At 39.3% G+C, this 555568-nt stretch overlaps 7 protein-coding genes across 11 annotated transcripts; 1 reads left to right on the top strand and 6 right to left on the bottom strand.

The window, feature by feature from the left end:
• Nucleotides 1-50561: 50561 nt before the first annotated feature.
• Nucleotides 50562-167897, bottom strand: TTC7B (tetratricopeptide repeat domain 7B). Of its 2 annotated transcripts, XM_058806325.1 has the most exons (20): nucleotides 167685-167897; nucleotides 153047-153201; nucleotides 152077-152245; nucleotides 140034-140164; nucleotides 138939-139060; nucleotides 128390-128468; nucleotides 127084-127256; nucleotides 123793-123856; nucleotides 119109-119246; nucleotides 116821-116904; nucleotides 115545-115649; nucleotides 114158-114275; nucleotides 113910-113967; nucleotides 110295-110367; nucleotides 108876-109036; nucleotides 94643-94759; nucleotides 90408-90505; nucleotides 80016-80156; nucleotides 77693-77895; nucleotides 50562-51562 (listed from the first exon to the last, which is right to left on the bottom strand). In XM_058806325.1, exons 1-20 carry the CDS (start codon nucleotides 167803-167805, stop codon nucleotides 51341-51343), a joined length of 2532 nt encoding a protein of 843 aa, XP_058662308.1. In that variant the 5' UTR covers nucleotides 167806-167897; the 3' UTR covers nucleotides 50562-51340. The 2 variants fall into 2 exon arrangements, with proteins under 2 accessions (XP_058662308.1, XP_058662309.1); XM_058806326.1 differs by lacking the exons at nucleotides 138939-139060; nucleotides 140034-140164; nucleotides 152077-152245; nucleotides 153047-153201; nucleotides 167685-167897 and having other exon boundaries at nucleotides 127142-127256; nucleotides 128390-128433.
• An 11633-nt stretch (nucleotides 167898-179530) lies between these two features.
• On the bottom strand, nucleotides 179531-246270 carry RPS6KA5 (ribosomal protein S6 kinase A5). 2 transcript variants are annotated; one of them, XM_058807980.1, is made up of 17 exons: nucleotides 245972-246270; nucleotides 235500-235571; nucleotides 224422-224640; nucleotides 220808-220923; nucleotides 219897-220004; nucleotides 209021-209104; nucleotides 206533-206636; nucleotides 197838-197988; nucleotides 196485-196646; nucleotides 195123-195248; nucleotides 194237-194370; nucleotides 191059-191152; nucleotides 188642-188812; nucleotides 185099-185290; nucleotides 184331-184490; nucleotides 183174-183337; nucleotides 179531-182212 (listed from the first exon to the last, which is right to left on the bottom strand). In XM_058807980.1, exons 1-17 carry the CDS (start codon nucleotides 246033-246035, stop codon nucleotides 181973-181975), a joined length of 2361 nt encoding a protein of 786 aa, XP_058663963.1. In that variant the 5' UTR covers nucleotides 246036-246270; the 3' UTR covers nucleotides 179531-181972. The 2 variants fall into 2 exon arrangements, with proteins under 2 accessions (XP_058663963.1, XP_058663964.1); XM_058807981.1 differs by lacking the exons at nucleotides 224422-224640; nucleotides 235500-235571; nucleotides 245972-246270 and adding an exon at nucleotides 209777-209904 and having other exon boundaries at nucleotides 220808-220883.
• A 15181-nt stretch (nucleotides 246271-261451) lies between these two features.
• DGLUCY (D-glutamate cyclase) lies at nucleotides 261452-295267 on the top strand. Its single transcript, XM_058807292.1, has 14 exons — nucleotides 261452-261563; nucleotides 266207-266282; nucleotides 269573-269662; nucleotides 272423-272576; nucleotides 273252-273450; nucleotides 275057-275207; nucleotides 276597-276719; nucleotides 279236-279427; nucleotides 281430-281690; nucleotides 282741-282840; nucleotides 284457-284605; nucleotides 289443-289562; nucleotides 290379-290530; nucleotides 294941-295267. The coding sequence occupies exons 3-14, from the start codon at nucleotides 269653-269655 to the stop codon at nucleotides 295082-295084; spliced, it is 1755 nt and encodes a 584-aa protein (XP_058663275.1). The 5' UTR covers nucleotides 261452-261563; nucleotides 266207-266282; nucleotides 269573-269652; the 3' UTR covers nucleotides 295085-295267.
• A 4043-nt stretch (nucleotides 295268-299310) lies between these two features.
• Nucleotides 299311-314956, bottom strand: GPR68 (G protein-coupled receptor 68). Its single transcript, XM_058807293.1, has 2 exons — nucleotides 314837-314956; nucleotides 299311-300605 (listed from the first exon to the last, which is right to left on the bottom strand). Exon 2 carries the CDS (start codon nucleotides 300469-300471, stop codon nucleotides 299410-299412), a length of 1062 nt encoding a protein of 353 aa, XP_058663276.1. The 5' UTR covers nucleotides 300472-300605; nucleotides 314837-314956; the 3' UTR covers nucleotides 299311-299409.
• Nucleotides 314957-325671: 10715 nt separating this feature from the next.
• CCDC88C (coiled-coil domain containing 88C) lies at nucleotides 325672-421358 on the bottom strand. Of its 2 annotated transcripts, XM_058806766.1 has the most exons (31): nucleotides 421044-421358; nucleotides 420840-420940; nucleotides 413577-413685; nucleotides 383503-383572; nucleotides 374330-374388; nucleotides 372653-372736; nucleotides 371236-371376; nucleotides 370349-370533; nucleotides 369738-369819; nucleotides 369114-369272; nucleotides 362738-362884; nucleotides 360222-360366; nucleotides 357392-357573; nucleotides 354214-354351; nucleotides 351721-352791; nucleotides 349570-349697; nucleotides 348564-348705; nucleotides 347733-347921; nucleotides 347187-347348; nucleotides 345757-346034; nucleotides 340953-341096; nucleotides 339443-339629; nucleotides 339073-339218; nucleotides 337795-337884; nucleotides 336779-337020; nucleotides 332634-332816; nucleotides 332211-332279; nucleotides 331346-331414; nucleotides 330260-330561; nucleotides 329097-329312; nucleotides 325672-327897 (listed from the first exon to the last, which is right to left on the bottom strand). In XM_058806766.1, exons 1-31 carry the CDS (start codon nucleotides 421101-421103, stop codon nucleotides 326893-326895), a joined length of 6285 nt encoding a protein of 2094 aa, XP_058662749.1. In that variant the 5' UTR covers nucleotides 421104-421358; the 3' UTR covers nucleotides 325672-326892. The 2 variants fall into 2 exon arrangements, with proteins under 2 accessions (XP_058662749.1, XP_058662750.1); XM_058806767.1 differs by lacking the exon at nucleotides 329097-329312.
• An 8942-nt stretch (nucleotides 421359-430300) lies between these two features.
• PPP4R3A (protein phosphatase 4 regulatory subunit 3A) lies at nucleotides 430301-470774 on the bottom strand. 2 transcript variants are annotated; one of them, XM_058807991.1, is made up of 15 exons: nucleotides 469803-470774; nucleotides 462669-462724; nucleotides 452434-452532; nucleotides 449086-449703; nucleotides 442221-442298; nucleotides 442010-442126; nucleotides 441406-441522; nucleotides 441008-441139; nucleotides 440817-440919; nucleotides 439738-439896; nucleotides 438397-438566; nucleotides 436745-436887; nucleotides 434061-434251; nucleotides 433354-433580; nucleotides 430301-431175 (listed from the first exon to the last, which is right to left on the bottom strand). In XM_058807991.1, exons 1-15 carry the CDS (start codon nucleotides 469942-469944, stop codon nucleotides 431062-431064), a joined length of 2466 nt encoding a protein of 821 aa, XP_058663974.1. In that variant the 5' UTR covers nucleotides 469945-470774; the 3' UTR covers nucleotides 430301-431061. The 2 variants fall into 2 exon arrangements, with proteins under 2 accessions (XP_058663974.1, XP_058663975.1); XM_058807992.1 differs by lacking the exon at nucleotides 452434-452532.
• Nucleotides 470775-511928: 41154 nt separating this feature from the next.
• Nucleotides 511929-542619, bottom strand: TC2N (tandem C2 domains, nuclear). Its single transcript, XM_058807084.1, has 12 exons — nucleotides 542408-542619; nucleotides 528839-528965; nucleotides 527949-528182; nucleotides 524507-524671; nucleotides 522658-522749; nucleotides 521979-522054; nucleotides 520718-520818; nucleotides 519905-520021; nucleotides 518868-519059; nucleotides 516914-517028; nucleotides 516240-516439; nucleotides 511929-514167 (listed from the first exon to the last, which is right to left on the bottom strand). Exons 2-12 carry the CDS (start codon nucleotides 528903-528905, stop codon nucleotides 514057-514059), a joined length of 1470 nt encoding a protein of 489 aa, XP_058663067.1. The 5' UTR covers nucleotides 528906-528965; nucleotides 542408-542619; the 3' UTR covers nucleotides 511929-514056.
• Between the last annotated feature and the right edge of the window lie 12949 nt (nucleotides 542620-555568).

A 555568-nucleotide genomic window follows, 5' to 3' on the forward strand; every position in this document is an offset into this window, starting at 1 on the left:
GATTTCTGAATCAGCCCCTGCACCATGCTAAAGTGTCTCTGCTGGTGGGGTCTCATTCATTGAATAGTATTTTCCACAAGCCTGCAAATTTCCTTCTTCATTCAGATAGTTACTAGATAGTTTACTCCAAAGTTGGACTTAAATGAAATGTAATTTATATAACAAGTCACCCAGAGCCTATTGTGTGTCAAATGGAAAAATCTGCCATATTTTATCCTTTCCAGCTGACATGTAGAAAGAAATATGTTGAAAGGGACATACCCAGTTATTAAGGGAGTCTGACAGTATTTTATTATTTTATTTTAATTTAGCAGTATCCTTGCAACAGACTTGGATTTTTAAAGATAAAATATACTGAAATATTAGATTGTACTATATGGACTTCATTCTTAACAACAGGCTGGATCACAAGGTAAATGGCTTGTAGGAAGAAGCTCCAAAAAAGAGGCTAATAAGCCTCTAAATAAGCCTCTAAACAACCTCTAAAACTAATAAGAAATCCATGATGGAGTGGAAACCAGGAAACTGGTTCTTGCATACCATACATGAGCAATTCCATTAACTTAAGCAAAAAATTTTATACTAGGTCCTCTAATTCTTACTCATCTTCTTGAAGATGTGCTTTGCTTTATGGGATTCACAGTGAAGAGTGGCTTGAAAGACTGAGGTGTAGCTGGAGTCTAAGCTTACAGTTATCAAATATCCAAAGCTGTAAGGAACATTTGGGCAGCAGTAAAACCTCATAAGCTATGAAATGCACAACAGAGGTCATGACCACCCGAGGATATTAAATATCAAATGCAGTTTTCTTAGTCTAGAAATTGGGTTTGGTGTACGGTCACATTTCAAAGTGGCAATAATCTACCTATGGCAGTTTTACCCACCTCCACTGTTATATTCTGTCCCAACCCACAGTATGACATGCTCATCACTGACAAAAAACTCCTGCTCTTCAGCGCAGAAGTTATAGTCTCACAGTGGGCAGATACCAGAGTGCTGCAGACAATGTGACAAGGAAATATTTGTGGTGAACAGAAACGTGTAAATACAACCTTTTCTTTGAAGAAGGTGTGGCCTTCTGGGGCTTGACCCCACCCATGAGCCCCCATGGGCTGGAAGTTCTGAGGCTGAGCAGCACCAAGAACTGACAGGTTTGTTCATGGCTGCATTGGCAGCAGCCATTTCTTCCTGGTGTCTCCATGGGAAAAAAAGCCCTGTACTTGCAGCTTTTTGCCAGTGACAGCATTAGTGGAAGCACTGGGTATCCTCACTGAGGAAAAATCCAAGGATGACATGAATAATGTAATCCTTGCAAACCCAAGTGTGAGCCAGTCTTTCAGAGGCAGTGGAAGGACACGATATGTCCTGCAGCTAACACAGCAACTTCAAAGAGCACGGGCAGCCACACACAGCTACACACAGTGCCACTAAGTGATAGAAATGCTTCTGTTAGCACTCCATGCTAGCCTCCCTGCTGATACAAGCTGTTCATGAGAGATCCAGGCTAAACCTATCCATAGACACAAGGAACACAAAAGGTTAGGATGTTTTAGATAGAAGGTATATGAAGTCTCTATGCTCCCAGTTATTTACTGATTATCCCATACTTCTTGAAGGCATCATTTTCTTTTGTGAGCCAATCTCTGTATTCCACAAATTGTGCATATTTTATATATTTTACATATTTGCACATAATTATTTATAATATTTTACATATTTACCCACCAGGGACAGCTTACTTTGGGAATGATGGGGTTTATCCTCACCAGAATGATGCAAAACTTTGTAGGATCCTTTTGAGCCATATTTGCCACCTCCACCACACAAGGACAGTACACACATTAGCCCTGAGCCCAGCACCACATCTCACCACACTGAGAAGTGCACACCATGAAGGGGGAAGAGCACTGTGCCTGTATAATACCTTTAGCAGGGGTACCCATCAGTCAAAAGCCTCAGAGCCAAACACAGATATCAGGCTGGACCTAATTAAAAAAAAAAAAAAAGATATTATAGAACTGCCTGCAACAGGATCAAAGCCATAATGGAAATCCTGCAGTCAGAGGATCCATACACATGGCTCCATACTGGGGAGACAACTTCTTCCCTCAGAGCAGCTCAGCAAAGCAGAGGCTGTTACTGCCACTTATAACAGTGCTCAATGACAACACCACAGCAATGCATTCTGCAAGCAGGATGAGTAAGAATGCTGGCTGTGCCAGGCAGCTATAGAGATTTGGAGTGTCCGTGATTGCATCCCTGCAGCAGGATACAGGTTGTGTTGCCTAGAAATGGAAACCACCCCAAAGGACTGGCTCGGTAGAATGACCCAGTAAGTGGCTGGTGATCACTGGGTGTTGTCTCCTCTTCCTAAAATTCCCTAGTTTCCAAATACCATGTTTGTGAGGAAAGTAGCTCACCTTTTCCTTCAGTATGTCCTTAGTACAATGACAAGTGCCGTCCAGCTGGCATAGGACTGCCTGATTGTTTCTAAAATGGAAAGACAAAGGGTTAGCTTTCAAAAAGACCATTATTGTGCTGTTGATCTCAGCAGAGGTGAGTTTGAATAGGAAAGGAACATTACTACAGCAACACATAATGTAAGCATAAAACCATAGCTTCCAGAAGCTCCTAGAAGCTGCATGGGTCTCATTTTCCTTTGGACAGCTCTTTATTCTAAAACAGATTTTGTGCAATGTTAGTTGCAGGTCTACATCTGCTTTACCTTCTTTCATTACTGGTGACAGAGAACAGCAACTGGAGGCATTTGCAGATTATTACATTTTTAGAATATGATTTTGCACAGTTTAGGATTCTATCTGCTTTTTTGCAAAAACTGCTCATTGATTAAAACATTAACTTGGATGCTCAAAATGCTCCTGGCCAGCTACGAAGCTGAGTGACCTTGGATAACCACTTAACCACTATATATTACTAAAAGACATCTTTATAAGGTTTTGTTAGAATAAGGATATGAAAGATTGCAAATTTTCATTGTGGGACAGTGGAAAACACATGTTTAAGACAGATATTTTTGTATTGATAAAGCATGGGTCTTGAGTGACTTCAATTGGTTTGCTTAATCATGCAAACTCTGAAGTAATCAGGGAGCTGATTAAAAGTCTTCTGCATAACTTTGTTGAGAATACAGCAAGTTGTTGTAACTATAGTTGTTTTGGAGAGCATCTTGACAGAAAAGGACCTTGCAGTTCAGAACCAGATAATTTCTGCATGGCAGTCAGAGAGCTCACAGTGCATATTCCTTTTCTTCTTTTACGTGTTTCTGCATTTCTGGTCCCTTCCCTGCCAGGATTTTTAAGAGTGACTATGCAGCTTGGAAGCTTCAATTTCTAGACAGCTCTGAGGTGCCCCCTCAGTGCCTAGTTGTTCCTGTCACAGGCTGCAGATACAGCAGAGCAGGAGGTGCAGACCCAGAAACAGGCTCAGAGTTCAGTCTCTTTTCTCCCTAGAGATGCACATGTGCAAGGCAGGAAATGTGCAAGGCTGCTCCACATTTCTGTGTGTTGCTCTTTGTATGCTTCCATCTGGGAGAAGCTCTAGTGAGCCTGGGAATACATGTATATGTATATATTTACACATGTATAGGGTGCTAGTTTACATAAAAATATGTGTTCTGCTTTTTTGCAGTCCTGTAACATGTTAGAGACAGACTGACAGCAGTCAGACCAATTAATCTTGGTAAACATGTTCAGTTCATCCCTGGGTACTGGAGGTCCTAAAATAGAGACCAATATGTCCCCGTGACCATGTGGCCACCAGCCTGATAAACTGGGTGGTTTGACTTATGAACAGAACTACACAGACAGAAATAGTAGATAAGTGATGAGATCCCCTCTGATTCTGGGAATAAAGATTTTCACTCTCCAGCAGAGCTGGTGCTAGCCAGTACCCTGATTCTGGGATTTGCCCCGTTCCAAGCTCAGCTCCCTCAGGGGAAGCCATAGGAATATGTATTGAAAGGCTATGGAAAAATCTGCTAATAGTGGAGGTTCCTTCTATGCTTACCATTAAGCGAAGACTAAAAATATGGGGAGAAATTGCCTTTAAAACCCAACTTTTTAATCTTGTCTAGTACAATCACGGATATTTTTGTCATTCATATCAGAATGTAATTCATCTTCTCTCTCCTTTCAGGATGAAATTCTACTTCTGGCATTACAGTCAATGCCACTGCCTGTCCTTCAGAAAATGTGGGACATTGCCTTTGTTCAGCTGCTCATTCTTGCCGTGCTGTGTTCTTCTCTTTCCACCCTGAGAAACTAAAGCACAAAGCCTGACTGCATGGCTGCTTGCTGCAGGGAAGGACAGCTACTCATGGCATGGGAATGGGACCAGGAGTGGCAAAAAGGGAATTGAAGCAGTGATAAAGACACAGGCCCAGGTTCCTGGTCCTTCCCCATCCCATGGACTGCAGGAGCAGCCTGCAGCACCTCTTGCCCTGCCAGGACCTCTCTCTCAGGTTCATGTCAGTCTCTAGTGGCTTTGGCCACCTCCCCAGCACTGGGAGACCTGATGCTACTGTACCTTAGAGGGTAAAGAGACCAACAGACAGAGGTCCAATGAGACAGATATTGTCAGATGAAGTCCTTATCTAGCCCTGTATTTTACTGGGGTTTATTAGTTTTGTATTGAATTCTTGTTCTGTAGGAAGAGTCTTTTCTGGAAATTAAGTAAATGAACAAAGGCGAAGCCGGACTCCCTTCAGCTACTGCTATTGCTAATGCAATGCAAGAAGTCTCACAGCACTCTCACCTCCTCACAGCAGTACCCTTGGACTGTGTTTCATACCAACCCAGGTCTGAGGCTCGTGTCTAAATAATCTTCTCTCCAGATAATGAAACAAGTGAAAAACAGACAATCTATAAAATGATAAATTCAATATAGAAATATAATATAAAAGCATATCTATAAATGTCTCCTCTTTTTATTCTTCTCCCCCTCTTTTATACTAAGCTGTGTTGAGATTGGTCTTCTTTTAAATATTTTTAGAAATATTGAAATAACTGATGCATTGCAATACCAGTAGAGGCCTCACCATGGTACCCTCAGGCATTGCTCTGCTATTTCAGGCTCTGAAACAGTGCATTTTGATACAGTGAGAAGATCAGAAAGCTTTGTCTTTGTCCTAACTTGATGTCTGAGTCCTCTAGGATCTGCTTAAATGCCCTGGGACTTTTGCTTAGCTCTTTTGAGCATTATTCTGGTGCTGTAAGAGAAGCAGAGATCATGAGCTGGGACCATGCTGCATCTCCAGAGGCAGAGAACCTTTAGGGTGATCATTTCATTGCCCAGGGATTTGGGGGGAGCTTAAGGCATCATTGTGCCTTAGGATTCCAAGCTATATCAGGGATCAGAAAAGCTGCTGGCATACATCAGAATAGCTTCCACAGCCTCAATCAGCCCACAGCCTCCAGAGCAGCACATGCTACATAATATTTTCTGCTCTTAGTGCTTCTCCTTTCATCCCTGCCATCTTTTCTAGACCTCACAAGGCATCTGTATTGGAAGCACAGCAGGGATTGCTCTTGTCTTTAGTTAGTCAGCTCTGGTCCACATATGCCTTTAGAAATGTACACCACAACTTGACCTAGGGCAGAAGTTCAGATGTATTTCCAATTATTTTCAAATCAATGACATAAACTCACTATAGAAAAAATCTAGAGGGATTTCATATAACATGAATAATTATTTACAGCACTAACTGAGAAATTGTTACACTGTGCAAGTGGCTGCTCATCTGTTCCTATATTTAGGTATTCAAACCAACATTAGAAATAAAAATATATAACAAATAGGTAACGAATATAATAAAAATTCACAAGCATAGTCATTCAGATTTTAAATTAATTCCCATAAGTTCTGTTCATTTCCATCATCAATGAATATTCAAGAAAAGGGTTCATGGACAAAAACGTTCAAAAAATAGCTTGCTTTAATTAAGTGATGCAGCATATTCACAGAAGTGAATTTCCTATTCATAACTGTCAAAATTGCATCAGAAACCTTTCTTTAATAATTTTGTCTAGTCTAGCAGAATAGAAAGACCTTCCACTGGACCTCTGTGTCCCACAAAAGTGCTTGAGCTTTCTACATGGAGGAACAAGGTTCCTATCTAACCATTTTCTCTTTGAAATTCTGCTTGATGCTGTTGCATATCCACAACAACCTAAGGTTTTTCTATAATCTCATCCTCTGTTCTTGCCCAGTGTTGTCATCAAAGCCCCCTTCTTGAGCAAAATGATTTAAGCAGCTGCAGCAATTGCCCAAAGCAGTGGCTAAGGGGAAAACATGACTATTTGATTTCTGTGAGCAAGTGTATCCACTGTAGACAGAAAAGCTCAAATTAATGGTTACCTATGGCAAAAAGCCAGGACCATGCAGGAACTGTCTGTGCAAGAAAACTGAGAAAACTGATTTTTTATTAAAATGTACTGTGATGGTGCATTTTGTGGATATCTTTTGTAATCAAACAGGAATCTGTAAAACTCAGTTTCCATGGACAACACACAGCCAAAAGGCATTATAGTTCTTTCAGAAAACACAGGTAGGTGTTAAGAAGCTGATATTTAGCTGATACATTAAAAATGATAATAAAAAAAAAAAAAGAAGATGAGAAAAGATGACAGGGGAGTTTAAACATGAGAGGCTGGAGTGGGAGGTCAGTAGCCATGGCTATGGAGTCTGTCTGGAGGGGCTGTGTGCCCTGTGGGCTGATCTACTGCCTGGGCTGAAACAGCAAATGGAGGAAGGAGAAAAAGCATTTTCTGGTCTAGCTAAAATAAAATTGCTGAATTCTGGACCTGGCCACAGAATGGTGTGGCACCCTGGCACAGTGTAGGGAATCAGGAGCCACTACACATATGCCCAATACCTGCTTGAGGTGAGTGTAACAAAAACATATCATTATTAGTAACAAATTATTCTCTATATAATCACATATTTCTGGGTCAGTCTTAAGGAAAATGCTACTGAACCTGTGCCAGATCAATGTATAGACACTTAAAATTGATTTGAATTCTTGGTTTTTCTTCTTCTGCAAAACCGTCTCCCAGAGACCACTTACAAAGCTGGAGCAGAAGGCAAGAAATGACTGTGTCTGAATGGTTTAGTTATGATAACAGGCTGCCTGAATGGGCTGGAGACAATATCAGTTAAAATGGATTTTAATGATGGTAAAATGTATGGTTTGCTCTACCTCAAGAAACCTCTGAGGCAGGCAAGTTATTCATATTCAGATGCTGAAATATGCCAAGATTAACTCTGTGTCTCATATATATATAAATTGCAGATTTGTGGGATTAATTACTTTATTTTTTGGCTGAAGAGGAATAACATGTGAGCATGAACAATTTTCAGAAGAAAAGAGTTTGTGTTTTGCAAGGTGTCATGCAAGTCTAGTCTCAAAAATGGCACTGGGTGTTGCAAGCCATTGGTTCAGAGGCATAAAACAACTAAACACAGAAAACAAACTGAGGCAAATTCATAATTTTGCTGTCCAGCAAGAAAAGGATTTCACAAAAATGAAGGCATTTAGATCTGAAGAACTCTAGAAAGCCTGCTCAGGAGGGAGCTGCTCTAGGACTTCTGTCTGTAGGGTAAGTGGAAGAGCCCTAAAGGTTTATCTGCAATAACAATCTTGGTAGTAACTTATCATTGCTTCCCCAAAGGGTAACACTGAATGTAATAATATACCCAACTATAATCAGCATTTCTCTCCTAACAGATGAAAGGGGTGGAGAACAGCTCCTAAGAGTGTTTGCCTTCTTCATTGTTGACAACACACATGACTGCCAGTGAGTCCATCTAGAGACAGTACAAGATAGCACTAACTGCAAGCAGTTGGGAGGAGAGAAGAAAAAAAATCCCTTGATGGAAAGCTGGGAACATTTATAGCCAACTGATATTTTTGAATGGAGCTAAGAGTACAGTTTTCCTGCCTTTTGCCTATAAATAAATCACCAGAAATAGATTCAAGTGCTGGTGCAACTGTGCAGTCTGATTTTCTACCTCTCAGCAGGATAACCTGCTGAGGATATGTAAGACTGTCACTGTCCTGTATTTTGTTTTGAAGCAGAGAGTCTCAATGGGTTGCTCAGAAAGCAAGTTTAGACTGAGTAAACTGATGTGAGTTCATATAAAATATGAAAGTCTCACAGGTCTCAAAGACCAAATTCAAATACTGAGAATTCACTTGGCAGTATGCAAACTTCCAGACTGAAAAACTCCAGAAGTTGCTGCCCTCAGTTGTTCCTGCCCAGCTCCATGGAGGGGCTTTACTTTCTTTGGATGTTCTCAGCTCTTTCTGAAAATCAGACATCATTGATTTGCTATTAATTTTGTTTGTGCTCCTCCAAGACCTTGCTCAGGTTCTGCCTTCCCAAAGTACCCTAGCAGCCATTACCTCTTGAGAGTCAGATGAGGATGAAGCCTTGTTTCTTGACTTTGATACAGTGCTGTAAGTTAAATAAAATTTACTGATTCAGCTTACTCAAATATCTTTTACAGAGAAGCTGCCACGCTCTTGACAACACATCAGTGTGGTGTTATGCTCCTGAAGGAGCTGAATGCATGCTAGATGAAAAATGCTCTTCATTTTTCTGCTTGAATCTATTCAGCTTTCGTGGGGATTTTTCTTAAGCTCACTGCTGGTCTTGGTCACACTCTGTGTCAGCAAAAGGAGACAAGGTTTGCCCGTGGTACTGCTGAATTTAGGTGACTTTCCTTGGCCTAGGTCCTGGTTATCAGGGCTCTGCAGCAGAGGAGAGGAAGGAGAAGGGGTGGGAACCTTCAGAATTACCAGCTGTGCTGGTTTGTGGCCAGCAGGCAGCACAGACTGAAGCCATTGCAGCAGGTCACTGTGCCAGTCCAGCTGGCACTAGGGGCTGCCACATGAGCCATGGGTGTTGGAATACTGTCATGCCACAGTGATGGCTCTTCTGTCCCCAGTGGTTGCTTTAAGTCATCTTTAGTCAATTCTACAAGTGGGGCCTTATTTGATAGAAAAACAAGTGTGTTGTTTCCCTTGTTGGACCTGCTGGACTGGCCTGCTTGCACAATCCCTTTCCAGCAAATCCCTTTTACATCACTTTCCCCCTTTAAACATGGATTCTTTTCACTGTGGCATCTGAAAGGATGCAGTTCCTTGAAAGTGGGGTGACAGCCTTGCAGTGAAACCTGTTTGCAAGTCTGTGCTCTTGCACTAAACCAACAAAATCAAGCAGATTTCTGATACTTTCTTCACTGGTCTGTATTATTCTAACTACTGTTATGTTATCAATGTTTCTCAATATTGCATAGAGGAAGAAGAAAGCCTTTTTATACAAGCAAAGACTTTTAACAGATGTAACTGATTGTTTTTTTAGCTTTTATTGGGAAGCAAAGGATTACCCTCAACATCCAAAGGTGTGAGCAGGCAAGTATAATCTGCAACTGCTCTCATGTCTTTTGCCTTGATTAGAAAGAGAAGGGTTGAAACCTGACCTCTGGTTATTAAATGGCCCTTGGGAGTCATCACTGCTACCCAAATAAATGTGGTTTCCTACAAAGAGCATAAGGCAAAGAGCCTAACCACAGTACACAAAGAGAGAGATCTGAAGTGCAGGGCAATTTGCTCTGAGTGTGGCATCCAACAAGAATCCAGGTTGGAATTCGTGATTTTTGAGAAGGATCAGGAAATAACTAGAGATGGTAAATGTGTTCAAGAGATTCCCAGTGATAACCTGATGTGTTTTTAACATCATATAGCCATGGGCTATTAATCTGACTGCAGCCTGGATGGAATTGCATCATGTGTGCTGGTCAGGAGACAAGTTTAAATAGCTCTAATAATCTCATTGGCCTTAAGGAATGTTGTGATTCCTTCTAAGTGTGGTTTCTGTGATGAGCCTTGTGTAAGTCATGACAGGCAAATGAGTGCCTAAGTGTGTGCCAGGATTGTTCTTCTGCCTGAGAAATAGCCAGCAGCTATTACCAGACAGTACTGTGCCTTTAAATATTCTATTTTGGCTTTTCTGTTCTCTCATGAAAATAATTGAAATACCATTTCAATAGAAATGAGGCAGAAATCAGGAAATGGGCACTATTCACTGAAGCAATTATGGTTTGGTTGTTGTTAAGATGTGATTAATACAGTTAACTGTATTAAATATTTTTCTAGGGCCAAGAATTGAGATGTATAATTTTGAAGTTTCAGAGTTTTTAAAAAAAAAAGATGCAAGCAATCCTCAGGTTAAGGAAATATATATCTCTGTATAGATTTGGTATTTACATTACAGATACCTTGGTGAAATATGGTTGTCAGTGATGCTTGTTTATGTTTCATTGTATTTTACATCCAAAACAAAAGGTGCCAAAACCTCTTGCAATGAAAGAGCTACACAGACTCTGTGCTTCCTGAACTTCCCTATTTGAGAAAGACATGAAATGGACTTAAATATATGATGGGAGGACTCCATTTTCCACTTTCAAAAAAATGGAAATATATCTGTAAAGTGGCAGTGGCAGGGGATGATTAGAATCTGCTGAAGCCAAAATCTGATTTGTGAGACCAAATCTTCTCTGATAGCAAGACAAAGATGAAATATTTAAAACTTGGTTTTCTTAAATTGACTAAAAAGTCAGTTTTTAGCTTGAGAAAGAAATTGAAAGTTAATTTGGTTGCCAAAGGATAGTTTATAAGACATCTGTTTTCAGAAATGGCTGAAGCATTTGATCAGCAAATCACTTTCTGATTCTTGAGCCTTCTGCTGTATTTAGACTTCTAAGAGAATGACCTTTTCATACATAATGGCAAAACCATCCATGAAGTTCTTGGGAATTAAATATTGGTGAATTTCTTTTTTTAGACAAAGATTCAGCTTTCATAATTATAGAGGGGAAAACAGGGGGGGGGAAAAGGCTGAAAGCTGAAGTCTCAGAACTCAGGAAGTAACATAAAAATATTGGTATTATTTGTTGAATTTCATTATTTTTAGGTGAATTGTAAGCCTAATTCATGATTAGTTCCTCTCTCCCCTTTGAAGTTATTTTTTTTTCCTTCAATATATTATCAGAGGGGTGTTTCCACCATCCTGATGGGCCCAGCCCTGGCTGGCAGAGGGTCTGTGCTGGAGCTGGCTGCCATTGGCTCTGTTGGATTTGGGAAGCTGCAGCACCTTCCCACAGAAGCCTCCCCTGTAGCTCTGCCTGCTACCCAAACCTTGCCATACAAACCCAACAAAAATATGGCATGAGGAACAGAATGTTGATCATTTTGACTAGAAAATTATTGTGATGATTTTGGTGCCCTTTGCACTATTGCAAACCATACTTTTGTATCTTTTTCTAAGGAATATCATAATAGCTGGGAACAATATGGCTTAAGTTTTGGTTGGAAGTTAGCAATCCTGGCATCAGTGAAATTTAACATGAGCGCCATTACTCCAACCCCCTAATCAACCTCCAGTAAGTTTTGATTTTGCTATTATAGGATGCATTAGGCAAGCTGACAAACTTAGATATCAGCTGGATTTCCTGACTATAAGAAGGTTGAGACAGGTAGGTGTCTGTCTTTTATTCACCTTGTCTAGCTTTTAAATCCACATCTAGCTGAAGTCAGCATGACATGGTTGACATTGCATTTAAATATAATTAATTCTTTATGGGATTTGTCATACAAGTGGGGTGGAGAGACAGTGGTAATGTCTCCACTCAGAAGAAGGAATGCATTGTGAACTCCCCGATTTTATACACCAGAGGATTCACACAGGAAAAAGCAACCATGAATTTCCTGCAATTGGAGCCAGCTTTGCTCAGAATTTGTGCCTATTAGGCAGGACTTACATCAACCATAAGGCACAAATTCCTAGGAAATTGTTTCCTTAGCTTTTGTGTTCTAGAATTCATCTTAGTTTTGAGTAGTAAAGCAAAGATCACAGTAGTGTTCTCCTCTAACTAAGGACTTGTTCCAGATAATGTTTGCAAAGTTGTGTTTGAGGAGAGAGTAATTGCTGGTGTAAATAGAGCATGATGTTCCACTGGCAAGAACCCCAGGGAAGATAGAGCCTGGTCTGCAGGGCTTTCAGGACCATGCTGAAGGACCTTGCCAAGAAGAGATGGGAGAATATGGAGAAGGAGAGGCAGGAAATTGAGGTAGTCACTTTAATGAAATAAGGAATAAATACAGTGGCCTGAGGAAAGAAACAAAACATTCTGCCCAGTGACAGAGTTAATGAAATCCTTTCAATCCATGTTCTGCAGTTGAATTCCCTCGTACCAAATTTTCCAGTACAACCTGATAAGCAATATTTTTTCTGCAGCTGGGAATTCACAGCATCTCTTTCCTGGGTGGATTCACTGTGTCTGAGTAAGGGCTGAGCTTCAGTTTCAGCACTCCTCGGTGGGAAAACTAACAAGGTTTAGAAGGAGATTGATAGGAACAGGTAGTACACTGGTTTTGGTTTTCTTTAAACAGTTAATTTATATTGAGTCACTGGATGGCTTGGACATTTTTCTGCAGACCAAAATTTATGTAATGCAGGCTTTCTCTACAATGGTGCCTAAGGTAGCTGTGAGAAGGTATTTCTCACTATACCACTCATTTTGCCCACTAATACCAGATCATACACGCAGAGACATACTCACACAAGAAAGAAATCTCTAAATATTTAAAAATATATTTATACCTAGTCACACTGAGTTTCAAACTTATGCAGTGACAGTAATCATCAGACTCTCAAGGCTACAGATATGGGTTGGTATAATAAATAGAGAGTAGATGAGCTTTTATAATATTTTTACCCAGATTTTAGACTTGTGCACGTGTTTCAAAGCAAATATAAGGTTTTAAATTTCCATTACTATGGTTAGATGTTAATCAGAAGTAAGAGGAGGAAGTTAAAAATAACTTCAGTGAACCTACATACTGCTTAAAATGCATTATCCTAGCATCACACAATCATAGAATTATTTGGGTTGGAAGGGACCTTAAAGATAATTTAGTTCCAATTCCCCTGCCATGGGCAAGAGTACCTTCCACTAGGCCAGGTTGCCAGTGCCCCATCCCACATGGTCTTGAGCACTTCAAGGATGGGTCATCCCTAACTTCTCTGGGCAGCCTGTGCCAGGGCCTTACAGAGTAAAGAATTTCCTCCTAATATCCAGTGTAAATCCCCTCCTTCATTTAAAACCATTCCCCCTTGTCCTGTTGCTATCAGCCTGTGTAGAGTCTGTCTTCAGCTTTCCACAGATCCCCTTCAATGCTGGAAGGTGCTCCAAGGTCTCCCTGGAGCCTTCTCTTCTGCAGGCTGAGCAAGTCCTCTGATCATCTTTGTGGCCCTCCTCTGGACTCACTTCAAAGAGTCCACACCCTTCTTATCTTGGGGACCCCAGGGTTGGAAGCAGCACTCCAGGTGGGTTCTCACAAAAGCACCATAGAGGAGCAGAATCACCTCCCTTGGCCTGCTGGTCAGGCTGCTTTGGATGCAGTCCAGAATCTGGTTGACTTTCTCAACTGGAAAAGCACATTGCTGGGTTGTTCCCAGCTTTAAAACCTGGACCCCCAAAATCTTTTCTGCAGGGCTGCTCTCAATGAGTTTGTCTCCCAGTCTCTGCTCATGTCTGGGATTTCTCTGAGCAGGTGCACCTTGCACTTAGACTTATGGAACATCCTGAGGTTCTTGTGGGCCCAGGATTATCTGAGAATTTTCCAGGTCCTCCTGCATGGCATGCCATTCTCCTGTTGTGTCATCCACACTGCTCAGCTTCATGTCATCTGCAACCTTGTTAAGAGTGCACCCGACCTCACTTTCTATGATACTGATAAAGATATTAGAGCACCAGTCCCAAGACAGAGCCCTGAGAGACACCAGGAGGAGGCTCTTCATCAGCCTCCACTTGGACATAGAGCCATTGACCACAACTCTATCTGCCTCCATCCCACCAATTCCTCATCCACTGAATACTCCAGCCATCAAATCCATATCTTTCCAGTTAGGATGGAATGTCATGTGGGAACATTTCAAAGACCTTACAGAAATCAGGGTTGATGACATGGGTCAGTCTTCCTTTGCTGACTGTGGAAGATCATTCCACCATAAAAAGCCACCAGATTGGTCAGGTATGGTTTACGCTTAAATTAGCTGTCTTACCTGCCAGAGCTGCAGCAGGAAAACCAATTATTTCAGAGAAAATCTGGTCTTGCTCAGCTTGGGAATGTGGGGTCAGAAGCTTGGCATGGTTAGAGTTTTTATATTCACTTGGAGTTTTTTCAGGTGCTGTTCCCCGTACCATAAAGCCCCTTGAGGTGGGTCAGGGTGAAGGCAGTGCAGGTAGGAGGCAGCAGGACAGCTGCTTTAGGTCCCTCCCTCCCGCCCCTCCATGCCCAGCAGCCTTCGCAGGCAGCTGCCGCGCTTTGCACCAGCCCCAGGCCTGGGGCATCCATAAGTGCCAGAGCCCAGGAGCCCTGGGCGAGGTCATGGCAGGGGCTGGCAAGCAGGACAGCTGTGGGTGCTGCCAGCACATGGTGCGCACTGCTCCTGTCCCGGGTCACCCACAGCCTGGCAGCATCTCGCAGAGGTTCAGTGTGGTGCCGGGTAGGAAATGCTGCTTCCCACTCAGGGTTGCCATGGTGATGGGGAAACAGGCACCGTTTCAGGCTCTTGGCAGCAGCGTCTGAAGGGAGCGGCCAAGGAGTGGGTGAATGTCAGCCCTGCTCCACACACTCTCACTATAACCATTTCTATGTATATATATATATGTGTGTGTGTGTGTGTGTATAAATACATATATACACACTTTTCTGCTAGAAAGCCCTTACAGAACCTGTTTGAGGAAGTAAGTTAACGATTTATATGAACCAGAAAATCAAGAAGGCAGTTTACGTCGGGGAAATCCTAATTTTGGAAAAAACCACCCACTCCAACATTCACCATTCAATACAATGCAGCATTTAGTTCTTTCCACTGCTGCCAGCTGTGCACAAGCACGGAAGAATCCCAATGCCCAGCAGCACAGTGGTGGTGGGAAGGCAGCCCCGGGCTGAAGGGGTCCCCATGGAGCTCCCAGCAGCTCCTTGGCCATGTGCAGCAAAGGAGCCTCTGCTAACAAGAGGGGCTCTTAGGGTGGAATGCAGGACACCTTGGCATGCCAGTGATCCCACAGCCCTTGTGCTTGGCCCTGTAATGCTCACAGGACCAGGGAGCTTTCAGCCATCAAAAGGAGACACATCTCACCACAGTGCGGTCGAAGCACTAACAGTGACTTCTCCAACACATTGGCTACAGGCAACTGCATATAAACTATTCATATTTGTGACTTATGCATCCCTTTAACTTGCTTTTGAAGAAATAATATAATGAGATCTTGTAGGGTTTTTGTTAATTCTTTTCCTTAAAGATATCTGTATATCAGCAGTCACAAATACAGGTGACCCTGCAATAGCAAAGCAAGTTGTGCTTCAGCAGGAAGGCAGCCCTGGAGTAATGGCTGGTCTGCAGTGAAGGGATATTTTCCCTTTTGTAATGCTGTGCTGTTCAGCTCTTCTGTAGACTGGATTGCTCCAAGGATTTCTCTGATCCAGAATGCAGTGAATTGTGAATTCTAAGATTCTAAAATTCTTATTTTGCCTTTGTTCAGACGATAAATTGGAGATGTGAATAATTCTCCATTTATTCCAGCATAAATCAAGAGCATCCTGTTGAACCTGCCAGAGTTTTACTGATAGAAAGCTCTCCAGGCTTTCTGGCCCCAAAATCAATACCAACTCCTGCAATTTCTATTTGACAACATTCACCTTTGTCATAGGTTATAATTTTTATACCTAACATTTAATATGTCTTAACATATTAAATGTTAGGTTAGTTTTTAACCTAACATTTAATATGTCTCAGTAGAGCAGTTCCAAGTAAACTGACATAGGACTATGGACTACTTGTAGGTTTGAAAGCCTCTAAAATCACACCATAATGCAGGAAAGAAAGTAGTTGGTCTTATGATAACAGTAATCAAGACCACAAAAGCGAGGCAGATTTAAGCTTAATAAAAATGAACTTGTATACATTGTAAATTTTTTCCCCTGATGTTTTTCCATCTTTACAAATGTAATTTTCTTACAATACCTCTGAGATATTCTCAGTACTGTAGGTTCCTACCTAGTAGAAATCTGCAGCTGTTTCAGTTTCTACAAGAAGAAATCAGAAACACAAAAGAGAATTCCTCAACTGGGATTTAGCCAAAATTTCAGCAAAATCAGGTGGCAGAATAAGTGAAGAATGTAGCAAATTAAGAAAAAAAGGATATTAAAGAAAAAAATAATTACTTTGCATTATGCTTCTCAGATGTTGCTGACATCTCTGAACAGCGGGAGATACTGTATTAATGGAATCCCCTTTAAAGCAAACTGAATTTGGGGCACTCAGACCCTCCTGGTTTGGCACTTCTGTGGGAGTGTCTGAAATACCATGCAAATATGTCAGTTCATATTTAAATTATTACTAAAATTCATTTAGTAATCATTTGCACTAGTAATCAGTTAATTTTTTTCCATCTGAGGAGCTTCTATCCCTCCACTCTCTGCCCTGTTTCTGTGTAGGATCAGGTGAGGATTTGGCCTGCCTGTGTAGAAGAATTGCCAAGAAATAGGACAATGTGTGTCCTCTTTCATTCTCTGCCCCATTTTCCCAAGGGACAATGGTGCTGCCTCTGAAGGGATGTTTTCTTGTGAGCTTGAGCAGTGAACCTCAGCAGGCACAGCCCTGCCTTTTTAGCAGTGCATCACCCCAAATGCTTGACCTGTTTGTCAGGTATTTCTGTGATTCCAGGTTCCCTGTGCCATACATCCCCCTTGCTAGGGCAGGATGCCATGGATGTGTGTGCAGAGTGAGCCCTTACTTGCTTGGACAGCACAGGCAAAAAGCCCTCAGGGCTTCTTGCTGGAGAGGCAGAGAGGGGAACAGAGCAAGAGCTGAGGTCTGGGCAGGGATGAGTGGGGATCTGAGGGATTTGCAGGGTTGGAAGTTGATACCTGCTAAATTACTTGACTGAAAGAGAGTTAAGGGCACAAGGGGTCTAGACAAAGCATTCAGAAGACAAATCCTGCCCAAAATGTAGTCACATAGAACTGGCATAACTGTAGTGACTTTGGAGGCAGTCATTACTTGGGTCTGAATCATGACTTTTAAATTTTTTAACCACTGACTGTTACTTACCTGGGAATAATATGCTTCTCTATCATTGTGCTAAGTCCCCATTGCAGAGCTTGGCCAAATTTAGCATTATACTTTGTTCCTTTTTTCTTAGAGTTTGCTCTCACCTTATGTACAGAAAGATCTAAATTTACTAGAGCTTTATCACCTGCTTCAAAAAAACCACCTCATTTTTCTCACTGAATCTGCAGTAAACTCCAAACAGCCAGGGCAAGCTGAGTACACTTGAGACTCATGAAGTCAGAATGTCAGTGCATCTAATAATTAAAAAATATAGTTCTGTTAGTTACTGTTCCCTGCAGAGTTTTAACTATAGTTTAATGCTGTGGAGCACATAAACTAAACTCCTTCATAGATTCACTTTGCCTCTTTCTTTTCTAGATTTTCAATTTTGCTTTGATACAGGTTTTTTTTTTAATTGTAAAATGTGTACCAAAGGGGGGGGTGGGAATTTTTTAATCATTCAGATTTCATTAAGAATCTATAAGTTGAAACCAAATGAAGATTTCCTTGCATGAGGACTTGTTCATTGCCACTCAGACTGCTTGTAGCACTAAGAGGGCATATCCCTGTGTCCCAAAGCCTTGTTGTCTCAGGAAATTCTCCTGGACCTGCAAAGGTAATACAAGGCATCCAGGGCAAGAGGGGCCTGGGTGGTATCAAGCTCTTCAGGCTGTTCCCAGTTTCCATGTAGATGGACCATGATCAAATCTGGTTTTGTGGCTTTTTTAATGTCTGGAGTATTGTCAGCTTGAATGATGACTGCACAGTAACAAATGAGAGCAAGAAGGAGGAAGTGAGCAGTCTAGTTTTGTGGTTTAGGCATAACAAAACCAAATTAAAGCAAGCAGGCAAACAATATATAGAGCTAACTTTGTTAAGGTAACTATAAAACATATGCAAATCTGTGGAATTTATGATCTAAAAGCATTCAAATAAATTGGATGTTTAAATCTAGTGATTGATATCTAGGGTATTTAAAGGACAATATATGACACTTCTGTGTGAGGAAATAAGTATATTCCATTTTAGTAGTCTGATATTTTGTGGTTTGACAGGCAAAAATATTTTGGTAATTTTATATTCATGATATACCATTAAACTAATAGATTACTTCATTCGCTGTTTTTCTGGTTGCTATTCAAACTAGTCTATGCTCTTTCTGCAACTGGAAAACTTCCCTCCCACAAGAACATACCTCAGTCACTCACCTAACTCAGTATCCAAACAGTCTAGTTTATCAGGGTGAGCCAGCTCTGGCACATTCATGACCATTTATCCACTATTGAACTGTCACCCTGAAAGTTTACTAATATTTTGTGCTGCACTGTTTTCAACAGCCGTGAAGAGATTCCCATGACAGGTTGTCATTTCTGTCTTCTCACATGTAATTAGTTTTCCATGCCATTAAACACAAACATAAAATGTTTGCTTTTGAAAAATGTTCAAGTTGGTGTTCTGTTTGAGCCACAAGTGGAGCAAAACCACTGGATACCCTGAAAACATGTATTTCAAATGAGTGCACTGTTCCAAAAGGACTATCACATTGCTGTACAGCACAGCAGAAAGGCAATGCCTTGAACAAGGCACAGATATGAATTAAAAGTTGCTTCCTTACAAGATGAAACCCTGGTGAGGGCATCCCTTGGTTAAAAGACAGCATGGCAGCCTCCTTGGATCTCATATTGGCTCTCTACAAATGCACTCTCTGGTCTTATGAAAAGTCAGTCAAAGACTTTTATTCTTCTCCTGGAGTTTTTACCATGTTTTCAGTGTGTTTAACTTTGCAGAGCAACATGAAGCTTTAGACTTTGCTTCTGAACATGAAGAATCGAAGCTCAGCTGCCAATAGTGTAACAGAGAGGGGCTAATTAAAACAGATTCCTCATTGAAGGAAGAGTTCCCTACTCAGTTTTAGAGGACAAAGCTTATCTGAGCTGGCAATATTATGGCTTGCCTCTGCTCACAGCCATGCATTTTAGCTCTCCTCTCACTCACACAATATCTCTTGGACAGACAAAGCAGATATGGGTAAAACAGTTATAAATGCAAAGTATTTACTGGAGATTTAGCCTGAATTTAATGTATTGTCCTGTCTCTCTCAGGTGTTGCTATTCTTTGCCTGTCTCATTTCCCATGCCTGTGTCTGAAAAACTGTCCCAGATAAAAATTCCTTTTTAGCATCTAGAATCTGCGGGGCAGTGCAGGATCTCATCACCTCCATTGTGTCTCCCCCTTCTATTCTGACAGCAGCAGCCTCTGGTAGAGAAATATTTGGTATCTGCAACTCCCATTGTCAGTGGCACTGTTAAGTATAAACTCTTTTCCACGGTAAGGGTACCACAGAAACAAGGAAGGAAAAAGGGAGTGTGGATTCTGCTGTTAGAGGTGTAGGAATTGCTGTTGCAACAGGAGATTATTCATATTTGAGCAGCATCTTCAAATCCAGTAGGCTTCTGACAGCCTCCTTGTCGAACGAAATGCTGAAACTTTTCTGGGTATTAATTATTCACCACTGCAGAATGATTTAAAACACATGTGAATTCTCTTAGCAAGCAATCCCTAGTGAACATATATGCTGTGAAATCTTGAGTTGGTTGTGTTGATGGCAATATCTGTAGAGATTTCAAGGGGCTAAAACCTGATCTGAACTACTCAGTTTAGTCAAGTTAGCTTGGGCATCAGCATCTCCAATAAATTAGTTATCATATTTGTACAGGACTCTTTCACATGTCTTAATTCCTCTCTTTAAGTACTCATAAGGCTCCTACCATTACTGCATGCAAATATGAGGTAGGTCTTACATAAAATTAACTTAGTGGAGCTATTCTTGATTTACAATGGCATCAGCTAAATCAGAACTGAATCTTTCAAATATGCCTCTGCAGAGTGCTTTGAGCATTATTCAGAGAGCTGTAAAAGAACCACAAACAAAGGTGTTTCCTACAGGAAGCTGAACAGATGTACTGAACTGTGCAATGTAAACACAAACACCTTACAACTAGGGCATGTTCCCTCAGCCTCACTCCAGGCCTGGGTACAGAGCAAGGTGAGATAAGTAACATGAATGGAAGCTCTTATTTATTCTTCTGACTTGTTGCAACAGGGAGAATTACTAGAGAGTATGTTGAGTGACAGTTCTCTTACAAGGATTGTTTTGAGAACGTTTTAACACTGATAAAATGGTGACTAACATTTCAGAGCTGTAACAACACTGCAGAAAGGCCACTCCTTGGGAATCAGTCCAGCAGGGTGAGAATAATCTACAGAACACAGGAGGGAAAAGGGATGAGAACTAGTGAGAAATACTAACTACTGATATATGAGGAGTAGTCCCCTGTACCATGTCCAAACCCAAGCTTCCTCCACAGGCCAGTCAGGATGTGCCAGGGCTGGGTGTCCCTCTTAGTCCTTTACATTGCACCATGGTGCCCTGGCATTCTGTGCAAGACCAAAGGTGAATTGAGCTTCGTAAGAAGAAATGAAATAGGTAGGGGCTGCACAAAATGAGTTCAAATCTCCTCCTGCTGCACCCTCCCCAAGCCCTCAGCCCTCAGAGAGGCAGCATACTTCTAACTCACCAGCTGACCTGCTCGTGGCCACCTGAGCTGCCAGTTCCTTTGCTCAGCACCCCTGCTGCCACTTCTGCTGGGAAGGAATAGAAATCTCTCCTGCAGCGTGTGAGAGCTTTTAACCTCCAGTTTGCACAACTACAAATGAAAATCCAAGGGTAAAGGCAGAGGGGGATGTGAGAGCAGGACTGGAAGAACGAAGAACAATGTTCAAATCTTTAAATCCTGTTTAAAGCAGCCATGCTGTGAACTTGCCCTAGGTGACTGTAGTGTATGGAGCCTGTAGGGCCTTGTACTGTAGGACTCTGCTGCCTTTGGGGTGTGTTAGTTAAAATGGTGAGTGCACACACACATGCACAGAGGGCTGACTGCTTGTACCTGCTAAGGTTCTCACTTTGCACATTCACAGCTACAAAATCAATAGGTCTTGTGTCCCAGACAATTTGAGAGTGGTTTTATTTTGTTTCCCGTTTCCTGTTTCCTTACCAGTTTTAATTGGAAGAAAGCATTATCCTTTATTTTAATTGCCTACCCTAAACAGTAATTTTCTGTGTGTTTCACTGTCCACAGACATGTTCCAGAACAAATGGTCTCCAAACCTTAAATGCATCTAATTACTGTGTAATTCACCTATCTGTGGGTAGGGAGATTACCTTCAACCTGCTTTAGGCTTTTAGCAGGAAAGTGGAAATTAAACCTCTATCCAACAGTCTAGTTCTTAAGGGTTTTTAAAAATTTTTTCTTTGATGATGTTTTCTTACTTCATGCATTGACATTATTTATAAGAATGACAGGAAAATTTCCAAGCCATTGAATTTTGGACTATTGATTTTAAAAAGCCCAAACAACACTGAATATAGCATAATAGTAGCCTAAAACCTGCTAGCTAAATGCATATTGTGTCTCCCCCAGAGACAGGGACTTTAACAGCCTAGTTAAGCAGTTGGAACAGATGCTGCATTTGGGAGGCCTGAAGCTGTGGACAGGCTCTGCCAGTCATTTCTGCTATGAAAACATCAGTCAGTCCACAAGTACAGACACCCTAGCATAGTTCAGCTGACAAGCTGTCAGTGCACAACTTTCAGACAATGCCCCACTTTTGATTTTTAAGCTTCCAGTTGGCCTTGACTGCACAGTTACATATAAAAGTTATGTGTAAACATTAGTACTTACATGTTTCTCATAAAATCACTGGAAATAGATTATCTCTATTCTGCATCATTTGCTTGAGGGTTCCAGGTGCATAGAAGTTTGTCTTTCTCCAATAAGCTCAAATGAGTTCTTTTATCCTAAGATATCTGCTGGTGTGGCTAACAGCTAAGAAACAAGAGCAGGCAAGCCTTCTGAGAGATAGCAAATGACAGAAAGGGGCTGTGTACCTGCAGTACAGGGCAGCAAGACACCTGTGAGTTTCCCCTGTTCACCTCTGGGGCATGTGTCAGCTCCTCCCTGCAGTGAACAGTCTCTGGGCTTGAGCAGTGAGCAGAGCATTACAGTAAGGTCAGACCTTGACACTGTTGGCAAACCTGCCTTGTGGTGCTTCCAGGTCCATCAGAGGGTGTGGCACAGCCTGTTGGGTCACTTCACAGAGTTGTTTCTGCTGCATGAGACAGTTGGTTCCCCTCAGTTAGGATTCTGCAGCTACCAAGCACCAGTGGATCTCCTTCTCAGCTGCTATTGTGTCTTTTAGGAGCTTGGCAAAATGGATTATCAAAAATACATTCCTGGCCATGTTTCAAACAACAAACCACTTTCTTTATGGTAGTAGTGATGGGTGATTCTTAGCAAATACACACTTGACAATATTACAACATAATTTGACAAGTTACTACATGTGGACAAATGCAGTGCGTGCTATCCTTACCTGTGACTGAAGTATGAGGCTAAAAGGAAGAATTTAGAAAATCTCTGATAGCAAACAGAATGGACTAAGGCAGACTACCAGAAAAAGAGCTCCAGAGGATATAGAAAAGGAACTGCTCAGAAAGGTTTTGGAGCTTCTTATTTCCACAAGTTGAGCAGATACATTGATGTAGGCAGCAGCAAGCTGAAAAAATACATGTTTGGGAGAGGGAATTTTTCCAATTCATAATGGTCTACTAATGTGGAAGTGAAAATTATAAATCCTTGAGAACAAGCCCCGTATAAAGCTGTTCCAGGTCACTGTTGGCAGAATTGTGACCCCGGACTCCAGTCTGGAAGAAGTTAGGCAGTACAGCACATTGGAGTAATCTGATTATGACCTGAAAATAACCACACAGATGGATGAGGCCAAGAAGGATGAACCTGTTCATGTTCAGATCAGGATACTATAGCAATACAGTGTTGAGAGACATGGCAGCTCTGACCCATGCTTCATAAAAAGTTGTTGATAATAGCACTGGATGAGATGAAACCAATTACTAAAGTGATGAGTCAGGTGGAGTTTAGGGGGGTTATGACTGGGTCAAAACATGATTATGATAATGAAATACCAGGTGTGTTTTCAGTAGCATCTTTCATTACAAGAATAATATCTCTTTAAATATATTACTCTGAATAGGAAATTACAGTGACTGCCTCTGGGAGGAGAGGTGGTTTGGTGTGCCAAGTTCAGAGCACTGAGGCACTATTCGTGGGCTGAAAACTATGTGCAGGTACCTAAGAATTAATGTGCACTACCTTACAATATACCTGTGAAGTGTGCTCTTGGATTGAGCTGTTATTTACAAGTCTGACTCCCTTGTCTTTGCCCTTAAAAGGGCAAAATACCTTTTTGCCATAGGAATGTATCTTTAACATGCAGCAACTGGGACTGAGTGAGGATGATAAAACATACAGCTAAAATAAATAGCTGAGACAGACTAATAAATAGTAGATAATAAAACTTCCATGCTAGGAACAGTATCACCTATTTTAAAATCCCAAAGGAGACATAACAGGATATACCATTTTTGATTCTCAGAAAAGCCCCAGCTGATACACAAAATAAACCTGCCATGTATGGTACATATTATTTCCAAGTATATCACTCAATCTGGCTAGATTTTTATCCAGTTGATTCTTTCTGCAAAATCTTTCCTAAGAAATGTCATCTGATGAGTTTAGGTCACCTCTTTGTTAGCATGTGCTGAGTCTTTTTCTCCAGGTTATACTCTCGGTCAACCAGTGATGACTGTCTGGGTAGCTGAAGTTGAAAGTGTTTGTTAATAATGGTCAATCAAACAATAGCAATTCTGTGCCTGCACAGAATGAATATGTGAGAACTGCCATGCCAGTGTGCGTGCTTGGCTGTTTGAAAGAACAAATACTTATTCTACTCACTGGAATTTCACAACTCCCTGAAATAAATCTGCCAGTAAACTGTGCTTTGTGTTAGTAACAGTCATGGAGTGGAATGGAAATGGAAAGTGCTTTGTGTGTGTCCGGCAAGCCCATGGTGGCGGTTGCACAGAAGTGATTAGCTCCTCCTTGATTTTTTATGTGTGACTTGTCAAATCTTCTGTGAATGAGAGAAACTTGTTGACATGTTTTGAAGGAAGAGAGGAAGTTGAAAATTATCAAAACAGATTATATTTTCAGTCCTTCTAAGCTACCATCTTGTTTTTGACAAACACATGTGTCAGGCAGTTTGTATAGAGGTGAAGAGGGCAGAATGGCACTGTAAGAAAAAAGGAGTTTAATTCTAATCTGGATTTGCAGTAGTAAGTTCTTTAATTAAAAAGCTCACAGTGGTCCTAGCTTTACATTTTGGACACAGCTTAGTATTTTGTTTATACTTAATATAAAATAATACAAATACATATTTTTAAGTGTGTGTGTGTGTATAATATGAACTTCAATATGGATTTTGCATTTCAGATTTTGAGAGGTGTCTCCAGGATGCTTGTGGAATGCACCTTGGACTTTATTGGCAGGAGGAGGCCTTGGAAGGTAGAGGGAAAAATGACTGACAGCCAATGGGAAGAGTTTTATCCATTCCTGTCTAAGCTAAACAGGGGAGACCTTCACTGAGCCTTGGTCTTTAAAAAGCTAATCAAAAAGTCCTTCCAATTGCAAATCACAAATGAAAATTGACACTAATGCTGCATATTCAGAAAGCTGGCATTTGGGAGAGACTTCTGTTGCTGTTTTCAAATGAAAGAGGTCACTCCTTTACTCATTTGTTTGGTGTTTGTCATAATAACTGTAATTATGAGGCACTACTGTGATAATTTAATGCAATTTAGCACATAATTAGTGAACAAAAATACTACACAATAATTCTTTCATGAAGCCATACTGCTAATAAATAGTGGCATTCAGTGACATCTTTTCTGTCATTTTTCCTCCTCAGGCTTATGTAGCCTACAGTATTTTTACTTGTCTTGTGGGTTCTTTCTTTTCTTTTTTTTTTTTTTTTTTTAAGAGTATAACTATCATAGCAGAATTACTGAAACGAGTGCTGCAAAAATTGCTCTGCCCTTTGGCAAAGAACACTAACTTATCCATTATCCAGTGAGTACAGCTTTAAAAAGAGTGTCTTCTGAAAGCTTCATTGTCCTTTCCATGCTCCGATGATGCTCAATAATGTCATCACTGATGATTCCAGGGAAAAACACTTCCATCAGTGGGAGGGGGAACAGTGATTTCAATAGGCTTTTCTGGTGCAAACTCTTTTTAGTTGATCTTGAATACAGGAGACAATCTCTGATATTTTCTCTTCATGTAGAAGAGGAAAGGCTTGAACTGTGGTGTGCTGCGACCACTCTGCACACACACTGGAGAAAACTCAGATGATGTAGTGACCTAAGGCACAATCACAAAGCTGATTGAAGTAAAAGAATTTAAAAAGCTCCCTTTTGAAACCCTCCTAAATATTAGTGTGACTATGGAAGCACCATTTTGTATCCCTCTCAGATCCAGTATCTATGAGTTTTCCAGTCCAACAGTTTATCTTAATCCAGATTTTAAAATACAAGGACTTCCTTAAACTCATGTTTAGCCTTAAAGAAGGCTTATGGGAATCTTACCAGCATGCATAGATATGTACCTGCTGCAAGGGAATGAAGAATCTTTTCAGTAGTGCCCACTGACTGTTCAAGAGGCAGTGGGCACAAAAGGAAATGCCTAAGATGTTCAGAACACTAGAAAACAGGTTTTTTACTGTCAGGGTGGCCAGCACTAGCACAGGCTGCTCAGAGAGGTTGTGGGTTGTTCATCTGGGGAGAGACTCAGAACTAATGCATGGAGTCCTGAACACCCTACAGCAGCTGATCTTGAGCAGAGTGGTTGGACTGATGGGCACCTGCAGCTAAAGAAATTTTGAGGGAAGAGGAAAAAGATATCTCAGGACTGGGGTGCCTGTAGCCAGGTGTTGACTGCATTAATAAAGAATGGGGACAGCACCATATTTGCACTGAGATCTTATTAGCATGCCTGAGGGCTGGAAGGGTGTGAGTAGTCCCCCCTCTCCAGAAATCTTTTTTCATCAGCTGTATTCAAAACCTTTCATTCTAAATCTGAACCCTTATGGTCCTGCCCTTTCCATATCAGCCTATTATATGGGGATGTGGTTAATCCCCAAGCCCTTGACCTTTAGTGATTTGTACTGCTGTCAAGGCACATTACACAGCTTTCCAAACTGCTCTGCACTACAGAAGAAAATGTCCACAGTAGGGTTCTTTTGTTTAAACCACCAGGCAACAGGCATCAGCTTTATCATGCAAACATTTTCTTATTTTTCTTCAAGGGAAACAAGCCCCCCCTGCCATCCCTTCCCCAGAAGAGTTTCAGTATGAAAAACAGAGCTGAGAAGCTTGAGTAGGTGCAGGAGAGCTGTTTGCAATTTGCAAACCAATGAAGATTATGTTATTCCTGCTGGGACAGAGCTGAAAGGAAAATGTGAGCTTAGTTTTAATACCTAGAAAGATGATGGCTGGCGTTCAGGAGCAACTGTATGATACTCAGGGACCTCAACTCTACTCTTCATGGGTTTTGGTGGATAAGTCACCTATGAAAAGGTGTAGGAATTAGAGGATCTTGTCCCATTAGCCACAAAGAGAGCAGATGCAGCATGCATGCAGTCTCCCATCTTCAAGGTTCCTTTATTCAGAGATTTAATCTCAGCATAGCAAGGACAATTTCTCCTCCCTGCCTGTTCAATTCTTGGGGTTTTTTGAGGAGTTTGGCACAGTCTTAGCTGGACTAATGGGAGTTTTGAAGTGGACTAAAAATAGCAACTAATTTCACAACCAACACTGATGCCTTTCAGCCATCAGCCTAAGCTATATTTTGATATGGAGTTAGGACATGAAAAGGGATCTTTGGGTCACACTTGTTATTTCTCCTTAAACTGCATTTCAATACTCTTCACATAAATTCACAGGTGCTAATGTCTGGAGTAGCATCTACTTCCAGTTGAAGTCTTTCAACCTGGTGATGGGAATGATGGGATCCAGAGGCACACTGACAGGGGTGACTGGGGTGATTATAATGAGAAACAGCTCTTTGCACAGAGAATCAAATAGCCTCTGGTTCACTGTTTTACAGAGACGACTGGGGTAGAGTTGACGGATTTAATATGGTCACAGGTGACCATATTAAAAGAGAAAGTGAGTGGGAAATGATTATTCACAAGCCCTTGCAATATGAGCAGCTAATGATGTTACCTCTTGGTCAATAAAAAGCAAACAACATGAAGTCTGTTTATCCACACAAGAGTTCCAATATTAAAACCATGAGACTCATTGCTATGAACAGTTGTGGAGGGCAAAAGTTCAGAAAGTGGTAAGACAACTTCAGGAAGGGTAGGTCTGTCAGGGGCTATCAGATATCAAACCCTGGTAGCAGCCTGAAGCTCAGAAAGTTCCCTGTTCCCCACTGAGGACTGGAGGCTGCTGCTGCAAAGGAATCCTTCTGCCCACACCTCATTTTGCTCTTTCCTGAGCATCCTCTCCTGGCAGCTGCTCTGCTGGAGCCCGTAAGGGATGGATTGTAGGTAGACCTGTACTCTATAGGCCTTACCTATAGGTATGTGTTGGGCTTAGCACCCAGAATGGTCAGTGTGTTATGGGTGTTACAATCCTGAGAGCCTGGACACAAATTCATGGCAACAGCAGCGGGGAGTCTGAGGCCAAGCGTGCATGTGACTTGTATTTGGCCTCTGTAACAAAGATCCTGCTGTGTTTTCTGCACAGTGTCACAGCTAAACCATGTGAGCCATATTTCACAGCGATTTCTCTCTACACTGTTGTGTTTTGTAACGATATTGCAAGGATTTCCAAGCAGTGAAAAGATAGTTTTCTTGCATTCCCTTTTGCTGCTTGCCTATCCACCCACACTTCCCTTTACTGCTTGCTGTAACGGTGGAGACCTCTCCTTCAGAAGTTCTCTCATCCCTGCCTTCCCCAGCTCCATTCATGCCAAGTAAATCTGGTTTTCAGAAGGAGAAATCTGCTTGGCAAAGGGAAAGGTAGGGCAAAGGGGCAGAGACAGTTGGGAAACTCGTCAGGCTGTTCACCCACTCAGCTCCAGCCACGTTTCCTCCTCGTGCCTCACGCCTGTGCTTCCAAGCTCATTTGTAACCCATTGCAATAGCTCTCAGTCTTTCCTGTGCTTTGAATTTGTAAATCAGTCTGCCTGTCTAGAGCCATATCAAATGTTTCCAAGCAGCTCCTGTCTTTCCCCCGTCAGCCATGCTGCTGAGTGGGCTCAGGAGCCAGGCAGGCCGAGCCGTGAGGGGACGGGGCCTCTATCGCAGCAAAGCTTGCCGTGGCAACTAAAGACTTCACCATCTGCAGCTCCCTATTTTTTGAGACTTGCTGTTTCATAGTGGAAAAGAATAAGTAGTTGCTTCCACCTTAACTGCTCCTCATTCCCATCATCAGCTGTGTCCAGCACTGAAAGGTGACACAGTGGTCACACGGCCACAGGGTCACTCCTGTCCCTGCCACAGAACGAGTGCTCAGTGTGCCACCAGATCTCCCTTCTGCTTTCTGTGCTCACCAGGAAACCACCACATATGCTCATGTGGTCTTTGCTGAGAAATAAGTGACTTCTTTGGTTTTGTTTTTCACTATAATTAACTCAACAGAGACAAGATATGTTTGTTTTGCTTAAGGAACTACAATAGGCAATGTTAACTCTAGGAACAGCTGTTGGCTGCAGCTGAATTAATTTTTTTCATTCCCCTCTCCTCTGGAATATGTAGAGAAAGGTAAAGCAGAACATTTTGCAACTCAATGTCAATTTTATTAAATTTCCTCTCTCAGCAGGAGTCCTGGAAAAGCCCTTTAAATCATACAAGTAAGTATTTTCTTGTGATGCTTTCAAATATTCCATTTAGAAATTTTCCTTACTGTTTTGGAGGCTCAAACAAAATATTCTAGGTCATTTTTCTGCTTATTTGAATTGATAAAAAAATTGTCCCATATTTTTGATTGCACAAAATGTCTGTGTTATTTGATTGTGATTGACCTGAATTCCCAACATAGATTCAATTTTATTTTTTTTTCTTATGTGAAAGAATCAAAACATCAGTTATTAGCACATCTCACAGTGCATCTTGTTCATTTATTTCACAGTAGAAACAATACTTTCCTTTGCTTCATTACATCCTATTTTATACAGTCTTCCTGCATTGCCCTGACATTTCCTCTGCCTCCTCCTGGCTGTCCTCACCTCTCCAGGCCTTTCTATTGTACCCTTCTGCTCTATATAGGTCACTACTGCACTTCCCTGAAGTCTCCCTTTGTCGTTTCTGAAATGAGATGCTTCATTAGCCACTCTCCAGTCTTCTGGCATTACTGACTTCTGCAGTCAGCTTGCTGACACCTCTGCCAGTGGCTGTCTTCCCCTTCCTGCTACTTGCCCTACAGAAATAGTGCCAAACACATTCATGAGTCAGAAACTCTGGGGAATGCCCATTAGTGTGTGGTGAGTTTCTCTTGGGTGTGCTTCACACTCTGAATCCTATGGAACCCCATTATGTTTCTTTTCTATTTAGATGCTCAACATAGTTGATATTTGAGGACAACAGATGAAAGGTTTTAATATTTTTTTTTAAATTCCTTACATTGTTGTATTTTGGGGTAGAGGGAGGAGATTTGCAAATCATGGAAGCAGCTCTATGCTTCCAGCTCTAATGGCTCTTATTTTACCCTAAGTAAAAGAAAACTAAATGAAGAGGAAGAGAATTATGTACATGAGTCTGTGCAGCTCCCTGCCTCCTGCAACAGGAGCACTGAAAACAAACAAGGCATGATGGCTGTCCTCTGCCGGGAAGAGGCATTGCAAAGGTAGGAAACAGAGCACAAAGCATGAGTGCTCCAGAGTTCTGCACACAATCACCAACAAATAAGCCTTCACTGTCTGTAGGCGTGTGCTCCATGCAGCTCATCCCCGTGTCCTGAGCTGCCATCTGGAATATGCCACAAGCAGGTCTGGGCAGCAGAGGTGCTGCAAGGCTGCCACAAGCCAGGCAGGGCAGCCAGGGCCTGCCAGCAGCCACAGCTGTTCCTGCTCAGTCACACTTGCAGCCTAACACACAAAATGTACCCAGGGAAGGGCAACCCCCCCTAGGAGAGGTGTCCTGGAAATAAAAGCCTGAGTTGTATCAGCAGTATTTCCTTCTCAGAGTGTGGCAGTGGGATGGCCCACAGCACGCTGATTGGGGCACCACTGGCACTCTATGCCTGGGAACATTTCAGAGAGCAGGAGAAATATCAACAAGAAGCAAAAAAAATGCTGAAATGCAGTGAGAGGATGCTTGGTCTCCACTGTGCTAGGAATGAAGGCCAGGCAAAGGCCATGTGGCAGCCAGGGGCCCTGTTACCCACCCCACAGTGCACATTGCTCCCCATCACACACAGTCCCTGTCAACTGCTCATTTCAGACAGCAGCATGCTGGCATCCTCTGTCACCCTGTGTGCTGGCCCAGGGCCTCTGGCAGAGCCCCAGCAGCTCATCTGGAGAGCACCATGGTGTTCCCTCACTTCTGTGGAATGGGGGGGCCATAACCCTCATCCAAGCATCGGGGGGCCCACATTGGTCTCCTACTCTTCAGCAGCCAAAAGGCTTTTGGTGGGGTGTGGGCGTCATGTGCAGGCTCTTTACAGCTATTGCTGTTTCTTCTTCTGCTGGGTGTTGTGGGTTTTGTCTCTCCTGTCCTTTCCTAGCTTCATCAGCATCTTAATTGTGCTCAGCTCTCTTTTATGGCAGGCACCTGTAGGCATGTGCAAATTTCCTGACTCTTGGAAAAGCTCTCTATTGGAAAAGGTGAAAAATGGCTCCAAAAGTGCAACTAAGCCCTGAAGGCTGTAAGCATGCAGGACTATTTTTCTCCCATTTTTTAGGCTCTTTACTGGGCTGTCAGATCAGCAACAGCTCCTGCCATTGGGGGTGCTTTCCACCCAGTGATCTCAAAGTTGTCTGCAGAGATCTCTCCCTAATCACACTCCAGGGACACAGGGAAGCAAGAAGAGAGATGTGACATGATCTCCTTCCTGCCCTGCCTTGCTCCTGTCTCTCCCAACTGATGCAGTTTCTCACCACCTAGAGCCTTTGTGTCACCCAAGAAGTAGAAAATCATCCATTAATCCTCCTTCTGTTTTTCCCCCTAGGAGCTGCTGTGCTTGCTCAGGCAGGGATGCATTTCCTTGGAAAGGCAAGTGCTGCCTGTTGGCAGTGAACAACCTCTCTCTGCCCCTCTCTGGAGGGTTCTCTCTCCCCATGGGGCTGCAGCAAGAGCCTCCTGCCTGATGTCCATCAGTGGCAAACTGGCAGGTGGGTCACCTGCTGCTCCAGAACCAAAGCACGAACTCCCTTTGTTGACATTAACCTCAATAGTGAAAGGTGCAACTTCTGTTTGTAAAGAAAAAGAGAAAAAAGCCAAAGGTTTGGGTCATGTGTTTCCCTACCTCTCCCTCCTGTGGCTTTGATCCATTTTGGGCTTTGGTCCAAAAGCTCATTAGGAAAAAAGTACAGCCAAGTATTACTGTGAAAGAGAAGAAAAAAATGGCTCATCCATCAGCAAAAAGACAAACAGTGTCAGATATGGGTTGCTAATTTGCTCTCCCTAGGGAGATCTGCTTATTTTTAACCAGAAGAGTGTTTTTCCACAGAGGAATGCTGACTCAGCCTGACTCTTTCTTACCCTGGGCTTCTCCTTTTTCTGGGAATATCCCAGTGCAGACATCCCCTTGCCTGTTGATCTCTGAGGTGTTGGATGGGCACTGCTTGAGGAAGAAACCAATGTATGGATGGCACCTAAGAGTCTCCTACAACACCTGAAATGTGACAGATGTATCCTGTCACAGCAGCACCGTGGCAAATAAGGAAACTCACAAGAGAGAAAATAGTCTGAACCATAATTCTATTATTCTGTTAGTCCAGAGAAAGGGATGCTGAGGAGAGACCTTATTGTTCACTACAGCTGCCTGAAAGGAGTTTGTAGTCAGGTGGGGGTCAGTCTCTTCTCCCAAGTAACAAGAGATAGAACAAGAGGAAATGGCCTCAAGCTGTGCCAAGGGAAGTTTACATTGGATATTAGGAAAAGTTTCTTCCCAGAAAGGGCTGTCTAGCCCTGGAACAGGCTGCCTAGGAAAGTGGTAGAGGTGCCAACCCTGAAGATATTTAAAAGAGGTGCAGGAGTGGCACTTAGGGACATGATTTATTGGTGGACTTGGTAGTGTTAACTGTTGGACTCAATGACCTTAAGGACCTTTTCCAAGTTAAATGATTCTGTGATTCTGTAAGACCCAAGTACAGAAAAATAAGTAATTTTTTTTTAAAAAAAAATTTCAAGACAAAACTAGTTACATCACTAGTACGGCCCAATACTCAGGGCAAGGACTGTAGAGAAATCTTGATGAAGATGAAAATGTTGCATGATGACAATGAAATGGGTTTTTTTGTGTAAAAGTAATTCAAAAGCCTTTTGAGCAGAGATTACTGAAGTTGTTGATTTGCAGTGTTGCTAGGAGCACTAGGGATATGACAGAAAAGTGGAGGAAAGGTGATGTACTAATATTTAAATGAGATGTCCTTTCATAGCTTTTGGGTCCAGGCAAAGTAATGGAAGAGCTGAATGGAATTATTTATTAAAAATTAAGGAAGGGGGGGGTTAATAAATACCAAACATTGTCAAATAACTGGAGTCCCTTTCTTTGTTGAGATAATGTTTGGTGCTTAAAGGTAAAAATATTTGTGTGTTTAAATTTAGTTTTGAGCCAGGCATTTTCTTTGAGAAAACACAATGTTTTGATTAAAAACCCAAAATGATACATAATTCAAAGTGGAGCATGTTCAGTGGGTTGGAAAGTGACTCACAGAACTCCTGTGTAATCATAACTAGGGAATTGTTGTTCTGGCAGGCCTGTTTCCAGTTGGGTCATCTGCAGGAGGAGGGATCTTGCCTCATCTCCTGCACCAACTGCGGCATGTGCTCTGCATGTGTGTGCTTCTGTGTGTGTGTGTGTGTAGGTGTATGTATCTCTTTTTCTGTGAGTTTGCATCTGTCTGCAGGGGCTGTTCCTCGATCTCACATCTTTAATGGCTTTTACCATGAAGGGCATCAACATGACCCCTGTGCTGATCACATCTGCAGGCAATATAAAAGTTGGAATCTGATGAAGAAGGAGAATATTTGCTTACTGATACAGTGCATCTATGACTGCTTGGTGGGAGCACAACAGGAAACATCTGCTTGGTGAATGAATTGGAAGCCCTGGCCCGCTGTGGGAGCTTTGCCTCTGCTTAACTCAAGCTTTCTCTGACAGGTGCTCCCATCAGGAACACACCATTGAGGGCTCCTCAGTCTGGCAGGTGAGAGCACAGGAGCAGCAAAAGCAGGGAAGGTCCAGCTCAACAAATTCAACCTGGAAATAAAGTTCAAGTTTTTCACAGTCAGGGAACATCTCCTTGCCATGACTTGCCAAGGGCTGTGGTCACTGGGCACATACCACCATGCAGTGTTTCTCAAAATGCTGTGCCTATGTTCAGCTGGAGTTGATTTGAGGAAGGCCTCTGGTCTCTAGTGGTAGTTTTCATGTCCTTTTCATCTGAGAACTCCATACATTCTTGCCAATGAAAATGTATCTCTCTTAGAAATGTCATTTATGTAGATTGTAATACAGATGTTACTGACATTGCTTTATTGAAGTTGACCTGTTTATTCATCTTTTCTATATTTTAGAAGGTAGTCTGCATGGGTACAGTAGGTCAGCTGTCACAGGCTAACCCTGGCAGTCCTACTGAGCTCATCCAAAAACTGGTATTTGTATCATCTTATTCTCCAGGGAAGGATATATCCTCTAGTACAACATTAGTCAGCAGTCTCCTCTGCTTCAGTAGCTGCTATTTTTAAGTCATTGGAAGGAGGGCTACTTTAAGAAATACCATTTGAGTCATAGGAAAATTGAACAGGGGTCAAGTCTCACTGTCCTGAGTAGGAAGTTGCACTCCCACTTCCTTCCTTCCTCTTTCCAGAAGAGTTTGGTAATCATCTCCTCCAGTCTTTCTGTTGCTGAGCTGCCCTGGGGACTGAAACCTGCCCTGGCTCCCTTGGGAGCCTGTGAAACATTTCCTGAAATGCCCTCTCCCAAACCCCACTAGCTGCATCTTCTGGTGAAGCTGCAGGGTATCACTGAGACCTTTTGTGAAATCTTGGATACTCAGCCTCATCCCATCCCTTGCTCTGTGTGCCATGGCTCCTGGAGAGGTGAGAAATAAAGTGCCCACAGCAGTGGGAGGCTGGGCTGAGGGCCCAGAGGGTGGTGTGGAGCTGTCCACAGCTCTACTCTGCCATTAGCACCTCTTCCTACTGGGCCACCACATCTGAGCAGTGGCCACTTGACTACCTTCAATCATTATTGGGTTTGCTGCAAGTTGGGTTTTACTGCTTGATAAATTGATGCATAACACAGGAAACTGATTTAATTCCATTTTGCAAATGGGAAAATTTAGGAGTCTTCCTGTAAGTGACACCACTGAGGGTTGTTGCAAAAAGTGGGCTAATTCTAGGTTCCCAAGGAGGAAAAGGCTGAGGAAAAACTCATCCTGGCACCGCTGCAGCGTGCGTGCTTCACGAACAGCACTGCGGGCAGCGCTTCCTCTCGTCAGCACATGCAGGACAGAAACTCCGAGGTGTCAACACAGGGTGGAAGGTAGTGCTGGCTTGGGAGCTGCAGGGAGGATGTGACTCCACATGTGTCACTGGAGAGAGGCCAGCAGCTGTGCCAAGGCAGTTTCCAGCGGTGATTGCCACTGAGCCAGCAGAGAGAGGGCCTTGCAGGTCGGATGTTGTGTCTGGCTAAGGAGAGACCCTGAACGAGGAGAAAGGGCTCAGCTGCCATGGAAACAACAAAGCCACTGCTGGAGCTGCACTACCCAGTCAAGGTGGGGTGGAAAGATAGGGGTGGAGCTTTCAGCTTGGTTTAGAGGACACCTGCACACACCACTCTGTAAACGTGTCTTCATTGCCTTGAATGTGGCAGTGGCCCTGACTGAGTTTTTTGGTTGTCAGACTCAATTCCTTGTGTGTTACCCTTCATACAAGGTTCCCAAAGCTGACTGCAGTCCTTGACTAAACTGGTGAACTGGTGCCTTCCAGAAGTATGTAGATAATAAGGAATGAGTTTCATATAATTTATATATATATATATATGAAACTCATTGTCAATTTTTTACACTCATGTGAAACTCATGTTAATTTTTTACACACTGAAATATCACTGATGCTCTAAACTGATATGGGAAGGGAGCAAAACTGGATTTTCCTTCCTGTGTTTGCTGGACACATTTACCCAAGGCTAGCAGGGAGCTTTGATAGCTGCAGATCTTCATTCTCACTTAGTTACAGGTGGCTTTGTGCCTCCTGTCCTGCTGAGCCCCACACAGGGCTGACAGCACTGTGCTCCAGCCTCTCAGGCACAGCATGGACAACAGACAGCTGTGGAAAATGGAATGGTTCTGGGCAAATGCTGGCAGCCCCTTGCTGTGCACATGGCAGCAGAGCATCCTCTGGGCTCGTTGTGCCTGATCAGAGTTTGCCTGCACACAGGCACTGGTCATCACAGTGTCATCACAGTGAAGCAGCTCAACCCACTGCTACAGAGGCAGTGTGGGTTTGTTTCGTTGTGCTGTTTGCTGATTCATTTTTATTTTCACTGTGACAGCTTTTACATTTGATAAGTCAACTCTCCTCCTAGCTAAATCTATTATTCTATTGCATTGCAAAAGAAAAGTCGATACACTGTTATTGTCTGCAAATGTCTATATGTGTGGTGAATATATTATTAGGAGAGGAGGCTTAAAAGACTTATTTTGAAGGAAAATTTAAATTATTATCAGGTGTATCTCTTTTGCCCTCTGGAGGGCTGGGGGTAACCAAAGTTTCAAAAAATGCAGAGGACATTTGCAGTCCTTCCTCTGAAACTTTTTTTTTCCCCCATTTCTATGTGGCCTGATCAACCAAATGGGACACTGTGTCTCAAAGCAATGGGCACAGAGAGCTGCCACTGAGCATCACTGAGTGCAGGAAATGGCTACTCTGCCTCTGGCAGCTGGATGTCTCTGCAAGTGGATTACAAAAATTCATCTTTCTCTATGTTGTCTACATGTGATAGGATCTTCTATAATCAGTAAGCAATTAGCAAGCTAGTATCAAGAGAAGGTGTAAAAGACAGAGTTGTCAGACCAGGTTTTAATGTTTCTGTAGTTTTAATCAGAAACCTCGCTTCTCACTGCTGTTGTGCCCAATTTTGTCTGAGCAGGATTAGTTTGTGACCAGAGGGCAGCTCATCTGCGAGCCCAGGTAATCTTTTGAAATGCATTTCTGAGGAGACCTCATTATTTTGTCAAATGACACTGAGCTGGCCTAACACACCAGTCTTTCAGGGCAGCCTAGGGCAGCCAGGCAGTGCTGTCAGCCAGCAGATGATTTTCCTAACTGTGTTTTAAGCAGGGCACCATGGGCAGCAGGGAGGAAGGAGAAGGACTGAATTTGTGTATGCAGGTGGAAATGGGACAGGATCAGTGCCAGGATGTGTTGTTGCGTTGCTGTAAATCCTTGGCCACCAGAGTGTCCTGGGTTTGTAGACTGTATTAGGATGATGTGACATGAGCCAGGACACTTCACACAGAAAACTGAGAAGGGTTTCTGGTTTCCTTTTACTGTTTCTCTGAGCCATTCACTGTTTTCACCACAATAGAGAGGTTAATCAGAAGCATGCAGTGGAAATTACTGCAATGTGTAATGAATGGTGGAGCCTTACTGCAAAACTGCTCACCACGACCAGCAGGAGTTGTTTCTGCAGAGAATCCTGGAGCCAGTGGTTCAGGCTGGGCATCTGAACCACGACCACAATGCTGCTTGTTGCTGTCTTCCTTTGACCCAAAGCCCTGGTGGCACAGAAAAGACCTCATGCAGTAGCCAGGACTGGGGAAGGAACGCTGTGGAGTGAGCCCCCTGACAGGACATTGATGTTTCTGTACCCTGGAATGGCTTGGACACCACAAAGTTGATGAAAGGCACCATGACTGTACTCCAGCATGGAGGAGAATCAGTGGTGGGGTTGCTCATATGTGTCAAAGTCCTGTATTTGTGGGTGCCTGAACACAGATTGCATGGTGTTTTTCTCCTTCTAAAGAAGGACACAATGTTTGCCTAAAAATAATGTCCAGATTCAGCCCAGAGTGGATTCCTCCAGAAAACAGCTTTTGGCCAGACTACTCTGAATTGGACAACAGCATCTGGAAAAGCCTCTGTGTCCCTTGACTGCTAGAGAAAAAGCTGTGCTTGATCTTGGCACATATCCCAGCTCTCTTCGAGGTGCAGAATGATTCTCTCCTTTTTGACCTCGTTGCTGTTGGACTTTAGTCCATCCAGAGATTATTGCAACAAACTGAAAGCAGCTGGCAGCTGAGTTCAGTACTTGCAGGAATAAGATGGCTGATTCCTTTTCCAGAAAGGCACAGAAGTGAAGCTTTGTCCAGGCAAGCACATCCCACAAACGGTATGAAGCAGAGCAGATTTCATCAGCTTCAGCTCACAGAGACTGCCCTTCCTAGGAGGAAAAGCATCATTCTACGCCACATAAATCTGCATTTTTTTCTGTCGGTCGGGAGACCTGTCTGCCATGGACCCAAAGCTGGTGTAGGAACATTCAATAGCAACAGGCCGCCCCTTCTAGGGAACTCGGTTCTGCCATTTTGAAACACTGGAGTAAGTCATCATTATCTTATTAGCCCACTCCTCCATGATGTAGCATGTGAATGCATTTCTAGCTACCACTGTGGTGCCTCATGGCATTTATCCCATTGAAAGGCAAAGGAGCAGCACTGGTTTCAAAGGGAGCTGCAAGTGTGGGTAGAAATGCCTTCTCCATCCATGTGTGGTGAAGCCAGCTGCCATGCTCTGAAGCTGGCCCTTGCCTTGGGCAGAGGGAGGTGAATCCTCCAGTTCATTTGTGGGGCACAGGAAAGGCAGATCCAGCCCCTTTGCAAACAGACATGAGCAGGGTGACCATTTTCCAGCATGGTTCTGCCAGTGCTGGAGACAGATGGGTCAAGAGACTCTGCAGTTGACTCTGTACTGCTGAGATTTGCCCAGTTTCTCACCCACCTCCTGCCTGTGTCCTGAGAAGTGTGAAAATCTGATTTCCTGACTGTTTCCCAGCTGGCTCCCAGCCCGAGGGGGTGAATCACAGTGCCACTGTCCCGCAGCCAGTGCCCTCAGCTGATCACTCCTTGCTAACATAAAGTCCATGAAGCAGGATGGCTCCTTCAGTCTGCCTCCTAACATCCTTCAGACTCTGGCCTGGTGTAGTCCCTGCCCTGCTGCTGACCTGCTCAGGAAACCTGCAGAGGACAATCCATGGACCCTGGGTATTCCCAATTACACAGGCTTTTCACTGCATGCTAGGGAGTGTTGACTCACACAGGTTGCATACCTACACTTAAATAAATTGAAGAACCTTTTTCACATCAAAAAGATCACCCATTTTATCTGACATGGCCTCTCCTTCATCACTCCCAGCACTATTTGCTTCTGGATCTGTATATCCACTTAGATACAGAGGCTTTCAATTGTGTGGGGCTTTTTAAGTTAAATTTGAATTTGAGAAAGAACAAAATGAGCTCCAAGTACCAGAATGTGATAGCTCTGGAATATTATGCAGCATTAATCTCAGCAGTGAGTGGGAGCAAGACACTGAGGGATGCACAGCCTGAGAAAACCAGGGAGGCTCAATAAGTAGCAGGAGCAGATAAAAGCAGACAGCTTGGAAGATTTTTTTGGAAGAGAAATATCAGTGTAAAGAAGGCAGACAGGAGAGAGACAACCCAGGCCACTTCCAGGGCAGACCTTTCAGTGAGTGCCAGCACTTCTGTGCTGCTGGATGTGGAATTGTTTTATGAGTTCCTCTAATCTCCAGGCTCTTGGAAAACTATTGTCTAGTGCCTGATCTAACAGGAAGTACAACTGCTCAAAACAGGGAGCACATCCAAGAAGAAAAACGAAAAGCAAAAAATTAAATTCAGAGGTTAGCTTTTCCTATTTTTAGCTTTTCTGCAAGTTATCTGGAATGCATGCAACTTATTTTGGAAGATTTAGGAAGCAGAATGTGTGCCAGTTCTTGCAGTAGAAAAACCCAAATGTACTGCATCTCTTGTGACAGATGATGAGCTGCAAAAGATACTTCAACAGGCAAGGTCGTTAAGGGACACTGGTTTTAGATGGCTGCATTAAAGATTTGTCTAGTAAAAGCTCCCTCATATTAAAGAGACACAGAGAGTGGGGCAGGGGCCCAACATGTGGTTCTGCAGATGGGGTCACAGGTTGTGTAACTCTCAGAAATTACTGACTTGGGCCACAGCTGTGTAGGAGTTTTGCATTTCCAAATTCTCCCATAAGAGGGAGGTTGCACTGTGTGCTCCCCACACGTCTGGTGGGGATTTGGCAGAAGAACTCTGATGGTTTGCCCATGTTACAGGCAGCCAGGTAAAAGCATTGCCCAGGACCAGCTCCTTTCCTGACCCCACTGAGCACTGCTCTGTTCTCTGGCCTCACCCACCAAAGAGCTGCAGCCTGAGCTGCTCAGAGAGCAATCCTGAAGCTTTCACTGACCTCCAACCTTCATCTGAGGTCTGGCATCCTTGAAGGAGAACAGTGATTTAACCCCAGCTTGTGGCTGTCTTGATTCCCTTTTCTCTGACTTATTGCACAGATACAGAGAACTCAGTTTTGCTTTCCTGTGAACCACTGTGGCTTGCTGACTCCCACTGGGTTGCTCGTGATGAATACACAAAGCTCTCCCTCACCAAACACAGCTATTCCTGGTGCACACAGGCTCCCTCTTCCTCACAGCTCCAATTACTGCCAAGGGCTTGTAAGCTCCCCAGTACATCAGGAACTGGCTGAGAGGCCTTTCCCTCTTGCAAGCTCTGGGAACATCAGGATCCTAGAGGTAAAGGCACTCCAGGAGATCATAACCAAGAGATTTGTGTTGTGTTCATCCAGGAGGCTATTGTCTGCACTACTTAGGTACTAATTGCTGATGAGACCATATACATGTAACACATTTTGTTTTTAATCACATAAACAAGTATTTTCCTGGCAGCCAAATGTGATTAAAATTCAGTGAGCTCCCTCCTCTCCCTGGCAGTGAGCAATCCCACCGAGCCAGTGCAGACAGCCACCAGCCACAACCATGATCTGAACCATAGGCTGAGCAATGGATTCTGCAAAGGAACATGCAGACCTGTGGGAAGGAGTGTTTTCCTTGGAAGGGCTGCAGAGCTCGTTGCTCAGAGGACCCCGCTGCATTATTTCAGCAAGGAAAAGGCAGTGCTGCCCCACAATGGACAAAAGGGATGCAATGCCCCGAGGTCTCCCGGCAGGCTCCCAAATCGAGGGAGGACAGCCTGAAAAAGAGGCAGCAATGTCTCTGCTGATCCTGCCTGTACTCTCCTGAAAAGCCTTCATTGTCTGCATAGGGGCTACTGCTGATCACTGTGGGGCCAGAAGGAGTTGCTCAGCTCTTCACACAGACCTTGGGTATAGGATGCTGGTTTTCCTGTTATTCCCATCCTCCAGTGATGCAGACGAGTGTGGCACCTGCATGTGAGGGCATTCAGAAAGGCTGCTCCCAGCAGCATGCCTGCCAATACCTGTGGGCATTCTATGATGTGCAGGAGGAACTGTTTTCCAGCCTAGGGTGATGGAAAGCACTACACAGACCTTCCCTTCCCTTCCCTTCCCTTCCCTTCCCTTCCCTTCCCTTCCCTTCCCTTCCCTTCCCTTCCCTTCCCTTCCCTTCCCTTCCCTTCCCTTCCCTTCCCTTCCCTTCCCGAGAGCTGTGGATGCTCCGGTGCACTCTTGCTGGGCCCTTGGCTGATCTCAGCCAGTCAAGTGCTCCAAGCCCATATCCCAGGTGGATGCTAATTTATTCAGGAGGGCTTGCTCCTTTGGCAGATGTTCTGCATTTCGCTACTTCTGATACTCAGCTGTCAGCAGAGAGTGGAACATGCTGTTGAGGGCCTCCTGTAATGACAGCCCTTGCAGAAAGCTGTTTGAAATGCTGGCCAAGGATGATAATGCACCTTAGCACATGCTGTGCCAGTGAGAAGCTCCCATAGCTCCTCTATGGAATCTCACTCCATTTATTAGGCAGGCTGATTGCTCTGATCTCCACTCAGAGACACTTTTCCCCACCAAGCTAGATGGAGAGTTTACAGTGTGCCAGGTGCCGCATACTTGCACCCTACAGGGCTAATGAAATTTAAGTTTTTTTTTAGAAGGTGGCTTCATTCACTTCTTGCATGTTCCTTGTTCAATGATTCCAGGTAATCCTCTATCCACAGGCAGTGAGCACATGGGGATATTAGCATGGATACTGTGCATTAGCTCCCTCAGGCAGTTGTCCATGGATATTCAAATGTGGTCAAAGGTGGTTGTGGGTGTCTTCCATCTTATCCTATAAAGTTTCATGAAAACTGCAAATACTGAGCACATAAAGGCCTAAGTGCTCTGCTAATAGCAGTGGAGCAGGACTTTGTGTGTGTGCAAGGAACAATTATATAGCTGAAGTACCATATTTGTAATTTTTAAAAATCTCCTCAGATGTCCTGGCTTGTGTTTCACCATGTGGTGGAGGCCTGTGATGTTGGAGTAAACAGTGCTAAGCCACCTGGGGCATGTATGTTGTCAGCATATAAATCTGGGTGAAGACTTTCTCAGTCCTGCTCCTCTCAGGAGCTCTGGCCATAGTGCCATGCCATGTCATAACTGGAATCATTGTGGTGGTATTCTTTCAGGCTGCTCCAGACTTGAGCACATCTGAAACTATCAGAAGACGGTTACTGGACCATCATAATATGGCCTTCACACAGTTGCTCCACACAGCCAGTCTTGCTGGGCTTTCAGCTGAGACCTGGGCAATAGCTGAGCTATTATTTGAGATTATATTAATTCACTGGTATTTAATTCCTCAGGTCTAGCTGGTGGATGGGCTACGCTGTGTCGCACTGGTTTCTGTAGGATGCTATTTATTGTGCTTCCAAAGATTCAGCTTCAGATATCAAGCTTGTATTTCCAAGGCAGCAGTCAGCCAGCAGCCAAGCCCTGCCAACCAAGAAGGACATGGATGTGTCTTGTAGAACACTGTTCAAGGATAAGTGTAAGGACAGAGTGACACCCAGAGAAGTCTTTTACAACAGCAGGGTCAGCCCACATTGAGCAGTGCCTTGCTGCAGGTACCCTCTGTGGGACGGCTTTGCCATGCCCCCCTCTGCAGCTCTGGTGGTGGGGAAGGTGCCCAATCTCCAGCATTTGCAGCAGCAAAAGCTCTGCAAGAGCTCTGCTGCAAAGGGATGGCCTCAGCACAGTTCTGGCTGCAGAAGCTGCGTGTCTCTGACACAGTGATCCCTGCAGAAAAGTGACAGGCACAAGTTGTCACCAGCTGTGGCTACCAGTGGGTTGCAGCCCTTCAGCAGCTTGTCTGCCTCTGGCTGGGAGCAGTGAGCTGCTCGTGGTGAGTGAGGTGGCTCAGCCTGGCAGGTGCCTCCCTTTGGGGGCACAGCCAAGCATTTGCTGCTATTTCCACGCTGAGGTGAGAGAGGAGGGTTACTGTTGTTCACATCCAAACATCAACTTATGAAATCTCTCAAGCCTGTCAGCCTGCGGATTTGTTTCATGCACACAGTGAAATTCAGTGCCACTTCCACTCCCTGCCCAAGGCTTAGGGTGTAGTTAACAAATTTTCATCTCTCCTGGATGGTAATTTGCAGGCATCAGTGGCATCCAGCTGAATCCACCAGGAAAACCCAGCAAATGTAAGTTCATGAGAGCAACCTGCACTTCCAGGGGGTTATCAGGCTTGAAGTACTAAAAATCACTGAGCACCTCCTGGTCAGTAGGGGAGTTTGTGTGTCTTATAAACCAAGCACCACATACAGCTGGAGATGCTCACATTGGGTCTCTTAGACACTTGGTTCCTGTCCCAAAAACTTCAGCACTATTTTGCTGCAGTCCCCTCAGGCTTGGTGTGCAAATGTGCCCAGGTCATGTCAGCTAAGATACAACAGCCCAGAAATTACAGCTCCACCCAGTTGATAAGATAGTTCAGATCTTGTCTTGCCTTGTCTCATCTAGGCTGGGAGTGTTTGCACTTAGAGCTCCCTCAGCACAAAGATAGGCACTCAATCAGCAGGGTAAGGAGGGGAGTCAGGGGGAAAACTTCCCCCTGTTGAAGCTGTCCTGCAAAGGGGAAGATGGGTTCCCAAGAGTTACATGGCTGATGGAAAGGCCCTCGCCAGAGCCTAATGAGTGAGGCTGGACAAGCCCAGGGTTCCTGACTTGCAGAATACACAGACTTTTTTCTTTTTCTGAGTCAGACACTAAGATAAAGCTCAAACACTCACAGTCACTGGTACCACAGCAAAATTTCTGCAAACTGCTTAAAATCAGGAATTTTACCAAATGAGGAAAATGGGAAATTTTGGGGTCCCCCCCCCCAGTATAACTCTGATGCTGGCTCAAGCAAAGCTTATTGTAAAACCAGGCTGAACCTGAATACTGCAGCTCTGGCCATAGTGCCATACCATGTAATTTTTCCTGCCTCTCTTCTTGCAAGCTATTTATACCAGCCCTGCTTTGTGTAGGCTGCAGCTGTCGCTGTGCCTGAGCGTCTCAAGGCGAGTGAGCTGCTCTGAGAGGATGCTTTCCTCCAGGAATCAGGGCACAGGAGCTGCTGGAGCGTTTTGTTCAGCCTGTCCCAGGGAAATGGGAAATCGAGGGCAGAGAGCAGGATGGAGGCAGCTCCTATCAAGGATCCACAGTGGGCTTTGCACAGAAAGGAGGCTGAAGCATCAGAACATGAGAAGAGCATCAATATCAACATACTGGGAATTAAAATGTAGCTAAGGCTGAATTGCCAATAACACAGAATATCATTCCCAGTGAAAATCCTATTTAGAAATGTCTGTGAAGGCTCTGTCTGTGACAGAGCTGTCTCACAGACTGATGGGACAGTCCCTCCTCTGTGCCAGAGCCCTGTGTTAACACTGGCCTAATTTGGGCCTATTGCAAGAGAATGACTCAAAAACTGCAACCCACTATGCACAGCACTGAATGTTTGGTGGTGATAATGGCCAAGAATTACAACTTAAGTCCATTTTGGGGCAGGAAAGGAAATAGTTGTGCAATAGCATCACTTCCCATTCAAACCCTCTACAGAGAGGGAATCAAGGTCTGATAAGAATCCTAGTTAAGAAACACAGGGTGATGCTGATATGCTCTGAGGTATGTTGGCCATGAGAGTTGTTTTGAGTCTTGTCAGTTGTGACCTCTATGATCTGTGCCTCCTTTCCTTTGGCCTCTCTGGCAAGGCTGGGAGCTCTGAGTCTAGGCTACTGTTAGACACCAATTTACAAATTCTCATAGTTCATTTATAAGCTACAGTGAGCAAAGTCCACATTATTTCTGAACAAGAAACATCCACATAAGCATGTAGTATATTTTTGTCATACAGATTATTAGCATCACAGTTGTAATGAATGCATTTTAACTTTCCTCAGCATCTCTAATATCACCCAGTCTCTATTTTTCAAACTGTAATGTAACAAGAGACATCATTAGCATAATACATCAGGCTACTACTCACAGCAAAGGCATCTCTGCTGGGAACAAAAACCTCCCATGCTCTTTCCTATTGTGTTTCTTAGGGCAAGTCTGGTGCTCTATGGCCAGGATGGGAAAACTACTTTCCAGGTGGGTGAGACCCAGCTGGGAACTGCCACCCTACTTCAGCCTTTGTTTTGATGAAAACATTGAGGGAAACAATAGTGCAGGTTCTCAATAGGCATAGTCCAACCCACCTAACTATAGCTATCTATTTCTGAAATGGGCTCACATTGCCTCCCCACTTCCACTGCCTCCTCTGCAGTGAGAAAACCCAAAAAGTAAAGGCCACGAGCATGGTGGGCTGGTCTGGCTTGCCCTGTAGCCTCACACTAACCAGACATAACAGGAGCAAAGCAAACACAGGGACAAGGTCTCCTGCTCAACAGCAGCTGCTTGCTTTGGGTCAGGCATGAGATGAAGTTGCACCATACCTGGCATCCAAAACACATTTTGATTAACCCTTGCTGTTGCTGAGGCTCAGCCTTGCAGTATGTGGTCCCCCATGTGAAGCCTCTAACCTAAAACAAGGAAAGAAGAACATGCCAGGGTTCTCTGATGAGCACAAGATGGAAGCTGCACAAAGGTTTGTCTGCATCTGCTCCTGGGCCCTCCTGCGGGCTTTCCATAAGCCAGAGGAGCTTCTGCCCACTTCTTTTACTCCTTGGCTGTGTGTGGCTGACTCAGCACACACCATGAAACAATTGCCTCCGAACAATTTCCTCCAAACCAGTAAATCCCATAATGTGATTTACTGCTCCACATGGTGCTGCAGCCCATGCACCCCTGTGACCCCTCACAGGGGTGAGGCAGGGTGGTGGCCAGGAGCACCTGTCCTAGAAATGGGGCTTCCTGCAGGTTGGCCACCAGCATGGGCAACCCCTGCAGAGCTGGGGCAATGGGATCACCAAGTGGGACTTACTCCTGAAGGACACATCTGGGAAGAAGGGATTTTAGCCTAAGAGCTTGTAGGTCCTGTGTCAATGAAGGCACTTGCTGGGCCCTTTGGGCACAGGACCTGCCCTGAAGATTGCAGGGTTCTCATTCCAGCTCACAGGAGTTAATTGTCCTAAAAGATTGCAGTATTAATAAGAAGAAAGGCAAAAAATTCATTTTTGAAGGGACCCTCAAAAAACAAATTTTCAGTCAGAAGACTGCTGTTTTACTTCCAATAAACAGCTATTTTTGCAAGACAGTCAAAAGGAAAGCAACTTGGCATGTTTTATGGCCTCTGTTGCCCCCTCCAGTCCTACATTAGTAGTTGGTGCTATTTGGAAAACAACAATCTTAGGAAAGCCTGCACTAATAACAATGTCTCAGGCTCGTCATTTGATATATATCTGACACGAACTGGAAGTGAAAATTGGGGTCAGAATTTCCTTTTCTGGCACAACCCAAAGCCTGTTTGTAGCAGAGACAGCTTTACAGGAGCTAAAGTGAACTTGCAGAGGAACTTCCTCCCAAAACTTTGCCATAGGTGTAAGATGAACCTGAGGCACGGCTCTCTGTAACTGTGAGCATATCCATTCACCTGTGTAGAAAAAACATCCACTTAAAAATTGGTAATCAAGTCCATTTTCTCTTTGGGAGCCAACCCAGGGGCTCACAGGCCGATCAGATGTTTATTCCTCAGCTGTACCCACCAGAGGGACTTCCAGCTTTACTCTCCTCACAGAGGAGGGAGCTCAGCCATAGAAACAAACAGGAAAACATGCTTTTAAAGCCATGTCACTGTGGTAATAACCAAGAAATTTCCTTATTTGTCTATTGATTATTTTTTTCAATTCAGGGCACCTTGAGTAATTTCATACTGAGGAGTGTCACATCCTTGGGAAGGCAATTTGAGAGGCAGAGAGGGGGCCAAGACCCAGTCATGCTATTCCCAGTGAGGATAGGGGGAAAAAGCTATGGAGATTTACACCTGGATCAAGCAGACAAGGGTCATCTCTCCTATAGAGATCCCTGCCTCATGTAAGGACACAAAGGAAAAGAATTCAGCACAGCAATGACCCATTTCATCCACCCCTTAATGTCTAAAATAGGTTTTTACACTCAGTCCCTCCAAGGAAGTTTTCTAAGTGAAGGCATATTTAGAAAGGCCAAAGTGCTCTCCCTCCTGCCTTTGGGAGCTTTGCTGTGTGCTCCTGCAGGGCTTTGGGGACACATCTAAAGGAGCACACCTGGCAGTGCTGCACCCCGGGAATGTCCGGAGTGGTGCCAGGGCAGGGGCACCTGGTGCTCATCTGTCCCATGGCTGGGATGGAGCAGGAGCCAGCCAGAGCAGTTACATCCTTTCAAAGCACTTAGAAATGAATAGGTGCAGCTTTTTCTCTTTGAAATAGTAACTGGAGGGACAATATACCTGGGCTAAAAAGGTGCTTTAAATTGAGCACTGGAAAGGCCAGGTGACCAAGGTGGTGACAAGCCAGCATATCAGCACCGTGTGTCCCTGCAATGGGGAAGAGCAAAATCTGACCAGCACTCACCCCCACACACATTCCTCTTTCCAAAAAAGCATTCTGATTTTCCTTAGGTTTAACTTCACTGTCCCACTTCTTTGAGCCCACCTGCTGGCTTTGCAAGTCTGAGAGACTTCCATCAAATTTCACACAATCAGCAATGATGGCCACACAGGACAAAAGCTGAACATTCTTTGTCTTTCCTGTTGTCCATGAGTAGAATCCTTACCAGCTGGTCTTTGTGATAATGTGGAAGCATGTGGAGTGTAACAGACCATCAGTGAGATCAGAAAAGGTAGTTTGGAAGTGATGAGGTTAAATAGATGAAACGCTGGAGAACTGCACTTGCTCAAAGCATATTTTAGCAAATAAGCTTTGTAACTTAATACTAAATGAGAGAAAGTATGATTGTGAGAAAAACGTCATTACAACTCACAACTGAACAAATAAAGAATTAGCAAGGTAAATCTGGAACTCCAATATATCCAAGTTTCTGCTATCATTTCACAGTAGAACAGTCTACTCAGGAAAAAACAGATTTTCAAAGAAATTAAAGCAATTTTAAAAATAGCTTTGATGTTTAAAATGCATATAATTAATGACAAAATTTTTCCAAGATAGAGTTGGATTAGTTCTGCTTGGATTGTTTCTCTTGTTCCTGTGATTCTCTATCAATCATGAAAGCAAAAGTAGAAATTAAATAAATTGTGGAGTAAAAATGGTTATCTGCACCAAAATTAGAGATGAACTTTTACCAATTACTTGAATGATAAATTCTCTTATTGCAGGCAGTGCAGAGTCACACCTTTTATCAAGTGCAACAGAGATTGCTGCTACACTTTAGCATATGCTTAGTAAACCAAATGTTAATCATTTTGAGTAGCACAAGCACAATGCAGAATAATGGGAGTCTCCTCTGCAACCCACTATTCCTGTCTTTAAGAAGACAGGAATTTCAGAGAAGTGTATGTAATTCCTGAAGGGCTGGAGATCTCAGCCTTCTGCAACTTGTCCCTACATTGATACAAGTGCTCCACAATGCACTTTCATAACCATTTTATTTTACTTGGCTCCCAGCCAAAGGTTAGTAAAACTCTGAGACAAGGGAACAAGGGGTTTTCATCCCCTGACTTACCTCACTGATCATCTGAACAGTTCTTATTCCTGCCACAGGCTGGGGGAGCAAGAGGACACACAGACTGTGCGTCCACATGGAGATTTTGCCAGCCACAAAGTCCAGGAGCAGCCCCCATGAGATGGCACCAACCCACAGGCACCAAGGGAACACTTCCCCAGGACTGGCTGTGCACATGGGCATTGCTTCCTTCACTCCAGTGGCTGAAAAGCTCTGGTGGTCTGAGAGCAGATTGCAAAAGGCAGATCTCTCTGTAGAGTAGCTAAAACAGATATAAAAATATCTTGGCCTTCTTACTTAATTTTAAAAAAAGAATGCAGCTGTAAAACCTAGGAACTTGTTGCTTTAACTTGAAAACTATGTTTAAACAAGCAATGCTGTTTAATTCATATGCTGCAAGGATTTCCACTTCTGCCTGAAAATTCCTAAATGTACAGCCTTACAGAGATAATCCATTTTTAAAAATAGGTAGCTGAGGCTATTCCCAAGAGGTAGAAGCTTGTGGATTTACAGTGAAACTGATTCCAGTGCAAGAAAAAGGAAACAGATATTCAGGTTCACCTGATATGCACAACACCAGTGGCAACTTCTCCACTAATAAAAGACATGACACAATTAGATTGCTAACCTTTCCACATTGGGAGTTTATCAAAAGAGGCCAGGACTTGAAATGGAATGAGAAAAATCTAAACTGAATTCTGTTACAGAATTCTCCTATTCTCTACTTTTGTCTGAAGCTCTGTTGAAAAAGACCACCTGCCTCAGATGTAGGTGCAAATTGCCTTGATAGAAAAGCTTTGATATTATAGTAAAAGGTGAGTCAATACTGAGAAGGAACACTCCTGTGAAAGGTATCAAAAATTAACTAATGGAATTGGGACAGGAAAAGCACTCAGGAAGAACTGAATTAAACAAATAAAGGTTTTGCACTATTTTTTGGTATCATGTAATGGGTGCCAAAAGACAGCAGGGCCAGAACATAAATTACAAACTGGGACTAGAAAAGAGAACAGTTGGCAAATAGAAAAGAAAAAAAGAAAGCCAAGGACAGTAGGAAGAAAAAATGCCAAACAGGGACTTTAAATGGGAAAACAAAACTGATGTTTTTCGCAGTGAGCAAGATGACACAATTTCTACTGCCTTTAAAATAGATTTGAAAACACTACCTATTACAGGATTTTGGTCCATTTTACAGAGAACATATGGTCCAAATACCAAGCAGATACAATTTCAAAGTAGCCTCAGCCTAAGAGGCATTTGAAATGCCAGGGGGAAAACTGAAGAGCTCCCCAGGTTTAAGTCTTCTGCCATTTGAAGATGCTCACTGGGAACCCACACTGCCACAGCAAGGATCCTCCATGTGTTTGAAGTGAATAAGCTCTGGTGAGGGACAAAGAACAACATTTGCTGTTATTTTCCTGAATCATCTGCTATCCTGTGCTAAGCACTTTAAAACCACTTCTTATGACAAATCAGCCAAGTATCAAGGAGCACCCAGTCTAATGGGGAACCTGGAATTCTTCCCAGGCTCCAAATGTGCCCAACGCTGGAAATGAGCGGACACCCCAGCTCATGCACCCTGAACAGTCACTGCAGCAGTGACTCTTCTCACACCTCCCAGAGAATCTCTGGCAAGTGTATCTGTCTACTAAACCAGCCAACTTTTCTTTCAAGGGACACGAAGGGCAGGAGATGTTGAGAAAGAACTATGAGGACAGTAAAAAACCCCAAAGAATATTGTATAAATATTTAACACGCTTTTCCCAAGCACTACTAAGGTGTATGTACATGTCCGTGTATTATGTAGAGGCAGTGTAATCTGGCTTCATCAAGAGCTGGAGTGGAAGGAATAAAAAAGGAGTTGTGAAGATTTAAGGAAAGCTGAAATCTAAGATAACAGTACCATTGGCAAAGAGTATAGCAGCTTTTTTTCTCTAGACTGGCCTCAGAATATTTAATTTTGGTGTTGTTCATCTTCAAGGCCAGCCAGCCACCTCATAAAAATGCATTCACAAGTCATCTATTTCCCCCAGATTCTTAACCAAGACACAGGAAAGGTTCCATTTAAAAATCATTTTATTATTAACATAATCTTCCCATTAAGCCAAGTCTGGGTTCATGTATAAGGAATGTCGGTAAATATTCCATTTGAGGCTTCTTTTTACATATTTCCATTGATAAATAAACTCTGAATTCACATAAAAAAGTTAAACTTAAATAACTAATATATTTTTTTTGTAACAGGCATACATTGGTAAAATATAAATATTCTTGTACTCAGCCTTTGCTCTAGATAACAGTTAGCCACACATCACAATTATTAACAACTAAAACCAAGAACTCAACTGATTTTCTGGCCTGAACTAAAATAGAGATGGAAACAGAAAATTCACATTTTGACTTTGGGCCAAAAGAGGTTGAGAGGCAGGAAGAGAACAGTTTTATTAACAGCCTTGTTAAAAATAGTCTGCTCTGCCACTGAATCTTAACTTATTCTACAATTGGTAGTTGATTCCATTATAATTTTATGTTAACACTCAAGTTTCACTAATAAAATATGGCACATCATCCATGAACAATATAACGATGTTTTAAAACTACCAGGGCAAAACTGCAGGCAATAAGAGTGATTTGGCTCTGGCTCACCACTCTGTCCTCTCAGCCTGACATCAACATATGGTGGCACCTCCCTGCTTTGGCCACTTTCCCACAAAAGAGTGGAGTTTGTTACCTGTAGTTCTGAAGTTTCTCCAACTAACCAGTTACCAGGCAGTCTCACACAGTGGGTTTGCTCACCCAGAAGTCAAGACCAAAAATCTGTTGATGGAGAGGCCCTCTCACAGGACCCTGGGGATGATGGTGAAAGGGACCACGGGGCTGCTGGCCTCGAGCTCCAGCGCCGTCAGGAAGCATTCGGTGGCGGCATCGTCATTGCCCTGGGCCTGCAGCACCTCTCCCAGGCTGTTCCACACCTCGTGGGCTGTGGAGTTCACCTGCACAGCATCTCTGAGAATCTTCTCTGCCAAGCTGTAGCGCCCAAGCTGGTGAAGGATCAGAGCCTGCAAGAAAACAAAGAGGAAAGGGGTGAGAATGGTCAGGAGGGCTTCCCTGAAGCTCAAACAAGGTCACTGCAGTGAAATAAGGGTAGGCAGCACTTGGGCTCAAAGTGTTAGACTATGTAATTTTTATTTATTTTTTAAATTTAAGAAAAGAAAATACCTGATGCAGGACTGGAGCAAGCTACTCCACACCAACAAAGTGGCTTTGGACAAGAAACAAAGACTAAATAACAAAAACTCCACCTATTTGCCAAGAAGCAGGAAGTGTCTGGGCTTTTGTGCAAGCTCCTTTATCTGAAGTCCTAAGGTGTGTGCCCTGAAGTTTTCACACCCTCCCTGTGCATCTCAGCAGCCAGCTCATGCCCTATAAAACCTGAGACCATACACAGCACCAGCAGCACTCAGACTGAGTTCAGCTCAATGGGCAACAACCATGGTACTTGGTTTAATCTGTGGAACAGGAGCAGGGACTGATATTGCCCCAGTAATGCACAAAGGACCAGCAGGCACAGAAGCTCCTCATGAGCACACTTGTTACAGATCCTCTATCTTCCTCTGTGAGATGGGATCCAATTCAACACTACACAATCCAGGGCATGTCCAAAGCCAGTAGGATATGGGCTGAATGAGGCCATGGAAATCTCCATCCCTCACATTCAGCTATGTTACTGTGCCAGAAAAGTCATGGAATGACCCAGTAAGAGAGCTTTACTTTGGGATTATAATAATCCTAACAATATTATGCATTTTTACATTTTGATTCTGTATTGCAAAACACATATGGAGCACAAATCTTTGTTTTGCAGAGAGGTGTCCCAATTACATGCTTACAGAGGCCTTGTGCCTTCTGCCCTCCCAGCCCCACTCCTTGGACCACAATTTCTTTTATCTCTCTGTACATCTGTCCCTCAAATCCTTATTAACCTAAGCACTGCTGATTAGAAAGTACTGACATTCTATGCAGCCCCTGAATTATCCACCATACATTTCTGGAATTGTGCCCACCTGGCAGAGTTTCAGCTTGGGAAGACTGTTAACTCCATCCTACAGAACAACTGAGCACACCCTGCTCTGTAGAAGAACATAAAGAGTGCTGTACAGTATTGGCAAGTGAATAAATAAATGCAATGCAGGCTAATTTCTATCAGCTTGCAGATGTTTTCACATAAAGGTGCTAGAGGGCTTTTCTGAGCTGTCAAATGAGTCAGCATTTTCAGAGCAAGTGAACAGTACTTCCAATACAAAACCTGGATAACTCTCAGGGTCAGAGCTTTTTTCCCCTGCAGTGAAGTGATTGGCAGTGACTGGTAGGTATCAGATGTGAAACTACAAAAAATGAAGCAAGAAGATGGAACACACAAAGCTAGTGTTGCTGCAATGCACCTAACCTTAATAAAATTTAAGTGTTCTTATTTGTCAAGATAAGAAAATTTTCATAAGCCTTGCTTTTTTGGTGTGCAGATATGTACATTTTATACTAATTAAACATGTGAATTATTTGAATATTGCTAATACCTTTTTTCTTAAATATGCCAGGCCATTTTCCCTGCCTGCTAAGGATAGAAACTGTTCTTTTCCAGACCAAAGAAAAAACAAATTTTGCAGATATAAGCCTGTTCGTAGGAAGAGACACATATTACATCACATCTGCCCTATTGTGTATGGCAAAAAGGATAGTTGAGATTTTCCAGGTGATGGAACTAGAGCAAATACTGGCAGTTTGCCTGCTTTTATACTTTCCTAAGAATAAAAGCAGTAGTGTTGAAATTAGCATTTAGCAGTAGTGAAGGAACCACTCTTGCATGGGCAATGAGGTTGCATGCTGTCCCCTCATCTTTTGAGGACACGGCTCCTCAAAGTCAGCCTTTCACTGGTGCCTCAGCCTGGGATGGGATGAAGGCTCCTGCCTCAGTGGTAGCCCTGGGACAACAAGCTTTGCTTCCAAAGAGCCAAAAGAAAACTAGACTTGTTTCACGCAGAGCATTGAAAGGACAGTGACATTTGATCACTGTAGTTGTGGACTGAACTCAAATAAGTGATCTAGAGAAAGCACACAAAACATCCTCTGATTCATGAACTCTCTCAGAATGATGGTCAAATGTCACACTCTGTAAGTGTCCAGTTTGTAAATCCCCTTCCCAGAGGACTTCAATACAATTCTGAGGTAAGGAACATTTCAAATTGTTTGCAGTCCTTGCCTGACTGTGCTCTATTAAGCATTACACACCACAGGCAGAAGGAGCAGGCATGTCTGTCACACAGCAATATCCTTTGGTGACCTCACACCAACACTCATCCAAGAAAACTAACTTCAGTTTACAAGCTGTACTAACTCTTCAGGAAAAAACCTGATCCACTAAAACCAACAACAACAACAAAACCCACCCAACTACCCCCCTTCCCAAACCAAAACTCCTCTAAGATCTTCCAGAAATTATCAAATTTATATTATTATTTAAATTATCCCAGTCCTTCACTGTGTATATTCCTCTGCTTTCTAACTGGAAATCTCACAGCTACCAGTTCGGGCCTTCACCTATTTAACAGCAGATGTACAGACAACATTTATTTCAGAATAATGTTAAGTCTTTTGCTTTATGGCTGAAGATGGGCCTGAAAAACACATCAGTTCTGCAGAAACACAGAGGGGTACCTAAGTGACATATGGTTCACACCTTTAGACTTGGCATGTTACCTTAAAACCTAAGCAGAATGCCTTTTCTGTATATCCTCTCTATAAATCTTTAAAAAGATAAAACATGAGAGGGATTCTGGAACCTGAATCAATTAGAAAAAGTGCTATATAATTATTTGTGCAAATAAGAAGATCCAGTCAACAAAATATAATAAAACCAGTAAGTTCCTAAGGCAACCTATTTGTTGTTTGTAAATTTTAGAATGCTGCAGTACTTGACAGAGGTGTTTAAGACAACTGTTGGCATCTGCAGGAGAAAGCAGGATCTTTCCTACTACTGCATCTCTTTCACATGAAAGAACAATAAATGTATGACATTTGCTTCTAACACAGTTATAAAAGCCTCTAATGTGTGCAAACCTCTTCATTTTGCAGCTCAGTACAAATGTTGTTTACTACTTTACTCCATGTTTGGTTTGCTGAGAATTTGGGGGTTCCTTTGAGGTTGATTTTTTTCCCTGTCAAATCACTGATCTCCCCTAAGTGTATTAAGGCTTTCACTTTCTCTCTGGTTAGGATGTCTGTATGTTGTAAACTCTCTATGCGAACCTTATTTTTGTTTTAGCCAGTTCTACATTGTAGGGGTGGATTTTGTAACTCAAAAAACTCCAAGAGAGAACTCTAATGTGAAATGGCACACGCAGAAAGTGAAGAGAATCTCTGAAGAAACAAAGAGACATTTTTAAGCCATCATCACAACCAATGAAACCAGTGCAGTCCGCTGATATTTATACCAGTCACTTTGAATAATCAACAGTACTCAAAGATCTGTGCAGTTCAGATGCTCTCTGCTCAAGGAAAGGTCAACAGCCCTTTACAGCCCCAGCCAGAGCTGGGGCTAAAAGGGATTTTGCAATTCTGAGAGCCTCCAGGGCCTCTCCAAAGGGGCTTTCTAAAACAGCAACACTGTGAAACTGCGTGCTGCCCCAACAGGGAGGTGCTGCTGTCACCACAGACAGGTTCTATGCAAACTTCACGTCCTAACAGAACAAAACCCTCTAGGAATTGAACAAAATGGGGAGGAAAGGGCTTCCAACTTTTGCCACAGGTTATTTTCAAGATCTTGACAATTCTTTCCTCACCCAGTCTGGAGTCACAAAGTCTCCCTCTTGCTGGACAATGATTTTACATGTGTTTCCTCCCTCTGCCATTGCATTTACACTTCATTTTACATTGCCCCACATACAAAACTGCTATTCTTTGCTTATTTCACCCAAACATCTCTTCAAGGACTGTTTTTTAAAATGCTCAGTCAAACAGGGTTCATTTGTTCATTAGACAAATGTAAGCATCTTTTAAAAGGAAAACATTCAGATTAATTTGGATTTTCAAGTAGAGCATTACAGTCTTGAAACAAAATTTCCAGTTAGAAAATGCACTATTTTTTATTAATAAAATATCATGACTCAGAACCCGAACAACATCATATAATACGCAATTCTATAAAGTCATAATTGCTTAAATAAGCATGTAGTGTATTCTTCACTACTAAGGTACCTTTTTTCTGCAGAAGGGCTTTCTCTCTTTGCAAATTAATCTGTCATAATGATTAACAAACAGTCAATGCAAAACACACATCTAGACAAATAAACATAGGACTAAAATTCTGTAAATAACTAATTTTTCATTTTGAAAAACAGCTATTAAAAGAACTATTAACACCAGCCATTTACAGCAGTCTACTAAGGTCACTTTTTTATTTGCTTCTAAGCAAACGAGAAGCAAACGTAATTTTTTTTTTTCCTGGAAAAAAATGGAACTGACATTGAAAAAATTACAGTCACAGTTATTGCCCATCATATGTCTCATCAACCCAGAGCTTTATCATAAAGTGCAAAACTATATTTGCATTAATTGGAAAAAAAAAGGGGTAGAACGGTAACACAAAAATCACTGTGGTTTCTTCAGCATAACCAAAAAATTTGTCTCAAGAGAGCAGGAGATTTCCTTAAGCTTTAACTGTCTGACTACTTCACTGTGCCTGAAAGTAAACTGTTCTCAGCCTCAACAGAAGCACCAATTGAGATTTTTTACTTTTATTCACTTGATATCAAGAGGAATCTTTTCATTTTCTCTGAGAAAAATATAGACTAGAAGTGGGACATGTCCTCAAATGCAAAGAAATTTATTTAAAAGAGAAAAAGGGGAACTGTGACCATGAGTCCGTTTGCACTCTTGCCTTTTTCAGGGAGGCAGAGAAGAAACCTGGGAAATGGGAGAAATGGACAGAAAAAGAACAAGAAATGTGGCTGATTTAACACACAAGAAAGTGCCAGAGATTCTCACCATGGTTAAGAAACGCAGCCTGTTGACCTACAGAAGTCTCAGCTATGGAGATTTGAGCAGTACCAGATATGATATTCATACTAATTTATTCCTGGCAGATCTGTTACATGACTTGTTTGCTAAAAAGCTTCCTATACTTGTATGATACAAATCTTATTTAGCTAAAAAATAGCCCTCAGAGCTAAAAGTTTGCCTTGTAAAAACAATACCTATAAGAAAACATTATAAGCATAAGAAAATAAAAAGTTGACTGATTTTGCTTTTAACGATAAGGGCAGGGAGACAGAAGCACAGTGGCCTGTTTTGCTGATGATTTGCTGAAGCCCAATAAGCTAACAGCTGATAATGTATAAGCAGACAGAGCTATTCAGATGTGGAAAACAGTGATTCTTAAAAGCTACAAAAGATTTAAAGAACTCACTACATCCAACTTCACAATAATATCCCAGTTCACTATCTTACTGTTTTAAAGTGGGTCCCAGCCTAAGAGACAATCAACTTTAAGCTGTGAGATATCAGAAGGACATGCTAGAAACATCCCCTTCCTATCTAAAAACTTAAAAATCAGGGATTATGACCATAAATAGTTACAAAACTTGATGTGCAATGTATGCATTGCAAATCCATATGCAGTGTAATTTTAGCATAAAAAAACTGCCCCTTGTTACATGCTGCTTTTTCAGCCTATTTTGCAAGTGTTAAGGTGGCTGCTATTTTTAAACAAATCTATCAAACTTGAAGGTTTACCAGAGACTTGACAGTGTTATGCTATAATAATGAAACAGAAGTGTTAGTGAGACAAAATGAGAAGAATTTGCCACGATATATGGAAAAACAAGTAAAATTCTACAGCTGATGCTTTCCAATCCCTGTGATAAAAATACGCATTTTAAATGTAGTCTATAATCAATATTTTACACTTACATAGAGTGAAACAGAACATTATTTATATACTGTGCTTGCCTATTTTCATTTTAGCTGATGACTTTGTGCTGAAACATGTCCATCTAGTCAAAGTATGACTTTGCATAAGAAATCATTTATAAACTCCTTTCAAAGGCACATGCATGTTGAGTCATTGTGCATAATTATTTTCTGCAAGTACGAAAAGATTGTGACACAGTACATCAGTTAGAAATAAACCATTCCATCAGAAAGATGATGAATAAACATAGCTCTGTATCTGCAGACACAGGTTGCATTTTAATGCAGAGATTTTGAAGGGTGGTGACCACATTATAAGGTTTAAAACCAACTGGACTGGCAACACTAGACTTACTTTACAAGTAAAGGTGATAATAAATACCTTTTTTAAAATTGGAAAAGAAACTGCAACATGTATATTATATACATAACACACTATATATATAACTTGTTTTCCAAAATGCAGAATAAAAACTACTTATTTTCTCTAATGAGGCAATTCTTTTGAAAAATAAAAAGCATATTTCTTCAAATATGGTCTAGATAAAACTTCCTAGCAGCTCAGTCTGGATTTTCTTTTTTAAATGAGAACAACCAGCTAATAATACTACATTTGATCACTCACTAAACCAAAGCAAGCAGCTGATGAACAAACTTGTGCCTTGAGCCAACCCTTTTGGTCAGAGCCTATCCCAGATCATCAGCAGTGCCTCATGTCCCTCTCTGTCCCACCCCTCCCTCCATGCCCAGCCCAGCCTCCGTGCGCTCTGCGGCCCCCCTGGAGCCCCAGTTTGTTATTTCTCTGCCCTTCCCCCAGTGCTAACATACCCTCTAAGGTATCCAATTGCTTCCCCTGCTGCAAAACACTTGTTGCTAGGAGAAAACCTACTGCTTGGCAACAGATTTTTAAAACAACAACTTTGGCTTTGTTACTCATTGAACTTCTCATCACCAGCATGAAATAACGAACCCATGTGGTTGGGAGTGCATCTCTGTGCTTGTAGCTCCCTTGGAAATGACTGACCCCTTCCCACAAGGATGTGATTGCCTTTTAGTTCCCTACTGCTCGCAGCCCAGAATGCAGGAAGGTTCAACACTGAAGGTGTTTTTTAAAAACCTGCTGATTGCAGTCTTCCACTGAGAGGGAAGCCCCTGGGGGACTTCTTTTCCTACTAAGACAACATATTCCTGCGATAATCTGCTGTAATTGTGATTTACACCTTATGTGAATGTCCTATCAGCTTTAAAAAATAGCATGACTACCAGGCTACACTACTACAAGAACTAATTTGACTATAGCAAGCACACTGGAAACAATAAAACACCTTATGATAAAATGAAGCAGCTAGTGACTCCAGAGCTCATTTAACTTTTTACCTCCATCTGAAAATTACACTGAGGGCCTTATTTTATACGCTGTGGATACCATCATAGTAAGCCCACAATGGTTCTCCCTTCAGAAGTCAGATGGCTACAGCTGTGGCAAGTACTGCATCACCACTGGCATCAGGGAATAATTGACCATAGCTGTAGCCCTCAGATTATGGCCAGTCTTAAATTTGGAGTATTTGTCACCTGGTGCAAAAGTTTTACATTTTGTCCCAGGTGTGACACCATGAGGTGACACTGAAGGTCTCTGGATCACCTCCCTCCATTTGGCACCACTGCATCTTCCCTTCCTTCCTCCCAGCACTGAAGCCACATCATTGTCTTCTCAACTTTCCCACAAACCAGAAATGAGGGTTTCCCAGATGTACCAAATACAAGCACTGTGATGAAAAGGGGTGCAGGAGATCACAGCTTCACACAGTGCTGTTTATGAAATGGGCCCATAGCCATTTCTGTATTTTGGTACGTTCTTGTCTTTTGTGATTGATACCCCACCTCTTCCCCTATATAGACAGCTCATAGATACCAACACATCCCAGAGAGCTCCCTACAGAAATCCTGCCATGTTATCAGTCTCATCTGTAGCTGTATTTCAACACTGCCTGGGTTCAAAGCAAGGCCAAGTTTACCACTTGTGCTCCATACAGAGACTCCAAAGCACTGTTTGTTATTGGTGCCATTATTTTTCCAGTATTGAGTCAAAGGGTCAGAAGCATAGCAAACTGTATTTCTGTTATTCAAAACCTAGGAGTAACATAGAAGTTTCAATATACAAAGGAGGAAAAAAAACGCCAAATCCTCCAAAAATTATACAACTGCCAAACAGGATAAACAGACCGAGTTTTTTGAAGTGAGGAGCCTCAAAGTCACCCCACTGAGTCAATATTCAATTCTTTGAGCAAAAGCTGGATTTTTCACAAGAACTGAGGATACCAGGAATTCAGGGTCCTTACTCCACTGCTAAAACTAGTTTGGAACGCCTGAAGGTTCCTGGTTTTGAAAGCTTGTGCTCCATGCAAAACTATTATAATGTGAAGAAATTAATGTTTTTTTCTGTCCATTAGTCAATTAGAGATAGAATTAAAGAATAAATAATTAGAAATAGCAAGCAGTGACTTTTTAAGAAGCTGTTTTTCATTAATGACAGTTCTATACAACCACATTGAACACACTGCATTGTACGTGGCTTTGGGAAATAGTAATTAGAAAAACTGATCAAATGTTTTAATGACGAATCAATCTGAAGTCAGGGGAATAGTTTGTGTATCAAAGGAAAAGCAGAGTTGCAGACCAAGTACTAGGCTCTGTGAGTAAAATTTATAATTAATAGAACTGTCAGAGTCCAAAATGAGCTTTGGAGATCTTTCACCAGATTGCCACTGTACTGAAAGCCAGCACTTGTAGTCCATCGCTACTACAGAAACTAGCACTTGTCTGAACTTTTGAGACTATGGAAAAGGAATCAGAAGAAAATAATATTCTTCTGAAGTACCTTTTTGCATTTATGCATGTGCATTTCTCTCAAATATTCTGAAAAATTCTGTATTAAATATTCAAAGTCAGAACTGCGCTATTAGATAAAAGATGACCAATCTTTTCATTACTGAAATAAAACAGAAATTCTCAGATTAAAGCACATCATTCATTTTTTTATTCCTTTTCCCCTTATCCAAAGAGAATTCTGCATATAAAAATATGTACATACATATGTTATAACTATGACTAATGTCACTGTTTTAAAAGTGTTATGACACCACAGCAGCACTTACTACACTGGCACTGCAGTCACCTCTAAGAAAAAGAGGTTATTTTTAATACAGCATTAATAAATATATATGTTTATAGCATCCCCAGGAAACAGACCACTTCCTCCCCCACAAAGCAGATGTGAAGTGCCATCTGCTGCTCGGGCTGAGCACACTCTGCAAGGGCATCCTCATGGCAGTGTGCACAACCCTCCCAGCAGGAGAGGGAATGCACCCCCTCTCTGAGAGGCAAGGCAGAAGCTGTAGGTAGCTGCTAACCTGCCAGTCTGCCAGGACAGCTGCCAGCAGAGTCTCCTTTAAGGGACAGCTATTTTCAGTGTGAAAGGAGGGCCCACACCCTCCCATCTGTGCACCATCAGGCACAGGTCAGAAGAGCCAGAGCCTAACCATTGGCTAAGAAAGGGCTTCTAGCACTTCCAGAAAAATCAAACAAACACTTCCCTATATACTGACTTACCCTGCACAAAATTGGAAGTTGAACATACTGAAAAATCTACAGAAAAAAGCTTCTGAGCTTTTTTCTACAACTAAAGAGAGAAGCCAAACAGAAGTATTTTAGGGAAAAATTATTAAAGAGCTAAGAATAACATCAATGTACCTCAACAAGTCAGCTTTTGCTAGTACTGACATGGAAGCAAACACATTACTGAAACTGAAGCATCACCTAAGTTTTATAATTAAATTCCATATAAGCCTATCACATTTTCTCTCAACACTTTTTTGTGGATTAATTGTTAATTTTTTATCTAAAACTTGCAAAAGTAAGGCATTTTCCATTAAATCAACATCAGATGAGTCCTCTTAGGTCACTCAATTCTATCCCCTGTTGTTACAGATAACCTTACACCAAGATTTTTTGCTCCACATTTTTTAGCCTGTAAGTGCTAGGAATCCTCTTCATATGATCTCCAGAAATTTTTCCCTAGCTAGTTTGTTTTCATTTGCTCCCATGCCAATGCCACTTAGTCTTATTTGGATAATGCATATTCCTCCCATGTTTACAAGGATCATATATTATTATTAAAATTTCCTACTCCTCCCAGAAAGTGCTGCAGACATTTCCAGTGCCACAGTGCCATGCAGTCACCTCTGCACTGACCAAACCACACACTGGGTTTGCCATCCAGCCACATCACTCAGGATCACAAGAGAATCCCAGCCCCAGCCTGGGAGGAACCAAAGGGAAACCTCTGCCTCATTGCACACTGAGGCTTCCCTTGCCCTGCTGACCAGCCCCAGCTGGTTCCACTGGGCATGGCAGCTCTGTTCTGGGTACATAAAGCAACCAGTGGAGCACAAACACCACCATTCCACAAGGGAAGGAGAATCTGTAGGCTTACAAAACTAAAGGTGAGACTGCACTCTTGACAAGATTATGATGCTGATAATGGAGAAGAGATGATGTCTCATGTTGTGCCGGCCAACTCATGAACAACTGAGATGCAGCTCTGATCAAGTACTACCCCAGCTCTTTGTCCTCCCCAGCCATTTCCATACTCAATCTTGCTCTTGCATTTCTGAAAATTATTTTATTGCTTTCACTGAAGGGTGCCCAAGTCTCACTTTTAGTCAAACTTTGCCTTGGTCATGCAACTCTTCTCACTGAGTAGAGGTACTGCATAAACTATTCTAAAATTTTCTGTTAACAAATCCAGTAATATTCAGTGAAGCCTCGGTTATTTCATCAGCTAGTTCTTCCAGAATTCTGGTCAACTCCTCCATACTCTTCCACTTCCAAGCAAGTTCTTGCCATCATTTCCATACTTTCATTTCAACTGCTAATTTTACCTTTGCCATCCATGATGAATATCACATTCCTGTTGAAGATTGAGGCAAAATATGACTTGCAGTTATGGATTTTTGTAAGTGGATATCCATCACTGTTCTGATTGACACTGCATGTTAAATCATATTCTGTGGTTGGTTTATGGCTCTTGAAATACATTTTTCAGACTGTATAATAAATTAGTGCACAAGGTTGGAACCTGCAGAGAAAATGTAATTCCAAATGCAGTTTCTTCTTTAGTCCTCTCCTTTGGTTTAATATTCTCAGCTGATAGGCAGCTGGAATAAACTGGAGCCCTGCTTCCCCAAGTGTAAGAGCCTTGTCCATTTGAGTCACTTTTCTAGTTCACTGGAGCAGAGTTGGCAGGAAGAACAAGAGTGACAGAAAAGGCACTCCCCCACAAAGCTAGGATTTGATGAGAGTAAGGAAGTTAATGCTCTCTGAGTAAAGAGCTGAAATGCAGAGTAGCAGCTTGCACTTTTCAAGGAAGGGATTTTCATGGCATAAGAACTACACAGCATGGGTTTGGTGGGGAAGGTGGGAATTCTGGAATTTAAGTGAGCTGCTGAGTCTGAGGTGAGATACAAACATTTCCTACCAGCTATTGTGTTAAGCAATGGATTTATCTTCACAAAAATATTCAGATATAAACCTTATATTAAATAAAATGTAATCCACACGGCAGAAAGACCACACCTACTCATAACACATCCCTAAAGTTTCGAAGCTTAGACTTTGATTCTGCAGCAAATGAGGTGAGTTTGGATGGCCAAACTAAAGCTACCTCATTTATTTTCCAGAGATCACCAGCTGCTCATACTATCATATCACAATTTTAAAGGAAATGAAGTTTGACATGTCAATTACTTTAATAGCTCTGACAGCATTTCATACTTATATCAGAACCAGTTATTTCTGGCAACTGTAACCTACCAACTTGTGGCTAGGCATTCAGTTAATATAACAAACCATCATCACAGACTGCCTTTGTGTCATAGCATTTCATAGCCCTCTGCTAAATCTTTGGGTCCATGACCTTCACAAAGCCATCTGTTCCAACACTAGTGTGGCTATCACTTTCTCAAATGGTCATAAATTAAAATCCAGACAGAATCCCAAAGAAGCTATTGTCAGCTGTCAGGACAAACTGTAACAAGGACCATGGAAAAATGGAAATAGAAATGACTTTGCAGCTGACAGAGGTTTACCTGCTCATCTTTTGAACATTTGTAAACACATGACAATATCTGCCTTAATTTGTTACTTGCACCCATTTAGAAAATAAGGTTGTTTTGTTTATAAATGAGAGGATGTACTTTTAAAATTGTGTCTTTATTTTAAAATACTTATTTTAAGGTAGCAAAACCCACTTACCATCAGGGACATTTTAATTCAAAAGCCAGGGTAAAATCCATTCTTTTAGTAGGTCAGATCACTTCTGATGGATGGCAAATATTCTTAGATAGCAAACATTCTTCCAAAGTGCTACCTAACACCACCTTTGTCCACATAGAGCTTTGAAACCATTTTCACACGGCATATTGTACAGAAGAAACGTTGAATCCCCATGATCTTTTTGTTATTTCTATAGCCCTCTACAGATAAGGTCTTTACATCACACATAATTCACTCTTTCACCTAAACATATTATGCAATGCAGGAATACAGCTAACTAAGCTAATGTAGCACAATACATTCTGCTATGTTCTGGAATAATTTTAAACCATCAACTTTTAACAGCACTGACTGCAGTGAAGCCTGGCTTGGGTTTCTAATGACTGTGTCTTACTTTGCTGCAGCAGAGAATTTACAAACACTCTTGTGTGTTTGCTCATACCTAATAAAAATCTGAAATTAAAAAGTCTTGGTAGTCTTTCCTCCTGCCTTTATTTTAGTAATATTTGCGCAACCTTTTTATTTTTTTATCATTCCTTGTTCTGTCCAGATGAAACAAAAGTGCTAAAGAATGATTTTGTATGCCTGATTTCCTAAGGATATTGGTCTTAAGTAGTAAGTTCAATGTGTGAGATGTAAAACAGTGTATTAGTAGTGGCTGAGAAAGACTGAACACACTGAGCTGCAACAAATCATTTCACCAGCATCACTAATTAAAGACTAATTAATTAGAACTAATTAATTAGAAAAAAATGGAACTCATGTTAATTTCAGATACATCCATAAAAGAAGCATTTGTAAATTCACTTACAAAGTTTAGTTCCTGGAAGAACAGGAAAGCATTTTAAAACTTTGTGATTTTTCATCAAAGTATTTAGAAAGAAAAAATAAAAAGAATCAAATGTCTGCATCCTAATGGGCCAACTAAAGCTCAAGTGGTTTTGGGCAGCGTTTTTTCTTGCAGGGTTTAGCTTTCAACAGTGTGCACAATGCACATGTTTTCATATTTCTGCTAAGTAAGTGCTTTGCTAATGAATTGCTTTGCTTTGTTCAGCTGTGCAGTACTGAAAGACTGAAGATTTCTTCCAGGTCAAATGCTTTCTGTATAGATACGCGCCTCTTGAATATGAGCACTCCATTTTAACTCTGTGTTTTTCTAATATTGCTTTTTTCTTCATTTCTATACCAGCTCTAAAGAAAGAAAAGCTGCTCCTAAAATCAACTTCAAACCTAATTTAAGGGCTATTTCTTGAAAGCCAGCTTCCTTGAAGCATCACACCAGCATCTACCAAAACACAGGATTTCTGAGATTAGAGTGAAAAAGGCATATATGTATAAACTACACATCAGAGATTAGCAGAGAGAAGCTGTAATGTGTGATGCAGAAAGTTTTCTCAATTTCCCAAGACTCCAATAAGTGCATCTTAATACAAAACTACATTCAACCTCAACATCTGGGCAGTAGAATATACTCACAACCATTGTGATACACTTCAAGGTATTAAGCAGCCCTCTTTTGCTTACCTCCCACTAATCACAGAACAGGAGCACAGTTATGGTTTGCCATTTCTTACCAAACTGATGTTCCCCAGAGGGTTTTATCCCTCTTCAGGGAAAAGCTGGTTTGAGAAGTCTTACTCAAAATGGTATTTATTGCATATAATGGTAATTACATAAGCACACAAACAACATAACAGAGAAAAATGACACACAAAAAAACATTCCAGAGTTACATTTGTGCTCATCAATTCAAGTTAGGAACTATAATAGTCTTCAATTTCCCCAAGGACATAAAACAGGATTAAGATTTAATTAAGATTTAATTAGTTTTTCTTCAAACCCAAGTATGATTCTCATTTGTAGAAGATGCACCAAAGCATAGACCAGAACAGAACACCTAAGAAAAACTAACCACTCATTGTATAATAAAAAGCAATTGCATAAAAGCAGCAATCCTTTTTCCTTTAGATTTCTATATCCATATACTTGATATTTAGCTCTTGTTTGAAGTTAACTTTTCTTGAACTTTATCTTACTAGCAAGTAAAAATGTAAGATAAGACACAAAGATTTATAGAAGTAGTTTACCTTTATCGCCTATAAAAGTATGTTACTAAAAAACAGTGCAATGTTTAACTGAGCTCTCAAAACCAGAGCAAAAGTAATCTCAGAAACAATGTTCTAATGCCTCAGGTAGTTCTGAACCAGTCTGCTATCCAGCCATCTCCTGCATCAAGCATCTCAGCTGCAATGACTTGGGAAACAATATATTCATTGAGCAAATCTAACACTGACAAATCTTCCATAAAGGAGAGAACTGGGAGAGAGATGTAGGTAAGTGAAGTGATATATTATTTAAGAGTATTGAAAGTGAATGATACACACAAGGACTTTTTACACAGCTGAGCTGAATGGCTATCAAGGAGCTGCCACAGATCCCTTCACTTTAACTGCAGGCAAAGGCAAGAAGTATCAAATATATAATTTTCACTGATGATCAATTTTCAATGATAGAACTGATTTAATAATCTACATTTTAATAGGAGGTCCATCAGTGAGACTACTAAATTTAAATATCATAAGGGAAAGTCCTCCTAAAAGTCTGCCAATCATTTGCAAGTCAAAACCCACAAAAGACACTCCACAGGCTCCTTTCAGCAGGCAGTGGGAATACTGATACCAGATTGACATTGGAGATGCCTATGGGGAAAATTATTTTCTTCACATTGCAAAGGCACTGGAAACAATAATCACAGGAATTAAATGTGAGTCCCATGAATGTGATGTTCAGAATGAGAAATCAGGAAGTTTGTACTGTATTTAAAGCCAGGTATGTCACAGCACCTACAGCACCTTCAGTTTCCCCATTTCTTACTGGGAATACATGTCCAGGGCCAAACATATTTGAGACTTAACATATTGAGCACTCAAAATTATTATGAAAAAAATACTATAACCTTTTTAAAATATCTAAATTTTTGATTTAGAAAGAGAGTAAAAAAGATTGGAGTTATTGTCTTACTCTCTGACATACCAACTCTTAGTTGCCATAACACTTGCAAATGCTCAGCTTAGCCAGTTACTTTTTATTCTTCCAAATTTCCCCAGATACTTAAATGTTCATGCCTGAAAATATAGTAACTATAACTAATGGCATTTTTTTTTCAAATGCCAAGAGTTTTTTGTAAAGCTAGTGTTTTAACAAAACATACAGACTAGAGTCATGATTAACCGGTGAAACTACAGAGCCCTTACCTCTTGGCTCTCCATAAAGTCCACACACATTACTATCAAAATTTAAAAGGTGCAGATCAACACTGTACTGCTGACTGAAAAAGTGATGAAAGCTGAAAACAGCTTTCTGTTTTCAAGTTTATCATTACTTAATCTCATTCATGATGTATTTTTCCACCCATCTCAGCTTAACCAGGTTGTTTACCATAATAGAAGTAGCATTAAAAGCATTAACAACTCTAAATCTGCAGTCAGGCCTTTTCCAGTGAGAGGAAGTACACAAAGTGGCCAGAGAGCATATCTCCTCTCCCCTACTGAGAAATCAAGAGATGGCAGATTTCTGAATAGTATCACCACATAATTTTTTTCATGCCATTTGTTGCTACTTGTTGAAGAGCATATACTCTAATAGGAATAATAACGGAAAAATAACCATCACACCTTCAAAATAAACACAGTTTTCAGAGATGCACAAAACCCACTTCAGATTTTCCCACAAATTAAAGCTCCTCAAAACAACTGCTTTCTCTTTAATAATTTCTTCATCTAGACTAAACAAATAACTTGACATAAAATATAGCCCATCACTCCATCTAACCCAAGTTTGCTACCAGAAAACACGGTCTATTTTAAAAGAAATCTAATCTTGGACAAAATATATTATGCTACTCACACATAGTAAGTTGGTTGAATTCTTCCAAAGTGCAAGGCGCAACTCATCTTTAAACAGTAGACTCATGAGCAGGGGAATTACTGTTTAAGTATAAAACTGGCTAGCAGAGAAGCTAAGCTTCAGCAAATGGAAAAGAGGTGTTCAAATAAAATTTAAAATGAGATGAGCTGAGGAGGGAGAGAGAGACATAAGACTGCTCCAGACTGGGGATTTGCAGAAAAAACTCTGAACCAGAGCAGACAACTTATCTGGGGAATACAGCTGCTTGACATAACCCTGCAATAATGAGGATTAAAATTATTTCCTGGGGGACAGCTGATTCCAGATTTCTAGTTTTGCATGAAGGTAAGCTACTTTTTGCTTGATAAGGATAAGATAAAGCACAATTTTCAAGAACAAGTTGTTTATAGTTCCTAGTCAGAAAAAAGGAATTATAATTGATTAGGTAACTTCTGGTCCTCTCAAGAGCAGTCTGGTTTCTCAGGAAATAGCTTCTGCCAAAGCAACTAAAGCTCCCCTGTGACAAATACAAAGCAAAAAGCAAAATATCATTTAACCAGTGCATAGAAATGCACTGAAAACTGCATGAGATTTATAGCAAAATACATGCACTGATAACTGCTGCACCAGTTTATAATAATAGGTTATTCTAAGAGAGACTGAGAAAGAGTCAGGGCTCACACACCTGGCATGGTGCTACAAGTTTCTGACACTCATTTACTCACCACCACCTCAACTAAGCCACATGGAATGGTTTATCTCTTTCAGATTGCTGTTGATGGTAGCACTTAATTATATTTCACCAATTTGCAAAGTTATGCAGCACAAGAAAATATAAGAAAAAAAGAGAGACAACATGTGTAGATGATTGCAGGCTTCAAATGTCCTGTAGTTAGAGTTGTCACCTACAGCATTCTACAACAGAGCCTTTCTCAGGAGAAGGAAAATAAAATATCTCTTGTTCATTTAAAGATGAGGATGGCTACTCTCTCAAAGCCTTTTTCACATTCTTTATATTTACACCCCCACCCCAATCCTTAGCAATATTTCTTTATTAATTATATGAAATTCAATTATAAGTGATTAGATGCCAGATGTTACCTACAAGCAAAGCATACCAGGTGCTACATAGCTTTTATCGCTGTGTAAGTTCTCAGACCCAGCTATACTTTAATAAATTCAATGAGCACAAATTTGCCCAGGGAAGCAAAATAATCATAATTAGCTCAGTGCATACTTCAGCAGAATGACCTAATTTAAAAAGTGTTTTGCAAAGCAATTCTCATATTGAAAGGCAATTACACAGAGCAAAATAAAAATAGAACTTTTGAGATCCATGCAAAAAAGCACCAGCAAGTATCTATGAAAAGGGATGTAAGAGACTACAGAGCATAGCAGGGAAGAGCACACATTTTCAATTTTTTCCATGCCTTCTCTCTTTTCCTTTTTGTTCTTTTTTTGAAAATAAGGAGAACCTAAATATCAAGAACAACTATTAGCACTTCACTGACACTAGGCCTCCTGGCCATTTCCTGAATTACTAAGACTACTGACATTTTCCTTATGTTAAATTAGTCATCCTTGTTAATGTTTTTTTATTAGTATAAATCTGTATGTTTTACATTCTATTTTAGGCAGCCAGTTACCCAGAAAAAAAGGCAGAGAGGAAAAGGGATGTCAACAAAACCCATCTGTCAATGACTTTAATGTAGCCAGCCCTTCAGAGGGTACAAGGCATAAGAAGCTGGAAAGACTCTGGAAAGACTTTTAACAGGAATTACCCTTTCTAAAACCTACCAAAAAAAAAAAAAAAAAACAACCAAAAAAAACCAAAACAACAACAACAACAACAACAAAAAAAAAAAAAATGAAAAAGGAAATTTTTTTATGCTATGATCAGATGCTTTTACAATTTTGCTGGCTCTTGATCATCTCTACTTGGTACTACAAGAGAGAGACAGAAGCCCAAAAACCTAATTTCTGAAGGTGCCAACTCAGGCTTTTCAGTTGCACTGTTTTGCTACTGACACTTCTGTATTCAACGACAATAAGATGTATCCAAAATATTAAGGCTGATTTGTAGGGCAGGATGTATGTACAGATATATATACATGTGCATATTTTATATGCATATAGTTAAGATGAGTGACATCAGTTGAGAAAGGTATATTAATCTCTTGCACCTTCCTTCTATGATTGCTATGGGTAATGTACCACTGAAACAAGAGAGGAGCAAAATTTGTGCTGTATAGATTTTTATCACTGGTAAAAATACAATAAGTCTTACATAACATGAAAATGTAGCAAGACTTTGACCACAAAGTGTTCCCATCATGTTTCCTAACACAAATCATTATCTCTGTCTACAAAGTTTGCCTTGCTTGCATTCCTAGAATCACAGGATGACAGAAGTAGGAAGGGAACTTAAGATTCTGTACAGCCAAACTTGAAATAGAGTTACCTACAGTGGTTGCCAAGGGCTGTCAGATTCTGAGTATCTCTAAAGATGTGAGACCCCCACAAACTCTTGGCAAGTGGATGCATCTCACATGTGCACCTAAAATACTGTCACCATCACACAAATGCTATCTCATCATGCTCCTGTTCCTGTCAATTACCAGAAACAGTGAAGAGCAGAGAATCCCAGCTCATGTGCTTTGTTATGATGTCTAGAAAACCAAAGCCTTGCTCCAGACTGGGCCATCATGATCCTTGGATTTTTTCCTTAACTGGAAACTATACTTGGTTGCTACTTCCCAAATTATAATATTTGATTCATAGTTGCTGTATATGAAGTGAATTAATAATAGCTCAGTTTTGATAACAGAACCAAATTCAAAGATTTTATCCTATAAAATGTGAATCAAAGCTTGCGATAAACACTACTTGTATTTCAAAAACTGAAAAAAAAGATTCTTAAAATCTTCCAAAGAGAAGGCACTTTGGAGTAATACTGCACATTGCAGACTGACCTGCTTCAGCAGCAAATTGTCATGAATTATCTGGTGGGTGAAATTTTATCAGTTCCACACAATACAATAAAAACAGTGGAATGATTCGTGACCTGCCAAATAAAGAGCAGTAACTCTAGCCAAAGCATCCCTTCCTTCTGCCAGCATCTGACACTAATTAATTTTCCACTTTTTAAAATGGGAACAAAACAGAAGTGATAAAATGGTTTCTGGCAAGCTGTGCCTGAATAGATAAACTGTGGAAAAATCTATCACATAGATAACATGAAAACAGAAATTTAAAGCTAAGATTGCGGGCAAAAATCCTTCTGCTAAAAAACCCCTACAATAAAAAAAAACCCAAAAAAACAACAACAAAAAAAAACACACACAAAAAAAAAAACACACCCCAAACAAACAACCCCCAAAGTTAAAAAACCCTAAACAAACAACAAGCCTAGCTTTCTGAGCCTTTAAGTGTTTCAGGGTGTTTGTTTTTTTTTTTTTTGGTATACTTTTAAATTAACTTTCCTGACATTTCTATTTGAAAGAGTTTCTCTGTATTCAGAAAGCTGCCTTAACCATTGCTACTAGATTATCAATAAATAGCACACCTCAACAGCTTAGTTGCTCCATATGAGTCCAGTTCCATTCAATGCAACCACTGTGCATGCTGCACAAAATCAGATTGCCTTTTGCATCTTCTGCTCCTCAGATTGTCTAGACCAAACACCCATTTAAGGAAGCTGCAGAGTTCCTCTTGGAATGGCTGACAGCTGAGGACAGCACCAAAGAGTTGAAGAGACCTTAGAGAGCTCACTTTTTGGGTGAAAAGCATCCAAGAATGGAGGTATTTTCTTGTTGAAAGATCTGCTCCTGTCACAGCTGCTTTAAGCCATTTGGAGTAAATACAGAGTAATGTGAAAAAAAAGTCTGTTATGAAGCAGGACCTGTAATAGCATCAGCCCCATAATTCCACTTACAGAACAACAGTTCTCAGGCATCAACACAGTCCTGGCTGAGTAAATGGGAGTTCAGTGCTTCAAGCTATAAACAAAATTAGTGCTGCAAATTCCTACAGTCACTTTCTGTTTCCAAAAGGGAAACTAGGTTCTAGTTTAAACTCAGCTTTGTAGCAGTTATTGTTGTCAAATACTGAACATATATAGATCTGCGTTAAAAGAGTACTGTGAAATACAGATACAGCATTTAGAACTTAAGAAATTCTACTAATCTTTCTCCAAGTTAGTATGAAGTAGTTAACTGCTGTATTTGATCTCAATTAAAAAATAAAATAAAGTAACTTTGAAACAAACAGGGAAAAACACTTCCCTAATTTTTCACCTTGATTTCCACTGTAATATACTTCAAGCACTAATGAACATGCATGTTGATTTTATGCAATTTTTTACTGCACCAAGCACTGATGGTTTTCTCTTGTAAGGCTAAAAGGGGAAATAAAATTTTCATGACAGAAGAGAATATAGCCTGTGAGTGCCTCACAGCAGATGAAGTATTTAAAATGTATTGAAATGGTCCTTGAACTCAATGGTTTCCACCTCAAAATGCAAGCAGAATGACCATTGTTTTCTCAGGGTACTGAATGCAACCACTTGAAATATTTAGATGTTTAGATGTGGTCAAATCACAGTAAAATGCACTCTATAAGGAGCAGTGAGTTTTTGGCCAAACACGTATTTTGCTTTCTCTACTTTTTATGAAATGATTTTGAAGTTTCTGAAGGGCAAACCCACAACATTTTATACACAAATCTAACAAAACAATGACCTACATTTCTCCATTCTTCGTCAAGCACCCTGTGCATAAGGATGCTTAGAGAGTGAGTCAAAGGAGCACTGAGATTTGGCATCAGCATTTAGCTCTGTAGTAACCACCTACAACCCAAACCACCCATGAGAACCAGCACAATGTGCTTAGGACAAACCTGTTAGGTCCAAACCAATAATATTACTCTGCAGGGCCTGAGGATAAAAATCAAATTAATTACTGAATGTTTTCCACATGAGAATACTGAATTACTGAAAGAAAAAAGTTAATTGGGTGACTGTGTTTCTCTTCCTTAACTCATATGACCCCTTCAAATAGGTTCTAAATTCATGTTTTAAAGTATTCTCTGTTTTTCCTTCCTTTCAGTCAACTCAACATCTGTGACAGGCTCACAAGCACACACAACCCATACATACCAGACTTGCTTCTGGCTGTGTCTTTGGGTTGAAAAATAATATAAGTCAGTATAGTACAGTAAGAAATAAATAACTGTATTTATAACTGAGAGTTAAAGCACACATAGTTAATCTAAGCCTTATGAGATCTGGTTTAGCTATGCATAATTATAGGAAACTAACAGGTATCTAACAGTGTGAAGTAGGAAATGTAACTCCTAAAGATATTGCTTTTTGAAAACTAATTTCTACATGAGCAAATTATTTAGGTAATTTCTCCCTTCCTGTTTTAGTTTTCTGCTCTTAGAACCTAAATTACTAATAAAATTAACTGGCAAGTGCTATGGTTTTTCGTGGGTTTTTTTGATATTCAGGAAATACTACAGTCTCCTGGGATTATAGCAGCATACAAATGCTGGACACCTATTTCACCTCAATGCTAGATTTAAGTAGGAAATTTTCAGCCTGAGAGAGAATACACAGATTTGTTTCCTGGACAATGGATTGAAATATTCGTTGCCATTTCAGGCATTACTGAATGATGGTCTGTTTCAGGAGTTTCCAGACATCAGCAGTAGGGCTACTTTCCACAACAGTGCTCTGACTGCAGAAGATAAAAGAATATTTGTTTCTTTTTTTTTGCAGTGGAGGAAAACAATGAGAAAAGCAGGAAGGCAGCAATAATGCAGAAATCTGGAGATGGTGATAAAGGGTAGGGAGAATGGAGAAAGTTGCATAAATAAATCCATTCTGGCCAAAATCAGGCAGGTGATAACCATAGGTATATGACACTGAAGTGTAAATCATCTTTTAAAAATTAGGTAATCAGAGAAAATTTTAAATTTCATTAGGTGTGAGAAAAAAAATATTTGAAATACAGAAAACAAACCAAAGCATTTCAAAGCTTTAGAACACAAGTTCATGCTGTTTTTTCTGAGTGCACTATACAAACCTTAAAAAGAAGAAAGGACACTGCATTTGTTCAAAAGAATTCTGTAAAGTACACCTAATTAATACTGACATGTTATTGCTTCCCTCTTGACATCTTGTGAACAGTCAGAGCTAGCCAAATAGCAAGTTGGTATAACCTCTGTCTTGGAGAAAATTTCAGTTAGTGATAAACAGTAAAAAATAGCACCTGAGAATAAGGCAGAGTTTAAAATGAGCATTGCTCAACAAAATAAAGTGAATGAATATATGGATTAAGACATTAACTGTGCAGGAAATAATAATTTAGTAATAATTTAGTTCCCCAAGGAACTGCAGAGAATTTAAACAGCATTTCTCCTTGGAAAAAGCTAGTTTTGTTGTTGGGCTGATTTAATTAATAACCCCCCCAACATTTTAGAAGGGCTGGAAATAGCAGTGAGCTTGAACAGGAACATGCTGCCCCTGCAGCCAGCTCTCTGTTGGAAGAGCTCCCATCTTAGGCAATGCAACAGGATGGCCCAAGCAGCTTCATTTCCCAAGTTTAGTTGAGCAGAGTACAGCTAAACCATTTTTCATTTACTCATGGATCAAGACTCCAACATTTGGTGTTATGTTGTCTTAGGCATTTCATTAGTAAGGTAAAAACCTCCCCTGCCAAACCCTCCCATTTTTGATCATCATTTTGTTGGCAAACAGATCTCTTTCATCACTCTTAACTGCTCCAATTTTCACACCATCATCAAGATCTCCTGGTTTTCATTTTACTAACTCTCTTGAAACAGGAGTAAATCTGTGAAGACCTTAGAGACAACAGCAACATGAGTAAGAAATTGTTTCCTTAAAAATATTGTAATTTTGCAAAAATGATGATGCCAGCCAATAGAAAGCAATTTCATTCAGATATTACACTAGACTTCTGCAGAGTCTTCATGGTCACACTGATAGAATGTGGATCTGCATAAGAGACAAATGCAGGAGTCTTTTGGCAGAAACTCCAAAGCACAGCACATGCTTTAACTCCCAGGAAGAAGTACAACACTTCTGAAGCCACAAAACTAACCTTTCTGGTCTCCACTTACACAGTTCTCCAGGAATTTAAATTAACAAGGTTGTTTCTGTGTAGAAACAGTAGATCATATTCAGGAATAGGTACTTAGAGAGACTTATGGTGAAAATATTGTATGAAATGTTATATGAAAAATAGTAAATGTTTCTAAGTTTAGGTTTTCATCCTTCTTACCAGAGTGATGTAACTTCATTAAAAGGATGGATTATAAAAGGAGAAAACTCCTATTTCCCAATATGCTATTGTTGTTCATACAAATTGAAACACACATTTTATTTAGCTTTTTTCCCCCACTCTGGAGAACTACAAAGACCCTCAAATCAAAGATCCAGATTTTCAAATCATTAGCATCAGGAAATTTTCTTGAGTGGCAGGTGTCACTCATTCTAAAATTTTAATAAAAACAAACAAAAGTCCTTCCAAACTGATTTCCAATTCAAATATTTCAAGTAATTTCACTTGGAGAAGCAGGTCTAGATACAGATGCTACATGCTAGAATTCATGCCATCCTTAAATCTTTCTCACTTTTTGTTGCATTTTACACATAAAGCTACTATGATTTATAGTCAGTATTTGCCCCTCAAAAGGAAATTCACCAAAACTTCACTAAAATTCACTAAATATAGGCTCTAAGGTAACTTTTATGTGGAAAAAGTTGCAGTTGATATTACTTTCTAAGCATTGCTAGAAAGCCATATAAAATATTTTTTAAATATCAAATTAATCACAGAAAATAAAGGGGTTTTTTTTGCACAGAACCAATTCATAAACCAATTGTCAGCTTAGAATTGTGAATACAAATATTAGAAGTTAATGTTTGAGCTGTTGTCATAGAGCTGGTACCTCCACATTGCTGTTGTGATAGCTCCCCTACCACTGAGACCATATTTCTTACTAATAAATAGGTAAATATACATAAACAAAGTGTTGGGATGTACAGATATTCATCTATACACACAGGCAAGAGTAAACACTGCAAGCTTCCTCATTAAAATACTTTTTGCAATAGTCAAAAGGTCAAGAAGGATACAGAAGTTTGTATTTTCTCCTACATGACATTACATGGAAAAGTATTTTTATAGCATATGTCTTGAATATTTGTATTTAAACAGCATAAATCTCTCAGAATCTACTCAAAACATCATCCTAGAGCAGAAAAGGTGCAGAACAGTAGAAAAAGCTCTTAGAAACAAAATTTTAAATTATAAGAATTCTTAAAAAGGACTGTTCAATCCAATGAAATGAGCAGTTACCTTCAAGCTAGGACTCAAACAGAAAATCTCATAAAAAGGAAACCTGGATTGGAAGCCCAGTAATTTTCATCTCACAACACATGTCTCTTAGACAGCTAATTTCTCAGTCATTCTGAGGAGCACTGTGTGTTTACAGACTATTTATTCAAAAGTGCATTCAGAGGAGGGGCAAAAAGACATCCAGCAAAACATGAGCTTTCATTTTCACTGAGTTGCACTGCTTTAGATTGACTGCCTGCTTCTTCAGGAAAGGCAATCTTTTGGCATTTGTCAGCAGGCTCAAATATCCTGAAATGCTGAAAAAGGTGAAACAAAAAACTTTCTCAATGCTGCCTTCCTATCTGATCTTTTGTCTCATATGTTTCCCTCAGGGATGCACAAGAAATTTCTCTGAATAATTCATAAGTACCTAGGCAGAAACCAGCTTCTATTTCTGAACAAAAAGATTGGGTAGGAAGCTGATTTCAGTTCTTCTGTTCTGCTCTATCTGGAAGAAAACTAGATTAAAAGTAATTTTCCTAACATAGTAAGCACACAATATATACATGTATGTATCCATGAAGTATATAAACAAACATATGTTTATACTGGGGAAGGTACCTTTGTACTCAGAGTTATACATTAATTTTGGGGCAACACTGATTCTCTCTACCTTTCAAAAACCCAGGTGCTAACCTATCAGATAGCACAAAAGCATTCAATAAATATGCAGAATGTAGAAAACAGCTGAACTACACTGGTGTGGCCTCAAGCGCTGTGTGCAGCTTTGGGCACCACAGTGTAAGAAGGAAATAAAGGAACTGAAGGCATCCAAAGGAGGGAAATGAGGATGGGGAAGGGCCTTGGGGGGGGCCATGGGAGGAGGGGCTGAGGGCACTTGGTCTGTTCAGCATGGAGGAGACTGAGGGGAAACCCCACTGCAGTTACAGCTTCCTGTGAGGGGAAGAGGAAGGACAGACACTGATCTCTTCTCTTGTGACCAGTGACAGACTGAAGGAATGGCCTGAAGTTGTGTCAGGAGAGTTTTAGGTTGGATATCAGGAAAACCGAGAGAGGAGTTGGGCACTGAACAGGCTCCCCAGGGCAGCGGTCACAGCACCATCCTGACAGAGTTCAAGAAGTGTTTGGCCAATGCTCTTGGACACATGGTGTGACTCTTGGGGTGTCCTGTGCAGGGGCAGGAGTTGAACTTGATTATCCTTGTAGGTCTCTTCCAACTTAGAATGTTCTATGATTTTATGAATTTAACTTTTACTTCAGAATACCAAAATGACTGGTCTTTCCTGTACAGTATCCAACTTTTCTCTTACCATAAGCCACTTTCACTTCCCAATGGCGTGAATATTAGGCAGATGCAAATTGCTTCTTCTTCTATAGTTTCTACTAGGATTGAAATAGCCTTGTGGCCTGCAAATCCTTTTATGTCCCAACACACAAAAGACAGAATAAATGCCAGGAAAGACTCTTTCCAAAGCATTTTGAATGTAGAATACAGATCCCAAACTCACAAGTTATGGTTACCTACACCAAGTCAGGACTTCACAGTACAGTGTCACCAGCTGAGATGACATTGCTCATGGCCATGGGCTCAAGACTTACCAGCCTCTGCATGCTTTTCACATGGGTAGGACTAATGGATAAGGCCTCTTCATACCAGCGTTTGGCTTCATCAATGTTTCCACGCAGTTCAGCCACCTGACCCCTCATGTAGAGAACATAATGTGACATTGGAAAGAGATTAGCTGCTTCCTGGGTACATGCTGTAGCCTCAGCAGGCTTCCCAATTCCTATGTAGACTTCAGCTGTGGAAGGAATGTCATGACCAATTAATGATTCTTGCTTCATCATACCATGACTAGATGTTGTCATATGTGCTTTATTTGTAAATAGTTTCACTTTAGATAAAGACTATTTTCCTAAAAAAATTATGCAACTTAAAAGAGAAATTACTACCTAAATTATTTTAAATGCATTACTCTTTCAGGAAAGTTGTTTTTCTAAGTGTATCAGCACTTACAACTTCTAAATAGCTGTTTGAAACCCCAGAATACTCTTTCTAGTTTGCTATTTTTATCTTAAGTCTTGGATTTTTTTGTTGTTGTTGTTCTTGTGGAGAAGTCTCTATGGCATGGCAAGAGAGACTCCTCTCTCTAAGAGAATTGAAGAAAGACTATTTTGGAGGTGGTAAATTGACTGAAAGCCCCAGGTTTTGCCTCTTTACCTTGTTAGTGAGAAAGAAAAGAGGGTGTGGGAGGACTAGAAGTGTTCTGAAGTTTTATTCTCAGTTTCTTATTATTTTATCGTTTAATTCTGTTTAAAAAGTTTTCTTTATACCCTTTAAAGTTTTGAGCCTGTTTTGCCCTCCTACTAATTCTTATCTCATAGCAGGAAATGAGTAAATAAATGTAGTGAGTGCATTGGCATTTGGCTACCACTAAACCCACTACATTAATTGGTGCATTGGCTGGGAAAGAAGAAACTCAGATTGGCAAACCAAACTGCCACGACCCACAATTAAAAAAAAAAAAAACAAAAAAACAGAAAAAACCCCACCAAACAGAAAATAAGTAGTGGAACAAGCTGCCCCAGAAGGCTGAAAAATTATCAGCATTATAGATGCTAAGAGTTACTGTAGATGGTCATCTGTGGCAGTTTATAAATATTTAAAGTCAATGCTGCCACAATGCAGAGCAGGAGACTTCACTACACCCTGTTGGACCTTGCCCTATTCTAATCTGTGTTGCTTTTGAGTAGACCAAATGAGATCACTATTATTAATCACTGTAATTGCTTTGTTTCCAATCTTCTGGGCTTTTTCTCTAAACCACTAAACCATTTATAACTAGGAGCCATTACCCTGCAATGACTTTCACACCACAAAACTGTAGATGCAAATAGGTAAATTTAAATGCTATATAAATGCTAAATAAAGCACTGTTTTGTTGAAAACACGAAAGAAAAAAAATATGTCACTGAAAAATGCTCTGAAAGCAGAACAAAGTATAACAATTGCTGGCTGATTTCTAAATTACATCCTTCTGATCCAGCTACCAATGAAAACAATTGCATGTTATACATTTTTAACTGTATAAAAATACACTGGATCATAATTTTCTGGTTAAAATTTTATGTAACAGCTACTTGTGATACTGCAGTTAGCTTGAGGCTTGAGGCATCATAACAATACTAAATGCACTCAAGATGACTCCACATTTAGACAAACAATCCTGAATCTTTAACATTAATGAAAGCAGAAAGAAAAGAAGGGAATTCGGGCACATTATCACAGATGCAAGGGACAGGTTGCTCAACAGTACTACTACTGTTTCTTTCCCTGCACCTGCAGAGTTATTTCTTTTCTATTATAAAATTTTGTAGTTACAGGAACTCTAGTCAAAAATCTTACAAACATCTTTTTCTATTCAAAGGATTCAGTGACCTGGAATTAGCTCTGGTGGTTGGAGCATGGTGGTAATAATGCCAAAGTCACAGGTTCCATCCCCTCATGCATCATTTACTTAAGAATTGCACTTGATGATCCTTCTGAGTGCCTTCCAAATCAGAATAGTCTGTGATTCTGCAAGGACACCTAGATTTCCAAGCACTAAAATACTCTAGGTACTTCAGAAACTAAATTCTTCAGGGATAAGGGAGAGAGTACTGTATTTGTTCCACAGAAGATATGACTCTACTGGTAACAGCTACATTCTAAAACTACTGCCTTATTTTTCATAAATGATCTTACACACAGAGCAACTCTAGCATGCTTTTTATTTCTTGGCTTGTTTTGGTGCCCCACACATGGAAAAAATATGATCTGATAAGTGATAACAGATTCTGAATAAAGCAAACAGATTTTGGTAAGTCCTTAGCCCAGCAATAAAGGGGAGGGCATAAAAAATAAATTTTACTATCACAATACCTGCATGTAGCCATATTTGAGCCAGAGTCATCCAAGGATGCAGGGGACCTTGTTTAGGGGCACTGCTTTGCAGGGAAGAGGCAACCTCGGACAATGCTTGCTCCACTCTGGAAGCTGCTATTGATGTGGCATGGACTGAACCTGTAGAAGCAATAAAAAGAATTTACCAGTACAGAAATAATGAAGGCCATATACATGGCATAAAACATTTAATCGCAACCCTTTCCGTAAAAGGCTGTACCCCAAACTCAATATTTAATTTACATTTACCATCTTGAAGAATTTTTTAAAATGCCAGATTCATTTTCTTATGAAAGCTTTTACATTGGTCTAAAAATCTATATAAAAAACACACTAAACTTTGGTAACTGTACCTGACATTTTTTTGGGTTGCTACTATGAATACTCTATTAAACTTGACACCTCTTTTCTGGCAATGTGCAATCTAAAAAAGGTTTGTGATGGTATCATACACTGTAGTCTTCAGGTTGCTGCATTCACTTTGATGTTAGTATTAACTACATCTTTCCACAGAGTGCAATTAGAGGATTATTTTACAATAATAACAGAACAAAAAAGAGAACTAAAATACACACAGCGATCACGACATTCACTATCACAGATACACCATTAAACTGCACTGAATGTAAAACTTGTCTAATCAAGAAGGCTGAGTTAAAGTACCTTGTGGCAAAAAAGTTCACAAAGGATTTTTTTGCATAGAAAACATTCCCAGAGCATACTAAGCATACTAAGGATAACTCTCATAAAATGTATCATTTCCAAGTCAGATTAGAATCTCATTGGCAAATAATAACCTTTTCAAAGTACTGGAATTAAAAAGCTTCTATGACTAGAGAATATCTAATGGCAACTGTACTTTGGATAGTCAATTACTGCCAGCATATTTAGTCATGACTTTTTTTTAAATCGAGACCATGAATGTTTTAAACTACACTCCTTCTTGTCATCTAAGCCTCAGCATATCTCTAGTTGTTTCCTAATTACAAATTACAAAAGCTCATACTGATTAGGCCTGATTAAAAAATAAAGGCAGTAAAATATTCCATAATGTATCAGATGATAAATTGTCTATTTCCATCACCATATCCATAATGATCAACAATGGCAGATACTCCAAAAGAAATTATTGAATCTTGTACAAGTTGAACTACACCCAAAACCTCGTCCTCATCATTACAAGTTAAGAAATAAATAAAACCTTCACTCTCAATATCACAGGTTTTCTAAGAATTTTAATGAGAAGAGATCTGTCACATGAAACATACATTTTTAAGTGTGACAAGATAAATCAGCAAACCAGAAAGCACCAGAAATTCCTAGTACACAGATCAATAGGAAGAGGAAGTTAGTCGGAAAGTATGCATCACAGTTCCCTTAATTGAAAGAAACAAAGGAAAAGCAGCACAGGACATAATTAGCATTTCATGTCATTATGCACAAGGATTTGCCCTGGATATCTGAAACAGTGTCTGGCAGTAGAGTTTGCTTTTCTTTTTACTGGCTGATGAAACAACTCAAAGTCCAGCCTGCACAGCTGAACATTCACTGTAGTTTTTTTGTGTTCCCTATTTTAAAGCTTAAATTCAGAAGAAATTTAAAAGGGAAGTCTAAGCAAGAAGCACACGGAGTGAGTTATAAGAAAAATACTAGCAAGTGTACCAAAAATAAGCACCAGTCACGAGTAACCCTGTTCTTGTCTGACAGCCATTTCTGTACAGCACATCACTGCAGCCTGGCACTTGTTAGCCTTCCAGGGACTAATAGTGAAAGCACCTTCTTCTCTCCAAAATAGTTTGTAAAGAAAAGGAGCAATTCACTGCCATAAAGGAGATCATCTAACCTCTTCCTTTGGAAAAGCAAGTATGCAATTTAGTGTTAAAAAGAGCCTATATTTTTTATTATTTAAAGCAAGGACTCTGGCTGCTAGCCAGGCCACAAGTAATTTTATAGAGAAAGTGTGCTGTTGGATTTTAAGCTTCCAGTATTTAACCATAAAGCACATATCATTATACATTATTAAAACTTTTTTAATATCAATTTACTTGTAAAAAAGAACTATACTATGATAAGATTCTTATGAGTTTCTGTGCCATCTATATTAAGATTAAACAGAGTGAATACTGAATGCTTCCTACCCTGGACCTTATAGAGTGGCATAAAAAGAGGAAAAAAAGTTTAAAAGTATTTCTAAAATTTTTCTTTGAAGTGGTATAATTCAAATTGTTTGTATTTTCTCTTTAGGAAAAAGGTATCCCTTAACATATTGCAGCAATTACTTCTCTGAAGAAAACACACACATTTATAAGGCAATGACCAATCAGGCACCTTTCAGGGACATTGCACTGATGCTAATAATCTAACCCATAAAGTCCTTAATACTTTTTTAGTACTGCACAATTAGCTGTCATCTGACTCATTTCTGGCTCTTTTTGTTAAAACACATTTGGTAAACTTTTCATTTTATAAACTAAACACCATTTAAAGATCTTGTGTACTAAGAAGTTTCTTCCTACCTTCCTTCAAATTTTACTCAAGTATTTTCAAATTAGAACTAACTTATCTGTACCTTGTCCTAACCCAGGATGTCATAAAAGGTTCAGATCTTTATATTCACATGACAATCCTAAAACCTACAGTAATTTCAGCTACAACTGGTAAAGATACAAAGTGGCTCATGAGAAGCTGAGGGTAACAAGTATGTCTTAGAGACTCCTTAAGGCTTTATAGATCCTATGTAGCCAGTTTATTTAGAGGTTCCCTGCTTGTTTTGTCACCAGCTCTGCTCTCTTGTATCTGTCTTATCTGCATTTGGCTTTCTTTGGTTTGAGGTCAGGACCCACAGCCAAACACAAACATACCCTCACTTTCACTTACAATTCACTGTGTTGCAGCTTCCTTCAAATGCTCAGATAGAGTTGCAGCAATTTCTCATTTAAAATTTTAATGATCTTTCATGCACAATAATACCTTTGCTCTTCCTAGGTAACTTCTATACCTGCTGTTATAGCATGACATTTGAGACTCAAGAAAAAAATTCCCTCCATATAACACAAGCAGCAAATATTTATTTTGAAATGGAGATCATGAGGCCTGGAAAATTAATATATTACCAAAATAGATCCTAGTTACTCACTTCATTTTTTTAGCTTTGTTCTGAGGCTTGTTTATACTAAAAATGCCAAGTGTGAAACAGGACTGTCTTTGCAAGACCTAGAATTCAGTAGTTAAATGGATTAACATCTGGAATCACAATCACATTGCAAAGTGTGACAGAAGGTCTTAACCATGACAAAATATTCCTAAACCAAAAAGGTATAACCTCCCACTCAAGTTTCCTATAATGGCACTTGTCCAGAATCTAGTTTCTTCTCATCATGCTTACATCCTATCGGCAACAACCATGCTGCAGATTCAGTGTTTCAACTCAATGTCAAATAGAAAACCTACCAAGAGCCTTGAACAAAAACAATTTACCCAAGACATTAAGTCATGTCACAAAAACCTTTCTTTTCGAAGTCATATCTACAGTCAAACTTTTGTGAATAAAGTATTTAATTTATTCTCTTCAGGCTTTTCATAAAAGTTACATGAGAGTTCACATGAACTCACCCATTAAATACCATTTACAAATACCACACACCCTATGGAAATGAGCATGTCATGACTTCTTCAGTTCTTTCCTTGGTCATTTCCACATAAATTCTTCACAATGCATTGTAATGGACATAAACGAATATGTGGACTCTATCAGGACCATGGCATGACAGCTCTGAGAAAAACAAAATCACTCTACTATGTACATCAATCTCACTTCTGAAAATGAGCAATAGAATGGACTGTCATCCTTCATGGAACATGTTCATATCAACTCACAAAACTGCTGTGGCAGGATTTCTTTTTATGCCATAAAAGAGAATGAAAAAATAAAATGAATAAAAGAAAAAACTCAATAGTTTTACATTCATCCCATTATAAACATTTCAATATTTACATAAAGAAAAAAAAGCTTTAACTGCAACGCTCATGCAGGAGAAAAGATGAAAACCCCCATGACTCAACTTTGCATGCACACAAAGAGCTGGAAGTAAGAACATTAGTAGGGTGACACACAGAGAACTGTAAGAAAAGCAATTACATAATACAAAGAGGCAGCACCTTCTGCAGGACTAATACATCCCCGAAGTGATGCATTTGATAAGACAGACTGGCAGATTTAGCCAAAATTCACAATTTTTTAAATCTAAAATTCATTATGAGTCTGAGATACCTTTCACAATCACAAATTACAAAGCTATCTTATCTTCTACTACAAAGTTGTGCATGGAGATGACAGTAGTCAAGTAAGGACAGCATCATTCACAAAGCATCCTCTCAGCTCTTTGAAAAAGATTTTCTGTGCTTAGTCATTGTCAAACATGTTGGCTTATGTATCTTCTTACTTTTCTCTCCTTCACCAAATTGATCCCCTGTACTACCCAAAAAAATGTATGCAAAGGTAATCAATGAAAAATACAAGTGAATGCTATGAACACAGCTTTACAAGGTAACCGGTTAGAGAAAAAGAATATTAATTCATATCCTGATTAAATAAAACAACAGCAGTAATTTTTATTGATCTATATTCTTCATTCTTTATTTAGTCTGCTTTAATAATTTCATCATTTCAAAGTGTACTCTTCATTTATTTTACAAGCAAAACTTGTACCACAAAAGAAAGTAGTAGCTTATTATGAGTCATGACAGTAGTTGCAGTATTGTGTTCTGGATCAGCAGTGCTATAATACAATGTACTGCCAGTTGGCCATGGTGTTACACAAGACCTGCCTAATATATCTTTAGTTGCAGTCCTCTAGAAATGAATACTGCCTCTTTAATTATTAAATGCAAGTGTTAGTTGAGTGCATTCAGTTCTCGTATGATTACAGCCCTTAGGGTGACTGAATGGGCAAAGAGCTCCAGCCTTGCTTTACACACTGATGGACAAAACATGTATGGCTTGTGCTACAGGAAAAGGTGATTTTAGTCCTTCAGAATTAATAGCACTGCACAGTCAATACTACTTACAAACTGAAAAAAGGGAGTAAACCCCATGAAAGTAAGCATCTGATGGATTGCCTTTGGATAGATCAAACCACAAATTACAATCCAAAGTAAGAAGCAAAAAAAAAGATATATAAGGCAGAAATTGTAAGAAAGTCAAAGGATTTCTGATAACCTTCAAACTGTAAATCAGGTTGACAGGATTTCAAAAGATAAAAAATACTAAATAAGATGCTACAACTCTAAAATCATGTTCCTGTTCAACAGAAATTGGAAGTCAAGTCAATAATACAAAATGCCCTTGGCTTTTTTCACTAGAAATAAAAAATTGAATTGAGCAAGATATCGAAGATGAGATTTTCAGCCCCTAAAATTATATTAACATACTCTAGGCATCTAGGGAAACTGCTCCTTTCTCAGAGAGCTTTAACTTTCATTAATTATTGACACCGTACAAAGGACTGCAATATCTTTTTTCTTCTTTTTCCTGGTTCTGCTCCTTCTCATACAAATGGTATGTATTTCCATAGGATACATGGAATTTCCCTGAGGATACAGAGGCTTGGAAATGGAAAACTTAGGCTTCACATAATGGAATCTGTGCTTTGGCTTCTTCATTCTTTCAGTCTGCCTTCATTCTTGAGTAGGTTCTTACTAACTTAGAGCTTTGCAAAGAACAAGAACAAGCAGTTTAATGTTAACTGGGATGTACTGTTTATAGTATAGGTCTGAAGAAGTTTAAATCAATGACATCCAAATGTGTAATAGCAGCCAATCAGTTATTCAAATGCTTCAAAGAAGTCAGACTCAAACTTCTGTAGGACACAGATTTCCTGGCACCTCCAGTTACAGGCTTACATATGAGCTACTGTTTTCAAAACCCTGGTCTCATGTCAGCTATTTAACAAGTGAATTTTGCTAATATGCAAAGATTTATTTGCCACAATTTGCTTGGAATTAATATATTTGACATGAAACCGGTCTCAAGACTAGGTGTCAAAATTAATTTAAGATCAGATTATAGTAAATTCAGTGACAAAAAAGTGCTATTTATAAAGGTATGAGTGAAGGACAATTTAAGAGAAATTAAATGGAGTTAAAAGGTAATGGCTGAAAAACGATGTTGATTTTACCCTGTCACCTGAACTAGTCTGGCAGCATTAGTGCACACTTTGTATTTAAACACCATGGAGACTGATCTTACAGCTGGTTTAAAGGTTCTTTAACAGAAAGTCTTTAACAGAAAGGCTCTTGACTTGAAACAGCAGAATGCTGATTTTCACTGCTCTAATGCCTCCTCCAAATCATTCCAATATGCCCTACCTGCATCATGATACATTCAGATATTTAGGTGATGATTCCCTTCATGTGAATTTTCAGGGAATGTTTTGGTTGTAATTAGTTCAAGGCTTTCTGAAATTAAGTTATTAAAAACTGTCCAGATAATAGGAGATTCTGTAGCATGGACTGTCTTTTTAGGCAAAACATGTCAGCACTGGAAATAATTTACATCTGTAAATGCTACAAAGCAGCTTTGACCAATAATCTCTTTCACTGAACACCTATAATTCTCTGTAACATTCATGAGAACATGAATATGTCTGTAGCTTTACATCTTTTGGCACGAATAAAACAGTTTTCTCTGATGAAACTCTTAAAACCCATACAGTATTTAATGAAAAGCAGCTGAAAGGCCAGATTTCCCTGACACTGTTGAAACATAATCTATTCAACCATGGTTTATCAGCTGTGAAGATTATCAGAATAATACAGCACAAACATGCTCATCAGGAATAGAAAGCCAATTTACAGTGAGGAGGTGCACAGGGCTCAGGAACTTGGTCACAGTATGGAGAGGCTGCATGGGGCCAGACAAAGGTGTCTGGTTTAGGATGAGGATGAGGAAGATGAGAAGATACAAACAGTTGGAGAGGAGACTCTGTTCTTGAGAGAGAAGATGAGGAAGTATCAGAGGCTAAAAAGCGAAACAAAGAGAATGGTAAGGGGGTGTGGAGTGGGACAGGAAAGAAAAAAGATCCAACAGGGTTTAACGGACTCGTGGATGCCAAAACCGCAAAGCATTTGTTTCACTGCTGGGTAAGATCAAAATGGCTCCTACATAAAATAAACATCACTTCTGAAAGCAACAACAACAAAAATGAACCTTTACTTATATGTGCTCTCCTTTCATACTAAATTCCTTTTAGAAAGCAAATAAAATAATTTTTTCCTTATGTTCCAACGCATAAATTTAAAAAAATATATTTATGGGGAAAAAAAGGCCAAAATCTAAAACTCACATAATATTGTTTCTTCCTATGATAAAGTAGGTGGACTGCAACCAAACTGAACACAAAGATTTTAAAAAGATTGCTGGCAATTTGTTTTAAGCAAATAGCCAATCAGTCTGCAGAGATTTACATATTTTTGTCTGTCTTTGAATATGAAATGTGTCTGTGTCCCTGTGAGATTGATTGATTCATCAAAGCTCCTTCCCCCCCTCCCCCCCCTCTACATTGATTTCCTTCATTGATAGATACAAATATAACTGCATGCCACTCACGGCAAGCCAACTGATACAGACAAGCTTAAAGCAAATTTGACATAGTTATTGATCAGGACATTAGCACTGTAAGAAATCCACAATACATTCTTTTGATACTTTAAAGGCTACACAACTTTAAACTTGAATCACTTAATCATTACAGGATTGGTAAGTGCTCCATATAAAGCAAGTTTTCAATTCTTTTTTTTTAAAGGCCAGCTTCTGTTTCATTGATAAATTTAAAACGAAGAAGAACTTACCCCCATTGCACCTGGATTTTTTTTTTTAAGGATTTTACATGAAGTTCAAATTTTAATTTTAGCTCTCATTTCTTGATATGAATGAATTCAGACTAGACAGGCAAAGGAGATCATCATCATCATAGATGGCAAGCAAAGTTATGAAGGGGAAAATTTCCAAATGTTTACATGTATCCAGACATACAAATGTATTCACAAAGTAGCATTACATGAGGAGGGGATCAAATATTTCCATCCTGAGCGGATTCGAAGCCAGAACTTTTTTGCATTTTAACATTTGTTTACTTGTTTGCCAAATTCCTTCTGCATTTCTAAACACTGTGGATGCACAGATTTTGCAGGTGAGCCCTTTCAGCCCTACAAAGGTCTAATATCTTGACCATCTATTGTTTCTATCATTTATCTGTTGTGAATATTATTTTATTGACAGTCTGCTTAAGCCTTCTCAAACACTATGACTAGCTTGACTGTTTTTATTCTTGTAGTACCATAATATTTTAACTTCTGCAAAAGATTTATACAATATTCTGATGAAGAATTCTGGACAAATACAGGATGTAAAGCTTTTATATATATATAATTACATAGATTCAGTAGATAACAAAGTTCTAGTCCTTGCCAGAAATTGAGGACTGGTAGTGCAACAAAGTTTCTTTGGCTAAAATTAACAATTAACAAGCCCCACCAACAACCAAAATCAACTCTAACTCCCCTTAAAAAACACCCTAAAACATAAGGGACATCTACCCACTGATCCTCCACAATTACCTTTTATAATATAAATAATCAAAAATAGATCCCATATTTTTAATTTTCCATCTTGTTCTCCTTGACAATAAAGTTCTAACAATAAAGCTGAGATTCAGAAAAAAATCAATTTGGACCTGCTAGAAAAATCAGAATGTATACAGAGATCCTATTTGGATCAGGATATTGGCTGCAGGATTTGCATTTGGGGCGAACTTCTTGAAAAGCTCACTGTTTTGAATGAGGGTTCATCTTTACTTAAAAGCATTGAGGACTATGCAATCTTTTAAGTGCACCAATTTACTGTGCTCTCAAGTATGGCAGGCATACAATGGGACACCCTGAAGGTATAAATCAAGAGCTATATGTCCTCACTGGAAAAGAAACAAACAAAAACCATCACTAACCACAAAAAACCTTTCACAACACCCGTCTCCAACAAGCACTTTTTTGAAGGCATAAAACTTTATCTATAGTTATGTCTATCTATACATATGAAACCCATAAAACATAGTTATGCTCTTAAAAATGAAACAGTCAGCTAGACTAGAATATAGAATGATCGCCACAGCATATACAATGTTATCTTACCCCTTTTAATTATACAAATACAAGAAGACAGAGGATTCCATGTTCATTACTCCATATCATATTGCTGGTCTTGAAATCAAGTGACCTTATCTTTGCAATCAAAACTGCTTGCACTATAGCAAGCAAAGAACACTACCTTATATTCAAATTGAACATTCAATCAAATTTTAATTTTCAGAAGTTAAATAACTAAATTGGATTTTTCTCTACTGCACTATTGTGATATTAGACATACAGTACATATTTCAATGTCTCTTAATTTATGGGTCAAGTGTACTCAAATTCATAGCTGGGCACACTTTCCCAGAAGGTGTTTGTGTTAAATAGTGATTGAGCAGAAATATCCCCCTGGAAGGTCCCATAGAAAGCATTCTTGTTGTTTTAAAACCCAGAAAAAAGAAAATTCAATATTTAGAACACAAGTAAGATATGGCAAAAGTTTTGAAATTAGCAGCATCATGATAATTCCTTCTGCAATCTCCTCAGAATGCATGGCTCGTGTACTTTTTGATTGCCTAATTTCTAAGGAATATTCGTTTGCACTGGGATAACTGAATATATTAATACAGGCAAATTATATATTGTCAGTATTTACTGACATGTAACAATATTAGTTTTTATGTGGCATATCTGTGCACCAGTTTTTTATATGTATGCAAAAATACCACAGTATGTTTGATTTATGACAAATACATTTTGCTTATAATGTCAAAGTAAGTCCACAGTAAGCCTAGCCACCCATGTAATTATATTTTAACATATATTTGAGATTTTAATTAATAAAAACAATGTTTTTTGTTCTTTTGAGATTCAAAGTTCTTTGAATTTTTTTTAAATTTATCTTTTAAACAAAAATGCGCAAATATCAAACGAACAAAAATCACAAGACTTTGGCAAGTAGGCTAGTTCAGCATACTAATTTTTAGCCCTTGCATAAGGAAATAGTACTAAACTCAGCAAGATCCATAACATAGATATTTTAATTTACAGAGAACATCGTCAGCAAGTACTTTATAAATTAAAAACAAGAAAAAGAAATCTTATATCACACAATGTCTACTTTCACTTATATGACAATAATGAAAATATAACTTCATTTTGCAAAATCAAAAAAAAATAAGTGATGGAAAATCTAGCTATGGGCAGATCACTTAACCTATTTTATTGTTCATATGCATTTCTTACCTGTATCAGGATCACTGAAATCTGGGAATGTAATTGTATTGAGCTGTCGTCTGTCAGCAATAGCTCTGTCTAACAAGCTGCTCCCACGTCCAGAATCACTGTAATGAAGTACAGAAATTGTAAGCTATTAAAATACAAAATTATATACTGATATACAAGTTGCATGCTGCCCTACTCCCACAAAGATTCTTGCTATAAAAGTTACTGCTATGACCAAATTTAGTACCAAGCACCACTAACCACTCACAGAGCATTAAGCCAGTTGCATTAAAACAGAATTAAGCTGAGCAAAATTAAATCTTTATTTACTTCAGCAATTCTGTTTTCATAATTAATACAACCAAAAAGGGAATAGTGGCTTTTAGTTTAATTCATAACTAACACCTGCACCGAAAGTATCCATTGTGCCTTGAATATGATATGGGGTACAGGTTTCACAGAAAGCTGAGAAGGCAGATATAAGTTTGAAAATCCACAGTTTCTCTGGAATGAATAGAAAGGCTAAAGCCAGGACATCCAATTTTAGGTAAAGATGTTATAAAGGGCTGGTTTAGTTTTGTGTTTTCAGTTTGTTTTTTATTTATATATGCACATATCCATATTAACTGCCTAATGTTCAACTTGACTCTAACAGCATAGCAGAACCATTTTGAACCCTTCTAACATCTCAGGAGCAAAGCAGTAGCTGTGATTTTTACTGAGTGCACCTGTGGGCAAATGTACTGCACTTCTACTTTAACAGTAAATCAGTATGTGCCCCTCAGGCTCCTTGTAAATATGCCTCCTGGAAAACTTACTGCTCCTAGAACTACTATTAAAAATTCAGCACAAGAACTGGGACTGAAGAACTAAGTGTTTTTCCTCCTTCAGATGAGGACACATTGAGACACATTGTCAGTAAAGTGTAAGGAAGCACATATGGGCATTCCTTCTTTAACATTCTATGGTTAATACAGTAATTTCATTTTTAGGATTGCTAAGTCTAGTACTATTCATTATCAATAAATATTTTCTTTCAAACCTCATTTAAAAAAACAAACCACCCACAAACTTAAAAGTAATTAAGCTTTAAAGCAGTTGAACTGCTAACCCAACTTAGCAGAGTGCAATCTTTTGTCTGATTCTTCTGAAGAGAAAGAACTGTACGAAATTCCTAGTTTAAAGTAAAGCCTGAGAAACTTCAATCTAAACTGCAAGCCTGGAATTCAAAACATCTCCCCATTTGCCTTAATTTTACAACAGCATCCTTCGGAATTTGGATTGAATTAATGGCAAGAAGTCTCCCAACAGTTCTTAATAGTTGCAAAAGTCAGTGAAACATCATTCCCTCCCTCTTTTTAGAGCTGTTACTAAAACAGTAGACTTAAAATTTTGCATTAGCATGACATTATTGCATTATTTCCTTACAAAATTACATCATTGTAGAAATCCAAGGAAACAGAGGGGAACTTTCTGGGCCACACATTATCAGCTATAGTTGTTACATCACTTGGTGTAAATTTTCAGTGGTAATCACTTCCTCAATCCACATGCAATCCCATGCCAAATGTTGCTGATAAGTAGAGTCAGACCTACAGTCAATATCTTCTAAGCACAGCACTGGCACTGTGGTTTGTTCCTTTTTCAAATGCAAACCATGAAGTGGAAAAAAATTCAACTATTTTCTAATGCATTTTAAGCAGTAGACTAAAGGCAGACCCTTAAATCTTCCAAGCCTTCCACCACAAAATAATTTTAAAATTCATATTAACCATCTTATGAGAAAAAAGTTTGTATTTCAATTAAAGACAAAAGTTCCATATTGACTGAATAAAGGTAATTCACAGTATTGCATTTGGCCCTTTTTAAGGTATGTCTAGGTATTTGTGATTTATTTTTATTATTAAAATATTATTGGGGACTCTAAACTCATATTCCCACTAAATCTGATTCACTGCAGAAGAAATATTTAATATAAACCACAGCTTATCAATAAAGTAAATTCTTATCTTATTGGGAAAAAGACACACCAAATTAATCTTCAGTCTAAATCATAATAGAAAAAGATATTTCAAGTAAGCATAAAAGATACTTAAATTTTTGAAGAACAACATTATAAACAGGTTTAAAATTATTAAAAGACCTTTTATTACTAGCTTAAAGAATTTTTTTTAAAAAGGCTTCCATTATTCCCAGTGGAGACATAATTTTCAAATGGTGCTTTGCAACAAAATGAAGTCAGTGTTAAAACAACAAAGGTTGAAAAATTAACATTTTCACAACATCATTCTTCTGTACAAGAGGAGTGCAGCTGGGTGAAAAGATTTTCCCAGTGACATTTCAGGTCTCAGTGATAATTGTTACCCCTGGATAAGAGCTGGATGGATCTGGATCACTGTGATACAATCTGTAGGTACTCAGTCCTTCCATTTCCCACAGACCAGCCAAAGGAAGACTCCAACTTGGTATCCTCATTCACTGCTTGATGTAACTCTGAATGTGTGATTTGGGAAATCTGGCTCCTTCTATCATGACACTTATCCACAGTTCCTGTTCATTCCATTCTGAATTTGATTTTAATGCACTACCATAACTTCAAGAAAAGACTTAGATGTCAAGATAAAAAAAATCAGTATGAAAAAAAAATCACATGAAAAGTAATCCTCACTAATTTTTCCACTTAGATCTTCTTGAAGGAGAATGGTGCCAAGGAGAGTTATCAAGCACTGCTGTTTGAAGCTGACACAGCCAAGAGTAAGTTTTCACAGTCCCTGCTGATGTCTGAAGGAGGTATTACTTAAAGTGTGTTTAACATGGCACAGTAGCTCTTAGCACAAGAACAAGAACAACAAGGCAGTAATGACAAGTTATGATTAGAGCCCTGATATGTGTAAAGGATATAACAGCAGAGATGGAAGGTGAAAAGTTGTGTTGGAGTACATGCAAAGCTAGTCTGAAATTAGGCTTGCACAGAAACTGTAGCTATTCTGCAAAGTGCAGCATTCTGATACTAAACTCTTAACCCTGCCTGCCCACACACACAACCAGCTAACTAAAATAAAGCACCACCCACTAGGTTAGAAGAGAAATTTTCTCCCTGGCCCCTACTCCACATTCAGTCACTTTGAATTGAAAAGATTCAGCTCAAACCTTTCTGGTTGCTGACATTTGCTTTCTGTAACCTGAGTGATGCTCCCTGCTCTACAATGCAGTGTCAGGGTCTCTCAATATGCTGTGATTGACTCAGGTGCCCTCCCAGGCTTTTCCTGCCACACCCTCCAATATTTGCTGCTCTGAATGCTCACTAGCTCCCAAAGCAGAGAAGCAGTTTGCCCTCTTCTGACATTAGGCCAACTCTCTCAGTCTTCTTAAAGAGATGCATGTGTTTATGTGACTGGACTCAAAGTGCAGCAAAAACTGAACGTCCATCATACTGCTACACAGGTATCTGATGCCACCTGGTACAAAGCTCTTCTGCTGTAGCATCTCTTCTCTAGAGGCTGTCAACCCTTCAAACTAGCGAGCAGGAAATTCTGCTTGTCTCCTTCTCCAGGTAGTTGATAAACATATTGAATAATACCAGCATGGATTTCTGCTAAGTGGCCTTCTCATTTGTTTCACAGCTAATCTAAATAGATTTGGCAAAGGACTTTCACAAAAACATTTTGGAAGCCCAAACAGGACTATAACAACTTATGTTTATATATTTGTTAATGCCTTCAAAGAAGCTAAATCGGTTCATAAGCAAGACCTCCCTTGAAAAAAACAGCCATGCTGACGATGCAAGCACATCATTTCTATCCATGTGACCACTGATGCTTCCATGGTTCTAATTAATGTCTTATCTTCTTACATATTATTCAGTGAAAACCCTTGAACTTAATTCCTACTACAGCAATCTCTCCACTAGCCAATATAAAAGACTACAACCATGATCAGGAAACAAAACAAGACCATGCCAGTACACTGAGAATTGGGTAACTCATTCCCAATCTGTATAACCAGTTACCCAATCTGTATAACCAGTCTTTATCATTGCAGAATTCAGTAGCTTTGGCATTTACCTCATAGAACCCTGGGTAGATTCACATGACCATCAACTGGTGTCTTTGAACCTCAGTCTCTAGATTTCCAGAGAATTTGTTTGTTTATATGAAATACCAAAACAAGTAAATGTAAGACTTCTGACACCTAATATTGCCCTGAAAAGCTACTAAGCAAGGTAGTGAGCAGCCCAGCACTCTCCAGCATCTTACCTTGGGTTAGTTAGATTGTAGCAGGATTTCCAAATCTGGAGCATGTGTTTACAGGTAAGGAGTGCTTCATCTGGGCCTCTGCATAGGGATTCCAATTTGACTTTTGTAAACAGCAATCTAGTGAAAAGGAAAAAGAAGTGAAAAGCGATTCCTATTCAAGAAAAAATATTTTAAAGACAGCATTACACCAAACTGGAGAAAACTAAATTTCAAATACAGTAATAATTAAAGCTTAATGAAGTAATTGCAATAAATATCTAATGCCATCAAAGTAACAGTGCTTTTTACAAGATGCCTTTTTCAACTGGACAGAACCAATAGGTGACAGGATTTTTATTTTAATTTTAAAAAAGTTATAAGACAATACTGAAATTAACAGTACCACAGGATTCCACAGCATGTATCAAGTTGCAGGCTCTTCACCAAGATTAACCTAGATAGCTTTCCCAGTTATTTAAAGAATATATATACAATGTGACAATAAAGGAGTTAGTCCATTAGTAGGCACATTTATAGGAGGCACAGCACCTAGAAACAGATAATACTATAAAAATACTAATTTAAAGGCAATTTTTAGCAAAATCGCAGATTAAAGAGCACAGAGCATATATAGGAGGAGAGCATGCATATAAAACTGTTAGCCTATTTTAAAACCCAGGTGTACTTTGGCATTTTATTCTACTGCAACCTTAATCATACTAAGTGAAAAATTTATATGATTGCTCATATGGTTTGCGTGGGAAGACTGAGAAGGGTGTAGAAGGGGGAATGTGTGAAAGCTCAGAAGTTTCTTATCCCAAATACAAACTTGGAGGCTGCTAATAGTAACTGAGAAGTGCAGAGAGTTTTCTCAAGAATAAGAAATGACATCAAGTTATAGTAGTTAAATCTTCAGCATTGCACTGAACATCATTGGCAGAAACTACCCAGCATGAAAATCCAAAAGTGAATCACACAACCTTAAGTGTACAACGTGTGCATTGTGGGAGTGAGGAAGAAACCAAAGGCAATTTGCTGTGTTAGTCAAGAAAATGAGCACCTGCCAGGTACATAAGGTCGTAAGAAGTCTCCCTTGATGTCTTGTAAGAATGTAGAGCAGTATAATCACTCTGTAATGTAGAGCAGTCATACTAGCTTAGCTTTCTTCCTATCAGTAAACTGGATTTGAGTATAAAGGGAATATATGGATAATTTAAAGTTGCATTTCATTTGGCAGGGATGTCCTCTCTAGATACTCATTTTACAGTGACTGTATCACTGAAAGAAAATCATGTCCACGTCTGTCTGTCATTTTACTGAAAAGAGAAGGAAATATGACAAACAACATCCTCCTTCCTCCACACTCCCCTCATCTACTCTATCCTTAACACATGCACATGCAAGCCTCATCCAAACAGCAAGAACTAGGCATCAAAACCTGAAACCAAAATCACAGGAATATGTCTCATACAACCCCTTTCCTTCTTCTCTGTAAGATGGTACATTTGACAGTTTGAAGAGCCTAGAGAAGCTCAATTTCTTAAAATTTGTGATCATAAAGCATTTTACAAAAGTTATGGAACATAATCAATTCAGAAGCACTGAATTTGCAAGTCATTCTAGAGTCAATAACCATAATATATACTGTATTATGTACAGTGTACCGATAGACTGAATTTCCATTAACAGTATTCAGGCATTTAAGAATTTTAGAAATTTTGTAGCAGAGGGAAGGCACAGGGTCAGCAAAATGTTAAGATTCAACAAGCAAAATTTAAAAGGAAAAATGGAGCAGGGAATAGAAAAGGAGGGGATTTGGTTATTAAGAAACTACTTAAAAACACAAGTACAACATAACAGGAATCAGTGCAACAAAAATGTTGGAACCTGGACTACTTGTGTAGGATTCAACGTCAAAACAGCAGAAGACAAATACACTTGTATAAGAATAAAAGCAACACATCAGTTTTGTGTTTTTGGATGCACGTTGCAACATCATTCCTGTTTCTTGTGCATTACGGGAGTCAACAGGAGAGGGTTTCCAAAATACAAACAACAAACTGAGTATATGATGGAAAAATATTCACAATTCTAATAAAGAAAGGCTAGGATATTGTATCTAATAAAGTACACTGGTGTAGGATAATCCACACTATAGAAAAAATAATCTAGTGAGTAGAAAAGGTTGCATTTATAAAGCCACCTAGAGCAGCTTCCCTGGACCAAATTAATATTTGGACTATAAATCTTAAAAGAACTAAGACACCTCAGAAAACTGAAACATGATGTTAATAATAAATTTAAAACCTGCCAACTAAGCATACCTGACAAATGGGGGAAGGAAGGGACGAGGAAGGAGGCAGCAGAAAGAAGGAACAGCATGTGACAAAGAGGTCTCCCATATTACCTTAATTTTATCAAGTTCCTTTGAAAGATGGCTGGAGGTATAACAGCTCAGGGACAAGTATTACCAGGAAAGTTTTAGAAACCAAGAGGTAGGTTATCTGAAAAAAGATTTTCTGAAAGGTCAACTTCAAGCATCTGTGAAAACAGGTCTTCTGGAACACAGCCTACATTACAGACACAGAGAATTTTAAACCTTACAAGAAGTTTTGATACACTACTAAAATGATGAAGAACAGATAGAAACCACCAAGTGATAGGATGATAAAAATTAAGCTGTATATTTTAAGAGCATCATTATCTGTTTGTGCCTGTTTGACAATCAGAAGTTTAAACTACTGGCACGTGGTGGAATAGTACTCCATTAAGAATAGAAGTACTGAAGAAAAAACAATATTCAAAAAAGAAATTAAGAGTAGAACAAGGTTTGTCAGAGATGTATAATAAATACAACAGATAAGAACAGAAATCTCTTTGGGTCAAATTCTTTGGGGAAAGGAAGTTGGTAAAACAGGTTCTTTCAAAGACAGACTAATAGGCCATTTGTTCCAGCAACAGTGTTTTCTGTGGATGCAGATCTTTAACATAGCTAAAAATAAAGTCAATTGTATCATTTTAGTAGACTAATTACCCAGACACAAAATGAAGAACAAATCAAACTCTTAAGTGGAAAGACTTAGTTATTCTTGGAGCTAATAGCTGATAAATTTATGAAATAGCTACTGAAGCAGCAAATGACTCCATTACTTGAAGACTGTTCTCACTAACTAATGAGGATATTATAAAACAGCTGCTCATAACCTAATCCACACATTACTGGATTTTTATTTCAATAAAGAATGAAAAATTCCAAACAGGTTTATAATTAGGTCTTTGAATGTCAGTGACAAATAACTTGATAGTGAAGGTTAGCAAAGACATCCAAGATACAGCAGAAGCCTGGTGTTTAACACAAGGATGCTCAAACATTTAAGGATCTGTGTCTCAAGTTGAATGGGTAAAACTCCACGTGTGACATGCTAATCATTGAGAAGATGTGCAAGTAAGACATCAGAAATGTGCTGAGATCCTACTAAGAACAACAGGGGACAGGCAGGGGACAAAAGAGCAACACAAAAAGATGCATCTTATGTACATTAGTAAAAAGCAAAGCTAAACTCACTTGAACAGTAGTACACTAAAATTACAGTATTTTAAGGCTTTTTTGAATCAAAGTAGAAAAAAGGAGAAAATGTGTTTACTAAATGGGGATGAATATTAAGAATATTCAGGAATGAACACCAACCTTCAACATAATCTTTACCTATGTTGTCTGAGATATGAAAACTACAACAAATGGGGAACAGGAACACTTTAAGAATTACTAAAGTTAAGGCAGTCAAAAATAATCCATTTCTCAGAATTATGGAAACAATGATGCATAGGATTGTCCTTTTCAAAGCAAAACTTCAAAGAAAATCTCACTTCTGGAATGAGTGGGAAAGAACATCTATATTGCCAATGATTTTGCCAGGAGGGAAGGAGCATTAAACAACCCATGTAACCATTATTCCAAACCAGAGCTGCCTATCAGCTGGGCTCATCAAAGTAAGACAGCTGTGAAGAGGCCAGGTGCAATTCAGGGACTACTCACTGGAACAGAAGGAGAAAGACACAGTGGCATTGTACAATATCCCAGTGAGAGCACACCTGGAATGTTATATGAAATTCTCATTGGAACAGCTGAAAAACTCACACACTTGAGGAATTTCAAATTGGAGCAGCTTCACAGAAAGCCTGTAAGGGTTTACTGGAAACTACACAGTACAAAAAATACTTAATTTAGGCAGTCTAGCAGAAAAAAAGTAAGCCAAGAAGAGGTACAAATTCTTTCTATAAATACAGATGAGACATGCAGCAGGAAGGGAAAAGAACAATTTATCTAGAGGAAATTGTTTCCACAAAAACAAGTATATCTAAAGGCCATTCAGACTACTAAAACACTAAGGGTGGGAATCAGGTCTCCTAATTCATAATTAGGTTGTAGAAAAGACTGCTTTCTCACAGTTTGTTTTGTCTTCACCACAGAAGAGGTGGTGCAAATAAATAACCTAACTTCTTAAAATACAACTGGTAAGTTCATGAAAAGTATTACAGATAGGACCACTATAATAATGGGGCCTTATACTATCTAAGGTTCTGGCTACTACTATTCTATACTACTATAGTATTGCCTAATCAGTGCAAACTAATCTATTAATCCATGATCTCAAGCTTTCTTTACCATCCAACCAGTGTAATTTGTAGCAAAGAATTTATGAATCTCCAAAATAGAATTGTTGTCCTAATTCTCATCCAGCCCGTTTCACTTTTTGAAAATGCTGCAACCACCCCAATTTTCTTCCACAGCAACTCTCTTACAATGTCAGAAGATCAAGAGAAGTTAATTGGTCCAATACTGGCTTAAGCTATTGAAGGTATTTCTAATCCGTTGAATGAAACAAAAATCTGAAGTATGGAAGACTGAGCTCTACTATGTGACAAGTAACACTACTAATGCTGAAAAATCTTGGCTGTTTCAGTGAACAGATACTGCTTACCTCAAGCATCATTTAAAAACCTGCTGTTTTGCTTTTGGGATCAAGTCAGCAATTTCCACAAGTTGCTGTGCACTGTAAGAGCACAAGGGCTTGGATCAGCCATAGCTGGATATCTGTATTTAATTCACTACTGCATGGATGAGACCTGCCTTACATTCTGTGATCCTTTCTTCAAATCAAGCAACATGACACACTGTGATACTTCCCCAGACCTGCCTGCTACAGCCCTGTCACTCAATGCAGTAGAAATCAGGAATCTCCCTAAAGTCCCTCAGACTAAGCAACATCCTACAGGAAACTTATAGTTCCACTAGACTTCTTTTGAAGAGTCCAAATTCCCATTTCCTGATCAAAACTGATCAGAATGCTCTATTTTCAGTTAGTGTTGGAAGCAAATTTCATTATTATTCTCTTATTTTACAAATTATTTACATTGGTCAGAGCTTGAAGAAAATAAGGAAGAGTTGTATACAATACTTAAAAGTATGTGCATTGAAAATTAAAGTGTAAAACACCAAAAGCCTTGCTGGGAAACCTAAGAACCATACTAGGAGAAGAAAATTTAAAAGAAAGCATCAAATCTCCTTGCTTAGAATGCAGGATTAAAAATGCAACTACTTTGGTTTATGTTTAACCTACTTGGAATAAACTTAGTAAGTTTTTAGAGAACCTTTTTAAATAATTGAAGAGTTTGCTGAGAGTAACTTCAGCTAACAGTATTTTTTACATAACAATCAATTATTAAAAATGTTTGGAAATAATTAATATACTGGCAGTCCCATAAATATGGGTACAAGCAACAAACAAGCCACACAAAGTATCAAACAACAGCCTGATCTCCCAGAAAACCACATCAATTTATAAAATAGCTTAACTGGAATAATAAACTTTATATATAATCAATTCTGATATATGGTCTGTTACTTATGAGAGCATAAAAGAAAGGCAGCAAATATCAGTTCTGTGTGGAATTATATAATACTGCATTTTTCACTTTTAAGTGCTTACTTGATATATTCCACAACTTCAAATCCTCCAATGCTAGAAGAATTCAAAAGAAGTTCTGGCTTTTAAACCAAGCACTATATTAAAAAAGCAAAGAAAACCCCCTAAAAAAAGCAACCTCCACAAAAACTATCAAACAAACAACACCCCCAAAAAACCCCCTCACTAAGTCTAATCCCATGACTTGTAAATTTCTAGACTAACTAGTTTGACAATAATTCTGCACAAAAAAAAAAAAAAAAACCACAAAAAGGATGATGCAGAATGTAATGCTAAAGATACTGAACTGTGAAAATAAACTCTTTTTTAGCAGATAAATGTAGACTTCAGATTACCTGAATTTAAGGGAAAAATAAATATGGTGATGTAGAGCTCACATTCACCTGCATACTTCATACAGTTTGATGTCCTTTCTGTAACAAACTGTGATAGTGTCAACTGCTTGTGCAAATTAAAGCAGGCTAACTTTGAAACCCCACAGAATAATTGAAGTGGGAAAGCAGTACACAGAATGCACAAAATTAAGGTGGAACAAATATTATTCAAAATTGATTATCTGCAAGAATTTAAATGTATTGACCTTTCCAGAAAAAGTGTTAGTAAGTCATTCCTTGCACTCAACAATTACATACATAGGAAAACTTCTGATGATTGACAGGAACCATAAGAAATGAGGAAGTAGGAGGGAAGCCAAACCTTGGCATGGTCAGTTTTCTCTGTGTCAGTACATGCTGTGAGCAAGTGCCCTTCTAAAATCCTTGTCATTACTCATAAATGAATAGTTTAGAAGAAAAAAGCTAAAATTAGAAGAAACTCCTGAAGTTCCCAGTGTTTATCTTATTCACAATCCAGATTTTGACAATAGTTTATTGTCTGCAAGTTGATAGCTTCTTTTAGAAGGAGAAGGTAGGGCTGACTGCCTTAGAATTCTTTACTTGAGAATTTCAGTTGAATCCAACAGGACTCTAATTTACAAGTAATATACCCCCTAATGAAAAGATCCTTATAAAACACAGTAGGAAACTTCCTGAAGAAACTGTTCAGCAGCATGGCTTAATAGCTGTCAGGCCAAATTTCTTTCTAAAAATTAAATATATAGGTATTGGAACAAATACATGTGTCTTTGCAATCTATATGTGGAAACATATCATAAAAATATCTAACCAAGAGGCAAATAAGAATGCCAGCAAACAGGTAGTTGAATCAAAGTCCCCAGTGAAGCAATTATGCTCAAAGTAATTAACACAACCTTTCCCAAGAGATGTGATGCAGGTGCTTCTCTGTGTAATGATGTAATAAATGTTATTGAAATACTTTGTGGAGTTCTGGTTCACATGTGATGAAAACTGGCTACAGTGCAAGGCATAACTGAAAGGCTGGAGAACATGCCCTTACTGCCAGAAAGTTCTATGATGTCCTTATGAGAAAGGATACTGGGAGGTGGTCTTCTTTCAAAGCTACCATCAAAAGAGTGGAGTCACCAGGATTGCAGAGGGATTAGTAAATTATGATATAAAAACCAACGGCTGGAAAGAAACCAAGCAGGGATCAATTGAAATTAAAAACAAAAATGTAGTCTTAATGAAGAGCGCAACTCCAACACTGAAACAAGCCACCACATGCTACAATGGTTTCTCCAGGTTTTGATGTGTTCTTATAAGACTGAAGTTCTCTGGAAGGGATGCTTTAGCTAAACCTATATTAATATAAAAAGTAAAGCAAATGTAGGAACTTCTAACATATAGACAGTCAGGGGGTTTAAGATTTGATCCTTCTGGCCTCAAACTATTAATTCAAGCATCCAGTTTTGACAGCTGTCCCTTTAAAACTTGCTGTAGAAAGCTTATAGCTGGTTTCACATTACTCCACTCTCAAATACCTGCCTCATCAGCAAAACACAAAATGGCACAATTGTAAAAATTCAACCTACAGGGAGAATGACAAATGAAATTGGACAGACTATGAAAGACATATAAATTTATAAAGGATGTATTTATTCATTCAGTGATCTTAGATGCATCCATGATCATCAAAGTACAGGAATAAACTTATAGAGGTGTCTTCTGCAATTGCAAAGTGAGCTGCTGCACAGTCTACTCCATGTTGAGTATTCAAGGAAAGTTCCATTATCAGGAAAGACATAAATATAAATTGTTCATTATAAAACATGAAAAATCATCATTTGTAAGTACCTTGAAATCACTAAATGCACAACACTGGCAACAGGAGGTCAAGCAAACAAATCTAGTTTTTTAAAAATCTCCAGGAAAACATTTAGCTTAATAAAAAAATAAATGTCCTGAACGGTTTCTCAATCAGTCACCAAACCTTCTCCAACACTGGCTGCACAGATCCCAAGTACTGGGAAGCCCATACACACAGAAACATGGATGAAGTAAAAATAGACTGCTCAGACTGCTATTTGAAGCATGACTCTCTAAAAAGCATAAGAAGCAAAAAACCAGCCCTCAAGCCCCAAAAAACCACAATTTTGTGAAAATCATGAATAGGTATGTTTGGTATCCATTGGATGGCCTTCATTGCACCCTATAATTCCCCATATATTTGTTCCCAAAGCAGTCAGATGTGTGATTTTTGGTGCAGTGTATGTATACTGTATTCCAGATTATGAACTCAATGTCCTTAAGAAAATGTAGATCTCTAAACTATAATGAAGATAGCTTCTGACTAAAGCCAGAACAAATTAGTTGTACTTGAAAACTTTTTGTTTGCCTGCCTTGAATTCCCTGCAGCATCCAGCTCATGACCCAAACTGGGATTCTTTCAATCAAGTTTCAAAGAATCGACAGCCTAGCAAACATAATTCAGGGGTAAGACCCTGAGGCCAATGACCAATTTGTTATATAAAGTAATATCTACCTATCAACAATGTCTTTTTTAATGGACCATTCAGTAAAAGCATACAACAACAACCAAAGGGGAAGAAGGGTGGGGGAGTGAGATAGAAGAGCCCAGGATAAAAAGAACAAACACAAGCAAATGATACTGTGTTTCATGACTTACAGAAAAATCATTCCTGAGAACTAATTCATTTAACTCCCAATATAAACAGGATCAAAATTTAATTAATTTGAAAATTCATGTTGTCAAATATTGGCAAGAATGCATTCATAAACCTGAAAGGCATGATTTTGGCATGCATAGAACATCACTACTTCTTGTCCAATCTTACATTATCACCCTTTCCTCAAATAATTCCCAGTGCTCTATTTATCAAGGGAAAAAACCCACAAAAGCACAAGTTTTTCCAGCACCACATTCTGCAGTGCAACTACAACTGACCTTGGGAAAGCAGAACAGGGTAGTCTGTTTCCTTCAGTTGATAAACCTCTTCCTGTCCCACAAAACATTTTGTGTATGTGTATAATCCTACACTGCCTGTACTAACCAGCTCTTTTTCATGCCCACCTGGACGTTTCCAAGAAGGAAACAAGTTTTTTACTCACTGAACTGAGAGAAATGTTAAAAGGTCCTGTGATTCTGGGAAATCTAATGCAGCTCAAAAGAGCCCCTGAGGGTCAGGAAGCAAAGATTTAATAGTTTTCAGAGGAATGACATATTGGCCTGATGCTTCTGTGAAATATTCTTGGAAGAAAAAAAAATTTCCATCACACTTCAAGAAATGTAAATGTTTAAACTGTGAACTAAGTCTTCAGTTGTCTTCAAACCTGTTACCATATGCCTTTCCTTTTTGAGTGTACTTAACATTAAAATAACATGCTTGCACTCCTCAAATAACCCATCTGCTGTTCCTACTTCTGCTACTTTAAAAGCTTGTCAGCTGCTATCCATTGCAGTTCAATTTTTAGCATAAAATTAACAATTTACTATTTATTTTGCCTAATTACACTAATTGTAGGCATTATATCTGTATTTAAGTGCCCCAGCATTTTAAATATTAAGGGAACCTCAAACAGTTAAGATTAAGAAAACAATACTTCTCTAGGAAACCTGACTCCATCTCTCTTGACTGAGATTAATTATGTTTTAAATGATATAAAAATATATGTAATAATTATGCATTAAAAACAGAAATGTTTCAAGATTTCACATCATTCAATACACCACAAAGATATAAATTCCTTGTAACAAACAGATAAAAGAAAGAGGCTATTGTAAATAAGGCTGCTCAGGTAATTGCACATGCAGGATAAATATTGTATATATCACAAGGCAAATATGAACCAATGCAACACAACCACCACTATCTTGCATCACCCTGAACACACCCTCAGACTGGAATGCACACCTCTGGGACAGCTTACACATTTAGAGTAGGAAACCACTGGATTAATAGAAATGAAACTCAAGGAAAACCCAAGCAACTGAGACCTGAAGCTCCGCTCATGGCTTTAGCAATTTAGGATATGTTGTGGCTCCTTCCTGCCCAGTCTCACATCCAGGGAAGCACATCCTGGCTTCTGTTTCAGGAGGAGAAAGGGATCATCTCACTCAGCTTCCCATATAGTTTGATGGTTAAACATGGACTCTGAGCTACGTCATTTGTGGGTTAAAATCCTGTCAAGCTGGAGAACTGAATTTCCTATTTCTACTACTGGACAAGCTCCTAATGAAAGGAGAAAACCCTTAACTTTCAATGAAATAAAACACAGTAGCACCTGATTGGGATTACCTATTCAGGTTTATTAGTGCTGGCACCTTATTCCCACCCATCTCAGTATTGACATTGAGTACAGTATTCATACTTTTCAGGATCTTAACCTGTTCAGTAATCTTTTGTCTAGAGATCTTTTTGTCCCTAGAGTAAAGCATGCTCAGATTGCAGGAGGCTTCAAAGATCAGCTAGCATTTAAAAGGAGATTGATTATATTCACACAGCTGATTTCTTTATAAATAGAGTGGCTACAACCTAGCAATTTAAGACTACAAGAAGTTTGAAAAAATAGTGTTATAAATAGTCAGCAAATAACTTTCTTTTTAGTATCTCTGAAAAATATTACTACATATTTTACTTTTACAGGTTTCTTGGATTTTTGTCAATAGTTTTCCCAATACCTATTCATATCTCAGAGCAAACTGCACATTTATGCTGCCAATATAATGAATATAGGAGGAACAAGCAACTTTCTATTCAAAGAAAAAGCTATACCTTGCTGCTAAAAGCCCAGTGTGTTTGCTCATTCCTTCCATTTCTTTAGATAATGATTGGACAGAATTCTTTGGGTCTGAGGAATTTCCTTCTACTTATTGACCTGAGATGCCCAGGGCAAAATCATGATCTGACTGGCCAACTCTCTAGCTTTATAGTGCAGGAAGGGTAATATTAATTGCAGATCCAAAGGTATGCTTGCCGTACACTTCAAATATTGAACTTGAACTCCAGGAATGCACCAGGTTTTCAAATGTCAAAAACTGACAGACAATATATTTTCTAATTGATTACAACAGAAGAGTGCTGGAAAGGAGCCACTTCTCTGCATTATTCATGGTGTATCCTATGAGTTTCTTGCAACCTCTGGCATTTTACAAAGATGTAGTATTAAACTTGTGAAAATGTAGATATTTTTTAAAGCAATGCAAAACAAAAAGAAGATGCAGCTGTGAAGAGAGCGAGAACAGCACTCAGGGCAGCGTTGCAACAACAGCATACAGAGGTATGTAGATAGGAATAATGCACAAGAAATGAGAGAAATAAGAAATAACATAAATCACAAGCACTATGCTTTAATATTTCCAAGTATAGAGATTCATTACTCTGCAAAGCCATCACAGTATCAATTTACATAAAGCTGTGGTAAAGTATCCTAACAGAAACACAGAGAATACCAAGAGAACTCTTATAGTATTTAGCTTACTGGATTGCAGACATAAGTGAAATATAAAGCATAAAGACACCTGAAGTGTTTATAAAACCCAATAAAGCACCACAGGAAAATAACAAAATGTTTCAGTGTATCTAAAAATCAGCAAGCTGTAGAGGATCACTAGAGGATCTATTCCCAGTCTACCAGGAAATACCATGAGATTATATTGTTTACAGAAGTTGCAAAATAAGAACATGGATTCAGCAATACACTAAGCAGTTGTGTTTTGTATTCTATATATATGCACGTATATGTTGTCAACCATTTCAAGAGCATTACATATAGTTTTCAAAAGCTGATAAATCCTTGTGAAAATAACCCAGTTACATGACAGAATCAATCCAAATTTATATTATTGACCAGATGTGCCTGTCTGGCTGTCAGTATCAATTGGAGAGAGCAGACAAGAAATCTCAATCATATTTTCGACTTCTCTGTGAAATTGACAGCACTAAAAACAAGACTCAGAGAGACTTTCTAGAGATACATTTAACTGTTTCACCTTGGATTCTTTAGCATTTGTTACTGCATCTGATGGTGATTACTATTGCCAAGAAATTCCTAGATCTGTAGCAGTACGCTGTAACACAGTACACTGTATCACCACAGAGTCTCTATTATACAACAGGACGAAAAATTTAGAACCACTACTATGACCTGTATTATATATATATATATATTTTTATATATATTTATATTTACATACATATACCTTAATACAAATATCATTACTGTAAAGAACAACTTGGACAACATGTTTAACCAGAGTTGCAGCATAAACTACTTTTGAAAAGCCATGAACCACATTTGAAAAATCCATAAATACCTTCTGAAGGCTCACAAGAGTATTTTTAAACATTTTACGGAATGGACCCTTGTTCTCCCATTACAATAGAGATTAATATAATAGGGAGGTCTCTTACAACAATAGAGAATTCTGAAAGTACAGTCTCAGAAATACTTCTGGACTATTAGTACTCTGAGACACATAGCAGTTACAGCTACATTATTTACATTGCCACTAAGTGGCAGAAGATGAAATGAGAACAGACAGAAGCTGACAGTCAAAGTGCTTTGAACATATTTGTCTTTAACAATAATAGGGTATAAAATTAGGAAGCTGATACTTCAATTGCCTCTCAAATCTTGACTTACTGACAAGTCCCTCAGTCCTGAGGAAAGCACAAACAGATTTGAAGAGAAACTACTACATAGTTCTGAAATTGTGAAACATCTATAGAAGTCCTTATAAGAACTGAAACAAGTCATGGATGTGTAGATAAACTAGGAATGAGATACAGCAAAAGGCAACAAAAGCCACTGCACAGAACTGGCTGCAAGCCACAAAAATTCTAACAAGAGATGATATCAACAGAGGTCCTGGTCAGATTTGTGAGGGAAAAAGCAACAGCACCTTATAGAGACAATCAAATGGAGACATGAAATGTCAAGGAACAGGAAGGGAAACCACCATAGTTTCTATTTTCAAATGAATAATACTTAAAGAAATCATGTTTTGCTGGTAGGCTGATATAACAACAATTTATGATACAGGCTTGTCATTTAGAAGTTATGGGGTAATTGCAAAAACTTGTCCAAATGAGTATGTAGAATATGTGTAATATAATGGATTACAACCTGAGTGACAGCTGGTAAAGCACCAAAGCAGAAGACTGGAAGTTAATGAGTTAATGGAAGCTGTCCCTGAGATATTTTCTTATAAAGAATTTTATTAGATTTTCTTAAAATAATTTTTTAAAAAACCAACAAAAAAAAAAAAAAAACGCAAAAAAACAAACAAACAAAAAAAAACCCTTACAAAAGTACAAAATCCCAATATATGTTAAGATGTACTTAACCCGAAAAATAAACAGAAATAATGATTTCTTTCTTAAACAAGAGATCATCCAGCAAATATGCCTCTTCCCTGTTCACTTATGTAGTTGTCCATAACCAACTTCACATGACTGTTATTACCTAAGCAAATGAGGAGATTCTCTGTTTTATGATGTATTTTACAAAATAGATTCCATATAATATCCATAGAATTATCTGTAAGATGGGATAAATCTAGTCTAGCTAGTAGTAAATTCCTGTTTATACTTCTTGCAATATTGTATAAAAATAGAAGACACAAATATAGTACAAAGCATGCAACAGGGAGAATTTATTTACACAGATGGTGTAGAAAAAAACAAAGATCAACTATCCAGTTTTAATCTCCCTTTCAAAACAAATCCTTTATCACTGTTTAACAAGCCTTTAATAAACAGACTTGCAATAAATGGGTGGGAAAGAAGACTGCTGGAAAAAAAAATTGACCCATCTTCAAATCCATCTCCTCTTGAAATGAATGAGATGAGAATCCAGGAAAAATAAATACAAAAGAAAGCATAGAAAGGAAACATGATATTCACTCACATAAAATTTTCTGGATATTCACTCAAGGCCATATCAATGATATTCAAAGCATCATGATAATGTTTCTGGGCTGATAGCAAGAGTGCAAGGAGATGAAGAGAGTTGGCATCATCTCCTTGTAGCTGCAGAGCCTGACGAACATAACCCAAAGCTTCTGGTATCTGATGGAAAAAAAGAAAAAAAAGGCAGAAAAAGAAAGCATCACTGTTAAAAGTATTGCCTTTTACTTGACTGACATCCACAAAAATTTCAAAATGCTCACTCAGGTAACATGTAGAATTCTATTCACTCCTGTAAAACACTACTGAGCAGTTTAAAATGGACCTGATGCTCTACAGAAACTCTGAAAATTAAATAATACGTTAACCCTGAAAAGTAAGATGAATGTTTTTATAAAACAGTTACCTTCAGCCCCTTAAAATATTTTCTTTCCCGTCCTAGCTGTATTTCTGTATGATTTTGAAAATATTTTAATTGCAATGCTTAACTGAAATGTACAGCAACAGCAACATTTTTATGTAGAATTTCATTGTCTCCTCAGCTGCCTGTGTTTTTGTTCAAAGTAAGTACAGTAAGTGTTAAAACCAAGAAATTTAATTAAGCAACACAAGTATTTTGGAATTCAGAATGTATCTGAGCAGTCACTGCCTGCTCCTCAAAAATATTTTGTGCCAGTAGTGACAATCCATTCCACTCTTAAGTGACATAGTCCAAGTTCTGCACTACTCATTAGCAATGAAAAGTAGTCACTAGAGAATGTAAACAACTGTGCTCAGGGCTACTTTGTGAAATAAACACGACATAGGAAGAGACTTACCATGATATACAGAGAGCAGTTCCACATTATCCAAATTCATCTCACGTAAGGTAGAGTGCCTTAAACATAACAGCTCTACAAGCTGGACTAAGCTCTGATCTCTTTTACAGTGATAAAATATTTTCCAGTTTTCTTGAACACTTCTTTGTAATTTTGTCCACAATAACTAAGCCTCACACAGGTATTCAGGATGGGCACAGATATTAGCAGGTACTCAAGATCTAAGAACTGTAAAGATCATTAAAGACTGGACTCAAGAGCTCCCCTCTCTAGGATCTGAGCAGAGATTACACATAATAGGTAAAAACACCTTAAAAACTGACTTTTTTTCTCTCTGTCTAGCAACATAAATGCTGAAGTAAGTGGAATTACTTCTGTCTTATTTCTGATCCTAGAGCTGGAAATAATGGCAGAATTCTGGAGAACTGCATAAGACTGAAGGGGTTTGGAGAGAGTATTTCAGGGTTTTTTCCATATATGTGAATAAGTGCACAAGGAAAATCAGGTCTTTATTGAGGAAATCTTCATCTCTGTTCATCAACAGATACAAATTCCAATTTTCATATGACAGCATGATGCTGCACTTTTAAAACATAACTAACCTGTCTGGAAATGGCAAGCTGCAGTGCCAAGTAGAATGCTGCCAAATGATCTGTTGGAGACAAACTGTGAGCCCTTAAAAACAAAGAAACAAAACAAAAATAATTTCAGACAGGTTAGGCAGACCCATAAATGCTATATATTCATTTGTTTATGTTCAGATCTCTTCACTACATGTATACTCATATTTTGATAAAAGTGGTGCTCATTTCAGCAATTTTTCTTATGCTTCTCAATTATCCTTGATTTAAAGGAAGCACCTTGGCACATGAAAAGTCATTTTTAATAGAAAATAATTATATCATTTCTGCTTAAATCTGTAAATAAATCTTTAATACAAAATGATTCTTCAAATAAATTATACTCCCAAACAAACACTAGATGTCATTACTTAGAATATTTATAAAAAATTCATTAAACAAAGTTTTCTTACAGAAAAAAGGGGAAAAAAAATCCAAACATGAATTCCCCAGAACACCATGCCTTTAAACAGACGAATAATATCAACTTTTTCCCACTTTTAAAAAAATTATGTTTGTTATCTTCTTTTTAATATTTTGGTCAAATGCACACTCTGAGTCTTAGTCATTTTAGCATCCCATGGAAATTGTCCTTGTAATACACTCTACTATTTCCCCCTGTAATACAATCTTTCTGCTGCAAGGTGAGAGCTTTTTAGCAGGGGGATGCTTGAGCAGAAGGACAAAAAAAAAATTATGGCTGTATCCCAAATGATGTGTACTAAGTTCTGGGCAGGAAGCCTGGGACTATTTTTTTATTTACATTTGTTGCATTCTTTTAATGGAGTCTCACTTAGAACTCTAATGTGCAATAATCATCTTTGGAACATCTACTGAGTCACTTCCATTGGGAGGAAGCATCAAAACTGACCTTTAAACCACAAAAACCACAGAGAACCTTCTGCTTCTGACCTGTGCATTTCTGCCTTCACAACTCCAAACAGCTGTACAGGTCCATGATGTACATTAGCTAAGTAACTACACCCAAGATATGCCAAAAATGTTTAAAGTAATTAAGGGACAGCTCCATATTTTGTTAACTTCACCTGTAAATTGGAGACTAGATGCACAGGTAAAGCCTAACAGGGTCCAGGACCAGTTTTTTTTTTTTATTTAAATTCACAAATTAAGCAATACTAAACAAGAACAAGAGATTTTTACTTAGAGAGTACTTCTTCAGTAACCCAAGCTTCAGATAGTGAAAGAATTATTACTATCTATCTACCATTTGGTGAGTTCTGTGAAACTCCAATTCATGCCAGTCACAGAAAAAGCACTGAAAGTCTTAGAAAAAAAAAAGTTAGTGAAACAAACACCCCTCAGTACTGCGTGAAGACAGCAACAGGCACTTTCTTGAATGGCCACCAACACAAACTGGTAAGCCTTGAAATTTGACTTAGGCAAGGGTCCAAATTGTAATTGCATTTCTTCAGGAGCCCTATTTCTTCAGGAACTGGCCCTCTAGGTAGGTGATTTTAAAAATCCACAAAAAAATTTATTGGAAAAAAAAAAAAAAAGGCACATGAAAATACCAAGTCCAGTACAGGCCACTTGCTTTATAAACTGGTAGAAGACAGAGAATTTAACTTCCATCTCCTGGAAAACTTTTATTTTTCAGATATGGTAAGAGAAAGCAGGCATGACTGGTGTGCTGGGTGAAACACAACGTAACACACAACAAAACAACAACATTTGAACAGAGATTGAGAAAAAGTAATTTCACAGTGATAAGAACTGAATATTGGCATGACCTGGCAATGCGCTTTTACTGGCCAGAAAGCCAACCATGTGTTGGGCTGCACCAAAAGAAGTCTGAACATAGGGCAACGGAGGTGATTTTCCCCTTCTATTCCACATTAATGAGACCCCACCTGGAGTGTTTTGTCCAGGTGTGAGGGTCCCAGCACAGGGAGGATGTGGACCTGTCAGAGTAGGTCCAGAGGAGAGCCACCAAAATAACCAGAGAGCTGAAGTACCTCCCCTTTAGAGACAAGCTGAGAGAGTTGGGATTGCTCAGCACAGAGAACAGAAGGCTCAGGAAGATGTTACAGCACTTTCCACCACCTAAAGGGGTCCTACAGGAGAGCTGGAGAGGAGTTTTCTACAAAGGTAGGTACGGATAGGAAGAGGGTTTGTCTTCAAACTAGAAGAGAGTAGGTTTAGATCAGCTATTAGGAAGAAATTCTTCACTATGAGGATGGTGAGGCACTGGAACACATCCAGAAAAGTTGTGGATGCCCCATCCCAGGCAGTGTGCAAGGCCAGGCTGAAGATGGCTTTGAGCCATCCAAAAAATTGATTCTCAGAATTTTCAGAATCACTATTCTGAACTGGAGAATAGGGTCAGCAGACACTCAACTGGAATGGGTTAGCTTCACACTATGATCCATTTCCTCCCTTGCTGTTTCAAAGAATCCTCAAAAGAAAGCAATTCACAGTTGGGGTCTCAAAAGTAGTGAATGCACAGAATTGGTGAAAAATGGTTAGCATACTATTTTTGAAACAGTGATGATTAAGTCAGCAGTGGTAAGAGGGATAGGTGAGGAACTGGAGGTATAAACCAAGAGGTAGAAAGTTCAGTTTCAACATGGAGAAAATACTGAAGTAGTAAAAAATCTATTAAAAGCACTAAGGAACAAAAGAGCAAAGATATGTTAAAACATACTTATGTTAAAACAAACTTATGTTAAACAGAGGAATTGCTAAGACAAGACAGAAAAAAGAAGAAGCAACACATACCAGCCTCACTCTGAAGTTATCTGCAAACACCTTTTCAATCCTATCCCCTCAGATATAATATCACCACCAAAAAGCCAGGGCTTCATTTTCACATTAAGGCACAGACCTGTTTCCCTACATTTAGGCTTATCTCACCAAAGAAGAGTTTTCAAGGGTATATAAACATAAAAGACTTATTTAGATGCCACAGCACTTTTGCCAGCTTTGTCACCAAGATTTGTTTCTTCTATAATTGGGGTAGAAATGTCATCATGCACCTGTTCATTGTCATTTCATTTGTAGAGTCCATGAGAATGAACTACTGTCATCCCCAATGGCACCGCTTCCAGGTAATGCGCTTGGAAGATGACATTTGCACTGCCATTGCCCACACTGTTACATTTCCAGATAGAATTTTCATTTTCCCCTAGCTTGCTACCTCAAAACCTGCGCTTCACCCTCAGCCCCAGCACCACAGCCTCCATTATTGCTCTGCTTCTACAGAGATAATTGCAAAGGCCTCTTATACAATCTGATCAGTGGACAGCTCTTAGAAACATTATCTCATTGAACCACAGCTTGAAACCTTACACTGTGTGTTTTTTCCTACTATATGAGGATATTTGAGCAAATATTTTATACTAGGGAGCAACACAAACATCTTTAAATAAAAGGAAATCCCTAGAAATAAATTTAGGTAATGCTGGCAGAAAATGATGGAAATAAATGCTAAAGAAATACATTCTGTTCTCATGATGGGAGACTCCCAGAGGTGAAGTTGTCATTACATCATCTTTTACAAGTGTCTCTTTTTAGAACATAATAAAAGCTTTGCACTACATATAGCAGAACAAAATGGAAAGATCAACACCCACTTACCTCTGAAATGCAAGAAGAGCCTTTCTCTGCAAGACCTCTTGCATCCCTCGCAAAGACGCTGAAAAGGATATATTTAATCAGTGCCATGAACAATGAGCAGATTCCATTCCACACACTAATTGAAGAAGCTTTAATACCTTGACTGAAAAATGGTTGCACACAGAAGATTTAATGTCTATCATTCTGCCAGGTATCCTTCTCTAGGCAGCATGAGAATTTCCAAGTGTGAATGTTTATTCCTATCTTACCATCAGTAGCCTGCAGACTGTAAGTCAATCCCAGTGCCAAGTAGCCTTTAGCTTTGAACTCTGATGTTTTGTCCCCAAGATCAACAACTGCTGTGGCAAACCTTTCAGCTTCTTCCAACTGAAAATATTACAAAACATTCACGTGAGTCTAAAACTAGCTAAATCTTACATTATAATGATAAGAATTCTCAGAATGCTCAGAATGTATATTATGCACACTATTAAACCTATTAAAATCTCAGCCATGATTGCTTTGAAGGAACACTTCATTTTTCATTAGACTTAGTTTTCTTGCTAAATACTGAGTAAAACCCACAGATTTTAAGCTGAAACACCTATTCCTATGATTGAGAGAAATCTGGCACAAAGCACACTTACCTTTTGCCTTTTTTCTTATTTTTTTCTTTATTAGAAAGGTATTTCTGGTCCATATGTGCCATCTACCATTTTTTCACTTTATCAATAGAGTTCCTGACCCATGAACCATTTATTTAGAAAAATCAATCACAAGAACTATGGCTCCTAACCCTGTAAAAAAATATTATACCATGCAGAACTCTGCTTCAAATACTGTATTGCTGAATGGATGCAAACTCATAAACAGAGAAACACATAAAAAAATCAGATTAGCTGCCATGCTAGCACATTATTTAATAATCTAGAAAGAAAAAAAAGCCCATTTGAATCCATTCCAGTAACTGTAAATGCTAAGTACAGTAAGCTAGTCCATATGGACTCAATCCATAGGGAACAATTTACAGAACTAGGATATACCTTAATCAAGGCTGTGTTTTGTCAGCCTCAACAAGTCATGTTTGTGCTACTACACCACTTTCTCAACTGCTATATGTGATCTTTCCCTTCTCTTTTCCTTCTGTTTCAAATATACTCATTCTTTTAAAATTACACAAGTATCTTGAAAACAGCATGATGATCTTTGATCACTTTAATGCTTTTATACAGATACACCCATTCCAAGTTTATCTAAAATACTCAACTGTCCCTATTACAAATTCATAAACCACAGCTGCCTGCAAACATGGTACCATCAGAAGAGTCTCTTGATTATAAGAGATTTGTCTCATTATTTTCCAGAAAGTTATTTTCCTCTTGCAGCAAATTACCTCAGTCTAAGTTGTATTTATGATCTGTCTTCCAGTGTTTCAGCTTCTGGACCAGTATCAGAATAGGCTACCTTGATAAACATAACCTCTGTCAAGTATTTCAAATTAGCCATTCAAACAGGGATGTACATGTGCATGTACATTCTGTGCTGTGTTTTTAGATATGCCCAAGTGCATGCAGTCACTGTGCAAAAATATTTGTTACATCACTAAATCAAGATTTTAGCACAGGTCTTGCTGAGAAGACAGAGGGCAGAGCTTACCCAGTGCAGAGATCCCATGCAGAGCTTTGCAGCAAGGAGTGGAATTGTTGCATCATCTGGTTTCAAACGTATACATTCCTTCAAGACTTTAACAGCTCGAGCAGACTGTTTAAAACATTTTCCATTTAAATTACTGAAAACATAAACGTGTTTCACAGATACACAATTCCTATTTACACCATTTACTTATTTTTCCTTTGTGAAGGAGACATTACTACACATTTTGTTGACAATTGGTCAAAGCTCCTCAAGCCAGTAAAAGACAAGACTTTAGGCACTGCTATTGTTTTTTAACTCCACAAACTTTCATTAAGCATGCCCAGAAGAATGTAATTCCAATGGTTCACAATTCAGTTTTGAGATGCATCTAAAACTTTGCTAGGCCTGTAAACTCACAGTAATTGAGCCAGACAAATGAAAGAGAAGGAGTGGAACAGAGTTTTCTAAACAAGCAGTGTTTTGGTGTTCTTTGGGAGTTAAAACAACACACAGGAATAGGTCTGATATAAGATAGAATGGCACTGCTCCTCTTTTTTTTTTTTTTTTTAACTTATTTGGGTCCATCCAATCACAGTTTGGAAAATAACTCAAAGTAAATAGAGTTGGAAGAAAAATCAAGTCTCTCAGGAATCCATGTGCTGCTAAAGTATTTCCTAAGGAAAATACATTCCTTTCCCCCATTCTGAAAATAAGCAAAATATCCCATTGAAAATTATATATAAGAAAACTAGTTGTTTACATTGCATGTGAATGTATTTTCTGTAACATGACAGCGAAAAGCAAAAATAACTGAAAACAGAGAATTGCATCTAAAAGCTTAAGTTCCTGGTTTAGATAAAATTTTTTAAAAATCCATTATTTGCACAGAATACAGAGTCTCAAAGGCAGCAATATTAAGGAAGATAAAGTCAGAAATTTCCAAAGGGAAAAAAAAAAAAAAAGAAGAGCATCACAAATCAGCATTAATTTGTACCTAAGTATAAAATAAATTAAGTCATCAAAAATGCATAATAGGATCTGGTATAACCCACTGCTTGTACTCAATCAGCTTATTTTAAGATTATTGGCAAGATAGTTGTTATCATCATCTAAGTTAGAAACTATTCAAATAACATTCTTTGTACAGCACTGGGAACAAATTCAGGAGTATAGCATACTTTGTCGATTCAAGAATTATATTTCTTTTCAAAAACACTACAGATGAAAATTGTGGAAGTGCTAAAATTTTTATCAAAGGCCACCAATACAAGAATTATATGACAAAATTTAAACTTACTTTTCCTGCTGCCATCAAGGACAATGCAAACTGATACCAGAGATGGAACTCTTCAAATGCAAACTTCATGGCTCTTTCTAAACACTAAATATGGGGGGGGGGAGGGGGGAAATTGTTATTTCAGCTAATGCTCTTCAATTATTGAGAAGACACACTAGTATTAAGATTTCTTATAGACTCTTACCTAACATACATGTAATAAAAAAATTAAATTATTCAAATACATGAAAATAGCTGACAGATTGTATATGGAAAAGAATTTAACAGCTCTCAAAGTCATCTCTTCTTGTAGGACACTTACAAGCTCAATATCATGCATCCTACAAAGCTTAAAATGAAACTGATTACAACCAGAGTACTATTGTTTAGGAAAGAATTGACAGTATAAAGTTCCTTCATCTAGTTGAAGCTACCCTAAGAAATTGAAAGCCCATTATATACAAACTTGATAAAAACATGAGCCCTTTTCAGTTAAGAACGTGACTTAGCATTAGAACAGTTTAACAAGGATGAGACAGATTTTTGATCATTTCATATTCTTATATAACAACCAACTACTTCTGTAAGTAATCAGCTCTAGCTAAACCAGAAGGGAGCAAGAAGATACTGGAACTGGTGGGTGAATACTATTTCCACAGTTAGAATAATTTCCCAATTTTTGATTTAATCTACAACTGCTCCACCAGAGCAATCAAAATCAGCTCAAAGAGAATAAAACCCTAAAAAATTAAATTCCTATTATATAACTGAACAGAATGTTTTAACATTTCTGAATATGTGTTTATTACAATACTTCAAATCATAAAAGTTACAGACTATCAGCAGCAGGATTTGAGGGCAGATATCTTCTACTTGCTAAACCTGCAATGTTCCCATAAATATTATGGCTCTTCAACATTCTAAAAAAGACAAAAAACCCACAACAAAAAGCCCTGCAACAAAACCATCAATGACACCAGACAAAATGTAAGAATCAGATTTGGAATCCAGGGCTGCTCTATCCCTGCCTAGATGTTAGTCTTCTATATAAAATTGAAAGGTTGCCAGTCACTAAGAGAAAAAAAGAAATCAAAATTTTCAAGGCTTTTTGGTCTCTTGATTGTTTGTTTTTTAAATACTTGTTGACATCTCTTGCTTTGGAAGTTCTAGACTGAAATATGGCCACCTCTTGCACCTTTAGTGCAACCAACTAAAACTACATGAAGGTGATTGTGTCTGTAGTGACAAGTAAATGGAAATATTCCTGATTAGATTATGTTGCCTGTGTGAGCATTGTACTCCTTTGCTCTGTGAAACACCTTCCATTGTACTGATTTAAACTGACTTGCATACCAACTGGCACCCATGAAGTACTTTCAAGAAAAAGAATACTCAAACTGAGGGTTTAACATCATGTGAGATGCAGATAAATGGGTGACCATCAACATATACCAGAGAAAAACTAGAGCACTTTTTTTTAATCTTTTTCTTAATAGAAGTCCTCTTATATGGTAGAGAGAAACCATTTCTCAACGAATCAATTCCTGAGTATGCCTTCATATTCTTTCTGGAGATTAATAATTAATTGTGGTTGGCAACAGTACCCTGCTGCTGGGTGAGCCCTGTTTCAGCAGTAGAAAGATCTGCTCTGCCCAAAGAGCTGTAGCTGTTTCACAGGTAGAAAACTTTTAACAATACTTGGCAGTTTCCTGAAGAAGTTGACACAAACAACAAACACAAGCATGCTACATAATGAAACAGACAGTGAGGTAAGTAACACATTTCCCAAAGACCTGAACATTTTTAATGACTTTATTTTCTTTTTATTAACTTCAAAATTATTATAAACTCTAAGGACTATGTATGACCTCAAATATTAAGAAGTATAAAAGAAAGTTTTCTTCTAAAATCCTTTTTCACTCATTAATAATATTTTTTCTAGGAAATTATATTTATCATTTCTATATCCAGAACCACTTTTATTTTTTGCCATTCCTTCTTGCTCTCTACATTAATTGTGTACCCTTTTAAGCAGATCCATGCATCCCCACCTAAAAATCATGTGCATTTCTGTAGCATTAAACATTTACCACAACTTCCTTTCAACTTTTCTTGTTTGGCCACCTCAAGTCACTTGTATAAATTTAGACAGTAAACATTTTGGGGTGGAAACTACCTATTGTATTCATAAAGCAGTCAGAATAACAGTGTCCTATATTTGTTTCAGCTCTTTCTTACTACCACAATTAACATGATTAACAGAAAACAGCAAAAATGCCACAGATGAACATTCACTACTATCAACAAACCTCTGAAAGCATTTCATACTGGCCTCTTCTTCCCAAGGCTATTGTAAGTAAATCATAGACTACAGATGCACTTTGCAAACTGATGATGCGATCATTCTTGTGCTCTGGTATTCTGCTCAGTACAGCATCACGGTTAGCCTGAAACACACCACAAAGAGAGAAACCAAGGCAGCCATTAGAATTCAAGCTATTTTTTCACCCCAGTTACTAGCATTCTACTCAATCTCACAGTCAGTAGTTGCTATAAGGGATACAAAGATATCTGATACTAATTTATAAATAGAAAAAATTACCAATTTTATATATTAGTGGCAAGACTGGTGTTTCTACATGGACCTATTTTTAATTACTTTATTCTAATTCCATAATCTAAGTAATGTATTTAAAGTTATTGAAGAGTTCTCAGAAAAAAAAAATAAAAGAAGGTATATTTTCAATATAATGGATATACATCTATGAAAATATCTCTTTATTTTTTTTGTGCTAGTAAAACATACTAAAAGGATCTTCAAGTCCTCTACTCCAGCTTCTGTCAAATAAGGCAATCAACTTCTTTTCTCTTGTGAATGGTAACATGCCCAGGATAACCCACTATCACCTTCAGCAGTTACTACTGAGAAGTGAAAACTGATCCTGGTTCTGGGCACAGCTTTGGAATCAGGCCATGTTTGCAGTAAGAGTTTGTACTTTGTTTTGTGAAAGGCATGTTGCAAACCTAATTCCTTAAGTAAAGTGTTCCTTTTGGGAAGGAAGAAAGCTGAGCTAGAAATGGATTAAATGAATTGACCATGTTCACAGAGAAACCATGTTCAAGAGCAAAGAACAAAATTCAGTTCTCAGAGTAGTTAGTACCTCCCTGAACTACACAGTACTTCTCCCACTTTATGATCAAACCTCTGAAAACACATTATCTTGCTATCCTATCTATTTCTAGTTTTCTTGGTGTTTAATATTCCCATTGCACATTGGTACAAATTCAAGTATATCTGGCAGTCTGCAATCAGAAGTCAAAGATACTTCTCTCTCCTTATCCCCCTCTTTATTTTTAATTTCACTGGGCATGGCCTCCTTAGCACATTCACTTAAAACAACTAAATTTTAATAGATAGCTTATTTCCCCCTCTTATAGATGCAAAAAATGACACACAACAAGGGATAATAAATTTTTATCCACTTCAACAGGGTAACATTTTAAGCTCTGAACAAACTCAGTACATCTTTAAAATCAGAATAAATAAATACTGAAAATTTTTCTAAGAGATACATGGAATGCAAAATGCACAGACATCTCAGGAATTATCAACCGAATAATCCACATCTTAATTTGAAACAACCCCACACATGCACACACACACACCCCCAAAGAGATATTTTGCTTTCTTTTGATCAAGAAGTCTTTGGCTTTTACTTTTTACACTGCATAAATATCCAGTCAACTTCAAGAACTTCTTTTTAACTCCACCTCTAATCACTATTTGACTCAGTTCCTTGCAAGTTTTGAACAAGCTGTGAACTAGCACTTCTTGTGAAACAGTGGTTGACAATGCCAAGTGCAAGGATGTCTCATAATTATTACAAATATCTTGTATATCTGAACAATCATTTTCTTGGTAATTATAAACAGAAAGTATGTAGGAATGGAAGTGCTCAGTATTTCAGAAGTGCCATGGTGTCAGACACTCTGAGACGGCAGTCAAACTGCAATGTGTCATCTGGCCACACTTACACCTGTAACACACTTGAGCAGTGTAACTCAGCGCAGCCTCAGAGCAAGGAAGGATGTGCTCAGCCATTTTTCCACTGGTTAAGAATCTCCCACAAAGCTGAGCCCAGGAGGTGGTGAGGAGTGACACAAAGTCTAGCTGGAGGCCAGGAACTAGTGGTGTGTCCCAGGGATTGATACTGGGCCTGATCCCAAGTGCATCTGCTGAACTGAAATGCCAAAGGGCTGTGCTGCCATGCAGAGGGACCTCAACAGGCTGGAGCAATGAGCTGACAGAACCTCAGCCAAGTCCTGCACCTGGGAGGGAACAAACCCAGGCACCATACATGCTGGGCACTGCCCAGCTCAAAGGCAGCTTGACAGGAACACACCTGGGGGTCCTGGTTATCACCCAAGGTGAGCAGGAGGCAGCAAGGTGCCCCAGCTGGAAAAAAGGCCATTGATAGCCCAGGCAGCACCAGAGGAGTGCTGCCAGCAGGTTGAGGGCAGTGATCCTTCCCCTCTGGTCAGCACTGGTGAGGCCACACATGCAGTACTGGGTCCAGTTCTGGACTCTCTAGTACAAGAGACATGGAGCTACTGGAGAGAGTCCAACAAATGCCCAGCAGGCTGTATTAGACACCAGAGTAACTCTTCTATGAGGAAAGGCTAAGAAAGCTGTGACTCCTCAGCCTGGAAAAGACAATGCTCAGAAGGGGAGCCTTATCAGGGTTAGAAATACCTGCAGGGAGGATACAATGAAAAGGGAGGCAGGCTCTTTCCAGTGGTGTCCAGTGACAGGACTAGAGGCAATAGACATGAACTGAAACACTGAAGGTCCCCTCTGAAGATCAGGAACCTTATTTTTTTGCTCTGAGTGTTAATGAGCAGTGGCACAGGCTGCCCAGGGAGGCTGTGGAATCTTTCTCCTTGGAGATACTCAAAAGATATCTGGAGAGAGATGCAGCCTGCTCCAGGTGGCCCTGTGTAAGCAAGGGACTGGACAAAATGACCTCCAGAAGTCTCTTCTAAACATAATCATTCTGTGATTCTGCTACCACAACTCAGCTGACATGCAGCAACACATACATGCACTGTTAACTTGAGGATGTCAGATCACAGAACCACAGGATGGTTTGGGTTTGAAGGGACTTTTTAAAGATCATCCTGTCATGGGTGGGGACACTTTTCACCAGACCACATTGCTCAGAGCCCTGTCCAACCTGGCCTTGATTGGGGTATTTTCTTAATAATTCACAGACAATGAAAGTAAGGGATCATAGTACTTTAACAACACAATAGCATATCAAAACACCAACTGTTACTCAGTCTTCTCTAAGTGTTATTTCTTTCCCAGATATTGGTTTCAGAATCATAAATCACGTACCACTTCACAACTACTACAGCTAGAAAGTTAGCATGCACTGAAGCTGAAATAACAGGTCTCAACTCTCAGAAAGGTACATTTGTAATGATGAATATTTTTATGCTCAATCTTCCCCTTTTCCCCCTCCAAAACTAATTTGAACAAATGACTTAGCCAAAGTAAGTCAATCATGTCAAAGATTATACTCCCCCGAAACAAACTCTTTTGCCTGAAATAATCTGCAATAATTACTGTAAAAAAATTTGAAAGCTTGCTAAAGGTATATGCTCTACAGTGACAGCATTTGATATAATTAGGCAGAACTAATTCACAAAGGAAAAGCTGTAAGTAACCTGAAATGACACTTAACAAGGCAGTACTTTTAATTTGGTTTTTGGCTTCTTAATGATGATACCACACAGCAATCAGCAGTCAGATCTTGCAGAACTGGGACTGCTTTCACTTCACACCAAGACCACAGCTCACATCAGAATTCTCTACATCTTCACTGCTGCACATTACAGAGAAACAGGCAGCATCCCTCAGCATATTCTGTAGCAAAACCAACATATGATAAGTCGAAAGATAAGTTTGCTCAGCTGATTTTTTTGTGTTGTGAAAATCAGAATCTAGACAGAATTTCTAGATTCTGTCATGAATACTGCAAGGCAGATCACTAGGAATGAGGAAAGCAGTTAGCACTACAATGTAAATATCTGCCACCTTAAAACAGTTAAACTAGGACAATGTTCATTGAAATGTTCTGATCCTATTTAACTGTAGCAAAACAGAAATTATGCCAAATCATGTAAGCATTTGAATCACCTGTAGAACTTAAAAGACTTCATCTCATTGATGTGCAGTGAGAAAGACTGCATGATGCCTGAGACTGCAGAGATTTCACCCCTCTAGCTAAAAAAAAAAACCCAGCAAAAGCTCCAGCGCTTTATTTTATCTGAGAACATAAAACTGACATGATATGAGAATGTCAGTATGTGGCAGTTGATTGATGCCTAGCAGAAAATATGGCAGGTTGATAAAGGGCACAAGTAGACCATTGAAAGGAATCATTTATTGAGGAAATGGGGACATTTAAAAAAATAATTCAGTAGCCAAGACTGAATGTCAGTATCATTAAAAATAACTTACAAATTTGAGTGACTGAAGTTTAATGCACAAAGGAAGGTACTTTTTGATGATGTTTATTATGCTCTTCTAGTAGTTTTTTATTTGCTTTTTACAACAAAAATAACTTAGATTTTGTGTCTGTCTGAATAGCAACCAACTGGTGCAACAATGCTTCATGCTGGTAAGTGATGCCAAATGAAGGACTTGGCTTGTTCACCTGCCTCTGGCTGGAACAAGGCTGGGTACAGCCAGCCTAAAAGAGAAAAAACTCCATAACACTTGCAGACCTCATCTAGCTGGCTCAGAGGATCAAAAATTTGAGTTTCAGCAATAACTGCCTGCTTTCCTAACAGAAAATAAAAGAAAAAGCAAAGGCTTGAGGAAAAAAAAAGCCCATTTTAACTAAAAATGAAACAAACCAACCAAACCAAACAAACCAAGGAAAGCACACACATACAGAAAATGCACATTCACTCTATTTTACCTACCATAGATTCACTAATAAGCAGCAACAGTAAGGCTTCTTCTGTATTTTCTTGAGGACAGAAGATGCTGTTCAAAATGAAAATTTAATTATTTAAGCAGAACACATTACTTTTATGAGTATATATTAAAGCACTGTAAAAACTGGAAAATGTCCAAAAAAGAAAAGGAAAGTAACTTGCATTAAAAAATCAATTTGTTAAAATGCATTTCTTTGCAATGCTCTGTATTTGCATTTCAGAAAAGCTGGCTGAACACAATAAAAGAACAAAACTACCACAGCTGTCAGAGTTGAACTTACTCAAATATCCCAAAATTGAACATAATTTGACAACTGTAAACACTAAACCCATAGTTTACCTAGCCTGTTACACCTAATCTGTCTGAGCTCCATCTACATCACTAATTCAAGTTCTGGCAAGAGGAAACTCTCGGACAAGAACAGGAGAACTTTTGTATTTTAGGAAGTATGTGGAGAAATACTTCTATTAGTCTTTAAAAATTTTTGCTGATGCTTTCAATAGCTATGAATATTTTTAAATAGATCCATGACAATCTCCACCTGTTTGCCACTCTTAGCTCTAAGTAGTAGAATTATTTGCTTGTAATGAAGTACAGCTCCTTCCAACTTAATGCTGAAGGTTTGCATAGGACTAGTTTCTAGACTTTAGTGTTTTCTCTGAATACTGGATACTTTCTGAAAACTCTTCTATGCTGATGGACAGACAACAGTAATCTGCATTGGGTACTGGCAGGAATTCATCAATCCATCTGCATACACATTAAAAAATCCCCCAAATTAGTGACTATGTTTTATCTGTTCAGCTTTCTTCCTCTAAACTATTTCTGAATTAGCCCAAGCAGTATTTTCTATTAATTCAGTCCATTAGTTCCACAATTGCCTATTTAAATGGAGAAAATTATTTGTTGCTGTTAGTAATCAATTCCTATGGTCCCAAGGATGTTTAAACTACAATACATAATAGACAGGAAACAAAACTTGTCTGACATTAAAACATCTTTTCAGGTTTTTTTAAAGCACTAGAAATATAAGCAGTAATTCAATGTCTGAAAGAAAATAGAAACTAAAAGACATCTTAATTCCAGGCAGTTTGAAAGCAACATTGTGAACGTATTGTGGAAATATACAACAGCTAAGACCCCAGGGCAGCTGTTCTGTTGTTGTATTTTTATTTTTTAATCAATGCAACTGCTCACCAGATTTTTAAGAGTATTCCAAATCTTAGAATTTAGCATATAATTTGTTATTACATAACAAAAGAAATTTCAAAACACAGTTAGTCATGAATAAGAACCACCCACGATGAGGAATGAGGAGTGACGAGGAAGCATCAGAGTGCTCCTTATTAAACAATCCCCTCCTCTATGCAGAATTTAACAACCTGGAAGAAGATTTAACCTGACCAACTGACAATGGCACCCAGAAAGGAGAATAATGACTGGAAAGAGTTGCTGGAGAAATTATTCTCTCAGAGAAAGAAGAGATGCTGCCCCAAAAAGTACTACTAAAAAGCCACTTATCAAAACAAAAGCAAACATTATTTCCTCTAGCAATTTCAAACGTATTTTTGTAGATATGTTGATGTTTGTCTCAAAATCCTTCCCGTGCAGAAATTAGCGAGACATTTCTTTTACCTTAGCAAAAAAGCTCAGTTAAGTTGACTGAACTCATTTTCTGTTTGTCCTGATAGATGCAGGCACATGAGTAAAATAATTTCAGTGTAACAGGGCAAAAGAAGCAACTGAAAACATGAAACAGCTATCAACCAAAGGCAAACCATGGAAGTTATGTTCATTTGAAGAACTGGTTCAAGTAAACTGAAGAAGCAATAACACAGAGATCTAAAAAACCATAAATGCTATTAGCCAAATTACATCTATAATCCTCATAAGAACACAATGCAGTTATTTAATGTCAGGCAACATACTTAGAAAAAAGTGCATTGCAGATTCAGAGTTGGTGGTCAAAAGAATACCTAGGAAAAAATTTCCTAGACGTCATTGTCTTTGATACTTGCTTTCAGTCACTGCTGGAGATGAGATGCTTGGCTGGACATACTTTATGTGGTATGGTATTAACCAGTCTGACCTGATGAAAGGTCATATAAAATTAATTGTATGCTCTGTTGAAATTGTGGAACTCCTCACCTGCACGTGCCAAGAACAAGACAACTAAACTGAACAAAATCCCACTTTTGCAGGAAGCATGTTGCTGTGAAGGATGAGTTGAGAATGGAGAACATAAGTTTGAAAGACTGAGCCTGAGAAACCTGCTGTAACTATTCTGGATGCAGGAAGGAGAACTGCTAGAAGTCTTTGAAGATAAAGGCCATTCTACTTAATAATAGTAAAGACGCCATAATTATGTGGGCTTGCTGCTGTGTAAAAGATTCATTAACGGAACTCTGAAAAAAATACAGCTAAACAACTCAAATGGTGTCATATTGCAGGTATTTATGTTACAATATAAAGTGAACACTAAAACAAATCATCCCTCCTTTAAGTAAGTAGGGCTACTTTCATAGTCAAGATACTAACTTTGAAGAAAAATTTCAAATTCAAGGAAATGGCTATCCATATTTAATAGTAACCCTATTGGTGATTACTTTGGGAAAAAAAGTTACATTTTCAAGAAGGAAGAAATATACCATAGCTACTCTAGAATTCACTATGAGATATACCAGACAAAAATGAACCAAAAAGTATCACTTACCTGATTTAACGAAAGATTAAAACTGAATTAAAAGGTGGAATCATAAAAGAAATGCCAAAACTAATTAAGATGATAACTAAAAGATTAGCTATGGAAAATAAACTAGCTTTGAAACTGCTAGATAAACTTCTAGACATGTTATTTTTTCATAATGCTTCCTGGACCAACTTGAATCTCCATATTATTGAATATTTCCTTTCTATGATAAAGCATATAATAGATGTCTAGAAGCAGCACATAACTTTTAAAATGTGCAGTATCTGATTTGCTACCCAGTTCATGTTTTCTTTTGTATCCCACATATAATAAGAGATATTAAGTCTATCATATACACCAGGATAAAAAAATATTTCTGCAACTGAGAACAAAAGGTCTAATGTATGCAGTGCAAACTTCCCCTGGGAGAAGCATATTTCTTCCCTGGTTCTCCTCAGAGAATCTATCTATCTATCCACACACTGCTAAATTCCTTCTACATTTTCAAAAATGCAAACTAAATTATCCAGTGCATTGGGTAACAACTGCAACTATAGAAACAAAAGAGGTTTAAACTCAGCCATACTTCTCTCCAGTGTATACCCGTGGTCTCCTACTGAGTGCATAATTCTTCATATTGGAACCTTTTCGCAGTGGATCATCAAGGGGTGATTGGTGAGGAGGATCTTCCAGGGGATTCCAGTAACTCTGTTCACACATACCGCGTAACAAAATTTCTGCAAGTTGTCTTGCTATTGTCTGTAAAAGCAAAAGATAAATATTTTCTCTAGAAATGCTGAATACAAACTCTTAAAAATGCTCAGATTTTTTCTCAAGACGACTATTTATATGGAATGTATTTTTGTACTCTATAACATCCAAAAAAACCAGCCATGATGCTGTTTAAAAAGTAAAAGTACCCAGTTCAATTCTCTAAACACAAAGAAAAATAACAGCAATAACAAACAATATTTCCTTTTTGTTAGTTAATCCAGATACTTCTGAAGTATAAACAACTCAGCTGCTACTCCTAAGAAAATCAATAACCTAAGATGCTCAATAACTTCTACTACGTCTTCAGACCTGGAGCAGTTGTTTGCATGGGAGACAACACACTGGAGCAGTCCAAGTCGCAGAGAGCACCCTAAGATGTGCATCTTCCACCTTAACTCCTTTATCATAAGATGTTCTTCATCCTATTAAAATTTGCAATACTATCCTTCTCCATTGAAAGTCTAGTATTAAATAATTTTAATATATTTACTAGGAATCAGTTATTGAATTAATTAAGAAATCACTTACCTTCCTTACTACTAGTTTGGAAGTTTTGAAGGCCCAGTATTAGGAAACTAATCTAGGATATTTTGAAAATAATTACATGGCAGTAAAAAATGAGCCTCTACTTTTATTATATAAAAGATTCAAGGTTCTGACAATATAAGTGACAAATATTCATGATTTTGCTTTTATGGTTTTCCTTTAAGAGGCTTTATAACTTGATAGCCTTCAACTTGATAGAAACCACACAAAAATTATGCTTTCTGTTCTCACCCCCACTACCTTACAGAACATAAAACTACATTGACTCATAAATAAGGCAATTATAACTAAGGCTGAAAGTATGGTCAATCAGAGACCAGTCAGGTTCTAATTATAACCACAAACAAGAAAAAGGAATAGGGAGGAGACTGGGTACAAAACATTCTTTACTTTAATCATTCATTAATCATTCTTAAGCCAGGAAATGTAACCTTACAAAATGTTGGCTAACAGGTCCTTATCAATATGCTACATATCCAGCTATTTGTCTCTAACTCATCCACTGTATTTGTGCTTTCTCTGCCTACTGAAACTCAAATGGTAGAATAGGAAAGGAGTTTAATGTAACTCACCATTCGCAGGTTTTGTGTAGTTCTTGTTTCGACAGCTCTTAGTAACTCTCTAAATCTACCAACTCCTCTTGTCAAGTTCCTGTATATAAACATAGAATTTGACAGTATTCCAACTTGGATGAAGTAACATCTTAAAACATTACTCAATGAAGTAGTTAAAATCCATGCTACTTTTTTTTTTTCCTTTCTTAGCCTCATTGCCTTTCTGTGAGATGGCTATATAGAGATATTCATCTGGGAACCGCACCACTGATTACTGTAACAACATTCCCTGACAGTTTATTGAAAAAAGAAACATTTTCATGATCAGTACATAGATCAAGGGAAAGCAAGGAAAAAAGTAAGAAGCAACCATCTCAAAAAGAAAAAAAGAAAAACAAAGTTTTTTTCATTGCTACAGTAGTTCAAGTTTTCAATTACATTAGGTTTCAAGTATAAACCTTAAAAAAATCCATTTTAGCTGCCCCTTAATACCTTAAAACAGGGAGATTAAAAATTAGTAAATCTTGTAACCCTGAAAGCAAGACAAAACATAAAATTTTGAACTCCTTTTCAAAAAGATAAGAGCACAAACAGTTTAAGGCTCACTGTGTGGCCAGAAGAGGACTGGGGGATCAGTGTTCTGTTCTTGACTCTGACTTGCTTTCCATGTGGCTTCTGCAATCCAAGTTTCTCCATTGACACTTCCACATCTGCTGCCTAAACAGCTTTGGCAGAGATTCAAGACCCTCAGAGGCATCACTGATATTTAAGCAGGTCTGAACTTTCTTCTCAAACAATAGATTATGTTGAATGATCTTATAGCTTTACCTTTTTCTCATCTCTTTATCAGTTGTTTGGAGGTTTTATTGTACATAAAAGCAGTTGAAAATATTCTACTTTATATTAATACAATTTGTCTTTGAACTGGTGAAGGATTAGGTTAGCTTTAGGTTGTCCTGAACAACAGAATTCTGCAATGCAACGTGAACACAACAGATAGGACAACCATTTCACTACTTCAGGTTTAGTTACAAAAGAAAATTATTTGATCAAAAGTGTATTTTGTGGTAAATCATTGCTGTTACATCACATATTGTCCTAAAGTGTGATGTTATGTGCAAGCTGCATAGCATTTACCTAACACAGAGCCAAAAGAGACAAGAAATATTACATATTGTGTAAGCTTTCTATAAGTAAAAGCACTATTGTACTGCACTATAAATCAGATGTTAAAACTGCCTTCCTTGTTGCTGTCTGTATTTAAAAATATGTTTAAAATACTGACTTTTGAACTGCAGCTCTGTACAAATTCAAAAAAAGCCAGTATTTTTATACAGGTACTTTCTTTCAACTCAGTTGCAGAATATCTAAAACTAGTGTTTGATGCAAGAGATCTTGCTATAGGACTGTAGGATTCCCATCACTTTACCTAGAGACCTAATCATTTATTTTACTCTTCAGATTACATGACAGGCCTCATCTCTGTTCTGTTTTACATAACAAAGGATCATCAGGATATTTCAGAAACTTTAGTTTCCACATATCTTTCACTAGCATGGGCATCATCTTTCATCAGCACAAGTTCATCTTCTAAAATACTTTTATATAAAAGGTAATTTTAAAAGAAGTAGCATGACCAAGTAACAAAACCCATATGAATGGTTCAAAGTTATGCTAAAGAATGCCACCAGCTGGCTAGAGAAATAATCACCAGTCACACAAGACATAAAAATTGCTTGTAAAAAGCCCATGTGCTACAGCAAAGCTTGACCACAGAGTGACCAGCTACTACAGACTAAATGAAATTCATCTTGTGCAAACATCTGCATGGAAACAACTGTGTGAAAAATTATATTAATTTAAACATTTCAAACAGGCAGCCTCAATAGCTGATGACTATTACACCAACTTCATACACTAAGGAAGGACAGAAAGTCATTAAGGCAGATTTCAAGAAAACCTCCAAACTCATTTGAAGCTGGATACATTCAGCGCTTTTGTAAAGCCAAAATATCATTCAGTAATGCCACATTCCAAATATTTTAGAGAGACAAAAGCAGTCCACTGGAATCCCAGCTTTAAGTCCTCTGGTCTAAGTAGGTATTTCTCATTAATGGAGTTCTCTCTCAAAGACTGCATTGCAAAGTCACAAATGTGTCCCTATAACAAGATTAAAAAATATAAAAACCCCCAACCAAACAAAGCAGATTTGCCACAAAACTCCCTGCAAATGCTCCTTGCAAAACTGTTGAAAAAACTTATGAGCAAGAACTTGTCAGCTTGAAATTTTATTTTCCCAGTGCAGATGAAACACATACTATGTAGTAGAACTTCAAATCACAATAACTTCATTAAATTTTAGGAATTGGCATTTTTTCCATATGAAGTTTATGTCTTTTGATGGGTTACAAGAACAATAACAAAACACTTTATGAAAATGCATGCAACTTTCACAAGCCTTCAAACACTTCATGACAGGTTACTTTTATTTACCAATTACACTTTTTTAAGTATCTGCAAGGGAATGAAACTTGTGACTGAAGTTCTACTGTATTATGGAAAAAGCAGTAAGATTGTACAAGAAAAAAAGCAGTTAAAATACAGAATTAGCTTTTGCTTCATAAAGCATTTAACAGCGATCCACTGCACAGATCAAGACAAACACAAAACAGATTTGTCAAGCATCTTCTACATGAAATTTACTAAAAAAACCTCCTCAAGACTACAATCTAAAGCACCCTAAAATTGAGTTAAATGCTTTCAGAGACAAGAAATGAAGCAAAATATACCATTGATAATATGGTAGATCTCCACATCACACTGCATTTAGCGAAGTACATTTCCTGTATTTGTTAACAGTTTGTAACATTGAGAAGAGTGGTGGCTGCTCTGGTACATGGTTTCCTTCCTAGCCTGGGACACACACAGCTTTTACTTGCTTTTCACTAGGATGTGCTTGCATGTCAGCAGCTCTCCCTGTGCTGATGGAATGCCAGAGCAAAAGGGCACATTAACTTAGACAGCAATGTCCCACAGTGTCTGTAAACGACTTTGAGATCCCTTCCTTTCAGGGCCAAGGAATTTTAAGGTACATTAACATTGACTTGGAACTGACATGTTTTCAGTGATTTCAGACAAGACAAAGACAGCCCACAGATGAACACTGATAGTAATGTACACGTGTATTTCTATGACTGCCTCCTTCCAGAACATGCTCAAATCAACTCCTTCGAATTGTATCTTGCTCATTTTTAAAGACAATTAGAATGTTTGCCGCTTTAAATTATCAAGAAAAACACCCCTACTTGGACTCTTTAAGTAGCAATCTGCCAGTTAGGCTGAAAACCAAAATCTACTGAAATTCTGTACAGCCTGTTTGCATCCTTGGGTCTACATATTTGCACTCTAAACCCCAAATACTCATGTTAGAACCTAATTTAATTATTCTGATACAAGACCAGCTTTTAGGCTCCTTAAAAATTTCAGATAGTATTTCTGTTTAAAATAATGCAAATATCTTAACTGCAGCTACACAAAGGTGCTCACTCCTGAACAGAGACAGAAATTAAAAACTGTAGATATTATATAAGCAAAGTACAGGAAGAAAATTAAGGGGCATCAAGGATAAGCTTTCAAGGCAGGATCAGAAAAGGTGTATATAAGCATTAGCAGTAGCAAACTTTAGGCACAAACAAATTTGTCACCATCATCACCAAGAAGTTTCTTGCTTTTAAAAAGCATGTTTAGCATCAGATAACACAGTGCTTTGGCATCACTGGTCCAGATAAACTTCACCTCCACCAATACTTCTTATTTTTGTGGTTTTAAACACATAAAAAAGCAGAAAAGAATGAAACTGCTCAACAAAAATCAGCCTATGTTGGAATGATATTAGAACAAAACCCCCTAACACTTTTCTCTATAACAAAATTAGTGAGATCAAATCACGGTATACTCAAAACAGAGTAAAAAGGAATGATTGAAAATTAACCTTAGAAATGTTGATAAGATTAATTTACTCTGTCCTTACAGCATGTTTTGGTAACATCTTCTCAGTTAGTGAAAAGGGCTTTGTCAGGCATTTCCTTTATGCTTCTCAGTCAAAAACCTCAAATATTTAGTCTACCACTGCCTTTCAGTGATTAAAAATTCAATTGGAATAAATTTTTGCATACTGAGCTAAACCAAATCTCACCTACTTTGCAATTTGGTGGCTAAATTGTCAAAGCTTTTCCCATTTAAGAGAGAAAAGCACATCCAGAACCATGCTGGTGAATAGGCTGAGCTACTTATACTACCCTATTACTTCATTGCTGAGACTTACTATATCACATTTTTTAAATATTCATCTTTTAAAAGGGAAGAGAAGCCAATAACAATGACATCTACAGGGCTTGACCAAAGCAATGAAGTAGAAGTTGCTTTCAGAATTGAGCTCACTTCCACCTTCTCTTGTGCTTTCTCTGTCTGTATTTATAAACTGAAAAAGAAATGCAACGTTTGTAAACTCATAAGGACACTGCAAGTTTTAAAGTTTGCGAGTTTTTTTCTCCCAAAAATTCAAATATGAAAGGAAAGAAAGGAATTATTTTAAAGGTAAGGAGTAAGGGCAAGTGAAACTCTTAAAATGCATGCCAATCAGAACAGTGACATTTCAATAACTTCAGTATAACTGACATGTTTACAAAAAAATGCAGTTATTAAAATCCATACCCTCTAGCTATTACTTTTAGCCAATTAAGAGTCATTTACATAGCATTGAGGCCAGAAGCAATTTCATATTAAAAGAAGTTACTACCTAAGCAAAAAGCAGGAAATGAGACAAATCAAGAGATTAATTCTTAAGCTGTAAAAGAACATCTGAATACTGAGGAATGCAACTTACCCTACTGCTTTCTATAGCCCTACAGAGATGGAATTTAAAAAAAAAAATTTAAAAGGACTGCAATTCTGTGGCTTGCTTCCATAACTTTATTAAAGGCCTGACCAAACGGACAAGACTACATACTCTGCACAAAGGATGGTGCTTTGGATGATTGTGACTCATGTGTGTGTCTGTTTTCCATCAGGTTTAAGATGGTGGAGAAGTATAACTTAATCCACAATTAGGAAATCATCCTGGTAAGCATTTAGGTACCTATCTATGAGAGGCAGCATAGTTGCAACTTCAGACAGTTCTGTTTTCCCACTCTCCCTTTCATACTTACACTTTCAGTACACCCACAATATTATATAATTTTCACAAAACATTAATTAACACTGGGCATTATATTCTGAATAAAATGTAGAAAATCCCAAATTTGCTGCCAGAATCTAAACTACTCTTAAAAAAAAAAAAAAATTAGAAGTCTACTTTAAAGAATTATCATGGCATGCTTCTTATTTTATCCATTGTTACCTCATGCAGAAAGAAAAATCCCAGATATCTCAAATTTGCTACAAAAGATCATGTTTGTTTGATGCTTGAAAGTTCTTACCACATGTTTGAGCTTATAAATAAAACATCTTCGATGTGCCATTAGAGCTACACAAGCCTAAGTATTTGAAAGAGCACAATGAAGCAGCAATTCTGGCATTCATGCATTCAAAATGAAAACACTTACTGCCTAGACTGCAGCTCCACTGGTAGTTAGTCCATCTAATGGCTCACAACCTGTAGAGGAAGATCTCATCCTCCCCATTCTCATCTCTTAGTGTTTGTTTCCTTTTCCCACCATTCTTCTTTCTTGGTATTTTCCTACTCTCAACTGCATGGTCCCATCTCTTTTCTGACAGCCACACCAGCCATTATCAACCTTCCAGTGAATCAATTCTTCCCACCAGAATGACAGAAAGCTGTGATTTCTTTGACAACAAAACTCCACAGAAGAATCAAACAAGCATCTGAACCAGCAAAAGGCAAACAAGGAAAATGCACACTAGGAGGGTAGAAGGAGGGTGGGTCAGTGGAAAATGACAATAGCAGCTTCTCTGCACAGTGGAAATACAAGAACATTAAGTAGGGCAGTAAAATGAGTATTTTGAGGGGAGCAATGAAATATTAACTCCCTATCTGAAGATCCAAGACCATTTTGTCTGCCACCCATCACAATTCAACATAAAACCAAAACCTTTTATTTGACGCTTGCAAGTGCAATCAACAGCCACCGTTAGCAAGACATGTGGCACATGGGCTAAAAAATGCTAAGTATCTTCTTGGAAAAAGTGAGCTGGAATCAGAATCCCAACTACAAACTATTAAGAGTATCAGTCTTGAACCTAACTCAGATACTAACATTACTTTCACTGTTCTTTGTATAACTAGTTATTACAAAACTTGTTAAGATTTTGAATAAAAGTAATTCCCTCATGTTTATATCCACCTTAGTCTTCCATGTAACACTGCCAGGTTTCCCACCTGTAACTTCACAACGGAATCTTGTTTTCAACTCTTGAAGTTAAGACACAGTTATGAGTAATAAACATACAGTAAGGTTTGAAAGAGAAAGCATTCATAATGGATGATTTTATCTTGAATGTCTGAGGGATAATAATTTCCTCTCATGTTCAAATAGTTTTTTCAATGAAAACTAACAGGTGAGAACAGTATTGGAAGAAAGGATGAGGAAAGCATCTGCTATGACAGACAATAAAATATCTTTTGAAAACTTATTTTTGCTCAGAATCACAGAGAAATTATTTTTGTTCCTATCTTGAATATATTCCTGCCTTAGCTTCCTAAGCACACAAACACAAAAGCAGGCATATAGAAAACAAAGCTGTGTTGAAAACTGCAACAGAAGTGATTTTGTTTGCTTTCCAACACACAGCAGTGATATTTTACAAATAAGAAATGTGATACTTTGTGGGATTTCAATGTTTTCATCTTACTTTCTATTCTTTACTTAAACACCAACTTGCTTTGAGACTGATGTAGGATGTGCAAAAGGATTTCAAGAGATGCAGAGTGATGGGTATCTTGCACTTTATTCTAATACAGCAGAGAGCTGATCTTACAGGATCTTCATGTGCATTTATGTCAAGCATTTACATAAATCTTTCTCTCATGGACTTCACCCCCATAAAACCCCTATCTGAGAGCACTGTATGGATATACATGTGGAACAGAAGCACCTACAGACTGCCTCCTATCCATTGCTCCTCTCTTACCAGAAAGAGAGTAATGTTCTTATGCAATTTCTGTTATATGCTATAGAGAAAAGAAAAAAACAGATAAAAGAAATTCTACATAGTTAAGTCCTAGACTCTAAGGAGGGCTTTTGTTATGCTTGTCAAACATTTAGAGTCAATATAAATCAATTATCTCAATTATATGAAAAATGAGAAAAAATTGTTTATTTTTTAATTTGTTTTTTTCAGGGCTAATTTTCTATGAAGAAGAAGCCAGTCTATAAGAAACAACTTGCTGGAGGAGACTAGGAATGTCTTACTTCACTGTGGCAGTGCCAGCAGAGGTAATGGCTGCATGAGGAGTACAGATCATCCCTGGGATGCTCAGGTTTTGACTGAGAATGTGAACCATGATGGAGACTAGACCAAACTGCAGTCTGGATCGAGAGCAATATCCATGGAGGGGGTGTAAAATAAAGCAGAAGCAAAAAAAATAGCTCTGAAATCCAGGTAAGTCTGATTTTCACATGATGGCCTCCTGATTTTAGACTTCAACCAAAATCCCACTTTGCTTCAAGAGCATACATTTCCAGTATATTTGTGAACATTATTACCTCAAAAATAAAAACCATAAACCAGACAAAATCAATTTGTAAATCTCACAACACCACAAATACTAGGATAGAAGAAACACTGGGTACCTAAAGAGCTGTCCTTTCTCAGGGGCATTGTACTTGAAAATAGCTATGTTAAATACCAATGTCAAAGTTCCTGTGCTCACAGCTTTTCTTGGAAAAACATCAAGGCTTTGAACTCCTTCAATATGAAATTACAAAGCAACTACTACACAAGTTATGTAATCAGCCTGAAAGAATGGAAAGTTACATTTCAGAACATTTTTTTAAAAACACACAAACCCTACTCCAAGTTTTTTAACAACTTCCTCAACTTCTTTGTTACACATTTCCAAGCTGAAATGTTCTTGATCTCCCAAGTGAAAAATGGGTATGTAGTTTGTTTCTTTAATAAAATTCTGTACGCTTCAGAAGAAACCATTAATTTCAGTTTTGTGTCTTATTAGCACTAAACTAACACTTTTCTGGTTCAGACTATTTCCACTTCAATTTCTTCTTTTTTTTCCTTTAGGTAATTGCATTTCTATGTATTTTCAAAATACCACCACTTAGCAGAAAGGCTAAGTTAAGTTTCAAGCACTTTCTAGCACTTTTTTTATACAAGATAATGCATACCTGAAATATAATGACTGAATTCTCTACAAAATCTCGATTAATAGGCTTAAAAGAAAATCTCTGTACTGTTAACAAATGAAAGGGGAATTTGAAGTAGATCAACCAACTTTATAGGTAGGCAGCAATACTCCCTATGTTACTGTTGAAATTACGGTCTTCCAGCATTTATAAAAGTTATCTTATTTTCTTTTCTGCTTTGAAACTGACACACAAGTATAAAGATGATTTTAGATAACATTCAAACTTGAAGTATGTTGCAAAGCTTCCTGGAAAGATCTCAAATCTACTCTCTGTAACCTAACATCAGGAGGGATGATATATTTAAAAATGAAACAAGACATCCTTAAAATAGATTTATTAAAAAGCAAGTTATAATTTATCCCTCTTAAAAAAAGTATACATTTGAAGTTCTCTTCAGTTCTGGTAAACCCAAGATAAAAAATGAAAAAAATAAAAAAGCAAGCCCTAAAAGCAGCCACATGACAAGCAGCCTGGAACAATGACCATATTAGGAAATATTGAAAGAACTGTGATTGACTTTGAATTAAGGAAGGAAACTAAAGGATGTAACGGCAGGAATATGTCAAATAATGATTGTCACAGAGCTATTTTTCCTAACACCTTGCTTCATATCATACCACAAAAACAGTACCACTGGCCAACGGAACTAGAAGAAGAAATTCAAAATTCTATATATAATGTGGAATTAGCTTATAAAATGCAAGTGACCACTGTACTGAAGACTGCAAAAAAAAAAAAAAAAAAGCTTGTGTAGGAGTTAACAAGCTCACCAACAACCTCACTGTGAAGAATTAAAATGCACATGGAATAAAATCCTTCAAAGCTCACACCAGACCAGATGATACAGTCTAGAAAAAACACTCCTGTCTGAATATTCCTTAACAATCCACTGCATGACTCTTTTTGTGCAGTGGCTTTTTGTTTTCTTCATTAATTGCAATCTGCTATGTCTACTTCTGGTTGCTTTTACACAAAACATGTCAGATTAAATGCACTATTTCCATCCCTGGCCTCCAATCAAAATCCTTCAAAATGTGGAATTCTTAGCTTATTCTTAACCATGACTGCCACTGGGATTTTGGCAGAAACTGTATTTTATTTATTTTTTTGTGCAGACATGAAAACAGAGATCTTATTTTTAGTTCCGATAAATGAAAAAAATTAGCTTTCAGAACATTCCATTCCTCCTGCAATTAAATTATGAAAACAGAACTAAAGTGCAAGTCTCAGATCATGTTAATGCACCACTTCAATACTTTAAGAAAGAGATTTCAGAAGTGTAGTGATTGTTTCCATGTTGAAATTCCTGGACAGCTTAAAACTCAGCTAGTTTTTTTACCCTACCTTCAGTACATTAAAATCTCGAACTCTTTACAGACACTGCATTATTTCCTTCATCTCTGGTTTATGTATTTGAAAGAATAAGAATCAATTTTGGTACAAAACAGTAGTCCCATCAAAAATTCCAGTATTTCAATAAAATCACATTTTTCTAATGAAATAAGAAGCCCCAGACACAAGTTTTTAAACTACATGCTTTCAACAAATCTCAGAAATGTACTTAAAACTGATTTGTGCCGAGTTTTGAAGTTCTTAAAAATGAAGTGTTTTCTTTTTCTCATTCTGTGTGGCAACTGAATTTATTTTTAGGCTTTTAAGCAAAGCCTTATTTAAAATAAATTATAAAGGAAGTCCCATGCAGAATCTAAAGGGATCTACAGAGCAGGTACAATAAAGATTGTATACTTGTATACATACTGTTGATCTTCATGCACATTTATCCTGCAGCATAATGTTAAAATAAGTGATAACTGAAGAGATTTGGAAAAAAATTACAAAATCAAAATTATAAATACCGACAGTTTCAATATGTTGACAATCACTCTTTAACAGTGTTCAGTAGTAAATTTCAAATAGATAAAGCTTAAGGTAATTTAAGTTCTTACATTTAGTAAACAAAACTATAAAATGCTTTCTGCTTAATATACTTTGACTAAACAATTTTCCAGTATGTAAATAAATACAATATGGGCAGCCTCACTATTTTAATCGAAATGTTACTACTTTATCAATAAGAGACCTAACAATTACACAGTCCACGATTGCTAAAAATTATGCCCAGTTAAATCACAAATGCAAAACCTAAACAAAAAAGTAAACACAATAAAACAAGAGTCAAATCTCACCCATTCTTGAAATATAGAACATGTGCTCTCTGAAGTCCTGTTTCCAGGAAAAAACCAAGCTCTTGCTCGTGTGCAGTGGGCCCTGGCTTAGGGCTTCTGTTTTGTAGATTGGCATTAATTACCTAAGAGAACACAAGAAATGGGGGGGAAAGTGTATTTAGAAAAAAAAACCTTAAAATCAAGGTTTGTGTACTTTTCCATGGAAGCTAACATTTAATGTTGGAGAAATCATTGCCATTGGTAGGTGGTGGCTAATAGACCATTTCTAGCTTTACCTCCATTGCCACCTAAATATAAACCCTTTTGTTCTTGCCTGTACCCTTAGAGAGAATTAATTTACAAAGAAGAAATGCTGCTAAGCAAAATTTTATACTACTTTTTCAGAAATTTTTGTGAAGAATGATATACAAAATAGAAGAACATGAAAAAGCATATTTGCGACCTTATTCAGTAGCAGGAGGTGATGGTATTCAAAAATTTAGAACTCCTGTTAGGTTAGAAAAGACTGCTGCAGAGAGCAGTAAGAAGATTAAAAGCTATCTCCAGAGTGATTGCCAAAAAGCAATTTAGAAATAATTGTAAACATTTAGAAATAATTGTATTACATCAGCATTAAAAATGCTGTCAAAATGTAATCAGCTTTTGGTGGTGCACATAGTCTACCAGCCACTACAAGAAAATAATAAAACAGCAAAACCCCTCAGAAAATAAAAAGCTGTATGTATTTTAAAAACAGTATGAATTACTTTTTCCCCCATTGCATCAGTTTTCTTCCCTCTTTTTTCTGTTTTTCATGACCCTAAATGTGTCTTCCAACTCCTTCAAAGACAGCTGTGAAGTGACAGGCCTGAGGCTTGCAAGCAATGGGTCTGAAAGAGGATCAGAGGGCTATTGCCAGCTCACTTCACTCTAACAGCATTCACAAGCCTAAGAACACAGCCCCAAGTGTACTGCATTTTGCCCAAATGTACCTCAAAGTCTAAATAAAAAGCAACAGTGTATATCTCCTAGAAATAAAGGGTCACACAAATTTCTTTCAAAAAGGCATTTATATCAATCTTTAAATGTTCAACTTAGAAGACCACCCCAACTTACCCTTTCTATCTCCTGAAGGTACAGGAGAGCAATATCCCCAGCCTTCTCATAGCATGTGACAATTTCTTGTTCTCGGTCCACATGGAGATTGCTTGCTGAGGAAGATATTGGCAACTTCTCAAGACAGAGACCTTGGGAGGCAAAAAAAAATCAAACAAAGCATTAAAAACTAATGTAATATATAATATTAATAGCTAAAGCATAGCCCAGGTTCAGCCCCTTTAGTTCAGGGGAAGAAACAAAGGAAGTGAAGGTATGGTCCCCTAAAACAGACACTAATAAATATATAAATAAAAATTACTCCTCCTTAATAATTATAAATCCAGAAGCAGCAATTTTTAAAGCAATTTTGATTTTAAAGGCATTTTGACAATCTACCATTAAAATATATAGTGTCTTTCTATACCAGTTTTATATTACTATGTCTTCAGTTTTCCAGAATGGTCATAGAAACCAAGGTACAGAGACGAAAGGCACTCAAGGTAATATTAACCCAGTCACTGTGCAAGACAAAAGTATCTATAAAGACAAATACATTTAAAATAAACAATGTGTTAGGAAGTGTAATTTTTGTATTTAAATTTAGAAGAGGTAGTTCACTCATCAAGGCCATGTAAGTCTTTTCTGCTCAGGACCTACTCAACAAATACATTAAATGGTGCTTTGAAGTAAAAGAAAAATTTTCACTTGTCTCAAAAAAAAATCCAAGAACTCTTACTAATCAATAGTAACTCCTACACAAGTCACTTCTATTACAGCTATTTTCAAGATAATTAAAGTGTTGGAAAGGACCTTGAGAATATAAATCAATTTATCTGATGGATGAATCAACCAACCCCTGACACTGGACCAACTTGCTCTTAAAACTTCTGACACTAGGGATGCCCTGGCCTTCATATGCAAATTATCACAGAGCTCAACTATTCTCACAAATAGTATTTTTTCCCAGTTCTTAAGTCTCCCTCTCTAGATTAATTAATTTGATTAATCCTCATAGAAAGGTTATTCTGTTCTTCACAAAACATTGCAAGTTAGAGCACAGTGCCAATAACACCAAGGTGATGGGTTTGATCCCCCTATGGGCCATTCATGTACAAGTGGGACTCCATGATCCTCCTGGGTCCCTTCCAACTCAGAATATTCTTTGATTCATCTAGAGAGAGAGAGACAAGTTCTCAAGAAGAAATATCAATTTTCACCAATTTCTCTTCTCATGCTTCTTTGATAGCTAATCATTTTTATCTCCTCTGGACACTCTCCAACTGGTTACCTCCACCTTGACTCACTGTGCCAGAAGAGGATCCACGGCTCCACTTGGAGGCCTCAACTGCACTGAGCAGAGAAGATGAAAGACTTCCTGATTTTCATAAAGGATACTTTTTTAAAAAGTATTAAAAATCAGTTGAACTTTTGTGACGTCCCTTACATATTAGTAAAAATCATCTTCCACTTATGATCTGCAAGAGACCACCAGCTCATATCCTTCAAGCCAACAATTTAATCTTATATTTATTGGAATAATTAATTGCATCTGCAGCAGCACTTTCCACATGTTAAGAGATTTATTTCAGGTCATTCTTCCAGCTTGCAAGCCGTAAATGCTAGTCCTAAAGTGCCTTCAACTGCTCCCACATTAATATAATCCACAATTTAAATTACTGTATTATCTATTCATTGTTGAAAGTTTTGAGAATCCATTCCTGGAGAAAAAACAAAAAACATCAACAAAACACATAGTTATATATTGGGCATATGTCTGTAGAATGCCAAGTAGTACAAATCCAGCTTTCTGGCCAGATTTCAGCCTTGAGAGGATGTTTTAAGTGTGTATAACAGTTTGTTGGCCACCTTTACCCTTCAGACCACCCTATTACCAGTACAAACAACACATATCTTACAGCTCTATGTGCTATACATCCAGTTAACACAAAGTCCTGGATCCAGTACTAAAACTCCTGCTAATCCTACACGCACACCTCCAAACTCTGAAGTGACTAAAGAACACAGTAAATGCACTGCAATAAACACATCAAATGACTGAAAGCACCAGGTAATTTGTGTGTGAATCACTCCTCCTCATTCCTTCTCTCCCACACTATGAACAGCCAATGCCCCCAAGTAACCATCTCCTACATCAAGCAAATTACTCAACTATTTGTAGATCTGAGTCAGATTTATCCTTTCTATTTTTACAGTTTATGGCCATAACTATAATATTTAAATCTGAAAAACTCACTACAAAGATATTTTCTTATTTTAGCTGAGAATTTTTCATTATGATATGAAAACACCTCAGTGTTCAGCCAGAAATTCTAAGTAATGCAGCAGGGACATACTAAATTTTAAGTGTTCTTTGATGAATTACAGAACACTACTTCTTAGAGAAATGCTTCTATATAACTAGCACTCTCTTTTTTTTTGTATGTTTATTAAACCCAGGAAATAATATATATTTTAAGCATGTGATGCTTTTGAGAAGGAAGTTTATTTGGAGATCTATTCTGAAATGACCACTTAAAATAATGGTTTGTGTGTTGTATTTGTTTTGATGACACAAGTAAATCTGCAATTTAATGCTGTATTCAAAATGAAAACATCAACTAGAGGAGAAATCTTTAATAAATTATGCTTTTCATAATTATGATTTTGTTAAAACAAGTCACTCCAGACTACTCATTTAATTTTTTTTCTTAAATACAGATGAAATTTAATGAATAACGTATTAAAGTATATAAAAGTACTATTTAATTTTAAATTGATATACACAGCAGCAACAATTACATGGTACACTGCCCACTTCTTCGTAAGAACACTGAGAGATGAAAAGTTAATTAAAATAGGGATCATTATATTAGGCCCTCAAAAACAAGAACAAGCACATAGTAACCTATACAAAAGAGAAACACATGAAGTTCCAAAAAACACGTATAACCCTTATTTATCTGCTGAAGACTTGTCATAGAATCAGACAAGTCAATTGGCCCTTTTGTGATTCTTCCCACACCTGCCAGGCAGGAACCTGCCATTCTCCCCCAAGGGACAGGCATTTCTCTAACTGTTTATCCACTACTTAAAGATATTTGGAACAAAAAGTACAGGTTATTGCTATAAAATGTTACTGCATTTTCTGTGAAGGCCATAGCTATTGTGCTTTATTTAACTTTTATTTTGTTTGATTCTGCATTCAAGAGTATCATGACAACTGGTATCACAAGTTGACTTTGATATTCCAGGCTTTTAAATTTAAGCCCTTCCAGTTAAAATCATTTTCAGATAAAAGCTTCCAACAAACTGGGTCAATTTTAATTTGGGAAGACACTTATCTCATACATATGTAGTCCTGATATCAAGCAAGATGACTCCTGAGGGAAAAGAAAGTGAGAAGCAGTGAAACAAATACGAGTCCATACTAATTAAGTTTACATGTTTTGCAAGGTAACTCTAAAATTGCTTGTCAAAAGAGCAGAAGAGCAACAAACAGCATTTGGACAAAAAAATAATATTCCTGATATTTAAATTATATGGTAACTTGCAAAGGTTTTCCTTAAATTTTCAAAAAATTACCTATATTTTGTAAAATATTCAGAAAGCAAACACTAGACAGTTTTATCACTTGGAATAAGTGGCATTCTTGTGTCTATAGTCTCACATCAGTGGCCAAGGTTAAGCCAAGTAAACATTTTTTACAAATAGAAGACCAAGGTGGCCCTACTATCACATTTGCAGAAGCTGACCACTACCCAAAAATGAGGATGCCTCAGCAAGAACAAGTAACAAACTATTTTTAAGAAGTCCTCACACCCATTTTAATGTCAAAAAACCCAGACTTCAGTTCTGTAGGAAAACAAATTAAGCCACACTCCCATATCACCATAGCTGCTCAAAGGTCAAAAGGGAATCCACAGCACAGTTCCGATCTTTACCAAGTGCTCTTACCACACAGACCACTACTGAGATCATTCCAAAAAAAAACCAACAGAACCACTTAGAGCATTGTGTATGTGAGGATTCTCCATGATCCCAGCCAGTACCTTGTCTGTATAACATTTTAAAGACCACAAATAATAATACACCCCAGTGTTCATCTCCTGTTTCCAGTAGAGAAATCAAAGGACAGAGGAAAACAGTGAACTACTGTTCTACACTTAAGTCAATAAGCATGCTTTTTCAAGAGAGAGAGCTGCCTCAATACATGAAGATTTCTGGGTTTGCTTCCTGTTTTCCTTACATAGACATGTAAAATCCAAGTGTATTTTAGTATAAAGAACTTTGTCTTACCTATATATGATATGCAAAGTGTTGATACATTATATGGTAAGTGTTCCAAATGCTGTACACAAAAATCCCCTTTTCACCTCCTTCTAAAGAAACTTCATGTTTAGCATATTGTTATTGCTATCAAGGAACTCTCACATTTATTTATTCCTGAACTTAGAACACACACTGCTAATCTCACTGAAGGAAAGGACTAATTAAGTCCTCAATCAAAGATTTTTCTTGCTTGCAAAGAATTTTTCAGAGATTTTTTTAGAAAGCAAAGCATGGGGCTGTTTTTGTCTTCAATTCCCTACTGATATTTGCAAAGTAATTAGTATAAAGGAAAAGAGAAACAGAAGAAAGTGTAAGGAAATGTATTTATAATAAATACTCAGAGGTAAAAATGGATGAAAAACAATCAATACTCACCTTTTTTTCTGAATTGAATACCTACTTATTACTCCAAGCAGTCAAAAAAAGCATAACAATATTTTGGGATTTCTTTTAACATCATCTGAGAAAACTGTCGTGAAACAATTGGTCACACTTTTCCTCTAAATATAATGCATTCCAATCTTTGTATTTTTCTTAAGAAGCAGACTTTTGCAATATCTTTTACATAGAAGAGATCAGTATTTTTCCGTACACACATTTGTTTCTTACTAACCATATGCCAGCCAATTCTTGCTACAGTATAGCCCTTTAACAGGCCAGCATCTAGTGGCAGGGCTGAAAAAGTTCAAGCTAGAGCTAAAAGCTGGAAAAAGCTTTTATTGCTTATTATTATTATTATTATTATTATTATTATTATTATTATTATTATTATTATTATTATTATTATTAGTGGACCTCTCTCTGCTGAACGCTCCCCAAAAGCAGAAATGCTGCACACCAGTACATGGAATGGGCATCAAGGAAGCTCTTTGCTCAGGGGCAGGAAATTATTTCACTATGGAATTTACACTGTTCTGCTGTAAAGGGTCAGGATTGCTCCTATAAGCACCTCTAAGGAAAAAAGACAAGTCTACTTGATACCTATTCTTCCTGTGGCATGAGAAAAAGAGGCCAGAATCACTACTTTTTAACTGGAGCCCAACATTTTTAAACTCTCTTCACTCTGCCAAAGGAAGATTTCTGAAGAAATTCTAAAGATTTGAGAGAAACTAAGAATAAGACACCACCAAACTGCCCAAGTCCTAAAGAAGTCTATTTTAATAAGAAATACAGTATTCTCTTTTAGAGTTTAGCTTTCAAATAAGAGAGTTAAAAGCAGTACTAAGGAAAGCAGGACAAATGCCTGGGTTCCTTCCAGTCCCTGCTCCAGCAGAGCAGATGTCATAAATGTAGTCTGGGGAAAGAAAAGTTTTAATGGAGAAAATTTGAACTCCCTATGGCACAGGCCTCCTAGTCATGGTCTGCAAAATGCACACTGACAGTCTGCAACACTTGCACAGCAAGACAGGGGGAGGGGGAACCTGAGTTCTTGACCCATTGCCTAATGAGTCTAGAGATCCCCAGCATAGTTACTGAACCAGCTTTCATTTAGCATTCTTCCATGAGAGTTGCTTGGTGTCTGCTGACACAGGCTAGCAGTGCACAAGATCCCATTACAATTGCATATGATTAAAGGTAAGTGCAGCAGCTTTTCCTAGCTGCAAAGAAGCAATCCACATGCACCTGACACTGCCATTGAACCTAATGAGTATTTCCATGTTTCTGTAAACAGAACTAATTAATAGCCAATCATTTAACTTGGTAAATGCAACATTAAATTTGAATATGGGTCAGCAGCAGTAAAGACAGCCTCACCTTTCTCAACATACATCATTTAAATGTAAACACAGTTATTCAAACAAAGATGTAGGCAATAAAAATGTAAAATAGCCTGCAGTAATAAGGCTAAAATTCTGTAATGTCACAATCTAACTTACAAAACAACATCCCTCACACACTTAAAAAAAATTCATTACTGTAATGCAATACAGTCATTTTGACAGATATCTGAAGTTCTCAGTGAATCTATACACTGTGTTAATTATAAACACATTTTCTTTACTAAAATCAAGTTTAATAAGTTGCAGCCTTTAAGAAATGTCAGACCTGTAAATTGCTATGTTACTCCACAAGCATTTTTAGAAAGGGTCACTAATTCATAATGTTAAGTATTATAAAGTCATTTTTTCAATTATGTCTTCTCACTTAGGCAGCAGTATCAGAATTATGTTACCTAATATTTCAATAAGCTTATTTCCTATTTAAATAAAAACTTGCTGACAAGTTGCTCCTCCCCAAAATAACACCTCAATATCCCACTGTGCATGCATTTCATCTGTGCTTCCATAAGCAAACAAAACTGCTTAGAAACATAGGAGATACTGCCTGCACAGTATTTGAATAATGCCTATGGCATGCTTTCCAGTATATTACCTCATTCATATACTGCTGAAAACTTGCAGAAACTTAATTGTTCTTTTCCCAGAGGCCACAACCCTAGGAAATTATTAGCTTCACCTAGTATTAAAATGGATTATAAATACATGCTTCTGTATGGCAACAGCACATGAAAGTTTTTTTCCGATTTGCCTTGTAAGAGAAGGAAGTAGGAAAAGTTGGAGCTAGTAACACAAGCTCAACATGAAAAGCAAAAGACATACATACTCTTTACTTCTTCATGGATTCATAACTTGTCTTATTTCAATTCTTAATGAGTTTAAGACCCTCCACAATCTCAGAACTGAGCACTGTCAATTAAACTGATCTAGGGAAGAAAGTAAACAAATAGACCCTAAAGAGACAAACTCAACCTTTTGAACAAGGGAACCTTCCCTACCTATCAGAAAGTAATTCTTTCTATGAGGATATTTAAATATCAAGTATTTAATGCATCCAGAAATGCACAAAACACCTCTATGTTTTACTTTGAGCCAAGACTTGTCACCACAATCCCAAGACTGTCTTTCCTTCCTCCTTCCCCTGCCCAGCCTCATTTCTTAGCTTTGCTCAATCCACATAAGACATCTCTAATAACCATACTGATAGCCAAGTTATATTTGTGGCAGAAGAAAAGAAAATCTGCTTTTTTTTGTACTGCTCCTTAAAATTTCATATTAAAGGTATGACATGCTCCTGTGACCAACAGACAAGAGCTTCAGAGAGCCAGCTCCAACAATTTCATACATCTGCTCTCAGGCTAACACATTGCCACAACAGTCGTGCAAACCTGCATGTCTCCTCAGCAATGTCATTCTTTTATGCCCATTTTTCTCTCCCTCATCACACCCTCTTGAAACAAGCTGGCAACCCCAACCATAGGCATTTTGCTACAGAAAATTGTTTTATTCTATGCTTCTCCTCTACTTATGTGTCAAATAAATTTACAAGCAGATGGGGGACAAGCTAACCAACAGATCCAAATAAGTATCCTCATGGTTTTGCAAATACTAAGTGGTCCATTGATTTGAAAAGCTATGTTTTTTATGTTTTATACTGTATTTTAAATATGTCCCACTGCATGTTTTCAAGCAAGTCTTTGAATTCTTAAAAATTATATAGTTAATACAAAAACTGTGATTTTATTAACACTCTATCCCACACAACACCTTCTACATACCCATACAGAATCATTACTCAGAAGCACAGCATCAAAATTAGCTCCTTCCTTAAAGAAAACACTAGGTGTAATCATTCTATGGGCATACACATAAAAATATCAGTGTAAAGTCAAAAAGGTATGCTAGTCCATGAAGTTAACTACATAAAATAATCTTCTTCTACAACTCTGTTTTTAACATGTGAATTTGAGAAAAAGTGTGAAGAAAAGGCAGGAAAATATTGGAATTATACTAACCAAGTTTCTGAGGCTTTGCCTCATGCATTCACACAGTTAGTCTGCTCCCATTGTTTTAATGGACACAGAAGCAGATACCTTTTCATCAGATCATCCCACATCTTCTGCAAGTCAGGATAAAGCACAAGACATCACTACCAGAAGTAATTTTTGTTGCCAGGAGCCAGGAAAAAAAATTAAAACCAAACAACTTGTCCCACAAGCTATTTCAGTCTGATAGAATACAACTATGGCTTCATCACCACAGTAACAATTTTGCACACTTTCCCTAGAACAAGCAACAAGAAAGGAATCACTTTCCAGCACTTCTTGGGCACTGAGAGCCTGTGATTCCCCATACACCAGAGGCTTGCAAAGAGCCATATGTATTGTAAATATTTCAAAAGGTAAGTTGATAGGATTTTCTTTTCAATTTGTTGAAATTTTACAATGTTGCATTTTGACAAATCTAGCAAGAAACTTTATTTGGAAGAGTTGAAGCACCATTTCCCTAACTAGGTATTTCCAAGAAAATAACAATCATTTAATCTTCCTTGCTGGGTTTGAGAGTCTTTGAATCCTTGGCTTGACTTACTATCATTCCATATCATGACTCTTCTCATATATAGTCTTCTAAATATGCTGTCCTCAACTAAAGCAGTAAGCAGCATAAAAAGCTAAAAGCATTATTTTAAAGATACATATATAAGCATTTAACTCATTTATATAATAAAAATGAGAGGATCCCTTTCATGAGTGCACCACGGGCAGTAGATGGCTTAGTTGTCTGATTTTCTCTTTCATGTTCCAATTCCAATTTTCTCCCCACCATTGTCACTACTGATGTTCTTCCCCTTCTTTTTAGCTGTCAGTAGATAAAACTCCAGCAGAATTTAGCTTGAAGCTGACCCTGATTCCATTTAGTACTTTGCTGCATCCATACAGACCCTTCCTTGGCTGTGAGGAACAGAGAGACACCCTTGGTGTGTTCCATGTGCAGGAGGAAGATGAGCCATCTGGAAAGCAGCTCATTTCCAAGGGCTTGGTGTGAGCTGTGGAACTGTCTATGGATACAGGGCAACATGCTCATGTAACAACTGTAACAACTGTAGAAAAATAAACATGTCAACTCCTGCATCCCTCTCAACCCATCACCTCTGGGGTTACAGAATGAAGCCTCACAGTGAAAAGTAAGTACATGGAGGTGGGCCCACATTAAATAATGAAAACTATTTTAAGGCCATTAAAAACTACCATTTGTTATCTGCCCTCTGCCTTTCTCAGTGGTAAGAATATCAGTATTTGACCACTACACAATAGCATATAAGACTGCAAATTCACTGGAACTGGATTCAAACAGGGAAATCTCAGCAGGTACCTTTCACTGCATGGTGCAGCATTAAATGGTGCAGCTGGGCCAATGCTTGCAAACAGGCATGGACAGTCCCTCACTGCTTAATAACATGGTGCTATGACTGCCAAAGAAATAAAATCTAAATGCTCTGAAGAGTTTTGTAAACTTTCTATGATCTACTTATCCCTGTACATACAAGCAGAAATAAAAATCCCAGTGAAGCACAAAATCTCTGTAAGAATAACTTGTATTTAGTTTGGTAATACTTACAAGCCTCAGTCACCTCTGAAGAGACACTGAATTCAGACTGTAAAGTTTACAGTCATTCTTAAAAGGAGAAAGAAAAACACTGACCAGAAATGGGGAAGAGAGTGAGATTAAATGCACACTACTGGGCAGAAAACATAAGCTATTTAGTTGTCAGCTACTCTAAACCTGTCCAGACTTTGAATACTAAATTTAAGACTGAATTAAGGTGATTTTATTTAAGAATTAGAATTTAAGGTGATTACCACCTCATTCTATATCACACAGAAGACTATAGTCTTGCAATCCTCTACTATGAGAAAAAAAAAAAATTAAAAATTTTTAATCTTCTGAGAGAGGTGAGGTTGCTCAGCCTGAAGAAGGCTCTGTGCAGACCTTAAGTTACCTTCCAGTATCTAAATGGGCCTGCAACAAAACTGGAGACAGACATTTTGCAAGAGTACGTAGGGACAGGACGAGGGATGAAGGCTTTAAATTGAAAGGGAGCAGGTTTAGATTAGCTGTCAGGAAGAAATTGTCTACTGTGAGGGTGGTGAGGCACTGAAATAGGCCGTCCAGAGAAGCTGTGGGTGCCCCATCCCTGGAAGTGTTCACAGTCAGGTTGGATGGAGCTTTGAGCAGCCTGGTCTAGTGAAAGGTGTCCCTGGCCATGGCAGGGGGCTGGGAATGAGATCATCTTTAAGGTCCCTTCCAACCCAAACTGTCCTGCAATTTCACTCAACTGGAAATGAAATCCCATCACAACAAATCAGGCCTGATATGACAGATTTCAATGTTTTAAGAATAAAATTTGAAATCAGAAGAAGAAACCCCACACATCTAGACAGAAAATATGCTGGATTTCTGTTGTCATTTTTTAAAAAAACAACCTATTCTGAACGTACAAAATATTCCAGAGTAGAAAAGGTATCTGTTTTTCTATTTTCTAATACATTATGTTTGAATTAAGTAAAATTAATAATACTGATTTTATGAGCAAAATTTATGCCACTATGGTTTCAACTGGTTCATATCCTTATGAGGCCAAATAAAACAAAGCCAGAAGAGTTGAGCTCTGGGAAAAGATTCAATTAAATTCCTTGGAGATAAAAGCAAATTTATATTCTTAAAGTTGTTCAAGTCCATGGAAAGAACATGACAAATTCAACAGACATCCTCATAGATTTAAAAAACAAAACAAAAAGAACAGCCAAAATCCACAACCCTGAGTGGAAGTGTACCCAAAGCAGACACTGCTCCAAAGCCCACAGAGATGCTGTTTGAGAAAACTGAGCAGATTTACATCATATACAAGAATTTCCCCTACACTGCCACTTCTCACTTTAATCTAGTGACCGGACTTACAAAGCATCCTTTTGTCCCTGCTACCAGTTAGTTCCCTTATGTCCTTGACATCTCTATAGGACATGATTCATGCTTGTCTAACATTTACTGAAGGACAGTGTTGGTAGAAAACAATTCTTGATCAATCGTCAGTCAAAGCTATAGAACTCTCTCACAAATTTTTTGCTGCCTTTGACTCTGCTCTTGCCATAACAAAAAGTACATATGCAACCAAAGCCATGCTTAAACACAGCAAACCAAAGCAAACACTTCACTCAGGAAATTGTAATAAGACCCCGGCATAGAAACTGCCATTCTCCCCAACACACTGGCCAGCCCTAAGTCTATTACAGAGTTTTCTAAACTGAAGTGGCACTGCCACCTTAAGACATGAGGCCAGCATTACAATTTTCACTATACTAGAGTAGTAAAGAAGAAAATCGTTTTTAATTACCTTTTTTCTGAATTTTTTAAAAAATCTATATTCATATTAGAAAAAATTAAAAGTGCACAACTGATTAATTGCTTTAAGTCACTTATCATGTTATTAATACTCTTCTCAATTAAGTGGCAATTTAACTATGCAACCTAGCTTAGGCTGAGCATTTTAACATTCAGTAAAAGGCATCATTGTGAATCAAAGTTCTCCATTCTGCCCACAGCCAGCACAAAAATGCACTGCATTTTGTAGCCCTTAATTTTTGGCAACTAGCCACAGCTACTATACATTTATGAGAGGACTTTTAAATACATACACTCAAAAAATTTGATGGGATCACAGTACAGTGATATCACAGTTAGAATATTAATTGAGGTAAAAATCTTGTCAACTATCACAAACTCGGAATAATTTAAAGGACCCAGACCATTCTCTTATTTTATCTATGAATATGGCACTCCACTACTGTGTAGATGACATTCAAACTAAAAAGATTCTTCATCTTTGGACAAGATATAAATTAACTTTTAAAAACTACTTCCACATGATACTGGAATACTGGGAAGAGCCCTCTTACCCTTTGTAGAATACGCTTCAGCAATCATCCGTAGCCGATACGGTGCCACTGCAGTCAGCTGCAAGTCATCAACACCAACTCGAGCATATGTGTTCAGAGCTTCTTTGTAATCACCTTCCACATAGTTTAATTTGGCCATTATTAGGTTGGCTTCTTGTAGGAATTCTGGCTAGAAGGAAGAGAAATAAGAAAGGGTTTTCCCTAAGAAAACACACCTAATTCTTCTGATAATTATTAGGTATGTTTTCTCTCACCCCCAGAATATTTCTTCTAACAGAGCAACAAATTAACAAAATCCTGTCTTGTGTAATATTTGAGAAGCTTGAAGTAGGGGGGAATTCACTAAATCTCATTCCAGCAAGCTACTGAAAAGCATTTTACCAGCCATTTTAGATATTCACATGCGTATTTACACTGGTACCAGAAATACCTCTCAGTTGGAAAACAGCTTTTCCAGGTGATAAAACTATTTAAAGGCAGCCTATCATTACAGCTCCTCATATGACTTCTTTTTCTAACACAAGCACAGTTGAAAATAACATAGCATCAAAACTTAATGATATATGTTCCACAGCCTACATATTTAATTCACATCATTTCAAAGTATCAGGGCAGAATAAATGTCTTGAAAAAAAGAATTAATGTAGGAATGAAGAGAGAAAAGAAAGAGAAATTAATACTCCCAGAAGCCACTGAAAACAAAATGTTACAGATGAGTGTACACGAAGCTTCTTTTGATCTCTGAAAAGATGGATGTTGAGTACAGAAAAGGTAAGCTGACATAGTAGCTACAACAACAGTTAAGTAAAACAAGGACCAGAATGGTTATGAACATTAGAAGATTCTGACAGAAAATGCTCTCTTGTATTAATCTCACTTTCAGAATCTGCAAATATAATTTAAGGAACCTTTCCTCAATACTTCAATAAATGCCAATTTTTCTAATTCTTGCTCAGGCCGACTTACATACCTTGAGATTACCCCTATCAAGTGCTGCCGTGAGATGTTTCCTGACCTCGGTCAGCTTTGGCTGGGGGCCCCGGGGACTGTTACTGTGTTTAAGAGTATTTTCCTTCAAATATTGTTCTAGTTTGGATTCTCCAAGAAGAAGCTCTGCCATGTCATCTGTAAAAACAACAAACACAGGAAGTATTAGAAATTATTTTATTTCACTAACATTGCCTGGATTTAAACACAAACTAACCAAAGCAAACACAACATTAAGTATTTGGGTTTATCACGTCACGTGATATTTTGTTTTACTTTTCAATTTATCTTTTCCCTGCCTGATTCACTGTAGAACCAAGTCTCCTCTGTTCTAAGATAAAAAGAATTAAAACATTAACCTCAAGTCAGTATTCTCCCCTTCCTCCTCAAAAAAGCAGACAACTGACTCTGTACAGCAATTCAAAGCAGATTAGTTTGGTTCAAGGAGTTTAATATGGGCTGTGTGAAAGGCTCTCAGAGATCAGAGGCCCACTCCAAACTTACAAAACTGAACTTTAGTTCACTGTATGCAGTTAATTGCCTTTCAAAAAGTCAATCACTGGCAGGTCCTTTCAGGACAGGTATTTTACTCATAATATTCAGAAGACTTCAGAGTCTTGTTCTGAGTAAACAATTTTTGTTTATGAGTCCCTTTAAAAAGGAGATTAACAAACAGGAGTGAAACTTGAACATAATACTTTAGGTCAGCATGGTAATGTCCCACTTGGGAGAAGAACAATGAAGATTAATTTTGTTAATTGGCAACAAAATTGCAATGGCAACTTTTTAAAAGGGTGAAAATATGTCAAACTAGTTACTTTATGTTTTAAGGGATTTGCAAGTTGATACTTTCTCTCTGATCTGTACTTAGGGAAACCAAAGTATTTCACTTAACAAGTAACATTTCTCTTTCCTTTTACCCAGTTTAATGCTTCACTGAGCAAGCTCCATTTCCAAAGATGGTCAAGGAAACAAGATTGTCAAACATAGCAAGGAATCTAAATGACACTCTAAAACAAGTGCTTTGGTTCAGGAGCTGAAATACCACCAAGGCTGTTTACACTGGAAAGAGTGAGGTCTATCACTGACATTCTTTAACACTTCAAATAGCAGAACTTCAGAAGTGCCAAAGAAGAAAGTATCACATGTACATTTCATTCTCACATGCAACCCTTCAAGAAGGTCCTAAAAACTGCTCTGGTCCACACTCCTGTAACAAGCATTTCTTTACTGAAGTTAAATACAGTAGATCTGTCTCTGTGGAGAAAGAGGTAAGAACAACTGTACTGTTGAGCTAAGAACAGCACCAGCTGCCAGGTATGTTTTGTTTATATAAACTGAAAAATGTCAAGGAGGCATGTGAAACAACTAGTTTGGATTCTTACGACACATGAGCCAAAGAACAGGTCAGGCACCAAATAAAAAGAAAATAAACTTCTCACTGCTAGGTATGAAAATGCATACCTTGAGGCATGAGGATTTGTAAAACAAGGTGCTGAAATCATCTCTGCTAGTAATGGGGAAAAGTAACCAAACAACAGCACTGGCACATGCAAGAGCAAAGTGTAGCCATATCAGCTACACCACAGAAAGAAGAAGAGCATCTTCTCACCCATTTGTGGGGCCACAATAGAACAAGACAGTGCTAGACATAAATCTAGCACTCTACAGAAAGTTTGTAAGATTATTCCTCTCTTACACATTGCAGAATTTCTCACAGTGGGGAAAGGAAGAGGAGAGAAACAAGAAGCCACCTCTGGAAAATTTAATGTATCCTCTCTCTCCTTTTCCTCTCTCATCCTCCCACCTTGACCCTAAGATAAGCTTCACCTCCCTGATAATGACTTGAAAACTTTAGAAATGTAATGTTTCGAAAGACAGGACACAAGCACGAACAAAGCCTTAAGTTCAAACTGGCACATACTCTAAAACTATCCTGGCACCTTAAGAGGGGAATCAAAGCAGTCTATAGGAGCCAGGTATTTTTTTTCCCATCCTTGATGCCCCTCAGAGAAGCTAATGATCCACACAGAGCTAGAGACAGTCACAGTGCAGTGACATGCAGTGCCCATACTTTCCTTCAAAGCAAACGTGGGAGAGGAGAAAACAGCAGCTGCAGCTTACACCCAGGTCTGAGCAGCAAAACAAAAGCTGCTCTTCCAGGTCACTCATACCCAGCACAGCTCAGCCCTTCCCTGTAGCACTGCTGCAGATCATGAGACACAGCACCATGAGAGACAGAGGCAGAGTTACTGTCAGACTGGCTTTCATGGCAGAGGTGCTGCTCTGGGGCAGCTGCTGATGACTAACACTTGAAAACAGCAGGTCACTGCAAACCATAAAGGCCACTGCAAAGCAGAATTTTCTTATTTTCTTATTTACTGAGTCTCTCATCTGCTAAGTCATTGGCATTTGTTGTTATTGGCAACAAACTTTTATATCAAATTATTACTGAGTGAATACTTTATTAACAAAGCATTGGCTTTATGCATCAACCATTCTATGTCAGTAACAATGACTTTCAATGGAGCTTGTAACAAAATTCCAATTACATGGACGCTTCTGAAGGAAACCATTTATGAAGCCATAGCTCTAGTAGTTTTTCATTAGTTATAGCTATTCCTTAAGACATCCTGAAATAATCTAAGAACTGTTTGAGAAGAAATTGCTTTTCTTTTTCTTCCAGCACAGTATGAGTGATCTAGATTATATTCTTCTATTAGACACTTTATAGAGACAGAATTAAACTGTGTAAAGTTGATAACATGAAGTTTAGTGTCCCTTCAGCCAGTTTAAACAGATGTTTCAGAAGAAAAACTGTTCAAAAACAGTTTCAATACCATGAAATCCAGTATCCCATTTTCAGAAAATTCACACAGTTATGGCTTAGTATAAAATTCATGATTAAAGGAGAGATTCCCTCTTATTCATCTATTTCTGTGCTGAAGAATTCATCAACAACAATTACTTAGCAGATTAAGGGGTTATTTGCTGACTTACATCACAACTGCATTGCAGAACCATTTTGGACAAGAACAGCCTAACCTGCCCATCTGCTTCTGCAACATCACAGTATCACTGAAACAATCTCCTGGCTAATAGGATGTCCTCTGCCTGTAATCAAAGACAACTCCAAGCACCTTGGAACTCCATGACAAACTCAAGCATGCTTCAGGTGAAAGGCCCATTTCTCTTAGCATGTAAAGCAAAAATAAAATACAGATATTTCATGTAAGCTGCTTTCTTTCAGCTTAGAGAAAGCTTAGACATTTGTACAAAATGGCTTGAGAAGAGTCTTGTGTACACGTGGCTGTCCCTCTGTGCAGTATGGATCAATATGAATCATCTTCAAAACAAGAATACAGGCTGCCATAAATAGGGAATAGGAAAAAGCACACAACAATGTGCCTTTGTAAAATAGTCTCTAAAAATATCATCATAAAACCACTTTGCTACTTTATTTTTAATATCTGCTTTTTGAAGCAAATTCTTCACCACAGTATCAGAATCTGAAGCAGTTGCTCACAGAAAAACAGAATTAAAATAGAGGATTAGTCTTCTTTTATCCTTGGTCAAGAATGATCAAGATCACTTATAATACTAATATTTACTTAGGTTAAGACCATGGTCTATCTTGAAACATTCACTGAATCACATTCATCTTTCTGATGAATGCTACCACAACCTCCAGGCACTTGTTGAAGAAGCCAGTGGTTGTTAGCAGGCTAGGTGAGAGGAATATCCAGCTCTAAATTACTTTCTAAAAGTAAGGTTAGAGAGAAGGAGAGAGAAAGAAAAGAATCGCAAAATTGCATACAACTACCAAAAAAAAAAAAAAAAAAAAAACACAAAAAACCCACAAAAAAAACCAAAACAAAAAAACCCAAAACATAGCTGAATACAGATTAGGAGCTCTCTTTTGCCTTCAAATTTCATTCCAAGAAATAAGTTTAAAAGTTTATTCAATTCCAGAGCACACCAAGATACATTATAGTGAATGATGATGTGGTCTCAATAGAACCAATGAACCTCTGGCTACCTGTTGTTTTGTGGAGCGCAAGTAACTGTTCTGGTGAAGTATTACTTTTCCTGTGTTGGTTCAGATAAAAACCAAAGCAAAACACTGAGGTTTGTCCAGATCATGACTACTATATATGTCGTTTCTCATATTAATGCAGAAAAATTTTAAGGGTCTGATAATTACTTTTTTCAGAAGGAAATACTTGGAAGGTAAAAGGGAAACACACCTCTTGGATAACAACAGCTATCACAACTATGGCAACAATTATCAACAACCCTGCTCCTGTTATCAAGTCCCCATGCACCAGATGTTTCTCTGCAATTAAACACCCATATCATGCTGCTGTGGAACACTGGCCAGAATACACATGATCCTGTGCTATCAATACTTACATGTTATTTATGGAACCTCCCTCAACAGCTTAACATCTACAGCAAGAAAGACTAGGCAGAAAAGCACCCCTTCTTCCTTATATGACAAATGGCATAGATTTAAAGAAATATTTTTAGTATTTCATTTCCCTTTTCTCTGAATTACACAGCTGCAAGAAAAATAGTGCATAATTAGGATAAAATCTCCTACCACAATGATTTAAGCAAAGAGGCTCAACCTTAGACTCAGGCCCTGAGGATCTGAATTTGAATAGGATGTATTTATTAATAAGAAATACAGAGCAAAATACCTACAGAATCTGACTGGCCAAACAAACTTTAATCTTTCCTTGTAAGCAAGCAAATAAATCTAGAAGCACATTATATCCCATGTTGTATTATTTCATCCACTCTTCACCAAAATCTTAAATATTTCAGGTAACATATTTTAGACTCTTAAAAAGCCCAACTGTCCAAATGCACTGAAGTTTAAAGGTCATGGTTATCATTAGTCTCAAATGAAGACTGCATCAAGTGAGATTAATTAGATGAAGCATGGAGTTCTAAGAATAGAAGATGGTGCTGCTTCAACTGCTCTGTCCTGGAGCCCAGAAAGAAAAAAACAAAGATGAAAAACTGAAGTCCTAACTCAGGACTATTTTTAAAAAAGGGAAAGGTGAAAAACAAATCAGGGTAGGAAAGGGACGAGGGATAAAGAGGACAAGTATGAGATTTCCAGGATCCCAAAGGGACCATACATTGATGTGCAGAATTCCAGGAAGTTGAGATTTGCTTTGTAAACTCCCTTCTGGTGCTTCAAGCCTTCCCATAGGGAAACTAGCTTGAGACTGAGAAAAGAAACTATTCCTACTCAATCCCTAAAACTCTTAGTCTGTCAAAGGTAAAACTAAAAGATCAGAGGACCTGAAGGGCGGCATGCTGCTGTATTTTATGATGGTTTTTCCCTCAGACATCCTATGACATTTTGGAATATCACAATACCCAAAAACAAAGAAAAAAAAACCTAAGGAATTTAGGAATGGTATGCAGCAAGAAGGATCTCAAACAGGTCAATTGCTTTATATAGTAACCAGACAAAGATTTCAGAGTAAAGTTTCTATAAAACAGCTGAAAACAAGAAAAATTTTGTAGCCTCCCACAAAACAGTTATTAAGAAGGCCATTTAAAAATTGAGCTTTCTTCCAGAGAAGGATCTGGAAATCCTGGATCCAGAACTGATTTCATATTCATCTGGCAGAAAAAGCATGAACCACATGGTTTTTCACCCAGGAACAAATGGACTATGCACTTAAAGCAGACATTTGCTTTGTTCACAATGTATCAAACCATGAGTAAGAGCAGTAGCTTCAAGAGGAATGTCAGGAAAAGTCTCCAAGTACTCATTCAACTTTGTGCTCAGCACCCAGTAAATCTGGACCAGGAGCTACTTAAATCAAAATGAATGCTAAAACTATTCATAGATTTCTACACGGTTTATATTAAAAACAAGATAAACAATATACATATATGCAGAGATGTCATTTATGATCCCATCCCTGACTACTTATTAGCAAGAATTCACAGCACCAGAGGATGGCTGAGGTTGGGAGGGACCTCTGGACATCATCTAGTCCAATAGCCCCAATCCAAGCAAGATGACTTAGAGCAGATTGCCCAGGATCCTGTCCAGCCAGGTCTCTGGAGACAGCAGAAAAGCACCCAGAGAATATGTGCATCCCAACAAGCACTGCTGGTAGAAAGGTTCACACTGATGCACATGTCACACATATAAAACCAGAAGCAGAAAATACAGAGTCAGCTGTTCAAGGAAATTTAATTTTATTGACTAACCCCTTTAATTATATACAGTCATTCATTTCTCTGCCTCTTAAGTACACAGTGCGCACGGTACCTTTTTACTGTGCAGCTACATAGTGTGGACACAATTTTCCTGCTTGACAGCCAAAACTTGCTTTGAAGAAAAATATTATAGGCTTTCCAATCTATTTATGCATAGGCAAGTTTACTTTCACAGTACCAGTACTACTGAAATTTATTTTATGATTATACATATCAAGAACAGAAAACTGTTTCAAACTATTTTTTTTACATTCAAGCTCACCAAATTTTGTGAAATGTTAAGGCCATCAGAACAGTAAATAATCAAGCCAGGGAAGTCACAATGTATCATCTAGAAGATTGACAGGCTTACAATTGAATAAAACTTGGCCCCTTCAGTCCAATACAATGTAAAACCAAGAAATAAGAATGCATGTCAAACCCAAGACTGGGAACACAAAGTGTGGGAAACAGGACCACCATCATCTTTGAGTGTTTAACTGGAAACAATTCTATCAACCACACTGAGGAAGAACGATCAAAACTTAGCTTCTTCCCATCTCTGTTTTGTTTAGGCTACAAAGATCAAGGAATGACTGGGAGAACAGGAAAAGCACATGCTGTGATAGCTAGGAATTCATTCCAATCTTGCTTCTTGCCATGATTTATTTCTCAAAGGATAAAACAGTTTTCCTGTTGCTACTAACAACAACAAAATACTAGAGACAATTAGATGGAAGGCAAAAACCAAGCCATGTCATAAGGTCAGTGGCTCTTGTCCATTCTCTACAAACAGCTATATTGCAGCACAGTGCAAATTTGAGAGATGATGACAAGGGAATCCAACTTTTGTTGTCCCAAAAAGATAAAGAAAATTACTGACAAAAAATGAAATCACTAATTAATTGCCAGGTCAGAAGAGAGATTTTTTGTGTTTGGGGTGACCCAAAGCTCAGATGAAAGCACATAGATGAGCCTCTGTTCCCCAGAAGGCAAGATCTTGCAGTTCTCTACCTTTTCCAATCTTCTCCTAGCTTTCCAGGTCCACCTTGGAAGCCTCAAGTAAATTCTTGAAAGAGTACCCTACATTTGTCAGTCTCAGAGACAATTGCCTCAGGTACATAACTACCAGTGTTAATACAGAACGTACCTTTTGGCAGCTTGGCTGGTTGGTGATTTGGTGGGGTTTCATTTTGGTTTTTTGTTTGTTTTGTTTTTATTCTACCAACTGTTCTAAAAACAACAGGTCCCTATTCTTCCTTTCCTTAAACCCAGCTCTAATGTAGTCCCATTAAAGCCTTGATTAATGCATCATTTTCTTCCCATTAAGGTAAAGAGACTGCAATTAAATAGTAAAAAGAAAAACAGAAGTGTAGCTGCAAGCTAAGCCCGTGCAAATCTGAGTTTGAGATAAGGCACACTTAAAAGATGAGCTACAACTTGTTCATATAATTAACTGCAGAAAAGTATGGGAGGGCCTGTAAGCTGTTGTTGTTTTCATATCTTGGTTGCCTGTGCAAAAGTTTTATGGAGATGAACCAAGTTATTGGTCTCAAGTGAGCTGCATTCAAAATTCTAGAAATTAAAGGTATTTTCAGCCCACTTTTTGTTAAAGATGCACTGTTTACAACTCCAGATAATATGAGATTGTAGTAAAGGATTTCAGCTTAGGCATACAAATTCTGAGTGGAGTCATACCAATCACACACAGGTCATCAGTGGGGTGGGAACTTGCAGAAATTCTTGCAACACCCCTGAAGTAACTCCTGAGCAACTGATAACATCGCTGATCAGAGCAGCTACCAAAACCTGCCACTATGCATTCTGCCACACGTTTGCTAATGCCAGAGAAATGCCCAGATTCAGCATCTCCCTCCACAGCCTGGAGCAGAGATAAAATGCTCTCCAATTATTAAAGGTCTGGCTACCCACCTCAAACTATTAGCCAGAGATCCTTACTTCCTCCAACTTATCTCAGCATCCTGCCACTTTGCTTTTTACAAAGTTATTATCTTCAGTCACTCCTTATCAGCTCAAATTAAACAGTATTCAGTGCAGAGAAAACTGTGAAGAACTGAACCACTAAATTCTAAGATTTTATTCTTAAAAAGACAGATTTGTGGGGAGGAGGAATGGCCCAAACTCGGTAGGGAAGGAGAATGGCTCATATTTGTTAAGTTAAGGATCTTCTGCCCCCTTCTTTACTACCATGCAAATCAAACCCAAACAAAAGTGGTATCAATGACCCTGAGTTTATGCTAATGAATTTATTTCCCTATAGAAAAGTTAACTCTAACCTTTAACCCTTGAAGTTGGTTTAAAGGAACTGAGAGCAGCTATAATACAGAAACATACAAGTATCTATTCACAGATACATCTGGCTACCATTTCTTGTAACTTTTAAACAAGGCAAAAGTGCAATCAACCTAACATTACTACATAAGACATCCAATTTCTAAAATAATTACATTCATAATATATAGAAATATCCTTATAAATGTAATCAGTTATAAGCCCCCAAATACTTCTTTCATTCCACAATACCAACTACATGCTTCCTCACAGTTCCCCTCACCTTTGCCCTCCACTGGCTGCTGCTACTGTTCTTTCCACCAGCTCTTCCACTACTCACACCCCTGTGGGAGGCAAATGAGCTTGGCAAGCCAGCAAACACAGTAGGGCCCAGAACAAGAAGCACAGAGCTTTCTGCTGGCCAAGCACAGTAATTCCCACCTCTGGTGTTCATCAACACAAGGGAGAGGCCAGGAACACATAACCAGGAGAAGCTGCTCAGAGAAGAAGCAGCTTGATTAAAGGCAGGAAGAAAGAACTACTCTACATAATAGCAGCGAGGTGTTAGACCAGCTTGGTTACTTGTGAAATCACACGCTAGCATTTTCTCTTCCAGAGGAACATGCAGTGTGAGTACAAGCAGATGATCCACATCATCACTTACACTGTTGTAACACCCCTGGCTATCTGAAGAAACAAAGCTGTCAGTCAAAAATAAGACAACACATCTAAGTACTGTCACCACCTTTACTCTTCATTCAGAAAAATGTCTGTCCTTAGTAATCTTGTTCTGTAAATGTGACAGTGAATGCAACAGGAGGAAAACAAAGATGATAACAAATGATAACTTCTACTGTGGTGGACATGCAAAAAGCCACGTCACATGGTCTGCAAACTTTTCTGGTAGAGATGTCAATTTCTTAGGCAAGCTTTACATATACAAATCACACTACAAACTCTATGAATAAAACCAAACAAATTTGGTAAACACCTTCTAAGTAGGGCATGAGTCCTAAGAGGTTTAGAAATCCCTTGTTTATTCTGAGGATAAGCTTTAACCATACATCTGAGGTCTTGTATTTCACAAGGCTGCAAAACAGATGAAAACTGATAAGATGTTTCTATTTTTAGGCCCTACTTATATCAAGATAAGGAAACAGCATAGAAAGTGACAAACAAAATTAGACATGTAAAACAATTCATAATCCTTTGGGTTTGCTACTCTGCTCCTAACTCCTCTGTGTTCCATTACTCTGCCAGGCTAAACGTGAGGCTAGGTCTGATAGGAGACTGCAAAAAACAAGGTGTTGAGAGGAAAGACAGTCAGAGAAGAGATCCCAGACAAGACAAATCAAACAGAAATGGAATAGCAAAAGTAGTAAGAAATTCACTAGGTAAAAAAAAACAAACATTGTGTTACCATGTTGGTGTATTTCCATGAGCAAACTTGATACCTGTAGGTAATGTTCTATTTTCATGGCAATGTCACAATGCTCTTGGTAGCATATAGATCTGTGAACTTCCTGGGCATGCACTGTCTCCCCACAGTAATGCAATATTTCACAATGGCTAAGGTTTCTACAGAACTACACCATTCTACCTTGTTTGAACTATAAAAATTCGCCCCCTCAGTGTTTTTCCAGACAGAGCCATCCATCTCACTGAACTTGAGCAAGGTCACGTTCCAATTACAGCAACAATGAATGGCCGGAAACACCCGTGGAAAATCATGGATCCTTTATTTTATCCATTCAGCTGGCTGCTGAACCAGCGTAAGGTTTCCTCACTTTGTTTCCAAAGGAAGGAAAGAAAGCACGAGAATATTGATGTCCTGAAAATGCCCTGAGCAGATACAACCTTCATACTGAATTCCATTGTAGACACTTCCTATGAGACGCTACTGTTTCATCAAAAATACATTATGGCCTTGCAGTCAGCTTTGCAATGTGATTGTTAGCTTCCAGTTGTGCTTTTCAGTTCTGGGAGCACTTCAAAATACATTCAGATTACTTTCAGATATCCAGCATTCAGTAACCTCTCCAAATATTCTTTGAGCAAGCAATTATGTACTCAAAGCATCCACTATCTGTCATGCCATGCTTCAGCATCATGCTGCTCATTTGCAATGTCAGACAAATTTCAACCAGCAATGAAAATTTCTTCAGTTCACTTTGTCAGAAGGAACTTTTGAAGTTAGTTAAACCAGTTTGGAACACTCACAAAGTTTCATTAGTGAAAACTGCTCTAAGATTTTATTTCTAACAACTTGGGGTTTTTCTCAGTTCCTTTCAAGAGGCGATACTCAGTAAGTGAACACCAAACACCTGAGGACAGCACTGAACAGGCTACAGATTATCCAGGGACTGCATCTTTGCGACCCTTAGGGCAGCACCATGATTTCTTTGCCAGCTGCTACAACTGAAAATCCTGCTGTACTGGTTATAACCAGCAAGGTGCTGGCAGCAGAGGGGCTGCAGGAGCAGCTCTGGGGGGAAAAGGCCGGGGTTGCCCTGCCACAAGCCCAGCTGGTTCCAACAGAAGCACAGCAGACACAGCTGAGCCACTCCGCACAACTGACATCATCTCTGGGGAAGTGTATTTAAGAAAGGGCAGAAAATGCCACAGAACAAAATAAAAGAAAACAAAAGGAGTGAGAAACAGCAGAAAAACACAACATCAAGGTCAGAGAAGGAGAGGGACAGAGGTGCTGCAGAGGTGCCAGGGAGGAGCCAGGTGGAATGCCCTGAAGGAACTGGAGAGCCTATTCCAAAGCAGGACCACTGTCAGTGGGGAGCTCATCCAGAGCAGAGCAAAAACATGAGAAGGAAGGAGAGGCAGAAAGAAACTGTCTTGCACCACGACCCCTTTGCCCCCTGCACCACATGGGGAGGGGCACAGGAGTGAAGTTCAGCCTGGGAAAGGGGAGAGGAAAAGGTGTAACTTTCATGTCTGTCTTTCTGTCTTAGTATCTGACTGTATTTTAACTGGCAACAAATTAAATTCAGTTCTCCAAATCAAGCCTGTTTTGCCCAGAACAGTAACTAGTAAGTGATCTCCCTGTCTTTATCCGAAGCTCCAATCTTACTCTACATTTTGCCCCTGCCCCTGTAAGGAAGGGGAGAGCCTGAGCAGCTGGGTGGGCATGTGCTGTTAGGCAAGGCAAACTCAGCACCCTGCACATGACAGTTTTAACCCAATCTTTTAGCAGAATGCTGATGAAGCAAGAGCCCAGACCAAGATTTGTGTTACATGGCACAAATCTCATTACTGCTACTGAGTCCTGGCTCTGAAGCAGAGAAATACAATACAAACAGGCTAAGTGGCTAACAAAATCTGAGTCGGGTTAAAGGCCCTTTTTTCATCCATCTATCTATCTATTTATCCATTGTGAAAAGCAATGCAAGTCACAGGCTTGACACAGAATACACATTTTCTGTGATCCAAATTGTGACTATTACACAGAGAATAGCAATTATTCAATATTTCTCTTTTTTTTCTCTCTTTTACTTAAAGTTTAGCAAGCTAGGAAAACCTTTCAAATGCCATCAATCAGACACAGACATTTGTTCTAGGGTCATTTTTATGCATCCAAAATCCTACCTAAACTGTCATTTATATTTTATCCACTGCCAGGTTTTATACACAGGCTTCTATTAGGGAATAGATAGGATCCATCAGCAGAACTAAACAGAATAAACAATACAATAATCAAGTCCACTCAAAACACTGCACTTCTCAAGTGCTGCATTTCATCAGAAGTACACACTACTGCCTTCTGTAGCCACACAGACCTTTGTCCTGGGAGCTGTCATTGCTGTTTCTTCCTGCATCTTATTTAGGCTGTAAGCTTCAAGAGATGGGAATTTGCTAATGCAAAACAGCCCAAATAATAACTTGGACCACTAAGCTTTTTATCAAGTTGTCTAATCCCAGTTCCAAAAAGGAGCTGTAACTGAATCCTAGTAAAATAAGTCTATTCTTTTGCAATAGTGCAAGACTGAAAAGATTTCAAGAGAGCTTCCCAAAAGGATTCATTCCCATCTGTGTTCAAAGAGCAATAAACACTACTCCTAGCAATGTTGATATCCTCTGTTAAAATGCTCCAGCATTCAAGAATTAAAGCTAATTCCCTACACACCAATATACGGTTAGAATAAAGATCTTCTTCCCTCTCCCTCATGCTTTTAAATCATTCCTATGATTTAAATATTCCATATTGTTACACATTCGGCCAAAAACCAGATTTTTGTTATCCATTCCCAAGTCAAAACTGAACATCAGTATAGAAGGATGCAGTAAAGTTCAGGGTACTGAACCTTTAAGTTAATTGCTTCAGATTAAGTAGCAACAGGGATATGCATCAGAGTGCCTTTCAGTTCACATGTCTCCTCACGGGTGGAACAGAGGCACTGCCTCTCCTTGGTAGTCTCACTAGCTGATAACCTTGGCCTGCAACCTGTTAGGTACACCTGGATTTGGAACACAGACTTCCAGTTTTCCACACTCTCCACAGCAGGTGAACACATTTCATTAAATAAATTACTCTCCTCCTGTGTTACTCCAATACAGAAGAAGAGTCCCATATGATTAGTTAATTTCTTGTTTATGTTCTTAGGCAGGCTTGGAAGTCATGTACATTGACTTAGTCCTTCATGTGCTGTCAAAAAGTGATAAAATCTGCATGTGATACTTTCCCATGCTTTAAAGATCAGGAAATGCTTCAATAATTTGTATTTTGACCAGTACAGAATCTAGAAGATGCCTTCACAGGAAAACCACTGAAGTGTAAAGTTATGCAGATTGCATCATTTTCTCTTGATATGCGTCAGCTAGGTAAAACATACACAGGTTAGAGAAATTCAAGTCAAACTGTCATTAACACCTGCAGAGCTCTCCCTGCCTCTCTGAAGTACCTAAGTACATCTTGAAACTATGAAGATCGTGCTTCCCAACTAGGCAGCAAAACATATTTGCCTTTGCTTGAAGTGATCTCTAACTAGCTCATAGTGTATCACTCAATGATGCATGTCCTGAAACTAAACATACCTTCCATCTTTTCACTCATGTTTACTTTTAGTTAGGAAAATACCAGTGTCGGGAACACCACTCAGTTGTTTTTAAGGCAAACACATATAAATGTTATCTACTACCCATTTATTCTTAAATTCTTTTCTCTTCTTTGAGTCAGGCTTTCCCTCTTTTATAGAGCTGAATCATGCAGTTTTCTTCCCCATCTAAACAGGCAAAGCTATCACTGCTTCCACAACAAACTTCCAATGATGTCAATGTTTTGCCTCATCCTCTCTGACAACTTATCACCTCTGAATTCACACCAAGTTCTGTCTTTACAGACTTGACTGCTCTCTGAAAATACCCCTAGGTCCACCTCAAGCAGGTGAGTGAGCCCAGAGAGGCACACACTATCCCCATATTTTTTCTCACACAGAATTAAGGCACCCATGCCAAAGACAACTTCCCTGTATCTCCCTCGTTCATTACATACTTCCATGCCTCAGAACGAAGGACTGCTTTTCACCTCCTTCAGTTAAACATATAGAAGTTTGTGACATAAGAATTAAGAGAACAAGCAAAATATTTAGAGTTTCTACAATAAAATAAATAAAGCTGCACTATATTGCTGAGGATTGCTATTAAGAGAAAGGACAGAAGCCTTCCCAGAACACGCTGTGCACAGACCCTCTGGCAGGCACAGGAGGCAGAAGGACATTTCGGGTTTTATGCACACTGACTGTCAGCATGTGCGCCGGCAAACTGCAGGCTCGTGATATCCCCCGGGCTGCTCCGCGCCCCGGGCCGGGAGCGCACAGGGCCGCGCTGCTCCCCCGGCCCGACGGAGCGCGGCCCGCCCGGCTCTGCGGGGGCTCCACGGGCGATGTGCGCGGAGCCTCGGGCCGGGGTCGGGGCCGGGCCGGCTCCCGCCTCCCTCCGCGCTGCTCCCGCCCGGCCGGGCCGCCCCGAGCCGCTGCCTGCCCCTCCCGCCGGCGGCCCCGCCGCCTGCCCGGGCCTCGCAGGCCCCTCTCGCCGGCCCGCCCGGCTGCACCTGCCGGGCCCCCGCCGCCGCCCGCCCCGCGCCGCACCGTTCGCGATGAGCTTGGCCGAGAGCTGCTTGACGAGCTCGGGAATCCGCTCCCACTGGCACTCGGAGCGGCACCGCTCGATCTCCGTCTCCAGCCGCGAGCCCGCCTTCCTGGTGGCCATGGTCGGGCCGAGGGGCCCCGGCGGGGGACGGGGCCGGGGCGGCGGGCAGGGGGAGGCGGGGACGGGCGGCGGCGGCCCCGGCAGCGGCGGAACTCGAGCGCCGCGGCCGCGCCGCGCTGGCGGCCCCGGGAGCGCCGGGAGCAGCGCCCCCTGGCGGCTGCGCGGGGCGGGGCGGGGCCAGCGGCGGGGCCGGGCGGGCCTGGTGGGCAGCGCGGCCCGGGCTGAGGGAGCGAAGGCTCGGCCGCTCCCGCCGCCGGACAGCGCTGCCCGGGCACCCGCGGGGCGCCTAGGGAGAGCAGGAGGGACAGGGACGGAGGGAGAGAACCAGTCTTCTAATGCGAGCGCCGCACCGCTGAAGGTGCCGCTGGTAGCGGGCCCCGGCAAGAGTAGACCCTTGAGAACCCGCTCACACCAGGGGTGGGTGGCGATGGCACCTTCGGGTGGTTTTGTTCCTCCACAGGCGAGGGATGAGCACACACCGCCTCTCTCTGCTACACTTTCCCCTTCCACAAAAGGTAACTAAAATTAGTGCCTGCCCATCGCTGATCACCTCCTCGCCCACCTTGGAAGCGCTGATCCCCGCTCGCTGGAGGGGTTTCAGTCCCTTCAATGGCGCTTTCCCATTCCGTGCCCACGCCGCGGTCTCTGCAGTCCCAGCAGCCCGCAGAGCTCACACCGTGCTCCAGACCCAGCAGAGCCCAGCACGGCCACCTGCTCAGGGCTCACCTGTGCCTTAGTCAAAAACCAGAGGGAAAGAAAGATATGGAGATTATACCCTATGTTTGGAGAAAATAAATGGATTTCCAACATTTAGCTAGAATAAAAACAACTAGCTGAAACAATTCCAATGGTACTGTGTATCTTTATCAAACACGGCATCACACAAACGTGACACAGCAATTCCACAACTCACATACATCTTGTAAAGCTTCAGCCATGACTGATTTTCACTGAAAAACTAGCAAGAAGATGTAGCTGGGGGGGAAAAAATCTCACAAATTGCTACTTACTTTTCACAAAATAAGGATACAGCCCATTGACTGAAGGAAATGTTTTACAGAGATATGGTGTAGCTACATACAACATGAATTCAAATAATTCAACTGTCTCACTCCGTGTCTTTGGGTCATAGTGGAGACTTGTACAATTAATTCTTTCATCCACAGAAATGAGAAGTCAGTGAAGCCACAGGAATTTGGTTGAGTTTATGAGGATGGCTGTCACAGATGATTATGAAGTTTCAAAAAACAGGCTGGATTTTTGCTTTTACATGCATTGCACTCCTCTGTATCTAGCACAGGTTAATCTTCAGAAATTACAAGTTCACAGAGTCAGAAGTCAAATTTGGGCAAACATAAAACTTCTGGCTGTTCTATAAATAGATCTGCAAAATACAAATATGGCATTGCCTGTGGGCATTGGGAGAGTTATTTACATAACAGAATTTCTAGACAATTATCTGCTTCATGTGTGTTCACATACACAAGAGACAGGTGTTTTCTGAAGTTTTGCTTAGTTTTGATCATCAGCTGAAACATAAGAAACAGCATGGATTTTTTTTAAGAGATGCAGTTTCCATTGGATTGACCAGGAACAGACCTAGGCTTACACAACTAAAAGCTTGTTAGTGTGTTTCCCAGCTATATCCTCAATGTAATAAATACTACTTCCAACAAATCTTGTTTTGCTTCCATCATCCTTAGACCATCACAACTATTGCAACTCTATGACAGGCATAAAATATCTTGTTCAGTGTTTCAAGAAATTTACTTTTCATTCCCAGTGTTATTAGAAGCGCAACAACACAAAATTCAGATACTGTAATTTGCCTTTTAGTCAAGATGTTTTTATAGCACCTTCAGGTTACAGTCCCATTTCAAACAAAATATCCTTCAGGTTTTAAAAGTGAAATGAAATGGTAGCAGAACATAACAGTGTTTAAAAATACAAAGGAGTACTGCAGGACTGGAGAGAGGATTTAATAATGTAACAAAAAAAAAAGGTTAAATAAATAATAAAGCATTTTTTGCATACATGAGTTTTCAGAAGATCCAGAGAATGTCAAACTGATTATAACATGGGTTTTTTTTTTATGGGGGAGAAAAGATAAGTTAAAAATTAGAAAGGGGAAGAATGATAATTCAAAATGTTTGATATTATAACTACTAGTTCTTTTACAGATAAGACTATGAAAACTGAAATTTCAACTTTCTAAAAGAGCTAATTTGCCTATGAAGATTATTCATATTGATTCACAATAATTCTAACACATTTTGTTAGCACTGATCACATAATTTCACTAAAAGCTACCAGCAATAGTATTAAAATATTTACATTACAGCTCATCAGGCTTATTATCTCAACAGCTCCTATTTATGAAGTGAGACATCTATGCAAAAGGAATTAGCACATTTTGAAATGCTTAGGAAAGCTGCTTTAACATTAATGAAAATTCCATGCACCTAAGACTGCTCTGAGAAGATTCCATTGTAGATGACCAATAGTGGAATTCAATAATGGATTTGGAATGGATAGCACAAAAGTAAGAGAGAAAAGAAGCACAATCCTGCATATTTCGTCAAATGCCCCTTATTTTTTCAGCCTTAAACAAAATTTTTTTTTCTGGAAATGCCTCTTTATTACACTGTTGGGGTAGACCAAAGCATGCATGTACTTGGCTAGAAAGAGTCTGCCTTTAAGGCTTGCTGGCTAGTAAATATAGAGAGGTACCTAGTTTGTGAAAAGGAGGGAAATTCAAAATGCAGAAAAATAACTAAGATGTATTATTCTATCCTTTTGCCTTATGCCATCTCTCCCCCTCCAATCCCCCCAAACACAGGGGGAAGAGAAGTGGATTGTTCAGTGCAATTTCATGAGTTTGGTATGAAGAAACAAGACCTTTGACTGCACAGCTACACACTGTGGTGGTTTGAGCCTGGCTGGGTGCCAGGTACTCCCCAAAGCCACCTGATCATTACCCCCCACGAGTGATCAGGGAGAGAAAATACAACAGGAGGCTCATGAGTTAAGGGCAGGCAGAAGTTACTCACTGATAACTGTCACGGGCAAAACAGACTCAATTTGCAGATATTAATTTAATTTACTACCAAGAAAAAACAGAGCAGGATAATAAGAAATAAACTAAATAATGAAAACACCTTCCCTCCACCGTTCCCTCTTTTGTGGGCTCTACATCCTCCCCCCCAGCAGCACAGGCACACAGGGAACAGGGCTTATTCATCACCTGTTGTTTCTGCCACTGCTCAGGGAGAGAAGCTCTCATCTCCTTCCCATGAGAGACAGTTCTCCATGAACTTCTCCAATGTGAGTCCTTGCCATGGGCTACAGTTCTGCATGAACTGCTGCAGTGTGGGTCCCTTTCCACAGGATGCAGTCCTTCAGGAACCCACTGCTGCAGTGTGGGTCCCCCATGGGGTCACAAGTCAAACTCTCCCTTACGTGGCCTTCTCTCCCCACAGGTCTGCAGGTCAGGAGCGTGTTCCCGTGGGCTCACAGCCTTCCTCTGGGCACCCACCTGCTCCAGGTGGATCTCTGCTCCCCTGCTGACCTCCACAGGTTGCAGGGGCACAGCTGCCTCACCATGGTCTTCACCATGGGCTGCAGGGCAATCTCAGCTCCGGTGCCTGGAGCAGCTCCTGCCCCTCCTGGCCAGACCTTGGTGTCTGCAGAATTGTTCCTCTCACACTTTCTCACTCCTCTCTTCCTGGTCACAATTACATCTGTGCAATAACATTTTTTCCTTCTTAAATATGTTATCACAGAGGCTTTATTATCATCATCTCTGATGAACTCAGCCTTGGCCAGAGGTGGGTCCATCCTGAAGTCAACTGGCCCTGGCTTTGCTGGATGTGAGGGAAGCCTCAGCAGCTGCTCACAGAAACCATTCCTGCAGTGTCCCCTCCACTACCAAAACCTGGCCACACAAACCCAATACACACACTGATATGGTACTCCCATACTCCTCATAACCTGAAAATAAACCTGGTAAAGAAACTTTCTGCACTAGTACTCCACACAGATCTATGAGAAACAGGTGTGATCAGCCTTTAAACTGATGACAATGTTAGAGAGAATATAAACTGACTTAAATAAAGCAGCACTTTAATCTCTGCTAAGATATTAAACATTCTTTAACAAGGAATCAGAAAAATCAATTCAAAAAGTACTTGTATTTATAAAGGCAACATATGAAAATAGACTGCTCAAAACCCAGAGAGGAAAAAACCTCCTGCAAGTAAACTCACAGGGTCAATGGGTTTTTTATTCCAGACCGTATTTGTGGCTTCTTAGACAAATACTATGCACCACTGAAGTGGTGAGGAAGAATCCAAGATTAACAGCCAACTTGTGTCAAAGGTTAGCAATGCTTAATGCCAGTGTTGTTTCATTTTTTAAAGAAAAAGTGTTTAATATGCAAGTTTAGCTACTACTCTGGTTTTATGTTGGCACACTGACCAGTGGTATGCTGTTTTTTCCCAAAAAAGTTCATCTGAAACTGCTAGTCATAATGCTGATTCTTAAAATTATTTTTCTACCTATAGCACACATCAGAGAAAGAAAAAAATTTTGAGGGAAATATGATGCTATAGAAGACAACATAAAAGCCCTTTTTTCATATTCATAATAAAACAAAACAAAAAAGTAAACATTAAAAAGCTTTTCCTCACTACAAATGGTAATTTTACCAACCTTTTGTCTTTCAATTAAAATCAACATTGCAATGCTTATTAGAATGTAAAATATATTCCTACTGCAAGTGATCAGAGATGCAATTCAAATACTATTTGTATTTTAAGGCAATCATAATCAACTCCCACTACCGTCTGCTATTTTGTAGAATGTGAAGTGCAAAAATTCTCAGGCCAAAACTCATTAGTGGGATAATTCCTCTACAGTGAAGAGCACAGCTCATAACCATTAACAGAAGCAGAACTTTTACTGGAACCCAAGTAATCTTTTTTTCAGTTAGTGCAACACTGTTGGCAGAAAGAGGAACTACACAGTTCTCCATTTCTGCTGAAGCCAGTAATCTGTATGAAATTGAGAACAGACCATATGAAAATTCTTTGAGGAAAGAATTTCACAGTGACATTTGTCTCTTTTTTGAGAGTATAAACATGTTCTTTGAAGGGAAGTGAGACTGAAGAGTATCCATTAAATCAATTCTGACAAAAAGTCCATTATAAAACCTGCAACCCCTGCCTCATAGCAAGGAGGACAGCCATGTAAAAAATGAAATAAACTTTATCAAATTATTTCAACATTGCAAGGTTTTGTACTTAGATGAGTTTATTTTCTTAGAATAGTTACATCTGCAAATGTACATTATTTTGTAAACCATTAAGCCCTTATGGCTATTTGAAAGTTAATGTCATACATAAAACAATTCAAGAAAACTTAGGAACCCGAAAAGCTTTCTTCACAATGGATTTTGATTTTATATTTTGTTGCCTTCAAAGTGATTCAGTTCATACTGCACTTGTGAGATAATGGGCAACTGATACTGAAAATTGAATGTATGTAGAATCAGGCAAACATATTTTTTACTATTTTATGAAATCCCTTGATATTAATTCACAGTCTTTAAGAAGTGACAGGGGCTAGCAGTCATTGTCTGAATCCAAAGTTTAATTACTAAATGTGCTGCGTGAAAAAAAAGACTCCAAAAGAGGTCCTTTCTAAGCCCACCCATGTGAAACGGGAGCCAGCATTGCCAATGAAAGGGCAACAGAGCATCACTCAACTGCCAGTATCTACTAAAATCATATTCTTCCACCTCAGTGTTTCATACTACACTTTAAACCTGTCACACTGTGCCTGGAAATATCCTCTGCACCACAAATGCAAATATGTACATACACCAAAAAAAAAAAAAGAGTCATCTCCCAGAATTTAAAAAAACCCACACTCCACTGTTTTTCGGAGGCTGAATAAACGTATTTATATCTGAATTGCAACTTGCTCCACAACTGTATTTTTACAATGGTATGGTGCCAGTAAATTTGCTATCCTATATTACCATGTAGTAAGAAACAGGGAGAAAACAGGAAGAAAAATGCCATAGCTTGCTGTTTCTCATTTTTATTGAGCCAGTGTAAAACATTTCAGTCTTGTTCAAAGATCTAAGGATTTTACATAAGTGCTTTGGCTACTTTTAAGTTCAGGGAAAAGCCAGGTCAGGGTCTAATAATGAGTCTTTCATTGTGCTACTCTCATGGTAAGCCTCTTTCCTGCTCTATTTCAAACTGGTGTCCAACACTGCTTGTAGGGAAATAGATGAAGAGGGACCCTGCACTGTCCTTGCACAATAACAAAACTTACAGACACAGTGTTCAGCTCAATTCTAGATGTGATCCAGATTGTAGTTTAATCTCTAGCTTAAACTCATAAAAGAAAATCTTCCTAAGTAAATTGAACCTCAGAGGCAAAGACATTTTCCTATTCTTTTGACTTACGAAAACAGCATCCAGAATAGTATTATGGATTTTTTAAAAATAGTAATTATATGTTTTTAGAAAGATACAACGATTTTGCATGTTATTAGGCCTCTACTTTTCAAAACAGAAACCCAGCCATGTATCATTTTTGACTATTCCTATTTTAAGGGACTATTTTAAGGGTAAAAATAAAATAAATTGTCATGCTGCATTCAAACGTTTGCAGTCAGTGATAGAGAAACTATTTGCCAGCTCCATTGCCAGACCACCAGAGGGAGTCGAAAGCTACATTCAACTTCGGAAAATTTCTAAACCTGTAGGTACCTTAAAACATTGACAGAAAATATTGATTAGTATGAATACTATGACAATGAATAATCTCAACAACATCATCGGTTCATTATATCCAGAGGCAAGAAAAACACTGGTGACAACGGAGTGCTCAGCAACTATTTTTGTTCTGTTTGGAAAGAATGAAAAATCCTGCATTTAAATTAGATGTTTCAATTATGTTAATAACTGGAGAGAAGTCTTTAAAAAATCAGCAGATCCAGAATTAGTACAAAATAGTCTTAAACAAAGAATGCCTCCCCTGGGGCTCATCATATGCCTTTGAACAGGTCATGGCACAAATCCTGGGCTCTGACAGGACTGGCCAACAGGCTGGGCTTATCATCCTTCAAATAAGCATGGTTAGGCTTTAACAGCTCTACAGACAGGAGCATTCACCTGACATCTGGTTCCACTAGTGTTCCACAAGTCCAGAGCAGTCTTCTGGGGCACAGCTTTCCTGTATTTTCTTCACCACTTTACTCACAAAATTATCCTTTCTTCTAGTACTTTTCCCAACACATTCAGAATAATCCTCTGGACTCCAAGAATCCTCATTTATTTTCTGAATGTTGGGCAAAAAAACTCCCAATTCAATTAATTCTCTTTTTTATAAAATTTTCTCTGCTTTTTTATAAAATTCTATCACAAGGTTCTGCATGTTGACATAACAAAGAACTGAGAGAGGTGTGTATTTGTCAGAAAGAAAATTCCACTGTAATCTGTTGATAACTGGCATTAAGGAAATAAGGAATCAATGTCCACAATGCTGTATTTGCCACTTGAAAACAGCACTGTTTCCAAGAAGAAAAGTTGTCAGGTTAATCTGTGTGGGTTTTCTTTATTCAAAAAGATTTTAACTGAATATAGAAATCATTGGTCCTTCAAAAGCAATGGTGTGCAACCAGAATGTCCTGTAAATACAGCGAGGCAAAGCACTCAGCATTCCCTCCTTCCCATTTCTTTCCCTCTCCCCACTCCCTGCCCACACTGACACATGAAATAGAACACCCTGTTCCTCTCACTGCAAATTAACACAGCCTGCTCCTTTATAACCAGCTGTCAGAATCTGTCACCAATTCATTTTTTGCCTTTATAGCTTCAAAGGTAAAGGTAGAAATTAGGGATGATTTCTTCTACTAGGACTCCAGCAAAAGTTTTTATCTGGCAAGAAACAATTTTGCAGGTTTCTTTCTCTGCAGGTGAAAGAGATCAATACTGTAAAGATATCTGTAAGCATCCACATTTGCTGCAGAAGCATCTTAAGACTATCAAAATTGAAAGCCAATGCCAAACTTTAATTAATTTTTGTAATCCAGATGCATGTTAAGATTCAAAGCCTGTTCTCACTTTGGTCCTGAAGTAGATCTCAAGTCTTCCTTTAATTTGACAGCACTAAAAAATGGAACTGACCAGCCCCAGCTGCATACCAATGGGGCTGACATGGTGATACATACTAAGCAGAATTGTATGAACACTTGAACTTAAAAGCAGCAGGGACACAGCACCTTGAGCTCTGATTTGTAGCATCCCTCTACAGTGAGCCAGAGAGTGGGATCCTGTTCTCTCAAGCATCTGTAGCTTCAACACAAGTAACTGCTAAGGTTAGCAGAGTTATCTGCTTAAAGGATGAGAACTCATTAAGGAGACATCTGAGAAAAGCTTTGAGGTATCTGCTGTTTTTGTGAATTTTTCTTCTCCACTGTATATTAATTTTATAGGAAAAGAAGCATATGAATGAACTATTGAGTTTCTGCAGACCATACAATGATACCTCTGTAAGCAGTCACCTCGAGTAACTCGGGGACAAACTTCAAGCATTGTCCCCTCTCTGCAGCATCATCTTTAAATTTTCCCCGTTCTTCTTACTTTCCTAAACTCCAAAGACTTTAAACTTGAAAGCTTTTGTAGCATAGCTGAATGTCACACAAAATCCCACCCATAACTTAGATAAAATGTACTTGGCTAGACATAGTTTTATCAGCAAATACCATTAATATATATGCATATTTTGAAATGGTTACCTTTCCAAGCAGATTTATCTTGGTTATTCACAAGGCCTAATCCTAAATCCTTTTTTTTTTTTTCTCCTGCTTAAGCAAATAGACTTTTGGTCATAATCATACTAAGACAACTACACATTTAACAAAATAAAAAAACAACTAGGGAAAATCAGGTGAACATAAATGAGACCAATTTCAAGATTTGATGCTGGATTTGTTGACAAATATCTTTGTATTAAGAAAGCTGTAAGAAGTTTGCAATCAATTTGCAGCTTCATCTGTTAGGGTTTTTGGCAGTTCCTGAAGCAATTAAAGAAGAGTTCTGTTTTTCTTTCCTTTATTATTGGCATTTCAAAGGAAGTTAGCAGACTTCTGCATGATTCTTGTGAATACTGTTAGATTGGTTGCCAATTTTTAAAAGCAATTTTACATGTGAATAATATGGATTCCTTTCTACCACTGAATAAAGTATTAGTCAGACCAGCCCATAACATCTCTGCTTAAACATTTAAAAATGTTTGCCAGCCAGTTGCTGTCTTCCATTTCTGTCACACAGAACATGAAGGTTGTCAAAATACATGTTTTCTTGAAATTTACATTACTGCAGGTCTCTTGCATTTCTCCATTATGCAGTTTCTGGGTACAACAAACAAGAGACTGTTTCAGTTAGTCTGTGTAATTGAAAGCATAACTTCATTTTTTCTACTGCAGACTACAGGAATCAGTCTGAGTTTTCTTTTGTACACAGGTGTTCTGAAGATTCAGAATCTATTTAATATGTGATACAAAAAATGTGTGATGGCAGATGAAAGCTAGTGAACAGCTCCAAATTTCTTCTACTTTTAGAGAATCCAGTGCCTTGTGGGCTTAAAGGACCAAACTGAGAAGTGTTTCTCACTAGCAAACAAAGATCAAAGCACTTTTATCCCTTTACAGCTGAAATACCCATGTTATATTCTGATCTCTCAATCCAGAATATTCAGTCAACTATCTCAACTGAAGGAAGGCAATAGCATGTTTTGCCATGTAAAAACAGTATTTTGAAAAAGACTGTCACCTTATGGGGGAAGAAATAAAGGCTATTAATTTAGTAAAAACACCTGGAATGATACCTGAGACATAATAAATAAATTCAATATGATGAAATAAATGTTATAAAGCTACACACACACATATACTCAGGGACCTGCAGAGGTAGGAAATATGTTTATGTTGGATAACTGGCAAGAAAGCTTGCAATTCATTGCCAGTGAATAATACATGCACATGGAGGTAGCCAGGGGAAAAACTACCCCTGAAAATATCTGCCCAGAAGCTTCTCACCTCTGACTTCCTACAACCTTCTTCCTCTTCTGTGGCAGCCTTATCTGGTCCTCCAAATCTGTGTGAGCCCAGAACCCATTTTTAAAATACAAGCTCTCTTAATCAAGGCGTATTACTTTAAATTGAGATCTAGACATGCAATACAGCATGTATATACATGCATGCAGACAACACATGCACAGATGATAAAATGCTTGTGCAACATTTCATTATAACCAATGAACACATTTTCTGCTGAGAATTATTCTGTTCTCAGATGACTGAGAAGGGATACAGCTGTGTAGGAATTGTTATTTTGTTCAGAAAAGTAGCCACGGAAAACGGCTGAGAAAATACCTCCATCAGCAGAGCCAATTTGAAGCCTCAATCCATTCTGTGATGCAGTACATGATCCCCCTTGCCCCCAGCTGTTTAATGAAGTACTTAATAGGGGTTTTTTAATAGCAGGAAACAATGCATATGCCAAATACACCGATTCTTTTCCTCAAAGTCTAGAAATTTCACTAAACCAGAGGAACTGTAAGTTATGTACTCTTCTTTGTACTTCTCTAAATCCTTTAGCAGAATTACCTGCTATACTAGTATTCATGTTTCTAAAAGTATTACAAAGAAATGGCTTTACCAGATACGGAGTACTTTGAAGATTAGATTAAAACCCACACTAACTGAAATCTCTACTCATAAGAAATTTGACTTTTCACACAAATCTGCCTACAACATCACTGACATCATTGTATGTCTGACAGCAGACAGATTCATTACCAGACATTAAAGCTGATTGAGGCATAGCAGCACTGTGAAGAAAACTTAATCTGAGTATACACATAATTCGCAGTGTAGCATCTCTTCACCAAGACAATATAAAGTATTTGTAGTACTAATGAAGATTAACTTGTACACTTTAAATTTGAAACAGTGGTCTGAGTAAGAAAAACATGGCCCACGGGTCTTTATATGACCTTGAGTTCCAGGCTGGTCAACAGATTAAAACATGGTTCTGCCAAGAGTAAATACTCTCCTGCAGGGACATTAGAACAAGAAGTAAACCTAATCTTGAGCTGCCTAGTTTGCAACTCAAGTTTCAATGTATCAATGTGTATGTACATCAGCAGTTGTTTATGTAATGCTAATCTAAAAATTCAGACAGTTCAGAAGTGTCAAATCCACTTCCTCGAGAGCTCTGTCAACTGGAGGCAGCAGGCAGTCAAACATTTCAGCTACCCTGAGCAACTGGTTCAAATACAAGGTGACACCTAAATGTACTTAACCCTGCCCAAAAGAAATACCCTGGGTTTCAATTTTTATTAAACAACTACCGTGAGAGCACAAAGAGGACACAGAAATATTCAGCTATAAAAGTTGTCTTTGATACAACTGATGTATTCTAATAACTTTTTGTCTCACAACAGTCTCTCAAAACCTGTGCAGAAAGAAAGACTGACAAGACAGCCATTATCTCTAGCATTTAGTATCTTGTGCAAACATTCTTGTTGTTTCATCAGTTTGTCAAGAAACAGTTTAAATTTTCCAACAGGGAAACAACATTTCCTAATATCCCGTGTTCCTAACGTTTAAGTTCTTTCAGCTGGGTCACAATATTCCAAATCCACCTGGTATCCAACAGTTTATTACACTTAAATGAAATCAGACTGAAATTGCTTTTTGTTGTCCTCATCCTGAAGACAAGTTCCACGAACTCCTCAAAGTGCAAACTTGATAAGCAACCTGTTCTCCAATCTCCCAATTCACTTATACTGTCTGCGTAACGAGTATGAATGGTGGATTGTTTGTTGTATTTACAGCAAGTTTATTTGGGAGAGAAAAAGTATTCTTTTACAAATGAGCTATGTTCACTATTGAGATTACTTCCAAAGAGAGCATTCAGAAAGCAAACCTGAATATATTACACTGACAATTATTTTTCAATACTTTAACATAGGCCACTTAAAATTGGTTGTGTTATTAGCACATAGACTGCTCTTTAAATATACTACTTCTACATAAACAGTGCAAATCTCAATATTCACATCAACCTGAAATTAATGCTACAATTACTGTTGACATTCACATCAAGAAAGTAGTAAACTATTTCACATGAGCAATTCCAAAACCTCAGAATGCCATTATTAATACTAAAGAAACACAGAACAAACATGTTGGGCTTCAAAGCCATGTTTTGATACACACAATCCCTGTAAACATGGATTTATTGTATTTGTCAATACTGATATATGATATAATTCTATAAATAAAATCACTGATATAAACAAGTTTTTATAACCTTTTTTTTTTTTTTTTGCATAGGGTTTGGATTAAGGTTACTTTAGGATAGAGACAGCTGTTAACAAAATCCTCTAGTCAATTAGTCTTCCATCACACAAATTTAGGCATATGACAAGGAGCCTCTCTGACTTCAGTGGAAACTTACACATGTAAGTATTTGCAAAACTGGAGTCATTTTTAGCACTTAAGTTACCCCTAGTCATTGAGAATACAAGCTATAAAAGAGCTCTCCACAAATTTATAAAATATACTGATTTAAAAGTTTATGCTGATGTTTCTCTAAGTCACATTTATGATTCCAAACAGTTATGTACATACTATACTATCACAGTAGGAAATACTTCACTGTAGAACACCACAGTGAACAAGTCGTGAAGCACAGTGTTCAATATAATTTCCCTTTAGTATTCCCAGTGCATAAGTTGTTAACATCTACACTACACAAGGTGCCCAGGTCTACTATTTGTTATATACAATGTAAAGCAAGATAGAAAGAGCTTTGCATTTTACAGTAAGGAATGAAAACAGTGGGTAATATACAGGGATTCACTCCTGCAAAGTACAGAATTCTCCTTCACTATGACCACAACCATCAAATATGGTGGATTTCAAGTCATTCAGCCCATAAAACAGTGCTCAGCACCTTGTAGGAAGAGAGATCTGAGTGCACTTTATTCCAAAACATCTCCTTTGGATGTTATAAAGTGCAAAAAAAATAAAACATATATATTCTAATATTTTACAGTCACTGTTAGACTGCCATATTTGCACAATGCAAAATTCAAATAACTTGGTATGCATTTTTATGGACCCTATAATAACAAATGCTGAAACTGGAGTTTTCTCATCTTTAAAAAATCTTAGTATTTTTAAATTATTGTGTAATTATAAAAAGAAAATATAAATTATAATTAAATCTTGAAATAGGTATTTTAACACGTGGCCATTTTCCAAAGAATCAAATATGAAATTTAATTTTCTCTTATAGATCTACATTTTAGAATCTTTAAAATCTTTTAGAAGCTAATAACTTCAAAAAATAAAAGTTATTTTATTGTATCACAGTAACAGACATATCACCTTATCAGATATCTTTTACCCTAGAAGTGTTTAAAAAAATAAATAAATTAAAAAAAAAATCTAAGACTTCTATTCTCAGTTGTTTAGAACAAGATATTTTTTAAACAAAGCAGGAGTTCCATAGTGCTTCATTTTGATCTTAAAATTCAAATAAATGGGACAGATCATAACCATAAATTTAAAGGCTTTAGAGTACTATACTGCTTTGGCGCATTGTACCAATGATTGTTTACATGCATGAAGAATCAAATTCTACAATATTCTTCACAGAGCTGGGTAGGAGCAGAAGATCCCGAAGTTCTACAGATGTTACAGAGCTTTCCTTTCTTTGAGCAGTAGGGAAGGAACTGGGAGGAAGATTGTGACACTGAGGAACAGTCTTCTTCCAAGCAGTACCATGAGCAGCACAGCTACTTACCTGGAGCTCGGCTGCACACCAGTAACGTAGCCCTCAGAGAATACAATGTTGGCTGTATAACAGTATTACACTATATCCAGTGATACCATACAACGCTAGAAGGAAATGTATGGAAATACAGAGCTAAAAAGGTAGGACTAAAATACATTTCTAAAGCAACAGAAGTCTTCCTGTGGCAGCCTGTAAGCCACAGGAGGAAGGGCAGGAGAAGACAATACAGGTACTGCTAAGTCTGTAACCATTTAACTCCTCGAGATGGGACATTCTGCTGCTCAGTCGGAGAACTGGAAGATGGTTTCTGGGTTATTGCTGTCTGTAGGGTTTGTGGGCTGCAATGTCTTTGTGGGGGTAGTTTTACCATGAGAATGAGAGGAAGAAGAATGGGAACTTTCACTGGAGCTGCTACGTGTCTCTGTGCTTGTACTTGTTTTTTTCATTTTCCTTCTTTTTGCAAGAGGTGCCTTGTCCACATTTTGGAGACAAAATCCTTCCCTTTTGTACTTGTTAAAGGCCTGTTTCAAAATAAAAGGCAATTCTAAGTTTTTCAAGATATTTAACACATTTTATCACTTACTGTGAATGGTCCACGGTACATCACAAGATAAAATGTAATTTTTTGACTAATTCCTATTGTAGCTGTAACAATGACTTTACCAGCCTTTACAGGTACATAAGAGCCAAAACATAACATTATTGATTGGCATCTTCCTCTCCTTGCTCTTTTTAGTTTAGAAGTATTTTTTACTTAGCCTTAACCTATTTAACACTACATTTTCAGAGAGGACTGCTAAATTACAATTTTTCTTTCAGCCCAAATCATGTTGCTTGTCAGGATCTCTCTAAGAAACAATTACTTTGTTCTTCTCTCCTTCCTAAAAAGCATCCACAAGCATTTCAGCATAGATCTGCTCAATTTTGATTTATTCTCTGTAGAGGGTATCATGAGAATCAACAACATGTTTGTAAAATACAGTTGCAGTTCAAATGATTTTAATAAATATACAATAGTAGACAAGCAAGTCCACTAAACATGCACCCATAATATAAAAAGCATGAACTACATAAATTCCAGAAATTCTACTTCAATTTAGTAACCCTAAGGGCAAATGTCAAACCGTTACTTAGGTTAAATATAAAATTTTGGTTTTATTTAAATAAAAGTTTGAAGACCTTTTAATAGATTTCTCTAAGACATAGAATACTTTTAATTGCTGTTTCCAGAACAGCACTCAATGTCCAATTCCTCATGGAAATAAATGCCTCCAAGAAATTTATGCTTGCTTCATCATTCCTATTTTTGTGTACTCCATCAGAGATGTTATGAGGAAATGTTATTGAGGAAAAAAAAAAATCAAGCTATAAGGATATACTGAATTATAAGGAGAGATATGTATAGTTGTTAAGAGAAAACACACAAATCCAGATGACACATTACAAAACATAGCACATGACAAACAATTTCTCAGAACTTACATGGAAAGTGGCTTTGACATATGTGTGCACTGCAGCTCCTGAAGAGCCTAAGTTATCAGGTGTCATTAGAGGGTTAGATGAGAGCTGGCTGCCATCCTGAAGCCACTCGTTGTATCTCAGGCTGGACATTTTAATCCTTTTGTTTGGATCCACTGTGAGAAGTCCTAAGAGAAACACATTACATTCTTTGAAACTGTCAGCTATTTATCTTTGGTCAATAGAAAATGCAAATATTTCTTAATAAAATCTCATGCATTGCTCTGATAAGTAACTAATGTCAATATTTATCCTAGGTATGCCAATATTTATCCTAGATAAGGCTTACACAATGTTATACTATCATCCTTTCCAGAAGAATCATAAAGGCAAAAAATTGTATTTAACTGTTTGATAACTCACATATCTCTTCACAGAAACTCAGAACTACCAAATTATTTCTTCACTTACAACCTGTCTAGGATAAAGTTCAAAAGAGTAAACCTCAGGTTCCCTGAATAATTTACTCAAGTCTGAATCTGGAAATCCCTACATTTTTGGCAGAAAAATTCCTTACAAGTCTGCTTCTACAGAAATTCAGAACTCCATCTAAGTAGCATTAAGTAGGTGTCTAGCTCATGATGAAAACATAATTAGATGCTCTAAAGCTTAAGGGAACCAAAGCACAGCAATGGTCAATGAAGTAGCTCAGAAATACAGTAAGCAGTCTTTTTACAGGAATTAAAAAATAGCCAACAGAAAAGAAATAGTAATAAATTCATTCTCTACAAAAGCTCATCTTTTAAGACTTTTATCTATCTCATAAGTTGTTTCGGTTTTTTAGAAAAGCAAAAACAACATAATAAAAAGCTCTGCTTTTAAACATGTTATAAGAGTGAGTTCACTTTTTCTGAAGCTCTTCAGTTCCTTGTAACCCCACTAACCTTATCAGCATTACCACATTAGAAAACTCTGCTAGGTGTACAAGCAATTTGTAATACATACTGATGTGTCCATGGCCAGTCAATGCTTGTATCAGAGGTCAGTACACAGCTCAAGCTGTGCATATTGCTCTGTCAGGTGAGACACTTTGGAGCATCCAGATATTGTAGAATTTGGTCCTCCAAATTCTACTTTTTAAATAAAAACATCACGTACCTTAAATACTTGTAACTACATACCTCGAATTAGCTCTTTAGCCTCTTCAGAAACATTTTTCCAAGCCTCTCCTTCAAAGGAAAATTCTCCTTTTTTTATTTTCTTCATAATTTCCAATGCACTGGTACATGTTAAACTTCTGTCTTGAGACTGAAATGGTACCTGCCCTGACAGCATCGTGTACTGCCACAAGAACAAAAGCAGCCTTAGGAAACACGGGGTATTTATAGGCAACTCTGCTGTTAAATATCAAGGGCTGTTGTTTGCATCACCAATGCTACACAATAAAACTTGGCCTAAACATAACTTTAAGGCTATCGAATATTTAAATATTTAAATATAAAAGACTTTCTCTGGAGTCCTTGTTAGAAAAAACATTCATCTATTCCAGGAGGCCATGAACAAAATATATTTCTACCCCATTTACATCAAATGAAACTAATTTTCTGTAAATCAGAATACAGGTTGATTCCTTCTCTGAATTGAAAGTGCCAGAAGATTATATGGATGCCTGTAAAATCCCCTAAGAAGCATATATCTTTTTGAGAAGCTGACTGTATCAAGTAATTTTTCCATTCCCAAAAATGCTAAATTTTATTTCCTACTTGCTAAAAAAAATCTGCTCCTGGAAAAGACCTGTCTTTTGAACATATTATTTGTGCAGTAGTACTTTCACCTCCCTTGAATTCAGCATGTACCAATTTATGTATGAAATCATCTCAAGTCCCTTGCATTTTAACAAAAAAGAACTACATGCAATAAAATTACAGTTAAAAAACTCAATCACTTACCAAAATGACCCCCAAACTCCACAGATCACAAGACTCATCATAACCATTGTGATTCAAGAGCTCTGGGGCCGCATAATGAAGGGTAAAACACGGAGTCTTAAGAGGCTGATTATCAGGTGGTTTTAAACGAGCAAAACCAAAATCAATTATTTTTATTTCTGAATTATCAGTTTCATCTGTAAATAGTAAATTCTGAAAAGCAAAGACAAAAATCAATATTAGCACTGGGTACAAAACTAGTTAAAATTATTTTGCTACATCTATCACTTCAGAAAATTTTCCATTATCTAGAGGAAAGGTGAACTGTGAGACACTGAGTGAAGAGAAAAACAGAAATAACAATACTCTGGATTGTAAGAAATGTGTTTACCTGCCCCCGCATATCTGCAAGTCAGGGCAGTTCTGAGATTACTAATGAAAATGGATACGTGGCACAGAACAGCAGAGAAGAGAATTCTGGGAACTTTGACAAGAAAAAAACCCCAAGACATCAACGCATTTGGAGATGGGAGAATTGCCTTTTTCCTCAGACAAAAGCAAATTTTCTTAAGCTTCCACTTCCTTTTGGCATGTTGTGAACAACAGCTTTCTTGTGTGGGGGATTCCCACTGCTCCTTCTGTCTTGTGACTGAACAGTTTTTGGTACTCAAGTGGTACCACAGCATTGCCATGAGGACAACAATGCACCAGAGTAATTTGAAAGAGGAGGATGGTGATAAAAAGCTGCACCTTGGTATGAAGTGGTATTAAGAAGTGCACCAACAGCTCAGAGGTTTCACTGAGAGTTGTCTGGCAGGGGTGGCAAAGCCAGTATGGATGGATATGTGTTCTGACAGAAATCTGGGACTGTCAGCATTCAAGCACTGAAGGTAACAGTCCCACCACAAACCTACTCCTTACACCAAGGCAGAGACATTAGTACAGCAGTCCCTGAGAATTCCAGCTTTACACACTGGAATGTGGCACTTTGGACTTGAGGACAGACAAGCTGTTATCAGTTTGGAAAATATAAGGCAATCTGCTTCCTTTTTCTGCCCTGAGTATTTGTATTTGCCAAGAAAGATACAAGAGGGAAGCCAAGTCACAGAAAAACTGAGGCCAAGATGAATCATAAGCTAATTTTACTCTTCCCTTCATCTTCTGAGAGAAGACCATCATTTTGCTACTGCCTTATTACTCAATTTATGAATGCTAGAAAAAAATCTCAATATTAGAAATCCTATAGTCTTATCTAACCTTGTAATACAAAAGGTGAATGAGACACACAAAGTAATTAATTTCAAACTCATTAACAAGGGTAAAAATGATTGCTAGACTGCCAGCAGATCAATAAGGAGAACCTGAGACCATTCATTATGGACAAAAGAAAATAGCTGCTACAAAACAGTATTTTAGTATTTTTGCTTTCTGTACTGCTGATAGAGTTCAATGCCCATTCAGAGAAGTCAGTTTTTAATTGTTGTCTAAATGGATCTACAGAGAGCCTAATTTCAGCAAAAATATTCATACAAGGATAAGTGATTAATATAATACCCTTTTTTCTGGTGATGTTATATAGTCTACAAGTAAATAAAGAATTAATAACATTGGTTTAAAAAGACCTTTCTTATGATAAAAATTAAATTGGTTATGCATGGAAAGAATAGTACAGTCCAAGTATCCTACACTGGGTTCAGGTATTTCTGTTAATGAGGCAAATAAAGTGTGTTTCAGAACTCTCCCATCCCCCAAATATTTACAGCTATATTTCACATTTATTTCAGGATATATAAACAACATCCTCACACATTTCTTATATTTTGTTGTAATACCTTTAGAACTCAGTTCACAGATCAATGATCACAGAAACAGTCCTCAAATTCTCTACTGAGAAGCTCCAAATATGGTCACATATGCTACACAAACTCTTTATTCCTATGAATTCTCTATTTTCTACCCAGTACTTTTCCTCTGTTTTGTAGACCAACATATGTGATCTAATTAGTACTGATAAACAGAAGTCTTCCAGTCCATGAAATTCAAAGTCTCACTCTTAGTTACATTTAACCAGCCATATTTAAAAAAAAAAAATTATCAGTAGCACATTAGATTGCAAAGCTGAGCAGCAAAAAAATCTGACTGGACTTTTTAGAAAAGGAAGAAGAATTTCCTATATATCTTTTTACAGAGAAATGCACTAACCATATCTATACTGGGAAACTTGCATATCCCATACTAAGTTCATGTCAGAACCTAAAATAGTAACTTTCAACACAGGCAGGAAGGAGACAAGCAGCTTAAGTCCAACTTTGTGGAGGCAATGGATTCTGCAAGCTGTTTGCTAACCCTTCATTACTTGACTTCCCAGACTTCTGTTCTTGAACATAATGTAGAATTGAAGACTGCCTAATTTACCTTACAGCTGAAGCTTTGCTTCACTGTGCCTTATATTCAAAGTGGAAGTAAGACTAAGATGATAAGAATAGAAGAGAGAAAGTGGGGTTGGTTTCATCCTTTTAATTATTACTTGTTTCAAAAATGGTTTTCTTACCCTGGTGATGTGGCTCTTGGAAAAAGTTTCTCTAATGATTTTTCCAACTCAGAATTTCAAAATAGTCCCACTTTAATGGTTTACTTACAACAGGAGCCCAGGACAGAGCTTCTTTTAAACTCATACACTTTGGATTGGCTTTCATAAACAACTAGCAACACCTAGAAGACTTCTTTGCCAGTTGAATTGGAATTATTATAAAATACCAAGCCTTTCATATCACAGAAAGTGTGTTCAGTAGGAATGGTGGATTATTTTTTAACTCCAGCTACAAAAGGAACAGCTACTTCCTGGGGTGTGATGGCTGTCATCACCCTACAATTAACATACTTACTGGATGAACCAACATTAATCTACACTATTTTCAGGCTGAGAAAACATAGATCCCAACCCATTGCTGTCAAAAGCACCCAAGAAAAAATTGGCTCCAGGAAACAGAACAAAGTCAGTGGTCAATCTTATAATAGTAAACTGAATGGTCTAGAAGCCATGATGCTGCTGCACAACAAAAATATCAGAAAACAGTTACTGAAAAATAGATATTAATAAATTTTTTCTTTTGGGAAACTACTGAACTCACATCACAATCTCTCTTAGTGCTCATTTTGTACTTAAGTGGAAAAGAAGCCCTACTAAGGAAATTATGATCAAACAACAGATGGAAATGTACAGGCAAAATATCCAAGCAACCTAGCTCTGCTTATGAACTGTTTCACACAATAAATACATGCTAGTGAAAAATGTCCCTATATAGACAAAGTTGAACAAGTCTGAACAAGAGTAGAGATTGCTTACAGTTAATTTTACCTATGAACAGAAAAATATCTACAGAATTTGTTAAGTAAAAGTACAGAGTTTGTTAAGTAAAACATCTAATTAAAAACGCAGAATTAGAAAACTCTGTAACAAAGGCTGGAGAAACAGAGATACATCACCTTCCAGACATTTAATAACTTATTTTCTAAACCTATACATATACATAGATATATATATACACACACAAGTCACTATACCTCAGGTTTCAGATCTCTGTGGACTACTCCCACATCATGCATATGGCTCACTGCTGAAACAAGCCTGCGCATAATGTGACTGGCTTCCGTCTCACTGAAATGTTTCTTCTTCTGAATACGTTCAAGCAATTCTCCTCCCTTCAGCAATTCCATTACCAGGAATGTGTGAAGCTGAAACAGTAAAAATACAGCAGGTTAGAAATTTAACATTCCAAACCAACATTCACTCAGGAGTTAGGTGCCATTCTGACAGGTTCTCAATGTTTGAAGAACTAGAACTGCTGCTTGTAGTAATTTGGAAGACCAAAAAAAAAAAGCACCAAATCTCAGATGGCATTTTTCCCATCAGTCTTGTTGAGACTGAAGAATGTGTTCCCATGTGCACCCATATTTATTAACAAAAATGCAATGCCATCAGCTAAATGTACACGTCTGTAGGGAGATGAAAAAGCTTTACTTAGTTTAACAAGTAAAGCTGGAAAAAGTGAAACTTTTGCTGCTTAAGCATGTTCTGATATAAGGATATGTATCTATTAAAATGCCTAAGGACTTAAATGTTACAAAATCCTTTAAAAGCACCCTGAAACTTAAGCTCTGAAAAAAAAAATATCTAGAACTTGTGATTTTATCCCCTACAGAGTAGTAGCCAAAAGTACTCCATCATTAGAATTACAATAGATATCTTCCCAAAATTTAAAGAGCATTTTTTAAATTAAAAAAGCAATGAGTTTTTAGAAGGCAATAAATAAGCAGGGGCTTAGACAACATTGGCACACACTCAACTGCAATTCAAATATCTTGCCATTGAACAAACAGCAGACTTCTCAGAACAAGGAAGTAAAGTCAGCATTCTCAAAAGGCAATGGATGTGGGCATGCCATGGCTTCTAGCCCTTTCCCCCCCGAATGATAGTAACAAAAGTCGTATTTGCAAGCACAGCAAAAAAGTTCTGGGAAGTGGCCAAAAAATGGAATTCAAAGCAATAGTCAAGAAGGTGCACACTTTGTATACCAAAGAACAGAAGCAGAGCTATGTGGACAGAAAACAGTAACACTTCTTAGAACAACCAAGGTACACAGTAGTGCTTGAATGATCTCCTCTCCTGCAAATTTTCTTTATGCCTTGGGAATATCTGACAGGGAAGTTAAAAAGGATAAAAATACTTTTTTCACTAGAAAAACTTCAGAAAAACTCATAAAAAACTTCTGGCTCACCAACAGACTGCAGCCCAATATTATATGGTTGGAATACTAATATGGAATTTGAACAGACTGATATCAGAGCAGGTTAAAAACTGGAACTTCTTTTTATTAAGACAAACTGCAGAAAGGTCAAAACTAGAAAATTTCTTCCAGTTTTGGTCTTCAGAATATTGTGCACAAGTAATCTGGAAAGGTAACACCTGGGAACTACCAAAAGTAACTAAAAATACAGTGGGTTAGTTGGTCGAGAGCAGCCTATTCAGTGGCACAGCAGTCTGGAGAACCATTTTTTTAGATTTAGCATATTCATTTTACTCAAAGGAAACTGAAAGAAATGTCCTGTTCTACACATGTACACTCATACTGTGCATATATGTAAAAAAAAGGGTCATTAAAAATTACAGTACAGACACTGTATCCTCTCAGTAAATTCTGAGGTGCTCTACATGAGCTCTCTGCTGGTCCCAGTACAAATAGCAGGAGGGAGACAGAGTGGGATATGTGGAGAGGTAAGAGACCACTTGTTCCACTACAAAATCTATTGATCAACACAGAACAACAGAGTAGTCTAGGTTGGAAGGGAGCTGTACAGGACATCTGGTCCAAAACCCTAGCTCAAACCAGGGCCAGCTTCCAATTCAAATCAAATTATTGTTTATTCCATGCTGTAGAGTCTGTATTCCATTAAAGGAAAAAGACAGTTAAGGTATCTAAGTAAACTGATCTTAATGGATTTTCAAATAGAAGCTCTACTTTTGCATTTGGTAATCTGGCAAGTTATTTGATTATCTCCATTAAGTTGCTAATGTATAGGAAAAGATACTAGATATATAATCTTCATATACAACATTTCTAAATTAATTCACAAATACTGTTGTAAGATTTATAATGATTCTGGGGGAAAGGTGATAACACATTTCAGTATCATAGATACAGAAATTGGGCCATGAACACATTATATGATGGCAAACAAGGACAAAACAGAACAATGAACAGAATTCAAGCCTCTAATTTTTTCGCATACTGTTCTGATTTGCTAGAGTAACTGCAACATTGTTAGAATGCACAATTTCTGCTTCGTTTTCGATACTGACTAGAAAAAAGCCCTAGGAAAAAAGTTGCCTCAACAGTTACAGAATGCTTAAGTCCAAAAAGCTCTTGGAAAACATATGGCAGTACGTTTGGAAGGTGTTGATTACAGTTTCTTCAAAATACCTGGTCATGAAAAACTTCATGTAACTTCACTACATTCGGATGTCCCTCGCAGAGCCTCAGAGCTGTTATTTCTCTCTGAGTGTTGGCTTCCATTCTGGAAAAATTGAGCAGTCATCTTGTACCAATTTTACTGAGCAAATTGCACATTCCAAGTGTTATTTTTTAACTGATTGCAATTCATATTTTTTTACTATTACAACCACTTGAATACAATTAAATGCATATTAAAATTAAGTGGAGAAAAACCTCTCCTCATAATCCTGCAATTTAGTCCATTAAAAAACCCACACCCAATTCAAACAATGTTTTTAATGCAACTGCAACTTCCTACAGCAAAAGCTGATGTGATACAGAATAGTTTCAATCTAAAACAAACCATGCCCTTAGTCCAGAGCAATTTGACTTCACCTCTTTTACTACCAATATTTGTTAGTTCACCTTTAACTTGGCCCAAGCTTTTTTCCATTCTTAATGGGGACAAGTACTTCCAAAATGATATAGAAACTATGAACTTTACTAGAAAAAGAGTAACATCATCTATATATGAAATGTGTTATTCAAAAAAACCCCTAAACAGAGCATTGTAAAAATCTGAAATGGAAGAGAAGAGACTATTTCCAGAGAAAACTCATTGCATAAATTCCCTTTCAAGTACTGAAATCTATAGCCATAAAAAGTGAAAATGGTGAGTGTTATAAAAACTACATGAATGGACAGAGCAGAACATTTTTTTCTACTGGTTAAATATACTGATTTACTTTTGGCAAATAATACCTGAAAATTTCTGCCAAAACTCTCTCTGAGAAAGGCAAATCCTGTAATGATCTAGAGAATGGCATTACAGGCAACAGATACAGAGAGAATCTTTCACCACATATTTTCTTTATTTCTGGATGCTTTTTTTTCCTAATTAGAATGAGAACTGCAGTGAGAATTCTGTGCAAGAAAATTCTGTATTTCTCTAGGCTTCATATAATCAACAAGTAAACTAAGCTGTTCCACCTGCATCTCTGCTGCTGAAATTTTTTAACTGAAAGTGACTTCTATTCCTTTAAGGAATTAAAAAACCTGGCTCACAGTCTTTCCCCCTAAACTACTATCAGAAGGAAGCAGATCTTGGAAACAGATGAAAAAGGTTCAGCATCATGAGCACAAATCTTTGAAATTTGTATGCGGACTTTTCTGAATATTTGCCCTCTGTAAATAGTTACCATCTCAGATTGTAAGCAATCTTGAGAGAAACAAATGGGATACTCTGAAACAGTAACTCAAGCAAGTTTACTTTGTTTCAGTGGTCAGATATACAGAGAAACCTAAAAATGTCGGCTGGGGCAGGTCCAGCACTATTAAAAAGGCAGAGGAACTGTTCATCTGAGCTTTCACCTCAAGTATCATGAAAAGGTTTCCCTAGATGTAAGATTCCCTTTTTGGGCACGTTTGCCCGGTAGGAGTGAAAGACTGACTTTAAGGTAAAGAAGTTCCTATAAATTTATTATACTTTTCCTTTTAGTAAGATTTAGTGGCATGATCCTCAGAGCAATATTACTTACAGATTCTAATTCGAGTTGGGTTTTGGCCAACTGTTCAGAGTGTGGGTTTACTGCTAACTCTAAATACTGTACAAACATGCTGAGTCTGCTCACACCCTGCAATCCTAAAAAAAATTTCATAAATCTCTGTATATAGCGATTTTAGCTTCATTTAGCCTGAGTCACCAAGATGAAGGAAAAAGAGCAAAAAAACCCATCATGAGTAATATAATTCAGGGACATAATTTCTAGAACGTAAGTTCCAGGGGTAAAGTCAATACTGGTCTGCTCAGTAATCCAGAAACAAAATGCACATTATGTCAAAATGAGATGGGAGCACTAACCTACAGCTCTGCTGGTACCACAGAAAAAACTTCTGAGTGTAGACACATGGAAGAGATCTCCACACTAAAATACCCAATGTAGGTGTCTACCACACACCACTTAGGGTCTCATTATAGTGAGTGAAATTCCCATGAATCCATCTTATAGGGTGAACTAGTTCACTGTAACATACATACCTAGAGTAGGATTCAGTGGCCTAAGCATAGGAAGAAGAGCCTGGAAGATGACATCAGCCATGAAGACATCTACAAAAAGGTAGCAGTCACAAGACTGATGGGAACCAGAGGACAGAGAAGACACCAACAGATGCTAAAATGGCCCTATGTAGATGTCTATGTTTAAGTTACTGAATCCCACTTCTAGTGCAAGACAGTTTTAGGCAGGCTTCCATTAATTCAGCAGACTCCAGAAAACTAACTCAGACACCTACACTTCAGCTTCTTGTTCTTGAACATGTCCTATTCAAAAAGTATATGATGAAATGACAGACACTTTGGTCTGGCAGACAGCTTCTTCTAGAGTCTGGAAAAACAGAGGTACAGTCAAATGTCTTGGGCAAGAGATCACTGAACTATCACTCTGACAACAGAACATTTCTACTCTCCTGCCAGCATTCTGCAACACACTAGGGATGTACTTACTAATGAACTCTGCAAAATGAAGGCAAAAATCCATCTGCTACTCAAAGAATCCCTTATCTTTATTCTTCTCTGAGCAGAAACTCAGAGAAATCCATTCTGGAAGAGAACCAGATGGCACCCGTGTACAAAGCTAGTCAGCTGCTTCCATTGTGGTGTTCTCTTCAGAACATCCAGGAAACAAGATACAACTTACAATTCCATAGTCTAATTCCATTTTATACACATACACGCACACTTAGATCTGAGGCAACCCACACTGCAGACTATTCCTAAAAGCAGTATCCTAGGCAATCAGTTGGGCTGCTAAAGAGAGGGACCTAGCTTAAGCCTACATTCAGTTCACCTAAGTGTCAAGATAAAAGAACCTCATACCTTTATTTGTTAGGAGCAAAATTAGGGGAAATAATGATGGAATATAACTAGGAATCACAAAAGTACTCTCTAGGTTTCTTCTTGCGTCCCAACTAGAATAACATTATATTTCAAAAGACTCTCAGAATCTTTTAAAGGTCAAAAGGTTACAATAAGTTTCTGTAGATTCATAGAACAGGAAATAATTTTAAAGCTACTTTTCCACTTTCAAAAATGTAGTGAACATTATTGTACTCGATGGGCGACAGTAAGCAAAGAAAATATTTTTATTGTCTTATAGAATATTTATACCTTTTGCTAATTATTTTTACTGCATACTCTTGGCTAGTTTTCTTGTGTAAGCATTTTCGACAAATGGAAAAACTTCCTTCTCCCAATGGTTTCTCTTTCAGATCCAGTTCATAATGAAGATAAAATGGAGAGTCCTGTTAGGAAACTGTCTGTATTTAGTTTTGCAGAATACTTTTAGTATACACAGTCAAAGACAAAGAGTAAAATTTCATGAGAATTTTTCATCTATATTTAAAACTGCAAAAGAGCTCTCTTTTTATTAAAATATAATCAAATTTTACTGAATAAAATGCATATACATTATTCTAACAATCAAAGAGTAAAGCTTATGTTACGTTAAACAAACAATCACTAAATAAATCATTACTACTATAACAACTGAAGATACAAAATATTCAGACAAACAGGATCAAAGGTGGTCATACATACATTTACCCACAAAACTATGTACTCATTTGAGGACATCACAATAGCATGTGCTCCTAAAAGGGTTCACACAACTATATGGTCTTTTGGGTAAATATAACATAGATGGAATTATTATATAATAAAGTAGCTTCAGAAATATCTACAGTGTTTGGCTGAATAAGAACTATCAGGAGTCATTATTATTATTAATATTATTATTATTATTACTACTATACTTCTGGAAAACTAGACAATCATCTCATTTTTCAGATTAAACTTCAACCATTTCTTAATAGTATCACATGCAAGATGTGATGGATCATCAGGAAGATGTGATTGAATCAACTGAGGAGACATTACAGAGTTAATAAATGAATGATGACTATTTTGTAATCCATAGCCTAGCTTATGATTGCTGCTTGGGAAGTTACACACAGTTTTAATTTAACCAAATTAATTTAAGTCTTGATATTATTACCTTCAACATAGCACTTCTGGCAATAGTTGTCATTCCAGGTCTCTCATCCCCCACATAAAACTGGAAGGGATCTACTGTAGCTGCATTGCGTTTAAACAAAATAGATGGTGCAACGAAAGAATATCCCTATGAAATTAAAACATCAGAGAAGGGTACAGCTTGATACTGTTGCACATAAACTACTATAATACATATGAAACAACAGAAGATTCAGAAGAATTTTTCAATAAATCAGAATTTTTGTACCATAATAGAGAAATTGTGACTTACTCTGTTCAATATGAATAGGTTACTCTGTTCAATATGAATAGGCATCTTCCTGGAATTAGTTATATGATCCTCCACAGTTAGAGACAGAACAATAATACTACAAGAATTCTAATTAATGTTAATCTGGCTCAGCTACAATTGCTTTACAATAGTGATAAAGGCTTGGGCCTCCCATGACACCTTAAAGTTAAGGCATGAAAAGGCATGAAATAGTTTGTATTGTGATGTAAGCATCGAACAATTTTAAATGGATAAAATTTATATCAATGTGTGTGGGCAATGATGTGCCCAGTTTGAGTATCATAATAACAGCTGTGACCACCACTGCAGGGTGAATCAGATGTTATTAAGACACAAATAATCTGCTTGCTACAGTCACTGTGAATCTAACAAGATCCAAAATATGACACTACATTTCTCTACCCTGAGGATTAAGCTGCTCAAAAACAGACAATAAAAAAACAACAAAGCGCAACAAGGGGAAAGAAGGCAATCCAAACTGCTGTTCACCTCTGCAGTTTTGGTACCAAGTTGGTTGCACATGAGCTGTTTCTGCCCATTTGACACCCAGACTGTGTAGTCAAGAAGGGATCATTCTTTAATAGCACAGAAGGAACGGTAAGGAAAGCTTTGTACTCATCTGGAAACATCAGCTGAGTAACTACAGCGCTCCTACAAAACGTGGAATTTCAGCTCCCACTTTCCAAAGGATTACTTCAACTAGCATATAATGTGGAAATGGGTGAACTAAATTGCTCTTGTCAAAGCTGGCAGCTCAGGCTGATGGAGTCAAGATGACAAGACTCATAATGTATGAAAAATCAATAAAGAACAGACTGACTTTAGTCCAACAAGTAGGATATTCAGCTGGGAATGGAGAAACAAGGAATTTCATATTTGCAGTAGGACTGTTTTCACCTTTCTCATTTTGCAATTGTTGAGCAAAAAGCCCTGGCAACTGGGATTTGAAGGTAAACAATTAGTTCCAAAAACGTAATAGGCAGGAGGTGAAAAAAAAGTTATTTACACATTAGGAATTGTTTAAAAATAATTTAAAATAATTTTCTTTAAAAAACTGAGTTTTGAAAATACCTGAAATATTCTTTCAGAAGTCTGAGGGGTTGCTGCAGGAGAGTATGTTGGATCCATTTCTGTAAACTCTTCTGCAAAATTACTGACATCCAGTTCATCTCTGATTACTGGTTTAAATGGAGCTGGTATTTTTTTGGCAGCTAAGTCCTCCCAATTCATATTCTAAACAAAAAAAAAATAGGAAAGTAAATTTAATTAAATGAAAATTTTACAGAACGATATTGGAAAGAGAGTCTTGTCACATCACACAGTCTAACTCCCTTTGCCATTTTCCACAGGCTGATGAAAATCATTCAAATTATGCTCTACTAATTTGTTTAGTTAAAGCTAAAGCTCTTAGTATGCAGACAGAATCCAAAAAGAAATTCAACATAATTTAACAGTGGAGATGTGCCAAACAATTAGCGTGATGGTCCCTGAATTTCTTCCTCTATTTCAGAATAAGCAATATTTATATTTTCATTAGCCACAACGCATGCATGTAGTATCTTCTAGTTTTCATTGCCAATTTCTATGCTTTATTACTGATGTCAGCTTCCAGAGCCCTGAGAGCATAAACCTCCAAATTCTTACTTGCAGGCATGACTAGAAAGAGGAAGCATAGAAATAGCAGATATTAGCAAACCGCCCTGTTACTGTAAAGGAGTGGAACTGAAATCAAGTAAAGAATAGAAAGTGTTACATGATGGCAAAATGCATCTCCCAAAACACAGAGTAAATTAAGGAAGCTTAACTCTGTTTAACTTCAGAACTCTATTTAGCTTCAGAAGCACCATAAATACATTATTTGTTTTTTCAAAGAAATCACACAATTTTAACCACATTTAATACAGATATTGTATGCAAATCCAATCTTCATCATGGTTTGAAAGCAAATGTTAATACACTGAAATTTGAACAAAATTAAAATTTACTGTACAAGACTAAAGATTCAATTAGGCCACGGTAAATAGAAGAGTTTGGTGAATTTTATTAATATTAAAATTTTTACTAATAATTCTAGTGCCAATCTTTAAAAAAAATCCTTTCAAACAAAAACCCAACAGACAACACAACACAATTTCAGTGTTTTACATTAAACCTTCTGATTTCAGCAGTGTTTCTTTTAGCTTCTTCAAGTAACTGATAGATACAGACAGAATATATTAAAAACCTAGCATGCCCTTCTAATACACACAAAATCCATACATACAAACACAAGGATATTTTTACTAACTTCAATACAATTATTCATGCAACTAATAGGTCCTTAAGTTGTTCTGTTAACAGAACAACAGAATTTCCTTAGACTTTGATTTCACAGGCACTAATTCAAAATAAGTGGGATCTGGTGAGTTTTGTTGTTTGCTTTACCTGGAAAAAGGGATGCTGTTTGATTTCATCAGCATCAGTGGGACCACAACCTAGCCTCTTCTTGGGGTCTTTCATTAAAAGACGCTGAATTATATCCTTAGACAGAGCACTCATTTCTTGCGGATAAGGTGGCTCACTTTTTAATATTCTCCTTTAAAACAAACAAAATAACAGTGTGGAAGTTACTTAAAATGTTGAGAGTTAAAGAGTTACCATACTAATGGAAGTATTAACTTTTCACTTAAACTTCTATTGTACCCAAAAGCAGGAGGATGAAAAATATGAAACCAAATTTTTTTAAAGGTTTAAGGAATTGTGGACATGAAACAGAACATCTGAAGAGATAAATTATGCAACTCAATACACAAAAGAGAACAATCCTCATTTCACATACTGAGTTTACTATTCAAAAGAAATCACATAGTTGAAACAGATAGCTCCACAAAGAAATCCACTTGATGACTAATAGTAGTAAAAAAAAAAAATTCCAACATTAAAATGTATTAGAAAATACATAAAAAAAAAAAGTATTTGGGCCATTGGAGGATTGCCTTCACCCTCTGTGTCATGTGCAGTGCTCATACCCTTTTCTCAAATGAAGGCACTATAACTGGAAAAGTTTTAGAGAACAGTAATAAGACCAATCAGACATAGAATGTGTTTTATAGAAAGTTTTATAAAAAGCTTACTGAAAAGATGACTCAAGGGAGCTGGGCAATGCTTCCCTCAAAACGGTACAGTAAACAGAGACCTCACCACTTTTTCAATACAAGAACTAGAAACTATCATGTTGTGCCAATGGAAGTCAAAACCTTAGAAGCCTAAGTAGAATCACATTTCAATTCCTATCTTTTATATCTGCAGTCCCCACAGTTCTATACAAACAGGTAGGAAAGCTTTCCTTTAGTTACTCCAAATCTAAATACTGAAGCTAAGGACCCTAAAGGAAAGTAACCCATCCAAAGACACATGAAGATGTTTAAAATATAGACACAAAAAACCTTTCAGCATACAGAATCACAGAGGAGTTGAGGTTGGGAATGATCTCTGGAGGTCATCTGGTCCAACTCCCCCTGCTCAAACAGTTACCTAGAGCCAGTTGTTTACCACCATGGCCAGAAACCCTTTGAGTATCCCTAAGGAGAGAGAATTCACCCCCCTCTTTTGGGAAGCCTGTGTCAGTATTCAGTCACACTTGCAGTAAAAAAGTGTTTCCTAGTGCTCAGAGGGAACCTCCTGTGTTTCAGTTTGTGGGCCCTATCTCTGGTCCTGTCAGCAAACACCACTGAAAGAGCCTGGTTCCCTCTTCTTTGCACACTCTCTTCAGGCATTTATGCACATTGACAAGGTGTCCCTAAGCCTTCCCTTCTCCAGGTGGAAGAGTGACAGCCTTCTCAGCCTTTCCTCATTGTCATCAGCCCTTTGCTGGACTCTCTCCAATATGCCCAATACGTCACTCTCAGGCATTGGAGAGAGCAGAAGTGGAACCAGGACTCCAGATGTGGCCTCAGCAGTGCTGAGTAGAGAGGAAGGATCATATCCCTAAGCTGATGACACTTTGTGTAATGCAGCCCAGGATCCCATTTGCTGCCTTGCCACAAAGCCACATTGCTGGCTCAGGTACAGCTTGGTGTCTACATAGTCTGATGCATACTCTCAATGTGGTGACCTCATAGTAGGGCTTACAGTGCCTCCACTAAACACAAACTGAAAGGTTTTGAAGTCATGAGAGACTGAGGCTGAAATGACATGAATTTGTGGCAATAGTCAGATCTCAACTATTGTATGTTTCTGCCAGAGCTTAAGTTGACCACTGCAGGACATTCCTAAATTTTCTTCAGAGTTACTGCGTGACACATCCTTAGAGTCAGTTATCCCATGAGAAAATTTTTATCTTGAAATGTCTAGCTACTTGGATTAGTCCAAAAATAGATGCAAACAGATTGCTTCCTAAATAATCCTGTTCTGGCAGTGTGGAAGAGCAAAACCAAGTTCAAAATGTGCATATCCCAGGGGTAGCTTCTACAGACATAGTATCCAATTTCAAGCAAACAAAAAGACAAAGCAAGCTAACCTCTTGGTTTAAGTACTATCTCCTTGCTGAAAGGAGTTAGGAAAACACAGTCTGAGATTTAAGATGGTGTAAAGGTCTAGGATTGTTTTTTTTTAAATGATATATATCTGCCAGTAAGGGTCTAAATCACAGCCTTTCTGCCAGCAGAAGTAACAGCAACCATAAAACTTCTCTTCAATTTCTGGACACATTTCATGTTACAGAACAGGAGAAGAAAGCACAATATTATCAACTGATTTTTTAATTAGGGATGTTAATACCAAATTTAAACATCACTAAACAAGAGTATTCTTACACTGCAGGAGTGGTGGTGAAGTAAAGACTCAGTCTCTTCTCAAATCACCCAGTTTCAGAAAGGGGAAGCAGGTAAGGAAGTAAGAAAACCTTCCTGTTGTAAAGATAGAAGACAGGACACCTTGACAGAAAAATTACTTTACTTACAGGAGGGCCAATGTTTTCATAGTTTGAAAATCACTGCATCTAGATAAGTTTGAAGAAGCTTCTTTATCAACCTTTCTGATCAAAAAGAAATCAGTGTTATGTAACAAAGATTCTGGAAAACAACAAGTTCTCTTTGGGCTCTCAGAAGGGAGGAAAACCCCTCCAATCTGTATTTTTTTAAATTGATTTCTAAAGCAATGAGATTGAAACCCTGGGATGTCCTTAGTAACCAAATTCTAGAGCAAATTCTCTTCCACACACTTCAGGAACCTCCTAAACTGTTTCCTCTCTGCTGTACTGTATTTCCAACAGATGTACAGTAAGTTTTACATTGAGAAGTATCTTCCAGCTCTTGACCAGCCAAGAACCCTCTGCAGAAAAGGCAGCATTTTGCCATTTTCCATTACAAGGAGATTCACATAAATTGCCAGTGGCTTTAATTCAAAAATACTTTTGAGGTTGACTGATACTGGAAAACACTGATGATGCTCTGGATTGGTTCACAGAACCGGATTACAGAAGTAGTGAAGACCAAAGCTACCTTCTTTAGAAGTTCCAGGAACCACATAAAATTATCATGGAATTGAAGTATGTGAAACTGCAATTATTAGGATGGAAATCAAGCTGCCAGAAAAGAAAGACCAGATTGGATCAACATGTGAGAGAGCAGAAATTTGTGAAGCAGCTCGATCAAGTGAAGAGAGTCTGGTTTCACTAGTTCAGCATTACTGAAGTGCTGCACTGAAAGTTACTCAAGGCTCTAACAGTAGCCCATACAGTGTTCAGAGGAAGGAAGCTGCATGTACCAAAATCCTTTTTGGAATATGTGTGCTTCTGTAAAGAAGCTATGGCCTTTAGCATTAATAATCCTTTCCTTTTCTCAATCACTACCATCCTTTTGTACATTTAATGTTTATGGGGTTGTCCACATTGTTTATGGCAGTGATCCAGTAACAGTGACAGACACAAGCAGGAAGAATTAAGTACCCCAAGTGGCAACTGGGAAAGTTGAAGGAATACTCTGCTGTATTTATTGCTTTTCCTGGCCTGGTATAAGCCCTCTGAGCTGGGGCAAGCTGAGATTACCCTGCTGATGAGAGAACTCTGGCTGTACTGAACACTCAGAGAAACCTCCCCTTGCATATGTCAAGAAGTTTAACTCTACATGAATCATTTCCATCTTACTCATCTCTATGGCAGAGTATGCAGAACTAGGAGCAACCTCGCTGGTATTGTTTTTCAGGAACTTGGCCTCTGATGAGTTTTCCCCATAAAAACTACAGACCAAGAACACATATGATAATGCAAAGGACACACTAATGGATGATAAGGAAGAGAAGGGGATGCCCAAACTAATTCTACAGTACCTTGAGAATTGCATGTCTTATGATGACAGTCTATTCCCTGACCCTCTGCTTTATGCCCAAAAATGGGTGTTGTATGTTTAAGGTGGGGGTCAGGATGGAGGGTTGAACCTTGGGCTCCTTGGCAGATTTTTTTCAAAGCCTCACTCCCCAGGTGCCCAGGCTGCTGAGGGAGTGGTTTTTTGCTTGGCTAGCTTGATTTTTTTGTTAGCCCAGGCAAGAAGTTTTTTTCCCCTTTTCCCTGCCTTGGAGTAGCTGCAGTACCAATCCTTCAACAACTTTTCTTTCATAAACTGGACAGTTTGTTTAATTGTGAGACCAGAGAAAAAGGGATCTGCAAGACAGGAGTTGGTCAGGACCAGCAGGAGTAGAGGGGACGCTCCATCTTGGCACTACAGAAAAAGCAGAGCTGGTGAGAGAGAGCACACCAGCCCCACCTGCTTCATCTGCTGTGAAGAAGGGACCAACATCAAAGACTTCTCATCTATTTGCCCAAACTGCTGTTTGAATCTCCTGTTCAGTTTTCTGGGCTTTTTCCCCTGAGAGAGGAGCCACTATGTTCTACCTAGCATGTGGTGGGTTTTTGTGTTTTGGTTTTTTTCTTCTTTCCCTGGTATTCTGGGTTTTTGTTCCACTGCAGGGGGGAGAGGAGGTAAGGTCTGACAGTTTTATCTTTAGCATTTATTTACCTTTTTCCTGTGCCTTGTGGGAATTCTGTCAAATAACCATTGGAAAAGGCTTTTTCACTTTCATCCACTAGTATACATTTCCTATTGGTGGAAAGGGATTGTTGGAACCCTTTTTAGGGGAAACCACTTGTTCCAGAGTGTTTTCTCCTAAACTTGTCTCTAAATTGAGACATTATGTTATAAGCACCATCAAAAAGATACATATCCATCTGGATGTACAGGGAATAAGAGAAAGCAACCCCAAGTTGTAACCCTGTTAAAGAGCAAATGTACAAGACTTCTAAAGCAGAGTTTTCACCCTCATACTTGAGAATGACCCTGTGACCTCTTGTTCTGAACTGTTGTTCTTCTGTTCCATCTTGGAGCAGTCAGATATGTATGCATAACCCTGGTTCTACACAAGTCAGAAACTGTGCTACAATACCTAAAACTTCCTTAAACCATCTGCTTTACTGAATGGTTGAACAAATCTATAGGCAAACTCACTCACGCACTCTGACATGCATCTAAACATAAACATGCTTTACCTTATAGATAGGCAGCTAAAAGCTCTAGGACAAATACCTAAAAGAAATCATGCAAATTAGAAGTTGGATTTAATGACTGTTCCATCCTTTAAAAGATCTAGCAATCACTAGAGTGAGTCATTGATTTAAGAAGGAAATCAATAAAGAAGGGCATCCCAGTACACAGCTGTTCGGTGTCTTCCCAGCAGCTCTATGAAGAAAAGGTTTCTTGCAGGATCATGGATGAAGTATCTCCACAGCATCCAACACACTGCAAGATTTCAGCTGTCCTCCATGAAGTTTAAATAAAGTTTAACCAACTATGTCAAATAAAGACCACAGGCTGCCACTGGTGTTAGTATGCTAATATGGCATCATATGCTTCTATAGATTATTTTATAGATGAATCTATGCATTTTAAAAATGTTTCTATCTATTCCTAATCCTAAAGCTGGTAAGATTTTTTTAAACTGCTGCACAGTTGCAGTTAGTACTAGTACTAACTAGTAAAGCTAGTACTCCAAAACTTTCCTGCTCATTTTATATCCTCTACATGACAGGACCCTCAAAAGTCAGCTCCCTAAAATGGATTTGTCTGTCTTTCAATTCAGCACTACAAACTACTCGTAGTCAAAGTGAAAATACTGGCTGTGTGGTCAGTCCCAGCCCTTGCCTATGCTTTTGCAGGATGGCTCTTATCTCTGGCTCTGCAGCAGTAAAAGTTCAGAATTCTCAAAAATGAAAGGAAAATTCAGGAACAAGGGAAAAGAAAGGGGAGAGGGCACACTAGAAAAGGAGAGCTATTGGAGAAGTTATGTGACTTTTTTTTATTTAATTGAGTTTAGTAACCCATACACAAAGCATGTGAATAAGAAGCCTTCAGAGAGTGACAAAAGGCAACATTTGCACTTACTTAACTTGCATTTTCCATGAAAGAAGTCTACAGTGTTGCCAAAAAGATTATTATAGAAGAACAACACAATTTCTCATCAGAAAGAGAAAAAAAAATAGAAACAATACACTGTTTCCAACACAAGAATAGAACTCTCCCTTGGAGAGATATTTTAGGACAAAGTTTCATTCTCAAATTTAACACCACACAACCATTGTGCCACATGAGGGAGTAAAATTATCTAAAAATATCTAAGATTACTTCCTACCTAGGTAAAATAAAAGAAGGACCTGGATCCATTTAAATGATGACCTTTTTTTCCCCTTAAATTCAGAAAAACACAACCATGCTTTCAACAGATAGAGAATTCATTTTTTTACTTGCTCCCAAAGTCTGCTGCAATTGGCAAGTTTAAGCATATTTAGGTTAACCCATGTAATTTCTGGTTAGAACAACCTTGCTATCAAGAAAGAAGTTTGTACCAACTCCTATCTCTGTGCCAGTTATTTCATTATCGGGGCAGCTGTTACTATTTGGTTTCTGTTTGCCTGCTCTTCCCTGCCCTCAGGCAAAGCTCCAAACACACTCCTGTTCTCCCAAGGCATGCAGCAGTATGCATAGCCCAGAAGGTTCCACACAGCTCAGTGCAGCAGCCAGGGCAGCAGCAATGCTCTCACATGTTCTTAAAAGGATCATAACATTCATGACACAAACTGCAGACACATAACACTGAAATGATCCAAAAAAGAAATTACTATCAGTGGAAAGGATTTATAAACCACTGTGTCTTATGAGTATAGGAGTAACACAAAAGAGATGAAATCTAGTGTGAAATGCAATCACATAACTGGGAATAAGAAGATTTCAGCTATATAACTGGGAGGAAGAACTACAAACCAGAGACTCATCAGTTGAAAGTGACAGAAGAAGGAGTTAGATCTATCAGACCAGCACTGGCATCAACAAGAGGAACCCAAGAAAAAGGAAGAAGTATTTTTTTGTTCAGATGGTAAATCATCCCTTCCGTTAACCAAGATCTGCTTGAAGCATCAACGTGAATAAATTGCCCATATGTAAGAAAGAACAACAGAAGCTAAGTTAAGAAAAGGCTTTTTCAAGAAACAGGAAGACTAGGGAACATCTTCACTATAGGAAACTGTAAGAATTTAGCTTCTAAATTTATCAAAATAAAAACTGAAATACCATAGGACTGTCTGTAAATGCATAGCATAAACATCCACCAGAACAGAGACTGAAGAGCAACACAGTAAACTTGCCACAACTAAAGAAAGTAATTAGCTGTCAGAGCACAGATGTTAACAACGACGTAGTCATTCAAACTATCAGAAATATTATTATCTTAAAAAGCACCAAAGAGCCTACCAATAGAAAGTCAAGTCCTGTAGAATACACAACTAAAAAGTTTCCCATTTTTTGGGAAACAATATCTGTAAAGTTCAGTTTAAGGCTCTCTCTAAAAAAAAATTGTTACCCCTTCAGAGTCCCAGCTAGTAAATCTTGGGAATCAAAATTACCAAATTCAGCCATGGCATAAGTAATCAGTCAAGCAAACTTCTAACCTTAAATAGGGCAGAAAGAGATAACTGAAGTTTTAACTGCAATATAATAACCAAGCAGGTGAAGTCCTGAATTTTCTTTCATTAATGGACTCCTCCCTCCCCTGTATTTTTTCTACTGACCATCCAAGTTTCCTGTTTGCTGTGGTAGAGAAGTAAAAACTAATAATCAGGCTTTGATCTCAGAAGAAATTGCCTGAGTTTATAAGATAAGTAAAATAAATTCTCTAAACAATTGAGGTATATTACAACTTTAAATATCAAGTGATTTCAGGTGAGGGTCAGAACCAGGACAATACCTTCCAAGAGAAGCAAGACTATTCTTAGTTTGGGGACTGGACTTACAAGTTCATTTTGACAGCAGTTAGAAATTTGAGCAATTTAAGACCTCAACTTCCTGCTCCAATAGGAAGAAATCCAATAAAAGGAAATTTTTGTTTTGGGGGAGATTTCAATAACATGCTTTGGAGAAGCTTATTGCTTTGTCTTTTAAAAATGCTCCAGTACTTTTACACAGGTACTGAAAACAAACCTTTAAAGTGTTCAGTAAGAGATTACTGAATGTAACAACAAGTTTATATGCAAAAGATAAGAATGGTATAGTTTATTTCATTTCTGTAAGTATCACATCCATTTCTCCTCAGATATGCAAATGGGCTAGAAAATCTTTGTTTCATGCTACACACTAATAAAATTAACATAATTTGTAAGAAAAAGGTGGGAGTAGGGTACGTTCTGACACTTTAAATGTGCAGCCTGCCAGAACAACCTAGCAAGAGCTGATAAAGTATCACTAGCTAAAGATATCTCTAATGTATTAAGATCTGGAATGTGATAATTCTATTTACATATACTTTGGTATTTCATTTGAGTTCCTTTTCAACAGTAAACATGCAACAGGGATGTATCTACAAGGCTGTGGCTCCACTGTAGTTTAAACAAAACAGGCCTTTTGTAAAGTCAATTCTACTAGCTAATAAAAGCTATCTACTTTCCAATGTCATTCCAGTGAACAGAACTAGAGCACACAAAATGTTACCATGGCAGCACTTTCATCCTAAATTTTAAATTAACAAACTCTCACAAAACATATATTATGGCATAAGAATCATCTGTTAGCAAGCACATATACTTCACTGCTTTGAATCTTACCTAGAAATCTCTGCTTGGGAATTCTTTTCTCCATCGACTGTAAATGGTGATGCTCCAGTTAATAATTCATACATAAGAACACCAACACTCCACCAATCAACAGCCTAGAGAACAACAGTAATTATGCATGTTATGATACACTGAAGGAAAATTGTTAACAAAAGAAGGAACAGAACAATCCACATAGAAAGCAACTAGCATAGGAAGAACCTACCTATATACAAACACAAAGGCAAAATGGGATACAATGAAGCACAAACAACTGTGGTACTGACTGAAGGTATTTTCTGTGATAAATTAATTTTATACTGAAGTCTCTCCATTTAGCTTCTTCAACTAATTTCTCAAGCTTTCTACTAACTACTAAATTTTCTTTTGTTTTCCCAACAGAATTAATTTTGATTTTTACCACTGTGATGTCATATGAACTCTAATACACACTCAAAATAACAGAGGAACCTAAGGCTTGCTAAGAAGCAGTGGAACTTGAAGTTTCATGAGCTTGAGAACGAAATTAAGGAATATTAAAAAGGAAAATTTAAGATCACAGTCCATAGTTAATCCAGGCACCTGAAAATGCTATGAAATCATAGAATGGTTTGGGTTGGAACGGACGTTAAATTCCACCTTGTTCCAACACTCTGCCATGAAGGACAATCTGAAAATGAATGAAACTTCTGCTTTACTTACATTGGCAATATTAATACAATACAGGAAGACAACTAGTGAAATCCTAACAATTTGTCCACATATTTTACTTGGATTTACTTCAAAATACACAGAATCTGATGTCTTATATATTCAGCCAAGAGTATCTAGAAGAACTACCTGCTGAAGTTTCTGTACTGTTACTGATTATCTTTGCAAATAAATAATTCTCAGAGAAAATACCAAAGAATTTCTTGTTGGCATGTGTTTTTCCAAAAGAAAAGGAGGATCTGCAGAATCAGAAATCCAACTTAAAAAAAATAAATACTGAAATACTAGAGCAAGTCCCTATGACAAACACTGCAATCGTCTAGAAGAGATAATAGATGATAAATATTGATTAATGAGAGCACAGCATACTAAAGCCATCTCGTTTTCTTTTTTTTAAGGTCTTTGAGTTGTTAGATATGCAGTAGGTATGAAATACACTAAAACTCTTCTAAAATTACCCTACATGACATTGCCAATGGTAAGGTACTGAATGTGTGGTGTAAACAACTAACATAACATACATAACACACATAACTGCAATATCTCCCCGTTGATCAGCAAACAGTTGCCATCAAACAGAGAAGCTACTCTTTATAGAATACTGTATGACTCTGCACGACATCTGATGAAAGTATCAGACAGAACCAAAGATAACAGAACATAGTTTCCTCTTTAAGTCAGCAATAAGACTGAATTTTTAAGCTCTGAGAAGTCAGAATCATAATTCAAGGTGACTGAGAAATTGGAGAGATGCTCTGGAGGTGGCATGACTAAACTAAGAGAGTGCAGGAAAGAGTTCCAATTTGTAAGCTTTTTAAATTCCATTTTTAATAGCAACTGGGCAAGCAGTACAGTAGAAAAAGACAAAGAGGTTATAGTGGAATTCAAGGTAGGTGTGAGACAATGACTAAGTGAAAAGAAAAAGCACACTCTATTTTATGTGTAGTAGAATAATCAGAAAGGTTATTTTGCTCTACTTCAAACTGCCAGATCCCAGCTGTGCCCACTACAGTGCTCCCTAACTGAAGGTAAACTCAGACCAAAAGAGACACAGAATCCACAGAGAAGGAAAAACAAGAACTTTCTCAGGCAAAAGTCAGACTCTTCCAGTTCTTACACAGGGCTGCTATAAAAGGAACCACAATCAACAACATTCCATGATCCACAACAAAGACAACTCAACTCAATCTACAGCAAAAACCACAGAGATCAAACAGTCTCCAAAACTTCCCATTATAGTGAGCAATCAGTTACCTAGGAATACTGCAGAATTATTTTAGAGAGAAGGTTTTTTTTGTTTCAAAAATCATCTGTTAATTATTGCTGTCTTGATCTTTTCTATCACTTTATTGTGCAATAAAACTTGAGTCACAAGTCACACAATTTTACAATATGAGAATACTTATAACATTAGTGACCTATCCCATACCTCAATAAATACAACAGATTTCTGTAATATCCAGTTTAAAATGTATATCAGAATTAGCCACAAACCATTTTCCACAGGCAAAAAAGCGTTAACTAAGTTTATTCTCCCATAGCATATTTAGAACAAATTTTGAACAGAACACAAATAAGCCTCAATATCTTTATAAATATGCCTTTTACTTCAGATCAGAAGAGGAAAATACATCAACATACAATTGAAGACACAGGAAACAATCTATCTTAGGACAACCTTACATAACACATACATAAATAGCATGTCATATTTTACAAAAACCCCTCAAGATGAGCAATATGTTGACTGAAGAATTAGTTTATTTTCAGTAATAAACTTAGAACATACCTTATCATGTCCTGTGTCTCCCCCTCTTACAATATCTGGAGCCATATATTCTATTGTTCCACAGAAGGAATATGCTCTCTCATTCTAGGAAAAAAAGAATTACAAACAATTATATTATACAAATAATATGGGATAGATATGGCTAACAGTTCCGAGATGCTGGCAGCAATTCTTCTCCAAATAGCTCAGAACTGCTAGCTAAATAATATTCCATCATTTGTAGTGACGTATCACATAATGCTACAGAATATTAAGTCTTCTATGAAAAAATAAAATGTCATAAGTTTGTGTTGCAGTCTAAGATAAGCACACAAAAATTAATCTACTAATATTTAGAAAAACTCTCCCATAAGTCTAAATGATCTACACGTTTCAGAACTTGGCAAGATTCCCCAACTAACACAGATATACATTTTGAAGGCTGCAATACCAATACTCTAGATAACAAATGAAACTTCATTAAAAAGGGAATTACTTGTAAGATGTACAATTTGACTAAATTGGATACAAGATCCTTTGAGTTCCCCATATTTAGGAATTCATTATGACCTCTAGAAAAGTTGTTTTCTCTTGCAACAAACACACATATAAGAAACAACATTCTCTCAAGAAGAGACTTGGAGAGAGACAAGACAGAGAAGGGGAAAGGCAGACAGTGTTGTAAATTTAATTTTATTCTATACACTGAATTATTCTCTTGTTCAAAACTAAGCTGCTTTCACAGGCATGTATAATTGTTCCCTGGTAGCCATTTACCTTTGAGGTCAACATGAGGTCATGCTGTACCTTGCTAATGACGAAAGCACATGTGTTTGGGCCATGCAACATTGTTCCTCCCTTATCCTTCATGCTTCTAGCATTTTGGGGAGAGATCCTGATAGGTCCTTTAAAGAAGAGTGTTCAAAAAAGCAAATATTTCAAAAGTCAGGTTTTACATTTGTAGATTCAGGTTTGGAGTTTAAAACAGGTGCTATATAAGAGACTACACTAATGAGAAGAAGCTTCTAAAAGTAAAAATAGTGCTCTGTGCTACCCTAAGGCATAAAAATTAAACAGTCCAGCAGCATATTATTAAACTGTATTTCTTAAAATACATATACTGTGACTGGTTTTTTGGGGTAAAATTTTGAGCTCAGAATAGTTAAAAGGCCTCATTTTGTTTAGGTATTAACTTGAAATATTACCTTCTGAGACAAAACCATATAATAATGAACTTTTCATTATTCCATTTTCTTTTGACACAACTATTGTTTCTGTTTGATAATCTTTTCTAGTACCTGTTATCTTCAAGAAATATAGTGTGATAGAAAGCACAAACAAAGAAAAATGTCAGAAATTCCTAGCCTCCATCAGAGAATCTAAACCTATTCAATCTCTGTTCTTTTTTCCTTCAGCTGGGAGGGTAGGAGGGAGGGAGGGATGAAGAAGGGTGGAAAGGAAAAGGAAGGGGAATGGAAACACAGAAAGAATCTGCTCTTTTCACTTGCTACCTCTCCAAAGAGTAAAGATAATGCAGCCAAAATGAGATATCAAGACAACTGTCTGAAAGGAAAGCACTCTGACTTCAACTATAGATTGACACAGATTCACCTTCATAAGACGCTGTGGAATGTTCTGACTTCAAAACAGCTGAAGTCAAAATCCAGATACTTCTTTGTTAGAAACCTTTGTTTATGCTGTGGTTTATTAAGTTACAAGCTTCATCAATTACATCTAGCTGTTACTTAAACTGAGGTTTTAGAGTATGAAGTTGCTTTAGGCACACCTAGGTAAATCTGTCTCTGTTAAATATGCCTCTTCCCGGAAGTCACTAATAGTTCCTGCTGTCACGCACTACACGTGGGTTTACAACAATTTTCAAAGAATGTTATCTCCAGTAGCAGTTTCATTTTCTGTCATTTTCTGGTCTCCTCGGTACATGAGAGACATGGATATAGCAGAGAGCATCCAGCAAAGAACCATAAATAAGATTAAGGGAACCTATGAGAAAAGGCTGATAAAGCTGGGACTGTTTCACCTGAAGAGGTAAACCTGACAGTTCAGGGAGATTTCATCAATGTACAAAAATGCCTGAAGAAAGCATGTAAAAAAAGAGGGAGCAATGCTCTTTTCAGTGGTGCCCAGTGACAGGACCAGAGGAGGAAACACTTTTTTTACTGTGACTGAGCAGTGTCTCACAGGCTGGCCATGCAGGCTGTGGAGTATCCCTCCTTGGAGATGTTCAAAAGGCCTCTTCTGGGCAATCAGCTCCAGGTGACTGTATTTGTGCAAAGAATGGGGCAAGATGACTTCCAGCAATCCCTTCCACTCTGTGATTCTGTCACAAAATGCCACTGTAAGCTGATTTTCAACATTCATTTTGAAACCACAGCCAAGTCTTACTTTGTACACCCTCCAAATTTACATTTCATTCAACTGTATAACACAAATCCAAATTCTAAAAGCCACATTATTAACACTTCCATTTTATGAGATGTAAGACAAAAAAGGATATTGTTAAAAAACAACTGAACTTGGATTACCTACAGGTGAATGCTCACTGAACATGCACATCTTGCAAATACTTGAGCTTAAGAATATTTTTGTCTTTGAAACTACCTGAAAATGTAGAAAGCATTTCTCCTCAAAGACAGAGAGGTCTTATGCTTTCAGTTATCTAATGACCTCCTTCAACAAATAAAAAAAAAGCACATTAACAGCAACAAAAACCAAAAGGATCAAACTCCATTTTGCTGGAGAGACTAATCACATTCACCATGTCTACAGGAACGGCCTGACTGATGGAGAAACAGTCACTACTGCCACTAAAGGATGTGTCCTTTAGAGGACATCCTAGCTTACAATAATACAAATTCAATTTCTTATTTTTTACAACATATGCGAGGGTAGCTCTGAGAGTTATTAAGTCTTGCAACTGCTCAAAGTTGCCAGCTACTTCAAAGTTCCAGCCTGCATCAATTACAGCCTCTCTGGGCTCTATCAGTATTGTTTTGAACAGCACCCTTTAGAAAGAAAAGATACACCAACATTTCTAGAATACAGACAGTTACCATCATTGCTCCTTTTTTGTACAGGTGCGAGCGTATGCAATCAGTCCTGAAAGTCATAACTTACAGCTTTGCTCCAAGCATAAATAGTGAAAACTTTCCCAGGATACCAATGTCAGGGCCCTGAGCTTATCAACAGGCTCCACAACCTCTTTCACCAATCCTAGGAGTCAAGGCATCTCTGCTTAAGACCAACTCTGACAAAACACAGCTGAGTGACCTGTGTAGAAGCTCATCAAGGGCCTCTTCCTCAGGCTCCTGCATCAGCTGTGCTGTAGGTAAGTCTGTACTTGACGGGGTATCTCACTGATGCCAATCCATCAAACTCAAATCCTGACTTGTCCTCAAGCCTCTCTCCTCACAACAAACTTTTCTGATAACCACTGGACTGTTGCCCAAGCCTGTTCTTCTGGCACTAAACTTCTTCTGATCTTCTTGCACCACGGGTCAGTGAGCACATAGATCCATACTTGTTGTGGTCACCCTTGGCTCACACTAATGGAAAGAGCAGTCTCCCCATTCTGCTGCTTCCTGACAAAGCAGGAAGAACCTAGCCCAGAACCACAGTTCCTCCAGGAACAGCTTACAGGACTGAAGAATTTAGGTAGTTGAAGAGTTCAGCAGTATCACATAGAATATCTCATTTACTAGCTGTCAGCAAACTGGCCGCAAGCTACTGATCAAGTATCAGAGCTCCCTTGGTAAGCTTAAAAAGAAAACCAGGACCACAGGATCAATCAAAAGAGCACTATCATAACTGAAAATTAGTTGCAGTATGTAAAGGCCATATAGCAGGGGTTGTTCTAACAAGCTGCCCTGCTGAATGGATTTTGCATTTCAGGAAAATCACATGTAAAGACTGAAAAGCCTGAATTCATGGCAGAAATAGGACCTGTACCTTCAGCAAGCCTTAGAGGTGATCCTACTTCATAGATATTTACCTCAAAAAAAAAAAAATGCACCAAGGAAAAAAACTAATTTCCATAGAAATTATACCTGTGACATCTTTCACTGTCATTTAATAGCCCAGAATAACAATAATTACAGTCTTAATTCAGGAAGACATGAAAATTGGCAGAGAGACCTCTCACAGTTCAAAGATGTGATACAGGTTTAAAATTGGGGTGGGGGGGGGAAGGGGCAGAAATCTTGCCTTAACAAGGTCCTTGCCATACTGACTGGTTTCTTCTTTTTATTCACCTTTTTTTTTAAGTTTCAATTATTTTGGGAAACTTATTGGTGATAATATCCAGATTTAACACTGAATAATTAAGCTGTCTACACTAGAAAGTATTACTTCAACCAAAAAGTCTATCAGCTGAAAACTGTTGCTTCTGTAGCCATAAACTTCTATTCACAACCAAAAATATGTTATTCCTCATTTGTCTCCTGAAAAGGTCAAAGACGGGCAAAAAACAGTTCAGTGGTACACTGCTTAGACTGCTCTGCTAGATATAACAAAATCACAATGAAGACTAACATAAAAATGAAAGTTTATAGACGAGGGCAAGAATGGTTGCAATAGGGCAGATCAAGGTCCACTAGAGTTTGCAATGTCATCATAGGAAGAATTTTTTTAAAAGGATAGGGCAATTAACTGAACATCCTATCCTGGTGGCTGTTCCAACTGGAAGAAACCAGTTAAGCCAAAATACCATATTGGTTACTATGCCTCTTGCCACAGCTAGACTAATGATTTCTGCTTCCAAAACACACATGGAACAATGCTACTGAATTTTTCAAGCAAGAATGAGATTTGCCTGCCAGCAGATGCCATCAGAACAGGCAATTAAAGGGGACAGCAAGGGCAGCTAAACCTTGACCTGCATTAAGCAAGAAATCTGCGACATCTACCTCTGTGACCCAGGAACAAAAGCCAAGGGAAGGTCACACTTTCATCTAATGTCAAGTGGAGATTCAAGAACTCTTTTCACAGACTTTTACAATACCTGTGTTTGCTTTCACAGTGCAGTGCAATTGCAAGTCTACAAGCAATTATTTAAACCAGTTGCTGAAAATGGATTTTAAAGCAAACAACTAAGAGTAAAGAAAAAAAAAGTCTCCATTCTGCAGACAAGAAAAAAAATCCAGAAACAAATTATTGTCTGGGAGGAATGCAAGTATGTACCTCTCTCAACTTGGATAAACATTTGGAACTAAGTTCTTCTCAAAATCATTGGGTTTTTTTGAGAAGTGAGAGGCAAGAAAGAACAGCATACAAAGCAAAACCTGAAAACTCAGATTTCTTCAAACATAAGCAAAATTGTAAGATATGGAAGAGTACTAATTCTGGGAAGAATTCTGCTAGGTATTACTACAAGCCTTCAATAGTTAATTTTTTCCTTTAATGAAGAAAATCATATAGAACATGTCATTTAAACATCTATAGTTTTAGAGAGAACCAGATGTAATAGGTAAAGGAGTGGACAATTTTGCTCCAATGCAATCCATCTGGTTCTAAATTCATTTACATTTGTCTGTGAATCTATGGTTATATGTAGCAGAGCAGTCTAAGCAGTGTACCACTGAACTGTTTTTTGCCCGTCTTTGACCTTTGCAGGAGACAAATGAGGAATAACATATTTTTGGTTGTGAATAGAAGATTATGGCTACAGAAGCAACAGTTTTCAGCTGATAGACTTTTTGGTTGAAGTAATACTTTCTAGTGTAGACAGCTTAATTATTCAGTGTTAAATCTGGATATTATCACCAGGTTTTACAAAGTTTTTCACCTGGCTAAGTTTCATGGAAGTAAGGTATTCACAGTTATTCAAAAGAAAAAAATGTATGACAAAAATGGATTCATGACAATGGGAGTGCTTGCCCTCAGAAAATTACTTGTTTTCCCTTCAAAAACAGAATGAGAATTTTTCTGAGTTGACTAGCAACCTAATATCCAATAGAAGATTGGATAACAGACTACTTAACACAGATGGTGTTTCCCCTCAAAACAGCTTTTTTTTTTTTAGTGGTATATTACAATAAGAAAACAGCACCCTTGAAGCAGTCATTGTAAGAAATCATGATCTGTCTTGCAAAAATTCTTAGCAGTACTTTAATATTTTGACATCAAAATCTGGAGAGAAACTACTTTATACTCTGTTCCTCTGCATTACTGGTCCATGCTGGAAAAGCACAATCTTCATTGTGATAAGCACTGAAAAGGGAAACCTCTTGAGTAAAGGCCCAAACAGTCAACTGACCACTGACGACCTGGTTTTGCAATTAAATTAGTCCAGCTCAGTGATGTGCCTTTAGCGTGTTTGATATGTTCTTAATATTAATTTTCAGGATATTTAAACTGAGCCAACTGAAGTACACCAAACAAAGCAAAAAGTTTTTGCCATTATTTCATTTCTTTTTCCAAAACTAATTATCCAGAGAGATTTATAATTGATGTTAACGTCTGTGGACTAACTTCACTATTCAGTTTACTCTGGACTTTTTTCTCTTTGAAGAGATGTAAATCTACTTCTTATAATTGTTTCTTATGTTGACATCACTGAACAATTCTTTAACTAAAACACAAGCATATGTAGCAAGTCATCTAAAGCATAGATAATTTTACTCATTTTTGCAAGAGCATGCTCAGTGTTGGAGGATGCACTGTCTAATTGCAATGATAAGACATTATCACTTTAATTGGACAATTATAAAGGGTGTTTTAGAGTTAAATGCATAACTAATCTACTAGATTACTCATGTTAAGATTACAGTTCCTAAAGCATTAAGTGAGTCAAGTTGTAGTCACTTCCTTCTGTTCTGAACTACCTTTAAACTGCACTAAGAATGTGCACAAATTTCTTCCTAGTTCATCTACTAAAACTCATAGTGGACTAGCATCCAATCACTTTTCCTCCAATGGAATGTGCTTTAAAATATTTAAAAATACATACTACTTTTCTTTCCAGAACAGAATGTTCACTCTATCATCAAATAAACAAAACCAAAATTCAATAGTGAAAAGCATTTGAGTTATAACTAAATTTGCAACTCTCATCAAGAGATTTTCAGATGAAGAAACAACAATGTATAGGAATTATTCATTCTACACATCAGATAGAAGTACACAGACATGCACCCAACTGTCTTAGGCTTCAATTCAATCATCCCTCATATTGAATACCCATTTTTATTTACCCATTTTATTAAGGCATTTGTATGCTCACAGGCACACTGTTTGAAGATTGACAACATTCAGTATTCACTATCTATTTTTTTAAACTTCATTAAGCAAACACAAAAGCTTCAGAAAAAAACTTAAGCTAATGCAGAAGATGTGTACCAATACAGAACTGAGCACTTCACTACACTCTGGAAGAAAGTGTTCTTTACTGGATTTCATTAAGAAGAAAAACAATTGCATGGTCAAACAGATAATTTTCACAGTAATTCAATGCATGTGTTCATATTATTTTGCTTAAGAGAAAGATCTCTATGTATACTAAAATAAGATTTTTAAAGGATTTTAAAAAATGAAGTAGCACTTTAGCAATACACATCAGAATTAAGACCAGACCTGACTACTAGGTTAAACTGACATTGACCAAATCAGAACAAGTCCAGCTTAGAAGGGAACTATTAATAGTTAAAAAGATATAAGCTACAAGTCCACCAGATAAAGATAACACACAAATATGATGGAAAAAGACCCCAAAACAACAACTTGAGAGTTCTGGGGTTTTTAAAGATAAATGTATTACAAGACTTGAGAAAACAAAAAGAAAAAACAAACAAAAAAGCCCCACTGAAATGATTTCACTTGTGCAATGCACAAAATAGTGCTGTAGAAGTTTAAATTTAGTGTCACATGCAAATGTACTTTGAGACCCAGTTAGACAAACACTAAACTGACATGCATGAAAACATCAGGACTTTTGTCCTGATGTATTTTTTACCCCAATTTTGTTAATTCAATTGAGATTTAAAAACCATATACACTAGCCTTAAATTCATCACAGGGTTAAGGATGCAAATGCCATAAAAAGCAATACTGAATCTCTTTCAATCTCTTAATCTCTTACCTAATCCCATTATTTGGTTAGGCTAGTAAAACCGTAGGCCTTCATGAGCTTTTAAATAAAGTTTGTATCAAAAGTAATTTCATACTTTTGATACTGACCTTTCATACCTTGTGATACTGACCTACCCTATGTGAAAATTCCTTTTTATTGAACTACTATATTCCAGTCAGGTTATTTCTTCTTTTTGCATGTTAAGTAAGAGCACATTGCTTCATTTTAAAGAAAAACAAAGGCAACATCACTGTTGATTCAGTTGTAAAAGAAAAATTTCAGGTTTCAGCAAAGCAATACCATAAAATACTTTAAAGCTCTTAAAGCTGCACTGCTTTAACTGGGATGTTTAATTCTCGCATGTTATTTTCACATGATAACTAAACAGAGAGATACCTTGACAATGCACTCTTCACACATGCTTCAATAGCTGCATGGCAGAAATCAATAGGTTTTTTTGTTTTCCTACAAGTCACAGGCATTTGCTTCCCTTCACTCAAACAAGTGCTTAAGGAAAAGCAGCTCCCCACCTCTCCACCGCAGAACAGTCAATCTGCTGCAATTATTGTAGTCCTGTTTGATTCATTAGGTGCTCAGGTACATGAAAATCTTTAACAGTCATCAGATTATAGCAGAGATAATGAAAATACTGAATCATGATGTTTTCTAGCAAGCATCACTAACTACAAAACTATCCAAACATCATAAATACATGGTGAAGTATTTCTCTCTAATAAGAACTCCAAATATAGTACACATCTCTACTATGATAACTTTTATCCCTTTTTAATAACCTAAATAAAACTTGTGTCAGGTAATCAATCCAAAGAGAAGGTTACTAGAATAAACTCCACTTGCTTAAGTATGCACTTCTAATGGCAAAAGTCTTGCAAGAAGCAGGTGGACTGGCACGAACATGTGAAGAAAGGGAAAGAATTTAAGTACACTGCTCTGACTAAATTGCAAATGCTACACCTGTATCTGACTTACACAGTTGTAATTTTATTCGGAAATGTTACCCTAGTGAGCATGAAAGCAAGGCAAATTCTACCTGCTGTAAGTACATTGGTTCAGAAATGTAAGTTAAGTGTCGATTGTAATGAATTTCAAGTGCTCTAGTAGTAGCTCGATTATCTACAAAAAATACAATATGAAATGTCAACTTCTATGTGTAAATAGGTCATTTTAATCATGTTTAAATTCAGTAGTTAAATTACAATAGCACAGAAGAAAACTTAAGTCAAATGCAGACAATTTCTTAGATTTTGAAAGCAAACAACACAATTGCAATTACTTTTCTTGTTAAAAGAAACATGAGACCTGTTGAGATTTTTTACAGGGAAGACAAATATAAGATGTGAAAGAGAATAAAAGAAAAAATATATTTAAATGAACACACTTATAAGGGATATACTGAAAACAGAACGGATTAGAGTCAGAAGAACCAACATTAAATTTCCAAGGAGCAAGATGGCTTTATTTAATGACGGAGAAAAAAGAATCAAATTCAGAGTGTGGATAAAGCAAACAGTCCTCCCCTTTCCTTGCACTGCTTGTAAATGATGTGTCAAAGGTGAGCACAGATGAGATGTGCTTCTTAAAAAACCTGGTTTGAGACTTGGGGGTTCGGATTCATTTTAACATTGCTAACACAGTGAAGATTTAGGCTTCATTCAGCTTTGGATCAGAGGCTGGGGTACTGCTCCTTTTCTCACCCCTCAGTGCAGTAATACCAGTACTTGACTTTGTCCCTTGTGCCTAGCACAGCTCTCCTCACAGCTCTACCAGGTGCCACTCTCCCTAGCCACACCTTTCACTATCATTCTTTCCTGATGAAAATTGCATCTCTCTGCACTTACTCTCTGCTGTGCCAATCTGCTGCTAATCTCTTTCTCACACCAGTTGAGCTTCCTCTTGGTTTCGTGCTGTAACTTAGAAGGAATATACTGACATTATCTCTACTACTTCCCTGCTTCAGAAAGTAAAATTTAGTATCTTTTAAAATGGTCCCTCCCAAATCCTACCACACTCCATTTGAAATGCAAATATTCTAGAGGAAACTACCAGCCATCTATTTTTAGAAAATCCTTCTGCTGCCTCTAACAAAGACTTTTAGATCTGCAGTCCCAGATTCCAATACCCGTGAAACCTAATGTGAAACCCAAAAATCATCCATTTAAAAATTCTCAGAAGTAAAATCCTGCACACTTTTGACTCTCTGAAATCTAAAAAGCCTATTTGGAGATAGAACTGCATCTTACAAATAATTAACAGCTAACATCAATAGCGAGAGATCGCTGTTAGGTACAATGCACTTACTTAGTAAGAAATAAGCTTTTATCCTAAAAGCTTGCAATTAAGCTTATTAAAAGTGACACAAAGAGATGAGAAAAAGACAAGATAATAATACATTAATTATTATTAGCATAAGGAAGAGTCATAGCATACCATTTGCCTAGTCATTCCAATGAATTAGCACAGTCAAGGTTTTTTTTTAAAAGGCATCTGAAAATGAAAATGTAAGTGACTTTTCAGACTTATGCAGGTCTTTCCCTTTTCATGTCAAGGGCAGCAGAAGAAAGTATGAAAGCTTTTCAGGGGAAACTAGAACAAAGACCTATGACAACACTGGCAGGCCTAAAACCAATAAATTGAAAACTCAAAACCTAGTAACAGAGACAACTAGATTTTGTTCTATGATGTAGGAGTCTGGAATGCAGGATTTCCATCCTTTTTAAATGTGCTTAGCATGTCAACAAGACTTTGTCATCTTGCTCAATTCTGTCCACACTTACTGGAGAGCCAAATACTCACCTCATCAGTAAGAAACTCCTTACTTAGCCCAAAGTCTGTCAGCACCACATGGCCATCAGAATCAAGGAGAATATTCTCAAGTTTTATATCCCGATATATAATCCCCAACTGCAAACAGAATATAAGAAAAATATTTCAAAATAGTGTCACCACATCAAGAAGATATTGCTAAATGTTTTTAAATATAAAGAACCCAAAATTCACATTATTAAGGTAATCTGACACATGAAAGTCGAACCTCAAAAAAGACAATTTTTAAAGCCCTGGAAGAAATAACTAAAATTACATTTAAAATCTTAGAAATTACACTGTGCATTAATGTCTTAAAATTTCAAAGGCATACTGTATAGCCCTTGAATCTAAAAGTAAACAAATACTTGCTGTTGAGTGCAAAACTCAGTTCTCCTTTCATTAAGAAAATTGATCCTTCTGTTATACAGTCTAGACATAGACCACACATACATGCATGCTTTGTCATAGTCTACAAATCTGCTTATTCCTTCTGAGAACTGTAACACTTTTCACGTCTACAGCTGTGCTAGAACTCTATGACTCAGTTGTGTAGAAACAAGGAAAACCAAACATTTCAACTCAAAACTTGTTCATGTTCACTACAAATTAGTTTTGGTGACATATATTGGTTCACAAGGATTACTAGAAATGATCAAATAATTTGTCAATAACATTCCTCTTCACCCTGCAGGCAAAAAATTGTGGCCTTAATCTAGTGCACAAGGAGGGACACTTCATTGGGGGTTATTTCTAATTATACAACTAATGTCCCATTGCAAGACAAATTACTTTCATTTTAAAACTATCTAAAATAATAGCTCTCCTTATTAACTTTATATGATACCAAAAGAATACAGCTGTAAGTCCTCAAAAGCAGCACCAGAGTAAAGCCATTTTACCTTGTGGAGATGTTCAAGTGCCAAAACGATTTCTCCAATGTAAATTTGCACCTCATTTTCTGAGAATCTCTCTCTGTGTGAAAGATGAGTAAACAATTCTCCTCCATTTATATAGTCTAAAAAATAGAGCACAGAACCTTATAATTTCACTTTCTGACAATTTCATTTTCTTATTGAAATATTATTAGGTACTTTGTAAGCTATTTAGTAACACATTCTACTATCAGATGCTTTTCCTTAATTGTAATTTACTAGTATTTCATCATGCTGTACAATATTCAATTTCTTTCTTAGAGAACTGAAGGAATAACAAGACCCACTTCTAAATAAGCATCAAAACCATAAAATAAGCCTCAACTATTCCTAAATTATAAAGATGAGTTTTTCCACAAAATCAGTCTTTTAGTTATTTAGGAATATGAAAAGAAAGAAGCACAAATCATATCTACAAACAGAACCCCTGTAGACTCTTATGAAATACTCTGATGAGCAACAAGGCAGACTGACACAAAGAAAAGCAATTCAGAAAACAGGTATTAGGGGAAATAATCAATTTATTGACGGACAATTACAAAATTTTCCCTTCACAAGGGAAACCTTGATGGCAAAACTTACTGCAGATTATTTCCACATACACTCCCTCATGGAAACCACACTTTCATTCTTTGCAGGCTATGACACAAGGATTTTCCCACAGTAAGGGAGCGGGAAAAAAAATTATTACAACAGAGCTCCACTGTAACAGAAACGTATTTTAGATGTAGAGCTGTTTATGATAGCAGTGTACATTACAGTCAATAATTTGCAACCTCACAGCCCCCATTATTGCATTTGAGGTCTACATACACAGAGCAGGAAATATGCCCCACAAAATCTTTCTCAGTATTTTCTTGAATGTTGCTTCTGTAGATTTGTTGGTATAAAACACAAATCCATAAAAGGCATCCAATTCTATTTTAAGTTAATAGTTGGAAGGAGAAAGCATATATACAAATTATACATATTCTGATCTCTCTCCACTTTTCAGTTCTCCAGTTCCCTCTTTGAAAAGGAGTATTAATGGAATCAAACAACATGAGAAGGATTATTTATCTAGACCAGCAAGCAAATGAGAAACACTGAATGAAGTATAAATACCCTACATTTTAGAATTGCTTCCTTCTTCTAAAAAAACTTCAACACAGAAAAAGGTAACAGAAAACAAGTTTTTAAAATATTTCTAGCCAGATCTGCTAACTTAGTACAAGAGAAGCATTGAATTGCCATTAAATTATTCTAAGGACTGTGACAGATCCAAACCAAAGCTGCCACAAGGAGTGGCACAACAAGCTAAATTCTATTCAAGTTGTACACTAACCACAGCCCAATGAAACAAACAGCCTTCAAGTTATTGGTGCATGATCAAATGCATCACTGGCATAACAGAAAAAAAAATCCTGGTTACTTCAGATAAACTTCACCTGACAGTTCAGATTATTTAGCTATTTTTAAAGGATTAGATGTTTAACCTTGTGTGACAAGTTTTGTATAGAACTGATGGTACTCACATGGATGCAGCACTTGTTTCCTTTAAAGCCAACATAAAAATTGGAATCAACTCCCAACTCTGTTTTCTGGGAATCTGGCAGAAATGCAGCTGCATGTCTATACTTGATTTGGTCTAAATTCATATAGTTATGTAATCTGACAGCATGAAGAACTGTACTAAATATTGCACTGAGGCTCCAATTCTAAGACCTCTAAGAACTAAAATGGCAGCTAGCTCACACACTAAATTCAGCCAAGAACAAAAATAGGACCAATACTGGTTTCCCCCAAAATCCAGAAGCCTCTGAAACATTTTAATTCCTAGACTAAATTAAAGTGATTTACACAGACTTACATAAGACACAAAAAACTTGTAACAAACAGTTTGGGTTTTTTCCTGTCAGGGAGGGTGTGAAGCTCAGTTGATTAATAAAGTACCTTTACACCACATTAAGGAGGAGAAATTTTCCGTGTTACAGAATGTCATTAAAAGAAGTATAACTAATCATTCCTACTTTCTGCCAAAAATGAAGGAAAAAAAGGACCTTTCTGGCCCAAACAGATATGCTGAGAATGGATGAAAAAAAAAAATCAAAACAAAAGACCATAATTATATCTTAGTTATGAACTTCTTGCTTCAACCATCACCTCAACATTGCTATACAGCGGACATGGGCACGTGCCCTGTCTGCACTGTCTGCTACACAGCGTTCTTCACAACTACTGGGCTTGCTCCTTTTTGACTCTTATGAGAATCTAACACCAAGCTTTTAATTTTCTTTCATACAAGAGGCTTTTATAGCATTCTAATTATGTTTACCACCTAAACTTCCTCCCTACTATGTATTTATTTTTAGGCAACTACATCTATCTCAGGTTTCAGGGGGTTTTTTTGTTAGGGTTTCCCCTCTTTTTTTTAATATTTCTTATGGGATCTAAGGTGCATTTGAGCAAAAATTACCTGGACTTAAAGAATGGTTCCATAATATTTATAATAAATGTTCACATTTTCTCTCATTTAATCTCTCAATTTTTTCCAAATTGTTAGTCAATAACCTTAAATCCAATATAAATTTCAAAACCTTAATTTTTAACAGTTACTCTCAAGAAATCACAAAGCTATCAATATATTTCTAACTATTTATTTGTGACAATCTTTTATTTGTTTCTTTATTATCCTAGTCAGAGGAATTTACAAGAAACTATAACACAATTTTCAACTCTCATTTTCAGAAGGAGTTTAGTGAACACTCCATTTCAGCTCTACATATTTATTATTTAATGGTAGTATATGAAACTAAGATATGTGCATAGACCTTTCTAAGAATTGACAGCTAGAGGTGTATATTCATTTAATGTTAAAAAAATTTTTGCTAATTTGATGTTAATCAGACTGTTAATAAAGGTTAAAAAATTGAAGTTGTGGATAAAAAGGAATGCAAAACTTGCACTTCAATTAAAAGAACTTACTTCCTCAAACAGTTCACTAAAGAAGAATATTATGAAACCAAGCCCTAAATTAATCCTTCATTTTACAATTCTTTTAAAATACTCTATGCAAAAAGGTTTAAAAAATTGCTGGCAATTTTCTTACAAATACAACTCATACACCAAACACTAACATTTGCAGCAAATCTGAAAGGCAAAAATATTTCTAAAATTAGACTAGTACCAAACCTTATGAACAAGCTCCACTTCCAGCACAGAAATGTGTGATTTTGGACTGTCTCTTAGCACCCAAAAATTGAAATATGCAGGTATCTCAATACTCAAAGATCTAATTATCGCAAAACATTACCAAAAGCAAACGCTTCCAGGTGATTGATGAATACTCTTAAATGTTTTTTGCTGCATGTAAGTCACAGATAACCACTATCCCCTCCAAGTCAAAGTAGCACACTCGAGCTCAAACAGGAAAACCACAAACACAGACACTGCTGAAGATAAACAGTATTTTACTTCCTATGCTTTCTCATGCAATCTCCAAACACACTGTACTTTAGACCACATTAAAAAAACCTTACAAAACATTGAGATAAAGGGCTTTTTTTTTTTTTATAGAACTTTGAATCCTGAAGAGTACTCACCTAAAATGAGATGAAGCTTTGTATCTGTCTGGAAGGCATAATGTAAGGTGACCAAGAACGGTGATTGCCTAATGTGCTCCAGGACTTGTCGCTCTGTCCTTGTGTGCTCAGTTGTTTTGGCTTTTTGAACTATTGTTGCTTTCTTCAATACTTTCATGGCATACAGTTTCCCAGCATCATGGCCGCTTACTTTCCTCACTAGGAATACTTTTCCATAGGCTTCAAAATTGGGGAGAAAAAAAATCCCAAAAACAAAGAAAAGAAAGAAAAAGAGAGACAAAAACCACAAGTTACCTACTTGTACTACAGATCTGGCTGATGCCATTATTACTTTCAAATACTCATTGTTATGGCAGACAGTAATCACTCAGGCTAAAACTCTACTAAAACACTTTTCCTCTTCCAGATTGACCTCTTCCGAACAAAATTTCAAACAAATGAGCTTCATAAGTGAACACTGCAAGAGTGGGAAAAGCAATTGAACTTCTTCAGTATTAAAAAACAATTTTAAAAGCTGATGGTTTCATCCTTTGTAATAACCTAAAACATCCATACCTAGAATTATCAAGACTTCCAAGTAAGAGATGCTATTTTTTGTTCTTAAAATAGTCTGCTCATATTTGCACAACTTATAAACTTTCATTACTGGTTCTATAACATTGAAGTTACAAAAACCCATAGAATAGCCAATGAATTCTTCCCATGAGTATTTCATACACAGGAGCTTTCTGAGGCTCTCATAATGGACTTAAAAGAACTCCTGGGAACTCTACATAAATAAATTTTTTCTCTTTACCAGGCAAACCTGTAGAAACAGTAAAGGTTAGAATTAGCATGCAGTTCTGGGCCATGATCTCACTGCAATTACAGAGATATGGTGGGGAATCTTGCATAACTGGAATACTGTCATGGATAGCTACAGACTTTTTAGCAAAGAGGCCAGACAGGCAAGGTGGTGGAGCTCTCTTTTTGTAAGCAAAATGTATCAAGCAACCAAAATGTATCAAGCTTTGCCTAGGAGTGGATGAAGGAGGAGCCAAGAACTTGGGGATAAGAATTCAGGGACAGGCTGAAATGGGTGTTACTGTTATGGGTGTTTACTACAGGCCAACTGATTAGTTAGAGGAGGTAGATGAGGCCTTCCACAGACAGCTGTCACAGCTGTCACCATCACAGGCCCACAGTTCTCATAAGCACCACTACAGCTGCTGGAAAGGCATCACAGCTTGGCATGCAGGAGCCCAGGAGGTTCCTGCAGAGCACTGGTAATTTTGACATAGGTGGTGGGAAGCCCACAGGGAGAGATGTGTTGCTGGACCCTGTATTAAGAAACAAAAATGGACAGGTTGGGGATGCAATAGCTAGAGGCAGCCTTGACTGCAGTGTCCATGAGCTGGTGGAGTTCAGGATTCTGCATGGAAGAAGCATGGCAGTAAGTAGGATTATAGCCCTGGACTTCAGGAAAAATAACTCTGGCACCAATCTTCAAGGGCCTGCTTGGAGGAATCTCATCGGTTAGGTCTCTAGAAGGTAGGGTGGGTCCAAGAGAGATGCTGAATATTCAAGCAGCATTTCCCTCTATGTTTAAGATCAGGACATCCCTGTGAATAAGACATTAAGCAAAGAGAAGGGCTGGAGACCTGAATGGATGGGCAGGGCACTTCTGGCAAAAATCAGACAGAATAAGGAAGTTTACAGAATGTGGAAAAAGGGTCAGGCTACTTAGAAGAATACAGGAATATTGTCAGACTATTGCAGCTATGTGTCAGGGAAAGCAAAGGTCCACTAGGAGTTAAATCTGGCAAAGGACACCAAGGACAAGAGGGGCTTCTTCAAGGATATCAGCAGCAAAAGGAAGACTTGGGCAAATGTGGGCCCACTGCCCAATGAAGTAGGTGCCCTGGTGACAAAAGGTACAGAGAAAGCAGAGTTACTGAACACCTTTGCTTTTTACTCACTGCTAAGGCTGGCCCTCAGGAATCCCAGGCCCTGGGGGCTTTCCCTTGGTTGAAGATAGGGTTAGGCAAACTTGACACCCACAAATTCATGAGCCCTGGAGGGATTCACCCATGAGTGCTGAGGGATTTAGCAGATGTTAGTGTTAGACCACTCTACATCATCTTTGAAAGGTCATGGAGAGCAGGAAAGGCTCTTGAGGACTGAAGAAAAGCCAATACCACACCAGTCTTCAAAAAGGGCAAGAAAGAAGATCCAGGAAACCGTGGCCAAGTAGCCTCACCTTCATCCCTGGAAAGGTGATGGAACATCTATGCATGCATGTGGAGGAAAAGAAGGTTATCAGGAATAGCAAACATGGATGCACCAAGGGGAAATCATGCTTGAACAATCTGGCATCCTTCCATGAAGAATGAGATACGAAGATGATTACAGAACTGGAGTATTTCCTACATGAAATAAGAAGAAGCCTATTTCTTCTCTTTAGCCTGGAGAAGACAGAGGGGAATCTCATCTATGTGTACAAATATCTTACGGACAGGTGTCAGGAGGATGGGGCCACACTCCTTTCAGTAGTGCTCAGCAACAGGGTAAGAGGCAACCCACACAAACTGGAAACACTAAGTTCTTTAAGAATATGAGGACAAACTTCTTTGAGGGTGAAAGAACACTGGAATGGGCTACCTGGAAAGGCTGTGGATTCTCCAACTCTGGAGCCATTCAAAACCCTCCTGCACATAATTCCATACATGGGTTAACCTGATTTAGCAAAGGGGCTGGACCAGGTGGCCTCCAGTGGTCCCTTCCAACCCCAATCATCCTGTGATTCTGCAGTAGACACAACAGGACATTCTGTGAACGAATGAGTGTTACTTTTGTAGATGGCAATAGTCATTGCTCAAAGAATCAGGAGAAAGGAACTATGAAATTGTTGACTTCTTTTGATCAAGGTACTTAACAAGTTCTCTTACAAAAAAGGTCTTTAAAACACTAAAAGGTTATGAGTGCAAAGGGGGGAATCCTCTCAAAAATTGAGAGCTATTAGAAGACAAAAAGCTAAAAGCTAAAACTCAGCTTTTTCAGAGAAAGCAAGTCACCACTAGAATTCATCCTGCCTGATTCAGTCATATATGAACAAGTGAGGAAAAGAATTTGCTTGTTTTAGTAAATTATCCAATGCAACAGAAATTGAAGCTGACTGCTAAAAAACTCTACCACAGTATCAAAATGCCAAGTAGATGAAAAAGTAAAATGGCAGAAAAAATTTCAAATAGTAAACACACAATCCATGTGAAATACCATAATAGCACATAGTGTTAGAACTGAGGAGAGAAAAACAGCTGAAGTTACCAAAGACCACCCCAAAGAGAATGTTATAAACTTCAAGGAAAGTACTGAAGAAATTACACAAGCGTACCCACACCTTCAACACAAAGCCAGAAATCCCTTATGCTGCGGTAGAAATCTTTGTGTGCTCCTATCTTGAATGAAGCACACTGTTTTCATACCTTCTCTCTTCTGTCCCCAACTATCTTGCTCCCATCAGAAAAAAAAAATTGTAAAGCATTAGGAAAGTATAAAACAACTCTGCTAAACAGGAATGGCACTAAACATACTGCCATGTTTTGTTTAGCCTGAGAAAGTAGAGTACTTGAGAAGATTCTTACAGAGAATTAAAGAAGAAAAAAATCAAAAACTTGGTAAAGAACAAATTTTCATTATTTTTAGAAACAAAATAACTAAGGCAACAAATTAAATCATTAGGTATCAGCATTAAAAACTATGCAAAGCACACAAACAAGTATGCAGTTAAAGCTGTGGAACTACTGTTACATGATACTGCAGCTGTCAAAAATGCAGATGAATTTTAAGATTACATAACTCCCTGAGGGAGAGGAAAACACAGCAAGTGTTGCCAAACTCTAAAGAGAATCTCTGGCTCAGGCAGACCCCAAAGTGTAGGTTGCTACCAGCTCACTAAGGAAACCATCACTGTAAGCCTCTCCTTAAGCCATCATGAGACAGAAAAACTAATCAGCTCATTGTTTTGTCCAACCCTTGTAATTACCTTCACACTACTTTCTCAAAGAGAATGCTCAAATATCTCAAACCTGAAAATACACTGGACAAGTGTATACAGTCCTGACATGAGACACTCAAATTTAGGTGGCCCTTAAAAAGCTATAGCATACAGAGCTCCCAGTAAGCATCACGTGAAACTCCAGATTCTTTCTGGATTTTTCTCCAGATGGGTAATTTAGAGTTTTTAACTATCAAATTACATGTGAGCTTTTTTCCTAGATCTGAATTCTGCTTCAGTGAGTATACAGAACTGATTCTGCTCATATACTGAACAATTCTTTTTAAGGAGTTCTTTACCTGACTCATTGTACCCTAAGGAATCATGCCTCCCTTCTTTACAGAACTAATTATCTGCAAAAAGAGCTTTCATAAAATAAGTTTTCATAACACATCTCTCAAGAATGGCAAATAGAGTCAGAATAGGTGACATCTTTCTATTTTGTGAGATATGCAGGACAGTCTCATGATTTTGCATTGCATTCTCCAACTTTGCAGTTACGAGATCTCAAGCATACGTAAGCCAGACTGAATGGTCATCAGCTACTCATCACCAGGGAACAGGAATTTTATCTCAAAAGGCTCATGACTCTAACACTCAGTTACCTGTATCTTTAATCACATTTTATAAAAACATATAATAACACATCTTAGGTGAGAGAATGCAGTACCTGCTACAGCTTTTCATGCAGTATCAGAGAAAATAATCTGGTTAGTGTAGTAACTGTAAGAATCTCTAGAAACTATACTTTTATTGCCATAAAGAACTTTGCCATGGTACAAATTGTTTCTTCAGGAATCTGACAAGGACTGACAGAATGATGACGATTCTCAGCATTTTTAATGAGAATAAATCTTAAGTAGTACTATTTTAATCAAATGACTCATAATATATCCAACACCAGAATCTCTGATAGCACCACAAGAAATCTACTTAAAAGACAACACTGCAAAAGCTATTTATTTGAGTGGCAGCAAGAAGAGAGCACATAAGCTAATTGCAATACTCTCACCTGAAAACTGTACTTCAGTAAAGCTTTTTTAACTTCTCAAAGAGCAACATTTTAATGTTAATTCTCATAATGAACATTCTCATAATGTTCATTCTCATGCACATCTGATCTACGCCCCAGGCAGAAGTATTCAGCCAGCAATATATGCCCCATAATGAAACACACACAATCACCAAATACCCACCTCCCAAATTCATTGAAAATACATTAAGTGATAGAAAAACTACATACACAGACACAGACTTTGTTAGACTGACCTGACAGCTTAAGAGAAATAAAATAAAAATTTAAAGAATAGTTATCAGCCTTTATGATGACTAAGAGATTTCACCAGCAATTTATACCAAATTTGCACTCAATTAGTGAGATAGAAAAATATAATTAGGTGCTAAAACTTCCCTTTTACTACTGCCCTTCCCATTAATACAAATTCATAGTAATATATCATAAGTATAAATAAGCATACATGTAAGTATAGTTAAACATAATTATATATAAATATTTATATTCATAGTAATACATCACATTCTAAGTAACAATTCAGCAGGTCATTAGAATAGTCTAAAATACACACTTGCTGAAAGACAATGAGTGAAAACTATGAAATGTTCTTTGCTTCTTTCTTATTTCTATACAAATGCAAGCACTTAAGGCACTGCATCACAGCAGCTGATTCTTACAGAGAAAAAGGAGCACAATTCTTATTGTTTATGGCACACTGGATGGTTTCTGTGGACTCCTAAAGTCATCAAAACTTTACACTTGCATCCATAATTTTTAAATTAATCATTTTAAGTGCTGATATAAATGACACCACTTTATTAAAGCACTTTTTTTTTACTGTCTGTGTAAGAATAATCATGAGACTACAAAGGAAAAGGCTCAGAGGTACAAAATATTTCAGGATTTGAATAAATTTCATTGTAGTTTTGCACAATATATGCCTAATGATATCTTCGCTCTGCAATTTGGATTTAGATTTAGTCTGCATAAGGAATTTGGAGGCAGAAATCTTACTGTGCTAATATCAGTCCATATGAATTAAAAATTGGGATTGACAAAGTTAGAAAAGCACATAGCTCTAGCAGCTATATATGGGGGTGGGAAAGCCAAACAGAAACCTTAACAAACCTCAAATAATAGCATTCTAAATATTTCCAATTTATTGTCTATGACCAAACTCTTAAAAACAGGGCATTCTCTGTCATCTTTCCTTAGATATCAGATAGGCAAGAATCATTAATGGAATTTTTTCAACATGATTATTTACTCCAAGAATAAATTTCCTCTCCCATTAAACAAGTGAGTGATGATTAATACAAAAGGGAAAAAGTGACAGGAAAGGGTAAGTTGCATCTTAAAATGTACTTTATGTCAGCATTTTGATTTTGTTTCTTTTTTATCTTTTTTTTAAAGGTAAATTTATTGCAGTATTTATTACAGCAAATAGTTATAGTAGACAATACATGCCTAACGTTTTTTTTGTTTGTTTTTAAAGGATGTCAGTTTTTAGAAGGCAGCTCTCAAATGCAAGAGAATCTACCACTGGATATGGACACCATTAGTTTTTAATTATTTTAAAAATTACGGTAAATAATTTTCTTCAAAAATTTCTTTTAAGGTACTGCATTCCACTGAAGTTTGATGAAATCAGAACAACCAAGAGCTGCCTGGGATCATCATCTTACTTCCTCCTTTCCTTCTTAAATGTAAGGCTGGTTTTGCTATTCCCTCTGGCATTAGTTCCAATAAGAATCTTCGCTATTGGTCTCCAATTTAATGTACAGATTCTTTCAGAATTCTCTGGTGTATGAAAAGGAAAAATTTGTCCAGGTTCTTAGATTGAACACAGCCCCCTCTTTTCAGTCTGTTCTTCATGCAGAAAACCAATTTTCCATTTCCAAGCCCTGTCTCCAATTAGCTATCCCACCTACCATTCAGTATACATTCTAGCTGTCCTCAGCAGAAACTGAAGTAAAATATTTAATTGGAGTTTGGAATTATTTTTAGACACTCCCTAATTTGTCTCACTCTCCTGAGCACAGTATCCCCATTTCTTTCTTTTTCCTCATTTTATGAGAGAATATTTTGCATTTTCTTCAATATGCTTTGAAAGAACTAACTTCATTTCACAGTCTTAACTTTATCAAAATACCTTCTGACCTCTTAAATGAAACTTCATTATATTTTCTTATATAATAAGATTTTTGATATGGTTATTTAAATCTGACATTCATCCCACTAATTTTGTTCCCTTCATATGAATAAATCCTTCAGATACTAGGGATCTTCCACATATAAGGTGACTATCCTGCCCACATAAGCACTTAAATCCAGAAGAGCACATATAAAACATTCTCTCATATATGGTAGTTAGATTCTTGTTTCTCATTATTGTTAGTCTTCATTAGTGGAGTGCAGTTCAAAAGGTAGAATGGATTATAAGTGCACATGCTCAAGAACCAATTGTACTCTTTCTTTTTATCCACAGCTGAAAGAGTGAACAGAAGTGGCATTTATTTAAGTAAGTTCAGTATAAAAAAAAGGAATAATCCATTGGTAGAAAAATGTATAAACCAGAAGGCACTCTACAGTGTTTTTCTTATTTTAAAAACACATTTTCAAAGGATGAAGCAAATAAGCCAAGTGGTTAGAAACACATTTTCAAAGAATGAAGCAAATAAACCAAGTAGGCGTGCATAAATCAACACAGCCACCTTCTCCTGTTGTTCCTTTCCGGGCTTTGGGAAGCAATTAGATTTCTTTGCTGAAAAGTAACCTTCTTCTACAGAATAGACTCTAGTTTTCCCTGTCACAGGGAGAAAAGCTTTAACTGAATAGGAGGGACAAGCTGGATACACAAACATGGACAGGAAATCTGAAAATTCCACATTAGCAAGGCTATAACAGTAACAGAAAGAGAAAAGGATTTATCCCATTTCAATATACTACTCAGTACACTGACTAGAACATGGGCCAGTCAGAAGTCAAGCCAGTAAGAGATTGTTCCCAAAGCAACAAGTACACTATTAATAGCTTCATTAACAGTGTCATGTCTTTCATTTCACTGATGTAAAGTGCTACTGATTTCTTCAATGAATCAGTTTATTCTATTACTACCCCCTAACACAACATAAAAGGATCCAGCTCAGACTTTTGCTTTCTTGTCTTCCCACTGAGACTCAGGTAAAAAGAAGAAAGCATATATGATACAATTTTATACCAAAAAGCAAAATATAACAAGCATGCTTCCAATTGAGTGTATATATTAGAAGAAAGCAGACAAAAGAATGTAAGAAAGCAATTCAAATAAAGAAAATAGTAAGTATGAAATTATGCTAAGCCACGGCATGAAAAAAGTTATGACAAAAAATGGCTTCCACGAGAGAAAATTCAGCATACACAGATACTATTTCCAATAATTGTAAATGTTTGTATTTTTAAAACATAAAGCTTAAAAAGAAGATTTAAATAAACCTTCACTGCTGTTACCTGAAAAGAATCACCTCTGAGTCTGTAAGAAACTACCACAATTACATATCCTTAAGCAAAGTATCATTTAATTTAACATGTTTTAAGTATCTTCTGTGGTTATTCCGGTTGCTTCATGGCAGAATGTTGTATTTAAAATATTGTAATTAGCTTCAACAGCATCTACAGTCATCACTTAATGTCACTGTGAGGTTTCAACACATTCTCCCTTGCATTAGATTGATTAAGTATTGGTTTGAAAACACTGCATGCTGCATAACTCCACAGTGAAGCATTTTAAAACAGCATCACATTTTTATTGAGCATTAGTTATGTGACCTAAAAGCCCACACCAGGATAAAGCTTTCACTGCCAGAGTAAAGGTGGCTTGTCTCTATTTGCTTATAGCAATGACCAGAATGTTTCTCAAGTTGGGAAATAAAACTTCATCAGCAAAATATCTTAGGAAGGTTGCAGAATCTCTGCTACTGAGGCTTTTCAGAATGGATCACCACCAGGGGTGACCCAGGTGTAACTGACTGTGTCTTGGCCCAAGCAATTAAGGGACCTCTTTGAGGTCTGACCTCCTCAGATTCCTGTTTTCAGCAACTGCATGTGGCAGCAAACATTGCCAGCTGACAGATGGTCACTTACCAAAAGCAAAAGGAACTAGCTTCATTCTGATCAGGTCACTGGCATTTAATGAAATCCAGTAATTAGCAAGCAGCAACCTCTGACACATCTAGTGCCTGAGTCTTAGCTATCACAGGCTTGAGACTGAACAAAGCTTCTTGACTGCCCTGACAGTCTAGATTTCTGAAGCAAAAAACCTCAGGCTATGAGCAAAACTGCATATCAAAAAAGTGGGAAAAAAAACCAACAAAACAACCAAAAAACCAAACACCACAACAAACACCAACTACTCCTCCTACAAATGCCATTCCAGGATACCCAAGGAATCCTTGGATTCCTAAAGCTTGAGGAATCCTTTATATTAGACAAAGATTAGATTATCTTAGACAAAAGACATTTCTGACGCAGCAAGTCTGCTAGAGCAGGATGAAGTCAGACAGGCACGCTTACTCAACTTCTTTTTTTACTTTACTTACTTTTCTGAAAGGGGCCCCTCAGAAATCATCCTATTAACCTGAGTGAATAGAATAACTTTGCACTGCAAGCCTAACTATTACCTGCTATGGTTAAGAGTATTCCAGGCCAAGAAAAATTTGGCCAATCTGTTCACAAAGAAAAGAGGGCATGAGAGGTAGCAATGAGTGACTGCCAACAGTTTAACAGTAAGGTTATTTCAGAGGTACTGCCTAAAGACAAGAGGAAGTCAGGCCACTACTAGTCTGAACTTGAAGACAGACCCTTATGAAATCACAAATTTACTTTGTACCCCAAATGCAAGAATTGTAACACTAGCGTGATCTCAGACCAATGGCAAATGTAATAAAATTCAAAAATTTACAAATCCAGCCCATGTTTCCACCAACAGGACAGAAAGACACCCTCACGTAAATTCATAATTGTTTATAATTTCATTTTTGTCAACCCCTCTCAGATCCACACTGACCATTTCAGAAAATTGCTTCTACCTAGGAATATGCAACATTTATCTATGAATAATGCTTCCTTGTATCTACATCTAACTATTTAAATTTAACAGCAAGGTTTCAATTTTTTAGCCAGTTAAATTTAAACTCTACAAACTTTACTTCAGAAACAGAAAAATATCCTCTCAAGTGATTTAACTGCTTAATTAATTTGTAAAAGAATCTATATGAATTACAGCCTCGCTGCCAGCTATTCATGGCTGATAATACCCAAAAATTTAATATCATTTAACCTGCATAAAACTCCTGCAGACCTTGATGACAGTCCACATTCATGATTATCCCCATCTACTCAACAATGCATCTAACTTAATACTGACCAAAAAATAAAAAAGCATAAACACCCTAAAAAGAATAAAACCATTAGTCTTGTCTGTATATGGGGCTGTGTATCCCTTTAGCAAACAGAAACAAAGTTTTTTTTCATTACAGTCAGTAATCCTACAACATCTTCGAAATCTCCAACATTGTGCTGAAACCCACAACACAACAATGAACATTATTCATCTTAAAAAATATTAGGATCTGACTAGGACAAGAGTTATGGAGCCAACAGCAACCCTAAAACAGATTAGTTAAAAAATTGAGCATCTTATTTAATAATGTATCAAAATTACTGGGTTTTTTACTCCCAAACACAGTCTGTAAACTCAACATAATTATCAAAACCATGTCTTAACACAGATTAAGTTTTTCACAAACTATATTAAATTGTCACAAATTTTCAACCATGTTTTCTTTTTTCCAAAAAAAGTGCTGTGTTACAGCATGTGATCTCCAATTTTGCATATCTGTGAAAATAAAAATTGAAAAAAATCTGCTATGCAATACAAAAGTGGTATCTTCCTAAAGAATGTTCCAATTACCAAAACCTCAGCACGAAAACAAAATCACACATAAGAGTAATGCTTCCAACATTTAACTTAAAAATAGTGCATCTTACCCCCTGTTCCAAGAACTTTCAGGAGCTCAAAGTTTTCAATGCCAACTTTCTCTGCATGGCCTGTCAAATTTGCTGAAGAGAAAAAAGAAAAAAATCACGTCAGATATGTAGTACACCAAAAGATCACTCTGACATCTTACTACAGCCCCAGTAAAACCAAGTTAGCAGTTGAATTAAATAAGCTGTGCTAAGAAGACATCCCAATTTCATACTGTACTCAACTTGAAAAGCAAGGGAAAGCAATTTTCTTGCTGCCATCAGTGTACCCAAAGGTATAAAATCCCAGAACAGCAATTGAAGCCCATCTAGTCTGTATACACCATCTTCCAGTGTACCACTGGGCACCTCTGAAAATAGCCTGATTGCTGTCTGTAACTATGTGATTGGAGATTACAGACAAGGTGGAACTGGACTATCTCTTAGCCCTAGCACCCTGAATACTCTTTTTTCTTTTTGGATTAGTGTATGAAATGACAGAGTTCCAACAGCTGTTCATGCATTTAACACAGGATTGCTAAAGACTCTCCATTAGTACCAAGTACAAATTACCTTAAGTCTACATAACTTATAAGTATGGAAAAAATCTAAGCTGCTACAAAGTTGTGTCATTTGTTGCACAATCTGGAAGCAGGAGGTTCTATGTTTATAAAAATCTATAGCACTTTGGGTGTTTATTTTGTCTAACATACATTTTTCTAAGCAGGGATGTGAAGACCTCTGTTTGAAAAAAGGGATTGTGCAGGGTTGGTTTATTGTTTACCTTCTTTTTTTCCTAAGCTCCTATAAGAAAGCCTTATGCAGTTGCTATTTTTTCCATCTTTGACTCCTGTCATACTATTATGCATCCATTTGCATCAACATGACTACAAACCATTCAGCAAAAGCCTTCATGAAATGATCCAGGCCAAAAAGCAGCAAGACAACACAGTAACTAAGCTTGATAATTCATGTACAAGTTCAGTTCCCTGATCCACTTTACTGAGCAGCTTCATAAGCACAACTAAGGATGCAGCATCAAGTAGCAAGTGAGTCCATATGCACCACAGGAGCTGAATGAAGCTCACTGTACTGCTCCTGACTGCAAACAGAACAAATACTCCTGCTTGAGCTACATCACTGCAGTAAGAAGACAGCAGTAAGGAGGCCACTCTCATGTGCCAATAAAGGAGTTATAGAAAGTAAGACAAACTGAGTGTCTATACAATGAGGGTATGTTCTGTCACAAAAGGCAAATTTAATATTTAATATTACATACTTAATATTACAATTTAGTATTTCATATTACTCTTCTTAACAAGTACTGAAAATGGTACTCAACATGCACAGTTTCAAAACACTATCTTTCCTGCCAGGGACATCAGAAGTACAGGCTATTCTAAAGAGACCAGGGCTACAGTATCCATGTTTTAATGAAGGAGTGAACATCACTGAAGAGATTCAGGACACAGAACTTCTCTGGACACCAGCTAAGTAAGCGCTGAACTCGGGTGGGAAGAAAGTTTTCACTTCAAAATCCACTGATTTGGATCTTCCACAACGGACTACTCCAGAAAGGTTCTCTCACATCCTTTAAATCAGAGTGTCAGCAGAAGGCTTTTCAACTAAACACCCTTCTACAAAGTAAAACAGTCACTTAATCCTTCCATATTCTTGGAACTGAATATGGTAGGATTAAGGAAGTTACAGGAAGAGTGGAACCCAGAGAAATGCTGCTTCTCCAGTAACATGCTGAAGATTTGCAGTGTTGGCTGCAATCCTAAAATGAGATCAAGCCTTAAAACTCAATCTATTCATCTAAATTGTACCATAAACTCACATTCAATAACATAAGTAAAACCTTTTCCACTTTCATGAGGCTACAGAATAAAAAGCTGAGTGCTATCTAGTTTGAATTATTATATGTTTGTTTCAATGTGAGCTGTAATTTTGCACTTTTCCCTTAATTCCACTTTTACTTCCACTCAGAATGCTTAATGGCCTTATCCTAAAAAAATCTTGAAGGTTACTGGAATATTATTTTCATAATAAAAGGAGAAAATGACACCACAAATAAGCATGTGGTAAATGCAAAATAAGACCCATCTCATTCTTTTTACATTATACTGAGGAAAAAAGCCATTCCACAAGACAGCTAAAGGATGCTGCATAACACACACAAGTATGACAGGACACATGAGACAAACTCTCTCACAATTACTCCCCATAAAGCAAGAAGTAAAATTATCCTTCATTAAAAAATAGGAATAACAAATCTTCAAAGCTGTAAGAAAAGATGAACAATTCCCAGAAAGTGCTCCTCCCAATGTTGCCACATGGCAATGGTTTTGCTCCAAGAGGCTCAGTTGCAGTGTTCAGTCCATCTCTGAAGTCCTACTGCAAAAAAAGCAGGCTGAAGAACCTGTTTCTGCCATTTTCTAATAACTCCCCTAGAGCAGTCCTTTGCCTTCATCTGCTGAAGCAGCTGCAGCACTTTGACACTCTAACAGAGGTGAAGTGCAGTTTCTCCAGGATAAAAGTTGTCATTCCAACATTTCCTTCAACCTGCTTTCAGAAGCATAAATCTCAAAATATCAATTATTCTATTCACCACTCCCAGGAACCTGAATGGCCATTTCTTGAAGACCTTTCACCAGGGATGGTCTCTGCAGTTACAAAACTGTTCCAAAACTGAGGATTTTAAAGGGTTGCAATGAGACCACTACTACTACTAGGACTGACAGAACAGTGGAAGGCTTCTCACACCTCACAGACGTCACTGTGCTGGAAATGGTGATTAGCTCACTGCATACTGGCACAATTAGAAGAATCCTGCATTTACTAATATTCTACTATAGTCCACACCCATCAGCATTGAACCAACATGGTTAAAGAGAATATGCAGCTGAGGGCAACAGCAAGAGATAACATGTCAACTCAGAAAAAAATAGCAAATTAAAAGGCCAGGACATCATAGTCCCCATAAAAATAAAGAGAAAACAGAGATACTAGTCACCATCATCACCTCTGAAGGCAGGAAGAAAGGAAATATCCAGAAATACTACCACTGCAAAGACAAGCCTCCCCTCTACATGCAGGGACACCAGTGCCCAAAGACCAGAGCTGTCATTTTCAGTCCCCTGACTATCCAGACTGTCTATCCAGTTCTCCTTGATGGAGGATCTCCAGATGATGTAAGAGACATGACTGCCATCTGCACTACACCTGAACTTCAAGAAGGCCTCAAGGGAACTAACAACTGTGCAAGCTGGTACTGTGCAATGATTCTGTAAGCTTTTAATTGCATTTCTAAGATCTTGAGAAATAACATTTCAACAGTGTTTGTTCTCAAGTTAAAATGTGCTCTGTCCTCTGCTTCTAGACCCCACAGCATACAGGTCTTGAAGCAGACAAACAAAGCTAGAGCTTCCTCTACTGAACCAGATTGAGCTCTGCCTGAAAATTGAAACTTGTCCCTGCAACATAAGACCAATTCTTCAGTTTCATTGAGCAGAACAATGAACCTCAGGCAATTTTAGGAACAGAGAAAACAAGAAGGAAAATTAGAAGACATTCTGCAATACTCCAAATACTAGGTTGCAATGTCTAGTATCAGTATCAACTTGATCTCGAACTGTTACTCCAGAGAACGGCCCATCCCCACTCACCTAACAGATCTACTGAGGTCACAGCATCAAAGATCAGATGTTGCTTTATAACTTGTACGTTAATGCCTTACTCAGAGTGGAGAGAGGGTGCAAACTCCTGGGGGAAAAAAAACCCTGACACCATGCAACAGAAACTATGCAACTGTTATTTATTAGACACTGAAGGAAATGCATATGTTATCTGTTATCTGCTATATAGAGTTATACTTTGTTACTGGTTACAGCAACTAGAACTATTTGTGAAGGAAGTAAAAGTATCCTGCAGTCCTTGTAATCTGAGAGACCATTGCCACCGAATAAGTGTCAGGTCATTGAACAAGAGCACCATTTAATCAGCTCAGGGTACTATCTTACAAGCCTTAAGTGGAATTTAAAACCATAACATCTTAAGAATATTTTTCTTAGGCAAAAGAAAGAATGTAGAGCAAAAGTAAAACACACACAGAGTTCTGAACTCATGTGAAAGAAAAGAATATACAGTTCATGTTGCTCTGAACTTCAGGGTATCAGTTGAGGTAACTGGGCTGGTAACTGCTGATTCTCTAGAACATTAGATGCTTAAGGGTAAGACCACCTGAGCTGAGAAAAACAAATTTAAAATTTGAAAAACATCTGGAAAAAATTCAAGCTCTCACAAAGCTGCTGATCCCATTCTAGAAGGCTTAGAAACCAAACTTGACAAAGATCTCAGAAGCACCAGCTAATACAGTATGTATACATGTGTGTATGTACATGTATGTATAACAGCACACATGTACACTGCATGGAGTACAGCATGTGGAAATTCAGAAGCATAAAATGTGGTGGAACACACAATAAGAAACAGTCACTACCATCATGAAAACAGAACATAGAAGACTATCCCACCAAAGACACTACTTGCATATAGAAAGCTGAAATAAATATAAAAGTCCAGACATCTGAGATTAATGACACAAACTCAGTAGTCTGGACTGGAAACTGCTCCATGTTAAGATCCATTCACACTCAGCAGCAGCCCTTTTTCTCTTACAGAGGTGACTTCATGAGTTTTATCATTACTGTGAGCTGAATCACTATGAGGTCACCAAGACTGAACCCTGAGGCACCTCCATGGTCAGCTAGAAACTTACTGTGTTGCAACACTCTACGTCACATAATTGCAAAAAAAAAAAAACCAAAATGTAATTATACAAGATGCTAATGAATAAAATTGCTACAGATAATCTAATGCTGAAGAGAGTTGAAACAATCAGATACCTAAAGATTGTGCATATCCTCTCAAATAAAAAATTATATCTAAGTGCAAGACATGAATCAACTTCAGTTTTCCCTATCATTAGTAATGAATGAAATAATTTATAGAAATTCAGTCACAGGCACCTTGGACACAGCATCAAAAGTAAGAGAATACAAATTAATTTATCAACAAAAAAAGGGCAACTGATAACTTACATGTTGATGGAAGGTATTTACATATTTGGTTATGCAGACCTTAACAAGAAAACTTAAGAATTATCCTCTCCCAGGTAAACATTTTATAACCATCTATCCAAGACAGCATAAAATATTTACAGCTGTCCAGGAAAATGAGAAGAGGAAACAGCCACAATAGATCCCAAAACAAAACAAACCCAAATAAACTGACTGCAAGTAACGTGAGTCTTTCACAAACCAGTCTGCCTATCTACAGACTGAGTCAGAAGCAAAGAAATCTCAGCAGAACTTGCACCTCGTTGTTGGGATTCTGTAGGGGGGAGGAGACAGAGAGAACGTTTACCATAAGACACCAAATTATGTAATGATGGGGATACAACAGAAATATTTACATGAAAAATATATTGGAAAAGCATCCTCAGATACCCAAGCCTTGTCATATGGTTAAGGAATTTCAGCAAGTGTTCTTTGAACTGCCTTCTGAATAAAATCCTAAGACATATTAACATGGCATGTAAGACCCCTGATTGTTTTGTGGAATTAAGCATGAGCTTTTAAACCATCACATTTAGAATACATTGGATCAGAGCTAATAAACAGGCTGACAATGAAGACTAGTCTTCATTTATATTACACATTTTACAGAACATCACTGAAACAATGATGAAACAGCAAAACGATCAGTTGTGCCAGAGCCTTGGACAGATCATTTTAGCCAGGTTTGTTGGATTCCAAAGCCCAGTGGGAGAAAAGCAAGCAAACAAAAAAATCCCATTCAACAAAAAGAAACAAAAAGCCACAAACACAACCCAGGAAAGATCAATAGCTGTCCTTTATCATAATCAAGGCTATCAGAAGATAAATAACAATAAATTCCTAGAGTACAATGAATTTTTAGAAAATATTGATTGTGTAAAGAGTGAAATCCAGAGATTGAAGCGGTATTAAAGATTATTAATAAACTTAAAATACTCTTTGTTGTTCCCACAATTCAAGAAAACATATATTTTAGTGCTCAAAAGAGAAAAGTAGAAGCAAAAGCAACCCAAGCTTTGAAATAGCTAACTATTAGTACCTACTGATCCCTAAACAATATACAAAATTGTTATTATTTACATATTTTATATTATTTTATTATATATATTGTTCAGTATGTAATAAAATATTACATCTGTATGTTCTAAGTAAGTAAAACAAAAAAAAATCTGTCTTACAGAAAATTTGATTTTAAAAGTATATTTTAAGTCTCATAAAGTTTCCTTTTAAAAAAAGAAAAAATAAGGTACTGTATAGGTGCCAGATGTACCTCCACAGTGAAGGCTGAATTCACTATTCAGTGCATGATCCATCATGTTTTTTAGTCATAGGAATTTTCACAATTCCCTAGAATGTAACATGAACCTTCTAGTTTACAAATAAATCCATTCTAATTGAAGATCCCATTCTGGAAGGCATAACCAAAAATTTGCAATATTAAACACTATAGATAATCCACGTATTTATTTTCTGAAGCTTTTTACAGTTTCATACTGAATTGTAAGTTTGACTCAAGGGGAAGTTTCAAATTCTTGTGCCTTTGGAGTTCTGCAGTCTGTTGCTACATGAACTTCTGGGCCCTACGTGCCTTTTCTCATGCATGCCTGGCAAACTGCAAACTAAAGCAAGTTCTTTAGCCTAAAGATTGTGATAACATTAAAACAAATCCAGCAGCCTCTTCAAAACAGTCTTGCTAAAAGGAAAAGAACAAGACTTAGCTATTATAAAGCAAAACAATGCATTTAGACCCCACTGCCCATATGTTCACACAATGTCTCAAGCTCCCTTCAAGATCCCAGTTTTGGGAATCTCTGCCTCTCCCTGGGCAAAGCAGGGAGTTCACAAGCGTGCCACAAGATGGGCAACCTCCTGCCAGTCACTCACACACACTTAAGGTACAGGATCCTTTGATCCTTTTTTCCAGAAACAAGAGGAGGTGCGGAGGAAATCTCACTCTTAACTGTTCTGTTTCCTTTTTATCTTCTGATATCACAAGACTTTTCTTCTCTTTCCATATCCTTCTCTATCACGTAAAATGTTTCCTCTGATAGGCTTTATGTTTGCCATTGTTCAGTTCTGAAGCATTACCAAGCAACAGAAATGTTAAGATGTAACAATGTTCTTTTTTCAGTGCAAACAATATGTATTTTCTAAGGTCTGCAAAAAGATAAAAAGTTGCATTAACTCTGAAAGTTAGCCCTCAAAAAATAAAACCTTTTCAGTTACAAGATTCCAGAAATATACGCTAAAGAAAACGTCATTTTCTTATTATTTTCACTGGAGAGATTCAGTGAAAATCAGAGAGAGTCACCACTTCCTACTATTTCAACTTTGGCATATTTTTGCTTCTACTTCCTGAAAAGAGATTCCACTTTCCCCAAAGACTCATTTTCCTTCCCAAAGTGAGACAAGTAAGACAGTGACTATTCTGAAGTGGCTGAATTATGAGCCTTCTATTAAGAACAAAAATGGTTGGGGTGTTAGGAAAATAAAAAACTTCACAAATACAATTAGAAGAATATCACTATTAAATGACATGTGTCCTAAAAGTCACTGCTGTGTCCTATCTGCAAAACATCATATATATACACACAGAGCAGTGCCGAGTATTTGTAACAGAGCGCATCACATGCTATCACACAGAGGCACTCAAGTGTTCCTTCCCTATCACAGACCCAATCTACATGCCTATCAAGTGATGTTTTTCCAGCAATTACTTTTTGGTCATACAACAGAGGAATTTCAGGGCTCTAAGTCTATGAGATAAAAAGCTAAAATTAAACCTGACCGTACATATCAAAGCCAGCACTGTAATTTCAAAGTTTAAAAGAAGTCAAGCTGTGGTATGATAGGGTTAACAATCAGCTGATCTATGCAGAAACAGCACTGCATATGCCCTAACTTAAGGCATTTTCATATACCTCCACACTTGCTTGGAGCTAACAACAATCATCTTTTGCATTCTTTAAGATCCTCATTTCATCTTAAATTCAAATTCTAAAGTTGTTCACTTACTCATTGACCATAATAAAAGACGGTCCCTAACTCATTTAACACTTTTAAAGCAATCCCAAGACGATGTAATTGCAAACGCAAAGTGTAACTGTGGGTTTACCTGCATTCAGCTGATTTGAATTAGTCAGCTTGTAACCGTGGCGTTCAAGTAACTGCTTCCAAAATATGAACTGATACTCCCTTCTCAAAGAAGCCACTATTTCTGCTACAATAGTAAATTCTTTCAAAGCACTCTGGAGACTAACCTCTTTTTCATCTGCCAACTGACAGCTACTTTCAATCTGTAATTCTAAATTATTAAATTAGTCACAGAGCTAGCAGCATCAAAGAAAGAACACAGAGATGAGGGAAACACTGGAATCTAAACAAATTGCACAATAAAGGATATTCATTATATAGAATATATTTAGGAACAACAAAGATCCGCTTGCTCCAAATTCTAGTTCTTGCCTGTCCTCTCATTCTTTTTCCCAAAATGAAGCAAAATTAAATAATCATCCTGCATGTGCTTTAAAGATGTGGTGGGCTGACCCTAGTCAGCAGCTAAGCATCCACACAACCAGACCCAGTACGAAAAAACCTTTGAACATCCAAAATATCCTATACCTTTATGTATTTCTGTATCAACAGAAGTTGACCACAACTTTTCTCCTCAAATTACTGTATCTCTGTGCATTGTATAGAGAAGTCCTGAACCAGTATCTCCACACGTCTTGCATAGCAATGACACTATTGACTCTTCGGGAGTAGGAGTCTCCCAGGAGTACATGACAGAGCGGCTCCCTCCTCCACCCTGGTGCTCCAGAAATAGACAAGTCATTGCTAGAAAGCATTTTTCAGAAAGCAGAGTATTCTAAACTGAATATGGAGAAGAGCACAAGGAGGGGAGTAGCAACTTATTCCTACTAAACTGAATTTCAGAAGCTTAGAAGACAAACAAGGTTGAGAATTTTTAAAATAAAAATGAAAGCTGGTACTTCATACAGCTATATATGTGATCAGGATTAAAATCAAAGTTGCTTATTATGCTACATTGCTTATTCCTCAAACTATCTTTAAATAACAACCCCTCAGGGATACGTGTTCTCAACCTTTATAAAAGTAATATAGAAAAAAAGAGACATAGTTACGTAAATATATTGAATAAATATGTCCCATTTCCTTTCCCCTTACCTTTTCCACACTTAAACGAAGCAACACCTATCGAGACAACTATGTTTTCCAGCAGCTCCTCCTTGAAAGAGGGAAACTACAGTCCCTTCGATTTCTGTAGGTATCAAGAGACTGCCTTTTTTTTTTTTTTCCTTTCCTTCCCTCCTCCTCCTCGCCCCGCCAAGCAGCGGTGACAGCCGTGCTCCTCTGGGGCAGCTCCCCGACCCCAGGGCCGAGGGACAGAACGGCACCGAGGGGACCCAGCACCAGCACCTGCCTTTGCATCGGCCCTCGAGAATGTCCAATACATTAACACGGCGAGCAGCCCTCCCAAACTTTTGCAGTGAACGGCATCATATGCTCACTCTCACTTCAGCATGGGGAAAAAGATGATGACAGAAAAGGAGTGAAGGACACGAGTTAACAGCACCTTCATTGTTAATCAATACAGAGAATATACGTTCTGATTGTGTTTTACACGCTCTTCTAAACTGACGTTAAAATTTAGATTTACTGCAGTGTTCAAGTTGCCTGGAAACTTCTGAGAAGCAGAGAATCCTTACTAAAAAGAAATAAAGCTCTTCCCCAACACAACAACCTACAACGGAGGATTTCTGTTGGATCTTTAAAGGTCATACATATTTCACATGTTGAACTACTTCTCCTGAGGGTCGTCAAGTAACTACCGAGCTACAAGAAATCCATAGACTGAAAACCCAGATAACTCCGTGGTTACGGGCCGGCACATTCCCCTCCCTACAATTCCGGCATTTCACCGAGGTCAGAGAAAAGCTGTCACATAAAACGACTTCATTTAGGACTGGAACAAACCGCCCCCCCCCCAGCATAGATAGAGAAGTCGATCAAACACACAACTTACAAAAAAATAACGTTTATAAGAGAGCGTGGCTACCCTTTATCTCCTTCAGAAGCGTCAAATACCACCAGGAAGTGGGACAGGGAAGCCAGGCATGGAGCAGAAGTCGAAGTGAACTACTTTTCTCAGAAATAAGAGAAGGCCCCCTCCCCGCCCCCATCGTACGCGCTCCTGCCCTTATATTCCAGCTCATCCTCTTTTTTCCCCCCCGCCACTGAGATTTCCCCACCGGCCCCACCAACTCCGCTCGCTCCCTGCTCAGCCGTGCCCTCCTCGGCGCGGGCCGCTCGTGCCCCTCCGCCCCCGCGCGACCCCCGGGCCCGCCCGCTCACCGTTCCTCAGCTCGTGCTTCACCGTGAGGAGCGGCAGCTCCGCTTCCCCCGAGGCTCCCTCCATGTCCTCACAGGCGGCTCCGCCGCCCCTGCCGCTCCCGTGAGTGCGAGCGCGGCGGCGGGGGGATGTCACCTGGCCCGAGACGGCTTCTATTTTCCAGGGGCGCTCCGGGGCACAGGAGCCATGCAGGCGCGCTGGGGTCTGCCGCTCTCCCCTCCGCCTTCTTGGAAGACGGGGTGGGAGGTGGGGGCGGAGGTTGGGGCAGAAAACCCCAAACCTACACCGCCCAACAACAAACAGTTATTAAAATCTAGGGAGGCACACGCACGACGGCTTCCCTCCCCAGGCGCTCAGAACCAGCCCATGTCCTTGCGCCTCCCCTCCCCCGGGCTCCGGCCGCCTTCCCCGCCCGACAGCGGGGAGCGGAGCGGAGCGCGGCCGGGATAGGCTGAGCGCCGCGGGGGGAGGAGGTGGGAGCGCCGCGGGGAGCGGCTCCTACTCAGGCGCGCGCGCCCCCTCCCTCCCCGGGCCGGGCGCTCATTGGCCGCGCGCGCCCGCGAGCCCCGGCGGCCGTCGGGCAGAGAACGTTCCCCGCGCGCCGCCCCCGCCCTTCCGCCGAGCGCCGCGCGCCCCCATTGGTTCGGCGGCTGCGCCAACCGCCGGCTCCGCCCCCCGCCCTCCCCCCGGCCCCTCTACTCCCCGATCTTGTTTGTAAACATTCCCGCCCGCCTCTCCCGCTGACCCCCGACCCCCGCGAGAGGGCGGGCGCTGGGCTGCCGAGAGGTAAGGGACGGCGCTGATTGACCACTGGAGCTGGCAATCACCTGAGGGAGGGGCCATGGCGCCCTTCCTCGCCTTACGGGCGGCTTCCATCGTGCTCGAAGGGGGAGCGGCCGTGGGCTGACCCACTCGCAGTGGAGGCCGGGGGGGAGCCGGGCTCCAGCCTAGCGCGGGGATGCGGCAGCGGGATGGGAAGCGGGGCATCCCCGCGGGGGGATGCGGCGGGGCAGGGAGCAGCGAGGCTCGGCCGGGGACGGGGGGATTCCCGCAGAGTCCCTGCCGTCCCGCACGGGAGGCGCGGGCGGTGCGTGCGGACTCGCGGCGCCGGCTGCGGCTGCGGCACACACACCGACAGGCCCGCCTGCAGCCCGCGGCCGTGCGCTCCGGTCACCGGGCTCAGGGGCCCACAACACGGGAGGGCGGGTGGCGCGGGCCCCGGTGCACCAGGGGTCCCGCCTGGTGCCACCTTCCCCTCGGCCGGGGCCTGGAGCGGGCGGAGTGCGTAGTGGCCTCTTGGGAGGTGGAAGAGGGCGCCTGTACTGAAGTGAAAGCAGCCTCGGTGATCGCTGGAAGGGCGCACGGCCGGCAGGGTTCTCGCAGCTCAGGAGGCGCCTGGCAAGGGCTTGCTGGTCGCAAGATAGGAGTGGGCGAGCTTGCTGGGGCCGTACATCCATGTGCCCCGTTCACCTTGCCTTGCCTGGGCCGCGTTCATATTGTCCCCTCAGCTGCGAGGGAGACACTGTCCTCTCAGAGGCATTGATAGTGTTGTTGGGGGAGATACGGTTCAAAACACATCAGACCTGTTCATCTCAGTTAAGCCGCTCAGTCTGTTACGTTTTGGAGGTTAGCTGGTGTTTCTAAAGCTGTCCTCATTTCCTTGCAACAGATAACTCAAATTACTTTTCTCTCTATTTCTTATTTACAGTAATTTCTGACGTGTTGCTCTTGAATGCCACTGCTTCTATCCTTACATACAAGTTGCTAATTCACAGTGTCATGTCTCAGCAGTAGTGTTCGCACAGAGTCTAATTAAGTTACATCAAAGATCAATGAAATAAAATGTCTTGCGTTAATCCATTATTCACACTCCAGTATTAAATGTTTGTGTGTTTGTACACATATATGTTAAAAATGCATGTACATGTATCCGTTTCTACAGTTTCCTGTGGAGAGATTGAGTTTTGCTATTTAAAGCAGTGAGATTTTCTGCTTCGCATTTGTTTATATACCAGACCTCAGGTTTAGGGTGCCTATGCAGTTGTCATCCCAGAAATTAATAATACTGCCTAAGGGTTTCATAGTATTTTTGGTAAAACTTTTGAAGGTGTTTCCCACCAAGCACTGCACCTGTTCTGTTGAGGTATCTCAACCATACGACACAGGATGTATGGTACACACATAACTCCTCCAAAAACGTCCATCCAGTTACTGCCTTTCCACCAGTATTATATCAAGATTATAAAAATAAAAAGTCTGAACATGGGAGATGTTTTCAAACTGGAAAATACTTGCTTCCCTAACTTTTGTCACTTGTTTTTAGAAGCATCGCTATTGCAGAGAAAGTAAGTGTTATATAAAAAGCATAGTATTAAACAATTAAATGGAAAATGGAAATACTAAACTGATCAAATTATTTATTAATTAACATTATTAAATTAATAAGTTTTTGCATCTTTGTAATGCAAAAATGATGGCTTCTGTGTACATCTGGTGGGGACTGTGAGATTTACTTACTCATTGCAAGGCGTAACAACCACTTCTGATTATTCCATGTCCCAGATAGTATATTTTAAAGAGCCTGGTTCTGTATTTCATCCAGTGGCTCTACTAGCCTACTCTTGGACTAACTGTCCCTGGCAGCCTCAGAGGAGAGAAGCTGAAATCTGACTCCGTTTACCAGTACTCAGTGTGAGGGGTGCTGGCATTGAGTCCAGTAGTTGTTAATAATCTTGCTTTCAGATGTTCATAGCTTGACAGGCTGTATCTGCTTATTTGCTCCAGGCTGCAAATTTCTCCTTTCAAATTTCAGCTAAAACAGCTTTAAAAAATGAGGTAATAACCCTAAAATACCAAACCAAGAATACTGATCCATGCTGACAATGTGTATAATAAAACACAGTAATTGTTGTGTATATTTCAGTTTAAGATGTGACTGGCCTTGCAAAGTACTACTACATGAACTGAAAGTTCTTTCTTACCACTGAAGGATCCCCTGATGTACTTGAAACATGGTCATTCCAATAAAAAAAAATTAAGATTTTTTACATAACAGTTTCTGCAGTGTTAAAATGTTTTTGCAGTGGGATTCTTGTGTCATGTCCAGAAACAGCAAAGCAGCCCTGCTGAATGCTTGGAAAGAATCCCACCTTTTGACAGACAAAAGAGCTATACTTGCAGTGAAATCCTAAACCTCCTGTCAGTAGTCCATGAGTGCAAGACTGTGCTCAAGTTTTCCTTTCAGCTGAACTTTGGGAGCAGTGGAGGGTTAGACTTGGTTGTGTACTTGACATGAGAGTAGATCTATACCTTGAGCAGAATGGTCCAGGTATAGTGGGCTGGTGACATTGCCTCCATCATACAGCAGTATCACGTGGCTTTGTGGGTGGCTTTAAAGGACAGAGTTCTGCCAGCCTTAAGGATAGATTGGAATTACAGATAAGTGGAAATACACAGGCTTCATCTATACCAGAAAATAAAACTGATTAGGACTCGTTCTGTAGGTGTCAGGGAAGTGGCATGACATAGCATGGTGCAGCTAAATTCTTTCCCCTTCAAAAGAGTGGCCTTTGTTTTCATTGCCTCCTGGATTTGTCAAGCCTGCATACCATTACTGAGCTGTGCTAGCCTCCAGCTTGGATGTACAAAGACATTGCTTGGAAAAAATACTGGCCAGGGACCCAACCATTCCTGGAATCACACCAGCAGTCAGAAGTATGGATAGTCAGGTGCCAGCACTGATTGGGCCTCTGTCCTGTTTAAGTCACTGCACTGTCACAGAGTCAGATGAGGGAGGAAATTTGGCTCAAGCCTGCAGCCAAAGCAGCATGAGAAAAATCCAGGAAGAGTGATGGGCTTAGACCAGAGGGAGTACAGACTGGTCTGTAAGAGTTTTTTTTGTTAGTTTGGAGAAGTAAAACCACCATTGGTGTGTTAACTGTGCTTTTAGAAGTGCAGTTTAACTGACTGAAATTGTTACTTGCATTTAAATACATTTGTGTGTATGTTGCAACACCAAAAAAACCCTACTGTTTGTATGATGTGCATACAATAAATTACCCCTCTGGTATAACAGGAAAAATATTTGATGTTTAAATGGTTAAAAGCTATGGGGCAGTGCAGAGCTACTCATGATCCATAGTGTCAATGGGTTTTGGTTTTTAAGCAGCATTTTCATATTCATGTGCACAACCCGACAGGTCAGTCAGCCAACAGTTCAGTGTTTGGGCTGAGCATGTGCTGCAAGTTTGGGAATATGGAGTAACACCATTCTAAAGATAGATGTCCCTTCTCTACCCCACAACACAACTGTTCAAAAATATGTGTATTTACTTGTCATTCCTAATTGTGAAAAGAGGGAGGAAAAAAATGCTGTGGGAAATTCCCACATGGAAAGATATTATTCAGCTTCATTAAAGAAAAAGTGTCACAATATTTTATTTTTGGTTCTAAAAGAGGTGGTGTGCCAAGCTGGTTTGAGGGCTGAGGTGAAATGGAAATGCTCAGTGTACAGAGGTCTGAAAGGAAATGAGAGAGAAAAAGAAGAACGTGAGTGCTAGAGCTGCATAATTCCAGGGTGCCGGGGCCTCACAGTTTTGAGGTATTTGATTTACTTTGTTTCGGAAGGGGAGCTGCTTATGGAAATTGTAATTTCTATGGAGCTAAAGTTGAAGGTGTTTGGTGCTTTCTTATGGTCATTGAATTGTTATAGAAATAGGTGTTATTTTCAAAGGACAAATTTCAGAAGGCTAGATGATACAAAATGTTCTCCTTGATCACTCCATGGAGAACATTTGCACAGCAGAAGAAAAAAACAATCAAATTTTGGAAACCACAAAATGAATTTAGGGAAGGACTCACTGTGAAAGACAAACTTGATATGAAACAACTTTTGTGAGAAATTTTAGTTTAGTATTAGTTCTACTTTTTAGTTTGCATATCTTCACTGTGATTTTTATCTCTTGTTTAATCTGAACCTTTAATTGAACAGTCTGTGCTTGATAACTGTCAGAAAAGTAGACTGGGTAGGTATATTTGTTGTTAAAAGTATTTTTTATGAAACTGCTCTGGGCAACAGTTTTATCTCTCTAAAACCACTTAATGTTTTTACCATGAAAGGAGAAGTTATGATAAGCATCCAAGTCTAATAATTCTCTAAACGGAAGTGGTACAACTCTGTCAGGAAGTGGATCATTTCTTGAAAGAGTGCATTTAAGCATTACTGCTTGCTTCTAGGGTCCTGTTTCAGTTAGTATTCATTTCTTCACTGAAAAGTGATTTGTTTATTTTTTTTTTTCAGTCACTGTACAGTTGCAACTACCATTATATTACAGGCAGCACTTTCAAAAGTTTAATTACTAAAAGTCTACCTGGTTATAAAAGAGGGGAAAAAATTGTCACGTCTCTCAGTTTCTGATGAGGAAGAGGAAAATGAATGAATGCTGTCGATAGGGGAAAGAAAGCAGTACTAGCCATTGACACAGAAATAGGAGTTTATTTCACTTTTTGAACTGCTAAAGCTTCTTAAGGTAGGCAAAAATAGAATTTCTGTTTAATAAATATAATTGACTTTTGAATCCTAATCCTTACTCACAATAGTTTGAACTTTTTTCAGATTTGTTGGAGGAAACACAGTGAACTGTTCTACATAATGTTGTCATTAAACCTCAGTAATACTCCCTGAGTAAAGTCTAAGTCCTTTTCAAAAGACCTGCATGTGAATTCTCACTATTTTGAAAATTTACTGTCAACTTTGGAGAAGGTGACTTTAGAAAGGAGAAGTTAATCAAGGTGATCTGAAAGCTAGTGATGATGAAATTAAAACTTATAACTCATCATGAAGACTCTGAGTACATTCTGGTAATTGCAGAACTTATGGTTCTGTTTTCCTACCCCAGACAAGGAAGCATAAATATGAGGAAAAAAAGGGTTTAAATGGCAGAACTTAAAGCTATGCATTGTAGTTTTTAAAGTGAGCCTGCAGAAAAAGAGTGAAAAGAAGTGCCACATAAAATGAAGGGGGAAGGACAATTTTTTAAAAGCATAAATGAAAAGTAATGAATTAATTTCCACAAGTTTTCTTCTAATGATGTATTTAAAGCTATTGCATCTGTTAAATTACCAATGAGCAAAAAGAGATTTAATGAAGTGAACAATTATTACAGAGGTTCCTTTCCCTCTATCTTGAGAAAAGCTGTCTGATTATTGATTTTGAGCCTATTCTTTGAAACTTAAAAAGATAAGATGGCTCCATTAATTGAAATAATGGAAAAGAAAATCTGTAAACAAATGGATAAATTAAGATAATATGTTTCAAACTCAGTTCGTGAATCTCCTGGATTTTGAAAGGAACTTGGAGCTCCTCAGAAAAAATATGAAAACTCCCATTAGTTTCAAGTACTATATTAGGTGACTGGAAGGCACCTCTTAACATAGAGTATTATAATATTTTATAATACAATATGATTTAATATAATCAGCATTACATTATAACTAAAAACACCTTTAAAAGGACCAGGAAAATGTTTTGATGAAAGATTTGAAAGATTACCCTTAGTTTTAAAGAACAAAAAGAAACTAAAATGTGTTAGAAAACAAAAATGTGTCTTGAGACTAGAGCTAACAGGTAACTGGTATTGAAGCAGTTCTATAATTTCATTACTGTTTTTCTTAATTTTTTCATCCCATACTGATTTATTTAGATACAGGATGCAAACTAGGGTATCTCTAGCTCAGCATTGCTGTCGCCAACGCTGGCCAGGAGCAGCTGCATAGTGTCATGAGAGTCTCTGGTTTAACAATGCAGTTCCTAAATAAAGACATCCATTTGCTTGCTTTGACTTTGCCATTTGCTAATTTCATCTGATGACCCATAATGATTTAGTTACAAAAGAGTGTGAAGAATTACTACCTTTTATTTCTTCCATGATTTTGTTGCATCTGTCCCCATTGCCTATTTCATAGGGAAGCTCAGAATATGAAGCAGTAACTTCACCACCTAAAAATATCCAGTACAATATTTACTGTAGATAATCTGCTCTAGAAGTTATGCACCAGGCACTTGGAGTTCTTTGAGCTTTCAATAATCCATGCACAGCCTCATTTCTTTCATTTTTCTTAAGTAGAGGACTTCTAGGTGAAACCTAGGTTATTTGAATGTTAGAACACTCCGTTTTATTAATCTTTTTTCTTTTTTAGTGTAAAGTGTTTGCTGTGACAGTCTTTGAAGAGGATATCAAACTCCAGTTGGTCAGAAGGCATTTTACCTCTTTTTGTAAATTCCTTGGGATTTGCATTTTCTCTGAAGTGTTAAAGACTTCTATGCAAATAAGTGCCCCATTAAGCAATTTTTCTTTGGCTGTCATTTATTAAGCCTGGCTAAGAGTGAGGTTTGGCATCTTCCTTCTTACAACATGTCACATTCAAGCTTACTTTTCTGTTGTGACTGCTTCTTAATGTATTGATGGGAAGCATGACAGCAATGCAGATTATTGACATTGTAAATAACTCCATTAACTCTGAGGTATTTCAACCCTCTCACCCCCAAGCATTTTTGAGCTTTTATAAAGATTTATACTAGTAACACATCTCTCTCCATTTTTAAGAGAATGCATTCTATTCAACCAGATTTTATTCCAGACCAAACACTGATTACAGAAACTGTCGTCAATTATTTGCTTCCCATTCAACTCAGTGTTGCATTCCTGGAACTCTAGTGAGATGCATCTTCAAACGGGAAGTCAGATGAGGCAAATGCCACAGATTCTTAGAATTACTTGTAATATGCAGAGAAGTTAGTGTATAAATTTGATTAAATCACTTCTCTCAGTGACTGTCTTGCTTTAACCCCAGCCAAGTCCAACCACCTGCTCACTCACTGTTCCACCAGCACATTTGGGGAGAGAATTGGAAAGGTGAAAGCTGGAAAACTCATAGGTTGAGATCAAGACAGTATAATAGAGAAAGCAGAAGTCACAAATATGAGCAAAGCAAAATAAGGAATTAATTCACTGCTTCCTATGGGCAAGCAGGTGTTCAGCCATCTCCACCAGAGCAGACCCCCATCACAAGTAATGGTGCCTTGGGAAGATGAAATCTGTCATTCCAAATGCGTCCTGCTTTCCTCTTTGTTTCACCCACTTTATATACTGGACACGATGCCATAAGGTCTGGATTGTCACTTTGGTCAGTTTGGGTCATTTGTCCCTGGCTGTGTCTGTCCCCAGCCTCCCATGCACTTCTAATTTCCTTGCCAGCATGGCAGTAGGAAGAGTGAAAAAGGCCTTTGCTTTATGCAAGCCCTACTCAGCAATAACAAAAACATCTCTGTTGTCATCACTGTGTTCAGTCAAATCCAGAACACAGCCCCATATCAGCCACTGTGAAGAAAATTACCCCAGCCAAAACCAGTTGTAAGGCCCCAAACAACTCACTTGATGAGACTTTTAACAGGGCTTACAGTTGTTCATGCAGTTTGAATTAGATTCATGGGAGAAATATTGACAAGATATTCTCAAGAGCTCAACAAAGAAAACTTTACTGGCAACCCTAGAAAATCAAATAACTTTGACAAGAAGTTTGTAGCAGCATTCAGTCAACATAAACCACTTGTCAAAGTATTAGTTTCACCCATTCAATTTAGCAAACTCAAAGCCCATTCAATTTTAAGTTGCTCAGAATTCTAACAAGAAGGAATCAGAAGAAAGACAGAAAAGATACTGAAAAGAACAAATATAGCTACCAACTCCTGAGTTCCAGCAGCATTCAAGTAATAGAAATTCCAAGAGGAGGAAGGTCAAGAAATTCTTGTCTCATGTTTGGCCTTAAATACCCCTTGGCCTTCCTGGGCCCTTTCCCCAGGTGGGACTTTGGTCATTTGGCCACTCAGGAGCTGGGCTGGGAGCTCCAGGGGCAGGTGTGGAGCATTGCCTCTGATGTCTTGGGGATCAGTGGCTGCTGCAGGGCTGGGATAAAGGCCTGGGGGTGTATGGGGCAGAGCACTGCCTCACCAGGGAAAGGCCTGTTCTGCCTCTTCCACACACACACACGAAAGGTTTCGAGCCAGCAGTGCTTCCAGTCTCTCACACCAGCACAGAAACATGTATCTATAATGTGGTGTGGCCTTATAATATCTCCCCACCCAAGAACTTGGCTTTGGCAGTTGTGAGATGCTTGCCATTATTTTCCTGCTTCTTTAGATAACAAGTTGATTAAACTGTTCCACTGTGTGACAGTATTTTTCCTTAGAAAACTGTGATTAGTGGAGGTACTGGTTTGGTTTATGCATAAGATAAAATAATTACTTTTGGATAACGAGTACCAAAACAACAGAACTATAAATCATTTGAGTTTGGACAGGAACCCACTGCAGTCCCTGAACTATGCTTTGATGGATATTTAAGGAGGAGATGGAAAGGATTTCTGAGGAAATCATCAGAGCCTCACTGCTTTGACAAACAGCAAGTGTTAATCCCTTATTTAATCTTGTGTCTCAAGGCAGACCATACTCGTGTTTTCTTTAGCCTTTTATGTACCCTTTTTGACTTCAGATATGCCATGTAAAAGTAATCATGCCTCCTCTAAGACAGCAGTTGCCTAATCTTTCCAGTGCCTCTCTTTGTCTGCAGAGGTAAATGCCTTCACACCACCCACACACCCCAGGAGAGCAGCCTTCCCCCCACTCCCTGCCTCTGCGACATCCATTTGCCTTTAATTACAGACTTAAGGATGTTGTTGTCACAGCTGAAGGTGACGTTAAGTGTCTCTCACATCATCACTTGTCTCTTCCTATTGCTGCTTTTACCCCTCTATGTTGATGCTTCACAGTGCATCCTCTTAGATAGTTGAAGCTTTGGGCTACAATTTAATCTGTTTTGGCCTTATGAATTTGGTTGTTCTGTTTGGTTTTGTAAACTTTATTCCTGTTGGAATTCTAAAATGTGACTAGTATAGAAGTCATTTACTCTTATTAGACCACAGCCTTTTCTAGAATAACCATAAAACCAAAACATTTAAAGAAAGTCTGCATATCCTTTTTAATAATACCGTACCTTGTTTGTAGAATAATCATCACTAATCCTCATCTGTTTTCTGTGGAGAAACTTGTCCCTTCTCTTTCCTGATTATTTGCTTGTCTTACATCTACCTATTAACTCAACATATTCATGAAATAAAATATTCCAGCCATCAAATTACCCCCAGTATTCATAAGTTGTTTCAAAGAAGCCACAAATGTATTCTGATTTATTACAAAAAGACCTAACGAATTTATTCTAAATGTTATTTTATAGATGGTATTGAGGCTATTTTCAGCAAAAGTTTCAATCTCTAATTGAAAATATACAGCTTTACCAACAGGACAAGTGTTCAGTGCAGGTGAGAGATTACATCACCATGCAATAATACTGAAGAGCCCTTACTATAGCTGGGGAAGATACAGACTTCATGCTCAGCAAGATACAGACTCGCAATAAACAGCTGCCCCCCAAAATTTCTTATTAATGTGCTATGATAAAAGCCTTTAGGAGACAACTGTAAACTGGAAAAATTACTTTTTCACTGAAGCTGATAAATACTATAAAGGTCAAAAATTGCTTGTCCATCAGAAGTATGTGTCTATCAGACACAAAGTCAGCCATCTATAAGTGTGATATTTTCTCTCTTCCTGTTTATTTTTAAGAAAGGCATTTGAGATGGTTGACTTCTGCAGAGCTCTTAAACACAAGGTCACTGAAGTTAGATGCATTTCTGTTAATATTCTTAGCTATTTTTAATTTACATAGTTTATATTCTAAACAATGCCCACTTAATACACTTTATTTCACATATTTTCATTTGTACACTTAGTAACTGTGGAAAAGTCATATACTGATCATTCTATTCTTTGAATTATAGGTTACACATTTTGGACTTTTATTCTGTTAAATTATTCAGTCTTGAAATAAGTGTTTAATTTGGAACAGTTTGCTTTATGTAATCAACCATGGAATTAATATATATATTCATATATAATGCATCTATAGTTTTTATAAATATATATATACACACTTTTTTTGCCTAGATTTTGAAACCAAGTGGAGATCGCAATATTTTCCTCCTTCAAAAGGAGTAGAAAACATTGTGTAATATTATCTGGATCTACTCAGAATGTTTGCTTTTTAAACTTTCCACTAAATGGGGGAGGGGTGGGCAGAGAACCATATTTGTTGTTTGATGCAAAGGACACTGATTTGTTTATTTTTATATATGGTTTCAAGTTCTTTTATGTGCCTTCTGGTAAACTTCTGGTATCTGATGTCTAGCAAGAAAGTCTCACTTCATTCCAGTCTTATAACTGAATGCATTGATGAGCTTGCATTGCTTCTGACAATTTTCCCATGGACACAATGATTGTATCTCTCATATATCTGCAGTTTGAAGTGCTTAATAGATTCAAAATCAGCCTTGTATAGCAAGCTTTCAATGTCAAATTCAGCTAATTTATAAAGACAAGTATTATGAGAATATGAAAGAAATTTCCATTAGGGAAATCTGTCAGTAGAGAATGGAGTTTGAAAGTCATTAGGTACCATCATGTCTTCAAATGTTTTAGTTGTAGTAACTATTTTTTTTAATACCAGTCTCCTAGTGCTCCATCAGTGTGGCTGGAAATCACAGCAGTTTCTAGTAACTGATGCCTGTTCATCTTCCTTTTGACTGATTAAAATCTTCTCATTTCAATCTGTAATGAGAAACACCTTGGTCCTGTATTCAAATCAGGAATAAAATTCAAATCAGTTCTTCTATCTTTGCATATTATTAAAAATACTTCTGGTAGTTAGGATACAGCAATATATGACAAAATACACCTTGCTCTATATGATTTTGGTTTGGTTACATTTACAAGTAGCTGAACAGCTATCCATTCTGTAGGTTTATTTTTTTTCTCTCCAGAAATTATGTTCCTATATATACTCCATCTTCAAAATTCCAGGTGGTCCCAAAAATGTGTCTTTATACTAACTATATTAAAAGAGAAGCTACCTAAATAGGTCTAGGTTTGAACCAAACTCATTGCTCCCTTCCCCCACAATCAAAATCACACACATTTGACTAATCTTTTGGAGACAAACCCCACAGCTTTTTAGAGTTGTTTTTCAAATGTGAATGCTTTATTTTAATTGCACATTTAGACTTAGAGCACATTAATGCAAGCTGCTGAGTGCTTTTAATTTGTCTTGTCTTTTGCCACTGCATATACTGTGTAGTCTGACCCTTCTTTGGGAGGAGATACTGCTGAAAATTGCTGGAAGACTCATGTAAGATGCTTGTCTCAAGAGGAAATATATTTATGGAATAAGGATCAAAGGAATGTCTGTGTTTGTAGATTGCATTCTAATACAATTTTGTTACTTTTAAATATATTTGCTTTGAAAATGGAATCCTAATGAAACAGCCCATGTATAATTCTTAGCAGTTGCATCTAGTTTTCCAAGTAAAGTAATTTAGAAGGTAGCTGGTGAAATCCATATGAAATGCTGCAAGCTGCAGTTGTATGGGATAAAGTCCACTTGGATATCAGATTTTACGTTAACTTCTATAAACAAAGAAATGTCCCTTAGCTCCAAAGTTTCTAAACCAGAGGTCATGAAATGCTGGAAGGATAAACCAGTTAGGTTTTGTGAATGTTTTCTCTGCTTTTGAGCTCTTCTTTAGGCTGTGCATTATTGATCCCTATCAAAGTCAGGATACTGGGCTAGATGTAGCTGTAATGCTATCTTCTGAAGAATATTGTTTTAATAATATTTTGAATTATTTGGACTCTATGTATATATTAACTGTACCATGAAACTATTCAGTCTCTATGATGTAATGTCAATTGAAAATCCATTTCAGAGGAGAAGGAAAATTCAGCCAGATCAAAAACTAATGCTCAAACAAGCCAAGAGTCTTTTCTCATTTGAAAAGAAAATAAACCAAAACTTAGCACACTCCCCATACTTAGGATTTATAATAACACATGTTAAAAAAAAGGTCCAAGAACAAAAATGGCATCTTTAAAATAGCCTCCTAAATAGGAATATCAGAGAATGGTTTGGGTTGGAAGGGACCTGGAAAATCATCTAGTTCCAATCTCTCTTCCATGGGGAGGGAAGGGACACCTTCCACTAGACCAAGGGGCTTTCTCAAATCCCCTTTCAAACTGGCCTTGAGCACTTCCAGAGATGGGCTGCCTGGGTCAGTGCTTCACCACCCTCTCAGGAAAGAATTTCTTCTCAATATCTAACCTAACCCTACCCTCTTTCAGTTGAAAGATACAACCCTTTGTCCTATCAAATTCCAAACTGGGGTATGGAATTTTAAGGTATGTTATTACAATTTCCTACCTGGCATGTGTACAGAAACCAGGAAAAAGGATCAAGGGTTGCTAAGCAGACAAAAACAGAGCTAAACATAATTTCTGAACTGTATGGTTCATCAGTACTAGTTATAACTTATATCAAGGTTCTTATATCAAGGTTGTTAGCTTGTTTCATGTACATGTTTATAAAAAGCAAGTGTATTGCTTATATACTTTTCTGTCTTCATGCTTACTTTTCTGTCATGTCTTTCTCTATGTAGCTCTGCATATAGGATATGGCTTGTATGCAAACATGTATGCAGCTGAAGTAAAATACAGCAAATGTTTAAGCACTTCGTCTGTCCATGAGCTCAGTAGGACTAATTATCTGCTTATCTCTTTTACTTATATTCATAGAAGAACTAGAGGTTTGAGTCCTTAAACTGTAAGCTCTGTGGTAAGGTTTTAGGCTTATTTACATCTACTATATCTGGGAACAAAACTCTAAAAAAATAATAATAGTAAAAGCTTAAACTTTTGTGCCGTTTCTATACAAAATATAGGCTCAATTTTTGAATTAGAGTACACCAAGATACCAATCACTATAGCTTATTTACATATTTAAAATATAAAATGAGGTGATAGAAGTGTAAAACATTTTCAGCCCTTACCTTCATATTCTTTGGTAATGAAAATCAAAATTATGTCATCAGCATCCCTTTCAAGCCAGCTAACTGATGCTGCAGCATTATGAGTAATCTCTTTTAACACCAAACTGCTTTTAAAAAAAAAAATTAATGGTGAGAAAAGGTTTGAGGGTGATACAGATCTTACTCTATTCTTGGAACATAGGGAAAAGCAGTAAAAGTTCAGGATTAACTCTATGAGCTAGAAATGTAGCTTCATTTTTCAACATCTTAAGCTCTTAGCTGATACTGCTCATGAACACAGTGGTTTGAGATGTTCAGTCTGCCTGCTGTAACTGCACTGGACACAGTGGTGTATTGTACTTAATTGTGTAAGGCGCTGAATAGCTACAGAGTGAGAGCACTTAGTCAACTGATACCTGATCTAATCTGTCAGCAGCAACTTAGATGTGAAGTTCTTCACGTGGCCTGTGCTGGGACCAACAGCAGAGCAGAGCTCCTGAGCTGCTCCCTTGTTGCATTTGTCACTGTAGCTGTCACACTCCCTTGCACTTGCTGCACGGCCATGGTGCTGCTGCCACCAGTGGTGATGCCTCGAGGGTGCCAGGACAGAGTGACTGCATCAGGAATACCCACATGTTGTGGGATCAGGCTGCCCAGGACAGTTCAATAAGGGCCTGTATCTTTTCAGGTCCTTAAAAGTAAGGTAATTGGGAATTTTCTTTTCAGAACACAATGCTTCAGTTTAAGCCCACCTTTCTCCTATGCAATAGGCACTATGGCAGCCTCTAGCTATGGTGCAACATTCTCTGCTTTGCCAAGGGTTGCTGTGGTGGATGAGGACAGTTGCCCAGTGTAATTACATCATATGCTGGTCTTGAATGACTGGTTTGAGTTCAGAAATGGTATAGGGAAGTGTTGACACTCTGCAGCACCAACACACCACTTGCAGGAGGTCTCTTCTCATGGTCATCATGGTTGCCACTTGCCTATGAAATTAATTCATTCCTGGTTGCTGTGGATGACTGGACAATCAGGTCAGTGTAGCTTGATTGAACTGCCACATCATCCAGGTCTTCCATCAGTCACGTTACTGCGCAGCTGAGGTCCTCAAAGGTTCACATGCTGTAAAGTTTCATATTTTCTCTGTTAGGCAGGGGAAGAAGGTAAGCAATGATGTCAAGATCTTCATTCGACCCACCACAAGGAGCTTTGACTGTTCAGGATTATAACTCACTCATTCTACATGTTCTTGTTCACAAGTTTAGGAATGTTGACCATTATCGGTGATTATTTATGGATTCTGTGATGCAGTCTACCAAATAAGTATGTAACATCCGTGGTTTTCAGAGCTTGGGCATCTTCACTAGTGACAAAGCAGCACTCTCTTCTCCAAAATGACTGTGGTATTGTCAGCCTTAGAGTATATGTCTAATTACTGATAGCACTGCTCGTTGCTACTCCTTCTCATTGTCCTGCTGTACTAAGTGTTGGTCAAACACACCCTGATCTCTTGCAGATGGAGTACAAATATGTCTGCAGGTGCTTGGCTGCACCAAACAGACCACTGAGGGCAGTTTCCAGATCATCATGACAACTGTAGTCACCACGTAATACCACAGTTGCCAGGTATGCATTAATGAAAGCATAGTAATGCAGCCATAATTCATCCATAACTTGTAATCCTTCAAGTTAGAATGGATGCTGCAGAACAGAGCTGTCCAGGTATCCTTGATGCAAATTAACATTTATTAGAGGGGAGGGCAGTGTGGATGCTCCAAGACAAAATAGCAGTCCAAATGCAGACCATTTGCTATCACATAGTACAGTTGCTAACAGCAATTTACCTGTACATACTCCTGAAAGTTGCAGTGAGGTATTCTTGGACATCCTGCCACAGATTCATCTGATCATCCATATAGCACTACTGAAGCCTGGAGGTTTGTCAGGGAAATTATGCTCTGTCCTTTTGAGCTATTCCCAATCCTTCTTGGTCTAGGAGTAGAAGGAAGCAGTGGAAAAAAGTAAGTTAATATCTCTTCATCACAGGTATGTGTGGAGATGGAGATATTTGTTCTTGGTAGTTTGGAGAGGTACAATTCACTGGAAATTCCCCACACACAGCCTGCTGAGACACCCACATCTCAAGGACACTAACTTTGTGTAAACACATGGGCTGAAATAATTTTAGTGACCATTGCTGAGGAGACTTGCTTGGTGAGCAGTGAGTGGGTGCAGTGACAGCACCTGCTGGCAGACATGTGAACAAAAAAGGAATGGCATAATCCTGGAGGTAGCCTGAAAGACCTGAGAGCAAGAGCATGGCATGTTTTTTGGGAGCATGGTTCTATTTTTATGATGTGTAGGTAGCAGAACACACTTACCTGCTTACCTTCAGATGGAATTCCTGTATAGGAATGAGCACCCCATCAGCCCTGTGACCATGCATGATGTGACTGGGTGTAACCTAGGTGGTGATATATGTTCTTATCAAAACAAGAACCTGTGGCTGCTGCCTTGCCAACAAAGCAGTACAAGTAATTGTACTTTGTCCTATGGACTCCATTTTCTCTCCTTCTGGGTAAGACTGGAAAGAAAAAAAATCCCTTGCTTTAGGAGTTTTTGTCCAGCCAATGTACTGCCACAGGGGCTTGGGAGAGGATGGTGCTGGTGGTCTGCAGCAAGGTCCCCCTGCATTCTTGCGCTGTCTTGGTGCCAGAAGAGGCCAAGATAGAGAAATAGTATCTGGACCCAGCCCAAAAAATTGCGGAGCAACCCTTAAAATCTGTAGCTCAGCATAGATTGAGAAACAGTATTTAAATACGATCCCCATGCCCTTATTTTTTTTTAAATTTCTTGAAGTTGAATAAGCGACTCTTGTCATCTTATATGATAACAACCTTCGGTGGATCATTTACAGCCTTCTCTTGCTACTGGTGAGTATTCCTGCCAGCAGAGTCCAAGGCATGAATGTAGCAGTTTTAAATCGTGATGAATTTCTTAGTCTCCTCTTAGGTGTATGCTGCATCTTGCCAAAGGTGCATGTAAGTGTGGTAGCTGTTCTAAAACTTGTTGGTTGTATGTATTTGTAAGGTGATGAGGCAGGAAATTGGGTATTAGGGTATGACTCAAGGGGTTGGAAGGGTGTGTGAAGTCATGAGGGCTCATCCTTTGCAGGATAAAAAAGCCTAAACAACTGGGATCTTGCATAGGTTGTGCCCATGCAAGGGCAGGGCCCAACGTGAACTATTCTCTAGCCTCTGCCCATATTTCTCCACCTGAGGAACAATTTGGTTTGTTCCAGAGCAGAAGCTGAGTGTAAAGTTATACCAACGCAGTGGTTGCAGCAGCATACGGTGCTGTCTGAAACGGCTGCTTTGAAACTGGTAATTGCTTTCTGTTATTTGTTCTTAACACACTGAGAGAAACTAGATGTTGTGTAGCTTTTTTGCAAATAAACAAGACTGCATCAAAGACATATTGATCCTATCAATTTCTTGTCCTGGCATAATCTGCAGGCTCTCAAATATAGGCTGGCTGCTTTAAGCAGCAGACAGAACACTAATGGAAGCTGATTTAAATTTCGATTTGCAGCCCTCATTTAGAGGTGCATAAACTTCAAACACAAATACCCTATATTTCAAATGTAAAGTTAAATAATAATTTGCTGGATGAGCTACTGTCTGAAAATACACTACACACTCCCCTTTTGGAATGATACACAAAGGTCTTCTCTGCTTTGAAATGATTCATAGCAGATGAGGAGAACAAGGTTCATTAATTGATTCTTCAAATAAAAGATCACAAGTGTAACTGAAAGATCCTGTTGGAAAATCAAATGAAGTAAATTTTCAGAGAAGCTTGTGCTTTTCACAGAAGTCTGCTGGCAGAATTTCAAATCAGCTTGATGATTAAACAGCAGGTCATTTAAAGTGTGTTTACGTTAACAATCCTCTGTAACCATGTTCATACTAGGGCAAGGCAAAGTACACAAAGTGTTTGTTAGATTATAATTAGTTTAGATTACTTTCCATTATGTATTGGAAAAGGCAGCCCATAGCCTGGCTCATGTTTCAGGTTACTCTGCTGTAGTAGCTCTGGGCGAGGTATCTGCGTGACAATATTTAAAAACCCTGCCCAGCAGTTTTAAGTACTGACCCTTGCACTTTTTTGGCCCATGATCCCGTACATGCCACCACCCATTCTTATTATCAAACTTTAAACTGAAAATAGGACAAAAGTGATATGAGCAATGCAAGGTTATATTTCGTAAGAGTCTTTGGGCTCCTTGCAAGCAAGTCTCTAGATTATGCTGCATCAAACCGTATTCTTACTAGTCTATCAGTGCCACTGGAGAAACAGACCTGTAATTCATAACACCAGAAATTGGTGTTAACTACTTTGCAGTGTTCAAACCTGTTTATTACCTTTACCACCCATACTTTTTACAGGCTGTGTGTTGTCATGTCTTCCATTTTAAAACCCCAGAAATGCTATTGTTTTGCTTCTATTTCATTATTTCACTTGATATGTGTGAAGGCAAAGTAGTCACACTGACACTTCTGAAGAATGTTTTAATCCTCTGTGTTATTACATAATTTCTTCATTCGTTTTTATCTGGTGTAGTTTAGCACAGCAGTATGGACCCACCCACTGCATTTCAAAGTGTAATCTCTCTGACACTTAAATGACATTTTTCCATTTTCTTGGATGATGAATAATTTACAATGTGGGCCTGTAAAGAATCTATGTTCGTATTTAAATATCTGCAAAATTTACAGATTCACTTTTTCATTTTGAAAGCTCTAAGATAATAGAAAATGTTTCATGTACTGGCCTTCCTTCTTTTTCCGTAAAGAGCTTTTGTTCTGCAGATTGCAAAAACACTTAATAAACTGTAGCTTGTAAGAGATATAACTTTGTAAGGCAGTTGGTGGTTCCACTGTCAGAAATTAAGAATAGAAAAATTAAGAACTAAATAGAAAAACTATGCTTAAGCCAAGCCTGTCTGTAATATTAAAAGGGATATATAGAAATAGATGTATATTCACCTATGAGTATAGGTGGGATCAGAGGAGTCTTAATCTTAAATCTAAGTCTGGGAAGACATTTGTGAATTTATTTATTTATTTATGTGTATTATGAGTTCTGATGTTAGACTATTTTGTCTCACGCTAGGAACAGAAAAAGCTTGTTTAAGATTAAAAATTGAGATGTTAAGGTAAAACTGAGAGATACATCAACTATATGAATTAGAAAGAGCCAGTGAGAGGAGAGAAGGCATTAAAATTCCCATATTGCCACAGCATGCAGTCAGACAAACCAAGGAAGCAAGTGCTACAAAGGTCAGCCCAGCTTGGAGTTATGGAGATAGGGGTGTGAGCTGAGGGAGGAAAAGATGCAGAGATAAAAGCACACTGTAGAAAAAGAGGGAAAAAATGAGGAATAGCCTGGAAGATGCAAAGAGGCTACTCTGTCCATCATGCAAGTAATCTAAAATGCAGGGCAATCTCTTTTTTTAAATCTTTTCTGGAACTACATTTTTCTTGCTTCATGTCTTCCTCTCAGCACGCGTTTTTCCTTGCATGAGTTGTGGATTTTTGGGCAAGTAGAGCATATTCTTTACAATCAGTTACTCATATGAGGCTTGGAACCAGTCTCATTTCAGTCATCTCAGCAAAGATGAGCACAGCATTGCAGTCACCTGTATTCAACTAGTGCTCTGAGAACAGCATGTAGAAATGACTTAGAGGTTAATGACTTAGAGCTTCATATGGCAACCAGGGAGCACAATTTCTAATGCAAAAATATTCACCCTCCAAATATGGCTTTCTTGGAAATTGTTTTTGCCTTGGTAATGAGATATTTTGAAAATCATCTGGGCCAAATAAATCAGATAGGGGTAACTGCTTAATTCCATTGAAGTGGTATTAAGTACGACTGCACAAGTATTTACTGAATGAAGATGTCAACTAACAATTTTATGTTACTTATTAAAGCCAGACCAAAGATCTGCTTGGAACTTTTACCAAACTGTACTTCCTGACTGCCACTATGATACAAAGAGAGGTTTTTTTCTTGAATATTTACATTTTCTTATTTTCTTGAAACTTTATATTATAAAGATTTATAATATAATGTCATTTCAATACAATATTGTTCCTTACAAACTGATTCATTATTCTGAACTACTGATCTGGCATAAACTAAACTGTCCTCATACAGTTCACACAGATCACACAGCTCCCTACATAATTTTCATCTTTTTCCAGCTTAGAAGTTTCATCATCCTTGTCAAGATCTGGAAGACCAGCTCAGGATATGGTAGTGCCCACAAATCAGTAGTGGGTAAGTGCCATCTTAATGTCTCAGACAGCAATGTATTTTAATCCTCAGCCATTTCATTCAGTATGTAAAACTCAAGCTACACACTAAATACATTGAACCTTCATGAAAATTCTAAAAAGAATAGTGTTTATTGTGCTTCTAATGTGGAAGCAGATATTTAAGAAAATGCTCCTCAAGAACAAACTTGATGCTTCAGTGCTGTGAAGCTTTACTATATTGATTGTTAGTGTTGAAAGTCAGGAAGTCTGATGTCAGCTACATGACTTAGAACAAGGTATCTTTTCAGAGTGGGTGCTTTAAGTATGAAATTTGTCATTATGCAGCCAGTCAATGGCTTGATTTTCAAATGCTGTTTGCACAGGATTCTATCTGGTCTGCTTTAAATGTTCATTCCATTAAAGAGAACACACTGGAAAGCCAGATCTTAGGAGCCCTTTTGGGGGACACCACATAGGATACCTTCAGGCACAACAGCCATCTTATAAGCTCTGTCAGCCTCTTCTCTTAAGGCCTTTTTAACACCCTGCATGTTGTCTTGTGTCATGATCCAACATACCCCCATGAGGTAACTGATACTATCATTATCTGAAACGATCTCAGAACAAAGTAAAGGAATTAAGAAACCTCTGCCAAGGCACAGATCCTGCTAACTGATTAACCACTGTCTCACACTGTTTACTTAGAGTGGCGCATGAGGCCCTATGAAGTCAGTCTGTGCATTTTATTAGGCATCCTGACAGAAAAAAATGGAAAAGATGCTTTAAGATCCTAATAACCTCCATACTTTTCTCCAGACATTCCAAACATGCCATGGTCATGATAGCTCCAAGGATTTTTCAGGAAGTCCTAGAGATGGTTGGGGAATTTAAACCTGACTATGCCTCCTAACTTAGAGAAATAGCATACTGCATTTCCCACTATTTGTGGGAAAGTCACATAGCAAAAGCTGGTTTTTACTGTGACCATCTCACTGGTTTTATTGTCTATCCAATATTAATTTAGTAATTAATAAACAAAATAACAGCATAATCTATTACAGATATTGTATTGCAAATACAGTGATCTAAAGTTAAAACTCAGAACATTAATCAAATTGAATTTTTCCTGTTACTATATAAAACTGCCCCAGGAAGGTGAGTCTTGTCTCACTGTGCTTATACAAAGTTAGTGTTTAAATTATTCACTTTCTAACCAGTCATGATCAATAGTATATGTTTATTCACAAGTAGGAGCAACAAGCCCAAGTGCTTCTGTATGATATCTACAGCTGACATTTCAGCATTACTGATATTCATAGTCCTGTAGCTTGTTAGCCACTTGCTGTCAAATGAACCAAAAACTTTTAGAGACCTAAATATTTGCTGATAAAATCTCCTAGGTACTTTCATTTCTGCTGCTGGGCCCAAACTTTATGAGAGGGCTTTCCCAACATCAGAACAGGGCATTTGTGACAAAATACTTAGCTAAAGACAGCTTTTGTTCCAGACTAATTTTCTGGACTTCAGACCGCCTTTCAAGTCCAACTAAACTAGTAGTTCATCAGTAGCAGGCCACCAATCCTACAGATTATTTAGATGGTTTTAAAGATCCTCAGAAATAAAGAATTATCTGAAAGAATTGAATGAACACATCTCGAATATTTTACTAGGATCATTTTATTTAGTTTGAAATGTCTTGAATTAATCATTCCAGATTAGTGTTAGAAATTCTCTCCAGAGTAAGAATAGGGTATCTTAAATTGATACTTATAGGCCTGAATTAGTGCTCAGCGACATCTCTATATACAACTTCTTGTTATCTTTAAAGTGTGTGTTTGGAATTGTTCATGATTTTGTAATGAAGACTATTTTTGTACAGCATACAGAGTGATAATGTAAAAGCAGCAAAGAAGATCTAGAAAGTAGTAAGCTGGAGTTCAGAAAAAGACTCTTCATTTGGCTGACAATGTTATATAAAGATTTCAGAATTAAGAAAAGAGACAAAGTTTACTTTAAATTTCAGTGCACCACTCTTAACCTTTCAGAGCTCTGCAAACTCTGGGAAACATTTTGGACAGACTAGGATAAAAGTATCATTTCAGTCAAAACATATCACTGCTCTTCATGTTAATTACAGAATGATTGCTCAGAGGTATAAATTTTCAAACTATTCCACTCCACTCTCCAATTGTGAGAGTGAAACTTTGTATTATCATAGTTACAGAACAAAAAACTGGACCTTTAACAGAAAAATTAACTTTTGCTAGAAGGGTGTACATCTCATTATATATTAATTTAGCAACAACTTTTAAAAAGAGCAGCACAGCTTCTCTCATATTTATTACTGGTTTTGAATGACATGAAGAATGGCTTGTTCTGATTTAAAGAAAAACTTGGAGGTTGGTAATTGAATTAACTGGAGGATAGTTCAGTTTCTTTACCTGAAAGTAATCAAGATTAATATCATATGCAGCCAGTTATTATTTTAGTCAGACCTAACTCTTTTTCCTAATAGTGTTGTAATAAATCCTTTTTAGTTGTTAGTAGTTCAGGTTGAGAAAAAAGCTTTGTGTGAATTTTGTCTGGATTACAGAAAAATGACATTTTAAATCTTCAAAAGAAGTAAAAAGAGGCAGATATTGATTGTAATTAGGAAACTTTTTTCTGTACCTACTCCAGATTGTGTGACAAGTGACTTGAACATCTCTATGTGTGCTTTCCCAGTGGAAGAATAGCCACAGGAGTATTCACTTCTGCATAATTAATGTTTGAAAACCATAGTTCATGCGAAATGAATTACAGTGACACTTTCTGAATATAGTTCTCTCTTTACCACAAGGCTGCCTTGCTAATTGCCTAGAAGTATTTTGATCAGAGAAGTAATTTTATAGATTATACCCTGGTAGGTTAATCCACTTGTGCTTTTGCAATTTTAAATTTACAATGACTTTTGTAAAACTGCATACTCTAGAAAATGAATATTTATCAGGGAGGAAATAAATGTTTTTTACATTATAGGGCAGCAAAATTTTGTGTTTTATCCCAAATATTAAAATGCATGTCTCCAGCTAATTTATTGAAAGATTCAGTTTGCATATAGTCATAGAATGTCAGTAAAATAACCTTTTGAATTTGATCTCCCTTTTGAGCTACAACTTAGAATTTCCCAGTGATAATAACTTTGGTGGAGTACAAGGAGGAAAAATGTAAGCTAAGTTCTCCAGAAAATCAGAATTTATGGGGAGGGGGGAGGTGCTTTGTGTTAAAATTTATTATTATCTTTCTTTAAGGAGGAAAATATGCTTTTGACAGGAGGGTTGAAATCTCTCCTTCCCCATGTGCTAAGAAGAATAATTAGATGCAACAGACTCCGTATTAGTAATACTTCTGGAATGGCAGAAGGTAAGTAAACCTAACAGCTCTCTGTGCAAAGTGATTCTATTTCAGATTCATAACTACGTTGTTTTTGTTTGTAAAGGATTGAAGAAATATCAAAAGCACCAAAGTAAAACAGAAGAAAATGTTATATTCTTGGGTGTTTTTGAAATCATACTGTAAACACCTGACTGTTTTTTAAAATCATAAAGATATATCAGAGGAAATGCACTATCCTACCTGAGTAATGTACATGGACTTTATTTTCAGTGTCTGCAGTGCATCCCTCAGCTTCCAATTGTCATTGAGAAATTATGGATGTAGAAAATATTTGAAAAATCTTTAACCAAATCTGGGTTTTCTTGCATGTTATTATCACATTTGTAAGATGTTCTTCACAGAGACCTTGCTTTACTTAGCACATTAGATATCCTTTGGGAAAGAATTAGAGACATACTGTTACAGGAGTGCTTTTCTGCTTCATTTTTTGCAGAAGGTGAAGATTACTGGGTCAGCAAGGCTGGGAGTTATAAGGAGGAGGGAAAAATTAGTTTTATACTGAGATAACTGAATGCATTTTGGAAAATTGATTTCTGTCTTGCCTTTCATAGCTGGGCTTTTACAAAAGCAGAGAAGTTTGCCATTGTTCTGATCAACTTTAAAAAATAACATACAAAAATACCATGGCAAATAGCTGATCAACAAAGCTGTGTGGACAATAGTAGCAGTACTATAAAATATGTTAAAGGTCATATTTTAGAACTGTAGTGAGTCTTGAGATTGTGTTTTTCTTTTCTATCAGTTCTTAAGTTGAAAAATACTAATGGAAGACATTTTATAATGTTTATAATTTGCAGTTTGCCCCGACCAAAATTTTAAAGTTGAATTTATTGCTGCAATAGTTTTAAATGTATTAGTTCTAACATTTTTAGAAGACATATAAAACAAAAAAAATTTGATGAACAACCAGTTTCATTATACAAAAAGAACCATTGTAACAAATTGTCTCATGTTGTTGTTAACCAATTCTTTCTTACTGCCCTCACTGTCATTCACCATAGAAGTTAAAAGCTCTAAGCTTCTCTGAACTTGGACATGAGTGTGTTGAATTACTGCCTGGGTTGGTCAACACATCCAGCTCCACTACCATTGCTTGTGAATACATTCATAATGATGGCTCCATAATGCAAGTGAATCCATCAGGAGATATGGGTTGTGTACAAAAAGTAAGGATATCTATCAGGAGAAGCAATAAAGTTCTCAAAGTATTATAATGAAGCTGCCTGAGTTCATCGAGTATTTGCCTGAAGATTCTGCCTCTCATCTCTAACTAGTATGTTAAATTCAGTGTTGTCAGTTGAGTACCCTGACTAAACCCATAATTTTAAGAACTGATTAATATAACCAGCAGAGCAGAAAGTGCCTGTGGATTTCTCATGGATGGCAGGGAATGAAACTGAGGGGTAACCAAACTTAATGTTTTATTCAGTGGTTAATGTAGTATATTTATAAAGCAAAAATATTTTTCTGTATTTAGCAAGAATCTTGTTCTGTATTTAGTAACTTTTGCTAGTAATAAAATGGATTTTTGTGCTGACTACTCCCAAGAGATCAGTTTGTGGACAAATTCAGTATGCAAATGCATGCTTATCTCAGCCTTTGCTTTGCATTTTTCCATCAGGAATAGAATGCTCTTTGGATGTCTTGGTTAGCTTTAGTCAAGAGTAAGATTTGGCTCATTTTCTACAGCCTTTGAAGGCAGCTCATTGGTTTCAACTAAATTATTGCCTCTTTGATGACAGACTACTGCAGTATTTAAGAAAGTGAGTGCTTCTGTGCAGCCTCCTACTCACCTGCCTGATATCAGACAGTAATAACTCTTCAAGAGAGAATGGGTACAGAATTTAGGGATTGTAAATTGCTGGGTTTATACACCCAGGACCAGTTGTACTCCAGATTTCCCCCCATTATTTGAACAGTTGATATTTCCATGCAGAAGAGTTTAAATGGCATTGGTATTAACTACTACTGTTAAGAAAATAAATTTTTGCTCAATGGGACCTTTCTGCAGTGGTACTCATTGCAAAAATGTTAATGTCTTTAGAAGCTATTTCATAGTAGTATATCAAGAACCTTTTAAATCAAAGTTGTTTCCAAGTGAAGAAAGTGTAGCAGTTCTGTTTTAGTTTGTTTTTTTTTTTTTAATAAGAATTTAAATCAGAACTTTAATTAGAAATTACTGCAATTCAGTGGACAGTCAAGAGTTTATTCCTGAGCTGTAATCATATCTGTTTAATTGCAGCCCACATTAAAATTCCCTAGCCAAGAAATTCTAAAGAATGTGCTATGAATATCAAGATACCAGGAGTTTACTTTTGGATTGATTTATATCTTGGTGTGGTGAAAAATAATTGTGTGTGGTGTGTGATAGCCTTTCTTTGGCTCTGAGTTAGCATTTGCAAATAAAGCATATTCCTATATTCTAATGTCCCCAGTTAGAAAGGAAATTATGTTTATGTATAAATGAATAGAAATGGTTTTTAATTATGGTGTCTTCATATTCTGCTACTACCCATGTTTGCCAACTGTCTTAGCTGTGAATGACTTCTCATATAGAGTAGGCCTAGTTATGATTTCAATAAGTTTGATCTAATTACAAAGTTCTGAATCAAAAATTTCCTTTAGGTAATTCATAAACCATCTAAAGAAATTCATACAGAAAAGTTATTGTTTCACAAACAAAAAACTGAATTAATAACCAGCTATTCCTACCTTCCACCATTTAAGGCTACAAACAGGCCAATATTGTGATTTTGCACAAGTCCCTGGCTGATGACTTTGAGAAGTTCTGCCGTGCAAACGATGGACCCCTGCCACTGCTGTACAGAAGTCAACCAGGTGACTGGAAATGTCCTTCCCTGAGAAGTGATTCTGATATCAGGTAACTACAGACCAACTCTGCTGGCCAATATTCTGAAGTGAATGCTGGTGGTGATTAGGAGAATTTGAGGAAACAGCCTGGTTACACTGTTGAAGATTTTGAACAAGGTTCTTGGAGTTATACCTTTGAGTGAAAACCATGTATAACAGCCTGATTATCTTGTTCTTGAGCCACATGTTATGATAATTGTCATTATTAAAAGTAATTTTTCTAATCCCAAGGTGAAATTTTGTGTAATTTTTTAATATTTTGCAGTCTGACCCTGCAGAATTCAATAATAGGGTTTTATATTTCTTTTATTTACTACAAACACAGTCAGGGTGCCTGCATTATACTTGTAGAGTCTCTGAAACTTGAAATATGTACTCCTATGGTAAACACTAAAAACATGGTTCAAACCAGCTCCCTAATTTTTGAAAGCCTGAGACAAGATATGCATAAGGGACCTTTACCTATAAAACCTAAAAAATCTCAAACTCTAACATTCTGTCTGTCAGCTTGGTTTGTGCATGTTCTGGGGGTTTTGCCTGTGTTTGTTTCGTTATTAGTCAGAGAGAACAAAATGGATAAAGCAGGCTGTATTGTGTGGTTTCACACTGGGTTTATGTCAATTCAACCAATTCACCTTGTTTTTAAAAAATATGACAAAGCTGTGATAACTTCTTATTTCACTAGAACTGATTGCCTACAGTACAGAAAATATGAGCATGGAGCTTGTACTGGATCACTGAAAAGCCTTAAGGAGTATTCTGAACAACTCAAGGACATGGTGACTTTTTATTTAGGGTGCAGCTTCTCTTCTGAAAAAGCAATCCAAAGAGCTGGCATTCCTATCAGAAACGTTGAGCAAAAATGTAATGCAAGCATGTACAAAGTAAGTATATGCACACACAATCTTTGTTGTAATTTCACCTGTGAGTTTCACCCATAGTCACATTAGCTGCATATACCTATTGTTCAAATCAGAACTTTTTTTCTCTACCTACACAGTAACTTAAGGACACGTGCTAGTGCTGAAAACACAGGGTAAAACATTCCCAGCCTCAGTTCAGTGTAAGGCCAATCTCCTTTTTTATTCATTTTTTGTGACAAAGCTTTCCCTGTTTCCTGTGGCAGCCATTTCATGTGGATTCTGTTCTGGTTTGCCCCCTCTGTTTTACCCAGTGATCCATGCACTGTTCTGACCATGTCTTTACATGTGTCCTGCTCTCCATATCAGCCCCTGTTGGCAGTTGGAGTATTCCTTTTATAAACCTATTCCTTTTAAAACTATGACAATAGTGGTTTCTTCTGCCTGACAGCCACATTCTGGATTTTTCCTGTGACAGTAGAGCCTCTAAACAGCACATTTACTACAAACCCAGGCCTCTGGGCCACAAGATGGTCCCAAAGCAATGACTTGAGGTGTTTACCATAGCACTGAAAATTATGACTGTGCTCAAAAAGCTTGTGGTGTACATTTAAATGGTAACAGAAGTCTTAGAATAATTGTCTCCAGTAAATAAACCCTTTAATACTAAGAACATTGAAGTATGCATCTGCATGCCTTTTTCATTTAGTTCAGCTGCTGTGCTGCTGGAGAAAGGTTGTTATTTTCAGTGTTATCATTACACAATCTATGCTACACTCCACTCAAACAAAGGTGCAAGCATAACTCACACGTGAGTCCTTCTACCAAGCGTAAAGAAAAAAAATACAACTATGTATCTGTTCTAGAATTTCAGAATTAGGAAAATTTTACAGTTTATAGCACATTAATGCTGTGAAGAACTGCACAGTGTGTTTCTTAAGTGACAGGTGTGATTATTATCATTATAAAGGCTTTAAATGAACATTTTCTTGACAGCTCCAGCTCTCTGGATGTCTTGTTTATGTTCAACTACAACTCAGAAATTTGACATTTTTTCCTAAAAAGCTGACCTGCTTTCTTTCTAAATAGAAAAAGCTCAGCCTCCCAGCTGGTGAGGATGATGAATTCCATAGAGCCTTTGTAGGGGCATGAACTATTTGTATGTATAGAACTGTCATGCAACTTCTGTACAAGAGGGTGCTGCCATCAGCAGCCGCTGACCCTGCCATGTTACTGGGCTCTGTATTCAACTACAGAGGGTAGAGTCAGACTAAGTAGATTTGCAAGTGTGCCATAATTTTCTATTAGCTTTTTCACCTTCTGTAGGGGGGACACACCATTGTTTTCAGCTAATATTCAACATACTGAGCTCATCTTGTTGTGTGCACCAAAACAATGAATGCATTAAGTTGAAAATTTTAGTGATGTATATGATGCAGCTACATGATAGAACCTTAAAGGAAAAAAAATGCATTATCCCAAGAATTTTTTTCAAAAGGATTTAAAATGAGTGTTAGCATGCAGCCTTTCTAAACTCAAGTGCAGCACAAAGATTTAGTTTTATTTATTCTGACACTTTAGAAACATTGTTCAATATTCCTGCTAACACTGGATTCTTTTGAACTGCCAGACATCTGTGCCTTGCAACAGCATTTCTATGTTTCACTGCAACTTAGTAGTCACAATGAGACCCATTCCTGAAAGCAAGTTGGGAGTAGCTGTGTCAGCAACATCTGGATTAAAAGAAGCCCATGGAGCACCAATTCACATAGGTGACCCTGGTCAGTGCTTTTCACTTCTCATTCTGCACACACCTGACTTTACACAAGTGAGGGGGAAAGCATGGGAAGTGGTAGGACTGAAATACCTGCATCACTTAATTTCTTAATTCTTTCTAATGGTCACAAACCTGAATATAGAAGGAAAAAAGAAAAAAGGTTTTGAGTGAGCTGAATACACAGATTTCTTAGATAAAAGATAGTTGTCAGATGTAGATAAGTTATCTGGCAGGGGTGGTTGTGGTAAGAAGTATAATCACATTCTTCTGAAATGTGTGCAGTTTCATTTATATGTGAATACTTTCTTGCTGTCAGAGATTCCAGTGACAGGATAGCAATGACTGACAGCATGGGGAGAAGTATGTGTGGAGGCATCTTGTGCCTTAGTGGTTGAATGCGAAAGTAAATACTGCATTATTTTAAAAAATACTGAAATAGCATACAATGAGCAAAACACTTAAGACAAAATGAATAGAAATATGACAAGATGTTTTTTAAATCTAGTTTGAACAAAAATGAAAAAGTTAAGAGGAGGCCGTTTGAAAAAGAGCAAAACCAAACAAACACCTGTAATATGAAGATAGATTGCAATAATTTCCCTCCTGCTGTCAGAAGTTTGGTAATCATTGGCTACATACACAGAAGGGTCACATTGCAGGCCATGGAAGGAGATGTCATTGGTTAACACAACACTCCAGTAATGTACTTGAGTAACATATCTGAGTACTTAAGCCTGACAAACTAGTAATAAATCAGTGCAAAAGAGTAAATTAACATACATACAGATTATATAAATTAATTTCAGAATAGAGAGTGGTATATTAAAGCATCTGAAGAATTTAAAACCAAGGGAAGATAGCAAGTGTTCAGAATGACCCAGATTATTACAAGTAGGTGTTAGAATAAAACAAAGGACAATTTAATGAAAGGCAGCTAAGAGTGAGATGTATTTATCTAAGACAGAGAGGAGAAGAGAGATTGATCATTTCTCTAGCTAAAGAATGTAGGAAGTTAACACAGTAGAAAATGTGTTCTAGAAAGAACTCATTTTGCATTGCAATCATTTATTCTTGTTTGCCAGTGCTATGAATAGAGTTCTTCTGTTGATCCAGAAGATTTATATTATCTTGGAAACTCAGCATAGATGCCTAAACTGCATTTTGTTGAGGAAATAAGGTAAATACATTCTTACTGGTGTTATCAAGTACAGAAAGAGGGAAATCAAGTCAGCTGTGCACTCAAAGGCAAACTAAATGCTCCACTTTAGGGGGACTTGACACTCCTGAACTCTGAGCTCAGTGTCATAGAATGATGTTTGGGGTCCACCCCCCAGCTTTGCAGTATTACTGCTTAATTAGAATCGCTCATGATTTCATTTTTGATCAATTCCAGGTCTGCTGGGAATACAAGATCTTTCTAAACCAGACTATGGCGATCCAGTTCACCTTCACCCTGGTGACATTCCAGTGTTTTGGGCCTCAGGAGTAACAGGAGTAGAAGCAATTATCAACAGCCGTATGTGCTGCTTGGAGACTCTTTAAATTATCCCTCAATCACTTTTCTCTCTCTGCTTTATTTTGCTTTTTTTAAAAGGATACTCAATTGGCTGATTAGAAGGCTTGATTTTAGGGGAAGATAAAATACACCCCAAACAACCAAAAGCCTTTGGAAGGAGAGTTTTTGTTGTGAAATACAGGTCTACTTTAAAGAAAATTCTTACTGAAATTTCACCACTTTTGTGTATTTTAAATGTTTAAATCTACAGCTCTGGCAACATCAAAACAGCTTTTTTAGCATTATAAAAACCAAGAATTTTAAAAGCATTAATTTTTAAGCTTCTTCCTTTTAAAATATTATTTTGTACTACATTGAAGTAAAGCAATAGTAAAGGAAAAAGAAAAAAATAAAAAGGAATAAGAAAAAAATAAAAAGGAATAAAAAGAGAGAAGCCAGAAATTTTTCCAAAATGTTGTCAAGAGCTACCAAATTGATTGACATGGAAAAGGGTTCTGAAGTGTCTCATGGAAAATGTTGAGCTTTTAGTTTTCTCCAAAATTAAGTAAATGTGACATTTTACATAAGTGAAACTTTTTTTTCTGTACAGTTTTTCTGCACTGTGTGCAGTCATTTATGCATGTATGAGCACCAAGGGCAAGAAAATGCAACAAAACCATAGTAAAACAGTATTATATACTTCTCTTAGTCACTATGTGAAATGAAATACCATAAAGAAGCCTAAAAATCATAGGCAATATATGTGGGAGAACCCTGGGAGGTTATCTGCTTTGTCCTTCTCTCCCTTCAGAATTCTTTCAGATCTGGTTTCTTACAGATGTTTATCTGAACTTCTCCCAACACCTGCTTTAATATGTTCAGCTCTCAGAAGAGTCTTCTTGCTCTTTCTTACATACAATCTTTTTTCTCCAGTCCTAAATCCATGCTGAAAATCCTATTCTTTCCTGGCTTCATCAGCAAACCTATTCATCTTCCTTATGCATCCTTGTGGTAGGGAAAAAAGAAAAAAATTGCCAATGTCTCTCCTATCTGTTGTACATGTGGCTGTCTATCCTGCCCTTGCCTGGAACAGACTTTTCACTTTCATTTATTTCTCCATTTTCTATATTAAAACCAGTTGTCATTAGTACACTGCAGGAAATTCCTGGATAGATTTTATTTTGCTGTGCTACTTTCTCAGCTAGGACATTTAAAATCTGCCACACCACCAGTACCCATACTTTAGATGAATCTGCTAGCTGGTCACAAAAAACCTCTGCTCACATTGTTTGGTGAGCTATAGTAAACCTCAACAACCATGTTCCCCAGGTGCTTTAAGCTGCTGGCCATAGAGTCCCTACAGATGTAGCTCCAACCAAGCACATATGTACTTATTAAAGAAACATCTTCTCCACTTTCACCCTCCTAACCAAGAAGGTTTTTCTTGTTTAAGTATACCAGTTATGATTTACCCAAAAACATGCCAATTTTGACAAATCAAGTATTACCAAGATTCAGACTTTTGGAATCAGTATAAAGACAGGAAATATTTTCAGTTTAGGAAGCTACTAGGCTGTCAGGTCTAAAGAAGCTTATTTTTCTCCAGGGTTTTAGAGGTCACTAATATTTCCTTTGCTAACACTTACTGGTCCACTTATGACATTGCTCCTTGCCAGTTTAAATTGCCATGGTGTAACCCCAGACATGGATCAGGGGGAGAATTGGAAGAGTAAAAGCTGGAAAACTCATGTACGGAGATAAAGACAATTTTGCAGGGGAAGCAAAATCCATACATGCAAACAGAGCAAAACAGGGAATTAACTCACTGCTGCTTCCCATGGGCAGGCAGGTGTTCAGCCATCTCCAGGAGACCAGGGCCCCATGATAGGTCATGGTGACTTGGGAAAAGAAATGCCATCACAACAGACCTTCTGGAAGGGTACCAGAGTTCCATTCTTAGGTTACCTCAAGTTTAGACCTATTGTCATTATATTGCAAAGGTTCCATATTGCTAGAATTTCATACCTCCTTGATGTTTCTCACAGGCAGCTCCTCTAGGCACTTCCTTATCCTCACAGCAGCCAACTGACTCCAGCTCCCCCCAGCCAACCAATCCACTCTTTTATAACACTCTTCTTATTGGCTACAGCTGTGGCCAGTTAAAATCAGGCCTGCTCCTAATCCTTAATAATTGGCTCAGCTGCAACTCTTTAGGTGGCAAGATAACTTTCTATACTACCTTTATTTACTTATGGTCCATCCTCCTACATAGACCAAAGAGGACATTGTGGAAAAAACTGATCCAAACCCACATGAGCTTTTTAAAAGTGAAAAAAATTTTCAGATGTACATGTGCACATTTCTTTCTCAAAGTGTATTAATTGCTCCAATGTAACTTAAAATATCACCTGTTTTTGTAAGTGTCATCAGGCAGGGATTCTGTTGTTATATTAAGTGGCTTTTTGAAACTTTATCATGCCTATAATTTGTTACATTGCAATAATAACATTTAACTGAAGTCTTTTCATTCATTTTAGGAGCTCCGTTAGCTTTTACCAATTCTCCTGACTGCACATTCGTTACCGACCTAGAGAGAGGTACAGTCAGCTCCTCAGAAGGAGCCCCACAGGTCCACTGCATCTCTCAAGATCCTCTGCATTTCAGCATTGTGTCAGCAGAAGCAGCCCAAAAGATAAATACTTTGGAGACCCTAATTGGAGTAGATCCAGGTATAAACAAAACCTGTCTCCCTTTAATGGGTTTGTTATGGGGTAGATACCACCTATCTGACCTTTTTAGATATTTTAGATTTAACAACACATTAAGAATCTAAAGAGGGTTTTAAGAATTCTTTATGGAATACAGTGAGTTTATATAACTAGGTCTTATACTTTCTGTTACTGTAGTTAATATCAGAGTCTGGCCAAATTCATTCATTGTGGACAATGGAGTATCTGATCTTGATGGCTGTATGCTCCCAAAGTACACAGAATCAGACTGCAGAGTCCACAGGGAATAAGAACTGAGTAAAACTGAAATTGGTATGGGAAGTACAGAGTGCCTCAGCTTGCTGGTAACAGCTACATGGGTGTTCCCTGTGGAGTAAATAGCACACTTCTTTACATATATTCATGCCTACTGTGGTCTTACCAGAGAATTCCAGTAGTTGCATGTGTTTTTCAGACACCACTCTCTGACAGTGGAATTATATTAATTTCTGCTGACATATCCATCACTGAGGTGTTGTATGATGGACCAAAGTGACCCGGTCACCACAGAAGGTTGAGTGGTGGGGCTGCCTGTGTGTGCAAGGAAGAGAGGGAAGTAAAGGCACACTGAGTAGTGCAACCATTCCTAAAATACACACTGAGCTAGTCCCCTCTGGCTGCTGTAAAGTCTGAGCTCAGTGTGCCATAAATTTTCTGAAATCCTCTGTAGGCAGTAGTGGAAAACAGCTTACACCCAGTACTCCCAAGCTCTGGGTTTGGGCTGTGTGCATACATTTAGGTCTGTTTATTTTTACTCACAAGGCCTCTCCTTTCCCACTCTCTGGAGCTGGCTTGGCATGATGCCATGCTCTGCAGAAATACAGTTCCTAACTTAAAAGTTAGCTCATTTTATTGCTAAGGGAGAGTACAGTACTTTTTCTCAGTTAATATATCCCACTTCTCAGATACTTGTATTCTGCTTATGTTAAGTTTTCTGAACTTTTTTCTCTGCCCATTATCTGTGTATTGCCTGTGTGTTATTTAGGAGAAACAGGAGAAATGCCAAAGGGGAAAATGAGGACAAAAAGAGGAAAATGTGGGGGTCAGGGGTGCAAGAAGGATGAATCTGTGAGGAGACGGGAAAACACCAGTGAAGGCTTACCTCTATAAGCCCATCATGCTGGTACTCATGGTTTTCTTGAGTACTAGCAAACCGAAAGAACTGAGCTGTGAACTTTTTCCAAGTGACAGGGAAGGAATGTGGGATAGGAAGTGTTTGAACAGTGAGAGCGATACCCAGGTAATAGTGTTGCCCAGTTAGGGACTGACCCATGAGAAGAGACTCCTGTTAATATTCACCTATTTCTCAAGGTCTGATAATGTGGTTCTCTGCTACATGAAGTGTTACAAGAACTTCTAGTAGTCACCTGGATACCACTGCATTAACTGAGTTTATGAAGTCCCCAGGAAACTTACAATGTCTCTGAAACCTCACTTCTGAGGTTAATAATTTCATTAAGTGAAATTTATTTGGGAATTAACTCTTCCCAAAGGGGACAGAGTTAAATAGAGACAAAGGATCAGTTCATACATCTGAAGTCTGCATCAGAACTTCTGTAAGGCATGGGATGCTTGACTTGCAATCCAGCTTCAGTAGCTAAACATGATCTAGCAGGACTGTCAAAGGAAAACAGAGGGCCTAAGGAAAGGAAATAATATGAAATAAGCTCTCAGAAAAAGCTATTTACATTTATACCTAGAAAAGCTAGGTATAATAATTTTCAAAAGCTGACCTGACCATTCTTAACCTGGAAGCACGGCCCATTATCTTCATTACTCATATCCTAGATCTCTTAGGTTTCCTGAGGAAATTACCCCAATTCCTGCCTTGACCAGAGGTTTCTCTCTTTTATTTTTTTAACCCATTTTATGTCACTAAAGCATGTACTTTCACCCAGAGGCAAACTTGAAAAGGAGAGTGATACACTGAAGCGTACTGCTCTCTTTCAACCTTCTCGTCCAGGGGAGCGGGGGATCGGGCACCTGCGGCGGCAGGGGGAGCTGCTGGGGGCCAGCCTGGCCCTGTCGCGGGCGGGCTCGGTGCTGGTGACCACGGGATTCCCCACGCACTACAGCCACCAGCCCCCCGAGGAGAACGACGGCCCCCCGGGCGCCCTGGCCATCGCGGCCATGCTGCAGGCCCTGCAGAAACGGGTTGCCATGGTTACGGATCGCAGAGCCATGGAGCTGAATACAAAGATTATTGAAGAAGCTGTTCAACTAGGTAAGAGACGTGGGGTTTTCAGTTTTATATCTTGCTGATTTCAGCCAAGGTTTGCTTCAGTTTTTATTGGAATAAGATCCCAATATTACCAGGTAGAACGTGCCTGGGCTTGTCTGACCCTTGCTGCTGGGCCAAAGGCGGCAACTGTGGTGTTTCACCTCAGTGGACACCTTTGGCTGGCTGGATGTAGCAGCTAGGCACTGGAAAGAAGCCAGGCTTGTAAGAACTCAGTTGACCTCTGATGGAAAGGCTTCAGACGACAGTGAAGACAAAAGGAGCGGATTCCGTCGGAGGGTTTAATCCAGAGTTTTATTCTGTGGTCACAGACATCTGAATCTTGGTAACAGCTCCAACAGAATAAAAGAGGCATGGTCTTGGCTCAGTTTAAGCCCAGGGACGGGGGAGAGGAAGGGACAGGTGAGCACCAACCAGGTGGGAGGGGCAGGGTCTCAGGGAACGAGGGACACCCAGACAGGCCAATGACCCTCAGGCCTTAAGGGCATCCTTTGAAAGTGACCAACCACACAAAGCCTTGCTGGAATGTTAAGCCTGATTAACAGAACTCATTCAGCAAGGGGGCGAGGGGGAAGGGAGAGAGGTATTGCCACACCTGGGAAGGTACTGGGAAGTAAAACAGGGAATGAGCTCACACTGCAACAAGTTTTAATCTGTCACTTAGTCCAGGACATTATTTTCCCCAGAGAATGAATCAGAATTCATCCTCTAAGCTCTGCTCATGATGACATATTGTTAATCTAGCTGGCATTAAGGTAATGTGTACATAGCTGAGTACTGATTCTGGATGTGATAAATTGTGGATGTCTGTTCTTATTCTTGTAAACCTGTTTTCTACTTCAAGGTCCCATTTAACAGCATTTACATCTAAAGAAGTTTAATTTAAAGTAAGGATATAGGGAGCTCATCAAGAACTGTGTAAAGACCTTGAATTCTTACTATTCTAGCAATTTTGCTTTCTTTTTTTTTTTTTAAGTTACTCAAAGATACATTAAAAAATATGTAGCATCTGAATTTCATTTTGCTTTCCTGTAGGAATCCTGAAGAAGCCCATCCCTCTATTGAGTTATCAAAGGGAAAATGCCAATTCAGCTTTAATGTTTTTGTGTGAGAATGGGAATCCTGAAAGACCTAGGTATGTACATTCAGTTTTTGAGAATGGGTAACACCTCTACTGTGCAAAATTATAATAAAAATAAGGACCATGGTCTAAGAAGGCACAATGGCTGCAAGTAAATCCTTAAGACTTTGAATGCACAGAGCAAACTTTGAGGCCAAACACTGTTATTGGAGCATACACTGAGTACAGAATTCCACATTACTCTGCAATTATGCACTTCTGGAGTACAAAAAAGAAACAATTCTTCATATATCAATAGTTCTTTTCCTTCAAAGAATTTCTAAAATATTTTCAGCTGTTATTTATAAATATATGTGCACACACTATATATTATTTTACCATTTTTTAAATCTGTGAGAAGATCAAAAATTATTATATCAAAGTCAGTGAAAGAGCTAAGGAAACTGCTGTGGAGAGTGTGCATTTTCTAGAGCTTTAGCTCTAGTCTGACAGCTAGGGAATCTGATCTGACTTAATAAAATGTCATGTGTTTGTAATGGTGTGATTAGGGTAAATGCACTGGAGAATTTGCTAAGTAGCTGCATGCTTATTTCATTACTTAGCATGCAAGTTATATTTCCTTGAAGTAGGCGTACATTGCTCATTTTTATTGATCTTTCCTTGTAAAGTATTTTAATATAGTTGCCCTCAGTTTGCATTCTTGAATAAAAAGGTCTTTCACGCTGGTATTTGCTTCATTAACTTATTGAATTCTCATCTCTTTCCACAAGTTAGTGGGTACTGTAACAGTATGCATGATACTGTCTTTATTTTTTATGTGTTGTTTTAAAAATGTCTTTTATAGCTAAGCTTAATTAAAGTATAGGCATATTATATTTAAATTGGTCCCTTAGTCCCAAAAGGCTGAAGTAAGTATATTTTTAAGTAGACAAGTTACCTGCTAAAGGTCTCTGGAATCCCTGTAGATACCCACCCACAAAAACATTAGGTAATTCAGCAGAATTAGTAACCTCTTAACAGTAAAATCAGAGAAACAGAAGCAAAATAACTTAATTCTAACATACAGTGGCAGAACTGAGCACTGTAGTTCTACTTAAAATGTAGGACAGCTGCAGTACATCTGTCTACTTTCATAACCACCAAAACAGCCATGCACTTAAAAATAAATCCTCCAAATCTAAAGACTCAAACATTGCCTAACTAGAAACTGATGAATATTTGCCAAGAAATGTACTTTAAGCAGAGAATATATTTGCACTAATAAGGATTTAGATGATCATTAATTTTCCACTTTTTGCTTTCTTTGAATGCACTTACAGAGACTAATATTTTAGAAGATACTGTCTGCTTTAATGTGAAACAGAGCCAGGCCAGATGGCTGACCCAAAGGATTGCTGGCTAGGAGGATTGCAGGAACTTCTCAATTTCTTGGTAGCAAATGTAGTTTAGGGGAGCTGCAGTAAAGCTATTTAAAAAACCCTAAACTAACCTTTGGGAAAAAAAACCATAGACAACTACATTCAGAAATAACAAAACAGTGTCCAAGTTTTACCTTGAATCCCAAATGGTCAAAAAATAGAAACAAGTACAAGCAGCCAACAGAAGTATTTTTCATGTGAAAATCACAGCTTTGAATTCTCCCCTCTGTTTTTTCACCCACCTCTGACCAGATTTGATCACCTGGTAGCAATAGAGCGTGCTGGGATGGCTGCTGATGGCAATTATTACAATGCCAGGAAAGTTAACATTAAACATCTTGTGGATCCCATAGATGAACTATTTTTAGCTGCACAAACCATTCCAGGAATCACAACAACAGGTAAGTGTGAGTTTGTGTGATGTTGTCAGAAGCAAGAGAAGCACAGAGCAGGAACTCCTACTGATATTGAAGAGGAGCAGGAGGCAGGTGCTGAGTGGCTGCTTTCAGGCTGCAGCTGTTTGTTGGGATTGGATTTGAAGACACTGTTGCTGTAGAAAAATTACAGGTTTCTATTGAAGGATTCTCACAGCCAGAAAAAAAATATTTCAAAGTTATTTAAGGACAAAAAGGAAAAAAAAGCAGGCCCAGATGTATTACCTAGACACAAGTCTATGTACATACACTCTAAGTGCAGTTTTTGATAGTGATTTTATTCTGTATTTTTTTGTGTTGAAGGCAACATAGAACATAAATGATTGTTGGATGGTAACAGTCTTTTTTAAAGTATTGGTTTTATGATTGTTGCACCTAAGTTAAAAGCAGTCTGGATAGAGTCTTTATTTATATTGTCCTTAGCAGTACATTCCTTTAAGCAGGGATTACATATGTGCATCTATTAAAATAGTGCCTTCTCCAACAAAATCCATGAGTACAGTAAGAATCTTGAAAGGAATGCCTTGTCCTTCCCACATAAATAACACTGGCCTTTGCTAATACTTAGAATGAGAATGCTTTGGTCAACATTCTGCTCCTCTCTTTAGGCAACAAACTTTTTTTTCTTGAAAACTTATTTATATCTGGTTTGGAAAAAATATACCATAGACCATTGTACAATATCCTTGTACGATCAAATGCTTCCTGCTACCATGTGTGGCCCAAATGAGAGTTTTGGAGATATATGATCTCTGTAAATATTAAAATCAAATTAGAAATAAGTACCCATACCAGACTGATTTCTGTCACATCTGCTGATTTAGCTTTTTTTCTTCTTACATTGCTGTGGACTCACTCCTAAGTATTACCAAAAGCATGGGAACTTTGGCTTCTCTGTTTTGCTGGTTTTCAATTGTTTCCACAGAATTTAGAGAGCTTCTGCAGAGATAATGCATAGTCTGATTTCACTCTATTGTTATGATTTAAAAGCTGTGTAGCAGAGGACTTCACTGATATGTATTATTATTGTAAAATTTGCAATACTTTGTATTTAGATTTAATTCAGGGTTTTTTCCTCTTCATAAGATGTACCTTCCAACATTCAAAAGGAAGCACTCTAGATGGCACTGTCTTGGCAGTCTCAACAGAGGATAAAGATTGACTGAATAAGTATTATAAGCATTCTATAGGAAAAGCTCTGTTTTATAAAGATGTGTAGCAATTGCCTCAGAGCTTCATCTGCTGCTGTTAGTTTCAACTCCTGTCCCTGATTTTAGGTTGTTGATAAAAGAATTTGATCTCTTCAGCTACTTACATAACATCACAACCTGATTTCTTTAGTAAAAATACCCTAATCTCTTCAAATATCTCCCACAGCAGCTCAAAGTATATTATTCATTTACTAGAGTTTGGAATGTTCAGCCAGCTGAGAATTTGAATCTGTTCAGCAGAATGCAGTTTGTTTCAAACATTCGCTAAATATTCAAATATACTATGAAATGTCATTAATAAAAAATACCACAGGCTTGTGAAAAAGAAGAAAAGCAGTTATTCAGATTCAGTGTGTCTCAGTGCTGTGAACTTTATCTGAAGAGATTTCTGCATAGAAAATGGTTTAACAAGTCAGAGGCTTTAAAGGACAATGAAGGGATCTGCTCTGTTCTCCCATGGCATTTGTGTAAGTGGATATTCTGCTCTGGAGAACTGACTGGGTATCTGTAAGAAAGCAATGTAATTGTTTCTTACATTGTCTGTTATCCAGCTAACATTTCTTGTTTTGCTGATCACATTCATTTTTTGTGTCTGTTATTTTGATTGGGTAGCAATTTCTTGGGTTGGATGTTGGGTTTTTCAGTGTCTTTCTGCCAAGTGTAGTTTAACTTGGCCACTGTGGCCTTTGTGTTTTGTCTCCCATTACTGATAGCAATGTGTTGCTACTGATGAGGATAATTTTTTTTTCTGGTGGGGCTGTCTTCAACTTTCTTTGTGGTCAGTAGGCATTTGGAGGCATATGACTAGTGCCAGAATAAATGCAAATATTGTACAGAATTAGGGTGGAGTACTTGAATAACCTTATAGGCTAGAATACCAGAAAGATCAAGTTTTCAGCCTACAGAAGTTCTTTATATAGTGTGCTCTGTAGCAAGAAGCACTGTGTCAGTAGGTGGAAAGGGGAAATGTTAGAACATTTGTTACATGCTGATTAATTGCTGTCAAGTGTTGCATTTAAAACAAGATCTGTGTTCTTTTAAAAAAAAATTTGATCTGGTAGTTTGACCACAGACAAAGCATGAGCAATGCCTGAATTGTATGGGTACTGACATCCTAAAAACTCAGGGAGTGAGGAGCAGCCTTGAATAATTCACAGAGTAAGAAGCCATGAAAGGCTGAGTTTGGAAGGGACTTATTTTCCACATAAGTCTGAAAGAAAAGATTAAGAAATGTTACTGGAACTACATATTATTTTTTCAGCTGTCATACAACTGACATAGCTATCTGCTATTTATATAGGAGCTAATTAAAAGCCTTCCAAAGTACTTCATGAAAAAATGGGGTCACACATTTTCCTTTCATACAAAAGATTTTTAGCACAGAAGACTGATATCTCCTGCATATTTCATGAATGCAGTTTCAGAAAACAATGTAGTCAGTGGGAGCTTGCATGGAAGATCCAGCAGAACTATTTTTCCTTTGCCTGGAAAGAAATTGGGCCTTTAGAAAAGGACTCATCTTGCCTATTTTCAGACATCTATATTTGAGATGTCTGCCTTGGGGTGAGATGAACTGAATGTGTGAAGGGAGTGTTTCTTTCTGCTGACTTTAAAAGCAGCAAAGCTGACTGGCTCATGTATGGATGGCTGTGTTGCACAGGTGAATTTCACCCTGGAGATCTACAGTAAAGTACAGTTCTCTGGCAATGTGTGGAAGAAGAAGAAAACAGATGGGAGAGGAGATTTTTCAATGGGTGTTCCTTTCCTTCCAGTGTGACACAAATGGGATCCATCCACAGCAATAGATCTACTCATGGTGCAGCCATCCTGGTGACAGGACTCCCACAAAGACAGGAAAAGCAAAGCAGAACACATAGAAAAAGCCCTGAGCAATGGAGCAATATATTTCAGTTAAATAAACTGTTGGTTATTTTCATGGGACAAGAATTCATCACAGCCCTTTTAAAGAATGTTGAGAGCAAAAATTTTAATTTTGAGTGTAAGAAAAAGCAGAATATTGTGTGTGATTCTTACAAAGCAGTAAAACTTCCATGTTTATATATGAGGATAGAAGCACCAGGATTATATCAATACCTGTTTGAAAAGTACTACCAATAAAGAGATTTTTGAAAGCACCATTAACTCCCAATGGTGAAATAAATGTGAGCAGATTATTAAAGCAGACAGAAAGGAGTAGCTGTTCCATGGCAAATCCTTTTATGTAAGCTTACTCAGTTACACCCTGCTTGACTGGATAGACTTAAGGAATCAAATAAAAATTGCTGCTGAGAAATAACTTTCCATTTCACCTAAGAAGAAATTTGCTACAGACACATGAGATATTTATGCAGTTACTAAAAGTGTTAAATTTACCAGTTTTCAGGCCTTGAAATGTAAATTATAAATATTGTAATTTCTCTGCTGCAACACAAACTATGCATTAGAGCACAGTCACATTTCAAATTCAAATCTGATACATCACAGTGAGGACTTGGAGCTCTTCACTATTCTGTTTCACAGACATGGTCAGGGATTTTTCTGTAAAATCTTCAAATTGAAGAAGATGCCATTCAGACTAACAGATGAAAGAGAAATTTTAATTTCCAACTCAATAGTAATAATAATTTATTAATAATTATAAATAATAAATAATTTTAGTATGTTTTTTAATATATTGGTAAGAGACTAGAGGTACTATCCAGCTTTTATGTGAACTGCTAGTTAATATATTTTGCTCATCTCCAGAATGTCATCTGACAACTTTATGTCCTAAATATCAGGTTGCCTAGAATTTTCCTGAAATTGCATAGATCTCATTGATTTCACTAAAAGCACTAAGACAAATACACAGTATTTCTATTTGTGCAACAAAAATCTAGGTCCTACATCAGTATACAAGAAAAGTAAAATAAATAAAGACTAGCTATTTTTTGGTAAGTGATGTGGAAAATGAAAACAGTAGTAGTATATGGGGCTGGGCTCTTTGTGTACTGCAGCACATGAGGGATCTGTATCAAACAGGTGGGCACTGCAGTCAGGCCTGCTTCTGCCCAAATCCTTATGGATATTTTTGCTTGTCTTTCTGCAATAATTGTTATTTCTATTCTGGTTTTTTGATTAAAGCTTGTAACAAGCCAATGTTTTCTATGTTTGCTTTATCATATAGTTGTTGGCTGATTTCTCAGCTTGATTTGGGTTTAGTTTTCTGTCTTCTTTCTTTATTTGTGATTATGTACTTGTGATAACACATTATATAGAACACTCGTGTGAGGCCTTCCATAAGCAAAGTTCACTGTCTTGATTCTGTCTGCAGTTCATAACCACTTGATAACTGTGATTTCTTTTGCATGCGGGCAATGTACAGTGTACATTGCATGATAAACTTAGAGGCTGGCATGTAATAGATGATTCTTTCAGCTATTTCATTCACAGTCTTCTGTTTTTAGGTGCTATGGATGAAAAAAGGATAAACCATCTCATATGGAGCTATGAACTATCATAGCAACTGTGGGGAAGAAACTGGATGTTTTCTAAAGGGATTGTCATTTTTATGCTGTGTTCATACTCATTTTGTCTTTTTCCCTTTTATAAAGGTGTTGGAGATGGAGGAAATGAACTAGGAATGGGCAAAGTAAAAGATGCTGTGAAGAAGTACATAAAAAATGGAGATGTTATAGCTTGTGATGTTGAAGCTGATTTCACTGTTGTAGCTGGTAAAGGATTTTTGGTGGGGTGGGAGAGTAGCTGATATTTGAGAATGAAACTGACAAAGAAACATTTGTCTTTCCAAGTAATTTTATTTACCCTTTCCAAGTCATCCTCAGCAAACTGAGGATCTATCTCTGTATTATGGACATTTTCTGAAGAGTTAAGCACAGAAGAGTTGCTTCAGGAGAACTGACTGAAAATTGAGAATGTTCCATGAACAAAATGCACTTAATTGGAAATAGTTTGGAAAATCCTGCATATTTTTGAAAAATCACACATTATTTAAAATCACAGAACCATGGAATCCTAGAATGGTTTGGGTTGGAAAGGACCTTGAAGATCATCCAGTTCCTACTCCCCCTGCCATGAGCAGGAAACCTTTCACTAGACCAGGTTACTCAATAACAAATATTAATAAGGAAAGCTGCAGAAGTCATCTATGTGAAGACTAAAATGTCTGTGCACATAAAAATTTTCAGTATAATTGATAAACTTCTGTTTAGTGTGGGCCCTATCAGGCATAAATTAGTCATATTGCCCCTTTACAAAGAGATAAGTCCTTTCAATAATCACTCAAGGACAAATGTATGTTCTTGATGTTCAACAGTTGAATGTTATAGTTAAAATTCTGTTTTACACCAGCATGAAATAAAATTCCCAGTGAGAGAGAGAGATGTTCAGCACAGACCAACTTCTGGACTGGAAGGTCTGAGTTGTCCTTGGGCTCAGCTTTCTCCGTTCTAACCCAGGTGTGCGTGGCACACTCTGGGCACTCGGCAGCCAGTTTGTGCAGGTTGGTTTCACGGTGTCTCTCGTTGCAGGTGTGTCTAACTGGGGCGGCTATGCCATTGCCTGTGCCCTGCACGTGCTGCGCTGCTGTGCCACCCACGAGCGGTACCTGCGCCGCGCCCTCGGCTGCCCGCGCGCCCCGAGCCAGCGGCCCTGGCTGCCAGCGCTGCCCTCCGTCCCCAAGGTACCTCCTGTGCCCAGGGCTGGGCTGCTGGGACACGGGGCTCAATCCTGCCTGGGCTGGCTCGGGGCCTCACCTTCACAGGGTCTTTGGGTGCTCCTGGGGATTCCTTGTGAAGGAGCAGCCACGCTGCGCTTAGACTGTTTTGCACAAAGGAGACAGATTGCAAATAAAAATCCTGCAGTATGAATGTGTTCATGTCTTGTGGCTTCAAGCAGAAGACAGTGCTACAATTTTATGGGCAATGCAAGAGATACAGTGATTAAAATTCCCTGTTTGCTTCCTTAGTGTATAACCCTTTGTTGTAGTGTCCTTTAGATGTCTGCTTTCAAAATCAAAAGCCACAGTTCTTATGCAGTAGCCACTCCATACTTCTGATCTTTGTACCTTCCCCCTTTTCTAGTTTGCTGGAGCCTTTCTACAATTAGTTTTGAATGTTTCTAAATTGAAGTTGGAGAAAAACTTGTACATGAATATTTTTAAATGTGTTTTGACTAATGCAGCTCTGTACAGTGTGATATTCTGGGAATGCAAAGGTTTCAGACTGAGAAAAAGTAAAATAACTGAGAGGGGTGAGAAATGACTCTGATCTGTGCTCATCCTGCGAAGCACGTGCCTCTATTTTTAACTTGACAGTGGTTAAAAAAAATCTGTCTATACACACACCCCCCCCCTAATGATTAAATAAGATTTGTTCCACAACTTTGCAATAAATTAGGAGCTTCAAGATTTCAAGATTCCGCTTTATGAGCAGAGTTGGACAAACCCATTAAGTGTGTGATGTCCAAGAATGCTAAGCAAAATGCAATCCATCTACCATAGCTACTGCCCAAAACAAAGAAGTTTTTCTCCTGAGATGATTGGACATTCTGCATGAAATTCCAACAAAGCACATTTTAAGTATTTTAGAGTAGATCCCACTTTTTTTTTTTAATTCTTGCTATCTTAGTTTTTCATCTAAAGGTCATAAAACTGAAACTGATCCCAACACTTGGCGTAGCCATATAGCTTAACAAAGCTTACATGAACCTTTTCAGCAGTCTTTTTTATAAAACAGTTTAATTATTTTTCAGTTTTCAGTGTTTTTTCCAGTTGCATCTACTGATTTTTGACCTTTAAATTAATGCATCCTAAAATGACTGTGATCAAAATTCCTGGTAATGAGATAGTGTAATTAAATGTTATATTGTGTACAGGAAAACCTTGTTTTTGTTTTACTAAGCTATACAGCTGGGAATATTAATGATCCAATAATGGGCTACTGAAAGTGAAATACTAAAATCTGTTGAGATAAAATTAATGGAAACAGTTCTGTGGAGGAGAGAAAATGACAAAATGTCTGACAAGAAAATATGATATCTTTAATTATAAATCACACAACAATGAACAGTGCAGAAAATTGAATACATTAGTATTCACGTGATCCATTAGTATAAAAAATCAGACCATATCTGTTTATCTGGCTACTTTCTGCAAAATTCAGCTTCATTTAATGCTATAATAATTGCCCTAATGAGATAAAGAGCAATACCACACAGATCCATCTTGGTGTTTATATTTGTGATTGTAACTGGAAAGAGGACATTAGGAGTCCCTTAGCACCAGGCAGCTTTCTTATAATGTGTTGTATTTTTCTTCAAAAAATGCCACTTGCATGAATGCTGTAGGTCATAATCACTAAGTGAAGACTTCCCCTGAAACATCAACATTATTTCCTTTCAGGCTGGTGTTCAAACAGTGTCAGGATTGCACTGCCAAACCCCAGAAGTGCAGAGCTGTCCCTTCCCACTGAGCAGCAAACTGAGATTGCTCTGAGTTCCTGGATGAGCCTTTCCACACAATTTAGTGAGATGCTGCAAAGCATTTGTTCTGTGCTGAGAACTGCAGGAGCAGGAAACAGCTGGACCTAAACAATCTTTGCTTACCTTTACCTTTGCTTACCTAATAATTTGATTATGGTATTGGCTTGGTTTTTCAGATGTTCATAGTGCTTTTACACCAAAGTGACTGTAATGAAATTAATTCATTCATACATATCCAAATGTAGCTAATGCTAAACATCCTGCAGTCAACTCTGCATTTCATTGCATCTCACAAACAGGTTCATATATCAAGCATTTGTTCTTTTTCTGAACTGTTTATTAATGGCAACATATTAGCGGTATAGTGTTATTTTTAAATTATGACCTATAAGAATATGAATTATATTATAAATATATAAAGGTGTGACATATTTTAGTGTGCTTAATTAGCTTTGTCTAAGGAAGTTTGTGCTTGAGAAAAGCACAAACTAATGAGATATTTTTCTATTAATATGATTATTTTTCCAGTTACCCCACTCCCAACATAATTATTTAGTAAAGAGAAAGCTGTGGTCAAATTGCAGCACTGTACAGCTATTTTATGGCAGGCTATGGTTTATCAGGCACAGTTATGTAGTATTAAACAAGCAAACTTTTTTTACCTCATATAAGCAGATCAGAGAGCTCTAATATGTAAATATGTAGCACAAACTATTCATATTAGGGATTACATTTTGTGTATCCAATTTAGGTGCCTCTTTTGTGACAGGAGAGATCTCCTTTTCCCTTTTAGATACACTCAGTGCTCAGAGAAACCTCTGTTGTGCAGAAAGATCAGTTGTATATATTTGCATTTATGTATATGATCATTCATATGATGTAAACTGATGTGCATTTATAGTTATATTAATTATAAAGTAGCAAATTTATGCTACTACTGTATCCAGATAATTTCCTTAAATAGCTGTGTCACTGCTGACACCATGTAACTTTGCATATTTTTCCTTTAGTAGAAAACCAGAGCCTCATTTAATTTTGTTGCAGCTAAGAATTAGGATGATTTACCAGGAAATAAAAGACACATCTTTAGAAAGTGCATTCAGAGAGGAGGTTACAAAATTAAATGGAATTGATCACACAGGGCATGCTTTGCTTCATTCAGAAATGATTATATTTTGGCCATTTTACCATTAGGTAAAATACAACTATATTGTGTCTCAATTCAGATCCACAGCTGCTGTATTCTTTGTGGTTTAGAAGTGTTCCTAGAAAAAATTCTAGCATTTGATAAGAGAAAATTAGATATTTTAACATTCCTTTTTTTCATCATTCATGTGTGTACAGGAGATAGAGAACTTCTGCTAGGTTATTGTGTGGTAGTGTCAAATATGAGGTGTTCAAACCCAGAGAACTCCTTGTCAAGGACACTGGTAGGATTGTTGCAGCAGCAATTTGCATGGAAATGGATGTGGCACGGTAGGCAAGGCTCAGAAAGGGCATTCCTAGTAAAGAAAGAGAGGAAAAGAGGAAGGGAAAGGAAAAGAGAGGAAAAGATAGATAGGTGAGTGTTTCAAGGTCTTATATAACCTATCACAGGGTTGGCATAGGGAAAGCTAAGAAGTGACCAGGTTTTTAGTTTTCTCAGACTTTTATTAACGGAATTCAAGGAATAAATTCTCACTATAGTGAATGCCAAAAATTAGGAAGTCTTACTGTGTACATTTCACAGCAAATGAAAAGCAGAGCAGTTTATGCCAGACATACATTCACTTGAAACCAGATCTTCAAATTTCACTGTTCCTGTGGTTTTTTCAGAGCTCATTTTATCCCATCTTTTTATCTCACAATGCTAACTGGCCCATAGCTCACAAAAAAAGGATTTTGTTCCCTCTGTGTACTTTTACAGCTCAACTTGGAACACACTTTGTTATCTGCTTATATTAGTTAAGCAAGAAAATAACTGTAGTTCTAAACAAAGCCTATGCTAGTTCAGAGCATGCCAAGGAAGCACAATTTCCGAGGTTGTTTTCTCCCCAGTCCTTCCCTAAGCAACCAGAATTGTCATAAAATCAAAAAATGAAAAGAGAAGAGAGTGCCAAAGCACAGAGAGATCAGAGAAGCTGCAGGAAAGGAAAGTGAGTGTGGAGCCCATCCAGGTGCTCTCTGTAACCTTTTCTCCTGGTGCACCCTCCTTCCCTTCTGTCTTTTTCTATAAAAATGCAGCTGCAGCCAGCTGCCTGGCTGGGGAGACCACAGATGGATTTCTGAAATACTTTGGGTGGAGGTTCCTCTGATTCTGATTTGTGCAATATAGGAACTTGAAACCAAGCAAAAAATGATGTTTCTGAATTGACACTAATGTTCTGTTGGAGGCAGTGTGGAGAAAAATAATATTCAGTGGTTAAGTAGCAGTTAAGATTATAAACCATCTGACACTCCCTGAGCTCCAGCTGCTAAACATATTCTTTGGGACAAGATAGTACTTGCAACTTGATGGCAAAATAAATATGAAGGATATGGTCAGTCTCTCCCAGAATTAAAACAAAGATCTTGATGACTGACCTTGTCTGATTCAGAATTTTAATTGTACTCTGTTTCTTTGTTTTTCAAGGAGGAAAAGCTTCTGAAAGCACTTGTGCAGCTCGGGGTCCGCAGTGGCAAAACTGCCAGTCTGGAGATGGAGGTAGATGGGCTGCCCTTCTACAGCACCCACTCACTGATGATTGAAAAGCTGCTGCAGGAAGCTCAGCACTGACTGCCCCTAGTGATTTCTACATGAAGAGATGCTCCCATGTCATTTCCTTATTTTTGAGGCTCTCTCAAGATGTAAAAGATGAGAAAAAGATGGCTTTTCATCTCTGGTGTCTTGACCACACACAGCCTTTCATTGTTATCCTTACAACATCTCTGTGAAACAAGAAGAGGATATCATCATCCACTTGGCTTACATTTCTTTTCTGTAATTTTATAATGGAAAATGGAATTTTGTAATTTTATAATTTTTAATGGAAAATTAATATTAAATTATATTATACAATTAGAGGTGATCTGGCTTTTACAAAGAAAGCATGAAATTACAATGAGATATTATTGCACTGCTGTTCTTGTTTTACTAACTTCATAACTGCAACAGGAAGTAACTTTCATAGCAACCTGGATTTAAAAATACTTGTGGTGAGGAAAACAGCTACAGTAGAGAGAGAAGATTCAAAACAAAACTGCAATGTTACAGTAGTGAGAGCTCCACTGCACACTTCCTGTAGCCCCCCTCTTGTGTTCTTATGGTGGGGGATAGTTTGTGGAAGTGTGAGGGGAGAAGGAGAAAATTTTAACTGAACTAATGAAAATAAGGGCAGCATTGCAGATCTTCTGTGTAAAGGGTTGGCTGTGCCATTACCCCCTGTCATATTAGTAATTTGCCACTTATGTATTTTGCCACTTTATGGATAGTAGAGAAAACGTGTAGACATTTCAGAGTATCCTGTTGTTACAAAGAAATTAATTGAATACAAAAATAATTATTAGAAATTAAAGCATGATTCTAAATGAATAAACATTTGCATTCAGTATAACATTATGTTAATGAACTTTTGCATAAATTCCTAATGTAGAGGTTCAGCTCCTGACAAGACCAAGTGCAGTAACATTGAATTCTATCCCGTAGGATTACTGACACTGAAGCAGTTCAGGACAAATGGTTGTGAACTGTGCCCAGCTTTTGTCATTCAAAGCTGTAATTTTACCTTAACTCCAGGTGAGTGGCAGGACTACAGTTCAGCTGGCTGTCAGCCCTGCCAGCAGAGAGAGGGGGGTGCATTTGACACCACCCCTACAGCACTGGTGCTTTTCCTGTCATGAAATGGAAGTTGCCTTCAGTTGGACTTTCAGCAGCAAACAACACTTTATATCTCTTTTCCTTCCTGGCAGGTGAGTTTTATTTTCCTTCTTCAATACAAGACAAACAACATAACTTTTTCAGAATGAGAAAAATAATTTCATACCACAAACACCAGCATATTTTGAACATTAATCAGAAGTCCCTGAGGATACAGGGCCTTTGAAGACATAGAATAGTAGAACACATGACAGAAAAAATCTTAATGCCAGACTTCTGCTAGACATTCAGGTTCACCAAAGATCCCAATAGTCATTTTCTAGATCAGTCTTCTTTTTTTAGATTCATTTTATCTAAAAACTTCTCAAAGGATGTTCTAGAAAAGTATCTTGGAAGTTTCACAATTAGAAAATATCTCCTTTAGAAGTCTCCAAACTCTCCTAACTGTATATAAGTATTAAGTAAAATATTTCATAAGAATGCTTGAACTTTTTGCCAAAGCCAGTGACTCTGCAGGATGGCATGTGTTCACTGCTGCACAGAACTTGCAGAATGAAATTTGCATCCTTTTAAAAGAAACAGCTGATTTTATTCTTTCTGTGCTACTGACATGTTACACTAACGGGTGCAATGGATAATTTAAAAAAAAATTCATTTAGTAACCTTTTGCTCTTTTCTCACCCCAAAATACAAGTCTTAACAGTCAGTTTTCATTAAGAAATACAAAATGTAATAATTTTTTTTTCTTTTTCTCGAGTGTGTGCTTTTAAAATGCTTTCTTGTGTGCATCCCAAGCATGGCATTTACTTCAGTAGCATGTGTAGCATGTCTCTAGCAACCTTAGCAGGACCCTTGAGTGAATGTCTTTTGACTGAGAGGGAAGGAAAAGCTGTGAGTGGGAGTTTCCTTCCTGCTCTGTTGATTACAGTTCTGCAGCCTAAGCCAAACAGTTACAATACAGAAAGAATTGATAAAATATTGGCCTCAAGGAAAAAAAAAGGGGAAAAAGAAGAAAAAAACCCCTCCTTTCTGTTCTGGGTTAGCAGGATAAGTGCTGAGAACTGGAGCAGAATGCTGCACTGTGTTACACAAGTTTCCATCTGATTTTAAACTGCAGCAGCTGACCACATCAAAGTTCCATCTCCAATGAGCCTTAATCCCTCAGATGACAATTCCATGTAGTACAGCATGCTCTGCATTCCAGCTGTCTAATTTAAACAGCATGGGGACCTGTAAAGGAGCAACACATAAACACAACAACAAATATTTAATCCTGGAACAAACCACGTGTGTCTTGCAGCCTGGCAGTCGTGGGGGGCCCAAGGAGTTGGTGCTTAACAATGTACAAGGTCAGCACTCCAGGGAGGGAGTCCCTGCTCTACAAACCCCTTGGAATACACAGCAGAGGAGATGAAAGATTAGGAGAAAATAAAGCTAAACAGTGCTAATAGTCAGGGGAAAAAAATGCAGATGTAAGGTTAATTAATCCAGCTGAGTGGTCAAAGTATAAAGAAATGTAAAATAATTAAACAAACCAAATGTTAACCTAAGCAAACCTAATCCCCTCTTATGACTGAGGACATGAATCCTTTCTGCAAGAGGAGGGAGGAGAGGATCTGTAGTCTCACAAATAGAAATTGTGCACCAAAGCTAAAGATAGTTATTTCAAACATGGTGTGAAAAAATATGAAAACTATAAAAACATTCTTTATTAAACACATCCACTAATTATATCCAATATTGCACTCTCAAGGTGGTTTCCAGAAAACTGTTAGAATATATTCCTTTTGGAATCTGATTACTAGGAAGGCTGTATTACAATGACATATTCAGATAGCAGGAGTAAATCATCTGTCTAGACAATCTTTGGACTCAAAAGCAAACCAAAGAAACAGAACTGATTATACTGCTGGAAGTTATCAGCTCTGGGTTGCAGAGAGAGAGGTGTTTCAAGGAAGGTTTGAAACCAGAGAATTGAAAAGACAAGGCAATATTTATGGTGTAACAGCTGCAGGTAAAAGGATGTGTGATGAGCAGATCTCAAAGAAGAATCACACAGGAATCATTAGTGTAACAAAAAAACTCTAAGGAACCTAGAGAGGAGGTGGTGGTAGAAACAATACTGAGGAGCACAACTCCCAGGTCTTTAACAGCCATTATTCTCCACTTACTCCTATAGTTTGTTTCTGTCTAAACCAGGACACAGATCATTCATACATCATATTACTGATACTGTATTTACTGAACAATGACCAAACCCTAAACGATGTTATCTGTGGGCAAAAACATGGTTTAAACAGAACTAATTCAACAGTTTCCCTGACAAATGCATTGTTATGTAATTGCCTGCATGGTCTGTGCTGCACAAGACACACAAATTGTAAAAGACACAATCAAAACCTTAGCAAGGTGTAGTAGAATTTAGATGTAAATAAATATTCTTGAACAGAGTGACTCAGAGAAGCCCACGGGGTCAAAGTACCTCACATACTACCAATCTCTTGTTCTCTTCTGAGTCAACACACCAATTATAGACACTCACTGGAGCCCAGAGTCTCCTACTTCCAGAAGTCTCTAGGAGCCTTACAAAGAAGTTTAACAGTCTGAGGCTCAACAGTGAAATAAGAGCCTGAAGGTCTCAGCAGGTGCTGAGTTCCTCGTGCATGTTCTCCCACAATGTCTCACACTATCAGACTGATTGTTTTAGGAATCTGGTTCTGGCATGGTCTCTGCAGGCTTTGAAACTGGCAGAAGGAGAAGTTTTTTACAGAGAGTTACAGAGATGTTGCAGAAGTGTTTTTTGTTGGGATTTTTGTTTTTAAAAGTATATATGGGAACATTAATTTTTTTGTCTCTGACCTTTTCAATAGATGATGACAGCTTGTAGAGAATTACTTTCTCTAGATGCTACAGGGGCAAACAGAAGCAGCTAAAGATGAGTTCACCAGAACTGCACACCGTGAGTACTGGCCTATTCCAGTCAGTGCAGTCATCAAGACAAACAGATTTTAAGTGGCAGCACAAGAGATACGTGATTATAACTGAACTGACTTAGCACATACTTTCCTCACTATTGCCAGGGTCCAAGCACCTCTGGAAACAGCTCCACTGTACAGCATTGCTCATAAGCCTTTGGGAGGTCACACTGTTGTAATGCATGAATAATTCAGACAGATCCACAAACACAGCCATAGCTGCAGGTGTAGGATTAAGGTCCTTTTGATTAATGCTATAGGCTGTCTGCATTAGTTGTGAAGCAGTCCTTCATTTCCAGCATCATCAAGTGGTATTTGTAATAACCCTGGTTGTTGTTCATGCTGTTTTCTGTTGGGAGTTTCAGTAGTGTTTAGTGGATAGGATTCCTTTGTCTCAGTACTCAGATGGCCTAAACACGTTAGGCAAGAGTCTCTCATCTTGACGAAATTGTGGTAAGTGCTTTCACTGGAAAAACAGTACAATACTGGGTCAGCAACACAGTTAAAAGTGGTTAACAGGAGAGAAATATGGTAAACATTGAATATTTTCTCAGCAAATGAGCAGCTGTTCTCCAACAAGCTACGAACTACAAGTAGGATGTGGTATGGTCCAAAGCAGACTAAAAATATGAAAACAGTGCTTGATACCAGTCTTTTAATTTGGATTTTCTTCTTCTTTTGGGTGCCAGGACTCTTGTGGACAACTCGTAGAATCCCACAGTAGGAGAAGGCCAGCAGAAACAAGGGGAAAAGGAAGCCAGCAGAGAAGCGGTAGTAATTGACATTGTGCTCCCATTTCTTGATGGGGTAATGCTCAAAGCACACCAGGTGGCTCTCAGCATCCATGCTGATCTCTCCATGTGTGAAGACAAAGCTGCACGTGATGATTTCTTTGGCCCAGATGACGCTGCTGACGATGGCAGCAGCCCTCATGGTGCGGAAGCGCTGGAAGCGGAAGGGGTGCACCACGGCCAGGTAGCGGTCGATGGAGATGCAGCACAGGAAGCCCACGCTGATGTAGATGTTCTCGTACAGGATGATGCCACACACCTTGCACAGCAGCTCATCGTAGGTCCAGTTGTCATGCTGTAAAGCATACTGAAGCCAAAAAGGCAAAGAAAATATGTACAGCAGGTCTGCTATAGTCAAATTGCAAAGGTAGACACCTAATTCATTTTTAGCCTTGATCTGTAAATAGCCATAGTACAGGGACAGGCAGTTTGCTGGCAAGCCTAATACGAACACAAATATGTACACCACAGGGGATAATGTCTCATGGATTTCGTGATTAATATTGCACTTCTCAGTCACATTCTCTGTGAAATTCACCATCTTCTACTTCTCCCTCTGTATCACTCATCAGGGTCCTGAATGTAAGACTTAATTACATTCAGTTTTCATGTAGAGTTTATTTCTTCCAAAAACCTTTAGGCTGAAGTGACAACTTGCTGCAGGATGTTAATAACCTGAAGATAAAACACAAGGAAATCTTTAGAAGGGATACAATTGTTAAATACATAGTACATTTTTCAGAAAGCTGCCTTTTCCTACCTCTAAATCTTTGATAAAGACAAAGCCTGTTTGGGAAATCAAGATTCACATAACTCCTAGTACATAACAGAAAAGTGCCAGAAAATTATGTGATTCAGAATCACAAAGCAAGTTACAAATATTTATTGTTTTATCTTTGGAGGTAACTAAAATGTGAAGAAATATCATCCCTGGTTTACAGATGGGGCAGAAAAGCATTAATCAGATTTGACTGTGATGGAAAAGGTGTCTCTGGTAAACCAGAAATCCACAGACTTCCTCAGAGGATGTAGGGTGCACAAAACTCTTGATTATTAATTTCCATTTCTTAAATTTCCCTTTACATACAAGATACCTTGTAATATGCAGTTCAATTCAGCAGGATGAAAAAAAAGGGAATTTTTAGCACTTTCTCTTACAGTTACTTGTAAAAACAATCCTGAAAGCAAGCTGTCTTCCTCTGTTGGAAGGACATGGTGAAACTCTGGTAACAGGGCATCTTCATAGTCTCACTTCTAGAGGATATGCTATTAAATATTCCTTATTTGCCATCAACTCCAAAACCCACACACTTATGACTGATTCATTTGTAGCTTTCCTTTCATCTTCACTGAATATGAATGTAATTGTTTTCACCTGAAGAATCTGGCATAATCCAAAGACGTACCCACAGAAGCCATTGCTATGCTTTGCTATACTATACTGAACTATACTATAACAACTTCATGCACCAAAACCACTGCTGACAGTGGATTTGCACTCAGTTCTACGAGGTCAAGCCTGGACCAGCTCTCAGTGATGAAACCCTCAACTGAACAATGAAATGCCCCACCCAGCATTTGATCACCTCATGGTATACTCACACAGGCACAGATGCTCAGCACTGGAGAACAGTAGAGCAAACTGTGCCTGATCTGACGGGAATGAGTTTTACCTGGTGGTGCAGAACAGCTAGACTGTATTTCTTTCAATCTCTCCTCAGAAGATTCAGGGATGTTGGGTATATGTTTGTAAGGTTAACAATGTGTACTCTTGTGTACTCCTTTCACAGCTTCAGGTACTATGGATTCAAAAGAAGCACTAGCTAAAGACAAGGCCTTGCTGCTTTTTCCTGTTTGCTATGCTAATTTGCATTTCTGTTGTCATCTTCTGTCCCATCTAGGAACATCAAATTTCTTCCAAGGCAATGCTTACAAAAATATGACCACTCTACAGTAAAATTACTGTCAGCTTTAGCATTTGAGGATGTTACTGTCAAATAATTTTTTTAATACATACAGGTTTTCTTTAAAATAGTGATAGATAGGCTTTACTCCTGTGGAAACTGAAAAAAAATAATTTGCTTTAAGCCAGAAAATAATTGCCTGGCTGAAATAAGTGATCAAACCTGCAAAGAATTTCATTTTTTAGCTTCAACCAGCATAGTTCCACAGAATTCATGGCAAACACACAGAGATAAGAATTGGGATGTGGTTTTCATCCCTTTACATTTAATATCCAACAGAGGAACATCAGCCCTGATTTTGGTGGAAATATCCTTGAGAGCTCAGAAACTCTCAGTCATGAAACAATAGGCCAAGGTAAGTTCATCTCCCTCAAAACTTTCAACTCCACTGTCCAGTGCAATTTGTGTGAAAGACTGCTCAAGTCTGGCACTGCTCTCCTCCACCTCTCAGACTCAACAGCTCCTTTGGGGTTTAAGAGACTCACACTCCCCACTGTGGCTGTCACAATGTTAGAGCTCATTTATCAAGCTCAGCAGGAGAAATGCTGTGAGGGGACCCAGGCACAGGTACCTGTGCTTCAGCTTGAAGTTTGCTCCCGGAGATTGCCATAACCTCCATTCTGGAATAAACATGACAATGTTAGCAGTGCTGACATGTACAGCAGAAATCAATCACTAAAGTTAAGTACAAATTTCCCCAAACACTGATACCTAGGGCCCGTTAGCTCCCCCGTAACACTATGCAGTTTCTCCAAGGGTGCATAGCCACCACATATCTCTTCCATCTGCAGACAAGGGCAGTGCACAGAATCTTTGCTGAGACAGATTTGATAACCTTCTTACCCCAACCCACCTTTTCAATCCAGAGCTCCAGGCCTGAGTTTGTATTTCATAGCATTTCTGTATAATGATTTGGTGACTTTTACATGTAAGGGTTTGCCTGCACAGGATTATTGGCACACCTTAGTTATTGTCTAAAATACCTAAAATCTGAGACCTATCATCATATCTACCAGCACAGTGCCCAGCCAGTGTCCAGCTCCTGTCAATAGGGCCAAATAGTAATTTAAAAGCTGCTGACAGTTTTGAAAATTCAGAACTGTCTTTTTATGTCTAGCACTGAGTTTCATTCAGTGTTACCCAGTGAGTCATTATGGATCACAGTATCAGGAAAAGCAGATGTACTCTACAGCTGCAGTGTTTTTTGAAAATGTTTATTTTACTCTAAGAACTCTAAATGTTTTTATCAAATTGTGTTTTCATAGAGAGAATATAATTCTCTGTAATAAGTAAAATAATTTCTGCTTAGTTTAAGAGTCTTGCCAGAATGCAGAATGTGAAGGAGGCAGCAAAAGCCTTATTGATACAATATTATGGTAATATAATATACATTTATGATTACAGCAACATTTCCTGCTCCTGGAGGAAATGCTGGATTGGGGTGTTCGAAGGGGCAGGAAGAGAAGGTTGGCTGTAACAAATCTCTTTGCCTTGTACTATCAATCCCTCCCCAGTTTCCAAGATGGGGATGAAAAAGAAAGATCCAGATTCTTGTTCAATAGCTGTTCTGGTCAGTGGCAACAGTGAGGCAGGAAATCCTTCCATTGTTTCAGCCTCCTCAGTGTGTGGGCTCTGGGCTGCCTTTGTACCCTTTGACCACTCATGCCTGGCTAAGGACAGACTCAGCAGCCAAGTGGAAATACAGAGGCAGTTCAACTTTTCCCCAGCACCAGGCACACCAAATATAGCTCTGCACCAGCCAGGGAGTGAAACTGTAGGATTTTCTCAACAAACCTGGTATCAAAGGAATGCACCAGCAGGTTTAAACAAATGGGTGTGCAAGAGCCCACTCTGTCATTAAGATGATGTGACACAATACTTTACAAGCTGTCTGAAAAAGTGGAACATGAAGGAAAGGTGATGCAGGGTATAGAAGAGAAAAGACAAATAGGTCTCTCATTACTTATTGGCCACTTCTGTAAAGAGGGAAGTGAAAAATTTAAAGAGTTGCTCTATGAAAAACATCTGGGGTGCAGACAATCATTAAGCTGAAAGCAGTTATGAACAGGAACACACAGGCATTTCTTTTAGACAGCTCTAATACAGACATAGTGCAGCTGTGTGACTTTTTTTTTAATCATAGTTTATGTAACACCTTCAGTATCACGAGTCTGCAGTCATTTCCAGGCAATATTTCTCTCTTCTATATGCCCACATCTTTTAGATGATACCCATCTAAGCCTAAGTCTTGGCAGTAAATTAGAAGACTCTCTCCATCTACATGAGCTCCAAACAATTCTCTTGTTCCTGGATTAGAAACAGAGCCAAGAGCTTCAGAAAGCCTCACTTTTTCATGGTTTAAACAAGCCAACTTTATTACTCACTGGAGAGTTCAACAACAGTTCCTTTCTTTCCCAACTCCTGTGTGCCTTAGCTGCTAACAAACACATGACTTGCCCCTGCACCATGAACCATGGGGCAGCTCAGTGCAAAGTGCTGCCAGCTGGCAGTGGCACAGGAACAGCCAGAGCCACAGGCAGCAGCAGCCTCTTCACCTTGGACCAAGTGGTAGCATGGAGCCCAGGTGGGTCCTTTCAGTTTCAGTGAACACTGCTACAATTTTCATTGTAAGAAATCTGTCTGCAACTAGGCCTACATATTTTTGGCAGAGACAAATGGGACTGAACCAAAGAATTTTCTTGCTGGAATTTGCAACCATTGTGCACCCAGCTTGTCTCATCCACAAAGCACCCACTTCCATTAACAGGGAGTGTAGCATTCTTATGTGCCTGCATGATCTCTTGCTATTTAATCTGTCCTTGCACCTGTCATACAGTGCAGACAGGCCTGAGACACTTGGATGTCATTGCAGGACTTCAACTGTCCTGCAAATCTTGGAATCAGAAACATGGGATGGTTTCAGTTTAGCGTTTGGTTCAGGTCATTATCTACACAAACACCAGCCTTAAAATTCACATGCTAAGCTTCCTTCAACACTTGCAGGTTTGTAAGGTTGTTTGATCCTGTTTCACAAAGCCTGGAAGCACAAGGTCAGACAAGAAGGCAGGGAAGCAATGAGCAGCAGAAGAGACAAGGGACTGGCCAAACAACATAAAATAGGAAGGAAAGGCATAATACCCTTAGAGCAAGTTTGAGGGAAAAAAAAGGAGAGGAAAGCAGAAATTTGGGTGCACCACCAAGAATGAAGAAAGAGCACAATGATATATGGGTTTAATCAGAGGAATTATGGTGTAAAAGATGCATCTGTTGGAGCACAGAAACAAGACAAGAGGGGTGGAGCACTTCTCCTACGAGGAAAGGATGAGAAATTTGGAGTAGTTCAGCCTGGAGAAGAGAAGGCTCTGGAAAAACCTTGTTGCAGCCTTTCAGTACCTAAAGGAGACTTACAAGAAACACGGGGACAGACTTCTTAATCAGGACTTGTAGCAACAGGACAAGGGGCAACGGTTCTAAACGACAAGAGGGTAGAGTCAGACAACATACAAGGATAAATATTTTTATGATGAGGGTGATAAAACATTAGCCCAGGTTGCCCAGAGAAGTGATGGATGCCCCAACCCTGGAAACATTCAGGGTCAGGTTTGATGGGGCTCTGAGTAACCTGGCCTAGTTGAAGAGGCCCCTGCTCATTGCAGGGCTAGAGGGCCTCTTAAAGGCCCCTTCCAAACCAGACCATTCTGATTCTAGAAGGATATCAAGTAGAAAGACCCATTAAAGGCAATGAAAGATATTTCTATTAACACAAAATAAGTAAAGGAAAAGAAAGACAAATACATATGAAGCATAAACACACATATATATATTTGTTTTTATAATACAGAATTTAGATAATATAATATATAATAATAATATAATATATAATAATAGTATCTATAGTATACTATATGTATAACATATTGTATATATTATATATTATATATTACATATTATATATGTTATATATATTTTATATATAATATATATAAGATATAATTTATATGTTTATATGCTATATGAGTGTATTTATATTTATATAAAGATAGCTGAAATATTTACTGTTGAGTTTTATTCCAGTCTTTGGAAACAGAATTGTTAACCAGCATCTAACAAAATTATTTTTAACAATAGGATGGGGGCATAGAGGAGAATGGACCAGCAAAGGCTAACAGATATTTTAAAAAACTATGTGCACTCCAGGGAATTTAGTTACAGCAATTTGTGAATTATTGCTGATAATGTTTCAGAAATTATGACAAACTAGGGTAAAACAGACATAACCCAATGTTTTGTGAAAAAGAGGAATCAAGTTGAGCTTCTAAACTAAAGTAATTTACATCTATGCAAAATCCATTCGTGTTTGTTACTTGCAAGTGGATTTTTCTAATGCAAACCTCTGACTATAATAATTATTACTGTGTATATCTGTTTCTGGTGAAGGGAACTATAAAAGTGTTCTGTAAATTACAAATTACTTTTGTCATTATCAGATGACTGGTCTTATAAACCTATTATCAAAGAAGGAAGTCGGCAACATTTTTTTCAGAAGTCACATAAACAAAGACTAATTAGTCATCAATGTCCAATTTTTCCTAACACAGACATGCAATTTTTTACAGTCTTGAGTAAATCATTCCATTTGCACCATCTTTTGATATTTTGAGAATTCCATATTCTGTTTCTATACCTTTCCATTTCAGGTTTTTATGACTTTAGACTTTTATGCCTGCACTTTTAAAGGACAACTTGAGAAGAAGGGCAAGGGAGGCAGGTGGGATAATTAGCACAGTTAGTCCAATATCATAGAATCACAGAATGGTTTGGGGTGGAAGGGACCTTAAAAGTCATCTAGTTCCAACCATGGGCAGGAACAGCTTCCACTAGACCAGGTTGCTCAAAGCCCCATTCAGCCTGGCCTTTAACACTTAGGGATGGGGCATCCACACCTTCTCTGGGAAACCTCTTTCAGTGCCTCAACACCTCACAGTAAAGAATTTCTTCTTCCTACTATCTAATCTAAACCTACTCTCTCTTACTTTGAAGCCATTCTCTCTGGTCTTATCACCACATGCCCTTGTAAAATGTCTTCCATCATCTTTCTTCTGGGCTCCCTCCAGGTACTGCAAGGCAGCAATTAGGTCACCCTGGAGCCCCCTCTTCTCCAGGCTGGAAAATCCCAATTCTCTCAGCCTTTCCTCACAGGACAGGTGCCCCATCCCTCTGATCATCTGGGAGACCCTCCTCTGGACTTGTTCCAATAGGTCCATGTCCTTCCTGTGCTGGGACCCCAGAGCTGGATGCAGCACTCCAGGTAGGATCTCAGCAGGGCACATGCTTGGCTCTCTGGGCTCCAAGTCTTCCTGTCCAGCCTCTCACCCACCAGCACCCCCAGGTCCTTCCCAGCAGAGCTGCTCTGATCTGTTCATCCCCAGCCTGTGTTGATACCAGGGGTTGCCCCAGCCCCAGTGCAGCACCTTGCACTTGGTCTTGTTAAACCTCATGAGATCCCCATGCACTCACTTCTTGAGCTTGTCCAGGTCCCTCTGGATGGCTTTCCACCCTTTAAGTGCATCACTCCTCTCTTTGGTGTCATCTACAAATCTGCTGAGGCTGCACTCAATCCCTTCATCTATGTCATTAATGAAAATGCTAAATAAAACTGGTCCCAGTCTGGATCCCTGAGGGACACCACTTATCACTGAGGTCCTTTAGGACTCTGAGCCATTGACCATGACCCTCTGCACACAATTACTTATGCACCCAACAGTCCACCCATCAAATCCATCTCTCTCCAATTTAAAGAGAAGGGTGTTGTGGGGAACCATGTCAAAGGCTCTACAGAAGTCCAGATAAATGACATCTGTGACCCTTCCCTTACCCTCTAATGCAGTCACCCCATCCTAGAAGGCCATAGGCTGTGAGGCAGGACTTGCCCTCGGTAAAGCTCTGCTGGCTGTCCCAAATCACCTCCTGTCCCTGATGTGCCTTAGCAGAGTGTCTGTTCTGTGATCCTCCTCAGGAGGGTCTGTCCTGTGATCCTCCCCAGACACAGAGGTGATGCTAACAGCTGGGTAGTACCCAGGGTCTGCCATTCTATTCTTTTAAAAGATGGGTACAATGTTTCTGTTTTTCCAGTCACCTGGGAGTTCTGACTGCCATGACTTCTCAAGTATCATGGACAGTAGCTTGGCAAATACATCTGCCTGTTCCCTCGGACTACTCACTATCTCACACTACTACTTATTTTTTATCTAGGATTAGGGTCTTTTTACCTCATGTGAGGTCTGAACAACTGGTTGAGCACAAGAAAGTGCTGAAAAAAATTTTTTGGAAAATCCCTATTTATGGTAATAAGAAGTTCATGCAATGTGCAATTTCAGGCAAGCAGTCTAAGTAGTATCAGGGAGGTGAATCACAGCTGAAATTAGTCATGCTATAGCTGCCTCAAAGACTTAAAAAATGACCCTCATTTGCCCCCCACTTCCTGCTGTTAAAGATCAACCAAGTGGACAACATGACCCTCCAAGTATTTCACTGCTGAGTTACTATGACTAGATCCTACCCACAGGGCACATGTTGAAGCTTCGGGTATGACTTGCTCGAGTACAGAACAGTGGGTGGAGGAAAACACATCACACCACTTCCTGCAGACATCTTAAATCACTCTATTACTCAGAGAAAAAACTCCAGATCTTCCTTTCCCCTGAAATAAAATCTCAACCAGGTCAGTGTCCCTCTCCCCCACAATCCTCCTTGACACAAAAGCCAAAAAACCATCCTGCCTCTGTTGAAGAAGCAGCAGACAAGTAATAATCAGACATAGACAACAGAACTGCTCATAATTCCAAACTTGTACACTGATCCTCATTGAACAGAACAATGCAAGAAAAGCCAAGATTACACAGGTCTTGCTTATTAGAAGCCACAAAAGCCATGATCAATATACAAGATTACTAAGGAACAACGACTAGAACAACTGTTGTAGCCTAGGACTGAGATATAGGAACTTCACCCTTCTGAGTTAAATGAGCTCTGATTCATTTTACCATTTACAGCCTTGGGGAAAATCATCCTCTGATTCATTTTCCTAAACTGTATTATTGCCTCTTTTGATGCTGCAGCCTGCTCTGAAAACAGCACAGTGCTACATCAGGCAATGCCAGATATCTTGCACTGAAGTCAGTGACTTCAGGTTGAATTCATATCAGTATTTAATTAATATCTGCATTTCAATGACTTTTGCCTTTCTCGGATTGCCAGTGTGTCCCTGCAGCCTCAGGACTGCCACACAGCCCCTGTTTTAGAGAGGCTACCCAAAGGGAGCCATGGGAGTCACCCACAGCTTTCTCTGCTGCCTGACCATGGGCCATCCATCACATACCCTGGGCCATAGCACACTGCCAGCACCCCGTCCTGGGCAGAGCACCCCGTCCTGGGCAGAGCACCCCAACCTGGGCAGTGCACCCCAACCTGGGCAGAGCACCCCAACCTGGGCAGAGCACCCCAACCTGGGCAGTGCACACCAACCTGGGCAGTGCACCCCGTCCTGGGCAGAGCACCCCAACCTGGGCAGAGCACCCCGTCCTGGGCAGTGCACACCAAGTCTGAGTGAAGAACTGGCTCTCAGCCTCTACCTTGAGTGTATTGAGAACAATTTGCTCTCTGTACCCACATGCTCACCCAGAAAGGGAATGGAATGCCAGCAACATGCATGGCAGTCCCTTCTGTCAAGCCTCCCCAGCTTCACTCAAGGGAAAACTTGTTCAAAAACTGGCAAATTAGAGAATGAAGCAGGGACCAGATTATCTTTCTGCTTGCATCTTTTGTAATGCCACTCTGAACCCAAGGACCAGAACATCATACCCTCCAAACAAAACTATCTCATTAACTAAAAGTCATTTGGAAAGCAATCAAACACCCATCTATACAATTTTTTCTCTCTGTTTGCTGAAAATTCAATGGATAGCACTTATTGCACAGTGCTTCTGATAAGCTTGGGATATCCACAATCAATGCCTGACTAATAGCACTTGACAACCAGCAAAGGCTGTCTGATAGAAAAATTGCTAGGTCTAAGTGAAATGTGGTTGAAACTCTGGCATGTCTAAAGAGATTGAGCAGATCTCCCGTTTAAGGAGAATGTTAGCATTTTCATTATTTCATGCATCAGCAAATAATGATACATTCAATAAAGTAATCTCTTTTTAAAATGCCATTTTCTGCATATATGATTCAGTATATGATTCATTTTGTGCTGCAAAAGTTTTAACACATGGTAAAATTAAAAGCTGCTTACAATATTTGAAGACTTTTCCCTTCCACTCCTCATTTTTCTTTGACTTAATTATTTTTCCTCCATTTGGATTTATCTTAATAAAAGAGAATAAATTCATCATGGGATAGGAGCCTGTTCAACTGAAGCACCTAACACTGTGTGCACTGTTGCCATCTAAAAAACTAAAATCATTCTTTTGTACCTTTGTACTGTTTGTGTTTCCAGTTTACACTGATCACCACTGTGCACTTCAGACGTGTTTCTGTTCTAGATCCAATTCTTCCTAGTCTAGCACACCATCCGCCCTTCCACGCACTTCTGTTTAGCTCAGCTCATTTCCTTTTGGGCTCAATTGAGTCTTTTTGGCCCTTGTATTGTATTTCTGTATTTCTTCCTTGGATACAGAATTGGAGGGGTGGTGTGTGGGGTGCATTATGCATATGTATTTGTGCATGTCTTCAAATAGTCCCCATCTAGTTGGTAGAAACATAACTCTACTAAACTATCCCTTATTGCTATCTTTAATTAAATTTCTTCTCTTTTTTTCAGTTTCCCTTCTGGAGGTTAACCAAGTTTCCTGCAGAACTGAGTCAATATGCACATGGAAGACATGTTCCTCCATTGTTATTTCTCAGTGTTCTCACGAGAAGCAGTGTGCCCTGCAGAAGGTTTTCCTTGTTGCTGTTCTTGCTCCCTATATGACTATTGTCCTTTTTTTTTTTTTCCCACTTAAGGGTACAGGACTCCAGCAACCTAGTTCCCAGTGGATTATTTAAATAAAGTGCTGGCATCTGTATCTGCAAGTTTGCTTACATTACTGTTTCCTGATTTTCCATTTCTGGATAAAAGAGGTTCAACACGAAAACTGAGAAAAATAGTTGGAGAGGCATGAACTCATAGAAATGCAACCCACCCCCACCCCTTCTTTAATAGTATCAAAGAAGCAATTCACAGCAAAAGCAACACCCTTGCTGTAAACCACTCACACTTCCAAACATGCTTCTGACCAGAGAAAAGGGAGAGAATCAAGTGCTTGTTACAGGGGAGCTCTGATGAGCTCATGAAGAGATGGAAAAGCTGGCACAGGAGATGTGAGATTCCAAATTGAGAGCTGTTCAGAAATCCAGGTCCTGCTTTGGGGTGGAGGTGTAAAACCAGATCTGAAATTTGGACATAGTTTTAAATTCCAAATAATAATATTCTGACATGATAGTCTCAGGGATTTTAGTTTAAGCCTCTTGTAAGTTTAAAAGACAATTGCTATTTTAAAAGCTATGTCTGAACAGTTCTTAAACATGGAGCATAAACCAGATAGACCCTCTAATTAGATGTGAGTAGACACTAAATCATTATCCATCACAGAGAAAAAGCTCTCCTTCCTTGGCAGAAGGAAGATGAAATGTTTCCAGATATAAAATGAAAACATTCTAATGGTTACTAAAATACTGAGTTAAAAGAAAGCCAAACCAAGAGATCTTGGAAATATTTCCATTCTTCCCTACTGATACTTCAGCATTTTATTCAGGTGTCATTAAAGTGACTGAACTTTGACAGTTCAATTACATTTGCTTTTGTAATTAATCCGTTATTTATCTCCCTCTGTTGGCAACTCAACCTCTCTTCAAGGCTTTGTGTCTTTACTGCTGGCCCATAGGACACAAGAAGAGAAAGGAAGCTTGAAGCCTTGCTGACTAAAGCAACAATGTTCAGAAAGGAAAGGCCAGGCTCATCCCAGCAGCAATAGCTGCCTGTAGCAATACCTAAATGGAGAATGTCAGGAGGACAGCTCCTGTGGAGCAGCAGGAACAGCAGCAGAGTGCCCTCTCTGTTACAGGTAGGTCACATCAGTTTTGCATTTCTATTTGATTCTGGCATAGTGACAGATCTGAGCCTAAGCAATCCCAGATCAAACTCCAAGACAACCCAGCTAGAAAGAAGTTTGTTGCCACAGAAACAATTTCTGGCATGAGTGCTCCATGGAGAGGAACAGAGCATATACTTCCAGGTGTTTCTCACTCTGCCTCTAACAGGGTTTTAAGCCTATTGTCTACTCTTTTTCTCTTTTTCAGAAAAATTAGCTACAGCTTCCAAAGTGCCTAAAAAGCTCTTGTTTCCCTACCCTAATAACAGAGTTCAGAATGTGTTTCTAGTGGAGGAAAAGTGTTACAGTGGATGTATCCCTTAGAGAATAAACTGCAATGTTTTTCTTAGCAGCTGCTGCTGTTGCTTACTAATACCTTTAGTTAAAATTATTGGTAAGTTTCTTCTAAACATTAAAGCTGTTCTGTGTCTTTTCAAAAACAATTGCCACCAGCTGTCAGGGTCAGCAGCTCTGCAAATGCTTCAGCTGGCAGAATAATTCATAACAAGCAATAAAAGCACTCTGAATAAGCTTTATAGGAAAACCAAACATATTAGAGGAGACAAACAGCTAGTTATAAGGTAATGAGCCTCACAAGGCTGCCATGTCTGGAGCTCTCTTTCCACAGTTCTTCCCTTACAAATAATTACCAAGTTGTGCAAATGTCCTCATGAGGGGACATAACTTTCCTTAGTTACCACCACGCTGACACAATACAGCCATCAGCAGTGAAGCCCCAGGGCACCGTGAATGCACCCTCAGGTCAGGATAGAAAAACTGGAAGGGAAAAAATTTTCTTCTCCATGCACTGTTCACTGGGATGCCACAATAACTCACATTTAGAGCATTAGCTGGTTAATCTGAGTGACACCATCCACAAGGCTGGATAGGGGAGGAGAATTTACTTGAATGCCCCCACCCTTGAACACCTGGCTCTGAGCAACTGTGCTCAGCCACAGGAAGAGGCTTCCTGTCTGTCTGACCTCACCAGCAGCCTCAAGCTCCCCCTAATCAATGACATCTAGTGCAATGACACCTGTGTACCCTAGCTCTGCAGACTCACTTCTGTCCCTTCTCTTCCCTTTCCCCATATCCCACTTCTCTCTTTTCCTGCTGCTATAAGATTGCTTCCAGTCCTCAGATCCAGAGCCAAGGGAGCCAATTTTTGTCCACCAACCACAAAGTGAAATAAATACCTCTCACTGAAGGTGTCAAGTGAAACAAGTTTTTTAATGAGATATTGGAACGACCAAATCTTTCTTCATTTAAAACAGTGATAATCAAATCACAATGCTGTGATGTAGACATTTTCACCTCTGCTCTCACAGAACAACGTACTTGTCTGATCCTATAAACCCAACATTTTCTTATGGTATTCTTCCTAGACCCTGTAAAGACTTTAAAATTTGGGCATGTACTTTCCATGTTATCACCTTATCTACAGCTGTGTAGCACTGAATGTTAAACAAACTGGAAACAGCATTCTTCTGCCTCTTCACTCATGTAACAGAAAGGCTTTATAGGAGCATGAGCAGGAGCAGCCTGATATGGGGGAACAACAACAGAACAGCAGCAGCAAGATGGGGAGGCAGAAAGGATAGGGGAGAAAATTTTGTTTCCTCAAAGAAGAAATGAAAGAATGGATGTTAAATACACAGGACTGACTACCTTTTACTGGTCTCTTGATTAAAAAAAACTTCAAAGAAGAAGTGGTTAGACACACTGCTCTTCTGGGACCAGTGTGAATGCAGGGTGCTAATGTGGAAAAAGTCACAGTGGGTACTGACTAACAGACTGCTCAGAAAGTCCCATAATGCTCACAGTGACACTGTCACATCTTGTGAGCCAACGTGTAGCCATTTTTGCTTACTTTACGGTTAAGTTCCCTTATATTTTTATTAATAAATATCTGTATGTGTTTTGAACAGAACAGGACAAGCTGTTATATTCTTCTAAACTCTCTATTTCTCAGCTTTCCCCCCCATGCAACACACAAAGAAGAAAGCATCACTCAGTGAATTGCTTTACTTGTTTCTTTACAAAGACTGACAAGAACAGGAAACACGTTCTCATAACAAGGACAAGCTACAGTCATGAACAAAAGTTTTTTATCCTCTTGAAAAAAAAAGATTAATTTCTCACCTGATGGATTTCACTTCTCTAAACAAGCCCTCACATTTCAGGTTTTCCAAGCCAGATTCTGAACAACAGGAAGAAAAGTGGCTTGGTGTTTGGAAAATATAGTAATGATATACATTTGAGTTACAAAGACAAAACTATATAGGTGTACACAGAGCACCCACACATCAAGGTATGTGGTTTAGCAGTTTCATGTTGGGTGTAATTTTGGCTTGTGTTCTCAGGGGAAAAGTCACTTACTTGTCCTTCAAAATATCTTGTATCTATTCCACTTACACAGTACTAGTAAGTGCTCTGAAAATTACTCCAGGAACTTATCTACATGCTACTGCTCTGATTACTTTCTAGAAACAACAAACAGTTTCTCAGTTTATCTTAACAATTTCCTTTCATCAATACAACTTGAACATTCAGCTCTCCTTGTATCTAATTAGAACTCAAGAAAGAATTTTACTCAAAATTCTTGTTAGTAGGAACTTTGCCAAGGAAATTAATTTTGAAGTTGTGAATTTTTTTGGACACATTGCTTTGATTGAGTCCTTGGAGCACCTTGTTGTTTTGTTTTAACAACTCAGCTAGAAAACTCTCACCACCTCTCCAGGGGTGAGACCTGCTCAGTGATGGAAAATTAACTTGCTTTCAAGAATGAATACATAAAAATGAAACTCACCTGTTAGCAGAGTTTATGCAAAGAGGTTTTGCCTGCAATGTGAAGACCACAAAACTTCCCTTCTCCTCACTCCTGCTCAGCCTGCTGGTGAAGCTTGTCCTCCTCCCAGCTGTGAGCAAGCCTGTCTGTGAAGCAGCGCAGGAAAGGAGGAGGAGATTGTTTCAGCTCCTGTGCTCTTTGTGGTTCATCTGTGAAGGAGTCAGCCCAGCCCAGCCCTGCCCTCTCCTCCCTCACCCCCTCATTCATGAGACAGAGATGAGAGTGCCAAAAGCAGGCACTGAACACAGAGATTGCAAAGTATGAGTGGTGTTCCCAGCTGTTCCCCCAGCACACACTGGCCAGCAGAGAGCTGCACTGTGATCACTGCAGCTGGTGCAGAGGCCAAATCCAGCTGCTCCCAGCTTATCTAAACATACCCAGATGTTGCCTCATGCAGGGTATTGAAAAGTATACAGTGTTAGTATTGTTATTAGTATCATTTACAGGAACTTGTTTCTAGGGCTCGAGGAGATCAGTCCATTACATCCAAACACAGCAGAAGGTGATTACTGCACAAGGAAGTACCTCCTCTCGCTGTGAAAGAGCAAGGGCTGTGAGGGGGGGCAGTGCCTTCCTCTCTTGTCTATACAGCCAGACAGACCACAGAGGCATAAACAGACTGAAGAGCTTGCCCAAGGTCATCCAGGAAGGGTGTAGCAGATGAAAAAGCTGACCTCCTGCTAACTCACAGCCCTACTCCCACAGCAGTGAAAGCTGCTCTGTGGGATATGTTTAAATTGTCTCCCTCAAACTGAAACACACTACTTTTAAAAACACAGATAAATACAAATTACACCATTGAAGCTGGAAACAAAAGCTGTTACAAGCTCAGGCTCTAAACTGATGTGTAACTCACCTGATGCAGTGCTCCGCCATGCAGCTGTAGGGACACCACTGGCACTGCCTGGTCAGAGCAGCTCCCAGCCAGAGCTCCCTTCTGCTCACTGCAATGGCCAACAGTGCCCCGAGGACAGCCCAACACAGAGTCTGGAAACACAATCTTGTACAGGCAGCTCCAGGTCCATGTCCAACCTGGTGGAAAGCAGAGTGACATAAGCACAGAAAAAAAATAGAAAAAATGAACCAAAACAGGGAGAAGACACAAGAATATTTAGAAAACTTGGAAATACTCCAGGAGTACCCATGGCTAACATCAGAAACAGTATCAAAAATAACTCCCCATTCCAAACACAGGCAAAGGGCTCTTCAGGTACAGCAGGCTACCAGACAGCAGAGCCCTTCCTCTGTCAGGGCTTCTGGCAGATCAGAGACCTAAAATTACCTGCACTGTTAAGAAACGTCTCTGAGTTTCTGAGGAGGGAAGCAGCAAAAAAAAAAAAAAATAGGAAGTTCTTGGATATGGTCATGAAAGGCTGCAGCAAGCAGAGAACTGTCCTCTGCAGGCTCACCATGCTGCTTGGAGCATGTCAGAGGTCAGGCAGCACACCTGGCTGAACAGGCAAGGCACAGCCAGAGGCTGAACACCCTCTGCAATATTAAGAAATATGAATGGTTGGTGTCAAATTTATTAGGACTACTGAGAATACTCCCTCTTCCAATTACTTTTTGTTGTTGTTGTTTGTGGTTTAATTTTTTTTTGTACTCATTTAATCTATATTATTTATTTTTTAAATATATATGACATTTATTAAGAAAATCACCCAAACTGGGACCTTTCAGGAAATGAAATAAAGCATTTGTTTCAATACCTCTTAATCCAAAATTATGTGCCCTTGGATACTGCAACACTTTTACTGAGGAATTTATAAAAGATGGTATTAAGAAAATGAAATGCAGTAACTTCCTCAGAAGTATGTGCACTGTTCTACAGGGCATTATAGTGGGCTGCTTGCCTTCCTGAGAGGCTGTCTAGGGCAGAGCTCATGGGGTACCCAGTTCTCACTGGTGGCTGCAGGGAAAGAATTCCACCTTCTGCAGGGTCCAGGCTGCAGGCAGGGAACAAGCCCTGAGAATACCCACAGACAGTGCTTACCCTTTGGGTGCCAGGGAAAGCAGAGATACTGGCAGAGGTAACATTGTGGGCAGTGTCTCTTTCCTGGTTCCCACCTTGGCTGCAGTTGTCTTGTTATGCTGATGTGTGTACATGCTCACAGATGTGTTGCACCAATGCTGCATACAGATGGACAGAATTTCCAGAAGCACTGGATATTGCCAAGCCTGGACCTTGCTCATCAGACACAATACAGGTCTATCAGAGCAGGCTAAAAGGCAGCACCTGACCCATGCAGCTGCTAAATTACACCTTGCAAGTGGAACAGAAACAATGACTTCCACAAACCTCCCTCTCAGAAAATAAATAAACTCCAGAAAAATCCTGGGTTTATTTCTTTTTCATCCAGACATTCTATTTTCTTTGTCTCAGCATGCAGATGCTGTAAAGCAGGTAACTAAAATAATGGGATTTAGGGACCTGGGCTGTCTGCCCTCATCACTTCCAAGGAGGCAGAGCCATGTGTTGCCTCCTCCATCACACACAGCCACAGCCTGCTGGCAATATTTAAAACTCTCAAAATGAAAAGAAATTACATTTTTTGTAGCCTTTTATGTCCATGAATTATACAGTAGTTATTAAGGCTTCCAAACAGCTATTACTCGCTGCAAGTAGCAATTCCAGCTTTTTGCTCACTTTGGTCAAATCATTTTAATGTGTGTGATGATTAAGTAACACTTGGATTGAATTGCTCCTGGCTTGTGTATGTCAAAACCAGAAGCAGCAAGATTCAAAAAGAATGGAGCTAAACTGGTACAAATGTCATGGAAATGCAGCAGGAAGGAGGTAATCTAGACATTTCCTTACCCATTGAGGAAAGCTAGACTAGCTCCTCTAGAGCTTCAGATTCTCTTAAATTGCCATGAAGGAAGATTCTGCCTCACCTCTTGCAATGTCTCCATTCCATGGCCAGGGCTGTTCTTAAGAAGCTTGCACTGATATAAAAATCTTTACCTTCCATGTTTCCAATTATAATTTATCCTTTTATTACCCTTCTATGAATGTACATGCAAAACAGACTATTGCTACCTTTCTCAGTATCAATAATTTAAATGTCTGAGGATTAATCATGCTGTCCCTCTTAGCAGATTAAGCAACCCAAAAACTTTTCCAGTGTTTTTTTGTAGATCATGTTTTCCAGGCCTCTGCTCACCCACCCTGGTCTCATTTCCAGTCATCAGCATCCCTCCTTAAGCACATTCTAGCAGAGGCCCTTTCTGGCAGTGTCAGCATTGATTCCAAGTACCTGATCTATGCCTTGCCTATGAGGGTCAACTTTCTGATGAAATTTGATTTAAATCCTTTCAAGCACCCATTCTGGTTAGGAAAAGAGGAAAACAAGTAACTTCTCTCTTTTGCAGTGACAAGCCACAGAGCCATTCTCATTTTCTACAGCTGAGTAACAAGAACTAGCTAATGCTCTTCCTGGTGCCACCCTAGGAACACTGCTGGGCCAGCTTTTACATTGCCTGTCAGGGTGGCTGTGCAGCAGAATGCTTCACTTGTTTCTGAGGTTTCACTGCAGCCAGGCATTTTGCTTTATCCAGCTGTTCTTCTCCTACTTTCCTTTGCTCCTGCTCCTGTTCCCATCTGCATTGCACCACGTGTTATTTTTAACCTTTCCCAAAAGTTAGAAGGGTAACAGGTTGTTCACAGGAACATGTGACCAGCAGGAAATTCTCTCTGTCCTCTCTATGCTGGTGTTTTCCAAGCTCCTTCAAAATTTAAATTCAAAGCACTCAAAATACCCTACTTTTGCCCACCTCAGTAGAGGCAGGAGCCTGGAAGGGCAGCAAGGACTCAATAAGCTAGATAGGGGCAGCAAGCCATCCCCACAGGGTTGGGGTTTTTTGCCAGGTAACATATGCCTCTCTACTTGTTTCATTGACACTGAAAATGCAGTTCAACAATCTTTTGCACCTAGACTGCAAATATCCAACATAGAAACTTCATTTTGCACACTAGAAATGGGCTTCATAGGGGTGAACTTGGCAACCAATACAAAGTACGGTGGCTACATGTGGATTGCCAGTCATCTGCAGAGGATTAAGGACCTGTAGAGGATCAGCTGGCCTGTCCTAGAGTGCTCTGTGGTGCAGCTGCAAGCACCCAATTCTTCCCTTTGCCTGTGAAGGCAGAAAGGCCTCACTCTTACAGAGCAGTGAAGAGTGAGGTGGTGTGAGCATCACACAGCTGTCCAGGAGCTCTGCCTGTTTCTGTTGACAACACTCAACAGCACAGACACAGACACAAAGGAAGTGGAGAATGCAGCAATTTCTATGCCAAGACTATCAGAATGAACAAAAAAGGTTTTTCAAAATCTCGGCATGAAGGGCAGTGAAATTACTGGTAGCCATTACAGCTACTCCAGAATCCAGGCTGAAATACCTTTGCTCTTGTTATCTACAGAACAGACTGAATGAATTCTTCCCCAGTTATGGTGCCCCTAGAGACACAGGCTTTGGTTACAAGAACCCATGGATGATTTTGGATGTGTTGGTACTCTATATATAATGTATGCATGAACGTCCATTCAATCACAGGTGGTCACAGGTAAGTGGAGCTCACCAAGAGGGACTGCCGTGTGGACTTGATCTCCTGCGCTCTCTTCCCCCTATTAACATGGATTTGGGAATTTTAGCTTGAGAAGAACTGCAGTCATAAGGTAGTCCATACACCAGTGCCCCAATGCAGTGAGGAAGACGAGGCCTAAATGCCCTTCAACCAGTACTTCAAAGACAAAATAGTCCCCAGTCTTCTATCAAAGTATGAATGTTCATAGTTCCTCAGCTAATGGTGTTTGCCATAAAACACTGCTACAGACATCGTGCTAAAAACAATAGACAGGGGTCACTGAGTTCACTTTTTGCTTTCCTCCTCACATTCAGTTTTGGATTCCCTTCTAAGCATATTGTCCTTTTCCAGATAAACCCCGTGAAACAGATATAACCTGGGAGTTTAACATGTGAAGGGAACATTTCTTCTGATTTTACTTATAAAAATTCATGTGGATGAAATTTGATACAATAAAGTCTTGTTGGTATCTGTTTTCATTGATTTGCTCCATTGCATAAGGAGAGAACAAGCATGTGTTCATATAGGGCAGGGTGGGAATTCAGGAGCTGCCAAATGGGACTCTGTTACCATTGATATGGCTGGTTAAATAAACAAGGAAAAGGATCCGTGTTCATGGGAGCTAAATGTAGGTAATAGAACTGGGCTTCAGGAATTCCAAGTTTTTTTCAATTAAAGAAGCCAAAATAAGCAAGGAAGGAAATTCTAAAACAATGAAAATTATGTGGAAACTTGTACTGTTAAAAATACTGAAGACTAAATAGAAACAATATTGCCTCAATATGCAAACAGTGACACGGATCTTCTTAAATGTATCATTCTAGGAGTGTTTTAAGTGTTAGCTAGTTCCCAGGGAGAATAAAGATAATACTCTGGGGTGAAGAACAGAAAGATGTCTGGTGCTGGCAAGGAGAAGTCACAAAGGAAGGAAATTTGCTGGAAGTGAAATGGGCTTGGCCAGACTGTAGCTGGTTGCACTATCTGAGCTGTAGGACAGGATCTGGCAAGAAGGCTCCTTCAAACACTTCATGCAAAGAATTTTCTACCAACCCACCATGTAGTTGTTGTTGGAAGAATTAGTTTTAAGAGCACACTGAAACACTAAAAATATACTGTTCCCCATCAAACATACATAACCCCACCTCCTTTAAGCCTCAGCTATGCAGGAGCAAGATGCCACTGTGTGGAAACACAAGACAAAATAGCAAGAGCAGAGGGATCCTCCTGCCAGCAAAGGTACCAAAGCTGAGTTCTAGAGTGCACAATGGTTCCCTCACTGGATGCTGCTTTAAACCTTTTGTGCTCTAACTGATCTGAAGCTACTCTGCATGGAGAAGGAACAACTGTCTCAGAAAGCTGGGAGGCATGATGGAAACAGAGTACATAAACTGCACAGTCCTGCTTACATGATGCTGTTAATACAGCTTCCTAAACATTTTACCCTTACATCATTTACTGAAGGACCAAAAATGCTGTGAGCAAGCTCAAGAGACTGAGATAATCCAAGGTCACCAACTTCAGCTTAATTTTAGTTAAATCCCAACTAAACTGACACAAGGTCTACCCCATACAGGTTTGTGCCTGTTTTCTCCATCGGCCTTTTCACATAATCACAGAATATCCTGGATTGGAAGAGACTCATGAGGAATTGAGTCCAATTCCCTGCTCCTTGCAGGACTATCTAACACTCAGTCACATGAGTAAGAGCATCATCCAGATGCTCCTTGAACCCTGACAGGCTTTTACACTCCAATGAGCCAGCAGTCCTTGTTCAGAGGATTGCAGGTGTAAAAAAGGTCCCAAGATTTTTCCGTCCCATAAATTTCCCCGATTTCCATGATTTCTTCTACTTTCACTTATAAATGGCCATAAGGGTCCTACAGCAGCATTCAAACTGATTGGAAGTTTTCCATTCTGTAGAAGGCTGAGATACTGCAGCTGAACACCCCCAGCACTGTAAAACACACTTATCTGTGGATTAGGCATTTTGTGGGCTCACAGTGCACACAAATGCAAGTCCAAGTTTTGCATAACTAGAGAAAAAAAATTGTCTTGCAAAGGTGCAAGGAAGAAATGTTTTGTGGGTTTAACAAGAATGGGATTATTTTAGTTAGAGATAAGGGAACATAGGCTTCCAAATCATAAAACGTCCAAAATACCCCACCAAATGGTAAAACAATCACAGTAGTGGCCCTGTGAAACACTCACCTCAGTTCTTCAGACACATTTTTCCACTTCTTGCAGAAAACTCCCTCTTCTCTCCAATGCAAGTCTCTAGAGATACCTCAGCAGTCCACTGGCAAGTTGTGCTTCTCCATCTGGAATATCCTTCTCAAATCTCAAAGGAATATCTCCTGCTCTTCCTTAGCAGTGTGTTCCCAAACAAAAACTGTGCTTTTCTTGCCATTAGTGCATCTTGCACTTCCAGACCACTCAACAACTGCAAAAAGTGAGGTGATGTCTGACTTGCAAATTTCAGGGTTTTTTACATGGAGAGGGTGCTTTCTGTTCCAAGTGTGGAATTCAAAGGCAGCCAGCACATGATGCTGGAGAGGAAGCAGGAGGATTTTATACTTTTATCTGATGATGTTTTCTTAAAGCAGAGGCTGTTAAGCTCTCTCATATGATAACTCAAAATCATTATAACACTAAGATATTCTATTAAACTATATCATTTCATTAGAGCCTGGTACAATGACTCTCACCAACAGCCTCATTTTCCCTTTCCTAAGCACTCTGTCCTTTAGCAGAGTTTCAGATCACCCATAGGGTGTCACTCACTGCAGAGGGAGCTGGGCTGCTTTTGGTTTCCCTCATGTAATTCAGCTTCTCACAGGCTGGTGTCAATGCTCAGATCTGCTGCTCTTTTTTGTTCTGGTATGCAACACACACATCACACACTTTGGCATGGTCTCACCATCAGAGCCACATAATCTTCAGTTATGATAATCTTTGGATAAAAATGTTCAAGTATTTTAACAAGAACTGATTAGAACATCTGGGAATGATGAGCTGACAGTTTCCATGGCATTCTGTGTTATGTTTTGGACATTTGGACATTATGTTTTACATTCCTAGTTTCTGCAGAATAGCCACAACTTCATCATCCTTTTCCCAGGAGAAAAGCAGTTTTGCTTCCCTAGCATGACACCCTAACCCCCCACAAGAGTCACCAAATAAAGTGTCTCTTCCATGTTTGAGCTGAGAGAAGCACAAGTACTCTTCCACTGGGGCCCCTTACTCATCTGTGCTCTCTTTAATGGGATTCTTCACAATCCTTCAAATCTGAACTAACCTCAGCTTTCTGCCACACTTCACCAAATCACATTTCTGTCTTTAGGGCACAGGTTAGCCTTTTAAGGACTTTCCTATTTGAGAAGCTATTGAACAGCAGCCCTTTATTTTCTACTGTTCTCTTCATACTTTTGAAAAATTCCTTGTAACCGGAAAAACACTGTTTAGTTTTGCAAGACTTGCCATAGCTTCTCCCAGTAACTTTAAACTCCTGTCAGTACTCTATTAAATTGTAATTTTTTCACCCTTTTCCACCTGATGCCATTCTCTCCTAGTTCATATGGCAGCCTCTAGCACCAACCTTCAAGAAAGACCTTCACAGCCCAGCCTAATTCTCCAGTCTAGCAGCTCTTCAAAACAGTAACTTCATTTGTTATTTCCAGTAACTGAATTATCTCACTCTGCACTGTTACATCAGGTTAATTCTGCCTGCTACTGGTGATTTTTAAAAATATCCACAAATTTTCCACCTTGTCTTGAACATTTCCAGTGCTGTTGGGATCTGATATTCCATGATAGTGATGGGCAGGGAAGCAAATTTTAGGACAAATTTTTTATGTGAAATCTACAACTGACTCCACACTCCACTTCCCTCTTCATATAAAAATGCAAAACCATAATCAAATGCTCTCTGGACTGCTGGGTTCATGTTCAACCAGAAAAAGAAGTGAAATTGTGTTGTTCTTTGTACATCCATTTAATATCCAGGCTGTAATCCTTTCACATGAACTAACAATTTATGTGTAAATGTCTTTCATGGTCTGTCTTAAAAGTCATTTACCTATAGCTGAGCTAGTATGTCCCCAAATGTCTAGACAATCAGAAATAATTTCTGACCACATGCTGATGCACGGTTTTCCTAAGCTAAGCACTAGTTATTTTTACAATATCCTTAACACTTATAGAACGATAAAAAGTGAATTCTATTTTTTCAAATTCTTCTTCTGGTGGTTTTAACTTCTGAACTCAATTAACTGAAATCAGAAAAGGTCTGCTCACTTCACAATCAGGTCCCAAGTCCAAGAACAGTGGAAGAATATCTAACGGGAAAAATGTTTCGTGACACACTACCATTATAAATGACCTCAGATTTCTGGCAAAGGATATTCTGTCACTGCAGAGCACGCAGCCCCGGCACCTATTCCCACAGCAGCCATTTATTTCACTTCAAACACAAACCATCATTTGTTTCCTTGAGTCAGCTTCACTGACCTCAGAGTCTGGGCCCACTGCGGGGAGCGGGCGCTGCCACAGCCGCGGCCCTTCGGCTTTCTTGGGACACTGCTGACAGCTCAGCGCCCTTCTCGGGACGGATCCCCCTCAAAAACCCCTCCTACAACAAAAACTCCATCTCGAGAATTAACGAGCCACTGAACGGCTCGAAGCGTTGAATCCAGAACCACTCCAGCAGCACTTAGCACACAATTAGGAACCTTCGGAGAGCACACCCTTCCCTCCTGTCAGGAAGTATCAGCAAAGGCAGCGTGCCGAGGCCCGTGGCGCCTGCAGATCCTTTCCCCGGTGTCCAAAAGCGGCGGCGGCAGCTGTGGCCGCCTCAGCCAGCTGGCCGTGCCCCTCCCGCAGCCGGGCCGGGCCGCAGCAGCTGCAGATCGAAACCGCTGCCATTCCATCTGCACTTCTTGGGAGGCATCGAGCGCGGGTCGGGCAGCTCCGCGCCATCCTTTACACACAGAACACCTCTCCCCACAGTTCCGCCACCTCACGGCACCTCCACCTGCACAACTTCGGAGGATTTGCCGATCCGTGTCTCTCTGAACACAATCGCTTTCTCCCCCTCAGGCACCAAAGCGCGTTTTGTGCCACTCTGGGCTGGCCTGAGGAGGCCGGAGCGCAGCAGCCCAGGGCTGAGGGCAGGCCCGGGAACAGCTGAGCATCGATGAACCGAGCAGATGGCAAAATGACCGCACCTGCCACGGCAGGGCAGGCACCGCTACCAAAACCAACCGTAACATCCCCAGAGAGGCCCGAGGGCCACAGACAGCACCGTGTGCTTCAACAACTGTTCCATGGGATAACCTCTGTATTTAGAATCATCCCACAGCTGAATGGTACTGCAAAGGTATTCAGTACTTTTTAATTCAAGCTCATTAGAACCGAGAAATAATTGTAAATAACTCAGAAACTGCCAACTAAGGTGTGCCACTGGGCAGGTATTTATAGCAAAAGCAGATCTACAGTAACTAACAAGGCACAGACCACTTCCTCAGCAGCCCAGCCTGCAGGTGTCCTCCAAAAAGGAGCTGAAACAAGGGAGAAACACCAGTCTCAAACCTTTAGTGGTCTGGCCAAGAATCCATTTTGAGATAAAATTTATAGAAGAAGAATTTCAGTTTACTAAAACATTCACTATGTTCTAAAATTGCCATATAGCACCTATTAATTTTAAATTTGTTGCAAAACTATAGTTTGCAATTAAAATAGTAGAGAAGGCAGAAAGGGTTTTTTGCCATTCTCTCCATGTTGAAAGATTAATAATTCTCATTTTTATATGGCATCCCAAGAGTTAAGTACAAAACAGACTATATAAGATGCAAGCTTGGTCAAAATTGTCAGCATGTTTGCCCTTGTCCAAAGTGGTCTGAGAAGCATAAAAATCAAACAGTCCAATTCTAGAGTGAATTGTAACTCACTTATTATTGTATGTTCAACCCTCCTGTAGTCTTCACTAAGAAGGTGACAATCAAACAAAAAGACTCCTGGTACACCTTCTATGTTATAAAAACAAACCTAACTTCACCACATAGACATGAAAATCAATACTAAGGCTTGTGAAGAGCTGTTGCAGACAGACCTCCAGCACAGTCACTCACATTTTTGGGGTTTTTGTTTTTCCAAGGACAAAAAGTAGAACACCAATCTGTTTATTTTAGTCTTTATTATAAACAATTCTGTAGTTTTCAGAATGGGATTGCTACATATTAGATAACAAAAACATCAAATGAATCAGTTTTATCTTTTACTAAATTAAATCAGAACCAGCAAAAGAAGTATTTTTTAAGGATTTAGTCTATTGCAAGAAGAACAGCTTTACAAACATGGAATTAAAGATACACATTTGATCATATATACATAAGCAGCTGATGACGCTCTGGACAGAAACATACAAAGAACTTCTTTGCACATAAATAGATTTTTTAAAGTATATTTCTTTCACATGTGTACAAAATTATTTTGCTTCTATACTGAGAAAAGTTCTTGGAGACAAACAAGGACTTCTAAGAGACAAAAGCCCACACAGGATGTGTGTGGGCTGTCATGCACAAAAGAATGTAATAATACAATTTACACAGCATTCTTATACAGTACTCGAGCTCCTTATATACATACTTACAAGACACTTTTGTACATGAGATGCCACCTTTGCAATTCGCATGGCACCTCCCCTGAAAGGCTGCATTAGTTCCAGTGTTTGTATAAAAGATAAAACAAGTTTCAAAAGGCAGCACCACTCTGCAGAGTCAAGGATCCACTGAGCTGCAGCTATAGTGAAGGCAGTGGGGTAATTCTGCTGGCTTCTGTGTTTACACAGCCCAAGTGGGAAAGGTTGAGATATGACCCTTGAAGTCTATACAATACCTTCTACAAGATGTGTCTGTGGCTAGAAAAACAGATTTTACCAGATCCATGGCTAAAGCCACACACTTTTGCTCTTCATCTCTTCTATGCTACTTAAGTAGATTCTGTCTTTGGGGGAGGAGTCTGGCTTTCACATGACCTTTTCAGTATGGTTATTTACCAATGGTGGGGCTGAGTTTAGCACACACAGGACCTGTGAAAATTTCTTTAATGCATGCAGAAAGAGTGCATAGTGCAGCAATGACAGGAGACCCTGCTAAGCTTCTGCTGGACTGGGGAATGCTCAGAACCTGTAAGAATCAGGTGCCAAGTTTGCTGTGAGATTAGGTCAGGCTTCCACTTTGTTTTAGGCACAACAGTGTCTGGAGGACTGCGGTTTTGCTCCTTGATTCTCTTTATCACACTTTGTCCAACTAGGAAAGAGTACCCAGAGAAAACTCAGAGCAACCTACAGGTGATGCCTTTTAAGACCTGACTGTCTAGATAAATGATACCTGGACATCAGCCATACCAAACACACATGTTACAGTTACACTGTGGCTTACACACAGCCATACTCATACCAAACCGTCTGCTGATCCCCCTGGGGGTCAGGAGACCCAGGAGTGCTGTTTCCTCTCACAGGCTCCTCCACAGCCCCAGAGCTGCTTTCCAACAGCTTACCCTGGCACTTGGTAAGGAGGGCATCACCCTGGCCTTGTCCTGGGGAAGTATTTGCCTCAGTGCTGCTGCAAACAGCTCTGGCAGGGGCCACTGTGGCCGCCTCCTCAGTACGAGGTGCTGACTTGGGTTTGACTTTGGAGGGAGTATGGGATGCAGATGAGTAGTGTTGCCCGGCGTTCACACGCTCTTGCTGCTGGACATTCAGACTGCTGCTGGATGCAGTGGGTGAGGCAGAGAACTGATGGAAGGAGAGTGGCCTCTCATCTTTAGGTGGGAGCAGGGAAAGGCGCCTCGCTTCGAGCTGCCGACAGCGGGAATCGGCACCTTGCACGGAACCCGCCGCCTTTGCGGACTGCGGCCTCTCCCTCAAGGGTGCCTGGGAGCTCGTTGGCACAGACGCCCTGGTGCTCTGGCAGACAGTGTCCTTGCCCCCATGCAGCTCTGCTCCTGACTTCTGAGGGCTCTCCTGCCTGTAGGCCTCTGGGCCAGCAGCCCTGAGGAGGTCTGCAGAGGCCAAGCTGAATGCCCTGTTCAGCGATGTGCTCCTCCTGCCCGCGGTCCCGGGCTGCTGAGGCTGTGCCATCTGCCGCACCCCGCTGGCACACTGCTGATGTGCCGGGTGAGGGAGCTTAAGGGACCCTTGGGGGTTTGCCAGAGCATCAGGTTCAACTTGTCTCAGGTTTGGCTTCATGTAATTGTCAGGCTTAGCCATTCTTCCTTCTTCACCAGCCACAGCCATCTTCACAGTTGGAGCAACAAGACTAGTGGGCATCTTAGCAGCCTCCTTTCTGGATGGCTGAAGCAGCAAGTTTCCAGCAGCTGAAGGCTCATTTGCTTTCCTAAAATAATCACCGAGCAAGTCATCTCTGTTTGTGGAGGTGTCCTGGTGTGAGAAAATATGCATGTCACATTAAAGACAACACATTTTGTTTAAAGAATCATGCAGAACACTGTATTCACAAAATCTTCCTTCCCACTTAACCTAAACCCAATAATAGATTTTACATAGTGGAAACAGAAGAATGTTTAAAATGGGTATAAATCCAACCCAAGGAACAATGTGCTTATTGTAATTAGATTGTGACAACCTTGCTTGCCAGGTTAATTGTCATAATTTTAAAATAATTTTGGTTGCAACCTGGACAGCAGCTCTTTTGCTTCCTTTCACATCAGCCACTGTCACTTTAACATCAATATCATATTGATAACATCAGACATTAGAATCAGCAGATATCAATTATATCTGTCATATTCCAGAATATAGTTTATCTGGATAACTCTACTGTAACTTCAGGAATGTAACAGAAGTCAACACCTTGGGGAGATCTGCTAGCATTACAAAAAAATTTCATTCCTTCTTCATCGATTCCCCTCCCCTCTCCCATTCAATATGCGATGTATATTAAGAGCTGCATGTACAATACAATGAAATGTACAAAAATCATTACAAAAATTGTTTGCCTACAATGAACTTACAAATTTCATGTCAGACAATTAACCTGGCAGTAAAAGAAAATATACAGTGAGTATTTCATGGGGATGGTCCATGCAATCAAAAAATGGTGATGTTTGAACAGCTGCCATTGTACTATTAGTAGAAGACATGCTTAGAACAGTTAAGGGACATGCTGTCATTACAAACAACAATGATAAACAAGCTCATGACATTTACTTCTTTACTCTTCTCTAGGGAGCATGTTTAAAGCTTAATACACTTATTTCACTAGTGTTCCAAATATTTCTTCCAGTCAAAAAACTCATTTTCCATAAGCAAACATCATCAATGGCAATAGTGCAGTGTGAAAATTTCTAAGCTCAACTAAGTGTTAAAGTGTTAAGGTTATTTTTAACTTTATTTAAACAGCTGTTATGGACATTAGCATTACAGAATGACAAGTCCTCCAAAAGCACGCATGTGTACGAACAAACGCTGCAAATGCTTCATGAGCAATTAATGCAAGTGATCTGGCAGCCTTTAAAGTAACAACTAGGAGTTACAGTATGCTTCTATAGGTATTAATATGCTAGCAAAAGCTGTGGTAAGTCAGGAGCTGTTGCCTTCATAATAAGAACAATGGATACCCTGGGGATATAGAATGAAGCAGATCTCCTATTTCCCCTGCCTGTTCTGTGCCTCATGCTGCTGGGATATGAAACACTGAGGACCGACTCGAGAGACTGCGAATGTTCCTGATGAATGGAAGGACATAGGGAGTAGCAAGAGGGATACAGGGCATCAGCTTCTAACAGAAACTGGTGTAATGAAATCATTTCACTCTCATTTAAACTGCACCGATGCTGAAAAGGAACAGGATGACAGAAAGAATGAAAATGGACATGGTCAGGTAGCTACAGACACACAAAAGTAATAATTTTAAACATCTCGAAAAGCTAAGAATTGTACTTAGGGTAATGAGGGAATAGGAGGTATATTTCAACATTTCTGCAAAAATTCAAGGACCAGAATTTACTGATGCAACAAAATGGCACAGCTCTGCTGATTTCAATACTTTTACCAAGGCATTTATAAAACAGAAATCTCCATTCACTTAGACTATCAATTAACTGTTTTTAAGATACTAACCTGTTCAATAGTGCACTGCCTCACTATTGTACAGCATGTCTGAGCAATGAAAGACAAATGCCATCTTGAAAACAAACATTTAGTTCTTGAAAAAGGCACTTCAATGAGTGACATATTCTTGCTGTCACTGAACCAACAGGGCAGTGTCAGTCAACACACAAACATGGTGAAAGTATCAAAAACTTCCTTTTGCGAGAAGAGCCTGTCTCAAACACACTGATATTTTCAGATTATGAGATGGTTTTAACAACTGCATATTTTGCACTTTAATTGAAAATTATTCTAGGTTTCATTCCTAATTTTAGATTTAGCAGCTGAAAATTACACAGAAAACATACCAGTTTATAAATAAAGATACCTGGAGGTGAGAACTGATGATACGAAACCATGACCACAATTATTTGCTACAAAAGTACTTGCAGTGAATTATCTAATTTGCCATAGCTGATAAACAAAAATAAATTAACAGAGTGCTATATGAAAGCTAATTTTACCTTAGTTATTGAAACGGTCTCATTTGTTTTGCAAGATTCAATAGTACTTATGTATATGAACAAGGATCATCTTGTCTCTCTCTGTTTCCCTATGCCCTCATCCTCCTAAATCAGTTTTGAACAGTTTTTTGACATCTGAAATGGGCTATCTAGCTCTATTTACTTACACTTGGTAGAGACAGCCTGTTGCTCTCTTCCAAGAACTCTTCCAAAGTTACCATCTCACTGCCAGGAGAGGCAGATCGCTGCCTGCCTGTGTGACACTGGGATGGATTGCTCCTCTGAGGTATATCACAGGACATCAAACCATTCCTGTGGGAGGAGGACTCATGCCTGCTGCCAGGGCTAAAAAAAGCAGCAGCAGAGTGAAGGGAATACGTATCTCGGAGCAAGACTGGTGCCTCTCTGCTTGGCACCATATCTTCACTGCTGAGGCTCTCAGTTCTACCATGGATATGGTCAAAGGAACCTGAGGAGAAGCATAAATACCATTAATGACATTGCTCTGACATAATTTCAGTAGATTTCACACTCAGGTGGGAACTCATCATCCAGGGCTGTTTCCACACAGACTGGGTAGCATTTTTTACCTTCATTTTTTTTCTCCTACAGAGCTCGAAGCAATCAGAGCTTTGAAAAATCAGGACTACTAAGTATCTTACAGCAACTTAAACAAACACAATTACTTCACCAGAGAGTAAAAATAGCACTGGAGGCTAATAAAAGCCTTATATTAGTAAGATAATGTTGGGATGCCTCTTTACAAGCTGTGTGTCATTGAACCATCTCTCAGTCCTGGCTGTGTGATCTGAGAGTTACAACCTGACAGTGGAAAAGCAGAAAGCGGGTTTTTCCAAAGTATCAGGTCTCTTGGCGTCCTTCAAGGATGCACAATTTGCAAAAGCAAATCTTGAGAGCACACTGATTCCCTGCACAAGCTGTGTGCAGAGTAAGAACCACAGAGATCTCTTGTTAGAGTCTAAGAGTGACCTGATATTTCCCACAATACGATGCCAGTCAGACTGAAGCAAAACTCGACTGTCTGCCTTAAAAGCCACCCCTTGCCAGAATCAATCGTAGAAAAACACTTCTTGCCAGCAGTTTTGATTCCCAAGACAGCCATGTCCAGATTGCATAATCATTACCATTTCAAAACAAGTCTTCAAAATTAATTGGAAGGAAAATGGCATTTTACACACAGTTTCATGGAATTTCACTTCCTGTTTGTCACAACTCAGCTGTAAAAGCTTTACCTTTCAAATTGAGAGGTGAACTACTGCTGGAAGCGTTCCTACTGCTCTCTAAACTGTTTGGCCTGGACACTGAAAAACACAAATCAAGCATTGAACAAACAGATCTTAAGTTCCTCTGATTCTCTAAAAGACTTGGCTACAGTCTCCCTCCTGAAAATAGGACCTGTGCAACTAAGTCACTTTGAAAACTTTAACAGCATAATAAACACAGGATGCCAAGATCAGGACAGAGTAGAAAACACCTTCATTTTTCAAGTTGCTTAGGATCCATCTTGTTTATCTCATTTTTTGCACAAAGAAACACATTCTAGGTTTTTACAGTAACTATAAAGTAATGCAGATACTTAAAAAGTTCAAGAATAAGTTGCTGTCTCTTTTTCAGTTTTCTTTGGAAGGAGCTGGTGGCCAGCTTGCAAATTCAGTTTTCCGCAAATTCAGTTTTCCGCAAATTCAGTTTTCTCTAAGCAGGCAGTGCTGCTGCTTCAACAGCATTCCCCCTGTGGATCCCCAAGCCCCACAACAAATTTCTCTTACTGCTGATTCACTCCCTTAAGTAAGGAATTAAACATTCTCCAGAAAAATCAACAACTAACCTGTAGGACATGCATTAAAAGGTCTGTTGGTAGTGGAAGGCAACTTGCCTCAATGCCAGCATTGCTTTGAAAATTCATTTTGGCAAAATATCCATTAAAAGCTTCAACAGAAAACCAGAAGCAGTTAGAATCCCATTCCCAAAATGGTGCTGAATTACTACATCTCCTTCTGTAATATAAATGCAACTAAACCACTCCAGGACAGCTCATGTGGATGCAATGAAACAAGTCTTAATGCAGATGTTTTGAGCACTCACATGTTACAAGCTTACCGTGCCGTCTGGTGCTTGGAAACTCCACCTCTGGGGACTGCTCACACAGGTTATCTTCTGAATTATAGCCTGGAAAAGAACATAAAACTTATGAGGCCAACTGAACACAGAAAAGTTAATCCTTCAGGTCTGTCTCCAACACATTCTAGCTGTGTAGAAGACTGAGGTGATCAAGAGGGTTTTATAGGCCCATCTTCTAAGCAGGGAACCACTGAAGAACTGACTCTCAAATATGCTCTGCCAAGTTGATGACACTACAAGAGCGAGTAAACCCCACACCTCATCAATTAAACCATTCAGCAGATAAAGCAGGAGTGAAAATATCAGTGCTCTGAAAATATCAGAATTGAATGCCGCTAGCTTGCAGGAACTGTGAAGCAGCCTGCCTGGCACTAGCAGCTGCTGTACCAAATGCACACACACCTTTTGGCCTGCTCTGGAGCCGGGAGATGGGGGTGGAAGTGTGCACGTGAATGGCTGAGCTTGAGTAAGTCCTGGGACCCATTTCCACACAGCTGGCTTTTGCTGCACAGTCTGCTGAGATTTCAGCATTATCATTGCTGCCTCCGTGATGGGAATTCCTTTTTTGCTTTAGGTCCATTAGCACTGGTGGGGAGAGAAGTAAATGAATAAGACTCAATGAAAAATAGCATTAGGGGATTTGTATTTATCTGCCCATACAAACATGACAAACAGGCACAAAGAAACTGCACAAAAGAGGCGCTAATTTGGCAAGCTTTTCCATAAACAGTGCAATAGTGGATAGGAAATTTCTGCCACCAGCTTGTCAATCATGTGTGCTCTCTGTAAAGTGTGGGAGTGACAAGGGCTGCTTAGTGCCAGTGGGAGGGTTGATATTATACATGCAACAATTACTGTGAAAGGAGGAAGAAAAGGAGCAAAGACATGAATCTAGAGAAGATAAGTGAGGTGTGAAATTCCCTTAACATTATTCCTCGCAGGTGCATTTTACAAGAACTTACTTCAGTAATAAAACAGAATAGGGAAAGAGTGACAGTAGTCATGCTCTTACTCAAAGAAAAATAATGCTGATTTGAAAATTATCTATCATGATCCATGCACTAAGCTAACTGCTTTCAGGTTTATATCTTTGCTGTGGATAAGAGCTCAGTCTTTACAAGGCTGAAACTCTGCTCTTACAATGTCCTGGTGCAATGATTTTTAAGTGAAGTTCCTGGGATCTTAGCAGGAGAATAACAAAAACTCTGCTAGAATATAATTTAGATTAAGAACGAAAAATTATTTTCTACTGAAAAAGCAGGTTAATTAATTTTTTGTAATGTCAATGTAATGCTTCAAGGCACACCTAGAACAAGATTTAAAACTATTTACTGCAGAAAACACACCTAATGAGATCCAAGATTCTAGATTTTATATATTTCTATGGAATACTTGATTAAGTAACAGAAACTAAATGCTGAAAATGCAGCAGAGTGCAGCAGTCAAAATAAGCAACTTGCAGAGACAATGGACAGACAGTTCAAAGCACAGAGCAGCTGTGAAGCTGTATTAGAGGAATGGACCAATGTGCTGTCAATCTTAGGTGGCTCCTAGAAGCTGACTTCATTCAGGAACAGTATTTTCTCCCTAGGTCTGCATGGGCTTCACAGACTGGGCCAGCACTTGCTCTCAGAATTGAAACATATGCCATGCCTGCAGGGGCAACTACTGGCTAAAAGTTCACATGCAGATCTGTATTTTTAACTGACTTCCTAGATACACTTAACACCTTCCATGAATGCCAAAAAAATTAATTGCCCTGGAGACTAACACTCTGCACAAATCCCCAGATGGGCAACAAAAACCAGGCTGCTCTGCCAGAGTCCCTGATTGTGCCACTGGGGACAGTTCTGAGTGAGAAGGGAAACAAGATCATCTGACCTCTCTGCTGAGCCCCTGGTAGCACACTGCCTGTGCTGCATCCAATTCTCTAACAGGTGGGGACTGGACCTGCACATTCATTTCAGAAGCCACTAGGTCATGAATATTAGGCAACAAGAATTCTGGGCAATGGATTAATGAAGGTTATTCCCAGCCTTAAGAGAACAAATCTACATTCTTCTTCCAAAAAAATCTGTTGAAACTGAAGCAGAAGAAACTGAAACGTCATCTCAATTCAAGATGAATTCTCTTAATTAGGACAAAACCTTGCTAAATATCAGGTCTGAATGTGAGCATCAAGACACTTGGCTGAGAATAATTTTTCCAGTAGCTTCCATTCAAAGCTAAACTACTCAAAAGCAGAAAAAGGTGTTACAAAACATTCCTTTTTGAAATCATTTAGTAGCACAGACTATTGGAAAAATCTCTGGAGCTTAGACTGTATTTTTATTTTAGTAGGACTACCACACTGTAGAAAGCATAGCAACAGCAAACCAGTTCAACACTAACTGGACACAATGCAAGTACATGACTGCAAGAAAATACTGAAGCGAATAGCAACTTCACTTACTGACAACATGCACCACAGCCAATATACATACGCAAACTGAATGCCATGGGGTCCCCTAAAGTGTGCTGCATTGAAGAAATGATCCACAGTGTGCAAGAGTGATTCATCTTCTACAGGAAAAATTAAGTCCATGTTCACTAATCTTTGCTTGTATTTAGAGTATTGTATAGACATGCTGAGTGTCTCTATCAATGTGCGTGTTCTTTTAAGGCATGGGGGATTTTTTAAAAATATTTTTATTTTAATATTTGTCAGAAATAAATGAAGATAAATGTTACAGAGAAGGTGTTAGAAAACTCCCAGTTCCGGGAAAGAAAGAATTTCATTAGGAGAGGATGGGATGTCGGAAGAAGACCAGAACCGGAGCCGATTAGAGAAAGACTGATGATTCGATGGAGACTTAGGAGACTTTTCTTTATCCTTGCTTTTGCTTCTCAAAAAGGCAATCTTTTTGCGCTGTGCAGCTAAATTGTTATCACCCAGGTATCCCAAAAAGAAGAAGAAAAAAAAAAAAGTAAAAAAAAAAAGCCTTATAAATAAAACTTAAAATGACTTAACATAGATTAAAGACTACACCATCAGTAAAAACAGAAAAGGCTAAAACAATGACCAACACCTATAATGGAGGACTGATGAATGCATAGCTAAACATATCTAATCTGACTCAGATTAAGGCATAGATTAACACATATATACAGTATTTAAGCAAGTCTACTAAGAAAGTACTGTTAGATCATTCAAAATGTTTTTGCTTTATAATATAAAATTAAATTGGTGTACATGTTACTCAGTGATAACACACTCAAATTTCCTAGATGTCTCCTAGGCTTTAGTACTGGTGAGCCTCATCTCCACTGAAGTGTGTTTCATGTAGCATCACAACGAATGAAGCCCCAGAGACCTTCTGTTGTCTCTGGCACTCTGCAAGGGCCTTGTTCTTTGGCAACCCAAGCCCACCTTCCCATGCTGAACTTAGGATACATGTTAAAAACCTGGAATCATATGGATGATCTTATTCCATAAAACATCTCTTTTTACTTTAAGTGAATAAATGACCTCAAAGAATTAGAGGAAGAGTTTTACCCAATTCAAAACAAAAGCTTCAGACAGACAGGTTCTTGCAGTAGTTTATAATAAGAGTTCTTTTCTCAGCTACTCCCCTTCTGTTTCCCACCCCCCACAGTTGGAAGACAGGCATTATTATTCAAATATCAATTTCAAAATTGTTTCTTGGAAAGTATTCCTGGAGTATGACAATCTATGTATACAAGCTGACAGAAGTTATCTCAATGGAATAAACAGAGCTTGGGACATATATATTACCTTTAATAAGGATGAAAAGTATTTATTTTGAGAAACTTTCTTTTAAATTTCCCATAATTAGGAACATCTGATTTAATGTATAAACTAACTTAACAGAAAATCATTCCATCTTCCTTACGTATTCCTTAGTGCTAAAAATATAATTTCATCATTTTACATGAAAAAACTCCTAGTTTAATTCTAAATCAAAACATGGTATTGTCTCCAAAATCCTACACTATGAATTGGTTATTTACAATAAATGGGTTATTTGTTCTGCACGTGCACCACCTGCTGGCAGTGGCTGTCAGCCAGCTCATGCCCCTCAAAGAGCCTGAACCACACACTATTCCATAATCCAGCTTTAAATGCTTTGCTGCAAAACCCCAGTAAATGAAGCATTAGAACCAACTTATTCAGTAACAATGTATTATGCAATACATGCGGGCAAACAGAGACTGAAGGGAGAAGTAGAAGATGAAAGGAAGAAGGCAAACTAAAACAAAAACAAACCTATTATCTTCTAGAGTTTACTCAAATTTCTAGCTTAGGGTTTTATGCATACTAAAACTTCTATTGTACTAAAAAAAAAATCCAAACAAACAGCTCAAAACCAAACAACTAACCAACAAAAAAAAAAAAAAAAAAAAAACAACCAAAAAAAACCCAAAAAACCTTAAAACAAACAAAAAAGGACATAAAATATAATGTGATTGGGCATTAACATATCCTATATATGAATTTTTATTTTTTTTTAAATTCAGCTCATGAATTTAGGCTAGGCATTCCTTACCTTTGTTTGAAGAACACCCAGGGCTCTCTCTCTCTTCCACAGGGTTTGACCCTGGAGAGGTATTATCCTGAGCCTCGTGTTGATGTTTCAATTTTTGGGAGGCAGATGGAGAGTTTACCATCTCTGGAGATTCACAATGCCATGTGGAGCTTTCTGCTGCTGGTTTCAACCGCTCCCTTGAGGTCTCCTTCTTTGGCTTGATAAATTTGACTAAGGCTCTGGCTCCAATCCAGGGGTTTTTCCTGATAAAGCAGGTTTTGTGAATGCAATCCAGAAAATGCTACAAGAAATACTCCCCAAAGAAGTTTACAGCTGTGCTAAAGCCATCAAGCCATCCTACATTTTTTGTTTACTGTCATGAATTGGTTCAAAAAATGCACCATGAATTTCACAGCACTTGAGATCCATTTCCCTCCTGAAGTCAAAATTACTTTTACAGAAATATTTCTTCAGCATGAGAAATGTGAGAAAGACAACTGTTCCCTCTGCCAGAAATCTAAACTACACATATGGGCCACATAAAGACATTCTTAGAGTATGACAAGCTCCACTACAGGAACAGACTGAGGAGGAAAAATGAAAGCTGCTTTGAAGCCTCTTTGCTAAGGTTATCAGTCAGAACTATGTATAGTGGAATTAATTTGGCTCTTTTTTGTTGTTTTTAGTATAATTTTTAAGTCCTTCTCTCTAACAGACTGGTTATGCCTTGCTTTGAAAGAGCACCTCTGAAAGCTCCTAGTGCTGCTTAGTCACATACTGGGAGCAAAGTGGTTCTTTCCCAATTATTTTGGGAGTTTCAGATTCTTGTATTAATACAGAGGGCCCCACATGAGGTCCTGTACTCTACATTAACTCAACCTGCTGCTTCAGGGAGTACCTTGCAGAGTAAGAGGGAAGAGACAAGTGGAGACGACACCACCCATTATTCAGATGAATTTTCTGTTATCCCCAGTTATGGAAAGCCCTTTCTTGCCCTCACTGATCTGTACAGCAGAATTAATCCATGTGGAACTTACTTTTTTGGAGCAGGATCATAGAACTTGTACTGGTCCATTATCTTCTCTTCAAGTTTTTCCTTATGTCTTCTTAAGGCATTCAATTTATCACTGTGAGGGGGGAAAACATATTCTGAGTCATCTGTATGAAATTAAGCATAATCAAAAAACTGAAGACCAAAAACCACCAAGAGAAGAAAGAGACTGAAATATATTCCTATCCTGAACCTTCAGGATTCACAGTCTGTTTGGAGAGGGCAAATGCAAAAGCCTACCAACTATGCTGATGGGTGATTTTTGTGCAACAAAGCATGAAAGGTGAAAGAACAACAGTAGATGGTGGTGCAAGATTACTAACTAATATTTCAGGCACATTTTGTTTGGTGGGTGTTAAGACTAACTGTGGTTTTTACTGATTATTTTGTTAACCTATACAGGGAAGTTGGCAGATCTTATTTTCATTCAAGTAGTAAGGCAAATGCACCTCCATCATAGAACAGTCAGACACCAGGATAAACAGATCAGAGAACATCTGAACTGTATTCAACCTATTTCAGCAAACAATTTCTAACACTTCAACCATGTAAGCCAGTTGATATAAAACTCAACTCCGTAACTCCCATATCATCCTGATGTGCTTAAACTAAAATTCTTGGGATTAAGAATATTTTTATTCCTTCTTTCATACCTATAAGAGAAATTCACTGCAGTGAAAACAAGGTTCTTTGTAAACACACAGTATCTTTAAACAGGATATCTCACTTTGACATGTCAACCTGGGCATGAAGGGCACAGCAATGTAGGTTGATGTCTGTATCCTTAAAAACAACATCAAAGCAGGTATTTCTTGAAATGCAAATGAAAAAAGCAAGAGGAGTATGAATATTTGCTATTCTTCAGGAACCTAAATACAAAATGACTCTTATAAGACTGTATTTTTGTTGCAACTTGGCTGTTTTCCAAAACCTTAAAACTCTTTCCCAACCTCCTCTTCTTTGAGAAGTACCACTGGGTTTAGCATTCCATCTTTTCTAACTCTATTTTCCACATAGGTTCATCTGTATTATTTGAAAAGAGCTGCCCAGGTGTTTTGTGAACAACCCTTTGCAGTAAGGCAATGCAGAAACATTTTGTACTTTCTCCCATTACAGTTATCTCCTACCAAACATCCCCTTTTCCAACAGCTATCAAGAAGACCTATCAATCCACTGCCTGCTCTTCTAGTCCTGATAGATCATTTGCATTCTATAATTGTCTAGATTACTTAAGGTTTCACAATTCAAATCTCTTTTTTCTTACATGTACTGTTTCTGTTCTTCATGATACTGCTCCTTGCTCTCCATGTTCTGCTCCAATAACATCTGATTCTGCTGGCTCAGCATCTGAATCTGGCTCAGGAGATGATGGTTTTCTTCTTCCAGATTTCCCTTTAGCCGGGACAGGAGCTATGAAACAAGACAAATTCATCTTTCCTCTCCATCTGGAGTGCACCATAATCAAGATAACACAATAGCATGGCAACCTAAGATAAAAACCATACACTTCAAACTATGTGGGGGTGTTGTTTCACAGTTTAACTTTCTATATACAGCACGCCCAAAGCTTCACACCATGTGTGGCAGCTCTCTAACCCAAAAGCAGCAGTAGCTGGGTATTCACAGCCACTCACCTCACAGTGGTTATCCAGCTTGGTCAGAGAGATATCCATGGATTGGTGCTGTTCTTTCAGCTCATCATAGCGAGCTTGCCAACGATTCAACTCCAGCTGAGAGTTGTTCAAGGAAGTTTTCAGCTCTTTAGTGTGTGAATGGAGCCCTTCATACTCTGCCTTTAGCTGGTTGTGCAAGAAATTCACCCTAAACACGAAGAAGAGAGCAGGCTTATGAAGGGCACTTCACAGAAATGACCTCACATTCAAAGACCACACCATCAGTTTGCAGCTCTCAATACATCAAACATAGTTCCAAAGAATAACTCCTAAGGACATTTTTATTCTAAGCATTTCATAAAATTTTAAGAAGTAGTGGTAACATTACCAAAAAAATCAAATTTACAAAATAACTGAAAGGAAAATACATGAAAAATAAAACTGCTATTTCTTCAATATGGAAGAAACACACCACAGATTTCTGAGGCACAATGTATTTAAGAGCATTGGGATATAAAGGCAGATCTATTTGGCACAAATAAAGAAAACTCACAAGTTATTTTTTTATCCTGATGTATGAAATATAAGCATTCAAGTGTGAAACACTGTGGTGTTGTAAGAGGATACTGTGGCATTTTTTTACACTTTGAGGTAAATCTAAAAATGTCTACAAATAAGGAAGGCATAATATTAAATAACTAAATGAACAGATTAAGTTCTGTATCTGCTGACAGACAAGCCTGGTTCTGCCAGCCCTGTAATCAACATTATGCAACATCTTTGTCCCTAAGTAAATGAATTAGGAACAGCAAACTTGAGAAAACCTCTCAAGAGCTCTGTACTGTTCTAAAGCACACTGGTACAATTGTAGCTCAATTTAAAATGTGATTTTTAAATATGATTCAAACTGACATTGCTTTAACTTGATGTGCTCTTGACTGCTCATTTGCACCAAACAGATTCTCAGAACACCTTTGTGGTATGAACAGGGCTACAGGGAGGTTTGTGGGTGAGGCTCTCAAAAGGGGCTCTGCCCTAAGTTAACAGCTACCCACTGATCAAGAGTTTCTAAGATTGCTTTTAATAACAGGAATGGCAATTTTCTCTGGACTGCAGAAAATAAACAGTGGTAACTCCTAGAGGTAAAATCATACTGTGTAAAAACCACAGACCAGTGCTCCTCAAGGGGAAAAAAGCCAGTATAATTTGGGGCCTTGGCATTTGTAGTTCTGCCTAAAGGCAAGTGCTTGTATACAATTCACTGCAGAAAATGCTTTTGAACTGAACCAACCAAGCCCATTTTGTATGAGCAAAGGTTTCAGGTCTGAAGCACCAAATAACAGTATCAGTTGACAGTATTCATGAAGCTGACAATCTTTAACAAGTAAAAATTACCAAATTAACAATACAAAATAGAGAAAAAAGAACAGACACGTTATATGAAGGTACTTCAGAGCTAATGCAACACATCCATGTTTTGCATAATTGACTTTTAATTGATATATTTAACAATTTAGCAAAGGAACCATACCTATCCAGTTCCTCCCTCAGCTTCTGATTTTCCCCAGTGGTTATTGCATTTGATCTTCTCTCTTGTTGCAGAACCTCTCTCTCATTTTTTAAAACTAATTCCAACTCTTCTAATTCTGCTTTGTGTTTCGTTAAACTGTTGTATCTGCAAAAGGAAGAACAGCATACACTCAGCTTTCATTGAAACATTTTTCTTCCTCTGGGTTAATATTTTTAATAGCTAATCCCACAATGATTAGAAAGCATTTTTTTTCTGGCTTTATTTATATCATCCACACTTATGTGGTTAAACTTCTACCAAAGCTGAAGAATTCAACACTATGCATGAAAATTCAACTTAGTATACAAGTCAGCAGAGAAGACTTTGGGAAAAGAGAAAGAAAAAGCAAAGCATTTTTTAAGGAAACAGGAACACCACTGCCAGAATCTTACTTCAATTTCAGATTCTGGTAATTTAGTAAAAGCATGAGATTCTGCAAAATGAGTGGACACTGCACCACTGAACTGGAATCCCAGTCACAAATAACAGAGTGGCAAGAGTTCAAAACCTGACTAGAAAGCAGCTCCCAAAGAGCAAAAGAAAAACAGTGCACTGAGCAAGAGTTTGTTAGGGAGCCACCTAATCCATACTAGGTTATATGCAGAGGTAATAGCATCCTGCACATCTACTAATCTCCTGCATGTTCCAGACAGATGATGAGGTATCAGGGAGTTGACAGCAAAACACCTTTAAGCAGAGGCTGACTCACCTGCTTGAGTTTTCATTAGTGAAGAAACCAAGAGCAAAACCAGTGTTCACATCCAGGCCTCCAGTATTACTTGGTTTATATAACTTGTGCATAAACCATTCAGGGCAGGGAGATGGGGAGAGAGAGAGGGCTGAAGGCATCAGCCCTCTCTTTAATTTTGATCTCTGGAATGCTAAACTAACCGAGGTGTGGAACAACTTCCCTGATATTTGGCACATGGATTAGGCAGGCTCAGCCTCCCTGAGGTGCTACACCACCTGCATCCAGAAAACTGAGAAGAACAGGGTGGACTGACATCATTTCACAAGGCAGCAAGCTGTTCCCAGATCTTTTTTCCTCTCTGGTGGCTTCTGTCAGAATTTGTGCCCACACACACCAGCAGAGGCCACTGGGGCCATTGGTGCAGTCAATGTCAAAAGTCATCAGCACAATTTTGGTCACCGTAATAAAAGGGAATTGCCCCAAACTATGACATACATCTGTGTCAAAAATGCAGATGTACTCTTCCAAGCACTTTTACAAGAGAATCTAAGTGGAAGATGCAACATTGCTTAAAAAGCTAAAGAGAACAAACATCCTTCTGTGACTCTCATGCCAGCAGAGATGAATGCAGAGCACAGTTACTCTGCAGTCATGAAAACTTCAAAACAAAACCAAAACCAGCAGACAGCACCAAATACACTGACTCCTGCCAACTTGTTTTTCTTTCAGGCTACCATTCCATTCATCCCAGGGTCAAATTACAGCCTGTCCCAAATTCCAGTCCATTGAAGGGCCACACAGGAAAGTACCTGTCTCCCAGACAAAAGCTGCTTTATACTACCCATTCCCAGTAACAGCAGTAGAGTTTAATTAACCTTATTTATTTGTTTTCTTGCTCCATTCAGCTCTGGGACATTTCAAATTCAATGTCCATACAACAAATGGAAGAACCTGAAAGCAGAGGAAGGTTTCACATCCAGCTCCAAGAAGCATTTTAGACAAACTGTGTGCCAATGCAGAGTCTGAGAACACAAACTCCAGTCAGTCCTTTAGCAGAGATTACCATGGCTGTCTCTGCAGAAATTGCACTGTAAATTCTTTTGCTGTCTCTGTATGGTAGGGCTACTCTGTTCATTTTTATCCAAGCCCTCTATGTTTTAAAGAGGGCTCCTTAGAGAGAAGCAGAATACTGGTCCAGCATTACCAGCCAGGCCCAGCACCACAGGCTGCCACATTGAGCCTGAGGCAGACCACAGCTGCTCCCCTAGTTGTTAGGTGAGAGGTAAGAAAGAGGAGAGAGTGTCTGCAAAAATGGAAATGATTGTTCGTGTCCGGAGCCCTAATGAAATCCTCAGGCAAAATCTTCTTGTAGTAGAGATTCAGCCTGGAGTCTACAATTTGAGCACAATCCGTGCAACCTGACAAGCTCTACCACCAGAGACCAGGTCACCCTTCCTGGAGACTATTCAACACTCATGTTCATTTCACTTTATAAAGCATCAGGCTCTTAGAAAAGTTTCAAAAAGGTTTTCTCATACATGAGTATAGAATTCATTTTGGCTCTGACACAATCTATTCCCAGGACTGAGGAAATGTAGTCATCTTTACTCCTTTTGGCTTTTATTCTTTTATTCTTTCTGCTGCTTTTTGAGGAGAAATACTATGGGTAGATATTTGTGAATGAGACAATTTTGAAAATGCTCAGATATGATAAAAAGTGTGACAAAAGGAACCCAGAAAAATAACTACCAGGCAGCACCGGTAACATAATAATACAACTCCCTGCTATATGTAACCCTGCAAAGCAGAGATTATTTTCCCAGTGTCTCTGCAGGATTAGACTTCTCCAAACTAAGCCACAAAGAAATGCTCAGGGATCTGTTAATCATCTGTAGCTACAAAATTATTACCTTCCCTTAGTAATATGCAATATGTAAAGCAGTTTCAAAAATGCAGAAGAAGCCAGCCTGTGTGTTCACTGAGACCATCAGACAGACAACTCAAAGTCAAACAACTGCTATTAATGGTAAATGACCCTAACATACTAATTCTCCTCTTCTTGCTGAGCCAAACCACACATCTGTGGTTTCCTGGGCTATGACAGGCCATTTCACTGCAGTTACAAACAACCCATTATTAAATCCCCACTACAGTGTTAATATGTGCAGAAAGAACCAAAAGCGGTTTAATGAAGTTTGCTCAGGTGCAGAAAATATTCTGTGGTTAGAATGCTGCAGAGTGAACTACACAAACCTTTGGGACCTTGGCTGTACATGTTATTGGATGTGCACAAGCTAACTGAAGTTGCTGTGGATCTAGATGGTTGGATGTAGACCAACTGCAATCATAGGTTTGTGTGGAAGTGTAATCCTGCCTTAAGCAACAGAACTCTGATTACAGAGCTGCCAACAGCTGAGGAAAACCAATCACCGTGGAGCTGTGACATGCAAAACTCATCTCCTAAACACCACACAAGAAAACCTCTTGGTTGCACTGAGCTGCTCTGGGGAAAACTTAGCAGGTGGCACATTCTAGCTGAACTTGAAAGTGAAATATTCTATCTTATCAGTCACAGACCTTAGTTAAAAAGAAGAGGTGTAAGAAAATTCTTTTTATGCTACTCTTTCTCCCTTCTGCTCCCTAAGCAGCACATGATGGAGGGAGAACAAAACATGCACTAAAAAAGTAGCTTGTGGCTTTTTTCCTGACAGCCAAATGGAGTCCTTGGACAAATCACCTTGATAAGTACCTTTTAAGACTGATCTGCTGAGGAGGATGCTGCACACTTAGTACTGCCAAATTCAACTTGCTTTGAATACAGAGAAGGCCACCATCTGCTCCCCTGCAACACCTCTCACTGGGAGTCACATCTCAGAAAGAGAGTCCAAACTGTTAATGATCACAGTGGTGACCCTCTATAGATAACCTATTCTTTGAAAAACACTTTTTCCTTAGGCTAGAGCTGCTTAGTGTTTGGTACTCATCAAGCAAAGAAAGAACACAGCAAATTGCCTTAACACACTGCAGTGTAGTAATCTCAAGCAAAGCCTGAATCAATGAGAGCCATTAATCAGTCTGAGAAAGACTTGGTGAGCAGGAACAGTGTCTGTGTAATCACTTACAGCTCATTTAGTTGACAGCCAAGCAGCTGTCCTGTCACACAGCCCCAGTGGATATTTTAATCACAACAGTTTACTTCTGTACTTCATAAAAATCTACCACACATTGTATTTGCCAGCTCCTTAGTCTTTCAGGAAGAAAAGTTTAGCACCAGTTTGCAGTCCACCATCAAGGATCCCCACCAAGCTGCTCTGAACCCAACTCATGATCTTGCACAGAAATGAAATCTAAATAAAAGTGTTTTGAAGAAAATCTCTGAAAAATATAAGAGACATCTGAGAGGCAGACAGAGCAGCACTTTTGTAGCAATACATTATGTGTATTGTTCAATTCATGCATAATTGTCAGAAAATGACAGTGACTAGAGACTAAGCAATTAACAGTTTAGTCATTTCCTAATTCAGCTGAAGGGCCTGAAGCAAAAGCTATAGATATGAGAACTACAAGAAAATTAATAATACATCATTATCTCATAGGTCAATACAGCTTCCTTCAGAGAGCCTCCTTTGACATGACACGGATGTCACAAGGTTCAATGATTGAAATTTCTCAAGATACACCCTACTCACATATAGGTGACCTGCAGACTTTATGGTTAGGAGAGAGACTCCACACAGTAGAATTGGATAATGTTTTTAAGGCTGTATGATGTTATACCACAAATCTTTAAATGTAGTAGAAGAATCTATGTTATGTCTGACAAAGCATCTGAGATCGAAGCCCATGTTTGCTAAGTATCACCAGAGTCACCTCTGTTCTGCCACCTTTAGAGATCTAAAATCTAGAGCTTTGAAAATATTTTCATCTAATGTCCCAATGACAACAGGAATGACTAGACACTTTTTCAGGGCAACAACTTTGTAATTTATGCTTGTAATTGGAGACAACATTTAAGGCTAAAATTGTAACATAGGCACATTCTCGCTACACAATACCCCTGAGCAGTGAGCATACCTCTCACGCAGACCTTTGTGCTCCAGATCCAGGGTTTTGTGTAATGTTTTTAGGCAGCTGTGCTGATTTATTAGCCTCTCATACTCTGCAGACTGCCGTTCATGCAGTGAAGTAAGGTGTTCATGGTCCTGAAGCAATGACTCATACTCAGCTTTCAGCTGCTCCTTCTGTTTCAGCAGATTTTCATTCTCGTTCTCCTTGGCTGTCTGCTGATTTTGCAGTAAAGCATTCTGGGCCGTCAGTGAAGCACTCTGGGAGTTGAGAGTTGAATTTTCTACCTAAAGTTTTGCAAGTAAAAGTAAGTATTACTTATCCACGTCTACTGGTACATACAACAAAGATTTTGTAGCAGCTCACATCCATATAGAGTTAGTCAAGAATGCCTACGCTGCCTTGTTGACTTAAGACATCCACGCACAATTTGGCATAATTTTGGGATTACTGCTGGCAGTATGCACCACATAAAGCTATGCTGTCAGTAGTAGGAAAATTATCACAATAACCTCTAAACTGAAATTTTTTTTACCAGAAGCTTTACCAGAAGCTCTTGAGCCCAAAGACCAAGATGATCTGGAATACTCAGAACTCACCTGCATCTCTGACAATCATGATCAGAGTCAAAAGTTACCCTGTAGTTGTGTATAAGTAATGAAACTCAAGTTCACCCAAACTCAGAAACATTAACTGCATCACTGTATGTGGACAACACTCCTAACACTGTGTATGTGAGCATTACTCCTAACAAGTCTGGTTTCAGTAGAGAGATGGTGCACTGATTTTATGTAAATCAATTACAGATGGGAAACAATTAATGAGAACAAAAAACCCATCTCTCCATCTCTGAACGTGCAAGAGGAAGACCTTGAAAAGTGAAAGTCATGCAAGAGAAATAGAGTTAATCCAATGCTGTCCTTTGAAACTGGCCTTCTTCTCAAAGTAAGTTTTTTTTTTTAATCAAGTAATTTTTAAGAGTATCTTTTCCACTGGCAACGTTGACATTTTGTCTGAAAGTCTGAAAACCGTGATTGGAACTCATTGCTACAACACCTATAGGGAACTGACTTGTGTCCTCTTTCCATTTCTGCTGAGCTCTTTCACAGGCACAGCATTAACACAAAAAAGAAAACCTTTTTTTAATTTCAGAATTATAGCTTCTGGAATAACACATCTGGATTTTGCTGTATTAATTTTAGTTTATTCTCTGTAAATAACCACCTTCTTGCTGAAGGTAGCTACCAGACATTAGCTACAGACCCAATTTCCTTTCTAGCTTGGAGAAAGTCAGACCCCAAATGAAGCTCCACCTCCTAGGCTTCATCTTTCCATCATTACATCAGCCTATCAACACAAACATTTCATTATTGTCATCTTCTCCACACTACAGTAATCAAATCCAACCTCCTGGCACAGAGACAGAAGGATGTTCTGACCTGGAGTTTGGCTGTCTGTGTCTGCAGGGCAGTGTTATGTTCTTGAAGGAAGACATTTTGCTTCTGTAGTGTCAGGATCTGATTGTTGAAGGAGACATTCTGTGTTTCCAAATGCTTTAGCTGTTCCTTAAGCAGCTGCTTCTCTGTATGCAGGGCTGCATTCTGAAAGAGAGATGGCATTGAAGAGGTGACAGGAAGAAAAGAAACAGCTGTCCTGATTATCTGGAGTCCTTTCAAAGATGAGAACCAATTAATGATGATCATTCTGCAACAAAGGCATAAAAAAACCTCTTTGCAGCATTAAATACAGGTAAGACAGATGGTAATACACAGGATCAACCCTTGCAAAGATGGGACAAGATGGACACAAGACACATGAAGCACTTAGGTCCCGCGCAGTCCCAAGAGACACCCAAGGAATCTGGTAGACTTGGGTGCCCCAGAAAACCTATCAGATTCCTTTAAGCTCAAAAATCCAGTTCTCACCAACCCACTCAAGAGTACAAGAGAAGTCTATGAGCTAAGAGGACACAGGAGAAGGCTTACATTCCTTTCTAGTTCAATGGCCCTGTCCTTCAGTTTCAGCAGCTCTGTGGTGGCCTCTTGGTGCCCTGCTTCCAATTTCTCATTCATTTGCTGATTGGCAATGAGCTTCTCTGCTGAATTCCTCAGTGTCTTCTGAGCATACTGCCCATCCTGCTGAGTCTGCTTGAGTGCATCAAAGTCCTTCTTCACCTACACAATCAACAAGCAACAACCTTTAACACTGAAGGAACTGGAATAATGCATTAATAATGATGGGATATGTCACTCCTCTCTTGCACTGTACAGACTTTCAGAGATTCAACAACCATTACCCCACTTCACAGACAGGGAAGCTGAGACACAGACAGGTGGAAAAATCCACATCTCTTGCCCTCATGCCAGGTGCCTTTAGACTCAAGCTCAGTCACCTAACAAACAGGCTGTTCTTAGGAGAGATGTTTCAACTGCAGTCTTCCTCAGCCCATGGAAGACTGGGGCATTCTTGCCTTGCTTAGTTGTTTCCACTAAACAATGCAGAAAAACACAGCCATGCCAATGAAAAAAAACCATGGGAAAACAGATCTACAAAGAGCAGCTATCCAAGAAAACCCCTCCTAGCCCAAAATTTTTTTATGCATTTTGTGTCATTACATACAAAAGGACAAAAAAAGGCAGTCTAGTGAAAAAAAGGTTCTTAGAAAGGATGTGTATTGGGAAGGGCAATGAGAAGAACAAACCTGCTATTCAATTAAAAAAAAAAAAAAAAAAATCAAACCTCAAACCAAAAAATCCCTGAACATGTGAATGTGCAGAACTGCAATGTGAAAAATTAAAATCCACTTAAGCTCTTACCATATTTAGATCATTCTGTAACTGCTGGTTCAAGTTCAGAAAGTCTTTCACTTGAGCTTCCAGCATTGCAATCTTCTCCTCTTTCACAGCTAGAGTTGATTTTAGTGCTGATTCAGTTTTGCTTTCCAGAACCTTGTATTTTCTAAAAAATATGATAATAGCTTTCTGATGTCTGCCACCAGGATATGAGCCACCATCTAAACAGCAGACTTCACCTTCACCTGTTCCCAATCCCACTACATCTTAAATTATACATGCCTGCTTCTTCAAGAAAATTATTTCCTCTACTGCTGCGGATTACTACTGATATATTATAGCTAGAGAATTCACTTGTGGGAAGTCCAATCAATTTTAACAGAGATTAACTCCAGCATGGTTCTACAGAAATATCAAAGAGTTACAAGACTTGAAAGAAAATAAGTTTCTTTCTTTCTCCCATAATTACACTACAGAAAACTCTTCTTATGGCTCTTTTGTAGATTCTTAACAAGGAGGAAGATCCACATTTTAAAGGTTCCTACAAGATGGGTAGGTTTCTCTAAGTAGGTCTTACCAAGAAGCCCATATGCACACAGGTTGTTGGGATTTTCTGTTCATTGCTATAGGACTTACAAAGAAATTCCTTGCCATCAGAAATTTCACATATATGTTTATATAAACAGGTATCTAGACCACCAATTACATGAAGTAATGACAGACACTGTTTAACAGACATTCTACATGAAGAGAAATACACATTGAAATAGCTACTCAGTTACTCTGCTGGGGAATACAGAGGCACTGCAGTAACTGTTAGCATGGGGACAAAGTGGCATTTCTTCCTTCCACCCAAGAAAATGTTTTGCAAAACTTACAGTATCCTGCCAAGCTTGCCTCATAAAAATGTGGTTTATGTCCAAAACTGTTAAGGGTAATGGCAAGGAGGCAGATGAGAACCAAAAAGAAAGGCAAAGGGCTTCAGTTAGGCTGAGTCAAAAGAATGTCTGGAAGAGCTCAGTTTCCTTACGTGTCACCATTGCCATTATCATCCTCCAGCAGCAGCTCTTTGTTCAATCCCATCTTCTCCAGTTCCTGGCTCAGTTTGTCCAGCTCACTAGACAACTTTTGACTCTTCAGCTTCTCCAGGACCAAATCCTGAAACAGCATTAACACAATTAGTTGCTATGCAAAGGGTGGTGGTAATTATCCAGCACTATACATGTTTTTAAGTGTACTGAAAAATTCATTGGATAAAATCCTAGTTTCAAGTAGGTCAGTTAAAATTCTTCCTCAGTGACAGCTGAGTGCAGAATTAAACTGATTGGTTTTATTTATAGGTCACTTGAAAAAAATCTGCAGAATGCTTCTTTTGGCCTTTGTTTCACTCACTGTACTGAACTAATTCTGCCAACACTGGCTTTGTGCCTGCCTGCTGAAGGAGGGAATGTGCAGGCCAGGAGACACCACCCCATCTCTGTGCCACACAAGGACTGTGCAGGGCAGGGGACACCAGCAGGGGGAGTTTCCATCTCTCAGCTAGGACAGAAAGCCCTGCCAGCACTGGTACACACACAGGAGCAACAGGACTTCAGTATGGGAGTCTCCTGAGGCATCGTGGCTGTGATGTTATTACCAAGGGACTTGGTAACAGGGTCAGCAGTGAATAATGCACTGAGTTTCTCACATATGGTAAATGCTTTGTTGTTGTGCCAGTAAAGTGGTCTGTGTGGAAATGGCCTGGGTAGATGTAGTGCCACCTGCATTTCTAAAAAGGACAGATTATTTTTGGTGCATAGCTAAGTGTGAAGATCTCTACCATTCAAAATTCTCTGAAATACAAATGCACCATAGAGATCTACATTGCTTGTGTTTCTGCTAAAAGTTTTCTTAACACATGAAAAAAGAACAAAAAAGCTACTGAAGAACTTTGAATTAAAAAAAAATATCCTGAATGTCAAACAGAATCAAGAATAAAATTTTATAAAAATACTTTGTCAAACTGTAGGTATTCAATAGTCCTCTGACATCAAATTTAGCCATGAATTCATTCACACGGCAAGGTAAAAAATATGGTTAAGGTCAGTGCCAGTCCAGTGATCTGTAAAAAGGTCCCTTTAACATCCATTAACTCCTTCTGCAGGATCTATAGAAAATAACTAAAGAAAAGAAGATGGGCTATTATATGGGTGTGCACCACTGGAAATCTGCAAAATCTGAGAATGGAAAGATTATAGAGGAGCCTTCTTAGAAATTATATTGTTTTAATAATTTTTAAGGAAAGTTGGATAGAAACATAACTTGGGCCTGTGTCAAGTGTTTCTGACAGACTTTATTTCTCCTCCTCAAAATTACACTAATGCTTCAAAACTGAAATAAAACTAAACCTTGAAGTAAGCAATTGCTTACTGTATTAATCTTGCTAAACTTATCTATTTCACTGAGCTACTGCAGCACAACCCTTTTTCATTTTAATAGTCCTTCACAGGGAATCTGGTGCTGGCAGGACAGCAGCAGCCAGGACAGGCAATGAGAGCCAGCTGCAATAATCTGAATCTGCTCATAGGCCACTTGTAGAGTGTCAGGCTCTAGCACACACATCCTCAGATTGCCAATGTCCTAATGCTTGGCACAGGAAGAGAGCACTGCTGCTTAGCATGCTCTCATCCAGCAGGGAAACATCTGGGGAAAGATGCTGTAAGGTAGCTGTAAAGCAAAACCTTGGTGCAGCTGGTTTAGGTTGCTCATGTGGGATGGTTTTGTCTCAGAACAGGGATGTCTATGTGTCCTCAATAAGTGCCAGACATTTCTAGGCCTGAGAGTCAATCTCCCCCACTGGAGCTCTCAAGTTAGCAAAAAATTTTGTAGCCACAGTTGGAGGAAAGTATCAAAGTCTTTGGTTAACAGGCACCACATAAGAGCTGTTGTAAGATTTTATTCTGCATGAAAAAAGATGTAATTTAGAGACTGCATTGTGGACACAAAGTGGACACTGCACAACTGCACCAAGTGCAGTTCTTGGCCTGTTCCACTTTCCAAGGCAACACTTTCAAATGACTGTGAAGGCTGTGTTAAGGCTGTGAAGATCTCCTGTGGGACAGAGATATATCCCTTCAGTAGTTCACTGAGCTGAAAAAACAAAAAATAGCAGCACAGAACCCAGTAGAATTAACTTGTTTACCTCTCTCAGTGTAGCTAGTGTTCTCTTATCAATTGTAACTTGCTTTAGGAGGTCTTTATTGTCCTTTTCAAACTCTTTCAGTTTACAAGATGACTCTCTGAATCGAGCAATTTCCTTTTCTAGTGTCTTGTTTTCCTTCTCAGCGACTGCTAGCTTTACTGTACTGTCATCCAAAATAGCATCTTTCATTTCCACTTGCTGCCAAAGCCGTTTTGTTTCTTTCTCTAGCATTTTTTTGTCTTTTTCTAGCTGAGATATTCCTTGTTCTAGGGCTTTATTTTCCTTTTCTAAGCTCTCTAGCCGTTTGGCAGAAACCTTTAGCTCTTCAAGGTTCCTCTGGAGGACCTGATTTTCACTCTCCATTCCTTGAATTTCTTTTTCTAATTCCTGGATCTTTTTACTGCTGTTCTCCACAATTTGTTGAAGTCTCTGGTTTTCAGAACTGATACTCTGATAGCTTAGCTCCAGCCTCTCTGACTTCTTGTTCATTGCTTTTAACATTTCCACATTCTTTCTTAAGTCCTCTTTCTCCCTCTCCAAATCTTTATTTTCTGCTTCTATTTGTGCCATTTTTGTGCTAGTAAATCTCATGGTCTCTACCACTCTTCTAAGCTCCAGATTTTCTTCATCCAATTGCTTGTTGTCCCTTTCCAGGTCACCAAGACGGATGGAAATATTTTGTAATGTGTCCAAGGATTTTCTTAATTTCCTATTTTCCACTTCCAGATCACCATTCTCTTGCTCAAGAACTTCCACTTTTTCTGTCACTATTTTCATCACTGCTGCCTTTTTTGTGAGCTGTTCATTTTCCCTCTCCAGCCGATGGAGCTCTTTTTCCATTTCTTCCACTCTTTCCACTTTTTCTCTAACCTGGTCAAAATTCTTTTGCAATTGTTTCTTCTCAAATTCCAGCTTGCTCAGTTTGCTACTTGTCTCAGTTACCGTTTCATGAAGGATTTTGTTCTCTTTTTCAATATCTTTCACTCTTGCCTCGCTGCTCACTTGTGATCTTTCTCTCAGGGATAGGACAACTTGATTAAGGTGATCATTTTCTTGTTTAAGGTCCTTTATCTACATAAACAGTTGTGCAAATGTTATTCATCTACTTACAAGTATGGTATAAATTAGTCCTAAAGCAGAGAGATGACTGTTAACAAAATCATATCATATCAAAATCAATTTAATCCAAGACAAATTCCTCAGCAAATTATTTACTTGGTAACCAAGAACCCAAACTCTTAAAAAATTTATTTTAATAAATTAAAAACTGTGCTACATTCCTGCTACCATCCAAGAGGCAGGGGCAGAAGGAGAAAGCAGACAGAGGACCTTCAGAGAACACCTTGGAGAAGATGCTTTGTTACAAATCATTCTTAACAGAGGGTATCTTTCAATCTAGGTTTACCTTCATCTTGGGGACCTGAAGACTGAAATTATCTCTGGTAAGGTGCCAGGAACCTCATAATACTTGAAAATGTAGAGCAGTTACAGATGTCATTAAAGACACACTTCCTGTAAGGACAGTACACTTACCCCACTGGTCAAATTTCAGCTGATGCAATTGTAATTTAGACTGCAATTTGCATTTGATTTTTATACTAGACAACATCCACACAAATCAAAAGCGCCTAGACCTGAAAAAACCACAAACTACTCTTTTTTAACAACTGGGAATATTTCTGGTTTCACTTCCTGCCCTACCTTCAAACCATCTATTAATTCCTGCCACAAAGAGTCTGTATTTCTTCTAACTAAAATATAAGACTTTGTTAGTAAAGTGCATTTTCCCAGGGAGAAGTCTGCATAAAAATTCTTCGAGATGAAAAGAACTACACAAATGGGACATTTTGCTATTTAATTTTCACCTCACAAAACCTTAAGAGTAGATTTTAATACAGATTGAGAATATTCAGACCAGTCTCTAATGATCTGTGTCTGTATTTTTTTCGTTTGTCAAATCAGTGCAGATGGTACTTGCACAAACCTGTAATAAGAGTTTTCAGGCATTGCACACGAACTGCAGCACAGTGGTTCAAGCTGAAGGGCAACTAAAATGTCAATCTAGAAAACAAATACTTTCTCAGCATCTCTTTTAAACAGAGCAAAAAGGCTGAGTGGCTAAAGAACCTCAACCAAACAAATCATGCCATAGTGGAAGTCAACCTTCAGGAACAAAATGGGGATTTATTTGCACATCCTAAAACCAGTTGGTATTCCATTTAGTAAGATCCAAGGGCTTTTTTCACTCAAGGGGGAATGTCTGTTCATATAATAGCCTAAAGATCCCTTTATGGTAACAAGAGCAGGAATCAGCAAAACATGCTGGGCTTTTACACTTGCAGAAGATTTTAACCTAGATTTGAACAAGTTCAACCTGAACTTAGTAGCTCTCAAATTGCCTTATCTCCCTGAGAGAACCAGATGCTGTAAATGGCATCACTGAATTAGCATTACTGAGCACATGTTGTTATGTTACATTTGAGAAATTCGCACCTGTCTGTCTTTGTCGGCTTTCAGAGTCTCCATGACAACTTGCAGCTGCTCTTTATCTTTTATCAGCTCCTCACTCAAGGTTTCCAAATCTTGATTGCTTTGCTTCTCTTTTTCAATTTGATTTTGCAACTTCTCAATCTGTGTGAAGAGAACACACCAAAACACATCAACCACAGCTGGACACAAGGACTGTCTGCACTTTAAGTCATTTTGAAGATCAGAGAGAAATGAGATGGGAACTATGGCTAAAAGATTAAATCCCTCTCTCCTGCAGTTACCATTCTCAGAGGAGGAAATGATCTTGTTTTTCTCACAGTGCTAAGAATCTTCTGCATGCCTTTAAAGATCAGAGCATATAAGGCACAGCAGTAAGAAATGCTTAGTTCACCTGCCTGCTGAATGCCATGTTGTGCTCCTGTCAACAGGAATTAAGTTACAGCTGCTCCCCTTCCTGAGGAACTTGCCTCCTCCTCTCCATCACTGATGGTCTTACTCTACCAGTTAATGCAGGCAGTTATTAAGACACTTCAGTGAGCAACAGCACTAAAAGACCAAACAACAACCTAAAACAGTAGCAGAGGAAAAAACACTAAAGCACTGGGGTGACCAAGTTCATGCTCCCACTCCGTGTTCTGTTCTCTTTTCCCCAGCAGGTGACAATACCACATTTGAAAGATTTGTGAATAAGGCTCCAGTCCTACAACAAACAAAGTTTTCTCACTTATTCATTTTGAAAGCTGTACTTGTAATGCATGAAGAACAGAAAAGCAGTAGCTCTTCAGTACTTAGAACCAAGAGGTTCTGGGAACTGTACTTCCCAAGGCAGGAAACAATTCCTTTTTAAACTTGCAAAGTGCTGTGAGCACCTACAGCTCTGCACAAGTATCAGCTCATTTTTGTTTTGGTATTATCAACTCTGCCAACAGTGAAAATGTCAATGAAAGGGGTATTAAACCTAATTCTTCCAAGTGGGAAATAGCTGGAGGCTGGGCTCTGCCTATGTCAACATGCCCCTCATTACAGGAAGTGTTTAAACAAGCAGGGGCTGCCCAGATTGGAGATAAGGAGGGCTCAGCAGCCAGAAATGTAACCATGTGGAGGTTCATTGGTCTCAAAGGAGCTGTTCACAGAAAGCTGCAACAAACTCAGTGGCTCAGCAATAGCTGATCTTCATCTGCACTTCCCAGAGAACTGGAGGCAAGTAAGACATTACTATTTCCAGCTCCTTTCAGTAAGTCAGAAAGGCAGAGACAACAGACAGGTACTTGGACTGCTACTACTTGAGTGTGCCTGAAAGGAAGGTTTTCTACTACCAGCTCCCCTGAAAACCTTGAAAAAAAAAGGAAAAAAATGTACATAACTACTTTTTCTAGCATGTCCTCTGGTACTACTAGAATAATCTTGTTTCAGCTACATGATCCCACAATCACTAGATCAGCAGATAAACAAGCATATTCAAACAACAATTTTTGAAAGTCTCAGACAGTGGATGAAATCTCAGCTCAGTTAAACAACTTTAGGGAGACAGGATTTTGGCAACTTTCCTGAGATATGGATATCTCAGGAAAGTTACCAAAAGAACCCCAAAGACATAGAACATTTGAGAAAAATACTACTTCATCTCTCGCCCTCTGACTTACACATGCTTGACTTTAACATTTCTCCAGAGCTCTTGCACTCCCCCCTGCCCACTGTAGCAAACATTCTGCAACAAATCTGAGACTTGGCCTATTATTTCCCCTGGCACACCTCACCGTATTCTAATTGAAGGGAATCACAACTGTTGGCACCAATAGAGTGCCATAACAGGAGATGCCCACAGGAATCTGCCTGGGGCAAAGCCAGAGGCTGATCACAGTTGTTCAAGTGACTTAAATTGCAGTACACCACAGGTATCTGCTGAGTGCTTTCTATGCCTCCATCTCCAGTTTTAGGCATGTAAATTAGAGCTGGATTGAATTACTTATACACAACGGGTCATAAAAAGAAGTGTGGAAGGAAAATTAGAGTAAACAGAATCTTTGCAGTATTCCTTTTTCACAAAAGAAAGGAAAAAAAGCAGAACTGATCTCAGCTTAGCAAATGAATCTCTGCAGAAGATGGAATGATCCAGTGCTGGATACTGCCCTCCCTAGCAGAGAAATGGGCTTGTTACAATCTAGGAGTCCATGAGCAGCATTTCATATGTAGGTGCTTCTCTCCCTTGTTCTTTAAGGGATTCAGCTAGCTCACAGGCAAGCCGAACAGAACTGAAATGATTGCATCAATGTCTCACACACACAGGTTACAGAAGTCATGGGAAAAGGAGAAATGTGGCTTAGATTGTGGATAATTTATGAATGGTAGGAATTTGGAAAAATCCAACATGAAAATGTTTTATACTACAGAGTAGGAAGCATCCTTTTTTTCCCAGCAGCATTTGGCTCAATTCATCAGAACTGAGGAATCAAGTAACTAGTCAGACAAAAATGAGGCTGGTAGTTGTAGGTGAACTGAGCAGTGTATTTCACAAGGACAAGGACTGAGGTGGCATTTGAGCTAAATGTAATCAAAGTTAACAACAGAGTGCAACACTTGCACATGCAAATAAAATAAAAAAATTATGACCTACATGTTTGTTACAAAGATGGAAAGAGCTGAAGTCTTTACAGGCAGAGATAAACACTAAAGAATTTATAACAGCTAAGAGGACAAGAAAAACAAAAAGCAGGCCCAGGACTCTGGACAGCAAGAAAGACATTTAGAATATACTAACCTGAATTCACCTGTGTAATTTATTTGACTTACATGTAAAAATTATTTAACTTTCAAAAAACAAAAATAGTTCAATGTGACCATGGCTTCCTTTCTGTGAGACAACAAAGAGGGACACAATCAACAGTACAATCTGACAGGGGCAAAGAGGCGCTGAAAATCAGTTTTTATTTAACAGGAACAGTCACTTTTTCTTACTATGATGCACATAAGCAGGCAGTGAAGTAGAAGGCATTAAATAAAATTATTAGGATTTAATTGCATTAGAATGCAATTAAACAGACAGGACCAAAATCATGGTCAGTTTTATGGGGATCACGAGTGAACTCCCTGAAAACTCTCATCATTCAGGAATGCTGCACAGCCCTTTTTGCACTGTGTTTAAAAGAACTAAGAGCTCCATTTTCTCCTGTGAGGAAATTACCTTTTTGCTAAGCTGCTGATTTTCCTTTTCCAGTTCCACAAACTTTAGGCTGCTCTCTCTGGAGGTCAAGGAGGCATCTCTCAGCTCTTGGATTGTGTTCTGCAAGCTCTGATTATCCTTCTCCAGCTTCAGTATTCGACTTGAAGCACATTCATTCAACTCAAACACAAAGGACTTTCTGGCTGTTGAAACATGAGAAGCAGAAGGTGGCACCAATCAATTCACCAGTGTCTCCCTCTGAGGTGCACAAGATCCACCTGGATGAAGACTATTGCCGTCAGTCTTACAATTTCAGCTTGACTGCTAAGTAAATACTTGGTTAAAAACAGAACTCATTTTCACAGACAACCATTAATACCTTCAATAAATAGAGTACTATCTGAACAGCCAGCCATCTACAAAGTTGCTTACTTTCTTAATTCATATTAAATTTGCTTTAGTCATGTAGGGAGCGTAACAAAATATACTGTGATACCATCTCATACTTTCATCACAGAAATAAACTGAGGCAGAAAGTAAACCTCTGCTAAGTTTTTGCTAAAACAGTAAGGTGGTGCACTTCCAAGAGCTACTGAAAACTCAGGTATTCAATCACATTCAGTTATAGAAAAAATTCTTACACAAGAGAATTCCAGTGCTTATCATTATAGCTTCTTCATCAAGAGTATGCTGAGAATAATTTACTCCTAGGTATCCAGGCATGGGACACCCATCAGAATGCTGATCTGAGAAGTGTCTGAAGTAGAAATCTCAGAACGAAATATATACAAGTCTTACAACAGAGATGTTGTTTTACTCAATGCTTGTAGATCAAAAGACTCACTACCTCTCAGCCTCAAATCCATCACCTGAGCCTCACTGCTCTGTTAATTTCTCTGCCCAGCATTTGAATAATTACAAGAGCAACCTTCTTGTACATATGAAATAATTGCTACCCATCACCTCAAAATCACATTTCATATGAAATTGACTTTAACACTGTCTTTAAACCTAAGAAAATTAGTAACTCCTTCTAAATAAGCACTACAGCATACTGAGTACTTTAAGCTGGCAACTTTCTGAGATTGGTAACATTCTGTTTGTCTCTTTTGCAGAGCATCACCTGGAAAGCTTTGGTCAAGTGAAGACTCAAATACTTAACATTTACTAACTAAATACTCCAGGTGAGTTCTGTTCTGAAGTCCACCTAAATTACTTTTTCTCATGCTTATTTTTAAATTTATTTTTAATAAAAAATACCAAACTAGCTGGTAAAATCTTCTATCTGCCACCCTTGCAGACTCTACTTGATAGCCAGGAATGGGAGATTTTCCAGAAGAGTTTTGCAGTCTGACTCTATTTGTACAAACAAGCTGCATTCAGAACAGCAACATGGATTGAAATAAAACTTCTTACAGAGAATTACTGTAAAGTCAGAATAGCACATCCATTAAATAAAAGTACAAAGTTAAATGTTCTTTAAAAAAAAAATCCACTTCCTTCACCATTTTATTTTCCTACTGAATACAAATTTATGGACATTCTCAGTTCCTCATTCTTTTTCTTTGGTTAATCAGGGAGCTTCTGAAGCTCCAGTGCTAAAATGCTACACATCAGTGCAGTGCTAAATCACTCAAGCAAATTTTTCAAGTTATGTTTGATAGAAATTAGTTAATAAGAGGTAACTAGCATTCCTCCTTTGATTACATCAACAGTGAAAGCAAATCAGGAAGGGAACAAAACTTGCTATTTCAAACGGGCCATAAAATTTAGATATTTTTATATTTTCCTGAAATACTCTTGATCAAAATTTTTAAGTTTGGAGAGAACTGTGCTTTTCTCCCCACTAACACAATGAGCAATATTGTTAATTTCAAAGAAGCAGTAATAGAGTGACATTCATTTCTCATGCTAACATAACCTGCTTTGCAAGATTATTATTTAGAAGTAACAATTAACTAGCCATTAATCTTAGTGAAGAGAACCCAGATCCCAGACAGCAAGAAGATTTCAGAATTGGTGTCAGCCACACACACAGCTGTTTTACAAAACAAAGCTATTCTAGACAGTTTCACTGAAAACTTAACATCTGCTTACTCTAATTTATTCCTTTGTCTTCAAGTTCAACTGTTCCTGGCTCACAAAGCCAAACACGCAAACCTTAGCAAAATAAGGTGAATACTCAATACTCAAAGCTGCATGTTGAATTAGAGGAAATAGTTTGTATTTCCCCAGTTCCACTTAGAATTGTTATTTAGGCTGCTGTAATAGACAGAAGAAATGCTAAACACAGGAACCAAAGCTAAAACCTGTCCAGTGAAGAAAGAATAAGCTATGTTTGTGATAGCTACGGAAATCAAATCAACCACTCAAAGAAAAAAAATCAGCCAGTTATTTTAACTGCACACATTTTTCAGTATCTTGTAAAAATAAATGACTTCAGCATACATTACTTCCTGGGACTTAAAGACCACATAACTGTCTGTATTAACTGTACTAAAGAATACTAAAGATCACAGACTCCACCCAACCATTCAGTTAGAAATATTCAATGTGACATTTCTGCTGTGTCATTTGCAAAGCATTCTTTATTTTTTAAATTTTATTAAAGTGTAATACTTAAAAGTCATTCTCTCAGTGATGAACATAACAAAAGGAAACATTTTGATGCTTTCAAAAGAGAGTGAAAGGAAGAGGAATACATTTTAGAAGTTCAAAAAAATGAAGGTCGAAGTCAAGTGGCTGAATGAGAGAAGCTTTCCAATCTTGGATTCAATTTCTGTTCCCAGTGAACCAATCTGTTTATTCAGCAACAGATCACAAACACCACAGCTACCCAAGTGGTACTCACTATCTGCAAGATCAGTGCTTTTAGACAGCTGTTCTAGTTCCCAGCCTAGGTGTGCAGACTCGTTCATGCTCTGTTTCTGTGCAATCTCCAAGACCATGTTCTCCTCCAGCAGCTCCTCAATTCTCTTCTTGTCCGTGTCCCGGTCCTGTGCAAGACACACGTGAATGAAAGGGTGACTCTAAGTCTGCAGGCTGAGCTCCTGCAAGCACAGTGCATGCTGAGGGTAGAAGAATCTCCTTAAACATTGGGGTTTTATAATGAAATACATCTTCAGCATTACACGGCTGCAGTGGGCCACCTGTATGAGCCACAGAAAGCAAAGCCCAGCTGGCCCTGTTGAGCACCAGCTCTGGTCCATGATACACTTGGAGAGAGGGGAATGGCAGTGAGAACTCACTGGGTGATGACAGGGCCATTGCAAGCCAGGATTACTATGGCAGACTGGATTGAAGATGTCTCCAGAGCTAAGCTCCTCAAACACATGCAGCATCACACTCTGACACACTAAAGTTCTTCAGACAGAACCTTGAATTCTGCAGAGCTTCAACTCATCACATCAAACTTGGACACAGTCATATGGATAAGCAAGTAACACCTGCCTCCTAATTTTAATCCTAACTCCTGAAACAGACCTGGAGAATGAATCTATTGTTGCTTCTTGTGACTATTTGGGCCATTTGCTTTTGTGGGAACTGAAATGCTGCCTCAGTGGTTCTCAGCTTTTCAGAAACCAAAACTCAAAAATTCATCAAGTCACCAGAAAAGCATGCAAAATCTCCAGCAACTTTGGAGAAGCTGAGCATTACATGATCTTTATAATATCCTGAATCATAGAATCATAAAATGGTTTGGGATGGAAGGGACACTAAAGGTTATGCAGTTCTTCCCAAGGGAAGGGACACTTCCCCACTAGACCAGGTTGCTCAAAGTCCTGTCCAACCTGGCCTTTAACACTTCTAGGGATGAAGCACCCACAACTTCTCTGGGAAACCTCTTTCAGTGCCTCAACACCTCACAGTAAAGAATTTCTTCTTCCTACTATCTAATCTAAACCTACTCTCTCTTACTTTGAAGCCATTCTCTCTGGTCTTATCACCACATGCCCTTGTAAAATGTCTTCCATCATCTTTCTTCTGGGCTCCCTCCAGGTACTGCAAGGCAGCAATTAGGTCACCCTGGAGCCCCCTCTTCTCCAGGCTGGAAAATCCCAATTCTCTCAGCCTTTCCTCACAGGACAGGTGCCCCATCCCTCTGATCATCTGGGAGACCCTCCTCTGGACTTGTTCCAATAGGTCCATGTCCTTCCTGTGCTGGGACTCCAGAGCTGGATGCAGCACTGCAGGTGGGGTCTCAGCAGAGCAGAATGGAGGGGTAGAATCCCCTCCCTCACTCTGCTGATCATGCTGCTTTGGATGCAGCCCAGGGCACATTTGGCTCTCTGGGCTGTGAATGCCTATGGCAGGGTCATGACCAACCTCTCACCCACCAGCACCCCCAAGTCCTTCTCAGAAGGGCTGCTCTCATCTGTTCATGCCCAGCCCATGTTGATACCAGGGGTTGCCCGACCCAGGTGCTGCACCTTGAACTAGATCTTGTTCAACCACAGGAGATCCCCATGGGCCCACTGCCTGAGCTTGTCCAGGTCCCTCTGGATGGCCATCCCATCCTTCAGGTGTGTCAGCCACACCACTCTGCTTGGTGTCACCTGCACATCCACTGACAGTGCACTTGACTACTTTGACAATGTCATAAATGACAAATATATTAGGTAACACTGGTCCCAGTATGGATCCCTGAGGGACATCCCTAGTCACTGATGTACATCAAGATTTAGTCATCCCATACAGCATCCTCCACACTTTTATTTCCAACAGAACCCGTTGAAAATCCTCTATAGATAAACTACAAGAATTCAAATCATGGTGGGATAAGAGGAGGACTGTTAAGTAAAATACAAAAGATAAAAGAGTAGTTATTATTTCTAGTAGGTTTATGAAGTCCAATGTTTGTTTGTAGACAATAGTCTCCCACTTATTACCTTTCCTTATTTATGAAGCAATAAAACATATCTCTGATTTACACATAAGCAATTCTAGAATTTTGTGTCTTTTACAGTGGTAATGGATTCTTAAAGACTCTGCAATGGCTGGGGATTTTGTTTCCAACAAGAAAGACTATTAGCTAGAGTAGATTTAATTTCCTGATCTAAGAGACTTCTACTTAAACAGACTTTAATATCTCCATTAACAAAATGTGTGAAAGCAGACTGTATTATAAAATTGTGATATACCTTCTGCATAAAAAACCTTCAGTCTCATACAAAGTAGCACTGGCAATAACTACACTGTTAACACTGCACTATTTCAAGAATTCATGTGCAGAAAGTTCAATCTAAAAACCTCTTCAAAAGCACTATTGATTTGCCTGTCTCTACCAGTTTCTGTGACTTGATTTTGTAATGTAAAGATAAAAACAGAAGTTTAAGAAATAAGCATAATGAAAAAGAAAGTGCATACCAGCTCTACATCATGAAGTTTGGATTTCAACTGTAGATTTTCCTTCTCTAATTCATGTAGCTTATCACCACGAGCTCTTGCCATGGTTAGCTGTTCTTCTAGCATGGCTTTTGTTTCAATTAATACAATGTTGTCTTCTCTTAATTCCTAGGGAAAAAAGTAACATTATTAATTTCTTACTGACTTTTCATCAACCAAGTGATTTTAATAAAGTGACATTGCAAAAAAACAAGAAGGAAATCTGACATGTTTCATAGAAAGACTTTTACTTAATATTTTAATGAAAGATGATAGTATTTTTTTATTACCTTTGAGTCACTATACAAGTAAATCTAATATTTCTTAGAGTTTTTTCCTGAATTTTACAAGCTTAACAGATTCTTTGCTTCATACAAGGCTAGATCAAAAGGTGCACACAAAAGAGCAACTGTTCAATTCCACTGTTATAATTCCTTTGCCAATTCATCATAGTTCCTTGTTTTCCCAGCTTCAAAACAGATTATTTACTTTCAAGGGATGGGGAACAGTATCCATCAATACACTCAAGATCCACATTCCTGTTTCAGTACACTCATGTGCAAATGTCTGTTTAATAAAGTTTATCTCTCTGTCATGAACAGAATTTTAATTCACTTGAACAGCAGAAGTTGTTTTATATTTATCACTTAACACTCCCTGCCACTTCCCCACTACACACCTGAGCATCAACTGCACAAGCCATGTCACTTACTCATTAGAGCTTCTGGATCTGGTTTTACAGAGTAGAAGTTTAATTTATTCTTTTGTTGTAGCCACAGCATTAGAAACAGGTGAATTACACTGCACTGCAACTGCTCCTTTGCAAACAGCAAATCAAATGAAACTCTGTTCATTCAAGTATCTTATTCTGGAAACATGAAATATCCAAAGCATGAAATCTGGCCATGAAATGTTGGTCATATTTTAAACACATTTATCAAAAATGTCTCATTTTAAGCTATAATACCTCACTGCTAGCTTTTACTTTAGTTGATCCTCAGATAAGTCTTGAGTCCAAGATATATGTTCTATTGCAGGAATTCATCAGCATTTCAAGATTAAATGGATATAGTAAGGAATTTTCCCCAGATGAGTTACAACTGGGCAAGAAGCAGATTAATTCTCTACAGAAACTTCATCATTCTCTCCCCATCCACTCTGCTGTTCCAATGAAATATACAAAACCAGAAAATGTGCAAACAGGACAAACTGCTAGACAAGTTTATTCCTGGATAACTGACTCCAAATGTGATGTCTCTGCTGACACAGTGTTCATGTCTGGTCTCTCAGACCACAAACATCCAAACCAAGTAGATTCCTGAAAGATCATGAGGCATGAGCAAATCACTTTCACAACTTAATCAGTTACTATCTTCTCCTTTTTGGGGTGTAATCAGCCTTAAGAAGCCTTATATAAGCTCATTTATTTAAAAAGTAAACAGAAAAGAAGGAAAAAAAGACAGACAGCTGTAAAGAATTAGTTAAGAGTGTCTGATGACAGCCACTCCCCCTGCCTTTTGGTACTACAGGGGCCATCATTTAAAAGCCTTTCATAATCAGAGTTGTTTGTTGCAGCTCAACTGTATATGGCATAATATGGAAACTCTACCTCATGCAGTACCCTACTGCCCTTGATCTCTCAAGGGTCAGCTACCAACTTGCAAATCATGAGAGTAAAAATTCCCCTACTATAGTAGCATTAAAAGGACAAGTATGTCAGTGTTTGTGAAGAGGTTCATCTTCAATTAAAATGTCTGAGTATGCAAGTAACTAAAATAACAATAATACTGAAACACTAAGGTTACAGAACCTGCATTTTGGGCCAAGTCTGATCTAACAGGGTCACTTCAGGGTGGGCAAACTTAAAAGGCTGACACTGAACAGATGACAGACCAGAAGTACATGGCACAAAAACTGCTGGGTGTTATGGAAGCTGCCAGAATATCTGTAATGAAACTGCAATGTGCCAAGAGTTTACTTTGCTAGATCACCACACTCAATCTGGACCACAGCCCCAAGAACTGAAGCGGTGCCTGACCTCAAAGACATGACCTCATAACTATCCTTAAAACTGCCTACCAAGCAAAAACTAGTTATTTTAGTGTCTCATCAAGAGCCAAGCTATGTGCCAAGAGCATACACATATGCAGGCTCTGGTACAAACCACAAACCAGTGGGAGCTGCACTATATGGAAAACTGAAGCATTTTCCATTGAGCACTCAGGATGGGCAGTCATGCCAGTTCAAAGTAGTTCTGATGAAATATTAAATAAATAACCAGGTGGAAATGCCTGCTGTGATGAGGTAGACATTGCTCACTCTCAGATCTGAGGTTGTCTTAATACTGAAAAGTTCATATAATTTAAATAATTAGTCCATGGGAGCTTTCCATGGGAAGAAAAGCTGTCCTAACTAACACATGTCAGCACTAACATCTCCCAGAAGTTGCTGGAATAACACAGCTGACCTAAAAATCTAACTGGCTACAAATCACACTTGTTAGACAGTCAGCAGGTAGTGGTCATGGGGTGGTGCTGCTTCCACTGGAATTAAAGTTCCTTTTAAACCAAATTAACAAATTCAAATATAAAAATAGCCAAATATATAATTCAAATATAAAAAAAACACATTATTTTAAAACTATAAGGTTATTTTAAAATCAGCAACAAAAACATTTGGCTGTGGATTTTGTTTAATACACTGGCTATAACTCAGCTTTTGCACTTTCTAAAATGAATTACATATTGTGGTTTGATGCCCTATCAACTGTAACTTGAAATAGCTTTAACAATGTGTACTGTGCATTCAGATTGTTATAATTAACTCTGGGGATAAGTGGTTGCACAATCAGGGTGTGCTGTCACTGGGTAACATTTTCAGAAATTTAAGTAGCAATGAGAGTGTTTAAATCTTAAAAAAAAAGAATTTTCACATGCATCTGGCCCAATTCAAACCCTTGCCTTCAGGCAGTTCAGAAGCTGTTGCTACTGAGCCATAACAGTTAACATCTTGTGACAATCAAACATTGAACACTCATATGACAACATACAAGACATGCTTTTGCCTTTTTTTTTTTTAATTGACAAGAGACTCCTCCCATCATCCTGCATAGAAATTTGATTATGATAAGGAGAAAAACTGGGCAAGGCATACTGCTTGGCCTTAGAAAATAATCTCATCTCATGGAACAACAAAAGGTTCAGTGGAGATGATCCTGGAAGGGAGCTCTGCACTGCAGAGAAGCACCTCTATGGAGGAAGCCCAGCACTGAGCTGCTCCCTCACATTCACAGTTGTGACCTCGTTAAGCAATCCCAGCAGGAAGGCTCCAGAGGACATTCATGTTCCTTGAATGATGGTTCAATTAAAATGTCACTCCTGAACAATTTGCCAAGACATAGAGAGAAGGAGAACATCACACAAGCTTTAAATGTGTTACATTGGCATACAGATTTCAACCTTTTGCACTCCTCCTGCAATAACAGGAAGGAAAAGATTTTAAGAGCTCATTTAATACTTTCTGCATTGATGCACAACATTAAATCCTCTTTTTCTTCTCACCTACCAATCTGGCACTGCTTATTAACAACCCTGTCAAGACCCTATGAGCCCTAAGGTATCACATTACCACAGAAAAGCAGCTGATGCTGAACACACCTACATTTTCACTGTGTGCTCTGGATGATTTGTTCAGGTCTTAAGGGTTAGTAAGAGCTTATTAAGCCATTGGCAACCAGTAAATGCCATTAAATAAATAATTACTGTACTGTCTAGAGGGAAAAATCTCTACCATGTTATATCCCTGAACAAATCTAAGCAGAGACTATACTGACCCCAGACATTAATTCTTCTTTCAGAGGGGCAGAGGACTTGTGTCAGATTTGACAGAAAAGTAAGGCCCCGTGGAAAGCTGGATACTGGCTAGTATGCACAGTCTTTGTGCTACTCTGTGACCATAAAAACACAGAATAGGGCCCTGTGGAATCCTCTGAATGCACCAGCCTGAGACCAATGGAGTTTGCCTGCTGCTCAATGCTGTCAGTCCATGGTTGGATTCAAAACTTGATCTATGATGCCAGAGGGAGTGGTGAGAATGTGAAACTCGATGTCTATTCTAAACCACACAGCACCCTGCACACAGCTGTGCAATCCTGTTGCCTGTTAGAAAAGCTCAGCTCCTACAAATGTGACTTTTGCTAAAGGTCACACTGTGGCTCCAAATTAGACATGTGCCAGATCAATGGGAAATACTCCTGGTCTCACTAGTGTATTTGTGCTGGTTTGGGCTGGGGTAGGCCAAATGGCTACCATGGGGCTGTTTTACATTTGGCTGAACACAGTGTTAATAGAGATGTTTTTGTCATTGCTGAGTAGAGCTCACACAGAGCAAAGGCCTTTTTTGCTTTCTGTGCTGCCATGATGGCAAGGAAGTGGGGGATGCATGGGAGACTGGGGGGAGACACAGCCAGGGCAGGTGACTCAAACTGACCAAAGGGATATTCCAGACCATACAGCATCATGCTCAGTATATAAAGTGGGAAGAAGAAGGAAAGGGAGCACATTTGGAGTGATTGTGTTTCACTCACTTTCCAAGTCACCATTACATGTGATGGGGCTCTGTTCTCCTGGAGATGGCTGAACACCTGCCTGCCCATGGGAAGCAGTGAATTAATTCCTTGGTCTGCTTTTTGCTTTCCCTACTAAACCATCTTTATCTAAACCTGTGAGTTTTCCAGCATTTACCCTTCCAAGTCACCCTCCAATCTCTCTGGTGGGGAGTGAGTTAGTGGCTGCAAGGGGCCTGGCTGCTGGCTGGGGTTAAACCATGACAGTACTGCAGGGAGGTATCCCTGGAGAGCCAGCACTGATCTCTGACATTCTCCAGTTCCACCAAAAACTGACAGGATGGAAGAAAGCAAGGAGAGTTAGAAGAAATTTGAAACTAACATGAAGGTCTCTTAACTGAATGCTATGTTAAGCAAGATTAGCAGTGCAGGACATGAACACAGCAGTCCAGGAAACTGCTGGCTCTGAGACAATCAGGAAAGCTACAGCCTTGATCTCAAATGAAGGAGACACAACATCTCCTCTCTGAGCTCCAGGTAAATTATCTGAGCAGCAGGCACAGCTAAGCACCTCCAGTGCAGAGCCAGAAGGGAACACCAGGATGGCTCACCGATAGCCAGTGTGCCAGGGCAGAGCATGACTGATTTTCCAGCTTGAGGGAGGAAAACAGAGAGGCAGAGCTTCATTCTTCCTAATGCAAACTGGGAATTACCGAGAGGCAGGACAGGCTTTTGTAGTCTATTACTACATTTAATAACCATCCATTCTAGTGAACCTATTCATAAGAAGCAGCAGCTAGCTGCCCCCTTAGGTTAAAGAAGGGGAAAAAATAACCTACAAAGTAGAGTTTATAGAGCAGAAAAATAAGGTCTGTGCTCTCAGCCAGAGGCCTGGCAACATCACTCTTCTACCTCAGACTTGGAATTTTATCTAATTATAGTGAGGCTGTCAATTACTGAACCTCCATTTGGTTCAGCAGCCTGGATATTTATTTGACCTTGGCTGAAGTGTTTTGTATGTGGATTACTGGGAGTTTTGGTGTGAATTCCTCAAAGAACTGAAAGAATAGAAAGTAGGAGCAGTCCTACCAAAATTTAACATCAGCCATGCTGAGCCAATGAGTTTGGCCAGATGATCTCTAAGGTCTTTTGCAACCTAATTCAATTAATAATTCCAGGATGGGCATAGCTGCAGGTGACTTAAGCAACTGAAATTACTGCTGCAACAAAGCCACACACTTCTCATTGACATACCCCACTCATGGCACTAGGGAGGATCCAAATTTTTTCTCCTTTCTACAACAAGTAACAGTTGCAAAAAGGAGTTGCTAGAATTTGTCATCTGAGGTCATCCTTAAAAATCTTGACAGATGCATCTGCTCCAAAATCCTAAGGAAAAACACCCAGACATTCACTTAAGTTATAAATGCTATTTAAAATGTTTGTCCGAGGAACAACTTTGGAACAGAGGGAATTTACCTAAAGCTAAACTAAAGATCTGGACTCCAGAAATACCATCCAGAAAAGGTCTGTCTTGTTTAGCCACATAACGGTGAACTAAACAGAGTTCTTTAAAACTAATGTGCATTTATTTTGTGTGCACCAAGTACTTCCTCTACTGAAAGAAGTTTTAATAATGCTCAGTCAATAGCTACAATGCGTGTTATGAAACTTCTACTTGCTCTGATGCTCTGCTACAGTCAGCTCAATGACAAATGACACATGAACCAGTAACACAACAAAAGCCAAACATTAAGGATTACTCAGCAAATCTTTCTCCTAATTTTCACTTGCCTCCATGCGGGCTTTGTAGAACTCCACATCATGAAGTTTCTCTTTGCACCGAACCAGCTCCATCTCCAGCCTCTCCACGCGGTTTGCCCTCTCCCTCAGGGAATCCAGCTCATCCCTGTAGGCTCGGGCAGAGCGAGCATCTGAGGCAAGGTGCGTGTTCTGTGAGGGATAAGCAGGGACAAAAACCTAACTTAATACTTGTTAGCATATACTTTAAACTTTATTATTTTTTTTATGCGTACCATCAGTAAGTAAATACAAACAGTATTCCTCTGGTTAAGGAGTAAGTATTCTCCTAGTAACCAGTAAATTCCTTACAAGACAGAGAGGTTTTTCAGCCTGTTGGACCTCTGACATTACTATGCCTGATGCAGCACACCTGATGCTGCATAAGCATGCAGGCACTACTAGGCTACTTGCAAGCTGAAGAGATGAGACTGCTCTCAACAGTTAAGTGGGAAGCATAGCACTGCTATGCCACAACCATAATCTTTAAACAGCTTGCTGGACTAAGTTGATTTCCTCATTATAAAACAGACATAGTAGTAATTTTAGCCTCACACTGAAACAGGATTTTTTTTTTTAAATAGGGAAAATTGTCACAGTAAAACGAGCCCATCTCACCTCTTGCTTTATTTTTTGCAGCTCTAGGGTGAGCTGCTCAACTTCATGTTTAGAATCTGCAAGCTGTTCAGACTTCTCTTCCCTGAAAAGGATTAGAAAAATCTTAGTAATTTTTTTTCTTTCCTGAAACAATATTGATTATATAGACTGCCAGGAATCTGTAAAGGAAGAGAAAAATCTCCCAGCATATTCTTTGTTATGACAGCTTCATCATTTTCTCATGGTACTATACACGTATCATGGATCCGAATTTGCAACCCCGTTTTTATACTAAGTTCCTGTGTTCAAATCTCACTGGTGCACAGCTGTCATTGATAGCTTCCACTTCAGGTTAAAAAGCAGAGCTGCCAGCTGGTATTTTGAAGGGGGGGAAGAGAGAGATGAGACACAAAAAGAAGAATGTAAGTAGCCTTCACTCTACATTTAAAGGCCAATTATGAAAGAAGAAAAGATCGAACACACTACTAGCTTCCTACTGCTCTGATTTAAAAGGTGTGATTCTGAGAGCTCCTATGGAAGCCAGTGTATTGGAGTCAACAGGCTCCTGCACCTTCAGGATGTACAAGACTTAATATGCAAGTCTCTCGAAGCACAAAATAATGGTGACTTACAGCTCCTGACGGATTCTTCTCAATTTAGCCTTTGTGTCTGCCAGCTCGACTGCAAGGTGCTGCTTTTCTTCATTAGAAAGAGGGTTTGCAGGGTTTGGGGAAGAATCTGGACTTGGTACTTTCAGAGGGCTTGGTGGTTGCTGAGACTGCAGATAATCTCTTTCTTGAGTGAGATCTACAATGACCTGGAAATACAGAAGACTATGTAATTCCAAGAGATAAATAGTGTATTTATACATTGTTTTAAAAATACCTAAAAATTATTTTTAGATTTGGGAAATTACTCATCTGGCATGATACAGAATTCAAGCAACAGCCAGGAGTGAAGGTTTCACAGAAGAGGAAAGGAATCTCCACTATGCTCCAACTACTAAGACATTCCCCTTCCAAAGCTCAAAATAAGTAGTCTGTTTCCCTTGAAGAATTCATAAAAACCTGTAACAACTAAGTTTTAACTAAAACAATTGCAGTCAAAAGCATGACAGAAGATTAACAGGCTAAAGAAGAGGAGAAGGCTTCTCCAGAGATCTGAAGGGAAAGGAATTGATGAATCACAAAAACTAGAGAAGACAATGGAGCCCAATGGCTAGATGCCAATGGAGAGACTAGCAAGCACTGCCTGAATGACTGGACAGACATGCAGAGACATTTGGTCTCCACTTCATGGAGACACTGCTCAACTGCTCTTTACCAATCATTTCACCACATCTTAGTGCTTACACAAGAAGCAATGAAAAGGCCAAAATCTTTCTACACATTTTCAGAGGTGTAGTAGAAAGGTCCAGAAGAAATAGAAACCTAGTGCACAAACAAGAGACAAGAGAAGGAATGGAGCCCACAACTGCTGCTTCTCATGAGCTCTAGATGGGAGAGATATGTCCTCATACTTCTGTGCATTCATCTCTCTCATCAATGAGCCTCCTGAGGTGGAAAACCATATTCCTGGAGAGAGACTCTAGTTCTTCTGGGGCCATATCTGGGAGCTCCAGCCACTGCAAGTCAAAGACATTCTCCTGATTGTGAGTCACCTAGGAATAGGAACAAAAAAGTATATCTTTGCACTGGTTGAGCTGAGAATTTGTTCACCATATATGCAGCATCCCCCCACTTCTTCTACCCATAAATTAAAAAACATATCCATTTTACCAAATGCAGGCTGAAAATAATAAATGCAACTACTTTAACTGTAACGCTACCCAGAAATTTTTGGTATTTGCATTTTTTATAATTATTGTAACTGATTTTTAAGAGTGATCAGATAAATATTATGATCAATAGTATGTGCGCTCACACATTAGAAGTGTGCAGCTGACTTACTGACCCAGAGGTGATTTCCACACAGAAGGGACTTATTCCCCACTGGACATTACTGAGAAGAACCTCTGATATCAATGAATTTGCAATTTGCAGCTGATACAGCTGGGAGGAGCTGTATCAGCTGCAGAAATACCTCTAGTTGCTGCCAACTGTATCTTTCAACTGTTACCCTACCTAAACTGATTTACTCTGAATCATTTAGCAGAAACATCAGGCATGTCTCTCAAGCTCAGTTAATGACTATTCCAACTTTTGCTACAACCATGTGCTTAGCTCATCACTGCTTTTTTCTTTCCTAAAAAATGAGCTATTTTTTAAATGTTAAGAAAAAAGTTCCTATCTTAAGACTTTCCCTATTTGTTCCTCAAATTTGAATGTACCAGGCTTTCTACACCTGTATGCACTGACCCCTGGGAACAGTCAGCACACATTCCCAGTGAGGGGCACTTCCACTTGGCTCACCAAAGAGACCTTCTGTAGTCTTTGGTAAGTCATTCCTTCTTCTGAAGCATTAGAAACCCAAGAATGTTTGTCATTGGATCAAAAACCTTTCAAAACAGAGCATATGCTCAATTTCAGCTCTTCAAGATCATAAGATCATCTAGCTCAGAGGTCACTGTCTGAAGCAAGTCACTGGGCAGGCTGTGCCACCTCCCACAGGGCTTGGGGAATGTGCAGCTTCTAAGACACACATACATTTTGTCACTATTGCACATGGATCCTTACAACAACTCCTTCTGCATAACCCACAAGTTGCAAGTAAGGCATGTACCATTGCATCTCTTTAAAAGACCACTGAGCCAAGTAATGATCCCAACACTAATAATTTTCATCTTACAGTTTGAGTGCAGCAGTATATTTCATTTTCTTTTTGGTGAAGTTTACGTATCCACTATGAAACTCCAAGCTTTAACATCTTATAGCAAAGATGTTAAGTCAAGGGAGAGAGAGATACAACACCAAAATACACAATACTAAGAATCCTACCTCTTGAATGTGTGACACAATGGCAGCTTGGGTTTCAATATCCAATTGTTTTATTCTGTCAATAAACTCTTCTTTTCTTTCACACTGTTAAAAGAAAGCACATCCTGAAACAGTGCTACATACCCTAAACTTACTGCTTAATTTTTCATTTAAATTTTAAAAAAACACCAAACTCAAACAACCTACACTGCTAATAAAAAACTGTTCAAGATCTACACTTTGTCACACTAGAAGGTATAACACTTCACTGCGCCATATGGAACATGAACCAAATTATGCATTAAATTATTTAAACGTTTTAGTCAGTACAATCAAGGCTAAGTTAAATGGCTGATTTTGCTCTTAAAAACAAGTTCAACATGCAAGAGGTGGGGAAACAGCCAGAGGAAATCATCACAGCTTCATTAATGGAGCTGCACAAATGTAAACCTTTATTCACACTGCATCATTTAACCTGTCTTGCTGTTTGCATTTTGTTTGGTTTTGGCAATGAAAAGAGATGCATCACTTTAGATACTATTTACATCAACACTCAGTTTTTGTTTGTTTGAATAAATCAACATATGCTTTAGATAAAAAACAAGAAACATTCTGGATAAAAATGAATGACATTTCAGACAAACAGATTTTAGTAAATCTTTTACTTAAGGCTTTAGAAGAGGCAGACATCTGCTATCTCTATATCTGTGATTGTGCACTAAGAATGTTATTGTCTCCTAGTAACAACAGGGCACTGTGAAGAACTTTAGGAGTATTTAAAAGGGTGTTTTTAAACTCATTTACAGTGTCCTTCTGGGCCTGGTTCTGAGACTCAACCATTAACTTTCTTGGGAAGAATCTCAGACCAGCAAATGAGGACTGAGGATGCTCAGCAGCCAAAACAATTCTTTGTGCTGCAATGCAACACTAACATAGTTCAGAGCAGCAATACATAGACAGCTTTACCCTGACATAATCGAGCTGACATAGCTGAGCAGGGTAAGTGTCCCAAGGCAGGGCAGAACCACAAGGCAGACCCACAAACAAGGTCAATTATCAGCAAAGGCCTGCCTGCAACCAGGCCATTGTTTACTGCCTCAGAGGTTTCGTGTGCAGAACACTGATTTCTTTATCTGGTGACCGCTGTGCATTTCTCCAGAGTTTCCCATATACATTGTCTCTCTATTTATTTAAACAAATGTCACATCAAGATCCCCACACTAATATACAAAGTATCTATTAATCTGGTATTTTTGACACATAATATTAAATCAAAATATTGTGCAAATAAAATCATGATTCATTAAACAAATGTTTAGACTTGTTAAACTATTTGTTTGGCTTTAACATGTACTGTTCCACTTCGTATTTTAAAACAGTAAGAAAATAAACCAACAACAATCTTGATATCAAGAACACTGTTCAAAACTTATCTTGTCCCACTGTGTTATGGAAGTTTAAAAGTACACATCCTGTGTCTGATTAAGCACTGGCAACAAATTGAGGCTACTGCTATCACACAATGTGCTTCCTCTCCCCTGCATTTCTTTCTTTCACATACTGTGTTTCTCACAATTTAGCTCATGAGCCATCTTGAGCTCAGGATTTGCTCAAACAGCACTGATCTTTGGGTAGATTTTCTCATTCCAGGAAAAAAAAACAGATTAGAAAAAAATCTTAATTTCCGTGAATTATCACCTGCACAGCACATCCCAGAACCAACAACAGCAGCTTCTTGATTTCATCCATACTTTTACCTGGAGAGGAAAAAAAAGTAATCAGTACATATGTGAAACAGATAAGTACTTGCAAATGATCCTCTCCAAAATATGTGCCTAAAACAAAACTACCTTTGAACAAGTGCCTGAACAATATATATATGCCTGTTATAAAGTTACCATATTTTCTACACAACAGTACAGTTCTTATGGATTAGTTTGAAATCCCAAATCCAGCAAGACTTTTTTCACTTGATATGCTATTCTCACCCATAGTTTTCTAAGGCTTTTCTGATCAATATATCACAAAAAAAATTCCTTTAAATAGTTCGATGCATTTGACCAGTGCTTGTCTCTTGTGCTGTGATTAACAAGTGTGCAAAAATCCCAACAAACCACCAATAGCTCTCCCCCCTCCAAAAAACCCCATCAAAATAAAACAAAAACACCATGGGCAAGGCAAAGGAGGGTTACTCACAAAGAACTTGCCCTAAATTCTTCTGTAAAACAGTTGCCACTCAGACTTCCCGAAGCTGAATACCATTCTGTGCATATAAATTCTCTCTGAGAGATCGATGTTACAGCAAATGAGTTCTGTCCGTTGTGCATCAAAGGCTGTTCACACTTTGAAGCTAAAGCCCATGTGGTAGGAGGGCAGAGAATGAGGGATGGCTGAGGGACACTGACCATATGCTGGGGGCCCTGGGGAGAGCAGCCACAGCCCTGCTGCTGCTGCAGGGAATCCTGCTGTGAGCAGCAGCCCTGCCTGCCATTTCCCACTGTTAGCAGAGGGAAAGCCTCAACTTCCTCAAGGGGAACTGGTGCAGCTTAGAACCAGCTTGTTTCAACAAAATTTAAGTGGACTGTTGGATGGTGAAGGAAATTATGTATGTCAAGGTTAGACAAAGGGCAAGACAAAGAGGGCAAAAGGAAGGCCAGGAGTTTCAATGAGAAAATAAAATATCTTTACAGAGCTAGGTTCAGAAAAAGCCTGTCCTCATCAACACTGGGGGAAGATGAGAAAAGAGAAACAAAGAAACCAAACAGGCCACATACACATTTCTCTCATCCCTACATATTTGCATTCTTTTTGAGTGTGTAATTGTGGGACTAACGCTGTCATTTATACCCTGATTTAATTGGGTACTCAACTGTTCCTATCACTAAATAGATACTAATTTCTGAGTGCAACTGTGCTCCTCCACCAACACCATGCCCTTGTGAGGCTGCCCTGGCAGACAGTCAGAGGCATGTGCAGGACCCAAGGCCAGGGAAGGGGAGTTAATCTGACTCATCAATTGAGCTGCCACAGCCCCACAGCTGCACAAAGGCACTGACCTAAATTACCACAGGGGCTCTGCCATTCCCACAACCTTGCAAGCCAGCACAGTCATGTGCAGGCAGCTTAGGAACTAATTTGTTTCCTGATTTCCAAGCACACAAACGTCCTAAACCAGTCTTTACACATACTTACAAAATTTTCAATAACTTTTATGTATGTTCATCTTTATAATGACTCAAGAATGCCCTACAAAAATCATCAGTAGACTGTATGCATGAACACTACAATTCTCAATATCCAGGTCCTGCATTAGTAACCATTAAGATTCTGCAAGCAGAAACTCTTCTCTCCAACAGGAACAGCCATCTTTAAGACATGCTAGCTCACACTCCACCCTATAAATATGAGCTTATTCCCCTGCAGAATATTTAAAAACTGGTTTTGAAAGACATACAATCATTCTTACTCTTCTTCATGCAGCAGCACACGAGGCCTCCTCTTTCCTGGAAAGTTACAATTTAATTTACAAATTCCATTTCAGTCTGTGAAAGTCTGATTGTTCTGTAGGAATCTCAATAACACAATCTTAAGGATAGACAATGACACAAATCTTCACCAACAGCAAAAAAAAAAATAAAATTGTTACTTCATGAACAATTCCTTTGAGGGCCCTACCGGGAGACTATTAGTTCGGTCAGAATGTATTTTTTCAAGAAACTGAGTTGTCAGTAGTTTCAGTACTGGGTTTTATTCTACATCAGCTCTGAAGCAATACAGACCAGGTACTAAATGCAGAGCATGCCTGTGGGACACAAAATCAAGTCATTAAGTTACGGAGACCAAGTGATGTGAGCACGTCTCTCATTGACCTAAACTTACTCAGGCAGAACATCTCCATGGAGAGACTGAAGGAGTCAGACTGCTTGCACTGGATCATGCCAGACACAAGATCTGACCCTTGTGCACTCTGGGCACCTTCATCTGTCAACCATAAATTCCAATGTGTGCACCACAGCATCCCAGTTCTCCTTGGGGTGAGCACAATGACATGAAATCACCCATTTTAGGAAACACCAGGGCATCTTCCCAACTGTGACAGCACCTGTACCATCCTAAAGACAACTGAGCTACTTAAAGCCATTCAAACCACACCCTACCTCTCTGCACCAAGGCTCTGCTATTTTCTCAGAGATAACAGATGGACATTGGTGTTGCCACATGATCCTGTGAGGTGAAACACCTTTGGCTATTACAGCAAAGTAACTTACCAAGGTCAGCCCTGGTCTCCCAACAGGGACAGACCTTGCCTGGAAATAGTGAGGTCACTTTGAGCAAGACCTTACCCCACTCCAGTCCTCCCATGAGGAAGTGAAGTGGAGGCAGACATGGCAATCCATGGCAGGGATGGACAATCTGGAAAGTTTGGACAAGCTCTTTTATAGAAAAGAGTGAGAAGTTAAGACTTGAGATAATCATTAATTACTAGTTTCTTAATGCTTTAAACATAGCATTTGGCAGTCTGCTCTCTCCCCTGGCAGCTTGCAGCGAAAATTTAGCAGTCAGGATTATTCCAAGGTTTCCTTTCCAATAAATTTTTCTATGCTTGGCAGACAAGCTACATCATGTAATAAAAGTGAGTCTGTACTACCCACTAGAAGCACTTCTAAGGCCACACAAGTGTTTCAGAAGATCATGTGTGATTGGAAGTTCCATTCCTTGGGCTTTCATTCAGAAGTTGTTTCCCATGGGGAGGAGACTGTTGACATAAAGGCACTCCCAGATCACTCATTCTCAAGCTAGGTTTGAAGAACATTTTAAAGCCTTGTACAATAACACTATTTACAGAAGATTCTTAGCAAAAATAGGGTACGAGTATGAAAAACCTCTCTACCAACCTAAAGTGCTTTAGAGAGAGTTTTCAATTAAACTTCAAAACAAGCCAGGAAGGGATTAATTACCCCTCTATCCTTTCATCTCATCCACAGGAGAGCTGAGCTACCACACACTTCAGTGGAATGCCCAGGTTGACAAAGTGAGTCAGAAGCACTTCTAGGAGTATTACAGAGTGCTGGACTGAAGTTCTGCACTCCAGACAGTGCCTCTGTCCTGCAATGAATGCTAAAGAAAGACAAGTGACCTTCATCCCTGATTCAATCATGCCTTCTAAACAGTTCTCATATTTTTCAAAAAGCTTGATTTGCACCCATTTATAAGATGGTAAAGTTCCTTGTGCAATCTCATAAGCAGGAACGTGCTGTCTCCCCTCTGCTGGCTTGCTGGGATGCCACAAATCCTTCCCAGACAGCTGGGAAGAAAGTCTAAGTCTACTAGTGCTTATCAGCTGATCTCACCACGACACTGTCCTCCTGAGACCTGGGACACAAACATTTCTGTCTAGGGTAGCTCCTTGCAGAGAGGTACCCACAAGATAAAGGGACAAGAGTCAAACTATCTCTTAAACAGAAAAGTGCTAATTAAGAAATAAACAGGTTTTTTTATTCCTTTTCTCAAAATTCCAGGGCAGTTGCTTCTCAGGCCCCGTGTTTGTGCCGCAAGGGAGACAGCCAGGCACCTGGAGCAAGCCCACGTGCTCCCAGCCGTGAGAGAGGGAGGGCCAGCAGGTTTCCTGGAAAACAAAGGCAGGGAAAGCCCAGACACCACTTGTGCAGCCTGGGAGCCTCCCTGTGCCAGAGCCACAAGATCCCTCTGCCCTCATGGGGCTGGAGGCTGGGAAACAGATGGCAGCACTCAGGGAGAAGGCGGGCACAGGGATTAGGAGATGCAACAACAAAAAAAGGAGGATCAAGGCACAGAGAGAACACAAACAATGATAAAAATGAAGGGGGGATGGGAAGATATCAGAGGAAATGGGAACAAGGGAGTCCAAGTAAGTGCAATTTTGGGCATGTGCTGCCAGTTTCTCCATACTTCTACTCTGATGTTACTCCATCCAGTGCAGGAGAGGGAGTGCCACATGCAGCAGCTGGAGGGTGTGCAGAGAATGTGGGGAGGGTGAAACATGCAAGTGCTGTTTTCCCAGCAAGATCCTCAGTGAGAAAAGTTTGAATGCTAAATTTACACTATTGAGGCAGTGTTTTGTTATAAACTTGGTATTTTATGAACCGCTGTGACTCTGGAGGACTGTGAAACAAAATGAGGAAGGAAACCACACATGAAACATACCCAAGTGAGAGTACACTTTTACAATATTAATGAAAACTAGATTTCTATAGGTACTTGTTAGCAGGGACTTTGGGGTCCTCTCATTCACAAACTTAACATGGGATTTGAAAAGTGCATATAAATAGCAAAGTTCTCTGAAGGGACAGAAATGAGCCTATTTTAGGCAAGTAAAACCTCATTTCCATCCTTGATCTTAAACAAGCTAAAATCTCTCCCCTCTCATGATTATGTCTGCTCCAAAAGATTAACTGCCACATATTTCCAAGTACACTCACTAGCTGTGTAAAATTAAGAACGTCCAGAAATGGAGAATTTTTTAAATGTATCTAAATTGAGGTTCCCAACCATTACTGATATTCCCCATGTGGCCACATGAATGAGGGGCCATTTATAAGGCATGCTAAAACCAGACATAATATGGAAGAAGTGATTACAGCAATGTCATAGATGATAAGTAGGCTGATGATTCTCTTATTGAACACAGGGGGATTTGTGGTGCAGTAATGAATTGAAAAAGCTGTTCAGCGAGAAAAAGAATTGAGGAGAGACAGAAATTAAGATTAAATTTAATGGTAGTAGCTGTCTACCACACAGTGCAGTGAAGAGAATAAATCCTCTGACATCAGCTGCATTATTCTGCAAGTCAAATTCCTGGGAAAATTTTTTTAAATCCTTTAATTAAACTTTCAAGTTTATTTTTAGCTCCCTATATTCTAGAACAGAGTCAAGCCTTAATATTCTAACAAATATTTCTGCTATTTTTATGCCCTTAGACAAATAAAGTAGGTAAATTTGCCATGACCTGGAACTGTTTAGAGGACATGAAAGCAAGTAAATAAAGCTCACAAACCCAGCAGACATGTACCTTTTCCTATGCAAAAGCCCAAGTGCTACTGCATTTTTTGTGATGGCAGTTCTGTTTTTCCAATAATCTCATGTTTAAAGCAGAGCTGCAGAAGCCCTCAGCAGTCCCAACTGGTGAGTGCCAAATGGAAGCTAAATGGTAAGAACAGCATTCACAGCCTCAGAGCTGTTCAGTTTATCATTTAATGCCTGTAACACCCTTTTGACTGTGTTTTAGAAGGCAAAAGTAAAATTCCTGAAAAGTGTGCATAGCAAAACATCACACAGGCTTGTTACAAGAAATAAGTCACTGAAATTTTACACAGTGCATCACATCTAATGGCTCTCTGGTCTTGGACCTGTGGAGACAATACAGTCATTAAGAGACTTCCCAGCTGAAACAGTACAAAGCAATGCTGGATTTGTTCCAGGAATGTGACCATGGGATTGGTTCTTCTTCCTCTGATCAAGAGGGACCCTTCTGTGAGATAACTTAGCTAAAGGATTGGGAAGGCAAAACTGGGATTTCATCACTGCCTCACTAAGAAAGAGAGAATATCTTTGTTTTGCTTGTGTTTCCCCCTCCCAAGAGTTCCTGCATTCCTCTGACTCCTCTCTGCACAGACAGTAACAAAGACATCATCACCTGATCATCACAGCCTATTCCTCCATTCAGCTTTTTGCATCAGCTTTACTCCCTCTGCCTCAGCCACCTCATTCCTGTTCCCCCTTTCTGAGCTTCCCATTAGCTCTCAGCCAGGTTCTTCTTCCTGAGGGAAGTTCCAGTTCTGCACTTCTCTGACCACGTCCCCTGCACATCTTACCAGTGAATGCCTGCCCAACACTAAGATTAAGATGAGTTTTTCAGACACTCTCCTCCTTAAGTACATTCTTTAAAGCAAACACATCTGGTGTCTTCCTTTGCTCACCACCTAGTCTGTTGTGTCTAAGCTGGGACTGGTTCTCCACAGTTGTTAGATAATACGACAAGAAATTTGGGGGTTTTTGTACACATACCCCACCAGTTTTAGACGTTATAATCCAGAAGTTACATTTTTACGTTTTTTATCTTTCTTCTCATGTTCTGTCCAAATAATGCCAGTGATAAGTCAGCAATGGGGAAAATAAATTTTGAAAGATCACATTGAAAAAAAAAAACCAAACATACCCTCCCCAAAGAAAACAAAACAACAAAAAAAAAACCAAACCACCACTTTTTAAAAGATCTCAGAAAGAGAAGAAAGTTTTCTCACTGTAATTAAAGGACCTAGAAGACAGCAACACATGTATGACCAAGTGTCTTTCCTACAAGAGACACAGGGACTTTCATCAAAGAGAGATCTGAGGCGCTGACAAAAGCCAGCAGGCCAATGATAGCAAATTATAGCTGAATACAGGACAGCTTTCAAATGTGCATTTTCCCAGGAACCAAAACTGTATTTACCATATCATGAGTCTCCTGCCAGCTGTTACTCAGGAATGGCTGTGACAAGAAACCAGCCAGCCTTTCCCATTGACACTTAGCCAGCAGAGATACTGCCTTGCTGGCCCAGACACTCCTATTCAGAAGCACTCCTGATGCTACGGAGCCCAGTGCCCATATGACTGACAAGAACAAAGCTCTTGTCTTTTGACTTTCTTCTCTGCCCATAACAGTAGCCTGTGCAGCTCAATTAACACCTGCAGACTTTATTCTGCTTGCTGAAGAAGTGGATTTCTTACTCTCAGTTTGATTTTTACACGACTATGTAACAAGTAACAAGACTATGAGATTCAGGGGTTCAACACTGGCTAATATTCTTTTCTGACAAATGCTTTTTTGTACATATACACTCTACAGCTCCTAAGAGCAGCAAAATAGAATCTTCTGCCAAGGTTTCTGCCATTTGTTTATTCTGGAGATGCTGATTAGCATGTGATTCTCCATCACTGCTGAGAGGTTTCATTCAGTTTACCTTCTTTGGTAAAAACAAATACAACGTCCTTGGCACTAGCACTGGGCTTAGGGAGAGAAAGAATGGGCATGCAAAAAGAAAAAAAAGTAAGAAACACAGAAACAAAACTTTCCATTTTGGGTATGCGTTTCAAAGAAGTCAACTCAATTTTCAGGTTTTTGCTTTCTTTTGTCTCACCAAAAGCACTGGACTCTGGACATGAGCTTACTGGCTTCCACCTTACTTCTGATGTGATACTTTGTGCAACATATCACTGTCTAAACAAGACAGTCAGACAAATGTTTTTCTTTTTGTCCATTCTCTTCCTCACTTTTTCCTGGTTTTTCCATATATGTATTTTTCTCTCCATTCTCATATTTCTTCTCACATTTCATTTGCAACATTTCCTTCACACCTTCAGGCAATTCTGCAAGACTCTGGTGTGTATATATACAGCAAAAACTAAACTCATTATACAGGCACACAGAACACCTGGAGGACAGCACATCTTTGTGCCATGGCAGACTACATCCTGGGCCACTTGCAGTAAGGGGTGAAGGGACACAACTTGCAAACAAACAAACAGCTGCTCTTCTGGCTTTGGCAAGAACTCACTCATCACACGTACATATGCATCACATGGAAATACACATGTATATTTATATGTACAGGTATATAAATACCTCAGTGTTACATCCTAGATACATGAAGTTGTGAGATTCAGAGATGCTCAAATACTTGTAGTTTGCCTACAAATACACACAGTTTATTAAAAGTCATGTTTGTATTATGGCCTGTTTAGGAGACTGGTTGCCAGAGTCCCTTAGGAGCAACTCTCAGTCCAAACAGTTAAATCCAGCTGGTGGCCAGTCACAGGTGGGGTTCCCCAGTGCCCAGTACTGAGGCCAGCCCTGTTTAATGTCTTTATCAATGATCTGGACAAGGGGATCAAGGGCACCATCAGTAAGTTTGCAGATGACACCAAATTGGGTGGGAGTGTTGATCTGCTGGAGGGCAGGAAGGCTCTGCAGAGGGATCTGGACAGGCTGGATCCATGGGCTGAGGCAGTGGTATGAGGTTCCAAGCAGTAAAAAGGTCCTGCCCTTGGATCAACAGCAATCCCAGGCATCGCTACAGGCTGGGGACAGAGTGGTTAGAAAGAGGCCCTGTGCAAAAGGACCTGGGGGTGCCCTCTGACAGCAGCTGAACATGAGCCAGCTGTGCCCAGGTGGCCAAGAAGGCCAATGGCATCCTGGCCTGTGTCAGCAATGGTGTGGCCAGCAGGACCAAGGCACAGACCAGGGCACCACCTTGGCCCTGCTGAGGTCACACCTCAAATCCTGTGCTCAGTTCTGGGCCACTCAGGACAAGAGAGACATTGAGGTGCTGAATTGTGTCCAGAGAAGGGCAATGGAGCTGCGAAAGGGCCTGGAGCATTAGTCTGACACAGAGCTGCTGAGGGAGCTGGGGGTATTTAGTCTGGAGAAAAGGAAGCTCTGGGAGACTTTATTGCTCTCTACAACTACCTGAAAGGATGTTGTAGCAAGGTGGGGGTTGGTTTCTTTGCCCACATGGCAAGCAATAGGTCAAGAGGAAACGGCCTCAAGTTACACCAGGGGAGGCTTAAGAATACTCTTATGGATACTAGGAAAAATTCCTAACTGAAACAGTGGTCAAGGATTGGAACAGGATGCCTGGAGAAGTGGTTGAATCACCATCTCTGGAAGTATTTGAAAGACACATTTGTGGTGCTTAGGGACATAGTTTAGTGTTAAGGGCTGCAATCTTTAAAGTGTTTTCCTACTTAGTTAGAACAGAATTACAGAATTGTTTAAGAAGACAAAAAAAAAAAATACAGACTTTATTTAGTAGTACAGAGGAGGAGGATGGAGAACCCAATGAACTACTCACCAGAAAGAGGATCTTTGCCAATCATTAAAACATTTGGTAAATTCATTACAATCAGCTGCTGAAGGACCTCCTAAACAAAAGAGAACAACAGACAAAGTTCAGTGTGAAGGAATCCAAATCAATTCCACCACAAAGAATACAAAGCTCCATCAGTTACAAAGCTTTTAACATACTGCTAGGTCAGAGGTCACAAGAGGAAGCCCCACTTGAGAGAGGAATCACTATTTGAAGATAGCATCAGGTTGCAGAGCTAACACAGACTAATCACTTTCTTTTAACAATGGCTAATATGGAACTTAAAGGGTCCCATGGCACTAATCAGGATAAATGCATGACCATGCCAGGCACACCAATCATTCATGCCTTTACCCCAGGCATGACCTGTATTCATCTGATGTGCAACATACAGCTGCTGCCATGGTTCAGGGCATATAAATGCAGCTGGTTCAAACATACCTAAGCCACTCTGTGAAGTCTGAGTAACTCAAATAATTGGTCACATTATTTCATGGGTCTGAAAATTTAAGGATGGGCTGGGGAAGTGGGTGTAGGGAAAAGCACTCGACCAGGCATCTGGCACTGCCCAGAGAAGCTGGATATAAAGTTCTAGATTTATTTGCATTGTTTTTAATCAGGAGTAAAACAGAATTAAATTATGTTCATTACATAATTAAGGGTCATTTTATTTTGGGGGAGATGACAGAAGGGAGATGTACATCAGGTTGAACATCTGAATGAGCATCTGTCTGAAGCTGTTCTGAAATCACAGAATGGTTTAAGGGGGAAGAAAGGCTATAAGCCCTGGGGCAGGTACAACGTCTGAAGTTGCTCAAATAAATACATTGCAAAGGGGATTCTGTACAGTAATACAACCAGCCATGCAGCCCAGAAACGAAGAGCAGAGCAGTACAGTTGTCAGCTTTGACTTGCAGTTTCCAGCACCCCCACTTGTGATGATCTGGATAAAACATTTTGCAGGTGGGTTTTTAGTTCACATAAAAAGATGGGGAGGAAAACAGTTGTATGACTGAACCACTGTGCTGAGATTTAGGAAACAAAAGTTCACAGATACAATTCAACCAAATGTTTGGCAGGTGCCTTTTTCCGGCTTGTCTCCACTTCCCAGACTACCCCCAGGCCACTGGAAGGGCACAGCATTGATACTTGCAAAGCATTCAGACCAGGGGAAAAAGCACCACAGTGCAGCAAAGTAACACACTTCCTGAAACAATCACCCATTCACCCTGACACTTCCCCTCCCAGCTACCCATTGTTATTTCTCTGCTTTTAAAGTTATACCACAGGAGCAAAATTAAGCCTGATTGAAGGAGGAAATAATTTAGAGAGCCTGCAGCCTTTGATAAGCAATCAGAGTGCATATTTAAAAAAATGTTTTGGACAGAACACATTTCATTTTTTTTCTTCTGATCCATACCAAAACACATTTCTTGTTGGATAAAGTAGAAATATCTGTGTCACAGCTAATAGGATTTCTGGAGCTGTTAAGGAAAAAGATTCTATAGTCCTTTATGTAATGTGAAGCTTGGCTACTGCAGACCAAACACTGGCTGACTCATTAGCTATTTTGGGCATTTGAGACACATTAAACAAAGTTTGTTTACTGTAACAGGTGCAAAATCTATTGGATGTAAGAGCACATGGCTGGACTGCAACATGTGCTATGACAACACAGCACGGCACTGAGGCTTTAAACAAAAAAAAAAAATTAGACTTTGCATATACTGAAGTATTGAGCTTTATCCAGCAATTTCCATGGCAAAAAAGAGGAGAAAGAATTCTGCTTCCAGTCACCCACCACGTGGAGCAGCACTGAGGCAGGAATGCATAAGGAATTCGCGTTGTCTTTGTGTAACCATCAGATCTGTAGCTTTTTAACTGGCAGACACTAAAGACATTGCTGCTAACCTTTATGCTGTCAACATTCCCATGAGCTCCTCCTGCAAAATTATTTGAGTATACCACCCAACACAACCATGACTGAACTCTCTCATAATTGTCTGAGCTCAGTATCTTCTGGCAAGAATCTGACAGTCACTGAATAGAAGCTGAAATGGCCCCAAGCCTGGAAGAGTGAAAGATTCTGATTGTTGCAAGACATGACACTCTGACCCGTTTATTTTTAAAGTAAAATAATTAAACAGATAATTATCTGTATTATTCTAAAAGCTTTTGCCTTCAGATTAGTGCTTGTGATGATAACACCTGACTTACAGTGCAGCTCACCAGCAGAGCTCAACACTTTATACAGGAAGGTCAATGCCCCTGCTACCTATTTTCAAGCTCAGGAAAGCAAATCAGAGAAACAGAGTTACTTCAGTTTCATAAATTATCATCTGCGAACCAATGTACCAGTGAACCATCCACTCACACAATCACAAGCACGAGATAAAACATGCCAAGGGAAAGCTCCACACTGATGAATTTAACTCAGATTTTGTCCAGATTGAAACCCCAGAAAGTCAGTGAAGCTGAGCTGACACTCAGTGACTGACAAAGATGATGTGACCACATGTCAGATTGATTGCCCAAGATCCCACATCTGGAAATAGAACTAACATCCTCCTCACCTAAAAGCACATCAGGAACTCTTCAACTTCTATAATTTATCAATGTTTTCTTGTTTTCCTTCTCTGAAGCAGTAATAACACAGATTATCACACAATAAAAACATTTTACACAAGTAAAACGCTGTGCCTCAGCCTGGCCTCTCAGCTCCCCTCAGATCTTATAATTCCTCCTTGAAGACCCCATGAATTCAAACTCTGGCTTCAGGCAGGGAGCTGGGCTGTTTCCAGCCTGTGAGCTGGCACTAAGAGTCAAAGGGCCCTGTGGACCCAACCATCTCCCAGGGTACAGCTACCCTGGCCATTGGCTTAACCTGGACAAAAAAAGAAACAGTAGATAAAATGGCCCATTCCCCCACAGGGGCAGCAAGCTGTATTATTGTATTAGATATAAATGTTATGCTTGAAATCAAACACAGCTGTAAGACTGCAGCAGAGGCACAAATGGTGTGTGCAAATCCTTCTGCCTCAGGCAACCAGCATGGCTAGGGGCAACACATCCAGGCAGGAGCTGCTGGAGAGGGAAGCAGGGTTTTCAAACATTTCAAATAGCCTACAGCAATCCAGAGCACCCTGGAGAGCAACTGTACAAGCAAAAAGTCTAATTCCTCCACTGAGAGGCCTTGTAATCATTTTTACAGCACAACTAAAGCTTGGTTAAAACAGTAAAGGTTACAACAACACATGGTAAAAATGTCCCAGATCATTAAAACCATTAGAAACTGAGTTGCCAGGTTTACAGCTTAACCAACTCAGAAGCCAGCTACTGCAAGTCAGCAACCACCTCCCTCAGACTACAGTTTGTGAGAAAATAATGTTGGTATCAGAAGGGTTTTTTAGGGAATCTAAACAAAGCCCTGTCAGTGCTCAGTGCAGTGCCTGTAGGTTTCTGAAATGCTCCTCACCCAAAGAACAGGATATTTTAAGCTTGAGGAGATTTGTCCAATGTCTTTTGACAGCAGTAACGGTTGCAAGAATGGAGACTTCTAGGTAGTACATCCAACACCACGATCACAAAATATAAGGATCAGCAGCCAAGTCTTACACTTCTTGAGCCAGGCACCCAAACTCAGTAGATAAAGCCCACAAAGGTTTGAGCAATCAGTTACATGGCCCTGTATTGCCAGGGAGGGCTTCTCAAGGAAGGTCACACTGTGTGCTCAGACCTCGACTGCGGTGTTTGCTCACAGAGACATGGAGCCTGAAGCTGGCTGGGACAATTGTGGTGCCCCAGGAACAAGAGGGACACTGCCTAAGCCACAGGTAAGCTTTGCTGGAAGCATCTAGGACTGGTACACCAAGAAATATCAGTGAGTTACCTAGAAATCCTAAGGTTAAACAAATATTAATGCTGTTTCTCTCAGCAGCCTTCTGGTGTCTAAGCCCCTGCTATGAACTTGCCTGACATTTGCAAGCTCTTTGCAATCACTTTTTTAAAAAGAAGCTTAAGACAAAATAAAGCCAAAATTCCTCCACATTGATTCAGACAGTCAAGGGCCTTAGGAAAAATCAAGACACATACAAGATTAAGGATAAAATTCTAAGCACCAAATTAAGCATTTAGGCTTACTAAATGCATGAATAAACACATTCATTCCCTCCATGTGAAAGTTTCTAATCATTCCTGGAGTGCTGAGGCATATTCTGCATCCTCTTCTTATCCCTCCAAGATCACCCACACCGGATGTTTGCTCTTTGCCTCAGATCCTCAGCAGAGATGCAGAGCTTCCACTGCCTCGCAGTCTCCATGGTCACATATCAACATTCTATTTACCTGTAACAGGCTAAGTGGGCCTCTTGTAATTTTGTAGGAACAAAGTCTCCTTGGCCCATACTGTACTTCAATATATATTTGCTTCTTAAAAATACACATGCAACAACAGCATGGAATAAAATGGTCTTAAGGTATTATTCTTGGATGCACTTTTTTAGTCCCAATTTAAGTGTGCCAACAGCTCTTGCAATGAATGAATTGCTAGGAAAGGAGTAGGTAAAATTGTCCTTTCCATGGCTGAGAGACCCAGCAAACACAAGCTTTACAAAAAAACCTTTCCCTGCATTACCATACAGCACAGCATTAATGTAGAGTAACTACTAGTTTCTCATGCAGAATTAAATTAACCTCTGCCTGAATCCTAAACAAGAAGCAGTACTAAATAAATTATGTAAGGAGAGAGGCAGTCTAACAGTCATTGTAATTCAATGCTCAAGCCAAGCAATTCCATTTAAGTATATTGCTTAGCTATAAAATGCTAATTGCCCAGCTGACTGGGAGCCAAATGGTGCTTTCCTATTTAAAATGCCCATGAGGAAAAACCATCATCAGCTTTATTTATACCAGCAAAAGCAAACAGTACCTAGCCAGGGAATCTGGCTTACATTTTATCTGCAACTCAGGCCAACAGGGGAGGAAAGAATAGTCCTATCTGTGCAGCACAGGCAACACCTTACTCTGATAACCTCAGTATGGATCTGATCTCACAAACATCCTTGGAGTGGGAAATGTTTGGTGAAGCACTCAATCCTCAGAGAAGGTCTCAGCAGGAATCAGTGGCCATCTGCACCAGCCCAAAGCCCCCTAGCAGCAGGATGGGGTGCCAGCTTTGCCCCTATACATTTTAAGGGCCTTTGGATGCTGCCACAAAGGCTGGGAGCTGCATTTCCCAGGCAAAGTGCACTCCAAGGGACAATCAAACCTAAATTTTTTTCTGGAATCAGAATTCTAAGGAAGAGCAAACATGCTAATGAACAAGCTTTAAAATAAACACATTTTAAACAGCAATTTGTGACACAAGGGTTGCTTTTTAAGTTGTTTTTTTTTTCAAAGTTCCCAGTTTTGTATTAAAATAATAATGAAAAGCTATTTTCAGCCTACAAAGACATTATATTTTAGACAAAAAATATATTTGTCTTCCAACAGATGTAAGCTTCATAAAGTTTGGGGGGGTTGCTGTAATTATCTGAGGAGTTATTAATGGTGACAGAGAAATCACAGCAAGATTCTGTGAGCTGTATGGCAGGGTCTTACAAAAGATTAGACAAGATGAAACAAGTTGTTGCCAGAAATTACAAGGAAGTGAAACACAAATGGTTTATTGACATGTTTTTCATGTACATCTTACCATGCAAGCAGGCCTGATGACACCATGTATGTATGTGACTCAGTATTGTTTCCCTGCCAACACATTATATACATGACAAAATTTGATTAAGAACTTTGCTCATCTCTGCAACAATTGTATTCGTTATGTGATGGACTAGAGGATTAGCTGTCTTTAAATGGATTTTTTTTTCCTTCTGAAAACCAGCAAATTACAAAGCACATTTCTAAAGACCCTTCAAGTAGAAACCCAAAAGCCACTAAAATAACTGTGGCCTCATCTGCTGAAAATAATCTGTTCTGACAATTGTAGACTGGAATCTCAGTGGGAGGGAATGTGAAGGAATCATACCTAGTCTTAATTGTGCTCAGTCTGTGCAGGGTGCAGACAGCCAACTAAATGACAAAACTGTTATCAGTGTGTAAGTACACCATGTAAGAACAGATTTTATTTTTAAAAATTACACATATGAGATTTGGATGGCATATAATAGACTATCACATAAAACCTCTCAAAATACTCAGAAGGACCCAGGCATAACCATGCACCCTATTCATTGCTCAGGTTTTGTTATTTGTATTCAGGTGGTGCAGAGGTCCCATCCAGGAGCAAAATCTCATCCACTGGAGCTCTACAAACAGTGAGGCATCCCTGGAACAAAGAACTTGTTATATATACCCAAGTTCAGTAAACTACTAACAAGCTGGGGGGGGAAAGTAACAAGCAATGGAGGAAGGAAATGAAAATAAGATTCTGTGGCTATAATATGATTCACCATGTACATTCTCACTGCTTTATGAACTGGCTGGAGGGAACTACATCTCTCCAAATATCAGAGGGCATGGGAAGCAAAACAAGTCCTGATAAACACATTTTGCTTTAAGATGAAATTGTTCACAATGCACATTGTTCATATCACAAAAAAATCTGTGTACTTAAATAAAGGTACTTTTATAGGACACAGTTTTACTTCTATTTTAGTGGAATAAATAATGGACAGACTAACACACATCAGTCACACAAATTTTATTTTTTTAATCACTCTAAATACAAAAGTGTACATTTACTTCTGAACAATGGCATGTATAGCAGTGGATTTTTTATCCTAGTTTCACTAACTCCAGGTTGAATAATCTCTGTTAATAAAACATACAGCCCTGTGGTTGTGGCTAGTGGCAATATTGATTTGACCCAGAGAGTAGAAAATCCAATTGTGGAGCACTGTGTTTTCCTGCTTTTATTGCCAACAGCACCTTTGACTAATTTATCTACTTTTGCTGCAAATAAACAACCTATTTGATTTATCCTCAACTTCTCTTTTCAAATTATGTGCCAGTGAGTACACATGTTTGTAATAGTGTCCTGACAAATTACTCTTGACTTGTATTTTATTTCATCTTAGATTTGTCCTGAGGTGGTTTATGCAGTAACAGGGAGTATGCAATGTTCTGTGTTAAAGGCTTGTCACTTGACATTACAAATCTAACCAGCTAAAATGCAACCCATCTGTTGAACACACTTCCAGCTAATCTACAGTGGTCTCTAAGGACCAAATTCACCTTAACACAGTAAAAAACCACCATAGGCCATCAGAATAGACTTAAAGCACCACTAAATTCCCTGAAACTCAGCACCCAGCACACACTCACTTGTTTTAAAAGGAAGTCAGTTTTTCCCATACACTGGACATATTTTATTGGGATAATCAAAAAGTTTCACATCAAACTCTAAAACTGAGCAACTGTATTTAAGCTTAACACTGAAGCCTGATACCAAAACACAAACACATTAGCCATGCAGAGCTCTGAGGTACAAACTCTGCTCCACTGCCCTTGATCACTGGAGTGAAAACAATTATATTATAATAGAGCTTGTTATCAAGCAACAAACACCAACACAATTAAAGCTTCTCTAAGGAAGACTATGTGTAAGATCTGTTTTTTGCCATTTCTCCTATTACAAGCATTTCTCCTATTACATTTTGCCATTTCTCCTATCACAAGCATTTCTAAATCTTGGGAGGCTTATGTGTTTATATAAAACATACACAGCAAACACCTAACTGGGCACATGATACCAGTTCACATAAAATACACTGGATTTCCTAACGCAATTGCTATATGCCACGAAGAAGACCAAACTTATTCAACCCAAGGCAACAATATGGCAAGTTGTGAGGCTTACTTAAGAGAGGTTCAGAACTAAAGATCTGTATTGCAACTTCAACACTGCAGTGGGGGTCCAGGCTTTGAAAATGTGCCAAGACTCTAAAGAAGCAGGCAACCACCAGACTGACAATTATGACACAACTCCTGAAAAAGCAGCAGTCAAAAGTAAAGGAAATAAGGAGTCAAAGATGGGAAGATGTAGGAATACTAGCTACACATTATAGCAATCATACTTTCCCAAAGATAAATAATGAGCAGGAGCTAGGTAGCACAAACGTATACTTTTTGTAATTTATTAGTACGAATATTGCTTTAAAAAGAATGTGTTTTCTTGGGGAAAACCCTAAAACAAACTGTTACTCCTGTGAGGGCACAGGGGCATGTGTAACAGGAATAATTTTGATGTTTCTCTAGTAAAAACATTGAAAAGCCAAATCAAAGCTGAAATTTAAATATGAAAACAAATCTGTCAAACTAGAAAAAATTAATAAAGCAGAGAGGGGACAAAAATGGGATAATTTCATGATTTCTAGTATTATGAAAAACATTTTAGTAGCAAACAGAAGGCCTAACAGATGCAAACAACTATAATGTGAATGTATGAGTCAAATTTCATCAGTGACTAAGGGTAATAGAAGCAAAACTAACATCAAAGTTGACTGTTACCAATCTGAAAATCTTATGTCCTGTTTGAAGCAGGAACTCATGAAAAACCTTTGATCTACCTCTTAGTCACCAAATAAAACAAGCTGCTTTACCCTGCCACTCTTACTAATGCTGGTAACATCCCACTGTCTCAGCCGTCTTGCCTGCCATGGGGTCAGAGCTCACAGAGAAAAATATTTCTGTTAGCAAAAGGCTCCATGCCTTGCCTTCACTACATCCAAACATCCTCAGAGCTGCTCAAATATAAGGCAGTTAAAGGCTCAGAAACAAGCACAAACATGCTTGGTCTTCCCAGGATAATGCTCCCTTGAACAAACAAGATTTAATTAACATTACACTGGTAAACCATTTTCAGAGACACAAATGGGTAGCACTGGAGCAACACAGAAAATGACACCTAGAAATTGACAAACTGCAAATACATGGACAGTATTCACAAAGTGATGACCAACAGGAATTTTATGGAATAAACATTTAGGTTATTGCTAAGATCACTTTGAAATGCATGAAAATCTTTGTCTCCAACTCAGGAAACTCAGTGTTTCCGGAACAATTTTTTTTCTTCCAGTGAAGAAAATGGTTGTGACAGCGCCTGAAGAATACCTGTCAGAGAACTGAGCAACTGGTGTGACAGCACTTGTCCTACTTTTTCCACCGAGCATGTTTATAAATATGAAGGGAAAAAAAATCAATTAAGTTTAAATTAAACCGACTAATTTCCAAAAGCTAATTTAAAGATTTTTAACCATGAGTCTCCACACAAGCTTGAAACTTGTGCTTGGGCAGCTTACATGCAACCTAGTATTGAACAACAAACTAATGTTTCAGGAAGCATGCACACAGTCACTGTGCCATCATTTATTACCTAACTGCAACAGAGAGTGCAGCCTGGGCAAGAGGGGTCCATGAGGCATTTGCAGGTGACCATGCAAAAACCCATGTAGGATTTACAGAAGAGGGAAGTTTCCAGCTGGTCTGAAGAGGAGAGGGTACAGGGAACAAGCTGTTCTACACTACAAGGATGCCTGATCCAACAGTATGGTGCTATGGGTCAAATGAGGTGACTGGGGAAGGCTTTTTGGGAAGGTCTGTAAGTTGAAACAAAAGAGTCCATAATTGCTAAACATCTGATTATGTCAGGTGCTTTCTGCTACAACCGCCTGATGGTCTCTTGTAGGCAAACTGCCATTACCAACCAGTTACCAAGGGCACTAAAAACTTCAGTACCATTAATGCAGAGTGGAGTCCTTGCAGTTCAGGCATGCCCCCCTCTCAAATACTCCTAAAAAACCTCTAACAGGTATTATTGCAGGTTAATGTTATAAGCTTTCCAACTACTCTAATGCAGAATTTATATCCAGCACATCATTACTTCAGTGTATCACTGCATTATCACTATCATTTAATTTACCCAATATTAACAAGTTCAACAAGGTGCTTTGCCACTGCAGTAATAGTCTCAATTTTTTTAAGTTAAGGGAGAAGCTTCAAGGCAGGTCAGATGGGTCTCCCATGCACAAACGTACAGTGGTGTTTCTCTTTATAGCTAGCAGATTGCCCCAGGCAGGGAACACGCAGAGAATTTTCAAGACCGTCAACACTTCTTGCACTGTACAGGTGCAGAAGCTGCAATAAATTTCACATGACTTTTTCAAGGTAACCCACGCACCCTTTGGAAGGAAAACACTCCCAACATTTACTGTGATAATCAATTTTACCATTAGCACTGAGTTGCAATAGAAGAAACAGAATAAAAGAAATACAAGAGAAATAGAATAGAATAATAGAAGAGATAAAGGAGGAAAAGGAAGATTACCACGGAATCTAGCAGTGAATAAAACCAGAGGGAAGGAAAGGAAGCCATGTCCTCAAAATAGCCACTGGGCTCTCATCGTTCCCTTTCTAGATTTTCTATGTTCATTTGTTTTCAAAGGCAAACAACCTTTCCATCTGGAAAGTTTCTGCGTCCCCCTCGGAGGGGGGCACGGTACCTACGCAGAGGAAACACAGTTATTTGCAGTTGTCACTGGGCTATTCACGGAGTTTGCTGCCAGCAATTCGCACCTCGGCCAAGCCAGGTCAGGCGCAAAGCAGAGGCAATGGCCGGGTCGAGCGCAGCCTCCCTGACTGACCCACCGTGCTGCCAGCGGGGAGGTGACAGGGGCTCGTCCTCAGTCCCAGCCCACCGAGACCCCTCGCTGGCATTGATCCCTTCGTAAACTGCCAGCCTGGAGCTGCCAGGGTAAAAATCGGTGATGCTTCAGGATGCTGAGTGCCCAGCGTCCACCCGAAGCAAGTGGGTCTAGGAGGGGACCTGGGGCAGCTCCAGGACATCCATCCCAGGACACTGGGGCACTTGCCCTCTCCTGTGCCATCCCCATCTCACGGAAGTTCACTTGCTGCCCGTGCCTTCCGGGCGTCCCACAGTAACAGAAATACCATCCTCTAACAAGAAATGGATATACACACATGTATCTGGATACACGTACACTGAATTTTGCGTATATGTGTTTCTGCTATTTTTCCCGCCTACTACTCCGGTATTATTCTAACGGCTCAGACCAGTAACAAGCAAAATCCTTCTGGAAGCCCCATGTGATTTGTTGTATGCACCTGTCCCCCCACATTCAATTATTTGGAGTCCCCACAGCTCAACAGCAGGAGCATCAGGAATCTTGCCCCACACCACACAGCAGCAACAAGGTGGCTTCCTAAACACACAACACTGAAAAGGCCGCTAAAAGGCCGAAAAACCACCCTGTGACACGCTGTATACGTGATAAAATTTAACGTTAGTCTTTCAGGGTCAGGTCATTTACCCAACTTACCTCAAGTCTGAGAATTTACACCAAAAAATAGTTGCTATAACACTTGCTTTAAAAAAAATGAACACTTTGAACAAATATGGAAAATCACAGCACAAGGTGCTGTGGTACATCAAGACTTTACATCTGCAATTATCAAAGTCTTCTTTACGATGAATTCACCCCCTACACACTTACAAACCCCACTCACCTTCCACATTCTATTTCACAGATGTGCAAGAGAAAGACATTAAAAATTAATGCTGAAAAGCCATGAAGCCACACTGAGTCCACAATTCAAAGAGCAGTTAGCATCACAGGACAGCAAAGATCTCCTTACTGCACAGCAGGGGAAATACTTCACCAAAAGAGAGTTATGACCAAAAAGAGACAAAAGGAAAAAGTCGCTTCCAAAGCTGCCACAATTTCACCTATACACAGAACAGGAAATAGCCAATATCCCTGTGTGGTAGCTGCTAGGCAGAATTTCCTTATCAATGGTAATCCAGGCTATGCATTCACACACATATGCATACTTGCTCATGCAAACATTCTCTCAAGAAGAACTTTCAGTCTTGCCAGAGCTTAACAGTGCTCCTTTAAGTATCTGAAAGGACTGATTAACCCCGCTTAATACAATCTGCGTAATCTACTGTGAATCTTGCAGATAACTCATAACTGTTAACATTAATTAACTCAGCAAAGCTTTACCCTTCTTGCTCCCCCACCAGCCTCATACCACAGAGCTCAGTTTAAGCATTCTTTCACTACAGCCCTAGCAGACAGTTTCTGTATCAGAAAACTCAGTTAAGTAATGACACTGTTTTAAGAGAAGACTTTTCCCCACATTTTATACTTCTTCATTACTGATCAGTAGTCACAGCTCACACTCAAAGCATACAACACTGTGGAAATACCCATGATAAGAGAAAAAAATGTAAAGGATACTGCTACATCCCCAAAAATTCTATCTTTATGCTATCTGTGAGAGAAACTGACATAAGCTGTGTCACTTTGTTATTACTAACATTTCAGACGAAGTAACTTATAACACCACTATGCCAGTTTTTAGGCTTCTGACCACTGATTTTTTTTTTATATCAACAAAATACAGTTTCCTTCTAAGCTGTGATGTTTAGCATTTTCCTGAGAGAGGATGTCAATCTATCATATGTTCATACAAAAGTCTCATTTATAGCTGAAAGAAAAAGCAACTTTCAAGACCTTGTATTTATAGAGGAAAACCTTAAAAAATGGTCACAAAATACTCAAAGTCAGCAAGGGCCCCCAAACACAAGGAGATACCTTGGCTGTAGGTAGAAAATGTAGAACTATGCATACTACCAACCCCCTTCTTTATCACAAGTACCATTTTTTAGATCATACTACTTAATTTTCAGTGTCCTTGAAGGGCACACAAAGGTGGCAGGCATGTATGGTTCTCAGCAATTTCCAAGCTGCCTCACACGTGGCTCATATCCCTTACCTCCACCAGCAGAGCTCAGGTTTATTATTTAAGCAACATAATGGAGGGAAACTCAATATGAAGTATCAAGTGACTTGGAGCTCCCTATCAACCAGATCACAAAACAACAGCAGCGCAACCTTATGAGCTGGGAGCAGAGGAGGGGACAGTAACTAACCCCCCAAAAAAATTGCTCCAGGCAAGAGAAATTCAAGCCTCAGGCTGCAAAGAACAGCAACACCTCCCATCCAGCACATCTGGGCTGCACTGTCTGTAGAAATAAAGATTATTAGTATTTCAGAAGATATAGGTTATAAAAACGTTTATATTGTTGTTGTATCTACTGAGTACCAGATCTAAGCCTAGCAGCACTCAAAGCATGCTGAAACCTCCTTGGTGGTGTGGAAGAAGCCTGATTCCTAGAAGCAGCTTCCAATGAAATTTTCAGGGACACTACAATCAGAAAAATGTAGCACAAGCAGTATTTTATCTACAAAGACAGTGTTTACACTCTTCACCTCAGTAAAGTACAAAACCTTGGCAAGGAGTTCCACTATAAAACATAAAAAGGAGCCATGCAAGCTCCACTGCAAACTCAGGAATGACAATGATGTTAAATGCTGAAATAAGGACTATCTTCCTCTGGTTTAGTAGCAGCTTTTAAAAAAACTTATTAAAATGGCTCTGCATCATTGTTTAAACATACTTCAGTGGAGGCATCAAATTACTCTGACAAACCAGTTTGTCTCAGAGTACCATGAATTAGTTCAGTGATGAATGGCCCATCAGAAACTGGAGCTCTATGGGAACTGGCTCAGCCACTCACCAAAAGAATGTTACAGTAAAACGAATTCAAACCTATAGTAATAGTCTGCATTTTGAAGCTGTGCATCCAAACTAATGGTCTTACTTCACATTGCTCAGAAAACATGCAGCTCCCACAAATGATAAAGGGATAAATAGATGCTTACTACCTGAAGGAAGCAATTAGAGAAATCCAGCAGTTATAATACAGTACCTTAACACAAGTCTAGGTACTCTGGCACCTCAGTTGCAGTACCCAAATCCACTGTTCCTTAAAGTCTCAGAAAACACAGTTTGTATTTTTAGAACATTAACATACCCAGTAAATACAGGGTACTAAAATCAGGCATTTTAGTTTGAACCTCCAAACGAAGCAATTTGTTTTGACAATGGAAATATGCAGATGATCTGCTAAATTGAAGATTAACACACTGTAGTAAAGACAAGAATTTCCCCCAAACTAAATTTGTATTCACTGATGTTACTTTCTAAGCAGCAATACAAAAACAGGCACAACTGAAACTAAAAAGAGCATTTGCTGCATTTCAGACTAGTAGATACATGATTCCTTGTGAATTTTGACTGGAAGTCATTCTCACGAGGTAGAGGGAACAGGCCCTTTGAAATTGGCTCAGCACAATGCAGGCAGGAACTAAGCAAACTTCTTCAAACAGCTCTGCCAACATCATTCAGCTCCAAGCCGCAAAACTCCTGCTGTTTCAAACTTAGGGCCTCCTGTGAGCAGACTGCTGATTACACCAGGTTGTATGGCAGGTTTTTGATATGTGCTCAGGACAGAAGAATAAGAATGAAACCTGCCCACTAGTTATGTTAAATACAAGATTTCACACCAGACTGAAAGAAAAGGACACTTTGCCATCTATTCATTCCCTTGCCCTCCATTTAAAGGAAAATTCATTGTAGTACACTGTACACATGCCCTGTTCAGAGTGCATAACTCATGCAAGCATTACTGGACACACTGCTATCACAAAAGATAAGTGGGAGACAGCACCATGCCAACACCTTATCTCCAAACAGAGGAGATATGCTCAGTCAATAAAGCCAGAGTGCTGAAATGCAGGGCTGCAGCACATTTAATGGGGTTCTTTATCCCCAGTTATGCTTGCACATTACAGAACATTTGGAGCAGACAAGGAACAGGAACTACAACAATTCCACAGGTATCTTTCATATTGGTTTTTATGACACCAATCCAGAGGAATCAAACTTGTACAGGTTTCTGTGCAATTTTTCCAGGGGAGACCCTTGGGTATGACCCCAGGCAAGGCAAGAGCAAAGGCTGCCATAGCAAGCAGCAGCCAGGTCACTGCACACCTCGATGCACACAGCCCACCCCCCAGCCATGTGTGCCTGGAGCCAGGGGGAAACAGCAAGGGAAGAGGAAGACATCGTGTCTGTAAAAATCTCTCCCTTGTTCCCATAATACTTGTTTTTTTATTTATGAATTTGAGCAAAGAGGCCTTTTCTGTCTAATCAAGTGCAACCCCCTTGCTGCCTTGTAATATCACAGCTGTGAGTCTCCTAATTGCATCTTTAGTATGCAAAAGGTAAGAAATGCTCATGAAAAGATGACAGGAAAGGCTTGGCTGCTTGGTCATCAACATGGACACGAGGGTTTTTCCTTAGGGAATGGCCAGTACAGAAATCAGATGTTCAGAATATATTTCTGGCCATATGGTTCAAAGTGATGAATAATGTGCTTCAGAAAAGAAGGATGACAAAAATAATAAAGCATTGCAGTAAAGCACCAAATTAAACAAATAACAGGTGGTGACTAAAAGTGCATTTTTAATGAGCATCTCTTTATGAATGCACACAATACAAAGTGCTTTCCACTGTTTTGTAACACACCACTCCTCATTATGGACTAAAAACATCTCAGTTATATAGAGCCAGATGTATAAACTCTTACTCTTTGGACATTTCATAGAATTTATTTTTGTGAGATTTCACAGCCAAGCAACAGGAACTTTAAATTACGAACTCTTAATACTCACCAATTCTTTAATTAACACTAACTTTTTTCACTAGGCAATTTTATTAAATGTTGATGTGTGGTTTAATAAACTTTGATATGTTTCCAGTGCATCTGCCTCATCAAGTGTTCTGCTCTTCACATGTATGTAATTAAGGAAGACAGCAGTCCAGTGGTTAATACAGGAGACAATGTTTGAATTCCTGAGTCCAGACAGACATGGACAGATCCACAGCAGTTCTTCAAAGTGAATTACTGCCTTCCCAAGCTCCTCCCAAACCAGTCTGCATAAAATCCAGTGGCCAAGAATGAGACACTACTCCACACCAGGAGGTACTGCTATACCATGGGCTATTAAAAGAACTGAGAGAAAGCTAGAGAAAACATTGCAGAGACCAGTTATCCAAGAAAGCAAGACTAGTTTAAATGGCCCATTTCTGCAATGGAGGAAGTCTCAGAAAGAATGCCAGGCAGTTAATGCAGTCAGGAAATGAGAGTTTGTGGTGTTAGAGCTAGAGTCTAATGAAGTATGTGCAGCTAAATCTGTAGCCTACTTTGTCTCACCAGAAGAGCAATATTATCTCAAGGATTGTGGCGGCAGTTTAAGTGGTTACTCAAGCCTGAATCTTCCTGCATGAAGGAAGGTCAGTGTTACAGAACATGAAAACAAATGTGCTCCTCCACTCAAGTGCAGCTGTCTTGTTAATCTCAAAGATGACATATTCCTCATGTATCAGTCACCACTTTAAAGCCCTGATTCATACAAACAGACTTAGGAGCACATAGCAGGTTACTATTTCAGCAGGTTGCTTAAATCTGCAATGCATAATACTCCTTGTAATTCTTAATTGCTTTACTCCTCAAGGGCATACAGCTATGTTCTGGGAACTGGAACAGACTTGCTCTGAATATCAAAGAAAAATTAATGACTTGTCATTAAAAAGGTGAGAGGTAGTATTTAAACTCTACCCTCTTCTAGCTGGCTCCTTGGAAGGACAATTTTTAAAAATTATTATTTTTCCCTTTTAATAGTTGCTTTGATGATATGCTAAAAAAATAAACAAAAAAGGCCTGCCCCACTCTGCAAACAAATTATTTTAGGTGCCTGTGTATTTAATATTGCATTACATTACTCAATATGGTTGCTCTGTTAAGCACAAACTCTGATGGCTTCCCAAGTGCCAGGAAACCAGTTCATTCATAATTTCTCTGATACAGCAGCAGTAGGTGCCAAATACATGGAACTCAAAAGGGCCTGTATCACACACAGAGAAAGATGATTAAACAAACTGGAAGTGCTTAAACTGGCCAACAGTGCAAAAACCTTCCTCTCCCCCCAGTAAGAGCACTGAGCTCATCTCAGTTAACACCAAGAGCCAAATTCTAACTTTTTATTAACACACAGCTTCCCTAAGGCCTTAAGATTTGCATCACAGCTTATAAAAATTTTAAAATCCTTTCCTAATTTAAAACTAGCAGAAGGAGTCTAGAATATCCTTCTAGGAGATTGCTTGGAACACCAAGCAAAGCACTGCACTTCCATCATGACATTTGAATGCTGCTTCACATGGACAGGGAGTAATTAAATGACATGCCTTATGCCAGCCAGCCTGATACCAAAGGGACAGATTAGTCTGAGATAAACAAACTGAGGATCATGAGTGTTTGTGCAGAGGAGATGCCTTGTTGAAGCAGCTGTCCATGGCTGCAATTCTCAACCACTGTACTTGGGGGAGGAAAATCTGTTTAGTGAGAACTTCCTTTTGTACTGCAAGATGGCAAAGCTGGGGTTTCTAGAGGCAGGTGGGTGCCAGCACTCCAAGGGAACACACACAAACCGAGCTCCCTGTACCTCACTGGGGTCTCTGCTTCCAGGCACGGTCCCTGTGCCCGAGCTCTTGTGCCCTGCCCCACAGGAGCCCAGCTGGAAAGGCTTTCTGCCCTCCACAGTCACAACACACCCAACAGGCTGAAAACCAGTCCTTAGAACATGGCATTTATCTGACAGGCTTGTGCTGCAAAGTCTCAGAATGAGGGAAGCTGTACATTTCAGTCTGTAGAGATTCATGCCTTAAGGAAGTCAAAGTCACCATCAACACCAGCATATCTACCTGGTAATAAAGAAAAGACTTCAAAGTTCAAATCCAACAAATGGCATTGTATTTCAGATGTCCTCCTTCTCCCAGGTAAATCTATCAATATGTAGAGTACAGATATTCTGGGGTCTTTTCCTCTGACCACTGCTCCATTTAATTTATTTCCTCTTCTTACCTTATCTCATCTGAGTCACACAGATGTACTTTAATACCACTTTTTCTCATTTTGTGAAACTACCTCTTTTCTTACAAGCAGCCTGAAATCTTTCACTTGGGGCAAGTTAAACTTCCATCTGACGGCTAAGAAAGTAGAAAAGCGTTTTTTTAAAAAAAAAATCAGAACCCTAGTTGAAAGTGGAATAAGACAACAATGAAAACAAAATTATTACACTGCATGAAAATAGTTTAAAAATCCATCCTATAAACTCATACATAATTTTTGTTGCTGTGGAATCAAACAGGTGTGTGAAATACTCAACAAGTGTTACATTTGACACCTCAAACACATCTGAACTGACCAGCATGAAATACTGAACAGAACATTTTTGCAGTTTAATCTCCCTTTCTTTACACTCAAGCACTCTTCCTTGTAACTCTCAGACTAACTTGACAGTACCAGAAAACTCCATTTCTGGAGAGGAAGAAGTTCCAGGTATGTATCTTCAGACCTGTACACTTGTCCCTTTCACAGTTTGTTGGTACCAGGTTAGGCAGGACCCATTCTTTATCTCAGCAAAGGAAAGACAAAGGCTGCACACATCCCAACAAAAGAACACTGTGGCAGCCAAACACTCCCCACCACAGGCACCAAAGAGGATAAACAGGGAACCAACTGCAAGGTCACAGCACATACCAGCAGTGTGCATTTACTCTCTTAAAAGAGACAACTACCCCAAAAACTAGACACACAAATGCAATGAAGCCCACAGTTCAGAAAGCTAGTCTTTGTTATAAATTTATGGGCAGGGAGGAGCATGTGTGTGAGATTTTATTTTCAGCATGGCTTTGTCTTGGGAATGAAAAACAAGGACTGAGTATTTCCCAGCCTCTGCCTATGCAGATATATCTTTCAGCACCTCTTTACCAGTTACACAAACTACTCAAACTGGAACACTATATATCAAACACAAAGAGACACACACCCCCACACAGAACAAAAACCAAAACCCCACACACAGAACAGAAAACCCCCACAACTATAATGACTTAAATCTAGTGTTGACCTGGTAACCTCCTTTGGCACACTAGTCAGACAGCTGCTTTAAAATCCCAGATTCACTGATTCAAAATTATCACACATAGAAAAGCTTATTTAAAACAAATGTGCTGAAGGCCAATCTGCTTCTCACCTCCTTTGCATATTAAATATAGTTGGTGGAAGCAACTGAAGTATTTTACTTGAGTTACTGCTGAAGTTTTGAGCTGGGAATTATATGCTACCTATTAACCTATTACAGAAAAAGCAACCGTTCAGGAATTTGTTTGTGTTTTAAGCACCATTCAGAGGCATTTAACCAACTAAAAATAAATCACTCTTCACCATTAACTTTCTTAACTTACAAAACACTTAGGGGAATTAAGATTAATGCACCCTGAAGGGAGAGACTTGCATGAGTATCAGTAAGATCAAAGTGGCTTGTGGGTTTGGGGTTTTTTGTTGTTGAAGTTTTTAATGCATTTGGTATTTAAGATTATTCCTTTACAGTCTCAAGAGTTATAACTAAGTAGATATAGAGTTACTGGTAATAAGTATATTTTCCACTTGTTTGAAAGCCTACTGAAAAGAAGAAGCTTTAAATGAGCTGTCCTTTACAAATGGGTGACAGTACAAGCCTGACTGCAAAGTCTGTGTGCTAGAAGAGCACTGGGTTATAAAAACAACTGCTTTTTAATCTCTCATGCCAACTCAGCTCTCCCATCTCAGTGTGTCCCTCTTACAGCAGGTTTGGCAGAGCAAAGCCTCCAAAATTAGGTGCCCTGCTAAGCTCTAGATTGGAAAGCAAGCCAGTGTATCTTTGGATACTCAAGCAGCTGCCATAAACACTGCAAAATCTCTAAGTGCTGATCAAGTGTGATACATACCTCTACACTAGTAAAAGCTGCAATATGTCAAGAAGAACCAAAACAAATTGTGATCTGGCAGACAGCACAATATCCAAGGGTTTCAAAACAAAACTGTTTGAAGACCCTGCTATGCAAGATGCTCAGCACCTCTAGTCCAAGTCAGTGTCACTTAAAATCAGGTATTATGCCATACAAAGAAAGGACAATTGCAAGTTAACTGAAATGCTTTAGGAAGCAAAAGGCCAAACTGCAGCTGCATATAAAGGAAGACAAATCTTCAAGCAACAGCAAATGATTCAAAATCTGAATCCCTTCAATTGCACAGAATTTGGACCTAGCAATTCATAAAAAGAGAATGGGCTAAGTGAAAAAAGGGGCATGAAAATCACCTCTCCAATCAAGATTTTGGCTCAGGCTACAAAGGCAATGCATGCTGGAAGAAATGTGAGACAGCTCTACCAAGTTTGAGAATTAGAGCACTCTGGTTTAGTTCCTTCTGCATGACTGGAAGCTGCGAGCTAGCTTAAGTGCCAGAGCACTGAAGTGTAAGCAAGGCTTCTAATAATGGCAGCTTTTGTGGTCCTCTACTACAGAATCATTCCTTCTGCATGTAAAATTGTAAAAATACATCCACATGCTGTTCAGATAAGCAATGCCACAAACTCTGAAAAAAGGAGAAAGCTTTCAATACTGATACACAGCTTTTGAATATTCAGGAAAACACAGAACAAACACACAGAGTGGGGCTTTTCTGGTCTAGTTGTTGGGGGTTTCTTTCACTTTTTAAAATAGCAGCATTGAAGAACTGGCCTTAAGACACTTATCACCTTAAAAGGGCAGCTCCTTGTAGGTGAACTGTTGTTTTGCTTTGAAGTACTACACAGTCTTGAGAGACTCCAACTAACTCAAACAGGTTACTAGTCAAACTAGAAGAGCTGTGACTGTAGGGGTTTTTTTGGTGACCACAGTTTTTGATGGATTTTTTGTTGTTGTTGTTGGTTTTTGGTTGGTTGGTTTTGCTTGGGTTTTTTTGTAATTTTTGATTTTATTTTTTTTAATGCTTGCTTGGCTTTGTTTTTTTTTTTAAGTGAAGTGTATTTTACTTTTAGAGCAACTGCTTCTTGGGACTGACGCTGTTTCTTCAGAAACTTCATCCTGACAAATGACCATTTTAACAGACTTAGTAGCTCTGCCCATAGTACCAAAAACTTCTAAAAGAAATTCACCTCCTTCCAGTTTCTACCAGTAAATGCTCATGCCTTCGTTGGGACCCCAGTAATTTTGCTTTACTGTAACACAGCTGCTCCAAAAAGAACCAGGCATTAAACTCAGCACCAACCTCCCCTCCCCTATAACACGCTGCACACCTAACAGGTCTTACTGACATATAATTTTGATACTCCACTCCCTTGCAAATACTGTTCCAGTGGATATATTGCAATAGGAGCACCAAAAAAAACCCCACAAAATCAAAAAAACCAAGACAGCCAAGAACTCTTAAGGTTCCACAGGGAACTTATCTTCTTTTGCATTTTTGCTTCTTAAACATACAACTTGCTTTGTGTAAGCAAACAACTTACACATTTCTGAAGTCAGTTCATTAATGTAAGGTAAATAAAGGCAAGTTTTTTTAGAGAAAGAGCATCACATGCTGTAGTTTTAAAATATTAATAACCCCCTAAATAAATATCTTCCTGTCCTGTGAAAATTATTAAATGGAATTCATACAATACTTTTCTTTTGTGCCAAGACAAGTCTTTCCTGCCAGCTCCCAAAGGAGCAGATGTCTATCACTGTTATCTTGATCACCTAACACACACAAATGATGTCTTTTAAGTCTAAAAAACAAATTAAATAAACATCTAGAGACTTTTAATAATGCTAATTACGAAAGAGAACAGACAGTGGCAACTCCACAGGGGCTATTTCTGTCTGCTGAGCAGATTTTTATTTAGGCACTTTTACTGGCCATATGAGGACCCAGCAGAATTTAAACACTTCTCCTTCAACTCCATCTCTTAATCATAATGGAAAACAGAGGCACAAGCTCACAATAGCTTATATTCAAACAGCCCATCTGAACAGCTATTTCAAAAAGTCATTCTGCTTACTCAAAATACAACATGCACACACTTTAATTTTCTGCTTTATTTGCTCCTTCGAGTTTGCTCATTTTATAAATCCTTTTCAAAAGCCAACGTGCAAATGGGAGATGCATGCATGCATGAGGAAGTGACAGCATTTCAATTTCTGTGCATTCATGAGCAGGCGCCTTTCTTAACTTGCATTGGTGTAAAGTCCATGCACCATGTAAAGTAGGAAATGTACTCCTCCCTGTGAGCTATCTTTAGCAAAGAAATCAGCACACTAAAACTCCCTCCTATCCCCAGGTCTGTGACTCTCTGGTCCAGTGACCTGCTCAGCAGGATAAACCCCATCATTCTCAGTCAGAATAGGTGTCTCCACAACTTTCACACCAATTTCTTGGCCCAAGAGCACTCACATTTGCCAAAATACTGGAGGTCAACATAAACTCAAGCAGACCTCTACAACACAAACCACAAAAGCTTTCAGAAGTAAATAAAACTGCTTTAGATCCATCATCTCCCACCCAGTTCTGAAACCCAATACTCCTTTGAAAGGACAGGGAAGCATTACTTTAAAAGACTTCTCAAATACCTATCTGAGATGAAAATGAACTGTGGAAGAATTGCTTACAGGTCTAACAAGCCACTAAAAAGAGCAGTATACAGAAAGGTGGAAGTTCATTCCAGAGCTTTGTAGCAACAGCTGAACTAAGATGCTGTTGAGTGGAAAGCCAAGGCCAGCTGAGTTCCAGGCACAGAGACACCTTTGCTTGCTCCACAGATCCCTGCCTGGAACAAGCCTGGACACCAAACCTCAATCTGGAGTCAGAATTCTGTGAAATCCAGGCTGTGGACTGAACCATGGGTATCACAATACAGAATGTGACAATAACCTCAATGAAAGTGACACAGGATTAAGTAACACTTATACAAGCAGAACATGCCAATAAAATTAGAATATAAATCACTTTCCCTTACTACCTGCCATTAAAAAGGAGAAGTTATTTGCTTTGGGAACTGGTATGCAATTAGGGGACTGTTTGGCAATCATACTTCATACACTTGTGGAATTCATCTTCTCTCTTTAAAGACTTTTTTGTTAAAAAGTTTTTAATGATATGGAGCTCATTACAGAAACAGGCAATAAAGTAATCTTTAGCTTTTATTTTTTATTTCAAAAAATGAACCTCAAAGCTATTTGCAGCTGTAAGTAGCACACAGGCTGTTTTCTAACTTACCCAAAATTGGTAAGCTCTACGAAACTTAATTCACCCCTTTGCAAAATTTCAGCTAACAAAAATAGAACACTTGCCCAAAGTTGAGGCAGCAGAAGTGAACATGGCTGTCTGAACAGCAACTTACATGTCAAACCTAATATCCAAAAATACCTAAGTGGTAGAGGACTGAAATACTCTGTGGCTTTAGCATTGGTAACAACAGCGACAGTCAAGGAGATTAACATCAGGCCTTGGCTTTGGTTAAGGAAAGTCACACACACTCTCACATTACTCTTTTTAAGCCATATAAAGGACACTGTGGGTGTGTTCTGCAGTTCAGACATCCCAAGAATTGCTCTCAATTAACATAGGTTAAGTAAATGCTGCTGTGTGGGAACCAAACAGCTATTCCATACTGTAAAATTTTACAGGTCTCCTCCATCTGCCACTGTATGTTAGGACACTGCTCCTCTCTTAGCTCAGTTTCTTCAATTATCTGCACAATACATTCACACCCCTCTAGCCTGTTAGGCAAAACAAAGACACATGTCAGGTTATTCTGCCCTTTCCCATATTCTAGCTCCAGGAGAGAAGTAGTTTCAAAGTCAAACCATTCTCTTCCATTTGTTTGAGGTCAGTATTTCATTCTGCATTCAAATGCACACAGAGCCTCAAGGATAAAAAACAGGTCTCTAAAATCAGTCCTCCCTTGAACTTCCAGATAGAACTCAATCTATCAGCCAAAATGCATCCTGGATCAAACCCAGTAATCTCAATCAGGTGTCCAACAGCATGCTACTAAGTCACTTGGAATGGTGCCTCTCACCAGCCTGGAAACACTTTTAAAACTGACCTCTGCAGAAACTTAACTCTGAAGCAGAAATGTTTGTTTAGTTCTTCTGGAAATGATCAAGACCATTTTCACTAACAAAGCATCAGACAGTCTGGCTGCTAGTGATGAGTCACTTGTCTGTCTCTTTCCCACTGAAATACCTGATAACAGAACCTATACAAAACTATCAGATTTTTGTGATTCTTGTGTTTGTTCCACTGCAGCAGAGTGGTACCCATTTTCAGCTGAACTAAAACAGAGACTAACATCACTGGTTCAGCATTTCCCAAATGGCAGCAGCAAGGTCAGTCACTCCCTTGCCCTGCACACAGCACTACAATAAGTGAATGCCTTCACAATTCACTGTGGACAGCACCAGTCTTACATGCAACCTTCATGTTGCATGATCATGCTCCAGCAGAAGAGAAAGCCTAACTCAAAATATTTTTGCCACTCCAGAACCAAGAAAGCTTCATTAAGCTAAGTACTGCATAAATACATGTAGACAGTCTGTGCCTGTAGCAAGTTTAAACTAGCTAGAAGTCAAATGAACAGAAGCAGAAGCAAACACACAGCTAATAAGGTTCTACTCCAGGTTGTGCCAGTGGCAGAATCTCAAGTCCTGAAAGGCCCAGTGCCTCACTGAAACACAGACCATCCCTACAACAGCACCTTACAAATATTTTTTTGTCACAGGAGTTGATTTATTGTAGACTGGTGAAAAACAGAGGCTTGGTTTATTTATTGTAGACTGGTGAAAAACAAAGGCTTCATGGCTGCTCCCTGTTGTTGCTTTGTGCAGCTGTAACTTCAGGCCACAAGAACATGCACACTGCCTCTGGTAGGTGCAGCAGCACAACTGCCAATGCAGAAAATTTGGAGACTCTATGAACACAGCCCACTCAACTGCACAGAAAAGGGAGAGAACTGCACTTAGGAGTGCATGGCATCAGCAAAGCATCTGAATTAAAAAGGTTCTGTTGAAGCTTTGGATACCTTTGTATGGATATCTTTGTTCATGAGAAAGTTGACACTCAGTTAATAATTTTGGAATTTAAAGCTCAAGATGAAGAAAGGTTGGCCCTAAGCCAAAACAGTTCCTAGGGAATAGGAAAGGAAAGCAGTCACTCAGGCACAGTACAGCTTAACCCACCAAACTGACAAAGCTAGCAAAAAGCAATTCAGTTTTACCTCATTTCAGCAGGCCACTGCAGGTACAAACTTTCCCCTAAGAACAGAAAAATACTTTTTTGGCTTCAGGGTGTGTGCATTTCTAGCGTTTTGCTGTTTACTTTGCTAAGGACTAGATCACTAGCCCACTAGAAGCAGCCTGCCTAGTGGGGAAAAGATTCCAGCTCAGAAAAGAGGACACTGCTACTTCCAGAACTTTATTTATAGCTTGAGTACAGTTGCAGGTCCCTAGGCTGTGCCCAAATCTGGAGCTCCAAGTTGGAATTTCTCTTTGCAGTTCAGTTAAGGGCTCTAAACCTGACTCAGTGCTTCAACCACAGAAGTGGGAGGTGTTTACTCATCTGGAAGCTATTGGTATTGCAAGACCTTCACTGATCCACAGGGAAAAACTGCATTTGCCTCACCCTGAAAGCAAATTCCTATCTATTCCAAAGGTTAGAAACAGCCTCAGCAACTCATGGGCAGCTAACATCCTTTAACACACCTGATAAAAACTCTGCTGCTTGCACTTGTTTTACACAAGTACAGAGCAGTGGAGCAAAAGGAGGCCACGTGTCTGAAGAAATATGCCTTAGAAGCAAGGCATCCTTGCCCTCCATGAGCTCTGGGCCCAGCTAAGTATTTAGGGGGAGACAGCAGGATTTGTGGTAATATAGTCTCTAAAAATTCAGTGAATTGCTTCCCTTTACCCATTCCCCTCACTTTAATGAGAACACTAAGGGTTTTTGAGTTTCTTACTGAAGTTGCACATGCCACACAGTCACAGCTCTTATCAGAATTGCACCTCAGTACAACTTATTTCTTAAGTAAGAGATATTTCCAACCTTATAGAAACACAAGGTAATCTGCTAGGTATTTAGTAGCCACAACTGCAGGGAATAGAGGCAACAAAAATACAGCCATGTACAACCACACTGTAGCATTTCTTCCAACAGCATTTCTCATCCACATACTCCAGATGTGACCATAATACCCATCCAGGCACAGCCAAGGGATGATCACATTCTTTTCTTTGTCAGCTTCAAGTTTTTCATGTAAATGCAAGGAATTTTTGCTTGAGAGTGCAATATATATATACTGTTGGAGTGATTACTCACATTTTTGAAGGTTAGGAAGCTAGCTGTTTTCAAAAGAGGCCCTTTCATAAAACTTTTTTATTTACTGGTATCAAAGTGATTCTTTGTTCCTTAGGAAAAAAACACTAAACCCAAAGACTGACACATGAGGAAGCTCAATAAAGCCAGTTCAAGCCTCCCCTGCCACCTGCCTCAGGCTTCTTCCAAAACTCTACAGGTATGAGCACATTATCCCAGCATTGCAGTTATCAGGTGCTGCTCTTACACGGAATCTTCAAGTAGCAGCACCTACTGGATTTAAATATTCTCTACAACACAGCAAACGGAGAGGCTAACACCCTTCTGATTTTCCAGCATTCTTCCATCTTCTTTCAGTTTAAAGACAGACAAGCATTAGAATTCAGAGCAAAAAGTCACATAAACAGCACACTATGAGCAAATTTTCTGCTGTGTTCAGCCTTTTCCAAGATATGGCACCAATTCCAGAAGTTTTATGACCAGCCATTTCTCTAGTGAACCAGTAGTGTAACTGTTATTAAATGCAATTAATGACATTATCTTGAACACTCATAAAATCCCACAGCAAAATGAGTCATATGCTCTGTTTCAAAAGAGGGGCCCTCTCAAGTCAACAAAACCTACAAAGGCACAAATGTTGAGAAAGTTGGAAATGCAAAGATGTTGCATGGTACCACTGATAACATGTATTACATAGCCAACAAATAAATTTAAAAATTACCAAAGCCAGCAACAACCAGTGTTGTCCTCCATTTTAAGAGTCCTGACACTTTTTCTTAGTAGCCACCAGCAATGAAGTCTCATGTAGTTGAAAGCTGCAAGATGGCAACTTTTCAGAAAATTGCAAATGAACAAATTCAGTTAGCAAATTTCTAAAATAGAGAGGTTATTCAAACAGAAAAAAGGCCTCTTCGTTGCATCTCCCAAGTTGTGTCTGGTAAAGCACATACAGGGTCTGATCTTGAAAGCTTAAATCAAACCCAAATTCCACCAACAACCTGCTCATATGTATCTCCAGCAGAAACCCTCAGCTTATGAGATAAGGAAAGTGCCAACACTGTAATACTTGGAGTTGTGCTTCTGGAACAGACCTGTCCTTGTTTTCTGAAGTAGCATTATCTGTATTAATGAGAGTTTTGCTTTAATGAAGAGATCAGCGATACAGCTATACAAGAAATCTGATATTAGACACAGACTAGACAATTACATGATCTGAAATGTCACCTGCCTTCTGAATAACCAGCATTAATTTTAGTAGGCACTTATGTCACCTTCCTCAGATACTGTTTACAGTACCATGAATTTATGTCACACTCTTGGTTGCTCCTGCCCAGTACAGAGAAGGGCAAGTATTCTTTCATACCTACCAATGTCCTTCAAAAAAGGAGAAGGAAAATGCCACTTCATTCTAGATAATCTGGTCTTCCAAATTCAGCAATTATGCCATAAACTTAACTTTGGCCCATTAAGCAAAGAGGAATGTAAAATGTCAAGGCAAATGTCATTTTTCAGAGCTTTTGTTTCTCTTGAGCAAGCAGAAAATTTGTGTTCCTATTGTTTGTCAGGAACTTCTCCCTCACAGTCTGCAAACATGTTTTCAGCCAGTAAGACACTACCCTCACTTAAACTTAGGCTAACATATTTATACTGCTTCATTAAACAGTGCCCATAACTTCAGCCTATTTAAAAAATCTCTACTACTCAGGAGAGAAGTAGCAAAACAACATTTAATTATTAAGAATATTTGATATCCCAAAGCACCTATGTGGTTGTATGTAATAAAAAACCCTAGTAAAACCTACTTAAATCATACACTAAATGACAAGAAAACCTCCAAACATCCAAGAGGGACATGAGTACAGATGTAATGCTATACTCCACATCAATCTCACACAGAGGTCAATTACAGCATAGATGGCCTCAGCTACCCCCAGACGATGGAGAGCTGGAGGCTGCACACACCACATCAAAGGGAATCTCAGATTAGCATCAAGACCTTGGACTTGCCCTGAAGATATGATTGTGTTAAGGAAAAAAGTTTCTTATATAATCTTATTGCCACAAAAAAAGTTATTTTATTGTAAACTTTGTTGTAATTACATCTTCAGGACCAAATACAAAGACTGATGAGCTCTCTCTGACTGCTTTGTTTACATACTGTATATACAGTCCTCAGGCAGCAAGATTCACAGTATTTAATTTCTGGACTACAATAGGAACATCATTGTTACAGCTGCTACTGCAAGCCTCAGCTACTGTTTCCCATTGAAAATTCTGTGTCTTAACCTATTCTACTTGTTACTAGCTTTATTGGATTAGCTCAACAGCTAGGTCAACAAGCAACATAACACATGACTGAATCACTTTTTTTTCCTGACTCTGATCGTGCTCCAGGTACTTTTAAAAGAGGTCAGAGTATCAGCTTCAAAAAAGAAGCAAAAAAAAAAAGAGAAAAAAAAAAAAGCTTGTGAATCAAAGCTTCAACACCTGAAGGACCAGACTCTCAGACAGCAAATCTTGTGGGGGCAAGGAGAAAGAAGGTTAGGACCAGTCTCTCTTGTAGACTCCACATACAGTTAAACTTCAGCCTCTAGTTATGACCAAATGGAATTTCCCTTAGAAATCACAAGTCTCAGCAATGACATCACATTGCATCAGCATTTCCAGATCTCAACAAGAGACACAGATCAGTTATCTTCAGAAACACATGATATGCTCTCCTACACCATCTCAAACCTGAGTGAGTTTTTCTAGCAGGCTGCTGGAACTTGCACAGATGAGTCACACAGCCCATCTGACTTTGTCACTTTTCACATGTGCCTCTCCCTCAGACTTCCCTAGGCAAGTCCAGGAGCAGAGCAGCCATGAAAAGGCACTACTCTACATATCTTCTGTATTTTGAAGACAAAACCAATATATAGTCTCTTTTATATACACAGAAAAGATGAAAGGTCCAGGGTAAACACACTGGCATCAGCTCCTACAATTTAGCTGGCTTGTTCATTGTATGATTGAGACACACAGGAGCATTTTAACAATCCTAAGTGGTTTTAGCCTGGTTTATATACTGCACAGCGTTCAAATCTGGCAAAAGACTCCTAGAAACAGTAGAACAGTTACCTCCTCAGTAAGAAGTCCAAACACACACAACAGTGAGCATACAGAAATTCTATTTAGAGTAACTGAGTTCATGCTATGGCTCTCCAGCAGTAGCCAAAATGCTCATAACTCTGCAAAAGTGCTCAGCTGTCACCAGCCTGGTTTTAGGGGAGCACAGTTACAGTAGAGGAACACTGACAGCTCAAGAATGACACCCAGCAAGTGCAGTGTGAGACTCTGCAGTCATTCCTGCACTTGGCTCTCTTAGAGGACTTCTGAACAAACAGCTGCTTGAACACTAAAGTACAGAGTGTAAGAAGTCTACCTTCAAGCTAAGCAAAGATTTATTGTTCCTATCATTTCAAGATATATATTCTAGTGTTAAAAACATTTCTTCATCAATATTTTATTTTCTAGCAGCCCCTTTAAGAAAAGGTTTCCTGTTTTTAAAAAGTCTTATGCCTAGAAACACTACTTCCATTTCAGTAAACCCCTTCACATACACAACCCTACCACAAAACAGCCCTTTTAGTATATACATCTCCAAATGCTGAGAGTCTTTGAGGACAACAACTTCTTCAAAAAAAAGAGGAAGGCAAGGAAGCAGCCTCTGGCCATGAGGAATAGATGAAGATAACCGTATTGTCATTTTCAGAAGAAAAAGCATGGCTGAAAGTACCTTACACAAACACAATTTCCTCTCCATTTCCTGCAGCAAGCTTCTTTGAGCCCCCAGCCCCTGCACAAGCTAAAACAGGACAGCAGTCACCACAGATTAATGAGCAGAGAGCAGGAATCTCACCTGATAGTAAGTCTTAATGTTTCTGATCAAGATGGTCAGGTTTTGAACCCGAAGATAGGTATCATTATTGACGTGCTTGTTGACACGCTGGTTGGTCGGTCGAGGATCTCTATTAAAAAGGAACAAAATAAAATATTAGTAATTAAACTGGTGTTAAGACTTAACACCTCAATAGCACATTTAAGTATTATTAATTAAATATACTGAATTATACAGGGTACATAAGCATTAATTCATGATAGAATAAGCTCATTATCTCTGCACCTATGTGTAAGTTGGAAATATTTCCTGCATGTCACAAAGTACCCTACTGCAACCCACACAGAATTTCAGGTCAGCTTCCCTTCTTACCCACATTTCCCTGAAAAAAGGGCATATCTAGAGTTTGTGCAAGCTAGATCAAAGCAGTCTCTGATAAGATGGGGTTTTCCTTATCCAAATAAAGGCAAGTTTAGGAAATACTATCATGTCTTCCTCAGCTTTGGAGTTTTATGACAAGAAAAGAGTATTAATACTTGATTGGTGATCACTGTAAAAACTTCAAAGACCAGATGTACCCTAAACTGGAGGGAAAAAAAAAATAATGCACTTATTACCCCCATACCATCTTACTAGATCGCTAATACACATGCTATGTTCTTGGTTTGATTTTAAAAACAAATCAAAATTGTACCCAAAGGAATTCTATTTCTAAAATAAAAAATAAGACAGAAAAAAAAGCTGCAAACTATTTCATACAAATGTACACCTTCAGATCATCTCCATACACTCACGCTATAATTCTGAAACAAAAAAGGAACCCGAAAATCTTTATCTGCCAATAGCACAAATCAAAGATTTGTGTCTGTCTTCTAATAATGACTCTTATCAGCAGACTCCTACACAATCCAAACACCTGCCTCCCAGAGCTCTGCTCTGGCTGGTAATTAAGCCATTCACAGCTCCTCCAGGGCCAACTACTGAACTCAGGCGTTGACAAGGAAATAAAAGAGGAACTGATCCAATATTTATTTTTAAAATATATCTGCCAACATTTACATAAGTACGTCAAAGAGTTTACATAAATATGTTTACTTTTTTTTAAAATGCACAACCAGTCCTGAGCACCTCTTGAGTGAAAGCAGTGCTATGTGAATAAATATGAAAAAAATACACAGACATTCCAGACACGAGAGAAAACTGCCTTGAGAGCAGGTAACATCTGACATGGTATTTATGTACATGCATTTAAGCAGATGTCCAATACTGGCATAAACTAGCAGGACACTACACAGCCTTTCCAGCAGCAAAGGACTTTGTATACACATTTATACTATAATAAACTATGAAAGAACAAAAAGAGGCAATTGCAACAAGCTTTTGAAGTAAAATCTGTAGTAAGTATTCCATGCTACTGCTGCTCAGACACAGAAGTGCAGAAGCCACACTGGTAACAGTCTGACAGGATGGGTCCTCCTTGAGGGAGAAGAATAAATCCCACCTGGGCCTGAGCCCAGACAGCACCCTGCCCTCAGCACACTCTGAGCAGATGCTGTGCCTCAAAGGAAGCTGGACACAGCTTTTTTAGGCAAGGCCATGACAACAAAGTGGGAAGCTAAAAGGAAGAAGCACTCAGTAAAGAGAAGCTGGCCAAACAGAAGGGCCAGGCTACAGTTTTCATTTCCACGTGAAAGCTCACGCAGGCAGCACAGTGCCACGCCACTGGTCACTGTCTGGCAGGGTTCCCAGCTCTGTGGCCAGGAACTGACATCTCTGACTGGCTAGCAGTCACTACTCCACAGTCCTGCCCAGAACTGCACAACATAATTTTTGTGGGTCAAAAATCCACAAAACAGAGGGCACCAGCCACAGGAAAGCAGAGGCTATTTCTTCAACAGCTGCAGCAGTGGAACTGCAGGACTTGGATATTTTCAAAGGCACACAAGACACAGAACAGCCACTTCCTGGACAAGACCTGCTCATTCTTGCACAGTGGGGACTCTCTTACAGGAACATAAGCACCAGCAGGACCAGGCCCTCAGGAGCAATTCCAGAGCTTTTATCCTATCATCTTCGTTAAGGGTAATTGATTGCTCCAAGAGCCCTTAATGCCACTGACCTCAGGGTCCTCTTAACCTCCAGCCAAGCTGCAGCACAGCACAGCTCTGGCACTGCTGCCACTTCTCCATCACAAAAAAAATGAAAAGCTTTTCTGAAAACAGAATGTAGCTCAAAAACATGTTTTCTGGACATGTTGTATAAACAGCTTCACAAAGCACCCCAGCTTACTTCAGAGAGGACCCTCTGAACAAGATGTGGAAACACAGTGCAGCCTACACTGCAAACTGCCACAGAGCTTATTGTCTGCACAGGAAAATGGAACAATGCCCCTCAACAAGCAAGATCCCATTTCTTCTTTCTGTGCTTGAAGACAACCCTACACTAAAGAAGACAGGGCTGTTGGTACTACACTTTGAACATTATAGCCCTTGCCTGTATGGTGAAATTTGTTCATCAAGAATTTTACAAAAAAACTCTAAGGATCACACTGAAAATTATAGAGAGGGGTTTTTTTGTTGTTGTTGTTTTTGGGTTTCTTTTGGCAACACTAACCAGGCAACCAAAACAAATTCATGTCTGGATTTATCTAAAAAAAATTCCTGAACACCACCTCAGATGCCTTTTCAGTCCTTTGATGTTTGGCCTTTCCCTTACACACAAATATAATGAAAACTACATTTCTTTTTTTGTCAAAACCACCTACTTGTCAAGATAAAAAAAGTTACCTAAATAAGACTGAGACAGCATGGCTGAGGTGCGACTTAGGGAAGTACTCCACAAACCAGTAAAAACCCACTCAAGCCAAAGAAACAGAAAAAGTCTCAAACCTCACTATATATCCAAATATTTTAAAGAAGTTGTCTGGTTTGTACATGCCCAAGTCTTCTAGGAACAGAGAGGAAAGGAAGGGTCAGGAGACACAGATCAAGTGACAAATTCAGTGGGCATGAGGCCACCAACACAAGTGCATGATAATGCAATCCCTTAAGTCATAAAACTAACCAAAAAAAAAAAGAGAATCCAATTCTTACAGTTTCTGACAAGCCATTTTGAGGAGCAAGGGGAAAGCCCCCAAGCCAGGCCCAAGGGTTATGAGATGCCAGAAGGAACTGAGTGGCCCAGCATCCTGTGGCACTTCGCTCTGCAGGCGAGGTAACCAAAAATGCACCACACCAGGGCTTGACTAACTCTTTCCTCTATCAAATGAAATAGTGCTACTAAGGCTGGCAGATTCCTAAATTGCCTAGAAAATAGTGGAAGAATGCACCTCTACACAGCATTCTAGAATTTTAAATTAAGCAGATGCACATCTCTAATACATGTTGTAGTGTTTGTGCCATTTGCACAAACCACGAGGCGCAGGCACTCACAATGTGGCTGTTCCTGTCACGTGGTCCAAATTAAAGACAACACATCAACAGTACCACAAACCATGACAGCAACTGAAATGGAGAAACCTATTATTGTGCATTGTTATAACAGGATTTTAACACAAATAGCATTATCAGCAGTATGCCTAACACACATTTCTGTTTGCTAAATGCTTTGACAGTCTATTTTCAATTAGAATAATTAGAACAAGCCAAAGTGAAAACACTTATGTGCCTGCATAAACCTCCATGTAATTTCTTACAGGAAGTTTTATTTGGGAAGTTAAATGAGGCAAATATTTGCTTATGCTTGTAGATATTATGCCACAGCTGCAACTGTACCACTGAAGGCAGTCATTGCAGTGCCACCACGTGCTAATTCCATACCAGGAAGTGACATACAGCCATCTGAAAAAAGTTCTTTAAAGTATGTCTGCAGAGAATATCATTAACCTGGTACACATAAATCCATCAGCAACACAAGCTTGAAACACAGCATTTCCACTTTAAACACTGACATTTTTGTATGCATTCAGCCAGTACTGCAAGTCTGCAAAAATCAACGTCGTCCTTCATGAACAATCATGTTGGGATATACACTTGAGCAGGACACAGGCAAAGGAAATAATTCATTTACAACAGAATTATTTGAAAAATCATTTATGTTGTTTTAAAATCTAATAAATTTGGGGAAGCCAAACACTGCTGTCTGACTCTTGCTACTAAATTTATTAATTTAACAGTCAGGTGCCCCTACTGGGAATCAAACAGCACTCAGCTTTCTTAGAAACAGTCTTGTTTTAGAGATCACTGGTAAGCAAAGGGATCACCAGCCAAGGCCAACAGCTGGTGTCCCACTGACTACAGGTTCCCCCCCCGCCCTTGTGTCGTGGCTACATTTGGCAAGCCTGAGCAGAGCACATTTTATTCTGGGCTGCCATTCCCAGGGGCAGCTCATTTCTGAAGAGGATGAAGTCAGGGCACAGCCCTATTTTCACCTCCTGTCACAAAGCCAGCAGGGACCTGGCAGGCTGGAAAAGCAGCAGATAGCTGTCACATATCTCTCTGGTGACACAGCTGCCTTGCTGAGATGAACCCACCACCTAAAAAACGTTGACACTGCAACAAAAGCAGCTGGGATCTTCTCCACCCAAAGCTGCCAGACAGCATTTTGGAAAAACCTGAAGTATTACAGCAGAAATTAGGGGCTGGCTGAACTCCTACAGCCCCCACCATGACTCAAGCAGCTGAAGCCTTACTTTCACTCAGCAATCTCCACTCAACAGGTGTATCTGGATTTCTTCACAGATCCACCTGTCTTCATTGTCTTCTGAATTAAAATCCGCTTTGCTGCAGGGCAGAAATGTTGTATTTTTAGTAATGAATTTCCCAAGAATCTGGCTTTCAAAATCTTCACTGAAGAAACAGCTTGACTTGCAGCAGAGCACTGCATCACACCTGGTGTTTAGATGCAAGCTCACATGCCCTGTTATTTCTGTTCCCATAATCAGGCAAACAGGACAAAAAAATTCAAAGTGAAATAACACACGAGTGATGAGGCAGCTGCCCACATGAGTGCCCAGCTCTTTCACTCCACCTCCCCCTACTCTCTACATGTGTGTGCATGCCTACATCTGTGCTTCCAAGCAATCAACACTATCATGGCATGGCAAATCCAATTCCAGATTTATCAAAGGCCCTCATTAATTGGCTTTTAGCAGGAAGAAACTTCCAGCCAAGCACTGAAATCCATCTTCAGGACCCAGGACTTAAAGTGATGAGGAAAAATTTTTAAAAACACTTTTTTTTTTATTCTGAAAGCTTTGTGGGGCAGAAACATGCCTTGCAAGACTTGCCTGACTTACATGTAAGCAGTAATTGCATTGCCATTTGAAAAGTTAAAATCAAGGAAAAGTAAAGGTCAGTCAGCACCTTTCCCGAGCACCTTGCTAGGTCAGGATACACTGACCTATATAAAACTGCAGTCCTTCCTATATTAAACAATCTTGGCTCTCAGAACAAAGCTCTTGGTTTCCAGCTCTTCAGTCACCATTAGAAGCACTGCTAAAGCTGCCTAAAAGACTCCAACACTTTCTGAGGCACCACTGCCAGAGATGTTTGTGGGGGAAACACAAAGAAAGAAGCTTAAAACTCATAAACGTGCCAGGGCACTTCTCACCATCACAGGAGATCACACAAAACGCCAACTAGTGTCACTGCACTCAGCCAGCCAGTAGGCTCCTCTTCCTTATTTCCATGAGCTCTTAGCATTATCTCCTTGTCCCCAGACCATTGTTCAGTTGCTCCCTTGAGTTTAACAAACAAGAGTTTACCAACTCTTAACTACTTAGACATAGTTCAATGGCCAATTACAAATATTTAAGTTTGCACACACCACCTAATAAAACTCTCCTGACAATGCCACAGTCATTCAAAAGCCACATCGCTTCATAAATTCATGATTAACTACAACTTGGTTAATTTTTGTTTTGAAAGGAGACGACTATTGCACATATAATAATATAAACATATTAGATAACAGTACTGTTTAGTTAAACCTGCAGGCAACTCAGTTGCTGCTCTTTGATAGTTATGTTGGTCATCTCTGTGCCAAACACAATGGTCAGGAATCAAAATTTAACTTCTCACATCTTGGAAAGCTACAAGCCTAGACCTAAATGTTGATACTTGAGGCTCTAATTCGCAGAAAATAATCTTTTTAGAGTATAAGCATTCCTTTAAAAATTCTGGAAATTATGCCTTCTCTTTACAAGAGGCTTCTATCCCTGCTAGTTTACACCACTAGTTTGTTATCTCCGTTTGCTGGCTGATCTGGGCTCTGTTCTGATTAAGGATTTTCACCAGCTTCACTGTTTAAGCTTCAGTTCACAATTTTCACTCCTGGTAACATCAAATCAAAAGAATTTTATTACCTTCTCATGCGGAGCAGCCAGGTACCAGAAGATAACAAAATTTCTCAATCTGACTGGGTGAGGCACTGATTGTCAGATTTAATGTTATTTCTCAAGATTTTAAAGGATTCTAACACGAATTCTTCATTTAAATGCTTGGAGTAGCACTGGAAACCACTGGCCGAGCTTCAATTGATTTCAGTCACTTAAGAGAGCACACTGCCAAAACTGAGTGACTCCCAAGCTCTCCTCCCCTGAAAGCCAGACACTTGTCCCTACAAACTCTCTCTCAGATGTATTTCAGGATATTTAAAATCAAATACAGTAAAAACAGTCAGGCTCAGCATGCAGCACAGTAGATCAGCAACAAGAAAGGATGTGGTTAAAAACAGCACAAGTCCTAACGGCAATTCAATTCAGGGTGTCAGGGTATTTTCAGCACCCCATCTTTTAACCAATTTCTAAGTCTCCTAAACACATGGCCTTACAGTGCCGCCGGAAAGAGGCAGCACTAAAAGGTTTTTCTAAATTATGTATTTAGTATCGAAGTTTACACAAGAGCAGACAAAGTTCAGATGAAACCCTCCCAGTAAAGCTTTATTTGATACTGTACTTTCATTTCCTTCTTTTTACTGCCACACACCTTCCACTGTAACACTGACTAAGATAACTAGGAGGAAAAAAAAGGAAAAGAATACAAAAACCGCACACATACCAAGCAAAAAAGATTAAAAAAATAAGTTAAAGAACCCTGGACCTGGACTAGTTCAGAGCTTTTTTCCCCCGCACTGTTTTCTGTTAATTTCAAAGAGCAGCCACAATGAAAAGCGCTCGGGCCCCAGGCCGCCCCCGCGCCTGAGGACAGCCCGGGGCCGGAGCCCGGCACCCGCGGCAGGGCCCGGGCGCTGCCCCTCACGTCTGCTGCCCTCGGCCCCACTCACATCTGCAACATGATCTTGTTCAGGACCACGCCATCCACCAGGTCCATGTAGACGCCGAGGTTGTCCTGATCCTCGCTCCCCAGGTCCCCGAAGGTTTTCACCTGCCGGAGGAAGGACAGCAGGGTTGGGGGATGGCGGCCGGACCCAGCCACCCCCGGCAGGACAGGGCTGCCCCCTCGCTCCCCGCCGCCCCGCTCTGCTCACCCATGTCACCAAGGGGCTCTGCAGGAAGAGCTCCAGGAGCTCGGAGACGGTCACGTCCATGTCGCCGGGGCTCGGGCGGCGGTGGGAGGCTGCGGGCGCGGGGCTGGCTCACTCGGGAGACAAAGGCGCGGAGCCCATGGCCCGCCGCCCGCCGGGCGCTGCCTACGGGGCAAACAATGCGCGGCTCATCGCTCCCCCGCCCCGCGCCGGGGGCACACGCGGGGCCGCTCGCCGCGGTCCCTCCTCCCGACGGCAACAGGCCGGTCTTCCCCGCCGAGCTCGCTCCGCAGCTGCAGAAGAGGTTCGCCAGGCAAGAGCGAGCCACGCCGGGAAAGGAGAGACCTCAACCCCCCAGCCGCCACGGCGAATGCCCGAGGGCCGGGAGCAAAGACACGGAGCCCCGCCGGGACAGCTCCGAGCAGCCCCGCAGCCGCTCCACTGCAGCCGCTCCACTGCAGCCGCCCCGGTACCTGTGGCGGGGCGCGCCCGTGCCCCGGCAATTAGACCCGGGCGGCGGCGGCGGCGTGACGGGCAGCGGCTGCGGCCAATGGGAGGGGCGGAGGGGCCCGGCGCCGGCCAATGGGCGGCAGCCCCGGGCGGCCGCGGGGGCGGGCCGCGGTGTGGGGTCGGGGCATCGCCCGCACGCGGCAGCGAGAGCGGCCGGAGAGCGGCCTCTGCCCGCCCGGCGGGGGCGGCCGCGCCTCATTCCCGCTGTATCCGGGGTGATGCGCGGCCTCGCCAGCAAACTCTACCGCAGGGCCGCGCCGGGGGCGGCTGTACCTGCCGGGAGCCGCCCGGCGCCGCGCCCTCCTCCGCTGGGAACGGCGCCAGCGCCGAGCGGGAGCGCGCGGGTCCGAAGTTTACGCTTTAAAAAGCACGAAATTAATTCCCCACAAAGTAATTCACAGGAGCGGTTCCAGACGTGCCGCGTAAATCCCTTAGTGCAGCTCAAAGAAGTAAGAGGGAAACTCGGAGCAGGGCGAGCGGCGCTGCCTGTTGCGCTCCCGCTCGGAAGGAAGCGGCAGCAGGTGCCCGTGAGGGCGCTCCCGCCCGCGCCGGGACAGGGCCCGCGGAGCCCGGCCGACAGCCCCGGCCGGCCGGCCGTCTGCCACAGCGCCCACCGGCTACCAGAATTTATTCCGTCCTTAGTTAGGAAAATAAACAATGACACGTAATCTGGATGATTGCTGCTTTATTTATCGCAGGCTCAGAACTTGAAGAGAAATAATTTAGCCGTGAAGCTGAACAGTGTAAGGCAGGGTGTCACACAGTGGGGCTTGGTTTTGTCAGGGTTTCTGTTTGACAGTTTGCTCTACTCTTCACAGATATAATCATTTGTCTCTGGTATTTATCAGTCTGTGCATCAGCCACTTCCTAGTGCATTCTGCCTGTTTCTTGTTCAATCATACTGAACTCACAAAATGAATTTTGGATCTTGCACAGTCAGGCGAGACATCTGAAGTTCTGTTTATTATTAACCACCTACCTTCGATATGTATTTTTGGTAAGGGGTTGGGTACATGTGTTCTTGTGCATCGGCTGAGGGAGAGACATCTGTTGTTGTGCCTGAGGGACCAGAGAAGTCTGCGAGCAAACGATTACTAAGGGATAGACACTGGTGTTCATTGCAGAGGCCTGTTTGTCCCACTAAAGATCAGGTTTAATGATCTGCCTCATGTGGATCCTCATTTTAGGCAGCCCTGTAGACAAGGAGGGATAACTCCTGTTCATGTGAATTGCAACTTGCTTTCAGTTTCTTAAGAGGATGTACCAGGAGGGCACAAGTGGTTCAATTAACCCTTTACTATGTGAGTCATGTACTCCAGTCATTTCGGGACCTGAAAATAAGGAAGTTTTGCAAGCAAACCATGTGTTGCAGTTGGATGGAGAAAAAAAGTATGCTTTTGAGTGTAACAGCCTTGGAGAGAAAAAGAATGGTCGATAGTTTCTCAACACTTCAGAGACATGGACTGCCATACTTTAATTTATTGAAGCCTTTTGATTTCCTGTCTTGTGGAAAGATTTTATTAAATAACTTTTCAAAGCATTTATTGCAGTGCTTACTACAGATGTGAGTGTTAATCAATAAAATCAAAAGCAAAACACCTTAGAATTTGAAAACTATGTAGAGCTATTCACAGAAGACAGATGCAAGAATGCTTCCCCAATTTTCACAACTTGGATACTACTCATTTGTAGGACAGACTCCTGAAAAGAAGCAACAGCAGCATAGTCCGATCCAGGTCTTGCCAGTAGTAACACAATTGAAAGGGAGGGCGCCTCATGGAGCACGGTCATAAAACCCAAATTTCTTATCCAGGAAACGTTCCTGGGGATGCTGTTAGCTGCCAAATGCTCGCGCGTTATTCAAGGTGACTGCCTGCGTTACAGGAAACATTTGGCCTGGGGCAGTATGGAGGCGGGTGCTGGAGGCGCAGCCGCCGCAGCGGGACGGGGACGCGGTCGGGGACGCGGATGCCGCCGGCTCGGCCGCGGCGGGCGGGGGCCGGGCGCCCTCTGGCGGCGGAAGCGGCTGCGCGCTCCGCTCGGCTGCCGACAGCGAAACAGCAGCGGGCAGGGACACTTGGCTCGCTTTGAAAAGCGCTGGGAGCGCTGATGTAGTCTGGAAAACACTGACAAAATGCTTCAACACGCACGGGGCAAGGGGAATGCGCTGTTGCGAAGGGCTGCAGGCCTCGGGGAGCACGCCGGGAGATGCTGAGCGGCTGCGAGCCCCCCGCACCCCGCGAGCCGCAGGGCGCGGGCGGGGAGCGCCGCTGCCCCGGGCACAACGAGCCCAGGCTTGCCCGGAGCTCCGGCGGGAGCAGCCCTGGAGCAGCGCGGGGCTGCGAAGGGCAGGCTGCCCGCCTTGGGCAAAACACTTACCCTGGCTCCGAGCCCCAGAACGCGTGCGGAGGGGTTTCCCCTCGGTAATTCTGTGCCATACCTGTCAGCCCCAGCTGGGTGTGTGCTTCCTCCACCTCCTCTCCAAACTGTGCCTTAGCATCATTTATAGTGGGAGTACTTTTATTCACCCACCTGTGTTCCACCGGAGATGTATCTTGTTAAACCTCATCTACCTACTACAGGTCAAGTTCTCCTTTCTGATGGTACCTGAAGCTGCCGCCTTCCCAGAGCAGGTAAAATAAAACAAATACCAATGAATATATCCGAGAAAGTTCAGATCCAGACATTTACAAGCAATTGCATTCTTACAGTAGAGCAATGATGAAAATTTGTAGTATTTAATTTTAATGTGACTTGAAATAATTTTGATTTGATACCATTTCACATGGTCAGCTTTTAACTAAGAACATAATTATCAAACAATTAAAAAGCACCAGAATTGTGATTTAAGATACCGACATAGGTACAAGCTACTAAAGACACCAGTGTGTTTAATGCCGTCGTTATCATCATGTCTATTTCTAAAGTAGTTTTCACAGCCACCAAGTACTCGATTTCCAAGGACAGACTACAGAGGGAACTTTCTAAGCTCAAACATTTCCAAATGTTCCTTTAGGCTGACTGTAAATGGCATGATTCACCCCCCTCAGACTGTCCCCTAGCAACGAGTACAACCATCAACAAAGCTCCACCATTCATCTGCTGTCTGAAGTGTAAGTTGCTGAGGGATGGGAATTACAGAATTCATGAGGTTACAATACAGGAGTTAAACTCATGGTAATCAGGAAAGAGCTTTTTCTCCTCCTTTGCTTGGGACTGTCGTTAAGCAGCTTTCTTGTAAATATGACTTGACTGTTCATGAACCAACTTCTCAGCTATGGAGCAAGTTTGCTTTGAGTAGAGACTGGAGCTGTAAACAGTGTGTGCCAGGAGAAAAAGAAGGTGGTCGGAAGGTAGCTTTGGTCCTCACAATATTCGATTCTGTTTTCAATGTTGTTTGTTTCGAGAAAAGCAGTAAAGAAATTTGAATGAGAATAACGAGACACAAATCTGTACGTGCCACCAAAACACAAACAAAACCCTAGAAGTATTTGCTAATGTGCCTTGGATCAATCCGGGGGCGGGGCGCGCGATTCCAGTGATTTACAGTCTATGGTTGGTATCTGAAGCATTCAGAGAGAAACTCTCAGAAAAAAACCCCTAGAATTAACCTTCGGCACATGTTTGTTCAGTGCTGAAATACAAGCCAGCTGCTTGGGCTCCTGAAGAGACTAACATAATACAGAATCTAAAATACAAAGAGAGAGAGTTTGGGCAGAATAAATATCTCATAAACTTCTGAGTCCATAGAAAATAAACAGAGACTCAAATACACAAGGCAAACAATAAAGTTAATACAAGCAAAAGATATGGGGAGGAGATGAAGGGGCACCAGCAGTTTATGGCTCTTTGCATGGACTTGAAAGCAAGGTAGGAGTACTCAACATCCCAGGCAAACACAAAATGGTGACATAACCTCCTTGACTCGAACCCTTCAGAGAGGCAATGAGTGTCACAGCAGTGGAGCAATGCCCATGGGCCTGCAAGGAGAGAAATGTTTTATTAATATGAAAATATTTGAAATCATAAGTATCAATTCCTTTCAATCATAACTAGCAAATGTCCTTATAAAAACAGAATGTGATTTTGAAGGTCCAGCACTTGTGGAAATTTTAGGTTTTCAGACTGCTGTTTTGCCACTTTAGTTTACAAGAGTGTATCAATATCTGTATTAATGACACTGGGGGTGAGGTAAAAATAATAGGCAAGCACAGCCAAAAGTTTTATAAGCAGCTTTGGGAGATACTTAGGCTGGCTGGAGTTGAAGCGAAGTGTAAATTCAAAGGAAGGAAAACACTCCAGGGAGAAGTTAACAAAGCCTCAGCAGGAAGGTAGATGGCAGCAGGGCTGGGACCACCACCTCTGATACCTACTAAGAGCAGAGGCATTTCTTGGGACAGTGAACAATATGGCAGTGAGGAAATTTGTGACCCTGCTACCTGCTCAAATTGCACCCCAAATTCACTTCTGTGTGCAAGAGTCACAGATGTGGAGAAAAGAATTTGAGGAACTAATGAAAGACTCCAGTTTTGAGGGGTTGTGACAGAAGGCACAAAACTAAGGTTGTCCAGTGATAGTTAGATATAGGTATTTGACAAGATTATGGTAAAAACTGGTGGTCAGCACTTTATGTGCACTGACTGCAGAAACACAGAAGGTAGCTTTAATTCTAGCTGAATTATATAAAAATTTAATGTTATTTAGAGAAGGTCAGTGTGGACAGAAACTGACTTTAAATCACATGGACTTGACTTACTCCCTTAGAAGTGAGACTTTTTTAATTACAGATGCTTTAGAGAATTGTTATTTTCATTGTAACACTGGTATTTCACAGATGCTGGAGTGACTGCAGACTCACTGCAGAGCACACAAGGAATCTCCTGTGGTGACAATACTGTTCAAACCCCATTTTTGAACTTGACTATTCACATCTTCTACCTGTCTTTATACTCTACATTCTACAGTGCACAGCAAGGCCACGGCTATAGATCTGAGATCACTGTAAATCAGTGGCTATTTCAAACACCTGCCAGTAGCATTCTGCTTTTTTAACATTACCTACTGTTTTATATATCATTTTTACATTGTTCATACAGACAATTGGATACAGAAGATGGCATCTTCCCCCTCCCTTTTTTAATTGCCTTTTTTTTTTCCAGCAGTCCACAGGGGTTCATTTCAGCTTTCAATTTTTTTATTAATTTATATTAAACCCTCACAAGATTCATACTCCAGTGAATGTGGTTGCAACTAGAGTAATATCAAATCAAATCTACCAGCTTATCAAGTAGCCAGGCACTGATGGAAATCATGAGAGAAACCTGGAACAGAACCACAGAATATCACAGGTTGGAAGGGACCCACAAGAGTTGAATCCAGCTCCTGGCTCTGTACAAGACAAACCTAAAATACAGTAAGTTATGTCTCCCTCACATATATTAAGACATTCAATTATGTATCTGACTGAAGGTGGGCATTACAGGCCCTCCCACAGGAGGTTTTCCTTTATCTGCAGCATGCCCACATGCTCCTTTCTGAACTGAACTATGAGCTGTATATTCCTTCATTTCTTCTGGACTCCAAAAAGACAGAGTGGTAGAGAACATGCACATGGACAACTTCTCTTCTTTGAATACTTGCTCAGTTTTACACGTAGGCTGTGGGTGACCCATCTCATCTCCTGCTTTCACAACTTACCGGGAATGGGAGATGATGTTCTCAAGGCAGGGGAACTGCAGTGCTGCTCTGGGAGAGGAACTGAACTGCAGTGCTGCTCTGGCAGGGGAGCTGCAGGGCTGCTCTGGCAGGGGAACTGAACTGCAGGGCTGCTCTGGCAGGGGAACTGAACTGCAGCGCTGCTCTGGCAGGGGAACTGAACTGCAGCGCTGCTCTGGCAGGGGAACTGAACTGCAGCGCTGCTCTGGCATCCACAGCACTGCTCCAGAATGTCTCTGCAGCTGTAGAACGGTTGAGAGGGGTAAGGCTGGACTTGGGTGGCCACTCTACAGATGCCAGCAAACATCATTTAACAAGGCAACCAACTTCACTGTGCAGGGCTGCAAAGGCAGCTGCCTGCCTAACAGCACCACAGCAGCAGCATGAGAACAGAGCCTCACCACTGTTCCAATTAACCCTCTCTGCAGGAATGCAAAACCACAGGCAAACCCAATCTGAACAGTTCCATCCTCAGCACATTAAAAGGACTGGGCCTACTTGGCATTTAATTCCATGAGAACATGATGCCTCACCTGGGTGGGCTATGAGAGATGGATGAGTGAATGCCCTGATCTTTGTTGCCAAGCAGGCACATTACAGACAGCACATTCTAGGAACAAGTCACTGTTTGGATACATCAGGTTTTAGATCCTTTCACCTTCAAGATACAGGAGATCTCTTTTGTGCTGATGTGCACTGTTAACCTGAATGCAGCCACACTCTGCACACATTAGAAGAAAATCTGAAAATATTCCAGATCATGTGAATTTCTTTCATTAGTGGGTGGGTTCTTTGAGGGACCAGGCAATATTCCCAGTAAGTCTAGGCTCAAAGCTTGGACGTTCATCCAAGGAATCAGCATCAAGTCTTTCAGCCACTGAAGGAACAGAGGGACCTGTATGGATGATTCAAACACCTTGGCTCTTGCCTGTAAACTGAAGGGTTTGCCCTGTAAAACATACTTCAGGGCACAGTTAAAATGCAGTTAACATGACTGAGCCATGCTTAGTACAATATACATGCAGGTCTCCTGGGATTAAGGACAAATGGTTTTAAAAATCAGCCCAAAGAAAGATCTAGAACAGATACTGTTTCCAAACATCATTTCTTCCACCTATAAACTCAAACTCACTCTTAAAAAAAGAAAATCAATCACTTCTCACAATCCCAGTTTTTTCCCCTAAAATACATTTCAAGGTTTCCATGAATACAGAAGTGAACATCACTGTGCAAGAGTATACCCACCACTCATCTACTTCCAACTTCCATGAATATATTATATCTGTGCAGACATGTCCTGTCAGGCTATGAGCATTAGGTAACTGGGAAGACAACTAACCATCCAACCACAAGTCAGACAGCATTAAAAGATGTACAGCCTAATGTTTTACCAGCCTTTTAGAGCTTCATAAAAATATGAAGACATAAAAACTTCAAAAAGTTCCTGATTTCATTATTATTTTGACCAAGCCTAGTAACATCAGCATAATACTTCTTCTGTTAAATGTAATGTTTCAAAATCCAAGATTCCTACAAGTATTATGAAAGTATCTGAAAGTCTGGAAGACTGCAGCATCAAACATCACAAGATTCAAGCACTTGACTGCTGTAGGAACAGTAAAAAGTCTTCAACAAAAGTGTTCTTTTGACTAACTCAGAAGAATGGTTTCCTGAGATAGATGCTGCAAGACTTGCAGATGACTGTATGGATGAATTTTGAGAGCTTTATGCTCAAGAAAATGTTGACATCTTGAGCTGGATTTAGATTCTAATTAAGAAAACCTGCAAAATTGCAGCTTTCCTTGTCACAATGTCTGCTCTGACACCAAAGCTGCAAAAATCAAGTTTCAGACAGTTTGTTGCAACTGCATGGGGACTCAGCCTGCAGCAGCAAATTGTGTCTAATCCTGCAGTGACCATGTGCATAACTCCTGACCTCTGTAAAACTGCTGAGAATTGCCCTGTCACAGACATTTCAAATACATTATAAAAACACAACCTCAGAAAGTGACCACAAATGAACTCTTTGAGGAAAAGATGGCTAGTGATTTTTCCCTGATGCACACTTCTATTTAAATCCAAACGGGCTGGTATGTACTCATAAAGCACAACCACTGAAGCTTTGCCCTTTGTGGCTGGCACAGAACCTGCCAAGCCATCTACAATGTTCAGAAACAAAGTGCTCATCTACCCTTGGGTGTGATCACCTGTGATCCTGCCTCAGATTCTTATTTCTCTTATTTCTATTTGTATTGATACATTTATGCATTAAACATCAAGATTGTTGCAACCTGGTGCTTTGAATGCTCAAAAGGAAATTGGCTCTTGAAAACAGATGTAAGAAAGGAACTGAATAAGCAACCCTTCACAGGAAGCACTGATGTGCAAAGCCATCTTCTGTAGGAAGCAGAATATAATGCCTGATTTCAAATTAGTATTACTTAGACTTTTGGGAAAAGGGGAAAAAAGGTGGTCATTGATTCAGACCAAGTTAATTGCTGTTTTTCAATTGAGTATTAGAATAAATTTCAAAAGATGGTGTCCTTGTAAAGAGTTTGTTCTACAACCATCTTTTATTCATGAAAACTGGTATTCCAAAGGGAATCAAGAGATTTTTTTAAAATACCACTAATGCTGTTTTCCTTCAGCTTTAATTATTTATTTTTTATTTTTCTAAGTCAAATGGGTCAGTATATTGATATTCCTAATTCATCCATCTTGCATTATGGTGAGTTAGTTACCATCACTGTTCTGCATTATGAAATTTCAGTCTCTTTGGAATACTAATTTCCTATCTATAGATTCATTTTTTTTATTTCATCTTATTTCCCTGATTTTTCTCTCAACAGGTACTGCTGTAAATTTTAATATAAAATATTTAGTCACAAAATAGTATTGCTTTTATGCACATTGTTGCAAGATTTTTTTTCTCCAATAAAAACGTTACCATCTTCTATAAAATCCTCAACATATTAAGAATTGTGATGCAGAACAAAATTACACAGTGTGAAACAGGTACCAGCACAACAGTGAGATTATATTACATCAAAAAATTTTAATGGTCCCAAATATATACTCAACAACTAAGCATACACTCAGGGGGGCAAAAAAAATTATGACACAAAAGTGACCACATCTAGAATTCCACTCAATCTTTAATCAAGAAGGGATAAACAAATCCCCCACCTCAAAAAAAATTTCTGCAGTTTAAAGGGCAAAGGGAACAGATTTAAAAAAAAAGAGGAAACTTTATATTCGGCCCTCCCCCGCAGAGGTTTTTAAAACCTGTTGTAGCTCGAGTAAAATGTTCAGAATGTACGATTTCAAAGGCAGGTCTCTTTGTACAAAGAAACTGCTGGCATTCTTAACTAGTGAAGAATTATGGCAAAACCTGCCTTTTCTTCAGAAGTCTCATACGTGGTCCAAGAAAGCATATTCTGATTGTAGCAACTGACCAGCCAATCCAGAGTTCCACTAACAAAACTCCTGCCCTGTTGGCTTTTTTTCTTTTTTTTTTCTTTTTTTTTGTTTTGTTTTGTTTTCCATTTCCTTCCCTGAGAAAAGGGCAACATGTGGTCCAAGCTGGAGAGCTCAAAGGCATAAGTCTTTCCCCTAAATGAAGTATTTCTCCTTCTTCTGCTCCTTTGAATTGGCACTTGATTGGCAGAAATCCATTTGTATAGGTTGATCTGTGTCACACACAGTAATTCACAAAAGATTGCTGCTTTGCTGTGGGTTTGTTTTGTTTTTGGAAAAAAATCCTTCCCCAACTGGTAATACTCTTCAGCAGTTGCCATTATGATGACTCAAGCTTTGCTTTCTTTGACAAAGGTAAAGTTTCCTCTTTATCTTCATCTTCATCATCCTCTTCATCATCATCAGGATAATCTACAAGCCCAACGAGGCCTCCCTACAAAGACAGACCAAATTATTATAATTAAGAGAATGTTTGTATAAAATATTTCCCTAAGTACACTGGTTCAGAAGGCTTTGAATAAAATCATGCAGAACAAAAAGAAATCCTTCAGGATGAATGACAATGACATTAACTGAGAAATGTTAAAATGAATAAATCCAAAATGGAGTTTCACCTATCCAACTGGAAATACTGCCAGCTGAAATTTAAGCAAAACCAAAAATCAACATGATTTTGCTAAGTGTCACTGCAGCTCCAGGTGTAAAGACAGTTTATTTTTACTGAGCACAGCTGACTGTATTGAGCAATCTGGAAGCACTTCAAAAACAAATGCAGAATATCTTCAACTGAAATTTTTGAATTATGATACTTTAAGAACACAGTCTGTCTTGGCAAAAGTTGAAGTGTGTAGTGATGAAGAATTTTTTTGAATAACATAATTGAATGATGTGTACAGGTTACGTAGTTTAAATAACTTGTTAGCTGAAAATGAAAATGTATCTAATATCACTAAAAACTCTCTTGTATTGTAAAAACCTACAAATTTAAGATTAGACAGCTCTGTACCCCTGAAGAAGCAGGATGAACTTCTAAAACTTGCCCTAACTATGCTATGTTGCAATTTCTGAAGCATCAAATACTTTACTCAAAGGTCCTATTACTTATTCAGGTGCCTAATAATGGACACTGAAACCAGAACATTTCAGTCAACTGTATGCCAAAAAATAACTTGAAAAACAATTACACATATTCTGTACAGTCACATACACATAACATCAGGTAAGTAATGAAAAACCCAATTTCAACACTGTTTCTAGTTTGTGACTGGCATGTTTTACTCTGAAAGAAGGTAAGATACCTTCTGCCTGAATCCAAGAGTGTTTTTCAGTCCACTGCATGTTCCTTTTTGTAACCTGAACATTTTTCTTTTGTCACCACTACTTGAATTTGTGCAGTCAATACTGTATCCAATATATTCCATATGTTAAGACTCCATTTCAGACTCATGGAATTACACTGTCTGGGAGAGAAAAGCCTCTAATAGACTGAAGGGATTTGCAAGCCAATTCCATCCCTTTTAAAAAGCACTTTAACTCTTGGGTTATGCAAGCAGTTTCCTCCACAGAAGGATTTAGAGGAAGTGTCCTTAGGTTCTTCCATCAGCCAAACACTTCTGATCCAGGTGTTTTCAAGGGAATGCAATCCAAATGCAAACTCTTGAGTCATGTGGAGTAGAAAAAAATCCCTCACACCCTGAACCCCCATTTATCTTCACTAGAAGTTAGGTGAACAAGCAGTATGGTAGCATTACAAAACAAGCTGCTATTCCAAGACTGTTATTATCAGTGTTATTCCAAGACTATCTGACAACTGGAATACATACCTCATCTTTTAGAAATGGATACACCACTTGTTATGAAAATAAATTCTCATTATCTGAACTGCACTGTATCAACATTACCTTATCTGTCCCCCTGTGCTGAGAAAACAGCAGTCACTCTCCTGACTCAGTTTGAACATTTTTGTTCAAAAATCTGATAAAATCCAACAGTGTCCTCAAATGTATTCTAAAATGCTAGTTTTGAATATTCACTGCAAGTTACAATGCTCTGTTAAAGCAGCCGCCTTCTACTTCAGAATGTTCCAAATCAAAAGTTAGTTCAAAGGTAAAAATGTCACACTCAGGTACTAAAAATTGTTCTGGCTTACAGCAATCACCATCCAATGCAATTTATTTCTTCCACATAGGTCGGTTATAGAATTCTGAACAATATTAAAGTGGTGATAGTAGAAATCCTCAATGGATGTGCAGGGCATTGTGGTATCTACCACAATTTGGCTATGTTTCCAAAATATGTATTTTTACCTGTCAAATACCCCTGTGCAATTTAACATGAGTACAGAGTTGTCTGTATTTGACTGTAAATATCACTGCTAAGAGCAACTAATGGCATGCTTCCTACTTGATCAGTCTGGGCATTAAAAGAGCTTTTATTTCTTTCATATACAGCAGATCTCATTAAAAATTATGAATGTCAGACAAGAAGTACACACAAACCAGACAGTCCATTACTGCTTAACTTGTTGGGACTCACATGAAGTTCAGAGAGATGCAAAAGCAAACTCCTACGCTGTAACAATAAAGCCAAACCTACAACCACTCAAAATTACCTTAGTTGTAATAGCTGCCATCTGAGATGTGCTTTTAGAAACTGATCCAGGTGAGCCAGGGGACCCTGGAGAGCCAGGGGACCCAGGAGATCCAGGCAGATTACTTGCAGATGACTGGCTGGTAAGGTTAGATTTTGTACCACTGGAAAAAGAAAGCTTGAAACTCGGGCTCTGGCGACCTGAAAGGTTAGTTTTCAGAAGAACTTCCTTTTCTTCACTCTCTTTTACTGGAAAGAAAAAAAAAAAGGCAAAAAATAAAGGATTATTGAGTGAAACATTTAATTACAAATCACTATCTGGGAAAAGGGTTAACATTTTATGTATAACTCAGTTAAGTGAGTCATCACAGACTTTTTCCTCACTACTGTATCACCTACCAGTGGTTGTCACTGGCCAGGAATGAACACTTTTGTTCTACCAACGGTATCACCTGATCATTTATATAGAAAATTTTGAGTTAACACGTAATATTTAATTATAACCCAAATAAAACACTGAAAAGCTTGACTATTAGATAAGATTTTAATTCAAATGCTTTAAGAACTCTACAACACATTTTCTATCATTCTGCTTCTAAAGACAACAAAACTTTTTTAATATGTGGTCTAACAAATTGATGTTGCAATTTCAAAATAAATACATGCAAATCCTTCACTGCAGCAAGACTGAATAATGCAAGTTATGGCTTTCATCTTCTCACCACTTACATTTTTTTCTTTCCATGAATTTGCTGATAGGGTCCATAATGTCCTCATCATTTTTAGGCTTGTCAGAAGGGGGCACCACTGCCTCTCCATCTTCCATATCATCCTCATCAGTATTAAACCACATTTCCTCCTCATCCTCCAGGGTTCTCGCATCCCTTCTGTACCTGTGGTTTCTCAAAATCGAGCGCATGCTGCAGAACAGGAGGTTTGAAAAGCTTAGATTCAAAAACCAACTTATATTAAAAATAAAACTTCTACTTGACACTCAGTGACAGCTTACAGATCCATACATTGCAGAGCAATAAAAACACCAGCAAATCATTCCCTATCGTGAACCTTTGTATTTTCAACAAAATATCATTAAAAACTTCTCTGTATAAAGAATCAAATAAAGCACAACTCTGCTAACAGCACATGCAGACAACTCGATCAGTACAACATTCTGTAGCATATAAACAGCACTATTAAAAGTAATTTTAATAAATCTCACTGAAGGGTTACATTCAAGCTTGGTTCACCAGTTTGCACTGGTAAATAAAAAGTTGTGAAACAAAGAGCTTAGAAACATACACATATTCTCTGAAAATACTTTGTAACCTGTTAGCATTCAGGGTCCAAGAAGTTAAATATGACTCCAATTTTAAGTAGATACATTGAAGAGAAAGTTCTCTCTCTGCCACATCCACTTGTTACAACTTTTGGTCACTTATCAGTATTCATTTTTCAGAGCCTTGGATATGAACTGCTACCTCTCCCTGTTTGATCTATTATCAATGTTAGTTTATCTCAGCTCTACCTTCCTTTTCTCTTTTCTCACAGCAGTATTATGGTCTTGGAGCAGAGGGACAGGGATGTGGCCCTTGAAAAATGGGGAGGAGAAGTGGAAGAGACATTGAAAACATTTTCATTGCTAGATGTTGATTTTAATAGTCAGTTTCCAACAGCAGCATGAAACTCTTGATGAAGCACTTCACAGTTTACTGGATGAAATTTCATGTTTTTCCGAAAATGTCTGTAGTGGTTTTGGTTACTGGGATCAAAATGTTAATAATACAACCTAGACATCTGCATTACTGAGTGCAGGAAAAAGCCAGAAGGGAAAAATCAAAACATTACAAGCTATTGAGAAAAAATGCTAAATGCACTTTTAATAATAAATCTAGGTGTAAGTAAGTTGCTTGCCAGCATTATCATACATCTATACATACTGCATCATTTTACATTTTATTTAAACTCAAGTTCTGCTAAGAGCACAAAACTATGGCTTAAGTGGAACTCTAATGAATACTTTTATGGCCTGTGTCCACAACATACTGGGCTCCTTCCTTACTGAACTATTCTTTGCTAAAATATGTAAATAGATTCTTGTTATTTGTACGTTTTATTATTTCTGGGTTTTCACTTTAAAAATTACATGCGCTGTTACAGGACTTGTGCAGCCACAACATTGGATGTAGGAAGAAGGCTGAGCTAAAGACCTCCTGGAAGCTCTGTTTGCTGTCAGATAAACTCATGCAGCACAACCACTTAGCTCAACTTAAGCCAAGAAAAAAATTACAACTTCACTTGCTATAGTGGATGGAAATTACTGAAGAAAGCAGCTGGCTGCTCTTTCCCACACATGAATTAATGTAAGCAAGGATCACAGCCTTGGATTTCACAGCTGTTTAAGTGATATGCTTAGCTGACATAAGCCAAAATAATAACATCTCACTTTTTACACCTTAGTACTCAAACTGCAGATCCTGCACATGCTCTTGAAAGTGCTTCAGTGTTTTAAAATAAAGCTACACTTATAATCTCATTTTAATTGCACAACTCTCAAATTTAGGTATTAAGAAATCTTGTGGCAAGAAATAAGTCTGAAATGTCAAGATATCCTACTAGGACTAATCAGAATTAATTTTCATGTGTTTTCAAACTAATTCAAGACAGGAAAACAAGAACAGACCTTGCTACAATTCTTATGAGTAACTAATCTGTTCACATAAGCAGTCATTTTGTTTTAATGAAACTAGACATAAAGCAAAAATAAATGGAGCAAAAAGGCCTAAACTTCCTATTTTAATACATTTCAACCTTTTAAACTTGAGCAACTGCGTACTAAGGAAGGGAACTTTTGCTCTGGCAAACAGAAAGAGTGATTCAAGCTTTGCATCAGATTGCTTTTTACTCCATCAGCAGATCTAACAGGGACAAAAAAGCATTCTCTGAAAATTTCTTTCTATGTTCTATTCCTCAGGCATTTTGATAAAGCTTATCTAAATATCTACTCCCACAACTAGAATGAAGGGAAATCTGATGTGGAAATTTTTGAAGGAAAAATCCACAGAATGGTAATTCACAACTAACAGTCTTTCAAATTAGCAGTGGAAATCTGTTATTTAGACAAATCAGCTTGGTAGAGATACTTGGTAGGCTTCCAGCCTCATTAAAGTACTGCAGATAAGTTTAAGGTATGATAAATAAGCATTATGACTAGGGGTCCAGCAACTAGTGTTTGCTGAAAAGTCTATAGAAACAAATTTGAAAATCACTTTTAACCAGGTAAATTCAGCAAGGCTTGAGATGCAAGCAGGAGTCTAAATTACTTGTATTTCCCAGAACAAGAGAACAACCCACCAGTAGTCTGATAAGAGAATTAAAGCATCAATATGCTATTAAGAGCATTTAGTGTATTTTACCTGTCAAGTTTTGGATTATCTTGTCTTTCCCTTTGTTGCTCAAATCGTAGCTTCAGTCCTTTGAATGTCTGCACATAATCTACATCTTCCAGTGCCTTCCAGTAATTTTCAATTACATGAGCTGTTAACGATTTTATATCTTCCTACAGAAAGAAACAAACATAAAGTGACTTATTTTCATTCAAATAATTTATTTAATACAATATAAAAAGTATCTGAAATGAAAATGCCATAGCAAGCACTGTAGGAATTATGCAAAAATGAGTATATAAGTGTAATTAAAAATCTAGAGCCTCAAGTATTTGATTAGCAAACAACATAAATTTTCTAGCAGTATCTCCTTCAAAACATTACAGAACCTAAAGCCTGATAAAAACTGTACCAAACCCAATCCTACAATGTCTTTCCTCTGTAACTGAGAGATACTTTTACACTGATAGAGAGCATGGCAGGCAGTCCCTCAGGAGCAGGCTGCTGCAGCCAGGGCTCCCTGTGGGTCACAAGCCCTGTCAGTGAAGCTGCCCCAGGGTGGGCTCCTCTCTGCACAGGGCCACAGGAGCCTGTGACAGCAAAGGCTGCCCCTGGGGTCAGAGCCTCCTTCTGCAGGCCTCACCTGCTCTGGCCTGGGCTCCTCCACAGCCTGCAGGGGGATTTCTGCTCCACCACAGACCTCCAGTGGGCTACAGGGACACAGCTGCCCCACCTGGACATCACCATCACAATGGACATCACCATGGGCTGCAGGGGAATCTCTGTTCTGACCTCAGCCAGTGGCACATTCATCTGGAGCCAGCTGGCATTGGCTCTGTTGAACACAGGGGAAGCTTCCAGCAGCTTCTACAAAACCAACCCCTTAGCCACTGCCCAGCACTGCCCCTGCAAATCCAACACACCACGTACAAGTCATGACCACCTATGACTTTTCCATAGCTTCAAAACCAGTTTTCAGTCAACTCTTCCATGATGATCAGGTCATCTTATTCTTGAATTACCTTGAGTCCCAACTCAAAGAAGAGGTGATCAACACTACAGATTTCAAGAGGTGACAGTGCGTGGTGACTTACTCCTCCACAACTGTCTGCACCCTAGCTTGGCCCCATTTACCACATTTACAGTCTGTACAGCACCTTGTCAGAATCTGGATGCAAACAACAGCAAGGAAATAGTACTGTGCAGACAGCCAAACTGGCATGAATATTTAAGAGACGCCCCATGGAAGGAACTTGGTAGCACTCCATTAAAATAATCAAAAGAGATTGGTACCTCTTCTGTATAATTCCATATACCATTGAATTGACATTATAAAGCACAGCTAAATTTGATGGGTTTGCAGCAGTAGTTTCTAATTACATTCCTGTCATAACAAGCCCATCCAATCTGCATGATGAAATTTGATTAGTGCTGCCTTTGCAAATCTGGGTACTGTAAGTACAGTATCAAGTGAATTTAATCTTCAAGTAATGGTACTGTTTGATTGTAAGAAAGAACATGTACAAATACGTAACAGTGATATAAAACAAGGTTCATATAAATACAGCATCCTGTGGTCCCATTATGATAGCATAATTTAGGGCAAAGGCAAAAAGTAAAGTAATCTTGAATTACAAGTCTAAACAATGCAGTAATTATCCTCAGCATACACTAGCACTCACCACTCTGATAAATTCAAACATCTCTATTATGGCAGAGTTCATCAGATTATAACGGGAACCATTATTTAGAAATGCTTTGACCACGGGTTCAAACAAAAAACTTTTCATTATGTAACGGTTGTAGAATTCATCCTTCAGCCCAATTATCTTTCTCTTGAAACGAAGGGCACCTGAAACACACATGTTGTCAAAAGAGTTTTTACATTTTAAAGCAAAATTGCAGAAATTACTCAGCATTATTACAGCAATTTACAGCCTCAGTTCATATACAGCAATACATTCAGTCCTTCTCTGCTTCTCAATAGTCTTGACTATGCTGCTGAATATTACTTAGCAGTTCTATCATAAAGGAATCCTCCATCATAGCTGTACAAATGAAAACACCTCTGTTCACTGAAGAATTCATATAGCATTGTTCAACTATAACACTACCAACATAAAAATCTATTTTCAATTTTTAAAATTACTTATGGTAAAGGTAAAACATTTTCTCAGTGAAAGAGCTCAGAAATTTGCTTATCATCCCTATTATTCAAATGTCTGTTTAGATTTAATTAGTTCTATCAGATTAGAATATAAATTATCCCATTTTAAAATTGGTAAATTACTTTTTATTCACACACATAGTAAGGCAAAGGCTTGATTTACAACCAGTTTAAAGCTCTTTCTGAAACTCCGAAGTGTACACAAGTGAGAGAATGTCCATGCATAAAGAGAAAGTACAGTATCACATGGCAGCACATTTTGTTTAGCAACCACGTATACAGGTTATTTGGCTACAAAATGTAAAAGGTACTTATTGTATGGTACTGCTCAGGCAACTGAAGGCTTTGTTTTTTTAACTCTATGTGCACAACAGAATCACAGAGAAAATCTTCCACTTGCCTCTAGAATTAAGTCTGCTTTGACACTACTGAGCTGAGTGTGACCAAGAAACTACCAGCCTGAAGAGAAGCACACTCAACTTCTGAGCAGTTTAATGCATTCAGGTAGCCATAGCTCCAATTAGTACCTCTGGTAATTTCTACTAAAAAGCCATCAAAACTTACAACGTTCTCTTAGTATATTCAAAACCGACATAACATCTCAAACTCCCCTCTCCACTGAAGTAAAATCCTTCTTTTTCAAGGATAAAAATGTATCTATAAATGCAAAATTATTTATTAATAGTAGCTGATATAAGTAAAATCTAGTATGAGAAACACAGACTATAATGGTAGAATTTCTGTATTCAGTAAAAAAATGTCATGATCCATGAACAGTTTTTTTTCCAGCAGAGTGGAGATATGTACCAGTTCACATGCACAAAATTCTAGTTTATTCCTTAGCTTTCAAACTTACACAATGCCAAGAAAGCATGCTTTGAGGCCATGAGAACGAGTACCCTTCGCAGGATATCTTTGTTAATAATGTAGTTTTTTATGTGATAGGTATGATGTTCTACACAGAAAGTTAGCAATTCCAGTATTAATGCCAAGAGTTGGGCTGTCTGAAAATCATCTGTAATAAAACAAAACCAAAATAATTAAATGTATCTGGAATACTGCCTTCAGAAGCTAACTTCAAATATCCAACTGTACTTCAGCAAACATTTTTACTGCTTACAAGTTATTTTATTTTCCCACAGACATTTTATGGAACATGCTGCAGAATATGTTTAGTCTTTAAGACAGACATTTGTTATGGATTGAGTATTTTCTATGAACACAGGGCAGGAAACTCTTAAAATATGGAACCAATTACATTTTTCTTAAACTGGTGTTTGAAGGTTCAGAGTACAGATGTTAACCCTAACAGGTGTAGTCAGGCTTATTTAACCAAATCACATTATAATGTCCACAAATCTAGATCATAAACAATTTCCCCATATGCAGTGCCTTGACTAAGTTTACAGCAAAAATGTGATCTATAATGCCTTTTAACTAAAGCAGTATGCAAGAAATACCTCGGGGTCTTTTAACACTTGTAAGAAATGCTGCTAGCAATCAGCATGAACAATAACTTTATCACCGATCTCTGCTTTCTTAGTCTGTTGAAGAAACAACTCTGAAATTCAGCACACCTTCCCAGGGGAAATGTTGCAACATTTCTAGTAATCCCTGACCTTAAGAAACCATTTAGACATGTTTAGAAGTCTATGTCAATGAACTGCCCCATGAGTTCCTAAAAATTGTACAAGTATTTTATTTTTTGCTAAAGCCAAATTTGTAGCAAATGTTGTTCACTTCTTGAATCAGGTCTCTCTGCAGAGTTTTGTACTTATACATTATTCAAATGACTAAATATTGAATCAGCATTTTACTTTGAACTATGTTTCATAATCTCAGACTCAATTTATTTAGATGGAAAATGTCCTTTGACAATTATTCTGAACATTGACATTCAACAGCCTTGATGTGCCCAAAATGCAGTGTCATTACCTTTGCTAGGCTTGTCCTCTGTAGTATTGGCCAATAAAGGGGCTGTCAGAACATGCATACAATGTTTGTAGAAGAAACCCAAGAACTCTGTCTTTTCTGTTTTCTAAGGAATGAAAAAAAATATATGCAACATATATCATCAAATACCCTGAAAAAATCAAACATAATTTAATTTGAAGGTATTTACTTACATTGGCAGTGGCAAGCATATTTTCTGGATCAACTAAAGTACGAAGCAAACCCATGAGTAGCACTGCTCCTCCAAGTTCTGGATCTGTGTCACAAATCATGTGTTCTATAATGAGGTTAATGAGTAATATATCCTAAGAGGGGAAAAGAAAAAAAAACAATTCAAATGCTACTCCCTTGCACCAAATCTGAAATTATACAATGCAACAAGTATCTGTGAACAGGTGAACTCATCTCACCTAACAGAACTCTTTAAAACACAGCAGTTCAGTGTCCTGTTATCAAATTACTTATTTGAAACTAGGGCTCATGGCATTCATAGTCGTAAATACACACCAGTAACTTCAAACCCCAGTAATTTCCAAACCAATGCCTCCATTTCTGAGGACTCTTTACTTACATCATCATTCTGCTGTGCCTCCTGCATCACAAATTCTCGTACCATGGATGGGTTGTATTCAACCAAATATGAGAATATATCAGTGGCTGCACTTCGTACTTGTGCATCATCCATACCCTGCAAAAGTAAAATAAAATCATTCTGCTTTCTTGAAAGGGTTAAATGAACCAGAAAACACACAGCTTTAATTCCTTCTCAAAAACCACACCTAATTATTGCTAAAACCAGATTGTAAAATTAAGTCAACTTGTACTTCTCTGTAAATTTGACAACAGCTGACAAAATAAACTTTATGGTTCCCCTGCCCTTTTATCTATTTCCCTATTTTCTAACTTATCTGGATACCAAAAAGCAAGCAAATCTAGGAAAGCAAATAGGAAAACAAAAACTGAAGAATGCCAGGGTGCTTACCAATGTCATATTGTAAAAGCTTTTAAAGTTTTACAAAAATATTTTGAACATTCTGAATCTTAAGCTAGGACAAGCCAAATGAAGCAAACAAAAAGAAAACCACTTGCTGAAGTTTGTGCTAAAGTTATTTTTTAAAAAAGCCTCTCTGAAGACAAACAAAGTTGTTATGACAAATAGAATTAAAATGACTTACCAATATGACTTCTAGTGCAGGCAGTATGCCCATATTTGACAAAGTTTTGAAAAATGCATCTCTGTTTTGAGGTTGCAGTGTTTGTGAGAATGCACAAAATTCTTTCAGAAAATTTACCTGAAAATCAGGAATATACTAGTTTAATAATTAAAAAAAATAAGATTCACATGTCACTTTGTGGTAACTGTCATATATTTTACAGATTTCTTACCAATTCCTGTCTTTTCTCCTCATCTGTGGCTTCATCTGTTAGTTGTGCAAACAAGTCTGTCAGAAATTTTTCATCTTCCTACAAAAGCAAAACAATACCATTTGTTTATTTGACAATATCAAAACGCATCCAAGTATAATATAAAAATTCTTCTAGACCATGCTTCCTGGAATGAAGGGAACATATGTTTGTACATTGTAATTAATCACAACAGTATCAACTTTCTAATTCAATTTTCAAGTAAATTAATATGCATCTTGTTTTTGAGCTTTAATCATGTTCAGCATCCCTCTACCCCCAGATCAATTCATTCTCAATTACTATGTTTGTTGCACTGCCTTCTAGTTGTTCTTTTTCTACTTTCTACTGCAACTCTCATTGTTTTGTCTTTGACTTCTTCAGCTTCCTTCCCCCTTGTCACATGCCAGTCCCCCTAAATCACACTACCCTTGGTCAGCTGTTTATATACATTTATAAACAACATCCCCCACACAGACACAGGCATATCTTTGGAATGTTATTAGATCTCTGAAGCAGAACAAAAGCAAGGACACAATGAAGGGAAAGCTGCCTAACAGCAGGAATGAGGTGAGCTTCCTTCCCCCTCACTGTTGTGAAAAGGGTGAATTTTAGAGAGCAAATCAAAACAACTGTTCCTACTGCATACAGAATTTATTGGACATTCTGGCCAACAGCAATCAAAACCCATTCCATTATTTTCACACAGCTGTACCTTAGCAAAACTACAAACAGCTCCAAATACATTACAAATGTGTGTTTAGATTGAAAGAAGGAGCAGTATTTAGCTTCCCATAACCTTTACAGTTCCAGCAACTAGGAGATTATTGAGACAGAAATAAACCTTCTCCCATCCTTTTCCCAATGTTATGCACTAGTAAAGCAGCAGTAGTAAAACTGCTTGAGAATTGCAGTTGCTTGTTCCAGTACATCAGGTACTAATGCATTTTTTCAGAAAGCTGCCACTGCTGTTTCTTGTGAAGTCAGTAACACATGGATGTGCAACATCCCTCCATCCCAGTGCCACAGTGCCACAATTCCAAGCTGCTTTGCTCATGTTAGCACTGCATAAAGCAAACCCATCAAAGTACTTCAGATACACACACAAGAATTTCTTGTGTTGTGAATTACCTCAGTACCTCGTTCAGGCTCACCATGCAGCCCTGCTGAGGAAGTGAGTACCTCAGTTCTGACAGCACACCATGCTAAGGCTGCCAACAACACAATTAGCATCTCTACATGGCACTGCACAGCACACACAAACCCACTACAGGCTGGCATGAGCCACTGTGTCTCACTGCACTACAAGGTAAACCTTATATTTAAAATGTGCCACCTTTTCTCTTGTCTGATGCTGAGCTGTGCTCCGAACCTGACCCAACAGACAATGAAAAAGAGTGATTTCTGTACACAAGTTCAGGTGCTGTTTCAGTGACTGCTTCAACCCTCACTTGAAGTATACCAAAATACACCCTGGAGGATCAAGCACAGATGTAAATTTTGACTTCCAGATATCAACAGTGAAATATGTTGAAAACAACTATGAAGGTATTTGATTTCAAGAAACATACCTTAAGCTTTGATGGGCAAATGCAAGGCTGTTTGACTACCTGCTATCCAGCTGTTCTATGGCTTTCTAAGGTTTCTGTTCTAATATTTAACTCATGAGGCATCACCAGGTAACCTAAGTAACCACAGTAGATATACTGACATATTTAGTCACTGAAATTAAAACAAACAAACAAACAAACAAAACAAATCCCCATAAAGCCCAGGTTTTTTGAAGAATATGCAGGTTTTTTTCCATGATTAGCAGGGCATTTAAGAGAAGGCCACATAGTTTGATTTCATTTCTCTTTTCGGTATTTTGATCAAGACGTAGAACTAATCTTATCTATGAAAACTACTGAGAAGATACATGCTTATCCTCAGCTGGAAAGCATAACCCCTATTTCCATTCTCACTGTGAAAACAACTTTTCACCTCTTCCATATCTGAGAGTAAGTGCAAGTCAACTGTCTTAGAGTGATCACTGTGAAAAAATAATGGAAACTTCAGCAGCAGACAACCATGGCTCTTACACATGTTAGAGTAGTGTACCTCTGGGGGGAAAAAAAGGTATGCAATATTAGCCCAAGTATCAAACTGGGGGTTTATGTTCTGGAAGGAGGAGAGCCCCTGTACTGTGCTATGTGGGTCTCATTGATGGTCTCTGCAGTGTCCCAGAGACAGAGTCAGCTGCAGAGGCTGCACATGTGACATTATGTGCCAGAGCAGCACAGGCAGGACTCCAGCTCAGCTCTCTGGCAGGTCCTGCCCCATCCCTGACCTGTCCAACTCGGGGCTGTCTGCAGCACAGGGCAACCACTCAGCCTGGTGCTGGCTGCAAACATATGGGACTTGCAGAGGGAACCTAAAACTGGCAAGGGATACAGACTTCAATGCTGGCACTTCATGTTTCAGGATGAATTTGCAGAAGTTCAGTACATAACTAATTTCCAGCATTCCAAATATAGACTACAATACAGTATTTTACAATTCTGCATTAAATATAATACTGAAACATATCTCCATGTCATGTCCTCTCTCAAACTCCATTAAATACCTTGCACTTATAAATTAACAAGATTACCTGAAATCCCTAGGCTCCAGAACAACCATGACCTATTTAAAATTGGACAAATTAAGATGGACCTGAGTGATTGAAACATCCCACCCTTGCATGGATAAATTGCAGTAAATGGCACTTATTTCAAGAAAATAAAAACAACTTATTACTAGATTCACACTTTGGGCTCAGCCCTGAAAAGCATTCAGCACTTATCTCATTCCAGATGCTAAATGAAAGGTTGCTGTTCATGAGAAAAGACTCAGTCCTCTCACATATATAGAAAAAGTGTCATTAAAATAACATTCTAAGTATAAGATTCTCTCTCTCAAGCTGTAAAATTACTGACAAGGGCAATATATCTAAAGAAACATTCCTGAACAATGCTGCCAAGACCCAAGGAAATGCACAGTCTGAGAGCAGAGTTCACATACTTTAGAAGTCAGAAAGCACCAACACACAGAATGATAGAACTACATGAATTTGAATGTTTCCTTTTTTTTTTTTAACTTGCAAAAATCCCTCAATGTATGTCTGTGAACACAGTGCAAATGCATAATTCTCTGCAGTATGTGGTCTTTTCACACAGCCAAGTATCAAAACACACTTAGCTCTACCTTAGAAGCTGTGAAGGTCACAACTGTTTTCCAAGAAAACCAAACTGCAAACAGTAGTTTATGATGTAATTGTGGATTCTAGGTACTTTCCCCAGGCACAGAAATTATCAGAAGTGCAATACTTAAACTATGTGTCTACCAGACACTAAGTATATTAATTTCTGCTTTGCAAGATCTAAGTAGATGCTTCTAGATTTAATAAATTTCAAAGCTCATGAAGATAAAAACAAGCCAGGCCAACTACTCACTCAATTATTTATGACTTTAAAAACCAGAAAACTCACAGATAAGCCAGGGTCACAAAAAAGAACACTATTTACATTTGTGATTTAACTCCCAAAGTAGCCCTCCTCCTCCTGAAAGGCACTTAAAAAAAGGATTCTTCAAAACCAGGTCTCTCTTAAATATAATTAACATTCAGTTATCAGGTATTTTTGTGTCTGTGATTACAGATGAATGACATAAAACATACTTTTCTCAAAGAAAAAAAATCAAAGAAACTCAACACCACCCAAAGAAGAAAGAGAGCACACATTCCATACTATACTCCACCTTCATATTCATTTTGGGTAGAAACAGTATTTTAGCCCATAAAGTGAAATTTTCATAAAATATTACTAGCAAACAGATAATTACCACTTCAAACACACATTCCTTCCTGCTACCACACAAAAGATTTCTTAGTTTAAAATCCCCTTTGTATCAGACTGCCTTTCCACACATGCCTTCATCTGCACTACCTTCAGAATGAAGAAAGAGAAAAGAACAGAACACCCAACAACTCAGCTGCACGCACACGAGTTGCAGGATGCCTTGGGATATCAGCTACTCAGGGAGCTTACTTTTATCCTGCCAAGTGAAACTTCCAAAAATGACATCTCTTTTGTCACATCCTCAATGATCCAAGAGAGACAACCTAACGTCAACAGCAGAGGCATTAAAATCCTTTTTTATTCATCTACTAGGAACTCGAGACTCATCCATGGCTTCCAATAAACTACCATGAGGCAACCCAGAGTGTTTTCAATTAATGATGACTTCTAAAAGAAACCACTTTTCAAGTACACATGTAAGGTTAGTGAGCACCAAGATCTCAGAAGATCCAAAATAACAAATGCCAGGAACTACAGGAACTACACATCCTTCATACAGTAACAACCCCTCACACACACAAGTATTGTAATACAGCTACAGGAATGCATGATGTTAAACCACACACAAATGGAAGAAAGCCCTCAGGAATTAGTTACAGAAGTGAAATCAACAAAATCAGTCCTTTAACTCAGTTCTTAGAGCATTATTTATTCTGTGTAAAGAAATAGGAACAAATAGTATCATATATTTTATACACAGACTGTAGGAATGGGGGATAAATGAAACTAGAGTGCAGAGATTACAGAAAAGTGCAACCTGGCCTACTGCTTTATGAATAAATAAATGCCAGGTAAGTAGGCTGAAACCTTGGGTTACAGCTACATTGCAAGAACTTGAAAAATCAATCAATCAATCAAGCCTTTTAAACTCTTAGAAATGCAATGGACACATAATTTGTGAGTCTTTTTTAATTCCCTCAAACCCAAAAATTGATCAATGATGTCATATTATTTCTAACAAATTCTTACTTAAAAACTTAGGGAGTTCTCCCTCCTTGCTAGAGAGCTGTACTGTGAAAGTACTAGGAAGTGCAGTCCAGCACAGGGTGCATTATCTTTCTTGTGTGCTCTCATTCTGGGCTCCTCAAAGCTGCAGAAAGCACTTCAACAATGCCAAACCTTTATCTATTTAAACTGCAATGTTAATTCTTCTGGCTCCAACATACATGAAGTATACTTTATTCTCAACCATAGAGAAAAGCAGTGAAGACAGCATTCAAAAATCAGCTGTCACACAACAAACCAAAATCAGATCTGAGCCTTTACTTCAACTGTAAACTGCAACTAGCAAGTCTGGCAACAAACAAAACCTTGTTATTGTAACTTAAACCTACCCTACAGCTATTAACCTAACAAAAGTTGTAAGAGACAGAAAAAAGGAAACACATCAGTCTTTGGTTCTCAATAAAGTTATCTCAGGATATCTGGCAAACACACCCGTCATGATTTTGCAGGATCAGACCCTCTTTTTCCTTGCCCAGTTTTCTTTTTTGAAGCTCAAGATCCCTCTCAGAATCAGCCACTGTCACCAAGACTCCTGAAAAATTCTTCCCCTCCTCCTCCTCAAGTCAAAATATATAATCTTCAGAAATTGGCTTTTAGCAACACTTGCAAAGAAGGCAAGACATTTTTGAGACAACAGTCATACTGGATGCTCCAGTTGAGACCCCTTAACTGAGTCTTTTTCAACATTCTCTCAAGGTCAGACTTGTAAACTCCTTCAAAGGGGCAACTCCAAAACGCTTCAGGCGTTCTCACTGTTTTAGACAAGCAACTGTGACTGTTTATCAAGGACACACATCCAGACATGAACAGTTTGGTTCACCTGGGCATAAGCTGGGGCCTGCTACTACTGAAGATGCCTGAGGTCTTTCACCTGACAGATTAAAGCTCCAAGAGAGCAGATTAAATACAGATTAAATAATATCAGTATTCTGATAACTGAGTGCGATGGAGGAAAAGTTGTGAGGCCTAGTTTTGACAATTATTTGTTCTATGAGCTTGCAAAAGGAATTTTCACTCTCCTTTGCTGTATATTTTCCATGAAACTATACAGGGTACATCCTGAGAGACAAACTGAAAATAAACATGATTAAAGTAATCAGTATCACCTAACACTTGGTCCATTTCTCCAGATCAGACAGCCCCTACTAAGACAGTGACTATTCATTTATTATACTCTGGGAGAAACAACATAATTATCATTAACTTCAACAAACCAAAATACATGTGCTGTAACACTTTGCTGAGTTAGCTGAAATCTCCCCTTACAGAGATGGGCCACCAACTTCTAACACCATTCAGAAAGTTCATGGGTTGGTGCAGAACACCCTAGACATTGGTAAGCTATGTAAAGCACCAAATAATCTCTTTACATTTGCACTAAGACATATTTCATGAAAAACTGGTAATTCCAAGCACCATTATTTAGGGATTTATTAAGACAAACTAAAAACAACATTCAAGCATCTAAAGCGGTCTTATGTTCTGAATCTGTACTTTCCAAACAGCTAATTTAATTTACTTCAAAATTACAACAGCTGCATTGTGGTACGAGATTATATTGTGAAATTTAGGCAAAGAGATTTTTTCATGGTAACATGACAAAAGATATCCCTAAGTCTAGTGACTAAAAAGTCCCAAAATACAAAACCAACAACCTCAAAACTCCTATTAAAATCAAAGATTCAAAGTGCAAACAGCACTGTTCATTCCAAAGAACCTCATTCAATATTCTATAGGTTTGCTCCATTTAAATCAGTTGCACAGCATCTAGCCCAAATCCAGAAATTAAAGGATGGGTACTTGACAACTCAGTACTCAAATCCATGCCTCTTCTGTCACACTCCACAATCATTTACAGAATCACAGAAGTGAAGGTTCCACCAAAGCACCTCAATCTTTCCAGGAATAATCACCTGACTTTCTTTGCCCAAGCACAAGTAAGAGACTGAATTTTTGAAACTTACCTGTAGCATGCCAACTATTTCCACTTTATTAAAAAAGATGAAAGAATGAAGAGTTGATAGCATATTTTCCTCAAAAACTGAGGGAGTGGGTAGGACCATATCTTGAATATACTGTACTCTGTATGTCTGATGTATTTTTTGCTTCAGCTCTGGATCAGATATAGGTATCACCTCTTTAAATTTTGCTGTTTTAGTCAGAAATTCCCTGTGTTTCCGCGACTGCGATAAAGACGGATCATATTCTAGGCATCCAATTACATCCATTATACATTCCTCGGAAAACATGACTTCAAAAAGTGCAGTTCTGTTCAAAAGGAAAATTCCCTTAATAATTTCATATAAGTGGTGTAGTCCTTCAATGTTCTCCAAGTCTTCGCACACGTGAAAAATTTCTAAGAGCTTCTTAATGTAGCCCTCATTTTCCAGTGCCAGGGCGAGTTTTTCACGGCGCAAGGGGGAAGGCAGGGAAGATGCCACGAGCTCTGCGATCTCCTCCAGCCGGCTGAGCTCACACGACGGCAGTTCCAGGCCTGGTGAGGACATGTCATCAAAGCGCTCCTCCTCAGATTCATCAACAAGATCCTGAGTAATGTCCACTGAAGGGTCTTTGCCTTGAACCTGCAAAGTAAGAGGGGTCAAAAAGTGGAGTTTAATTTTACTGTTATCTGAATGCTTTTTAAAAAATACCATTGAAGTAGCACACGTTTTTAATTTGTATGGGCAAAACAGAAATGCAAATCTAGTCTGACATTGAGTACAGTTGGTTTGGAAAATAAAAGAGACAATGAGAAGATTTGTTCAAATAGAAAGCATTATAGAATGTTATGAACAAAAATTCAGTTGATTTTTTTCTGTGAGAAAAAAGTTACCACTATTGCTGGGCTGCTGCCTGTGTTATGGTAATTACGGGTAGTTGTTGTTAATAGTTGTTTTTGTATCGGTAAAAGCCCTGGCTGGGGCGAGGTAATGGCTCTTCTGCCAGACAGTAAAGGGTGCGATACCTCCCGAACAGCGAGGAGAAAAGACTTTGGAGGGGAGGGATATGCAAAATAACTCGAAGGACCAGCATGCTGTGTGGGACCCCTACTCCAAACGTTCAGGAAGAACCCCAAAAACAACGAGCCACCTAAGAGCTGAGAGACTGGAGTGATGTCTGGACGTGAGGAGCCGAGTGCTGAGCCTGCAGAGATGCGGAACACCCTCGGAGTCCCTCTCGCCCTGACCACGGGAGTCGTCCCGACGCCGGGAGCCGGCGGGAAGGGGTCACGAAAAACAACAACGAAAGGATCATCACGCTCTGCAGGCTCCCACGAGGACTTGATCCCCAGCTCTGCCCCTCGTGGACAAAGCTGCGCATATCCTCTGAGTCGCCCTGGGACAGACGACGGGAGACTGCAGCCCTGCCGAGCTGCCCAATCCTGAGCTGATCACTTTTAATAAAGGCATTAAAAGGAGAGAAAGTCTCCTGGCCCTGTTTATTTCATAGAACTGTTTCAACATTAAACATTTAATTTGATTTATTTATTAAAAATGGGAGAAAGAATAAGGAAAATACCTACATTTTCCGAGTACTTCAAATAAAAACAGAAATTTGCATTTATTAATATGGACGGCAACTTCTTAACAGACTACTGAACTTCTTAATAGACTACTGAACTATTTGTTTCCATCCTTATTCTCAGCAGACAGATTTTCAAATGCAAATCAGCATAACATTATTCTAGTGATAGCTTTAAACATTTACCTATAGGCTATTAACTGCTCTTGATGCTTTTCAAAGCTTCCACTATCTCAAACAGAGGAGAGAGGCCAGTCTTGCTAATTTATCTGTTTTCAGTTCTGGAGAGCTGCAAGTCAAAATCTGTTACTGTGCACTTTCTAAATACTCAACAGAGACAGAGTCTTCTCTTAAGAACAAAAAAGCTCAAACCAACACAGACAAAATAATAGAGGAAAACTGACTGTCAGAAAAATAATGCACAGGACTTGCAAAAATCTCTCCAGAGATATGAGGAAACTGTGGAAAGTATGAATTAGTAAAAAAATGCACAGATGCCTGGGCAGCAGAGTGTATCAGCTTTAATGACATCTTAATTTTAGCATCTGCTTGGAATCTGATGTCAAATTCAGAGAAACACTGCTGAGTGGAGCAGTAGAAGGTGCTGTTGTTTTTATTCTTGAAATTCAGCAAAAAACCCCAGGGAGAAATAATGCCTCATTTATAACAGCAGCCTATACTCAGAATGATGCTAAACCCCACATATTGTTCTGCTTATAGAGCAGCAACCACTTTCTCTATAAATGGTATCAAAGCTTTCCTTTTAGAAGTTTTAATGACTGAGGAAGCTTAAGATCTATAAAGTACACTAGACACAATCACAAAGCAGGATATAAAGACACTGGTTTCCTACAAAAATATGAGGTCTTTACATGAGGGTGAGGAAACTGGGCTTCTTATCTGGGTGTTTCCTAAGAACAAAACTTCCCCCTTTCCCTACTTTGTTTCTGACCCCAGCTTTGGGGCCATGACTGCTAGGGTTCTTGGAAATGTTTCCGTGTTTATTTACATAAGTGGTAAACTGCTTAAAAGACTCATTCTTAAAAAAAAGGAATAATCTATACACATGTAATTGTGAAACCAGATTTCTTTCGCTTAGATTCTGAAATTACTAAGAACAAACTTCAAAAGGCAGAGTGGGGAGAGCTAGATGTTTGTTAAGAACAGAAAGAGAGTGCAGAGAGAGATTTAGAGTGATTTAGAGAAATCCCACATACTGCAGCCCAGAATTAAGAGAAGTTGCAATGCTTGGAAGGGATGAAAAAGCCCAAACAAGAACTGAGAAATGAACTAACATCAGTGAATATACTGATTAAACTATTTTGTTTCAATAGTTAATACCCAACAAGTATTACTCACAAACAACACTGATTCAATGACTACACAGTCACCTGGCTGTAGTGGTAAAACACATTTTAAAATATATACATGCTGCATATACATTGATTCTTGAAACATTAGGGTGATGATACAGGGATGGAGCTATCTCCTACTATCAGATTAATCAAAAAAGTTATGTTAAGTAGCAAGACCTGAAAATGCTCTAAAAAGTACCCAAAACTTAGATTGGGTCTGTATTAAATTTCTGGAGGAAGGAGAAAGTTTTTAAATTGAAAAATGAAAGATTTGGGAGAGCTGGCTATAACAGTAGTTTTTACTTTCTATCTACTATTGTTCAAACTCTTTACTTTCTATCTACTATTGTTCAAACTCTTAGAACAGCCTCTAAGTTTTGAACACAAACATTTAGATGAATTAGGTTGTCTCAATCTTACATTTATCAAACTTACCTGACATATTTTTTCCCATATTTCATCACAACCTGCTTTTTCTTGAAAGCTAAGTGCCAAATCATAATTTTCAGCTTCAGACCACACAATCAAGGTATCCTTTAAAGAGAGGAAGAGTATTTTCAGGCAATATATTTCAGATTTTATTAACCTAAATAGTGTTTAAAGAGTAAAATTTTAAATTAAAAACAGCCTGACACCTAATTATGACAGGACACTATTGCAATACAAATGTAACCACCACACTTCATAAAATTTTTATATGTTTATACAATTAAAAACATTCCTGCATTAATCAGAAGAAGTTCCAGAAATATATAAAAAGCCTTTGTTCTTATTTTATGTGACCATAACATTGTAAATCTCAAAAATTTTGACCTAGAAAATGCACTTCTACCACAGTGTATTCTCTAATAAAATACAGTAACAAAAGCAACAGGTTTATGTTAGGCGTTTCTTTAATGTTTCATTTGGACCACATAAAACTGTACTTCTTCTGTAGGATGAATGTTACAACTTTTTTTTTTTCATTTTTGTAGGCCCCAGAAGACACTCTGCTAATGCACAGAACAGCTGTTTAAAATCTAGTCCCAAAATGGCTACAAACTTTAAAGAGGAGAAACACCACAGTTCCCTGCCTGGGACCACAGGCACCCACTACACTGAACCACGCCTGAGAGTTTTACTTATTCCAAACTACAATTCTGGAAGAAAAATACTTGAAACTACTTCTAGAAAAACTTCTAGAAACTACTTGAAACCATGCTTAGCTATGTTCACTTCCTAGACACCGAAGCTCTCATCAATTTACTAGGATAGTTCAAGAGTTTACCTGAGCCCTCCTACTGCATGCCAAACCAATATATGGAAGTGGAAGCTGTGCTGCAAGCAGCAATGTCACACACACTGACAAGGGATTTGATGGAGTAGGTTACAGAGAGTCTACTAAGTAACTCTAAGAATAACTAAATAGAAAATAAAAATTAATAAAAGAAGAAAATAAAATCAGCATTGTGTTTATGTATTCAATCAAGTTTCATTGCTAGTCTTTTTTCTTCCTGTAACAGCTGAAATACAACCACAGTAAATACACACAGCTCCATGAAACTGCATTATTTCAGCCAAGTGCCAAACCATGCCTTCACTCACTAGGACAAGAGACATGGGAATTTTTCTTATACAGAAAATACAGAATTTCTACTTCATTAAGTACAGATTTTGCTTAGAGTGATATTAAAATGAATACTGACAATAAAAAGAAACCTTACCTTTAGATTTTGATATGCACTTACTAGAAAACACCTTAAACTAAACTGTTATCTAAACAGCACAATCAGCCAGCTCCAATGGGACTGTCAAGCAATACAATATAATCAATTTGCCATTACCAGAGCAGCTACACTGCTTCAGAGGCACTAATGGCTTTACCTTGTAAATGGCAAATAGTTTACCTTTTCCTTTTCCAAAGGGCTGAGGAAGAGGTGGTACACAGAAGAAGGAAATTTAGGAAGACCACCTCCAAAATACAAAAGGAAGAAAAAAAAATTCATCATTAATAGTTTATTCTCTACAAGACAGGCCATGGAGCAAATTCTCTGGTAATAACAGATTGACAGCACCTGGTACTGCTGACTCCAACAGAGCAAAAAAAAATTTTGTTTGCAAAAATCTGAATAGTGAAGACCTCAAAAAGTTTTTCCCTTTACCATCTTTAAAAACCAGTATGTACCTTACTGCATGTTAAGTGTAGGTATCAGGTTCAAATTCTAATACATTTATCTCTCCAACTGTATTTCTACTGCAGTCATTTTCAAGGCCACTCTCTCCTTAGCTTCACACTGAGTACTGCTTAATTAATTAAAAAAACCAAAGCAACTCTAAGATTAAATTTTAAGTAGACCCTAGCAGAACTTGCAACATTGCCATCTAATTACATTTCCATCCAGGTGAAAGTAGTTAGATTTCTAAGTAAGTAATTTCCAAAAGACCAAAATGTATTTTCTTCTTGATAAAGAGCACAACTAACAAATGGGGAAATGACTAAAAGAACACTATTAAGGGCAGTGCTATTTACATTAACTGCTTAAGTTTAATAAACATAAGCTCTGAGTCTCTGAATAAAATCCAGCAACAGATCAAGACAGAGAAAGGAAGGCAGGCAGAGAAAAATAAAAGAGAAGACAAAATTTAAAGCTGCTTTTGAAAATTACAGTCACAGATGCAGAAAAGTGTATTTGGCCACAGCATAGCAATTTTTCTCTTTAACAAGACCATCTACTACTAAACATGGAAGCTCACACCTCCATATAGTCCCATTTTTTTAGTTATTTCTTCTTTGAAAAACAAAACAAAACACTGCTTAAAGAAATCATTTGAGCAGCAGAACAATCATCTTTCAGTTTGTTTTATCAGTATTAGAAAAGTGGTTTCCAATTGCCAACATTAAAATTTGAAATTATTAGCGTCTGTTGTCTTAGCACAGATGGGTTTCATATACTATGGTTCCTCAACAGAAATCAACCAACTGCTGCTCTCTGGATCTGGAGTAAACTGTATTTGTTTGTACAACCTTTCTTAAATGGAAGGGCTTTTAAAAAGAGAACATGAAACAAAAAGCACTTCACTCTGTTGTGCAATATACAGTTTTGTCTAACTTTAAATTCACTGTTCAATGCAGACAGTTGTGACTATAACTTCATTTCAATCCTACAAAACTTATAATCATCAAAAAGAACAGTACAAGACTTATACATGTATGAAGAAATGACTGAAGGAAATTCCAGATGAAGTTAAAGATAGAAGAATCACATCAATAACAGTCTACTTTCTGCTTATTTTATTGAAAGAAATCTTTGTACATGCTTGATCTGACATTTCTTCAGTGTAAGTTGAGTCCACTAACTACTCTGCATCTCTCAGCTATGGAACTGGAGTTTCTGTTGCTTCCCAATGTCAAATACTACTTCTTGAAACTTCCAGAAAGCAACTGAAATTTCTTAAGACTGCCTCCTCCATTCAACGAGAAAACAGGAGTTAAGGACAAATACGCTTAGTAACAGTGGCTACAGGCTAAAGAGGTAAGGAGATAAGTCTTGCACATTTCATCTTGGTGAGCATAAAATCTTCATTTCATTTGATTCACAATAGCAGTTCTGGCTCAGATAGAGCAAAGACATCTTTGTTGTTGCCTTTCATATAAAATATTAGCATCTACATGCAAGGAACTGGATGGGATAATTAAAACATCTACAAATTGCTCTTATCTTGTTCTTTATGGAAACAATTAAAATGTGAAACAGGAGTATTAAATCATAGCTACACTGTGTTAACTGTCACAAACCTGGACAAAGGTTTTATTATTGAAGGATCTTATACTGAGTTCTCTGACAACCTCAGCATTCTAGCTCCTCATATTTTCAAGATGCATCACAGTTCTTGGCAAGATCTTTTTTAAATAGGGTGATAATCAGCAGCTATTTATGTAGAGTTCATGGTCTTAGTCAAAGATTGAAAAATCATTTTCTGCTTTGCAAAAAAATATCTTGGCAGTAGTGCCAGTTGGAGGTGTCATCGCTATCTTAGTCCATACAAAATTTGCTGTCTCCTTAAAACCATTTACATGAATTTGTTTTCTGTTACAATAGTGCTCATTATGATTGAGAATATAAAGTGAGAATTTTAAAAATTTAACCAAAATTTCTGAGTATGGCTTCCTTTTAGGAGACCTATGTACTTAACACTCCATTAAGAAGGTATCAATCATTTCTATGGGTGTAGGATAGCTTTGGACACTCCAGTTCTTATAAGGACACAGCCTGAGGCAAAAATTCAGAATACAATCGGTGATTCCTGGGCTGCTTCTCTCTGCTGGCTGCATCAAGCCCCCATGAAGCAAGTTCTGGTTAGTTAGAGGCTCTCCAGAGGCACTGCTGTGTGCTATAGTTTTATCTGAGACATCATGCCTCAGAAGCTAACCTGCAATAATTTAATCCAGGAAACAGCAGCAGATGCACTGAAGAAGGACAGGGTTTAGTATCTACCCTATGCCTCTTCATTTTTTTGAAACTATTGCCAAAAGGCTTCTGACTTACTTCAAGATTAAAAAGGTCTTTTTAGTTCTTCTAAAAATAACTTTAGACTGATACATACTATCAGTCTAAAGTTCTTGCCACAGCACTCACTAAAGGTCAACTTTTACTAGACATTAAATCAGTTCTATTTAACCATTAGAAAGCTGATTAGTAGGTGTCTTGTACAGCACTCACACAAATCTCCAAAGCAGGCTCTGGGATTTCATAATGAAGAATTTCAGAGCAACCAGCATTCAGGATTTGACTCTGCTATGACTAAATTAACAAAACTGTTGCTGTTTGACAATGGACTCTCACTATTGCTCATCTCCAGGGACAAGTCTTCTCCATAGCTCCAAAAGAGTCACTTGGCAGCTCTATGAGATTTAATCTACACTCAAGAAGTAGATATGCCCTAAATTTGGTTAAGTATTTTGTAAATTTTTACTTTTAGCCTTAAAAAGCAAATGAATCTCTTCCTATTAACCCTCACATGGTTCAGGCTTATGGCACCTTCCTGGCCCACAGAAGGTTCAACACAGCCAGGCTGTTTCTTCCCCTCCTGGACTGCCTGTCGCAGACACTTCCCTGGACACGCCAACCCATCTTTCAGCATCCTGCAATCTAAATACTTCCAATCAAAAGTACAGCTTCATAAGTTCAGGTCTCTCTTTATGAAATAAACTTATTTGCACTACCCAGGCATTTTAAGTCAAATAGAGCTAGTGTGGTAGGTCATGGCAGAATCTTCAGGCTAAAAAAAACCATCCAAGTAATGTAATATAAAGTTTCAATTCTGCATTTGGTTTCATGCACTTTTTCACCTAGAAGCTGGTCATCTGGACTTGCTAACAATTTACTCAAAAAACCTGATTAACATGTCAAAGGCATACACAGATTGAGGTCCACCACCTTCTGTGAAAGCTCAACAGTCATACACAACTTTTCAGTTAGTGATTTCATAGCTGTATTGCCATGAATCAGAAGGAATAATATCAGTTTATTAGTTCTGCAGGAGAAACTTTCTGGCCATATTTAGTGTCCTGGGGTGATTTTATGATGCTGAATTGTACCCTCATTCGTCTGTTTAAGCCAGAAGTAAGTTTTGCACCCTTAAAACTAGATCTGAGAGTGAAGGGCAGAAGGAGAAGAAGCAGTGGAATGTCTGACGTAATTGTATTCAAAACCCAGAGATAAGAGCTTCAGCTTTTCTCTCTCACAGACTGTGTTGTCTGCAGCACAGAGAAGTAGGAGAGAGTTCTCCTTTGTTTTTTAGTTAGTTTTTAGCTAGCTGAGGCAGAGATGTTCCCCAGACTGGCTTTTCTTTTTCCTGGAACTGATCAGCCCAGCTCTGGACTGAAAACCCAGAAGAACACCAGGAGCTCATGCCTGGGCCGTGGCATTATCCCACACAGGTGGGACAGGACTGAGTGAGCTGAGCTACACCCCATGACAAGGACTTGCTCAATTTCTCATCTCTTCAGAACAGTGAGAGGTTTTATTGTTTAATATTATTCATTTTTTTATGCTTGTGAATACATTGCTTGTTAAATAAATAGTTTTTTTCCCCACTTTTCACCAAGGAAATATTTTCCCAAATCAGTCTGGGGAGGGGCCACTTGAATCTGCTTTCTAGAGGGACCCCTATGGAAGTTTCTTCCCAAATTTGTCCCTAAACCAGGATGCTCAGCAAAAGCAGAAAAATCTGAATACACAGGAAAACAGAAAGAAAGGAAAATAATCCTATGTTAATTTAAAATAGATGAACCCCACCCCAAACCCAAGAGCAGCCCACCCTGCCCCTTGTTTACTCCCTTGCCCCACAAAGCCACACACTCTTCCATACTATCTTAGCTACAATATGTACAAATTTTATTGAAATCATTTCACTGTTGGCTTGCTTCTCATGACAGCAAGGGTATGAAGTTCATCTTCTCTGACTGAGCATTCAGTCAGTGCTCTTTTGGATAGTTGCAAAACTTGGCTTTTTTATCAGTAAGTCTGCTCTCCATTATTCAAGGATGGCCACCTTCAAGTTACATAGCTAGTAGATAGTACTCTGGATGAATTTTAGCTTTTTATGTTTGTGAGGAACCGGAAAAGAGACTGCAAAAGCAAAGGACACAAGAGACACCCCTAGGGCAGAGGCAAGACTCTGTAGGTGGAAGCTGTAAATAACTCAAGTCTTCTTTGTATCAGGCACAGAGAGGGATGCAATATGTACTTCATCACTGTTACAGGGTGTACATGGATGCACCTAAAACAGCTGAGGATACAAGTCTTTACTGTTCTATTTTTAAAGCATTGCCAAAGCATACTGAAAAGCTCTACCCCCCCCCCATATCAGGCTTCTCCCTAGGTAAATGCTATGTATATAGAGAGGTTTTTAATCATTTAGAGCTGCTATAGGAAAAGGTGTCCTAATATACTAGTGCAATTATTCATTTTCTGAATAAGGATCGCATGTTTAAGAACAGCATCTTTGTCATTAACATTCTGAAATTTCAAAGCCTTAAACCCCCAAACCTACAATTAAATATCTTCTACCTTTACTAGAATATTAAGAAAACAACCAACAACAGAAGAAAAAACTAAGTATTCCATGTGTGACCCAGCAATGATTTGTATAATTAAATTCCCCTTACTACAGAAAATTTGCTTTTAAGGTGAATGCTACCACTGGATTTGATTACCCAGTAATCAAATCCAGTAATATTCCATGGCAAAGTTACTGGACCATTATTGTAACATTTTAAAATAAAAATGCCAAAAAATTTAATACAGAGCTGTAAGCAAGAAAACAGATCAGGTGCTCATGTGGCTTACTGTGCAAACCTTGCTTTTTCTGAAGAAGTTTCTGCCTATAAATAGTACTTTAACATAAGAATCTAAGAATATACATAAGAATATAAGAATATCAAGTCCTCTTTTTGAGCCATGGGACATTAGTTTCTCAAGTTGTTTTCTTTCTAGCTTTTTTTCCTCATTTGGCTTACTTTCTTCTAGTTCTAGATAAACAGTGATGAGTTTGCCAGGAAGTGCATGGTTCAGAGCAACAATGAACTTCCACTGGTAGCAATTCTATGTTGCAGAATCAGACACACAGACCTATATCTCTTTTTGAACACAGCAGAAAACAACTCTTCATTGTGACAGACTAATTAATTTGACTACTGAAAAGGTAGTCAAAAGACTGTCAATGAATGTCATGCTTTAATGATTTATTTCAAAGCTCCAGATGGCAGGTAGGTCTGGAAGACTGAGAAGCAGACTGTGCACACTGAAGCATCGCAGGCTGAAGTATGAAAAGTGAGTCCCTGTGCAGAACTCAAGATCTCCCAAGTAATCTTTCTCTCCAAAGGCAGAAAGCTGTACTTACCACCACAAAGGGCAGTCACTGCTTTTAACACTCAACACCAAGAAATATAAAGCAGACAACTGGGACAAAATCATACTAACAAGCTTCACAGGTATAGTTTTTGTTGGGGCTTTTTTTGGTAGTTTGGTTGGTTTTGTTAGCTTTAGTTTCCAACGGAAGAGAGGCAGCAAGGCAAACATGTCCTCAGGTCTTCACACTAGTATTTTGATAAATAATTATCTAAGCTATGCAGTTATTAAAACACACATATGTAAACCAAGAGATTGCATAATTTGTGATATCAACAATTAACAAGACCATCTACTTCACACTAGCATTAACAGATCAGCATAGGCAGAAGGCTCTTTCACCAGTGGAAGGACTCCACAGTTTATCGCAAAGGTATCTACAGGCTTCTTTTGTTGAAGGATCCAAAGCAGCTGGCATAGCAATGTTCACCAAGAGCTTAGTACACATTATCTCTCTCTGCTTCCAACCACAGATTGTTTCAGTCAGCCCAGTAAGACTGTTTCTTCTTACAAACCTCACGTCAGCCCAGACCAAAGTCAGAACCCATCTATTTATTCCATTAGATATTCAAAGTGTCCACAAACGGCATGCTGTGTCACAGCAGAAAAGGATGCTGCTATGTACCCCTTAAAACAGGTTCATCCTCACAAAAAAATTCTGAGATAAAAGCCTTCTAAGATCATAACACTACACAGCAACTTTGAAGTTTAAAGCCTTAGATTTCTGGGAGATTTTTCTTGAAATTTTCTATGTGCAATCAACAACAGCAGGCAAGCTCAAAAGCAAGTCTTTTATTTCGGGCCGCAGCTTCACTAGTAGTGAGGTGACCTAAGTGACCTTCTGCAGTCAAAAAGAAATATCTCACTCACTCTTCCATCTCAGCTCCACAAATGGACCTTGTGTAAGGTGGTTTGAAAGTTCTGCCAGCATAGAGAGTTATAGTTTTTGAAAAAGGATTTAAAGTACCAAGCTGATTTTCTTGTGGCTTTAATAAGTTTAAGCCATTCAGTGTTCTAGAAGCAGAGCTGGAAAAAAACCTATTCTTTCTTTCAGCTGCTAAGCTCCAAGCTTAGCTCATGTGGAATCAGGTTTAAACTCTGAACTTGCCTTCTACTAAGGGAAAGGATAAGTAGGCCTCACATGAAAGAAAACATGCTACAGAGCAGATTTAATACACCAAGAAACATTTGGTATTTCTAAGGCTCGGAGTGGAGCCCCATACTCAATTTATATTAGAAACTGGTTTGGTTAAATATGAACAATCCATCTGCAAATATAAATCTCTGTCTATGCAGCATTTGAAAGCTTTAAAACCAGCACTTCTCCTTCTCCAGCACAGAGAATGTGCAGTGCTGCTCTAATGGGACAGACTCACGTTAATTGTTTTTATTTCTCTAGCCATGTTTTCACAATGACCAGTATGATTTGTGCAGCACTAGATTACAATGTGTGTCAGACACAGAGCAGGAAATGCTGTTCCACTGACCGGCACGTGGAGTGGTTTGCACCAAGCTCGCAATTTTATGTCTCCTTGAAGCAGGTTTCATGTCTGAAGTGGCACAAAGCCTATTGATACAAAACTCACCCCTCAGCTCTTTTAACTGATTTAAGCCAGCAAAGCAAGCTTACACCAGATAATCACTTTATGCCATAGAGCTGTGAAATATTCAGTGTCACTTCAGGAGTTTTAAAACTCAAGTTTATCATAGAACCATGACCTCAAGCTAGTCAGGATTACAGCTAAAATTTAGTCTGCTCAGCATTTTCACTGGTCTTGTCCTTACATCCTGGAACTGACCCTCCAGACCCACACTGCCCTTATCAGTTGCTCAGTATCAGCTGCTTATACAGTGCACTATGAATATATCAAGAGACAGATACAGGTTAAATTTTCCAAGGAAGGGTATTTTTAGCCCATACCGGTTCTCCCCATTCAGTTCAAAATACAATTCTACAAACAGCTGCAGTGATACAACTACTGGGACTGCCTGTGAACAAAACAGCAGTATGTCCATGCCTGTGAAAAACTATTAAAGGTGAAAGACTGAAGGGTGTTTTAATACATTAACTGTACCTGACAAGACTTTAACAAGTCTGAGCTTACCAAACAGGCAACAAAGTACAACCTAGTTCAGCATTTTAAACCTGTAAAGGCAATTCCCAGCACCCATGAAACAAGCACAGCAAATAAAGTACAAAGCCTACACAGTTCACTTCTCATCCATCTCAGGAGCATTCTTTAGGGGCTCACAATGTATGGTTTAAATAACTGAAGCAATGTGCAAACTAAAGGTGAGAAGCTGCTTTTATGAACACAGAATGCTTTGGAGCAGTAGTAACCCATACCCACCTTCTAAGTAAAAGACAAACAAAAGGTTAACATGTAAATAATTTTAAAGCCTTCTAGTCTTTTCCTGAATAAAAATACATTTAAAGTTAAAGCATCTGAAATATAAAGAAGAAAAAAGCAAGATGATACTAAGTTTCAGATACTATAATCCTCAGGAACCTCAGCTACTTTGTGATTTTCCCAACTATGTTTTGATTGCCTCTCCCAAAGCAATTTATCTGTATAACTGTACCAAAAATGCAGAGAAATAACACATGATCATGTAATACACAAAAATGGTGCAAACTACTTTGCCTATTTCTGGCACAAGAACATAAAATATAATTTGCAATAGAGGCAGAAAAAAAAGTAATATATTGCTACACTGTTGGTTGTATACTGTTAAAGACCCTGCCTTTAAACATGAGGAGAAGAAAAGGATGTTTACCTGTTGCTTCTGGTACGCAGTGTTCGGATTAATTTTGGACTCCAAAAGAAGAGAGCCTAGAAGAAAAAAGTTCCACTTATTTATACATGTGCTGAAATTTTACCCACCACAAAAACTTTCTGATCACTCTTTCCTTGAGCAACAATAAATCCCTTAACTCCTAAGAGATACTGTTCACACAATACAGAATAATGCTCTGAGGACTGAATTTTAAACCTTTATTATTCTGAGTAACAACTTTTCTACAGAAGATTTCTTAGACATGACAAAGTGTGCAAGCACATTAAAAGCATCACAATTGCATTCCAGAGATTACTTATGGCTCTTTTGTGTGAAAATTCTAATTGTGTGGTATTTGTTCTTAAAGGTTAGCCAAAACACTTATTTTTCTGGGAAGCTTATCTAGAAACTAATATTTAGAGCAGTAACCACTGTGACTGCTAATACCAGAAAACTTCACACAAACTCACAACAATGGTTTCACAGCAGGTTTTACTGATGTACAACACAGAACAGCAATTCCATTCTCAGGTCTGTGCCTTCTTTCCCTTCCTTTTGCACATTAGCATTCTTGTGTCACATTTAAACAATCTGAAGTGTTGATCTATGCAAAAACAACTTTGAAAACTGATTTTATTTTTGGACCAATCACTTCCCTCATCCACCTCGCTACTCAGCTGCACTAGTGCCAGTGCATGACTTAAATTCACGTATCTGCAGAGCTTCACTCAGCTTACACGAAGAAATACTGATAAATTACCTTGCAATGTCAATCATATAATTAAAATGTAAGGCTGCAAGCACTCCTTTAAAGTGGCATTTCTCCATTTGCTTACCTGGTTAAATTTAGGCTTTAAGCAATGTACAAACTTTAAGAGAAGTGTTAACTTGTCAGTTCCATCACTATAGTTCAAAGGCAAATGTATTACTAAAATATGGGCTGCTCTCCATCTGTTCATTCCCTAGCCTGGACTGACAGCAGGGGCTGCCCTGACCCAGGTGCAGCACCTTGCACCTCCTGAGGGTCACAAGGTCCCACTCTGACCCCTTAGGCATGTCAACTACACCACTGCAGCCTGGTGTCCCTGCAAAACTGCTGAGGGGGACTCCATCCCTCTGTGTCACACTCATGAAGGTGTCAGGCTGGGGGATGTGAGGGAAGAGACTGAAGAGCCACATCACAGAACTTCACTTGCTCTAAGAGTGGTGTATCATTAAAGCATTACAGAAATATCAGAACATTCTGTTGTCTGATAAGGAAGGTTACTACTTGATGAATTTAGAAGCTTTGCCAATGATTTTTACATCCCCCAGCTTACTATGTAAGTGATCATCAGATACAATTATTTTTTACAAATGAATGTACATGTAGAGCTGCTTGTTTCCAGTTTCTAAGTCAGTTGTTCTGCAAGAGGCAGCCTTCACTAATGAAGCTGGCTTGAGAAGCTCCCACCCTGTCTCAACTGCTCTTGAAGTAAAAGCAACAGACAGTGGGAGCTTACAAACTCTACATAATTCAACAACAAAATTGAAATAAATACCCCTCAAGGGAAAACAACACACACAGGAAAAGCTCTCCTGCCTCAAGCCCAAATATACTATTCAGGGTTTGAGTTTTTCCAGTTTTCTGACACACATCAGCTCTGCTACCAAAGCAGCTTATTTGCTCAAGTGTAAAGAAAAAATATTCACAAACCATAGAACATAGAGAAGGAAAATATCTAAGATGAGGCTTACAGATGAATCCAATAAATTGCTCATACTTTGGCCATAGTCTCAAGCTTTGAATTCAGGGTTTGCCTAAAGAACATCTAAACCCAGCATTTCCTTTTTACAATAATCAGATACACAGAATAAGTTGTGCTTTCAAAGTCTCAGCTTCTAGTACATGAAGACTTAGAATATTATTTGTGCTATTAAACTGGAAGACAAACTTTTAGAAAGTCTTTACTGTCTAGAAATAGTTAATATCAGCAAGTATGAACTAGAATCTTCTAGGAATCAAAAGTAATTGATAATTTCAACATCATATTTTAACGGCTGACCACAGACCTACAGACATGTAAACTCCAACGTTAGAAGAATGTCATGTTTGGCAAAATACTATTTAAAAAAATTGAAAACAATTGAATGCAGACACTTCATTTTCTAAGCTAGAAGAGAATGACTTCTTTACTGGACTTATCAAAAAAGAGCATTTCTCCTTCTCTACTAAACCCAATGCTTGTAGGAAAGACAAATAAGTTTTTTAAGGATTGAATTGCTTCTCACTACCACATGATTCAACTTATTCCTCACCATTTTGGACAATAACTAGAAAAATACTGATCTGGTGACAGAAACATACTGAAAGTTTATTGTGCTCTATAACTAATAACTGCCCCAAATCTCTCATTCTGGAGAACATGATGCTGCATTTGTGCAGTAAGTTCCCCAAAAAGGGTTCAACAAGTCAAAGATCAGTGAATAATCTACTAGTTAGTACCCCTCCTGGTATGAGGCAATGTTAAGTCTTTGTTACTTGCATGTGGAAAGCAGGCAGGAGTAACAGATGTCTGAATTCTTTAGAAAAAGGTTACAGAAATGTAACACCACAAATAAACTTCTATTCAAAGACATTATCACTTATTTGAGAAGCTTTTGTCATAAGCATTACTTTCTACGTAGGTGTTTTTCCATTTGTACTATCCTAGAAAATGTTAAGACTATCCAGGCTAAATACACCAACATAAAAATAAAAATACACCCACAAAATTTCATTTTCATTGACTCAAAGACTCTATTCAAAGTTAGGTAAGAGCTGAACACTCACCTTAATAAACGCTATGTTTTGAGTAAATGCTCCAAAATTATGCAGATCTGAGGTTTGTGTGTTTTTAATTACAGCTGTGAATGAATTTATAAAGGTAACTGCAACATACTGAAGCCAAAAAAAAAAAAAAAAAAAATCTGAAACCACCTGTAAAGAAGAAAACGGACTGGCAGAATTCTATTAGCTGGCACTGCAACGCAATCAGGCACAGCCGGGGCTCTGTCAGTACAAAACACCATTCTGTGCTGCACAAGCAACGTGTGTAGAGGGCAAGACTTGCCCAAAAGAGATTATTACATACACACATTCAATACTATTCTCAATTATATTTAGAGACATCAAATATCCCAATTCAACAGTCTCAAACAGCAAATTTGCAGCTTTGTTTACAAATACAATATGGAAGAGGCCAGTTAATCTGGCACACTGCTCCTCTCCCACCAAACTGTTACGTGGAGTCTTCCTCAAAAATAGAAGAAAAAGTGCTGCTTACTACTCCTCACCAGCATAAACATGTTTACATTTAAATGAAAGTTTCAAGTCAAGAGCTGTTTCTTGCAAGTTGCACACAGAGGTTTAAGTTCTGCAATCAGTTCTGCTCCAACCCAATCACAGAAATCCTCAGAAACTCAAGAAATAGCTCAAACTGAGGTCCAAGAAAGTGTTCTACAATTCCAAGACAATATTCCTGAGTCCAAGACACTTCTGGAATGCCAAAACCAAATATTAAGGAAAGGGAAGAACTAGGAGAAAAGAAACAGAAAAACCCCCAGTCATCTTTCCCCATGCTTTTTTCATTTTGATCTAAGATAAATACTGTGTTGCTTACCTAAAAACAAGCCAATAAAATCAGTCCCTTGAGTTTGAACAAGGTAAAAAAACCTGAAGCCAAGTTTTGTCTAAGCCTGCCAGCTGTACAGGTTCACTGAGAGCTGCACTACAGCAGCACAAAGGAGAGGTGCTTGCCTCGTGGCAGAAGTCATTAACACACAGACTTCAGAAGCAGCAAACTACAAATGATCAGCTCCTAAAAGAGAGCTCACAAATGGCCTGCAATGGAGGGGTTAACTTTCACTTGTCAAAAAGTTTAGATACAGAACCAGTAAGTTTTAATTAAAGGTTTAATCTTTCAAGTTAACACAAATTACTTGAACAGAAATGTTCACTTTAGAGGTCACTTCAGTCATCTGGGCTCAGAATGAAAACAAGGTGATCTGAAACCATGCAGTAAACCTCAACAAGTACAAAGACAATTTAAGAATAAGGTAGGCCACAAGAGCCTAAAATACCGTGTCAGAAATGGGTAAGAAAGAGTTCTGATTACACAGAGACTCACATGGTAGGTGATAATTTGTAAGAAAATAATTCACTCTTGCTCTGCTGCAATTCAAGTAGAATACATGACAACTAGGAATCACACAGAGAAACTTTTCAGGGTTTTAAATAAAAAGTGAATAGCTATTATAGTGTAAAAAATTTACAATTTCATGCTTCAAAGCATAATATACCTGATATGAAAGCAGTTTATGGTATTTCTGTTCTAAAACTGATTATTCCAGATTGTCTGCAATGACTCTTAACAGTTTAGTGCCTGGAAACATCAGACATGCAGCTAGCAACACAACTCACTCATCTACTCTAAATTATTTTCTTTTATGGTGGTGTTAAACACCAGCACAAGTTAAAAAACCACTCCTACAAATAAAAACTCCTCTTACTCAGTTCTTACTCCTCCAATTCCAAATGATAGCTTACACTGGATGTGGCATACTGATTGTACTTCCCTTATCTGCACACCCTGACTTGCAATAAAATCCCAACCACGTGTAAAGCAGCCTACTACACCAAGTCACAGCTGCAAAATCCAGTCACAGAAACCACGGCAACTCTGCTGTTGGTCTGGGCACAGCCAAAGCAGCCTTGGACAGGAGTGGCAATTTCCCACACACATCAGGAGCCACCGCTCGTGTCCCCAGGAGCTCCCCTGCTCAGGAAACGGAGCCTTCACCTTCAGGCCGCTGCCCAGGTTTTCTGTCAGCTTCCTGCAGAAAGGCAGTGAGAACATGGCAGCGTGCACAGGACCAACCTCTGCTCAGAGGCAAGGAAAAGCTGCTTTAGAAATGCAGGAAGGAAGAAGTTTCATTGTGGAAAGAGGAGGAGCTGACAGAGAAAGACAATACAAGAATGCAAAGGAAACATGGAGACAAATGGTGTACAGGGCAGTTCTACTACTCACTTCATACCACTTGTATGTCTTTGGGAAAAAGTTAAAAATCACAGTCAACTATTTCATTTAGTTAAAAAAGCCTGCAAGGAAACACAAATTGCACAGTGTGTAAAACACTGGTATGGCATTACCTTTTTCCAAATCATTTGCTCACATGTAAAAATGACTGTTTGCCTTCAAAATTAGCCCACAAACAACAGACAGTGGGAGTAATCAAATATAAATCAAATTTTATGAGGTGTCTACACAAGCAAGTTAGAAAAACTAGCCTATTAATAGAGTGCACATTTACCCAGGACTGATACTACCTACTATATTAAGAATTTTAACTGGGTATTATTCAATACTTTGAAGTAGAAAGTATGCAGCTTGAGAGAGGGCTAAAGTGTATATCCTACCAAATAAACATCTGTGTATTAGGTGCAATTAGTAAGTTTGAGACAGTCCCTGCTTTGATTGGAATATAATCTTTGATTGCAAGATAAAGCAATGACTTAATTTTAGTTTTTAATACCATTTTGTATCTTCCTTCTTACAGACCTTCATTTATTTAATAACAGTCCAGCTCAGGTTCTGATCAGTCCTATGCACACATATCCCTCTGGAAGTTAATAAATGGATTTTAGTTTGAATGAGCTATTTCTTCACAAGGAGATTGGGAACTGCAGTTCTTTTGGTTTCTTTTTAGAAAAGAATTTAAAAAAATAACAGAAAAATTTTAATACATAGGAGACATAACAGTTTTTAAACATGCTCTCAACAGCCATGGACAGTATCTACGACAAAACATCCTGTAAAAATGAGCCAAAAAATGTAGTGATAATTTTTTAAATTCCTTCCTCATGTTGAAATTAAACTAAATCTATTTCCATTTTGAATGTTTTCTCTTGCAATATGAAGGTACTCAAGGTTTAAATGCATCTTCCTCACTGTAAAATAAATAAAAATCAGGTGTCAGTTTAACCTTTCAAAGTATAATCAAAAACTATAATCAAGATCTCTCCGGGGGCTTATCAGAAGCTCAATTACCAAAATCCTCGTAGATGACTGATTCTTCCATATCAGTTTATGATCTTTGCTGTAGGGATTACATACTGTACAGTTTATCATAACTTTCCCAAAAAAGTAAGGATTAATGATTCTCAAGTTGCTTCTCATCCTACTTCCTATGATAAAAAAGCTTAATAAATAAAATTACAAGGTTTGTTGACAGTCAAAAGCTACAACTAGATCTACAAGTCACTAAATACAGCAGCTATACCTCTAATGAAGTAGTAAGTCATGCACTGACAGATTTTCAAAGCAGAATGGTACAAGGCGAATACTGTGAAGTACACATTTTAAAATCTCTGATCACAGCAGTCACGAACTCACTTAACCAACAGTCAGGACTAGCCCAAACATGTAGCTACAGGGCTAGATATTGCTGCTTAACACATACTACTGACATATGCTGCTAGAAACCATGAAAGAAGTTGATAATCCATCATTTTAAATTTATTTTCAGGGAGTCCTAGAACTGCTGAAGGGCTGAGCACTCCCATTCCATTAAAAAAGGCATCTCTGAAAATGCTGTTCTGTCCATTGTATTGTCTTTACTACCATAACCGTACTTCGAAAACCGTTGATAGCTGTTAGAACGTCTTACATAATTCTAAAAGCTACCAAAGAAAAGGGCAGGTGGAAACACAAGGCTGTTAGCCATCCAACGACCTCCTACAAACAAATACTAAAAACCAACATCTAAGTTTTGAACAACTTCCATGAGGGGATCGCTTCCAGAAAGATCCAGCGATCAGTTTTGAAACCAGACCAGTAGATATCCAAACCCATGCAAGACCTACAACGAGCCTCGAACGCATTTTGCATGCAACACTGTGTACCCAGCGAGTGCCTACTATGCTCGCACTTGATGGCAACCTTCTGTTTCTTCCACTTGGCCTAGCACGAATGAACCCTGGTTAGTGCCCACTCGCTTTCAGGAATACCATTTGAATTATGCAGCAAAACATTAACGCAACAGACACAAAGCAACACCCAGTTCCTTTTCTGGGTAGGACGAGGAAAGCCCGTGCCTTCAGCCGTGCACACTTACCATCGCTCTCTGCCCTGACTAGCAGGGACATGCCCTTGAGCCTCTCCACGTAGCAAGAGGACACATGCCCCGTGCCTCGATCATCCCACTGGCGGTCCTCATTTAGCGTGTAAACCTTCACCCTCCGCCGGGTGTCCGTCATCCTGCCGCCTGCCGCAGCGCAGCCACCCCTCGGGCCGGCAATCGCTGCAGGAGCACCAGGCTGCTCGGGGGCCAGGCCCCCCTCAGCGGAGGGCAGCGGGAGAGAGGGCAGCAGCCCCACACGGGCACGCCAAGCAAGCTCTTCTTACTCCTCTTCAGTGCCCCAACGGGATCCTCATAATCGAGGGTAACAGGATCGGGGAAGAGGGAGAAACAAGAAGATGTGAAAAGGGAAGCTGCTCCTTCAGGTACAGTCAGACGCTGCACAAAAGGCGAGTAAGCCTAGGCAGGGAGAGCCGCAGAGAGGAGAGAGGCTCTTTGCAGGGCGAAGGGCAGGCGGGAGAGGCGGTGAAGAAGGGATCCCGGAGGAGAAGGGGATCCACGGTAGTGGAAGCGGCGACGGACTGCAGCCGGCCCAGCGTGACAGGAGCAAGCGTTCCTGAAAGCCGGAGCCCTGCCGAGGAAAACAGGGGGAAGCTGGTGAGGCCGGAGGGAATCAGAGGAAGGGAGGCAGGCGGGAGAGGGGCCGCTCGCCCCGGCCTGTAGCCCGGCTCTATTGTGCGGCAGCTGCCCAGGCCCGAAGCCCCTCGCTCGCCGTCCGTCAGCGCGGGGCTCAAGGAGCCGCCCTCCTTCCCGCCCGGGCTGCTTGCGGACACCGCCCGTCCAGCCACAGGGCGAACGGCCAGGCGAGCTCAGCGCCCCGTCTTCCCCATGGGCTCCGGTCGCAGGCGGTGGCTTCACTCCCAGCCTGACTCCGCCGCCATGTTCTTCTTCCTCCTCTTCCTCCTCCTCCTCCTCCTCCTGCCGGTGCTGCGGCGGCTCAGTCCCGACTCCCCAGCGCGCCTTGCGACGTGGCTACGCTTCCAGGCGTTCGGCGACCCGGCCGGCAGAGAAACGCTGTGCCCTGCGGAGGGAGGGGGCGATAGGCAGCGGCTGGTGCGGCCCGGCTCCCTCCGGCCCCGGCTCCGCCTCAGTCACTGCGCGGCCGCCATCTTGGTTTCACCTCTCACTGGAGGCGCGGGGTCTCCCAGCCAGCGGCGGCACGGGCCGCCCGCCGGCATTTAAAGGGCCAGCGGCCCGCGCGAGCAATGCGCGTGCGGCCGGGGTCGCGCCGTTACCGCGGGCCGGGCCGGGCAGGCAGACTCCGGCTTTGAGGTTTTCTTGTCCTGTTTTTTTTTCTTCCCTCCTCACCTTGCCGACTGATCCCAGAGTTAAACAGCTTTTGGTTGATTTGGATCTCTGCAGTCATAGATGGGATCAAAGAATTCTAATATCAGAAGCTGTCGAGGCTCTGCTTCTGCCGCTGCTGCCAATATCTAAGCACGTGTCTGACAGATTTCCCTAAAATATGGGAAAGCACTGGGGCGCTGGGACCCCAGCAGCACCACTGCAGAAGAGAGTCCATTCACAGTACATTCTAGATAACAGTGTACATGGGAGCTCACTGCAATAGGTACTCTGTTATTTTATGCTTTTGAACAAGTCCTGATACTCGTTTATCACAGTGAGTTGTACTGAGGGTGGTTTGAGGCAGTAGCTTTCACCAGGATTAATCAGTATCACAAGGAAGTCTCTAGTCAAGCCCTGTTTTCCTTTGTCCATCTTCTATTTTGTTTGCCCTGTGGAAAGCCAGTGGTTGCAGGATTGATACGCAGCCTCCTGAATGAGCTCCCAGGGCCAGAGCAGCAGCCAGACAGAGCTCAAGAGGTGTTTGGACAATGCCCTCAGGGACACGCTGTGATTCCTGGGGAGTCCTGTGCAGGGCCAGGAGTTGCATTCCATGACCCTGATGGGTATCTTCCAAATCAGAATATTCTGTGATTCCTGATGTGCCCAGACGAAGCCATTTGGCCTTTGCTCTGATGCCCGAGGGTCTTTGGTAGTGTTGTTTGGGTTCCTATGCCATAGCTGAAGGCATGTTGTGCTGCTTGTTCTCAGCACGGTGTTCTTGGCTAAAGCAGGGACAGGTTTGAAGAGATTCAGATTGTGGGCCTGGCTGAAGGGGAGCCACCACACAGCACTGCCCACAAAGGGGCTCGGTGCCTTCCCTTGGCGGCCCGGGCAGCTCTCGAGGGGCCGTTCCCGGGCAGCTCTCAGGGCCCGTTCCCGGGCAGCTCTCAGGGCCCGTTCCCGGGCAGCTCCCGAGGGGCCGTTCCCGGGCAGCTCTCAGGGCCCGTTCCCGGGCAGCTCCCGAGGGGCCGTTCCCGGGCAGCTCCCGAGGGGCCGTTCCCGGGCAGCTCTCAGGGCCCGTTCCCGGGCAGCTCTCAGGGCCTGTTCCCAGGCAGGTGCTCTTGCCAAAATTTCCCTCAGCCCAGCCTGGAGATGGATTTTTGTGACTTCAGAAGAGATTGATGTCACTTAGAGAAAACTCTGTAGAACTGTTATATTCATGTACCATTTACAAATTGTACCCTCTTGTGGCCATCAGATTAAGTAGAGGCCACACTGCTCACTGCAGTTTTTAATTAATTTTTTTCTAATTTTTGTGAATTGAAAACAAGAACTTAATCAGATTTCAGTTTGCATAGTTTGCTTTATGAAAATTTTGGGCTCAGCTTCTTTTAATGGGCCTTGTGTTATTTTGATACCAGTCTGAATAATGCTTAGTCCAACAATAGTACCTACTTGTCAGGTTTTAACCCAATTCTCATTATGTTTGGCAAGAGGGTTTTATTTTTTCAAACATTTCTACCCCAGTCATTCCAGGAAAAAAAGGTCAGGCATTGAGAGTAACTTCCCATGCTGGAAAGTAGTTGGGAAAGAAAGAAACATTCTGTTTATTTTTCTTGGAGTAATGAGTCAGAAAGCAAGTCTGTCAGGTCACACCTCAATTCCTTCTCTCCATTTGTACTGGTTTGAAATCTTGTGTCCAGAAGGAAATGTCTTCAGGCATCAGGAGAGACTGTTATTGAGTTAAAAGGTTTAGGCCCCTTTAGTTCCTGTAAATAATAAAGGACCTAGCCCTGACAGAAACTTTTGCCCACCAGTAACTGAGTAAGAAATGATGAGATGAAGTGTTGAAAACAGTCTTAAACTTTTATATTCCTAGGAAAGTAACTACACATAGTTCAATGCAATAGGAATAAGCCTAAAGTGGGTTTACCATAGAGAGCTACTCTCTTGCACAACAGTCAAAACTAAAGAACAAGATAACTTTTTCTTTCAGTGTCTAATAATAATTTTGGGAAAGAAAATTGCATTGTAATTGTGAAGAACTTCAGGTCACACATATAAATTTGGTCCTATGTACTAAGGCATTATTAAAGCTCCTAAAACCCCTAGCTAAATATTTTCTAAAAAAAAAAAAAAAAAAAAAGTTAGGGAAACTAACAACTTCAGACTTTATTGTGGGGAAGATTATTGCTAGAATGGAAGTCTGTGCTTGCCTGAATATGGCTATACCCAGTATGTGCAAACAAGGTTTCAATCCATACTACACACAAATGGACACTCTCTATGTAATCTTGTTCCCAAGGCATGTATTCTGACTTGTGCCCCAAAAACCTGTGGAAAATGAATGACTGAGTGCAAAGAAAAAATCAGAAAAATTATCATAATAGGGAGAGGCTATAAAAAAGATGTCTGTAAAGAAGTCAGAATATTGTGATCACGAAGAGGGGAGATTCAGAAAAAATGTTTCTAGTGTAGTGAGGAAGCAAACACAGCAGTTTGAAATAAATACATACAGTAGACAAAAAGCAAACCTAGCAATCATTACAAGTTGTGAAGCCCAGAAAAAATTGATGAGGATGTCAAGAAATATGCATGGTTGGTAGTTTTAGGAACAACTCATGTTTCCTAAATCTTAACACCAATATAGGCCTATTATATTAAGATTTTTTTAAAATGTTGATATTGATACAAAAAAAAAGTAATTGTTTAATAAATAAGTTTGTTTTATACTTGAAAGAATGTGTGATGTATTTGTATCATATGATGATGGCTAAGTGCTTTCCTGGTCATTATTTACAAGGATATTAAACAACTTTGCTTAGAAAAAAACATATTCAAGTATGCAGGTCCTAAAAAACTTGAGTGTCCTAAAGAGGCTTGCATGTGTGATCTCAGGAAGCATGAAACCTTATTAACTTTTAAGAAAGCTTAAATTATTGCAGAAATTCTGGAGGACATGAAGACTGACTATAAGTATTCAATTGGACAAGTGAGAACCCAGATAACAGTAGATTGATTTATCTGATATCAGTCACAGACAATAAATGCTCACACAGAATGCAATAAAGAATTGCAAGATGGGCTTATAGCAGTAGCAGCTGATGTGGCTTTAGGAATAAAAATGTTTGATTGTTAAATTACAAAGTTGCTCATAAGGGTAATGGTGCAGATATAATACACATGGATAGTTCTCAGGCATTTTTCTGGAAACTTAAAATTGTATTCTGTGAAGAAAGCTCACATTGCATGGGTGAGATTTGAGATGACTGGTATAGCTCAGAAGGAATTATTGATCTGTGGAGATGATCCTTGATGATTGTGAGAAATCAAAAGTAGGACTGATGCTATTTAGGATTTCTTGTAATGTTTAGAAAGTCAATGTAAAATCTCTGTGCATAAAAGCTGTGTATGACTCAGAGAGCGTGGAAGAATGGCAAGAAATGGATAAGGCCATAAGGGTCAGAAACAGAAAGGTTCACTTACTGAAGGTGCTGATGTAGGAAGAATGGCTTAGCCTGGGGCAGCTGGGGAGGTTACTGGCAGCTGCTTCTGGCTTATTCCAGCTTTACAAATGTCTGTGAGCTCATTAGTGCTTACCAATAATTTAAGGCAAGCAATGACACTTTCACTTAAAATTTTGAGCTGTAAACAGTGTTTGTTCAAGACCTGATGAATGAGCAGCTCTGGCAGACAGGTTGTGGCCTGGTTGTGCTCTGACCTACACCTGCTAACAGGACCCTTCAGATACAGCCCAATACAGGGTCACATCTGTGGCAATAAATAGCAAGGCAGCTCTGAAAGAAGCAAGGCTGCATAGTAAACAAGCAACCCAACACAGACTTCTGATACTGTTCTGTGTCTGTAAGATCCTATAATAATATGACTTTTGGACAGATTGTAAACTAGCACACTGTGGAAGAATGTAACATCAGGAATAAAAGTAGCTTTAATGCCACATTCTATAACTCTGGTGTCCTCATGTTCTTAAAACAAATTTTACGAAATTGAAATAGATCTGAGAGGACTGCTCTGAAGAGCTTTATGTTGTTTTGCAGATCCATTTGTCACACTCCAAAATTTGAGATTCCTGCAGCATGTACTTTTTGCAGCCACACCCTCTGCACCACGTCTCAGTGCTGCCACTCAACTTTCACATCCTGCCACAGATCCCTGAGAAGCAGCAGCTCTGTTCTTGTACCTGAACCACAAACATGAACCTGTGAAGGTCAGCAGTCAAGATTCTGTGACTCTTCCTCCTACATAATGTGCATATCAATCCCCTCAACAGAAATGTCATCTCTTTCCTTTCAGCCCCTATTGTCATCTTAATTTTCACAGTACTGAACAGACCCTTCGTCTTCCAAGCAGAGCTTCCTTTTAGGAATTCTTTGCAACTGCACAGTCATGCAAAGTCTGTATTTGTTTTGAATTCCTGTATGCCTCTCTGGAAATGCTGCACTTTATCTAAATATGTGGGCCTCATTATCAGCTGACTGAAGAATTTCAAAGCACTGCTGATGCATAGAACGTGCCTGCATCATTTATTCATCCAGCAATGAAAATTCCCTCCTTCTGTGAGGGGAAATCCAGCACATCTGAATTGTGCTGGCTGTCCCTATGCAGTATATATTTGTGTTTTTACATGTATTATTCTGCCTGTTGACTATGTTAGTAAAGTTTTAGTAAGAGTTATTGGGTCTTTTTTTCCTTTTTCTACGGTAGACTTCCTTTTCCTAACTTTTGCTCTCATGTATTTTTTTTAATATAAGGTTTCCAGTACTTCATCCATAGCTCAGACTACAACAGGCTTCCCTTAGACCCATATATTTTATGGTCTTTTGAGAAAGAGATGGACAGAGAGGCAGGAAGTGAGATCCACATTATAATTTTGTTTCCAGGAAGTTTTAAAAGTCCATCAGAAACCCATAAGGGTAAAAACTACCTCAATTTTTCTATGATATCTCTACCTAATCACCTAAAATCTGCTGCAATACTCTCATTCAAATAAATTCCTCATTACCTCAGGCACATGCTGAGGTGAGTGTGAGAACTGTTGAAGGTGTTTCCAGTTTGTGTAAATAAGAACTACATAAGTGGATTTAGAGTAAAAAGGGAGAAAAGCCAAAAGAGATGGAGAAGGGACATTATCAGAGCCAGAACAAGCCAGCAGCACATGGACACAGGTAGGTGGACAATCATCCTTACACACACACACAGAGTCTCAGCAGCTTGGTACTTCAATTGGAGCAGTCATCTGGGACTACTGGACTAGACCTGTGTAAATTTAGGGTCAGGTTCCTGGACAAAAGTGAAAATGACAATATGTCTGTATGTAATAAAGTATAATATATGTAAAAATATGTCAGAAACATGAAAAAATGTCCTGAAAAAAAAAGGAGGCAGGTAAGTTTTTTGAATAAAGTAATTTAGAATCAGCCATTGTACTGTCAGCAATTAAAATATGTTTGGTTTTTCCAATTTTAAAATATATGAGTCACTTCAGTGTTTGTGACAATGATGGTCTTAGAGATGCAAATAATTCAAGACTTGCACATAACAGGAGCAATTGTGGTGCAAGTTGCAACTAAGTAATATAAATAGATTGGCAGCACATGCAATTATTTGAGAGATTACTTTACTAATTATCTTAGCTGGTTCTAGTGTCTTCCATTTTGCATATGAAGCCAACCAGGCAGAGGTGAGAACCTGACACCAGGCTCTGTGGATGAGCTCTGCAGTAATAGAGGCCAAGCATTTAGGGAGGGAAATGTGCACTGTCCTCACTTTGCACCCCTGCTCTAGCTAAAAGCAAAGCTAAGTAGACCAAATTCAAAACTAGAGGATTTGCTATTATTGTTACCTAGAAAAACAACCTAAATTGTTATGGAATGGGTTTGCCTCAGCAGCCACACAGAAACTCCTCTGATTCTACATTGTCAGCCTGGCCTCCTCTTTTCCCATACGTGTTACCTCTCCTCTGGTTGGCACCAGAGACAGGATTTGGGCTCACACCCAAGACAGGATTTGGCAAATATCTGTAAGATCTTGAAAAGCATAAAGAGAGTTAGCAAGGCTCAGTTGTTTAATGTCCCCTCCAATACAAAAACTGAGCATCAAGAAGTCCAGCAAGCAGGTGGGATGGTCAAAACAAGAATAATTGTTCTTTTTTCACAGCTCATTGAAAAAAGTGATGGAAGGCTCTGCTGCAAGGAAACATTGATGCTGAAGTCAAACTCAGTAATTCAATGTACTAATCTCCTAGGAGTGTCTCTTGCAGAGCATGGGGGGACTCTAAGTAGAGCTCTCAAGTCACTTGTGTGACTAATGGGCAAAGGCATTGGAGGCATGTGGGGATTATCAGCGGATGTGCAGGAGGAAGAGGTTGGGAATGGTGTGTGTGCCAGGAGGGGCAGGAGCACTGAGGTGCAAAGGGGGTCTGGCAGCTTTCACACCCAGGGTGTTGAAGTGTGGGGTGATGGCAGTGACACAGCTCTACTGTGCACTGGCTGGTGCAGGACTGTGGGGCTCAATCCACAGGGAGAATGAATAAATTACATACATAAATACAAAAATAAATTACCTAAGTAAATACAACTAGAAATACACTTGGACATTACTACCAAAGACAGTATAAGTGCATATCATTTCATTAACCATCACTGCAGCTTGTCACTATATAGAAATTAGTTATTATATTATTAGAATTGTAGATATTAAATATTCACTAACAGTTGTCTAAACTAGTTAACATGCAGGATTTATTTGTGATGTTTATGGCTGTCATTAGTGACAGAAGCTGAGAAAATAATAAAGAGAGAACATATAATCTGTAAGAATATATCACAGTTCTGTGTTTATTTGTGTTTAATCATGACTAAAAGAGTATGGTGGGAATTCTTTAAATTTTCTGAAATCTTCTGCATAAAGAAATCTTGTAAACATCTATTATCTGGTAGATAGGTGTTTGAGGTTCCCTGGTGTCAAGACATTCCCTACAATTTCAGATATGTGGTATAATGCAGCCACTCAATTTAATGTACTTGCATGGGGAAAACAGAATTGCCAGCTTAGCATTTGTTGAGGTCCCCTGAAACAGCCACCCTAGAGCATTGATCAGCTAAAGATCTTACAGTGCTCTGCAGCCACGAGAGTATTCTGGGGCAACTAGAGATAAAGGAAAACAAGACTAATTCCAGTCAGTAAAGCTGAAACCTTGATCCCTTCCTGCTTTCCTCTGTGCTTCTCACTTCTCATAATCCTAAATCATTTGGATTATGATTTATACTTTCCTGTTACCTTTTATATATGACATGGACCAGCCCTAAATCCCTTCCCTGACCTTCTCATCGAGGAAACCATGGATCCAGTCAAGTTCCTCTCCCTCCTTTACTCATATAGCTGCCCTCTTTATATCTCTACTGTGTTCCTCCTAATTCTTTCAGCACACCCAAATGAATTGTGCTTAGCTTGTGTTCTCACCTGCCATCCTGCTCGTAGCTATCACTTGTTTGAAATCTCTGCTGTACCATGTTCCCTGCTATAGGACTAATCTCTGTGCTTGCAAGGTCCTGCACAACTTGGTTCCCCCTCAGGCCAAATACATTTTCAGAGGTTTTTCACTATCCTTCTCTTTCCTGTTTTATACTTGCCTTGAAAGCCTTCCCCTATCAACTGGCATGTATCAGCCTCTGTTTTATCCCATGTGTGGAGCTTTACTTCTTCACATTGCAAGTATTGTTCTCAGTTTTCCTAGGAAGCGATTTTTGGTGATTCCAGCACACAAGCTTGTAATTTAGTTTAGTATAGCTTCTGTGTAGGCATGAGGAGTGGCAAGGGGGAAAGAAGATCCCTGACAATATTGCAATATAACCGTATAGAGAATCCACTGTAGCCACAAACTGTGATGAAGGCATAGACATGGGAAAAGTAACAGCGTGGGGGAAAATCAGAAATATGAGTTTAATAGGAGATACAAGTTTTGTTAATCAATTGCATTTTAAGCACAGGACAAATGTTTAAATAGAAGTTTAAACTCAAATCCATGCATTTCACAAAATGAAACAAAACTTGTTAGCAAAATAAGACTTCAGCCATTTAGAGAGGAGATGGTTTTGAAATGGCAATTAAATGGCACTTTTCTAGTAGTAGTACACTGAGTGGTATCAGAATTGGGAACTGTGCTGTTTCTTGCCTCCAGCTATCTCACTTCAGATCTTTCATAGCAGAAGAACTTAAGAGATCTTGAGGGATTTTTTTCCCCTCCAAAACACTGTACTGAAAATAATCCCCTAGGAGGTCATAGGGTTACATGGAAAATTGTAGTTTAATTTATTCATCTTAAATAGCAAAAGGCATATTTTAGCATATATTAAAAATAGACTCATTTTATGCACTTTTTTTCAGTCTAGTGTCTGATTTTGCTCTTAATTTATTTCTGCACAGTGCATTCTCCTTAAAGAAATTTGTAGGCTGTTGTTGACAATGTCTTCAGAAAAATGTGCACATAAGAATAGACAGGCTCACGATTCTTTTGCAAAAATGAATGTGCAAGGAAGTTCTTCTCTTTCTACATCAATCCCTAGGCACCACCTAATGGTGTCTTAGCTTTCTTAGCAGCATTTCTCTGAGGAGAGGAAAACCATTCTCATCTTTTGTATCTTTCTGTAGCCACAGTTCAGCAGTCAGTGGAACTGGAGGAATGCAATGAATTGATTTCCTACATAAGCTGCCACTCTTCTGTGTTATAATATACCCTACCATATCCCAAATACACAAGGTTTTGGGATAATCACAGTTGTTATAGATTTACCTGATAGACAGCTGTGTTGTTAAAATAAATTAGTAACTTCCAAAGCAAAGATAGCCATTTAAAAGAATGCAGTGAATACGTTTGCATTGATAGATATATCTGCACTGCAAAATTTGCTCCTCCTGCCTATCAATATAGTGCAAAGGGACTTGCTTAAATTTATCTTGGAACCACTCACTTCAAAACTGGCTTTCTCCTTCTGTAATACTCCTACATTAATGATCACAAGACCATTTCTTTTATTGCTCTGTCTTTGAAGAGTTCATAGGTCTACAATTAATGTAACAAAAGCCTGATTTTGTTAGTTTTCAGTGTATGTGGCAAGGCCATGCTTTTACCAGAGTACTTGGGAGGAGCAGTTGCCAATTATGAATTGGTAAAAGTGGTAACAGAAATGACGAGGACAAGTATGGTACAAGCAGATCACAGCCACATGATAGGCGCTGATGTTATTTATGTGCTTGCATATTTTTAGCTATTGGCAATGGCTGTCATAGTAGAGAGGGGTGGTAGATACAAATGGAAAGAATACTTTGAAAAGGATGTTATTTTTATACTGAGCTTCTCATATTGCTCAACTGATGTTGCCTCAACACGACAGTGAACACAGTCAGAGAAGTGTCAGTCACAAGACTCCAAGACCTGCCACACTGGTCAGATCACAGGTCCATCTGTTTCAGCATTCAGTACAACTAGGTGATGTTTAAAAGTGTTTCCTTTTGTTTGTTTCCAATTACTACACAACTTTTTTGCTTCTGAGAAACAATGAATCACCATAGTTAAGGGACTGATTTTATGTTCCCTCCACCTTTAATCATCTTTTTTCAATTAAGAAACGTGCTATTTGGTTTCCCTTGAATAGAACCTATTCATTATTTCTGATCCATACTGCTGTATCTTATCTAGTGCTACTACATTGGTCTTGGAGATCAATAACCAGAAGTGCGTGTATTTGAGATTCAAGGTTGGTACAACAGCATTACAATGTTTTCCTGGTTTGTTCTCTATTCTTTCCATAAGGAAATAATTGTAATGTTCAGTTTGTCTTTCCTTGCCACAGGGCATGGTGTTGCCTATTTAAATAACTCCCAAATCCCTTTCACAAGTAGTTACAGCTAAGAGCTTTCTGTTTTGTATTTTTCTTTAAAGTCTCTGTGTTTGAATTTGATAAGCATACATTGTATGAGAGGTTTTACTGTCTGGCTGCTCAGCATTGGTTAAAATTTTCATCAACTCCTTGCTGTCTGCTTTAGTTGTGACTTTGCTGCACAACTTATCTTTGCAAACTTCCCTGCTTCAGTATTCAGCTTTATGTTGTCATTTGAGAATAGCTTGTACAGCAGGATCTGGACAGCTGTAGATCCAGTGGAACCCTATTTTCTTTGTTATTTGAGGAAAACCATAATTTTTTTGGATCTCCCATCCAGTTGTTTGCCCATGGATTATCTTTGCTCCCATTCCATGAGAAGTTAATTTCTTTAAAAGTTCTTAGTGAGATACCTTTCTCAGAGAAGCATTTTACAAATCCAAATACATAAAAATCACCAGCTTAACCTCATAATTACATTTGCTATGCAAATTCCATTCTCAAACACCATATTGATTATTCCTTCATATTTTAATTTACTCAAATTTCTGCTTGTTCTATTTTACAATAATTTCAATTAGTTTGCCACCCACGAAAGTCAGACTTGGGTATTGTTGTTCCTCAGATAACCTCTGAGATTAGTAGTTTTTAAAAACTGGTGACATGTCTGTCATCTTCTGTTCTCCTGGTTGATTGAAATGTTGGGTTTAACACCACAGTTTTCAAGTGAGGAATTTAATGTTTAAAATTCTTGAATGACCTTTTCATACCCTGGCAGTAATTTACTATTTCTTTAACTGATTAATTTGACAACCTTTCCTTATGACAAATCAGGGTAAGAGAGTTCTCAGATTATTTTTCAGTTCTTGAAATGTCTCACTACCCATCTAAGACTTCCCTTCTGTATCAAAGTTGTTCCATTGCATCAAAAGGCATTCTTACAAAGATTGATCTCAGTCAATGCCTACAGTTTGATTTCCTTCAATCCTTCTGAACTATCTCATTAGATATTTGTAATTAAATGCACATTTCCATGGAATCAAATAGAAAGACCAGAAAGAAACTGGCCATTTGGAAGATGATATGAAGGAATATAAGAAATAATAAAAAAGGAACAAGATTGACCCAAAACCAGAAGAGGGACATTTCCTTTACCTGGAGTTTCATAAAGAATAACATTTTTGGAACAGTTTTCATTATGTAGAGGAATGCTTTGTTGACATATATTAATATACTATCCAAGGACTGAGAAAATATGACCAGGGAATTTCAGAAAAATTTTATATCACTATCTTTTACACCATGTAAAATAAATAATTACTTTTTTTGACTCAGTCTAAACATAACTCTCCCATTTCCCAAAACTATTCAGAATAAAATTTGTATTTGAATAACCATTCGGAATTAAAAAATGTGAAAGCAAAGCTATTGATCAGAATTAATTTTTTCTCCCTTAATGGCTTGTAATGGATGCATTTTGTAAATGTAATGATTTTGCTGCAAACAGAGAATTCCAGTGTGTAGCTATCCATTTAATCCCAGTCCTCTTTTGCATTCACTTCCAGTACTGATTGATTGCCAACAACAAGGTTTATTAAACACACTTGAAGCATTAGATAAGCTGTGAAACTGAGCAAGAAAGCAAAGATATGTATTTAGTACTCTGTAGCTTAAGCAAATCCCAAGGAAAGAAAAAAATATTCCAACTTTAGAACTCACTTCTATTCAAAGCTATGTGAATGGAATCTGGAAAATTTTTTCATCATAACTGTGCCTTCTCCCTCCACAACACCAGTAATTCCTTCTTTGCCAGTTTGGCTGACTGGCTAGCTAGTCCTTTATTGTACTGCAGCCAAGGAAATGAAAGTAACTGTGAAAGGATATTTAACTTTTTTTTTTGTCTGTATCCCTTCCATCTCCACTCATTTCATGCTTTAAAATCTGTCCAAAGTGTAGATTTGAAAGTTTTCTTTCTGACTTGAACTGCTCTGAGCTTTCCAGCCTTTGGGTTTATTCTTTCTTACAAGGCAGCTCCCTCCCTCTTTTTGTTGTTTCTTTTTTAATACACACACACCCATTCACCCACACAGCTATCCACCCCCACACCACACACATTTCTTTTTAAGTTTAACCATGTTAATGCATGAAAGAAAATACATGCAAGTGTAAAGGAAATTCTCACAGCTGGTTTTCTTTGCTTTGATCTCAGTGAGGATTTGGGTACTAAAAATAGGATTTATCCGAGTTTCAAGAACAAAAATCTTAGTCTGGGGTCAGTTTGTCTTTCTATTTGGCCTTCAAATTGTCAGTGTTCACAGAAACAAAGAATAATTGAAGTTGGAAGGGACTTCTGGAGACTGCCTGGTCTAAATCCCCCGCACCAATTAGAATCCACTAGAAAGGACTGCTCTGGATCTTGTCCAGTTGGGTTTTGAATACCTCCAAGGATGGAGAGTCCCCGAGTGGTATTTAAGCATCTCCCTAGTGAAGTAGTTTTTTCTTACGTTTAAATGGAATTTCCTGTGCTTCCTTTTGTGATCATTGCCTTTGCCATTGCATTTTTTCAACCCTTGTCTGAGCATTACCAGGCCTGCTGTGGCCTATGCAAGGAACCTGCCAGCTCCCACATAAGATAATAAGGATCCAAATGTAAGTGGAGTGGCACATCAATTTCCTAAGGAGATCTGTTTTGTTTGCACATGGAGTTAGGTAAAAGGAATCCTTGGTGCCCCTCTTCAGTTTTAAAATGTGTGTGCAGCTATTTTAGTTTTCCAAAACCAGCTGTTGCTGGGTGTGCTGGTTGTTGGCAGTACAACTCTACTAGTCAGAGCACTCACCCAGAAAGTTCAAGTCCTGTGTTCAACTTCCTTCACAGCCTGAGTCCAAACCCTTTTCTCAAGAGACAATCCTGACTGTTAGCTTATAAAGCTGAGTGAGGATGTTACTGTCTCCATTTTTGCTAGTGCAAAAAGACTTTCTCATATGCATTTACACAGGGAAATGAAGCCAGAAATACAGCATGTGTGAGGAACCCTGGTGGTTCAACCTGTAACACTGCAGCAGGAAGAGTGTCCTGAGTTTGTGGCTGATGGCTGGGACTGGTTTTGATTTCCTACTTCAGTGACTAACAACAATAGTCTCAAGATTAGAGTTCAATGATTTGGCTGCAAAGTCATTGTGCAGTGAGTGAGAATCCAGAATGAAGGGCTCATACACAGAGGATGGACTCATCCTCTATGCATGGGAGGGAACAATTTCAGCCAGAATTCCAGCCACAGCAAACAATGCAAGACTATCAGTACATTTGTGGAGTAGACAAGCATCAGTGGCAGCAGCATAGTTGTTTGTTTTTCCTTTAAGAGGCAGAGAGGTCAGACAGGTATTAATGAAACTAATAACTGAGCCTGAAACTAGTAAATTGACTGTCAAGATTTTAGCATTCCTGAAGGGCATACATGCTATATAAACATCTTGATAGGTCACCTACTCCCATCATGATCAGCTATAAATCCTGGTGTTACTGTGATCATCAGCAAGGTGCTTGCTCAGCATAGGATAAAGGGCTGCTGTGTCAAAAACACCTTGAATTCTTTCCTGCCTCCCCCAATGGGATAAGTGTAGCTCACATCACATCAGATGCATGGGACAGGATTTTGTTTCCTCTGAGAGCTGGGATTTTTAAAGATGCTCTTTGGGATCTAACTGCATAAATTTTGCAAATTTCCTAAAGGGACCTGCATTCATAAATGCTGTAATCTTTAGGAAATATGTCTTTGAAATATTTTTTCCTCTTGGTTTAGAATATTAAGTTCTAATATCTAAACACTGGTTTCCTTAGTGATGTGAACACTGCTTGTGTTCACCATGTGCTTATCTTTTCAACAAATGGTCAGTCAGGATAAACTCCAACTTTAACTAGCCAAAACCAATTACTGCAAAATTACCCTTCTCTAGTCTGGGTGAGAGATGTTTATCTTAGTAACTAAGACAATCTCCTCCGAGGCAATTTATCATGCAATTTATCATCACCAATAGAAATAAGTTTCTTTACAAGACATACCCCACAAAATCCACTTTTTTTTTTCACAGAATAAATATCAAACCATATAATTTTTTTTTCTTAGAGTAAGATTCTATTTATAGACCTGTCTCTGTTACTTAGATTCACTTTGCTTCCATTCTATTAATTTGACCTATTCAGTGGTCTGCTAAGCACTAGCTATTTAAGAAGTTGTGTAGGAGAGTGAGGGGCAGTAACTGTGTCCACGTGGAATAGGAACTGTTGCCTTGCTGGAAACGGTTGTTTACAACCAGGTTCTTTTAAACATCATCAGGACTATGAGTTGAGAGAAGATAAGAATGTTACAAATTTACTAGACTTGTAGTATTGGTAGGTATGGAAATCACTTGTCAGTAAGAGCAATCTAAAAAGAGTCATCTTCTTTCTGAAAGAGACAAAATCTGATGTGTTGGAGAATTTTGCTCAGAAATGGCTTAAAAGGCAGCTGTGAGGAGCAAATTCTCACAATCTGTTTCTGTAAACAGCTAAGTTCTCAAGCCTGTCTTCAATAACATGGAGGCCTTGAGAACTTTCATAACAGGGTGAGAAAATAAATCTTGGATTCAATAACAAACCACAGGTATTGAAAACAAAGGGAGGGGTTAGTGTTTGCTCTGTAGCCTATCGTGAGCTCGAGTTTTGCAATATGTATGATCTTAATTAACACGGTTATAAAAACGTGCCTTTTGGATCAATAAATCTGGAGTTCGATGCTGATCAACAAGGATGGGTCGTCTCCCTTCGCTTTCAACACTGATGGGCCTCTGCTTCAAAGTTGTGGGGGAAAGTGGAGTACAAGCTATGACCGAAGAGTGGAAATTGGCTGAAAGGGAGTGTTGCCTCAGGGAAAGTGAAGTAAAAAGGAATAAACAGAAACTCAGAGAAAAAGAAGCAATTAGCCAAGAATTAGCAGAATAACACTAAGGAAAATGAGGTATTGAAATGACTTGTGAGCTCATAAAATATTTTGAAGTGCTAATAATCCCCTTGTAGTTGACAACATGATGCTATAGAATGATAGAATTGTCAAGGTTGGAAGAAACCTTTCAGATCAATGAAGTTCAACTGTAAACTCAGCACTATCTCTGTACCCCCTAAACCATATCACCCAGGTGCCTCCATAGTAACCACTAATTACTACAGCGATTTCTCAAATGATTATATGACAATGTTAAAAGAATATCACAAATAAGAGAAAAAAAAATTTGGGCCTATTTGTTTATAGACAGCTATAACCACATTCATATGTGTGCTTGAAATAAATGGGAAATGTTTATGCATTTAAATTGAAATTGTTAAAAAGCTTAGGTTACAAGCTCGGCAGAAATGTGAGGCAGGAGCTGAGGCTCACAGAGCACAAGCTTCTGATATCCCTTGCTTTTCACAACAAGATCAGGCTGCTTGTAGCATCCTGAGCTGTGTGGTGACACGAATCAGCAAGGACTTGTGTAAGTCTGTTACTGCTGCTCAATGAAGCAAAGCCATGCATGATACCAACATACACTGACTGCTGGACTCAGTGGGGGTTTTGGCAGTTCAGCTGTGCAACCAACCCACACACACCTGCACTGGAGGAGAGGTCAAAGAAGGGCAAACCCCAGTGAGGTCAGGAAATAATGTAATATAAAGGAAGCTGAACTTACTTCAATATCAGGTAAACTGGATGGTAACACTGCTTTAGTTACAGACAGTTGCATCAGTGAATCATTGAGTTCCAAAGCCATAAATAAAGAGCAATGCCTTTGTGAGCCAGCCAGACCCACACTGGGGATGGGGCTGGTGGGGCAGTGCACAGGTAGCTTGGCACAACAAAGCATAAAAAATGGACAAATGATACATTTTGAAGAGAGCAACAGGCTTGAGCTGGCTTTCATCCATTTATTCTTTCCACGTCACTGGGGGTGCCCAATGTCACAACAGTGAGCACAGAGGGACCGGTAATGACAATCACACTACAACAGAGAATTATACACAATTTCCTTTCTTCCTAAAGCATCAGTACACACCTCCCTCAGTGAAATTTATGTACGTACATTGAACTTGATAGGTTTCTTGTAAAGCAGAGGAGCAGTGAGCCAAATGGATTTTGATTCTTACAGAACTTCCATCACACAAAAATAATGACACATTTTATTCTCTTTCATGGCAAAATATAGTACAAAAACAGTCAATTAAAATCAGCTCTTGGATTGGTGAATCACTGTGCTGTCACAGAAAGTGACTTCTAAAGAGTTCTCTCCTTACACAGGCTATTTTCCATCAAGTGAAGGCATTAATTAAAATGCAGCTGGATTAAATCTATACTTTCCTGATATCATCTATATAAGCCAATGTTATGCTAATATGTTATACTTAGCACACTACAACAAATGGACGGGGAAAAGGACAGTCCCTCTGTCAAGATTCAATTCACACAGTGACAATACATGAGTTATTTAATTACAGCCATCTGCATTCTGTAGCAGATGAACAAGGAATATATGGTGTATGACTGGTGAGCTTGCTATGTCTTTGATCACCTCTCAGCAAGTAATGAAGCATGACTGCTCATGCCTAGCACAGTCACAGACCACACTTTCCTTGTTTGTGTGTTGCTATCACTGTAACACTGTCTGGAGCCTGCTGCTCTTCAGCTAGGTGAAGGATTCTGCCAACTACACAACTAATTAAGAACATTACTACTGCTTTCTACAAATCTTGTCTCTATCAAGTATTCTAACCTGGAACTTCATTCAGAACTTACTAACAGGAAGAATTAATGTTTCTGCAGAGAACATGTTTATGGTAAAGCAGTATTTACAAAATATGTGTAAAGACTGGCTAATGCAGGAGCTTTTTTGTGTAGCTGTCAGGCCACACTTCATGACAAAAGTAGGTTTAAATTCTGCACCTGCCTTAGGGAAGAAAAGGCTCCCCTTATTGCTCATGAAGGTGACTGTACACACATATTTGCTTTTACAATTTTTTCATCTTCAAGATTTATTAATTGAAAACAATTGCCTCTATCACTAGATAGCCACACCTATTAAAAAAATAGCACTCTGAATTATTACACATACTTAGAGGCAGAGCCACTGCAGAGATTGCTTTTTAGTTAAATAATATTTTCTGAAAAGAGTACCTGTCTACTTCATCAAGTGTAAAAGTGCCATTTATTTTCATAATTGTCTTTAAATAAATGTGCATAAACTAAACTGAACACAGAACCTTATTTATAAAGAAATCTCTCCCTGTTGAGATTTCTTTGTAACAAAAACTGATTTACAGACAGCTTCTTCATTAGTCTCTACAAAAGTCTCACCTAAAATGAAGGATTTCCACACTAAAGATCAATTTCCACTGATAGTACTGATGATGAATAACTATTATTTTAGAAAAATTCACAATTTAAATGAGACCACTGATAGAAATAGTACTAACCCTGCAAAACAGTGAAAATGCATGAAATTAATAATTTTGAGCTTGGTTCTTCTGTAAGTTCCTCTGAAACTTTGCCAAAACAGTTATAACAGAAGATTTGGACCACTTACATCTTTACTACTTAAGGGGGGAAAAAAGAAAAGGTTACATTACACTTAAAGTTACTTTCTTTGTATACCTACCTCATTTCCATAAACAGAGAGTGTGAAAAAACATTCCACGTGGCAAAAATCTGGTGTTTGGAAATACAAACCTTGGAAATGTGGGGTTCCAGCTGGTGGCCTCCTATATTGCAAACAGCAACACGGACTTGTGCTGAAAAAAAAACCACATTAAGTATCAATAAGCCATATAATGGCCCCATAGTTATTATACAGACTACCAAGAAAGTAAGAGTAGATTAGAAAGTAAGAGTAGATTATACTTAAACTAGGAATGAATTTAAAGTCAGGAAAAGGCAAATACTACACATGTGTTGGAGAAGGAAAGCAGGAAATAAAAAAGCTTCGTTTCCTCAAGGTCTGAGGAACGTTGTTTGAGCTATCCAGGAAAGGCTCCCCGTCCCTCCCGGCCGTGCCCAGTGTCGCAGCTGTCCCTGGGTGCAGCAGCAGCTCTGTGCACCAGGCGGCGCTGCACAGCCGAACGATCATTCTCTGAACAATAAAAAGGCATCAGTAGCGATTGAATCTCTTTGACATAAAAATAAATCTATAAATCATGCAAGTTGACTTTAAGAACAATGCAATAGCAGGAAAAACGAATGGTTAATTGTATTTGGGTATAGCTACATCACTTAAAAGCTTCTCAAGGCAAAAAAGATGGAATCTGGTCAGTATTCTGAAAGACCTCCAAGGGAATAGCACATGAATTATTCTCCTAGTCAGGAAACTGAAATGTCTGAACATAAACAAACTGCAGCAGCACCACCACCCCCCACTGGAGATCTAATTATTCTGATTATACAGAAGATCAAAGCTTTGTTCATTCTGTTTAAAAACATCCCTTTGCATCTTTAGAACATTCACTGGTAACATCCCAGTCAAATTCAAGTAGCTGAAACTAAACTCCAGGGTTACAATTCAAAGTTGTTTGGCCTACCCTAAAATGTGCACTCATTCTTTTCTGGGCCATGCATGTTCAGTACACGAATTTGTCTGGAAATATCAGCTTCTAGCTTCCCACTCCATTCTTTTTCTACTCTGCAACTCACCTCTTTGAAATAAACAGCTGCCACCTGCCACTATTCACCTCACCTTCAATTAGCTATCATCAAGTTTCTTAGCACTGAACTTCAAAATACTGTATCAAGAATGAAGGAATGAGAGTGAATGAAGCCTTATTTAAATACCTAATTTCTCTTGTAATGGTGTCTACTTTTGAGAGACTTGCAAAGAGGCCTAGCAGACAAGACAAAGAATAAATGATAGGTAGGGTATCTAAATAGTCCCACAAGACCTGTGGTACCACAGAGAATTAGTGGAACAAGTGTGTCAGCACTGTCATAAAAACTAATTTCTACCTCATGCAAATCACACATGCACTGGGAAAAACTGGGTGTCACCTGTCCTGTTTCATTTTAAAATGGAAGATGCAAGAATGTCTGTTGCTCATGATCTCTTTGTCAGGAACAAGCCCTCCAGAGTTAAACATCAGTAAAAGCTTCTTTTTAATTTCTATATTATTCTCCTCACTTATGCTATATAAATAATAGCTAGTTTTCTTAGAAAAATACATGTTTTACCTTGAGAAGTCTTCTGCTATTCTTTCTTTGCAGTTAAACTGGTCAAATACTTCACAGACTTCATAGATGAATAACTGATTTAATTGGTTAAATTCTTGGTACACCTTTTTTTTTCCTTGAAAGCAGACGTGCTGTAGCAATTCTGGGATCAGAGAGGCCATGATCTGATTGAAAACAACCTCATATACATCATTACTTTCAGTCTAAAGTTAACATATGCAAGTTATGTGTTTTATGCTAAAAGACATTTATGAGTGGAGAATACTGAGGACCAAATTGAAAGTCATAGATAGGTTGCAATTAATCAAAGGTGACAAATATGTATTTTCAAGGTGGAAATTTAAGTTTCATAACCAAACTCAGAGTGCAAGACTGTAGCTGCTGAGCTTGCTGCTGGTAGAGAAAAGAAAATGTGATGTAGTCAGTGCCATGGCAGGCTGAATTCACACTCAGAATACTCACAAAGACTTCTGACTACAGAATCACAGAGTGGCTGGAGTTGGAAGAGACTGCTGAAGGGCATCTGGTCTAACACCCCTGTTCAAGCAGGACCACCCTGAGTTTATTGCCCAGGACCATGCTGGGATGCCAAGTCCAACAATGTTTCCACTTATATTTTTCATAGAAAAACTGTGACAAGTATATGAGTGAACATAAATTTTCAGATCACTCACTACCAGTCACATTTAATTAAGTAATTTCATTCAGTTCACTGAATTGCATGCTTCAGTTCAAAAATTTTGTAAATCATATACTACAAACTGGTTTGTGTGATAACTTCTCTCAACAGACTAAACAGATATTTAATAATACTATTACTTAAATAAAGAATGGGCATATAAAAGAAAATCCATTATTCTATGCCTAAGAAAATCTACTTTTTAAATGACATGTGGTCATCACTAAAATCAAAACAGTAGTCTGCCTCTCAAATGTGCATTAATATACACTAAAGTAAGTAGCACAGAAAAAAATACATTACATTTTAAATTTGCCACTGGTAATGCCTTCCTGATAGCCACATTCCCCTGCGAGTAAAGGCTATGGACTCTGTCTCCTTTCACCCCTTGGACTAACAGTCTTACCTCAATGGATTCAATCCCTACAGAGCTGAAATTCACCTGCATTTCGCTTCTGATCCTGTGAATACCAGCAGCAGCAGTTTAAAAATGTTGACAGCCAGAGCTGCCTGCTGCCAATCTCTCCTCCTGGAGAGTTAACACATCTCATTTCACCTTGGAAACAATAATATGTGTGCTCACAGCCAGCTGAACGGAGAGGTCAGCAGCATCTGAAGCAGCCCTCACACATCTGCTTGCAATTATCTGCTCACACTGTTAATTGGTATGAGGTATGCTATTCCCTCTGAAGGGCTCCAGGCCAGATGCAGAAAAGAATAAAATCTAAAGAAAATAACTAACACCCCTATTTTTTAAAGATGCCAATTATTTAGAAGTATCCATATTTATCCTTCTGCAGACAGTGAGTAAAGATGATAGCATCAGTCAGCTCTGAATGCTTAGCATTTTCTCTTTCTTACAGAACAGGGAGCCAAGTGTGGACAGGCAGGTGCCTGTACCATGCACAGCTGTGCAGCAATACACTGCTGACATGACTGCAGTTCTACAGCTGGCCAAACACAAAGCCACAGGAAAGCCTTATTCACAGGTTTGCAAAGGAAAGAGCTTCAAATACAGGGTAATAAAACCAGGAATTAATTGGTCATCTGTGGCAAATATCCTGGAACAAAGGGCAAAATGAGGAATTTCAACAGGTGGAAGCAGAAACTGAAGGAGTAAAACCAGTAGTGACATTACTGCCCTGCATAGCCAACATATGCCCTGTACATATTAATGTACACATATACACACATACAAAAATAGATGTTTATAAAACATCAGAACAGCCCCTTAAATCAACAGAACTGCATAAGTCATAACAGCAGGAAGTCTTCTACAGTTCTCACAACTACACCTTAGAACACCTTAACATCTCTGCATTACAATGCTCAGCTCATAAAGTTAACGGTAATTGCAAGTAACACTTGCAAATATGTTAAAGTATTTAAAAAATGTCAATAAACTGAGCTCCAATGTGCCTGAGAACCAGACAGGCTCAGTGTGATGGTGGAAACTATTGTCTCTAATTCATCAAAAATGTCTCTGGCATAGCCAGGAAAAGACTTTTGATCCCAGAATTTCAATTTCTGATATCAAACACTGATGCAAAGCACAATGGTAGTCTGTAAAAAGGTCTTTATATATTACAGAGCCTGTTGGCTCACTCTCTCAAAAATAAGATCATGTTGTCATTATGATAGCAGTACATTATCAGAGTAGGAGAACAATGCCTGCCAAACATAGTGTTGCAAAAACAATTATGAGCCAGTAAAACATGACAATTAAAATAAGCAGTGGGAAGTTGTACTTAGTAAGGAAAATTGGCACCTAAAACAGCAGAAAAAATATTTGAAGAGGAAAAATAGAAATAAAGGAAACTTTTATATTAAAGAGAATTCTAACTCTAATGAAAGAAATCACTAATTATTATAAGAGTAATCTTCTAAGTTTAGTGCTCACGAGAAAGTTAATAATGAAAAACCCCAGCAGTCACTGGGAAGTATAAAGAAGGTCAGAGTGCAGTCCATATTGCCAAACCAATCAATTTCTCAGTCTCAAGGAAGCTGAGAGAGCTTTCCAAATACTTACTGTAAATAGCACACTCCTTCCCTCTCACAGAAATCTAAAGGTCAGTGGTGTCCCCAGGTCTAATCTCCATATGTTTCCATGAAATAGTTCGGGCTGACTTCTTATTTTCTAAATTTCTTGCTGTTACTGGGTGCTCTTTTTGCATTCCTGAGGCCTGAACTGCTTAGCAGCAGCAGAAGTGCAGCTTCAGAACAATACATCCTTCTCTCCCAAACCTAAAGGATCTGATGCTGGAAGAAAAAAGGGTTTGTGTAAGTTGGTATTTGTGATAAGAGTTCTTTTATTACTGCAGTTTTTTAAGAAGTTTTGTTCCACAGATTTGTTCACTGTGAAATGGGTCATGGCCAGCAAGCATTTTTCATAGAATCAAATACAAACCTGTCATTGGTAATTCTCACTGTTCTGTGCTTCTCTAGGACCACTGGTCTGACAGTGAAAGGTTGACCACTCATATTCACTAAACATGGATGACACCTAGAAAATTTAAGACATCTGTGTTTTAAGAAGGATTTGGCTTTCTCTCTACGTACTTTTGCATCATTCTTGACCCTGCAGTAAAACTTTAGCAGCAAAGCTCCTTTTGCAAACACGGAACACGGGATCACTGCAGGCTCAGCCAAATGAGAAAACAAAGGTTAAGGAGATACATTTCTCTTCAAATACACTGAGATCCAGAATCAGCAAAGGCAACATGGGAAGTGCTTGGCTTAGTGCATCCATTTCAAAAGGAATGTTTTTAAAGGTCATTCCAGTGCTACTAAGTGTTTCTCAGCTAATGCTGGAATCATCACTAGAAGGGGGAGAGAAGGTCCTAGGTGAACTTCATCAGCCCAGTAATGTTCCAACCATTCTATAAATCTATGTTAGAATGGAAGTAATCTTTTTTGCAGTGAAGTCTTTGAAATGTATGGACCCTCAAACTCTTTGTTGGGAACATTAGGACATGGCAGATTACTGTTCCCTCTTATCTTAGATTCTCAGTTCTCTGGGAGAGGTGTTACCTCTTCATTGTGTGTCTTTAGCTGAAATTGGCAGAACAGAGGCCTGCTCCCTGCCTGGCCCTCATCTGTGACCACTGGGTCACTCAAGGGAAAATCTGCCATTGGCTTCAATGGGCAGTCAATGAGACTCCTCACTAATACAGAACATGACCTTTAGGGAGTAATACCTGAAAAGAGGGTCTCAACAGGTTCTAAGAGTTTATTTCAAGGATAAAAATCATTGAAAGTGTTTCTCTTGTCAATCTGGATGCTAGAAAGATGGAGAAGTCAATCCAGAAAGCATCTGTTTTGCACATGTGTATTTGAATTGTTGGAAGCACAGGGCCATCACTCTTCCTTTTCAAGTAGCATGGAAACTCGTTTTTTTCAGCAAATGAAATGGCATTACTAAGTCATATTTTTACACTGTACTTTTCTCAGACATATAAATTAAAATTAATACCATCCTGACTGTACATTTTGTGACCTTAAATGGAGAGAATTCCTTTTCAAGGAAGAACAGGAATTCATTTTGCCAAGTAGCATTAGAAATGGGATGGAAGGCAAGACACTGGCTTAAAAGCCTTCCTGAACAATGGGGTAAATTTGAACTAGCCTAATAGTAGTCTCTCTACTAGCTCTTGAACTAGCCTAATAGTAGTCTCTCTGTTTATCTTCTTTAGGTAAGAGAAGGTGGGCTGGTAAAGAGAAATATTTCCCAATTGATGTCTGTTCTGAGGTAGGTCAAAATAGTGATTAAGTCTGGGTGTTTCCAGCTCATCAGACAAATGCATCAGATGGCTCCTTACCAAAGACTCTGTGGACACCATAAATCCAGCTCTGTGAATTACAAATCAAAAGAGACTCCTTATTCATACCTTCTGCAACAAGGGAAGCAGCAGGTTCTCTCACCTGACTGACAGCAACATAAACTGAAATTGCCAAACCAATCTGAGAAGGCCTAATTGCCTTTGAACCACCCATAAGAGGATATAGGGCTATTTACTTACCTATAGGAATTGCTTTTCTTGGTCGATGATTCCCTGATAGCCGCTGTTGCTGCTTTCATCTGTGGCAGTCCCTGGAGTGGTGTCGGTGCCATGCAACGCCATTCCCCATTGAAGACTGGAGCTCACAAGCACTTGCTGAGGCCGCAGAGCCCAGTAATGCTCAGCACCGCTGCCAGGGGGGCACATGGCCCCTGAAGGAGCGGACATGGCCCTGGCAGCCCTGACGCGGAGTGCACGGCCCCTGGGGGAGCGGACATGGCCCCTGAAGGAGCGGACATGGCCCTTGCAGCCCTGACGCGGAGTGCACGGCCCCTGGGGGAGCGGACATGGCCCCTGAAGGAGCAGACATCGCCCTGGCAGCCCTGACGCGGAGTGCACGGCCCCTGAGGGTGCGGACATGGCCCCTGAAGGAGCAGACATCGCCCTGGCAGCCCTGACGCCTGCAGCGGTCTGTGGGCCAGCCCGGTCCTACCGCCTCAGAGCAGCACCAGCCGCTCCTGGCTTCCAGTGCGGCTCTGCCCCCCGTGCTCAGTTTAACAGATCATAACGGAGTTGGAATAAATCAAACACATCAGTTTAACAGATAATAACGGTGTTGCAATAAATCAAACACATCACTCTTAGTGTTTATTTCTCCCCGAAAAGAACAGAACAGTCGAAGAACTTGGGAACAACCTGTGAGCTGGCTCCGCACTGTGTCGATGAGCGAGCCTCGATGGAGCCGGAGCTGAGAAAGTGGAGGGGTGGGTTTGTACTCCATACTAACCCCAACAGGGCAGGGGAACTAAATCTTCTCTCAAACCTCCCGATTTATCCCAGGCCTGACACAAGGTTTTCCGACAGTTCTCCACAGCAGCCACTGCGTGGCAGGAGAGATCAAGAGGATGGTTTAAATTCTCTCTTAGAGCGCGGCCGCCAGCGTGGGACGGGCGCCATCTTGTCTCCCTGAGGGTGGCGTGCGGCACCCACGGGCCGGGCACCGGCACCGGCGGGGAGAGAGGCACGGCCCGAGACCCCGGTGTGCCGCTGGCTGCTGCTGGTTAACGTTACCGGGAGAAAGGACCCGGGAGCAGGCAGCTCGCAGGGGACGGGCAGGGGCAGAGGCTGGCACTGCCCAGGGCGGTAGCCCCGGCATCGCTGCCCGCCCCTCACAGAGCCCGGGGCAGCTCCGCAGGGGCGGCTGCGGGACGCGGCTGCGGGCCCAGGCGAAGCTGGTGCTGAGCAGGAGCTGCCGGGATGCGCCCGACGGCTGAATATAAAATTAATCCCCTCATTAGAAGATTATAAATAAAACTCCAGGGAGTTCCTCTTTGGCACAGGGAGAAAAATTTAATGGCTTTCTCCTTCTTACAATCCAGCAGGTTGGGGAGCTGTATTCGTAGCAAGTAATAGATTTCCTTAAAAATATGCTTACAGAACATAGTAATTATTAACAAAGTCATATACCACTTAATAAGAAATGCTTTCTGAATACCTGAAAACAAAATGAAAAAGGACTGTGCATGTTGTTGCTGCAATACTGGGACAAAACTACAGTTGTGAAGCAACATTTCCATTTAAAAGTTGATTTTTCAGGTGGTGCATAAAAAGAAATAAACTTTTTTGTTTTGGGTTGACTAAAATGTTTTCCGTTCTACTCAAACCAGAACTATTTTCCATTTGTTTAGTTTGGCCACTGAAATGAGAAGCTAGTATGTCATTATCCCCACACAACAGCAGGAAAGACATGTGAAGGACAGACAGGGTTTTAATTAGCTGCACTTCAGTCTTTAAGATTGATGCTGAAAGGTATTACAGTCACAATATATATGTTCTGGCCAGCGTTAAGTAAAAAATGCTTTCTTTTTTCATGTTAATTTTGAATTAGATACTAAAAGCTTCAGGAGTGAGTCAGTGCCTCTTTGAATTAATGACATACATATAGAGGAAAGATGGCACTGGCTTAGTGTGCTCGTAGACAACAGATGTAAACATAGAGTTGGGTAATACAAAATAAAAGAGAAATATGATTGTTTATGATGTAGTGTGTGTAATAAGCTACAGTCTCAGCCATTTTCTTAAGTATTGACATACTAAAAGACAAAACCATACTAAAGCAACTCAAACCTACATCACTTAATTGTGCCAAAACACACTTGAGGCGATACCAGACTGTGTTTACACAACGGTGTTGAACATTACCATGGGAACAATTGATGTTGAAATCCAAGACTAAAAAAAAGCAAAAGCACAAAAACACCCATATGGATTTGCAAAAGTTTCAAGAAACATGATCAAAATTTTAAGCAACTTTTTTTTAATATAAACCCATGGAAATTAAAAAAAAATAAGGAATTCAAATACAATTATTCACTCCTTATTTGCTTGTGTGGGAAATGTTTAGAGATTCTGTAATGTATCTGTGCCTTGTACCTTGTTTGAGAGGCACTATGTGTTGCAAACCAGTGCAACATGTCAATCGCCAAAATGTTTGTCTCCCCTTTCTCCTGGCAGAGAACTACCAGAACTATGATATTAGTTCTGAAAATATGCAGATAGCCTGGCTTTTATAAAACATGTAGAATGTACATCCATGAACATGGACATAAATCTCAGTGGGGCTGTTTCCTAAAAACTTTGAGCTGGCCTGCATAAGACTCTTAAATCCCTCACTTCTACAAGCAATACCTTTGCACTTTGCACAGGCTAAACAGGTTTGCAACTAAACAGGAAAGAACTGTGAGAAAGTTGAATGTTGATCAGCTGAAGACACTGTTGTGTTACTCTTTTGTTGAGAATAACACAGGAATAGGTAGAAGATAGTATTGTAGAAAGAGTAAAGAAGGTTTTATTCAAGAGAACTGTGCGGTTTTTACAGAGTGATATGATAGATTTTATTTGATTGGCTAACTAATAAAAACATCTTCTTTACATACTGTCTTTGAGAAGAAGAGAAAGACAAAGTAGAAAAACACTACCTGTAGATTGTTTATACTTTACAAGGTATTACCTCTTTATAACTCCCTAAAACTTCTCACAAGCTGCTGTGAGAAATGCTTGCCATTTCTCTCTCTCTGTCCCATGGCATCCACACTGTTGCTGCAAGAAATTACTATGACAAGACTGATCCTACTTCTTGGACACCCTGGCTAAACTTGAAGTGTATATGGAATGAGGAACCAAAATCCATGCCAGAAATGGCCAAATGGAACAAACAAAAGATCCTAGAATAAGGAAAAAACCCTAAAGTGATTCAAATTTACTGAATTCACAATGAGCTATTAATTCATGTGATCTTTATAAATAGGCCTCTTAAATTGGTTGTCTTTTGAGACTGGTTTTCATTGTGCACTGCAAAGTGAAAAGCAGAGAAGCACTTAATAAACTGGCATCAGTCTGTATCCAATTTCCACTTGTCTACTCAGTTACAGGCTGATTTTGAAACTGTAGAATTTGAAATGAATCAGATTTTTCCAGGTACCCTGCATTCCCAAGCTTATGTAGCAGTTTGTCAGCCTGAAGCATGATACCAGCTTGGTATACTTTTGTCAAGAAGTTGAAGGGAAAAGTGGATGTCCAAATGTCTCCAGTAGTAGCTGGTAAAGCTTTGATTTGGGGACATAGAAGGAAAAGCCTTTCAGTGCTCTTTTGGTCCCATGCCAAAAAATGTGCAAGAATGACAATTCATGGGGTATTGTTTCTTTCCCAAGAGGCTGGAATCCCTCCAAATTTAATTTCTTTGGCATATCCCTTCAGAATCAGCATTTGTATCGTGACCTCATTCACCTGAGGGTGTTACAAAATGTATCTTAGTGTTATCATAGTCATTATGTGTTATATATTGTATCATATTATGCTATATTATCTTATTATATTTACTATATTTATTATAGTATTTAGTATATGTTTATTTTATTGTATTATCTTAGTGTTATTATGTTTAATAAAGTGATAAGATTGATGAAAAGCTTGGTTAGGGTTTGGCTCTTTAATTGCCCAAATGATCCAGGAGAGACATAGGTTTGCATCCAACACAGAGGTGGGCTGATGGTTTCTGCTAGACTTAGAATCCTGTACCACCTGAGGAAGGGATGCCTTCTAGTCCCATCATCTCCTGCCTTGCCTCTGTTTCGTCTTCAGAATCTGTCTTTGCCAGCTGCTGTGTAAGCAGAACCTGGACATTTCTGGCTCCAGGCACTACTGGTGGCCTCTTTGTATGTTTTTCTGATGAGTGCAAGTTTGCATTTTAAACAGGATGATTGACTTAGTCATAAACCTCCCACGTCAGCGTGTTGATAGAACCTTAATCCTTTTCCATGTTTACAGGTCGTGGCAGTACATCACCAGGCAGACTCCAAGGCCTGTGATGTGCTCAGTCTTCATACCACTCTATGTAGGACTTACCTGAGCACTTTTCTGGGAGCATTCCTTTGCAGATTCATGTCTATAAGAAAAAGAGCTGAGCATAGACCTATACTAGCCTTATTATTTTAAAGATACATGTGGTTTGTCTCTTTTGGGAGCTGTGTAGATATATCCAAAATTGCCACAGAGAAATAGTCTCACTGCAGTGACCTGTTTCACTGCCTGGGCAAAAAGCACTGATGGTTCAAGTGGAAACTGCATATATTCTGGTGATGTCACAAAAAGGAGAAAGGCACAAAGAGCCTTGGAAAGCTCAAGGATCTCTGTCACCTCTGCACCTCATCTGACCTCCAAGCAAAATGTTTCATACAGTCAGGCCCAAGTCTTCAGTAGGTTTTCAGGAACCTTGCAGCACCCAGTGTAGGACCTGGTGATTCCACTACATTTGCACTGTGAAATGTAAATTCCACTATTCAGAACTTTTGATGTGCCACATTACAAGAGCAGCAAACCCAGGGCCATTGAGGTAGAGTTGAGATTCCATTTGTCTCTTAAATGCAAAGGATCTTGAGGTTAGCATCTCTGTTAAGTATCCAAACACCAGCATTGTACATATAAAATAAATGAAAAACTAAATTTGTTGGAGAGATGGGAAAGAACCATAATTTTTTTTCCTATATACAGTATTCAGTGCTTAAGTATATAGCAGAAGTTAATATTTTAGAAAGCAAATAAGCATTGACTAGGCATGGGGAATCTTCTTCCAACAGATGTCGTGTTATGAATTACAGCATCTATCAGCCTGCTGATGATGCCATTTATTGTAAGTCTTTTCTTTCAAAGTGAAACCATATGTTGAATGGAAAAGAGTGGAAGCCTAAGGTATGGTAAGACTGTGTATTAAGCTGTGTTGGTGGATGAACTTTCTTTACAATATAGTTTAGAGGTATATAAATTCTAATTGCATATGCAAACAAATGTGCAGACACCAGTCAGCTGTCAGATGACACTTCTGGAAGATAGTGGGACCAGTACGACTGGTGCCAAATTCCCAATATCAAAACCTTGCGTGGTTCCCATATTCCAGTGTGTGAACAATGCTGGTTTCAAAGGAGCAAGGAGAAAGACAAGTTGATGGTAACTTTTAGTCCATTGCTCTTGGAAATTTTATGTTGCAGGAAAATGAGTAGAATCTTGGAATACAAGAGGAAGCCACATTTCCAGCCATTCCCTGAGAGTTCCAAAAGCTAGAGTGTAGCAAACATCACCCTGCTGGCTCCTTGGAGCTGTACCCAAGGTTTCAGGTTTGGCTTGTGACTGTGTGTCAGTCTCCTGTCATGTCAGTTGCCTGCAGTGCTTCCTTGGAGCTGCAGTCTCCTTACAGAGAGCAGCTCCTAACAGAGCACAATGAATCATTTGAGCTACAGCTCCCATGGGAAGGTACGGGAGTATTTCCAAAGTGAGGCTTTTCAGGTTTTGGCTAAGAGACTATTTCAGAGTATTTAATTAGTTAATTTAAAAGAAAACAAGATTTTCCCCAGAAATCAGTCTTTTTGTTTAAAAATGTGTATCTAATTTTCCGCAAAAGCTGTTTCAACCAATGCTTGGAATTAGTCACTGACAAAACTACTTGAAAATGGATTTCATAATGTAGAGTAAAATCCAGACAATTTTTTCCAGATGACTATAGAGTGATGTTGTTATTACTCCTATACTAAAAATGATAAACCAAGAAAACTTGTAATTAAAGTTAATGAAAAAGTGGCACATTAAAGATATAAAAAATACACCATTTGAGCATGAAAATTACTTCAGTCTCTGCTTTCTCATGCTTTAACTTGGTGGCTATGAAAAAAAGGTTTATTTGGTCTGATTTACTCTGGAGCATTTTAAAGCAGCCAGAGCACACTGAATAATTAAATAGTCTTCAGGAACAGTTGGTATTGCCAGAGTGGCACAAGGGTCTAGCCAAGCTCAGCTCTCTTGCTCGTGTGTCAGCTGCCTGTTAACTTTTGGGCTTCTCTGTTCTTCTGGGGCCTCCATCTGCACACAACTCTCTTGTGGTCCTTCTGCCAGTTTCTCCTACAGTTCCTTCTGCAGGTTCCTCTGTAGATACACACAAACCAGATGCACAAACTCACACAGAGAAGCTCAGATAAATTTTCTGCTGCCCCATAGTCATTTGGGCATGGCTTGTTCTTAAATCTTCTTTCTTATTCCGTCCTTGTAGAATATACCTGAGGCAATGAATAGTCTATCAAGAAAATAAGTAAAATTAATGATGATTCTGTCATTTGTTATTAACAGACCTGTTCTCCTTAGGAAAATAACATTAGAAATTGCTTTTCAAAAGTAACTCCATTGGTTTCTAAGGGCCTAAGACCTTACTTTGAGACCTAAACTTTTTACAAAAAATTAGCAGTGGAGCTAAATAATAATAATAATAATAATAATAATAATAATAATAATAATAATAATAATAATAATAATAATAATAATTATTATTATTATTATTATTATTATTATTATTATTATTATTATTATTATTATTATTATTATTATTATTATTTTATTATTTGTTTTGTTTGTTCCACAAGAAAACATCTTATGAAGAGAACATGACAATAAGTACTCAATTAAGTCACTTAATTCTGTTCCATTTTTCATGCAGAGCTTTACATATAAATCTTGGAACCATTTATGGCCATTGTTTTTCTAATTTAAATAAATACTTATTCCAAGGAAGAAGGTCTAAGTAATTTGAAAATAAACTAGATCATCTGCGTATTCATATTCTGTAAAAATATCTATTAATGATTTCTATTGTTATGTTTTTATTGCTGTAATACAACTTATGCATTTTAAAAGCTTTCTGTGCCTAGAGGAAAACTCACAAAATCAACTGAGCAGAGGTTGTATCACCTAGCAAAGCTGCCTAACAAATGGAAATGGGAAATTGATAACCACATTAAACAGCTTTGGAAATTAATTTGACACTTACTAAGGCCAAGTATGGTTAGCATAGCTGGCCTTTGTCCAGAGCATACATTTATAGTAGTTAGGTATTTGATATGAGCTAAAATTTGTTTATGAACAAGAACAAAACTTTTACTTAAGCTAGAAACTAAAGACAGAAATGATTTTATAGCAGAATTCTTGCTGAAATTGATTTTAAAAAAATCTGTTCTACTTTGTATCTCTGAGAGTTTCTGGGGTTGTGCATGAGGCAGATACTCAAATGATGTCACAGCTAATGCTCAGCATCATTTTCTCATAGACCAAATCCTTTCACACCCTTTTTAAACAAAGAGTTGGCATTAGACCACACGATACTACAAAAGGAGTCAAGGCTATATGCCATTCACACAATGGCACGTTGCCAACAGGAAGCTCTGTAGAAAAAAAAAGAAATCGTTTCAATGTATAAATGAAGTGTAATAAAATATCATAATCAGAAAATCAACATAAGACATGGTAGGCCCAGTCCTGTTATACCTGAACCTGTTCGGGAATCAGCAAAGCTGCGTGTGCGTCAAACTCTTAACAAATATGACTGGATACAGAAGGGCTTTGAAATTCAGGATGTGCCTATTCAATTCATCTGGATTATGTTACAGATTATACTATAATGTAGATAGGTTGGGACTGAAATGCAAATAAATTAATTGTAAAAGTCTCTGGTGGTGCTGCTCGGGTTTCCAACTGTGCTTTACAGATACATAAGCAAAAGTTCCCTTCTTAAACTTTTCCCTATGCACGTGTCCCATTGATACAGAATGTGGGAGTTTTTAAATTACCTTTTGCTTGTTAACAAGTCAAAACATAGTCAAGTTCAAAGCAGCCAACAGTTCACCAAGTTAAGGCAAATTCAGCCTAGAACCAAGAAGAGATTATATTTTTTTGCTGCCTGTTTTTTGTTCCAAATTATTAGCATAGCTGCTCTCTCTGACAAAATCCTTGCCATCCCCATAGACAGAAACATTAGATTCCAGATTCTAAGTGAAAAAGAAACTGATGGTACCATGGGATGACTCTTAAAAAGAAAAAAATCCCCTCAAATTTAAAGCGTTTTTACTGATTTCAGTATGGTCCCATTTGTTTCAGGAGAGGTAACTGGAACAAATTCCACGCTGGTCATATACCACCATGATTTTATTGCAGGCATCTTCATCTTGTTTCATTTAGAGTCACTGTTAATAACTACACTGATGAAAGTGGACTTGGGCAGTGAAAATCACTAGAAGAGCTTCCAAAATGAGATCAGGAAACAACAATTACTACACTTTTTCAATAGTACTTTATAAACTCATATTTCTGGCTGACGGCCTGACAAGGAACCCCGTGTGTACTTGACACACCCCTTGCAAAGAAAGGTGCTCAAGGAAAGTGTGATGAGGCCCCTGACTGAGGAACTCAATGAACCTTTGTTTTAGCTTTTGTAATGGAAAGCTTTTACAGAGCAATGTTTGTGAGACAGAACAGACAGCAGAGAATTAATGGATTAAACAAAAGTGGAGAAGCTGTGTTTGCTGAAAGTTGTGCTTTATGGTAATACTACCATTATATTTACCATGTGGACCATTACTGTATCAGAAATAAAGATCTACCCAATGGGTGAATTACACAAGATTATTTCCTCAAAAGTGGTGACATGAGTGCATCACACTCCCTTTGCAAAATTAACTTTTGGTCAGTCTTATTTCTGAATACTGCCAAACTACTATGAAAGGATTGAAAAGCCAGTCAAAAAGAGATATAATTTTGATGTCACTAAAACTTCCCATATATAGTTTTTTGTGGGATCTCAGCACCTCAGGACGGAGGTGCAGAGAGGCCGAGACCACCCTTGGGGGGCTCGGGAGTCCTGGAATGTTGCCAGAAGTGTCTGGTGGCAGGATTTTGATCCTACACAGGAGACGACACCTGTATGAGGATAGGAGGAATTCACTGGGTGTATGGTGAAGGGATAAGTTAATTAGAGTGTAAAACACAAGGTTTAGGATTTTGGTACAGGGGGGTCTAAAGAAGTAAGATGGAGGAATTGGGGCGTGTCCTGTTCTTCTTCTTCTTCTTCTTGGCCTCCATCTTCTGTGGTGATGGTGGCACTTTGGGATTGGTCATTACTAGAAGTGCACCGGTTAATAAGGGTAGAAGGTATTGGGGAAAAATGATAAATATTGTACACGTAACTTCGGGTATAAAGATAAGTGACCGCCCCAGGGGCTTGCGGAGTGTGCCCATGGCTGACTTGCTGTGCAGACCTCTGTCAGGCTGAAAGAAAATATTTTAGATAAACAATTAATAAACACCGAGACCAAGACAAGATCAGGAGTTTCTCCTCGTCCTTTGAAGCACTGGGCTCTTCAAGGCCATCCCTGGGCCTTTCCAGGCCACCTAGACAGCGCAGAAAACTTACAAGTGGCATCTCTGAGCTATCTCCGGTCATAAATCAGCAAAGAGAAACAGTGAAAATCTACAGTTTTTGAATTGCTGGAAAGAACTGGTTTTTAAAGACTCTTCTGCAGGACAGCAGACCAAAGAAGTAAAGAAAACCACCTTCTCATTCATGTTCAGTAATAACCAAACTTTTAAGATACTCAGATTGTACCTGAGAACATTCTTTTTGCTTCAGTACTTTATAGAGATAGTAAAATATTGCTTGGCCATTAAAAAATCAAAGCAGATATTTTCTAGCTGAAACTTCCTTGTAATCTGTGATGATACTGTAATCTCATATCTGATATGAGTATTCAGTTCAGCCCTAGTGACATGGAGAACAGTCAATCTTTGTCTTCCTTTTCCACAAACGTGCATATTAGAATATTAGAATTTTATCTCAATGCTTTCTCTTTTCCATCTTCAACCACCCAGTACCTTACTCCTTACTCACAGGTCAGATTTTCTTGTTCTTGATATCATAATTTCCTTTAAACTCGCTCTGTTTTGTTCTGTATCTGTCTTGAAAGATGATGACTACAGCTCAACATGGTTCTGCAGCTGGGGCTTTCCCAGCAGAAAGAGAATCAATGCATAACTGTGTCATCTGTGCAAAACTCTTCACTATGGTCTCAGGATGGTACTTCCTTTTTTTTTTTTTTTTTTAACATTATTATATTGCCAGTTCAAGAATCTCCATTCTGAGGCCCAGAGTACCAGTTTCACCCTCTGAAAATGTGTGCTGTGCCCATTTGTGCTTTCAGTATCCACCTCCAGAAATTACTGTGCTATAGTTTTGTCCTCACCATCTCCTTCCTGTAAATTACAACAGCAGGCTAGTTTATTACAGCTCTCAGGAGGTATTTCAATATTTTAAGGTTGTATGTAATTTGGGAGGTCTGCAATCACCTTGAATAAACACAAATTAAACAATTAACCTCAGCACACTGGAATATTATCCCTGACATGATTGCTCATTCAAAATTGAATAGACTACAAAGAATCAGTGTGATCACATCATACCCCAGTGGCTGTGTGGTACCAAAATGTGCCTTTCTTTCTGTCTGATAGTTGGCTGGATATGTGGTGTCTCCATACAAATGTAATACTGTGCTCCCTTTGCACTTCAGATTGTTTTGAACCTTCTGCCTACACTTTCCAAAAAGGCCTGCTGTCAAAGTGCTAAATAGCCTTTTCCTGTGGAAATACTCAGCATAGGCTTGTGAGAACTGTATGTCTGGGAGTAAATGACTGCTGGTTGATAGCTGTAGAGAAAGATGCAAACTTCACTGAGGGGGATCATAGAAATTCTCGTTCCCTAGGCAAAATGTGTTCTTTGGTGGTGTGGCATTTGAAGAAAGTTGGGTTTTGGGTTTTTTTTTGTCTGGTTTACTTCTATCCGCAGTAACAAACTCGCTCAACAGCAGGACCACCTCCTGTGAGGCTGCTGCCTAAACCATTTGTCCCCCAGTCTATGGGTGCGTGCATATGTGTGTGGGTGTGTGCATTTGTGTGTGTGTGTGTGTGTGTGTGTGTTGACAGGTCCCAGAACTCCAGAATATCAGGATTTTTTTCTTTGTCATCTCTGGCTCTAACTGACACCAAGGTATTATCACAAATTCATTTCATGATTTCCAGTGTCACAGTCTCTTATCTCAGTTTCAGGGTGTGTTCTGGTCTCCTCCTAGGGCCTTAATGAACTTCTCCAAATTCAAAGATTATAACATACTTCACTATGTCTTTCTAAAAATGTGATTTTAGTAATTTTCCTGTTTTCATGTAATACAGTCCATGTATTTCTGTAAGACAGTTTCATACATGGTCCAAGTAAAACTCACTAACTAGAAAATAGATCTCTGTTCAGAAGTGATAAAAGCCTCACCACCACATTGTCAGGTATGTCAGCTCTCAGAGACCAGAATCAAATGCCAAGCTTCCCCCTTTCCTACTTCTCTAGGCATGCTTTGAAATTACTGAGATCTTTATGTGTTGCATGTTCAGAACATTTCAGATTCTTGTTAGGGAAATATTTTTTAAGTTCCCTAATCCTCTAATTTTATCCTTAGACTAAGATTTGTTGCATAGCTCTGTTTAGCTATGGCCTGTAAGACATTAGTTACCTGTAAGACTGAGCACCATGGAACTCAGACCCTGGGGTGAGGATTGCTGGCCTAATGGTTCAGCAGAGGCATTCTCAAGTGTGTGTGCTGGCTCCCCTGTAAAATTCTGTGACAGAAATGAGAAATCTGTGCACAGGCACTTCACTGGAACATTTCTGGTCTTCCCTGTTGCTCTGTAACAGCTGCAGACGCCTTCTGAGGGGAGATATCCTTGGAATGAAAGCATTGCATTATTTTGCAGACTGTTGAACAGCCTCAAACACTACTTCCAGGGATAATCAGCTAGAGTCTTATTTGCACTTGTTGGAATTATGAGTTAGTAGTCAGTTCTGCCCCCCTCATGACCTACCCTTCCTGTAGATGCTTTTCCATCCTTGCTTCCAAGAGCCTACATAATTTTTATTTCACATACTGCATACTGATAAGCAGGTAATGTAATGTAAAAATTAAACCAAAATTCAGATTTTAGATCCAATTCATTAAAACAAGTTATTAAATATTCTCTATAGATACAGATAGACAGTTATTGAATGAGTACTGCATGAGAGAAGTTCAGTCTCACTCAGAGGTAATACAGCCAATTTATTTGCATTGCTCAAAGTCAGAAATGCAAGAGTTCAAATGAAGAAAAAGCAAAGTGAAAAAATCATTGCTGGTTTAACTCTGAGTTATTTAGTCACATAGATAGGAATATACAATACTATATTTTAATGAATAAGCAAAATATTTGATGTTACTATATGCTAATTAATAAGCACTGTATTTTATGTAATTATTGATGTAGGTCTCTTCTGTAAGGCAAGAAAGAATTGTCTTTGTTGCATCACATGAAGAAACAGATTTGGTGTCAAAGTTATTAGTTTGTTGTTTTTGTGGGGGGTTTTTTGTTCAGTATCTTAATATTTTCTGATAAAGTGGCTTCCCACTTGCAGCTCAGAAAACTAGTGCAAAGAAGTTTTCAAGCAGCTTATAGGAGTTCTCCACCTTCTTCTTCCCTGCCATATCAAGAAATTCTGTTGAGTAAGACAGATACAAATGGACAAGGCTTGTTGATCATGAAGCTGTATTTCAATCAGGAAGCACTAAAAGCGAGAATGTAAATAATGGATCTCTAGAGTAACTCTGCATCAGTCCAGACTGTCGGTGAGGGTTCATTTTCCCCATTTTCATGTGAGCTGCTGAAAATGTATTTCGAGCCCTGAACACTTACTTCTGAGACCTTGATGCACCCACTGAAGCTTTCCAAGAGATGAACAGAACCGTCACCATCTTCTTACTTTTTCAGCAGAAGATTGTAATTTCTGTGGCTTGCATGTCCAGACCCCCAGCTAAGATGAGCTGGCTTGGACCTACCAATGCACAGTCCAGTTTACATTGCACCACCTGAGGATTACACCTGAATACTGGATTTGTGGCTTGTACTGCCAAAATTCCTGCTGGAGTGTTCATGCAGTTGGCATGGCTCATATGCTTGTACTAGTGCTTTGATCTGTTCATACAGGGGGACATGTTTCAAGAAAATGTCCATGCTTTAAGAAATCTATCTTTAGAGAGACTGCTTAAGCTGCCTTGAGAACTAGTACTGCTGGAATCATGACCACCACTGAGCACTGAAAACACTTAGCTGTGTTTTCCTCTGTTCTGCCACAGACCAGAGAATCAGATCTGGCCTGTGGCAGAACAGAGGAAAACACAGCTAAGCCCCAGGGTCCTGAAGCAGCAGAGCTTGCTTTCACTCATTTCTCTTCCAAGGTCCACAATAATTTTTGAGCCCATTATTTATTACAGCCAAATTTGACTGATGGCAGGGATGTCACAGATAATTCTGTCTTGAACATTCAGGTAGAAAAGGGAGAGCCAGTTCCCAGTTTCCCAGGTGAAAGAATAACTGCCATAGGCTCATCTCTTATTAGAAATGAGAGAATCCATCAGAGACAGAAACTCTGTAATCATGTGATGTGCTGCAAAAAGATGGCAGAAGTCTACCTCTTTTTGTACACCAAAGTCAACCAGCCACGAGGGACAAATTCATAGGAAATCAGGCATAATTAGGTGTAGAGCTCAAAGGTCAATGAACACAGCAGAATGAAGCCTTATATAAATAAAGAGGATGAATCCAGTCTCATGCCAGGAAGTGTTGGTAGAACCTGAGCAAATACCTAAATGCGTAAGCATCTACCTTTAGCTATGTCAAATAAAAGCTTTGTCAATAGTTACAGCATGTTACATTGCTTTGAAAAGCAATGTTTTTCAAAACAAAAGCACTGCTTTTATTTTACCTCCTTCACTACCTCTCTTTCAACAATTCCCAACCCAACTTGCTCTTACTGCAGGAAAAGACAGCTAAGCATATATAGTTCCACCTCTGTGTTGAAAGGATTAATTATACCAATGTAGAGGAAAGCCAGCCCTGTTTGGGGTGTATGTGCCCTTTTCTTCTGCTGTGTTCCACAAAGCAAGAATCCACTCCTCTCCTATAACAGGTGACAAAGCTTGGCTATATTCAAACTAAGTACATTCCTATGAGTGTTTCTTAAAAGACCTCCAAGATCTTTTAGTCAGTTTTCTGCTTCACAGAAATTTGTGAACCGTATCATTCTTCCTATGGAAAATGTCTCTATTTAGCTACTCCACAGCTCCAGAAAGTTTTGCAAGACAAGGATAAAAAATACAATATGCATCTGACAAGGGATCCCAGTCCCCAGGCTAATGAGGGTTTCCCAGATCATGCATGAAGGGGGTACAGGCTTCCCTCCATCTGAAGGTGCAGCTTTTTATGACTCTTTCTTGAGCATTCCTCTGTCTCAAAGCACTGCAGAGGCAGTCAAACAACACTACTGTCCTCAAAGGTCAGAAGCACAAACAGTTTGCTCCTTCTCATTACAAAAAATGATTTCCTAAGGTAATTTTTGGAGGAGGAAAAAGGCAAATGAAGATACCCAGGTACACATGAAAAATTACAACTTATTTGTCCTGTTGTTGTATTCAATGGAGGTAGACAACACAGAAATTTGGAAAGCGCCAAAAGAACCATAACACTGAAGCTGTGGACAAAGGTTGCTCAGACATGAAGAGGATTAGACAGAAGCCAAGCCCTAGAATGAAAGCCTTCTGCTTATAGCTAGTTCTTTAAACAGCAAATTATACATATATAATGTTGGTACCAGTACTAGGTAAAGAAGGGGGAAACATTACTAGAAATTCAGAAATTTAATTGCAAAAAGCAGACTTGTTTATAGACTTGTTTATGTGAGGGAGAAGAGCCACCTACAGTCAAATATGGGGGAAGAATAAGCACAGAGGATTTATTTTAAATACTCTGAAATCTATGGGAAGAATTGCTTTACATTAGGATATGCAGATCTACTTTAATGAAATTCATTTTCTACAGAAACATCAGTGTGAACAGATTTTCATCTCTTTTAAAAACAGATTTTAAAAAAAAAGTTGTGTGTAACCTTTTGTTAGATAAATCATTCCATCACTAAACCAGCTTTGAAGACTGGTTGCTTCTGCTGAGCACAGTGGGAGTTGTGCCATGGACTGAGAGCCAAGGGCCTGTTCCTCAGTGCAGGCTGGGAAAAGAATGTACATGTGCTGGAGCAGTGTTTGTGAAACATGGTGGTGATTTTAGTGATGGCTTTTTCCATGCACCAAGCATGAGATCATGTACAGGGCTGTATTTACATGGTGATGTAATTTTGCAGCAGAAGCTGGAAAAACAAGGAGGGTATATTCCACAACTATGCAGCCATGTCATATATATGTTGGCAAGATGAAAATAAGATGTGGGACAACCCTGCCCCAAACTTCTAGACAAGCTTATGTTTTGGCTGCAAAATCAACTCATAACTCTAAAGGGTACTTTCATCTGGCACACAATTCTGGAGTCAAACAGCATGTGTACTTAATTGAATGCTTACAAAATCACCTTTTGTTTTACACAGATGTTCTGCCAACGAAAGGAAACACCAGAGATGCCTAATGGATTTAACAACATGGCTCTATTTATGTTGTGATCACCTAAGATCAGATGCTCAAATACAATTATTTTCCACGTAATGTTATATGATAATGTGGTTTACAAACTGTTACACCCACTCATCTTCGGTGGTAGAATCTCACATTTTTTTCCCTAAAAGAGATGCCATGGTGTGTCACTGAGACATAAAACCTTGAAAAATAAATTGGTTAACCTTGTTTACATACAGAATGATATTAGTTATAAATAAATAAAACAGGATTGTTTGATTAACCAGTGAAATTATACACATACTTTTTGGAAAATCTGATCAAGTTTAGTCTGTGGTTGGTTTCTAACTATGCAGGCACAGATCTCAGTGAAATAATAAATATTATAAATTATCAGTGAAATATTATGAATAATATTTAATATAAGATCATAATTGTTCTTCCAGTTCATCCACGTTCATTTGGGAGCTGACCACAATAAAACTGGTGCATCTCTGAACCTCTGCTGCTTTAGTAAGAATTGCCTTAGGTTAGGAAATTGGATGAGTCGCTGACTAGAAGCAAGAGCAAATCCAACTATAAACCACATGTGCCTTTTATCTACAAATAAAGCGAAGCTTTAACAGTATTTTCAATGACAGTAAACTTGGATGTAACAATCAAAATACTGGCTGAGGATGCTTTAGAGGGACGACAGACAGCTGTGACCAACAGAAGAGTATCTCAGGACACCTCTGTTTTCCTTCTTTTTGCTTGTCAGCTGTTACCTCATCGAATCCTTAGACGAACACACACAAATGCAGAACTTGCCAAAGCCTGGGAATGAGCACAGGATGGGGCAGTGCCTCAGAGCAGCTCTTCAGAGTGCTGCAGTACCTGGGTGCACCTTGCATGGAGAAGCTTTATGGATCTCCTGTGTGCCAGCAGTTAACTCTCCAACAGACAGCTCTACACAGAACTGTGTTTGTTAGCTGGCATCTTCTCAGAGAAAATAGTAGGAATTGAACTTCACTTTGAGATGCTGCTAAACATTAGTATAAACAATTGGGGGAAAAGGAATATTTGCTGTTCATAGATTTTTATTATAAACATATAGATTAAACATTAGCATAGCAAAAGAAAAAAAAAAAAAGCCTAGTTAGGCCTTTAGAAGGGTAAGTGTCCTAAAACAGTCCCAGAAATCCATTTTATACAGCATCCACTGAGTTGGCAAACTCTGTGGAACCACTGCTGTGGTAATTGAAGTCTACAAAACACTGGGATATTCCCTGTCCTCTCTTTTAAACAGAACAGCATTATGCATCAGGAAACAGTTAGCTTGCACTTTTGTTTATTGCCACAATGAATAAAATGTTCAGCCACAATGAATAAAAAAGATCCCTGTATTCAAATAAAGAAACTCCAAAAATATCAGTTCAGCCCACTTCCTTTTTTCATTTTTCCCAGCAGGCCAGGCTCCTCCTGACTGTTTTAACTGGCTGGAAATTATCAGTGTCAGTCAAGACCCTCTGGGCCTACTGGGAGCTTTGCAAAGAGTAAGAGCTAGAACCAATGTTTGTTCTCCAAGTAACATGCAGAACCCTTTTTCAGTTCTTCTATAATGACTTACTGAAAAGCGGAGTATGTACGAGTCTAAAAATCCTTCTGTTTTGAAAATATTAAATTTCAACAACAACAAAGTGGATGGTTGAAGTTGCAATTATCAGTTGATGAAAAAAAAATATTTCTAAGCAATTCCATTTTTTCCTGACACTCAAAGACAAAAACTTGAAGTAAAGATGCTCTGAGGTGTATGCTTGAAGAAGATGTGCTTTCCTGTTACAGCATTTTCTCTGCTCCCCATGTTCCTCCCAGCAGTGAGTGCTCTCACTGCCACTCTAGATCCTGTCAGATGGTGGGATTAGATCCAAGTCATGAAGAAAGGTGGATTTATTCAGCATCTATACCAACATACATATTTGTACAGTCCAGACAGCCAACAGTACATATGTAAGCAGTGGAGTCAATTAAATATGTGTTTTTTAATCAGGTAGTTGAAGTAGGGCTAAGAGATCGGTGCTTTTAGATTTATACAGTATCAATTATATACTTGGTATTTTCCCTCCTTAAAAATAACTATGAATAAACATCTGAAAATATGGAAACTAATAGAAAATATAATCTTAGCATTTTGTTGGAAAAATACAATTTGCAATAAAAATGTTGATGTCTTACTAGAAACAAGTAATAAAAATATACTCCCACACATAATTTTTTAGCATCCTAGACATGTAAAAAATTCTTCTGCAGTAGCAGCCCATCCTTTAAAAAAGTCTGAATCCCTTACAGTGCTGCATTTTAATGAATATCAAAAAGCACCTAAGTCAGTAAATTTTTGCTCATGCCTTTGTACATGATAGCCTGTGTTTTGGCAATGTAAGCAAATGCTAGAGTGTTTTGACTAGATAGGAAGTGGTTTACATATAAGTATTCTATATAAAAAGCAATCTACAAATACTGGCTCTGATCCTGGGCAGGGTCATTGCCTCTTTGTACTACTCCATTGATTCCAGCCAGAATTTACCCAAACAGAGCAAGTCTGGAAGGCCCCTCTTGTAAAGATCACTAAGGCAGAGGAACTTTTATCTTTCCATCTCTGTTTTGAGAAAAGGATGGGGGCAAGCTCAAGCTACAGCCTTCTGAACAACCCTTCATCCAAAATGGAGATCAGAAAAGCTTATGGGTGCTGCCTTATTGTGTACTTCCCTTTATGTCTTCTCCTGCTGCCACAGCTTCCCCAATTGCTCAGGCAGACCTTATCCTGATCAAATGGTGTCAGCAAGCCCAGATGCTCACAGGTACCCAGAATCAAGCCACTGACATGACCCATTCCCTGGTTTGGAGTCTGCCAAAAACAACACTGCAGGTGAGCATGATGTCAGTGGCTAGTGAAACAGAATTGATTTAAGTTGCTTCTCTCCATAATTGAATTTCTGTGCTTTTAGGAAATCCAAAAGGGGCAAACATCTTTTTTTCAAGACAGATTTTGTGAAAATCAAGTGAGCACTTTTTCCAGTTCCCAAGTCTTCTTTTTAGTAGTATTTAACCAGTGTTTCTCTTGGTGAAAGTGAATTTTCTGTTTCCACAGAGGCATGATGCAGTGGAGAACTTCTGAAGAACTTGCACAGACAATATATTTATTTTTAATTTATACTATTTTAGACAGCGTATGAATTTCTGTAGAAAAATCAGTTTTGAATTTCATCTCCAGTCTTCAAGATGGGCCAATGCTGTACCATTTAACAACAACTTTTTCAGGATTTGCAATGGTATCTTTCCACTGCTCTACTGCTTCACTGTTGCTGCTATCAGAACTTAACCAGATCTGCATTAAGGAGAAAAAAATAAATAAAATTAGTTTACCTGATATAACAAAACCTGGCATTTACTAGTTCCAAATAAATACCATGGAAGTGTAGGACAAGATATAATGTATAGACTGTGACCAAAGGATAACAGCAACAAATACAGCTCTGCTAGTACTAACATTTTGGCTTTCAGCTGGAGTCTGTGTTTAAATTTAGCCTCTAAAACAGTTTAGAGAACCCAGTGCATACTAACGTTTCAGTACTTAATAAGATGTTTTAAGTGGAGCATTCCTTGCTGTACTCAAACGCTCACGCTGGGTCAGGGGCGGCTCTGTGTGTCAGACACAGCTGGCTCCAGGCCAGGCAGCATCCGGCACGAGCTGTCCAGCACTTTCATGAGCATTTCCAAGTGCACACTCCCACAGCCAGGGCCAGACCTGCATTCCACAGAGGTTATAACATGCCCATGCCGCACACAGTCACGTAGTAAAAGTCCTTTTCTTCTCAGTATTCAGTTAGTGGATGGTGGCCATTAAATGAGGAAATGAAGTACAAGTAGGAAAATTTCCCCCTTAACATTATCACCAGCCTCCATTGCCAAAAGAATGCTGCTTATGTAAGTAGGTAACGTTATTTACAGGACTCTATTTCCTCAAGTCTTCCAAGAATGAGTCCTTTTAAGACTTCTGAGAAACCTTGTCCGTGAAGTACATTTAGCCTATACTGCTGGGGCATGAGTCCTCAAGAAGTGAGAATAATGTCTTCCAGAATACCATGGGCAGCTGATGTTTCATCCACAGAGATTCAATGTACATCTTGCTCATGATTAAAGACATGCCTGTAAAAGCAGCCTAATCTATGTATTGTCTGCTTAGAACAGCATCCAATTAAACACCATTCTCTGAAGAACAAAGTTAATAGATCCAGCTATATTCATTTTTTTCCAGCTACCCAGCCAACTGCTCAAAGTACATTTTTCCCTGAGCCGTATTTTGTCTTCATGTGTTATGTGGCAATGTCTGCCTTCATGAGCTGAAACAACCTTTGCCAAAAAACCTGTGAGGAGCACAACTTTTCCTCCTCCTAAAAATAAGATCCACAATGAAATGTAACTCATCAGATGGAGATTACCTCACATATTGCTAGATGACTGCAAAATCGTACTCAGTCATTTCCACCCCCCATCCTCCAAGGCAGGACAGCTAAGAAGAACAAATGTTTTTCTTTTCCTATTTCAAATTTAATTCCACCAACAGGAAGATGAGACATGTGCAACATGAGGCTACAAAAAATGGAGGAAATTCACCTAACTCTTGCTGGCACATCATTTCTGTATCTTATAGCACATGAGCATCTCCTGTAGCTACATGTGTTCAGCAGGCACAAAAAACATCACCAGAATAGGACAGTACCATTTTTTTTACCTAAGGACAGCACAGTCCTCCATCTGACATGGGATGTTACAGTTGGAGTCTCAAAATCAAGTCTATATTATTATTTTATGCATTTATTAAAATTCTGCTACTGCATTTAACTGAGACAAGAAAAGCACAGAGCATTAAGAACAGCTATGGCTCACTATATCAAGAAGAAGAGAGACAGGAAGTACAGGATGATGGTAAATTAGAACAAGCAGGGGAAGAGGATTGAGAGAATAATGAGACCAGACTACTAAGTTTTATGGTGGTTAAATAAATATGATCACACAAATGCTTCCCAAGAGACACTACAGTACAGGACCTTGTAGCTTATGGAGCTCCTGTGGGTGCTATGTTTTTCTTTAGAAAGCTAAAGGCAACCAGGAGATCCTATATCTCTTGGAAGGAATTTGTCACATAGTGATACTCCACACAAAACTGACCTTAGGATTTCTTTTTGAAAGAAAAATCAAGTGCCAACTCCCATTCTCATGGTAGTGCATGTTTAAGAGCCCAGCACCATTTTTGCTTGGATTACATACAGAAGAATTTAGCAGAATTTACTATTTTGTTATATGTCGCCTCATTTAAAGTACTTCAAAATTCATACCAAGTAACCTGTGGAACTGGATTTTAAGTAAAGGGTATCGGGCTGTTTAGCAGAAACCGACCTGTCCTAGGAAGTGTTTTCTTCTCACTGAACTTTTGCTGTAGAGCTTGATGAGAAAGCTAATTCCTTGTTCTGCTTGGCTAACTGGAAAAACCATCATTTCTCCCCACTTCACTTGGCCATTAGTGGACTTCAGAAGGCGAGTCTTCTTTTTATAGATGATCCCTTCTGTACTAAACATTCCAACTTTCACAAAGAAATCTAGGACAAAAGGGAAGGAAAAAGGCACAACACACAAAGGGTTACTCACAACACACCCAAAAAGGAGCCAACAAGGTCCATATGTATGCTTCAAATTGCAACAATTTCTCAAAAGTCTGGCCAAAAGAACTCTACAATAGCTTTCCTGACCAGTCACATAAACAGAATATGTTCAGTAATATTGGACTGATTAACACAGTATCCAAACAGCAAGTGCAAGCTAATGCTCTTGTATGTCAGGATTAATACTGGGATAACAATCTTCCAAAATACATAAACACACATCTTCAAACCAAACAAAATGTAATCAAATAAGACATCTGGGGAAACAAGCCTTGGCAATGGAAATCTACCACACAATGTGTTAGTCTGAGGTTCGTAAAGAATGTTATGAATTGCCAACCCATTTGAGCAGCAATTTACCTGTCACAAATGATTTCAGAGAGGAGGCATGAAACAGCTGATGTGACTTACTTGAAGACAGTGGCGTAGATGAAACAGGAAGGTTTTGTGCTTCAAGAATCTGTAACTGTATCCTCCTGTTTATTGCTTGAAAACAAGTTCCTATTTGAAGTTCTGCACGGCACACCTACAAGCAGAAGAATGTTGCCATAACATCTGGATTCAGTTGTTTATAAACTCAGGAAACACAGGAATTTTGTCATATGTTGGGCTCCCACATTTCTATCTGGGATTTCCTGGACAGAAACATAAGCATGTGTTGCATACAGAACCTGCAGATGTAAGTGCATCTTGCACTTGTCATAGCTGCAGTTTGTGTGCTCCACTGATGAGCTGCTCATGTGGGGTGCACATGTGGCCCTTGTGGGCTGCAGCCAGGGATACTGGCCAAATCACCTGGTCCTCAGTTTTCACCTGGTACAGATTCTGCAGTGGTAAGAGCAGACACATGCAGGGGAAACCAGATGTGCCCTTGCAACTTTACTAAATCTGGGCGTGGAAGTGAGAGAGCAGTTAAGCTCCACTGACACAAAAACCTTCAGGGTTGCCCTCCCACCCTTTTGAATTTTGCAATATGGAGATATAAACAATGGTTTCCATTGATAGAAGGTCCTGTCACTTAATGTCATGAGCGCTTAGGGTGACTGTGTACTGTGTAGTTTCCTGGGCTGTGAAAGTACTCATGTTTTACATGCCCACACACATACACCACTGCCACTCACACAGTGGATGTATCAAGATCTCCAGTCTGATTCTTGTGGGGGGGGGGCGTTTAGAATTTGTGCCAGTATCAAAGTTACACTGAGTTATCCTCTTTGCTCTCCTGTCACACTGTAATGTCCTCAGAACACTGTAAGAGCAGCAGGAAAAGGCCAATGTCACCTTTCCTGACAGCTTTCATTTAAATGGACTCTGCTGGTCTTTGCTGCCTTCAAGTTTTACTGCACTTCAATGAACCAAAATGCACTAAGCAAGAGAGCAACAGGTTAGATAAAGAAAAGTCAGGCCCCAGTTCATCAAAGGGACCCAAATTCTCTTTGTAGCTCAGCCACAAAATTTCTATGTAACCCTGTGAGGAAGCCACTTTGTTGACTCTGAGCTTTGGCTTTCTATTGGCAGAGAGGGTAGAGTTTGCTGCCTCACAGGGTACCACAGGGATGAATCCCAGAGTGTCTGGAGGGCTCTTGGATACCAGCTCCCTCTGTCACTTCATCTTACTGCTTTTGAAGCAATATGGTTATTCACATTAGAACTAAAAAATGTCAAGTGTAACTTATGCTAGAAATCAAGAGTATCATTCATATTACTCAGACACACTTAAATAAAATTTGCTTTTGAATTGCTAATTCAAGTTTAATTTGTTGAAAATTCAAATGTCTAGACACAATCTATAAAAGAAACAAACAAAGTGAGGGTAGGGGGAAAGGAAATCCCACTGTGAAAACCACCTGCTTCTTATTACACTAATGGAAATGAACTGTCTGAATTATTACTTCACAGCATGCAATCTGAACATTAAATATATGGCTGTCTCTGCAGTTTCAGGCCACTGAAGATCTTAGCACTTTTCTTCCATAACAAAAGCAGATTCCATTTGCTCTGAGCTCTTGCTGTGAGTCCTAAGGATCTTCTGATGCTTTTTTGGTCAGAAAAGACAATTACCCGGTGTTCTTTGCTGAACATTTCCCCAGAATGTCCCTCCCTCAAGCTGTGAGCCATGGTGTGGAAGAGCTTGCTCTAGCTCTTTTCCTAGAAACATCTGCAGTTTATGACCAGAACAGCTATGTGCAGAGTTCAAAAGTCTGCATTTTTTCCCCATCAAAATGCCTTTCTCCAAGGAAGTAGAGTAAAAAGGAAAAAAAAAAAAAGAATCCCTCTAGTTTTTACTACTGAATTATTGTACTTTCATATCCAGCAACCCCTTCCAGGAGAGATAAGAAGATACTTTCCCAGTATTGGCACTTACAGGTGCTTTGGAAGGAGGAGATATATCCAGCCAATGATTGGACTCCTGTGAGCTCAGCTCCCGCAGTGCCAAGGAACATTCCCCAATTGTTTTTTTCCTGGGAGTCTGTGTCTGGATTTTAAATACCAATCTGACAGCCTGCAGGCTTTGCAGTTTAATGGCAAAAACAAAAGTTTCCATAAATTCAATGTCCTAGAAAGAAAAACAGATGAGTAACATTATCATTTTAAGAGAATCCCACTGAGCCCAAAACCTAGAAACCAAGGCATCCTGGCTTTACAGCCACTGCTTCTGACTGCCACTTTAGGTTGCCATGGCAAAGTGTGCTTTTAGAGTGCAAAATCCAGACACACTCACCCCTGTGTTGTCACACCCTGGCAGGGCTGAAGTCTTGGATTATTTTTCACTACCATAACAAGTTGTGGCCATCTCTTCTGGAGCTTTACAACAGCACACACACATTGTGGTACCAGATTCTCCAACCTTTTGATACAGACTCTCCAGCTAACTTTTTTTTCTTTCACCTTTGGTTCACGTTATGTTGCTTTACTTTCCACCCCCTTAATATTCCTTTATTGCTACTATCAGGAACCTTGTCCCATGTGACCAATTTTTACTATTTTCTGTAGGGACAAAGTGTGAAATTGTCTCCTGCCAAATGAGAGGCAGTACCTCAGCTCCCTTCCCTGGGATGAGTGTGCACCTACAGGCATGCCCAGCCTTCCTCTGGTCCCCCACCACAGAGGTGCCACAGCCAGCAGCTCATGGTTCAGTGCCCTATGAGCAAATCTGTCCTGCCAGCTTGTGAGAGAAGGAGGGCAAGAGTACAATGCAAGGGAAGATACAGGGGGAGGAAGTAGAATAAGGCTTTTAATAGGATTTTGAGAAGTTGGGAGAAGTAAAACACACCTGGACAGTTACCACAGCAAATATGGCACAGGAGTGGATGTTTGGTCTATTTTAAAAATCCATTTACCTGTCACATTTATTTTTTGTGGGGAAAAATATTTCTCAGTATTTTGCATGCCTCTACTTACATTGCAGGCCTCCTTGGCAGAAGACTTGAAATGCACTGGCTTGGGCAGTGTGAGAATTCCCTTGACACAGATACGAGGATTTTCCCCACAGCTAGAAGGCCAGCTCAGGTCCTTGCACTGCAACATTGAAAAAAGTCACTTTAGACAATGCAAGACTTACCATTTGATGTACTTACAAGGTTTCTGTCCGCAAGTACCCTTGCCTGAAAATTATTCACAGTTCTGGAAGTACATACAGCCACCATAACAGTATCACATTTATTGACATAAAAGCCTCAAGAAGCTATGTGTCCTCAAAGTTCTGTTAGGGTTCTGCCCTGAAGGAACTGTTAGATTTAAAGCCATAGAATCACAGAAGTCACTTAAATGGCGCCTCCACAGTTGCTCCCATTTACTGCCTTCAGATGTTCACAGGAAAATGTCCATAGCAGGACCAGCCTATGAGCAGCTCAGCTCTCTAATATGTGCTGAGTAGTTCCTCAATTCACAACTTGAACATATGTGTAGTAACATAAGGAGATATATACTATTTTTATTGACTGCAGTAGAACAGAGACTGCAACAAAAAAAAAAAAAAAAAAAAAAAAAAAAAAAAAAAAAAAGGGAAGAAGATGCTTTGATGCCTAGTATTACATTCGACTGAACTTTGTTTATAATAACACTTATAAACAATTTATTATTTTCCTAAAAGTATTTATTGAAGTAACATAGAGACAAATTTTATGACAATTACCACTAAGTATAGTAGAATAGTCATTGGTTATTGAATAGCCATTATTTGAATAAATAACCAACTTATTAATATTTACTTACATGTAAAATTGTGATCCAAATCTGCTCTACAGAAGAAACATAACACAACTTCACATTCAGTCTTCCAAAGTCTCGTTCATCACCAGATAACGTAATAGTATCTATGGAAGAAAGCCAATTAATATTTTTATAAGTAATGCAGTATCTTAAAAGTTCACTCCAGAAATAAGGGAACACATTAGTAAGTAGACTGCTTATCTTCACAAACTTCTCTCAAAATGAGTTTGAAATATTTTAACACCTACATTTCAAGGACAAAATATCCACCAAGTCCAGTAACCTGACCTTCTGCATGGCTAAAGGCCTTCACATTTCATGGAACAGAATAATGTAATCATAGAATATCCTGAGTTGGAAGGGATCTTTAAGGATCACAGAAGTTCAATTTCTTGGCCTTGCACAAGAGAGCATACCAAGAATCACACTATGTGCCTGGGTTATCTCTACTGAACTTAATAAGTTGTGTTATACTCAAACAACTTTAAGAAAGGGAAAAAAACATGTTCTTGAGACAGTCAGAACACATTTATATCCTATCCTATCCTATCCTTCCCTTAATCTTTTTCACTGTTAAGTTTATAAATTGGTCTCTTTCTCAAATTTCAATTCCAGTCTAGTAAACATTTTACTATTATGCTGTCTCCAAGTCAGAAGAGCCATTTAATATCCAGCATTTCTCTGTCATGACTGGAACCAGGTCCCTCAGTCTTCTTTTAGAAGGAGACTGGATCAAACTTTGACTTATAGCAGGGTGACTTTTGTGGGGACTTGATTAATTTTTGAGGGTTTATTTTGCTGTATCTCCACTTCTTAAGCATTCTTTCATAAATAAGGATAATGGGTTTGCATGCAACATTCTTGTCTAATTACCAGTGTAATATGGATATTAGATTTCAGGCACCTCACACAGAAAAATACTGATACATGACAAAGGACTACACCTGAGACCTGGTGCTGCATTCCATCCTAACAAGGTGTCTGTGATTTCATAGCTCACTTGGGTAGTAAATCCAAGAATGAATTTCTCAAAAGCATGAGAACTTTTCAAAGTCTCATCTGCTCAATCTCCAAACAACAAGACAGTGCAAGTCCAAAACTCTTAATTTCAAATTGCCAGGTCATCTCCAGCTGATCTCCTAGTCAGATTCATCTCAAAAAAAACCCTAACCAAACAAAAACATCAACAGCAGAGTAGAAACAGCTTAATGTGTCATGTGCAAATGGAAATATTTCATTACAAGGTAAACAAACAAAACATTACCCAGACTCCTGTTGCTGCCTTGTGAATCCTTCCTGGAAGAAGAACTGCTGGGTACACTGGAGACTGAATCATATCTCTGGGGACAGGAAAAAAGGAATCAATTCAGAGCAACAGGTGCAAAACCCAGAGATTATACCATCAGACAAGAAATGATGAAAACTAAATACTCCATTTCAAATAATTGCCTGATTCCTTACTAGTTTCTTGATCCAGCAGCATGCAATTACTATTTTGCTGCAACGAGCTAATAGAGGACCCATTGGACCAGCAGACATTTTTTCTGCTCATGAATATATACACAACTTCATTGCTATGTAAGACATGATTATTATGAAAGAAATAAACACAGTGTTTTGTGTCAAAGGAAACTTCCACTGTTGCACTGTTCAACTGATGGGAAAAACCACAAGATGATGAACCATGACATGCTGTCTGTCCTGTCCTGCCTAACTGCCTACTTGGGTTTCTCAACAGCCCCTCTGGGCCAGAACAGCAAATGTCACAGGAGACACCAGGAAAAAGCCTCTTGACATTGGTAAAGATGTTGAAATTTCGTCTCCAGTCCTCTCAGTGTACAGTGCAATGCCCTCCAGTGTTTACTCTGGAAACAATGCAGCAGGGACAGACAGACTGAGTAATCTGAGTTCTCAGTGTAACCCTGGCTGCAAGGGGAACTCACCTTGATGAACCGGTGAGGGGGGCTCCTCAGATCAAACATCGAACGGCTCACATCCAGGGGCCCAGCCAAAGCACTGGCTCTTAAATCACTAACTAATAAGACAAAAAAACCAATAAAAATCACATCAGCACCACTGCTAGGGAAAAAAATTAACTAAGAATAACTTTCACTAATCGCTGGAAATTATCTGTTCAATCCTACAGATTACAAATGACCAAAATGGTTTAAAGGCAGTGTGATCTGCTGTTATCTGGTAATGTTTTTCAGGAACATGGGGATGAGGCAGGGGTGAAGAGATGCTGTCTTTTCCACAAAATTAAATTTTTAATTAAAAAACGTCGATTTTTATACAGAAAGCTGCCTGTAAAATATAAAAATGCAGAAATATTTTAATCATAAAAATATGTTGTTTACCAATAATAAGTAGAATTTCAGAAAATCATTAATGAGTTTACTTTTCAGTTTGTTTGTGTGGAGGCTTTTTTTAAGATGAAGAGAAGGAGCTTCACATTAAAATTCAAGAATTTAATTTTGTACCTTCCAAATAAATACATTCTGTAGTTCTAAACCAACACACATGAAAAATATCACCGTACTCGCTGTGACAAACTAGGTTTAGAGTTTTGTTTTAATAGTTTATAGATGGATAAAGTTCTAAGTTCTGAAACAGCTGTCAAAAAACTCTGAAGGAAAAATTTTAGAACTGTAATCTGGACACAATAGAAAAATCTTTCTTGTGTTTCAACTTACTAAGACAAAATTAGTAAAGTGTTCTCTTTGCTTGAGGAAAAATGGAAAAAGAGATGATGGACTGAAGGGAAGATGTTCAAGACAGTTTAATAAAACCCATTTGGCTCCCACCACAGGTGCTTACAAAGCCTGGTAAAACCATGTGTTAAAGGCTGCTAAAATTGTACATGTGTTCTGTTCTCTTAAAAAATGTATGGAATAGTCTTTTCATGTAGTCTCTATGGTGATTCAGAATTCTTTTAAAACAGAACACAGACTGAGACATTTTCCCCCAGCTGAAAATAAGAATGCTGTACCATCCTAAATAAAACATCTTTAAAAATGTGAGCTGTTGCCAGTTTCCAATTTCATGGAGAGCGTAGACCTTTCCTGGAGTGTTGGAGTTTTCTGAATGCATTTGCCTTAGCAATCACAAGCTAGTCATTTACTCCAGTCTGAACAGTATTCACTACAGGACACCTACACCAATGAACAGCACAGAAGACAATTTTTACCTAGGTAGCCAAATACTTTCTATCTAAACTTTTACTGTCTCGCAGCCCTCCCTCATTCTTGCACACTCAGAAGTGGGGACATTGCTGTAGCTTCAAAAGCTAATGGCAAAAAAAGTTGGCATACAGCATCATGCCCCATTTTGCACCTGTTCTTATCATCTGCTCCTGAATGCTTTTTGGTGCTTGCTCCTCTTCTCATATAGGTACTCCTCAGGCACTCCTCCTACCCAACATACTGCCTGGCTTCCTTTTTCCATCTCCCCCACTCCTCTTACTGGCAGCTGAAATCTCCAGTACTGCATCCTGGTCTGGATCAGAGACAACTAATTGGCAATATCTCACTCTGCCAATTTCTCTACCTTTGTGTGATGCATACAAGCCTTGTTAAGCCCCTAAAAGACAAAAAGTAACAGTGCAGCTGAAAATTAAGCAGAGCTGGCTCTGAGGATTGATTCACCAACCAAGGAGTGTCTGTAGGACACCGACCAGCTTGAGAACCGCGATAACCAAACAAGTCTTCTGTAGACTAATGGCTTTTATTCCTCTTACCTATAAACCCTGAAAAGGGGAGGAAGGCAGAGAAGCACGGGTGTGGTCCTTCTCACCTGATCCATACAATTTCCTGCTATCTGCTTTTGCTGGGCAGCGCCTGATGAGATCAGGCGAGACGCGATGCTCCAGATAGAAGGGGTTGTAGACGTCACAGCTGGGCCACTGGAACGCGCCGTGCAGCTCTGCCTTCCGCTCGCCAAACGAGGCTCTGGCTGACTCTGTGAGGCACAACAAACAGCAAATGCAAGAGTTCCAGACAGAACACATGCTGCCTGGCTTCACAAGGCAGGCAGAGTGCCTTCAGGGCAAAGGACAAAATATTTCAGTATTATCTACTCTGGGTAAAGGGGAAAAAAAAAAAAAAGAAAACACACATTCGCATTATGTCATGTTTCTACAGTGTGTGAGCAAACACTGGAACTAAATTGGCCATAAAAAACTATGCATACTCTCTCTTGGGGTTTTGCAGTAAATGCCTAAGTAAGTTAAATACAGAAGGTTTCAAAGACAGACAAGAAGACAGAAGTTAACCGCAAAAGTAGCACTCTGTGTACAGAAAACCTCCAAATTATTTAGTTAGCTACCCCCAGCATGTTCTTACTGAACTAACTGGACCCCTAGATCTTCAGGAAGATCTTGTACAGAAAGATAATGCAGCTTGTGACTGCAGTTTCCTTATCTACTTTCCATGGCAAGTCCGTCCATGATAAACTCACTAGCCCAAAATTACTTGAATTGTGGGCTGAGGCATAAGTAGACATATCTGAGACTGCTTGAATCCCACCCCTTTACTCAGCTCAGAATAATTTCAGAAAAAACATGTATGCCTTGGTCAGCAAAACAGTGAGGAACACTGCTGTAGTGTTTTTTACTGTCTGGACTAAAAGAAGCCATATGTAACAGCACTTTAGAGAATGGCATGATCTGGATTCTGCCAAACTCTGATATTTGCTTCCTTCACTTCCCCTCCCTGGACTTCAACCTGTCTCTTAAAAAATGCTTTACCCTGCAATAAAGTACCTTCAGTTCTGCAGGTATCTTGCACCATAAGAGGCAAGCTACCACTGCTCAAGAGTCCTCTCCTGCATGTGTTAGTAAAGTAAAAAACTTAAACACTGAGATGGAACATGGGCAGTGATAAAACAAGAACTCAAGCAAAATGGGCTTGAGCATGATGTAAATCAGGATGAACACTAAAAGTGAGGCCACAAAGAATTGCTACACAGCAGATGATGGAAAATCCAATGTTCCAGACCAGGAGCACTTCTTCCTGCGAGCTTACTTCTGTGAGAGCATGAGATTCACTGCAGTGAGCACTGAAGAGAAAGGCTGCCAGAACTTAATTGCTTTCAGAAGGGTTGCCAAGAGCTAACACTGAGCATGTCCTGTTTCACTAAAGGAAAATGGCCAGACATGCACAGAAAATGGTGAGGAACTGAGAACAGCACTTGGACTTCTACAGATATTTAACAACAGTCTAAGAAAATAGTACCCTAAATGCATTTTTTGAGTATGCTGGTGCTTTGGCTAATGTGAAAAAAGAACAACAGCACACTTCACTCTATTTAGTAAATCTCCCTAAAAAGTAAACACTGCATTTTTAAGCACAACTTCATGCAGCTTAAAGCTGCATACTTAAAAAAATTAGTATTTATATTTGGAAAGAGAAATGAAAGTTGCCTACTTGACATAAGAGTCACTTTTCAATTATTTGTTCAAAAATTTAAAATATTTGCTCAAGAGTCAGGTCATCCTGCCAGAAGATCTAATAGCTTGCAGCCTAAAGGACCACTCTGTACATCAGGTCCCTCAGAAATTATCAGGAAGCAGAATTCTCAATGTAGACAAGTCACTGACTGTTAAGATTGTGTAAGAACAGCATGAACAAGGAAAACATTCACCTAAAGGCTGTTAGATACATCTTCCTTCTCTCTGGAGAACATCCATGCCTCAAAGTCCTTGATGAACTTCTCTGTACTGTATCTTGAGGATGAGATTAGACTAAGCAAGGCAGAGCCAGTAGCAAAGGGGATAATCAGGAGTATGTCCTGCTTTTCCATAGCATATCCAACCACAAACTTACAACAAGTAGCTACTGAAACAGCAGGCAACTGGGGAGATCAGGCTCAGGGATGAGGGGGCCTCACATGTTCTACCTCCAACCCTTCAGCTGCCTGTTAATGGCTGCTGGCATGCCAAATGAAGCCCACGAGAAGATGGGGCACAGAATGGCCAGTCTGCACTGACTGGCCATGGTGCCAGTGGTACATGCAGCAGTGGGTGGGCAAAAAGTTTGGTAACAGCCCTGCAGGAGCAGGAAAGAAGCAACAGCAGGGACCTAGGGAGAAGAAGAGGGAAGGGTGGGAATAAAAGCCCACAAACACAAAAAAGTTAGGTAGTACTGAATTAGTTGTTATGCAACATATGATTGCCTTCTTTCAGTTATTAGGCTTTTCACCTTCAGAAAGGAAATAAAGCCACATGAGGCTAAGAACATACCACCAGCTTCTCATGTCCTTGAGGCAAAGCAGTCCTAGAGAAAACAACTGTTCAGGTATGTCTCTGTGCCAAAGTTTTCCCTTACCTAATTCTCTGCATCTCCTGGCAGGACTAAAAGCCTAACAGTAGCATATGCTCTCATTAGTGAGATAGAATCCTGTTCTTTTTAAATGCCACTGTGTCTAAGCTGCATGTACCTCATTTTGGCAGTTTGAGTATGTGAGTAACAGAGGATGAAGTACAAGACTGTTGTGAAGCAGAAAAGAAATAGTATCATATGAAACCTCATAAGAGGGGATCTGTACCCCCTGGCCTCTCAAAAAACAGCAAAAGGAGCAGGAAATAATAGGGACAAAAAATTGTGCCAGATAGTAGCACCTGCCATCTATTGGCAAAATTTGAAAAGGAAGATGTGTTAGTATGTTAAAACATACCAGAATATTAACCATGAAAGCCAAAACACCCTCCTCCTTTTACTTGAGAGGTATGGATACTGGGGATATGTTAGGTCTTTCTTGTCTTGGCTCCACTAAACTCAATAAATTCTTTCTAAAGATTCCATTTCCTTTAAGCATCTTCCATTACTTTTGAATATGAGCACTGGTGTGCAATCATCCCATTCAGTTTTATTCACACAACATCAGAGAGATTCACAGTTGGATGACACTCTTCCCAAAACCTCTCTGGATTTCCAGAGAGAAAAGAAACAAGCTCCCTATTCTCCTGGGACCTGACAGCACCAGCCTGGCAGAGCTCAAGTGTTTGGACAATGCTCTCAGGCACCTGGAGTGACTCATGGGGTGTCCTGTGCAGACCAGGAGCTGGATTTGATAATCCTTGTGTGACCCTTCCAATTCAGCATAATCTATGATTCTTTGAAACAAGACCAGGCTTCTAGCAAAGTTCTGCAAACATGTTTTCAGTAGGAATACTTAACAACATTGAAGGTGCAGCAGAAGCTAAACAACAATTTCAGCAATACTGTCTGTATTTTACCTTTAATCCCTCCAGCATGTGAGATACCAGGAAGGTTCTTTGGCTGTACATAAGCCATTCTGAATGGAGGGACCACAAATGGTACCTCCTGGCCATCCAGGGGCAGCTTAGAAAGCAAATAATCCTCAGAACAGCCAACTTGACGCTTCACTGACACAGAAGACAATGGAGGCTGTTCTACAATAGTTGGCTTGCTTGCAGCTACTGCTTCAGATTCCTGCACCATGGAAACTGCTAAAAATAAAGAGCAAGACAGACAGTGCACATGTGCATTAATTTTTGAACAATACTATGAACAGATCTCTTCTATTTAATAGTATCTCTGCTTGATACTTTACTTAACAGCTGCTAGTATTCAGTTTTACAGCATTCAGGACTAGCATCAGGAAAAGATATTCATCCTCCTTACACCTGTACTGATCCAAACTCTTTGTTGCCCAAGCTTCTGTACCTATAGCTACTTTCTTAAGTGAATTTGCACAAGAGCTACATTTGTAGCATAGATGAGTTCTTCAAACAAATAAGACACCAAACAAAACCCTAACAGAGTTAAAAATACCCAGAGTTAAAAAAAAAAACCAAAAAGCATTCAAATTGAAATACTGAAATTGAAATATCTAAGACTTTACACAACCTTGGGTAACAAAGCTGGCTTTTTGGGACAGTATTCTAGACTGCAAAGAGCAGACTTGAGACAACTGTTATTTCTCAGTTCCAATTCATAATATTAACAAGCATGGGCTCAATCTCCAAGTGGAGGTATGCAAAGAATTCTGAATGTTGTAAGAGAAATCAAATTTATCAGGGGTAACACAGTAATTCTATTAATAGGACATCTCATCACTAATGCAGCAAAACATTTATTAAACCCTCATTATGTCAGAACTCACAATCATTTTTTTCCTCGTCCACGCAGAAACACAATTTACAGCAGGTTTTTATACATTCTGTTGCCATTGTTTTTAGTGTTATAATTTAGAAGGGACCTCAATCAGCGATCCAGTGCAGCTATCAGACCTGAAAAACAAAATAACACAAAGCATAGTAGATGGGAGTAAGTAAAGTCAGAATGCAGTATTATCAGCTATTTAATAAGCAGTTGCTTTTTCTACACAGTCCCAGGATCAATCAGAAAGTTACTTCAGTCATGAAAGGATCAGAACCAACAGATTTCTCTCACTGAGAAAAATCACTTTGATATAAAAGTGCAAGGAAAGAGGTAGTTTTAACATATGGCATTCAAATACTTTCAGTGACCCACCCAGACAGGTCCCTGTCTTGCGAGCACTAAAATTCTCCTCATATTTGTGTGTGCCACTGGGCTTTGGAGTTTACTCAGCTTTACAACTGTTTTGACATGGTATTGTCAAGCCATTTGCAAGATGTGTTTTTAATTCTGTTTCCCTTGTTCATGTTTCTCCTATCCTCTTTCACTCCCCTACTATTTTCACATACATCCATACATGTTTACATTTTTCACTCGACATACTCCATACTTTTAACTTGAAAACAGGCTTTATGAAGGATGCCAAAACTGCCTTCTTTGAGAAGCTACTGCTTTCTCATAATTGTATACACATGAAACTGAAGACCTGGTTTATTATATAATTGTTTGGTGTGCACACAGAAATAAAGCACGCTGACTTTCAGCAAAATAAGAGGCATGTAATCTACAAAAGAATGAGAACAAGTCTCTAACAGCTGGTTAACATTATAAGAACTTTATGACAATACTAACTGGCCTCATTTAAATGTCTTTATTCATATCCTTATGCTCTCTTTTCAGAGAGACACAGACAGCTGTACTGCCTCCTGTCCAAAACTTTAGCTGTCTAAAGTCCTTTCACATCCACCTGAAGTACACAAGGTTCTTAGGAGAGCACACTCAAGACACAATTCTAACTCAATGAAGATTAGAAGACACCAAACAGAACATGAACATAGGTTGAAGAGATGAGGAAGATAAGTAAGATAGAGGGGGAAAGCATGGAGAAAATATGCAGTTTTACCAAAAAATGAAAAATGGACATGTTTGCTCAGTTCTTTAAATTGCAAGAAATTTCAAAAGCATCTGTGCACCAACACAGAAACGATTCCACTGCAGCTTGAACAGTGCCATAATAGTCTTTGTATAGTCAAAGACAGCTAGAGAATCACACAAAGTCTTATGGAAATAAATGTAATATCCCCCAAATTTTTCTTGCATTAAAAGCTCCTCAAATTCTGTAGATGTCAAGTGGAGATAGTAAGCTATGGACACTTCCTCTAACTCAAAGACCATTACTTTGCACAGAATCCCTCTCTCAGTACTTGCCTTCATCTTAAAATTGTCCATGAGTGTGAGTACAGGAAGAGATCTGCATCAAAAACCTTCAGAGGTAATGCCACCAGCTCCAGAACCTGCTCTGCATCTTTACAGAAGCATGAAAAGAAGCATGAGAATTTCTCATTAAATTCTCCACGGTTCAAATGATCAGACTTTCACTGCTGCTCCTCCCTTGGAGTCATACTCATGATAGCCAAGGCTGCTAATTTACTTTGGGTTCCCTTGCAGTGATTTTCCTTCCCAGCTGTTATCAGTATACAGCTGGAGTTAATATGCTTCACTCTTGTTCACCATGTTTAAACTGGACTGAAACAGCTGCTCTGTTTGCTCTCAGCTTTGCAACAATGGTATCTAAGCCTCAGTGGCAGTTTGCACAGGCAAAACAGACTTTTATCTCAAAATGTCCAGATAGAATTTATTCGCTACTGCTGGTGAAGAAACCAAAATGTTAGTACTGCCCTACTTCCTAGCTACATAAAGTAGAAAAATTCATTTTTCTGCATCAGAGAAAATTCAGTGAATTGTTTAGCTGGAACAACTAATGTGAGCAAGGAAACAAATGGAAATCATCTGTCACAAGCAGCTGCCTTTCCTTCACAGGGCTGAGTGCCTTACCTAGAAAGTAAGGGCTTCCTGTGGGTATTGAGGATTTAACAGTCATAATGCACTTCTCCACCTCCTGTCTCCTATCATTAAAAAAAGACCAAAAAGACCAAGTCAGCTGTGATAGTCTTTAACCATTTCCCCATTTATCAATATGCAAATGTTCATACATTTTTCTTCTATCTAAAGACAAATATAAAGCAATTCATTAGTGCCTACTGTAAAGAAGAGTTAGGATTACAGATTGCTCTTTAGCAATAGCAAGGAAATAGCAACAGTGAATGGCAAAGTATATAGACACACATTGTTAGAGCCTCCATTTCAGTTTTAGCTTAATTATAGGAGTTTGAAAAGAAAGTTCCATGACTAAGAGACTAGAACACTGTTTATGCTTCCTTAAACTTACAAATGTAATGTTTCAGTGACAAACTTGCACTTGGGCCCCTAGCCTTGCACCACAGCCACATTACAAAAAAAAGACTGTATTTGCTGAGGGACAGGCTGTTTAGACACAGTGCTCCCTCGTTCTGCTTAGAGCACTTTATGCAATCAATAACATGGATGGTCTCAATTACTTTAAAAAGTTTTAATTCACTTAATTAAACTACCATGATAAATATTGTTGGTTTTTTTGTTTGAGCAATCCTGGCAGTAAATTAGATGGCTTGGCTCCCACAATATATTTTCTTGTATCTGTATTTTCCAAGCTGCCTACAGTTATTTATACAACTTTCACTGCATGCAAAAGTTTTCTCTTAACCATGTGGGAGAGAAAGAAATTTAGCAGGTTCTGTTGTATATTTTATTAACTGAAAATAAACAAAAACATTTTAGAAGACTAAGCAAGTATTTCATGATCTTGACAGAAGTTGACACTGCTATCAAAGGTTAAACTTATCCCACATGCCAGATCCTTTTTGCTGGTGTTTGCTACCCAAAAATCCTCAGTATATAATTTAACAGTTGTTAAAAGGTTGTACTACCATGAATTTATCTGGGAATATATTTATGAAATAAACCAGAAATGTAGAGACATTTGTTAGGTGCACCACCAAATCCCAAAGAAGTACTGACTTCCCAGCAATGTCATCCATTTTAACAAGAAGACTCCTTGACACTCTCTCTACTTTTTGGGGTCAGTTTTTGTTGGCAATATGCACATAACAAGGGCATCCTCAGTTTTTGAGATTCTAGACTGACAAAAGCGTGGGGGGAAAGAGAATTCACCCTCATTTTCAGACAAATAGAGAGAAATCACTTGGCAGAAGAGGGAACTGAATCCACATCTTGTCACTCATGTGTCAAATTTTCTCTTTCTTGGTGTTTTTCACCAAATTCAGTAAGCCATTTCACTTCTCTCTTCCCAGTATCAAGCCAAAGGCAGATAATCAAATGAAATTCAGCAAAAGTACTTCCACACTAAGGCAAAAAGAGAGCCAACCTTATTAGAACATCCTGGAAACAGCAGTTTAAAACCTAACCACACACATACACTGAGCCTAGAGAATTATAATAACTATTATTTTAATGGGTTTAGATGGAAAACATAAATTATCTTAATGATTTCCAGATTCCTCTGATAGAAATTTTGACTGAGCTAAAATCAGATAAACAGAGTATCAAAGACTTTAGCTCCAAATGCCTCCAGAACAATTACAAGACAGAGATGTTTGGAGAAGAAAGTAAATATTTTCAACAACTCATTAAATAAAAAGAACATGATAGAAAACGGATGATAGCAATATTAAATATTAAAAGCTGAAAGCAGTCTGAAAAGAAATGTCAGATCTTTACTGCCTTATGAGAAAAGGGTGTTTTGCAACAAGACTGCAGGTTGCCAATGAATTTTACTGCATTTAGTCACAGCTCTGCTCCCTAGGAGTTGAACAGGTAACACATTTAGAACTACACAATAGAAACAAAGGTGAAATAGCTGTTCTCAAACAGGGAAAGCTGGCTAAGCTAGTGGTTTCAAACATTTTGAGATTTATTGCCAGTCATAAATGATAATAATGCATTCTCAGATCTGCATTTTAGAAACATACCACAGCAAAGTTCTAGTAGCAGTAAGTTCTCACACAGCAGGATGTGTAAAACAAAATACCCAGAAAAAGGGGGATTATCAGTTGTTATAAAGCATTTGGGACAGATCTTTGAATGACCTAAATGTCTACAGCTCCAGGAGCCCCAGAGGAGCCAGGACCCTTTGCAACACATGAGGATCTGCCCTCTGGAGAAAGTGAGCTCAAGCTTGCCAGTTCACACTTCAGCCAAACACCTCGTTTCTGATACCTCCTCTGCTACCTGTTTATGCTGCTCTATGACTTTGTGCCTTTTGGATCCACAAGATGCAGTCAGTCCCAGGCATATAAATCCTTCAGAGAGCACAACAGCACCAGCTCAGCTCTCCAGATGTTTTACAGAAGCACAGCACAGCAAAAGCTGCTTCTGATGTAGGTCAGATGGATTATCTTTTGATGGTGCAGATGCTGCTCCAGGCTTAACTTCCACAGCCAGCTGTTTTGTGGTTTTGCTTCTGGGGGAGAGTGTCTGGGAGCTGTGCACCCCTCTCAGCACAGCTCTCCAGCTCAAGAGGGGTGGCTGATGGCCACCACATCTCAAAACCAGCCAGCCCTAGTAAAACAGCCTCAATGGTTTTGAGACATTTGCCTCCAGGTACTTTGCTACTACAGCAGCAAGGACAGCACATGTACCCACACACACTTACCAAAAATATAAAGCCCACAGTTAAAAAAAAATTAAAAATACTAGTTTTATGGGGACTGTATGCGGGTCTGACTTGTACTGCCCACACAGGAGAGTATTTCAAGTGGGCCTGAGCATGTGAAAAGAGGACACAGCTTTCAGTCCTATTCATTATAAACTTGAACAGTAGCAGGATGTCTGCAGGAATTACAAAAAGAGGAAACAAAAAATGTCATGCCGACACACACCTACCAGGTGCATGATAAGAAGCTCCTTTCTGTACCTATTTCTGGAAGAAGCCCACAGCAGTGATATTTGCAGTAACCAGTGGGTGGGTGTGTGCATGCCTACACCCCCCTCCTCTGCTTGTAGCCACAACTCTTGCAAGAGCATGAAAGCTCTGGAAATTTGCACACAGAGATTATTCCACTTCTTCTGCCTTCCAAGAAAATAAGGATAATATGAGGCTTTCTCTTTTTTTGTGACTGGAAAAAAAAAAAAGGGATTTCATCCTGAAAGCAGTGGATCACAAAGAAGACGCTGAAATAACACAAGAGAAAAAGAGAAGTTATGAGGCTTTTGAAGGACACAACCAGAAAGACATTCTTGTGAGAGGCATCTTACAAACAGTTCAACAGATGCAAAACTCTCCCAGTCCAGCAAATGAAAAAAAGAGTGTAATTGGATATTTAAAACTCAAGAGAAGACCATGCATCATTAACCTAGTGTAGCTGATGAAGATTTTATGACAGACCATTGCACAGCCTGCCTTGGGCAAAGAGGCTCCCAGTGCTGTTTGAGCAGTTATGCAGTGGAATCAGGTAACAGAAATAGAGGGTAAAGTCACACTCCGTGATGCAAACAAGCCACCAACTGCCCAGGCTCAGGAAGCATCTTCCCACACTGGTAAATGATGACACAGCAGCACATCAGGGGAAACTTTACACGTTCCTCTCACTGATCACAAAAACAGGAAACTGAATGGAACAGATAATGGGTATGAGCTGTCAGTCCTGTGCTGCAACCTCCTCTCATTCACTAGAGTTTGCTAAAGCAGAATTTTGCTTCTGAAGACCAGAAGGCCCATTATGAGCCCATGTCCCACTCTCCTCAGCTTCTGACACCAGTGGATTTCAACAAGTTATGACTGCGCTACACTCAGCAACTTTAGCAGAAAGACATGTTTTTATTTCAGAAAATATTGCAATAACTAATTTCCTTCACTACTAATATTGTAACTATCTCCAGGAACTATCCACCTCAGCCTCAAAATATCACAAGATACTAAATGAAATATTTTCTCACCTTAGACTAACACTTGTAATGACAAGCTTGCTCGCACTCTTACAGCACTGTATTGACATTCCAAACTGCCAGTCCACTATCGGCTCTGCATCCTTCTGACTGTATTTTGAGCAAGTGAAAAAGATGAGGAAGGTGGGAGCCTGCAGACAGCATCTCCACACTCCCTTTGGTGACTGCCATAGCTTTCAGGTAAGATATTGTTTGCTGGGCTCTCCTACAGGTAACAGTTGCAGGCAAAGTTTAAAACTCTTGTAATCAGCAGGAGTGCTTAATATGTCACTGCTATCACCCAGGATGTGACAACTTTCGAGGGAAAGGAAACCACCTCAGATATCAGTTCTTAGCTTAGGAGCTGTCAATAGCAGTAAAAGCAGAGCTCACTGTGAGCCCATGAGCTGCTCTGCATCTTCTCCTGCCAACGAGGTCCAGCTCTAATTGTGCCAGGGCAGAAACTTCTCCTGGAGCAGCCGCATCTTCCCACACGCACTTTTGAGGGAACATACCGTGTCCCACTCCAGCTTTGCCTTCTCTTTCCAGCCTCTCTGCCCAGACAAAGATGATCTAATGTATGTCTCTCTTCGTGCAGGCCCTGAGCTGAACCCTAAAGATCACTTGTGCAATCTAGCTGTGGTCTCGTTCAGCTCAGCAGCTGCTTCTTCCCAGGGCTCCAGCCTGGAGGAGGCCAAGAGGCTTTCAGCACATCTGCACACACAGCCCAGGCACAGAGCACCAGAGCACATCACAAAGCAGAATAACTGCTCCTGCCTACTTCCCCTAAGAAAAATAAAGCTGAGCAGGTGTGTGTGCTTGAGCTATTGTGCTACAGGAACAACTGCTTCTGCTTTTCAGGCACCCCTTGGAGAAGGGGAACAAACCCTGGCACGAGTACAGGATCCAAAGCTGTCCTTCTGACAGGGGCCCCAGGGACACCCTGCCTCTGGTTTAGCACGACAGCCTTGCACCTGCAGCCCTCAAATGCAGACCTAACCCAATCCTACCCCAGGATGCAAAACATTAATAATATCATTTACAAGTGCCAAAAGAAAAAATTCCGTAAATCTGAACCAGTTTTTCTAGTGTGAGATTTATATTTGAATTAAGAAGGAAACATTATAAATCTATCCCATGACAAAGCTTAAAACTGTGCATTTTAATATGCTGAATCCCCTCTGCTCTGGGCTGTAAAAGTTGATATAATGTTTCTTCCTAATGTTGCATTAGGCAAGCAACCAATTCATCCAATTACTGATCTGACAACACTGTTCCTGTGAACAAAAGATAAATTCACTGACTTGGACAAGAATGTACAATATTGTATGTACTGGGGCAGTAAACAAAAGAATAAATCCATTATGTTGGACTGCAGACCTTTCTGAATTCAGATGGAAAACGGCAAAGCAAGAGTTGAAGTCAGGACACTGGAAAAGAAAGCTGAAGAGACTAAAATATCTGTAAAAAAAGAACTTGGCTTTTGATGAGAACATGGAAAGAATTCAACATAAGATAAGTCCTTTGCTCTAAGCAGATTAGGAACAAATCACAACAATCACCAATTGTTACTTTATAACCTAACTTAAGACTTTATGTATTCTGTGTCAGGTTTTAATCCAATTTTTTTCTCTTTCTGCCATTAATGCCAAGAAGCCATGAAAATAGAACTGTCAGCAGTCCTTCTATAGCTCTGATACCAAACAAAACTGGAAACATCTGGATTCATTTTTCAACAAGACAGCCAAGGAGAAGGTATTTTAGGCAAGAGCATCTGCCTGTGGAGTTCCCTAACACAGCTAAATGTGTCTAGTTTTGAAAAGATGGCCCTTGGAAACCAACTCAATGCAACACTGAAAAAGAGCTTTGAATGGCACTCAGGATTCCTCAGCTGCTGCCATGACCACAGAGCCACACAGAAAACACATGGATACACATACACCATCCAGACAGCTAATGCAAACAGCTCTTCTGTATATTTGGGGGAAAAAAAAAAAAAGAGAAGAAAAGAAAGAAGGAAACCCAAGCAGTTTTGCATGGAAAAATAGTTTCATTACCATTAAAACAAGAATGAAGATGGACAATACTTGGGTACACACTGCTTTGTTTTAGGTGGAGCAGTTTTTTAATAGTTATTTTGCACATAATTGTTATCCTGTTTCATGATGAAGACAAAAAAACCCATCAATTGTGGAGATTCCAATAGGTGAGGGTTCCCTGTTCAGCAGTTCTGCCCCAAACTGTCACTGTAGAACCAGGTACACAGTGGGGAGAGGAAGCAAACATGTAGGCTGTAGAGATGAAAGCTGAAAGGCTGTGTCTGAGATTAACAGAGGAAAGGTGACTCAAGTACATTTCATATATGAAAACAGGTTAAATGAATGAATCAAGAATAGGAAATGGGAACTGATCTTAAATAATTCAAATTCAAACCAGACTGGGAGTATGGCTCTGCAGGGCATGTGTACTGAGCTCAGGAAGCTGCCTAAACACACACTGAAATAAAAGTCCAGAAGGATACTGTCCTTATAAAGTACAACTATTTGTTACTTTTTGCATGAAATCCACCCAGAGCAGGAACCCAGAACCACTATAAGAGCCCCAGCAGTGCCTCTCAGAGCTGCACTGGCTGGAGCTGCTGGCAGCTGCCCAGCCAGATGAGTGGTAACCAGGCATTGTGTAACAGAGGCATTTTTCTTTGCACAGACATGGGGAGAAACAGCAGAAATCAAAACTGTCTCAATTTAATGGCAGTATCTAAGATCCCAATCATTATTGGCCAAATGCTGCTACAAGTCTGGGACCTGGTGGTGGGGCTCTGTTCCCTTCTGAGGAGACAGAGGTCCTGAGAGCAGAGGCTGGCAGCAGGAAGCTGCCATTCCCTGTTTTCCCTTAGGACAGAACTGTTTAACCACACAGTGAACAACTGCTACACCATAAATGTATGGGTTTTAAAAAAATTCTATTGAGTTTAAATCAACACTCTTCCTAAGAGATTTTGGACCCATGATTTCACACCCTGGTCAAACTACATCTGGAAGTACCTATACTACTGAACAGAATGAAAGCCAGAGTAATTTAGGCAGATGTTCTGTGTTTTATTAAGACCTCATGGAAGAAATTTTTTTGCAACTCTGGTCACTGCTGAGAAGATGGAGTACTGAATGGAAAAGTCAGAAAAAGCTCCCAGTCTAGAGGCCAACAACGCCCTTTTTGCAAAAGTAATTAATGGAGAAAGAAAACCCAACAAAACCAACACAGAATTAAAATGTTTATAATTTCTCCCTACCGCAAAATTAAACTGGTCTTGAGAATGTTTGATTGTCACTTAAGAGTGCTAAACAACAGAATTTATCTCAGAAACAGGATGCAACTTGCTTTTGTATCAATTCACCACTAACCACAAAGGCACTGCTCAAGTGACTTTTACACCTCATCCTGACCAACCCTCCTGTCTGCATGGCAGGTGCTTTCCTTATTGGAAATGTACAAACACAGTGCACTCACTGCAGGCCTGACCTTTACAAAGAGAATTCTGCCACAGCCTCACATTGCTCTGCCCTCTCTGTCCTGGTCAAGGGTTGGGCCATCTCTGGCCCCACGAAGCCCCTGACCCAGCTTCAGCAAGCAGGGTGGGCAAAGCCACCTCCAGCCCCTCTGCCCACAGAGAACTCTGGGGAGAAAGGGGCTGCATTCCTGCAGGGAGAAGGGACCCCCAGCTCTGATGATGGGGCTGGGCAGCAAAGGCAGGCAGCCTTAGGCTCTCCATGCTTCAGGCACTAGAGGTGTGCATCCACGCAGCCCCAGCACGCTCTGCCAACAAGGCTGCAGGAGCAGGTGCCCAGAGCCAGGCACCCCTGCCCAGGCTGCAGCACCCTGCGCCTGCTCACAGCCAGGCTCCAGCCTCCAAAGCACAGGTGCCAAATTACTGGAGTGCCATGGAAGTTTCAAAGTCATTGGGACATGGCCCTTCTAGATTGCTTTTTTTCAAAGCTGGTTTAATTGCCAAAGGAGTATCTCCAGAATTCACTCTTCAAGCCATTGCAGTGGCCACAAGGACCCTCCAAATATCAACACCCTTCATTTGGGACCTCTGTTCTCTCCGGTTTAAGTTTGGCTATTAGATCACTGAAAAACAAAGATTCAAAATCAAATCACCAGGGTACAATTTACAGGAAAGATAAGCACCAGATTGATGACATAATTTATTTTTGGCACTGAATTAGTGCAAACTTCAGCTGCAATGACAGGCAAACAAATACTCATACTAAGCTTAAGACAAGTATCCTCACTAATTCTGCATGGTTCGATGTATTAAGATCATTAAAAAAATATAATGGAACACAAAGAAACTCAAGCAAACCCTGGTTCTGAACCTCTTCCCACATGAGGCTTCTCAGTTTAGATGTGAAGATCCATGCTGGCTGCAAAAGGCTTCCAGGCTACTTCTCTGCGCACAAGGAATCCTCCTGATGGAGCCTGAGCAGCATTACTAACTACAACAACATGGCTTAAACAGAGACTGTTCCACTTCCAGTCAGAGCTTGCTCTGCCTTTCACTTTAAAGAGATGAGATCCTAAGTTCTCTGCTGACAGAGATTGGGTGTTGTCTTACTTAGATTAGAGAGAATATTTACCAGATTTAAGGTATCTGGGGAGATAGCAACTCAGAGTAAACAAAGCCATTCCTCTATAAAATTAAACAAGAGTCCAAAGAGAGGAGAAATACTTCAGGATATGCATCACAGAAAATTCACTAAACGAAGTAAACAGCACCTTAATCAAGCAAAAAAGTTCAATAAATGTTTCACCAAAGTCCAAGTGTACTGCTGGTGTAAGCCACAGCAGATAGGAGGGACATGACAGGCCTCAGGCAGCCAAAGTGTGGTTTCCCAGCTGAGGCTGGGCTGGCCAGGCAGGCCCTCTGGCTCTGCCCACACACACGGGGGCTGCATCTGCCTGTCCCAAGCCTGCTGAAAGGGCTGGCTGCTCCTGGGGGGCTGCTCAGCTCTGCCCTGCCAACAGCCACTCCTGCAGGACCCAGTAAACATGCAGCTGCACACTGAGCTGGCCCAGCTCACTGATTAGATACAAAATCAAACGACCAAAATAAACAACTTTTTTTTTTTTCTTTTAAAAAATAAGTAGTTTTCCAACTCTCCCTGTGGATGACTGCACAAGGTGGGGTCAGAATGCAGTGGGGAAAATGGGGGGCCAGAGCAGGACTGCCCATTTCACAGCCAAGCCACAGCCCTGGGGAGTGCATTTAGAGTAACTTACAACAGAAACTGAACCACCCACCAGCGGGATGAGCAAAAACCAAACCAGCAGATACTAAACAAGTGACAGAACAAACAAAGAAAACAACTAAGCCTGAGGTTTAGGACAAAGAGAAAGAGACCAGTGCCTAAACCTTTTTTCCAACATTATAAATTAATAGCCTGCACACACATGACTGAACAATCCCGCCCACATTCATTCTTTCCACAGCATAAGAAGAAAGAGGAATTAATCACCTGGGGATCCATCATCAAATTAAATGCAGGGGAGGGCAGTGGAATTCATGTGACATCTGTAAAGTCCAACATACCCTCTGGGTGAAACGTTTTTAGTAGGTGTCATTTTTACAAGTATTGGCAAGAATCAAGGGACACTTCAGTAACAAATGTATTCTCTTGAAATTAAGTATTGCTTAGCCACATGTATTCTGCAAATATATATTTTAATATTTAGCATAGGAAAACGGATGAAAAATTAAACTTCCCCACTCCTGGATTTATGTCCTAGCCACTGAGTTGTAAGATCACAGCTCACCTAATGAATATTTGTGTATGAAAGCAAGGTGAAACAGTTTAATAAGTAAGAAGCCAGAGACCACCAGCCCAGTACAGCACAAAGATTTATGGATCTAGCACTCTCTTGAGAAAAGAAGGATGCAAAATCAGAACTTGTTTCTTCACAGGTGTCTAACAGCTATAGAAACAACTTAGAAAGAACAGGAAGGGAGGGAAAAAAGGCATGGCAACGTATTCCCTTACACGGTTTTTAAGTAGTCCTTATTCCCTGATTCCTGACTCTCCAAGAAGAATTTATCAAGGTACACCTCACTTCTGAATGCCTGGACACCCAGCTAATCACCACTGTAAAAACTAAACGCACATAAAAGCAGCAAACCTTAGTGCATTCAGCAAATATCACTGGGAAAAACCTGAGCCTGCACAGATCAGAGACTGAGGGCTGGGACTGCAAGGGTCCAGCTCCAAGGTGTGGGTGCTCACAGGAGCTTTTAGATGGGAAGGCATTGGACAGCTGTGGCCCTGTGGAAATCCTGAGTTATTTTCCTGCACAATTACAGCAGGCTGACTGGAAGTGTGCATTGTAGGAACAGTCACAACACCAACCTTCTCGTTCTTATCTAGAGAAATCAAATCCACATCAAAGGAGAGTTACAAGACCAGCTTAATTAATGATGGTATTTATTTCTGATTGCTGTTTAACAACCAGGGTGATCCAAAACACCCAGGATCCAGCTTCATGGTATGGATTCAACAACTGTCAACAGGACAACTTGAAGCAGCTTACAATTATACCTGCTGCTTTAGCAGTGCTCGTGGATACAGCAGGACATAACTTCGGTAAATATGTGTTTTCTGATGCTAATTTCATCCCACGCACAGGGAAACTGTCTAGCTATATTCACAACTTCGTTTGGAGTTGTGGCTAAACCACATCTCTAATTACTTGAAGCAGAAGAAGATGATCTAATTAGCTATTGCTGGCCTGTGACATCACTTAGCTGCTAATTCACACAGAACATTTGAATTTTAGAAGGCCATTTTCATACAGCAATAGCGTGCCGAAACTGTTCTAAGTACAACTGAAGTGCAACTGTCCTAAGTACAACTGAACCTCGCGCCTAATTTGAATGAAGATTCAATTCCCCGGTACTTCAAAATAGTTACTACTTCATTACCCAGTTAGTACTGGGAATGAATAATTAGTGCTTCATTCTCCAGTACTTCAAAATAGTTACTACCTGCCTGCATCTCCCAAAGTCTATAGGACTCACAGACACTCGGCCCTCTCCGCCGGGGCAGCTCCTGCTCCCCGCTGCCCTGCCCGCGGCCCCCTGACGGGGATCCTGCCCTGGCCCCGCTGCCCGGCCCGGTACCTGCTGGGATGGCGCTGCGGGCCCCTCCGCCCGCCGGAGCTGCTGCATGGACGAAGCCGGAGCCGGTGCCGAAACCGGTGCCGCCGCTCTCCCCGCGCTGGAGCCGCCAGTCGGTGCGCGCCGCCTGCCCCCGCCTGCCCTCCTCAGCCGGGCCCGGCCGCTCTCCCGTCCTGCCTTCCTCAGCCGGGCACGGCCGCTGTCCCGTTCTGCCCTCCTCAGCCGGCCCTGCCGCTCCCCCGCCTGCCCCCCTCAGCCGGCCCTGCCGCGGCCCGCCCGGCCAGGTGCGCTCGGCAGCGCTTACTCACCGATCGCTATCGCCCAGGGGGAGTTTCCCCGCGGCTCGGGACTCTCCCGCCTCACCTGAGCTACTCGCCGGGGCAAGCTTGCCTCCAAATGGCTGCCAGGGACTCTTCTTTGGCTCTTGCTGGACCGTGACACCTGCAGAGTCGGTCCAGAGCTGCCTCTCGCTTTGCTAGAAGTACAACCAGGCTTCTGTTTTAGAGAGAAAAAGCGATTTTTTTCATGTTTATAATGTTAGAAAACGGCATGTCCAGTCGGAATATAGATCCGTGCTAGTCTCACACGGACACGTGAGAAAGCCCCCGCCACTAGAGTGCACAGTTCGTAGGGTAATTTAGCGATCACACACAGCTGATTGGTTTAGAATTTTCAGCAGGAAGTTCTGGTTTGGAAATTTCTTTGCCGGAAGGAAAAGTTCTGTAAGTGTCAAGGTGGTTTCTCCTTGATTCTAGTTTTGGTAACTGGAACAATACCCCAAGAGGCAAATACGAAGAAAAGGTGGGGCTGGATTAGTAGGGAAAGGTGTGTATTTCCCCCAAGAAATGTTTACACTCTGACTGCACCTAAATTTCCAGTCATTGAAGTTTTGTACAATTGTCCTCATAGGTCTTGATTTGCAGTCTTTAGCGGCTTCCCCATTCACCAAGACTGTATTTTTTCCTGTTATAATATTTTTCATTTTAAATTTAATAACACCACAGATCTGCTGCTAACTAAGAATTTCATGCCTGTCATCATGCAATGTAATACAGCTACTTCAAGCTCCAGAGTCACTGTAAGGGGAGAGAGACCCTCTGCCAAAAGCACAGACTTATAAATTTTGAGCTGACAAAGCATCTCTGTTCATCTCTGCTCCGAGCCAGTTGCAAGTACTGGTATCACATAGCAGAGAGGCTCTGTCTCCTGTTAATGGAGCTCATGAGGTTATGCATGGTCACTGTTTTAAAGAAATACCAGGAACCTGGTATGCTTCCAGAATTATCTGAGTCCTCCCTGAGGTGCACATTAATCACACATTTCAAGGCATCTCACTGGATTAATTTACACGACCAAACAGCTTTATTTTCACTGTTCACAGAAGTGTGTTGTTAAACTGCTGATAAGGCCCCTGTATGCAGCTTGCTGCTATCAAGTTGCCTCGGCATTGTCATGCCCCAGGGGTTTTCGGGCTCTCAACGACTTCCAGTCCTGCCTGAACTGCTCTCCAGCTGCTGGAGTTGCAGGGCAGCAGCAGCCATTCATTGGGACTGCAGGTTGCCTCTCTGACGAAGGAAAAGACATTAAAACCAGTACTTTTGACAAGGCAGTTAGAGGAAAAAAACAGTTTGCAATATGACCTTCCTTCTTCATCCAGGCAAGACTGTGCCCTGTAATTTGAGAGGGCCTCTTAACACATCTCTGTGGCTCTTCTGATGGTTTGGGACACCTTCCAGTCTTTTCAGCTGCTTGAAAATTGGGAAGTTTGTTTCAATAAGCAGAAAATTCAGCTGTGCATGGTAAGGGATGTGGACAATCTGATCTTGTGTGCATGGGGAGAGCATTACTGCCCTGTGATGTTTTTAGCTGAGATGGGAGACAAACCTCCCTCCTTCCTTGAAAGATTTTTGTTGCGAACAAACCTAGTCTGAAGATCAGCAGTGAAACCAATTTTACCTCTTTTCTTGTCAGCTGCAAATATGATCTTGCTTCCCTGCCCATGCCCAGAGTGCTCCATGCTCTGCTGTATCTTTCTGCAACTAAACCTTGCCTCACTGGTGATGTTCCCCTCCCTCACTGGCTCCTGCTGTTGGCTCCCCTCTCCTCTGGTGACCATTCCAGGCTGTCATTGTAGCCACTCATCCTCACCCATTCCTGGTTCTGTGTAGCTGCTCCTGCTCCTTGTGTGCCTCTGCTCCAGGCACCCCCAGTACTCAGAGCAAGCTAATAAACTGGGCTGCTTCTGGCTGGCTCTGCCAAACCACAGCACTCTCAGCTCCAGAAACGCAGGGCTCAAATACTTGAGCAGACCCATGCAGGGCCAATAGAAGAGAATTTATTAGTCTGGGCTATGCTTCACCTCTCATGTTCCCCAGTGAGGCCTTGTCTCATTTGTTTTGAACCTCTGCACCGCAGACTTTTTCACTTGCTGCTGAGCCTGTTTATGCTATTGGATTACAACTTCCCAGTGTTTTTCTTGTTGAAAGAGAAGTAGCCAGCAGACTATAGAAAGTAGCTACAAGCAGGAGTCTATATTATCATCTCTGGGCCTCAAACCTTTAGGAACTGAAATAATAAAAACCCCATGTATAAATACTGACACAAATCTTGAGTAATTATTTACATCTGCAAACACTTTCAAACAGATTAAGACCCTTTTTCTTCACTCTCTGCAAATGCTCCAGTGAACAAAGTTTTCAGCAGGAATGCTGATGGAGGCCGCAGCTTTGAATAAATTCGGACTGAATTCTCCCATGTGATCCTTTGCATCAGAAACCTGATCCCACCACCTGTGCACACTTACTGACATGCCAGCTTCCATGTTAGAAATCAAGGAGTTCAGAGGTTGAATCAATGTTTGCACAGAGCACACTGAAATCCTTTAAACACAAAAGTGGAAGACATAATTGCTTAGTAGCTCTTGACTAGTTTATGAAGAATTACATGAAATTAAGCAGCTGATGATTCCAAATAGCTTTCCCAGCTCTCTCCCAGCTGAGAATCCTTCAGAGCAAGCAAGCATTTAACACCACTACTTATGAAATATTTTAGTTGCAGAAACTAACATAAAGTGATGTACTTATGATCAGAGTTAAATTCCAGGGCATATTGCAGTAGCCAAGCGATGAGCTCAGCCATCAGGACCTAAAAGCAGGGCGTTATCAGGACAAGTCCAGCACACAGCCTACACCATCTCATAGCCAAACTCCCTGTGTAACCACTAAATTAGGTTTTCTGAGGCAGAGACCTTTTGAGAGAAAAAAGGATTTCGCAACATAGATTTCAGTGGAATAGCAGAGTGGTTTTCAGCTGAAATCTCAAAGAAGTTAATACACCTTCCTTACAAACAACTTCTGCAGCCAGAGGATTTTACTACCATTAAAGTTTTTGCAGCAGTAATCTTTGTCCCCTGAGGGTTTTTTAGGAGCAACATGAAACTGTTTCCTCATCCTCCTTGTCCTGCTCTCAGCTGGAGCCTGGTTTCTTTCCATTCCCATCATAACCTTTGGGTTTAGCTGACACCTTCCCTCCTCTGCCACAGATGCTGGGTGTGGTCCACACACTTCATTAGAGAAAGCTGCTATAATTCAGTCCATGACTATTATTTTTATTTTCTCCTTTTATCAAATGCATGTTTAACATCACACTTTCTTACCTGTTGTAATTCTGTCAACCATCGGAGACTGCAGCCATTTGCCTTTTCCCACAGAGCTGCAGAAGGACAGCTTTATTGCACAATGGCCAGTACCATTTGAAAATGTTGCTACAATGCCTAGACAAGCAATTACATGGAGATACTCTGCTGTTCAAATTAGACGCTCTCCTTAACTCATTTAGATTTGCTGTACTGTGAATTTGAAAATAGATTTTCTGGCTTGTTATGTTTTGCCTTATGCTGTAAAGCAGATTTTCTTTGCATACACACATCATTAACACATTCTGATAATAAATACAAGGAGGATTCATCCTTTGTACACCAGAACATTTTGTCTCTCCACAGCCAGTCTCCCATCTGTGTGAGCTGCAGCAGTTGTTCTGTGCTCCACAGTGGCCTTTAACATTGTCAGTGCTGCCAGCCCCAAACTGTCCAAAGGTGAGGAAAGGTTCCAGGGTGGGTAATCACTGAGGCACAAGGGTGCTGCTCTGGCCAGGCCATCAGCTTCAGCCCAGAGTGATGAACAGGAGGAACTGTGGGTGCAGGAGCAAATGGCTCTGTTTTCCCCTCAGGGGACATTTGTTCATGCTGCCAGCGTCCAGGGATCCAAGATGACGAATCCAATAAACTCAGGAGGTGTTATAAACCTTTATGTGTTGTTCAGAAAAGGATGTAACAGAGCCAAGGCATGCTCCTTGCAGTGTTTTCTAGTCTTATCCTTTTCTTGCCTGACTTCATTAAGAGCCAGATGCTCTTAATCTGGCACAGGTTTGGGAGGACACTGTCACATCTACTGAAAAAAGATAAGACTAAATTTTATCAACATATTAACACCTTCAGATATTGTTTATAGGTCTTTTACCTGGGAGATTGTGGGTAGGTGGTTCTAGCCCAGCTTTAAAATGAGCTTGCTACATCAAAAATCAGTTGGCATATCAAATGTATAATTTGATACATTTGATGAGATTCAAATAATTCCAGAAGTTCCCTCTTTGATTTGATGCTGCGAGACAATATATTTATACAGTCTGCAGTTTAAAAATTAAATTTTTCAGAGTTCAGGGTAAAAGAGAAAGTTAGAACCTTATCTGCTGCTGATTTCAGGAAAGATTTTAAAGATGAATTATCTTAAAAGTTACTGTCTACCTTTCAGTGCAGTAGTTGGAATTGGTTCAATAACAGGGTTTCAAACTGTTCCCAAACCTTCATTGTTAGGGGGAAAAACTCCTACAACAAAACAGGAAAGACCTGTTTCAGGAAGGGCTGTTGTATCACTGAAAAAGGGCCCATAGAGCACCTGACTCTGAAATATGCTTATTTATTATAAATAATTTCCATGGCGTCACATTAACAAACAAAAAGGTCACAAACTCCTGTATTTGAAGAAAATGTGTTTGACATCTGGGATCTGGCAGAAGTTCTTCCTGTGGGATGGATTGTTTGCACAGAGCTTTATTGAAGAATGATATTAAGAATGAATTATGAAATATTAGTGTAACCTAGTAAGAAATTATTGTATTTTACAAGCCAGAGACATAAGAGATCTTACAGAACTATTTCAGTTACATCTGATGTAAAAGCACATCAAGGAATGCTAGATGTGACCAGTTAGCAGTGACAATCTTTCCCTGCCTGGGGAGTGCTCCCTGGGCTGTTTGTGAATCCCAGTAATATGCTCTCCCACTAGGCTGGGGTCATGCCACCTCATGGGGTACTTCTGGGATGCCTTCCCAATCTCTGTTACAGTCCCCCTTGCTTGTGACACTGCCCAGAAATGCCTCTTTCAATGTGGAAGAGGGGATAGGAGGTAGCTTGGCCTGTCCCAGCCTGCTCAGGGCCCGTGTCCCTGCCTGGGCCTTTCCTCCCATCTCTCTTTTTGGGAGCTCGGGGCCAGGTGCTGCTGCCCTGCCCTGTATTTTCACACCACCGTCTCTCTAGAGCCTGCTGAGAGCCTCAGGGCTGGCCTGTCTCCCAAAAGCACATACAGGGCTGCCCGAGGAGGAGCAGATGTTCCTGTCCCCAGGAAGAAGAGGCCAGCCAGGTGTCACCCATGCACAGAGCAAGGACAGCACACAAAAGATCCTTTCTGAAAGGGACTGAGTCAAGAAAAAGGCCAAAAACCACAAAAATAATTTACCGTTTCCAGTTGTAAAAAAACTTTTTCTTGGTCTCCTATTTTCAGGTGAAAGCAAACCTTATTTCCCTTGTTGAGAGGGGGTGATGACAAAAAGCCATTACAGAAATCACTGCAGTTTAAAACCTCCTGGCCCATTGAAGTGAGGGAGCTCAGAAGAAGACCCATGGACGCCTGTGGCTGGCTGCTCACAGAAGCTGGAATGCTGTTCTTCCATCAAAAATTGCTTGGTTCAAAAGGAGAACACACACTGACCTCCAAGCTGGAGCTTTGGGCACATCCCCCTGGGAAAGGTAAGGTACTTAATGACATAACTAGAAACACAAGTTACCAGCCCACTCTACCCTAATTTTAACACTTTAACCCAGCTGCAGGTTGTTCTGCTCCTTTCCCAGGCAAACACACCAGAATGCAGCACTATTAAGGTGCAGGAAATAAGGGAAAACCAACCTGCTCCCCACATTCTCAGCCTTCCCTGTGCTGCAGCACTGGCTCCTCAGCCTTGCACCCAGAGTCACTGGGAGGTAAATGTGCCACAGCCCTTGCTGATATCAATAGGGGCTGTAGGGCAGGAGTAAGGATGAACTTTCACTGCAAAGGTGAGGATTTGCATGTTTAATCTCTGTTTGGTTACATACAAAAATATTCAGAGAGGAGAGAACACACAGCCCTTGAGAGACTGCTCTGCCAAACAGGCTGAAATGGGTTACACCTTGGTACCACTCAATGATACAGCTGAGTGGATGGGTGCAGGTGTCACAAACCAGTGCTTTACCAGGAAGTTTAACAGCTGAAAACTGCAGGTTATTTATTCTTGGCAGTATTTTCTTCAGAGACTATTTTCAAGAATCCTGAGTCAGCACCAATAACTGTAGATACAAATATTTGTTTGTGGGACAGTATCTTTGCTGTGCTATTTACCTGTACTTCCCAAGCCCAAAAGTTTGTATATGTATGACTAAGGCTGCCTTCCATGGTGACCAAATATCCACTTGCCTCAAGTATTTTGTTGTCACTATTGCTTTAACTCTTAGGTCTATAAAAACTAGATTGTACAGTAGCAAGGAATTTAAGGGTGAGGGGTTAATTATTTCACTGCAGCTCAAGGATTTAACTTCACATTAAAACCACGTGCATTTTATCCAAGTGACATAATGAAAAGTGTGTAGGAGATGGAAGGTGCAGTCATACAAGCAAGCAAGGATTTATTAAACTAGTTCTTCTAGATCTTAGAAAACCTCACTAAACACTTCTCAGCCAAAACTTGGCTGGAACTGGCTGTTCCTTTGCTTAAACTGACATGGTGATCCCATGAGTGACAAGGATTTTCATTAGCAGGCAGATGGAGGATGTGTTTCAGTACTGGATTTTAAGAGGCCTTGATGAGGATTTTGGGATGGTATGGTGACTGAACTGTGCCAGAGCCCAAGAAAGGAGGAATAAAACAGGCTAGAAAGAGTAAAAATGGGAGTGCAGAAGTGCTGTTAAAGATCAGCAGCCAGCTGCCATTCAGAGCAGTCCTTACAAACTGGCACAGACTATAAACATCATTGTGAAAGAGCTGAGATCACACTTGCTGTCCTAATGAGTAACTGGCGTGAGAAAGTGTTCACCTGTATGAGACAGGGAACTGCTCTCCGACTTCCTGGAAAAAACCACGTAGGCTCATTTTTTCCATCACTGATTTGGTTATGTGCAGGCTGACACCAAGGACAGGTTAACAACATTCAGCAGTGCTTGCAGGTCTGAGGAGGAACTGGTGCCACCAAAAACAGGGAGGAGACAGCAGGAGTTCTGGTACACAGAATACAGCCCATGGGATTTCTCAAGGAAATACAATTCAGAGTTTACCCTTAAGGAAGTGCAGCAGGAGGTTAAAGCCCTGCAGGGTGTCAGTTTTACAGCCCAGCAAAACCCCATCTCTCCAGCAGTGCAGTGTCCTTTACCAGCTGGCTGGATAGCACTGACAGAAAAGTAAGTACAACCTATTTCAGGTTTGTCCACATTCATGAGTCAGCTTTGGAGAGACAATTTCCTTATCCACAGAGCTCTACCCCCTTAGCTGGGAGGACACTGTCAGAACAGATTGGTCTTGCACAAGAGCCACAAAGGGGAGGGGATCACACTATTCAGTCCCCTGGGCAACCCCATGTCAGAGACATAGCAGCATGTGCAATGACAACCTAAAAAGCAAATCCTAAACAATTAGAGAAAGAAGGATAAAGTTACCCAGGTGTGGAAAACCTGTATTGGGCTATTTCAGCTGTATGCCAACAGCAAAGCCAGAGCAGCTGTGTTTTGTGAAGTGTCCATTCTCTGCCGCATTCAGTGGCAAACCAGCCCCTTGTTGCCTTCACTCATCAGGCCACTTCAACCAGAGTGGACTGTAGAGCCCTAAGCCTTTGATCAAGGGTCACACCTACTTTCTCATTTTCTTTGAGTAGTTCTAGAGAGTTGTTTTCTTCTCTTGAAGAGAAACTTTGTAGTTCAGCATTCCTGCACTGGGCCTCTCCTCTTTCAGTTTTCATGTGTGCTCATTTCAGTGCAATTTCTCTTGAGCATGTGATTCAGAATTGATGTGTTTGCAGTGTAGTGAAGGGAAATGACGCGTTCTGGTGGTGCTGGAAATGAGCGGCAGCGCTTCCTTTGAGTGCAGATCAGCTTTCAGAGAGCCTTGTAAATCATCACAAGCCCTGTCAATGACCTACCTCACTTTGCAATGAGTTATTTGAGTGATGAGAATGTGAGAGAGCAACTGTGTGACCTATGTTCCTTCACTTTCCACAAAGCAAACCAGAGCCAGTTTTGGCTGTCCTTGCAAATTGCTGAAATAAGAACATTCCACCTGCAAAACACAAACCCAAGCAACAAACTCAAGCCTCATTAGGCACGGGTCATTGAGTATCATGTGGGTGGAAAAGCCTTTGTTGTACTGAAGTCATAAGAAACATTAGTGCAGTTAGGAGTGAGAACTAGTCACTGGTTAATGATTTATGTATGAGAAAACCAGTTCCGTCTAAATTATCTTATATTAATGTTGTCATCTTATTGTGAACTTCCCATACCTTCTTATTGATTTCTCATGGTTTAGCTCCTTGCAGCACTGACTCCTTCCTCACAGCACAGCGAACAAACTCCAATCCTCTCCTCAACCCACTCTTTTGTAGCCCTCTTCTTCTTGTTGGACACAGCTGTGGCCTATTAAGGGCAGGCCTGTTCCTAATCTTTGGTGATTAGTGCAGCTGCAACTCCTCAGGTGTGAGATTACCTTCTGCACTATCTTTATTTTCTTACATTCTATCCCCCCACATATTAACACTACTTGTTATGGAGACAAGTTTATTCTGCCAGTTGGAAGCCAAATCCTGGCCACAGCTTCACGGTCACTGTACAAACCCCTGCCTTCAGTGGCTCCAAAGAGCCAGGACAACTGGGAGAGGGGTATGGCAACATGTCAGGCTGGGAGGAGAGCTCATCTCCTGGGATTGTCTGGGAATACTTCCAAGGCATGCAGCCTGCACACCCTCCTGTCACCCTCCAAATGTGGTGGATAAAGCATGGCTGGTGCTTAAGGGGAACTGGGCAGGGGAGCCATCCCCACCCTCAGAAGCAGTGACCTTCTCCATCCTTCAGTGAAATTGCAGGGGGAAGAAATGCCTCAGATACGTCAAGCTCCTAGTACAGATAAAGTAGTATTACACAAAATGTTCATTTGAGCCTTATCACACATAAACCCACCAGGAAATGAAGGTAAAATGCACACAGGTACCTCCAGTTATGGACAACTGTACAACACAAAAACTGTGAAAGAAAATTAGCCTCTGGAAAATTAATTGTATTTTACTTTGAAGTTTTCTCTACTATTCCCTGTATGTTACTCGTGTTTATGACCAGTAGGTGTACCAGTATCACTGATCCTCATTCACCTTGCTTTCCAAACAGGCTACGTAATTCTGTCATGCCTACTTGCAGAAATCTTGTATGAACACCTCTAAACCAGTTAATGATCAAAATAAACTAGAATTAAATTATAATTTTTGTTAACAACTTTTTTTTTTTTTCAAAAAAACCCCCTTTAAAATAGTCCCTATTGGTGTATTCAATGCAAATTGTTCATGAGCTGGAGAACAATACAAGCCTTAAAAGCTCATTTTCTGCTAGAAATGAAGTAATGGCTATAGGCTAAAGGGACAGGATGAGGGGCATTGAAACTATCCTTTTAAAATTACAGTAAAAAATTATTCTTAAAAAAAAAAAAAAAAAAGGAAAGAACACTTCAAAATATAAGATGTTTATTAATCCAGACAGGTTGCAAGTTAGAGTTAGGGAAAAGACTCTTTCAACAACAACATTAAGGAGCATCCTTTGAGCTGGGCAGTGAGTCCTTCTCCTTCCATCTCTACTGGCTGCAGGATAAACTCTTGGAATAAGGTGATACTAAATGTGCTACACCTAAAATTGTACTTAGAGGTTTTTGGTATCCAGTGCATCTCATTGGGTGACAGATTGGCCAGGGCATCATTTTTTTGTCAGCTGATTCTGCATTCAAACACATGAATGCTGCCATCCTCCCCCATGCCCTGCCACCCCTTTTTATTGAATTCTTTATTCCGTTATTTTTTATTGAAGTGATTGTTTGTACTTCCCAAGCAGAGCTAAAATACTTCATAGAGCAAGAGAGATCTGTCTCAGAGATCCTGCGCATGGAGAACATTCTTTAGGATTTTTACATTATCTTAGTGTGGCTCCCCCTTGCCTCTGGCCATGCCTACCTCTTTCTTGGCTCGACCATCAAACAGCCATTGTGTCTGTATCCTGATATGGATCAACTATGCTTAATCCTGCTGTGGGAGACAAGGTCAAGGAGTGAATTCTTCCTTTTACAGATGTTGTCTGGGATGTCTTAATTTCAGAGCTATTTATAGGCTGCATGGGTACTTATGTTTCTAAGGAGATAATCTCCTTTTTAATATTTTGTGTTTCTGGTCGAATATTTTTGTCCATGTCAATGACTTCATAACCAAAGCACTGAAGGTTAACTAATCAGCAAGCTCTTTTTTATTAACTTTCTGGTTCAATTGTAATGGTATCCCTCTGCAATTCTCTTGTATCCATGGATATGACTACACTGCTGTGAACCAAATGCTGTCACACCACTGTTAACTTGCACCAAATCACGCTGGGTAATTCCAAGTGAGCACAACTCTGAGGAAAGGCAGAGGGATACACTAGAGCTTCCTGCCTGTATTATGTGTGTGGTAGGTAACAGTTTGGTCCTTTTAATTTTGGTAATTTTAAATGTTGCATTTATACAGATGTATAAATGCAGTGAGAAATTTTATAGACATTATGATGTAAATCTGCACTTGATATCATTCAGAAGCCAGTGAAATTACCTCTCCTTCAGCTCTATGTCTCTATGAGCTTTGTTTGTTCCTCACTGACCTGGTGTGTAGACTTGGGCCAGCTGGTGTTTCTGGTCACTGTAGGAGCCCAGGGATCTCTGTTGAGCAGCTGCTGTTGTTTGGGAAGCAGTCAGTTTTTCTGTCCCCCTGCTCTGCTTGAATGGCATCAGATGTCAGGGTCCAAAGGAATATTTTTAAATGATGAATTATATTCCAATATTCCTGGGGATACTGATTTTAATAACAAATCTGTGTCATCTTGGCAGGTCTTCTTCCTCTTTGTTTGCATTTCACATAATCTACAAAGCAAGTTTACTGACCAAAATGTTTCTGAAAAGCAGGAATTTCTCATGAAGACTGGGGAACTCTGATCCTGGAGTTTTGAATTGTGTTTGCGTTATATGTAGGCAGCCAAGAAACACCATGCTTTGAAGATTTTTGTCAAAAACTAACCTTTGTAGCTATGGTTCCACATGTTGGTTGGAGAACACATGCAGAAAGTTGCTGATGAACAATCTCCAGACTAAGGTCCCAGTCTGGACAAACACATGCATGGAACACTGTCAAGGAAGTCAACAAAATCGCTCATAGGTTACAGAGAGGAACAATTCCTATCAATGATGTGACTATGCAGAGGCTTGGGTTTTATGCAGAGGCTTGGGTTTTATGCAGAGCTTCATGTTTTAACAAAATAGAATCTAGTGCCTGGGCTGGCCTTTGAAGACCAGGAGTGAGGAATCATTCATGGAAATGCATCAACGAATGTCTTGAAATACCAGAAGAGATTTTGAAGGTTAAAGGTTATCTCAGGAAATGACAAAGAGCCCAAAGATAGTGCCCACAAAGACAGAGATACTGCAATCATACTATTATTTATTCACAGGAAGGAGGCTTTCAGCTCTACTCTAAAAATAATATGTATCTGCTTACATTTATACCACTGACACTGAGATTTGAGACTTAAAATAAAACTGGGCTAAATCCAGACTTGAGGTGAGTTTAGTGATCACTTACTTCAGCACAGTGATGATCACATTGAACTCTCTCTGACTTGGGCTACATACTCTGTTTGCAAATTGGAAAAACCTCATCCAAGGTTTGTAAAGCCTAAGGGTGTATTGCATAAGCATGTCCTTATCAGACTTCTTAAAACACCCTGAGACTATCAAGCCAACACAATAACAGATGCCATTTCCAGAGAAAATCCATACTTAGAAGAGCATCACCTTCAAAACTGAGGAGTTGTGGGGTTTTAAAAATCCTGTTCATAAAGCCAGGCTCTGCCAGCAGGCTGGGCAATCCCTTCAGCCATTCCCAGCTCATACTTTGCTGTAAGAGTAATTAGAACATGGCAGTGCCTGCATCTCCAGTGAAACACATGGAAAGCTTGACCAGGTGGTGGCTGCAGAATAACATGGTGGGAAAATAATGGATCTTCCCTGGGTATGAGCAGAGTACTTGAGGTCAGTCAGGCCCTAGAAAAGGCAAATAGCCTACAACTGATCTCCAAAAAGCAAGTGTTAAGTGCCAGAGAAGAAGTGGAGTTCACTCAGCATGTGCTTGCAGTACATGAGCATAATGAGATCATTTGTCCAGGACAAACCAGAAAGGGAAAATGAGTGACCTCAGGGATATGGGAAAGGGATTTGGAAGAGATTGAATATTTCAGGAGTTAGTAGTTCCTGTAGTGTTTCCTACAGATCCCTTTTTTACTCAGATACATTCCTCAATTCTTACAGTGAGGTTACTGCATCATTATTTACCTCCTGGTGTAAAAGCTGTACCCAAACTCTCCCTCGTGTGGCTTCACCAGTGTTTGTTGAGTTACCCAGGGGGATCAGTTTGCAAACCACTAGAGGTATCTCAGAAGTTTGAGCTAAGAATGGGAATAGGTGAGATTTCCACAGCTGATGTGCACAGTTAAAAACTCCAGTTACACTCTGCCCTGACACAGGTGAGGACAGGGGCAGGTGCAGAGGGCAGGCAGCTGTCACAGACATCCCCACATAAATGCCTCTGGACCATGTGGCACTGACCCTTTGGCACATGTCACCTTTCTGAGGCAGGCTTTCTGCAGAGTCTCCAAAATTCTAGTTATGGCCATCATCTTCAGTCTTCATGCCTAGCACCTGCTTTGGGGTTGAGCTATTCAAAATTGGTTCAAAGACTTACAACAACAAAATGTAATGGGTGTAAAACACTTGTCTGGACTTGTGTGAGATAAGGAAACAGAATTTGCTTGTTCCATGTTGCCTTACAGCTCTCTGACTTCCACATGCAGAGCCACACCACCACTTCTGTAGCTTCTGTAAATTCTCCTGTATACAGAT

This window comes from Ammospiza caudacuta, chromosome 6 (assembly GCF_027887145.1).
Source record: "Ammospiza caudacuta isolate bAmmCau1 chromosome 6, bAmmCau1.pri, whole genome shotgun sequence".
NCBI classification, from domain to species: Eukaryota; Metazoa; Chordata; class Aves; order Passeriformes; family Passerellidae; genus Ammospiza; species Ammospiza caudacuta.

What these genes read in the sequence shown, in the direction of transcription:
- TTC7B (XM_058806325.1), bottom strand. Translation starts at nt 167,805, where the DNA reads ATGGCCACCAGGAAGGCGGGCTCGCGGCTGGAGACGGAGATCGAGCGG. An exon ending in AGTATGAAATGCTTTCAGAG is followed by an intron (nt 116,905 to 119,108) that starts GTTTGTTGATAG and finishes CCCCATATTTAG; the next exon opens with TGTTTAGAAAGAGCCATGAA. An exon ending in TCAAATATGGCTACATGCAG is followed by an intron (nt 77,896 to 80,015) that starts GTATTGTGATAG and finishes TTCCTTCCACAG; the next exon opens with CTGAAGTCTACATAGGAATT.
- RPS6KA5 (XM_058807980.1), bottom strand. Translation starts at nt 246,035, where the DNA reads ATGGAGGGAGCCTCGGGGGAAGCGGAGCTGCCGCTCCTCACGGTGAAG. An exon ending in AGGAGTTTCTTACTGATGAG is followed by an intron (nt 209,105 to 219,896) that starts GTGAGTATTTGG and finishes TTTTTTTCCTAG; the next exon opens with AATGAGAGAGCATATTCCTT. An exon ending in GTAAAAATAATTAGCAAAAG is followed by an intron (nt 191,153 to 194,236) that starts GTATAAATATTC and finishes CAATTTTTCCAG; the next exon opens with AATGGAAGCCAACACTCAGA.
- DGLUCY (XM_058807292.1), top strand. An exon ending in TGAAGAAGCTGTTCAACTAG is followed by an intron (nt 281,691 to 282,740) that starts GTAAGAGACGTG and finishes GCTTTCCTGTAG; the next exon opens with GAATCCTGAAGAAGCCCATC. An exon ending in GGGAATCCTGAAAGACCTAG is followed by an intron (nt 282,841 to 284,456) that starts GTATGTACATTC and finishes ACCTCTGACCAG; the next exon opens with ATTTGATCACCTGGTAGCAA.
- GPR68 (XM_058807293.1), bottom strand. Translation starts at nt 300,471, where the DNA reads ATGGTGAATTTCACAGAGAATGTGACTGAGAAGTGCAATATTAATCAC.
- CCDC88C (XM_058806766.1), bottom strand. Translation starts at nt 421,103, where the DNA reads ATGGACGTGACCGTCTCCGAGCTCCTGGAGCTCTTCCTGCAGAGCCCC. An exon ending in AGAGCCCCTTGGTGACATGG is followed by an intron (nt 420,941 to 421,043) that starts GTGAGCAGAGCG and finishes TTCCTCCGGCAG; the next exon opens with GTGAAAACCTTCGGGGACCT. An exon ending in AGCTGGATAACCACTGTGAG is followed by an intron (nt 339,219 to 339,442) that starts GTGAGTGGCTGT and finishes CTTGTTTCATAG; the next exon opens with CTCCTGTCCCGGCTAAAGGG.
- PPP4R3A (XM_058807991.1), bottom strand. Translation starts at nt 469,944, where the DNA reads ATGACGGACACCCGGCGGAGGGTGAAGGTTTACACGCTAAATGAGGAC. An exon ending in AGTCAGGGCAGAGAGCGATG is followed by an intron (nt 462,725 to 469,802) that starts GTAAGTGTGCAC and finishes TTTTTCTTCTAG; the next exon opens with GCTCTCTTCTTTTGGAGTCC. An exon ending in ATTCATGGAAAGAAAAAAAT is followed by an intron (nt 433,581 to 434,060) that starts GTAAGTGGTGAG and finishes TTTTCTTTCCAG; the next exon opens with TAAAAGAGAGTGAAGAAAAG.
- TC2N (XM_058807084.1), bottom strand. Translation starts at nt 528,905, where the DNA reads ATGGCAACAGAATGTATAAAAACCTGCTGTAAATTGTGTTTCTGCGTG. An exon ending in TTTGGATCACAATTTTACAT is followed by an intron (nt 520,022 to 520,717) that starts GTAAGTAAATAT and finishes TCAATGTTGCAG; the next exon opens with TGCAAGGACCTGAGCTGGCC. An exon ending in GAAAACACTTCCTAGGACAG is followed by an intron (nt 514,168 to 516,239) that starts GTCGGTTTCTGC and finishes TCCTTAATGCAG; the next exon opens with ATCTGGTTAAGTTCTGATAG.